General features: G+C 44.6%; 17 protein-coding genes, 1 long non-coding RNA gene and 2 pseudogenes across 79 annotated transcripts; 8 read left to right on the top strand and 12 right to left on the bottom strand.

Annotated features, from left to right (window-relative positions):
• Positions 1-11,356: 11,356 nt before the first annotated feature.
• EDEM2 (ER degradation enhancing alpha-mannosidase like protein 2) lies at positions 11,357-50,280 on the bottom strand. Its single transcript, XM_036417485.2, has 11 exons — positions 50,077-50,280; positions 49,730-49,840; positions 47,499-47,538; positions 43,860-43,965; positions 36,127-36,252; positions 26,860-27,071; positions 23,578-23,719; positions 22,008-22,132; positions 17,218-17,362; positions 13,792-13,913; positions 11,357-11,925 (listed from the first exon to the last, which is right to left on the bottom strand). Exons 1-11 carry the CDS (start codon positions 50,181-50,183, stop codon positions 11,425-11,427), a joined length of 1,737 nt encoding a protein of 578 aa, XP_036273378.1. The 5' UTR covers positions 50,184-50,280; the 3' UTR covers positions 11,357-11,424.
• A 7,803-nt stretch (positions 50,281-58,083) lies between these two features.
• On the bottom strand, positions 58,084-61,758 carry LOC118707942 (annotated as a pseudogene).
• Positions 61,759-67,645: 5,887 nt separating this feature from the next.
• Positions 67,646-74,429, top strand: PROCR (protein C receptor). Of its 3 annotated transcripts, none has more exons than XM_036417497.2 (4): positions 67,646-67,990; positions 70,881-71,129; positions 71,520-71,798; positions 72,013-74,429. In XM_036417497.2, the coding sequence occupies exons 1-4, from the start codon at positions 67,909-67,911 to the stop codon at positions 72,135-72,137; spliced, it is 735 nt and encodes a 244-aa protein (XP_036273390.1). In that variant the 5' UTR covers positions 67,646-67,908; the 3' UTR covers positions 72,138-74,429. The 3 variants fall into 3 exon arrangements, with proteins under 3 accessions (XP_036273390.1, XP_045430429.1, XP_036273391.1); XM_045574473.1 differs by having other exon boundaries at positions 67,647-67,987; positions 70,878-71,129; positions 72,022-74,429; XM_036417498.2 differs by having other exon boundaries at positions 67,649-67,990; positions 72,022-74,429.
• A 5,360-nt stretch (positions 74,430-79,789) lies between these two features.
• LOC118707356 lies at positions 79,790-80,259 on the top strand (annotated as a pseudogene).
• Positions 80,260-103,587: 23,328 nt separating this feature from the next.
• On the top strand, positions 103,588-147,406 carry MMP24 (matrix metallopeptidase 24). 2 transcript variants are annotated; one of them, XM_045574787.1, is made up of 10 exons: positions 103,588-103,779; positions 103,843-103,866; positions 122,717-122,865; positions 126,673-126,789; positions 128,710-129,014; positions 136,424-136,585; positions 138,777-138,991; positions 140,920-141,058; positions 142,363-142,629; positions 144,732-147,406. In XM_045574787.1, exons 1-10 carry the CDS (start codon positions 103,603-103,605, stop codon positions 145,067-145,069), a joined length of 1,893 nt encoding a protein of 630 aa, XP_045430743.1. In that variant the 5' UTR covers positions 103,588-103,602; the 3' UTR covers positions 145,070-147,406. The 2 variants fall into 2 exon arrangements, with proteins under 2 accessions (XP_045430743.1, XP_036273379.1); XM_036417486.2 differs by lacking the exons at positions 103,588-103,779; positions 103,843-103,866 and having other exon boundaries at positions 122,687-122,865.
• MMP24OS (MMP24 opposite strand) lies at positions 146,765-148,468 on the bottom strand. 2 transcript variants are annotated; one of them, XR_006740358.1, is made up of 2 exons: positions 148,032-148,450; positions 146,765-147,993 (listed from the first exon to the last, which is right to left on the bottom strand). XR_006740358.1 is itself a non-coding variant. In XM_036417499.2 (2 exons), exon 2 carries the CDS (start codon positions 148,272-148,274, stop codon positions 148,107-148,109), a length of 168 nt encoding a protein of 55 aa, XP_036273392.1. In that variant the 5' UTR covers positions 148,275-148,279; positions 148,349-148,468; the 3' UTR covers positions 146,765-148,106. The 2 variants fall into 2 exon arrangements, 1 of the variants encoding a protein (XP_036273392.1); XM_036417499.2 differs by having other exon boundaries at positions 146,765-148,279; positions 148,349-148,468.
• Positions 148,469-148,897: 429 nt separating this feature from the next.
• Positions 148,898-155,844, bottom strand: EIF6 (eukaryotic translation initiation factor 6). The gene is made up of 7 exons (XM_036417496.2): positions 155,684-155,844; positions 155,384-155,495; positions 155,180-155,265; positions 152,584-152,759; positions 151,891-152,067; positions 151,555-151,736; positions 148,898-149,159 (listed from the first exon to the last, which is right to left on the bottom strand). Exons 2-7 carry the CDS (start codon positions 155,488-155,490, stop codon positions 149,150-149,152), a joined length of 738 nt encoding a protein of 245 aa, XP_036273389.1. The 5' UTR covers positions 155,491-155,495; positions 155,684-155,844; the 3' UTR covers positions 148,898-149,149.
• A 1,681-nt stretch (positions 155,845-157,525) lies between these two features.
• On the bottom strand, positions 157,526-163,562 carry FAM83C (family with sequence similarity 83 member C). The gene is made up of 4 exons (XM_036417479.2): positions 162,853-163,562; positions 160,685-160,852; positions 160,161-160,285; positions 157,526-159,656 (listed from the first exon to the last, which is right to left on the bottom strand). The coding sequence occupies exons 1-4, from the start codon at positions 163,348-163,350 to the stop codon at positions 158,246-158,248; spliced, it is 2,202 nt and encodes a 733-aa protein (XP_036273372.1). The 5' UTR covers positions 163,351-163,562; the 3' UTR covers positions 157,526-158,245.
• Positions 163,563-173,152: 9,590 nt separating this feature from the next.
• Positions 173,153-280,104, bottom strand: LOC118707353 (ubiquinol-cytochrome-c reductase complex assembly factor 1). 4 transcript variants are annotated; one of them, XM_036417491.2, is made up of 10 exons: positions 279,867-280,098; positions 271,695-271,805; positions 256,155-256,250; positions 254,640-254,747; positions 247,408-247,480; positions 239,544-239,601; positions 223,388-223,496; positions 184,954-185,031; positions 177,467-177,580; positions 173,153-174,616 (listed from the first exon to the last, which is right to left on the bottom strand). In XM_036417491.2, the coding sequence occupies exons 1-10, from the start codon at positions 279,888-279,890 to the stop codon at positions 174,482-174,484; spliced, it is 906 nt and encodes a 301-aa protein (XP_036273384.1). In that variant the 5' UTR covers positions 279,891-280,098; the 3' UTR covers positions 173,153-174,481. The 4 variants fall into 4 exon arrangements, with proteins under 4 accessions (XP_036273384.1, XP_036273387.1, XP_036273386.1 ...); XM_036417494.2 differs by lacking the exon at positions 256,155-256,250 and having other exon boundaries at positions 279,867-280,104; XM_036417493.2 differs by lacking the exon at positions 184,954-185,031 and having other exon boundaries at positions 279,867-280,099.
• Positions 280,105-287,267: 7,163 nt separating this feature from the next.
• GDF5 (growth differentiation factor 5) lies at positions 287,268-291,871 on the bottom strand. The gene is made up of 2 exons (XM_036417487.2): positions 290,850-291,871; positions 287,268-288,780 (listed from the first exon to the last, which is right to left on the bottom strand). The coding sequence occupies exons 1-2, from the start codon at positions 291,472-291,474 to the stop codon at positions 287,906-287,908; spliced, it is 1,500 nt and encodes a 499-aa protein (XP_036273380.1). The 5' UTR covers positions 291,475-291,871; the 3' UTR covers positions 287,268-287,905.
• Positions 291,872-307,592: 15,721 nt separating this feature from the next.
• On the top strand, positions 307,593-352,710 carry CEP250 (centrosomal protein 250). 10 transcript variants are annotated; one of them, XM_045574946.1, is made up of 33 exons: positions 307,593-307,712; positions 314,294-314,582; positions 315,749-315,805; positions 317,183-317,265; positions 317,491-317,656; positions 318,453-318,559; positions 318,816-319,067; positions 320,659-320,755; positions 322,860-322,961; positions 323,706-323,867; positions 324,584-324,762; positions 325,055-325,237; positions 327,446-327,590; positions 328,339-328,485; positions 329,544-329,774; positions 330,608-330,801; positions 331,025-331,152; positions 332,278-332,447; positions 334,109-334,276; positions 334,666-334,800; positions 336,112-336,255; positions 336,926-337,059; positions 338,671-338,809; positions 339,715-340,057; positions 340,621-340,742; positions 341,686-341,806; positions 342,844-342,965; positions 343,457-346,039; positions 348,918-349,031; positions 349,208-349,363; positions 349,813-349,914; positions 350,602-350,661; positions 352,073-352,710. In XM_045574946.1, the coding sequence occupies exons 2-33, from the start codon at positions 314,397-314,399 to the stop codon at positions 352,340-352,342; spliced, it is 7,302 nt and encodes a 2,433-aa protein (XP_045430902.1). In that variant the 5' UTR covers positions 307,593-307,712; positions 314,294-314,396; the 3' UTR covers positions 352,343-352,710. The 10 variants fall into 10 exon arrangements, with proteins under 10 accessions (XP_045430902.1, XP_045430904.1, XP_045430903.1 ...); XM_045574948.1 differs by having other exon boundaries at positions 307,595-307,717; positions 323,793-323,867; XM_045574947.1 differs by having other exon boundaries at positions 307,595-307,717; positions 348,918-349,018; positions 349,204-349,363.
• Positions 352,711-359,391: 6,681 nt separating this feature from the next.
• Positions 359,392-361,650, bottom strand: CUNH20orf173 (chromosome unknown C20orf173 homolog). The gene is made up of 4 exons (XM_045574515.1): positions 360,971-361,650; positions 360,559-360,737; positions 360,125-360,478; positions 359,392-359,485 (listed from the first exon to the last, which is right to left on the bottom strand). The coding sequence occupies exons 1-3, from the start codon at positions 361,280-361,282 to the stop codon at positions 360,283-360,285; spliced, it is 687 nt and encodes a 228-aa protein (XP_045430471.1). The 5' UTR covers positions 361,283-361,650; the 3' UTR covers positions 359,392-359,485; positions 360,125-360,282.
• A 5,941-nt stretch (positions 361,651-367,591) lies between these two features.
• On the top strand, positions 367,592-379,663 carry ERGIC3 (ERGIC and golgi 3). Of its 2 annotated transcripts, XM_036418023.2 has the most exons (14): positions 367,592-367,761; positions 367,897-367,967; positions 368,086-368,173; positions 368,390-368,509; positions 370,764-370,857; positions 371,924-372,089; positions 372,222-372,279; positions 376,537-376,551; positions 377,226-377,257; positions 378,067-378,163; positions 378,241-378,305; positions 378,974-379,110; positions 379,186-379,241; positions 379,433-379,663. In XM_036418023.2, the coding sequence occupies exons 1-14, from the start codon at positions 367,674-367,676 to the stop codon at positions 379,510-379,512; spliced, it is 1,167 nt and encodes a 388-aa protein (XP_036273916.1). In that variant the 5' UTR covers positions 367,592-367,673; the 3' UTR covers positions 379,513-379,663. The 2 variants fall into 2 exon arrangements, with proteins under 2 accessions (XP_036273916.1, XP_036273917.1); XM_036418024.2 differs by lacking the exon at positions 376,537-376,551 and having other exon boundaries at positions 367,593-367,761.
• A 1,588-nt stretch (positions 379,664-381,251) lies between these two features.
• On the bottom strand, positions 381,252-411,758 carry LOC118707555 (fer-1-like protein 4). Its single transcript, XM_045574291.1, is given in 49 exon segments — positions 381,252-381,493; positions 381,592-381,692; positions 381,776-382,059; positions 382,478-382,603; positions 382,606-382,697; positions 382,901-382,999; positions 384,324-384,409; positions 385,179-385,330; positions 385,918-386,122; positions 386,500-386,790; positions 388,324-388,476; positions 388,579-388,651; positions 388,653-388,696; positions 388,773-388,873; positions 388,963-389,005; positions 389,636-389,773; positions 389,862-389,920; positions 390,057-390,252; positions 391,667-391,990; positions 392,622-392,795; positions 392,916-393,050; positions 394,013-394,137; positions 394,268-394,345; positions 394,348-394,420; positions 395,672-395,824; positions 397,577-397,738; positions 397,810-397,897; positions 402,969-403,069; positions 403,492-403,585; positions 403,679-403,814; positions 403,817-403,843; positions 404,020-404,128; positions 404,505-404,557; positions 404,560-404,616; positions 404,619-404,864; positions 405,581-405,749; positions 405,834-406,103; positions 406,150-406,248; positions 406,424-406,549; positions 406,600-406,707; positions 407,382-407,513; positions 407,618-407,678; positions 408,446-408,602; positions 408,895-408,944; positions 409,111-409,202; positions 410,614-410,713; positions 410,811-410,899; positions 411,301-411,356; positions 411,624-411,758. Coding segments are annotated over 49 exon segments (6,168 nt in total). The 5' UTR covers positions 411,703-411,758; the 3' UTR covers positions 381,252-381,291.
• Positions 411,759-415,240: 3,482 nt separating this feature from the next.
• On the top strand, positions 415,241-419,690 carry SPAG4 (sperm associated antigen 4). Of its 20 annotated transcripts, none has more exons than XM_036418021.2 (12): positions 415,339-415,700; positions 416,116-416,220; positions 416,437-416,503; positions 416,683-416,744; positions 416,969-417,012; positions 417,326-417,348; positions 417,434-417,578; positions 417,778-417,853; positions 418,023-418,138; positions 418,447-418,614; positions 419,231-419,320; positions 419,420-419,690. In XM_036418021.2, the coding sequence occupies exons 1-12, from the start codon at positions 415,424-415,426 to the stop codon at positions 419,567-419,569; spliced, it is 1,323 nt and encodes a 440-aa protein (XP_036273914.1). In that variant the 5' UTR covers positions 415,339-415,423; the 3' UTR covers positions 419,570-419,690. The 20 variants fall into 20 exon arrangements, with proteins under 20 accessions (XP_045430229.1, XP_045430246.1, XP_045430232.1 ...); XM_036418022.2 differs by having other exon boundaries at positions 415,340-415,700; positions 417,470-417,578; XM_045574273.1 differs by lacking the exon at positions 417,326-417,348 and adding an exon at positions 415,241-415,245 and having other exon boundaries at positions 415,373-415,700; positions 416,683-417,012.
• Positions 419,691-424,871: 5,181 nt separating this feature from the next.
• On the bottom strand, positions 424,872-468,203 carry LOC118707556 (RNA-binding protein 12). 9 transcript variants are annotated; one of them, XM_036418000.2, is made up of 18 exons: positions 462,248-462,419; positions 456,726-456,810; positions 450,378-453,240; positions 430,385-430,513; positions 430,108-430,287; positions 429,863-429,937; positions 429,687-429,758; positions 429,457-429,537; positions 429,192-429,281; positions 429,003-429,089; positions 428,809-428,895; positions 428,655-428,714; positions 428,444-428,577; positions 428,288-428,342; positions 427,995-428,046; positions 425,789-425,922; positions 425,414-425,650; positions 424,872-425,212 (listed from the first exon to the last, which is right to left on the bottom strand). In XM_036418000.2, the coding sequence occupies exons 3-18, from the start codon at positions 453,216-453,218 to the stop codon at positions 425,072-425,074; spliced, it is 4,455 nt and encodes a 1,484-aa protein (XP_036273893.1). In that variant the 5' UTR covers positions 453,219-453,240; positions 456,726-456,810; positions 462,248-462,419; the 3' UTR covers positions 424,872-425,071. The 9 variants fall into 9 exon arrangements, with proteins under 9 accessions (XP_036273893.1, XP_045430657.1, XP_045430659.1 ...); XM_045574701.1 differs by lacking the exon at positions 450,378-453,240 and having other exon boundaries at positions 462,248-462,414; XM_045574703.1 differs by lacking the exon at positions 450,378-453,240 and having other exon boundaries at positions 456,726-456,778; positions 462,248-462,414.
• LOC118707565 lies at positions 425,789-428,100 on the top strand. The gene is made up of 2 exons (XR_004984320.2): positions 425,789-425,927; positions 428,000-428,100. It is a non-coding gene; the product is annotated as an uncharacterized LOC118707565 (long non-coding RNA).
• RBM39 (RNA binding motif protein 39) lies at positions 455,322-516,075 on the bottom strand. Of its 18 annotated transcripts, none has more exons than XM_045574706.1 (19): positions 515,771-516,073; positions 515,070-515,133; positions 514,771-514,843; positions 513,262-513,311; positions 509,784-510,659; positions 508,535-508,729; positions 506,280-506,345; positions 506,130-506,183; positions 504,670-504,787; positions 503,911-504,063; positions 500,861-500,998; positions 499,593-499,658; positions 496,675-496,879; positions 495,959-496,036; positions 491,493-491,543; positions 488,175-488,256; positions 487,042-487,147; positions 486,043-486,121; positions 484,985-485,954 (listed from the first exon to the last, which is right to left on the bottom strand). In XM_045574706.1, the coding sequence occupies exons 9-19, from the start codon at positions 504,730-504,732 to the stop codon at positions 485,854-485,856; spliced, it is 1,122 nt and encodes a 373-aa protein (XP_045430662.1). In that variant the 5' UTR covers positions 504,733-504,787; positions 506,130-506,183; positions 506,280-506,345; positions 508,535-508,729; positions 509,784-510,659; positions 513,262-513,311; positions 514,771-514,843; positions 515,070-515,133; positions 515,771-516,073; the 3' UTR covers positions 484,985-485,853. The 18 variants fall into 18 exon arrangements, 17 of the variants coding, with proteins under 17 accessions (XP_045430661.1, XP_036273900.1, XP_045430662.1 ...); XM_036418013.2 differs by having other exon boundaries at positions 509,784-509,856; XM_036418004.2 differs by lacking the exon at positions 509,784-510,659 and having other exon boundaries at positions 513,258-513,311.
• On the bottom strand, positions 465,440-480,808 carry NFS1 (NFS1 cysteine desulfurase). The gene is made up of 13 exons (XM_036418019.2): positions 480,676-480,808; positions 480,002-480,111; positions 479,177-479,293; positions 477,421-477,504; positions 473,992-474,144; positions 472,554-472,647; positions 471,864-471,998; positions 469,191-469,348; positions 468,670-468,775; positions 468,510-468,591; positions 467,498-467,581; positions 467,008-467,097; positions 465,440-466,653 (listed from the first exon to the last, which is right to left on the bottom strand). The coding sequence occupies exons 1-13, from the start codon at positions 480,770-480,772 to the stop codon at positions 466,590-466,592; spliced, it is 1,374 nt and encodes a 457-aa protein (XP_036273912.1). The 5' UTR covers positions 480,773-480,808; the 3' UTR covers positions 465,440-466,589.
• Positions 480,799-482,289, top strand: ROMO1 (reactive oxygen species modulator 1). Its single transcript, XM_036418026.2, has 3 exons — positions 480,799-480,933; positions 481,114-481,244; positions 482,102-482,289. Exons 2-3 carry the CDS (start codon positions 481,114-481,116, stop codon positions 482,208-482,210), a joined length of 240 nt encoding a protein of 79 aa, XP_036273919.1. The 5' UTR covers positions 480,799-480,933; the 3' UTR covers positions 482,211-482,289.
• Positions 516,076-526,314: the final 10,239 nt, after the last annotated feature.

Here is a 526,314-nt window from a genome sequence, read left to right as displayed (position 1 = left end):
GTTACACGGGAAGACTGCAAGTCCATACATAAATAAACGCACAATAACTGGGCAAATTTGAAACTGGGTAGGTTGCAATGAAGTTAAACGAAATAATGGAAGGGAAAGGGATTGGTAAATTGCGACGTCATATTCTGTCAGAGGGAACTTGACTATTCAGCGAGGTTTTTATATATCAATATACTAAAAATAACCTCAATATTCATCAATAGGTGGCCGGTTAAATGAACCATGGCTCATTTATACTGTAGAATACTATGCAGTCACTAAAAGAAATATTACATGCACACACTCTGATATGGGGAAATGTTCCTGACGCAGTTAAATTAAAAAAACAAAAAAACAAAAAACTCATGGAAAACCAACATGTGCCGTGTAATCCAGTTTATATAAAAATTATCTACTTATATAAATTTTTAAAAAAATATTTTTATTGGTTTTAGAGAGAAGAAGGAAGAGGGAGAAAGATAGAAACATCAATGATGACAGAGAATCACTGCCTCATGCACACCCTCTACTGGGGATCCAGCCGTAACCCAGGCATGTGCCCTGACCAAGAACAGAACCATGGCCTCTTGGTTCATAGCTCAATATTCAGCCATTGAGCCACAGCAGCCAGATTCTACTTACAAATTTATATCCACATTACAAAGTCTGAAAATTATGCACAAAATAGTTAAAGCAATTACTATGGAGGAATGGAATTAGTAGGTGGGGGAAATGTTCATTTCCTAACTTTTACACTATTATTTGCATTTTACTGTAAGCATATATAACTTGAACAATTTAAAAATATAAATTATATATCTATACCTAGATAGAAAGATACTCACCACACATGAAATAAAAACAAAGCAAGTTATAAAGGAATAAATTTGTTATGATCTCATTAATGTATAATTAGACTTTCTTACTCTATGTGGTTATATGTACAGAATTACCTGAAAGAAAAGTCATCAAAATGTCAACTGAAGTTATCACAATGTACATCAAGCATGTCAAACTCATGAGCCGCATGTGGCCCACAGCGAATATTTTTGCGGCCCAGCCAATATAACAGTACGTAATAAATGTTTTAATAAAAGTTTTGTAACTTAATTTTTACAATATCTTGTTATACATAATTATTAATAACAAACCACAATGTTCACTAATGACTGTTTACTATAATCCTGTTGCATTCATTTTCCTTATGCGCCTTATGTGCAGGCACACCATTTCTTTCGACTAATACTAGCAGTGAATATTTTATCAGCCGATTGCCACATCATTAGTCTTATATTGACTTGTTTGGTGTGTGCAATAGAAATATTTTGTTTTCAGAGAACAGAAAAAATAGGTTTATTTGCATTATACGTATTAATTTGTGATGTTATTTAGTGTCTGATAAGTTAATGTTCAAGAAAAAATATTAATTTTTATTAAAATGTTCTATTATATTTTTGTTAATGATTACTCATTTGCATTCAGCATGTCTCTATCGAAATAAACCTACCTTTCTATGAAAATTGAAGCTTTTCTCTTTTTTGCAGTCCACATAAACTTAAACCTTGTTTATTTAGCCTGTGTTAGCCTTTGAGTTGACATGCTTGATGTAAACAGATTTCATGTGATTTTTACCTCATTAATATTTTTCATATTTTTATATAGACCACATAACATTTTTTACACTTGGGAAAAAGGTGTTTTAATGTTAGAAATTAAGAGGAAAGAAAGCGGGGGGGAAAGTGTTTCCAGGAATACAAAGCTGATCATTGATGAGCTGTCTGGACAGCAGCCAGCCTTCTCTGGGCAATTGCAGGCCCAGGATTGCGATCAGAGCTCATCCTGGGGCATATGGTGGCGTATGCTTTCAGCCTTGTCACAGCGGAAGACAGGATCCTGACAAATCTTACAGTTCATATGCCCCCCATGTATCTCTTGGGACTCATGCTGGGGACAAGTCTTCCCATCTCAGCTTTGACCCAACTACAGATACCACTTTCCATTCCTAAATTTATAACTTCCTCAGTCCAGCCTGGCCCAGACAATTCCCCAAAGATGGCTATTCACTGAGTCAAAAATTTTTACGTCAAACTCAGTCGTGAAGGTCACTATGTGACTAGCAAATAAGGAGCTATTTACCCAGAAACCTCTGGGTAAAGGGCACTCTTTGCCACTTCATCTCTGTCCTGCGGACCTTTTCCATAGAAATGAGTGCCTCTCACCACCAGAGGGCATAGTACCCCTCCCATAAGAGGCCAGTGGATGTCAGCAATAGTGAAAAAAATGAAACTCCAAAATTGACTAATCCTCGCCCCCCCTCCCCACACACACACAATAATCTCAAGTGGCTAAACCAAACACAATGATGTTAGAGTGCATTGCTTCTTGTAAATGACTTGCTGAACTCAGTTGAGCAGATGAATTATCAAGTGCAAATTTTTTAAAATCACTTTTCTAATCATAGAAAAGCCATTTTAATCAAAGCAATGGTCACAGCCAAAACCAGTTTGGCTCAGTGGACAGAGCGTCGGCCTGCGGACTGAAAGGTCCCAGATTAGTTTCCGGTCAAGGGCATGTACCTTGGTTGTGGGCACATCCCCGGTGGGGGGTGTACAGGAGGCAGCTGATCAATGTTTCTTTCTCATTGATGTTTCTAGCTCTCTATCCCACACCCTTCCTCTCTGTAAAAAAATAAAAATAAATAAATAAAAAAAGCAACCTTCAAAGTAACAGTGTGAATAGACCATAGAAACAACTGTCACATGTAACCATGTATCATTCTGTGGTGTTACTTTGTACAATTAGATTTTTTTCACATTATATTTCTAATGTACAACTTCTCAAGGATTTGTTTCAAAATGTTTGTTGAGATGAAACCGGTTTGGCTCAATGGATAGAGCATCGGCTTGGGGACTGAAGGGACCCGGGTTCGATTCCGGTCAAGGGCATGTACCTTGGTTGCGGGCATATCTCCAGTGGGGGGTGTGCAAGAGGCAGCTGATTGATGACTCTCTCTCATCGATGTTTCTAACTCTCTGTCTCTCTCCCTTCCTCTCTGTACAAAATCAATAAAATATATTTTTTAAAAAGTGTTTGTTGAGTATCATCATACATGGCACTGTTGCAGGGGTTAGGGATACAGGGCCAAACGAAAGCCCCTGCCCTCCTGGAGAATATACTCCAAACTTCACTGAGCACTTACCATTGGCCAAGCACTTAATTTCATTGTCTTACTTTCCCTCAGTTTTTATGAGGAACTTTTTTCAAATCTACAGAAAAATTGAAAGAATAATACTCTGAATACTTATATATTCCTTGCTTAGACTCACCAGTTGTTAACATTGTTTTGTCTTTATCTACTCTTTGTGTGTACACATAGATCTATATCTATATATATATATATATCAATTTTTTTGCTAAGCCATTTAAAAGTAAATTACAGATATCATGACACTTCACCCCAATAAGTCAGCAAGTATCTCCTAAGAACAAGGTTATGCTCCTATTAACCATGATACCATCACACACAAGAAATCTAATATTGATATATTACTGTCAAATGTCTGTAACTGCCCCCAGAATATCTCCTACAGTCTTAACACACACACACACACACACACACACACACACCCAAGGATTCAATCAAGGATTCTGCATTGTTTTTCAATGTCATTTCTCCTTTAATGATCCTTTTATTACTATGCAGTGGTTGCAAAACAGGAATTTTCTAATTCTATCATTCTTCACTTTTATTAGATTATAATCGCCTAAAAAAAAAAAAAAAAGCGCATTGCCTTTTAATCTGAGAAATCATTATGGACGCATGGATTCTTTTTTAGTTAATGTGTTATAATCCTTAACTGTTGTTAATCTATTTTCCTTTGGTTGGTTAGGTTATCACTTACCGACAATGAAATGCACAGGCCTTACCTGTTGAATTTGATGAATTTGATGAATTTGACATAGGTTTATATGCCTGTGTAAGCAATACCCTAACAGAACATTTCTATCATCCAGAAAGTTTCCTCAGGCCCCTTCTCAGTCAACTCCCATGCCCCAGGCAAGCAATGTCCTGATTTTGTTCTTTACAGAATGGTCTTGACTGCTCTAGAACTTTATGGAAATGGAAACATGCAGTATGGTAGTCTTTCGAATCTAGCTTTCACTCCGCATAATGTTTCTGAGATTCATCCACATTGTTCCATGTGTCAGTTCCACTTTTTACTGCCTGGAAGTATTTCATTGTATAAATATGCACAATTTGTTTATCCAGTCTCCTGTTGATGGATACTTGAGTTATTTGTAGTTTGGAGCTATTATGAATAAAGCTACTTATACAAGTTTTTATGGTGTATATTTTCATTTCTCTTTCTTTCTGATGCTCACATTGTCACAAGTTTGACCAGCAGGAGTCCTTTCAAGTCAGTTCCTGTGTCCTTTGATATTATGTGGGACAATCCTACTTTTCAATGTTCCTTGTAAGACTTGAATTTGTCCAACTATGTGATGTGATCTGAATTCAGAAACTAGAGTCACTATAGGTCTCTGCTCCATTCCCCACAGAGGAAAATTCTTCCCTCACTTCCATAGTCAGTTACTCCTCAATCTACAGCAGCTCTTAAACTTTTGAGGACGCTGAGGACACTTTTATGATGAAAGCTTGAACCCTTTCTCCCCAAAAGGTGTGTGCATGCACATGTATGCACACTCGTGTGTACATACACACACACACAAAAAAAATTTTTGCCATAGGATTCTCAGATTCTATAGTGACCTCCCAACTAACTGTCTTAAAGTCTGTTCACTGAATACTTACTATGTATCAGAAATTGTGCTAGCAATGCAAAGGGGAAAGAGAACAAAAATTAACATTAAAAAATACCTACTGCCCTGACCATTATGGATCAGTTGGATGGGCACTGTCCCACGCACCAAAAGGTTGCTAGTTCCATTCCCAAAGCCAACTGATGTTGTGCTCTCACATCAATGTTTCTCTCTTCTTTCTTCCTTTCCATTTAAAATCAATAAACCAGTCTTAAAAACAAAACAAAACAAAAAAACCCTCTTATGTGTTTCAGACACTATCAAATCATATCATCTCACAAAGCATAAAATAGGGAGTTCAGAAACTAACAAATCATCACAGCAAAATGGAATGTGTGCAATTATAAATAAAGGAATGTGGTCAATAAATGTCATTCATTCAACAAGTATTTATTGCACACTTGCTTTGAGCAGGCGCTGTCCGAAGACCGGAGATGCGTTTGTGAATGGCTTGTGCCTTCTGGGGCCCAGAATCTAGATAAAAACCAATTACAATTCTGGCTCCAATCTACACAAGCATCATAACCTGAACCAGTTACTTAATGTTCTGAAGCCTTAACTTGCTTACTGTAAACGGAGAATAGAAGAGTATGCCTCAATGGATTGTTCTGAGTCATATATGAGACCATAGATACAAAGCACTCAACACAGGGCTTGGCACAAAGTCAGTACTATAAAATTAGCTATTATTGTAACATAATTTTTTTTATCACATAAGTTTCCTGTTCCAAAACATGTAAAATTCAAAGGCTTAACGTGGCATCTTTAAGGCTCTACAATCTACACAAACCAGCTCTATCCCTAAGTATTCAACCCTAATCCCCACCGTGCCTAACCATACCCTCTATGTCCCTCGCAGACTGAAAGCCTTAGAGGCCTGTCTTCCCCAACTCCTGCAAACCCCACATTGTAAGACTAAGTTCCCGCCCTTTTCAGAACTCTGGAAGCATTTTTGGCCAGATTCTCACAATTTAACCCTGGCTCAAACCTTTTTAGTATTGTTTTGTAATTAATTCTAGTGGTTTCTTTCCTTCCTAGGTGGATTGCAGCTGAGAGAAAGATAAAGCAGTCAGATTTTCCTGTGAACACAGATAAAGTTCAAAATACATTCAAAGCCCCGTTTCCTTGAATTGTATCATTATTCCAATAATGTTGCATAGGTTTGATCCCCTTTTTGAAATACTTCTTTGGAAACAATTCACAAAATGTCTTTTACAAAGAAAGAAAAATTGAAGTAAAAGTCTTTGCCTCTGAGTCTTTACTACAATTTTTTGGAACCTCCTTACTGGTAATACATTTAATTTCTCTGGTGAATTCAAATCTTGCAAATAGCCCAAAGGACTTCTGAGTAGAGCTTGATAAATAGTCGATGATAACAACCATTTTACTGTGTTTTCTTTTTTTCCTTTTTGATGTTTTATTTGAAATAATTTTAGATTTACAGAAGAGTTGCAAGGATAGTACAGTCAGCTTCCCCAAATATTAACATCTTACATAACCATCGTTTTTAAATTTGTTTTTAAGCTGCAGCACAAGGAAGAGAAATCCCAGGTTGCTTGTTGTGTTTCAGTACTACAACGCAATCAATCAAGTGAGAACAAACTATGAAAAAAAGAGAATAGATTCCAACCAGGAATGAATGTCAAAAAGGGAAAAAGGGAACATCATTTCAAATGATTCTTAAGCATTAAAAAGATCATACAAGAATATAGTGAAGAGATCAACCAAAGGACTTATATGCATGCCTATAAGCCTAATAAATGGACAGACAACAGGGGGGTAAGGGCATGTATGGGGGATTGAGGAAGGGGGGTAATCAGGGAATAAGGGCACATATGTAATACCATAATCAATAAAGAAATTTAAAAAAAAAGAATATAGTGAACAATTTTGTGCCTATACATTTGAAAATCTAGATGGAATGGACACATTTTCAGAGGAAAACCACACCTAAATGGATATAAAAAGTTATAGAAAATTGGAATAATCCTATATCTATTTTAAAAATTGAATCTGTAATTTAGAAGTCTTTCCACAAGGAAAACTCCTACATGGCTGTGAAATCTATCAAACTTTTAAAATATATATATTTTATTGATTTTTTACAGAGAGGAAGGGAGAGGGATAGAGTGCTAGAAACATCGATGAGAGAGAAACATCGATCAGCCACCTCCTGCACACCTCCCACCAGGCCTTTAGAGAGAAATAAGTTTCTGTTATTGATAAGCCACTCAGTTTATGGCACTTTGTCATACTCTGTTTCCCCGAAAATAAGACAGTGTCTTATATTAATTTTTTTCTCCCAAAGTTGGCGCTAGGTCTTATTTTCAGGGGATGTCTTATCTTTCCATGCGCTAGGTCTTATTTTCGGGGAAACACAGTAGTAGCTCAGGCAGACTAAGACATCATCCTAGTGTGTGTGAAACGGTATCTCATTGTGGTTTTCATTTGCACTTCCCTAATGACTGATGATGTTGAACATTTTTCATGTGCTTATTGGCCATCTGTTATACTTCTTTGGAGAAATGTCTATTTATCTCCTTTGACCATATTTTGATTGGGTTATCTTTTTATTGTTGAGTTGTAAAAGTTCTTTATATATTCTGGATACTAGACCTGCATCATATATTTAATTTGCAAATATTTTCTTCCATCCTGTAGGTTGTCTTTTCACTTTATGATAGTCATTTGAAGCACAGAAGTTTTTAATTTTGAGGAAGTCCAATTTATCTGTTTTTCTTCATTTGCATATGCTTTAGGTCTCATCAAAGAAGGCATTGTCTAGTTCAAGGCACAAAAATTTATGCCTATGTTCTCTTCTAAGAATGTTATGGCTTTAGCTCCTATTTAAGCCTTTGGTTTATTGAATTAAATTTTTAATATGGGGTCCAAATCTATCTTTTGCAGGTAGATATCCAGTTGTCCACGCAATATTTGTTTAAAATACTATCATTCCCGCCGAAACTGGTTTGGCTCAGTGCATAGAGCATCGGCCTGTGGACTGAAAGGTCCCTGGTTCGTCTACGGCCATACCACCCTGAACGCACCCGATTTCGTCTGAAAGGTCCCTGGTTCAATTCCAGTCGAGGGCATGTACCTTGGTTGCAGGCACATTCCCAGTAGGGGGTGTGCAAGAGGCAGCTGATTGATGATTCTCTCTCATCGATGTTTCTAACTCTCTATCCCTCTCTCTTCTTCTCTGTAAAAAATCAATAAAATATATGTTTAAAATACTAGCATTCCCTATTAGATTGCCTGGGCACTTTTTCCAATAATCAATTGACCATAAATATAAGGATTTATTTCTGGACTCTCAATTCCATTCCATTACTTTTTATATCTAGCCTTATGCCAGAAGCAGTGTCTTGATTTTTGTAGCTTTTATATATATACTTTTTTTTTAGGGAAAGTGGAAGAGAGAGGGAAAGACAGAGAGAAACAACAATGCGAGAGACACATTGATTGGTTGCCTCCTGCATGAGTCCCAACCAGGGCCTGGCCTGGAGAGGAGCCTGCAACCGAGATACGTGCCCTTGACCAGAATCAAAACCAGGACCCTTCAGTTCACAGGCCGACGCTCTATTCACTGAGTCAAACTGGCTAGGGCTATTAGTAATCTAAGTTTTTAAATCAGAATATGTGAATCGTACAACTTTTGCACTTCTTCAGGATTGTTTTGGCTTCTGATATGATTTCAGTCTTCTGGAACTTGTAGAGACTTGTTTTGTATCCTAACATGTGGTCTGTCTTTGTAATGCATTGAATTGGATTGCATTGAATTCCATGTGCACCTGAGAAGAACGTATATTCTGTAGCTATGGAGTGAGATGTTCTACAAATGTCATTTAAATCCATCTGATCCATTGTGTCTTTTAGAGTCACTGTTTCCTTGTTATTTTTTTATTTGGAAGATTTATCCAGTAAAGTCAAAAGGGTGTTAAAGTCCTCTGCTATCACTGTATTGCTGTCTATCTCTCCCTTAAAGTCCTCCAGTGTGTGTGTGTATGTGTGTGTGTGTGTGTGTGTGTATATATATATATATATAGGTGCTCCTATATTGGGTGCTCCTATATTGGGTGCACCAATATAAAGATTTACCAGGGTTATATCCTCTTGTTGGGTTGATCCCATTAGTATAATTAGTGATATTTATTGTCCTTGTGATGGCCTTTATTTTGAAGTCTATTGCATCAGATATGAGTATTGCCATCCCAGGTGTTTTGTGTGTGTTTTTTTCTATTTCCATTTGCATGGAAATGTTGTTGTTGTTTTACCATCCCTTCACTCTCATGCTGTCTTTTGTTGAGGTGGGTCTCTTGTAGACAGCATATATTTGGGTCATGTTTTTATATCCATTCAGTTATCCTATGCCTGTTGATTGGAGCATTTAGTCCATTTACATTTAAGGTTATTATTGGTAGGTACTTATAGCCATTTTAATTCTTTTAAAAATATATTTTTATTAATTTCAGAGAGGAAGACAGAGGGAGAAATAGAAACATCAATGGTGATAGAGAACCATTGATCAGCTGCCTCCTCCACGTCTCCTGCTGGGGATCGAGCCTGCAACCAAGGTATGTGCCCTTGACTGGAATCAAACCTGGGACCCTTCAGTCTGCAGGCCAACACTCTATCCACTGAGCCAAACCAGCTAGGACCCGTTTTAATTCTTTATGCCTATGTTTCTCTCTATATATATTTCTTCTCATCACAGCAATCCTTTTAGCATTTCTTGCACTGCTGGTTTGATGTGATAAACCCCTTTAGAGATTTTTTCTTTATTTTTTTTAAGTCTGGGAAGCTCTTTATTTTACCATCTATTTCGAATGATAGCCTTGCTGGATATAGTAATCTTGGTTTCAGATTCTTGCTTTTCTTTTCTTTTTTCTTTTTCTAAAAATATTTTTTTATTGATTTCAGAAAGGAATGGAGAGAGATAGAAACATCAATGAGAGAGAATCATCGATTGGCTGCCTTCTCCATGCCCCACAATGAGGATTGAGCCTGCAACCCAGGCATGTGCCCTTGACTGGAATCAAACCCGAGACCCTTCCATCCACAGGCTGACGCTCTATCCACTGAGCCAAACCAGCCAGGGCAGATCCTTGCTTTTCATTACCTTGAATACTTCATACCATATATTACAGGCCTGTAGTTTCTGATGAGAAATCAGCTGGAAGCTTTATAGAAACTCTTTGTAGATAAGAAATTGCTTTCTCTTGCTGCTTTAAGTTCTCTCTTTGTCTTTAATTTTTGGCATTTTAATACAATGCGTCTAGGAATGGGCCTGTTTGGGTTCTTCTTGCTTGGGACTCTCTGTGCCTCCTGAACTTGTGTGACTTTCCTTCACCAAGTTACAGATGTTTTCTGCTATTATTTCTCCCAACACATTTTCTATCCCTTGCTCACTTCTTCCCCCTTCTGGCATTCCTATTATGCAAATATTGTTACATTTCATGTTGTCCCACAGCTCCCTTAAGCCATCCTCCTGTTTTTTAATTGTTTTTTCTTTTTGGTTCTGATTGAATGATCTTTTTTCTGTCTTCTAATTCACTGATCCAATCCTTGGCTTCCCGTACTCTGTGTATTCCTCCCATTGTATTCTTTATTAGAGGTATGTCATTCTTCATAGTTACTACCTCTTTTCTCATACTGTTGAGCATTTTTGCCATTACTTATTCTGAACTCTGACAGGTTACATATTGTATGATACTCTGGAAAAGGCAAAACTATGCGGATATTAAAAAGATATTATTTCCAGGGATTGGGAGAAGGGGATAAACAGGTAGAACACAAAGGATCTTTAGGGCAGTAAAACTATTTTGAATCTTTTTTTAATTTGAAACACATTCCTTCTAAGTGACCTAGTGTGGGTATAAATAAGGTTAGCCATGAACTGACTCCCTTTGAAGTCAGGTGATGAGTACATGGGGTTTATTATCCTATTGTCTCTACTTTTGCTAACTGTAAATTTTTTATAATTAAGATTTAAAATCTCACTTCCTGAGGCTTTCTTTAACCACCTTATCTAAGGTAGATTAACTCTGCCCATGATTTTCTAGCACAGCATCCTATTTTCTTTGTAGCACTTATCATGATGGTATTTTATATATTTACTACTTTATTTCTTTCCACTAGAATTTAGTTTCCATGAGAATAAAAACTTTCTGCCTTGTTCACTGCTGAACTGTAGGGCTGAGGCTGGCACACAATGGTGCTCAGTAAATCTCTGTTGCATAGAAGGATAGATGGAGAGGTGGCAGGACTAAAGGACAGAAGCACATGCTGGGGCAAGAACTAATGCAGGAATACACTTATAATAACACCCCTCACCAACAATACCAGGAAAGGGGAACCTTGAGAGGAGGGGAGATTCAATTATCAACCCCTGGGGTCTTTGGAGCCAGGAGACTTCAGGTTTAATTATTTCTCCAACTGTATGAGAAAAATAAACTCCATTTTTTATATTTATTTATTTATTTTTTTAGTCATGAACTCTTTCTTTGAATGAAATCTTGTGAAACACAATATGTAAAACAGAAACACATGATAGTCAAAAGCAGATTTATTATTCTAGTCTAGTTTCAAAAACGGAACAAGAAAATCATCCAGTGGTTACGAGGAATCCAAAAACACCTGTCCCAGTAATGCCAACTTCGAGGTAAAGGGCTGACTAGGGCAGCTGAGAAGTGGGATTCCCCGCTTGGCAGGCTTCTTCTCCCTCACTCCATCATGGTTTTCGGGTGAGGAGAATGTTCCTGGCCTTGCTGGGGGTTCCCATGGCCCTGAGCTCATCGTTGTTTTCTGGAATCTTGATCTACCCTGTTTGAGAGAGTAGAATTCCTTCATCAATCCCTCCACTTCCCACTGCTCCTCCTTCAGCCTCCGGCAGCAGTGCAGGGCGGCAGGGTCAATGGGGTGCGCTTCTGTGTTGAAGATGTAGCCCCCGGCCCCCAGGATGCACTCCCCATAGGGGGTGATCACAGCATCGAAGGTGGAGCCGTTGTTGTGAATGAAGTTGGTCGGGTCAAACAGAAGGTAGAGGTATTTCACAGTCTCGGCCAGGAAGAAAGACTCCATGCGGTTGTCAAGCTTGTGGTCTCGCAGATCTTTGATCTGCCGCGAGGGAGAGGAGAAGTCAGAAGAACATTCCAGAAAGGGTCAGGGGACCCCGTTTGGGATTCCTGGCCTGCCGCTAAACAGCTGAGGGCTGTGGGCAAATTATTACCACAACTTCCAACTGGGCTTCCTGCTTCCATCCTTACTCTAAAGTATATTTATGTCACAAGTCTTACCTATCACTCATCCACAGAAAACCTCCAGTTGATTCCTCATTTCACAGAGACTAAAAAGCAAAGGACAGGGCCTAACAGGTCCTTGCTGGTCTGGCCCCTCCCCACCCTGGCCACTCTGTCCCTTGCTCTTGCAAGTCCAGCCACAAGACCCTTCTGTTCTGTGAACCAACAAGCGCACTCCCAAGCCAGGTTCTGTCAACCTGGAGTGCTCTTCCTTCAGACATCCTCACAGCCTGCTCCCTCACTTCTTTCCAGCCTCCGCTCAAATGCTCCTCCTTCAGAAAGGTCTTGATCCCTATCTGACCTGACAATTCCTATTCCCTTTATCGTACCCTTTTGTGACTATAAACACAGATCTAATGATCCCCTTTAATGACACTGTAGAAACATAGCATCAGTTACTTAGCTAATCGTCTTAATGGCATTAGAGTGGCCACCAGGTTTTTGCTATTGTAAACAACTAATTAGGAGTCTTATAAAGAAAATTTCATACTGAGTTTATGCCATAGATGTTAGTAAGTTTACTTGGTGCAAACATTTATTTCTAGCTTCTCAGAATTAGTAATATATTTTTTAAACAACAACAACAACAACAAAAAAAGTAACTAAAATATGAACTTAAAGTACCAGGAATTATTATTCTCTTGTCTGTTTGACAAAGGCCAAGCAGTCAGATGCCTGTTCACATCATTCACTTTGGAAGACCTCCAAAGGGCTTCATTTTCGTGGAAATAAGTTGAGCATTCCTAAAAGGCCCCAATGGGTTTATCCACTTTGGCTTTTCACACGATACAACACACTGGAAACTAAAACAAACCCATTGCTTTACTCTCTCTCTCTCTCTCTCTCTCTCTCTCTCTCTCTATATATATATATATATATATATATATGTGTGTGTGTGTGTGTGTGTGTGTGTGTGTGTGTATCTATATATATCTTGTTTTTAAACATATGTACTTATGTTCTGCTTATAGAATACAATCACATACAATTTTGAAAAAGACAGTTCTTTGATTTTAATCCCTCATCCTAAAAAAAACAAAACCTCTGTAGGCTTTTTGGTGGATTTTCTTCCAGACTATTTTCTTATACATCTGGTTTCTAAATGTCTGTCCTGACTATTTACATCTTGCCTGCTGGGTCCTCTAAGGATGTGACATGGCTCTCACCCTTGACCCTTTCAATGCATTGTCCACAGTGATCTTTCTAAAATAAAATCAGACTGTGTCACTGCTGTGCTGTAAATCCTACCAAGGCTTTCCATTCCCAGCAGAACAACGGCCGAACTCCTCCCAGGGCTTACACAAGCCCTTCACGATCCGGGAAGCGGCCTACCGGTACCTCTGGGACACGGCCTCCTCCCACTTCCTTCTTGCTCACTCCAGCCCAGCCACACTGGCCTTCTTTCTGTCTCCCTCCTTTCTCTCTCATTCATGGTTTTCCTATAAAATGGCTTGTGTGTGTGTGTGTGTGTGTGTTTTGGTTTGTTTTTCACTATAACCCTCTGCCTAGCACAGTGCCTGACCTATGAAAAGACATTCAATAAAATATCTGTGAGACTAGTAAGGTCGTTTCATTAAGGATCTAAATATACGGGCCTCTGAATTTTCCCGACGCTCCACCCTTAGAGAGGATCTTTAATAGCAGGGAGACATTTCCCAGTTCTTAAAACCATGGAAACACTTACTGTTGCAAATCCACATTCCACCTTGCTGATTTTTTCAATGGACTCCACAGCATCCCTTCCAAGTTCTAGGAGGGTGGGATCCCCCGTAGCACGGTAGAGGTACATGGCGCTCTCAATGAGTTCTGCAAAATCCGATGCAAACCCTTCTCAGCCAGCGGCTGATCAAGGAAGGTCCGGGCCCACTCAGGGTAGTGAGAGACTCGTCTCCTCCATACCTTGTCTACAGGGCCCCCACTGGGAGGAATGTGGGAGAACTCACTCAACGCTGAGTTTCCAGAGCTTATTGGCCCAGAAGCCTGATGCTTAGTGGAGACCAGACAAAGGAAGAAACAGGCAGCCAGTCTCTGGGACAAAGGAAGTGGCAGAGACAGCTGCCTCTCACCCAGTGTCTGTTCCCTTACTCAGTATCTCTGGCGCCTTCCTTAGTAATAGAATCCCTAATTTCTGCCAAGTCCATGGCTGCCAAGACTAACAACCATTCCCAGCAGCCAGGTGTGGGGCTAGGGCTGCTGATACCATTGAGAACCATAGATAAGACCAGAACATGAAAGAGAAATATTTCTATCTTAATGAAGCGACTATATTATTTTTTTGTGCTTTTTTTAAATTTAATTTTATTTTTTTTTTCCTATCACAGCCCAACCTGATCCTAAAACTTAAAGAGTATGGGCTTATCATTACAAGGCCCTTTCTGAGATGGGATGGAACAAAACAGAAAGGCCAACATATTCAAGAGCCAATCTTCAATCTCGTGAGAATGCAGCCATCAGTTCACCATGCTCAGAACAAGGCAACAGTCTTGCCCTAGTCTATTCAACTGGGATTGGATGTTCACACATGGGCCCCATCTGAAGATAATAATTAACCAACTGGAGTTGGTCCAAATGAGAATATTGTTCTGGAGGAAAGAAAACCCAGGAAAATGTGCTTATTGCTTTCAAATATCTGGAGAGCTATTATGGAAATGCAAGCCTTGACTTCTAGGGTGGCACCAGCGGGTGGAAACTACTATTCGGCGGATTGTTCTACTTCTTTACCTGCCTTCTCTCAGAGGGGAAAGCTCTCCTTCCTAGACCAACCTCTCTTCCTGATTATGCCCTTCCCTCCTTGATCAGCATTTTCCTCTCTTCTGGTTTATTACTGCAAACTCTTTTTTTTCAGAGAAAAGATCTCTGCCTAGCTCCTCAGTTTCTCCTTTTCCCTCCTTTACCCCACAATTGCTAATCTAACTGCTCATTTTAAGACAGACTGTGTCCACTGGTAGGTGAACACAATATGTGTGTTCAAGGAAAGAAACCATAGTGCTGTTCTGGGAAGTCTTCCCGTCTGCTTCCAGCAGCTGGCTGGGCCAGTGCTTTCTCTTCCTCACACATGGGCCTACATTCGCTAGTAATTGCTTTAATTTCCTGCATACGCAGCCAATTCTCTAGAGTCTAGAAGATGGTGACAGCTCAAAGTTGAGATTTGAATTTGGAGTGGGAGGGGAACTGCCCCAGAGGCCTTTAAGCTAGGCCAGTGGCCATTAGCCAACAGAGCCAAATATCAACAGTACAAAGATTGAAATTTCTTTTGAGAGCCAAATTTTTAAAACTTAAACTTCTTCTAATGCCACTTCTTCAAAACAGACTCGCCCAGGCCGTGGCATTTTGTGGAAGAGCCACACTCAAGGGCCAAAGAGCCGCATGTGGCTCGCGAGCCACAGTTTGCCAACCACAGGGCTAGGCTCTGTATGTCAACAGCTGCTGATCAGATACAAGTACCAGAGCATAACACCAAGACCGGTTTGGCTCAATGGATAGAGCGTTGGCTTGGGGACTGAAAGGTCCCGGGTTCGATTCCGGTCAAGGGCATGTACCTTGGTTGCGGGCATATCCCCAGTAGGGGGTGTGCAAGAGGCAGCTGATCAATGTCTATCTCTCATCAATGTTTCTAACTCTCTATCTCTCTCCCTTCCTCTCTGTACAAAATCAATAAAATATATTTTAAAAAACCCACAAAAAAACAAACAAACAAGTACCAGAGCATAAGGCACCGGCTTATCTAATTTTAGAGTAGTACCCTATCTCCCATTTTCTATACTTTGTGGTAGGAAGAGTGATTGGGTTAAGTCATTCCTGGATTCCTGAGGAATGACTTAACTCACTACTTACAGAGGTAACAACAGGTTGCCTCTGTAAGTAGTGAGCTCCCTGCCACTGGCGATAACCACACAAAGACTATATCACCACTTCACACAGGGGATTTCAACTAGAAAACCTCTCAGGTTCTCTCTAACCCTAAAAACTCATATTTAGCCCCAAACTGACTTCATTTTATCTAGAACACTGGAAATTATACCTTCTGAGAGTTTCCTCTTTTTTAAAAAAGCCATGTGAATATATGCATGAGAAATACCAAGAACAGCAGTCTCCAAGGAGTCCAAAGCTGCTCATTTGCTCTTCCCACTGGCTGTGTTACTCCCACTCCTGTTCCCTCAACACAACTCCCATAACGAAGCCAATGGGGGAGAGAAGGGCAGAGCAGGCAGAAGCCACTAGAAGGCTGTCCCATAGCTAAAGAGCATTCAAGTGGGAAGGTGCGAAAAGTCCAGGACAGTGGTCAGGTAACCTGTTTTGGGGTGGAGATGACCATGTGTGCTGACTAAGCTTCCTTCCTCTTTCCCCTGTTCCCTGTTCCTCCTTGTGACTTGAATTTTCCTGCAGTGAATCAGAGAATCGGAGCTGGATTTTCCTCTCCTTCTCGGCTTCATCTTAATTTCTGAGCTGCAAGTGAGGTGGTAGATGAGACCAGATGATTCATTCTTACCTAAGTCCATTCCGTTTCTTACTATGCCACCATAGTTTATCTGACCCACTGACTTAAGGAAGTTTACCTACACTTCTGAAATTCTGATGGCAGGAACTCAAAAGGAGTCAACTGGGCTTTTTCCGTCTCACTCACTTGCTCCGGTTTGAAAGATCATTAAGATGTAGTTAGGACAAGGAACATAATAAATTTTAAATAGCCTCAAAAATTAAAAACTATTATGGAAAATAACTCTTCTACTAACACAGTACTCCTTAATGAATAATGTTACTTTCAATGAATTGGTATTAAAGTGTTCATTTCCACACACACACACACACACACACACACACACACACACAAAAAAAAGATGTAGTTAGGAAACCTGGATTCCAGTTCTCGGTCCTATACTTATAGCCTTGGGCAATCCATTTCAAACCCCCAGGCCTCAGTCTTCTAATGCAAAAAGATGAGGATAAATGGTTCCTACCAAGAAAACCACCCAGAGCCACTGGAAGAACCAGATGGGGGGCACCGAGGGGGAAATGGTCTTGTGAAGACTTTGTGAGGCATATTAACTTCTGAAGACATGAGGATATGGGGTCCTGAGAGCCCAACCCAATGGCCAGAGATGCTGCTTACCCGGCCGAAGCGGGTAACCCTCCCGCTTCTCCACTGTGTATCCCTGAGGAATGTTGTAGAATTCTGGGAGCCCCCCAAACTGCTTCCACACGGTGTAGTAGTTCAGGAAGGTCCTCATGGCGTTGTCAATGTCCCCGATGAGGCTCTGCAGGAGACAGCCACCAGGTATAAAACCCCACCACGTCAGGGAAAAGAAAAGTAAAAGTTTTAGAGCTACAAAGGCCTGCGGTCAAACCCTGGGCTGGCCATTTACTCACGCCGACCAGATACCTACCCTCTCTGAGCTTAATCTGTAAGATACACAATGTAATATATCTCACACATTGTGGGGAGGGACACAGGTTGTACACAAAGACCCTGACTGCCAGTACGTGCTAAGTCAATGCTGGACTGAACAGTTTTTAAGTAGGTAAGTCCCATCCTACAGCCCAGCATATAACCATTTTGTATCAGTTTGTAAACAAGCAAATATGTGTGAGTATATATTATTTCTCACATTTAATATAGCTGATTAGATTGTTCTGCAGTTCCCTTTATTAATTTAACAATATATCTTGCTCTTTTCCACTAAGTACATAAAGAGCTCCCTCCTCCTATTGCATAGAATTCCACGGTTTGGACCATAATTTAATTAGCTCCTTATGAATAAGCAGTTGACTTGGTTCTAATCTTTTGCTATATCAACACTGCAATAAATAACTTTGAACATATGTCACCTCAAACTTATACAAAGTGTATCTGGTCGAAACCGGTTTGTCTCAGTGGATAGAGCGTCGGCCTGCGAACTGAAAGGTCCCAGGTTCGATTCCAGTCAAGGGCATGTACGTTGGTTGCGAGCACATCCCCAGTGGGGGGTGTGCAGAAGGCAGCTTGTCAATGTTTCTCTCGCATTGATGGTTCTAGCTCTCTGTCCCTCTCTTCCTCTCTGTAAAAAAATCAATGAAATATATTTTTTTTAAAAAGAAGTTTCAATACCTGTATCAATTTAAAACAAAAACAAAAACAAAGTGTATCTGTAAAACAAACTTCCAGAATTAGGATTGCTGGATCAGAGAATACGTGCATTTGTAATTTTACTAGCTGTTACTAAGCAGCTGTTAATATTCACATAAGCTCACAGGGAAACAGCTGACCTTTTAAAATATATATACAATTTTTTTAAATGTATATATATTTTAATTGATTTCAGAGAGGAAAGGAGAGGGGGAGAGAGATAGAAATATCTATGATGCGAGAAAAATCATTGATTGGCTGCCTCCTGCACGCCTCCCACTGGGGATCAAGCCCAAAATCCAGGCCTGTGCCCTGACTGGGAACTGAACCATGACCTCCTGGTTCATAGATAGATGCTCAGCCACTGAGTCACGCTGCCTGGGGCAGCTGACCTTCCTGAGGTCTCCACTGGATATCTCAGGGATAGGACAAACTTGACTTTTCCCAAGCAAGATTCTTGGTTCCCTCACTTTTCCACAAAGTTGTCTTTCTACTCCTGCCTCTTTTCTGTCTAGTTAATGGCACCAGCGTCTACTGAGTTACTCCAGCCAGGAACCAGGCGGTTGTCTTTGACTCCTCCTTAGCCTCACCCCACATCCATTCTGTCAGCAATTCCTGCCAATTCCATCTCCCAAAACATCAAGATCTTTCTCTTTATGTCTAGAGCCACCACTTAGTCTGGTCACCCGAAGACCAGACTGTGAGGACCTCAAAAGCCTCCTCCCAGCACTTGTGCCCTTGCCCTCTCCCTCCCCCTGTCCCCAGGCAGCCAGAGCAGCCCTCTTACCGCACACGCCAGACCTAGGGGCTTCCTACAGGCGCAGCGGAGAACTGAGGTGACTCACCGTGGTCCTCAAGGCCCTGCACAGTCTGGTCTCTGCTGACCTTCCATCTAGTGATCTTTTCCTCCCCTAGACTATGGCCACATTGCTTTTCTTTGTTTCTGATAAACACCCAACTCTTTCCTGCCTCAGGACCTTCACACACGATATTTCCTCCCCCTGGAACATCGTTCCCCGCCCCAAGTTCTTCAAGTATTTAATTCTTTCAGGATTTAATATCATCACATCTAAGAGGCTTTTTTATCTAAAGTAGGTCCCCATCCAATATTCTATTTTGCTTCTAATTTGTTTCCTTCATTTGCAATTTGTTATTTTATCTATTTATCTGTTTTACGTTTTTCTTTGTGTCTCGCCCCATAAACTTCATTAAGGGGCCTGGAACACAGAGGGCATTCAAATACTTGATGAGTAAGTGAATAAACAAATTTAATATCTCTAAGCCTCCTGTCTTCATATGTGAGACAATACTTAGCTCAGTATGTTGTGATGATTCTGAGTAAAGCGCCTGACACATAAATCATTTTTTCATAAAGATTATGTACTACTTAAAAATAAGAGAGCCCCAAAAACTCATTAAGAAACACATTTCTAATAAAATTGCTTTTAGGTTTTATAATTATTTGTCAAAATATTGTAAGCTATTAATGCTATTTTAATCATTTATAAATTAATAATAACTAAATCCAAAAGAAAACAAATTGAATATTCAAAGCCTATGGTCACAAGGAATTTTTTAATGTTTTTAGTTTCTATGTACCATATTTTTCGGACCATAAGACGCACTTTTTTCCCCCCAGAAGTGGGGGGAAAAAGTCCCTGCGTCTTATGGTTCAAATATAGCCTACACATATACTGTAAAAAAAAAGTTGTTTTACTTGCCCGGCTCTGTGTGGTCTCTGTGTGCTTGCCCGGCTCTAAATGGTTCTAAATGCTGCTGTTTACTTTACAGGGTTGATTACATGTGTTTATGACTGTGATGTTGGGTTTTAATGCACATAAAATATTTTAGGACACTATTTGTTTCAGAATCTTTTTTTCTTCATTTCCCTTCTCTAAAAACTGGTGCGTCTTATGGTCCGGTGCGTCTTATGGTCCGAAAAATACGGTATTATATTCAAATTTTGTTACAGAGAGATATGATAGAGTATCAGTAAAATTTTTCAGCTTGCCAGAACCGGTTTGGCTCGGTGGATAGAGCGTCGGCCTGCGGACTGAAAGGTCCCGGGTTCGATTCCGGGCAAGGGCATGTACCTTGGCTGCGGGCACATCCCCGGTGGGGGGTGTGCAGGAGGCAGCTGATCGGTGATTCTCTCTCATCGATGTTTCTGACTCTCTGTCCCTCTCTCTTCCTCTCTGTGAAAAATCAATAAAATATATTTTTAAAAAAATTTTAAAATAAAATAAAATAAAATTTTTCAGCTTAAAATGTAATAATTAGGATTAAATTCTTTTGGGGCCTAGAGTGGAAATATGAGTTCAAGGAGAAAAAGGGATGGTATACAACTATTCAAACACGTAAGATAGAAAATATCCAAGGGGCACTTTAGTTTTTTAAAATTCTTCTAAAGGGGCACTTAAGCAATACAATTTGAAGATCCAAGGAGAACTGGCTAATATTACCAACTAGAGGCCCAGTGCACAAAATTCATGCACAGGTAGGGCCCCTTGTCCTGGCCAGTGATCAGGGCTGAACAGGGCCTTCCTTCGTTCCGCACACCCCCTGGTGGTCAGCACACGTCATAGTGAGCAATCGAACTCCCAATCTCCTGGTCAAACTCCCAAGGGGGACACATTGCATATTAGCCTTTTATATATACAGATAAGTTCTCTCTGAGCCTGTTGCCCCATCTGCTTAATATGGCTAAAAGTACATAATGGGGGACTAGTTAAATAAATTATAGTGTCCCTATTCAATGGAATATATGCAGCTGTTTCAAAAAGATAAAACTTAGCCTTGGCCATAATGGCTCACTTTTGAAGCATTGGCATACACACCAAAAGGCTAAGGGTTTGATTCCCGGTAAAGGGGACATGCTTGGGTTGCAAGTTTGGGGGACAACCAATTGACGTGTCTCTCACACACTGGTGTTTCTCTCCCTCCCCGTTCCTCTCCTCCACTATATCTAAATATCAATGGGAAAAAATATCCTCAGGTGAGGATTAACAACAACAGCAAAAAAAGGTAAAACTAAATATGTGATACTAATAAAGGATGATCTCTAAGATATAATTAGTGAAAAAAGAATTTGTATATGTCCCATATATAGAAAGAAAAAAAAAGGAATATAAATATTTATATACTATGGATATGGATTTCTGGAAAAATAAATAGAAAACAGATAATAAGGGCTGGGTTAGGGAGAGAAGGTGGGGGCTTAAAACTTACTTTACAAGATATTCCCTATTGTGCTTTTCAAATTTACCACTACATGCATGTTATTACCATTTCTTTAAGTTAAAAAAACACACTAATTTATAAAAATATTTTGGTACACCTAGGAGGTTAATTAGATGGGCTCTAAAATCCCTTCCAGCTACAAATCTCAGACTGTGTAACAGAAAAAGAACATGATGGCAGACACAGCAGTCCCAGCTGTTTTCACAATCTTTCTCAGGCCCGCTGTCAAGAATGAGGTTTGACAGAAATGCCCAGTGGAGAAACAGCTGTTGTCAATGTCTGTTACTGCCCAGCCTGGAAAGACACTCTCCACCTTTTGTTAACGTCAATCCACAGCACACTGGAAGTGAGGTTCCTGACACCTGAAAGCTCCTCTTGAAAAATTCAGCGAGACAGAATCTTAAATCTATCCAATTCACTGTCTCTCTTCCATTCCCAAGCCATCCCTCCAAAAAAAGGACGCAGGCAACTAAACTATCTTCTTTGACTCTTACATCAGCATGAGCTTGCTTTGCCAGTTACAGAGAAAAATGACCACCCTCTCTGATCATTCCTACCTGAAGGCCAGGCCAGTAGGCCTCCAAGGACTGGAAGACTGGCATGGACACAGTCCCCTTGTACATCTGCACCCACAGGTACCAGTCATCAAAGCGGGTATAATTCCGAATGGCTTTGTTGTATTCTGCAGTGGAGACGGAATAATGGATATGTCAGTGATTAGGGAGACAAGAGGCAGCCCTTGGCAACAGAAGCATGGACTTAAAACTTTTGAAGAATTATATATGATGGGCTAGCCTCAAAGCAGGCTAGGGTGCAATGAGGCAGAGAGGAAGAAGCATGGGGTCTGGAGTCAAACTTCCAGGCTCAGATTCTAGCTCCAGCTTTACCACTTGCTAGCTGTGACTTTAGGAAAGTTTTTCCTTCTTAAGCCTCAGGATCATTATCTGTAAAGTAGGGAGAGTAATGTTATATGCCTCATAGGGTTGTTCAGTCAGTTGTTCATCCAACAATATTCACTTAGCACCTACTACATGCCAGGTACCCAGAACTGGCAAACAAGACTAAGAAAGCTCTCAGCCCTCAGGGAGCTTACATTCTACTGAGAACTTTAATTTATACCTCCCCCTAAATTGTAAATCTGAGGGCCAGGCCTTTTTTTTATTGTTTCAGAATCCCCAACACTAAGATAGTATATAATATTGGTATTGATATATATTAGAGAGAAAGAAGAAGGCAGAGGGAGAGAGAAAGAAAGAGAAACATTGATGTAAGAGAGGAACATCAATCATTTGCCTCCCACAGGCATTCGACCAGGAATAGAACCTGAAACCTGAGTATGTGCCCTGACCAGGAACTGAACTGGCAACCTTTTAGTGCATGGGATGATACTCAACCAACTGAGCCACACTGGCCAGGGTGATAATCATAACAAATGTGCATAATACTATCTGAATGAATGAAGCATTAAATACACATTCAAATAAATAAGAATCTCAAATAGTGTTGTAAGGAATGAATAAAATAGTCTATGTTCAGTGCTTGACATATCAATGGTACTAACATATTTGCTGAACAAATTAATGGTAGCTAGATTAACAATTATTAGCTGCTCAACAATTCCTCAATATCATCATTAGTGTCTAAGAGCCTGGAGGATAAAATGTTTGTATTCAACAGGCATTAATCTATGCCCTACCTCGTGCATTGTGGGAAATACAAAGATGAATATGGCATGGATGCTAGAACTATGGATGACAGTTGACTGTAAGAGAGAGACTGAAGGCCATAAATTCCGAGGAAGGATTAAGCTACTTCCTGGCAAGGTGACATTCAAGCTGGGCTTTGAAGGGTAAATAGAATTTTGGCACATGAAGACAAGAAAAAGGGCAAAGGAAACACATGTGCAATGGCCAAGCAATAAGATCTCTCGGGCTATACACAGAGAACGCTGGCTCTTGGCGAGAAGGTGAAAAGAGGTGTGGACAGTGAACATCCAAGACGACTTTGAATGCGGACTGAGATATTCAGAACTGATTTTCTAGGCGATTGGGAGCAACTGAAGGTTTATTAATAAACCACATGTCAATAGGAATAATCATGGGGAAAGCCCCCTTGTCCTGCCTTTACCTAGGAACATAGCCATGAGCTTCTTATCCTGCAGCAGGATGGCTCCTTTCACCAGGTACTCAAAGTAGGAGTCCACACCAGCCCCGATGCCTGCGTCCTGGGCCACCCACTTGCCAGTGAGCACGTCAATGTGGTTGCCAACCTAGGAGAGAGACAGAGAGTATCAAGAGAGGGGCCCAAACAAAACAAGCATCTCCCACATCTCTTACTGCCTAGTGAGATGCAAGGGCAAGGCCAGGCCATGGCCAGCTTTCCTTCATATCTGTGGAGATGCATGTCATGCATATTTATGAGGACTTAATATCCACACTGGGCAAACCATGAAAAATAACAATGATTTGGAGGTCTATGTCCTATCTAGAGTAAGTGTGAGCTGGGAGATAAGAACTTGCTTTTTCCACAATCTGACTCAGATTTCTCAGAACTCTGCACGTGTTTACAGTGTCTAAATACACAAGACATACTTTACATATTTCCATAAGTCAACTCAGGGAGTACAACCAAGAAACCAGAGGAGTGGCAGCTTGTAAGGAGAGGAAAGGGGAAGCTGGGGGCAGGATTCAGAGACTTCACAGGTATCACTTGGTACCTTTTTTGTATCCTTTGACTTGTACACCAGGTGGCTCGTAAAACCACTTTAAAATAAAATCTAAAACATTTAAATGAAGAAATATTCTGGGGCTCCCCAGCAGCCTTTGAACAACAGATGAAAAGATTACTCTGACTGCAAGAGAAGGCTAAGGGGCCCCTGGCTTTAGTAGCCAGAGAAGCCTCTACTGCCTGCCTCATTAGGCGTTCACTGGAATTTTTATCTTTAGATACAATCAGTAGGGTGAGTCATCTTGGGAAGATACATGTTTACATTGTCCTGTAGTGCCAGGGTCTTTCTCAGCATCTGCTAGGGTTCAAGGAATCTGGAAAAGGGGCTGTGCATAAATGAATGAAGAGACTAGAGAAGAAATATGAATTTGGTAGGCATGGGAGAACGCCAGATGGAAATTCAGTTCTAGTAATTAAGCTCCTCGAATGTCTAGACGCCTAGCTTTTTATTAGCACATTTTTTTTCCTAAAGCAAAGCAGATATACATATCAAAGGTAAGGTTTGGTAAACAATAAAAGATTATCAGGTTGGTGGAACTGTCCTTAGCTGTCTGGCAGCAGGCAATAATATGTAGATCTTCAGCCTTGCTGAAGTCCCAAGGTTCACCAACCTTTTGATGAACTTCTTGCATTTATGACCTGCTGGAATTAGCCTCCAGCACTCTAGGCAAGGGCATCCAGGGATTAAGCATAAGGATTCCAGTAAACACTTGGGGGTCGGCATATGCAGAGGCTTGTTTGGAAAGATCAAGGAATAATTAGGGGTGCCACCTTCAACACTTCCCTAAGCCTCCCCTAAGTCAGAATTCCGATAAACAGGGCAGGTGGCCTTCCACACATTTCTCTTTCATCAGAAATGTCCTCCTTACAACTTTCCAACCAAGTCTCTTGTGCTCCCCAACAGAAATGCATTGTCCATATAACTTAGACCCTGGTGGAGGTTGATAACTTCATCTGTTACTCAATCAAAGAAACTACTAACTGCTCTGTGTTAGTTTGGGTTTCCCAGAGAACAGACCCTCAGCAAGGACGACTGAAGGTAGCTGATTTTGAAGGTGAGTCCCTGAAAACACTAGGAGAGGAAGGGGAAAGGGAGGTAGGGAAGATTACACAGCCCATAAAGGGTGTGCCATCAGGCAAGCTACCACCATGGGAACTAGAGCTCAATCCCAAGAGGAAGATCTGGGAATCAATATAGAGCAGGAGCCTCAGCATTATTTCACCTGAAGGGTGGAGAACTGGGGTGACTATCCACAAATCCCCATCAGTACTATTCACTGATTGAGAATTGCTCCAGGGTTAGCATTAAGTCCTGGTACTTCCAGTTATAAAGAGCAGGATCCAGACACCAGAAAAAGCTGGTAGGCAAAGATACACAGATGGTGGTTGGAAGACAGGTCAGTGTACATGAAAATGGAAAGGGCTGGGAGGATATGAGCAGGGCATCCAGAATCCACTCTGGTCCCAGGACTACAGAAAAAACTGCCCGTGTTGGACTTAACAGTTACTATTGGTTTTCAGTGGGGCATCTTCTTAAGGGATTTTCAAGGATTCCTCACCAGAGTTTCACTTTTCTTTAAAAAAAAATTTTTTTTTATTGATTTCAGAGAGGAAGGGGAAAGGAGATAGAAATATCAATGAGAGAGAATCATTGATAGGCTGCCTCCTGCATGCCCCCCACTGGGGATCAAGCCCACAACCCGAGCATGTGGCCTGACTGTAACTGAACTCTGACCTCCTGTTTTATAGATCGACACTCAACCACTGAGCCATGCTGGATGGGCAAGCTTTACTTTTCAAGTTGACTTAGAACTAGACTTTACATAAAATGTGCCTCTACCTGAATCACTCTCAGTCAGTAGTCTTTATAAGTTATAATAATTCAGCAATGGAGATATTAATATATCATCATCACTGCTGAAGCAACTGAGGATCACACAGGTTGGGTGACTTGCTCAGGGTCACACAGTTTTGATGAAGCAAGGTCTAGGCTCAAACCAAGTTCTGACTAAACCTAATGCTATTTCCTGGACAGCTTTGGCTCAATTACTGTAAATTTCACTGGATTATCCAGTTTAGGAGCTGAAACTGACCTTAAAGATCAACTGACGCAAGTGTGTTAAGTTTCCATGGGTTAATAGGTATTAGATAGGAAAGGGAAACTCTGGGGTCAAATGGTTTGGTAAACGTTGAGTTAAGCCAAGTTGAATAGATTTATCTATCACAGGATTTAATAACCTTTATCCTGCTCATGTTCATTATGACTCTCAAAAAAAAAATCTATATATAGAATTTCCAAACTTAATTGACTAGAAATCATTTTTTCATAGAATAGCCATTCATAATCTCTCAGACCTGACAATCTAAGGTCACCAAATGAGTCAGGGGCTTGAAGCATACAACCTACTTCTTAGCAATTGGAGAAATTCAGAAAGTCATTGCTCAACACACAGCCCTTTTCCCCCACACAGTATGTTCTCTCATGCTCTTTCCCTCTATGTTAAAATATGAATTGGATGCTTGGTCTACTTTCAGTGTCATGAGCCTAAGTCCTGGTCCACTCCTGAGGTCACCTCAGGTTGCCTTTGGCTGGATTCCAACTTGCTGCTCAGAGGCCTGACCCTTGTGAGCAGGGGCCACGGTGGTAACTTGACTCAGACAGGAAGGGTGTAGCCAACCTACCAGCCCAATATCCGACCGGCTCTCCCAGAGACGCATCAGGGCCACTCTGGCCACATCTTCAAACACAGGATCACCGGTGAGGCTGCTCAGGGTGGCGAATTCCACAATGAAGGTCCCGATCCCTGCCGTACAGGTGACAGGGGTCTCTCCCGGGTTCACACCGTGAAGCAGGTTCACCGTTCCATATGGCATGCCAGTGGGAGTCTGAAAGGCTGAACAATCACAAGATTACGACCCCAGTCAGGAGAGAGAGGTAGGGATGGTTAGATACAGTCCTGAAGCCTGAGGCCTTGGCCAGCACTTTCTTTATTTCCTGAGCAACCTACTAAAGACTGAGCCGGAGAGGGAAACCTGTCACTGGAGGACCCTTAGTTGCCACCTAAGCCAGAAGCTGGCAAACACTGCTCCCCGTGACCCGCGGGCTCTCGCTCGTGATGAGGGGGAAGCAGGGGACTGCCTATCCAGGTTGTCACATGCCACACATGCTCACTTTAGATACAGCAGCACTATTTTTACTTATTTTACATTTGCCTTCAGAGGCCAGGCAGGCAGGCAACTTAGTGTGAAGCAGGCGCAGCTTAAGCCATGGGGATTGGGAGGCTGATGGCACTCTAAAGAGCATGCCCCATTAGAAGCCATTGAGATTCTTTTTAGTTTTTTCTTTCAGTTTTATTGAGATATAATTAACATACAGCATTATATAATTTTAAGCTAAATAGCATAACTTGACTTACGTATATTGTAAAATAATGACCACAATACAATTAGTTAAGCCCGGCCGGCATGGCTCAGTGGCTGATGATCAACCTATAGACCAGGAGGTCACGGTTTGATTCCCAGTCAGGGCATGTGCCCAGGTAGCAGGCTTGATCACAAGTGTGGGGCAGGCAGGAGGCAGCCGATCAATGATTCTCTCTCGTCATTGATATTTCTCTCCTTCCTCCTTCTCTCTCTCTCTCTCTCTCTCTCTCTCTCTCTCTCTCTCTCTCTCTCTCTCTCTCTCTCCTTCTCTGAAATAAATAAAAATATATTAAAAATAAATAAATGTACTCTAAAATCACCTGGACTCATGTTAAATAAAAAAATAAATAAATAAAAAGATTAGTTAGCCTCCATGATCTCATATAAATACAAAAATAAAAAAACATTTGTTTTTTTCCTTGTAATGAGAATTTTTAGGATCTACTCTCTTAGCAACTTATAAATATTGTACATCATACAGCAGTGTTAAACTTGTCATCATGTTATATATTATATCCCCAATTCTTATTTATCTTATAACTGGAAGTTTATATCCTCTGATTCACCCTCATATACTTTCTAAACACTATTTTGAGCAAATGAAACTTATCTGCAGATCTAAACACAGGAGCCAATTTGAGATCCTAACTTTACATAAAGAGTTTACGGGCCAAATTATTATTATTTTTTTAAAATATATTTTATTGATTTTGTACAGAGAGGAAGGGAGAGAGATAGAGAGTTAGAAACATCGATGAGAGAGAGCCATCGATCAGTCGCCTCTTGCACACCCCCCACTGGGGATATGCCCGCAACCAAGGTACATGCCCTTGACCGGAATCGAACCCGGGACCTTTCAGTCCGCAGTCCGACGCTCTATCCATTGAGCCAAACCAGTTTCGGCTATTATTATTTTTTTAATGGACATAAATCATTAAAATGATGAGGTGGTCCAACCCTGAATTTACAGGTAGCAAAAGTCATGCTTGCAAAGAAGTGACTCAAAGGTCACACACAGAGAGCCGAACAGAGCTGGGATGGGGATGTCTGCCACGGTGCCATCCCCTGTCCTCTCCCCAGAAGCCCTACGCTCTGCCCACCCCACCCTAGTCCTTTCCGATTTAAGGCAAGGAACGAGACAGGCAGCCAGAGCCAGAGACTTCCTCTCCAGGAAATCTGGAGATCAAAAAGGTAACAAAACATTAACAAAGTCATTAAACCTTCCAAGAACCGCAAGGCTCAGCAACTTTGCTGGCCATCTGGACAGGCATGAGTGGCAAGTAAGGAAAATGAGAGCAAGAAGGGCTTAAAGGAATGTTTCAGAAAAATCCGGCAATGTGACACACAGGGGGAGGGACAAAATTCTATTTCATGACCTGAATGGTAAATACACTGGTACTTGTTCCAATATGTACTTTTCAAAATGGACATTCCTCAATACAAAATTTTCTTAAATGACATACAAGAGAAAGGAGCAACCAGGCAGAGTTTCTTCTAGGGATGAATCACACGGGACATGATGTTTGTAAGGAGACACTCAGGCCATCAGTCATGAGTGAGACCGGAGCCCGGATCACTCACTCTCCTCAGCTCTTCCCCGGGGATGGGAGGCAAGTATTGTGTGAGAGGCAGAAGTGAGACGGCCGAGAGGCTGGTGGGAAGCACAGCGTGATGTGTTTGGATATGACTAGCCCTACGCCTCCACCACACCCTGAAGGGAACACAGTGTGCCGAGGCCAGCTACTGCCCCGCCAAACAAACACACGGAGGCCTGGCTTGCAGCCCTGTACACGGCTTAGATAAAAACAAGGCCCTCTCATTCCAAGCACTTTCTCCTTTCTGACCTCGTTTTATGCCTCCCCAAAACCCAATGTTACTAAACAACGAGTGAGTTAACAACGAGACGAAGGAAGAAATCAAAAGGTATCTTGAAACAAATGAAAATGAGAACACAACAACTCAAAATCTATGGGACACAGCGAAAGCAGTCCTAAGAGGGAAATTCATAGCATTATAAGTCTATCTCAAGAAACAAGAAAAATCTCGCCAAAACCGGTTTGGCTCAATGGATAGAGCGTCGGCTTGGGGACTGAAAGGTCCCAGGTTCGATTCCGGTCAAGGGCATGTACCTTGGTTGCGGGCATATCCCCAGTAGGGGGTGTGCAGGAGGCAGCTGATCGATGACTCTCTCTCATCGATGTTTCTAACTCTCTATCTTTCTCCCTTCCTCTCTGTACAAAATCAATTTTATATATATATATATATATATATATATATATATATATATATATATATAAAGAAACAAGAAAAATCTCAAATAAACCATCTAACTTCACACCTATAGGAACTTGAAAAAGAAAAATCAACAAAGCCCAAAGTGAGCCGAAGAAAGGGAATAAACAAAATACAGTCTATAAAAACAACACAAAAGATCAATGACCCTGGCCAGTGTTGCTCAGTGGTTGAGTGTCGACCTATGAGCCAGAAAGTCTTTGATTTCTGGTCAGGGTACATGCCTGGGTTGCAGGCTCGATTCCCAGTGGGGAGTGTGCAGGAGGCAGGCAATCAATGATTCTCTCATCATGGATATTTCTATCTCTCTCTCCCATTCCGTTCCTCAAGAAAAACAGTACTATGCTAAGTTAAATAAGTCAGTCATAGAAAGGTAAGTATCACATGATCTCACTTACATGTAGAATCTAATGAAAAAAATAAACTGATGAACAAAATAGATCCAGAGACATAGAAGTGTGGAATAGACTAACAAATTTCTGAGGGAAGGTGAGGGAGGGGGTGGGGTGTGGGGAGTTACTAACCAGGGAACTTATGCATAGACAGAGACAATAGTGAAGGCCTCAGAGAGGTGTGTGGGGATGGAAAGGGTCAATGGGAGGGGGAAAAACAAACAAAGGTGACATCTGTAATAGTTTCAACAATAAAGATTTGAAAATAAATGATAAAAAGATATATGTTTAAAAGATATATATATATATATATATATATATATATGGTTTTTTAAAAATATATTTTATTTATTTTTTTTTACAGAGAGGAAGGAAGAGGGATAGAGAGTTAGAAACATCGATGAGAGAGATTCATTGATCAGCTGCCTCTTGCACACCCCCTGCTGGGGATGAGCCGCAACCAAGGTACATTCCCTTGACTGGAATCGAACCCGGGACCTTTCAGTCCGCAGACCGACGCTCTATCCACTGAGCCAAACCAGTTTCGGCCATATATATATATATATATATATATATATATATATATATATATATATATATGTTTAAACAAAGATCAATGAAACCAAGGGGCTGGTTTCTTTGGAAAGATAAACAAGTTTGACAAAGCTTAACAAGACTCATCAAGGGAGGAGGGGAGTGGAAAGGGGGAGTGGGGGGATAGATCAACCAAAAGGCTTACATGCATGCACATAAGCATAACCCATGGACACAGTCAATGGGGGGGAAGGGGGGGAGGGCTTTCGAGGGCTTTTAGATCAACCAAAAGGCTTACATGCATGCACATAAGCATAACCCATGGACACAGTCAATGGAGGGAAGGGTGGGAACGAGCAGGGAGAGGTCAATGGGGGAAAAAGGATTCGTATGTAATACCTTAATTTTTTAAAGAAAGAAGAACCCAAATAAAATCAGAAGTGAAGAAGTAACAATTGACACCAAAGAAATACAAAGAATTGTAAAAATATATATATTGCAAACAAACATAGGCCAACAAAGTGGACAATCTGGATAAAATGGATAAATTTCTAGAAACATACAATCTTCCAAAACCAGATCAGGAAGAATCAGAGACTCTGAATAGACAGATTACAACTAATGAAACTGAAGCAGTAATTTAAAAAATTCCCAACAAACAATAGTCCCAAACTAGATGGCTTCACAGTTGAATTTTATTGTACAATCAAAGAAGAACTTAACCTTCTCAAACTATTCAAGAGGAGGGAAAACTCCCACGTTCAATACAAGGCCATCTCATCCTAATTCCAAAATCTGATAAAGACACTACAAAGAAAGAAAACTACAGGCCAATATCCCTGATGAACATAAATGCTAAAATCCTCAACAAAATATCAGCAAACCAGATCCAGTAATACATTGAAAGACCATAAACCATGATGAAATGGGATTTATTCCAGGGACGCAAGGTTGGTACAATATCCACAAATCAATAAATGTTATTTACCACATAAACAAAATGAAGAATAAAAGCCATATAATCATATCAATAGAGGCAGAAAAAGCATTTTATAAAATCCAGCACCCGTTTAAGATTCTTTTAAAAACACCGCCTCTCAGCAATGTGGGATTAAAGGGAACGAAGGGAACGCATACCTCAATGCAATAAAGGCCATATATGACAAATCCACAGGCAACATCACACTCAACGGGCAAAAGTCAAAAGCGTTTTCCTTAAGACTGGGAACAAGACGGGGATATCCACTTTCACCACTTTTGTTCAACAGAATATGGGAAGTCCTAGCAGTAGCGATCAGAAAGAAGAAATAAAAGGCATCCAAATTGGAAAGGAAGAAGTAAAACTGTCCTTATTTGCAGATGACATGATACTGTATATAACAAAACCTAAAAATTCTACCTACAAAGTATTAGAACTGATAAATGATTTCAGTAAAGTAGCAGGATATGAAAGAAATACCCAGAAATCATAACAACTCAAATGATATACAAAAGAAGGTTGCATTTGTATACACCAATAATGAACTATTAGAAAGGGGAAAGTAAGAAACAATTACAGCCAAAGCCGGTTTGGCTCAGCTGTAGAGCGTCGGTCTGCGGACTGAAAGGTACCAGATTCGATTCCGGTCAGGGGCATGTACGTTGGTTGCGGGCACATCCCCAGTAGGGGGTGTGCAAGAGGCAGCTGGTCGATGTTTCTCTCTCATCGACGTTTCTAACTCTCTATCTCTCTCCCTTTCTCTCTGTAAAAAATCAATAAAATATATAAAAGAAAGCACAATTTATTAAAAAAAAAAAAAAAAGAAAGAAAGAAAACAATTACAATTGCATTTTTAAAAAGTTCCTAGGAAAAAAATTTAACCAAGGATGTAAAAGATCTGTACTCAGAAGACACCAAAGAAACTAAAGAAGATACAAATACATATACCACTTTCATGGATAGAAAGAATTAGTATAATTAAAATGTCCATATGACCCAAAGCAATCTATAGATTCAATACAATCCCTATCAATATACCAATGGCATTTATTACAACACTAGAATAAACACTCCAAAAATTTATGTGGAATCACAAAATACCCTGAGTAGCCACAGCAATCTTGAGGGGGAAAAACAAAGTTGGAGGAATCATGCTACCTGATATAAAACTATACTACAAGGCCACAGTAATTAAAACAGTATGGTACTGACATAAAAAGAGACTATATATATATATATATATATATATATATATATATATATATATATATATATAGAACAGAGCAGAGAGCCCAAAAATAAATTCATGCCTTTATGGTCAATTAGTATTTGACAGAGGTAGAAGGAACATACAATGAGTCAAAGACAGTCTATCAATAAATGGTGGTGGGAAAATTAGATATATGCAAAGAGAGAGAGAGAGAGAGAGAAACTAGATCACCTTCTTATACCATACACAAGAGTAAATTCAGGAGAGAAACCAAGATGGCAGCATAAGTAACCGCCTAACTGCAGCCTCACACAACAATTTCAAAAAATACAACTAAAATATAAAGTGGACATTATCCAGAACTACAGGAAAGTTGACTGACTGGAAATTCTACAACGAGAAGGAAAGAGAAAACCAGAAGGAAAATCAGAGGAGCTGTAAAAGCCTAAGATAAGGAGACACGTTGCATGCGCGGAGAGGACGGAGCCGGAGAGGAGGGGCGGCTGAGTGCCTGGCTGGCGTTCCCTAGCAGGAAGGAGATAAAAGCTCCGGACTGTGCTGAACCCCAGTTCTGACAGTACTGAACTCCAGTTCTGAGCGAGATCCTGGGTACCCAGACACATACAGAGGGAATCTGGGCTGTAAGGCGGAAGCTCAGGGGAGTGGAGAAAGGCAGAGTCCCGGAGTCGCGCACATTGCGCGCAGAGGACTGACTGTTGACTGTGCTGCTAGATTGCCCTAGCGGGAAGGAGACAAAAGCTCCAGACTGTGCTAAGCCCCAGTTCCGACTACACTGAACCCCAGTTCTGGGCAAGACCCTCGGGCCACAGGCTCATACAGAGGGAATCTGGGCCGTAAGGCGGAAGCAGAGCCCCTGAGTTGCGCACATTTCACTCAAAGGACAGACTGTTGATTGAGCCGCTGGATTGCCCTAGCGGGAAAGAGACATAAGCTCTGTACTGCTTTTAACCCCACTTCCAACTGCACTGAACCCCAGTTGCGGGCTTGTTGGGAGAGACTAGACTGCCTGGTAGTGAGCGAAACTCTAGGGCACCTTTTTCTCAGAGGTGCTTGCAGCAAGTACTAAAGGACACTATGGAACACTGAGACTCAGGAACCTCATAGGGCGGGGCTAACCTGAAGCCAAGGCTGTAGGCTCCACCCTGAAATTCCACCCCATCCAAGCTGAGCACAGAGGCTCTTGCAGTTTTCCAAGTCTAGTCGAATAAGGCTGTCTCCTGGCATAGACACAGCTGATCCACCCACCCTACCAACTCAGGGAAACAGCAAAAATGCTGAGACTAGGAAACAGATCACAAACAAAAGAAATGGAGGACAAAAAGCGACTGGATATAGAGTTCAAAACTACGCTTATAAGGTCTTTCAAGAATCTCCTAGAAAAGGCCGATAAAATAAACAAGACCTATGAAGATATGAAAGGGATCAACTAGAAATAATAAAGGATCAACTAGAAATAATAAGGGATCAACAAGAAATAATAAGGGATCAACAAGAAATAAAGAATACATTCTCTGAATTAAAAAATATTATACAGAGTCCTAAAAACAGAATGGAAGATTGCAAGAATCAAGTCAAAGATTTGGAACATAAAGAGCCAAAGGACACTCCTCCACAGAAGCAAGAAGACAAGAGGCCAGCACCGGTTTGGCTCAGTGGATAGAGCGTCGGCTTGGGGACTGAAGGGACCTGGGTTCGATTCCGGTCAAGGGCATGTACCTTGGTTGCGGGCATATCCCCAGTAGGGGGTGTGCAAGAGGCAGCTGATCGATGACTCTTATCGATGTTTCTAACTCTCTATCTCTCTCCCTTCCTCTCTGTACAAAATCAATAAAATATATTAAAAAAAAAAAAAAAAAAAAAAAAGACAAGAGAATCCAGAAAGTTGAAGATAGTGTAAGAAACCTCTGGGACAACTTCAAGCGAACCAACATCAGAATTATGGGCGTCCCAGAAGATGAGAGAGAGCAAGATACCGAAAACATATTGAAAGAAATAGTGACAGAAAACTTGTCCCACCAGGTGAAAGAAATAGACTTACAAGTCCAAGAAGCGCACATAACCCCAAACAAAAGGAATCCAAAGAGGACCACGCCAAGACACATCATAATTAAAATTCCAAGAGCAAAAGACAAAGAGAGAATATTAAAAGCAGCAAGAGAGAAACAGGTAGTTACCTATAAAGGAGCACCCATACAATTGTCAACTGATTTCTCAACAGAAACCATGCAGGCCAGATGGGAATGGCAAGAAATATTCAAGGTGATGAATAACAAGCACCTCCAGCTAAAAATACTCTACCCAGCAAAGCTATCACTCAGATTCGAAGGCCAGATAAAGAGCTTCACAAATAAAAAAAAAGCTAAAGGAATTCATCAGCGCCAGGCCAGAATTATATGAATTGCTGAAGGGGGTTCTTTAGGAAGAGGAAGAAAATAAAGATAAAAATTATGAACAACAAATATGTAACTATCAACAAGTGAATCTAAAAACCAAGGGAATTAAAAAACCTGATGAACAATATTAACTGGTGAATATAATAGAATCAGAGGTATGGAAGGGGAGTGGACTGACGATTCTCGGGGAGAAGAGGAGAGGGGGTGCGGGAAGAGACTGAACAAAAACTGTGCACCTATGGATGAGGACAATGGGGGGGGAAGGGCAGAGGGTGGGATGGGAACCTGGTGGAGGGGGGAAAAATGAGGAACTTTAGTAATAATATGAACAATAAAGATTTATTTAAAAAAAAAAGAGTAAATTCAAAATGTATGAAAGACTAAATGTTAGATTTGAAACAGTAAAAATCCTAGAAGAAAACATAAGCAGTAAGATCTTAGACATTTCTCAGAGCAATATTTTTTTCTGATATATCTTCTCAGGCAAGGAAAACAAAAGAAAAATAAACAAATGGGATTACATCAAACTAAAAAGTTTTTGTACAGCAAAGGAAATCATCAACAAAATGAAAAAATAACCCACTGAATGGAAGAACACATTCGCCAATGATACATTTGATAATGGTCAGGTTGGCCATTCTCATTTCCAGCAAGGAAAGCAGGACCTACTGGACTCCATCTCTCCCCTTGTCAGTGTGGTCTTACCTGGGAGAAGTTTTCGGGCGGCCTCCTCGGCCATCCTCAGGAGAGGTCCAGAGCAGGGCCATCCAGCCTCCACTTCCACCCCGGCCTTCTTCGACAGCAGGTGAGCAGACAGAAGTCCTCCTACCACTACCGATGGTACAAAGAGTAAATGTCAGAGTCCCAAGGACCAGTGTTTCCCTTGTGCAAATTAAACCTAAACACTCTCTTTTTTGTTGTTGTTTAAATAAATCTTTATTGTTCATATTATTATAAATGTTCCTTGTTTATTTACCCCCCTCCATTGCTCCCCTCCACCAGGTTCCCTTTCCCCACCCTCCAGTGTCCTCATCCATAGGTGCACAGTTTATGTTCAGTCTCTTCCTGCACCCCCCCCCCCCCCCCTCCACCAAACCTAAACACTCTCACTGGGAAGGGACTAAAGTCATCTGTGTAAGAGTCCCTTAATCCCACATATTGGTACAATGTTAAGTTTACAGAGTTTTGTTCTCTTGGTGGGCCACAAAAAAACAATGGTTATCTGGTGTTTTTTTAGTACCTACTGTTTACCAAACACTAGGTACTACCGTCCCTTCTTTAGATGAAGATATTGAGGGTAAGAGAAGCAAAGGGACTTCCCTGGCTGAGCTAGTAGGTGGTAGCACCAGGTCTGACTCCACTTAGTTGCTCTGTCTCCCAACCCCCCCATCCCCCCAAGAACGAAAGGGAAGGAGAGGGGAATAGTTTTACCTTCATTTTATCAATTTATCTATGTCAATTTATAGCGTAACATTTCAGGACTTATAAGAAGACACAAACGTTTTCTATTTGGAAATATGGCTAAATAGGTAGCCTCAATGGCTCAGTGACAAAACCTGGTGACCTTGAGCTCCAGTTTCCCCCTCTTCTGGCAGAGGGTGAGTAAAAGACAAAGGCTTAACTACTCAAAGTAGGGAGGGTGATAAAAGATCCCTCCGTAAAGTTGGGATCTGAAAGAATTATATACTCCATGTAAGGAAAAATTAGAACTAAACTCTGCATACCTCCCATAAGTGTATATAAAGTAAGGAAAAGTTCATGCCTCAAATCTTGATGACAAGTAAAAGAAAAAAATATTTCTCCTAAGAATTAGTAACTACAAGCTGGTACTCACTAAGCTTTACAGCTTGAATTCGCACTAACCAGGTAGTCCAGAAAACTTCAAATCTTTGGCAGAAAGTGGTTTTTGGAAGATGGTACCTCCAGCTACATGGCAGAAGTGAACAACTGTACCTGGAAGAACCCACCATCACCGAGGCCTCAAAGAATCCCTCAGGTGAAAGCTAGGGAATGAGTATGCATTTCAAATGTATAAATCACAAAACATACAAAGAAACAAAGAATTATGAGTAAGAGCAGAAATGACAGTAGAAAAAGACTTACCAACACTTCAGATAATGGAATTATCAGACACAGAATATAAAATTGTTGCCCTAGCTGGTTTGGCTCAGCGGATAGAGCGTCAGCCTATGGACTGAAGGGTCCTGGGTTCGATTCTGGTCAGAGGCACATGCCTGGGTTGCGGGCTCGATCCCCAGTGGTGGGGTGTGCAGGAGGCAACCGATCAATGATTCTCTCTCATCATTGACGTTTCTATCTCCCTCTTCTTTCTTCTCTAAAATCAATAAAAATATATTTAAGATTGTTGTGTGTGGTACAGGGTTGGGCCAAAGGAGATTTACAGTGTGAGTGTGTGAAACACAGAGTTTACTCTTGTGTTATTATTTATTAATTACTGTATTATTTTCCATGTAAACAACTGTAAGCCTACTTTTGCCCCACCTTTCATGTTTAAAGAAATAAAAGAAAGGTTGGAACATATGAGCAAATAGCTAGAAATAATAAAAATGAGCAAGCCTATTTATAAAAGAACTAAGTAGAATTCCTAAATATGAAAAAACAAAATAATTGAAGTTTAAAATTATAGAGAGACTTAAAAGCAGATATGATATTTTTAAAAAATATATTTTATTGATTTTGTACAGAGAGGAAGGGAGAGAGAGATAGAGAGTTAGAAACATTGATGGGAGTCATCGATCAGCTGCCTCTTGCACACCCCCCACAGGGGATATGCCCGCAACCAAGGGACATGCCCTTGACCGGAATCGAACCCGAGACCTTTCAGTCCCCAAGCCGATGCTCTATCCATTGAGCCAAACAAGTTTCGGCCGATATGATATTTCTTAAGAATTAGTGGACTTAAAGACAGACTCACAAAAATTATTGAAAAAGAAACACAAAGAGACAAAATGACTTTTAAAAAGTACAGAAGGTTTTAGAGGATATAGTAAGAAGATGTATATCTGGTTGGAGTTCTAAAAAGAGAAGAGAGACAATCTTTGAGGAGAAAAATAGTTACAAACTTTATAAAACTAATGAATGACACCAAGTCTCAGATCCAGGAATCTCAAGCAAGATAATAAAAAGAAATCCACATTGCCTGGCCAGTGTGGCTCACTGGTTGAGCATCAACCTATGAACCAGGAGGTCATGGTTGATTCCCAGTCAGGTCACATGCCCAGGTTGCAGGCTTGAGGGTGTATAGGAGGCTGCTGATCAATGATTCTCTCTAATCATTGATGTTTTTGCTAGTATCTCTCTCCCTCTAGCTTCCTCTCTCTGAAATCAATACTATATATATACTTAGAGGAATGGTGCACGAAATTTGTGCACGAGGTGGGGGTTGTCCCTCAGCCCAGCCTGCACCCTCTCCAATCTGGGACCCCTCGAGGGATGTTAAACTGCCCATTTAGACCTGAATCGGGTCTAAACGGCAGTCAGACATCCCTCTCACAATCCAGGACTGCTGCCTCCCAACTGCTCGCCTGCCTGCCTTCCTGATTGCCCCTAACTGCTTCTGTCTGCCAGCCTGATCACCCCCTAACCACTCCCCTGCCAGTCTAATTGATGTCTAACTGCTCCCCTGCCAGCCTATTTGCCCCCAACTTCCCTCCTCTGCCAGCCTGGCCACTCCTAACTGCCCTCCCCTGCAGGTTTGATCGCTTCCAACTGCCCTCTCTTGCAGGCCTGGTGCCTCCCAACTGCCTCTCCTGCTGGCCATCTTTTGGTGGTCATCTTGTATCCACATAGAGGCAGGATCTTTGACCACAGAGGGGCAGCTATTGTGTGTTGGAGTGATGGTCAAACTCTTTTATTAGATAGGATAGAGGCCTGGTGCACAGGTGGGGGCAGGCTGGTTTGCCCTGAAGGGTGTCCTGGATCAGGGTGGGGGTTCCCTTGGGGTGTGGGATGGCCTGAGCAAGCGGCCTGTGGTGGTTTGCAGGCCAGCCACGTCCTCTGGCGACCTAAGCGGAGGCCCTGTATCTGGAATTTATTTACCTTGTACAATTAAAACTTTGTAGCCTGGAGCAGAGCCAAGCCCCCTGCTCACTCTGGGTGCCACCATTTCTGTTTGGTTTTATGTATCTTCTATAATTGAAACTTTGTGGCCTGGAGTGGAGGCCTAGGCCCGCCAGGGCAGGTGGAAAGCTTTGCTTCCTCTGTTGCCGGGGGCAACCCTAGCCTGTTCTCTCCAGCTCCGTGGCTGCCGCCATTTTTCTTGGGATTTATCTTCTATAATTGAAACTTTGTAGCCTTGAGTGGAGGCCTCGGCTGGCCAGGGTGTGTGGAAAGCTCGGCTTCCTCTATTGAAACCCAAGCCTCTCAATGGTTCTCTGTGGCTGCAGCCATCGCTCTGATTGGCTGGTGGGTGTGGTTCAAACAGAGTGATGGTTACTTTGCATATTACTCTTTCTTAGATAGGATATTTATATATTTAAAAAGAGCCCTAGCTAGTTTGGCTCAGTGGATAAGAGTGTTGACCCTTGGACTGAAGAATCCAGAGTTCGATTACAGTCAAGAACATACATCAGCTGCAGATACAATAGCTGGTCCCGGTCAAGGGTGTGTGCAGAAGGCAAGCAATTGATGTGTCTCTCTCACCTCAATGTTTTTCGCTGTCTCTCTCCCTCCTTTCCCCTCTCTCTAAAAAAATCAATGGAAAAATAGCCTCAGGTGAGGTTTAACAAACAAAAACCCCCTAAGAGCCGAGATCGGTTTGGTTCAATGGATAGAGCGTCAGCTTGGGGACTGAAGGGTCCCGGGTTCCATTCCGGTCAAGGGCGTGTACCAGTAGGGGGTGTGCAAGAGGCAGCTGATCGATGGCTCTCTCTCATCGATGTTTCTAACTCTATCTCTCTCCCTTCCTCTCTGTACAAAATCAATAAAATATATTAAAAAATAAAAATAAAAAAATCCTAAGAAATCCACATTTATATATATATATATATCACAGTAAAATTACAGAAGGAAGGAAAAAAAAAATCTCAAAAGCAGTCAGAGTCCATGTAAACATGATTGGTAAAGCTCAATGACGAGTACCTCTGGTTCATTGTACTATTTTCTCTACTTTTATGTATGTTTGAAAATTCCCATAATAAAAATTACTTAAAAGGGGCTGCCAGCATAAATGAGACCAATAATCTATAATGACATAATAATTAGATTGGCAAATTACTTTTTAGCAATGGCAATGAAACCAGAAGACAAGGGAAATTTTTCCTCAAGGTGCTCACAGAAAATAACTCAACTTAGAACCATATGTCCCACAAAAATACCCCCAAGGCCAAACAAATGCAGTGAGAAAGACATCTTCGTACACACAAAAGCTAAGAAAGTTTTCCAAGAATACACCCACACACCCAGCTGCTGTAGCTCAGTGGTTGAACATCGGCCTATGAACCAGGAGGTCCCGGTTCAATTCCTGGTCAGGGCACATGGTATGGGCTCAATCCCCAGGGCAGGGTGTGCAGAAGACAGCCAATTGATGATTCTCTCTCGTCATTGATGTTTCTATCTCTCTTCCCCTCTCCCTTCCTCTCTGAAATCAATAAAAATATGTTAATAATAATAATAATAATAATAATAATAAAGGAATTCACCTACACTAAAGGACATTCTAACAGAAGTACTTCAGATGGAAGGAAAGCAGTCACAGATGTAAGGTGTGAAGCAGAACAAAGAAAGATAATAAGAGAAGTGGTAAATATATGAATAAATCTAAACTTTAAATTATGAAATAACAATAATGTATGGAAGGCTTCAAAGAACTAAAATACATGACTACAGCATACAGGTCAGGATATCCTCAGAGTCAGGTTTTATATTACTTAGGAGGAGAATATTTTTCATTAACTCTAGATTTTGTTATGTTTGTTAAATTTTCTAGAAAAACTATTTAAAAGGCTAGATATCATGCATATCTAAATTAGTAAAAGGAAGTGAAATGGAAGAAGAACCAATCTAAAAAAGCGCAAAAAAAGGAAAAAAAGAACATAGAAATGATGAGGCAAATAGCACAAAATAATACCACAGAAATGAATGTAAATATATCAGTAATTATTGTAAATATAAATGGATTAAACATTTCAGTTAAGAGACTCTCAGATTGGATAAATAAACAAAATATAATACATTAGAGGCCCGGTGCATGAAAACTTGCACACTTGGGGGGATTCCTCAGCCTGGCCTGCTCCCTCTTGTAGTCCGGAAGGGAATGTCCACCTGCCAGCTGAGGCCCGCTTCCCTGAGCACCTGGTATAAGCTGGCAGCCGGGCATCCTGACACCGCCCAGGAGGCGGGAGAGGCTCTCGCCCCAGCCGCTGCACTCGTAGCCATCACCCTGGCTTATGGCCAAGTGGCGCTCCCCTATGGGAGCGCACTGACCACCAACGGGCAGCTTCTGTGTTGAGCATCTGCCCCTTGGTGGTCAGTGCGCATCATAGCGACTGGTCATTCCCAGTAGTTCCACTGTTAGGGTCAATTTGCATATTACCCTTTATTATATAGGACTAGTGGCCCAGTGCACAAAATATGTGCACATTAAAAGGGAATTAATTAGAGGAAATATTTTAATATGCTATTTGGCCTTTCTCTATAATAGAAGTGTCAGAGATGAAAGATAATTGATAAAAATGTATATGAAAATCTTCCTCCTATCAGAGTTTGGGGTGCGCCACGGGAACTAGAATCAAATCTCCACCCACCCATGTGCGCCTCAAAATCGTGTGAGACCCAGACCCGGCTGGCCCCACCCCCATCTAGCCCCGCCGGGTTGGGGGACATGGCCTCAGGTCTCCCAACTCAGCACCGGGGCAGGGGGTGTGGCCTGGCCCCAGCCCAGAGCCTAAGCTCCCTACTGATTGCTCGTTAAGGCTTATTAAAGGAACTCAACCTCTGCTGTGGGTGCAGCCATATTGTGTTACGGGATCCCCACCTCTGCTGCGGGTGCAGCCATCTTGTTATGGTGTGACACTCAATTTGCATATTCCCTCTTTATTAGATAGGATAATTTACAAAAGATATAGCTAATCATAAAAAAACAAAGATCGAAAGTAAGAGTGTAGAAACACATATATAGGGCAAATGCCAACCAAAAGAAAGCTGGTATATTCATATCTGAAACAAAGGTACAAGGACAACCTTAATTTCCAGATGACAAATTTGGCTCAGAATTATGTGATACAGCAATGAACATGGCCTCAGGTCTGATTCCTAAATCAGGATTTTATGCCATACTGTTCCTCTGCAATCTGATCTTTTAAAAAAAAATTATTTATGCCCTAGCTGGTTTGGTTCAGTGGATAGAGCATTAGCCTGTGGACTGAAGGGTCCTGGGTTTGATTCTGGTCCTGGGTTTGATGCTCGGGTTGCGGGCTCAATCCCCAGTAGGGGGCACGCAAGAGGTAGCCAATCAATGATTCGCTCTCATCATTGATGTTTCTCTCTCTCTCACACCCTGCCTTCCTCTCTGAAATCAATAAAAATGTATTTTTAAAAAATTCATTTATCACCTTTCTATAAGTTTCATTGTGAAAAAAACAAAAACAAAAACATCCAAAATAAAGATGAGCACAACAGGGGAAAAAATATAACTGCCCATCCAGAGATGACAGCTGTTGAGCCACTGGAAGTCCAGAAGTTCACGGATAATAAGTTATGGACTGTGCTAGCCTCATAAGAGTCATTGGAAACCTACTAAATAATTGATTCTAGGACTCAAACATAGCGATCACAATTCATTGGTTTAAAGTGGAACCAAAACATCTGAACTTTTGAAAAGGTTCCAAGTGGTTATGATGGAGCACCAGGTTTGGAAACTTAATACTCGAGACTTGCACTGAATAAGATAGTAATCATTAATCACGTTGTCACTATTGAAATTTAAATTCATTAAAATTAAATGAAATTAAAGATTCAGCTCTCCAGTTGCAGTAGACACATTTAAAATGTTCAATGGCCACATGTGGCCCGTGGCTACCACACTGGACAACATAGACACAAAATATTTCCATCATCACAGATATGGGTAGTGCTTCCTGGATTACATCTTTCTTGTTCATGACTATATGCCTAGCACTAAATATATGTTAACTACGTGAGTAAATCTGGCATATTTCTATCTAGTCTTTTCTCTGTCCCCTGCTCATGTCTGAAACTGATGAGGAATCCTGAGGTCTTCCCACCCTACCCTTCAAGAGGGAAGAAGAGCTGTCAGTCACTGGTTTGGGCCACGTGCCCTGGTAGGGCCAGCCCTGAAGATCCGATTTACCACCTTCTGGTTTGTACAGAGGCAAGAAATCCACACTCTGTTTTCTACAAAAAAAATCCACACTGTTTTTTGGATTTCTTCCCAAAAATCCATAGAAGGCAGCCCTTACCTCGGATGTTGGTTTCAAACACAGAGGCATTCACATCAATATCAAAGTCCAAGTTGTCCTGGAGCACTTCAACCACCCTTTGGAATTCTGAGACATTCCCCAAAATCTAGGAGGAAAGAGAGACATGACAATGAAGATATCTCAGGCTTGAAGGCATTGAAAATTCTATATAATAAAAGGCTAATATACAAATCAACCGAATGGCAGGACAACTGGTCGCTATAACGTGCACTGACCACCGGAGGGAGATGCTCAACACAGGAGCTGCCCCCTGGTGGTCAGTGTGTTCTCATAGGGGGAGCACTGCTCAGCCAGAAGCCAGGCTCAGGGCACAAGCTGGGCTGAGAGACAACCCCCTGAGTGCACGAATTTTGTGCACTGGGCCTCTAGTGTTGGAATAAGAGTCTAGCATCTGTCCTAACCAGTTTGGTTCAATAAATAGAGCATCATCCCAGAGACTAAGGCACATGTGTCAAACACAAGGCCCGCGGGCCAAATCTGTCCCGCCAGGCCTTGCAATGTGGCCCGCACCGCGCTGTCATCACTGCACTCCGCTGCGTTTCCATCACAATGACAGTTTATGACTGTTCAGTAAACCATTCGGCCCGCGATTTAGGCTGGATTTTAGATTTTGGCCCCTTCTCTGATTGAGTTCGACACCCCTAGACTAAGGGGTCTCAGGTTCGATTCCAGTCAAGGGCATGTACCTCAGTTGCAGACTCAATCCCCAGCCCTGGTCAGGGTATGTGCAAGAGACAACCAATCGATGGGTCTTTCTCACATGGGTGTTTCTCTCTGTCTTTCCCTCTTTCTTCCATTCTCCCTAAAAATCAATGGAAAAATATCCTCAGGTGAGGATTAACAAAACAAAAACAAAAAAAGTCTGGGATCCTATGCCAGAGTGGCCCTCACTTATTAAACTTAAGGCCTGCAGTTTCTGTTCTGGGACTGGTGACAGGCGAAGAAACCACTGAAAGCTAAAAATTCACAAAGACCCAATATCAAGAGATTGGTTAGGTAAATTCTTTTTTTTTGTTTTTAATTTATTTTTATTGATTTCAGAGAGGGAGAGGGAGAGATAGAAACATCTATGAGAGAGAATCTGCCTTCTGCACACCCCCAACTGGGGATTGAACCCACAACCTAGGCAAGTGCCCTTGACTGGAATCGAACCTGGGACCATTCAGTCCACAGGGCAATGTTCAATCCACTGAGCCAAACTGGCTAGGGCTAGGTAAATTCTTAGGTACCGATTCAAGAGTACCCATTTAAACAATGTAGAATGTATAAAAACAATATAGACTATAGACCACATTAAGGAAATCTTAATTTGCTATTTGCAGTGAATATCTGTTGTTTTTAGCCATTCGTGCTTGTGGAAAATACTGCGGGATGGTTGGCCCAACAATCATTCCCCATCTTCTTTACCCTGTTAGCCTCCCACCACAGAGGCTGGAAATTCAGATATTTCTGTCTTGGACTCTTGCTGCTGGAGGTGACTGTGTTAACCAGCCAATTCCAAGCTTTGAGAAGACTACTGAGGGCACTTCTAGGAAAGCTCCTGTTTTCCTAATAAAAAGGGGGACCTAGCCAGTGTGGCTTGGTGGTTGAAGGTTGACCTAGGAACCAGGAGGTCACTGTTCAATTCCCAATCAGAATATATGCTCAGGTTGTAGGCTTGATCCCCAGTGGGGGGCATGCAAGGGGCAGCCGATCAATGATCATCTCTCTTCACTGATGTTTGTATCTCTCTTTCCCTCTCCCTTCCTCTCTAAAATCAATAAAAATATACTTTTTTTTTTTTAAACCTCACTATTATAACTCCAGAGCGCAGTACCGTGTTTGGCATACAGTTGGCCATTAAACGGAGAAGTAAATCCCACCTTCTCTAGGAAGCCTTTGATTCTTCCTTTAAAAGACTCCAGTAACTTCATCCATAAAACTCTTTAGGCATCTGTGTCTCTCCACATTAAGAGTATCTTTGACTGGACAGGAGCCTCACTCATTCCTGCATTCCCCCAGAGTGCTGCACATGGCCCACGACGGAATTACTCAAGAAATGTTTGCTGAATGATTACATGAATCTTTCTCCACACGGAAGCTACTGATCTGCTCAAAACAGGTATTTCATCATTTCCTGCCCTCTACTTACAAAACTTCAGTGGCTTTCCATGATCTAAATTAAAGATCAAAATCTTTAACACTGTGAACCTCATCCGGTTCCCATCTATCCCTCCAGCCCCATTTGCTTCTCCCTTTTCCTTCCAACGTCTCATACGCACTGGCCTTCCTTTAGTTCACTGCGCTGGCCACACACCCTCTTTCGCCGTAAGGCCTTTGCACAGGCTGTTCTCTCTGCCTGGAGCACTCTTTCCTGCCCCCACTTCCCAAGTCAAAACTTGCTTTTCCTTCAGATCCCAACTGAAGTATCAGTTCATTATCTTAGGGAAGTCCTCTGTGACCTCCTCAGTCTGGGTCAACTTCTTTTAGTTACAACCACTCATCAAAGAACCATGTTCCTTCCCTACAGTGCGCTCACCTCAATTTGTAATTATACATCCTTTAGGGTTAATCTTTTATTCTTTGTTCCCTCTCACTAAAATCATAAACTCCGGGAATTAAAGCAGGGACTGTGTCTGTTTACTGTGTCCCAACTGCGTGACTCAGTAGTTCAGTGTCAACCGATACACCATAAGGTCACGGTTCAATTCTGGGTCAGGACACATGCCCGGTTTGTGTGCTCAATTCCCAATGGGGGGTGGTGTGCTAGAGGCAGACAATCAATGATTCTCTCTTATCCTTGATGTTTCTATCTCTCTCCCTCTGCCTTCCTCTGTTTTTTATTTGATTGTTGTTGTTAATTTTTTTTCTCCCTTTCCTCTTTGAAATCAATAAAAAAAAAAAAATACTTTAAAAAAAACAACTCACTATTGTAATTCCAGAGCTTAGAACTGTGCTTGGCATACAGTTGGTCATTAAATGCAGGAGTACATAAAACTTAACATTAAAGTGATAAAAAGCTAAATTATATCTATAAGGTAATCACAATTATGTGATATTATTAATTTATGAAGATAAGAGGTGTTAACCAGAAATAGTGAAATGGGGGAAAGTGGTTAAACCCTCTCTTGTGGCTTAAGGATGACAGTGACGGCCTGGAATCGTACAGAACTGGGTTCCGGTCCTTGCTCTTCCATCTCAGAACTTCATACACTGGGGCCAAGTCACTTTATCTTTTTAAGTATCAACTCTCCCAGTGGTTAAGGAATAAAGGTACTTATCTCAAAGAGTTGCTGAAAGGATTAAACAGAGTAACACATGTAAAGTGCTTAGCACATACATAATACACTAATTACTGCTATTATATTTATCCCTGTACGTATCCATCAGAATGTAAGCCTCTGAAAATAAGGAGGGCATCAAAGTCTCTGTATCCCCCACTAAATAGATTTCGACAGGCCTATCACAGTTCTGTGGTCTATAAACATGTGCTGAATAAATGAGCCAGAATAAACTTGAAGGCCATCATTTTCCTCTATCTAGATGGGCATGAGTTGAAAATAATAGACCTAGGTGAAGAATTCATCTCTCACTAATAGTCAAACTGCCAAGAGGAAAAGGAACAGAGGAGACACTTACCAGCAAGGTATCCAGAGCATCAATTAGAGTCAGAGAAAAGCTGTAAAAGGACAGAAATCCCAGCTTAGTAAGAAAATCAAACACCACATGTCAAGACTGCCCCAGATCAGTATCCAAAAACCTGACACATGAGGCAGAGCAATGCCTCTACCTATCCCACTTTCAATCACAACAGAAAAGCCAGGAACCTGACCCATTTAAGGCGTCTGGGATAGGGGACTGATATAAGCCCGACTGTAGTTAACCAGGTTGCCTATATTCTGTGCATTCTTCTCTGCCTAGGTACACAGGATGAGACTGCAGCTAAGAGTACAGGCTTTTCCACACCTAAAACGTATCTCAGTACACAGGACTGTATGCTTGAGAATACTCACGTCAGCTTAGAACAGCAAAAAGCTAGAAATAACCCAATGTACACCAGTTAAAAAGTGATTAAACTATAGTTCACTCTAAGAACACAAAACTATAGAGGTTGTTATCGAGTTCTTCAACAAAAAGAGTTCTATTGGCTAATGTTAAGATACTTAAATTGTTAAATGAAAAAGATTAGGTATAGCCGAAACCGGTTTGGCTCAGTGGATAGAGCGTCGGTCTGTGGACTGAAGGGTCCCGGGTTCGATTCTAGTCAAGGGCATGTACCTTGGTTGCGGGCACATCCCCTGGGGATGTGCAAGAGGCAGCTGATCGATGATTCTCATTGATGTTTCTAACTCTCTGTCCCTCTCTCTTCCTCTCTGTATAAAATCAATAAAATATATATTTTTTTAAAAAGATGAGGTATGGAATAGGCAGTGTGGCATGTTTACTAGTATATCTGCATTTTCAAAGACATGTAGACAGAAAACAGATTAGTTGTTTGGGCTGCTGGTGGTGAAGGGTTTAACTATAAAGGGGCACAAGGGAACCTTTTAGGGTATTCTATATCTTGACTGTGATATCAGAACCTCAGAAATGTTCTACTTGTTGATTGTGATAATGGTTACTACATTGTTTAAAATGGGTGTATTTTATTATATGTAAGTTATGCCTTTAAAACGTTAATTTTAGCCCTGCTTGTGTTGCTCAGTGGTTGACCATCAACCCATGAACCAAGAGGTCCCTGGTTTGAGGTTGATTCCCAGTCAGGGCACATGTTCATCCCCAGCAGGTGGTGTGCAGGAGGCAGCGGATCAGTGATATTTCCATCCTCTCTCCCTCTCCCTTCCTTTCTCTCTAAAATAAAAATTTTAAAAACATGTTTTTAAAAGTTAATTTTAAAGGATGTCTATATGATTATATAAACTGAAAATATTTATGGAAGGGTATTCAAGAAAGATATTTCCTTTATTCATACAATCTTGTACTGCTTGAATTTACCATTTGCTTGAACTACTTTATTCAACTAAAAAAACAAAAACTAACACAAATTTTGTTGATTTTACTTAACTTGTCCAGTCTTTAGCATACACATTTGTAAAATGGAGATAAGTGTTGATAAATGAGATGAAAAAAGGTAAAATGCTTAGCACAGTGTTTAATCAATTTCAGCTTCAATTAAATGCAATGATTTCTTTACACAAAAAGAACAAGACAGAGAATTCCATCTCTGATTTTTATTCTAGAGTGAGAAAGACAAACTAGCAGCCAAGTAAAATGATAGTATCAGAGTGAGAAGTGCTAAGAAGAATAACTGGTTTGAGAGAGTGACCTGGAAGGAGTGGGTAGTCAGGGAAGCTGATGCTGAGGTGACATTTTGGGCTGAAATCTCAAGAAGCAGTCAGTGTGTGAGGATAATGAGGGAAGTGTGTTTCAGTTTCACTAGCAACAAAGGCTCTGAAGTGTCACGGTTGGCAGAGTTACATCTCCTGGGTTTGTTTGTCCACTTATAAAATGAAGGGTTGGGTCTTTTGACTTCTTGAGCCTTTCCAAGGTATTCTACAACTCCAGAGATTTGCCCAAGCCCCACAGCCAGTCCTAATACTCTTGTGGCTGGACTCCAAAGGCTAACGCAGCAGGCTAACCAGGCTAACCCAGGCTACTGCACTTCAAGATCCAGAGTTCCAGGCTGGGTGGATCCGGATGATGCTGGCCTGAAAGGGGACGGGCTGGGAGCGGGTGGGAGGGAAATGGTCATGGCATCGCCCTGACTAGGAGCTTTTCCAGATTCGGTAAGGAAACCATCAAGCCACCAGTCCCAGAGTCCCACCCGTCTGGAACCGGACTGCCAGACCCCGGCCAACCCTTCGCACTACCTGCCCCAGGTGTCATGCCCGTCACAGGTGAGAGGCCGCAGCTCGTCGTAGGGAAAGGCATTCTCCAGGTAGCTGTCGTAAGCGTGGTAGAACATGGCCTTGACTCGCTCCCTGGTGAGGATTAGGAGAAATAAGGCGGGGGAAGGAAGGGGCAGAAAACAAAATCTAGCAGGGGGGAAGGACAAGAAATAGGCGGAACGTGGAAATCACCCCGATTGTGCTGGGAGCCCAGAGGCGGATTCCGAGCAAAAGAGGGTGGGGGTCCCGGGGTAGAGGGGAAGGCGAGGAACCCGCTCAGTGCTATCCATTCCCCTGCCGCGTCGGGGCGGGGAGCCTGACCGCTTCACCTGTAGTGGGCGGGGTCGGGCGCGGAGCCATCGGGGCCCGGCGCACCCAGGTGCGGTGGCGGCAGCGAGCACAGGAGGCCGAGCGGGACCAGCAGCCGGAAAGGCATAGAGCCCGTGTCCTGTCAACACCGCCGCCGCGGCAGCAGCCACCACCAGCTGCTCATCCTGCGAGCCTCTGGGTTCTTCCGGGAACTCGCTTCACTGCGCCTGCGTGCTGATGAATCAGTCACTCACTTCCGGACTACAAGCCCCAGAATGCAATTGGTAGCGGAACCGAGGCAAAGAGTTTCCTGAAATACACAGTCTGGAACAGAGGCCCACGTGTCCTAAAGACAGTGGCTGTTACAGCTACTATAACGTTTTAGTAACCTCATTTATTGAGCACTTATTGTGTACTAAGACTGTATGGAGCACTTGAATACATTATAAAAAATCACTTTATTAAACAGGAAGGCAGGGCCTCAACCTTTGTTGTGTGGATGTATTTATATATAAAGATGGATGAAGCATGTTCAGCCTTTTCCATTAGGCATACTGAGTTTCCCAGACCAGTTCCCTGCTCGTTGTGTAAGATACAACTTACTTCCACTTCTTTATCTAAAGCTGCCACTCTCAAAATTTCCAAAAATCCTATCAGTTCTAAAAATTCATGAATTTTGGATTGGTGTTATTTTTTTAATTCTCAGCTGAGAATGTTAATTGGTGAGAGAGAGAGAGAGAAAAAGATGGATGTGAGAGCAAATCAGCCATCAGTTGCCTCCTGTATATACCCCAACCCAAGATCCAACCCACAACGTGGGCATGTGCACTGACCAGAAATCAAACCTGCAACCTTTTGGTGTATGGAATGACACTCCAACCAACTAAGCCAGCAGTCCAGGGCTCTCTCCTGCCATTTAGGATGTGATTACATTCTAAATGATCTCTTTGGTCTTCAGTCCAGTGCATAAGTTTTCCCATCCCAATCCCCTGGACCATCTCAGTGGCTGCAGCCCTGTAGAGTATCTCATCCCAGATGAGAATAAAGACTCTGGGGCACTATAGCATTCAGAAGGTTTGGAACATATTTTTCCATTTTCCTTCTTGCAAGTTCCCAGAGCTTGGTCATCGTTTTTAGACTACAGCAACACTCATGACTGGACAGTATGACGTGCAATAAAATCAACCCTGGATTTGAAGTGAGACCTGGGCTTCAATTCCAATCTCAAGTACATGTAAATGTTACGCCCAGACTTCGTGCACCCCCAAGGACCACCAGGGAGCCGAGTCCGATGCAATAAACAAAAGAGCCTTTTCCATGCTAGCATGAGCTCTGTCCCGCTCACACCGACAGCATGGCCGAAGAGCACAAATTTCACCAAGTCCTGGGGTTTTACTCCAGTGGTGATGTCACTGCTTTAGCTGACCCTGATTGGGCTAGGGTCCAGCTAATGGAGGATAACTCCGCCCTGCCCCACAGTGGAGTCAGGAGTTTTATCCTCGCCCCGCCCTGCCCTCTCAGTAAAGCCTCTAAATGTGACCCTGAGCTAAAACCGGTTTTGCTCAGTGGATAGAGCATCAGCCTGTGGACTGAAAAGTCCGGGGTTTGATTCCGGTGAAGGGCATGTACCTTGGTTGCAGACACACCCCCAGTAGGGGGTGTGCAGGAGGCAGCTGGTCGATGTTTCTAACTCTCTATCCCTCTCTCTTCCTCTCTGTGAAAAATCAATAAAATATATATTTTTTTAAAAAGAATTGTTCAAAAAAATGTGCTCTAGGTGCTTGTCAACAGTTTTTAAAAAATCAATAAAATATATTTTTAAAATAAATAAATATGACCATGAATATTGCCTCTCCCTCTCCAGACCCAGCTTTCTCATCTATAAAATGAGAGGCTTGAACAAATGGACCTCTGAAGTCCTTGAGTCGAGCTTTCTGTGATACTAGTGTAGTAGGCAATTAGGTATAAGCAGAGCAGGAACTGATAGGCCAGTTGCTGAGGGTCACCAGGGCAGAGAGCAACAGGCAAAACTACAAGCCCTTGCAGATCACTCCCTTAAACATTAACCCCTGAAAACGACTTCTAAAGCTTGGCTGTGTTTTGGCCCCAGGCCCTTAGGAGTAGCAAAACAAGGCAGAGGAATGACTTAAGGACCAGCTGCAATGACTAAAGACCCTCTGGAGACCAACCAATTAGTGAAGACCACACCCTCAGGAGATACTGGGAAAGCTGATGAATATTTTATTGAAATCCACTCCTGTCACTTCCAGATAAAAGCCCTGGAACTGAGGGCCCCACTCTCTCTCTATGGAGCATGTCTTTCCCCACCCTCTTCTTCTCCAACCCCCTCCCCCTCATCCTTACATGCTCTTCCCCCCTCTCCCCAGTTTGTTTCCTGAGTCCATTTCTTCTACAACTCACTCCTACTTCTGTGATATCCTAAATAAACTTTCTTTCATAGTTTGAGTCTTGGCTATGAATTCTTTCTTTTTCTTTTTCTTTTTTTAAAATATATTTTATTGATTTTTCACAGAGAGGAAGGGAGAGGGATAGAGAGTTAGAAACATCGATGAGAGAGAATCATTGATCAGCTGCCTCTTGCACACCCCCTACCAGGGATGTGCCCGCAACCAACATACATGCCCCTGACCGGAATCGAACCTGGGACCTTTCAGTCCGCAGACCGACGCTCTATCCACTCAACCAAACCGGTTTGGGCTATGAATTCTTTCTTAGTCAGAACTCAAGTACCTAGGTTGCCGAAACAAGGTTGGGTCTGTCTCCAATGGATCTAACACCTGTTTTTCCACCACTAACACTAGGATTGGCCATCCTCCCTCTTTGGTGAAAAGGTCAGATGGAAGTGGCAGCTCAGTTCCTTGGGCTGGAATGCAGACACATATGGTCTCCTTTGGTGAAACTCCTTGAAAATATCCCTAACTGCCATCAGTTGATATGAGAATTAAAACCCTGACTTAACCCAGGGAGTTTGAGGTAGTACAGGACAGTATTAAAAGTGTGGAGTTTAAATTTGAGCAGACCTGAGTTGGAACACTAGCTTCATCACCTATTAGGAGTGACCCACCAGTTTTTCTTCTGAGCCTCATCCCTATTTGTAAAATAGGAATAATACTATTATCTACCTGGTGGTATTATGAGGATTTAGTTAGCTAGTGCATGTAAGGTGTTTGTCATAGTGCCTGGCAGAAGAGATACTAAAAAAAAATGTTAGGCCAAAACTGGTTTGGCTCAGTGGATAGAGTGTCGGCCTGCGGACTGAAAGGTCCCAGGTTCGATTCTGGTCAGGGGTATGTACCTTGGTTGCGGACACATCCCCAGTAGGGGGTGTGCAGGAGGCAGCTGATCGATGATCCTCTCTCATTGATGTTTTTAACTCTATTCCTCTCTCTTCCTCTCTGTAAAAAAAATCAATAAAATATATATATTTAAAAACGTTAGGATGTTTTTGGAAACTCTTCTTGAAGGTGCCAAATGGACGGGAAACTGAGACTTAGGTAGCAACACAGGGCACTGTATTAGTTTCCTGTGCAACTGTAAAAAATTACCACAAGCTTGGTGGCTTGAAACATCAGAAATTTATTCTTTCTTAGTTTTGGAGGCCAGAAGTCTAAAATTAGTTTCACTGGCCACATTCGAGATGCTGGCAGGGCCACCCTCCGTTTGGACATTTATTGGTGAATACTTGGAATCACACAGTGTTCAAGTCTTCCTATGGGTCAGTACAGTTTGGAGGATGCACAGATTGTATCAATACCCATGGTCAATACTCTTAGACTCTGTGCTGAGTGGAACAAACCTTGGACTCGTGGTCAGAAGCCTTAGGTTCTTAGCCACTCTCTCCTTGTGATTTTAGGAGAAACTCTGATTTGAGGAAGGGAAGTTCAGTTTCCATATTTGGAAAATGAGAGCATGGGACTCTCTCTCTCAGCACAAGGAAAATATTAACAGATTCACACAGAATTATTGCAAAATAAAATCAGAAAACAGAATTCAACACACATTCACTGCAGAAATTTCCCCCTAGAAACAATCATAAAGCAGAACAAAATGGTCGGATAACACTACAAGTGAAATTTGATTATTGCCAAGTGAATCATATCAGTAATGCTAATAAGAAAACGGCCAAAATGTATCAATACTAGCAAGCATTTATATAGCATTTACGATGTTCCAGGCACTGTTCTTAGTACTTCACATACATCAACACCATTAATCCTTTCCAAAACCTTATGAGACAGCATTTTACAGGTTTAAAAAAAAATTGATGCCCAGATTTTAAAAACTGAAGGGAGGCTTAGTAATAACCAACATCTCACACTGAATAAGTGGTAGAGCCAAGATTTGGATCCAAACAACCTATAATCGACTGCATTGATAAAATTAATGACAAGTGTGAATAAAAGTCAAATACAGAATTTAAAAGAGGTGGAAATCTGACTTCTGCAGTGTTCTCTAGCTTTAGTGTCTCATAATTATATCCCCTTCCTTTTTTGCTGGAAAGTCAGAGCAGAAAGCTGAATTCGCTGAAGCTGGAAGCCAAGGCTTTAACTGAGCACTCTTGGCAACTTTCAGCAGGGAAATATCTGAGAATTCCTTTCCTAGCATCTGGGGATCATGCGGTTCAAGTGGATTCTCCCAACTCCCAGAGCCAAGTTTACATACTTTGGGACTGCCAAAAAATAATTAGCTTATCCATGGGAAACTTCCCATCTACTTGTAGCTTTGTAGAAATGCTAATTTCCCCTGACCACATAGGCAAACAGTTGGAGCACTGACTCCCCAGAACAAGCATTATAATGCTCATGTTCCAAGTGAAGTCGCACCTGTGGCCACATCTGCTACTGTTATGAATCATAATGTAAATATCTGTGTTTTCCGGTGGTCTTAGGTGACCCTGCTAGCGGCTCTCAACCTGTGGGTTGCGACCACAGGTTGAGAACCACTGCTGTAGAGCCCATCATAAAACCACAGATATTTACATTACTATTAATAACAGTAGCAAAATTACAGTTATGAAGTACCGACGAAAATAATTTTATGGTTGGGGGTCACCACAACATGAGGAACTGTATTAAAGGGTCGTGGCATTAGAAAGGTTGAGAAACACTGGATTAGAGCAGTGTTTCCCAAACTTTTGACATATGTGTACCCCTTCTATAATTTTCGTAACGCTGAGTACCCCTCATACTCGTGAGAATGTAGAATTAGGCGCAGATAAGCACGGTGCAGTGCATATCCCCACGAAACTCTGGTGCAATGCGTACCCCCATCAAACTCTTCCCATACCCCTGGGGGTACGCGTACCACACTTTGGGAAATATTGGCTTAGAGGAACTCTAGCCATTCTGGGTATATTCAGGCAAAAGTATAGAATCAAGAATTGACCACAGATAGTCTCATAGTCTGGTCTGACGGGCTCAGAGAGGCCACATGGCATGCTCTAAATCCACAACTAGCAGGTGACAGAGTTGAGATGTGAACCTGGACAGCTTTACCCCAGAGCCCAGGGCCCTGGATATACCATTTCTCCTCTGGGGCCTGGGAGGAGGGAGTGGACTGAGTGGACAGCACAACGATGCCCTGAAGGACTTTATATGCAGAGGAGAAGACAAGGGGATAGAATGTGATCATGGAGCCACCATGGGAGACAAAACTTTACTGGTTTTGTGAAAACAGTGAGAGGTCACTTCGATTTGGGCGCATCAGGGAAGGCTTCCAGAAGGAGGTGGTATCTCAGCAGGGCTTTGAAGGCGTAGAAAGGATTTGGTGAGGTCTAGAGAAAAACAGCAGAAGAGTAAAATATATGTAATAATAATTCATAAGAAGTTGTTTTATCTCCACAGGGAGTTTAACACTAGAAACTTAATGCATTTGCCACATTAACAAATTAAATATGGAAAATCATATCGTTTCATTAGGTAATGATAAAGAATTGAAAAACTCAAAACATTTACTATAAAATCTTAGCAAACTATAGGGAATATAGTCAACTAGAGGCCCAGTGCATGAAAACTCATGCACTGGAGGAGGAGATCCCTCAGCCCAGCCTGCACTCTCTCAGTCTGGGAGCCCTCAGGGGTAGGAGGGACCTAGTGATCAGGGAAAGACAACGCCCCATCACACCTCTGCTGCTGCCACTGCCAACAATGCAAGTTTCAGCTGGCCCTGGTTACCTGAGCCTTGGGTGGCCCTGGGGGGCTGGAGGGCTGAAGGGACTGGGGGACTTTGGAGGCAGGCACACAGAGTGGCTGGGCCCACCTGAGCCACCCCAGCCTTGCTCACGCCTGCCACCCCAATGGGGTTAAGGGGACTGAGCGCCACCATCTTTGAAGGAGTGGCAGTCAACTAGCATATTCCCTCCTTATTGGCTGTGGGCACCACCATCTTTGTGATGCAGTGAGGGTCAATTAGCATATTTCCTCTTTATTAGATAGGATAATATTGTAATAACCATATATGGTATCAGATGGATACTAGACTTATTGGGGTAATCACTTCATGATGTATATAAATGTCTAATCACTGTGTTATATACTTGAAGCTAATAGATAGCATCTATAATTAGAAAAGAAATTAATTTTTTAAGACTCAGGAAACTAAGAATAAAAGGAATTTTTCTTAATCTGATAAAGGGCTTATAAAGGGTATCTATTAAAAACATACAGAAAACAGCATATTTAATGGGAAAAAAATTGAAAGCTTTCCTTTTTAAACAAGGAAAATGATAAGAATACTCTCTCATATTTTCTATCATTTCTCTTCAATATTGTTCTAGACTCTAGAGGTTGTAGTGATAACAATAGTTAAGAAAAGTCCTAAATGGTTTGGCTCAAGGGATAGAGCATTGGCCTGTGGACTGAAGGGTCCCAGGTTTGATTCTGGTCAAGGGCATGTACCTTGGTTGTGGGCACATCCTGAGTTGGGGGTGTGCAGGAGACAGCTGATCAATGTTTCTCTGTCATCGATGTTTCTAATTCTCTATCTCTTTCCCTTCCTCTCTGTAAAAAAAAAAAAATCAATAAAATATATTTTTTAAAAATACTAATAGTTAAGAAGAAACTATAAAATTAGAAAGGAAGAAATGAAACTGTCACTATCTATCATACTAGCAATATGTCCATGCATATAGAAAATCCAAAAGAATCTATAAATAATTGTTAGAATGCTTGTTTGTTAAGGCTTCTACATAAAAAGTCAATGCAACAAAATTATCAGCATTTCTATATACCAGCAATAATCAGTTATCACATGGAATGTCTTTTAAATACCATTTTAAATACTGTTTTAAAATATGAAGGACCAAGGGAAAATATAACAAAGGCTGGGCAAGATTTATTTTTTAAAAAAATATATTTTTTTGTTGATTTCAGAGAAGGGAGAGAGAGAGAGAAATACCAATGATGAGAGAAAGTTATCAATTGTCTGCCTCCTGAATGCCCCCCACTGGGGATCCAGTCCGCAACCCGGGCATGTGCCCTGACCATAATCGAACCGTGACCTCCTGGTTCATAGGTCAACACTCAACCAGGCTGGGCAAGATTTCTAGAGAAAAACTTAAGAAATTCTGACAGACACTAAAGAAGATGTAAATAAGTGAAGAGAAATTTGTCTGTCATGAATTGGATGGTTCAATATTGTGAAGATCTCAGTCTCTTCAACCTGATACAATAATTCAAAGTTTATGTGTAAAAAAGTTCAATATACAAAAAACAGCCAAGACACTCCTTTTTCTTATGGAGATATTTTTCTTTATTGGGAAACTTAGGATTTGGGTACATCAAATGAAACCAATTTATTGGGGGGGGGGGGCATGAATAAAAACCCACAATGGGGGGGAAAATTAACACTGGGCCATAGCCGAACCCAGATCATATATTTTTTAATTAAAAAATTCTAGTTGCTTCATAATTGACCTTTTGATATAAAATGACCCATTAAATTGCCAATTCATGCTTCTTGGTGTTGAGGTTCACAGGACAAGCTAGGACGTCTTCAAACCTTGAATTCCATGGGGGGTTGTTTGGCTTTGGAACCATGTCTTCCCATGCTCAGGAGGTGGCAGCAGCAACAGTGCCCACCTTCTGGGCAGCTTCTTTCTTGGCATGAGGAGCCTGCAGAACCGCCAGCCACAGCTTCATCTGCCTTGGGGCAGCAGCTCGGAGGTGCCGATCTCTAGAATAACTCCGGTACTCTTTCCAGCCAGATGTGAACGTATGAGCGAGAACAAATGTTCTCCTGGCATCTGCTTTTGTCCTGGGGGGATGCTGCACCAGCATGGAGTCAGTCAGGGGCTACTGCCCCTGCACATGGACCACAGGCTGGGTGCCTGCAGAGGCAATATGGTAAGGTGATGAGGACTGCGGAAACGAGGCATACTTAGAAGATGCCATAGTCCGTGGAGCAGCGTGAAGTTCTAAGTTATATATATATATATATAAATTATTGAATTTTTACAGAGAGGAACAGAGACAGTTAGAAACATCGATGAGAGAGAAACATCGATCAGCTGCCTCTTGCACACACCCTACTGGGGATGTGCCCACAGCCAAGGTACATGCCCTTGACCGGAATCGAACCTGGGATCCTTGAGTCCGCAGGCCGACGCTCTACCACTGAGCCAAACTGGTTTTCGGCTGAAGTGCTAAGTTCTGCACAGCTTTGGGAACACCTCCAGACTGGCACCTGTCAGTCAGCCCTTGCTGGGCGGCACCAGCACCACCAAAGTCCATAGCCAAGTGGTCCAGCTCTCTGAGCAGTTGGAGCCAGGTGGCTAAGAGCTGGATGAGGGCCAGACTGGCATATAGCACCTGGCATATCTTGGAAGCCTTGATGTCTCCCACCTTGCTGCCAGTGTGGGTCAGGAGTCAGCCGTGCTAACTGGTGAGTTGTGTAATATGGAGGTCCTTCCTGAGCCTGTGGAATGGCTGGCAGAAAGCAGCCAGCAGGGGCAGGCTGGCACTGTAAGGTGACATCGACAGGGAGTGCTCTCGTCCAGCCACCGGCTGCATATACCGGTTGGTCAGGTGAGCCTTTTGCTCTTCCTTCCTCTGGGCCAGGGCGACATACAGTGGTTTGGGGCCCCTGATGCCTCCGTTCATCTCAGCGAGTGACTGCTTTGGTTGCCTCCTCAGGAGATGAGAAGCAGACAAAGCCAAATCCTTGGCTTCTCTCATCCTCTCATTGCCTTCACCCTGGTGACAGATCCGAAAGGAGAAAACTCTTTCCTTAACTTCTCATTGCCAATGGTGTCATCCAAGTTCTTAATATAGAGATTCATCACCCTCTGATATCGACTAATTCTCTTTTGCTTCAGCTGTTCAAAGTTCCATTTTAACTCAGCCTGCTGTTCCACTGTCTTCTGTGTACAGCCTACAGAAATGACTTTCCCACTTATTTATTTTCCATCCATCTCTTCCACAGACTTCGTGGCATCCTCATGCTTTTCATAATCCACAAGCCTCTGGATCTCCCACTGGGATCTCTCATCACCTTGACCCTTAGGGTTTTACCAAGCTGGCTGAACAGCTCTTTCATACTCTCTTCATCCATTCCTTCCCCAAAGTTGGTCAACTTGGCTTTGGCTTCCAGCTCAGCTTCCTGCTCTTTTCCAGACTTGCATCTGCCCACAAACACTTGGGCGGTCCGTAGGCACAGGCCATTCCTCCTGTCGATGGCTGAGTCTGCTGCAGCCTCTTGGGTCTCAAAGTGAACAAAGGCATAACCCTTCTCTCAAGCCTTTCTCATCACACATTGCCTTGCAGGACACAATGTTTTTTGTTAGGTCTGTTCTGAAAGGAGCCAGGCCAAGAGACGTGAGAGTTTTAAGAAATTTCATGGCGCACTCTGCCAGTGGCTGAGACCAGCGTGTATGGTGTCGGCTGAGAGGGGATGGTTAGGCTCTCTTCTAGAGAGTAAAAGCATGCCTTGCAGGGTCAGGCTGTGGGTGCGCACGTTGGTCAAGTGGAAGGGAGGAGAGTGCACTGCTCAGTCAGACGGAGAGGAGTTCCTACTTTGCTTCTGCAGATGCAGACCCTCTGCCCCACGCTGGGGGAAAGGCTTAGAACGACGTATTTCAGAAAGCACGTCCACGCCGGAGAAGCTAAGGGAGGTTCGCCCTAACCATGTCCAAACGCAGAAAAAGTACCACAAAGTGCCTTGCTAGCTATCACTTTGTCCAAGTTCTTGGTGAAGATGTTTCCCACACCAGATTTTCTCAAAGAGGAGTCCCTCATGTTGGAGATTGGCTTTCCCTTAATCACATCTAAGTTCCTAGTATTCAAGGCCGGCTCTGCGTCAGTGTCTGGGAGTTAACATAGGTGCTCAGCGTCAGTGTCTGGAGGCTGACGTAGCCGTAACCCTGGGAGCCGCAGGTGCGCATGTTGGAGCAGGCCTGGGTGGACGCGGCAGGCCTGGGTGGACGGCACAGGGCCCGCGGGGCTGACCTTTTTGCACAGCCTGGCCTCGGAGTGCAGGCAGCCACGTTCGGGGAGGCCGGGGGGGTAGCTGCTGGCGGCAGCGTTCACCTCTGAGCCCCCGCCACACCCAGGCCCGCCGGGAGGACTTCTTCCAGGGACCACACTGGACAGAAGGGGATCTTCCCGGTGCCGGTCCGCGCGGGCCCATGGGCGGGCGGCAGAGCGGAGCTCAGAAGCGGCGCGGGCTTGGAAGCAGGAGGGCACCTCGGCGTTACAAAAGGCTCTCAGAAACAATAGTGTGTCTCTCCCTCGCCCCCAGGCGTTTGTAATTTTCAGCTGTCTGAAGCTCCAAATGTCCAAAACAAATTTATTAAAATGGGGACTTCCCTCTAAACGACAAAAAAAAAAAAAAAAAAAAAAAAAAAAAAAAAAATCTTAAAAGAACCGCTGAAACTGGTTTGGCTCAGTGGATAGAGTGTTGGCCTATGGACTGAAAGGTCCCAGGTTTGATTCTGAGCAAGGACATGTACCTTGATTGCGGGCACATCCCCAGTAGGGAGTGTGCAGGAGGCAGGGGGTATGCAGGAGGCAGCTGATTGATGATTCTTCCTTCTCTCTCATTTTTTAAAAAAATTATATTTTATTGATTTTTTTCACAGAGAGGAAGGGAGAGTGATAGAGAGCTAGAAACGTCGATGAGAGAGAAACGTCGACCAGCTGCCTCCTGCACACTCCCTACTTGGGGGATGTGCCCGCAACCAAGGTACATGCCCTTGACCGGAATCGAACCTGGGACATTTCAAGGACATGTAACCATAGATGCAGAAAGGCAGATGGGCTCGGTTAAGATAAAGGTTGACCTTGACAGTGAAGATAGCAGCCTAGAATGAAGCTACCCACCTTCACTGCTTTTCGTTACCGTTCAACTTCAGACCGTCCTCTGTGGTTACTTTCGGTCTCTGAATTTGCAAGACTGTCGTGCAGACCTTCCCTGAGCTAGTCAGGTTAGCATGTGGCCTCGTTCACCCACAACAAGGTACAAAAAGCCTGAACTAATGGAAAAGACGGATAAAACTGGGAACTTCTTAAATTAGGAACTTCGATGTGCCAAGCCTGAAAACGAGATAAATAAAGTAAAGAGATAACATTTGTGTGCTCGGTGCTCAGGAAACCGGGAGGGACAGATTTGGCTGAGAGTGAAATACCTGGGAAGATAAGTCTGGAAAAAGTCTGGAGCACCAGCTGGGCAGCAAGAGCTGGAATCATCCCACTTGATGAAGCTTCTTGTCATGTGTCTTAAGTTGGGCTGAGCGTGTCCACAGGGGAGGATCTTGAGTAAGATTTAAATGGTACTTAGTGTCTGCCCTCCATTCTTCCCGCTGCAGGATCAGCTCTGTGTGCTGCCCCAAAGCCAAATTCCTTTCTTATCTCTTCCCCCCACCGCACACCAGAAGTGCACTGTGTTCTGTCACTTTGTAAGAGTCATCTCAATTATCTTCATAAGATGGTCCAAGAACTAAGAAAGCATATTTTGGAGCCAACTCACCTGGGTTTGAGGCCCAACTGTGTTTTTTTACTGGTTGGATCAGTTCACTGTTCTGTGCCTCTGTGTCCTCCTCTGTAACATGGGAATAATGGATGCTTTTTCATACTTTCCATAGGACACTAGTGAGAATAAAACACATGCACTCCCTTTACTGAATACTGTGCCCTGTGCATTGCAAGTTCTCAGTACGAGTTCTTGCTATTCCACATCCTAAGGGGAGGTGATCTCTGGACCATGCTTTGTTGGTATCTCAGTTGGGCCCTTCCTGGGTTAAACTGTGTATCTTCAGCTAGCTAGCAGGAGAAGGAGAGGGCTGGTTCTCTGAGGTTCGGCTGGGCTCATTGCCAGTCCCTGGCTCAGCTTGGCTCCCTCATAAGGCCTCTCCTCACTCACTGGTGCTGCGAGCCACTGGCCTGCTCAGCTTCCTGTCTCCCTTATCTTCCCAGAGCATGTGCTCTCTGGTGTGGGAAATGCCACCACTTGCTTCCTTCCCTTTGCTCAGTGGGACGCTCATTCTTTAGCTCTCTGTCAAATCTCAGCTGCCGGGCCGGTTCCCACTCTGCTCTGTGGATATCTACCCCCCCCCCCGCCCCCCACTACCACCACCCAAGCAAGATAGATGCAGCATAGGCTCTGGCTCCAACAGCAGCATTTCTCTTCTCTTCCCTACCCAACCGCTTTCCCCAGCTTCCCTGTCCCCAATCCCCTCCACTCTCCCTGGACCCAAGCCCATACCCCCTTCTCTTTGAGTTAGGCAAGTTACTTGAAGTTCCTGGGCTTTACTGACCTCATCTGTAACATGGAAAAAGTGATCCTTGTGCTTCTGCCCCAGAGGAACTGAGAGAGGACTAGCATGAATTTTGGGCATGTTTTATATTATACATAACACAAATACTCAAGCATGATGGATGGACGGATTCAAAAATATCCTCATGGATTGTGATCTCCCAAAATTTTTGAGATACTACATGGTGATTAAAATGACAAACTTTGCCACCAGAGATACATGGGTTCAGATTACAGCTTTTGCTGTGTGACCTTAGGTAAGTCATTCACCCTCTCAGAGCCTTAGTGTCTTTATTAGTGAAAAGGATGTTAACGAAACCCATCTCACAGGGCTGCCATATGGAAAAGGGAGGTTGTTTGTGTAAAAAGCTTAACGCTATCTCAGCCTATGATAAATGTGAACTATAATAATAATAAATGTGGTCTCTGCTATTTGACTCTCAGGGCACTGAGTGTGAGGAGGGTACCTGGGATAACAACTCCCATAATGACAAAGGGTGGTCCCTTCAGAGGTCATCTCCCCCTTAGGGCATGGAATAACAATAACTTGTATTAAGAATTTAAAATGTGCAAGAGGTTGCTACTGCCACCTCGACCATAACAGACCTTAACTGATGGACTAGGCCTCTCTGTGACTCACTCTGTGGATGGTGGTGTGGCCACTGTTTAACCCCAGTTAACCAGGCCCTACCTGCACAGAACAAAGACTCTCAACACTCAATTTCAAATTGGCTCAATCATATACTTTATCACCCTCTGTCCCAAAGCACCTTTCAAGCACTCACGGGAAAAAAAAGGCAAAGCAAAAAGATGCACAAACTACTGTGTTTCCCTGAAAATAAGACATCCCCTGAAAATAAGACCTAGCACAACTTTGGGAGAAAAAATTAATATGAGACACTGTCTTATTTTCGGGGAAACAGGGTAGGAATCATCCAGCCATCTGACAGTGCCAAGTGTTGGCAAGGGTTTGGAGCAAGGCCATGCACGTGCACTACTGGGAATGCAAATTGGCTCAAACATTTTGTAAAATAGTTTGGCATTATCTAGTAGACTTGAAGATGCAGATCCCCATGACTCAGCTATTCCGCTTCCAAGTTTGAACCAACAAAGATTCTTCCACAAATACACAAGGAAACATATACAACAAGCATGTCAAACTCGTGGCCCGCAGGCTGCATGCAGCCCACAACAAATATTTTTGTGGCCCAGCCAATGTAATGGGATGTAAGAAACATTTTAATAAAAATTTTGTAACTTAATTTTTATAATATCAAATTATACATAATTATTAATAACGAACTACAACATCCACTAATGACTGCTATGATTGTGTTGCATTCATTTCCCTTACGCACCTTACTGTGCACCATTTCTCTCCACTAAAAGTAGCAGCCAATATTTTAGCAGCCGATTGCCATGTCATTAGTCTTATACTGACTTGTTTGGTATGCACAAAAGGAAATATTTTGCTTTCAGAAAACCAAAAAAATAGGGTTGTTTTTTTTTGCGTTATGCTTATTAATTTCTGCAGTTATTCAGTGTCTGGTAAGTTAGTGTTCAAGGAAAAATATTACTTGTTATTAAAATGTTCAAATATGTACATATATATATGATATCTCTATTGATTTCAGAGAGGAAGGGAGAGAGAGAGAGATAGAAACATCAGTGATGAGAGAGTGCAGGAGGCAGCTGATTGATGTTTCTAACTCTCTATCCCTATCCCTTCATCTCTTTAAAAAAAAATCCTATCTAATAAAAGAGTAATATGCAAATTAACCATCACTCTGCTATACCCACAAGCCATGCCCACCAGCCAATCAGGAGTGAGTATGAAAATTAACCCAACCAAGATGGCTGTGGCCACAGAGTGAGCAGAAGGCTTGGGTTTCCCCAGCATTGGAGGAAGCCAAGCTTTCTGCACACCCTGGCTGGCCAAGGCCTCCACTCAAGGCTACAAAGTTTCAATTATAGAAGATAAATAAATCCCAGATACCAGGGCCTCCACTTGGGTTGCCAGGGGGGCATGGCTGGCCTGCAAACCACCACAGGCCCCTTGCCCAGGCCACCCCACACCCCAAGGGAACCCCCACCCTGATCCAGGACACCCTTCAGGACAAACCAGCTGGCCCCCACCATGCACCAGGCCTCTCTCCTATCTAATAAAAGAGTAATATGCAAATTGACCAACACTCCAACACACAAGATGGCTGCCACAAGATGGCAGGGTAGTTGGGAGGGACCAGGCCTGCAAGGAAGGGCAGTTGGGGGTGATCAAACCTGCAGGGGAGAGCATTTAGGGGTGATCAGGCCAACATAGAAGGGAAGTTGGGGGTGACCAGGCCTGCAGGGGAGGGCAGTTAGGGGCAAACAGGCTGGCAGGGGAGCAGTTGGGAGCCAGCAGTCCTGGATTGTGAGAGGAATGTCCAACTGCCAGTCATACATCCTTCCAGGGGTCCCAGATTGGAGAGGATGCAGGCTGGGCTGAGGGACACCTGCCCCCCCCCCCCGCCCCATGCAGGAATTTTGTGCACCAGGCCTCTAATAAAAATATATATTTTTTAAAAGAATGCTCATACCAGCACTGTTTACAATAGCAAAAACCTGGGGGGGGGGGGGGGGAGAAACTTTAATGACTAACAATAGGAGAATGATAAATTGTGGCATGCTTATAAAAAGGCATATTATAAAGCAGTGGAGATTAATGGAACTACATCTAATGATAGGATGAATTTTATTAATATGTCAGGTGATGCAAGTTACATAGGAATAGGCGCACTTCAATACCATTTATAGAAAATTCAAAATATGCAAAATGCTATATATTGCTTAGAGAGATATACATGTATAGCATAAGTATATAGAAATGTAAGGGGATAAATACTGGCAATTTATGATTAGTGGTTACTTGGATGATAGAGGGGAGAGATGTGCATTTGAGGAGGAGTACACTGGAGGTTTCAATGGATAATATTTCATTTCTTATGCTGGTGGTGGGGACATGTGTGCTTTAATAAAATTCTTCAGGCATGAAATAATTCTTCACATATAAAATATTTCATAATTTTTTTTTTTTATAAAAGGCAAGACTATAATTGGCATTAAGTTCTTCCACTTTTCTTGAGACCAGGAAAACAAGGCCCCAGCTCTTCTGAGTAACTGTTTTGGTAAGCTGGGAAAAGACTGTGATGTTACTTCTTAGCTAGTTTGCAACAACTAGGAGGTGAGCATGGACTTTCTTGCATGTAATCAATTTAGAGAGTAGGAACCTGATATGTGTCAAGGGTTTGCCCGATTCCGCTATGACATCAACTCTCCCTCCAGGAAACACTGTAGTGGATAAAAAGTTAAAATCTCCCCCATGCCCTTTCCCTCCAATCCCATTCCAAAGAGATAATTTCTATTGAAAGAATCCTTCCAGACATACACATCTGTGAAAAATTTTAAGCTAAAAATAGATGGAATTATGCTATATGCATTTGCCACACTTCATTTACTTATCAATGGCTCATTTCAGTACATCAGCTCATGATGATCTGCCTCTCTCTTCTGCAATAATTTATTACTTAAAACTTCTATTTTTAATTCAACAAGAGACATATGATCACTTTCTAGATGCAAAATTTTCCAACTATTGAGATAGAGGGATAAAAACCTTCACAAATTATTAGAGTGTAAAGCCTTCACAAGATTGCCACACCTAATAAACACACACACACACACACACACACACACACACACACATTCTTAGTCTCAAGCCCCTCCCTGGAGGTAAACCACTGCTATATTTACATATGTCCTTCCAGATTCACTTACCCCCACAAAGAAATAGGTTGTTTAGTTGTTGTGTGTATGGTTGACATATAAATAGTTCCAAACTGAACATAACGTCCTGCAACTTACTCTTGGAGATTTATGCACATATTATCTCATTCAGGCATCCATTAGCTGATATTTATTAAAATACTAGAGGCTGCTGAAACCGGTTTGGCTCAGTGGATAGAGCGTCGGTCTGCGGACTGAAAGGTCCCAGGTTCAATTCCAGTTAAGGGCATGTACATTGGTTGCGGGCACATCCCTGGTGGGAGGTGTGCAGGAGGTAGCTGGTCGATGTATCTCTCTCATCGATATTTCTGGCTCTTTATCCTTCTCCCTTCCTCTCTGTGAAAAATCAATAAAAATACTTAAAAAAATAAAATACTAGAGTCCTGATGCACAAAACTTGGGCACTGGTAGGCCTTCCTTCTCCTGACTGCCGGCACTGGCTTTCCTCCAGCGCCCGGACCGAGCTTCCCTCGCAGCCCCAGCTTCCTCTGGGAGGACGGAAGGATGTCAGGAAGGATGTCTGGTTAATGAACATATTACATTAATATGATTGTCACTTCAGTTTAAAAACTATTGCTTTAAATTACCAATCCTCTATTGAGAACTATATTGGTCATAATTATCTCCTGTTACAAATAAATGAGCTGCTCTATACTCATCTTGTGATTACGGGTATTTCTGAGTGCAGGATCCCCCGATTGTGTAATTACTATTTTCTTCAAATTCTTATGAAAGTGTAGCCAGCATGCAGGAAAACAATTCTTATTTCCTGATCTTTGACCGCCGTGAGGCATAAACTTTGGGCAAGTCCCTGAACCTCTCCGACCTCGGTCTCCCCAATAGTAGTACCCTGCTGGTCCCTACACCCTAGAGTCTGCTCTAAGTTGAAAACAGAGGCCCCACCCCCTGACTCAGCGAGGGCAGGACTTCTGGAAGCCTCTGCTCCCCCTTTTCCGCCTCTCCGGATCCTCAGACGCGGTTTGGGGAAAAGGGAAAAGGCAGGTCTGGGCAGGAGAACTCGGTGCAGGGCGGGGCCGGGGCGGGCGGGAGGAGGCCGGCCCCCTGGTAGGAAATGAGCCGGGGCTGGAATAACACTTTAAAGGCCTGACGCCCTCTTCCTCCTCGCATCCCCTGGTCACCTTCCAGCTCCTCCGTCCAGCTTCCTCTCCTCCCAGGCGGTCCTCGCTCGCCTCGGTGCTGTCAGTGGGAGCCCCCCAGCCTGCCAAAGCCAGGAGTGCAGGTGGGATCGAGGTCCCAGGATGTGGAGAACATTGCTGCCCCTGCTGCTGCTACTGACGCTGCCCCGCAGGGCCCTTTGTGTCCAGGAAACTTCCGACGGTGAGTGAGGGCCCCAGGTGGAGGGGGAAGGTCACATCCCAGCCTCGGAATGCTTCTGTCCGGTACGGGGGCTAGACCGGAGGAGAGCTTATTCACAGGGTCTGTGTGGTGGCCTGCCGGGTGGATCTCTCTGTAGGGCAGACAGGGCTCTGGGGACGGTGTGTGTGCCGAGGCCAGGTGAGAGAGGGGAAGACGGAGGAGGCTGGAGGTGGGGGCGGACAGCACTGGAAAGGTGGGAAAGGGGCTGATGGGAGCATCGAGGGAATTAGCCTCAGGGAGAGGGGATGGGGTGAAGTTCGGAGAAGAAGAGCTGAGGGTGATGGTGGATGGGGGTGAATCTAGGGAAGATGGGAGGGCACCCAGAGATGAGATGAGAGATGAAAGGAACTGGAGGATGTGGGAGCTGAAGGGATACTTGGGGAAAGATTGGGGCTGAGCTGTGTGAGGCAGAAAGGGAGCATAGAGAGGGCGGAGGAAAACGGGATAGTTGGTGAGGTGAAGCTGGGGAAGAAGAAGCGGTGGCCAGCGGGAGAACTCAGAGGAGATCAGAAGTGGGTAAGCACGGAGGGGAGTGATTGCCCTTCACTGCAATTGCACAGGGCCTCTTCCTTCTCCCAGTCTCTCTAGCTTCCGTGTCCGCTTCCGAGAGGGCGTGAGTAATAACCAGAGTTCAGTGAGTGTTCACTATGGTTAACGCATGTGTTGCCTCATTTAACCCCCACAAAACCTCTACACAGAGGAGGAGACAAGGCCACACAGCAGTTAAGAACCTTCTGAGGGCCGAAACCAGTTTGGCTCAGTGGATAAAGCGTCGGTCTGCGGACTGAAAGGTCCCAGATTCGATTCCGGTCAAGGGCATGTATGTACCTTGGTTGCGGGCACATCCCCAGTAGGGGGTGTGCAAGAGGCAGCTGGTCGATGATTCTCTCTCATCGATGTTTCTAGCTCTCTATCCCTCTCCCTTCCTCTCAGTAGAAAGTGAATAAAATATATATATATTTTTTTAAAGAACCTTCTGAGGTTATCCACGCAGATGTATTTATTTACACCTGCAGACACAGAGCGCTTCTCAAATGCAAACGTGGTCACAACACAGCCACACGCACGGATTTGCAACCCCAGACTCATTCCCTCCTCAGGCGTTTTCTAGGTCCCAAATCTGTGCCAGGCCCTTACTCGGTGTAAGGCGCATGTGTCAAACACAAGGCCCGCGGGCCAAATCCGTCCCGCCAGGCCTTGCAATGTGGCCCGCACCGTGCTGTCATCACTGCACTCCGCTGCGTTTCCATCACAATGACAGTTTATGACTGTTCAGTAAACCATTCGGCCCGCGATTTAGGCTGGATTTTAGATTTTGGCCCCTTCTCTGATTGAGTTCGACACCCCTAGTGTAGGAGTAGCGATAACCAGTGGCCTAGAGGAGCCCATTAGAGCCTGTGTGTTTGCACACAGTTATGTGGAATCTCCGATCACTGAAACAGGTCCACTGTCTGGAAGGATAAAGAGAAGAGGCTTCAGGAAAACGCCAAGGAGAGAGCCACCACATTGGGTCTTGAAGCATGAATAGAAGTTTGCCAGGAAGCAGAGCAACCCGGACATGCTATTTACATGTCAGTCAGAAGGCAGCATGAGGAGTTGGATATAGCCTCACACTGGGAAGAGACTGAAAAAGCAGCAGGGGCCTGGTCCCCTTACAATCCATGCTAAAGACTTCGGACTTGATTCTGTGGACGGATATCCTATAAGGAGTCAGTAGAGCTAGCTGACTAAGAATGCCAGACTCAGATTGCTTGCATTCAAATCGTGGCTCGATTATACCATTTTAGCCTGTTTCCTGCATGGACTGGGGTTAATAATAGTAGCTACGGTGTTAAGTTAAACGGAGGAAGGCACAAATAATACAGTATGTGTGTGTACAGTGCCCAGGTCATAAGCCCAATAGCTATTGTTGTTGTTGGTAGGGGAGTGTGTCACTGAAGGACTTTACATTTTTTAATTTTTTGTTAGTCCTCACCCATTGCTTTTTTTTAGAGAGTGGAAGGGAGAGAGGGGAGGGAGGGAGGGAGGAAGGGAGGGAGGGAGGGAGGGAGAGAGAGAGAGAGAGAGAGAGGGAGAGAGAGAGAGAGAGAGAGAGAGAGAGAAACATCGATGTGAGAGAGACACAGCAATTGAGTGCCTCCCGCATGCTTCCTGACCTTGGCCGGGTACTAAGCCTGCAACGAAGTACATGCCTAGGACAGGAATTGAACCTAGGACCCTCAGTCCATGCGATGATGCTCTACCCACTGAGCCAAACCGGCTAGGGTCTACTGAAGGATTTTTATTTATTTATTTATTTATTTATTTATTTATTTATTTTTATTACTGAAGGATTTTAAGCAGAAGGACATAATGTTATTTCCGGTTCAGGTGGAGATCGGATTAAAAGGGATGAAACTGAAAAATGAGGGGCAGGAGCTTGAGGAAAGAAGTTCCTCCCCCAGTCCCTATGGGAACCAGTGAGGCCGGAAGCAGGGCAGGGGCCGAGGGGACAGAATTGGGATTTCTGTTGGAGGTCAGGAATTGCTGACCCGCTGCAAACGAGGAGAAGGGGCGGGAGAGAAGGGAGATCAGAGTGGGTCTTCCACCGCCTGTCGGGCTTACCCCTCAGGCAAGTGGCCTCTCCTCTCTTCTGGCCTCAGTTTCCTCATCTGTAAAATGAAGATAACAATCCCTGCCCTACCCTCTTGGCAGGTTTCCTGTGAGCATTACATGGGAGGGAGGGTGGGAGGACACTTTGTAGTTTATGAAGAAGGGCCGAGAAGGTGGGCGGCGGCTTCTGGATGCGGGGTTATGAACTCGGGCTACTCTCAGGCCAGCCAGGGACCAACGCACTGGCTTCCACCCCCAGGCCCTCGGAGCCTCCACATGCTCCAGATCTCCTACTTCCCGGACCCGGGCCGAGTGAGGTACCAGGGCAACGCGTCGCTGGGCGGGCAGCTGACGCACGTGCTGGAAGGCTGGGACTCCAACGTCTCCGTTCTCCAGCTGCACCCCCTGCAGGAGCCCCAGCGCTGGGAGCGCACGGAGGAGAGCGTGCGGCTCTACCTGAGCAACTTCCACGACCTGGTGCGGCTAGTACACCAGGAGCGGGGCGTGGCCTGTGAGTGGGTCACGCTTGGAGGGCGTGGCCTGGGAGGCGGGGGGCCGGGGGAGAACCTGCAGGGCCCTCTGGAAGGGGTGGTTCCCAGAGGGGTCTTGCGGATGGGCTGGGCACACATGGGCCTGGGCCTGTGGGGGCGGGAGGCTCTCCGGAGCCCCGGGGTGGTGCCCAGGCACCGGCATTGACTGATTGCTGGGTATGAGCTTGAGGCTGGAGAGGAGGCTGTGTCCTAGCCTTCTGTCCGGCCTTCTTCCTGCTAGCATGGTCTTGAGGTAGACCCACCCTGAAACCCTAAAGTTCACTTCCCCCAGGGGAGCATGCCCTACACCTGGCGCCCTCTCCACACATCCCCTTGACCTTGAATCTCCCCCCTCTCCCCCTCCTCCACAGTTCCTCTGACCGTTCGCTGCTTCCTGGGCTGTGAGCTGCCTCCTGAGGGCTCTCCAGTCCACACCTTCTTTGAAGTGGCTCTGAATGGGAGCTCTTTCGTGAGTTTCCAACCAGAGGTTGCATGTTGGGAGGCAGGGCCCCAGGTCACCTCTGCAGTGGCCATCTACACCCTGCGTCAGCTCAACGCCTACAACCGGACTCGGTATGAACTGCAGGATTTCCTGCAGAACACCTGTGTGCAATACGTGGAAGAGCACCTCCCCACGAAATCCTCGAAAGGTACAGCGGGACCGGCGATGGGCCTGCATGTTGGGTAGGTTCCGGGCAAATGGAAGGGCCTGAAGGATGGACCTTGAGCAGCAGGACTGCCGGGGCTGGGGATCTGGGATAGAGTACACACAGCTTAAGTCACTTTGGGGCAGAAATCCCCTTGGGGCTGGATTCAAACCATAGACTCCTTGGGGAGTATGTTCTCTGGGCTAACTTTCTGCATGTTCTCCAGAGAGCCAAGCACGCCGCTCCTACACGTCGCTGGTCCTGGGCATCCTGCTGGGCACTTTCATCATCTGTGGTGTGGCTGTCGGCCTCTTCCTGTGCACGGGCGGACGGCTGTGTTAACTACCCTCCGGTCCCCTCTGGAGAAGGGCTGGACCGATGGGGGCTGACAAAGGAAAATCTCAGCTCCCTGAAAAGCCAAACATAGTCCCCACTTGGGACGTCATATCCCACATTCGGAGTATCAGCTTTCTTCTTCCAGATCTGCCCACTAAGAGTTTGGGCGAGTGAAGGAGAGAAGGCTAGATAGATGGAGTACTTGGTTTACTAGGAAACTAAGTACTTGCATGCTTCATTGCATTGATTTGAGAAGTAGTGAATGCTTGTCTGTCTTTGTGAAAAACAGATGATGGAGTTGTGGTAGTGGTGGTGGGGTCTATGGCCCATCCTCCAAAGACAGACAGAATCACATAACCTGTCATCACAAAACCAAAATAAATAACGTTCAATGCCTGCAGATGTGTCAGACATAGGAAGAGACAACGCTATGAAGGAGGTAGAAAGAAATAACTAGAGATATGGTAGGAGTGTAAAATCCAAGTAATATGGGAACAAGGAGTTATTAAATAATTGGTCAATAATATTAATAAATTCCTTATTTATGTATAGGACATTATTATTTCCTCTACTTTGAAAATTTTCTAGAAAAGTAGCCTATACAGTTTGCTTCTACTTTCTTATTTCCTGCCAGAGGTAAAATGCACGAAATTCATGCAAGAGTAAGCCAGTCCCAGCTGCCTCAGTGCTCATAGCCCCGGCTTCGTCCAGAAGGTGGTCCAGACAGTCATCCAGACAGTCATTCCATTGTTCGGCATTTGGTCAATTTGCATATTACACTTTTATTATTATAGATGCACTCTTCAACCACTGCAGGAAATAATAACATCTCAATAAACTACTCCAAACTAATTGTGGAAACTTCAGCTCCATGATGTCTGCACATTTCACTTTGTGGACTAGAGCTATTTTTACCCCAACTTCTGAAATACCATACTTCTAATTTTTAAAAAAATGTTCAATCCCTTTGTCTACACCATCTTACTCCATTTATCTTGGAAATCATAGCTTCCTTAGAATTCCATTTTTGGGCTCCTTTTATTTCCCTTTAATCTGTATCTTTCTGGGCGACCTACTAACTTAACTTGCATGGCTTCAAATACCATCTGTCTGTGGTGATTTCTATGGGGAAGCAATATAATCTTGTTTTTGAGAGCATGTATTTTGTCATCAGACAGACTTGAGTTTTACTTCTTTCACCAGGCATTTTAACTTCTTCAAGTCTCAATTTCTTCATAAACAAACGGTATAATAAAATACACAAAAATGGTATATTAAAGATATGTACTTCACAAAGGTATTATACATATTAAATAAGAATATATATGATGTATGTATACAGGGTGGGGCAAAAGTAAGTTTACATTTATGAGTATGTAAAACAGAGTTTATTCTTGTATTATTATTTATTAATTATTGTATTATTTTTCATATGAACAAGTGTAAACCTAATTTTGCTCCACCCTGTATAGCACTTGCTGTTGACCTCCCCCATATGCATTCATTTTTGAAAATCCTCTCTATCATAGTATTTTGTAGACATTTTAGAGTCAGCATATTCAAAATAAACATGTCTTTCTCCCCAAACCTGTTCTTTTTCTCCCGTGGTTTTACTGTCAGTTAAACAGAATTACCACCAAATCATATCAATGTAAAGACTCCGTGTTAACTTGTGTTTACTCCCTCTTCATCCCCCACCTACAAAATACAATGTCTGTAGAATCCATTCCCTCCTTTCTACTCGATTGCTTTTGTTCCAGTTATTATACTTCATCTCTTTCTTTGTGGTAGGCATAGAGGTGTGCCACCCAGTTCTACCTTCAAGGAACTTGCTGTTCCATTACAGGGAGTATAGCCAGCAGGTAGCTTCTTGCTGCTTCAGTTCCTTCAGGGTATGCCTCACCTACAGAGAACAGTCCTACACAAGGGCCGTCCTCATTTGTTGGCTGAGCAAAGCAGGGATGTAAAGGTGTAGCCATTATGGCCCATGGCAGGACAATTCTGAGGAGCCATAGTCACTGCAGAGCTCCTAATCAAGTTGACTGGATCTATATCCGATCTATTCAATCCTGCTTCCTCCCCTAGTTAATATCCTGCACCTCAAACTCTCTGTCAGCATCTGCCTCCAAAAAAGCCAACCTGTGATTGACAACCTCACTGTCTCCAAATTGAGAAATATTCTCACTATTTTGTCTGGACCATGGCAATAGCCTCTTCCTAATTGTTCTCCTGGTCTCTAATTTCTCTGAGTTCTGTTTCACCATCTATATAACAATTAAATAAAAATAATTTGATCATGTCATTGTTCTGTGTGTGTTTGTTTGTTTGTTTGTTTATATTGATATCAGAGAGAGAGAAACATCAGTGATGAGAGAGAATCATTGTGGCTGCCTCCTGCACATCCCCTATTGGGGATCAAGCCCGCAACCTAGGCATATTCCCTGACCAGGAATTGAACCGTGACCTCCTGGTTCATAGGTCAATGCTCAACCACTGAGCCATGCCAGCTGGGCTCATTATTCTGTTTTATAAAGTTCCCACATTTATTGAGCTAAATTCAGAATCTTCAAAATGACATTTAAGGATTTGTGCAATCTGGTTTCATCCTAATTTTCAAATTTTATTTCTTAGTACTTCTTTTTGCCCAACTGTGCTTTGGGTTATTGATTTATTTTAAATATATTTTTATTGATTTCAGGGAGGGAGAGAGATAGAAACATCATCAATGAGAGAGAATCATGGATTGGCCACCTCCTGCATGCCTGCTAGAGGAGATCAAGCCTGCGACCCAGGCATGTGCCCTTGATGGGAATTGAACCTGGGACCCTTTGGTCTGCAGGCCGATGCGCTATCCACTGAGCCAAACCTGCCAGGGCTGGGCTATTGATTTTAAAAGCATATGTAATGACAGAAGTAATACCACAACAGTAGCAATACAGAAGTTCACAAAGAAAAAAGTGAAAGACCTGTACTTTCGCCATCTCTCTAAACCCTTACCTTAAAGTTATACTAAGATTGTAGTTGCAAGCAAGAGAAACCAACTCTGTCAACTAATGGGGAAATAAATATTTGAAAGGTTATTAAGTAATCCTCAGAATTGATGGGAAGGCCAGCTAATCAAACTCAGAAAATAAAACCAGGGATCACAGCCAAAGTCACAGCACAGGAATGGTCTAAGAAGGATACCACAGCTGTTCATTCGTCTTTACACTCTTAGTTTAAGACTCAAAGTCCTGGTGGGAGCATTCAAATGGCCAAGCCATTTGCCTTTGCTGCAAGGAGAATGGGAGGGAAAGTTCAGGTATCTGGCTTTTCTTGTGGATTGTGGAACCCTGTCGCCCATTAAGATTCACACAAAAGCCAAAACCGGTTTGGCTCAGTTGATAGAGCGTAGGCCTGCGGACTGAAAGGTCCCGGGTTCGATTCCGGTCAACGGCATGTACCTTGGGTGAGGGCACATCCCCAGTAGGGGGTGTGCAACAGGCAGCTGATTGATGATTCTCTCTTCGTTGATGTTTCTAACTCTCTATCCCTCTCTCTTCCTCTCTGTAAAAAATCAATTAAAAATATATATATATATATAGATTCACACAAAGGAAGAGGTTTCAAATCTTAGGAAGACAAAAAACAAAAACAAATTCTGATGCCATCAGAATGCTCTTTTGCTGTTCATAAGATTAAATCCAAACTCCTCAGTATGTAACTAAGACCTTCCAAAATCCAGCACCAACCTATATTTTCTCTAGCTTCATCTTCAACCCCTCTTAGTCCATTCAGGCTGCTATAACAAAAATGTCATAGAGTGGGTAGCTTAAACAACAAACATTTAGTTCTTCATTCTAGAGACTGGGAAGTTCAAGATCCAGGTACTGGTATATTTGGGACTTGGCGAGGGCCTGCTTTTTGATGCATAGGTGTCCATTTTCTACGTCCTCGCCTGTGGAAGCAGGGTGAGAACTCTCTGGAGATTCTTTTGTGAGGATACTAATCCCATTCATCAGTGCGCTACCTTCATGACCTAATCACCTTCCAAAGTCCCCAACTTCAAACACCATCATAATGGGGATTAGATTCTAACATACCAATTTGAGGGGAGGCAATACACTCAGTCTAGAGAGTATTCTCCTCCTCTCTCAATCTAGCCCCTCCAAATCACTCTTGTTTTCTCAAATACACTCTGTCCGTTCTGGAGTTAGGTTAGGGAAGGTAAATGCTTTGTGCTTTCTCAGTCCACAATCTGCTTGATATTTCTCTGAGGCCACGGGAGGCAGAATTATAAAATGTTAGTTACCCCTGAACACTCTAGTACTGAAAGGGAAACTGAGGCTGGGAAAGACTAAGTGGCTTGCTCCAGGTCCCATAGTTCGCTGGTACAAGAAGTGGAACTGGGACTTGTAGCTTCTGACTTTTGACCCTGAGCTTCACCGTGCTGTGAGAGGGGGAAGAAGTCATGAAGGTGGAGGTAATGAGATCACTTGAGTGATCCTCTGAAAGTTTATGTCCACATCCAAAGGCAGGAGCGGTAAAGAGGCAGGAAAACAGTGGGATGAGTAACTGACTTATAGGGATAAAGAGTGAACCTAATTTCCAGGTGGTTCTAACACGGTAGAGAGTAAATAGAAGGTTCATCTGACTATGCTTACACATGTGAATATTTGCTCATAGCTGTGTGATCTTGGATAAGTCTGGAAAAAAGTTCATAATTTCTATGATAGCTCTGATAGCTACCGTGTTTCCCCAAAAATAAGACATCCTTCGAAAATAAGACCTAGTGCATCTTTGGGAGCAAAAATTAATATAAGACACTGTCTTATTTTCGGGGAAACAGGGTAGGGAAACCACCTCAGAACGTTTGGGTTAGGCTTGCCAGACTACTGGAAGTCCAGCTGGAGTTTACAGAAGAAGTAAACAGACCTAGAATAAATTTAAACACATGATTCCCGGCATCTTCTAAAAGCCTCCTGGGTGGCGTGGCTTACTGTGTTCCTCTTCCTTATAATTCATTTCAACATTTATGTCTTAATTTCATGCCTCCTGCCAGATGGCTGCAGGTTTAGGTTACTGTATCCCGTTCTTCTTCCAACTCAGCCACCTGTTGCTAGGTCCTGTTTGATACACACAGCATTATGCCAACTGCCCTCAGGAATGCAGAAATGGGTAAAACACGATTCCTGCCCAGGAGTCTGTAGCATAGAGGAAGAGGCACACAAAACAGTTCATTTAACACAGAAGGAATGGGAAGGGTACAAAGTAATGACAAGTGACGTACTGAGAGAAATGGATCAAACAAGGAGAGCTGCACGGAAGCCACATATTTCCTGTGGGCCTTGAAGAAAGAGAAGAATGTCAGGACGTGAAGAGGGGAAATCTGTTTCTCCTCTCGTGGGTAAAGTCTTCAAGGGAAGAAATTATATCTTATTTTTTCAACACATTCCCGACACTCAGAATAATACCTTACAAAAGGAAAGAGCCAATACATGTTTGTTCCATGAATGAAAAATGAATGAATTCTGGACTAATCTCACTGCACAAAGGCAAAGAGGGTGAAAGGGCACCTTGCATTTAGGGAATAATAAATGGTGTGATGTGGCTGCTCTGGATACAGCTTATGGAAGGAAATGTTGTGGGAGATAGAATGGGACATTTGGATACTAGATGGCCCTGGTCAGTTGGCTAGAGCATTGTCCCAGTATACCAAGGTAGTGGGTTCAATCTCTGGTCAGGGCATATGCAAGAATCAACGAATGAGTGCATAAATAAGTAGAACAACAAAAATCAACCTCTCTCTCTCTCTCTCTCTCTCAATAAAAAAATTAATCAAAAAGAATGTCATTAACTTATAGTTAATTCCATAGGAAGTAGCTAACTCTTTTCTCCTCTAAGGAAATTATATCCTTGTTCATCTTTGTACCCTTAATATCTAGAACAGTGCCAGGATTTAGAAGATAGATAACAAATAGCTGAATGAATGAATGAATGAATGAATGGAAGATTTTTGAGAAATAAAGTTATTTTATCCTTTCTTACTTTAATAATAATACCTACATTGCAAGGCAGGGGTTGGGAACCTTTTTTCCCCACCAATAGCTATTTGGGTATTTATAACATCATTGGTGAGCCATACAAAATTATCAACTTAAAAATTAGCCTGCTATATTTAGTCAAACATTTAATTAACTCGCCCCTAATGCCTTAGCAGAGCCAGATCAAATGATTTTGTGGCCTTATACGGCCAGACATTCCCCACCCTATGTAAGGTATAAAAATGTCAAATCAGAAGAGAACCAGGATGGTGTCATAGGTAAACTCCTATACTTGCTGCCTCTCACAACCACGTAAAACTACAACTAAAAGACAAAACAGCTGTCATCCAGAACCACAGAAAAACTGGCTGAGTGGAAGTTCTACAACTAGGAGGAAAGAGAAAAGCACATTGAGACTGGTGGGAGGTGTGGAGATGTGGAGGTACTGAGGCACTCGCAAAACAAGCTGGCAACTGGGTGTGCTGTTGTTTTTTTCAATCGGGAGGGAGATACAAGCTCCTGATTGCTCTGAATTCCAGTTCCAGGTGAGACTCTGGGGACCCAGACTCATATAGGGGAAACTGGACTGTCTGGCACTGGGCTGGAATGACGGCTTTCTCTCAGAGGTGCTCACAGTGATCACTGTTCCTGCATGGGGTCACGGGCACGGAGACAGCTGACTGGTCATTGCTGTTTGCTCCACTCTGGTGATTCCCTGAGACCCTGCCCCACCCAATTTACAACCCAACCCAAGCTGTGCACAGCAGCTTTTGCATATGAATGTCCTGTCCTTTCGCAGCCTAACCTAACAAACTGCAGCTGGGTCAGAGAGCTCAAAAGCTTCCAGAAGAAAGCCCAAGGCTCTTGGCAGCAGTAGCCTGCCTTGCTTCACATCTGGTTCTCATCTGGGCTCTTCCAAACCCCAAACAAAGAGGAAGAATCTGTAGATCTTGCTGTAGCTCTTGCTGGGTGGCCTCGGGTAGTGGCTGACTTTGAACCTCCTTGGAGATACAAGAGCCAGTGTATCCAGTGGTCAGAGTGGGATCATCCAGATTATAACTCTTCACATCCATAAGAGACACACTCAGGGGGCAGACTCAGTGAGCACCAAGCTCCACTGAAGCAAATCCTGCCCCATAAAGGCGTCTCTAGCCCAGGAGTTCTCCCATTGTAGACACAGTTGGTCCTCACAGCCAATTGGCCTGGAGTTTAATTTCTCCCAGTGATACCAACAGCAATCAAGGCTTAACTACAACAAGATTGTACACACAGCCCACAAAGGGGTGCACCAAGAGTGTCCACCTCAGGTAACTGGGGAGGCTGAGCCACTAGGCTCTATAGGACAACTAGCACACAAGGCCACTCTATCAACACAAGGAAGCAGCCAAAATGTGGAGACAAAGAAACATGTCACAAATGAAAGAAACGGAGGAAAGCAAACTATTGATATATATTTCAAAACCACAGTTATAAGGTTACTTAAGAATCTTCTAGAAACTTCCGAGGAACTTAGTGAGACCTTCAAGGATCTTAGTGAGAATGCAAAAAAAAGAAAAAAAAAAGAAAAAAGAAAAAAAGCTCTCTCCCTGCTGCTGTGGAGTTGCATGAAGGTGGAGGCTTGGGTGCATTCAAGATTATGCTCTACCCATACCACCGCCATGGCTGAGGAAGGCATAGCTGCTGGAGGCGTAATGGACATTAATACTGCTTTGCAAGAGGTGCTAAAGACCGCCCTCATCCATGATGGTCTTGCGCACGGAATTTGCGAAGATGCCAAAGGCAAACGCCAAGCCCACCTTTGTGTACATCCTTTGTGTACCTTTGTGTACATCCAACTGCGATGAGCCTATGTACGTCAAGTTGGTGAAGGCTCTCTGTGCTGAACACAAAATCAACCTAAGTAAGGTTGACGACAACAAGAAACAAGGGGAATGGTGGCCTCTGTAAAATCGGCAGAGGGAAAGCCCTGTAAAGCGGTTGGTTGCAGTTGTGTGGTGGTTAAGGACTAGGGCAAAGAACCTCAGACAAAGGATGTCATCGAGAAGTGCTTCAAATGCAGAAAATGAACAAATAAACTTGGCTTTTGTTTATTAAAAAAAAAAAAATGGAGAAGAACCAGTTAGAAATTAAGCATACACTGACTGAATAAAGAAACATATACAGTGCTGAAACTGGTTTGGCTCAGTGGATAGAGCGTCAGCCTTTAGACTGAAAGGTCCCAGGTTCGATTCCGGTCAAGGGCATGTACCTTGGTTGTGGGCACATCCCCGGTAGCAGGGGGTTTAGGAGGCAGCTGATCAATGATTCTCTCTCATCGATGTTTCTAATTCTCTATCTCTCTCCCTTCCTCTCTGTAAAAAAATCAATAAAACATATATTAAATTTAAAAAAAAAGAAAGAAAAGAAACATATACAGAAATTCAACAGTAGACTAAATGTAGGCAGACAGGAAAAGTACAGAAGTTCCGAAGCACGAGCGTGGCTTATGTGATGAACAAGGAGGCCAGTTTGAATGGGGTGGCACGGGCAGAGGGGAGAGAAGTAGTGGGAGGCAAATCATGCTGGGCCTCCTTGTAGGTCAGTTGTAACTCCAGTCGTGCATTGCTCACTGATGGGGATATGTTCTGAGAAATGCAGCACCAGGTGATTTTGTCATTGTGCGAACACTGTAGAGCGCACTTACACAAATTGAGATGGCATAGCCTACTGCGCACGTAGGTCACTGCTCCCAGGCTGCCAACCTGTACAGTGGGTCACTGTACTGAATACTGTAGGCGACTGTAACACAATGGTATTTGTGTACCTAAGCATATCCAAACACAGAAACAGTGTACGGTGGATACCTTTTTTCCACCAAAAATGCTAGTAGAGGACACTACCATGAGTGGAGCTTGTGGGATTTGGAAGTTGCTCTGGGTGAGGCAGTGAGTAGTGAGAGGAAGTGAAGGCTTTGGACATTAGCATGTGCTACTATATGTAGGCTTTACAAACACTGTACACTTAGACTGCACTAAATTTATATAAGTTATCTTTTCTTAAATAATAAACGAATCTTGGTTTACTTAAATCCTTTTATTTTATAAACTTTTTCATTTTTATAATTTTAGACTCTAACCACTAAGGCATACCAGCCACAGCTTATCTTTTTCTTTTTTTAAATAGCTAAAAAAATCTTCAATATTTCTAATTGCAAATGTACAGAAATTGCATAGCCACACAGTCTTAGAACACCAACAACTTTCTCTGTACATTATTACAGAGTTAAAAGTCACCGCTGGAGAGGCTCCGGCCAAGACTCCACATTTGCAGTTTTGTCCTCTTCACATACTTACAAAAGGGGGGCAGGGAGGTGTGGGGCCGGGTGGCATGGGGGTCTAGTGTAGAAAAGAGAGGGGCTGTTTCCCTGGACAGTCTGCCTTCCGCAGATGGATGGGTGGGAGGGAGAGGTGCACCCCAGGCAGATGCTGTGTGGGGGAGGTGAGATCTCTGGCCTTGGTTCACATTGCCTTTACTGCGCAGTTGGAATAAGAGTCTTCACTTATAGGAAGTTTGGCAGTTTCCTTCACTCTAAACATAAAAGTTAAGTAAAAATGTCAGGCCTCCCTGTGTTGTCTTTTTCAGTATTTTGGTAAGTTGTAGCTTTATATTGTGGCTTTAATTTGCATTTTTAAAAATATATATTTTATTGATTTTGTACAGAGAGGAAGGGAGAGAGATAGCGAGTTAGAAACATGGATGATAGACAGTTATCGATCAGCTGCCTCTTGCACACACACATATCCCTCCCCCGCTGGGGACGTGCCTGCAACCAAGGTACATGCCCTTGACCGGAATCGAACCCAGGGCCCCTCAGTCCCCAAGCCGACGCTCTATCCACTGAGCCAAACCGGTTTCGGCTAATTTGCATTTTTTAAAGTCATTTTTAAATTACTCTATTTTCTTTTTTTAATAAAAAATACATTTTATTGATTTTTTACAGAGAGGAAAGGAGAGGGATAGAGAGCTAGAAACACCGATGAGAGAGAAACATCGACCAGCTGCCTCCTGCACAACCCCCACCAGGGATGCCCACAACCATGTACATGCCCTTGACCAGAATCAAACCTGGGACCCTTCAGTCCACAGACCAACGCTCTATCCACTGAGCCAAACCGATTTTGGCATTATTCTATTATACTTTCTTATACACACATCCAATCTATCATATTAGCAAATTCTATAAGCTCTACCTTCATAATATGTCCAATCTCCAAGTACTTTCACCATTTCTACTTATACCCTACTTATGAGGTCAGTGATATCCTGATACAAATGGAAAAAAAGACATTACTAAGGAACTACAGATGAATATTCCACATGAATGCAGACCCAAAGATCCTCAACAAACTATTAATACAAAGAATCCAGAAACATAAAAATAGATAATATCTCGCTACCAGGAGGAGTTTATCCAGGTAACTAAATAATGGTACAACATAGAAAAGAAAGAAAAGAAAAGAAAACCAACAACACATGAGTGTAGTTCACCATAGTGATAGACTAAAATAGAAAAAGACTCATCTTGGGACCTTGAAGGGAAAATCTAGAGAACGGAAGATAAGGTGATTCCAGACACTGATATCACTGAGCTGCTTCATTAACCAAACTTGCTGCTGAACATGTCACCACAGACAAAAGAATAACATCTGAGCTAAGATCTGAAGGCGCTGTGGGCGTGAGCCCTGTGGATAATCAGGGAAGAGACTGCCAGGCAGAAGGGCCGGCCAGGGCAAAGCCCTGAGACTCCGGTTGACCCTCCCAGATACCTAATAACCTTCAGAGTTGGACTGAAAAGTTCCAAAGTCCAAGATTTCCTGAGGTTAGAGGAACAATTTCACTTACTGGGATGGATCTTCTTTTTCATTTTCTTGGGAACTGTCACATGTGATCCAATAACTACTGATTTTATCCATGGGCTCATATGATTGGAAACCATGAAAGCAATGCACTGGTTGTCTTCTATCAACACTTGACCTATAAAGAAATAAAGTACAATAAGACATCTAAATTAAACATAAGCTTTTACTTTAGGCATGACCATATCACTCATTTTATATGGTTTTTCTAACTTGATATTTTATTAATGTCAGCTAAATAACAACATATCATAGACTAATTATGTATCCTCATATATTAGTTATAAATGTGTTTGTTAGTCTATATTTTAAATTTTATTTTCCCCATATAATTTTTACAAAAAATAATATAGTAGAAAATATAGAAAAGAAAAAACAAAACAAAAAATAGAAAGGAAGGGGGGAAACCAAATTTCACCAACAAATGTTACTATTTAGAGATATTTCCTTTTAGAATTTTTCTATAGTTATCATCAAAGTAATTGAAATTGTAGTGTATAGTCTGCTTTATTTTTTTTTTATTGATTTTTTTACAGAGAGGAAGAAAGAGGGATAGAGAGTTAGAAACATCGATGAGAGAGAAACTTTGATCAGCTGCCTCCTGCACACCCACTACTGGGGATGTGCCCGCAACCAAGGTACATGCCCTTGACTGGAATAAAACCCGGGACCTTTCAGTCCCCAGACCGACGCTCTACACGCTGAGCCAAACCGGTTTCGGCTATTCTGCTTTATTTATGTATAGTTGTGATAATAACTTTAGTGTTATTACAAGTTTTTATTTTATTTTTTTAATATATTTTATTGATTTTACACAGAGAGGAATTGAGAGGGACAGAGAGTCAGAAACGTCGATGAGAGAGAAACATCGACCAGCTGCCTTTTGCACACCCCCCACTGGGGATGTGCCCACAGCCAAGGTATAATACATGCTCTTGACCGGAATCGAACCCGGGACCTTTCAGTCCGCAGGCCGACGCTCTATCCACTGAGCCAAACCAGTCCCGGCTTTTTTTTTTTTTTTTTTTTTTTTTTTTTACAAGTTTTTATTAAGTTATTCTAATGATTGCATAACATGCCATCATGTAGATGTATCATAGTTACTTAGCCTCTCTTCTGTTGTCAGAATCTATGTTTGTTTTCTTGTTTAAAACCTCCCAATAGAGCCCTGGCCTGCTAGCTTTTTCCCATCACAAATATATATTGTGGTACATAAAGCTTTTTATCTACTGGTTAAAAATAAATAAGAGAAAAACACATGATAATCTCAATTGAAGAAGAGAATTCATTAACAATTCAACATCCATTTATGTTAAAATCTCTCAAAGATTAACAGAAAGAAACTCCTCTAACCTTTATTTTTTTTTTAAAGTTGATCTACAGAAAGGACATTATACTTAATGGTGAAAGATTGAATGTTTTCTCCTTAAGACTGGGAATATGGCAAGGATATTCTTGCCACTCCAACATCATCCACAAAATTCTAACCAATGCAACAAGGCAAGGGGTTGGGGGATATATGGAATGGAAAAAAAGAAATAAAACTGTCTCTATTAGTAACCAATATGATTGTCTATGTGGAAAATTCTATTAAATATACCCAAAATGCCCAACTGGTTTGGCTCAGTAGAAAGTGTTGGCCTATAAAAGGAAGGGTCCCAGGTTTGATTCCAGGTTGTAGGCTCGGTCCCCAGTAGGGGGCATGCAAGAGGCAGCCAGTCAATGAGTCTCCGTCAGCACTGATGTTTCTATCTCTCTCTTCCTTTTCCTTCCTCTCTGAAATCAATAAAAATATGTATTTTAAAATCTACCAAAAAGCATCCTAGAATTAATTAGTAATGAGTTTGGCAAAGTCACAGAATAGAATACAAAGTCACAATACATAAATTAATTGTATTTGTGTATAATGGCAGTGAGTAATTGAAAAAAATTAAATAAACAATATAATTTATAATTGCACCAAAATACTGAAGTACTTAAGAATAAATATAATAAAATGTATGATAGATATTTTTGGAAACTATAAAGCACCAATGAAGGAAATAAAAGATCTAAATAATGGAATGAGAGAGCATTTGAGATCTTGCTCTCCAGCATATGCTGTCAACTTGGCTCAAATAAACTCTTATAAAAATTTTTTAAATAAATAAATGGAATGATTAACATGTTCTCTGACTAGAAGTCCTAATTCTGTTAAGATGTCAATTCTCCCAAATTGACATATAGATTCAACACAAGCCCAATAAAAATCCCATCAGGATTTTTTTGAAGATGTCAATAAGTTGATTCTAAGATTTACATGACAAGGGAAAGGAACTAGAGAGCTAAAACAACTTTAAAAAAGTAGAACATGGCCCTGGCCATTCCGATACTTGAAGATTGCAGGTTCGATCCCCAGTCATGGTACATACAAGAAGTAACCAGTGAATGCATAAATAAGTGGAACAATAAACCAATGTTTCCCTCTCTCTCTCTCTCTCTCTCTCTCTCTCTCTCTCTCTCTCTCATTCCCTCTCTGCCCCTCAAATCAATAAAAGAAAAATAAGAACATTGTTGGAGAACTTGCACTATCTGATTTCAAGTGTCACTAGACCACTACAATAATACAGTGTAGTATTGACAAAAGCACAGATGCATACATCAATAGAAGAGTAGAGAGTCCAGAAATAGACGGACACAAATTACACAAATATGACCAATGACCCTTTTACAAAAGGGTAATAAGGAAATATTATCTTTTTAACAAATGATGCTAGAATAATTGGACATTCACATGCAAACATATAAACCTTGGCCTATATCTTACATTTTTTATTTTAAAACTTTAGTTGGAATAGACCATAGACCTAAACATAAACCGATGAAATGTTTAGAAGGAAGCAAAGGAGAAAAATCTTTGTCACCTTGGTTAGACAGAGTCTTTAAATGAAACATTAAAGCAAAATTCATAAAAGGAAACTTTGATAAGTTGGACTATAGGAATAGAGAAAACACCAGTGTTGACAGGGCTTATGGGTAGAGAAGGTTTTGACTACAAACAGGTAACACATGGAAATTTTGTACTTTGGTTGTAATGGTTACATTACTGTGTATTTATCAAATGGATTTTACTGATGTAAATGACAATTAAGTTATATATACATATATAAGATTTTTTAAAAATTTTTCTTCTCAAATTGATATCAAGTCACATCTTACAGATTCTTGATTTGTACAATTTATTTTTTGAGCCCAAGATTAGGACTGCTTTAATCCCTGTTATTATTCCATTTCCTCTCCTTCCAGAACCTATAATATCATCCTTTAGAATTTATTCTTTTTGAGTAGGTTATTCTTCCTGTCTCAAGAAGGTCCAACTCCTATCATTAGGAGTGGTAAAATAACACACCATCTGCCATTAGCACTTTAGCAGGGATTTATTTATTTATTTATTTATTTCTATTACCCCACCATGAAACTTTATTTAATACAGTCTTGAGATCTGTCACTCCTTGACATCCATGCAAACTTAAAATTAGCATTATAGTCCTGGCCAGCACCTTAGTTAGAGCACCTTCCTGATACAACAAGGTTGCAGGTTCAATCCTTGGTCTGGGCACAGACAAGAATCAACTAATGAATCATATAAACCTTGGCCTACAGCTTACATCATAAATAAGTGAAACAAATCTCTCTCTCTTTCTCTTTCAAATCAATAATAACATAAAATTAGCATCACTAGGAATTCCATCACACAAATTGCAGTTCTCAGCGCTAACGGATCAATTTATTGGGTTAGCTGACTGTCATTGTGGATGGCAGGGAGCTGGCCCGTGAAGGCCAGAACACAGGACGGGTGTCGTTTGACGGAAGGGAAAGAAAAGAAAGGCCTGCAGCACAGCACAGCGACAGGCACTAGAGGCTAGAGATGGGAAGGCAGTGATCAGAGAGCCGAGGTGGGAGCATGCCAAGAGCACACTGCACTCACTTCGCAGCTTTGTCTCCGGCTGGCTCTGGACCTCAGCCAGTCTCTTCCTTGAACTTTCATTTCCTCTCTTCTGAATCTGTCAAGTCTCTACTCACATCTGTCCCATAGTATAATCAAAATCCTCGTCCTCTGAATAAATACCCACTTATTCAATGGGTATTTATCTACCTGACTCTAATAACCCTTTCTTCTGTTCGTACAACATAAAAGCCCTTTTGACCCAAGGGAAGGAGAATTAACCCTGGTTTCCAGAGATGGACATAGAGTCTCAGAAATGATAAGTGATTTACCCAAGGTCACCCTTTTAACACGGAGGCCTGGATTCTTTCCATTATCTATACTCTGCTGCCCCCTACTGTGCACTTAGCATTAGACACTAAGTTGCAAAGACAACATATCATGGCTACAATAATTTCACAGGTATTTATTGGATCCAACCATGTGCCAGGAAAAAAAAAAAAAAAAAAGACAGGCATGGTCCTTGTGCACATAGAGCTTATGCCGTAGAGGGGGAAATAGTATTACACAAGTAATCACAAATTACAATTTGGATAAGTACTGTAGGCATAGATTAGGGGCATATATCCTAGTCTGGATGCTTAGGGAAATCTTTCATGAAGCAGAGTCCATATGCATTGATTATTTATTGATATGGAGGAATTTAAGGAGGTATTAACGATGTCTCCCAGCTCTCTGGTATGAACTGGGCAGATGGAGTACTGCTACTAGATTAGGGAAGGAGGGTGAGATTTTGAAATAGGAAAGACAGGAGGTTGGCTTTGCCTTTTGCAGTTTGGAAATCCTGTGAGACATTCAGGTATAGATGTGGAGTAAGCAATAGGACTTCGGAGTTCAGGAGCAAGGTCTAGGCTAGAGATAGACAATTAAGAGTTGTTGGAATGCAGATGATATTTGAAATTGTAGTGATGGATGAAATCTCTTAGTAAAATAAATAAATAAAAAAAAAAAAAAAAGACCAGAAAGAAAAGAGGACTTATAACTGTCATGAGAAACTCCTGAATTTTAAAGGTCACTTGAAAGAAGATCCAAGATGGCGGCTTAGGTAAACACACCTAACCTGCTGCTGTGCACAACAATTTCAAAACCACAACTAAAGGACAAAACGTCTATCACCCGGAACCGCGGGAAAGCTGGCCGAGTGGAAGCTCTACAGCTAGACCGAAGGAGAAAAGAGCACTCAGGACACAAGCGCTGAAAAACTGAGGTAGGGGGTTGCGGACGCAATTAGGGCTGGCGGCAGATCCCAGCTGGCCGAGGGCATTGCTTTCTTCAACCTGAAGAAAGGCAAACTCCCAATCTCTCTGAAATCCAATTTCTGGAAAGAAGCTGGACTATCTTCCATCCAATCAGAAAGTGAGGGTGGCTTGCTTGCAGAGCTGTGCGCAAGAATAATCGTTTGCTGTGCTGGGGCGTGAGATGCAGGGATGCGGGCAGAGAGGCAGAGACGGCTGACTGGCAGCCATCGCTATTTGCCATGCCCTAGCCTAGTGATGCCATGAGACACCTCCCTGAGACTCTGTCCCACACAATCTACAAACACACCCAAGCTCCAAGCAGCAGCTTTTGCATATGAATGGCCTTCTCTATTGCAGTTTAACCTAGCAAACTTGCGACCTGGTGCAGACAGCTCCAAAGCCTCCAAGATCCAAGCAGGGAGGAGAGGACTGTGGTTCTTGCTGTAGCTACTGCAGGGTGGCCTCAGACAGTAGCTAAACTACACCCCATTGGAGATCCAGAAGCCAGTGTACGTAGTGGTCAGTGTGAGACACCAGATTTCAACTCCTCACATCCATAAGTGACATATTCAGGAGGTGGACTCAGTGAGCACCAAAGCCCCACTGAAACAAGGCCTGCACCATAAGCGTGTCTGCAGCGCAGCAGTTCTTCCATTATAGACACAGCGGGTCCTCACAGCCGATTGACCTGGAGGTCAATTCCTCCCAGTGTACCAACAGCAATCAAGGCTTAACTACACCAAGACTTTGCACTCAGTCCACAAAGGGGTGTACCAAAAGCATCCACCTCAGGTGATTGGGAAAGCTGAGCTACTGGCCCCTATAGGTCACCTATCACAAAAAGCCACTTAATCAACACAGGGAAGCAGCCAAAATGTGGAGACACAGAAGCATGTCACAAATGGGAGAGATGGAGGAAAGTAAACTACTGGACAACACAGAGTTCAGAATTACATTTATAAGGTTACTCAAGAATCGTCTAAAAACCACTGAGAAACTTGAAGAGATCTTCAAAGACCTTATGAAAACACCAAAAAAAAAAAAAAAAAAAATGGAAACGGACCAGTCAGAAATTAAGCATACACTGTCTGAAATAAAGAATATACAAAAACACAACTGTAGATCAACATACCTCAAGAGTCAAACCAAACATCTGGAATATGAGAAAACAAAAAACATCCAACCAAGGGGCAGAAAGAAAGAAGAATCCAAAAGTGTGAGGATAGTGTAAGGAGCCTCAGGGATGGCTTTAAGCATACCAATATCCGGATTTTTGGGGTGCCAGAAGAAGAGAGAGAGAAGGATATTGAAGGCTTATTGAAAAAAATAATGACAGAAAACTTTCCCTACCTTGTGAAAGAAATAGGCTTACAAGTTCAGGAAGTGCACAGAACCCCAAACAAGAGGAATCCAAAATGGACCACACCAAGATACATCATAATTAAAATGCCAAGGGCAAAAGACAAAGAGAGAAACTTGAAAGCAGCAAGAGAAAAACAGTTAGTTACCTACAAGGGAGTACCCATATGGCTGTCAGCTGATTTCTCAACAGAAACTATGCAGGCCAGAAGGGAATGGCAAGAAATATTCAAAATGATGAACAGTAAGAACCTACAACCAAGATTACTCTACCCAGCAAAGCTATCATTCAGAATTGAAGGTCAGATAAAGAACTTCACAGACAAGAAAAAGCTAAAGGAGTTAATCACCGCCAAACCAGGATTACATGAAATGCTGAAGGGTATTCTTTAAGAAGAGGAAGAAGGAGAAAAAGGTAAAGGTAAAAACTATGAACAATAAAAAGACATCAAATACATACCTACCAACAAATTAATCTAAAAATCAAGTGAATAAAAAATCTGAAGAACAGAATGGACTGGTAAATATAATATAATCAGGGGCATAGAAAGAGAGTGGTCTGACAATTCTCAGGGGGAAGGGGATCTGAGAGGTGTAAGAAGAGATCAGACAAAAATCTTACACCTATGGATGAAGACAGTGGTGGGGGATAAGGGGATGGGGTGGGGGGGGGGGAATCAGGTAGAGAGCCATGGGGGGGAGGAGGGAGGAACACCTGTAATAATCTGAACAATACAGATTTATTATGTATAAAAATAAATAAATAAATAAATAAATAAATAAATAAATAAATAAATGCCACTTGAAGAGATGGAGTAGAAAGGAAACTTGGAATCAGGAGCCCTGAGGTGGGGAGGAAATTAGGAGAGTGTGATATACCAAAGCCTGGGGAGAAGTGTTTCAAGAGGGAGACTGGTCATCTGGGGTGAAAGTTCTGATGAAATCAAGCACCTGGCTAGCCTGGTGAAACAGAGGCCCAGAGGCTGAGAGGAGCAGGCCAGGGCCTCCTAGAAAACTCTCCAGAAGCCACCATAATGTGTTATCTCAGACCAGGGCTTCATTCTTTTTCTCACTTGCCACAAACAAATAATGTTGATAAATGATGCTGCTCCATCATTAAAGGGTGGCTCTCTGAAACTGATATTTTTATTTATTTTTTAGTGTACATTTTTAAAAATAAATCTTTATTATTCATATTATTACAAATGTTCCTCATTTTTTTCCCCTCCACCAGATTCCCACCCCACCCTCTGCCCTTTCCCTACCCCGACTGTCCTCATCCATAGGTGCACAGTTTTTGTTCAGTCTCTTCCCACACCCCCCACTCCTCTTTTCCCGGAGAATCATCAGTCCACTCCCCTTCCATACCTCTGATTCTACTATATTCAACAGTTAATATTGTTCATCAGGTTTTTTAATTCCCTTGGTTTTTAGATTCACTTGTTGATAATTACATATTTGTTGATCATAATTTTTATCTTTATTTTCTTCCTCTTTCTAAAGAACGCCCTTCAGCAATTTATTTATTTATTTTTTAAATATATTTTATTGATTTTGTAGAGAGGAATGGAGAGAGATAGAGAGTTAGAAACATCGATGAGAGAGAGTCATCGATCAGCTGCCTCTTGCACACCCCCTACTGGGGATATGCCCGCAACCAAGGTACATGCCCTTGACCGGAATCGAACCCGGGACCCTTCAGTCCCCAAGCCGACGTTCTATCCATTGAGCCAAACCGGTCTCGGCGCCCTTCAGCAATTTAAATAATTCTGGTTTGGTGGTGATGAACTCCTTTAGTTTTTTTTTTTTTTTTTTTTTATTAGTGAAGCTCTTTATCTGGCCTTCGATTCTGAGTGATAGCTTTTCTGGGTAGAGTATTTTTGGCTGTAGGTTCTTGCTATTCATCACCTTGAATATTTCTTGCCATTCCCATCTGGCCTGCATGGTTTCTGTTGAGAAATCAGCTGACAATCGTATGGGTGCTCCTTTATAGGTAACTACCTGCTTTTCTCTTGTTGCTTTTAAAATTCTCTCTTTGTCTTTTGCTCTTGGAATTTTTAAAAAATATATATTTTATTGATTTTTCACAGAGAGGAAGAGAGAGGGATAGAGAGTTAGAAACATCGATGAGAGAGAGTCATCGATCAGCTGCCTCTTGCACACCCCTCGCTGGGGATGTGCCTGCAATCAAGGTACATGCCCTTGACCGGAATTGAACCTGGGACCTTTCAGTCTGCAGGCCGATGCTGTATCCACTGAGCCAAACCGGTTCTGGCTGCTCTTGAAATTTTAATTATGATGTGTCTTGGTGTGGTCCTCTTTGGGTTCCTTTTGTTTGTGGTTCTGTGCGCTATCTGGTCTTGTAAGTCTATTTCTTTCACCAGATGAGGAAAGCTTTCTTTCATTATTTCTTTCAATATGTTTTTGGTGTCTTGCTCTCTCTCATCTTCTGGCACCCCCATAATTCTGATGTTAGTTCACTTGAAGTTGTCCCAGAGGTTTCTTACACTATCTCCAACTTTCTGGATTCTCTTGTCTTCTTGCTTCTGTGGAGGAGTGTCCTCTGGCTCTTTGTGTTCCAAATCTTTGACTTGATTCTTGCAATCTTCCATTCTGTTTTTAGGATTCTGTATAATATTTTTTATTTCAAACAATGTATTCTTTATTTCTAGTTGATCCTTTTTCATATCCTCATAGGTCTCGTTTATTTTATCAGCCTTTTCTAGGAAATTCTTGAAAAACCTTATAAGCGTGGTTTTGAACTCTATATCCAGTTGCTTTTTGTCCTCCATTTCTTTTGTTTGTGATCTGTTTTTCTTATCTCGACATTTTCGCTGTTTCCTTGAGTTGGTAGGGTGGCTTTGTATGTTAAGGTGTCCTATATGGTTCAATGAATCAGCCTCCCAGTTCTCTGAGGTGTACACTCTTGGTGCACCCCTTTGTGGAATATGTGTACAGCCTTTTGTAGTTAAGCCTTAGTTGTTGTTAGTATCACTGGGAGGAACTAACCTCCAGGCCAATTGGCTGTGAAGATCAGCTGTGTCTATGCACAAAGCCTCTGTGCTCAGCTTGGATGGGGCGGAGTTTCAGGGTGGAGCCTACAGCCTTGGCTTTCTATCAGCCCCACCCTATGAGGTTCCTGAGTCTCAGTGTTCCTCAGTGTCCTTTTGCAGCTCCCCTGAGTTTCCGCCTTACAGCCCAGATTCCCCCCGTATGAGCTTGGGTCCCCAGGGTCTGGTCTAGAACTGGGGTTCAGTGCAGTCAGAGCTGGGGCTCAGCACAGTCTGGAGCTTTTGTCTCCTTCCTGCTAGGGCAATCCAGTGGCACAGTCAACAGTCAGTTCTCTGTGTGCAACGTGCACGCCTCCGGGACTGCCTTTCACTGCTCCCTGAGTTTCCGCCTTACAGCCTACAATCCCTCTGTATGAGCCTGGGACCCCAGGGTCTCGCCCAGAACTGGGGTTCAGCACAGTCCGGAGCTTTTATCTCCTTCCTGCTAGGAAACGCCAGCCAGGCACTCAGCCGCCCCTCCTCTCTAGCTCCGTCCTCTCCGTGCACGCAACGTGTCTCCGTATCTTAGGCTTTTACAGCTCCTCTGATTTTACTTCTGGTTTTCTCTTTCCTTCTAGTTGTAGAATTTCCAGTCAGTCAACTTTCCTGTAGTTCTGGATAATGTCCACTTTATATTTTAGTTGTATTTTTTGAAATTGTTGTGTGAGGCTGTAGTTTGGCGGTTACCTATGCTGCCATCTTGGTTTCTCCCGAAACTGATATTTTTAATTGTTCCTCTGTCACTTGCAGGATTTTGTATTGCCCCAGGCCATGTACCATAGTAAGATTCAGGATGGGCTAAGGATGTGCCTTTCTTATGAAGACTAGCAGGACTACAATTATGAAGAAAAAATTAACTTGGAGCTTCAACCCCAGGACCTTTCTCAGGTGGAGTACTTATGGGAGTTTAGGAATTGGAAATGAATTCCTTTACAAAATAGAAAGTCTTCATGTATCATAGGGATATTGCATACCTCCAGTTGAAAGCTAATGCTACAAAAAATTAGGGGCAAACTGAAATGCCTGCCAGATTTCTGGAACCTGGAACAGACTGATGGGGCCAGCTGGCCCTCATACAATCAGATCCCTATTTTAAATGCCTGAAGAGTATAAGGTGATTCAGAGATAGGTGTGGATAGTTTGGGGGATCCTCCAAAAGCTTGCTGGTTCAGGTATCTCCCACACCACTACAGGATATTTCTTTTAAAAAAAATTATATATATATGTTTTTAATGATTTTAGAGATGAAGGGAGAGAGAGATAGAAACATCAATGATGAAAGAGAATCACCGATGCACTGCCTCCTGCAATGCCCCACACTGGAGATTAAGCCTATAACCCTGGCATATGCTCCAACCAGAATCAAACTGTGACCTTCTGGTCCATAGGTCAATGCTCAGCCACTGAGCCATGCTGACGGGGCTCAAATACCACTTCCTTTTTGAAGCTTTCCTTGATCTCCCTGATTTTCCCCAGCCAGAGTGACCTCACTCTCCCCAATCCTACAGGACATTGTAATGTGTTGAGGTTATTTGTTATATGGAATATGTGCTCAAGTCTTATCTCTTTCACCTGAAGACTGTCTCACTTGCCACAGTACCTTCCAGAGCGGCTGCTTAGTAATGGTTATCGAATTTTTGAGGTAATTAATGAACAAAGTTATAAGGAATTAAAGATATATGCTTTAGTGTCAGGCACTTGGGTTTTATCCCTGGTTTTGCTGTTTTCTAAATTTATCCTTAGATAAATTATTTCCCCTCTCAACCTTTCCTTAGAATCCACTCCATAAGACAGTTGTGAGGATTAAGTGATATAACATAAATTGCTTGGCAGACACTAAGCCCTTTTTCAGTGTTAGCTGCTGCAATAGGAATTCAGTGGAAGGAGAGAAGTCAAAGAGACTTCCTAAGCCTCCCATCTATATTTCCTTTCAGATTCCAAATAGGAACTCCACTCTTCCCCATTCCTGTTTGTAAGTTGTTTTGGGTGGGATTTTTTTGTCTTTATTTTGGGGGTAAATTTGGCTGGCTTTATGCATAGGGCTTCTAGAAACAAGAACTGCCCAGTGCTGCAGAGTTTGGTGACCACCAACTATTTCCTTCCTTTATAAGAAGCATCTCTACTCTGTGATTGAGTGATTGAGCTAGAAGTTAGTTTCTTCCTACCCAATGCTAAAGAAAAAAAAAAAAAATCAATGACACTTGTGAAAGCATGGTAAGGAAGACTTTCCTCACGGTAGGGGGATTCTCGCTGTGGGTATGGGTCCACTGCAGAGGAATTTTGCAGTGGGCGAGAGAAATTACTCTCAACTATGAATACACAAGGGTCCTCGTGGGAATTTATGGTAAGGGTCAGTGGATGGAAAATTACTGAGAAGAAACATTAGGGGTCAGGGATTCTGGCTAAACAAATCTAACAGGATTCTGGTTGAGGAGAGACCAGGCTGATCAAACATCGCATGAGGAATGGTGGAAGACGAGGAACCCGTCAGATACCAAGGTGCTCAGATATTGAGGGTGGGGGTTCTGATTAAACTGACTTAGCGGGGCTCGAAACTAGATGTACAAGGAAGTGCACAGGTGGACCTAGAAGGTTCAGGAGCCTGACAGACGATGGGCCAAGCAAAGAGTCTTGGTCACCGAATGGAGTTGCAGCGCCTGCAGTGAAGAAGCCCACGTGATCTGGAAGAAAGAAGTTCCCCGGGAGCATGAAGAGCGCGGGGCCTTGGAGCTCCGGGAGCCTTATTCAGTTCAGTCCTCAGCTTTTCTCCCCTCCTCGCAGCAGCCTCTTAACCCATCTCCCTCTTATATCAAGGACTGTTGGAAGGCATCTAGCACAGAGCTGAACAAAGTAACCAATAAATGCAAGTCCCCCTCTAATCTCCTCCATGCTGGTCACAGGTTTATCCGCCTAAAAGTCCTCTTCTTCCCTCTGAAGATGGATGACTATCCTAGCCCATTGTCCACCTCTCCACTTGTACACTTGCTACTCAAGGACATCGCTTCGGCAATTCTCCCCCTCTCACCTGCAGCATCAATTTCCCCCTCTGCTGGACCCTTTCCCCATATTGAAAACAAACAAAAACAATTAACCCTTTCTTGACTCTACTTCCTCCTCCAGCTCCCAGTTTCTCCTCTTTGTAACAAAACTCCTTGGGGGGAGGGAGGAAATATATATATATATATATATATATATATATATATATATATATATATATATATATATATATTGTGAGTGGCCAGATAATTATGACCACCTGATGTTTGTAGGCAAATTAGCTGTACACTGCATCATATGGGATACGGAAGCCGAAGGCCTGTTTGAACACCTTTGCTGTCTGCAGTTACCAAGATAAAACGTCTCCAATTTGCACAGGAACCCAAGGATTGGACAGTCGAGCATTGGAAAGAAGTCATGTGGTCCAATGAATCACATTTCCAGTTGCATCATGCAGATGGCAGAGTGAGAATTTTGTGGAAACAGCATGAAAGCATGCACCCCATATGCATAAGTACAACCGATCAAGCTGGTGGGGGGCAGTGATATGGTTTGGGGCATGTTTTCCTGGCATGATTTGAGCCCTTTAATTCGTGTGGAACATCTGAATAGCACAACATACCTAAGTATCATTGCTGATCAAGTTCATCCTACTATGTTGATGATGTATCCCAATGGAGATATATATATATATATATATATATATATATATATATTCACTCAATATTCTCAATTCCTCCCCTATTCTCTCTTGAACTTACTCCAATCAGATTTTTGTCCACTACATGCCACCAAAACTGTTCTCAAAATTGCCAATATCTCCAATTGGTTAATCAAATTACCATTTCTTTTTTAAAAAAATTTTTATTGATTTTTTACAGATAGGGAGAGAGATAGAGAGCTAGAAACGTCAATGAGAAAGAATCAGCTGCCTCTTGCACACCCCTCACCGGGGGGGGGGGGGGGGGGTGGATGTGCCCGCAACCAATGTACATGCCCTTGACCGGAATTGAACCCGGGACCTTTAAGTCCACAGATCGATGCTCTATCACTGAGCCAAACCGGTTTCGGCCAAATTACCATTTCTTAGTCATCACATAATTTGATCTGTAAGCAGCATTTAACACAATTGAGTATTCTCTGTCCCTTAAAAAGCTTCCTTCACCTGGCTTCCAGGATTTCTCCCTCTCGTGGTTTTTTTTCTTTTTGCCTGTTTTTTCTCATTGTCTTTTGTGGATTCCTTTCCATTTTCCCAAATTGAATCATCAGAACTTCTCTCTCTCTCTCTCTCTCTCTCTCTCTCTCTCTCTCTCTCCCCCCCCCCCATTAATTTGCTAAGTAATTTATCCTGGCCCTTGGCTTTTAAATATGATCTTTATTCTGAAAGCCTCTAGGTTCATATTGTAGTCTAGACCTCTTTCCTGAACTCAGACCCACCTATGAGAGAGCCTACTTGCCACATCCACTTGAGTGTTAAAGAGAAAGCACCCACTTATGTTCAAAACCAAACTCTTCATATTCCTTTTCAAACCTGTCCCCTGGCAGCCTTCTTTGTGTCAGATAACAACAACTCCATTCTTCTAGTTACTTGGGTCAAAAGTTTGGTGTAATTCGACTCCTCTCTTGTTCTCAGACCTCATATGCAATCCATTGCCAAGTTTTATCAACTCTGCTTTCAAAATCTATTGAGAAGCCAACTACATTTCACTACTCTGGTCCAAGCCACCATCAGCCTACACTGGGGTTATAGTAATAGCCTCCTGCCTGGCCTCTCAGCCTGTTCTCAGTGCTTTTGTTAAAGGTAACTCAGAAGGTATCTCTTCTAGTCTCAAAACCTTCCATTGGCTTTTTATGTCAGGTAAAAACCCTTCTTCTTTATAACCCTCATCCTCTAATATTCTCACCCTTCTGCCACTCCAACCACACTGGTCTCCACATTGTTCCTGAAACTGACCAGGCCTGCTTTTGCCTCAGAACTTGTTTTCTGTGTCTGAATTCATTGCTTCAAGATATCCCCATGGTCCACTCCCTTGTTCCTTCAGGTCTTTACTGAAAACATACCTTTGTCATTGTAAATCTCCCTAATTGACTAAAACAACAATTATAACTTAACCTTCTTTAAATCTCCAGTCCAGCTTTCACTCAAAATATATTTATTTATTTGTTTGTTTGTTTATTTTAAATATATATTTTATTGATTTTTCACAGAGAGGAAGGAGAGAAATAGTTAGAAACACCGATGAGAGAGAAACATTGATCAGCTGGCTCCTGCACCCCCCCCCCAGTGGGGATGTGCCCACAACCAAGGTACATGCCCTTGACTGGAATCGAAGGCCAACACTGTACCCACTGAGCAAAACCGGTTTTGGCTCAAAATATATTTAATAAATATTTGTTGAATGAAGAAATGAGAGGAGAAGAATGGAAGAAAGGTCTCCCATGTTCCTACAGTGAGTTCTGGCACTGACATAATGCTTGCTGATAAAGATTACTAATATAAAGAAGTTTTTCCTAACATCCACTCAGTTAACTATAGCTTACAAAGTGAATTCCAATCATTCCTATGGTCCTTTTCATGAAGTGGGGAGGGCAGGGGTTGTGAGTTTTATTTTACGAATGAGAAAAACGAGACCCAAAGAGATGAAACAAATGACTTGCCCAAAGACACACTACAAAGTAGTGGCAGCCAATACCTAAATCCAGGAGTCTGACTCAAATCCTTTTCCAGGAAGAAAAAGGAAAAGAGAAATCAGAGCCTTGGTGATTCCATCTTAGGGTGTTACTCTGAAGTCTTAACCCTCTTCTTCAGCTGGCTTCACAATGGACTCTGAACTTTCCTGACTAGAAATTTACCTTAGGGATACATTTTATAAGCATCCATTTGCCTTATATCAACCTCTTCCTTCTTCATCATTAATTACCTTCTATCACTTATAACCACCATCCTTGGTAATCAGCTCATGGACCACTTCAGCCCTACATCATCATTAGCACTTCAATGAGCACTTGGCATTAGGTCTAAGGAAGGAGATGATGAATAAGACAGACCATGTATTTAAGGAGTTCAGCCCAGCCTGTTCCCTTTCACTCCTTGAATGTACTGTTTCCTCCTTCTGGAATATACCCTCTCCAAAATCTTCCAACTTTTGGGCAGTTCCTTGCTCTTTCCTCAATGTTTCCAGAATATTTTGTTGCCATCTCTGTCATAATTTATTATGTAACCACAATGACTTACTTAAGTCTCTCTCATGAGTAGAACATGAGCTGTTCAATTCAACGGTGTGAGGTAAGTCTTCAGCCCCTGTGATCTCCCTGAAACTGCCAACCCTCTGCCTCACCTTGAAACACTCTTCCCCTTTCCCATGATACACTGCAACCAATTCCTCAATCTTTTTAGGCCATTCTTTAGACTCATTTGTTGGCTCAACTTCTTTTAGGCCCTGAATATATATGTGTCAGATGAGGCTCCTAGCCCAGCCAGGGATGGCTCAATGGTTGAGCATTGATTTATGAATCTGGTCAGGGCATATCAGGGCACATGCTGGGTTGCAGGCTCAATCCACAGTGGGGCATGCAGGAGGCAGCCCATCAGTGATTTTCTCTTGTCATTGATATTTTTCTCTCTCCTTCTCCCTTCCTCTCTAAAATCATTTAAAAAATATATAGTTTTAAAAAGATGAGGCTATTAGCTGATATGGCTCTTTCCCACTCTAGTTTTTCAGTTTCATATTGACTGAGAATAAATATTTCCAAAATATTAATTCTCCACCCTCTTCTGAACTCATTTCTACATGCATCTCAGGCATCTTGTTGTCATTTCTATCTCATAAAGTCTAAACCAAACTCCTGCTACCTCCCTCAAGCCAGTTCTTACTATGACAGCTCCATTTCTATGAAGACATTACCATCCATCTTTCTGGACTTGCTACTATTCCAAACTCTTTTTTTTTTTAAATAAATTTTTATTGTTCATATTATTACAAATGTTCCTTTCCCCCCCCTTCTCACCCCACCCTCTGCCCTTTCCCCACCCCCCATTGTCCTCATCCATAGGTGCACAGTTTATGTTCAGTCTCTTCCCACATCCCCCTCTCCCCTTTTCCCCAGGAATAAACAGTTCACTCCCCTTCCATACCTCTGATTCTATTATATTCAACAGCTAATATTGTTCCTCAGATTTTTTTTTTTTTTTAGTTTCCTTGGTTTTTAGATTCACTTTTTGATAGTTACGTATTTGTTGTTCATAATTTTTATCTTTATTTACTTTCTCTTCTGAAAGAACCCCCTTCAGCAATTCATATAATTCTGGTTTGGTGGTGATGAACTCCTTTAGCTTTTTTTTTTATTAGTAAAGCTCTTTATCTGACCTTCGAATCTGAGTGATAGCTTTGCTGGATAGATTATCTTTGGCTGTAGGTTCTTGCTATTCATCACCTTGAATATTTCTTGCCATTCCCACCTGGCCTGCATGGTTTCTGTTGAGAAATCAGCTGACAATCGTATAGGTGCTCCTTTATAGGTAACTACCTTCTTTGCTCTTGCTTCTTTTAATATTCTCTCTTTGTCTTTTGCTCTTGGAATCTTAATTATGATTTGTCTTGGTGTGGTCCTCTTTGGATTCCTTTTGTTTGGAGTTCTGTGTGCTTCCTGGACTTGTAAGTCTAATTCTTTCACCAGGTGGGGAAAGTTTTCTGTCACTATTTCTTTCAGTATGTTTTTGATATCTTGCTCTCTCTCATCTTCTGGGACCCCCATAATTCTGATGTTGGTTCGCTTGAAGTTGTCCCAGAGGTTTCTTACATTATCTTCAACTTTCTGGATTCTCTGGCCTTCTTGCGTCTGTGGAGGAGTGTCTTCTGGCTCTTTATGTTCCAAATTTTTGACTTGATTCTTGCGATCTTCCATTCTGTTTTTAGGATTCCATAAAATATTTTTTATTTCAGACAATGTATTCTTTATTTCTTGTTGATCCCTTATTATTTCTAGTTGATCCCTTTTCATATCCTCATAGGTCTTGTTTATTTTATCAGCCTTTTCTAGGAGATTCTTGAACAATCTTATAAGTGTGGTTTTGAACTCTATATCCAGTCGCTTTTTGTCCTCCATTTCTTTCGTTTGTGATCTATTTGGTTTAGGCATTTTCGCAGGCAGCTTTCCTGATGGGGCGGGGTTTCAGGGTGGAGCCTACAGCCTTGGCTTCCGTCAGCCCCGCCCTATGCGACTCCTGAGACTCAGGGTCCTTCAGTACTTGTTGCGAGCGCCTCTGAGAGAAAGGTGCCCTCGATTTTCGCCTGCTGCCAAACTGTCTATGCTCTCCCCCAATGAGTCCGATATTGGGGTTCAGTTCAGTTGGTAGTGGGATTGGAGGTGGCGTTCAGAGCAGTCTGGAGCCCCTGTCTCCTTCCCGTCAGGGCAATCCCGAGGCACAGCCGGCTGGCCCTTCTCTGCGCGCACTGTGCGCACCTCCGGGACCTCCTTTCGCCGCTTCCCCGGAGTCCCGCCTTACAGCCCAGCTCCCTATGGATGAGCCTGGGTCCCCGGGGTCTGGCCTAGAATTGGGGTTCAGAGCAGTTGGAGCTGGGCCCAGCACAGTTGGAGCTTTTCTCTCCTTCCCGCTTGGGACCGCCAGCCAGGCACTCGGCCTCCCTCCTCTCCGGCTCTGTCCTCTCCGCGCGCGCCGCGTGTCTCCATACCTTAGGCTTTTACAGCTCCTCCGCGCTTCCTTCTGGTTTTCTCCTTGCTTCTTGTTGTAGAATTTCCAGTCAGTCGACTTTCCTGTAGTTCTGGGTAATGTCCATTTTATATTTTAGTTGTATTTTGTTGAAATTGTTGTGTGCCGCTGCGGCTAGTTGCCTACCCAAGCAGCCATCTTGGATTCTCCCCTAACATAAAAAGCCAAACTCTTTTCTCTCTTCTTCTTTGACCAATGTCTCTTTAATCTGTCACACACACACACACACACACACACACACCCATTCTAGAAAAAGTGTTCTAAGGTCAGATTGCTCCAGATAATCTATTTCATAGGGTTTATCTATATGGATTAAAGGCAATATATCACAGTAAAAGGCCAGGGTTTGAAACATGGTAGACATTCAATAATTTTTATTTTGTTATTTGTTATCATTAGTTCTTTTTTTAAAAAAAATTGAAACTTTTTAAAAATATATTTTTATTATTGATTTCAGAGAGAGGGAAAGGGAGAGATAGAAACATCAATGATGAGAGAGAATCATTGATCAGCTGCCTCCTGCATGCCCCACATTGGGGATTGAGCCTACAACCCAAGCATGTGCCCTGACTGGGAATTGAACCACAATCTTCTGATTTATAGGTCAATGCTCAACCACCTAGCCATGTCAGCTGGGCTTCTCATTAGTTCTTATACCTAGACTATTGCAATAGTCTCCCAACTACCCTGTCTGTCTTCTCTGGACATTGTTCTGTACACTGGGCGGGGACTAATGTGGAACATCTACTGGGTGCTAACCACTTCATCCTTACAGCAACCTTAAACAGTACTGCCAGCATCATTTTGTAAAAATGTAACAGAGCCAAGATTCGAACATAGGACTGATTCTAAAGCCTGTTCCCTTTCCACAGTTCCAAATTACCAGGTAACTATAAAATACCGTTTTCCACATATTATCGAGAGAGAGAGAGAGAGAGAGAGAGAGAGAGAGAGAGAGAGAGAGAGAAACCACAAACAGAAAAATCTTCAATCATTGCCACTCCCATTTCCCTTCAACCCAAATTCATAATCCTAGGGATTAAGGTCTTGTACTATTTCCCTCACTTCCCAGCTCTTTCCTATGGAAACCCTGTGTTCCAGAGAAACTGCCCCAGTCACATCCTGTCCATCCTCACCTTCCTACCTGACTGTGCCCTTCTTGCTTCCTTTCCCTGGTTTCAACCCGCCCTCCGTCAAGGCCCAGCTGGAGTCCTACCTGCTCCATAACACCTTCCCTGACTTCCCCAGACCCCACCCCGTCTCCCCTGGCCCCTGAGGCACCGGCCAGTACCCTTTTGGACACTGGGTATTTCCTATCCTGAGTCTCTTTGCATGTATGTTCTTCTCACCACGCTGTAAACTACACTTTAGGGGACCAGCCTCCGTTTCTTTGTATCCCAGTGGTCCAGAGTTCTCCATCTCTACAGGAAGTGCTCCGTAATGTGGGTTGTTTTGGATGACAGCTGATCTTCCCAGCCGGGTGATCGCTCTCCCTCTGGGGGGGTGAGGGACGAGCTTCGCCTTAATTTCACCTAATGTCGCTCAGGTCTGCCCCCCACCCCCCAGCCCTCCGCTCTATTCTCGTTTCTCACCGGGGCAGACCCCCAGACCCTCTCCTCCAGGCTGTTTCCTTAACTCATTCTTCTCCAATCCCGCCATTAACCCCAGGGCACCGTCCTCATCCTCTCCCCCTGCCCCCAACCCCCATTCCTGTGGTTTCAGACCCTGGACCCCTGTGTCCTCCCCGGAGCCGTCACGTGGCTCCATCTCCAGGATTATTTGTTTAGCCTCTTCCTCCTCCCTCCAGGCTGCCCCTCAGACCCCCTCCCCAGCCCCACCCCTCCGGACCCTGCCTCCCGAGCTGCACGGCCGGCCTCGGCGGCCCCTCCCCGGCCTCGCTCCCCGACCAGCGCCCCAGGGCCGGCGCGGATCCGCCCCCCGCGGGCCCCGCCGGGCGCTGCCCCCGCGCCCCTGGCCGCCCCCCGCCGGGGCGGGGCGCGCGGAGGCGGGGGCGCGCTGGCGGCCGAGGCGGCGGCGGAGGCGGCGGCGGCGGCGGCGGAGACGGGCTGGCCGGGCGCGTGTCCGCAGCGCCGTGACTCGGCGGCTCCGCAGCGGCTGCAGCGGGAGGACCCGGCCGGAGCCGCCGCCGCCGCCGCCGCCATCGCAGCCGGGCGGCCGGGCCCCGCCGCGGGGATGCCGAGGAGCCGGGGCGGCCGCGCCGCGCCGGGGCCGCCGCCGCCCGGCCGGGCCCCGCGCTGGAGCGGCTGGCGGGCGCCCGGGAGGCCGCTGCTGCTGCTGCTGCCCGCGCTCTGCTGCCTCCCGGGCGCCGCGCGGGCGGCGGCGGCGGCGGGGGCCGGGGACCGAGCGGCGGCGGCGGCGGCGGGGGCCGGGGACCGAGCGGCGGCGGCGGCGGCGGCGGCGCGGGCGGCCGAGGCGGAGGCGCCCTTCGCCGGGCAGGTGGGGCTGGTGCGCGAGGCCGGGCGCGGGCGCGGGGCCTCCGGGCGGGGCGGGGGCTGGGTCGGTGCCGGGGCCGGGGCCGAGCCGGGCTGGGCCGCGCCTGTGGCCGGAGAGCGGCGGTGGCGAGCGGGGGTCCGCGCCCAGGGTCGCGGGCGGGGGCGGAGGGCGGTGCCGGGGCCGCGGGCCGGAGCCGCTTCAGCACCGCGGACAGCGGCAGCGGCGCGGACAGGGGCAGCGGCGCGGACAGGGGCAGCGGCGCGGGCAGGGGCAGCGGCGCGGGCAGGGGCAGCGGCGCGGTCAGGGGCGCGGAGGCGGCGGGGCGTGTGGCCTGCATGACTAGGTGTGAGGGAAGCCGTACACCGCCCCGGAGTAAATAGTAAGCACAGCCTGGCTGTTGTAGGTTGGGGAAGCGCCCTAGGATGTTCACGCCGGAGGAGAGAGGATGGGTGGGGTGGGGTGGGGTGGGGGCGAGGGGATGGGCAAGGACTCCATCACTGTCTTCACAGCCGAAGGGCTGTCACGTGGAGCAAGGATGGACTTGCTCTGCGAGGCCCCACGGGGAAGTACGAGGGCCAGCAGGGGTGGGGGTGGGCGTTGCAAGAAGGCAGATTTCGGCTCAATAAAAAGGAAGAAGTTTGTAACCATCGGAGCTGCTCAACCAGCTTAGGAGGCGGTGAGCTGCTCGCTACTGGCATGTGCAAAGCAAAAGCTCCAGGAGGAGATGGGATGGATGCATGCATACTTGCACGGATACGTGCATAATGACAACAACAACGCCAGCTAGCATGCAATGAGGTCTCGCTACATGCCAGGCCTGGTGCTATGTTGTATATAAATTAGTATCCTGTTTAGTCCTCATAAACTACTCTAGGAAATAGTTGCAATTATTACTCCCATTTTTGCATGCCCACCTGTCCATCCTTCAGTGGAAATAGAGAGCAACTTGCCCAAGGTCACAGGGCTAGTGGGTGATGGAGTTGGGATTCTAACCTAGGCGGGCTGTTCTCATCTCTGTATATTTAACCATAACTTTGTCTTATGTCACATGGTGGTAAAGACAATGGACTAGGTCATTTCTTTGGTCTCTTCCTACCTAGAGGTCTACATTCTAGTAAGTGATGTTAGTTGGGATAGTGGGGGTTTTTTGCTGAGGAAAATCAGCGTGATTGCCTTAGTAAATTCAAAGAGATAGAATATGCTTGTTGAAGCAGGAAGTCTATTTGTTCAGAAGAATGCCAGAATGGGAACTGGGCATGGAACTCAGGGGTCATAAACTCTCTGAAATTATGTGCAAAATTGTGTTTGTATGTGCAAATGTGTTTCTCTAGGAGAGAATCCATAGTGTTCTTCAATCTCTCATGGGTACATGATTCAAAAAAATTAGAGTGTGTAGCCCAGCCGGGTGGCTCAGTTGGTTGAGCACCAAAAAAAAGAGAGAAAGGAAGGAAGGAAGGAAGGAAGGAAGGAAGGAAGGAAGGAAGGAAGGAAAGAAGGAAAGAAGGAAGGAGAAAAAAGGTGGTGGGTTCAATTCCCAGTCAGGGCACATGCCTAGGTTGCAGGATTCAGTCCCCAGTTGGGGCATGTGCAGGAGGCAACTGATCAATATTTCTCTCGCCTCTCTCTCTCTCTCTCTCTCTCTCTCTCTCTCTCTCTCTCTCTCTCTCAAAAATATCCTTGGGTGAGGATTTAAAAAATAATTTTAAAAAATTAGAGTGGGTAGAAAGTCTTTTTGGCCCCATTTGGTAGTTGTCTTTCAAAGATCTTATCATTGTTAGTCTACTTTTAATTAAAATGTTCCCTAGCCTGTTTGTGTATCATCTTTTTTTTTTTTTTTAATCCTCACCCCAGGATATTTTCCACTGACTTTTAGAGAGAATGGAAGAGAGAGGGAAAGACAGAGAGGAATATTGATGTGAGAGAAATGCACCCATTAGTTGCCTCCTGCATGCATCCTGATCAGGGCCCAGACCAGGGAGGAACCTGCTACTGAGGTACATGCCCTTGACAGGAATTGAACCTGGGACCCTTGGGTCAGTAGGCTGATGCTCTATCCACTGAGCCAAACCAGCTAAGGCTATGTCTCATCTCTATTACATCTTAACGTAATGCATTTGCATTACATCATGGGTTTATACCCTATAAACCAGGCGTCTTCAAACTACGGCCCGCAGGCCACATGCGGCCCGCAGAGGAGCCTGATCCGGCCCGCCAGGTTTTTTGGGCAGTGAACGCAGCCGAGGTGTTACAGTAGGAATTAGTAGTTCATATAGTCCGGCCCTCCAGCTCTCTGAGGGACCGTGATCTGGCCCCCACTTTAAAAAGTTTGAGGACCCCTGCTAGTAAACAATAGGATTCCTTTATCCTCCTGAGGCACAGGGTGAGGAGAGATCCTGACCTGGGATTTAGGAAGCCTAGCTTCTAATCTGACGGTAGCCCGTGGTGGTTTCTGTGACCTTGGGCCATTTCCTTGCTTTCTCTAGGCATGGATTTTACCATCTCAAATATGGAAGGATAGGGCCAGATGATCTGAACTCTGAAACCCCTTTATTCCTATGAAATTTCAAGCACTAAGAGGAGGCTGTTTGCTTGAATGTGTCAGGATTTGGAGAGAAGGTTGTATCCATTCCTTATCCTTGTTAGTTTTATAGGCTTTGACTGTTCCACCTCTCTTAACCTTTGTCATTGCAGACTTAAGTTTGCCCCTGACCACAGGCCACCCCTAGATTAGCGTATTCAGTTATCCTTGGGCCCTAACTTTCTTTTTTATCTACTCCTTGTGCAGGGGTCACGATAATCCGTGTATAGTTCTGATTTTAGTATATGTGCTGCTGAAGAAAGCACCCTAGCTTTCAAAAGACAGAAACCTGACCATTGTCCCTAGACGTGGGACCCTGTCATCTTGCACAAAGGAAGGATGATTTCCTCTTTGGTTTTCAGGTTCCTTCCTGCTTCTGCTTTTCCTTTGTCCACCTCCCTGACCCCAACACCTTAGGCCACTGCCTTTAGGAAACAGTCTAGCTCCCGGATCCCTTTCCTGGGTCAAAACTGATAGCCTGGAACACAACACCCAGTGCGTGGATTATTTTTATCCGAGTGCGTTACCTTACATCCCCCCACATTGACATTTACCTGCCATTTTGCATCCCACTCAGTACCTTTGCTTCAGCTCTCATGCTCTCCTTTGGCAAAGCATTTCCCTGCCTGAAAGAGCTTAATATGATCTGCAGTCCTGAAATTTTCACTTTGCTCTACTTCTTCGGGATCACTTATAAAAAATTTAAGCCAGACCAGTCCCAGCATAGTCTCTAGGGGCCCCTACACTCTAATCGCCTTTCATTCAGTGAAGTGAGCATTTATTTCCACCCATTGTTTCCTGTCTCTGAGTCCTCAGGCCCTCATAAAGCACCACCCTTAATTCCATGATGTCTCCATTTTCAGTGCCTAATATATTGTCCAAAACTTTCCGATAGATTAATTATGTCCACTGCTTCTCTCAACAACTGGCATCTAATTATCCCTTTATTGTGTACTAGTAGATCACATGATTGAAACCTTATAGAAATATTGTTGTTTTTCAACCAGCAGGTAATGTTGCTTCCTCCTCTTTCTCTCTTTTGAAGCCTCTGGAGTCGGACTCCACCATACCTTTTTACTAGAAGGCTGCCTTGCCCACTGCTCATCGGTGCATATTCTTACTCTAGAAAGGCTTGTCTTTATCTTTTTTTCTTTTTCTTTTTCCCCCTCATTGATTTCAGAGAGGAAGGGAGAAGGAGAGAGAGAGAAAAAAACATCAATAAGAGAATCATTGGCTGGTTGCCTCCTGCACGCTCCCTACTGGGAATCAAGCCCAAAACCCGGGCCTGTGCCCCGACCCGGAATCGAACCGTGACCTCCTAGTTCATAGGCCGATGCTCAACCACTGAGCCACACTGGCCAGGCTCTCCTTTATCTTAAGGCAAGTTACCCAGGTTTCTCTGGACACCTATAGATGCTGTTTATGTCTGCACCTCCACCCATCCACCTGCATCCTTCCCTTAAAGTTCCAGCCCAAGCTTTGCTTCTTTAGGAAACTTTCCTTGACTTCTCTCATTTATTTCTCTCTTCTCAAGGGAATGTTTTGAGGCAGCCTCAGCCAGTTTGTCACTTAAGTTTTGTGTGTGTTTTTTTTTAATAATTAAACATTATTTGTCGAGGTGGAAGTTACGGTTCTTAAGCAGGCCCTTCCCTAACCAAAACACTTTATGTTTTTAGACCTAACACCATCCCCAACAACCAGTGCCCATCGTTAAGTGTTGAAGCTTTCAGGGATTCTGCACTTTATCCGTGATGCCAGAAAGTTACATGGATCTGAACTAGATGCTCATGTGCATGTGGATCTCTGGGTCCTTTCTCAAACCCTCCTTAGGGATGGGACTTATTGCCTACCTGCCTTTCCTTCGGTGGAAACAGAGTTACTCCTTTCAGCAGTGGCTCCACAATTTCACCCTTGAGTTCTTTCATCATCCGTTAGGTAGGTTGTCATCTAGTAGTAGGACATACAAAAAAGAGGAATTGAGAGAGAGGTGGCCATGATCTTAGAGACCGCCACGTAAGCACATAGTAGTACTTAGATATTTCTTGAATTGCCGTTAGTGAATTGCCCAAGTACACTAAACCTGATAGTAGGTGACTGGGAACTTTCCTGGTTTCCTGACTTCTTAGTTGAAAGCATTTTTCACCCTCTCTGGCTTTTGGTTCCCTATCTCTCATCTTTCATTACCAAAAGACAAAGACAAAAGAAATGTCATTCAGTTTGTTCTCTCCTTTGCTTTATTTATTATTTTGCCTGGGGCAGGGACAGGGAGAGGAGGAGGGAAGGGAGGAGAAAAGAGAAAGAGAAAGGCAAGGAGGGCATGCTCCTGGGAGGGAGAGCTCCTCTCCTTTGCTTTAAGTGTTTCTTTTGTATTTTGCACTTTGAGGGGCGGGATGGGGGGTGGTGGGTTCTACTGATTCCTTACTTGGCTTCCTTGTGTTTGGTTTATTTAAAGCATCTCATATTAGCGGAGTAGAGTGGCCCACAAATAGTTTTTTTTTGGCCCTCCCAGTTTTCCATTGATTCTGAGGAAGATTGTTACAGGCAGAAAGAGACAAGCCAATCAAACAGGCCACATAAGTAACAGAGTGATGCCCAGTCCAAGGGCATAATGGATTCCTGCCCTCTAGACCAGCTTGAGGAATCTGCTCTGGGCAGAATGTTCTTCCGTTTGTATCTGAAGTCAAGGAAAGTTAGAGCCCTAAATGAGTCTAGGGGTGGGGTAGGCCTATTAAGAAGCACTATCAGCCGAAACCGGTTTTCTCAGTGGATAGAGCGTTGGTCTGCAGAATGAAAGTTCCCAGGTTGGATTCCGGTCAAGGGCATGTACCTTGGTTGTGGGCACATCCCCAGTAGGGGGTGTGCAAGAGGCAGCTGATCAATGCTTCTCTCTTGTCAATGTTTCTAACTCTCTATCCCTCTTTCTTCGTCTCTGTAAAAACTCAATAAAATAAAAGAAAAAGAAGCACTATCAAATTCCCAAGCCAAAAAACGTATGTCAGTGTTACCATGGCCTCCAGCATATCATCATTCTTGTCTAAAAGAATAAAATAATAAAAATTCACTCTTAGGAAGTTCTTCCCTTTACCTAACCTGAATATAGTCCCGGTGTTTTTAATTCATTTTATCTTACGATTACTGTGGGTTTTCTTACTACTGCAGGGTACTTTGTACTTCCATGTGCACGGCCCCTCTTGATCCTGGCGACAATGCCATGAGGTAGACAGAAAAAATACTGCCCTTACTTTATAGAAGAGCAAACAGAGATTCAGAGAGATGGTGTGACTGATCTATAGCTTATCCAGGGACCCCTGTGAGGCGAATAAGTAGTAAAGAGAGGACGGGAATTAGATTTTCTGTCCGTGGTCTGAGTGCTTTTCCCTCCGCACCAGACTGTCCTTCATTACTGTGATAGCCATATAGCCAATGTTTTTCATTTTCAGGTGTGCCCCACTCCGGTCCTTGAAGAAGTAGTTTTAGAGCAAATAAAAGTAAATTATAATTATACCAAAGAGATTAATCTTAGGAAATGCTTAGCCTTATGATATGGTATATTATAGTTTGAACTCAAAATGAGAGGAACCGAATTCTTAATAGACTGCAGCCAATGTCTCCCCTGTATTTACTATATGCCTGGCACTGATAAACATTTTAAAATTAATTTCATTGCCTGTGCCCCCCACCAACTTCTTTGAACAGTGCTTGGTGCATAAAAAAAAAAAAAATCAGTACCTTTTTGGAAGAATAAATGAGTGCTTGCTAGAGGTATAAACAAGGTCTGGAGAGACACTGAAGGGGAAGGAGATGAGGTCCCCAGCTGAGGTTGGGGAAGTCAGAGAATGTTTTAGAAAGAAGGCTGACATTGAGAGAAGGACAGAGAATGTTGGGGGGGGAGGGGGGATCCAGACAGAAGAAAAACCATGAACCGAGGCTCCACAGAAGCGTGTGGCATATTTAGTTAGCAGTAAATAGTTTGCTGTGCCTGGGGCATTGAGTTACTTGCTATTTCCAGTAAGAGTGAATGAGAAGAAGAGGCTGGAGAGGGAGGCTGAGAGCAGATTGTGCCATTGGCTTTCTTCCAAAGGCTGAGGGGAGTCATTAAAGGTTCCTGAGCACAGAACCGACCCGCTCAGAGCCATGCGGAGAAGGTGGAGGGACGGGGCCTGTTCTGAAGCTGCTCTGGGCGCTGGCCCCTGCCCTGGATGCGCTCAGCTTTCTTAGCACAACTTAGGTCTGTGTGCCTGTTTCAGGGATACAGCTGTGGATGAAAGCAGCGAATGCCGGCTCTGGCCCCCTCCATCTGAGCGATTCGGGAACAAATCATCTAGGTTCTCTGGGTTCAGCATTGATTCCATTCAAGTCGTTCACTAGTTTTTCTTCATCCTTACTCCATGCATTCGTTTTAAAAGCCAACTTTGAGCCAGACTTTAATGATATATAGAATAACAGCAAAGCCATCTACATAAAAGATAGTACTTCCTCACAGATCATATCGTGTTGTTATAATAAAGTAGACATAGAAAAATAAGACATTGTTATTAACAATTTTTGTTAGCAATGGTCTTTTAAAACTCAGTTATATACCGTAAGCAGTCATGTGCATGGTTCTCTGTGCCCCAACGCAACACAATCAATCACCAAGCCCCAGCTACCCCACCTCCTGTGTGGATCTTCCCTGTGTCCACGTCTCTCCACTTCCACTGCCTTCACCTTAGACTATGCTTACAGCATGTCACATCTGGATGTCAAAAACTTCCTACCTGATCAGCCTCTTTTCCTGCCTCTAATCCTTCTCCAAATAGCAGCCAGAGTGACCTTTTAAAAATAAATCTACAAGGGGTCAGTTATATCTGAAGTAAATATGGCAAAAGCTAAGGTTTAACAAAGCTGGTTGGTGGTTAGCCAACATTTATTTTATTATTTTATATGATTTTGGACTCTTAAAATATTTAATTTAAAAAATTAAAATCAAACAAAAAACCTGATCATGCTTGCTTAGAATTGCTTTTAGGCCCTGACTGGTATGGGTCAGTAGTTAGAGCATCAGGCCACACACTGAAGGGTCACAGGTTTGATTTCCCGTCAAGGGCCCGGACCTGGGTTGCAGGTTCAATTCCCGGGTCCAGTCAGGGAGGCAGCCAATCAATGTGTCTCTCTCACATCCATGTCTCTCTCTCTCTCTCTCTCTCTCTCTCTCTCTCTCTCTCTCTCCCTCTCCTCATCTCTTCTTCCTCCTCCCTTTCACTCTTATAAATATGATAAATAAATAAATAGTTAGATAAATAAATTTATTTTTAGCATAAAGGCTAAAACTACTATTACTATACTACTTCTTCCTTTTCGCTCTTATTAGGGAAAAATTTAAAGACACATGAAAGCAGGATGAATAGTGTCACAAGCCCCCTGTAGCCAGCACCCAGCAGGATGCCTCTAAGGCCGAGGCCCAGTATCGCTGAGTTCTGCCCAGCTTGCCAGCTTCCTTCTGTACCACCTCCTCAGAAAGCTCCCGCCACCTTGGCCTTTTTTCTGAGGCACAGGCTCCTTCCCACCTGAGGAAGTCAACAAGATGGTCTTTTTCCTGGGATCCTCATCATTCCACCATTACCTCTTTCACTCACACCCAGATTCCAGCTGAGGTGTCACCCTCTGGGAGGCCCTCCCTGACACCACAGACGCGTCTCCTGTCGAACCCTGGCACAGCACCGTCTCCTTTTCCTTCACGCCACTTACCACAACGGCAAGGAAACGCCCAGTCCTCCCATGTCCACCTCTCCCACCAGGCCGTGTAAGGAGGGGTTCCGTGAGGGGCGAGAGGCGCGTGAACCACTTCTTACAATGTGCTGTGGCGGGTGCTGTCCGTGAGGGTGCATGTGATGCCATTGGGAGCACAGAGGGAGTTCACCTGACCCGGGAGAGCCCTCCCGAGTGAAGTGGCATTCAAGTTGCATTTTGTAGGATATTTAATAGTTTATCAGGGAGAGGCCAGAATACACGAAGGAAAGACATCGGAGGGGAAGGGATGAAAGAGGTACAGAGGAAGGGACCTACAGAATGTGTCCAGGCAACACAAGAAGGTCTGTGGCTAGAGTAGGGGGACCTTGGGGTGGACAATGAAGGGGTAGGAATATAAAGACAGAAGATAAGGCTCAGATGGCAAAAGCTTGCTGAGCACCATGATAAGGAGCATGGATTTTTAGAGTGGCAGTGAGAAACCAGAAGCTCCATACTGAATCAAATTAAACTAAAATAATAGAACTTCATATAATTACCCAAGCTATCTAGTTCAGCCATCTGCCTCTTAGAGTTGAGAAAATAAGGCCTCTCCATGGTCTTCCCCCTTCTAACTCATCAATAAGTCAAGCCCCGGGGACAGGACCCGAGCAGGTTTGCAGTGGAGAGGGCGGGGAAGGCGAAGACTCCTCCCTCCTTAGGGAGTGAACGAGGGCATTGCCGCACTCCTGCCTTGGGGGGAGGCCTCCCCACGTTGGAAAACTCAGACACCGCAGAGCTGACCCCAAACCCCAAAAGTGCCGCCGCCCTGGGCATGGCGGTTGTCTGCGTGTGGTGGCCTCCTGGGAGCGGGCCAAGGACACTGTGCAGAACACCGGGGAATTCCCGCCAGTGCACTCACCACCCACTCAGGAGCTGGTGGCAGCCAAGAGGCAACACCGCGCCATTAAGGTGTTTGTCAAGAAACTAAGTTGGGCATTGTGGGCGATCCTGAGAGCCCTTTTTAGATAGGCTGTGAGGGCGGGACACACACACACACACATACACACAGCCTTTGCAGGCAAACTAGAGCTCGTGTGGAGGGTATAGCATGACAGAGGGAACCCTCCCTAGGAGGCAGGGACATGTGGCTCCATTTTCAGCTTCTCTACCAACTTGCTCTTTGATTTTAGATAAGTAATTTCTCCCTCTCTCAGATTTATTTTTCTCTTCTGCAAAACAAGCATGCTAACTTCGATGCTTTCTAAGTATGGTTGGCCGAGGCATTTTCTAGATACCTGAATGGTTAAGCCTTCCAGTTTAAAGTATTCAAAAATTAGTCATGCCCTAACTGGTTTGGCTCAGTGGATGGAGCATTGGCCTGTGGACTGAAAGGTCCCAAGTTTGATTCCAGTCAAGGGCATGTACCTTGGTTGCAGGCACATCCCCAGTGGTGGTTGGGGGCGGGGGGGGGAGGGTTGCAGGAGGCAGCTGATCAATGTTTCTCCCTCTCCCTCTCCCTTTCTCTCTATAAAAAAAATCAATAAAATATATTTTAAAAAATTAGTTATAACTCAGGTGGGCTCAGTGGCAAGGCTGGAGCCTCAGCTGTATGGGTAGAGGAGGAAACAGGCATTGGGACAGGCATTGGGGAGGAAAGACACAGTAATAGGGCTGATCTCTGAGGAGTCTCCAAAGAGACACAGTGACTTTTTCTGGCAGCAATGGCCAAAGGGGGTCAACCTATCGCTGGAGAGTGCGGGAGTAAGAGCACAGACAGTGACATTGTGAGAATGCATCCTGTGTGCCAAGACCTGCTCAATGCTTTACATGCATCTTAGTTTCCTATTGCTGCTGAAACAAATCACCACAACACAGACATATTCTCTTACAGTTCTGGAGGTCGGGAGCTCACAATGGGACTTAAATCAAGGTGTTGGCAGGACTGCATTCCTTCTGGAGGCTCTAGAGAGAATTCATACCTTGTCTTTCTCAGCTTCTGGAGGCCACCCACATTCCTGGGCCTGTGGCCCCTTCCAGCAATGGCATCACTGTGACGCCTGTGTATATTATTACCTCTCCTTCTCTGACTCTGATGCTCCTGCCTCCTTAATCACTTCCTGGTGATTACATGGAGCCCACTTGGGTAACCTGAGATTATCTTCCCCACTGAAGGTCCTTTAACTTAATCACATCTGTAAACTCCCTTTGCCACATAAGGTAACAGAGTCACAGGATTGGGAGATTAGGATGTAGACTTCTTTGAAGGACTATTATTTTACCTACCACAGTGCAACATCTCACTGAATCCGCTTAACAAGCCCATTTATAACAATATATTTTTTTATTATTGATTTCAGAGAGGAAGGAAGAGAGAGAGAGAAACATCGATGATGAGAGAGAATCGTTGATCAACTGCCTCCTGCACGCCCCCTATTGGGAATTGAGCCTGCAACCTGGGCACATGCCCTACCTGGGATCAAACCATAACTGCCTGGTTCATAGGTCAGAGCCACACCAGCCAGGCCTAACAAGCCTTCTTTTATCATTCTCCATTTAACAGACAGAGGAAAAGAAGCTAAGTCATTTGCACCAGCTTACTCAACTGAAAAGAGCAAAGTTAGGCAATAGAAGTTAGGGACTAGAGTAGGGGTGTCGAACTCAATCAGAGAAGGGGCCAAAATCTAAAATCCAGCCTAAATCGCGGGCCGAATGGTTTACTGAACAGTCATAAACTGTCATTGTGATGGAAACGCAGCAGAGTGCAGTGATGACAGCGCGGTGCGGGCCACATTGCAAGGCCTGGCGGGACGGATTTGGCCCGCGGGCCTTGTGTTTGACACATGTGGACTAGAGTCTCACTCTCTGGAAGGGACTGAGAACCAGGCAAGGAATCTGAGGCTCTGAGAAACAGATTAGGATCATAGCAATCTCAGCTTAAGACCTGAATACCAGACCGGGGAATTGAGGCAAACACCCAGTTTTATGGGGAAGGATGATCTTGGCCCACTATTTTTTAAAAATATATATTTTATTGATTTTTTACAGAGAGGAAGAGAGAGGGATAGAGAGTTAGAAACATCGATGAGATAGAATCATCAATCAGCTGCTTCTTGCACATCCTCTACTGGAGATGTGCCCGTAACCAAGGTACATGCCCTTGACGGGAATCGAACCTGGGACCCTGTAGTCCACAGGCCAACACTCTATCCACTGAGCCAAACCGGTTTTGGCTGGGCCACTCTTGATGCTACTATGCAATGACACAATGGAATCTCAAGGTTGGGGTTCTGATGGGCTGTTTGCTGAAGTTAGGGCTGGCCCAGGAGGTGGGCAGGCAAAGGACCCACAGGTGAGAGCAGAGCTGAGCCACAGAGGGTAGGTGCTGGCTTTTCTAAGTGGGTAACATTCTTTCTGCCGTAGTAAACTAGAGGTGACACATCTCATGGCACCGGGTCATCACTCCCAAAGGTTCTTACCGTAGTGGCTCTCAAACTTTAGTAGGCCACAGAAACACCTGAGGTACAGATCCCCAGTTCCCAGTCTCAGCGTCTCTGATTTAGTGCCATAGATCTAGGCTCAAGGTTTGGGAATATGCAATTCGAACAAGCTCCCCAGATGATGCAATACTGACAACCCATGACACAAAGGACTGCACACTGAGGAACACATTCTTAGTGTTTGGGGCTACAGTACAGTGAGGTGATTGGCGTTGTTTGTCACCTACCAGGAAAATGATAGTCATTAGTCATTATTATTGCTATCTTTTGCTGAGTTCTTTTTTTTTTTTTTTTGTTAAATATATTTTATTGATTTTTGTACAGAGAGGAAGGGAGAGAGATAGCTAGAAACATCAATGAGAGAGAGTCATCGATCAGCTGCCTCTTGCACACCCCCCACTGGGGATATGCCCGCAACCAAGGTACATGCTCTTGATCGGAACCGAACCTGGGGCCCCTCAGTCCCCAAGCCGATGCTCTATCCACCGAGCCAAACCGGTCCCGGCTTTTGCTGAGTTCTTAATGCCACGTATTATGTTACTTAATTTCACAAGCACTCCAAGAGGCACCTGTGAATGACCTGAGGTGGATGAGGGAAGTAAGCAGTAGAGAGGCTGGATGATTTGCCTAAGGTCATGTAACAAGTAAATGAAAGAATCAGGATTTGAACCCAGCACAGTTTGTCTCCAGATTGCACACTCTTAACCCCGACCCTCAACATACTCTGAGCTGTCTCCGTCTTCACTGCTCTCTGCATCCTGCAGCAAGCCTGCTCCCGGCCACCGGCCCCAATAAGGAAACCAGCTCTCACTCTGAACCACATCCCAAGAGGCTACTGACTGAACGCCTATGCTTCCCCGAAAACAGAAGTTAGGGTCGAAAGTTCCCTTAGAGGAGTCACGCAGCCTTGGATAGGAATCCTTTTATAGTAGTGGTTCTCAGTTGGGGGCAATTTTGTCTACCTCGGGGAAACTTTCAGCAATGTCTGAGACATCTGGCATCGAGTGGTAGAGGCCAAGGATGCTGCTGAACACCCTACCGTGCACAGGACAGCCCCCCACTGTAACAGAATCATTTGGCCCTAAGTATCAGTAGTGCTGAGACTGAGAAACCCTGCTCTGAACCCATCAACTCATCTTTACTCAATAAATACATGTTTATGACAGGCCCTGGGCTAGGTATGGGGATACAATAATAAAGACAGACAGACTCTGGCCCTGCCATCAGGCACTGTATTAGTCAAGAATAGATGTGAATCAACACATGATTACAGCACTGTGTGATAAGCATTGTGATAAGGAAAGAATACCTAGTTTGAATCCTACCACTTAATAGCTTTGTGCTCTGGGTGGTTACATAACCTCTCTGAACCTCAGTTTCCTCGTCTGCAATTCAGGGATCATAATTCCTACCTCGTGGGGTCATCACATTCTAGAGTGCCAAGCGCAATGCCGGGTATATAGCAGGCGTTCTAAAAATCGTAGCTACCTTATTATAATTGTCCTTATAATTAGGACATCTCTGTTAAAAAGTTGTTTCTACGTGAGTCAAGATCTCTGTCCTGTTGTCTTGGTTTTGCACTGTGCCAACCAGAATATAAATCTCCTTCATCCGTAGCCATTTGACTTTTGAAGACTGTCATGTCCCCTGCAGCTCTCTTCTTCAGCCTACAAAGCCTCACCTTTCCTCACAGAACATGGCTCCTGGCTCCCTGGCCTTCCTGGCCACTCTCCCTTAGTCACGCTCCAGTTTGCCACCGTCCCTCTACACATGCAGCCTTCAGAACCGGACTTGGACCTCCTGTGCTTGTGGAGACCAATGCCTTGTTCCTGTCACTCACATCATCACCCTGGATTGTGGCCTTGGTTGCCCAAATGCTTTGATCAAATTCCTTTATTCTTTCTCCCTCGTTCTAGTCCATGCTTTCAAATGTGACACCTTCCTGCCTACCCTTTTTTAATAAACATCACCTCTGGCCTTTTTGATAACACCTTCCCCACCGCATTTCCGATCAAACACCTGATCCTTCTCCAAGCCTCCCAGGAGCTCCCATCCAACCAGGTGCGACGCTCCTGCACACCTCCCGGAGTTCACACGATTTTAACTGATACATCTTTCTCTCCCTCCCACTCCCCGCCACCTCCCCACCCATGATCATGTCTGTTTTCCAAGAGCAAACAGCACCACCACCAGTTGGTCTGTTTCTTGCTGCCTCCATTGCCACATCTGATCTTACCACCACCTCTGCTGTCTGCCACTCTCTTCCATCTTTGGGCTACACTCTTTTCTCCATGTTATTCTCTGCTTCCTCCTTTGTCTGCCACCAATTCTGAATGTCTCCGCTTTGGCTTCTCAAGAACCAAATCCCACCTTGTGGCCAGCAGACCAATCACACTCTGCGGTCTGTGATCGCTACTAGTACATCTTTGGTTCAGCCCAGCTATTTTGGTCCCTGCTCTGCGCTCTGAGACTTTTCTCACTTTCCTCTGGGTTTACACCTCTTTCAGCACTTAAAGGGTGACAGACATCTTAGAGTTGGTTAACTGAGCTGTAAAGGTCAGACTTATGACGTGGCTGGTGATATTGATTAATGGATCCAGGTGCAAAAAGATGAAAGGTGGGTCATTTTGTTTAAAACTGAATGAGGAGTTTTCCTTTAGTGGATTTTTTTTATTCCCAGATGGGACAATGGGCCCTATTGCTTCTTTAAACAAAGAAGTCAAACTACAATAGATTGAATTTCAGCAAATGTTTTCCCCTCACTTGTAACAGATACCAAGAATTGTGCTTGGTGCTTTCGTGTGCATTACTCATTAAACCTTGCCAAGACGAAATTCCTTTTTTTGGTACCCAGACTTTGCCTCCTAGACGAACTGTTCATCTATTCGTTCATTATTTATTATGCCAGGCACTGTGCTAAGTACCATCGAAAATACGAAAATAATTATGAGCTCCTCAGGAACTCAATCTAGTGAGGAAAACATGTCACCATCAGATGTGGCGCTGTGGCGGCTGTGGTTAGAGTGGTAGAGGAGTAAGGCACTTCGGGAGCAACCAGGGCACCTGGGAGTTCTGCCCGGGAGAGTTCCGGAAGGTTTACCGAAGGAGATGACATTTCAGCCAGACCCAAAGGAGGAGTTTGCTCACACAGATAAAGAGCATGGGGTTTGGAGGCAGCAAGAGCAGCCTGGACGTGTGGAAGGGCAGGGCATGTTTTGGAATTGCTATGATGAGTTTGGAAGACTTGCTCCAACATCAGAGGCTCCTGCCAAGGGCAGTCAGAGAACTGCCCGGGTCACAGAACAAGTGAGGGGCAGAGAGAGAGTTAAGCAACAGCAGTTGGGACTGTCTGGTGGCTAGTCCAGAGTCCTTGGCCTCCTACCCTCTAACACACCATGCGCATATGCTATTGGGCATGCACCAGGTCCAAGCTCAGTGCCCTGTTCCCTGGTGTAGAGCTGCCATTTCACCACCTCTCCTGCCCCCACTTCCCTTCATAGGCGCCTGCCCCTGAGCTCTGAGGATTGTCCGCAGTGAGCATGGGAGGGAAGCAGAACCCAGCGAAGGCTGATCCATTCCGATGTTTGGTCCCGACCCAGACATTTACCTAGGACTTGAGTGCTTAGATCTTAACTCCTGTAGCTTCTGAGATAGACTCTGGGACCTTCATAATGGATCCGATTGGCTTTGAGATGCCTCTTGCTGGAATGTCCCAGAGAAGGACCTGGGGAAGTCAGCCTGCCCTTTACTGAGGAGGAGATACTTTTAATTTCCTGATGCCCTAGAAGGCTGGAGTGGGTTTATGCCTAAAGTTCCCTGTACCCTGCCCCCTACCATAAGCCGTAATGAGAGCAGGAGGGGAGAAGAGTCTTAAATTCCATGCTAGTTTAGAGGTAGGTAATCAAAAAAATAATCAGTTGGCTGACTGGTTTGTCAGCAGTATCTGTCCAAAGAGCCCCAGCCATTTCCCAAATGCCATAATTCATTTTAGTAGGATTTTTAGAGAAGAATTGGATTTGTTTTTTATTTGTACCATACCTCTTTTTGGAAGGGCTCTCAGCAGTTTACAGATTGAAACAATGTTCTTAAGTAAGACTTTTAAGGATGAAACATACCGTGGTGGTCAGAAGGATGAAAAAAAAAATAATAGCTACTTTCAAGCATCTATGTGTTCAACACTTTTGCTATAGATTTGGCTGAAAGATTCCGTGGCAGAAAGGCCAAAAAGGAAAACCACTTGTTACCCAGTGTTCATTTTCTGAAACCAAAAACAAAAACAACAACAACAACAAAAACAAAAACATACAGAATCCTGTAGGGAAATCATTTTCCTTAAGCTCAAGTTTGGTAGAAGTGATTGTGTTTGGTCCTAAGAAGTTGATAAACAGGGTAAAGAGCGCACAATTCAAGTCAGCTGATGTTTCTCATGTGCAGTTGAGAGGTTATGCCCATAGATCACCTGAGAGCAAGTAGGCTTGACCATGACAATGTCCTGCCTTCAAAGGACCCAGTAGGACTGGCTCTTGGTTCAGGGAGAATGTGGGAGAATGTGATTGGCTGCCTTCTGCACCTGCTCCCTATTGGGGATCAACATGCATGTTACCCAAAGAAAAAGGAGGTCACACACACCTTTTGGGTGATTATGTCAGGTGCATTTGTTCATTTCATCTTAATAACCATCTGGGGAGGAGGAATTGTTGTTTACATTTTATAAATAAGAAAATGGAAGCTCAATTTTTTGGCTGATCCTAGGCCACAATCGAGTCACAAGCGATTCTTTGTAATTTGTCCTTTTGGTAAATAGATTATTATACAGGGTGGGGCAAACACAGATGTACAGTGGTGAGTACTCAAAACACAAGGTTTATTCTCAGATTATTTTCCATACAAACAACTGTAAACATTCTTTTGCCACACCCTGTATATCACCTCTCCACTTTCTTCCTTTCCAACCCTCTCTACACATCACCACACAGCCCTCCCTCAAGTTGTGCCATTTTAAAGAATGCTCAGATGTGCCAGGCTCCCTCACAGCTCCAGACAATTGCACGTGCCATATCCACCAAAACAGCTCTGATCCCAACTTCACTCAGAGGCCTCCCCCAAGCTCTCCTCTCTCCCTGTCCCTGCCCCCATGTGGCTAAGACACCCTTCTTTTGTTCTCCCATAGAACCCTGTACACATTGGATTTTTTTAAAAGTGTATTTTTTATTGTTTCCAGGGATGAAGGGAGAGGGAGAGAGGGATAGGACATCAATGATGAGAATCATTGATCAGCTGCCTCCTGCATGCCCCATACTGGGGATTGAGCCCACAACCTGGACATTGGCCCTGACCAGGAATCAAACCGTGAACTCTTGGTTCTTAGGTCAACGTTCAAACACTGAGCCATGCTGGCTGGGCTGTTTTTGTGTTTTTAAAAAATACATATCTTTATAACTTTCCGAGAGGAAGAGGGAGGGAGAGAGAAACATCAATGATGAAAGAGAATCATTGATTGGCTGCCTTCTGCACCTGCCCCCTATTGGGGACCCAGCAACCCAGGCATATGCCCAGACCAGAATTGAACATGATCTCCTGGTTTATAGGTTGACACTCAGCCATGAGCCATGCTGTTTTTAATCAGTCCAATGGATTTTATCACAAGACAATAAAGATGTTAGTCACCTTTGGTAAAGAAAATATTTACAGTTTCTGGTTTGCCTCCTTCCAAAAATGGCTTGATTTGACTTGTAATAGTAATAACAGGCATAGCCACAATAAAACTGTTCAGATAGAAACAAGAACCAAAAGCTATAGATAGAGAGGGAGGAATATGGTTGCCTACATTTTTTCTTCCATGAGCTCATCTGGTTCAGGACAATCCTCTGTGGAGGGGCACAGGTTCTGTCTGGCTTAGAGACAAGCACTCAGGAGGCTCCTGTAAATGCTTATGGGTTCAGGAAAGACAGGGATGTTTTTCTCATTCTCCAATTGATGCCACAAGTGATTCCTGGTGCTCTGGTTTCTTCAGGCTTCCATCTCCTCATGCTCATTAGTGGGAATAATTGTCTTTACTTCGCTGCCTTTCAGATTCATTGCTTTGTTTGAGCTTCATTATCCAAGCTACTTCAGATTCTCTTGCTCTTTTTTCTCCTTTTTATTTTTAATGACCCCATGCATAAAACTTAGAAAAAAGAGCAAAAAAAGAAGTCCCCCAAGATACTATAACAAAGGATATTTATTCTTTTTTACATAAAATTTTTGACATTATTTCAGATTTTCAGAAAAGTTTTCAAGAATAGGACAAAGAATTACTGAACACCTTTCACCTGGTTCCCCAGCTATTAACATTTTACTACATCTGTTTCCTCTCTCTCTCTCTTTCTACTTTTTTTTTTCCTGAGCTCATTTTAAAAAGAGTTGCAGATATGATATACCCTAATGTAAACCTAAATATTTCAGTGTGTATTTATTAAAAATAAGAAATTCTCTTACGTAACCATACTATTATTGTGTCCTTATAAGCTTTTCTATGCATATGTTTATGTATTGATATTTAAGTTAAATATCAATATTGTTTTGTTTTTATATGTTTTTAATGGCTTGCTTTTTAGGAGGGGTTAGCAGTAAAGAATATATGTAACCTCACGCCAGTAAATATTCTACAGCATAATTCTTCCTCAGACTCTGGCTGTAGACATGTAGGTTTCTGGAAGGCCACTCTCTTTCAGAAAATGGACTGTTCCTGTGCCCTCGCATGTCTGGTCATATGTCACATCTGTCAGTGCAAACCACTCAATGGATGAGCAAAGAGTCAGGATAGTAGAAAGCCTTGAATGCAAATTTAATCTTTATTCTGGAGCCAGTAGCGATCAGTGAAAGGTTTGTAGCAGAGAGTAAGCCAACATGAGCTGTGCTTTCTGGAGATAAATTTGCACGTCTCCAGGAGCGAGTCGAGGAGGGAGAAATCAGAGCGCGAGTCCTCAGGCCCCCTGGGTGAAATGATCCGTCTCCAGGGCAGGTCTCCGCCAGGTGGAACAGAGGCTTCTCCCGCATAATGCATCCTTTCCTCTCCCGTGTCTTTCAGAGCTGGCTGAAGTCCTATGGCTATCTGCTTCCCTATGACTCCCGGGCGCCCGCGTTGCACTCAGGGAAGGCCTTACAGTCCGCTGTCTCCACTATGCAGCAGTTTTACGGGATCCCAGTCACCGGTGTGTTGGATCAGACAACAATCGAGTAAGATTCGCACAGGGCATTGTGCCTTTGAAACTTCTGGACTTACGTTTAGGTTCACATTTGTCATGGCCTCATGTGTACACCATGCCCATCCTACCCTCCTCACCTTTGCTCTTCAGTGTCATCCCGGGAGGCAGCACCCCACCATGCCCTTTCCTACGGAGCTGGGATGTGCTCTGCCACAACCGTGCTGTGTGACAAGCCACTTAACCCTTTGGGGCCCGGGCTTCCTCATCAGCACAGTGAGGGGTTTAGCTGTAGATTATCTGATTTCCTCTGACTCTGGAGCTGGTGGTTCTATGAGTCATCCCTCTAGCATTCCCCGAGACAAGACACTTGATGCAGAGAACACTTGAAGAGAAGTTGACAACACTTTTTTCCATTTATCAAATGTTTGCTGAGTGCCTGTGCTTGATCCTATGATCTCAGCCCCTCCCCACCCCCACCCCCAGAGGCTTACCATTTAGTGAAAAATAGTCATCTGGCTACATCAGCCTAGGACTCAGAGGGAACACTGAGTTTCAGGGAGACACTGAGTAGGTAATAACAAACCAGCCACGAGGAAGGTCGAGATGGCGCAGGGAGGGTATAAAGAGGAGGAAGAGAAGAGTGCCAGGGCTGGAGCCCCTCAAAGCAAGCTGAGAAGGAGCAGACAGAGAGGCTTAAGGAGCCTGGGGTTGTGATGTCATGGCAGTGAAGGAGGGAATGGCAAATGAGCTCAGCGGCTGCAGGCTGGTCAGATGGGAGCCTGAGAAATGTCTGCTGAGAAACAAAGAGGCCATTGTAAGCTCTGAGGAATGGTGGAGACAAAATTAGGTTGCAGTGGGGAGGAGAGGTGAGGAGGAGAGATGGCAAATGTAGGAAAACTTTCAATAGTGAAAGGGAGGAATAGATGGTAGCTAGAGAGGAATGAATTTTATTTGTTTATTTTAAGTTTGAAGAGAGTTGGACATGCTTCAGTGTGTTTAAGAAATAGCCATGGAAGTTATTGAAGCTGTTTAAGAAAAGCCATAAACACCATGAAGTCATGAGAAAGGAGGTGGGGGTTGGATCCTGACCTCAGGTGGAGGAGAGAGCTGGCTGGATGAGGAGGTGGGGAAGGCATTTGGTGAAAGAACAGAAAATCCACCCAATTGAGGAGCCAGGATCTATCCATCCCTTGGATGAGTCATGCCGCGAGAGAATTATCTCTCTGGGCTTCTGCTTGTTCGTTTGCAAAGGGAGGTGTTGAATTATGAGTCTCAAATTCTAGATTCCATTGTACTGAGTGTCTAAGCTTTTAAAGTTTGGTGAGTGTGGGATTTTATGATCCTAACATTCTGTCCAAATGTTTTCTATTCCTAGGATTCTCTGAGTGTGAGCCTGTGGAATTCTGAGAGATGATACATTAGACGGCTCCTATGGTGCTGGGAGTACAATGGACTCCATAGCCCTGTGGCCCCACGAGCGAGCTGGTTAGCGAGGACCCGGCCGCCTTTCAAAGAGGAGGTTATTTTGAGGGCTTTGTGCCGGGCTCATGGCAGTGCATCCTGGGGCAGGAGCACGGTTGTCTCTGCTGAGGTACCACCTGGCCTTGGGTTTCACTCGTTCCAGAAAGCCGCAGGCCTGTTGGACAGAGTTCAGAGTGTGGCAGGTGGACACAAGAGGAGGAGGCAGAGGGAATGATCTTAGGGAGGAGGATGGCATTTCCCACTGGCGGTTCTGCCCCGCCCCCTCTTTGCAGGAAGGTGGGGAATGCTGATTTGGAGGCATGGAAAGGAAGAAGGCAGTCACACTTAAAACAAGAATGGGGAGGAGCTTGAGGTAAGATTTAGAGACCTTAGTTTTGGCCCCAGCTCTGTGGCCTCAGGCAGTCCACTGCCTCCTCTGGGCCTGTTCTCCCCTCCCCGCCCCTCTGCCATCCCATCCCCCGAACCTCCCAGGCCTTGCTCAGCCTTGCCACTGCAGAGATGGCTCCAGGGACTGTCAGTGAAAGGAAGCTAGGTTAGCAATTCAAAGTATTATTTTTGAGAGCCTACCTTGGAAAATGTCACACACTAGTCATTCATTCATTCATACATTCATTCATTCAGCAAACAGTTCCTTTAACCCCATCTTGTGCTAAGCATGAAAATTAATAGTTCACTTATTCATTCAACTAAGTCACAGCCCCACCTCACCGTTTTGTTATATTTTGCACGTTACTCAATTTATCTGTGTCTCTTTTCCCTCACCTATAATGCAGAGAATAAATAATTTCTGGTTACCTCACAAAGTTGTATTGAGAATCAGGGGGAAAAAAATTTTTTTAATGTAAACACTGTGAAAATTATCAATTTTTATTCCAATGCATGGTATTGTTATTATTGTGTTTTTCACTATTGATTTCTGAGTGTAGGGCACTGTAGATGATGTAGACACTGTACTGTATTTGGTTATGACATTCTGTCTCTCTTCTATATTGCCAGTGGCAACTGCTTTCAACAACTGCAAATGAGGTCAGACCGTTTTCCCTTCTGGCAATCCCAAGCTACGGTTCAGTGAGATAGCCATTAGGCCAGCAGGGACTTGGATGGCCTGGGCCCCAATCAGCCATGAGCTTTTACATCTTCTACCCAGGCCCCTTTTTTATATCCCAGCGATGTCTGAGACTTACTGTCCCCTGATGTAACTGGTACAGTCATCAGGATTTACTTTAGTTCCAGGCACTGGGTTAACTTCCAGGGAAACAGTGATGCATATGATTCAGTTCCTGTCCTCAAAGATTTTCCCATTTACTAGAGGCAACAGACTTATAAATTTAAAAGTTGCATTCTATGGCCTACAGTTGTTTAGCCACTTTTTGAACAACAGGGCATGTGCCATCTTCCAAGCTCCACCATTGTACTGTTGAACAGTTCTCACTAATTCGACAACCCACTATCGACCACCTTCTGTGCCAGGCACTGTGCCAGCACTGGGGACACAGGCACGGTTCCTGTCCTCAGGTGGCTTAGAATCTGGTGTGAGAGAAAAAGAATAAACAAAAATGCAAAGGTATAATCTCCATGAATGGTAAATGCTATGGAGAAAAGCTAAGCAGGATAAACCTCAGAGAAGATGGGCAGGGAAGTCCTCTCTGAAGGGGTGACGTTTGAGCAGACACCTTAACGAAGGGAACAAACCATGTGAAGAAGAGTGTTGCAAGCAGAGGGAACAGCCGTTGCCAAGACCCCGCAGTGGCTACACTCTTAGCATGTCCAAGGCACAGCAAGGAGGTCACTGTGGCTGGAGCAGAATGTGCGAGGGGGGAAAGGTTGAAGGTGTCATCGGACAAGCAGGCAGGGACTAGATCACATGGGGCCCTGTGAGCCAAGGTAGGGAGTTTTGAATTAATTCTAGAGGTTTCGGGGGGGTCACAGGAGGGTTTTAAGCCAGGAAATGATATGATTCAATAACATTACAGAGAATTTTCACATGTATGCCCTCCTTGGAGGCTCTCTACGACCTAAGCACAGCAAGAACTAGAATTTTCATGTTGTAGATGAGGAAACGGAGGCTCATGCTGATTCAGTCGCTTGCCTAGGCTCCGATGATTAGTGGTAGGGCTGGAACTATCAAGCCCATTCTCCTGATCCCAGTCTCATATGCAGCAGTGTTTCTGCATATTCAGTTGTGAGTGAGTGAGTGAGTGAGTGAGTGAATGAATGAATAAGTCGACTGTGTTCCTATTGGGGAACCCATCAAAGCCAGGGTTCCAGTGACCCCCGGGACTGGGGACTGTGCAGCATCTTCCTAGAGTGCTCAGTGACCACAGTGTAGGTGTGTATGTGTCTTCTCTCTGCCCAGATGGATGAAGAAACCCCGATGTGGTGTCCCTGATCACCCCCACTTGAGCCGTAGGCGGAGAAACAAGCGTTATGCCCTCACGGGACAGAAGTGGAGGCAGAAACACATCACCTACAGGTGCTTTGACTTTCTCTCTTCCTCCCTGGGTTTGGCTCCACATTCATTCTCTTTTTTCCTGGCCTGAGTTTCAGAGGCTGACACCTTGGGTGGGACTGTGATCAGGGCGTGGGCCAGGTGCTGAGAGCCTATGACTTGTCATTCTTGTGGCTTCCAGAGGATGCTGTATCCAGATTTATTTGGTCCTTCAGGGGTTCTCCACTGTGTTTACATTCCAATCACGTTTAGTTACGGAAACTGGGGCCTGGATTGTTCAGTAACGTTTAGCTATGATAAAGAACCACAGCTGGGCCCATTCTCCTATCACCGCTTAAAAAACCACACTCTCTGTGATCTACGTCCCTTCCCCACTTAGTCTGACAGACTTCCCAGCACCGGTTTCCAGCTGTTTCTTAAGCACTATAGAGGACTGGGACCTGAATCACAACAGTGTCATGCGCTGATTGTCTAGGGCAGTAGTTGGCAAACTGTGGCTCCCGAGCCACATACGGCTCTTTGGCCCCTTGAGTGTGGCTCTTCCACAAAATACTACGTGTGGGCGTGCACATACAGTGCGATTGAAACTTTGTGGCCCATACACAGAAGTCGGTTTTCGGCTTTCGAAAGAAATTTCAGTCGTTGTACTGTTGATATTTGACTCTGTTGACTAATGAGTTTGCCGACCACTGGTCTAGGGAAACCAAGGATTAGTCTTTAAGTCACACCAGCAATCAAGAGCAGGGATGATGGAGCCCATCACAGCATTCTCGGATGCTTGAATTCAGAGTGGGGCCAGACAAGAGCCAGACACAGGGCAGGCTCAGGTGGGCTCTGGTTGGCACCTCATAAAACTCTGATTCCATCTGGAGTAGAACTCCTGGGTGCTGAGGTAGGATTTAACATAGAGATCTTAGAGTAGAACTAAGGGCTCTCCTGCTGACAAGCTGTAGAGATCAGATTCTTTCAGAAGTCTGACAAGAAAAAGAAACTGAAGAATCTGGGTTAGAAACTGAATAGACTCTTAGGGTCTCCTGAAGAGGTAGAGTGGATCAAGAAAAAGAACCGAATTCTAATGCAATCCTGACTTAACTTCTAGCACCCAACTTCTCTAAGCCTCAGTCTTCTTGCCTTTTAAAATGGGTGAATAATCCTTGTTCCAGGTGTCCATTGGGCAGAACATCCAGAAACAGTGATGCTCCATTGTGGATAACCATGCAATATGGATATAGTAACCTTAAATAGCTAAATCTATAACTGATTAAATCATATACTGTCCTATACCAGCTTTTAAGTAGACCAGCAGTATATAATTGATCCTGGGTTGCAAGTTCAGTCCCTAGTGGGGAGTGTGCAGGAGGTAGCCAATAAATTATTCTCATCATTGATGTTTCTATCTCTCTCCCCCTCTTTCCTCCTCTCTGAAATCAATAAAAATGTATTTTAAAAAAGAGAAACAAACATCAATGATGGGAGAGAATCATTGATCAGCTGCCTCTTGCATGGCCCCCACTGGGAATGGAGCCTGCAACCCAGGCATGTGCCCTGACCGGGAATCAAACTGTGACCTCCTGGTTCATAGGTCAACACTCAACGAGTGAGCCACACCAGCCAGGCAGAAGAACATACATTTTAGAAACTACTATCCACCAACTTTTTTCCCCCCTAAAAATTGAAGAGAAAACCAATATTCAACACAGACTTTGTCAGAGACTAAATACAAAACATTGATTAAACCAAAGATACTCTGATTTAGGCAGGGTTTGGAATCCAGAGCCTTGTCTACTCGGCCTTTCCCTCAACCCCTAGGGCACCTCAGCAGAATTCTAAGTGTCAAAATTTGAAGACTATTTGGCCTTATAGACTCTGATGTTCCTTTAAGTTCTGCTAATCTTTGACTCTGTCCGCTCTTCCCTATTCTAATTCCTTCCCCTCTCTCACCAGCATTCACAACTACACCCCAAAGGTGGGTGAGCTAGACACACGGAAAGCCATTCGCCAGGCTTTTGATGTGTGGCAGAAGGTGACCCCACTGACATTCGAAGAGGTGCCATACCATGAGATCAAAAGTGACCGGAAGGAGGCAGACATCATGATCTTCTTTGCTTCTGGCTTCCATGGAGACAGTTCCCCATTTGATGGGGAAGGAGGATTCCTGGCTCATGCCTACTTCCCTGGCCCCGGAATTGGAGGAGACACCCACTTTGATTCAGATGAGCCATGGACATTAGGAAACGCCAACCATGATGGTAAGGCAATGAGGGAACAGGGGATCAATCCTGGGTTTCTCAGAAGCCCTGAGAAAGAACCTGGAGGATACCATAGATGAGATGAGTTCCTAGTTTCTAGAGCTTCTTGTCCAAGAACTAAGAACTTAAAAGAGTAGGAACGATGGCCCCTCATAATATTCAAATGTGCTCCACCAGGGTCAAGGCCATGGAGATGGGTGAGATGGTCTAAGTGGGTGAGTCAGAGGGAGGAGTTGGAGCATGGAAAAGGAGATAAAGTAATGAGTCAGAGGCTGGGGAAAAGCGTTAAAAATAATTAAAGCTGAATGTGGGGTCTGAAAGTGGTAGGCTCTGGCCTGATGACAGCTTCAAAGGCCATCTTATAGGATGACGTGACTGGCTCGCTTCCTGATGTCAACCTCACATGAACAACATCCTTGGATAACTTGCTCTTCATCACTATGATTTAATGAATATTACATGGGTCCAGACTCAATACTGTTCAGTAACAATAACAATACTCTTCAGGTTGCAAAAGAGTCCCTCATCTATATTTACTCATAAGGCACATGTTTATAAGTCAGCAAGTGTATAAATGTTTAAATGACGAGTTTGGGATTCAAGTGGCATAGGTGGTAGATAAATGGCAGTGCCACAGTTCAACCACCTGGCTATGTCTCTAGGGACAACTATTATAATTCACCCCCAGTCTCCTCACCTGTAAAATGAGGGAATGGATTAGATGATCTCTGAGGTTCCTTCCAACTTCAATGAAACATGATACCCAACCCAGGGGATCCAAACATTAAAAAAAAAAAAAAAAAAAAAGCCATGGGCTCTGCCCTCTGGAAGTCCAGGGACAAGTCTGGGAGACGGCGATTACCTAAAACACCCTGTCACAGGCAGCCGGTTCTGGAGGATATACCAGAAATGGAAAGAAAATGCAGTAGGAGTCTAGGGGGGAAAGGAACAGAGGGTTCTATTCTATTTTAGATTGCAACAGACAACTAGTATGTTAATATTCTAAGGCCCCGTCAAGTGCTTTTTACGTAGTCTATATATATATATATATATTACTACCCCCGTTTTACAGATAGGTAAACTAAATAGAGAAATATTAGGTTGCCTACCCAAGGTCCCATAGATGGTGAATGATGAAGTAAGGCTCTGAACCTGAGCATTAGGACTCCACAGCACACCCAAATCACCTAGAAACCTTTTTAAAAAAATGCAGACTCCAGGCTCCAGGCACCTAACCTTTTGCTATTCTGATTCTCTGATTCTGGGCCTGGGAATCTGCATGTAGTCTGATAAAATCCCTTCTGATGCAGGGGTTCCATCACTCAAGAAACACTGTCTCCAACTCCAGAGTGTCTTTAACAGGTCATAAGACTCAGCCAGGTCTTTTGTTATAAACATGGATTTCAGGCCCTCCCCCTGGGGATTCTCATGCTTATGGCTAGGCAAGTTTGGGAAACACTGGGCATTCTTCTCCTTGGCAAAGCTCAGGCTGAGAGCAGACTTTAAGACACATTTCCTCAGAGGCTGTGCCTAGTATTTGTAAAGGGGGATGACCTCCTTGAGAAAAATCTGGGCCTATCTTTGCATGGATCAGAGATCATCAACTCTTGGCTCATCCTTCAAAGGCTGGGTCAGGAGATGGTTTGGCCAAAGCTCAGGAAATTATAAATCTAATTTCCCTTTACCCCTTCTCCCCCCACTGCCCTCTTCAAACTTGCGTCCTCTTTCCTACCTAGCTCCATTTCCTCTGCCCCAGTGTCCCTTCCCTTCTGTCCTGGATGTGGTTTCCTGGCTTTCAGAACTCCTGTTCTTTATCTCATTCTTATTCTTGGATCTGTGTCAGGGAATGGCGGTCTATGCTAACTGATAAGATATGAAGAGAAGAAAACGAACATTTTTTAGCTCCAGTTATATGCCAGCTTGTGAGATTTTAAATTATAGCCCTGATTGAGATAAAGAAAATCCTAAAAGGTTGTTGTCCAAGAAGTACTGAGAAGACACTCCTCCTTTGCCCTTCCCTTCCCAGCTCTGGGGTTTGCATTTCCCAGATCCACTCCTTGCTGTTAGAAACCCTGGACCCAGTCTTAAAAGCCTAAGTGTTGCTGGTGGTGTGGGGGGAAAGAAGTTGGGACCATCCCAGCACCTTCCTGTCTGTCCCACCCCATCCTGATGAGTGACTGATGGTTCTGATAGAAATTCCACAGTAGCCAATGTCTTCTCTGGACAAGAGTCGGGGCTTTTCTGTGCTCTGGAAAACCAAGCATGAACTATCCAGATGCCTCTCCTAACCACAGTAATAGCTGGCTGGCAAGCTGGAAAGGCACCAGCGGCCCTAGGACTGCTTTTGAAAGGGAAGGATAGGAACCAAGATTTATGGAGCACTTGTATATTATCTTGTTTAATTTCCACATAAACTCAGGGAGGGAGGGAGCAGCGTTCTCCTGGGAACTTTTGTTTATTGGCTTTCTTCTCTAATCTAAATTTCCAATATGGAAAATTTCAAATTCACAAAAGTAGAGAGAATGACAGTATGAACCCCCAGGCACCCATTACCCTGCAACAACAATTATCAACATTATGTCATTCCTATTTTATCTACCCTCTCCCTTTTTTTTTTATTTTTTGGCTGAGGTTGTGGTTTTGTGTGTGTGTGTGTGTGTTGTTGTTGTTGTTGTTGTTGTTTGTTTGTTTTTGTGTGTGTGTGTTTAAATTTCAGAGAGGGAGGGAGATGGAGAGAGAGATAGAAGCATCAATGATGAAAAAGAATCATTGATTGGCTGCCTCCTGCACATCCCCCACTGGGGACTAAGTTCACCACCCGGTCATGTGCCCTCTCCAGAAATTGAACCCTGATCTCCTGATTCATAGATGATACTCAACCATGCTGGCAAGGCTTGGCTAAGGTATTCTAAAGAAAATCCCAGGCATAATCATTTCACCTTTAAATACTTTGGTATATATCAGTACCTCTGATTACTTTGTACACATCCACAAAAATCAATATCAAACCCAACAAAATTAACAATGATTTCTTAAAATCAAATACCCAGTTTGTGTTCATTTTCTCAAGTTACTTCAAAAATGTCTTTTATAGTTGTTTGCTTGCATCAGGATCCAAACACCATGCATACATCATATAAGACTGATGTGTCTCATAAGGCCCTTTTCATTTAAAGCAGTCACCTTGCTTCCGTTTCCTATGCCCCAACAGCCATATATCTTAAAGAAGCCATATATATTAAAGGTCACTTCTCCTGAGTATAGTCATTTGGCTTGACGAGATTCAGGTTCACTTTTAACTTGTCTTTCTTCCCCATATTTCCTGAATATTAATTAGATCAACAGGCCAGATTTGGGTTCACTTTTTTTAGGCAAGAATACTCCCTACTTAGGTAGTGCTGAACTTCCCTAACCCATCACACTGGGAAGCACCTGTGATGCAGGTTATCCCACGTTTAGCGATGTTAAGGTTTACTGGTTGGCTCAGGTGTGTCAGCCTGACCCAACCTTTACAAAGTTTACCTGGGGGACTTTAAAAAAAGGGAGGGGAAAGTTGCCTAAACTCTTAACTCAAAACTCCTGAATCGTAATCTCCTCCACCTGTGTGTTTAAAAGGCTCTCTGGAGCAGCTGTCGCCAACCTTTCGAACCTCACGAATCACCGTGGTCCAAGGACCACCAGTTGGCGACCACTGCTCTGGAGAACCTCTGGATGGTAAAGGTGACTCTGATTCTCCGGCTCGTTGGAGCCTGGGGGAAAGGTATTATAATCTAGCCCATCACGCCTTTCCTTTAAGCTGCTCTCAGGGACTGCTTCCAGGTACTTTCTGTCCTCATCTCTTTCCAATGAGTCAAGTAGTGAGGTCAGCAGAATTCACTAAGCCCTGCTGGGGAGGGAGCCCAGCCCAAGGGAAGGTGGCAAGACGGGAAGAGTCATCCAGACCAGCTATTCACAGGGGAGAGCCCTTTTGCAATTATTTCAGCGACTCTCCCCACCTTGGGAGCTAGACTCAGCAGAGATCATAACCTCCATTTTGCAGATGAGGAAAGTAAAGTTTCAAGTTACACAGTTGGTAAGTGGCAGAGCCAGGTGTGAACCCAGGACTGAATTTTTAAAAATTGCTCCGGGTGGTTCTGCTGCAGGTGGTCCAAGGACCACACCTGAAAAAATACTGAACTTCTGGCACTGTCCTGTCCTGACTGCTGTCCCTGAGCCCTGTCAGACACAGAGCTTGCCCTCAAGGAGCTCACAGTCCGAGGATGAGTGAGAGTGTGTGTTAGATACTATCATGTAGAATGGAAAGTGGTCAGTGCCATAGAGATAGTTCAGATAAACCACTGATAGAGCACAGAGGAAGCAGCATTCACTGCCAGTGGGAGAAATCAAGGAGGACTTCCTGGAAGAGATAGGGTTGAGCTGAACTTTGAAGAAATAAGGCTATTCCCAGTGGAAGGGATAGCACTGGCAAAAGAATAGAGGCAAAGGGAAATTCTGTAAATGTTTGGGGGGTTGGAGGAATAAATCAGATGGAAATTGCCAAATTTGGAGGTCCTAAGAGAAGGAAATGAGGCACAGACAAGGTATATACTTGCTAAGAGGCCCGAGGCTTTGAGCTCCCAGCCCACAGGAATACTCCCTCTTGGGGATGCTGGTCCTCACACATAGCTCAATGTGACCCAGCTAATTAACAGTCATAGTTTTGTGACAGGAGCCTGTATGAGTGCTTTACACATTTTGCCTCATTAATCTTCACCTCAGTTCTTATGATGGAACTATTATTCCCTTCATTTTACAGAGAAAGAGATTTAACCTGTCACCCTGCTAGCACATGGCAGTGCTGGGATCCGTGGCGGGCTGGCTCCCAGGAACTGCCATTCCGACCAGCGGAGTCTTCTCTGTACCTCTGCTTTTCCACGGCACGCGCTCCAGGGAGTTCTCCCGCTCCTGTCCCCTCTCCCTCCATCCTCCTCAGGGCAGGTCTCTTGGGCTTCTGGGCAGTAAGGAGCCAGTTCCCCAGTTCTCTGCCCTTTGGCCCCTGGGTCAAACCCACGGGCCCTTTCCTTTAAGGGCTTACTCCTGTTGTCTACAGAGGCCCAGGCACAGAGGCGCGCAGAGAGACAGACACAGGCTAGGGACACAGGGTCAGTCTGGCCAGGAGCGTGGAGCCCTGCGCCCTGGTCCCCAGCGCAGACCCTTGTGGACGGCCCCGGGAAGAGCCTGGTCAGGAGACAGCGGCCCGAACAGCTTGTCGCAGGTGGAAGAGCAGGCCAGGAGCGGAGCCAAGACGGACCCCAGGAAGCAGCGCTGCCTTCCGCTCTGTGTTTGGGATGGAGCTCAGAGATGAGCTCACCCTTTCCCGATGCCAGAGGGACCAGGACCTGAGGAAGGAACTGGGGGCGGCCTGGCCTCCTCGCGCCAGCTTGCCCTTCCCCAGCAGACGGCAGCCCCAGGCTCTTGGCCAACCTTGCGCTGATCTTGCCCATGCCCCCTTTGCTGGAAAAAAAAAAAAAAAAAAAAAAAAAAGCAAAACCTGGTGGTGTCAGCAGAGCAGCGGGCATGCACGTGCCTGGGTCCACCCCATGGGGTTCTTCTCTTTTCCCAAGCCTTCAGCCAGAAAGGCCAGAGACAATCCTCAACCCCATCTGACCCTCACAGGCCCTTGTAGGATATCTTTGCCAGTGGCACTGGGGCCAGAGTGGACACTATGTCTCCTGACAACCTTCTGGGCTCCTGGCAGCCTCCCTGTACTTCAAGGTGGCAGGAATGGACTGCCACATGCCTCAAAGCTGGGCAGGAAGAGGCAGGGCTCAAGGGCATCCCAATGCCAGAGATCAAGGGAAGGAGGGCTCAGTAACTGGACAGGCAGGAGTCAGGACTGTTGAGACAACAGCCTGCCCAACTCCCAGACCCTGCATTTATTTCACAAAGTTAGGGTTTTTTAATCCTCCCCCTCACCACCCCCACTCCAATTTTTAAGAGGTTTTGGTTGCTGGAACCCCAATGGCCTTGTGCTTCCCTCTGGTCAATGGGCTTATTCCAGGCACCAACCCCCCCTAATATGTATGATAACAAGAGCAACTATGCCCTCACACAGCCCTGTGAGGTGGGATGATTTCCCCATTTATCAATGAGAAAGGAGGCTCAGGGGGAGACCTTCTGGCCAAGTTCCCACAGCTGGTGGGGGTAGAGCTGGGCCTTAATGTGATCTGCTCCCCTCAGAGGCATGTGCTCAAGACCACTGTGCCATGTGGCTGCCTCAGTTTCATACCCCGTGCCCCACTTTCAGCACCCGGACCTTGTTTTGTCACTCAAACTTGAATCCCTAGCTTTGATTTCGATGGTAGATCAGTTTAGATCTGTGATCTTACTGGACTGAGAGCTGCCACAGGCCAGAGCCCGGCTGCCCAGGGCTCCTGCAGCTGACCTCCGCCTACCGCCCAGGACGCCCCTCTGCCTGGCCCTTCTCATCTCCCCCCTGGGCCCTTGTACAGCTTCTGAACTGACCCCTCTGATCCCGCTGTCTCTGGTCTCACTGGCCTCTACACCTTCCTCCAACCACAGCCAGAGTGATGTCATTGTGTCACCACCCCCTCCTGCCTCAGCCCCCCACTGGCCACGAAGCCGATCCAGATTCCTTCGCTGGCATCATAGCCGGCTGCGGCCGGCTGACCTCATCGCTCCCTGGCCCTCCCCTCGTGCTTTGTTCCAGAGCCAAGTGGAATGAAACTGATTGTCCCTGGATCTTGTTTATAGCTTTCCCTCTGCCAGGAATGCCATCCCCACCCACCTTCCTCTCCTGCCCCCTGAATCCATTCTCCTGACTTAACTCCTTATCTTTCAATGCTCAACTTACGCTTCACCTTGATGAAGCTTCATGGAACTCCTTTCTTCACGTTTAAATGGCTCCTCCTTCTTGATATCCTCACTCGACCCTATAGACACCAATGAAAGCACCTGGAACACTAGTTTCTCTTATTTTGTTTCTCCCTCCCTATCTCCCACTATGTCGAGCGTTCTGGAAGTCAGGGTGTGATCCAGTGTCCGGCACAGGGCCTAGTGCCAAATCTATGGGTGTTTTCTTTTCTTTTTTTCTTCTTTTTTTTTTTTTAAAAAAAATATATTTTATTGATTTTGTACAGAGAGGAAGGGAGAGAGATAGAGAGTTAGAAACATCGATGAGAGAGAGTCATCCATCAGCTGCCTCTTGCACACCCCCTCCTGGGGATATGCCCGCAACCAAAGTACATGCCCTTGACTGGAATCGAACCAGGGACCTTTCAGTCCCCAAGCCGACGCTCTATCCATTGAGCCAAACCGGTTTCGGCTCTATGGGTGCTTTCTAACCAAATGGAGTGACAGTCTGATATCTAAGTGGGTGCCCTGGGCACCTCCCATCCCCCTCTCCACAGGGAATGACCTCTTCCTAGTGGCTGTGCACGAGCTGGGCCACGCCCTGGGACTGGAGCACTCCAACGACCCCAGCGCCATCATGGCGCCCTTCTACCAGTACATGGAGACACACAACTTCAAGCTGCCTCAGGATGATCTCCAGGGCATCCAGAAGATTTACGGTGTGTGGCAGGGGAGAGGGGCCGCCACTTCCACTGCGGGCGCGGGCTGCGGCTGCCTGCCGGTCACAGGGAAGGGTGGGAAAGGGAAAGGGAGGAATGGAAAGGGAAGGGGAAGGGAAGGGGAGGAAAGGGAAGAGGGAGCACTGCCATCCATCCACATAGCTGCTGTGTCTCTGTGTGTCTGACCTTTAGAGACTGAAGATGTCTTGCTTAACCAGAGTGGGCACACCTACCTCCCCACCCCCACCACCCATCCCCCTTGCCCTCACCCTGGGAAGTAGGGGAGGGTATGCTCCTGGGAGGGACAAAAGTGAGTAGATGCCCACCTACTCCCTCTTCTCTCTTGCCCTGCCCCTCCACACACCTCCCTCTTGCCTCCTGAGGTTCACTTTCAAGGGGTCCCAGCTCTAGCCAGGAGACCCACACAAGGAAGGCTAGGCAGGATGTCCAGAGGGTAAGCTGAAGAGGACTGGACAGGGGTGGTGGTAACTGGAAGGTATTTTGAAAAAGGAATGGACAGGATTTGCTAACAGATGAGACAGGGGGTGAGGAGGATGACAACAAGGTTTCCGGCTTTTGTAATTGTGGGGCAATGGGACGGACCAGTCTGTAGCTCACAGATCTGGGCTGGGATGTTGATTTGGAAATCTGGTGTCCAGTATAGCCACATGTGGCTATTGAAATTGAAATTTATCTTAATTAGAGTTAAATAAAATAAAATTTTCAGTTCTTCTGTCACACTAACAACTAGTCACTCATTTCAAGTGTTCGGTAGCCAGGGGTGGCGAGAGGCTGCTGTACAGGACAGTGCAGATACAGAACATTTCTGTCATCCCAGGACATCCTACTGGATGGCTCTCAGAGAGCGTCTTTAAAGCTGTGAACTGGATGAGATCACTGAGAGGGATGGTTCTTAACCTGGCTGCCCACTGGGCTCACCCTCGGTTTTCAATACAAAATACCAATACTAGACCCGCCCTCCAGAGATTTGGTTTTAATTGGTCTGGGGTGCCTCCTGAGCATCAAGATTTTTTTAAAAAACTCCCCAGGTGATCTTGTTACGCAGTTCAAGTTGAGAAGTTCTGGCCTAGGGACCAAAAGAGGGAGAGGGAGAGGGGGAGGGAGAGGGAGAGGGGGAGGGGGAGGGGGAGGGGAAGGAGGAGGGGGAGGGGGAAGGGGAGGGGGAGGGGGAAGGGGAGGGGGAGGGGGAAGGGGAGGGGGAGGGGGAGGGGAGGGGAGGGGAGGGAGAGGGAGAGGGAGAGGGGGAGGGGAGAGAGGGAGGGGGAGGAGAGAGGGAGAGGGGGAGGAGAAGGGGAGGGAGAGGGGGAGGGGACGGGAGGGGAGGGGGGGGGAGAGAGAGGGAGAGGGGAGGGAGAGAGGGAGGGAAGGGGGAGGTGGAGGGGGAGGGAGGGAAGGGAGGGGAGAGGGGGAGGGGGAGGGGGAGGGGAGTGGGAGGGGGAGGGAGAAGGAGAGGGGGAGGGAGAGAGAGGGAGAAAAGAAGAGAACCCAGGGCTTGGCCACCTTTCAGTAGCGAGGAATGAGGAAAGGCTCTCGGTGAAGGAGGCTGAGAAGGCACAGCCTCGGGAAGGAGGGAGACCGGGAGGGCGCTGGGTTCCGGAAAAGAGTATTTGAGGAAAGGGTTTCTATGATCTTGCTACAAGTGTGGGCCTCAGACAGCAACATGAGCGTCACCTGAGAGCTTAGAGAAATGCAGGATCGCAGGCCCCACCAGGTCCTCTGAGTCACAATCTGCATTTTATCAAGATCCCTGAAGAATACATATGCACCTCAGAGCCTGAGCCAAGCAGCCATTGAATCTGGCAACACAGAGGCCGCTGGTATCTCGACAGGGCAGTGCAGGGGTCATGGGCACAGCCATACTGAATCAGGATAAAGGATGAAGGGGAGTGAGGAAGTGGGCGAGTGTGTATGGAGGGGAGCAGAGAAAGAGGGTGTGGGACACTGAACCTGAGAAGGGGCTTGTTCTCTCACAAAAGGAGAGAAGAAGGAGAACACACCAGATTTGAGAGTCTCATTTAATGGTTATTTTTTCACCTATTTTCTCAAAGATTGGGGAATGAAAAACGGGGAGAGAGTACAGGAGGCCGGAGTGTGACAGGCCTGTCTCAGACTGGGGATGGGGAGGCAGGGAATGGCCGGCCCCTTTCTAAGATGCAGCCCCTCTCTCCAGGACCCCCAGCCGAGCCCCTGGAGCCCACAAGGCCCCTCCCCACGCTCCCTGTCCGCAGGATCCATTCGCCGTCTGAGAGGAAGCACGAGCGCCAGCCCAGGCCTCCCAGGCCACCCCTCGGGGACAGGCCGTCCACACCCGGTGCCAAGCCCAACATCTGTGACGGCAACTTCAACACAGTGGCTCTCTTCCGGGGCGAGATGTTTGTGTTCAAGGTAGGAGGCCCCGGCAACGGGCACCTTCCAGGGGTCCCCTTCCACCATGGAGGGGCTGCTGCTCTGGGATTCGGCCTGCTGGGGGGCCTGCATGGGAGCTGGCCAATGGCCAGGACACGGGGTCTCTTCCTGGTGCTGAGAGTGAATCAAGACGGGGGAGAGGAGGAAGTCGGTGACCCCAGGGTTATCTCTTGGAAGTGTTGAGAGACTTGCTTCTGGTCTGTGATGAAGCAAGTCAACCGCCCTTCTCTGGACTTCAATTTCTCCATCTGAAAACTAGGGGTCATTCCCCAACGAAGGGTGAAGATTAAATAATGCGAGGCTATGAAGTAGGGGCTGGCACAGTGGTGGCTGCGTCTGCCTCTAGATCCTGCCAGGGCTGAGAGGCTGGCACTGAGGGGTGCCTGACAGGAAGCAAGCCAGGCTACAGCTTGTCACCTGTCTGGTCCTGTCACCTCAGCCAGGGCCTGGCTGGTAGGGAAGCCTGCTTGGCGCGTTGCACTGGGCTCCAAGGGGAGCAGATGCTGGGATGGTGTTTGGAATGCAGGACTTTGAGGAGGGAGTACCGTTGGGATCAGCATCTGTGGAAGGGAAGCAGGATTGGGCGGAAGATGATATGTGTAAGCAGCCATGAAGGCCCATTGCAGACTCAGCCACCCTTACAGGGGGTCTGGAGCTAGGTGGGCTGGTCAGAATTATCCCAACTCGGGCTCCCAATGGCTGTAACTTTGTTCCCCCTGCCTCATTCAGTCACTGGGTAAGGGAGGATGTGACCTGGGAGGAACTCTCAGAAGCAGAGGCCATCCTGAGAGGCGGACAGTGGAAAACTGCCTGCTGACCACACTCCCAGCCTCGGAGGCAGTACGCCCTCCAACGAAGGGGGTGGGGGCAGCATGTCTCCCTCACACTGGGAGGTAGGAGAGGACTTCCCCACTCCACTCGTGGAGTCCTCCCCAGCAAGTTTTGAGCACTGAGCAAGAGTCAGGCACCGGGTTAGCCTGCCTCTCACCGAGTGGCTCTGGAAACCCACTGGGCGTTCCTTAAGACCCGTATATCTCATAGCTACTTAACAAGAGTGTGAGAGTCAGAATAACTGGATGTGAAAGTCCTTTGAAAACCTTTTCTTTTACTAATCACATTCATTTCTCTGTACTCTTGGATCCTCCAACTGAACAGTTCCTAGGCAAGTCTGGGCTCTATTATCCTCACCTACACATAAGAAGACTGAGAGGTTGTAGACCTTGCCCAGGGTGCCTACCAGCGAGGGGCTACAGTGAGGCAAGGCACCAGTATGAAGAGGAGGGCTTTTCTCACACTCTTGGCCTATTGATCTGCCATTTATTCAACATCGATTATGTGTCCCCTACCGTTCTAGGCACTCTGCCTAGGTTCTCTCATCTGACCCCTCATTATTCCCCCACCTGCAGGTGAGGCTCTGTAAGTACGAGGCCCAAGGCCATGCAGCTGTGAGTGGAGGAACCTGAATTCACACCCAGGTCTTGGGGGAATCCCCCCAAGCAAAAGAGGGCTTGCTTCCCGGGGTCCTTGCTCCGCTGGATGGAGCAGCCACCTCTGAGGAGGGCACTCTGCCCAGGCTCGGTGACTCAGGAGTGGCTCGGCCGACGTCAGTGACTCTCTGCTGCCCTCACGTGGCTACTCCAGGCCCTGGCATCATCCCTTCGGCTCCTCCACATCTCTTCCCCCCATCAGACCTGTCTCCTCTATCTCAGGCCACACCTTTAAAGATGCTTACTTAAAGAGTTGATGAGCATCCTGTTTCCCCACAGGACTTTGAAAGTCAGAAGCAGTGAATGGACAGACTTGATAAAGGGTTTCAAGACTGGGCCCAGGGGAAGGTATCGGGGTGGTTTGGGCTGAGCACCGGGTTCACAGGTTATGCTTCTTCCTCTCCTCTCCTTGCCCCCTAGGACCGCTGGTTCTGGCGCCTGCGCAATAACCGTGTGCAGGAGGGTTACCCCATGCAGATCGAGCAGTTCTGGAAGGGCCTGCCTGCCCGCATAGATGCAGCCTATGAGAGGGCTGATGGGAGATTTGTCTTCTTCAAAGGTAACGTGGCCTGTGTCCTTGGGACCCCGTTTTTTCATCTGTGAAGTGGGGTGGGAGGCAGATGTACCCCGAGGGTCCTTCTAGCCCTAACAGAGACACTGACATTTGAAACGATAGATCCTTCAGGCAGACAAGGCACAATTTGGGGAAATCAAGTCAAGGAGTGATTGTTAAGGGCCCATATGTGTCAAAGTTGGTGGGTGACAAGCCTCAACCACATATAGTAGAGGGTTGTGCAGGCCATTGAAGACCATCAGTGCTCCATGGAAGGCCACCCTATCAGTGACACAGACGGAGGAGGCCACACAGCCCAGAGGCTGGAACAGTCAGGGAAGGGGGGGGGGCTAACATGTACAGATGCCACCCTGTGCCCTCCCCATGCTAGGTGGTTTCACTTCAGTTATCCTGACCTGGGTCAGGTAAGACACAGACAGTTGGTGAGAAGCAAGGAACGCATTCCAAGGGGAAGGAACAGCATGGACAAAGGAGGAGTATGGGGATGTGCACGTGTGGACATGGGAAAGCTGTGAGAAATGGCCTGGAAAGGTGGTTTTCTGGGGAGAGGCCTGAAGAGCCTTGTTTGCCAGGCCAGAACTTAATATCAATCTCTTAGGGCAACACTGGAAACTCACTGAATGTTTGTGAGCAACAGAGAGCAGGTGCAGAGGCAGGAGGCCATTTCTGAAATGGTTGCTGAAGCTGAGGAGAGTGTTGTCTGCAAGGCCCATACAGGGAGGCTAAACACAGCTAGAGGAGGAGGAACGAGGGCCAGGACTCTGAGAGGCTGGAAGGTGATGAGGGAGGGCGCCCCCTGTGGTGGCGATGAGGAACTCTGGAAAGCCAATTTGGACATGCTGGAGGCAGATGGGCCATCAGGATACCCGGGTCTGGTGCTCAGTCCACTGAGAGAGTGGCTATGGGCTAGAGCCTCAGAGTTGGGTGTCATTGGTGGAAGGGGAGGGGGGAGAGGGTATCAAGGAACACTAGTGTGCACGAGTGGCTGAGATCACCCAGAGAGGAGAAAGGAACAAGTCACAGAGGGTGAAACACAGAGCCTGGGCGGCATGGAGTGAGTTGTCCAGGATCTGCGATTGGCTTCTGGCCTCTTGCCCTCTACGGTGTGCCTGGGCCAAGAGGCCTCAGTCTTCTACTGAGGGTATCAAGCAGGCCTAGGGCTGTCTCCCTGCTCTACTCCGGCTCTATGAATGACTTCAGTCCCCGAAGAAGATGGGCAAGTGGCACTAGCACAGCCTCTGGCACTGAGGGGCCGGGGAAGGCTGATCCTGGGCTTCTCTTGGCCGCAGGTGACAAGTACTGGGTGTTTAAGGAGGTGACAGTGGAGCCTGGGTACCCCCACAGCCTGGGGGAGCTGGGCAGCTGTCTGCCCCGAGAAGGCATTGACACGGCTCTGCGCTGGGAACCGGTGGGCAAGACCTATTTCTTCAAAGGCGAGCAGTACTGGCGCTACAGCGAGGAGCGGCGGGCCACGGACCCCGGCTACCCCAAGCCCATCACCGTGTGGAAGGGCATCCCACAGGCCCCCCAGGGGGCCTTCATCAGCAAGGAAGGATGTATGTACGGGCCCGGCAGGGTGGGCGGGGTCCCAGCAGAGCCCGTGGGTACCCTGGTTTGAGAAACACCACCTGGGAGCAAAGACAACGGCCTCATAGCCACCCACGTTCACACAGTGAAATTCTCTTACCAGCTACCAACTCACAATTTCTCACCTTCAGGGTTGATTCTCCATTGAGAGATGTTTCCATAGACTGACTGCATTCCCTCAAACAGCATTCCTCACGGACTCAGGTGCACTCCGGGAGTTCCTTGAGTTATCAAATCTGAAAAGCAATGATATGGTGGTTCCGAGGTGCCTTTTCCCAGGGTTTGAGGGCAGGGAGGTGGAGAGAGAAGCCTTCTTTCTTTATTTTTTTTAAATATATTTTATTGATTTTTCATAGAGAGGAAGAGAGAGGGATAGAGAGAAACATCGATGAGAGAGAATCATCGATCAGCTGCCCCCTGCACACCCCCCACTGGGGATGCACCCACAACCAAGGTACATGCCCTTGACCGGAATCGAACCTGGGACCTTTCAGTCTGCAGGCCGACACTCTATCCACTGAGCCAAACCAGTCCCGGCTTCTTCTTTATTTACGAGACATTTTCTAAGCTCCTCCTAGAGGCCAGAGTAGGAGCTTCTCAAGAAGGGGCTGGGTCTTGTCAGGCACAGAGTAGGTATCATAAATGTCTGTTGAACACATCTCCACTGATATGGTCAAAAGCACAGCCTGGCTGGTTTCATCTCCACCACTTACTATGAGTTTTGGCAAATCACTTTGTTCCTCAGTTTCCTCATCTATAAAACAGAGATAATAATGATACCTACCTCACAGGATTTTGTAAGGATTAAATAAATTATGTAGAGCACTTAGACCAATGCCTAGCAGGTGGCCCATGCCATCTGCTTTAGCTGCTCTCGTCCTCATTGTCATCTTGTTGATGTGTTTTCGTTTATATGGAATGACAGATTTTTCCACAATAATTACTTAGAACCAGGTTGTGTGGGAGGGCTGAAGATGGAGCAGAGAACAAGACTTGCATTGCATTCTGTCTCTCAGGCTAGGGGCCGGAAAATAAGATAGCAACCAATGCTGTAAGGGAAATAAATGCTGTGAGAAAGCAACTAGGCCGAGGGGGCCACTTTGGCCGTCATTGGGAAGGACTCTGATGAGATGCCGCTGGTAAGAAAGCCAACAGCCCCAGGGATAGAGCAGCTACCGGTGGCTCTCCTGTGTACTTAATGCCTTACACACGTGGTCTTGCTGTCCCGGAGCCTCAGAAACAGATGACATCAAAGACTTTGGCCAATGAAACGTCCCAGCCAGGGTGGGGTACCGGCCAATGAGAGTCTGAGTGAGTTGCTTTGGATCTGAGGACTGGCTCACTGCTAAGGCTGTTGCTGGGAACCTTGGGGTGCCCCCCCCCCCAGGTTTGCTGCCTTCTTTACTTCCAGCCCTTCCCCTGGAAAGGTCCCAGAAAACTTGTAATCAGTGTTGCGAAGTGATGTGTGCCAAGCCCCCGCAAAAAAAAAAAAAAAAAAAAAAAAAAAAAAAAATCCATGATCATTGCCAAGAGGTGGTGTCTGCTGTCAAGAGGAAAAATCTTGCTCCCTACCTCCCTTGGCCCAGGCAGGAGCTGGACTGAGACGCTAGAGCTATAGAGACCACGCCGTCCAAGCCCTAAGTTAGGGGTTTGATCTGACCCATGGGAGGGTGCCTGTGGGGACAGTGACAGATCTATGGCTCCAGACTGGGAGGCACAGATTGAATTTACCAATTTGACTTAAAGCCCCTTTATGGCTCCCCAGAACCTTTGAGAATACAGGGTGGGCTGCTCCAGGTCCTGGGTGCTCATCTCTGCAGCCATGAAGGTGAAACTCCATGACCCAGACACGCTATTGGCAGGGTGTGTCAAGCACTGTGCTTCCCCACCTCCACGTGTGCCAACACCCTGCTCCCACCTCCTCACAAGCCCACCCCTCCTTCAGAGCTCCTCTGGGACTCCCCCAGGCGGGAGAGGCGCCCCTCCACACAGTCACACCACCTCCTGCCCACACATGCGGGCACAGGGACGTGTCGGGGAGTGGTGGTGACGCTGGGCTGTGTTTCTGCAGATTACACCTATTTCTACAAGGGCCGGGACTACTGGAAGTTCGACAACCAGAGACTGAGCGTGGAGCCCGGCTACCCACGCAACATCTTGCGTGACTGGATGGGCTGCAACCAGAAAGAGGTGGAGCGGCGCAAGGAGCGGCGGCTGCCCCAGGACGACGTGGACATCATGGTGACCATCAACGACGTGCCGGGCTCCGTGAACGCGGTGGCCGTGGTGATCCCCTGCATCCTGTCCCTCTGCATCCTGGTGCTGGTCTACACCATCTTCCAGTTCAAGAACAAGGCAGGCCCTCAGCCTGTCACCTACTATAAGCGGCCAGTCCAGGAGTGGGTGTGAGCAGCGTAGAGCCCTCTCTGTCCACTCAGCCTGGCCAGCCGGGCCCTTCCTCACCAGGGCCTGAGGGGCAGCTCTGGTCACTGCCCACTGGAGCCAGCAGGGCCCTAGGCTAGGGGTCATGTAGTTGAAGTGGTGGGCGCACTGGCCTAGGATGAACGTGGGGCAGGGAGTGATGGCAGCTGAGCCCCAGGGTGGGTGCCTGGCACCCAGATGCCAGCCTTCTGTCCTGGATAAACTGCTCCCTACTCAAGGGAATAGGCCAGGCCCCATGCCAGGGGGAGGCCCTGTGGTCACTGCATCCTGTGGTGTCCGTGAGACGCCACAGCTTGGTTCCTGGCTGGACCCAGCACCTTCTGCAGGAAGCCGGCACTAGTGCTCTCAGTCCCATCTGGGAGAAGCCACCAGTCCCGGTCCCTCTTTGCCAACACCTGCTGGTCAGATGTCCCCCTCACCCCCACCCCACTGTTCTCCATGGCTACAGGACCCCTGCTGCCAACAGTGGGCAACAAGACGGGTTTCCCCTGCTGGCGTGCAGCAGATCCCTCAGGAAACCTGCTCCACACACCGGGGTCTCCTCTGAGACCCAGGACTTAGGGTCACATGCTGCAGGCAGGGCTGTGGCCCGGCCGGGTCTCCCAAGGACCCAGCTGTCACATCTTGAACATTTAGATGTCCTGTCTCTACTGTTTAAAGTCCCATTCTGCAAAGGCTGCTGGAGGCTTTAGGTGAATTAGAGGTGACTGTCGGTGACGAGGCCAGATGACAGGCCGTGCCCCAGGTGATAAGGACCAAGGTGCTGCTAAGGCCACTCTGACACCCATACACCCCAGGAGCCAGGCCCTCCTCACGAGGCTGAAGCACTGGGGCAGGAGCCAACCCTGTTTCTGGAGGCTGATCTGAGTTTGTGACCATCCTCCACTCTCCTTACTCTCTCCCCATGCCCAGTCTCTAGCAGCACTCCAGCCTGTAGCTCCACCTGACCAGTTCTGTGAGGCAGAAATGGCTCCAGGCCAACATCCTCATGGCCCCGAGTAAGGGAGTCAGGGCAGCCTTCTCAAGTGCTCCGAGCCCACGCCCCCCAACCACGCTGAAGCCCACTTGATTCCTCAGACTGGAACCAGTGTTCATATCATGAGCTTGGCCCTTGCTAACCCAGCTCACGGGGCCTTCTTCCTGCATTGCTCTTTGGAAAAGAGCACCACCAATGGGCAGTGGCCCCAAGCCGAGGGGCCCACCCTGCACTGTCTCTGGCAGGAATTCCTAGGGCTCAGCTTGCCTCACTCCAACGCAGTGGAGGCAGGCAGCCCTGCTGACCACTGAGAAGCCCTGGGCAAGACCAATCAATGGGTTCAGTGATGCCCGCTGGCTGCCAAATCCAGGAGGCGGCATCAGTCTTCAGGATGCTGCCACCTGGCCCTCTGAGCCTACAAGGCCCTGGCCCCCCTCCTGTGACCTCTGATCTTTGGGTCAGCTTAGCCTGTAGGAGACAGGGACTTCTGCTGCCCTGGGCGCTGTCTGAAGCAAAATCTCTTATCCCAGAGGCACCTATTTGGCTCCACTGTGTTCCCTGTCATTATCCTTCTGGTTGTTTTTGTTTTGTTTTGTTTTGTTTTTTTATTTTGGCCAAGGGCGGGCTCCCTGGGGCGGGTGGGGAACAACTGCAGAGATATTAGTGATTCATAAGTTTGTATACCGTTTTATACTTTGCAAAGCACTTTATTAGCTCACACCTGTCCACTCACATGAAACTAGTGTAGGCCCTGGGAGGCCAAGGGTAATTTTCATCACACCCTCAAATGAAGCACAGAGAGGTTGTTACACGCCCAGGCCATCCAGTGAGCTGGCTGGGCCTTGGTCTCCACCTGTGGACCCCTCGAAGGTCCAAGATGAGGTCAGCAGTGTCTCTTTTATCCATCTTTTCCTGGCCTCCCTTCTCCCCGCCCTGGTCCCCCTCCACTCCTCAGGTTGGTGCTCTCACTTCTTGAACGCTCTAGGCCCCACAGGCTCCCGTTGGCTCCTGGTACTACCGCGGTCAGCTGAGAAAGAGCAGGAGATGGAGGCAGGCAGCCCAGGCTGCAGATGTGAGGGATGCAAGGCTAGACCCAGAGAGGGCTCAGCCTGGAGGCTTCCAAACTCGGATTATCCTGCCTTGTGATCATCTGTTTGTCCATCACCCCAGGACAGAGCAGACAGAGGGGCAAAGCAACCGGGGGCCCCAGAGCCCAGCTTCCCCTCGGCCTGGGGAACATCACAGCATTTCAGTGTCAGTCACATTTTAAACTGATCAGCCTTTGTATAATGTTTTTTAAATCATTTCTAAATAAAACAAAAATACAGAGTCTGTCATTTCCCTTGGATGTGGGAAAGAGGAACAGGTTCTGAGAGTGGCCTAAGAAGCTTCTGGGAGAAGGGAAACAGGGTACTTTGGGGTGTCCGGGAACTGCCCCATTCATCTCATCGGCAAGCCCAGCAATCACACGTCCCCTCTCCGAGAGGCCCAGTGTAACTAGGGTCCTGAAATGCAGCCTGATAACGCCTCCCTGGGATCCAGGCTGGAGGAGCAACCTCCCCGAGGAGGACTTCAGGAAGTCACTGCAGCAAGGTCTTCTCTGAAGTCAAGGCACATCGTGCAGTGACCACGAACAAAAGCAGGAGCTGAGTTCTCAGCAATAAGGAACAAGTGAGGTGAGGTGAGTAGCTTTAGGGTCTTACCAAGAACCCTAGCCTGGTCTTGACTGAGCCAGGACCCAGATGGCTGGCGCTGTAGGGAGCGGGTGAGCAGGAAAGCTGAGGTGGTTTGGATGTAGGGTGGGGAGCGAACAATTTCGAGGTGTCCCAAGGCGCAGCTGTGGAGGCAGCTCTGCCGGGACTGCCTTCCAGGCCCCTGGACCTCCTCAATCCTCGACTCTGGGGAACCGGAGGGGCTGGGGCGTGGGGGCGGGAGGGAACAGGCTGAGACATCGGGCGGTGGGGACAGACCACAGAGCCGGACCAGGCGAGGCGAACAGAACCGGCGGTGAGCGGTGACTCGGGGCGGTCAGTACCAGGAGGTGCAGGCGATGAGGAAGCGCACGTCGTCCAGGGGCCCCCAGGGGCTGGGCTCGGGCCCAGGCCGCTCCGGAGCCTCGGGGGCCGCGGGCTGGGGCTGGGGCTGGGGCTGCGCCGGCCCCGCGGCGCCCTCGCCGCCGCTCAGCTGAGCGCCCATGGTCTGCAGGAGCACAAGCCCGTCAGGTGCGTGGCCAGCCCTACGGCCCCTTCCCTGCCCGCTCAGGCCCTCACCTCGCGGCGGGAGCAGCGGGTCGGAGAATCCCAGCGCAGCCTCCAGGTTCCGCTCGTCTGCGCAGCTGCGCGGGAGGAGCTGCCGCCGTGACGTCACCCCCTCGCCCTCCGGAGCGGAGTTTCTGGCCCCGGGGGCGGGGCCCAGCTCGACCCCACCCACCAGCACCCAGCCAATCCCGCCTCATCCTGCGGTGACACGCCCCGCGGAGCCAGGAGACCAATAGAAGGCCCACCCAAGCTCAGGAGCCCGCGGAGGTCCAGGCGGTCCAGGGCACCGGGCAGCCAGGCCAGCGACCTCTAACTTCGTTGGGCCCAAGACGGCAGTCTAGTCAGGTGCCCAGAGGCCTTACACAGGATTCTGTCCCAGGGTCCTGACACCAGCCCAGGGGAGGGAGTTAACTTTCATGAGTATGAGGCTGGAGTGAGAGGAAAATGTGAGAACCACAGTGTGGGCTGAGAGAATGTGTGTGATAGGTACCCGCCCGCGCATCTCCCCCCACTTTTCCCCGGGAATAATGGTGAGGAAGCCGCCAGACAACACATTCAGAATGATCAGAAGCAGCTGCCTTTAATTGGCTGGCACAGGACACAGAGCTCTCAGCTAGGAGCCATAAGGCCTGACAGCTAGTACATGGTAGATTTTGCAGTAACTAGAGTCAGGAGATGGGCACTGGTGAAGAAGGGTTGGGCATCCAGCCACTCGATACCAATGAGCTCTCTGCCACCACCCTGCCAGCATCCGAGACACAGTGGGTGGGACGTTGAGATGGAGCCAAAGTTCAGAGCCGCATGGAAGGTGATTCAGGTAAGGCTAGAGAGAGAGAGGAAGGAGCATTGTCAGCAGGTGCTTCACAAAGCACACCTCACCCTCCATTCTCAAGGTGCTTACCTCCAACCTCAGCCCATACACTTTGTTCCAATTTAGGCCTGAAGAACCATATTCAAAGCCCCTTCCAGATTCCATTGGTCCCATGAGTTAAAATCCAGTGTAGAATTCCCAATTTACTTAGAAAGTAAAAGTAACTCCTTCCCTATTCAGATGAGTCAACTCAATAATTTATTCAGCACAGCCGGCCTGGCTCAGTGGTTGAGCGTGACTTAGGAACCAAGAGGTCACTGGTTCAATTCCCTGTCAGGGCACATGCCCAGGTTGCGGGCTAGATCCCCAGAGTGGGGTGTGTGGCAGCTGATCAGTGATTCTCTCATCATTGCTTCCCTCCCTCTCTGAAATAAATGAAAGTATGTTTTAAAAATAAAAAATAATTTATCCAAACTGTTGGTGGTCTTAGGTTGGATCCTCAAGGGTCAAGTCCACCAGACATGAAGGAACCAGGGGGCTCAGCCAGGGGAAGGAACGTGCCTAAGACACAAATACCCCAGTGGCAGGGTTCAGGCCAGAACTTTCTTCCTGCAAGTGATAATCATGTGCACGATGATAAAAACGAAGTACATATTTCTCTTGGCCTGACACCTCACAGGCACCTCAAATTCAATCAGGTCAAAACAAAAGGAGAATAATGAGTTTTGTCTCTTCTTTCCAATACCCATTTCTTTTTCTTATCAAACTGCAATGCTGACCAGTGTTGCTGACTACATGACTTTAATGACAATTTCTGAAGTTTCATCATTAAATGCAACATTTGCTATAGTTTTTCAGTAAGTACCAATAATCAGGTTACAGAAATTTCTGTTCTTAGGTTACTAAGAGGGTTTTTGTTGTTGTTCTTTAGTTAAATGATTCATGGTGTAAATACTGACTTTTTCTTATGAGAGTCTATGTTTCAAAAGGGCAGGGAGGGTATACTTTGTTTATCATCACATCACTATTGTCTGGCACATAACATTAAAAAAGTTGTTTAACAAACGACAAAATCAGACCCTTTCCACTGCTCTCTAGGGCTGACAGCTATTCAGTCATTTGGTCGTCCCTCACTAACCCCCCTGCTGGCCTTGTCGCCCCACACAGCCTGTGTTGGTCATGTGTCCGGTTGTTTCGGTCGTGACAGCCCCTGGCTTGTTTTTATATATTAGGATAATATTGTAATAACTATGTACCAGTCCTACAGGGGGATCACTTCCTTAAGTTATATAAATGTCAAACCACTATGTTGTATACCTAAAACGAATATAATATTGAGTGTCAACTATAATTGGGAGGAGAAATAAGACTTGCCATGGGCATTCAGAGTCCCCAACACTCTGGGAATAATAGTTCTCCCCTTCACACCCCTGCATCTGTGAGTCTGTTTAGTGTGCTTCCCCACTCTATCTATGCATATTCAATTACCTACTCATTTCTTAAAGCCCAGACTAAATGCACTATCCTTTCTGGATCCCAAAACTAGTTTCACCAGAGCTTGCCAAGCCACTTAAGGCACCTTTTGTTTCTTTTTTAAAGACAGCTAAGAGTTATGTGTGGCCACAACAACTCTTCTCGCCTGCTACACTGTGAGCCCTCAGAGGCAGAAGTAGCACTAAGTTGCCTATCCCACATGAAGCTTTGTCTTTAGGGCTCAGTGAACATCAGGTGAATGAATAAATGAAGGAAGAAGGAAGAGAAATATTGCCTGTTGCCAGTGCTATTGCTGGGCACTCGCTCCACTTTGCAGTTTCTATTCTGCATGGATATTAGGGGCTGTGCTAGTTGGTGTAGTATATCCTGGGAAGGATCCTCAATGGGGAATACAGAGAAGGAGCCCGAATATCCAACACCTGCTGCTCTTCCAAAGAAAGAAGAGATTTTAGATTCACACCCCTGAATCTCCAGGTTGAGGCCCAAGCACCCAGTTTAAAAAACAAACACCCAGGTGATTGTGCTTGTGATGCAATCCCCACCCCCAAGTCCATTGGGCACCCGAGGGCTCCTCGGTTCCTGCAGGCAGCCTCCCCTCCTCCCCTCAGTGAACAGGTCTTTTCTGTATAGTCCGCTGGCTGGGGTACCGACACACAGGCAGATACAAACTCCAGGTGGTAAGTGATAAAATAAGACCAGAGGGAAGCTGTGCCCAGAGAAGAGATACACTGAACCAAGTCTTCAAAGACAGGGATGAGCAGATACTCAGGCAATGCTTGCAGCTGTACCCCATGACAGCCCGGCATTGTGCCCTCACACACCAGAAGAACCTTCAGGAATGAATACAGTGTGGCTCCCATTATAGGTGATCTGCTCCTCCTCCCCTCAAAAGGCAGAGGAGAGATCCAGGTACCTGTCAATGAGTGAATCCCGCATGCTGGTGGCAATGGTGCTAGGCTGGGCTTCGTTCAGCTTGAAGACACTCTCCACCACCGAGAGCTCTGTGCTGGTTGTGTCCAGGCCACAGAAGGCACACCAGTCGTTCACCACCATCCCAGCAGCGATGACCTCGCTGCCCCGGTTCACAGTGCCCGCCTGTCAGGTGATAGCTCAATATGGATCATAACATCAACAATCAGTTTCTCCCATCCCTGATGAGAACTCCCCCCAATCCCAACCTATGAATAAGCCCCATAACACAGGACAAAGGGATCTGCTTCAGCAGGAGACAGAGAACAAGAATGCTTACCACAAGGGGGACCTGAAGGAGGGAGGACAGTTCATCCTGGTCTTCAATTGAAGTCTTGGGATGCACCAGCCCTCCCTGATTGCTGAAGACACAGTAGCTTCCTACTAACACCTGGTCAGCCACTGTCTGTCTGAAGACTTCCACCTTGAGCACATCAGCAAGGATTTCTTCTGTCTCCTGTCAGCCAAAGGAAACGTGCTCAGCACCCTGGGCTTGCAAGTCAAAGAATCCAGGGCCCTCCATGCCAAGAACCACACGGAGCTGACGCCCTAAACCTCTCATTCCTCTCCTACGTAGCTGCACATGGAAGCTTGATCCAGAAAAGGAGGGGATACAGCTTGGAGCAGAGCTGAGGCCAGCCACGGAGCCCCTAGTATCCATGCAAGCTCTGAACAGCAGGGGCTGGTCTCCACACCACCCTTTAATGCACACTCAAGGTTCAAGTGTCAGTCATCTACCTGGGCCCTGGCTGGTTCCTGATTCTGAAGAATACCCTTTCCAGCTTCTTTCTCATACTGACCACCCCATGCAAAGTCTGTTATCACTATTCCAATGAATAACTGAAATGTGAGAACACAGGTATAAAAAGAAACCATAAGAGACACCCCTAATTCCTGCCTGATAGGTAGGAAAAGTGACTAACCATTTACTAGGCTAGTAATGTGACCCTTGGGCCAAGCTAGGCTGCCTTACCCTGTCCAGATCTGGGTGGACCAAGGCCACATAGTCATTGCAGGTGGTGACATTGCCCAAAGCTGAGAGCCGCTCCTCTACCCGCCGGATCTGCACTGTGTCTGGGAGGCAGTTTCTAATATGTTGTAGCTCCTGGTCGGTAGTGTTGTTGGGCACCAGGAGACCGTGTCTGTTCCCTGGAAAGATCCAAATTGGGGGGTGGAACAAGGAAGGACCATGAATACACAGATACCTGCTGAGTCATGAAGCTGAGGATACGACCCAGCCCAATTAATTAGCTTTTCCAGGAAAGCTTTAGACCAGTGGTCGGCAAACCTCGGCTGGCTCGCAAGCCACATGTGGTTCTTTGGCCCCTTGAGTGTGGCTCTTCCACAAAATATCATGGCCTGGGCAAATCTATTTTGAAGAAGTGGCATTAGAAGAAGTTTAAGTTTAGCCGAGACCGGTTTAGCTCAATGGATAGAGCGTCGGCTTGGGGACTGAAGGGTCCCGGGTTCGATTCCAGTCAAGGGCATGTACCTTGGTTGCGGGCATATCCCCAGTAGGGGGTGTGCAAGAGGCAGCTGATCGATGACTCTCTCTCATCGATGTTTCTAACTCTCTATCTCTCTCCCTTCCTCTCTGTACAAAATCAATAAAATATATTAAAAAAAAAAAAAAAAGTTTAAGTTTAAAAATTTTGGATTTCAAAAGAAATTTCAATCATTGTACTGTTGATATTTGGCTCTGTTGATTAATGAGTTTGCCGACCACTGCTGTAAGCCAACTTCAGCCCTCTAAACAATTGATCCATATAACACTAAGGAAGACCAGGAGTCCTACTGGGCAGGCCCGAGATACCCTAGGAGTCTGTCCCCACACACACTACCTACTTTGACAACACCAACCAGGGGAACCTGGACTAGCAGGAAGTGCTTGGCATTAGTTATATATTTTGAAACTTAAAAGATAACATCACACACCTACTAGAATGGCTAAAATTTTCAAAAGAACATCAATACCAAGAGTTGAGTTACTCCATATACTTGAGCAACCAATAAGAGTGTAAATTGTTTAACCACTTCTGATAATTACCTGGCATCATAGATTACACTGAATATTTTTAAAATATATATACTTTTTTTATACAGAGAAGAAGGGAGAGGGATAGAGTTAGAAACATCGATGAGAGAGAAACATTGATCAGCTGCCTCCTGCACACACCTTACTAGGGATGTGCCCGCAACCATGGTACATGCCCTTGACCAGAATTGAACCTGGGACCCTTGAGTCCGCAGGTCAATGCACTATCCACTAAGCCAAACTGGTTAGGGCAATTACACTGAATATTCACATACCCTATGACCTAGCCATTTTCTCCTAGGTATTATATAATCAATACATGTATTCACTAAAAGATATTGCAACACGATGCATAATAGACCGAAAACTACCCAAATGCCCACTGTCAGAGAATGGATAAATACATTGTGATATACTTACATAAAACATATACACAGAAATGAGAATTAACAAACTACAATTATGTTGTGACACCACTGTCTAAACCTCTGCCTCCCTCTACAATTCTGTGAACTTTTTAACTGTTATTACCATGATAATATAAAATAAAACAGCAATGGTCAGGCTAAATTCTCCCTAGTTACATCAGAACTTCAAGTTCTGGCCCTAACTGGTTTTGCTCAGTGGATAGATATGTTTTTGTTTTTTTTTTTAAAAACTTCAAGTTCTGAAGTCATGGTTAGGAATAATAGTGTTTTGCCTTAATAAGAAATTACTGCCCTGGCCATTGTAGCATAGTTGGCTAGTGTCATGTTGTAAAATCAAAAGGTTGTGGGATTGATTCCTAATTAGGACACATGCCCAGATTGCAGATTCAATCCCCAGTCAGAGTGGATGTAAGAGGCAACCAATTGATGTTTCTCTCTCTCTCTCTCTCTCTCTCTCTCTCTCTCTCTCTCTCTCTCTCTCTCTCTGGCAACCAATTGATGTTTCTCTCTCTCTCTCTCTTTTTCAAAAAGAAAATACTCCAAGGCTAGCATCGTCAGGATTATGATTTTTAAAAATTAAAGGAACAAACTCTTCTATGAGCAGAACTAGAAATAAGGGGTGGCAGTAAACAGAGGTTCAGCTCAAAGAGAACCAGTGGTGCGGAGAGGTAGGATAGGGACGCCACTGAGAGACATGGGGATTTAAGATTTACATAACTGAACAGGGCGATCCAGAATCTTAGCTTGAAGAAAAAGCAATGGGCACAGAGTTAGTGACAGGGAAGAAAGGGCATTCTAACCTTGCCTCACACTAGGTGTGGCACCTGGTGAGTCACTTCGGTTCTGCAAGTCTCAGCTTTCCCATCGAGTCAAATTAAGCCAGTAATTCCTACCTCCCAGGGTCTTCGTGAAGAAGGCATGCAAACAAGTGTGAGAGTGAAAGCATTTAATGCTACTTGTTGTTACTATGATCCAGAAGCCTTCTCCGGAGGTGGACCCTGGCCTCAGAGTCTACAACGGAGGAATGCCTGGAAATCCCTGGGTCACCCGGGGACATAATTAAAGGTGCTGACGGGCTCCCCCGCTCGGCGCCTCCCCCGGCTTACCCACACACATCCGCCCGATGATGCGGCAGCCGGCGATGGACGCGTGCACCACAGGGATGGTCTCGGCGAGCTCGCCCTCGAACACGCTGTGGGAACACGAACTCGGCGGTCACGGGCCGGAGCCCTCGCTCTGCCGGTGCCCCCGCCAGCCAGCACCCTGCCCGCCGCCGCCCAGCCACACACGCCAGCGGGCCCCCGCCGCACCTGTAGAAGTTCTCCGAGCCCCCGATGGCCACCAGGCAGTAGGTGTTGGTGAGTTTGGCAAAGCAGCCGATCTCACAGTTGTTCTCGAACGACGCGCGAACCGCCATGAGGCCTGGGGGCAGTGGGCCGGGAGTTCAGGGCCGGCGGGTCCTCCCCGGCCGGACTCCTGGTCCCCGGGGTGGCCCTTCGGGGCCCGCCGCGACCCCACCCCCTCGGCCCCTCAGGCACCCGGTCCCGCCCTCTGGCCCCTCCGAACCCCCCGGCCACCCTCACCCCGTGACCCGGGGAGCCCGAGCTGACCCTTCACACGGACTCAGCAGGTACCCAGAAACTCGACACGCTCCCGATGGGCCTTCTTTGCCTCAAGTAGGCTTCCGTTTCCGCCTCCGCCTAGGAGACTTCCGGGAGAGCCGGGCGCACCCCGCCGCGCTCGCCGCCACTCTAGCTCCACCTTCTGGATGCACTCTATGGTTTCGAGCCTCCGGTTGTGACGTCACCTCGCCCCTCCCCCAGCATGCTCACACTCATGCATTCATTTATTCGTCATTCATTCCCTTAGGAACTTTTTTTTTTTTTTAATGTCTGCTTTTATTGTTGAAAGTATTACATATATCCTCCTCCCCCACATTGACCAGGAACTTTTAAAATATATATATATATATATATATATATATATATATATATATATATATTATTGATTTTTTTACAGAGAGGGAGCGAGCTAGAAACATTGATCAGCCGCCTCCTACACACTCCCCACTGGGGATGTGCCTGCAACCAAGCCACATGCCCCGGAACCTGGGACCCTTGAGTCCACAGGCCGATGCTCTATCCACTGAGCCAAACCGGCTAGGGCTACCAGGAACTTTTTAGGAGGCACAATTGACCAATACTTGTGGCTGGTTGGATGTGAGGCATACAAGAGGAGCCAGGGTTGTCTCACAGATGAGTTGATGATGGAGGAATTTACTGAAATAAAGCCTGAAGAGGAAGAGCAGGTGTGGGGAAGGTGGCATTGAATGTGAGGTCTGAGACAGACGTGGCAGGATCTGGAACCCAGGGGAAAGTGAAGCGCAGAAATTTGGGGCTGAAGCCTGGGGTGGATGAGGTCACCCATGGGTGAGAAGTGAGAGCAGGACAGAGGCTGGAGAAAGCAGTCAGAGAAGTAGAAGAATCCAGGCTGAAAAAGGTAGTGGAGAGAAGAGAGGATGAAAGAAGCAGAGTCTTAGGGAGGGTGCAGGGTAGGAAAGGGTGTGGGGCTGACTGGCTCCACCATGTGCCCCTTGCATGTGCTTGATCACTCACTGGGCAGCCACTTCCTGTCCCTTGGCTAGATGGTGCTGATCAAGCGACTTGCACTCGTGGACAGGATATACTTGACCCACATTTTGTAGCATCTACAAAAGCCACGGGAGCTCTCAGAATGTTACAGTGAGGGCAGAGGGTGCGTGAGCCCTTTTCCTCCCCTCAGCCCTCCCGCGGCCATCCTCACTCCTCCAGAGAGCCCTCCATAATTGCACTAAATGGTGCCCTTCCCCTGCCCCCAAGGCACAGTTCCATGACACCACCTTCCTAGGGACACACCAAGCTGCTGCTGGGTCGGTCACAACATGTCTGCTTTTATTGATGTGCATCATATATAACACTGTCCCAGGCAGGTGGTGAGCTCAGGAAAAGGACCCACAACTTGTCAGAGCCTGTGCTTCTAGGAACACTCAGTAAAATGTGTGTGGGTGTGTGTGCATGCATGCTGTTGTACATCTTCTTCAGCTTCCCCAGTTCGTCTCAGAGCCACTTCCTCAGTCCCCTCCCTGATAGCTCTTCGCCTGGCTCACTCTACCAGGAATTCCTCTAACCCTGGTCATCTGTCCAAATACTCCTCATCCTTCAAGGCCTAGCTCAAGGCTGCCTCCTCTAAGAAATTTTCCTTCCCACTCTACCATCTCTGCCCTGATCTCTGACCTTCATTCTCTACCAACCTCTTTCATCGGTTTTCCTTTAATTAGACACAGCCTTGTCTTGCTGGCCAGTGGTATAGGCATTTAATCCTAATTCATTTGTAAGCCCTGGCCTATAGCATGCCCAGCAGGGCTGGATACAAAGTTTAGGTACAAGAAAATACTGGTTGGTGCATGTTCTGGGGTGTGTGTGTGTGTGTGTGTTTATGTATATATATATATATATATATATATATATGGTCTGTGGAACCTGAGGGGTCTACAATGTGACTGAATGCATATAGTGTGTGTAACCATTCATTTAGTCAAATGACATTTATTGTGCTTATGGGTGTGCAGCCTGTGGGTGTGAACCCTGTTAATGTGCTATGTATGTTGTGAAGGCATTTTGGGCATTGCTGTGGTGTGTATATTTAGTATGCCTGGGCACATATGAATTGTTGATATTGTGGGTTGTATCTGTGCAAAAACACAATCAAAAGAGTAAAAGACACAGATTTGGGTCTCTTTTCTGCCACTTAATTAGACCTGATTTTAAGCAAGTCATCAATTCCATATTTATAAAATAGGAAAGATGAACACTTATGATCCTAGGATTGTTTATCTACTAGAGGTCTATCTTGCAGGATGTGAAGATGAAGGAAGAGACATAATTGGTCTGAAGTGCCCAGCACAGTGGCAAATAACATTAACTGAGGGTTCCGTTTCCCTGTGTGTGTGCATCTGTGTGTGTGTGTGTGTGTGTGTAAGCAAGAACCCTGAGCACAGGGAGTGTCTAACCTGGGCTTCCAGACATCCTTTCCTCCCCATGCAGCCTATGCCCAAGCTTCTACCCAGAGTCTAGAACCTAACCAAATCTAGTCTCAGCAGATGTAGGAGGGCTATGTCCCTGCTGGGAGCAAGGCTACGACTCAAAGCGGCTTCGGAGCAGCTTGAACTTGGACTTGTTTAACTTAGTAATGAGGTCCAGTTTGCTATGGCCCAGGGTCAGCCGTTTCTCGTCCCCACATGTGCCGTTGCTACTGCCGTTGCGCTGGTCCCCTTTGGTTCTCCCAGGGAGGCCGTGCTCAGGCCCCTGCCTGGCGCCCTGCAGCTGATGATACTTGGTGATGAGGTCCAGCTGGCTGTGGCCCAGAGTCAGCCGCTTCTCATCCCCAGAGCCCACTCCAGGCTTGCGAGCGGGGCTCGGTCTAGGGAGACTATTGGGCCCAGGCCCCTCGCCCCGGAACGGGCCAAACCTCGTGATGAGGTCCAGCTGGCTGTGGCCCAGGGTCTGCCGTCGCTCGCCTCGGCCCTGCTTGCCAGCCCTGGCTGAGGAGTTGGCTTCAGGGGGCACTCTGGAGCCCCCAGTCTTAGGGTCCAATTGGCCATGGCTGTGGTTTGGAGGCAGCCTCTGGTCCTCTGGGTTCCCACTGCCAGGTCTGGGGGAGCCTGACGCAGGGGTATCCCCAGCACCTTGGGCCTGGGGCAGGAGATCCAGCTGGTTGTATCTCTGGTTTGGGGATAACCTCCTGTCCTTTTGGGCCTGCTGTCCAGGCCACAGGGAGTCTGAGTTGGAGGTAACACCAGAATCAGGGCGTCTTGCTTCTCGAGCTCTGGGAAAGGGGATGAGGTCCAGCTGGCCATGGCTCTGACTCAGAGCCTTCTTCTCCTCCACCGTCTCCAGGGCTGAGCCAGGTACCCAGCGGCCTCGTGGGGGGCAAGGCTCCTGGCTTCCCGGAAGCTCATTCTCTGGGAGCCTAGACAGGGCTGGGGCACCTCGGGAGAAGGGGAGGAGGGAGCGTGGGCGAGTAAGCAGGGGGGACCCCACTGCCAGGGACAAGGGGCTGGTGCCAGTGTGGTTGAGGGCAGGGGAGGACTGGGACCACGGGGACGCCCCCATCTTGCCCAGGTTGGCCCTGTAGGGCCCCGGGGGTGAGGCACGGTTAGGATCTGACAGCTGGCGTTGTAGGGAGGACTGGCCACTGGCTTTGCGACACGTAGGGCCTGGGGATGAGGACCCCATTCCCGTGTCACTGCAGCCACCGCCTCCTGGCAGAGCGAGGTAGGAGGAGCGGCCCATGAGAGGGGAGTGCTTGATGCTGCCGAGGCTGGTGCTGGAGGGCGATGAGGACCTGCGGCTCGGGATGCTGGGCCCGAGGGCCAGGGCCACCAGAGGAGGGCAGGGCGCCCTGGGGTCCTCGCCACCGCAGAAGCCCCCCACAGGCCGGGACTCGGCGTACAGACAGCGGAACTCCCGGTCGAAGTCTTCCACGATGCGGCCCCTCAGCTGCAGCACCATGCTGGTGTGGGCCTGGCTGCAGAGCCAGGTGAAGCTGGGGGCAGAGTGTCAGGGTCAGGAGGCAAAGGGCAGAGCCCTGGGCCGAGGCAGGACTCACGGCGAAAGACAACCCCACCACCACCAGGGCCCACGTGAGGGGGCAGAGCTCCGACTCCGGAGTCTGCGCGGGTCCTAGCCCGGCGTGGTGACGTGGGCACGTGGTTTCCCGTCCCAGGGCCGCAGCTTGCCCATCCACAGAATGGACTAGGGGCAAGGTTCTCTGAAGCCCCTCCAGTTTCAAGGTAAAATAGTTATTTTCTATGCCAATAGCGTTAAAGTAATCCGTCCACATAGGAACCACCTCCGGGGCCCAGCCTGGGGCTGTTTCACCCCCCACACCGTCCCCTGAGCCCTGCATAGTGCCTGGCAGGTGGCAGCTGCTCGGCCCATGTTGGAAGAGATGGGTGAGTGAATGAAAAGTCAAAGCTGCCAGATCCCAGGTGCCCTTGCCAGCCGGCGGCTCAGCCCCAGGCCCTCTGCCTCCGTCCCGCTGGCTCACCTGTAGCTGCCCGCCACCACCTGCTCACAGTCGATGATGACAAACTTCTCCAGGGCCTGCCCCGTGAAGCGGCGGCCCGCCTTGCTGCAGTACGTGTCCCCACACGTGCTCCGGACACGCATGTTCTGAACCAAGGAGGGGCGAAGGTTGAGGGGGGGGGTGATCTTGAGAGAATGGGACTCCTGTCCAAATCCCATGAGGTCTCTGACCTTAAACAGCTAAGGGAAGCCAGTCCCCCACTCCCATGGACCCATCCCCCCCAGGCGTCCTCAAACTTTTTAAAGTGGGGGCCAGATCACGGTCCCTCAGAGAGCTGGAGGGCCGGACTATATGAACTACTAATTCCTACTGTAACACCTCGGCTGCAATCACTGCCCAAAAAACCTGGCGGGCCGGATCAGACTCCTCTGCGGGCCGCATGTGGCCCGCGGGCCGTAGTTTGAAGACGCCTGTATGCTCACCAACCACCCGAGTGACTCTTCTGCCCTCCCTGACTCCCCACCCCACCCCGGTCCCTCACTGACCGGCAGGTGCCCGCCGTGGAGGTCCATCTTATAGCACATCTCCAGAAAGTGGCTCAGGTGCTCCTGGGCCAGGAGCAGGTAGACAGGGACACCACGCCGACCGGAGGCCTCCATGAGGTCACACAGGAGCTCCATGTCTGTGAATATGTCCATCACCACAGCCACCACCTGGAGGAGGGAGGGGCGCTCAGCCTTGCCGGAGGCAGTGCCTGGGGTCCCAGGAAGAGAGCGCTGGGTGGAAAAGCAGGAGGCCAGACCCCGCAAGAAAACTCTTAGCCATGGTCTAGCCCAGTGGGTCTTATCTTGGACACAGGGAGGTTTCGCTCTCTTAAACCCCAAGATGTCGTATAAAGGTTTTTGTGTGCATTTTTTTTTTCTGAGGACAGAATGTGTATCTGTCATCAGATTCTCAAAGATGTCTGTGGATCAGCTGCACCAGTCTATAGCTTCTCTCCGCATATGGGGAGACTGAGGCCCAGAAGGGAGGAGTCAGAAGCAGAAGCCAGAACCCCAGTTCCCAGGCTGGGTCCTGGGAGTCAGAAGCAGAAGCCAGAACCCCAGTTCCCAGGCTGGGTCCTCCCTCTCCACTAGCTCCATCCCTACCTCTGGCCCAGGCACTGTGTCTGAGGTTCCCTTCTCAAGGATCAGAGCTTCAAGCCGCGCACTGGGGCCTTCAGTGTCCTTTGCCAGACCTGCCTCAGTTTCCCTATAAAGCTACAGCGGTCTGTATGGATTCCCTCTCTTCCACCCACGCCCAGTGGGACCAGGTTTTCTCCTCCGCTGAGGGGCTGGGGCTTGTGGCCTCCCTCATACGATGGGCTGCGCCAGAGAAGCCCTGGATAATCTCTGGTGCCACCAAACCCCCAACTGTCTCTCCCTCCCCCTCCCATTTCATGTATCTACTACGAGAACCTCCTCTCCCAGCCCAGGCGCAGAGGAGGCCACGCAGAGCAAAGCATCCAGCGGGAGCCACACAGAGCTGGGTTCCCGCCTGCATTCCGTTACCTCCCAGTCATAGGGCCCTGGGCGAGTGGCTTTGCCTCGGGAAGCCTCAACTTCCCCATCCGCTGAATGGGAGTGATGATAGCTACATCTCCGAGTTACGGGGAATTAAATGTGGAAACACTCAACGCACAACAGAAGCTCCGTCCATGTTCCTTTCCTGCTGCCTCCTTAACGAACGAGGGCCTTGGGCATTGGGGAGCGGGAGAGGAAGCTTCCCTAAGTTACTCAGCATCCGTGGCGGCCCAGGGCAGAAGCTCCTGGCCCAGAGGTGAAGGGTCTAGATGGGGGTGAGGAGGCAAAGTGCTTGGGGGTGCCCAGTACATGGCACAGGCCTGACCAGGGGTACCGGGGGAAGATCAAAGGGACCGGGTCACCACAGCAGCTACCTCACTAATAAGCTCACTCCCAGTGCCAATTAGGCCTGGCCCTCCCCTGCCCGGGGCAAAGGCAGGCCGGGGAGGGAGGCTCTGAATGAACAGTTGAGATCCCAGCATCCTGGCTCCTGCTGTCTGTCTGCCACCGGCTGCTCCCCAGACAAGGGCACTGCCTGCCCAGAGCCATGTGATTCATCCCCCCCCCCCCCCCGCCCCCTCCTCCACCTCCCTGAGTCAGGGGTCCTCTGCCTCAGGAGCAGCTGGAGGTAGATGAACAGGGGTGGGAGGTGGATGGAGACATGCGCCAGGAGTCAGGGCTGTACCTGAGTCTGGGCCCTTTCCTCTCCTTCCCGACTGGACCCTCCTGCGCCTGTCCCAGCCCCTCTCTGGCCTCAGTTTCTTCCTCTGCAAGTCCGAGGGTGGCTCTGATTTCCCCACGGTTGGGATTCTTAGTTTGAGGATCATAAACCTCTTTTGAGAATCTGATGAAAGCCATACACCCTCTCCCAGGAAGATGCGGGAAGGATCCCTCCCTGCAACCGCACTACTATTTGCTTGCATGTTCAGGGTGCTTGTGGGAGTCCTTCAGGGCCACCCTATGCTCATCCATAACGTCCCTGAATGCCAAGGGGTTACCAAGATAAATAAAATACAGCTCATCCTCTAAGAGCTGGTGGTCTGGTAGGTGCTGCGCCTAAGCTGCAGTGTGTCCGTGGGCGCATCCCTTCCCTCCCGGGGCCTCAGTCTTCACATCTGTGAAATGGGCATCGGAAGACACGCGCTCCTTACCGTGCGGGCCTGGCTGAAGAGGAAGCGCAGAAGGTCTTTGATGTTCTTGGTCTTGTCCCGCTGAAAGTGGACCACGGCCTGGGTGGGGCTGAAGCCCGTGGCCTGCGGGATCTCAGGCCAGCCCAGGTCCAGGTCTGGGGGGTCGATGTCAGAGGCCATGGGGAAGTAAGTGCCCGAGGTGACTTCTGAGAGCAGGCTGAGGCGGTCGGGGCCCGAGGCCTCCAGTCCAGGGGCCTCCCCCAGCTCAGGACCCCCGCGCACATGGCGGGTCATGTAGTCCACATCCAGGGAGCTCAGGAAGGGCAGCTCCTGCTCCTCGGAGATGACCCGCAGGTAGGCAGCCTCGCCCCACTCCAGGAGGGCGTCGGCCGCCAGCCGGGCCGCCTCGCTGTGCTGCAGCACCAGCGGGGAGCTCTCCCTCCACCAGGGCCGCTTCAGCTCCTCCACCCTGCCCCGCAGGGGTCCTGCCATGCCCTGTGCTCCCAGGCCTCCAAACATGCCCGCCCACCGGCCGCTGTCACCCTCCAGTGGGCTCCATGGCCTGCACCCTGCTGGTTGCAGCAGGGAGAGAGCAGCAAATCCGTCTCCTGCCCGCCTGCCGCCTGCCCCGGTGTGGCAGGGCCCCCAACCCGTTGCCACCTAAGTCAGGAGCCACGCTCCGCCCCATTGCCCCTGGCTTCTGGAACCTGTTGGGTCAGCCTCGCCTGCTGGCCTGCTGTTGGGACTTGCCCTCCCAGGAAGACGTCAGTGGTAGGCCCTTAGCACACTCCCACCCCCCACCCCCATCCAGCATTACGTGCCAGCTCCCAACGAGTTTCCTTCCAACCCTGACCTTCCACAGCCCCTTGGAGGTTGTATCACGCTCTTGCTCAGGGGCACACACACACACACACACACACACACACGCACACACACACTCACGGGTGGATGAATGACTCAGGACACCAAGTTAAGATGTGAGCGCACAAGCGTGCAGGCTGACTGACGTATTGAGAGTTGACAGACACACGTAGCCTACAGGCTGATGTGCAGACCACACATTTTGATCGCATGTAAACAGATCCAAACACTTAATTCAGAGACTAGCCCTAACCCCAAACATACCATGATGGCCATGGCAAGCCCAGCAGGCCTGCACACAGGCCTTCAATAAGAGCTGAAGGGGATGTGTCACAGAACAGCCAAGGACATGACCTGTCTGTGGGCCTTTTTTTGTTCCCATGAGGCCCTGCCACTCTCCATCTCCACAGCTGCGGCATCACGGTCACCTGTCCCACCTTCACCCCAGCTCTCGCCCATCCTCTAGGTTCAAGAGCTGTGCCTCGGTTCCCAAGACCAGCCAGGATGTGTTAAATGCAGATCCCCAGGCTCCACCCACCTGAGATTCTGAAGGTCTGAGTGGGCTTCTGGAGCTTGCCTTTTTAAAAGCGACACGGTGCCTCTGGGGCAGTGTGCTGAAGCCCACCCCTGAGAAATGCTGTTCCAGAGGCTGCATTTCCAACCCCCTCAACGCGGAGGAAGCTCTTGGCCTGGTGGGGACCAGACCCCAGCCTTCCTCCCCGCCTCAGGAGCTGAGTGTTAAATGGTTAGTGAGAAAGGTTGTTTCAAAGAATATGAGGGTGGAGGGGAACACACTGCAGAGTCAGGAAGCAAACAGGGCTGGCAGGCTTCTTATCTCTGTTCCTGACATGGGCCAAAGTCCCAGCGTCCTCAGGAGCATGGGCTTTGCTCTGGGGAAGAGGGGTCAGCAGATGGCAGCTAGCTGGGGGCCGGGCCAGGCTGAAATAGTCACAACAGAGTAATGCCTGCTTGAGGGGCCACCGTCTATGGAGGGATGAGGTCCAATGAGGATGGCCAGGAGACCTAATGCCACGTCTTGAGACCGTTTAGACCCTGATTGCAATTGGTTTATCTGAGCTGGAGTCAGGTCCAGAGCACAGGTTCTTTTATGTCCACAGCGTTTCTCACACTGGGCCCAACACATGCACAGGCGGGCGCGGGGAGCAGGCCCCTACACACCAAGCTGGGCCCTGTGATCAGAGACGAATGGGGCTGGCTTTGTCTTTAAGACGTGGAGAAGTGGGGGAGGGGCAGGAGGTGAGGTGGGGTGAGGAAGAAGCATAGACCAAGAGCTGAGGTGTGGGGACATTACATCCCATCTCAGGGGCAGGGACAGAAATGGGAGCACCGGGAGCTGGAAGGAGACCCCTCCTGGGGGTGGAGAGGCTGTGTGAGGGGCAGGAGGTTGAGTAAACAAGGTCAGACCGTGGGAAGGTAATGAGCTGTGGGGCAGCCGAGGTGGCAAGGCCTTCATTAGGGCCTTATCCTCAGATTTATTTGAGGGGAGAACCAGGGCTTTATCTGGGTGGAGGAAGTGCTCCTGGGAGGGGAGGCGGTCACGTTTCCATGTTGCCGAGTCCCTTTGTTAATCCCTCAGCATGCATATGGTATATACAATATTTTTGGCTTTGGCTTTTTTTTTAAAAAAAAAGATTTTAATTGGGGTAATATATATATAAAGTTTACATCTTAACCATTTACAGTTCAGTGGCATTAAGCACATATGTCTGGTTGTGCAACCATCACCATCCTCCATTTCCAGAACTCTCTTTATCTTGCAAGACTAAAACTCTATACCCATAACTCCCTACATCTTTCTCTCTCTAGACCCTGGCAGCCACCTCTCTACTTTCTGCCTCTATGGATTTGGCTACTCTAGGTAGCTCATGGAAGTGGAATCATACAGTATGTGTCCTTTTGTGACTAGCTTATTTCACTTTGCCTAATGTCCTCAAGTTTCATCCATGCTGTAGCCTGGTCAGCATTCCATTCCTTTTAAGGCTGAATAATATTCTATTGTGTGTATATACCACATTGTTTATCCATTCACACAAACCTGGGTTATTTCTACCCTTTGACTATTGTAAATAATGCTGCTTGAATATAGGCATACAGATTTGACTGTATTTTTGTGTATTTCCCTCTATATCCACGTTTGTATTATATTCCATTTTTGTAAGTAAAAAAAAACAAAACACCCACATTTTGTATGGTTCTACTCAACATATATACTTATAACTATGCAGAACTGTACCTGTGCATGTATGTACTATGCTGTTCGTGTATCTACTTGGCTGACTTTAAGCATCTAGCTGCATGTCGGTGTATATTTACCTATATGTGCATCTGTGTATACATACTCATGTGTGCCTGTCTGGACAGTGATGGCTTTGACCCTAACTCTGGTACGAGGGAGCTCAGTGAGAAGGCAGGGGTGGGAAGACTGAGCCAAAGGGATCCCTGACACCCTGACAATGAAAGCCTGTAAATCAAACCCCCAGGCCTGCAGGGATGGAGGCCCCTCCCGATGGGCCGAATGGATAAAGGGCAGCAGAAGGGTGGATAGATGGACCCTGGCCACGAGCCTGCAGCTAGGGGTGGGGGCCCAGGGTGATGGGAACCATACAGATAGCCGAGCCCAGACCAGTGTGTTGGGCAAAGGTCCCTTAATAACTGTTATTAAGAGGGGGGGGAAATATTTTCCTGTCCAGGAGTTGTGTCAGGCGCCGCTTGGCATCTCTCTGACATCCTGAGGGACATTTAGCTGTCTCTAACCAGCCGAGTGGCGCCTGGGCAGGTGACTGTCCTGTGGGGGTGGTGGAAGCAGAGGCTGGGCCGCAGCCCTCCAGGGGCAGGCTGCCCTGATGCCAACGCTGCCACACACCTTTAAGGTGGCACCTCCGGGAGAGGCGAGAGAAGATTCCGGGGGAGAAGCAGCCAGGGCGAGCAGGGGAGCCGGTGTGCCCAAATGAATCAAGGCAAAGCAACCTAAGATCTAGAGATGCAGGGCCAAGTGGTAAGGATTGCCAGAGGTTGGCTTGAGGTGGGTATTGGAGGATGAAAATGATTTCAAGATGTACAGAATGGTGCCGAAACCGGTTTGGCTCAGTGGATAGTGTTGGCCGGCGGACTCGAGAGTTTCAGGTTTGATTCTGGTCAAGGGCATGTACCTTGGTTGCGGGCACATCCCCAGTGGGGGGTGTGCAGGAGGCAGCTGGTCGATGTTTCTCTCTCATCAATGTTTCTAACTGTATCCCTCTCTCTTCCTCTCAGTAAAAAATCAATAAAGCATATTTTAAAAAAAGAAGATGTACAATGTCAAGCGGGGTGTTCCAGGCTGGAGGGCGGAGGGACAAGGGCATGCCTGATGAAGAAAGATGGGGTGGTGGTATAGGGAAAGGACCGTCAGAAAGGCCATCTGGGCCACACTCTGAAGGGGATCTTGCTAAAGTGCGGCCTCTCGGTGCAAAGATGATGACACAGCGGCTGGCAGGGTTCCTAGAGTGGAAGCAGTCCCCCGGGGGAGAGTAGCCCAAAGCACCAGACTCCCAGAAGCAGCCCGGGTGGGTGTGGCTCACTGACCCTGAGCACCACAGAGGCCTCCGGGAGGTCACAGAACTCTGCACTTAACGAGCTGAACAATCACAACTCTGAGTCACAGCGCCTGGATCTGCGGGATGGGACCAACACCTCGTCCCTCACCAGGCTGCTGTGAGGAGTAAGTGACCGACTGACAGGAGCAGTAGCCCAGTACCTGCTGGTTCCAGAGCTTGTCTGGCCATGAAAGGGCAGGGGCTTGGGGAAGACCCGAAGACAAACGAAGCAGTGGCGGGGCCCCTGAAGGTCCAAGGGCTGGCCCTCAAGGTGAACTCGGCTCCTGGCTGTCAGAGGAGTGTGGCTCTGAGATGCTGCCTCTCAGCCCAGTTCAGGAGGCAAGGTCCTCTCTCCACTTTGCACACACAGACCAGTAGTCACCCCTTTCTTGGGCACTTGGGACCCCAAGGAATGAGGATCTTGGCAGAAAGATGGCTGTGTCTGTGTCAGACGGTAGACACTGTGACCCCTCACATGCTTCCCTCCATCCCTCTCCATCTCACCTCATTCAATGGGGGTGACCCAGCCACCACTCCCTCCCCTCTCCATCCACTCCACTCTGCAAGCATTTACTTACTTATCTGTACTGATGTGAGAGAGGGAAAGAGAGGGAGAGGAAATTGATTTGTTGTTCCACCCATGTATGTTCCCTCTAGTTGTTTCTTGTGTGTGCCCTGATCAGAGATCAAATCTGCGACCTTTGTGTCTTGGGATGATGCTCTAGCCACAGAGCTACCCAGCCAGGGTATACTCTGCATGTATTTAATGCCCACTTCAGGCCAGCACTGTGGTTCCAAAGATGAATAAGACCTGGACTCTGCCCTGAAGGAACTCAGTTTAGTGCTGAAGGCAGACTCATAATTATAAGCCACAGATGAAGCCGAAGTATAAACCAAATGCTTGGGGTTTAGAGCTCATGACCCATTCTGGAACCTGAGAGGAATCATGTCTCCACTCCACACTCCCAACTCGGGTACAGCCTGTGGCGGGCTTTCTCAGATGGTGACTAGTTGAAGGAGCTGTTTCTGGCCAGAGAGAGAGAGAGAGCAAGAGGGAAGGGGCAAGCCAGCACAGGCCCATGGATTCTGGCTACTGACTGAAACCTCGAGTGAGCTCTCAGGGCCTCAGCTCCCGCCTGTACAGCAAGCGGCTGGGGTAGAGGCCTCCAAGTCCCTCACAGAGCCCACATGATATTCTATCACTTTTTAAACACACACACACACACACACACACACACACACACACGCGCACACACGCACACACACACACTGATTTCAGAGAGGAAGGAAGAGGGAAAAATAGTAACATCAACGATGAGAGAGAATCATTGGTCGGTTGCCTCCTGCATGTCCCATACTGGGGATCGAGCTTGCAATCCGGGCACGTGTCCTGACTGGGAATCGAACCATGACCTCCTGGTTCATAGGTCAACATTCAACCAGTGAGCCACGCCAGCCAGGCCTATCACTTTTTTGATCAGTCAGTGCTTGAAGACTCTCTTCCTGGAAATCTCCCAGTCAGGACCATCAATCAGGACCTTTTCTTCCCTAAGTGGAGGGAGGAGTCCTTGGCCTGGGCAGGGTCTAGGTCCTAGACTCACCAGCAGGACTCAAGGGAAGCCCTTTGGAAGCCCCAGAAAACTTGTGATGGGTAAGGTAACACCTGGGCAGGGGTAAGTGGGTAGAGGATTATGGCCAGTGTACTAAGGTCTGTCCTACCCGTAGCCCAGTGGAGGGGTGGGCAAGGCATGGTGGGTTGGACTGGGGAAAAGGCTAGTTGGACATGGGCAGAACCAGGGCATCAAGTAAAGGAGGGTTGCTCCCAAGGAACGAGCTCTAACACTTTAGGACTGTCCAGTTCTCTGCCCACAAACCTGCTACACCCCCTTCCTTCCCACTTCACCAAATGGCAGATAAACCCTAGATTTCTGGGCATCTAGACCAGCATGCGCTCCCCTTCCCTCTCAGTCCTCACTCTGAAATCCCTGTCCCCTATCTGTCCTCCAATTTCTGGTCTCAGGAAATGGCTCCCTCCTCCAGTCCAAAGCCCAGCCCTTGTTCTCAAATCCTGGCTTCCACTCCTAGAGGCATATAAATAATAATAATAATACCACCTAATGTTTATGGGAAGTTTCTTTCCATTAATAGTGTACATTAGACTCTTCCCCAACCCCACACACATCTTCAGCGTTATCATGTGCTGAGGCCTTCGTTCTCTGTTGTTGTTTACAATATATTTTTATTGATTTCAGAGAGGAACAGAGAGGGAGAGAGAGAGAGAGAAACATCAATGATGAATCATTAACCGGCTGCTTCCTGCATGCTCCAGGCTGGGCATATGCCCTTGACCGGAATCAAACCTGGGACCCTTCAGTCTACAGGCTAGGGTGAGGCCTTCATTTTTACCCTGCTCTTCTAACTTCTGTCCAATTTTTTTTTCTCAGCTAGGCACCTCCAAAGACACCACAGCTGCTGCCACACTCTGCCTTAACCCTTTGCAACCAGTTTTCTCTCAAAAATCCTGTTCCTGAAATGGTCTAAAGCCCTTACGCCTCACCCACTTACTCTCTGCCCCTACTCCCTGCAGTGTGCAGCATTGAGAGCTGCCTCCTGGAAGCTCTCCTCTCCCCGGGCCTCTGCTCCAGATCCTCCCTCCTATGCCAGCTCTGTTCTTCCTACCACACCTGAGAATGCTTCCCCCACGCCTTCCCAGTGCTTGGTCTACTCTGCACTTCATCTCTGGGAGCTCATCCAGCTTCGTGGATTTGAGTGTCCCTTCTATACCGAACAAGGCCAGTCCTTGGCCCCTGTCCTAATCCTCCCGAGGTCCACTCCTGCCCTCCCTGAGGATCTCTACTGGCTAGTCTTCCACTAGACAGCTCCTATGCAGACACAATGAAGGTGCACCAAAAGCAATGGGATTGGGCTCAGAATACACAAGACTGGTCACCTGGCACCAGTAAGTGGTTTCTTCTTAGTGGTCCTGTTCCCCTCAGGCATGGTGGGGGCAACAAACCCTGACTTATCTTATAGGGCACTTTAATTAGCAGGTGGGGAAAAATAAAACCACAACAAAAGGATTCTTCTTTTCAAGCACCATCTGCCAGGCATTGCCATCTTCTAGCTTCCAGTAGAGCTCTGTGATTTTCCCCTCCGGGGTGAACTTCCCTTTGAATCCCTACAGTCACTCCCAGGCTCTCAAGCCTAGATGCCCAGCACCCCACTGTGACTGCACCAAGCCACACTGTGCGCTGCTCTGCATCTTTGCTCCCATCAGGCCAGTCCTTTCCAAGGATACAGGTGGTTTCCTGTTGCCTGTCAGATGCAGCATGGCCCAGATTACCCCCACCCATGGCCCTACTCAGATCTTTGCAACCTTTTCTTCCCTTAGCAATCAACTTAGTTGGTCCACTTGAGTTCAAGGCCCACATAAGTTCTGTGCCTTCCCATGGGCAGCTCCTCACTTCGTTTTTCTGGTCACTTATCTAAACCTTACCCATCCGTGTATCCTGATTCTCTTCAAGGCATTTCTGATTTCTAACCCTTGTTCTGATTTTTCTTGTTAGCAAGTGTATGTGTCCACACGTGGGTAAATGTTGTTTTAAATTTCCTTTTACTTTTTAATTGTAGCACAACTGACCCTTTCTCCATCTAGTACTCCTTTTCTAGCAGTGAAGCATTGGACGTGGGTGTCAGAACCACCGGATTGCATGCAGGGCAAATCTGGGCCTCCCTGAGCTTCAATGTCCCTCAGCAGTAACATGAGCTTAATAACACTTACCTCACAGAATGTCACTGAGGATTAAATAAGATAACAATAGAAAATTCCAAGCACTAATAAAAAAAACAAAAAGAAGAAAATACCAAGCAGTGTCTGGCACCAAACAGAAATGCAAAATGTATTGGCTGAATTATGGCCTGGGTTTTCATCTTAGCTTCATGTGTAAAATAGCAATTATGATTTTTAAAATTTTAGACAAAATAAAATCTTATTTACTACATTGTTCTGTATTTCTCATTTACAACTGCTAGACATTCTTCTCAGTAAGGGAAATATTTATTTCTTCTTTATATATATATTTTTTATTTATTTCAGAGAAACAGTAATTTATATATATATATATATTTTTTTTAATATACTTTTTTATTGATTTCAGAGAAACATCTGTTTCTTCATATATTTATTTCAGAGAAGGGAGAGGGAGATAGAAACATCAATGATGTTTCTTCCCCTACTGGAGATCAAGCCCCAACCCAGGCATATGCCGTGACCTCCTGCTTCATAGGTCAACACTCAACCTCTGAGCCATACCGGCCAGGCTGTTTCTTCTGACGAACAAGTACACTTCCTTTTATGTGACAATGGAAACTACATAATCTTAAGGCCTTCCAGTTTCTGCCTTTGGCAGCTAGGAAGCTCAGAGCAACATTTTATACTCAATTGCAGATTTCCTCGCTGACCTGCAGGAGGCAGTGTGAGCAAGGAGAGTAAAGGCCCTGAGGTTAGAAGATACAGGCAGGGGCCCTCTTGGCCCCTTCTTACCCTAGATGACTCTACAGGCCTCTGTGAGCCTTAGTCCCCTCACTTGTGACAAGGGGATAAGAGGATGAGGATATTATCTATTTTTAGGACTGCTGTGAGATGATATGTTAAAACACTTCACAAATTACCCAAAAAGTCATATGAAACTTGGTTATTAGCAGCTGAGGTTTTCTAAAATCATTATTTCCCTTCTCTTCCCTCCCAATACTTGCATCTTATCTTTTAAACTTTGCTTTAATTATTTTGCAGGCTTATTATAACTGTGTCTCTTGATTTGTTGTGATCCTTTCTGGAAGTATACAGAGTACAAATAAATAACAAAATTATTCCTAGAGGTTGCTCTTCCTAAGGACAAGAAATCAAGACCTTCACTTGTTTTGCAAAACAACAATGAACAATAGAAAAACACTCAGCCATACTGAATTGTTAAAATAAGCTGAACTGTAGGTTAGTCTGAGAAAAGGGGGCTTTTGAGGGGGCTTGTGCTGCTGATTGATGTGAGTTAGTCACTCATTCCTCCTTTCATTTGTCAGAGCTTACACTGATGTCTGCTGTGAGGCAGGCACTGTTGGGACTGGAAAAACAAAGGCGACTGACCCAAAACAGTGCTCACAGTGCAGGATGGCGGGAGGGATAAAAAAAGAAGTTTCCCGGGAGGACACGCCTAGAGAGGACAGGAGAAGGGGTACTTGTCGGCATGTGGCATTTCTTTGGTCAGAAGAGGGAGGGGGAGGATCCAGGTAGAGGGAACACACAGGTTGGTCTCTTCTGATAACCACAAGTGGTTCGGTTTGTTCAGGGAAGAAACTGGTTAGAGATTCACAAAAACAAACAAAGGTCAAACTAAGAAGAACCTTATATTCTCCAAGGAACTTGGGTTTTATCTTGAAGGCGAGGGGTCTGTAGTCGGTGAGAGATGCTGATGGCCAGGAAGTACTTTGGCTCTTTTGAGATGCAATATCATACATGTTGCATGCAGTGTTTGACAATTACTCCTGAAGGCAGGACGTGACTCCACGAAAAGGACAATCTGCTGGAGGTATTCATATAGGGCCTGTATGAACATAGGCCAACTGAGATGTTGAGAAAGGGAGTCAAGTTCTGGACCAGGTCTGGACTAAAGGACCTTTAAAGTAAGTTCCTTCCAAATCGGAGATTCCTTGATTCTAAAGCAAGCCCGGTAGCTGAACTGGGGATCTGTGGCTGCGGGGCTGCTGTGGGCAGCAAATGGGTTAAGGCTCAAATAACTTTTATATATGAATTAATGTGTAGAGTTGGGAGCCAAAATCTGTTCCATTAATTTTTCCATCCATTCCAGGAGCAGTTAGGTACACACAGTAAAGTTTATTTTGGTGCATGGTATACTTCACTCCATTAAAAATAAATTAATCAGCAAATTCCTGCCTGGCTCAGCTCTGGTTTATGTAAACAGTGCCCAGCTGTAATGAGTTACAAGGTGTTATTATCTCACACACACAGAGGAGGCTTCACTCTGGAGCTCCGTTCACAACAAAAGCATCTTAAACAAACTCAGAGAAGGCGGCTTGATTTGTAATGTTTTCACAGAAGTGGGATATACCTCATCCATATAGAGTTTCTTTATGTGACTCATTTTATAGCAAGTTAAATGAAGGGCGTTTGATGGGGGAGGGGCAATATGGTTCCACGCCCCCTTTCTTCAAGTTAAGAAAATCCCCCCAAGAGATGACCCATACTCAGAGGGAGGAGGGGGCTGGTCCTCAAGTGCTCAGGCCCGGCTGGCTCGGCAGCACACACTCAGAAGGGGGAAGGGCATAGGAAGCTGGGCCCAGAGCAGGGCTCTGCGATGGTACAGCAAGGCCAGGAAGAATGTTTTCTTTTTCTCCTCAATATCTCAAAGATGGGGGAACTGAGAGAAGAAAGACAGCGTGTTCCTCACCTGATTCATTGTTCTTGAGGCCTCTTTCCACATGACTTGGGATATGACAAGCACGTGGTCATCAGAGGCCTTTGGGGCCCCAGAGGACGGGGCCTGGCAGGCCATGGACGGGCCAGAACAGTGATATCTCCATGAACTGAAAGCAAAAGCAGCAGCAGAGACCCTCCTGACCCTCTCCCTGCCCGTGCCTCTGAGCTGGGGGGTCTTCCTCGGTTTATAGCATCTGCCACCTCAGATAAGTTTCTAAAAGACCCTGGATTAAAGAAGAATCATGGCAGAGTTAAATCTGATTCTTTTAATGGCCAACTCAACCCCACAGCTCAAAGCCAGCGGACAGAGCATGATTACCCGTTTTGACTCAGCAGCATTACAAACTGCTCCTGGGCCACAGTGGGCCCTTGGTGGGTGTCCCCTTTCTAATGTACTCCATCCCTTCTGCGGCCTCTGGGAAAAGCTGTCCTCACCAGGTTGCTAGAGGGCACTTAGAGAATGTGTGCTGGGGAGCTCTTGCTCAGGTCTTCTCATGATGGAGAGAACATCCCAAGAGAGCTTCTCCCAGTTAAACCTGACCAGATCAGATTTCTGGGTACACAAGAGGAAAATCAACACAAATGGGGCCAGGTATTTGACAGATGTTCATAGGTCAGTTCAGGCCACTTTCTGCAGGGTCCTGGGCACTTCTACTCCGGTGGTTCTTCAACACCAGTGGGCCAGCTGCTCAGAGGGACCAGCACATCAAAGACCCTCGTCATTATAAACTGGGGAAAGGGGTTTCAGGACGCTCTGAGGATTCTTCTCCACGAGAGGGCGCCAGCTCACCTCCCCGGTTAGCAGCAGATCCTCACCATTCATGGAGTCCAGGTACTGAATCTGCAACAGGGAGAGCAGCACATAGAGGAAAGGGACAGGGCAGAACAGATGTGAGATGGCGCAAGGAACCACCTTCCAAAGGAGAGTAATGGAACGGGCACCCAGGCTCTCAGGCCAAGGGTAGCCTCTGATCTCCCAGATTATTTCACTTAAGGAGGTTTGGAGAAGTCAGTCACTGGGAAAACTCACTGGGAAGGCTTTAGGGAATTCCCTCATGCTTCTAGCAGACACACAGTCACACAAACCCTGACTTTCTGGACTGAAAGAACTTTCTAGGGAGGATGTGTCGGGGAGAGATATGTCCTTGAGGTAGGGGTGTGTGCACGTATGTGTGTGTGTCCATTCAGAATAGCAATGAATGGTACCCAGGTGAGTCAATTCCCTTCTCTGAGACTTAAGTCCCTTGTCTGAGAAAGGGGATAGTAACATGTACCTCACAGGACTTAGGACAAAATTAAATTACAGAACATTACTAGTCACTGGGACTTTTTGTCTCTGCTGTCCTCCAGGGGCCCTGACTCTGGTCAGTAGGCCCTAGCTTCATCCCTCTAGGATGGCTGGGGATTTATCCCCCTGACCAGCTCTGTGATGGAGAACTGGAACAGCTGTAGGGGAGATATGGTAGGCAGTTCTGCAGGAAGCAGGTAATATAGTGAGTGGCTAGATCTCAGGAGATAAAGGCAATCTCTGGAAAGATTCCCCAGTGGCTGTTAATAAGGAGAGCAGAAGAAAAAGAAATTCTCTCCAATGGCCAGGCAAGATCTAGGAGGAGGGCAGGATCAGAACAAGAGTCAGCACTAGATTTAGAAAGGTGAGACTCCATTTGGAGTAAGAAGACATTTGGGGGATAATGGAAGGGGCAGGAGTCCAGAGGCCTCATCTTATGCCTCAGATCATCTCCCTCTTCCAATAATTCCTTCACCTCTGTTGTTTCATCTTCAGGCTGCGGACTGTTGAACAGAACCCCGGTCCCTCCCATTACCTCAGGTCTAGATTTCACATATCCTGCCATCCTCTGGGGCAAAAAGATCAACTGGCCCAATACCTTCCCTGAAATCTACTCCTCTTTCCAACTGCTCCATTTCTGTCCTTAGGGCCCCCACTCTGCCAACTTCCTGGGATGAAAATCTCAACATAACCCAACGGGGCTTGGGACCACCTACCACACCAACTAGCATCCTGGTGCAGGACGAGAATCTGCCCAGGCCCAGCTTCCTGGTCTCCCCTGTCCTCCTCGGTCAGACTTTGTCTCTCCTTTCTTTGGCCTTCCACAGCACTTCGTTCCTACTGTATGACATCACAGACTGACTTATTCCAGGGTTAGCCTAGTGCCTGACTGGCTTCCTCACCAAACCAGGAGCTGGCTCCTTGAGGGCAGGGCTAGGACTCAGTAATCTCTGCTTTCTGAATAGAAAAGGGGCTCAAAACAGTTGCTCACAGAACTGGGTCCCTGTCAAAGCTCCATGCTTCCCTAACAGCCTCATCACTGTTTTCCAATTGCTGGCCTCTCCCTGAGGCAATATGGGACTTCTTATAGGGCACTGGTGGGGCAGTTCCTTCCTCTAAGACCCTCAGCTATGTCTTTGTCACGCCGCCTGGCACAGGCCCACCACAGCAGATGGAAAGTTGGGCTGGTCTCTCAGAATACACAGCATTTGCTTTGCCAATTGCTACTGCTGGCTGAGGGTGAGCCTAGTGAACAGTAGGAGTCTCAGAATTCTCTGTGGGTGGGGCCCTCTGGCCATAATGTCTTCTCTCTGGTGCTGGCAGATTTGAAGAACCGTCAAACGGAGGTCCTAGCTTTGGGGATTCTCTACCCTTTAGGTCTGAAAAGCCCCAGTACGTTGCTTTCCCAGCAATCAACAAGATGGTCCTGTTGCCATCTTCTCCTCAAGAGCTGGGGTCTGGCCTTCCATTTTCTGGCTGTTGGAAGCTTGAAGGCCACAGACACAGGTGAATAAAAGAATAACTGTGGGGTGAGGCCCTTTCTGCTCCAGGGGCCAGGCCCATGAAGCAAAGATGTGACTCATGGGACAGCCTGAGCTGATGAGCTGTCTGGAGCAGCTGAGGCCTCTAGTGACTAGATGAATCACCCAGCTTAGGGTTCTAGGCCAGCTGTGCAGGCTGACTCACTGGGAGACCCTGGAAAAGCATCTATGTTCATCTTCCCTACCACTCAGCTCACTTAGCCATAAAGTAGGGGTTTCCTATCAATACAAGATGGGGGACATGGAGATCAAGGAGTGAATTCTCCATGGGCCTGAGAACAAATCAATTAAGTAGTCCTCACTCTGGAACTTTCTCCTAGATCCTTGAGTTTCAGGAAGCCCTGGAGAGCCAGAGAAAAGGGGGGAAGCCCTACTTGACTATGCATAGCACCTAGTGGGAAGAAGCTTGAGAGATGTCTGTGGAATGCAGCCTGGAGCTCAGTCCTGCTAGAAATTAGCAGAAGAAAACATAAATCCTGGGGCTCAAAGTAGGTACAGAAATAGGGCCACAATGGGTGGCTGCACTGTACCCCATGCCCACATCTTATAGGACTGTGTGTCCCAGGATATAGCACAACACTTGGCACACAGAAGGCAATTAATGTGCCATGAATGAATAGAAGTTTCTGAAAGCAGGTGCCTTTTCTCCTATTCCCATTCCCTGACCCGTGGCCGAGCTTATGGTGGATACACAGAAAGTGCTCTTCATCGGTGCCCATTGCTGACATGATTTGATCAGAATTCCCTCAGAGTGGTTCTAGGAACTCAGCCTCTCATGGTCCTCGGGCAGCCCAGCACTGACAGACCTCAGGAAGGTCCTGCTTTCCATGAGACTCTGGAGGGGATGGGAGGGGTTACTCACCTGTTTCCTCACATATTCCACCAATAGTTCAAGCTGTCGGGGGTCTTCACATTTCTGGTTGAAGAAGGTTCTCCACAGGGCAGCAGCCAGCCCATGATCATCTGAAAGGATCCCCTGGAACAGAGTGCCACAGTTTGTCTTCTGAGGAGTATGGAAGAGCCATGACACAAAAGCTAGGGATATTGAGAATACGCTAATAGCCATAGAATCGGCTCAGAGGGACATTACAGACACTATAAGAAACAGGGAAGCGACTTGGTAGAGCTAGAAGAGGTTTTTCAGAGAGTATCTGGTCCAAATTCTTCATTTTATACAGAGGAGGGACATGGAGACCAGAGGGGCTGAATGACGACAGGCAGAGATGGGCTCATGTCTGGTTGACCCTCCCAGGCCACAGCTCCCTTTACTCAGCAGTGGTCCCACTACTGTCCACACATATGGGCTTGAAATAACGGAAGTATATATTTTCCCAGAGATGGGTGTGGACTTCACCTTCTCTCCTGGTCCAGGGGCATATATCTGCAAGGCAGCTGGTAATTTGGGGATGGAAACTAGGCACCTGGCCTCAATGTTACCCTGCTCTAGGCTGGCCATGGCTGGCCCAGCCTTCCTAAGCAGAGGAACAGGCTGTTAGCAACATTCCCATGGTTCACAGAGGGAATGCTCAGAGCCTGTGTGTATGTGAGCCTAACACTGTCTCTCTGGCACAGTTGGTAAGTCCAAATATCACAGAGGTTAATCAGAGCTGGGCCATGGACTAGGGCCGTTTTATAGCTTGGACCTCTAAGGGAGGGTGGGGGAGGGTCTTACTTTCTGGGATAAGGGCAACTGAAGGGAAAGGCCCTGAGAAGTTTTCTGTCCAGGTGCCAAGGTAGTATATGGGACCAGACAAAGCTGACTGGGAGTTAGAAGGCTGGATCAAGTCCTAGCTCTTCCATTGCCAAGCTCAAAATGGTTAGAAGTTCACTAAACCTGAGTCTCAGCCTTCTCATCTATAAAAGAGAGATGAAAACCCGTGCCCTTCTCACATCATCCTTAAATTATAAATAAAATATAACATAAAGATGTTTTGTTGAGTGTAATATATCACATACAAACATTAGGAGCTTGCTTTGGCAGGCAGCTGTTGATAATAGTTGGGATCTGGGGATCAGACCATCTGACTTCAAATAGAAGCTCTGTCACTTGATGTCTGCATGGCCTCTGAAAAGCTACTAGCTCTTCCTGAGCCTCAGTTTCTCATTGGCTAACCAAGCATAATACCTACCCCACAAAGTTGTTGTGAGAATTAAGAGATAATGGCCATGAAAGACCCTTTAAGTGTTAAATCATTACACAAAGACTCAGGACCATTTATTTGACATGTTGTGGGCTGGCCTCTGTGGCACTGCAGTACATGAGGTCTGGCTTCAGGTCTGCTGCCAGGAAAAGCCATGTCCAGTATGACAGTTTGGTGGAAAAATAGTCCACATGTTCCAAATGTCCCCACAAAACAGCCCTGCAATTCCACCATTTAAGAGACTATCCTGGCACAATAGCTGAGTCAGGAAAACCAGCTTCTTCCGGTAGATGGGACAGGAGCCAAAGACTAGCTCAGGCACATCACCATTTTCTTAGCTATTTGCTAACACAACAGGCTGCCTGTGTCTGAATGCCCTGGGCACATGCTGGAGTGCTGCTGGCAGCAACCCCCATGTGCTTCATAGGAAGGAACAGGAGTACGAGCGGGTGTTATGAGGACTTGGAGAATGAGCACAGAGCACAGGACAGCAAAAGCCATGGCCTGCTGCAAACAGGCAACCGTGATGGTGGGTGAAATGGTTAGGAAGGGGCAAACCCATAATCAGTTCCTGATTATCAGAAGGAAATGGATGACTCAAGACTCACATTAACAGTGATAACAGCCTGACTATTCCAGATTGCCAGAGTTCCTTCACATCTGGCTCCTAATGACTACAGGTGCCAAGAAGAACAGATATTATTATCCTTATTTGAAAGAAAAGTACCCTAGGCTTGCATGCCATCTAGCTAATTGATGGTTGAACTAGGACCAGAATGCACTGGTGAGGCCAAGGGACAGGTGCCTGACTAGCTCTAGTTAGGATGCAATATCTAGAACAGAGTGGAAGTGCAAGAAAAATGGTTAACTAAATCTACAAACCCAGCTTCAGGCCTCTTTCCACCATGCTGCTATTCAGTGAAAATAAATTGGAGACAGGTCTGAGAGAGTATAAATTTCAAACCAAGGAAGCAGGGAAAAAAGGGTGTCTTGGAACCAAATACTAAGTTGCACAGCAATTCTTTCACAAAACAAAACAAAACAAAACAAAAACAAAAGCATCCTTCAGGAAATAAAGATACATAGGTCTAGAGCAGTGGTTCTCAACCTTCCTAATGAATTGTAATGTAAATATGTGTTTTCCGATGGTTTAGGTTCTACAGCAGCGGTTCTCAACATGTGGATCGTGACCCACAGGTTGAGAACCGCTAGCAGGGTCGCCTAAGACCATCGGAAAACACAGATATTTACATTAAGATTCATAGCAGTAGCAAAATTACAGTTATGAAGTAGCAACGAAAATAATTTTATGATTGGGGGTCACCACAACATGAGGAACTGTAGTAAAGGGTCGAGACATTAGGAAGGTTGAGAACCACTGGTCTAGAGTAACTGAGAGGAAGCCAAAAGGGACTCCCTGGCTCTAGGGGGCTCTGGTGATAATTAAGGGTATAAAGTAGAAGAGTCTCACTCAATGAAGACAGATTTGACACCATGTTGTGCTTAGCTTGATGCTAGGAACACAGAATCACAGCAATATGGTCTTACTCATAGGCAGCTTGCAATCTAGTTGAAGGAACAAAGCTAGTGCATATCAAAACAGGCTTAAATCCTGGAGAAGAAGCAAATGCTCATCTGTACAGGGAGACTCTGAGGTATACTCAGTTCATGGCTGGCTCCCATTCTTGAGTCTTAGTTTCTATGACAACTCTTCAGAGACCTCCCCACACCAAGCACATTTCCCCTGTTATTCTCTGTTACTGCACTCTATTTTACTGCCTATCTCCTCTTTGGTAATGGGGAGCTAGGCAGTAAACTAAGTGGGAAAGAACCAGGCTATGTTTGTTTTATTCACCAATATATTCCCAGTGGAACACATGGTAGGCATAAATAAATACCTGTTAAATTGATGGATGGATGGTGAAATTCAGAGTAAGAGATAGAGATCTAGAGAGGTCAGGGAAAGCTTTGTGGAGAAAGGGGCCTTTAGGAATGGAGAGTATTTGGAGACCTACAAGACATTCTAACTTGTATGCATGCATATAAGCATAACCAATGGACGCAAAATACTGGTGGGTGAGGGCATGTATGGGGGAAAGGTGGGGGGGGGGCAATAGAAGGTATGTACATGTATAATACCTTAATAAAAAAAATGGGGGGAAAAAGATATTCTAAGCAAGAAAGGATAATTTTCGTTTACTAAACATTTATGGAGGGCATTGCCTAAAAGGTGCCAGGCCTTGAACTGGGCCTGCAAGGGGCAAAGCTGACAGGCTGAGCTACTATCCTCTACACCTGGTTGTCCAGAAGAGCCTCAATCAGATACAGCATGTCTGTGGGGCAGTGAGGCAAATGGCGTCACTTGGGAAGAAGGCTGCACATCAACAGGAAATGAGAGATAAATGTAGACATGTCATAATGAGGATGGTTTACAGAAGGCCTGAAGATCCTCGAACCTAACATAGTAGCAAACAGGATGGTTCGAAAGTATCCAGGGTGGGGCACAATCCCAGCAAGAGTCTAGGCTAGGGAAAGGTGCTGTAGTACAACACTGTCCACTGAGAATTCTGTGATGATGGAAATGTTTTACTGCTGCACTGTCACTACAGGAGCCACATACAGTTATTAAGCACCTGAAATATAACTAGTACAACTGAGGAACTGAGTTTTTAATTTAATTAATTTATTTTTTTAAAGTACGTTTCTATTGATTTCAGAGAGAGGAAGGGAGAGGGTGAGAGAGATAGAAACATCAATGATAAGAGAGAATCATTGATCAGCTTCCTCCTGCACTCACCCCCTTCTGGGGGTGGAGCCCACAACCTGGCACTGACTGGGAATCAAACCGTGACCTCCTGGTTCATAGGTTGATGCTCAACCACTGAACCACATCAGCTGGGTTTAATTTAATTTTAATTCATTTAAATCAAAATAGCCTCATGGGGCCCAGCTGGTGTGGCACATGTCCCAGATGCCAATGCTGCAACATATTGCTTGCAGCTTGTTAACAATGCAGAATCTCAGGCCTCACCCCAGATTTGCAGAATCTGAATATTACCTAGGTCTCCAGGTGATTTGCATGCACATTAAAATGTAAGAAAGACCGTCCTAGAATTGCATATTAAAATTACTTAGGGAACTTTTATATGCCAACTTACATCAGTTAAATCAGAATTTTTGGAGGGTAGGGCCCAAATATTGGTATTTCTAAAAAGTGTCCCAGGTAATTAGGTATATTTCCCAAACATTCCCACTTTTAAAAGTCACCTGGGGTACTTGTTGAAATACCAGGCACCACTTCAATTGAACTGGAATCTTCAAAGAGGTGCTCAAAAATCAAAATTTAAAAGCACCCCAGGTAACTCTTGTGACCAGGCATGTTTGTAAGATGACTCTTCTAGGATGGTGTGGGATGGGGACAGAGAAGTGATGCAATTCAGAACACATCTGTTAATACTGGTGAAAGAAATCAAATGAGCCACCTGCTATAAAGACTTCAAACAATGCCAACAGAAATAATTATATTTCTTCAACTCTTTTTTGGTTAATCCTCATCCAAGGACATTCTCCCATTGATTGTTAGAGTTAGAAAAGAGGGGGAGAGACAGAGAGAGAACAAGATCGATATAGAGACACATTGATTGATTGCCTCCCATAAGAACCCTGACCGGGGCCAGGGATTGAGCCTGCAACCGAGGTACATGCTCTTGACTAGAATTGAACCTGCGACCCTTCAGTCTGTAGGCCAATGCTCTATCCACTATGCCAAACCGGCCAGGGCTATATTTTTTCAATTCTAAGCTTCATTCTTTTATATACTGTAAAATGTCTGAAATCAGAATGTATCTGATTTAACAACTAATGTGTAGATTCAAGAATGTTTCTCAACTCCCATCTCACTCCCAGAAGGTTCATGTTAAGCCGAGGCCGGTTTGGCTCAGTGGATAGAGGATTGGCCTGGGGACTGAAGGGTCCTGGGTTTGACTCTGGTCAGGGGCATGTGCCTTGGTTGCGGGCACATCCCCAGTGGGGGGTGTGCAGGAGGCAGCTGATCGATGTTTCTTTCTCGTCGATGTTTCTGGCTCTCTATCCCTCTCTCTTCCTCTCTGTAAAGAACCAATAAAATATATTAAAAAAAAAAAAAAAAAAAAAAAAAGCCAAAGCTGGTTTGGCTCAGTGGTAGAGCGTCGGTCTGCGGACAGAAAGGTCCCAGGTTCGATTCCGGTCAAGGGCATGTATATTGGTTGTGGGCACATCCCCGGTATGGGGTGTGCAAGAGGCAGCCGGTCGATGTTTCTCTCTCATCAACGTTTCTAGCTCTCTATCCCTCTCCCTTCCTCTCTGTAAAAAATCAATAAAATATATTTTTTTTAAAAAAGTTCATGTTAAATTAATGTGTGTGTGGTATGCAATCTAAATTGCTCTTATAATTGGATAATCTGGTGGATTGGGAACCAGGAAACCTCCATCTTAACTAGTCCTATGACCCTACACAAGTCACTTACTAAAATTTTTATAAGCTTCTCTCCTGGCTTTAATTATTATCTTTAGGCTGGCAACATTTCCTCTACCCTGAACTCTAGTTTCTTACTTTCATCCTTTTATGCATTTCCTCCCTTCCTTACTCTTCACCTACCCTATGCCAAGCGCCATGCTAGCCAATAGAAACACAAACACAGCAGACACTGCCACTACCCAGAAGAAATCCCCATCTAGGATGACAGTTAATATTAATGTATAAGGGCTGTGTAGTCCAGGGAGGGCAGAATGGCTGAGCCTGGGGAAGTTCTGGGACCGTTTCCCAAAAGGGGTGATACTTACATTAAATCTGGAGGTAACCACAAAATGAGCATAAAATAATAAAAACACATGGTTTATTAAAATAGATGAGATATGATGAATCCTGGTGATGTGCACACAGGTATTCATTACACTATTCTTTTAACTTTCTTATGCTTGAAATTTCCATAATAATAGGGGGGAAAGATGAGACAGATGCTACAGCATGGATGAGCCTTAAAGACATTATGCTAAGTGAAATAAACCAGACACCAAGGACAAAAACTGTATGATTCCACTTATATAAGGTATTTAGAATAGTCAGCATTATAGAGACAGAAAGCAGGGGCTAGAGGAGGGGAGAATGGGAGAACAGTGCTTCATGGGCACGGAGTTTCAGTTCGGGTAGATGGAAAAAGTTCAGGAGCTGGATAGTGGTGATTGTTACTAAAAAATGTGAATGTACTTAATATGACAAAAATGTACACTTTAAAATGATTAACTTTTTATGCTGTGTATATTTTATAATAAAAAAATGAGATAGCCAAAACCAGTTTGGCTCAGTGGATAGAGTGTCAGCCTGTGGACTAAAGGTCCCAGGTTCAATTCCGGTTAAGGGCATGTACCTGGGTTGTGGGCACATCCCCAGTAGGGTGCAGGAGGCAGCTGATCGATGTTTCTCTCATAGATGTTTCTAACTTTCTATCCCTCTCCCTTCCTCTCTGTAAAAAATAAATAAAATATATATATATATATATTTTAAAATGAGATATCCTCGGGTGAAGATTAAAACAAACAAAAGAGATATATCTAAATATTCTGATGTGGAAGAATCCCCAAGATATAAAATGAAAAAAAGCAAGTTGCAGAACATGTGTATTTACATAAAGAAAATAAATAGATGGTGCTGTGTATGCCCAGATAAGGTCTGGAAGAACACCCAACAGACTATTAGCAAAGTTTCCTCTGGGGCAGGAAGTGGGCAGGACAGGACAGGGGCCTTTTATTTTCTACTTCAAACACTTAAGTACAGTTTCATTAATTTTCAAAATGAGTATGTACTGCTTTTATAATTAAAGACAAAAAAAAGTGTGCTATTTGTCTGGCAGATGGTACTGTTTACATGTGTATGTCTTCCTCTCTCAGGGAGCACCTGGGGCTGGGGAAGTGACTGATCTGCCTTTGTCCCTCCATCCAGTTCCCTACAGGCACTCAGTAAATGCTGACTGGTTGAATGATTTGCCCATATTAAAAGGAGTTCTCTTTCCCAAGCACAGGCAAACTAGGGCATTTAGTTGCCAGTGAAGATGACAAATAAACGCGAAGCCATGATAGCAGGCAGTGGCGTCCCCGGAAGCTTTGCTGGGAGGCTCTCGTCACAAGCATTTGCTGGGGAAGGCACTGTTCTAAGACTTCGCCATGATCTTACCTCATCATATCCCAAGATTGCTGCATAGAAATTATTTGTCAGAATCATCATGTTCTTCTTCAGGATATAGGGATTGACCTGTAAGAAACAAAATTGCAAGAACAAAGGGTATGAAAAAAAGGGAACAAACTAAAAAGTAGGATCTTTGGCTTTTAGCTGTCACACACTCTTAAGACAAAGAGAGAGGGTCAAAATGCCAGTTCATCCCCATTTCCCTGATCTGTCAAGGATTTCCCCCAGTTTGACAGCTTATTTTAAGGTTTCAATGCCAAATTACACAAAGCAGTAAGTTGGTTTAATGAACTGAGCCCCAATTGAACACAAAGTAGAAGAAATAGTTTCCTCACTGGAGGAGCAGAGTCTAGTATTGGAAAACAGACATGTAAAAACTACAGTTGACCCTTGAACAACATGGGTATGAACTGTGTGGGTCCACTTACACATGGATTTTCCCCCCATAACAACCTATACTGTTTTACATCCATAGTTGGGAGTCCATGGGTTAGGAGGGCCAACTGTATATATTGATCTACACTACTTTATCTATCTATTTATTTTTAATATATTTTTTCATCAATTTTAGAGAGGGAGAGGAAGAGAGAGATAGAAACATCAATGATGAGAGAGAATCGCTGATGGGTTACCTCCTGTATGCTCCACATTGGAGATTGAGCCTGCAACCTGGGCCTGTGCCCTGACCAGGAATCGAATTGTGACCTCCTGGTTCATAGGCAGATGCTCAACCACTGAGCCACCATGGCCGGGTGATCAATACCACTGTACACAGAGGTCTTATGCATCCATGGATCTTGGTATCCACAGAGGGTACTAGAACCAATCCCCCATAGATACTGAGGGTCGTTTTGGGGGAGTCAAAAGTTATACATGGATTTTGAACTGTGCAGGTTGTTCAAGGATCAACTATAATTACTTACAATGTGTTGTCTCAAATTCTACTCCAAATGTGGTGAGCCATAAATGAATTTTGGTACAAATGATCTCTGTTTGGGGGACTGGGAAAGAGTTCTCTTCACACTTAAGTGGACCTCAGAGGAGGAATCTGACAGAAGAGAGGAAGGGGGAGAAGAGATGACATTCTAGACAGAGGGAATAAGGTGTGCAAAGGTGGTAAGGCAGGTAAAAATTTAGGGAGTACCAAGAGGGGTAAATGGGCAGGAACACAGGTAAGATCTGTTGGGTTCAGATTAGGAAATGTCTTAAGAACCACTCAAAAGAGCTTGTTGTGGTAAAAGGACAAAAGAAGGAAGTGACAGATGTGGGAACAGGAAAGAAAGAGGCAGGACTATGACATGTTGAGGAGAAAGAGGGGACTCTGAGGCCATGGACAAGAGGAGAAAATAAGATGGACTAAAATAGTAAGACTGTTAATGTTAAGAGGATATTCTAGAAATGCAATTGAGACCCTGGTAGGATTCCTTCCAGAGAATGGCGAGGAGGACCTTCAGAGCCTAGAGCACAGTACACTGAACGTCTTTCAGAGGGCAAAACTTTCACCTTCAAACCTCCAGAAATATGCTCGAGGGCAGGATCCAGCTTTCATTCTTCTCTAGAATCCCAGCAGAAAGTCAGGTGTAATGTGTTATATGTAGTAAGGACTTGTTAATTATTTAAGCTGACAGGTTATTTGGAGCTTTATATGGAGAGTAAGATTTGTGCTTAACAACCTGACAATGACCATGCTACCATCCTCTTTTCCATTTAGTGAATACTGGTTAAGGACCAGTTGCTTTATGGACATCATCTCCTCTAATCATCATGGGAACTCAGAGAGGTAGATGTGCTATAGTCATGTTTGTATAGACACAGAAAACTGAGATTCAGTCAGGTGAAGTGATTTGCCCTAGATCCCACAGCAAATTAGTGACAAAGCTGAGATTAACATCCAGGCCAGTCTGATTCCAAAATCTATGAGCCTTACGTTCCATCAGGTTACTGCCTTCACGAGGATAATTTTACTTTGGATCATAAATTAAAGACTGAGTGACTTAATCCTGTGGTTTATAACTGGTCTCTGAAGAAGGTCAGAAAAGAGTAGTGAAGGATGTAGTCATAAAACCTGAGTTCAAATAATAATTCTGCTATGTGCATAGTTTGTGATCTTGGGTAAGTCAAGTAACCTCTGAGTCTATTTCCTTGTCTTTTAAATGTCCTACATACAGACGCTGGTGTGAAGAGCAAATGAATTAGCATGTATTCATTCACTAATGCAACAATGTATGCTGAAAGCTTTAGTAAGTTGTTAAGTGCTCTGCAACTTAAAGGAATTATGAGTAATACCTTTGGTTTGTTTGTATAAAACTAAAATCAGTTCCTATACTTTATAGTTATGAATAATGTTCAAAAAGGAAGAGAGAACCATGAAGCTCAAGACTGGAAAATGTGAAATTTGACGCAGGCAGATAGTATAATCCATGACCTTTTCCACCCCACCTTCAACCCAGGCCAAATAAACCATCCATCTCTGTGTTCCCAGAGCTCTCTGTTCACACTTCTCCCTCTGGATACATAACATGGTTTAGAACTGCTTAAGTACCTGCCTCTCCCACTAGGCTGTGAGCAATTCAGGGGTCATAAGGAACTCTGATTAATCTCAGCAAGCCCATCACCCAGGCCAGAGCCTGGCCCAGAGCAGGATTTAAGACGGGCATGCTGATGACTGAATCCTTACAAGGGCCTGAATGCCTCGGATAACATGTTCTATCCAATGATACCCATTTATTTGTTTCTGAAATGTCATAAACATTTGCTGCCAAACTTCTACTGCACCATCTTCTAGAATGGGCTGCAGTGAAAGGAGTCAAGAAATAGGCCATAGCTCGAGTTAATGTGAGGTTAGGACTACAAACCCTGACCCGTTGATACTATTGTGGGGTTCTCTCTACACCCATACTAGCTGTTCTCCTAATTGTGCAAGAAATACATGATCCTTAAACAAATGTTGGAGCTGTCAAACATGCAGGCAGGAGCATCTCTTAGAGGTAAACATTCACTGAACATGCTCACAAAACTGGTTTATGTGTGGCATCAAACCAGTAGGCTTTGAGCTGGAAGGGCCCTCAGAAACCACCTCACTCAATCCCTTTGAAAAAATGGTAAACTGAAACCCCAAAAGAAGACAACTGTCCAAGGTCACACATCAGGTTAAGTGTTAGAGGCAGAACTGGAACCTGGTTTCTGGAGTGCTCCTGTTTCACTGTATGCAGGGCTTTTCCAGAGATCACCAGCACATTAATCTGCAAACCTCAGTTCTGCTTTTCAGCAAGGTCTATATTTACATATGAACACACTTTCTTCTCTTGGGATGCACCTGCATTCTGTCTGGCTACTGCCTAGCAAGAGTGGATAGCAGGAGTGGAATTCCTTATTAGCAAGGCTCTTCTACCTCCTTGTCCTATATTCTAACTCCAGTGTCCTGTAAACTGCCTCTCCCCCTCACCTCTAGCTGAGAAATGGCGAGCAGCCACAGCTAGAAATGGTTTTCAGATATCATCACTCAGGCTGGATTAGATCATGAAAAGGTCCCTTCCTGGAAGAGGGTGGAAGCTCAATCTGTGCAGATACATGATATGCAGGCAACAGGTGAGCATAAGTGAGAACAGCTTCCTGAACTACTGGACTCACCCCACTGGGCCCTTCTAGCCAAGGGGACCTGGACATTCCCTCTGGTGAATCTCTGTTGGGATATTATTATCTCATTTAAGCTTGTTTGCTGGTATGCAGGTTCTGTGTCCCCACTGCCAGATCATCCTACATGGAGCACCCTGTCCATGAATACACAGACAGAGAAACTCCTCCCAGATAGCATTGGGACATTTTCTTATTAAACTCTTATCCTTTTCATAATGCTTTACTTTTTATAAAAAGCCATATATATAGCACCACCACAAGGAAAAAGTTCCTTTTATATCAGTTTACTCATATTTTCCCATTTATTTAAGCTATTAAAATTCATGCAGATATTTTATAAGCCATCAGGATTTGGTGACTGGTATTACTGAATGTTTAATAATAAACTAAACAGAAGAAATCAGAGGGTTAAATGATGACTGCAATTCCTGTAATGACTTAATTAAATTTTTATTGAGTACATAAACTATGATGTCATTTCTAGCCAACCATGAGTGTGCCTTCCCAGCATGTCACAGGGCGGGAGCACTCAAGAGGAGGCTATGCTAAATGCTGAAATGGGGAGGGGGCAAGGCTCACGTAACACACTCAATAAATTATCCGTTCATTTTCAAACAAAGTCCATGAGTTATAATATATTTGCCATGCACTTTTTATGACATAATAAAAATGTTACCTTAAGGATTACTTAACACATACTACAAATGTTATAGCAGAGGCAGGCACAAGGGGCAAAGAAAACAAACATGAGCAGGCCAGAGACGGGTCCTGGAGTTTACATCCTGGGGGAATAGCATAGTATATTAAAAAGGGAATGCAAAAAAGGGAGAGGGATGCAAGAGTTCAGGGTTACTAATCAGCAGATTAATGAATGAGACAACCAACAGGGAGCAAAAGTAAAGCAATACCGAATCTTTCAAGGCACATGTTTAATTAACGTAGTATTCTCAAGGAGGAATATTAGCTGTAAAGAGATGCCAGTTCATTTGAGGCCAATTTTCTGCCCTCTTTCCCCTTTTTGCTGTTGCTGCTCTTAAATACGTTTATTTCACTGCTAACAGAGAAACCAGATTATGTGGAAGGGGGACTGATGGAAGATTCAGTTTAAACTCCTCCAAGAGCTCTACAAGGTTCTTTGTGATCTGTTCTTGGTAGTCTTTCCTGCCTCACCTCCTTCCATGTTCCCACTTTTAGCTCATCCTTCAGTCAAAGTAAACTATAAGCACTTTACCAAGCATGTCAGGTGTTCTCACAGCCCTTAGCATACTGCTGCTGGGAATCCTCCTTTTTTAATTCACTGGGATGCTAACTCCTTGTCCTTTAAGACTCAGCTTACAAGCCGAAACCGGTTTGGCTCAGTGGGTAGAGCGTTGGCCTGCAGACTGAAAGGTCCCAGGTTCGATTCCAGTCAAGGGCATGTACCTTGGTTGCGGGCACATCCCCAGTAGGGGGTGTGCAAGAGGCAGCTGATCGATGTTTCTTTCACATCGATGTTTCTAACTCTCTATCTCTCTTCCTCTCTGTAAAATATCAAAAAAAAAAAAAAAAAAAAAAAAGACTCAGCTTATAAATTTTGTTCTCCTAAACCACCTTTCTCCCCAATCTGAGGTGCCACAAAAGTGATTCGAGTCCAGAAACAGGTCCCATAATTCATTATTTAGCATGTGTCAAGAACTACACTAAGGGCTTTATATGAATGTATGAGCTCACTTAATCCTTCCCAACAACTCTATGAGATGGATACTGTTACTATCTTCACTTTAGAGAAAAGGAAACAGGTCTGAGAAAGGTTAAGGTCATATAGCCAGGAAACAGTGGTCAAGATTAAAATACACAGCAGTCGGACACCATAAATAATGTGGCTGCTCCTTCATATGTTCTACATTTCAGGCTATCTATAGAGGCAAGGATAAGAAGTGCTAATATGGTTCTGGGTAAACACAACTCATAGAATCCCAATTCCAATGGTAACTAGAGATGGGCCAGCAGATGGGTCACCAGTGGCCAATTATTAATACAGCAAACATCTCTAGTATAGCTAAGTCCCCTCCTGGAAAAATTGGGGGGGGCGGGGGTGGTGGTGGTGAAAGAGATATGTTATGGTAGAGAAAATGAAAAAGGTTGGTGTGAACAACACAAGAACTGATGGCCCAGTTGGTGTGGTTCAGTGGTTGAGTGTCAATCCATGAATCAGGAAGTCACTTGTTTGATTCCTGGTCAGGGCACATGCCCGGGTTGCGGACTCAATCCCAGTAGGAGGCATGCAGGAGGCAGCTGATTTTCTCTCATAGATATTTTTTCTCTCTCTCTTCCTCTTCCTTCCTCTCTCTAAAATAAATAAAAACATATTTTAATGTATCTTTTTTATTTTATTGATTTTTTACAGAGAGGAAGGGAGAGAGATAGAGAGCTAGAAACGTCAATGAGAGAGAAACATCGACCAGCTGCCTCTTGCACACCCCCTACTGGGGATGTGCCCGCAACCAATGTACATGCCCCTGACCGGAATCGAACCTGGGACCTTTCAGTCCACAGACGGACACTCTACCACTGAGCCAAACCGGTTTCGGCTAAAAACATATTTTAAAAAGAAAAAAAAAAATGATGTGCATGAAGGTGAGAATAAGCTTTAAGGCTACTAGCTTAGGCAAAGTTGCTAACAGCAAGCTGATAAGATTTTGTTGGGATGAATGAATGATAAATGGTGGCTAGGGTTGTTGACTGAAGCATAAGGAATGTATCAAATTTATCATAAAGCTAAAATTAAGTGCAAATATTGTAGGTCAGGTCTTAGTTGTCTTTCTAGTAGCCAGGAATGCCATCAGCAAAGCTGTATAGTATCAGCACCACGGGCCACAGTCATTGCATGGCAATAGGCTATATGCACTCACTGAACATTAGCCAGTCTGTTTAAATTTAATGTTAGAAATTAGCTCAGTGTGCATTATTACATGAGGAACATAGAAACAGGTGAGAAGAGAAAGAAAGAAAAGGGACATGGACAGACCAAATACACATGTGTGCATAATAACTTGCTTTATGACAGAGGGTCTTTTAGCAATGATACAAAATACAACAAATAAAATTAGATCTAACTATGTGTGTGCATGTATGAATCTGTAAATGTGTGTATACTGAAATGGTGCATGGTCAGTAGGCAGAAATGCAGAAGCAATAGCCTTAATTTCTGAATGGTCACAAAGTACAGGAGTCCTTTCCTTAGACTTGGAAAAAAGCCAATCAAGAGACAGTTGTCCTTGAAAATTACAGTCATTTACCGACTTGACAAGGCAGTCAAACACATCCATAAGTCCTCCACAATCACCTTGAAAAGAAGTTGATGTGGTATATTAAGGTCCTGGGAAGATCAAACTATTACACCAATTTAATTTTCTTCTATGTCAGGACATACAGATAAAAGGAAGAAATATCTGATAGGATATATCTGATTTCTGATATTTTTTTATTGTATCCCACATGACAAGTCTCATGCATACTCCAGTTAGATGGGGTCAATATGGCTTGAAAGAGTTCCTGTCTTAACAACAGCACCGATGGCACAAAATCCTAAAGGAAACAATTCTGGGGCCTCTACTGAAATCTATACTAATAACAATTATGATGGTGGAAGTAACAATGAGCATATATCACATTTGACTTGATAGCTTTCACTTATATGATTTTATGCCTCATGATCATACCTGGCACGCCAGGAGCTTACACACTAACTGCTACTTTTATCTTGATTTTATAAACAAGGAAACAGAGGCAAAGATGTTAAGTGACTTAACCCAAAATCACACCCTGCTTGTGACAGTGCTGGGACTTTTATCTCAGACAGCCAGTCCCTAAATCTAGTGTCTTCTCTATACTTCCTATCTTTCTGCTTCTGATGAGTCATATTAGAAATGGAGAGTCACACAAGCAAAAAACTAAAATTACTTATCCCACTATTTTAGAAAACAAGAGTAAAAATCTGAATTGTTGAAAAATTATCCTAGAAACAAGATGAGATTCAATAAGGCAAGTGCACAGTAGCATATCAAACTAAATAAGTAATAGGATATAAAAGGGTTTGACTAGGTAGACATCATAAAGTCAGGATCCTTGATCATAAGCAGATAAGTGAGAAATGTGAAATGATAATCATAATTAAACATATTAAAAGATTTTTAAAAATTGTCTATCCTCTATTATTGTAATAGTCAAAAGTCTATTTTAGCTACCATACTTAAGAATAAACATGAAGAAGCCAGAGAAATTTCAATGAAAGGTGTCAGACAGGTGTGGTCACATTGGGTTGGCACTGATTACAAACCAGGGCATTCAAGGTTCTACGCCTGTTCCATGGGTTGGTCTGGTTGTATCCAACATCAGCCTCCATGGGTCAGGAGATCTTAAAGGTACTCTAATACTGTCTCAAGTGAACATCACTCTCTCTCTGCATCCCTTCCTTTGGGCTGGAACCTACTCCCCAACTTCATATGAGTTGGCAGGCTGCTGATCCTGGAATCCTGTCCCCTCTTCACAGAGCCCAAACTAATCTAATCAAACCTAACTTCTGAGTAGAAACATCCAAAGGTAAAAGGCATTTAAAGTTGGATTATCCTAAAGAGACTATACTAAGTTCTGTTATACTAGGATCCCTAAGCTTCCTTGTATCTTTCCTATCTGAGGCCTGTTATTAAACTCTCCTTCCTACTGCGTGATCCTTATTACCCTCCAATACATTCACTTGTTCACTTACTTTAGCAGAAGTCAATCTCTGTTGCTTGCAATCAGTGGATACACTGTTATTCTTCAATTCAATAAATCCTCTCCATAATAATATAATGACTCGACCTAAAATTTGTTGAATGCCCACCATGTGCCAGCAATTGTATTATTAAAAGCTTTATATGTGCTATCTCTCTAATATTCACAATAATCCTAAAAACGGGGGTTTGTTATCCTCCTTTATAGAAGAAATATCACCTCATTTTCTGTGAAGTCTTTCAAGTTCCTCAAAGTTTGCTGCTTTTTGCCTTCACATGGTTTTTAATATTTCCACCAGGAAGACTAACTACAATAGTTATTTTAATAAACTGTTTATAGTCTGCACCTCCACTCCCCCACTGCATTAGACTATGAGCTCCTTGAGGGCAAAGATGACACACTGCTCAGCACATGTAAAATGAATCAGTATATTATTTCCTGCCATAATTATCTCTTGTAATATGGATGCCCACGCATTTTTACAAATTTCAAGAAAGCTATCTGAGTACAAGGATTTGCGAAAGGTTGAACAAATTTGTGAATATGCTGCTGCTGTCTTTATGGTTTTCAGACACAACTGCAGCCTGAGGAGGCCCAACGCCTGTCCTTGTAGTCTGTCCTCACATGGTTTCTAAAACTCCACAAACCAATCTCTTTCATGAAATAAGTTTCAAGACCACATTTAGTTCCAGTACTACCATCCAATATAGATTTGGAGTCAAAAGACTTATACAGAAGTATGAGTATGAAGTAAAAAGGAGTGCTTCTGACTGAACAGAGAAAGAACTTTGAGATTGCAAAGATAAGAAAACACAAAATGGACAAGTGAGTATTTCTTGGTCACTGGTCTCTCTAACAAGGCAACTAACTCTTTGAAGTGAATAGGTTAAACATTAACAGACTTTTGATCCTTGCCTGCTCTATAACAAATGCTATGGAAAAATAATTGGGAAATTTTCTAAGAAGTGCCTTTCTGTTCATATTTCTAAGTTTAAGAAAGGGCTATGCCCTGCTAACAAGTGCCAGTGCACGAAAGTTTTGGTCAGGCTTTGGTTTTCTGTTGTTAAATACAAGATTTGGAAAGTGAAAACAGTTTATTAGTGGTCACCAATCGCCAATAATCAAGGTAGGACCAATTAGTAAGACAATTAAGTATAAGCAAAGGCTAATGCCATTCATACCTACTAGAATGCCTATAATTTTTTTAAAGGAAAATAAATATTGGCGAGGATGTAGAAAAAAAATGGAATCCTCATGCATTGGCTGAAGAAAATATAAAATGGTATAGCTGCTGTGGAAAATAGTTTGGTGATTTCTCAAAAGGTTAAACATAGATCTACTCTCTGATTGTTCCAGAAATTCCACTCATAAGTATATATACAAAGAATTGATGAGAGGGAAACATTGATCAGCTGCCTCCTGCACACCCCCTACTGGGGATGTGCCCGCAACCAAGATACATGCCCTTGACCAGAATCGAACCTGGGACCCTTCAGTCCTCAGGCCAATGCTCTATCCACTGAGCCAAACTGGCCACGGCTATATACAAAGAATTGAAAGCTGAGACTGAAACAGGTATTTATACATCAATGTTCATAACAGAATCATTTACAATAGCCAAAAGGTAGAAACAACCTAAATGTTCATGAGTAAACAAAATGTGGTAAACATATACAATAAAAAAATTATCCAACCATAAAAATGAATGAATTTCAGATGGACCCTGAAAATATTATGCTTAGAGAAATGTCAGACACAGAAGGACAAATATTGTGATTCCAATTATTAGTGGTACCTAGAATAGGCAAATTCATAGAGACAAAGTAGAGGAGAGGCTATTGGGACTGGAGAGAGTGAAATGGCGGAGTTATTTAATGGGTACAAAGTTTTTGTTAGGAATGATAAAAAAGTTTTGGGGATAGACAGTGGTGATGGTTACATAACATTGTGACTGTATTTAATACCACCAAAATTGTACACCTATAAATGATTAAAATAAATATTACATGTATTTTACCACAATAAAAGAAAATTCTAATCATAAATGGATCTTCTTCCACAAGTATTTCAATCTGTGACTTAACCATGTGCCTGGTATATATCAATATATTAAAGCCTCTCTTATGATACTTACCTTATCTCAGCAGTAGTATTATGAAGTAATTTTTGTTCCTTGCTAGACATGGCTTTGTACATGTTCAATAAGTATATATTGAGTACCTACTATTCTATAGGTATTGTGGTACATGCTGGAAGTGAAAGATGAATAATACACAGTAGCTAGCCCTAACTGGTTTGGCTCAAGGGAGAGAGTGTCAGCCTACAGATTCTGGTCAAGGACATGTACCTTGCTTGCGGGTACATATTCAGTAGGGAGTGTGCAGGAAGCAGCTGATCAATGTTTCTCTCTCATAGATGTTTCTAACTCTCTATCCCTCTCCCTTCCACTCTGTATAAATTCAATAAAATGTATTTTAAAAAAACAAAAACAAAACCACACACAGTACCTGTCCTCAAGAAGTTTTGAATCTCATGTGAAAGACACACTACATCCAAATGATTAAAACACTTACACACTCTATGTAAAAAATAATAATGGTGAGCCCTAGCTGGTTTGGCTCTGCGGATAAACTGCCAGCCATGGACTTAAGAGTCCCGAGTTCAATTCCGGTCAAGGGCATAAGCTTTGGTTGCAGGCTCAATCCCCAGCCCAGGTTGGGGTGCATGCAGGAGGCAACCAATTGATGTGTCTCACTCACATCGATGTTTCTTTCTCTGTCTCTCCCCTTTCCTACCTCTCTCTCGAAAGTCAATGAAAAAAAAAAAAAAATATATATATATATATATATATATATATATATCCCCAGATGAGGATTAACAGAAAGAAGAAAAAAAAATGGCAATGATCAGTCTGGGCTGAAAGGCTTCAGGGATGAGGCAACACTTATTATACTGGGTATTAAATGGTAAACAGGAATTAGAACTTTTTAAATAGAAAGAATGGTATGTACAAGCCACAGAGGGGTACACAACATAGAATTTTCGGAGGAAAATTTGTACATAACCAAGAGCTCATGATTGGAAGAAGCAAAGGTAGAGCTGGAAAGGCAGTTTGTGTTTAATTGTAAATGGCTTAAATATCACATGAAGGAGTCCTGTGGCTCAGTTGGTTGGACTTTTGTCCTGTATATAGAAAAGGTTCGATTCCCAGTCAGGGCACAGGCCTAGGTTGTGTAGGGGTGTCTATGAGAGGCAACTGATTGATTATCTCTCTCCACCTAAAAAGCTGCATACAGGAAAGACAAAGAATCCTATGTACAGGGAAGTTACATGGACATATGTATTTCAAAAACACAGATGCAGGAATACCAGAAGAGGCTGCTGCCATGGTTCAGGTGGGAGTTGGTAAGAGATTAAATTAATATAAGTGGCAAGAGAAATAAAAAGGAAGAAATTCTGCCGAAACCGGTTTGGCTCAGTAGATAAAGCGTTAGCCTGTGGACTAAAAGGTCCCAGGTTTGATTCTGGTCAAGGGCATGTACCTGGATTGCAGGCACATCCCCAGTACGGGGTGTGCAGGAGGCAGCTGATCGATGGTTCTCTCTCATCGATGTTTCTAACTCTCTATCCCTCTCCTTTCCTCTCTGTAAAAAAATCAATAAAAAATATATTTAAAAAAAGAAATGCTTTCAAGAGAAACGTCTACAGCAGATCAACAGGATCTGATTATAAAGTGACTGTGGAAGAGAAAAGGTAAGGAAGGCTGTGACCGGCACAAGATCAGACCTCACTGAATGTTAACTGAAGAAACAATGCAAGTTACATGTAATCATAAGCTGATGACTTTGCAACCATGGAGTACTAAGCGTAGAAAACCAGTCTTTTAGGGTTTTAGCAATCACTGTGCCCTTACTGTCTCCTACGTTGTGGTAATGGAAAATCTTACTTGGATAAGATGTAATATGAACAAGATGTATATTTAGATTGAGACCAGTAGGCGTCACCAATGGGGCTTGAGTACAGTGCACCAGGGACTAGGAGACTGGGCCCCTTTCTCCTTGGACGTCTGCATTCTGCCGGTAGCCATAAGATCTGACTACTGTCAGCAAGAGGACACTGACACACCTTAGCTTTCCAGAGACACTTGCAGGCTCCCAATGGCACCCTGGATCTCATGATTACATTTATGAGTACAGAAAAGCTGCAGGCACAACTTGTTTGCTTAATCATTTTTTTTTTTTCTATTAAATTTAGGCAGACTGGGGACAGTGGAAAATTACAGGATGTGTGTTCACCATCAATATCAGGCATTTCAAATGCATAAATATACAAGCCAAACAGCTGAAAACAGATAATTAACAAGTTACTGAGTTCTTTGATAATGGAGCCTGGGCACTGTCACCTGTCCTGGGTGCTGTGGATCCCAACAACTTTAGAAGCAACACCGAACTTAATGACCCACAGCCAGAATGCTCTCCCACTCAGCAATTCCAAGATATATATCATGTTGCATGGACAGCAAATTTTTTTCAGAGAATCCAAAACCTAGCCCATTCTAATCTTGAGATTCCTACCCCTTTCATCAAATAGTCCTCCCCCTCCCTCTCTCCCTCCCTCTCTCCCTCCCTCCCTCCCTCCCTCCCTCCCTCCCTCCCTCCCCCCCCCTCCCTCTCTCTCTCTCTCTCTCTCTCTCTCTCTCTCTCTCTCTCTCCCCCCCCCCCCAATAATGGGGGAAAAGAGATGGGCTAACCTAACAAACTGAGTCCCACGTTACATGGTGACTTCAGTTGGGCAGAGAAAGGCAGACTAAAGTCTAAGCCCTAAGCGATGAACTGGACGTTCCCATTGTTCTTCATGTGTTGTAGAAAGCTTGTCTTTCACTGTCGTTTCCTTACTTCCTACTGTTCAGAACTGTACAATTTCCAAAATACTGACCCTGTGGTAATCTGAGAGAGTCTGTTTTCTATGTAGAGATGAAGAAACAAAGGCTCAGAAAGGTCAGGGGACTCTCTCAAATATCACTCAGCTCATAGATGGTTGAGATTTTCACAGAAACAAGGTCTTCTGATTCCTAGGCCAACAATCTTTATTTTAAAGCTCAAACAGAATTGCCATGCAGTTGATAGCTTACAGAAGCCTGCAGAAATATTCTGAGAATGGCTGAGCCAGGATTCTGGATGGGAGAAATATGAGCACTCCTCCTGAGTAATGAGAAGGCCAAGAGTAAGACAAGGAGTAACCTTCAGATACTACTTGAAAGTGAAATGGACACTTGACCTTATGAGCTCTGAAAATGGCCCCATCTCAATAGGATAATTTTTTTGGTCCTTTTTATTTCCCCCCACTAAAATGTTAAAGGTAAACATTTTATCCAAAAAGAAAACCTTGATTAGAATGGTATCTGTTAAAGAGATGATCTCTCTGGTGATCTGTACTCAATTTCTGCTTGGACCTAAGAAATGCTCTGAATTCTGCCGAAACCGGTTTGGCTCAGTGGTAGAGCGTCGGTCTGCGGACTGAAGGGTCCCAGGTTCGATTCCGGTCAGGAGCATGTACATTGGTTGCGGGTACATCCCTGGTGGGGAGTGTGCAGGAGGCAGCTGGTTGATGTTTTTCTCTCGTCGACGTTTCTAGCTCTCTATCCCTCTCCTTTCCTCTTTGTAAAAATCAATAAAATATATTAAAAAAAAGAAAAGAAAAGAAAAGAAAAGAAATGCTCTGAAATCTAAGTAAATTCTGGACCCAAAACGCCATTTCCCTACCTTGTGACTCTGAAAAGGCAAATCTCTGAGTCTCAGCTTTTCCATGAAAACTGTAAAATTACCTTTCCTTTTTATAATGTCATATGAGATAAAAATACTCAAAAATAATGATAAAATTAATAGCAGCAAGCATCTAGCCTTCGAGCACTGTTCAGAATCTCAAATGTGATAACTCATTAAACCTCCACAATGCTGTAAAGTGAGGTGGGCTCTATAGCTATCCCTATTTTACAGAGAGGAAACAAAGAACAGAAATGAAGGACCTTGCCCAAGGTCACATGATTGGGGTGAATCTAAGCCCCCAAAGTCTGGCTTCAGTGCCTAAATACTCTCAATCACTATAATGCTGCCTTGGAAAGGAGTTTACAAACCCGACCCACTCCTCCACATGAGAAGCAGGCATGGGGCTGCCTAGTCCCCTATACCATCCTGCCATCACTCTCAGCCCTGCTCTGGGCCAGCTTCTCTAGGAAGTCTGTAGAAACAAACAAACAAACAAATGAAAAAGAACCAAGTAAATTCATATCTTATTTCTTCATCTATTTAGTTTAAAACTTAACCTAGGAGAGAGTCAACTTAATTTCTCTTCTTGGCATAAATTAGAATATAATCCCTGTAAGATCATTTATCTCTGGTGTATTCTCTATCAACAGCATTTAGGGATTAGCAGGATCCTTAAATAAATGAATGAGTGAACTAATCCTTAATAGAGCTATACAAATTTTTTTCTTTCTTTTAATATTTCAAGAAAAATGATTTTAAATATAATAATGTTACACAGGAGTGGTGAAAGTGGGCATCCCTGTCTTGTTCTGTTCTTAAGGGAAATGGTTTTAGTTTTAGTTTTTGCCCATTGAGTATAATGTTGGCTGTAGGTTTGTCATATATGGTCTTTATCATGTTGAGATATGCTTTCTGTATTCCCATTTTGCTGAGAGTTTTGTCAAAAATGGGTGTTGGGCCGGCACCGGTTTGGCTCAGTGGTAGAGCATCGGTTTGCGGACTGAAAGGTCCCGGGTTCGATTCCGGTCAAGGGCGTGTACCTTGGTTGCGGGCACATCCCCAGTAGGGAGTGTGCTAGAGGCAGATGGTCGATGATTCTCCCTCATCGATGTTTCTAACTCTCTATCCCTCTCTCTTCCTCTCTGTGAAAAATCAATAAAATATATATTTTTAAAAATGGGTGTTGGATTTTGTTGAATGCTTTTTCTGCATCTATTGATATGCTCATGTGATATTAGTTTTTCAATTTATGTGATGTATCATACTTATTGATTTGCAAATATTATACTAGCTTTGCATCCCTGGATTAAATCCTACTTTGTCATGGTGTATGATCTTTTCAATATATTGCTGGATGCGATTTGCTAATATTTTGTTGAGGATTTTAGCATCTAGGTCATCAGGGATATTGGCTTGTAATTCTCTTTCTTTATAGTGTCTTTATCTGGTTTTGGAATTAGGATAATGCTGGCCTCATAAAAAGAGTTTGGAAGTGTTCCTTCCTCTTGAATTTTCTGAAATACTTTGAGGAGTATAGATGTTAGTTCTTCTTTGAACGTTTGGTAAAACTCCCCTGTGAAGCTGTTCGGACCTGGGCTTTTGTTCGATGGGAGTTGTTTTTTTTTTTTAATTACTGCTTCATATCATCAGTTGTTATTGGCCAATTCTAGTGGGTTTTTTTTATTCTTCCTGATTTAGTTTTGGGAGATTGTATTTTTCTGTGAATTTGTCTATTTCATCCACATTGTCCAGCTTCTTCACATTTAGTTGTTCATAGTACTTTCTTACAATTCTTTGTATTTCTGTGGTGTCAGTGGTTACTCCTTCATTTCTGATTTTATTTATTTGGGTCTTCTCTGTTTCTTGATGAGTCTGGCTAATGGTTTATCAATTTTGTTTATCCTTTCAAAGAAACCAACTCTTGGTTTCACTGATTTTATATATATATATACACACACACACACACACACATATATATTTAGTCTCTATGTTATGAGCTATACAAATTAATAATGCTACCAGACCTGTGGGGAGAGAAAAAATCAATAATGCCTCCATCATTCAACAAATGAATATCAGTGTTACACATGCACCAAGCACTGTTCTAGGAGCTGAGGTCTCAGAAGTAAACCAAAGATATCCTGATCTCCAGGAGCCTACATTCTAGGAAAGGGAGGAAGGGACACAATAAGCAAAATAAAATATATAGACTGTTAGGTGATAATTTAGTACAATCACCGTAACCCTGTCACTCAAGGTCCTTAGATAAGAACTGGCCAGGGCTATGGAGTACAGACGGGAGGGAGAGGGTAGGTTGGGAACTAGGAGAAACTGCTCAAGGACAGAACCAAGGACACATGATGGAAGATTGGCTATAAACTCCTGGAGGACAAGGCCATGTTTTGGTCTCATCTGTATCCCAAGCACAGTGCATGACACATAGCAGGCACTGAGAACACTTCATGACAATGTACAGCCTCTGGGGACTATGAGAGACAGTGAGAAGCTTCATGTTTACACACACACCACTCTGCTCAGCACCACCATGCTGGATAAGAGGCTCAAGATCAAGGGGATAGTTGAGGAAAATTAATCAAGAAAGTATTATTCAAAATATGCTTTACCAAAATACCTAGCACAGATGTCTCAATACCTATGTCAATTTTTAATTTATTTTTATTTGAGAAATATTGACTTGTCATTCTATTTATTTATGCATTCATTGGTTAATTCTTATATGTGCTCTGACCAGGGATCGAACCTGAAACCTTGGTGTATTGGGATAATGCTCTAACCAACTGAGCTACCTGGCCAGGGCTAGGTGAATTTTTTAATTGAATTTATTGGAGTTACATGGTAAATAGGTTTCAAGTGTATAGTTCTATAGTACATCATCTGTATACTGTATTGTGTAAAGTCTAGTCTCCTTCCATCATCACTTATTCCTCTTCTACCTGCCCGCTACCCTCCTTTCCCTCTGGTAATCCCCATACTGTTTGTTGTCTGTGTCTATGAGTCCTATGTCAATTTTTGAAGAATTATCTTTACATCATTCTACTCTTCCCTTGAAGCCCCTTGTAATACAAAAAAAATACTTGTTAAATCAAATCAAGAAGCATTTTCTATGTACCTACAATATGTCTTACTTTGTGCTGGGCCCTGAGGATGCCTGCGATGCTTACACTTAAGAAATGTCTTGCCATACTGGTAGAATAAGACACAAATATAAAATTTGGAATAGTTCAGAAAGATTTTAGGAGGGAGTTAGCAGAATGTGGACAGATAGAGATTGGAAGAAAAGTTCTGCAAGCAGAAATATATTAAAATGATGGTGAATAACAGAGAGCCTTGAAGACAGGTAAAGGGTATGGTGCACACCTAACAGTCACAAGGAGCCATTGTGGGTTTCTGTGTGATGAGTATATGACATAGTAGTGTTTAGAAAGATGAGCCAGGCTGTTGAATGATTTGCAGGATGGATCTGAGATAATGAATGTTGAGATGCAGGGGGAAAAGAGAAGTACCTGACAGTGTTTAGATGAGACTGGGTCGGTGCAACAGTAAGACAATCAAGTCCTGCTACCGTGTTTCCCCGAAAATAAGATATCCTCCGAAAATAAGCCTTAGCGCATGGAAAGATAAGACATCCCCTGAAAATAAGACCTAGCGCAACTTTGGGAGAAAAAATTAATACAAGACACTGTCTTATTTTTGGGGAATCAGAGTAGTTGCTGATTTAAAGAAGGATTCCTTGTAGTTTCTCCTGCTCCTTTGAGGACCAAATATGTTACATTCAGAAAAGATCAGTTAAACAGATAGTAATGGACATGGAAAAAGAAGTCCTTCCTTACTTCAGTTCTAACCAATGCCACAGGGTCATTCACCCAGCATTTTAGTGAAACAACAGGGATGAGGGGTATTACAGCTGTCTCACCAATGGATTGAGAAATACAGCACATCAGGGCAGCTACAATCAATATCTGGCTCTACTGTATTCTATAATATAATAGGTCTGACCCCTTAGCTTCCAGAACTGTTTCTCGTATCCATCCAGATCTCAGCAGAGTCACTGCCCTCTGGCAGTGCCCAGTGAGGGGTTGAACCCACAGGAGAAAGGAGCAAACAGCTGCCTATTTTGTGGTAGGACAGAGAATGAGGAGCATCACCTCAAAAGCTCCTCACCCTCACCGTGCTACTAAAATCACTCCTTTTTCTGAATACATGATTTTACAGAAAGCTTTTATTAAAGTGCAAATGAGACCATTAAACCATTATCCTATTGTCATCCATTAACAATTTAGCATAAGTTAGTTTATCAGGTAAGGTAGCAATAGAGACTAATTCTAGAAAATGTGCTTAGGAATAGCTCTGAGTTCATTCACTCATTCACAACATTTGATGAAGGCCTATTATATACTAAGCACTTTGCTAGACACTGAATCTGATCTTAAGGAAAAAAAAGATCAGAAAAATTCTGCGAGACAGAAAGACAAATAGAGGATATATATATATTATAGTAGCTCTAGGAAATGGCAAAAGTGATAGTATGATGTAATGAAAAAGCAACAGAATGAATCAGCAGAGAGTTTAGCCTCTGCTCTGCTACTAATATGTCACACTGAACAAGCCATTTTTCTTGTCAGGACTAAGTGTCCTCAATTGGAAAGAGTTAAATTAGCATTATCATTATGGCTTATCATTGTGGCTTCAAGCTTCTAGGAAATTGCAGGCCACTGAAGTGGCACAAAATACAAACTTCAGCTGCTTTGCAATTCTGATCAGCTAGGTCTGCAGCCCTGACTGGGCCTGCCTGCCATCAGCCAGAGCTGCCTGGATTTCCATTATATAATACAGTCCCATGGATCATCACCAGAAGGATTCTGACATCCATATCCACCCACTGCTTCTCACCAGACAACTCTAGCATGTTCTAAACCTCACATCTGACCCCAAACCATTCTAGTCTCTACTGGGCCTTTGAGCTGAGGATATTAGAGATGTAGCTAGTTATTCCAGGGCAAAAGAGGCTTGGAGAACAAGTAGGAAGTCTAGAAAATTTGCTATTTACTTTTGTAAATTCTATCATTGGTTGGAAAACTCTTATCTTACAGATTTTTTTCCAAGCTGGAAGGGCCCTTAGAAATAACATGGTCTAGCTCTTCACCTGAGTCTGCTGTTGAATAATGGAACCAAGTCACCAGAAGAGCAGGTGAAGGCCTATTATATATCTGATGAAGGCCTATTATATACTAAGTAGGGACTCTTCTGGCTCCAAGACTAGTAAGTGGTTTTGCAGCTCTCTCATTCCCTCCTTCTCCTCTAGATGTAGGCTCTTCCTTTAGCAGGTGACGGCCTGGGACCCAAAGCACAACAGACAATAAACATTTTCTGTCTTTAAAAGAGAAGCGGTGTGGCCATAAATACATACATTTACCCAAAATACTAAATACAATAGAGTTCACTTGATATCTGAGCATCTCAGCAACAGGGCACAGGACATGGATGAAAAGCAGCAGCGTGGGAGACACTTAGAAGGCCACTCACTGGGCACTTAATGAGAATCGTCTCCTACTTCCCCCATCACCAGGCACAAACCACAAGCTTGCCGATTCTTAACCCCAATAGCTGAACTACTCAAGGCCCAGAAAAGGGGCAACACACACAGTTTACACCTTTTATTATTCTGATAGAAATTTCTCTCCTGGGAGCAGAAAGGGGTCAAAAGTCCAAAACAAAAAATATATATCTTTATAAGTCAGAGCAAAGAAGCATTAAAGCAGTTATTAAAAAAAAAAAATAGTCTCAGTGAACAGAGCAGAGTAGGAGGTGTTAGAAAACTCACTCCAAGTAATTTATTCGCTGGGAACCACAAAGGGCTTTCCCAAGAACAGCAAAAACACCATTAATTTCCCCAGTACCCTCCTTTCAAAGGGCTCCAAACACTTCACACATATCGTTTTAAATTGTCCTCAAAGGCTCCAAAATAAGGGGTTACTATTTCCCCAGGTTCAGATGGAGAAACTAAAACATTCATGCCTGCCCTGCTTTGTCCAAGTCATCCTAACAGATTTGGCCAACATCGACTGAGTGCCCGCTATGCCTATGACCCATGATGGGCAGAGCAGGAGGTACAAAGATGAAAGGTGTCATTTCTGTCCTCCAGAAAGTCAGAAAGAATTCAGGGGGCCTGACAGATGTATACATGAATCTTCTTGAAATAAGGCAGCCTATGTGAAGTGCTATAGAAAAGGTCCAAATACAGTGCCCATGTTATCAAATGCTCAAAATGTGCCAACCAATGTGCTAAATCTTTTACTAGCATCACATTAAGTCAGACACTATGTGTGGCCTATCTTACAAAGGAAGGAATGGAGACAATGAGAGGTGAAGCGACTTGCCCAGGATCTCAAGGCCAACTGTGAAAGAGCAGGGATTAGAACTCAGATCCACCTGGCTCCAAAGGCCATGTGAGAGAAAATAACTTGGGAAACCAAGTGCTGGCCTTTGGACAGTTTAGTATGAAGTATTCACCTCCTATGGACAGAACACAGGAGCCCTCACTAAATTTGGGGGGAATGCTCTGTTTCCTGGCCCACAATTGCATATATATGGATATATGAGAGAATCTGGATTCTATATCATAGGGACTGACTGTTCTTATGGGTTCAAAATCCAAAGGTAAGTGTCTTCCAAAGGGAACAAAGCTCTCTTTGGGCAAAGAAGGGCTGAAAGGTCCTGGGCACTTCCTGTTCCATACTTCTGTGTATTACTATCTCACTAACACAGGCGACTTTGCTCCTATCAATGGATGAGTTAGTCAGTAGTCCGTTCACTCATTCATTATTTATATTCTACCTATTTCCAAAAAGTGGCTCAAATTGGCTTACAATAAAAGACATGTGGGAAGGCCAAAACAGCAAAATGTTTTAAAGCAGTCAGATCTGGACTTGTGACTTACTGTGCTGGCCACAGCCAAATCCTTTAACTTTTCTGCACCTCAGTTCTCCTCAGCTGCAAAATGGGGACACTCTCACCTCTATAATAGGGCAATTTGTAAGGATTCAATGAAATGGTGTCTGAGAGGTGCCTGGCACAGAGTTTGGCCCAGAGAAAAAGAAAAGAGTTAAGTAATAAAGTGTGTTTGAGAGAGAAAGAGGACAATGAGTAACTATATCAAAAGATCTAAATAAAGAAGCGCTGTACTTTCTGGCAGCAGGGAAGCAGGACTGTTATACGATTCTCACTGTTAAATAAAGGAAAGCATGTCAGTTCATCAGGACAGAGGAAGTTCTTAATTCCAAATGCAGAGAGACTCACGTGTCCATGAGTGAATGTGAACGTGCACACACACACACACACACACACAGGCCTCTACCGTTTTCTCTCCGACAGGAACGGGGACGGCTCTCCAGACCCCTGCTGCCCCTCTGACAACACCACTCTACTTCTGTGCGACGGAGCACTTCAACAGTTAAAACATTTTTGTGCCAATATTTTAAGAGTGCAGAAGGTTCCAAATTACATGTAAAATAAACAATGCCAGACTGTGAAAACTCTTGGCTGCAACGTTCTCTGATGTTAACAAGAGTTTCTTTATTACTGTAACCTTTCAGAAGTGAATAAAAATTATTTCTCTGCCCTAGTTTTGCCCTCCAGTAAAAGGGAAGAGAACAGTGACCATGGAAAGAGCTGTACAATGACCTCTCATGAAGGGTAGGAGGCTGGGAAGGGGGCAGTTTCAAACACAAAGCCTTCCATATATGTTTCTAGTCAAAGGTTAGAACTTTAGTTTGTGCTATGCTGATCATATTGTAAAGTTTTACGTTCCTAATATTTGTATGTAACTAAAATGCTTAGGGGGATGAGAGGGCATTTGTGAGAGCCCAAACTAAGCCAATGTTATGGAGAAAACCCAAATCTTGACCAGGGCTCTTTAATTATTCAGTGAACCTCTTTACTCAGAAATTTAGTCTGAAGTCCCCCTAAGAATCAGAGAAGAAAAAAGAAAAAAGAAAAAAGAATCAGAGAAGAAGTTCTACAGGTGGCCAGGACTTAGGGAAAATATGGACAGAATATAAGAGCCCTCACTTGTAGACCTTTAAGCCAATGAGTGTAAAGACTGGACAAACAGAAGAATCTCGAAATGGAGCTAGTAGGATAAAGATAGAGTCTGCTTTCATCACTGCAGAATAGAAGGGGGAAAGTCACCAAATGAAGACAAACATGCTTTGTCCTCTCATACCACTCTGCCTTTACCCACACTGTTTCTCTGCCAGGGATGCTCTGCTTGTCTAGCAAACACTTATCTGAAAGATACAAACCAAATGTCATCTACCCCAAGCCTTTCTCCTCTGGTCCTTCTCAGCAATCTTTAAATATCATAATCTGTAAATATTGTAGTCACCAGTTTACATGTGTCTTCTCCTACTAGATTTGGAAGTCAGGGACAGTATCGCCATCATCTTTGTATTTCTAGTGCCTAGAAGCTAGGCACAGAGTAGTAGCTGGAAGCTAGCAGGCCACAATAAAATGGATGGATAGATGGGTTAAAACCTTGTTTGTGTCTGAGAACAGAAATAAGACAGAGAATGATGAACTGCTAAATAAACAGAACACAAGCTCTGGGATTTAACACAAGGCTAGCTTTTCAAACTTTCACAAAGTTGCGGAATGTCAAGTCTGGAAGAGAATTTAGAAATCATCTAGCTCTCCTCCCCAGAGAGGCGAGGTGATCTGACTTACTCAAGCTCACCCAGAGAGCAGCTGGCTTGGCCAGAACTTCCATTATACCAAACCATACCTTTTCTTACTGTTGAAAATTTCAGGTATAAATATTTATTTGGTAACAAGATGAGAAATGTATTAAGACTACATACTAGTATTTTGAGAATGCTATTTCCTTATAAACAAATATACAATGGATATCACACTAGGAATTCAAATAAGTTAATATAAGATACAATATCTGAGTTGCTCAAAAAGCTAAACGTAAAATCGCTGTATGATCTAGCAATTCCACTCCTAGGTATATACCCTCCAAAATGGAAGCATATGTTCAGATAAAAACTTGTATGTGAATGTTCATAGCAACATTATTCATAAAAGCCAAAAATGAAAAGAACCCAAATGTATATTAATTGATGAATGAGTCATAAAATGTGGTATAACCCACACAAGACTATCTAAAAAAGTAATGAAGTATTCAAGGACAATAGGGGTGTGGGCATGAGTGGGGGGGGGGGATTGGAATGGGGGGTTGAGGACAAATATGTGATACCTTAATCAATAAAGAAATTTAAAAAAAAAGTACTGAAACATACAATACGGATAAATCTTGAACACATTATGCTAAGTGACAGGAAACAGACATTAAAGGCCACATATTATATGAAATGCCCAGAACAGTATATTCATAGAGACAGAAAGAGTAGTAGTTGCCAGGGATGGGGGGAGAGGGGGGCAGGGGGAAGGAGAGGAAAGGAGGGAAGATGGGAGTGACTGCTAATGAGCACAAAGTTGCTTTTTGAGGTGATGAAAATGTTTGAAATTAGATAGTGGTGATGATTGTATAACATTGCAAATTCACAAAAAAAGCACATTTAAAATGGTGAATTTTATGGTTTATGAATTATACCTCCATTTTTTTTAATGGAAAAAAAGATACAATCTCTGCCTTCTAGGAGCTAACAATTTAACTGAATCAGGACCAAAATACAGAGATACTAAAGAAGTCATTGGTTCAGTGTTATGTGACAAGTAGTGTTATGCAAGTCAGCAGAAGAAAGAAACTATAGTTAAAAATCTTAATGCTAATGCTAGAGCCATATTTTTTAGTAATGATATTTTCAAGCAACACAAAGCAGTGATTAAAAACACAGGCACTAGAGTCTGGCAGGTTTGGGCTCCAATCCAGAATGCCATATGTACTGTATAAGTCTGATTAAGTCACTTGACTGGTAGGCTAAATAGTTGTCTCCCAAAAGATATCTACATCCTAATTCCTGGAATATGTGAATATTACTTTACATGGCAGAAAAGGATTTCGCAGCTGTGATTAGATTAAGGATCTTCAGATGGGGAGTGTCCTGGATTATCCAGATGGGCCTAAATGTAATCCCATGTATGCAGTCTTATAAAAGGGAAGCAGAGGACACTTAGACCCAGACAGAAAAGGAGAAGGTAACATGACCCACAGAGGTAGAGCTTAGAGTGATGTGGCCACAAACCAAGGAATGCTAGCAGCCACCAGAAACTGGAAGAGGCAAGGAACAGATACTTCTCTACAGCCTCCAGGAGCACAAGCTCACTAACTCCTTGATTTCAGCTCAGTGAAACTGATTTTTAGCCTCCAAAACTCAGAGAATAAATTTCTGTTGTTTTAAGCCAATGAGTTTCTAGTAAATTGTTACAGCAACTGCAGAAAATTAATATACCAACTTCTCAGTCTTACTTTCTTCATCTGTAAAATGAGGGTGGAAATACTATCTATCTCATAGGTAAGACTGTTGTAAAATTCAAATGGTGCTGGTAAAGGGCACTCAGCTCTCCCAAAGCCAATTTCTCACGTCAGTTAAAAATGAAGCTCAGGCCTGGCCGGCATGGCTCAGTGGTAAAGCCTGACATGAGAACCGGAGATTACAATTTGATTCCTAATTGGGGCACATGCCCAGGTTTTGGGCTCAATCCCCAGTGTGGGGTGTGCAGGAGTCAGCCAATCAATGATTCTCTCTCATCATTGATGTTTCTCTCTCTTCCTCTCTGAAATCAATAAAAACATATATATATATATATATATATATATATATATATATATATATATACATATATATATATTTAAATGAAGCACAAACAAGAGCAGTGGCTCTCAAACAGAAGGATGTGTTAAAACAGAATGTTGGGTCACACTTCCAGAGTTTCTGATGAGTAGATCCAAGGTGGGACCATAAACTTGCATTTTTAACAAGTTCCTAAGTGATGCTAGAGCTGCTGATCTGCAACCACACTTTTCAAAATCTCTGGACTAGGTTATCTCCTTATGAATTATACCTCCATTTAAGGTATAAATTTAAGGTTATTTTAGGGTTTCTTTCCAGTTTTAATAGTCTAAGATCCTAAGGCACATCTAATAGATGGAGCAAATAATAAACACTGCTGTATCAGGCTGAAATAGTCTTCAACTAAGTTATCTGCCTAGGTAGAGAATGGCGGATGGGAGTATGACTAGGAGTACATGGTAAAGACTAGTTTTAACTTCTGAACTAAGCAGAATGAAAAATCTTAAGGAAAAGGAATGTGGGAATAGGAAGAGGCTGTCCCCTTATCCAACATGCTGGCCCCATTTTAATTTATCTTAATCCCACCTTTCTGCCTTTTCACCAGACCCCTTCCCCCGCATGCCCTCCTCTAGAAACACATCTAGGTGTCTCCTGAATTCATTTATTGGCTTTGCCGTGCACAGCATAATACCGCCTTTGTTAGTCTCCCAGCCCAGCCTCTCCAAGCACGGTGTTCAGTCTCGGTGTTCCTCTACTCTTAAAAAAACATAAGCAAGGAATCTCTGAAAAATAATTGTAAAATCAACTAAAGCAAATTCAGAGGATGTGGAGACATGCAGACTCTAAATGTTGGAAAAAGAAACAAATTCAGAACATTGTTAGCATTCTCAACTGTCTTTCACCCCTTTTAATCTCTATTAGTTCTGTTGAGTAGGAAACCTCTGCCGTATTGGATTAGAAATTCTGAATAAAAGGGGCCTCAGGTTTGGGGCTGCACTGAAGAAATGGAATGCTTCTAGACTCAAGAAAAGCTGTCTGCCCTAGCCGGCTTGGCTCAATAGACAGAGCGTTGGCCTACAGACTAAAGGATCCCGGGTTTGATTCCAGTCAAAGGCACATGCCCGGGTTGCAGGCTCGATCCCTAGTAGGGGGCATGCAGAAGACAGCTGATCAATGATTCTCTCTCATCAATGTTTCTCTCTCTCCTTCTCCCTTCCTCTTTGGAGGGAGGGAGGGAGGGAAAGAAAGAGACAGACACACAGAGAGAGACAGACAGAGAGAGAGAGAGAGAGAGAGACAGAGACAGAGAGAGACCGACCGACCGACCTATTATAGTTAACTCTCTGAGGGGAAAAATAGCAGCTTGCTTTAAAAAAAAGAAAAGAAAAGCTGTCCTCTTGGTCTTTGGAAGAAGCTGCCATGAGGGTGACTAGGGAAAGTGATCATGGTCCAGCAAAGTGGATCCTGGACCGGGAATAGGCATACAACTGAGTCCCTTCAGAATGAGAACCATTTAATGAAAGCATCTCTGAGACACCCAGTCCATCATTTTAAGGTTCATCTATTCTATAAAGTAGATTAAAAGTACAAATGACCAGAGAGCCAGGGAACCCAGGAGGCAGGACAGGGAGAGAAAAATAAATCGTTTTTTTGGCAGGGGTTGGGGTGGTGGTAGAGAGGTGTCAGCGAAATTGAATCTTGATATAAGATCAGTCATTAAGTCAGTATTTGGGAGACATGACTGGCCACACACTAAGAACAAAAACAAGTACCTATGTTCACCCAACAGGTGGGTGGCTACGTAAGGCACTCTTTTTAAGACACCAAGGATCCTAAGATGATATGATCTTATCCCATATAATGGTCATGACCTACACAAACCCATAATTACAGTATGTCTTATCTCAAAGTCTGTGAAAAATACTGCAAAAATACAGAGAAGGGAGAGGCCACATATAATGTACTGACATCACTGAGAGTGTTGGGGAAAGCTTCTTGGAGGAGGTACTATCCAGCTGTGTCTTATAGTGTCATGAGCAGAGGAGATAGGGGTTAAGTCCACTTTAGACAGAGAGAACAGCATAAACAAAGCCCAGAATCATAAAAGAGCATGGCATACTGTGACACCAGTGAAAATCTGGCATGAGTGGAACATGTATTTGAGTATGTGTGCAGGTACTCCCACATGAAAATTTGTGGGTGAAGTTTGTTGGAAATTAGAATAGAAAGGCAGGCTGGGGCCAAAATGTAAAGATTCCACCCCAACCCCAATTTTCACTTTTAAGAATTTCAAACAATTAAAAAAACAAAAACAAATATGTAAGAGTAATATAACAAGAACTTGTATGATCTTTTTATTTAAAATATATTTTATTGATTTTTTACAGAGAGGAAGAGAGTGGGATAGAGAGTTGGAAACATCGATGAGAAATATTGATCAGTTGTCTCCTACTGGGGATGTGCCCGCAACCAAGATACATGCCCTTGACAGGAACTGAACTTGGGACTTTTCAGTCCGCAGGCCGCTCTATCCACTGAGCCAAACCGGTTTCGGCAAGAACTTGTATAATCTTTAGATTCACAATTAATATTTTGTGACATTTGCTTTATATCTATCTACAGCTGACCCTTAAACATGTGGATTTGAACTTTGGGAGTCCATTCATATGCATATTTTTCAATAAATACTGTAACTGTATTTTCCCTTTCTTATGACTTTCTTAATAACATTTTCTTTTCTCTAGTTACTCCATTATAAAAATACAGTATACAATACATATAGCATACAAAATATGTGCTAATCAACTGTTTATGTTATCAGTAAGTCTTCCAGTCAGCAGTAAATTTTGGGGAAGTCAAAAGTTATATGTGGAATAGGGGGGTGGGGGCATAAATGGGGGACGGGGGTAATGGGGGAATAAGGACACATATGTAATACCTTAATCAATAGATTTTTTTAAAAAGTTATATGTGGATTTCTGATTGCACATTTTTGGGGGGTGAGGGGGAAGAGGAGTGGTCAGTGCCCCTAACATGTGCATTGTTCAATGATCAACTTTATATATACATACACATACACTTTTTTCTTTTACTAAATAATTTGAAGATACTTGCAGACAACAAAACATTCCACCTATGAATACTTCAGCATGTATCTTCTAAGAACAAGCACATTCTCCTACATAACTATGAAGGGTTCTTCTGAATGCCACTGCTAGGCAGTTTGGATTTTATCCTGTACGTGGTAAGAGCCCTCAGAGATTTCTAGACAGAAGAGGGACATACTCAGATATGGGATTTAGAAAGAAAACCTGTGGCAATTATATGGTGGGAGGATTCAATAAAGTTGGGAAAGTCCAAGAACTAGTCAAGAGACCATGTGCAGCAAGAGAGATGATGATTGACATGAAGTAATGGAACAGAGGAGAGAATAAGACCCAGAGATATCTTGGGGAAAATCTGACAGGTCAACTAGATGCAGAGGACGAGGCAGTAGATGAGGATGACTTTAAGAATTCTAGCTTGGGGGACTAGATTGATGGTGAAGACATCAGAAGTGAGACAGGACACTCAGGAAAACAGGTTCATGGAGCTATTTTTCCCTTTCTGCTGAGTGAGACTTATTTAGGAGAGGCATTAGTGACCCCTGGAAGGGGGGTATGGAAACTGGCTTTAGCTGTGTCCGATGCAACTAGCTCTAAGACATATTGTAACTACAGTACAAAAGATAATCAAGTGAAACAGGACCCCCAGATAGACTGGAGGCAAGAGATGTGTTGGCAAGAGGTAAACACCTCATCATTGCAGTAAATGCATGAAGAGTACTTAAGCAGAAATATTATAGAAAGGCAGTGCACTGAGGCAACCAGGGCCTTGAAAAATGGAATTACGTCTGTCTTTCTCCTACAGAAATTCCATGAGGTAAGCTGAGGATAAAAAGGGGGATCAAATACACTCGACTCCTTTAGTCAAGACGCATTTACTGAATCCTACTATGTACAAAGCTCATTTTTGTTATGGTAGGAATACAAAGACAGGCAAGTATGAATGACTTCACAAAACTCACAATCTGTAATTGAAGGTAAATATGACCATGAAAGAGACAAATTATCATGTGCATAGATAGGAGATTCATGCTTTATTTAATTTCAAATACAAAAAGGTTTATAAATTCTCTTTCAGGGACATTTCCTGAAATAGTGAATGCAGTATGGCGCTCAGAAGCCATTAGAATGGCACTCCGGTTATAAGCACCCAAGCATCCAATCAGTTGGAATACCATGTAAAGCAGCGATTGCCAACCTTTTGGACCTCACGGACCACCGGTTGGTGACTGCTCATCTAAAGCACATACTCTGCATACTGTTGCTACATCTTAAAGCCTGAGGGTATGAAACTTGTACAGGGAAAGGAATGAATCTATAGAGGAACATCTTCAGTTGGACACTGTTTAAATCCAGTAGGCAACTTCCAAATGGAATTGCTCTGCCTTCTAAGAATTTAGACTTCTCTCCTCTAATAAACAAGTACTCATTCCACAGCTTATCCTTCATCTTTAACACTTTTAAAAGGATTACTATATGAGAACAAACACATTCTTATTTAAAGATCTCAAGCCCAAGGGATTGCTATGTATTTACACTCTACCATTCATACTAGTGACCACAAAAACCATGTTGCATAGGAGTTAAATCATAAAGTGGTTCTTTTAAAACAATACCTTTGGTAGGGAGTTTTAATTCTGACCTAGAGATTCAAAGTCTAGCACAAGTTTTACCTCATGGTAAAACAGAGAAGTCTGATTGAAGACTTCTGTGGGAGGAGGGAGATGTAAGTAGAATTACAGAAGCCTGGAAGGAAATTTCCAAAACAACTAAAGTACTTGTAATTCTTATTTTTACCATGCTTTATAGATTTAAAGCCTTTGTTAGTTTAGGAGATTAAATACTTTATGTATAAATTGTGTGTGTTTTTTTAAATCAGGTAATTCCATAGGAAAGCTTTGAAAAAGAAACAGAGAAAATGAGGGTAGAGGAAACAATATCTCATTTATTTTTCCTCCAATGTTTAAGACCAACAGAGCAAATAAATGTCCTCCGATGTTCAGTGGATAGAGCATCGGCCTGTGCATGGAAGGGTCTCAGGTTCAATTCCTGGGCTGCAGATTCAATCCCCATGTGTGTCTCTCACTCCCCCTCCCTCCTTTCCAATTTTTCTAACGGAAAAAAATATCCTTGGGTGAGGATAAACAACAGTAATAACAACAAAAAGGATACCTCCCTCTCCCCCTTTTCCAATTCTTATTATAGGCTTCCAAAACTGTCTTCTTTCATGAAATACTTACTGGGCATGCATTCAGCCAAAGGACAACGATAGGCACTTTAGAAAATACAAAGAGGGATGTGTGTGAGCCTGTCTCCCCTGTCCCCAACTCACCTGGAAGGCAGTCAACATATGTGATGACAGTGGTACAAACAGAAGCAGGAAGAACCAGAAGAAGGGTACATATAAATCATTATGGTACTTTCAGCTACAGGAGTCTGGGATTGGCTTCCAGTTTGGGGTGGAAGGACGTGGAGGAGTGTTAGGGTAATGTAGGTTTATGTACCACATGAAGAAAGAAACAAGACAGGAAAAGCAAGGCATTTAGCTTGGCTGGAGCGAAGAGTATGTGAAACAAGGATGGGTTTGGATGTTCACTGAAACTTACTATGTGCCAGGCACATGTGCTAGAAGGTTTTACATATTTAAGGTTCCAGGAGAGCTAAGGGAAACGAGTTTGGAAAAGTAGCCTGGAGTACGATCACAGAGAACCTTGCAAAGCAAAATGCTGGTACTGAAAAGCAAAATCAAATTTTACAAAGGAGTCCAGTTCAACCCAAAGTTCCTCCACCTCTTCCTAGGACCTCTGCACCATCCATTCAAGCAGCTCTGCCACAGAGAGAGCAGGAGACTGTGAAATGACAGGAGGTTCATCATTATTCTGGAATGGTGCTAGCAAAATATCACCTGGAGTCCTGCTGAGGCAATTGGCATGCCGGGGACCACTGATAAGGATAAATTTGCACTTTCTTAACTATAGACCACTCCACCCTTTCCCCCCTAGTTAGTCTCCAGGACTTGGAAAGCTTTTAAACCTGCTCATTGTAAGCCACAAGGTGGAGATGTCTGGCAGGACAGAACTGAGAGGAAGTCATTTAGTCAGCCTAAGGTTACCATTAACACTTTGAGCCACTGCCTTGAGCTAATTTTTATGTTTGTTTTTTAAGTTTGGTTGAAATGTCACAAATGGAAAAATTAAGTAAAGCGCCCTGTTAGCCACAAGACTGGACACACCTGGCTGCAAACCCAGCAAAAGAAACTTACTTCATTAGTAGGAGAGGCAGAAAGTGAAATTTACATTTGAAATCTGCCTGCACCAGGAGAAAGAGCTGGGGCCAAAGGCGCTGTCTGTTTTTACAGCTGTGTCAAGTCTTAGTTCTCTGCTCTTACCAACACTCAGGAGTGAGGCAAGGACCCAAGGAAAAATGGTCTCCAACCTCTTCAGCTGCAACTCAGCTCACAAAGGTTTTTAAGAACCAGTTAATGAAATAAAACAAGACCAGATGAGGTGATATAATGAACTTTATTTCCACAGCTAATTTATATGTTTAAATCCTAAATAATGTGTTTTTTTTAAAGAACACCCTAAATTACTGATGTGATTTTTGTAACCTCAAATTTAACACTCACTTTTTATACCAGCTTCAATGAAGATATATGAGTCTGCCTCATTTTTCACAATAGTTGGGCTCCTAAAAAGCTGGTAAAAATAAAAAGTTTATCAATTATAATTTTCCCACCAAAGAAAGGCTGGAATTATAATTTCAAAGGAGTTTTTCATTAAAATTTCTGATTCATCATTAATTTGCCAGTGACTCTGTTGGTTCTCGATCTTCCCCACATCAATCCACTAAAGTAAAGTAATGGCCTCTAAGAATTCCATGGCACACAAAAAAATCACTACTGCATTGATCACTGTTATAAATTCTACTTAATAAAAAATAAATAAATAAATAAATAAATAAATAAATAAATAAATAAGATAAATTCTACTTAAATGAGTTTTCTTGAAAATGCATACCTGGGATGCCAAATAGCACAGATCTGCAAATTACTATCTTCAAATCATAGGTTTCAAAGCTGACAAGAAATTTGAAAATAATGTAGCCCACCACCATGATTTTTCTTTCTCTTTTTTAAATGAAAAACTGAAGCACAGAGGAGGAAAGACTTGCCAGTCAGGATCAGAACCAGACTAGACTCATTCCTTATTGCCTGCTACTTTTCTCCAGCTACATATCCCTAACTTTCCCATTTCTTTAGGTTGTACACACAGAAGACTGAAATCTCTACATACACACACACACACACACACACACACAATCATTCACAGCTTAGAAATGATTAATATTATTTCCTTGCCTGTATAAAGGGCGTCTGCTTATACCATGAAATTGAAAAGGAGGATCAAGTCAATTATAGTAGAAAAATAATAACAGTAATTCCACAATTCTTCCAAACTCTCTTATTTTTAAATCACCACCTTTTACTTATAGTCTTTGTAACCAAACTGGTGCATGGCATTTCCCTTCATGAAGGCGAATTTAAGGGTCTGTACTTGGGGAGCATAATGTATCATCTAAAACCATATTATTCAAAGTGTGCTTGCCCCTCTCTACCCTGCCCTACAAGTGGCACTGGCAGCACCAAGTTTTTTAGAAATGTACACTCTGGCCCTACCTCAAACCTACTGAATCAGAATTTGCATTCTAACAAGGTCCCCAGGTGAACTGTAAGAATGTTAAATCTGAGAAACACTGATCTAACACAATCTCTATAGGCAGCATTATATCTAGAACAATTCAGATAGTAAAAATGGCTGAATAGGGAGACCATCGAGCAGCTGAGACACCCCAATCGGCGCAAACACATGGATTCAAGGGAATTCTTCAATCACCCACGGAAAGGAGAGGTAAAAATGGCTGAATAAAATGAAAGGGAAAAAAAGAAGGAAAGAATACTTCCTACAGGACTATATGGATGTACACCTGGACCAGAAATTAAGGCAAATATGATTTCTCTGGTAAATAAGTGGATTTTAAAACAAAATTGCAGAGGCTGAAGTTTATTCATCCAATCTTAACTGTCTAAGTAAAAAAATTGAGGGTAAGACAAGTCTCTTGCCATTATAAAACATACAGTTAAACAGAAGGGACAGTATACAGTAATAAAGGAGACGATTCAAAATGTTGAATACCGAGATGTAGATATATATGGAGGTCCGAAAGAAAAATCCTGGAGAGGGGGCAACTAAAAGATTCCTGAGGTCCAGAATCAATAATCTATGGCTCATTAAGCTAAGGATAGGGACAAAGTGTGGCCCACAGTGCTCTAGTGGTCCAACTTCCAGCAGAGTTAATCAACAGAAAAACAGGCTAGCCAAAACCGGTTTGGCTCAGGGGATAGAGCATTGGTCTGCGGACTAAAAGATCCAGGGTTCAGCCGAGACCAGTTTGGCTCAATGGATAGAGCGTCGGCTTGGGGACTGAAGGGACCCGGGTTCGATTCTGGTCAAGGGCATGTACCTTGGTTGCGGCATATCCCCAGTGGGGGGTGTGCAAGAGGCAGCTGATCGATGACTCTCTCTCATTGATGTTTCTAGCTTTCTATCTCTCTCCCTTCCTCTCTGTACAAAATCAATAAAATATATTTAAAAAAAAAAAAGACCCAGGGTTCAATTCCGGTTAAGGGCATGCACATTGGTTGCAGGCACATCCCCAGTGGGGGGGATGCAGGAGGCAGCTGGCCGATGTTTCTCTCTCAATGATGTTTCTAGCTCTCTATCCTTCCTTTCTGTTAAAAAAAAAAAAAAAAAAATCAATAAAATATATTTTAAAAAAGAAAAAGAAAAGAAAAACAGGCTGATAGAAGAGTTACTGTATAACTGGCATGGCGGTCAGCCTACGCTTTAGGGTATTACTGGTCATTATTAGTGGGATGCTTTGAGACTAACACTCCCCTGTGTCCAACTGTGTGCTGCCACAGAGATGGGGAGTAAGTACGTAAGAATATGTGGAACACTCATCTGTATGAATACCTAAAAGGTGCTGCTGATCCTACACTGGGCAGCTAAGACAGCAGGAAGGCATGACAGGGAGAAAAATGAAAAAGGAACCAAACAGCACAATTACAATTTAATACTGGCTCCAAAACTAATGATGATGATGATGATGATGATGATGATGATGATGATGATAACAGCTAAAACTCTTGATATATATTCTCATCTTAGAATGAACAGACATGCCAATGGTCTGTCATCCCAGACAAAGGCAAATAAACATCAATAAAATATTCTAAAGGTAAGTAAACCCATGTCCACCGTGCTTTCTACACTTGATCTTAGCCAAGAAGAGAAATAATCCATTGTGCTTCCTGTACATGCAGCTCTTCTAGATATGAGAATTTGAAAATACTCTCAATCCAGACTCTCAATAGGCAACCATCATTTCTATAAGTAAGTCTCAAAGACTACAATTTTACATATATAGTAAGCACAGGAAACCATTAGGCAATAACATAGGAGTATGTGAAAATAATTATAATACATAAGAGTAAAATATGGGTAAATATGGCCCACCTAACACCCAGGCAGCATGGAAAAATCTCCAAAACATATTATTGAGTGAAAAAGAAAGTTGCATATATAAGTATACAGAGGATGATGTCATACATAATAAAATATATACACACAAAACCAATACTATGAATTTTTTATATATAAGATAGGAAAAAGTCTTTTTTTAAAAAACCATATTTTTATTGATTTCCAAGAGGAAGGGAAAAGGGGAGAGAGAGAGAGAGAGAGAGAGAGAGAGAGAGAGAGAGAGAGAGAGAGAGAAACATCAACAATGAGAGAGAATCACTGATCGGCTGCCTCCTCATGCCCCCAACTGGGGATCAAACCCGCAACCCAGGCATGTACCCTTGACCGGAATCAAACCTGGGACCTATCAGTATAGTCCGACACTATCTACTGAGCCAAACCAGCTAGGGTAGGAAAAAGCCTTAAAAGATAAATACCAAAGTAGAAACAGTGATTACTTTTTGAAAGGAGGTAACTGACCAGGATTGAGATTGATGATTAAAGAGATTTTAGTCTTAGTTAAAACATTTTGAATTTTGAAAACAATTATAAAGGTATACCATATCTAATATATATTACATAAAAAGGTCAAGATGCAAACAGTGTATATAGTATAAGCCATTTGTGTTATGTTAAAAGAATAAAAAACTAGAAAGATTCACATCAATTTTTTTTTTAAATATGTGATTTTAGAGAAAGAGAAAAAGGAGAACAGTGAGAGAGAGAGGGCAGGTGGGGGGGGAGAGAGAGAGAGAGAGAGAGACAGACAGACAGACAGACAGACATTGATGTGAGAGAAACATCAATCGGTTGCCTCCCATAGGCACCCTGACCATGGACCAAACCTGCAATCTGGGCATGTGCCCTGACTGGGAATCAAACCAGGACCCCTTGGTGCACGAGATAATATTCAACCAACAGAGCCATACTAGCCAGGGCAACACATCAATTTTAAACAATGATGACTTCTGGAAAGTTGGACTGGAGAAAAGACACTTGTTTTTTACATTAAATGTTTTTTACTGTTTGATTTTTATTCTATATATGACTTTAATAATACATCTATAAACGTTATCAACAGGGAGAACTTTGCTCTATAGTGAACAAAACCAAATTAATCCATTTTGTCACCCTCTCTGATGATTTTGCTTTAGACAGCCCCAACCTGGGAGGTAACAAAATGAGAAAAAAAACAAGGAACTACATCTATTATAACATGGTCTAGAGTGACACATAAAATTCACAAAATACACAAAAAGAGTATTATTTATTTAACCAACTATATTCTAATTATTTGTTTCATTTTTCTGTTGTCATCATTCTATTGTACATACATACACTAAGTGGCCAGATTATTATGATCTCTGAATGCATAATAATCTGGCCAATATGCAATAATAAAAGGCTAATATGCAAATTGTCCACTCGACCAGGAGTTCAACCAGCAGGCAGGCTGGCCAACCATGTCCCCTCCCCCTGGCCAGGCTGGCCAGACCCCACCCATGCGTGAATTCATGCATGAATACATACACACACACACACACACACACACACACACACACACACACACATGCACACACGCATGCACACATATATACTGAGTGGCCAGATTATGCATTCAGAGATCATAATAATCTGGCCACTCAGTGTATATGTCATATATTCTCCTTTTTCAGTTTAATTATTAAATGTACTAATGTACATTTTCAGTAGTACCTTGCCAAAGTGTTCTAGCTTGTTGGTGATAAACTGCCTATTTTTCCATTCCTGAGCACAGTGCAGGTCCATTGCCAGGGTCTTTTCATCCAAACTTAATCGGAGGAGGGCTGGTTCAAACATTGAACCAGTGTCAAAAGTGTAACATGCTTAAACTGGATTAATACTTGATTTACTCCCTTCACCAAATCCATCTCTCCTATCACCATGATTTGGGTTTAACAATTCCTCACAGAGGATGTCCTCACTGACAAGACATGATGATGTGTGCGAACATGTAAAGTATGTATGGCATGTCTGTCTCCATGGAGGCAAAGTGACTCTAGCTGAATTACTACTTGGCATTATTCAGCATTTCACAAAAGTCTACAAGCAAAGCCATTCTATAAACACAAAATGGGTTAAAGAATTAACTATAAGACTCAAAACCATAAAACTCTTAGAAGAAAACTTAGGCAGTAAAATCTCTGATATTTCTCTTACCAATATTTTTGCTAACATATCTCCTTGGACAGGAGAAATGAAAGAAAAATAAACAAATGGGATTATATCAAATGAAAAATTTTTTTGCACAGCAAAGGAAACCACCAAAATAAAAGATAACCCCTGAATAGGAGAAGATATTCAGCAATGATACATCCAATAAGGGGTTAATATCCAAAATTTAGAAACTCATATATAATAACACCACCAAAAAAATCCACAAATAATCCAATTAAAAAAATAGGCAGAGGACCCAAATAGACACTTCTCCAAAGAGGACATAACAGATGGCTAACAGATATATGAAAAGATGTTCAATGTCACTAAACATGTTATTTTATGAACATGTATGACTTTTATAATACATCTATAAACTTATTTTACTTCTCAATCTATAGGGAGAGCTCTGCTCTGTAATGAAAGAAACCATATTATATTAACCCATATACATTAAAATCATAATGAGATAGTACCTCACACCTGTCAAAATGGCTATCATCAATAAATCAACAAGCAACAACTATTGGTGAGGATATGGAGAAAAGTGAAACCTCATGCACTGTTGGTGGGAATGCAGATTGGTGCAGTCACTATGGAAAACAGTATGGAGGTTCCTCAAAAAATTAAAAATGGAACTGATTTATGACTCAGTGAATCCACTTCTGAAGAAACCCAAAACACTAATTCAAAAGAATATATGCAACCCTATGTTCACTGCATTATTTACAATAGCCAAAATAAGGAAGCAACTAAAGTGCCCCAAAATAGACAAATAGATTTTAAAAAAAAAAGGTGTGATAAACATATGCAAAGGGATATTAGGCAAAGATATAAAGAAAGAATGAAATTTTACCATTTGTGATTAAATGGATAGACCTAGAGGGATTGCGTTAAGTGAAATAAGTCAGACAGAAAAAGGCAAATAGCATATGATTCCATTTATGTGTGGAATCTAAATAACAAAATAAACAAAATAGAAACAGACTTATAGATACAGAGAACAGACTGATGGTTGCCAGAGGGGAAGGGGGTTGAGGGAATGGATGAAAATGGTGATGGAATTAAGAAGTACAAATTGTAATAAAGAACATTATAAACTGATGAACCAAAAGATAGATATAGAGACAGTAAAGCAACAAGCAGACTGTCAAATAACAGCGGGGAGGGGAGGGAGATTTGGGGGAGATAATAGATCAACCAAAGGACTTGTATACATGCATATAAGTACAACCAATGGACATAAAACTCTGGGGAGGGAGGGTATGTATGGGAGGAAAGGGGGGGGAAAAAATCAATAAAATATATTAAAAAAAAAAAAAGAAGTACAAATTGGTAGTAACAAAATAATCATGGGGATGTAAAGTATAGCATAGAAAATATAGTCAATAATATTGTAATAACTTTGTATAGTGCCAGGTGGGTACTTGAAATATCAGGGAGACCACTTTGAAAAGTGTATGATCGTCTACCACTATGTTGTACACTGGAAATTAATACAAAATAATATTGAATGTGAACCTGTAATTGAAAAATAAAATAGATAAAACTTCAACTCAATCCCTCATTGGAGTTTTTCAGGACCAGAATCTAAAGTACTCACTTACCCCCATGACTCTGCCACGCTGTTCAACATCTTCCCACATAAAATGAACTATGATACGACACATGTATTTCCCAGTCCGGCCTTCCTGCTTCATTCGGACTAGACACATCCTGTGTGGGAAGAAGAGATAAAGGGTCACTGGCTGTTTCCATTTTTCACATCACACATTTCCTCTGAAGGACAGTTCATCTGAGTGATTTCAGCAGAGCACAGAATAAAAAAACTAGAAATGATGGAGGCTGGGGGAAAGTCAATGGGGAAAAAAAGGAGATTATATGTACTACTATTTGTAATACTTTAAACAATAAAATAAAAATTTAAATATAATAATAAGAAACTTTTACTGAAGTTTAATATAGTCCCCTTCCTCCTTCTCCACCTCCCTTCCTCCTCCTCCTCCTCCTCTTCCACCCTTCCACTCTCTCTAAAAATCAATGGGAAAATATCCTCAGGTGAGGATTAACAAAACAAACAAAGAATATAAACAGGGTTATCAACTTCCAAGCTAGTTCCTCATCTCATTCTCATGACCATACTTATACCTATTTCTATTATCTTCCATTAGTTACTAAGCAGTTACAATAGGACAACTTTCCCAAAAGACAATTCCTGCTATAAATATGGAATATTCAGTTTAAACTGACAAAACTACGTCCATAAACAATTGATCCTGCCCATTAAAATCTACCAGCAATAGCCTGGCACAATGGAATGATCCCATCCTGTCTGCTTCAACATTTCTTTTAGTAACTAAGATGGAGAAAAGAAAACATACTTATCAAATTTACAGATGACAAGAAGCTGGGCAGGAAGACAAATATGCTGGATGACCCAACCATGAACCAAAAATACTTCAACAAGCTGTTTCAACTAGCTGAATCTAACAGAATGAATTTGAACAAGAATAAAGCTAAGTCCTGAATCTCGGCCTAACAGAACACCTGTAGCCCTGGCAAATGCTTTCAGTGGTTAGAGCACTGGCCCACACAGCAAAGGATTGCAGATGTGATTCCTGGTCAAGGGCACATGTGTGGGCTGCAGATTCAATCCCTGGCCCCAGTTGGGATGCCTACGGGAAGCTATCAATCAATGTCTCTCTCCTCTCCTCTCTTCTCTTCTCTTCTCTTCTCTTCTCTTCTCTTCTCTTCTCTTCTCTTCTCTCCTTCCTTCCTTCCTTCCTCTCTCTCACTCTCCCCCCCCTTCCACTCTCTCTAAAAATCAATGGAAAAAATATCCTCAGGTGAGGATTAACAAAAACAACAACAGCAAACAATTGTAAAGGTACAGAATAGGCAACTCATGCCTACCTATGTGTGAAAAAGTCTTACAGGCTTAATTAACAGTATATGTTTTAAGGGAATCAAGAGGAAGAGGAAATTGCTCCCCAAATTAATGCAATTTTAGATACAGTAATGGAAATATAGGATCTTCTTTTTTTTTTATAATATATTTTATTGGTTTTTTACAGAGAGGAAGGGAGAGGGATAGAGAGCTAGAAACATCGATGAGAGAGAAACATTGACCAGCTGCCTCTTGCACACCCCCTACCAGGGATGTGCCCACAACCAAGGTACATGTCCTTGCCCGGAATCGAACCTGGGACCTTTCAGTCCGTAGACCGACACTCTACCACTGAGCCAAAGCGGCTTCAGCGAAATATAGGATCTTCAATGCATAAAGTAAGATTTCCTATTCAGCACAGATTAGATTCTAATAGGAATACTGTCCATAGTTTTAAACATTACATATATATATTTAATATAATAATTTTATTAATTTCAGAGAGGAAGAAGAAGAAAGAGTTAGAAACATCAATGATGAGAGAGAATCATTAATCAGCTGCCTCCTGCATGCCCCCTACTGGGGATCGAACCTGCAACCCAGGCATGTGCCCCTGACCGGAATCAAACCCGGGAGCCTTCAGTCCACAGGCAGATGCTCGATCCACTGAGCAAACCAGCTAGGGCTGAACATTATATTTTTAAGAGACAAAAGGAAAAGATAAAGATCAAAAGATATTTAACCTGAAAAAAACAGGAGGGTTGTTTTAAATATTGCAGAACAGTAATTAGACTGCTTAAGAGTTAGAATCAGAAACAAGGAGAGGTTCACAGAAAGAGAAATAATTACTCAGCATTGAATTTTAAAAGCAAAACTTTCTAACAGGGGAGTTTCTAAATATTCAAATGATGGAATGAATAACCTCAAAAAATAGAGAACTACTGATTTTTGAAGAGTGAAGACATATTTTGTGAGAACTCAGCCATGTGACTACCTGATCTTTAATGTCCCTTCCAACCTTGGGAATTGCTGATGCTATAGTTCTAAAGTTGCACCTCTGAACGCAGTTTGTGCTTAAGAAATAACACTATGACAATAAAAACAAGTCACGGAAAAAGATTTGGCCACTTTATATGATATAGGGCATATTCTGAGGCAGAAACAAACTGGGGAAAGTTCAGTCCTTTTCATAAGATTTTTTTCTTAAAGCTAATCAAATCACTCATGTCAGCCTCTCACCTAAAAAGAGCTGTGTGTTTTGATGCTTGAGTGTCGTCAGAGGCCAATTCATCAACAGCAATAGTGAGGTAATGGAATTCTTCATTTATTTGAAAATTCTGTAGTTTGTTAATACACCTGCCCTCCGAGGTTTAAAAGGCACGGATTTTCTCAGACCATAAACTTACTAACTATATTAACATGGGGTGAAATGTTGTGTTTTTTTTTGTTTCAGAGTTGTTTGTTACAGATAATAGGTAGGCTCAAATGGTTATCTGGGAAGGAAAGGTCAAGCAAATCGAAGACACTTTCAAGATTGCTCACGGACAATTCACTCAATGAACATAAACTGAGTTCCTACTGTGTGAGGGAATATATATGGCCAGTGATGGCTAAAAAAAGCCCAGCCTCCAGAGAGCAGTTAGTCTCCCCAGGGAGACAAAAATCCACCATTTACACAAATAGTCCTAAAAGAGAATGTTCTAAGTATACTTTTGGCTGAGTGGGATCAGAGAAAGCTTCATGAAATATAGAACATTATACCTGGGACTTGGAAAGATGAGCTAAAGTTGGATAGGAAGACACAAAAAATAAATAAAGAGAATTTCCAGCAGATGGAACATTATGAGCAGAGCAATGGAAGAGCTCAACACATGTAAAGGAACAATGCTTTTGTGGTAGGGCAGGTATAGGAAACAGAAAAATGTGCCAGCAAGGTCATAAAAGGCTTTGAAAGCCATACTAAAAAAGTCTGGACTTTACTCAGTAGACAATGGAGAGCCAGGAAGAAGGAGTATAACATTAGCACCCTGGCACTGACATTAATATCAACAGAACTGGAAAAATGACAAATTTATGCTTACTTGAATAGAACTATGGTATTCAGAACAGTCTGATCCAGAAATATAAGCTCACATGTGCATCTGCCTTTTAAGAGCTATACAACCAGCAAAATTTGTTATAACCTATACCTATTTTTGCTGATACTAACAGTTTAGAAAACACAGTATGGATTCAAGCCTGCTAAATGAAAGGAGGGCAAATTCAAATTATTCCATAAACATTGTACCTGATTAGTTCCATAGATATAAAATACTTTCAAATATAATTTGAAACTTAATTGATGTAAAACACTTTCAAATATAAAGCTCTATGGCAAATTTCATCACATGTAAAATCAAAACAAAGAATCAGTCTTCTCATCAATAGGAAGTCTAATGAATATTCCCATCAGTTCAACGAGGAAAATAAGATTCTAATAATCCACAGGGCTGTCCATTTACCAGCACCATATTCAGCTAATTAAAAGCTAAACTAATTTTTTCCCTGAGTTTGTGAATCAAATTCTCTAGGTAGTTAAGGACAGAATGTACTCCTGTTGTGAAGAACTTCTATGTTTTCCTCTTCAAGGAAAAAGCACAGCACAAGGCTGGGCCCACAAATTAAGACAGTCAGATGCCTGGAATGTCCAGACCAAGCAGCCAAAGGTCAATTCTTAGGTCACCTGACCTTATAGCTTCACATTCAGTCTATTCTTTCTTTCTTCTTTCTTTCTTTCTTTCTTTCTTTCTTTCTTTCTTTCTTTCTTTCTTTCTTTCTTTCACATTCAGTCTATTCTTTTCCCTTCCTTCCTTCCTTCCTTCCTTCCTTCCTTCCTTCCTTCCTTCCTTCCTTCCTTCCCTCCTTTCTTTATACTTTATTGATCTTTTACAGAGAGGAAGGGAGAGGGATAGAGAGTTAGAAACATTAATGAGAGAGAGAAGCATCCATCAGCTGCCTCTGCACACCCACTACTGGGGATGTGCCTGCAGCCAACATACATGCCCTTGACTGGAATCAAACCTGGGACCCTTCAGTCCCCAGGCCGACACCTATCCAGTGAACCAAACCAACTAGGGCTCCTTTCTTTCTTTATTAACTGCTGTGAATAGGTAATTCTTGCACATGGTAACAGAAACTAAGTCTCCTTCCTGCCCACATCACCCAGCCATCCTCCTGTTCCTCTCCCTAAGGAACCATAGTCAGTAGTTTCTTAAGGAATCCTTCCACATATAACCCACCAACTTATATGAATATGTATTCTTTTCATATAAATGGTAGCCTCCTTTCCCCCCATTTCTCATAGTGATAGACTTTCTACACACTGTTCTTATGTTGAGAAAATACTTATCTTCTACAAACAGATGTAGGTGAAGAAATCTCAACTCTATCTCTGTTTCAACCACAAATACCAGTTACCCCAGTGAAACTGTTTTTTAGATCCCAGAGATAATAGATTTCCACTAATTGACTTAGCAATTGTTAGGGTAACATCTGATCTAGGCTGAATTCAACTTATCTGGCAATTTTCCCTATTCTAAAAATGACTAAAAAATAGAAAGAAAAAAATCCTTAATAGTAAAAATAAACAAGTGCTATAATTAACAGCTAACGCAATTATGCACCAGGCATTTTGCTGTGACAGAGAAGCATTATTTAATTTAATCCTTATAACAACTCTACAATACTGGTATTCTTCTTGTCTCCATCTTACAGATGAGGAAACTGAGTCTTAGAAAAGTAACTTGCCCGGAGTTACAAGCTTAGTAAGTATCAAAGGAGAGCCGAAACCGGTTTGGCTCAGTGGATAGAGCATCGGCCTGTGCACTGAAAGCTCCCAGGTTCGATTCCGGTCAAGGGCATGTACCTTGGTTGTGGGCACATCCCCAATAGGGGGTGTGCAAGAGGCAGCTGATCAATATTTCTCTCTCATCAGTGTTTCTAACTCTTTATCCCTCTCTTCCTCTCGGTAAAAAATCAATAAAATATATTAAATAAATAAATAAAATAATATATATATATATATATATATATATATATATATATATATATATTTAAAAGTATCAAAGGAGATCTAAATCCTGATCATCTGATCCCAGAGCTTTACCGTTTTTCTGCTTCATTTAATAACTAGAAGAAACCCTTCAGATTCCATTTACTCTGTTTTTCATTTAATCCTCACAAGGGCAGTGATTTAAGTTTAAGAACTAGCATCACATTAGAAATAGCATATCGGAAGGGGAAAAAAGACTGGCTAACTTGAGACAAGCATAATTACAACAACAAAAAGTAACTCCTGGCAGCCTAAAAGGAAAAAAAGAAAAATTTATTTAAAACAGACCCAAAAAATAGTACAACTCAGGTTGTACTATTAATACACTGAAGGTAAACCTACCCAGTGCAATTCAAAGAAGACAGCCTGCCAAAAACCAGTAGAAGTTATCAGGAATAACCCAGAAAATGTTAAAGTATGTTTAGAAAGTGAAAAAGAAAATGAAACAAATTCAAAATGGTAAATAAAAACAAAAAGGATTTGATGATCGCTCCTGGTATCCACTGCAAAACAAAACTTGTCGCAGGCTCTGACTAAACAACAATAATGTTTGATTCATTAAGTAAACTATTTTATAACAGGATTTAAAGAAAAGAACTAGATTTAAAGAAAAGAACAGAACAGCTCTACTCCAATTCACATCATGGATACATTTCTCATAATAAATGCTTAATTAAATGTTGAGACGTCAAATTACATTTTGCTACTGATTCAATTTCAAAATTTCAGAGCTGTTCTGGGAGGAAAAGGAGGAAGGGAGAACTTTCATGTTAAAATATAATAAAAATTGCCCTTGAGAATGCTAAATTTTTTTAATATATTTTATTGATTTTGTACAGAGACGAAGGGAGAGTGATAGAGTTAGAAACATCGATGAGAGAGAGTCATCGATCAGCTGCCTCTTGCACACCCCCTACTGGGGATATGCCCGCAACCAAGGTACATGCCCTTGACCGGAATTGAACCCAGGAGCTTTCAGTCCCCAAGCTGATGCTCTATCCATTGAGCCAAACCAGTTTTGGCGATAATGCTAAACTTTTAAAAGGGGCAATCATCTGTTCAGTTTTGCTGTGAACCTAAAACTGCTCTAAAAATATAGTCTATTTATAAAAATATTTTTAAAAAGAGACAATCTAGACTAGGACAAGAAAAATATTTTTAAAATATATTTTATTGATTTCAGAGAGTAAGAGAGAGAGAAGGAAAGAGAGATAGAAACATCAATGATGAGAGAGAGAATCATTGATCAGCTGCCTCCTGCATGCCCCACACTGGGGATCGAACCCACAACCCAGACATATGCCCTGACCAAGAATCGAACCATGATCTCCTAGTTCATAGGATGATGCTCAACCACTGAGCCATGCCAGCTAGATAGGACAACAAAAAATATTTTAAAATGAAAACTGAATATCTGGAAGAAGTATATTAAAATAATAAAAGACTGAAAGTTTAAAAACAGTATGAGTCCAGCTGGTATGGCATGGTGGCATGCAGGAGGCAGCTTATCAATGATACTCTCTCATGATGGATGTTTCTATCCCTCCCTCCCTCTCTCTGAAATAAACAAAAACGTATTTAAAGAACAAATCAAAATAGAAGGACAATCTGATAATTTAAAGGAATTATTGCATTAATTAACTTTGTCATTCACTTATCAAGTATTTATTAAGCACCTACTCTGAGTATAGATTTAATCTGTGCATGAACTATTATTCTCTGTCTAAGAACAATTCTAGTTGCCCTTCCAAGATTGATAATGTTCTTAACCCTAAAATTTATTATTGAGGTTTTAAGCTTCACATTACTATTCCTCCCTCTCAGTGACTCCAGTGGCTCATAAATAATACTGATCTCTTTTACATATAAGGAAAGCAAATAATCCTGCTAGCAAAGTAAAGAAAAAAAGGAGTGTTCAAGCCCTACTCTAATCTCTCCCTAATATCTCTAAAAGGCAAGCATAGAGATGAGAAAAGGAAAGAAAGACTCACTGATCAGGAAAATCAAAATATAAAGGGCTAAGATGTAAATTCTGCCTTGTGGCAAATAACTTATCAAGTCCTCTAATATGAGACTTGTCACTGTAAGATGCTTTTGCATTCACTGTATCTTTCAATCTACCTAACCATCTGTCTAGTATAAGTGTCTCGATTCAGAGAAGACAAAACTGATGCTCTAACAAGGTTGCACAGTGGTGAAGAGAGGAGTTGGAATAAAGTCTTAGTTTCCCTGCCCCCTCTCTCCCCCAAAGCCACAGTATCTCCCAGCACAGTGTCAGCATCGGCTGTTTCCCCCGTTCTGTGACAGCACAGGTCCAAGACCCCCTTTCCTGCTGGATCAAACAAGGAGGAAGACAACACTGCCTGCAGAGTTCAAAGAAATGAGACTTTCCTAGCCATACTTTCCTCCTCTCTGCCTAAATCTGGGAGAAAAGAATTCTTGTTATTCCTGAGGCTGACCTCCTGCCATGTACTGGCAGCTCAGAGCATCCTGTCTCACTTGCTCTGTTTGGGCCTCTGACAATGCCAGTTGTGTTTTGGCCTTGTTTTTCTCTCATGGTAGTTTATAAGCTGCTCAGAGCGGATTTGATTGGAATTAAATAAAGACCAGTGGGCACTCAGGCAGGTTTGTCACTCTGGCTGTTACGAAGGAATCCCAAAGGGGACTTTCGTGTAGTTCGTTTCCTGTACTCTGCCACCACCTAAGGCCAAGAAAGCGGAGCCTACATGGCCACACTAAAGTCTCAGCCATGTGCTAATGAATGAGTTTATTTATTTGTGAGCTGGCACAGAGACTCTTTCCCGGGGCTGTGTACATGGCCATCTCCACCTGGTTTCCTAAACTCCCTCTCCACGAAGCCTAATCTTTATGTGGGGAGCATAGAGGCCACAGGGACCGTCTGTGGGCAAACAGACAAGTGGGGTGAGGCACTTCCTGGAGTCATCTCACCTGACAGTAGGCCTCCTCCAAGAGCTACACCTGGCCTAAGGCCTGCCTGTCAAACCCACTATAAAGAACAAGCTTATGGGTAGCAGGTACCAGTGTTCGTAGGTTATGCAATGTTAGTAAAATGATGCTGCACAGGCCTTTGGTTTGTGCTAAAAGCTATGTGTGAGTGTTTGAACCGAGCGACTCTGGCTGCAGGCAGGAGGGAGGAAAAGGTGTGCACATGGCCAGGGCTCACCATATATAGCAGGTCTGGAGCTCCTGGAATCCAGCATGAGCTTGAAAGCCCTACAGCTACATCAAAACTGCAGTGATGGTTTTAAAGAGCCCTCTTGCAAAGGCCAGGAGTGTCTGCCAGGCTGTTCTCTGGCTGGATTGAAACTGTTTTCCAACCCCTTCCCACCCCCACACTTCACTTCTCTTTTTTCCCAAAGGTTTCTTCCTCTAGGCTTATAAAAACATTTCAGTGTTTCCCCATCTTAAAATAAAAAAATAACAAAATGCCCCCCAATCCTGTAGTAATCATCCTCTCATCCATTTTTTTTCACTTGAAACATCTTAAAAAATAGTTTAAAATTACTTCTTCTCCTCTTAATAACAACTCCTTAAGACACATGTTCTCTGGTTCTAGTCCCCAGAGGCCAATGTAACTGCTTTCCTTGACCATCCCATGGAAGCCCCTTTCCCCCTGTGTTCCCATAAGATCTGTATGTCTGCTAAATGCACTTATCACCCTATGCTATTTTCAGGTTTACTTGTTGCCTCGCCCAGGACACAGACAGTAAGTGCCAAGAAACACAATTTTATGTAGTGAATGGTCAATGCTATGCTGTTCTTCTTCAGAGGAAGAAACAAACCGTCCCTATGGCCACTGAAAGGGTCACTCCAGCAGGAAGCAGCGGGCAGAAGAAGTAGTTCACATAGATTTGGATTTGAGTTTGGATCTTTCATTACTGGTAATGAGGACTGAGACAAATCCCTTAAAATTTCCCAAATTGTCTTCTCATTTGTAAAATGGAGTAATTGGACTAGATCTGTGGTGTGTAGGGTTTTTTTGTTTTGTTTTGGGGTTGTTGCTTTTTGCTAATCCTCACCCAAGGATATTTTTCCACTGATTTTTAGAGAGAGTGGGAGGGAGGAAAAAAGAGAGAAAAACATTGATGTGAGAGAGACATAGATTGGTTGCCTCCCACATGCACCCAACGGGGGTCAGATTGAACCTGCAACCCAGGAACATGCCCTTGACCAAAATCGAAGCTGCAACACTTGGGTGAGCAGGGCACAACGTTCAAACCTCTGAGGAACACTGGCAGGGCTAGGTTTCTGGTTTTCAAACTGTGTTTTGAGTTTCCATCGAGCTATGTACGGGTCCCTTATCACTGGGCATGCTGTAAAGACCTGAAGTGAGCAGATCATTCCCACTTCTTTAACCCGAATTCTTTGATTTATTCAAACATTGTGGCTGAGCATAAAACTTCACTTAAGGGAAAACCAATATGGCAGCGTAGGTGAGCAACTAATTTGCCACCTCACACAATTTCAAAACTACAACTAAAAGACAAAACATCTATCACCCAGAACCACAGAAAAGCTGGCTGAAAGAGAAAGGAACACAAGCGCTGAAAAGCTGAAAAGCCTGGGTACAGAGGCATTCGAAATTGGGCTGGTGGAGGGCAACTTGGCGCACAGCTTTTTTTCAACCAGAAGGGAACAAGCTCCCGATCACTTTGAAATCCAGTTTCTGGGGTCACACGGGGGACCCAGATGCCTATGGGGAGAAGCTGGTCTGCTGGCCATAGGGTCAGAAAGTGAGGGTGACTTTTTGCAGAGGTGCGCACAGCAATCATTTTTTACTGCACTGAAGCACGGGGACTTTGAAACACTCAAAGGCAGAGATCGCTGTTTGCCACCCCCCAGCCTAATGACGTCCTGAGGCCCCACCCCACCGAGGCCTCACCCTGCACATTCTACAAACCCGCCCAGGCTCCACACAGCTGTTTTTGCATAAGCAGCGAAAATGCCGAGAAAAGGAAGGAGATCTAAAACAAAAGAAATGGAGGAGAACAAAAGACTGAATATAGAGTTCAAAATCAATGGTTATAAGATTTTTTGTTTGGGGTTTTTTTACTTTCTTTTCAATCTTTTTATTTATTTATTTTTAATAAATCTTTATTGTTCATATTATTACAAATGTTCCTCATTTTCCCCCCTTCCATTGCTCCCCTCCACCAGGTTCCCACCCCACCACCCTCTGCCCTTTCCCCACCCCCCACTGTCCTCATCCATAGATGCACAGTTTATGTTCAGTCTCTTCCAACACCCCCCGTTATAAAGTTTTTCAAGAATTTCCTAGAAAAGGCCGATAAATTTAACAAGACCCTCAAGAATATGAAAAAGAAATTAAACATATACTGACTGAAATAAAAAATATTATACAGAGACACAGAACCCCAAACAAAAGAAATCAAAAAAGGACCACACCAAGACACATCATAATTAAAATGCCAAGAGCAAAAGACAAAGAGAATCTTACAAGCAGCAAGAGAAAAAGAGTTAGTTACCTACAAGGGAACACCCATACGATTATCAGCTGATTTCTCAACAGAAACTATGAAGGCCAGATAGGAGTGGCAAGAAATATTCAAAGTGATAAATAGCAAGAACCTACAACCAAGCTTACTCTACCCAGCAAAGTTATCATTCAGAATTGAAGGGCAGATAAAAAGCTTCAGGGATCAGAAAAAGCTAAAGGAATACATCACCACCAAACCACTATTATATGAAATGCTAAAAGGTGTTCTTTAAAAAGAGGAAAAAGAAGAAAAAAGTAAAGATAAAAATTATGAACAACAAATACGTATCTATCAACAAGTGAATCTAAAAGTCAAGTGAATTAAAAATCTGAGGAACAGAATAAACTGGTGAATATAGTAGAATCAGGGGCATAGAATGGGAGGGGATTGATAATTCTCAGGGGGAAAGGGGTGTCCGTGTGGAGGATACGGGAAGAAACTGGTCAAAAATCATATACCTATGGATGAGGACAACAGGGGGAGGAAGGGGAGGTAAGGGCAGAGGGAAGAATGGGGACCAGGTGGAGGGAAGGTATGGGGAAGGGGGGGTGTAAAAGACGAAACAACTGTAATAATCTGAACAATAAAGATTTTTTTTAAAGTAAAAAACAAAACAAAACTTCACTTAAAACACACACACACAACTCTATTGGTAAAAAGACTGAAAACCACTAGGTTTCTCTGTCTGGAATGCTTTTTCATCTACTCTTTGACTTGCTAACTTCTAGTCATCATTCAGTGATGAGGTCCAGTCATCTCTTCAGTGAAGCCCTCCCTGACTGACCCACACCCCCAACTAAATTATGTACCCGTCTACTCCCACAGAGCCCTATCACTTCGTCTCATAGCACCTATCACAGTTGTATTTTATTAATGATTTGTTTATTGTCTCTCTTCTAAATACCTGTGAGGGCAAAAAACAAATCTGCTGCATACAGTAGTTGCAATTACAGAATAAATGCTATAATTTTATAAATTTATGTTAAAGAGCTTCACAGACAAGCTAAAGGAGTTCATCACCATCAAACTAGCATTATATGAAATACCGTAGTGTATTCTTTAAGAAGAGGAAGAAGAAGAAAAAGAAAAAGATAAAAATTATGAACAACAAAGTTACAACAAATACATATCTATCAACAAGTGAATCTAAAAATCAAGTGAATAAAAAATCTGATGAACAGAATAAACTGGTGAATATAATAAAATCAGGGGTATAGAAAGGGAGTGGACTGACAATTCTCAGGGGGAAGGGGGTATAGAGGATGCAGGAAGAGATTGCAAAAAATCTTACACCTATGGATGAAGGTAAGGGCATGGGGTGGAGTGGGAACCGGGTTGAGGGGAACTATGTGGAGGGAAAAGAGCAACAACTGTAATAATCTGAACCATAAATATATATATTTTTTAAAGTTTGAATTGGTGACTGGTGACTAACCAGATGATGGGAGTGAGGGAAAAGTCAAGGAGGACTCCCAGGTTTCTGGTATGGGCACCTGAATAGATCATAATGCCACTGACCAAGACAGGGAACAGAGGAGGAGGCCTGTTTTTATCAAGTTCTTGTGGGGATACTGGATAGCCCAGATAGCAACCTCTCTCAGCACGTTTTCAGCAGCTATAGTCAATAGCTGTTCAGCAAAAACAAAGGATACATCATCATTGCAGTTGCAAGTTCACATAAATACACAACTGATAAGGGCCCTCTTGAGGAGTCCTAATCCTAAATCCCAATACACAGAAAAACTTGGGAACCAGAGAAAGAAGACAAGATAAGGGAAAGACCAACACCTTCTCCAGGGAACTAACAGGATGTGAGAAATCCTGCCCTTTTCTAAGAGCCAGCAGGGAGCCACCACACTTGGGAACCAGGGTATTCTGGTTATTAAGTGATTTGGGTTTTTGTTTTGTGTGTGCGGGGTGGGAAGTGGGAGATTTGGAGGGGGGGGGGGTTCTTGCTACTTTAATGATTGCTTTCTAAGCTTCACCACCTCTCCCACACTACCATCTACAGGAGGCATTTTTTTAAAAATATATTTTATTGATTTTGTACAGAGAGGAAAGCAGAGAGAGTTAGAAACATCGAAGAGAGAGAGTCATCGGTCAGCTGCCTCCTGCACACCCCCTACTGGGGATATGCCCACAACCAAGGTACATGCCCTTGACCGGAATCGAACCCGGGACCCTTTAGTCCCCAAGCCAACGCTCTATCCATTGAGCCAAACCGGTCTCAGCTATAGGAGGCATTTCAATCCCCATATATCTCTCTAGCAAGTCCATTGAGCTTGTAATGTTGGATTTGGCTATCCCTTGATTATCCTCCTTGGAGCTTCAGGCTAATAGAAAAGGGATAGAAGAACACAGCTTCTCCACAGACTTGGGGTGAATCCATTAATCCTCCTAATAAATTTTGCCATTTTAGCCATTTGAAATGTACAATTTAGTGGCATTAATTACAACAATGTTACCCAACCATTACCACTGTTTTTAAAACTTATCATCACATCAAACAATTCCTTACCATTAAAGAGTAACTCCTGCCGAAACCGGTTTGGCTCAGTGGATAGAGCATCGGTCTGTGGACTGAAAGGTCCCAGGTTCAATTCCGATCAAGGGCATGTACCTGGGTTGCAGGCACATTCCCAGTAGGGGGTGTGCAAGAGGCAGTTGGTCAATGTTTCTCTCTCATCGACGTTTCTAACTCTCTATATCTCTCCCTTCCTCTCTGTAAAAAAATCAATAAAATATATATTTTTTTAAAAAAAAGGAGTAATTCCTAATTCCTTTCTCCTCTCAGCCCCTGATAACCTCTAACCTACTTTCTGTTTCTATGAATTAGTTTATTCGAGGTATTTCACAGAAGTGGAATGATACAATATTTTCTTTTTGTGACTGGTTTATTTCACTTTACAAGTTCTTATCTACGATCTGTGTTTTGCTTTTGAGATCCCCTCAACCTAAAATGCCACCTCTTCTCTGACAGAAATTCTCCTCACCCTTCATGGTGCATCTCAAATGTCACTTCTACCACAGAGCCACTCTCCTTTGTTCCTTTTTAAATCCTCACCGAAGATATTTTTCCGTTGATTTTTAGAGAGAGTGGAAGAGGGAAAGACAGAGGAATATTGATGTGAGAGAAACACATTGATTGGCTGTTGCCTCCTACATGTGCCCTGACCAGGACACAGGCCACGGAGGAGTCTACAACAGAGATACATGCCCTTAACCAGAATAAAACCCAGGACCCTTTGGTCCGCAGGCCAGTGCTCTATCCATTCAGCCAAATCAGCTAGATGCCAGAGCCATTCTTTATCCAACAGCCCTCACCTCCCCACCACCACCACCAAATCTGGATTTAGTCACACCTCCTTGTGCTTGCATAATGCCTGCTGTTACCTTGGGCACATCACCTGTTTCACTGTCATCCATTACAGGCAATTGTACTAGACATCTGTTTTCCACTAGACTAAGTTTCCTGAAAGGTGCACACCATGTCATATCCTTCTCTCCAATACCCCACAATCCTTATCACACAGTAGGTCTTCAACCAGAGTTTGCTGGTTCAAACTGAAAAGCTACTGATTCATCCCACCAAAGCCTACAGATCATGAGAGCTAAGGGAGGCAGGGTGGAGGGGGAATCAAGGGGAGATTTGAAGCAGACAGCCTCCCTCCTCCCACTTAACTGGTGGTGGTACTCCCCACTGCTCTAAGAAATTAAAGCAACCTCGCAAGGAAGACTCAGCAGACATGTTTGGAAATGGTGGTCAACTTAAAAGAACTGCAAGTAGTTTCAAGGTTCTCCCAGCTGCTATTAGTCAGGTATTGACCTTGGGATGTGGTCACAGGGATTATATATTTTATTTTGCCATCCACTCCCTCTAACACTCTGATACCTCTAACTATATGGGCAATAAAGAGTCTTTCATACAGCCTCTGAATATTATCTTTGAGCTCCTCTGGGAACAGCCTAGCCTCTCAATCCTCCCACTTTTCCAGTGAGTAATTCACAGTGCCTCCTCTGCAGTCCCTCTTGAAAAAGTAGTTTTTCTCTCATTATATCCAACTTCCCTCCCTGAAGCTTTTCCTAACCTTCACCATTCAGACAGAAGGTAATTTGCCTTCTCAGCTGCCTGATTTAAAAGACATGGTATATTTCAAAAAAACAGGTAGAACTAGTAAAGGTTTTGATAGTTGTGGCTTCCTCTGTGATCCCATAAGCACTACATACTCAGATTTATTATAGAACTTAGCCATTAATTTACAACTGACCACTGTACATGTCTTATCTCCCTCACTAGACTGTAAGCTTCTTAGAACTATTGCTTGTTTCCAACAAATTTCCCAGGACAGTGTGCATGCAGTAAACTACCAGCTTAAAAAAATAACAACATAAAATGAACTGTTACTTTAGGTCCCTTAGCCAATCTCAGTGACTGAGTTCAGAAGAAGAAATATTTCAGAGGTGATCAAAACCAAAAAGTCTTTATATAGTAGTCAGTTCTGTGATGCAAAGCTCAGCTGAAGGGAGTCTCAAACAAGGGTCCTTTTGACAGGGCAACTATTCCCCATGTTCCTCAGATACTCACTATGGTCAAAGTAGTAAACTTAGTTCTCCAGAATTTACTTTCCCAAGACCTGGCAGTTCAATAAATACATTCCCCAGCCCCCACTTCAATGTCTCTCCTATATCCTTCTGACCTTTAATACTGTGTAACATTAGATGAAAAATTAATTTTTTTTGGCTACTTATTTTGCAGCTGAAGAAAAAATATACTGTTTAAGGTGTTAAATATTTTTACATGCAACAAACCTGGCATGAATCTAACCTGTATGCACATTTTAGAGGTACAGGCGTAAATGTCAGTGCTATAATTTGTTATAGGTTTCTGATGACCAGCAATGAAAATGACCACGGATTCTCACAATTCAAACCACTTTTACGTAAATGTGAACTTTCCTAAAACAGCCAAGGGAAAGAACTTTCCATCTAAGCTCATAGAGTCTCTTAGAGATACTGATAGAATTGTTCACTGGCTTAGATGGTCTTTGAGAAAATCCTGAAAATATTAGCTTCTTTCTGGAACTATGCTTTGACCTTTAATAAAAATGTTCTTCAAGACACCAATTACTATTAAAATGAAAGAACAGTTTTTAATGTCTGAACCAACTGCCATTTCATATAATCAGCCCTGGTGGAGGCTATAAGTTACAAATCAGCAGCATTTAAAGAAAACATATTTGGCAACTTCACTTAAATTGCTCACTTACCAGACGTGAAGAAGAGTTATAAGAAACCATGAATTGAATGTATCAGGCATCTGACACCCTAGAAAATAACAATAAAGTATAAATATATATGGTTCCAGCAGAGAAATACTGACTACATTTTAAATACTGGTAGGAATTTGTTCAACTAAAATATATGGCAGTTATAGTACTTTCTGATTATACTATCAGAGTAGGCCAGGGAAACCACAGGACAAGACCATAAGTTGAAAGAGCATTGAATGTAGTGAGACAACCAGCCTTCTAGTCCCTGTTATTACCTTGCAGTTCAGTCTTCGGCAAATCAATTCTCTTCTCAGAACCTCAGTTTTCTCACTTTGTACACTAAGTAGCCTAAACAATTTTGATGGTTCCTTCCAACTTCCATGTAATTCTGCTATTTTTCCTTCCTGTTCTCAAATTGTCCTGGAAAACTAGGCAGATAACACCTTGTCTATTCCACTGAAGCATAGGCTTTTTTCACTTGAGCCCCACTGAGAAGTCTTAAGTTCTTCTAGTCTCCTTTCCTTAAGGGTTACCCAGTATGATTCACCTGAAATAAATTATCAGGAGAAAGAAATGGGATCTAGGAAGCTGTAGCTGAATAAGAAATCAGACCATGTCTAACAAAAGGCTGTTCATCACCTCCAGGAATGATAAAACTTGGCAGGACTTCTGGGTTTAAGATACCAAAAATCAGGTCAGTGCTCAGGCATCCAAGCCTCTCAATTTTCAGATCTCTAAGAAATGCCTCCGACTGGATGAGGGGGTCCCTCACTGAATGTACTCTCCTTATTACATGATCGGGATAAAAGCTGAAGCAAGAGGATAAAGTAAAAGAGAATCAGAGGATAGAGTCTGTCCTATGGAGCAATGACTCAAGAAATAAGTGGAATCTTCTGCCTTTCAAGAAACAATGAAGTACACAATGTACTAGATAACCAATAGGAGTTATTAGAAGAGAAAACACAGAAAAGGACCTCTGTGAGGTATACTAACACACCAAAAATAATAAAAAGCTATAATTCATTGTGGGCTTACTGTGTGCCAGACATTAATAATAGGTATTTTACATTCATTGGCTCAATGAATCGTCCTCCCAACAATCCTATGAAGTAGATATTGATATTACCCCCACTTGACAGGTGAGAAAACAGACTATTAGAGAGATCAGGACAATTGCCCAATGTCACAGCTATGAAATAAATGAGACATGTGGGATCAAATTCAGAGCTGCTTGATGCCAAATACTGTGGTCTTAATTGTCAACTCTCTCTCGAATACTAATATCAGAAACTAACATTCACTAAGGGCCCATACTACATGCTAGATCCACTTCTGGTCACGTCAATACCTTATCTCACTTAATCCTCATTTTATCCCTGAAGGTAGGCATTATAATCCTCATTCTAGAGATGAGGAAATGGGCTCAAAAAGGCTATGTAACTTGCGGGCAGCCACAATATTAATGAACTAGTGGCTGGGTTGGGGTTTAAGTCCAGGTCTGTCACAAAGTGACACCAAAATATTCTGGTGAGCTTACTGGGAGGTGCCCAGCAGCTGTCAAGTGGACTTCCTCCTGGAGCTCAGCAGGAGGGAGGTGAAGGCTGGCCTGGCTGGCCATACAGCTATTAAGACACAAGCCATCTGAGAGTGGGCCAACCACCCTCCACCTAGAACAAGAATAGCCATGAGAAACTCTCAAGCCCGGATCTGAAGTTGGGTCTTTTTTGGATGCTAGAACAAAACATTAAAAAGGGAAATTTTCTTGGAAGTCTGTCTTTCAATCTGGAAAATGAAGTTTGGCTGCTTCTAAAGGACAATCTGTTCAATTGCTACCTTTAGATCAAAGCTTCTCAGCAGCCTTCAGGAGCCTTTCCAATTTTCTCAGAGAGGGAATCAGTTCTTGGGTTGGAAAGCACAGACAGACAGGCCAGCAGCTGGACGTGGGTCACAATTTTCCTTTCTGGGGGTCGGCTCAGGGCTGAGGATGGGAAAAGAGCTGGTATATGATTGACTCCCTGTATCCATTAGGGTCAAAACAGAAACCCACAGTGTAAAGCTCTAAAAAATAAGACCACTGAATATTTGACTGTGAATAACACAAAAACACAGCAGATTCTTCAGTTCAATGAAATGAGTTTAAACACTTCAAAGTTAAAACCTGCTGTGGAGTCTTTTGCCATAATCACACTTGCTCCAATAAACACTCAGTGCATTAATTCTGAGACTAGTACTTTCTCCCTCGACACCAAATTGGAAAAAATTAAATAATTAATATAGTTGTTCTTTAATGCAGGCTCTGTGGACAAGCTGCTTGATTTAAAACCTTAACTACCTTTCAGTCACTATGTGACTCTGAGTCAAGTTACTTACTAGTAGCCTCTCAGTGCCTCAGTTTTCTTCCCTATAAAAATGGGGTGAACAGAGAACCTACCTTACAGGATTTTTGTAAGAATTAAATAAGCCCTGTAAAATGTTTAGCAAAATGATTATATTTAATAGATACTCAATACATATTCAGTATTGTTGGTATTCAGTGAGTCATTTAAACATTAGAAGTTAAATTATCTTTGGAAAAACTAATTTCAGACTGTGTCAAAAAAAATGATGAACTTCAATCATTGACTCATTCATTAAAGAGTCTCTTCTGAAAGTATTATCTCTTCAGGCCTCACAATAAAACAGTTTGCAAACAGCAATATGGAATTAAACACAAACTTTACTGATTGGCCACCTCTGATCCAAAGTGCTTTTCATAACAGAACTGATCTCTAAAAGACCAGTTAGCAAAGCACTGCCTGCTCACAGTGATCATTTATGCACAACCATGGGCTGTTAAGGTATCTCACCAGTCAGAATCCCCAATATCTAGCTCTCTGGATCAAGATCTTTGAACACTGTGGCTCTGAGATGACAGAGTCTACTTTGGCATTTTTTGGAGGCCTGTCCAAGAGGCTGATATGCATATTGTTTACTTCAAGTACACTATGGGTAAAATATCCATTCTTATACAATCTTCCTGAAATAGCACTGGCCTCGCTTTTGTTGAAGTGAGGATGACACTGATAAGCTACCTGAAGCTCTCTATCCTTTTAAACAATTACTAAACTCTCAGAACTTTAAAAAGCCAAGCCCTAAAATACCAAAAATCTAAGGGACCAATGGCCACTTGAAAGGTGTAATTCATTCCCTCTCTCCCTCTCTCTCTCTCTCTCTCTCTCTCTCTCTCTCTCTCTCTCTCTCTCTCTCTCTCTCTCTCTCTTTCTCTCTCTCCTTTTACCCCAAACCTATCTGGCCTACTCTTTAGAACCTAACATGCAAAAGAAGTCAGTCTCATTATTTTATAGATATTCTTTATCTGCCCACAAATGGTATTTTCAGATTGGCTTTATTATTATTATTATTCACTAGCCACAGTTTTTAATTTCTTTGGTTTGATTTTAAAATGTAATCTACCTACAAATGACAAAGATGGACCACAATGGAGCATAATACAAATGAATACTCTATGGCTCTAAAAAGCAATTCTCAAATTGAGTCTTAGAAAATCTGAAGTCAGAGTGAGTGTCATTAAAAAATATACTGCCTCCCTAGTTAACTACTTCAATGGACAAAGTTAGGACAAAGCCCATTGAGAATACACATTTAATATTTACAAACAACAATTTACTATACTAACAGAACATCTCATAAGCAGTTCTTATATAAGTATAATAGAATATCAAAAGATTAGATAAATTACAATTTCTAATTTGCAGTTACATTCGATCACAAATAATGTACATAGTGGGAAAACTCCTGTATTTTATTTTATTTTATTACTAGAGGCCCGACGCACAAAATTCATGCACGGATATGGTCCCTAGGCCTGTCCTGCGATCAGGGCCATTCTCCCTAGCTGCCCACAGCTGGCCCCGCCCCCTCCCACCCACCCAGTTCCCCATTCACCATTGAGTGAGTGTTGCCTGACAGCCAGAAGGGACCAGGAGGTCAGCTGTTTCTGCCCGCTTGCTGACTCCGCCCCTGCTACGGGTGGCCATCAGGCAATCGGAGCTTGCCAGCTGAGAAAAGGACCAACAGGTGGTGGTCAGTGCGCTTCATAGTGACTGGTCCAGTGGTCGTTCTGGTTATTCTGCCATTGGGGTCAATTTGCATACTACCCTTTTATTATATAGGATTACTAGAGGCCTGTTGCATGGATTCATGAACAGGGGGTGGGGTCCCTCAGCCTGGTCTGTGCCCTCTAGCAATCTGGGACCTCTGGAGGGGGTGTTGGGGCCTAAACCGGCAGTCAGACATCCCCTGAGGGATGTAGCAGGTGCCAAACAGCAGGCGGCCAGGGAGGAGCCCAAGCCAGGGCTGGGGTTGGGCCACTCGCGCTCATCCCAGCCCGCTGTGCCTGCAGCCACCACTTGGCAGCACTGCCATGAAGTTGGGAGAGGCTCCCAACGCCACAGCAGCTGCGCTCACAGCCGTGAGCCCAGCTTCTGGCTGAGCAGCACTCCCCCTGTGGGAGCACACTGACCACCAGGGGGCAAGCTCCTGGTGGCACATGATAGCAACTGGTCGACTGGTTGTTCCAGTTATAAGGTTGCTAAGGCTTTTATATAGAAAGATTTTTTTTTAATACCAGGTATTTAATAATTTTTAAAATTGAGTTCCGAGAGGGAGGGAGAGGGAAAGAGATAGAAATATCAATGATGGAAGAGAATCACCAGTTGCCTCCTGCATGCCCCCCACTGGGGAACAAGCCCACAACTCAGGCATGTGCCCCTGACCAGAATCAAACCCAGGACCCTTCAGTCCACAGGCTGATGCTCTATCCACTGAGCCAAACCAGCCAGGGCTTGAATTTTAAACTAGATGACACAGGGTCAAGGCTTGACTATGCAACTTTGGGCAAATTACTTAGCCTCTTTACCATTTCAACTGTTCCTGAAAACAAAACAAAAATGAACTTAAACATGTCTCATTATTCAATATTCTAATATTAACTCAAGAATTTTCAATAATGAGGACTGGCTAAGACAAAGATAACTAGTAAACATCATTTCAAAATAATTATAATAAAATTTGAGTTATTTATTGAATCAAATATTAAATAGGTGTCTTAGAATGAGGTTTTAAAATCTAATGAAAAATATGTAAGCACATGGATTCAGGAAGCTACTTAAGAAAAATCCAGTTACTAATATTTTTAGTTTCTTCATCAGATAAAGAATTTTTTTCTTTCAGACTAAATGAGAAACTATTAAGATTGAAAGAAGCAGGAAAGTTTATTTTCTTTACTATGAATAAATAAGAAATGGCCTGGCCAGTATGGCTCATTTGGTTGGGTGTCATCCTGTGCACTAAGACAGCAGTCGCCAACCTTTTAAACCTCATGGACCACCAGTTGGCAACCGCTACACTAGGAGGTTGCCAGATCAATTTCCAGTCAGGGGTATGTGTTCCAGTTACAGACTCCAACCCCAGTAGGGGTATAGGGATGTGTAGGAAGCAGCCAACTGATGTTTCTTTCCCTCTCTCTCTCTCTCCCCCCTCCTCCGTTCCCCTCTCTCCAAAAATCAGTAAACTATTCTCTTAAAAACTAATAAATGGAAAGTGGATACTAAATCAGGATGACAACTTATTATGATATTTTTAAATTTATAAGTAGTAGTAAAAACAAACAAAACTTGCATTTGGTTTAAAAACACACACACACACACACACACACACACACACACACACACACACAAAACAGCCCTCGCTGCTTTGGCTCAGTGGATAGAGCTTTGGCCTGTGGTTTGGAGGGTCCTGGGTTCAATTCTGGTCAAGGGCACATGCCCAGATTGCAGGCTCAATCCCCAGTAGGGGGTGTGCAGGAGACAGCTGATCAATGATTCTCTCTCATCTCTTTCCCCATTGCTTCTTCTCTGGAATTAATAAAAATATATTTAAAAACAAAACAAAAGAAGCACTAGGCATTGGGCATGACTATCCACTATGACCTACCTGCCCAGTTAGGAATTTATCAGATCACCCTGTGAGGTTATTTTCCCTTCCTCTCTGAAATCAATAAAAATAAAATAAAATAAAATAAAATAAAATAAAATAAAATAAAATAAAATAAAATAAAATAGTACCCAGCCAACATGGCTCAATGGTTGAGTGTCAACCTATGAACTAGGAAGTCACAGTTCGATTCCTGGTGCGGGCATATGCCCAGGTTGCAGACTCAATTCCCAATGGAGGAGTGTACAGGAGGCAGCCGATCAAAGATTCTCTCTCATCATTGATGTTTCTATCTCTCTCTCCCTCCCCCTTCCTTTCTGAAATCAATAAAAATATATTTGTTTAAAAACTGCATATAGCTTTATTATTAAAATAATTATATACAAATATAGTATTTGCTATCTGTGAATAATACCGTGTGTGTGTGTGCATGTGTGTACACGCGTGTGTGTGTATAATATATATATATATTTAGCTATTTGTTGTTTTGAGGATAATGGCTATTACGATAGATCTGCTTAGGTACACATTTCCTCCCAAAATCTGTGTAACTAGAAATGGCTTAACTTTCTCAATGACTTTACAAGTACCTGCTTCAATTAACTTTATAACAGTTTATAATATCAAAATGGATACTTTATATAATCAAAGGCTAATGGTGGTCTAAGCCAGTAAAACCCTTTTGAAAAGTAATTTATCAATGTGATATGAATAATAAAACTGTATGTGACTTTTGACCCAATAGTCCTTCAAGAGAAAGAAGAAAAGGTCATAAGGCACAATCCTGGGTTAACTAAAACAACTAAAACCTAGAAATAAAAGAGGACCAAGTGGCAAAAAGTTGACTCAAAATGTTAAGCAAAACATCCAGAATGTAAATCAAGAACTAGATCAGCGATTTTTAACCAGTGGGCCACAAGAATTTTTAGCCAAGACCGGTTTGGCTCAATGGATAGAGCGTCGGCTTGGGGACTGAAGGGTCCCGGGTTCGATTCCGGTCAAGGGCATGTACCTTGGTTGCGGGCATATCCCCAGTAGGGGGTGTGCAAGAGGCAGCTGATCGATGACTCTCTCTCATCGATGTTTCTAACTCTCTATCTCTCTTCCTTCTTCTCTGTACAAAATCAATAAAATATATTTAAAAAAAAAAAAAGAATTTTTAAAACATATGATACCTGCCCTAACTGGTTTTTCTCAGTGGATAGAGCCTGTGGACTGAAGGGTCCCAGGTTCAATACCAGTCAAGGGCACATGCCCGGGTTGTGGGCTCAATCCCCAGTAGGGAGCGTGCAGGAGGCAGCCAATCAATGACTCTCTCATCGATGTTTCTATCTCTCTCTCTTATTCTCCCTTCTTCTCTGAAATAAATAAAAATTAAAAATAATAATTAATTAACTAACTAATTAATTAATTACAGCTAAAAAAAAAAATACGATACCTGACTATTTAGTCAGGGGCACTGACCTCTTTCCCCTTGGATGGTCAAAAAACTGACACATGGTATGAATGATCAAAATTATACCCATCTTTTTTTGTCAGATGAGCAAAAAATGTCTTTTGGTCTGCTGCAGAACTTTAGTAATTATTTTTCGTGTATCATGAGATGAAAAAGGTTAAAAAATTCTGTATTATTCAAATTTTTAGATTTCCCCCCCACACACACACAGTTAAAATGTTTTAAGTATAGGGTTCTCTGATCTTTGTTGATTATATTAAAAGGAAAAAAATAGCAGCTTTTATTATACATGTTGTGAAGAAAAAATGATTTCATTAGTTACTTAAAAAAATCAATCCTATTAAAACATAATCATAAAAATAAAAAGTAGATTCGTTTTCCTTTTTAGAACTATCGAAAACAGCAACTTACTTAGAAAGAATTCCTCGAAGTCAGTTTTCTTCACACAGCTAGTATACATTCGTAGGGCTGCAATCTTAATCTTCTAGACAAAGAAAACAAAACCAAACTCAAGACATGACCAAGTGGATAATCTTAGGCGAAGGTCACAGAACCTTAAATTTCTTCTACTAGAAGGACGGATGCAAACTTGTCTCTACGAAATTTAATAGCTAAACAAACAAATACCGTATTTTTCGGACCATAAGACGCACTTTTTCCCCCCCAGAAGTGGGGGGGGAAAAGTCCCTGCGTCTTATGGTCCAAATATAGCCTACACATATACTTTTAAAAAAAAAGTTTTTTTACTTGCCCGGCTCTGTGTGGTCTCTGTGTGCTTGCCCGGCTCTAAAATGGTTCTAAATGCTGCTGTTTACTTTACAGGGTTGATTACATGTGTTTATGACTGTGATGTTGGGTTTTAATGCACATAAAATATTTTAGGACACTATTTGTTTCAGAATCTTTTTTTCTTCATTTCCCTTCTCTAAAAACTGGTGCGTCTTATGGTCCGGTGCGTCTTATGGTCCGAAAAATACGGCACTTATCTCTACTCCTAAAGCTACTCATTCATACAGACTCCACACAAGTTGCACATTTAGGACTTTAGCATGAAAATGTCAAAAAGGTTTTTCCAATATTTAAATAAAATCTCTCCTTTAAGTCAAGCCCATTTCACCACAGGTAAGCCTCTAAACCACTGTACAGCATCAGCCACATTTGCTTTTTCATTTGAAATCCTTTATATAAAAATTACCCAGCCGAAACTGGTCTAGTTCAGTGGATAGAGCGTTGGCCTGTGGACTGAAGGGTCCCAGGTTCGATTCCGGTCAAGGACATATACCTTGGTTACGGGCACATCCCCAGTGGGGGGTGTCCAAGAGGCAGTTGATTGATGTTTCTCTCTCATCGATGTTTCTAGCTTTCTATCCCTCTCTCTTCCTCCCTGTAAAAATTCAATTAATATATATATTACGATATTTAAAAAATTACCCATTCTCCTGACCAAAATCAATTAAACAAACAAGTAAAAGCCATAATCCTTCAATCTTTCCTCAGAGGCACAACTACCTATTCCATGAGTGTTTTTTTCCTTTGGAGAAGAGGTCATTTTTTTCTGTATTTCTCTTGCTGATTAACAGACTGTATTTATAAATAAGAGCTTCTAATGAATATAAAATATAGCAGGACTGACTGACATTTTAGTATTCTCCAAAGCATTAAGAATTTATGTGAAATTTTGATCTTACTGGTGGTTTTAATCTATTCACTGAGATATATACTTAAGATTTGTATATTTATTATATGTACATTATGCCTTAATGAAAATAAAACTAAAAATAAAAAGATAAGTTTTTTTAAGAATTGAATTGTAGGTCTGAAGATCAACTTAGTACTAACTAAACAGGTATTTCCCATGTAGAGATTTTCAAAATACTTCCTTAAGGATAAATTAAATAAACTAGCACATCAACAAAAGGCTTATAACAGCTTATTTACATTTTTTTTTTTTTTTTAAGAACTAGCAGCCCAGTGCATAAAATTCGTGCACAGGTAGGGTCCCTAGGCCTAGCTGATGATCAGAGCCGATCAGGGCCTTCCAGCTCAGACTGGGGCCTTCCTTCGCCGGCTGCCGGCCAGGGCCTTCCTTTGTTCCACGCCACCCCCGGTGGTCAGCACACATCATAGCAAGCAATCAAACTTCTGGTCTCTTGGTCCAACTCCCAAGGAGATACTTTGCAGATTAGCCTTTTATATATATAGAAGATAGTTAAAAAGAGAGAAAAGAGAAACATCAATGTGAAAGCACAACATGGACTTGCTACCTCCTACACGCCCCCTACCAGGGATCAAGCCCACAATTCGTGCATGTGACTTGACCACATATTGAACCAGCAATCTTTTGGTGCATGGGATGGCACCCAACCAACTAAGCCATACTGGCCAGGGTAAAGCTTATTTATTCTTAATATGACAGAGGAAATTTAAACTCAAATATGCACAAACTGAAAATGACATAGCAACTAAAGGAAAACCAATTTATAATTTTAGTAGAGGTATGTTACTAAGGTTCAAAGTCACCAAGGATATATTATATATCCAATACTACGTAATCTTCCCTATACTCTCTAGAATCAAAACAGCAGTCTTTGATGAGCAGAAATACCCATAATAAATTAAGGAAGGATTATGTCTCTGATTAAGATTTTTTTAATTTGCTAATTTGAGGATTGTCATGATTTCAAGGTTTTTAGTCTAAAGCTCACATAAGGGAAAATGGAACAGAACATTGTGGACGAAAGGGGACAAATTTGACCTGACAAGCTCAGGAGAGGCCTGCATAGCAGTCTTGCAAACTCAGAAACCTAAAGTAGCCAAATGATGGTCTGAGATTAAACTTTAACTAAACGCAGTTATGGTGGGCAGTTACATACTATCTTCACTGACAAGGTCAACCTTTACCTTAACTGAGTCTGTCTTTTTGCATCTATGATATGATAACATACCCTTGAAATGCCTGGGTAACTTGTAACTTCCCTTTTTCTGGAGCCTCTGGGGCACAACCTAATGTGGTGGGCACCAGGACAGATGCCACAAATTCCTTCATTATCATGTTAATTGTTCTTGCACCCACCTAAGTATGTGTCCGTCATTTCACTTTTTATCCAATCCCAGGGGTTTTCCCAGCTTTGCTTTATCCCACCTCCTTAATTTATCACCAGTGAATTTCATGTAGCCCACCTATGTCCCTCCTTTGATTGCAATGTATAATACAAATGTAACCCACCATTCTCCGGAGCATTATCTCAATTCGTTGAGGTTCTTCTTCCCGGCATATGTCAACAGTTTGGCTCAAATAAACTCACAAAAATTCTTTACAGGTTTCAATGGTTTTTTATGTTAATAATATGTTAACAAGCAGATATTGATATACCTTTACAATGAGTAAATCAGAATTGGAAGCCCACAGTTAAACAAAGCCCGAGCAAATTAAAACTAAAAGCAAGCAGAAATAAAGATATAATAAAGAGTAAGAGCAGAAATCAACAAAATTGAAAACATAAAAATAATATAGAAAGTCAAAGAAGCCAAAGCTGGTTCTTAAATACCAGTAAAATCAATAAAACTTTAGTCAGACTGTTAAAGAAAAAGAAAAAAGAGAGAGAAGATACAAATTACCAACATCAGGAATCAGAGGGGACATCACAAATCCTAAAGATATTATTATAATAATAAGAAAATATTAGGAATAACTTTAGATCAATATATTTGATTACCTAGATGAAATGAACAAATTCCTTGAAAGTTATAAACTACCAAACAAAGCTCACTAAAATAAAATAAAAATAACATGAATAGTCCTGTACCTACTAAAGTACTTAGATTTGGGGGGAGGGGAGACGGAAGACACACAAAAAAAGTTTCCCACAAAGAAAACTTGAGGCTCAGACTTCACTACAGGATTCAACCAAACATTAAAGTAATGATACCAAATCTACACACTCTTCAAGAAAACAGGAGGAAAGAACACTTCCCAATAGTACTCTGATAGCAAAACCAAAACTATAAAACCAGAGCCTTCATGAATGAAGATACAAAAGTCCTCAACAAAGTATCAACAAATAGAATACATCAATATTTAAAAAGGACAATACATCAGGATCAAGTGTTATTTCTCCCAAGAATGCAAAATTGATTCAGCATTTGCAAATAAATCAGTGTAATTCACATTAGTAGGCTAAACCCAAGTCTATCTAACTTCATTAACACCTTCAGGTTCTTGGCAGTATCTGATACAGAACATATTTTGGGAAGCAATGGTCCTTGCCATCACCAAACTAATGATATCCTAGTGATATCATTATCCTCATACTTTGGCCGTGACAAGCCTACTCCTATCCTTGAGACAGGGAGTTTAGGACACCTGTTAGCTCTTCACTTCATTTGACAAATAATTTATTGAGTATCTAATTCAATGCCTGTCACTGATTTGGATGCTGGGAATAGAGCAGTAAAAACAAACAAATAAATAAAAACAAAAACAAAAAAAACAGAAGAAAAAAAAAAGAAAAAACCTCCTGCTTTCATAGACTTATGGCCTATTCAACTATAAACACATAATTTTAAGTAAAATTCCTAGTAGTCATTTCTTGATTTTTTTAAAACTGCAGTTCCCTACAGATCCTTATATAGAGAGTCCTCTGGGTACATAATTAATCACCCTGCCCAAGGAAAGGCAGACTTTTGCCCAAGGCCCAAATCTTTCCTTGAGAAGGAGGTTCCCCCCCACAACATGTTCATGAAAAAAGCATTCATTACAAATAATGAAGACTTCACCAGATTGGCCAGGTATTTATACAGTGCTCATTCTATGGCAATCAGGAGCATTTTATAGTTCCTCACTTTTCCTAAGGCAAAGCCAAGCCTTTATACTTGGGTGAGCCATTTTCCTGGACAAATCTCTAAAGCAAGTCCCTTGAGACATCATACAGGGACTGGAAATAACAACTTGGGGAAAGAGCCTCTTTAAGATTCATGTGTTAATATAAGTTAAGGAGGTAGTTGGAATAAATTTCCACCCAGTCAATATGTACTACTTGTTCTGGTCCTCAGATAACTTTGTGTTTATTTCATTCTAACTATGGAAGTCCTCATTGGTCTACTTGACTAAAGCAAAAACACTTAAGACAGCTTTAGGAAATGAAAATCAGCTCTCCCACTAACATGCATTTTGTTCCATACTACAAGATGAAAAACAAATCTAGAAAAAGGCTTACGCTAGGGGAAGGAACTTAGAAGTCATTTGAACCTTCTACTCTGTACTGGAATTCCTTCTACAGCATTCCTGATTCACGGTCAACCATCTGGGCCCCGATTCAGATAAGTCCAATGACCTTATGAAGCTACCTATCCCACTGGAGGACAATTCTCGTTTGATTTTTGTTTATTGAACTTAAATCTGCTTTATGTAACATTTATTAAACATCACCTGTCCACTAGTCTCTTCATTTTTTTTTATATCTGCCCTTCAAATATCTGAGAAGAACCATCATGTCTTTCCTTTTCCAGGCTAAACATCCTTATTTCCTTCATTCAACATGGTTTCTAAAGCCTTCACATGGCTCAGTCCCTACTCCTAAATGCATTCTAGTTTGTCAGTATCCTTCAGAACGGGATTAATTTTTTGACTTAATGCTAATCTGGAAGCTGCCTATTCCATGACATATCTATGACATCTGGTAAATGTTGTCTTTGTCTTACCTGATATTGCTACATAAAAATAATGAAAAAGAATAGTCATTCAGGATAGTCAAATAGGTAAGGAAAAGCTACATTTAAATTCTTAAATATGAATCTAGAATAAAAATGGAACTCCACAGGAAAACATTACAGAAAAAGATGGAGGGACACGGTTGACACTGCTGATGTGAACAGACAGCAGGCATGTTTCTCCCTAATCAAAGGCATGTAAAAACACAAAAATCAAAGAATATTGCCAGTGCAATACCAAGCAAGGGTCCAGCCATCCATTTCAGGGCTCATAATCTTTCAAAATGGAAAGATAGACCTGCATTTTCCCACCTAATTTATACTAGAATGTCATACTTTGATGTCACAAATTAAAAGTGGTTATAGCAGACAGATACTGCCACATCACAAAAGTTTTTTAAAATGCAAATATTAGAGGTCACAGGGGAATCAAGAAAAATCAGAGGCTAACTTAAGCTAAAGCGTGAAGAAATTTTCTGGTAATTTAGTGATCTTCCAAATGGTAGCCAACTTTTCCTCTGAAATTATAAAAAACACACTAGACAAAGAATATAGTAGCAATCAAGTGGGACCTAATCATCAAGAAATGAATAAATTTTTTTCTTTTCCTTCTTTCTGTTATCATTTCCCTTTCCTCTTAACTAATTTCTAATTTCAAAAAAAAACACCACATTTTAAGCTTTTCAATCCAAATGCCATAATCATAACCATTTATTTTAATAGGGGAAAAGATTCTGGTTAATAACATTACCAAATATACCAATGATTATAAATTGTTAAAGAATTAAGATATAAAAAAGATAGCTTTCATAACTATTACTTCTTTGATGATTTAAGAAGTTGCTTCAGAACTTCAGGGTCTAGTATGTGTGTTATTTTCTTTATTTTCAAAGCCCCTTATTGGAATCACTGTTCACTTTTCAGAATTTATGTAACAGGGAGATTATAGAGAAAAGCCTGTATTTACTACAGTGAGAATCATTAGGAAGAGGACCAGACATTCTAAGAAGAAACTAAAAGAAGTCTAATAAAACTGAAATTCTAATTTGAATCCAACTCGTTAAAATTGTTAACTGGAATTATCTGGTAATTTGGGCAAAGAAAGCTATGTTATCTAAAAAAATATTGGCTTCCTTTGATTAATATATTCACTTATAATTAATTAGGCTTATCCAACATCCTAGCAATTTCAAAAGGCACTTCTGCCATAATGGTAGAAAGAAACTGGTAGTATTAGAAAATAAGAAAAAATGGAATGGCCAATGATTTACTATTGTACTTTAATTCTTAGAGGCATTGTTTAAAAAACCTAGGGGCAGTAGACACCTGATGCAGAGAAAATATTCATTAACTTACAGCAACTACTATATAGCAGATAACATGTTAGGCCAAAAGTTGACTAGGAATGGTACAGTTAGTAAATATCCCTCCACAATAAGAATTATCATAAATCATAGGGATTATTAGTTAATTTAAAAGATGATTTTATTAGTGAAATTTTAAAGAAAGTCATTACAATGACCTAGTGAAAAATCACTCATAAATATGGAGAGAGTAATGTTTCCTTAAGAACACTCTCCATCAGAACATCTGGCCCATGTAATTCCTTAGAACTCATCTGCATGACATATCATGTAGCAAGAACCTGGAAAGGGCAGTGTTATTGGCTTGCTGTGACTGAGATTGTTCTAAGGAATCAAGTGAAGGGAGTAGAGGGAACATTTCAGCCCTTCATGTTGTATAGATCTGACTTAGAAAGGGGTCAGGGGATAACAACACATTCTGAAGCTCTCAAAATAATGTGTGAATTTCACAAAAGCAAAGCAGAAAATTTAAAAAAAAAAAAAATTTTCTGCAAGGAACAGAAAGTACAAAGCCCAAAAGAGAAAAAAAAAAAAAAGAAAAAAAAAAAAGGAGAATTTAAAAGACTTTACCCATTTACTGTATTTCAAAGGTCCTGTGAATCCCATGGCTTCTATTATCTTCGTGAAAGCACCAACCTTCTCCTCAACTGGCTGTGGGAAATCCTTGGTGGTAGAAAGCTATTTAGCAAAAAGAAGGGGACCAAAATTAGTGGCAAAAAAAAATTAGTTTTAATGCTTTTGTTGCACATTAGGTCTAAGGGCATTTTATTGCTTAGATTTTTTTTTTTCCACCTAGAATTTATTTTTTGTTAATCCTCATCCAAGGATATTTTGCCATTGATTTTTAGAGAGAGTGGACAAGAGGGAGGAAGTGGGATGGGGGAAAGGGGAAGAAAAACATTTGATTGGTTTCCTCCTGCATGCACTCCAATGGAGGCCCTGGGATCGATCCTGCAACCCAGGTACATGCCCTTCTGTGCACGGGCTGATGTTCTAACAATTAAGCAACACCTGCCAGGGCTAGAACTTTTTATTCTGATTTTTCTGGTTATCTTATTACTTAATGCAAACATATCTGGAACTCTATGTAATATATGCTCTGGAATTTCAAGAGACATATTTACCTCAATGACCATATGCCTATGAACCCATGTCTAAGAAATGATCGATTCTTGGTAACAAAATAAAAGTTCTATAAAAAAAGGTACTTCTAGCCGAGACCGGTTTGGCTCAATGGATAGAGCGTCAGCTTGGGGACTGAAGGGTCCCAGGTTCGATTCCGGTCAAGGGCATGTACCTTGGTTGCGGGCACATCCTCAGTAGGGAGTGTGCAAGAGGCAGCTGATCAATGACTCTCTCTCATCGATGTTTCTAACTCTCTCTCTCCCTTCCTCTCTGTACAAAATCAATAAAATATATTTTAAAATAAATAAATAAATAAATAAATAAATAAATAAATAAAGGTACTTCTAAAAGGAAATCTTTACCCCCCACCCCATACACACACACATTTCCCAAAGAATAATTATAAGAAGAGGAATGTGTTCTATGTTTTTTAACATAACAGGAAAAGGAAAGAAAAATATGTCTGAAAGCAGTCAAATAAGCAATAGATAAATGTTTTTTGCATTTTCTTAGTATAACAAATTTTATTAATGATTATATTGATAGAAGACATAAGTCTTGACGTTTGCAAATAAACTCCAAGGAAAACCTGTTCTAATGCTAAGCCTCTCCAAATGAAGGCAGGCTATATAATCGATAAATTGTCTGAAAGTTAAATATTACCTGATTTTTAACAAGTAAAAATTCAGAAAGACTTATTTCTCTAAAGTTTTGTCCAGGCAAGACAGCATAATGTAAGAAACAAAAGACATGAAATCAGAAGCTTTAGGTTCAAATACTCAGTTGGTCTGTTACTTACCATCCTTGTGACCTTGAGCAAGTCACTTCAGTTTCCTGAGCCTCAACCTTCTGCATTGAATAAAATTCCTTGCTCATCCAGCTAACAGTTTTGCTGAGACTTAAATAAGAACACCCATGTGAAAGCACTCAATAAACACAGAAAGCACTAATAATGCTCACCTTATTCGTAGTGTGATACTTCCTACTCAGCTGTATGTCTATTCCAGAAATCTGTTCTGATCCACCACATGCTAAGGACTGGCTCATTTGGGGCCCCTTGAGGATTTAAAAAAAAATAACACAGATGTAAGCAACACTGAGCAGTCACTTACAGGGTTAATCTAACTAGAGCTGCTTTAAAGTAAAGACTAGAATCTTTCCAACCTTGCTTAATCCAGTTCCTGGTGATCTGGTCACCAAGAAGATTCAAGACTGGCACCTAGAATATTGTCGGGTATATGGTAAGTACCTGTTGAATACTTGGATAAATAAAAGGATTCTGCCCTGGAAACCTGGAACTAAATAAGTATGAGTCAACTCTAAGAACTAGAACTGCAATAAATACCTACTTAAACATTGGCAGCAGTGCAGTATACAGGGGGGAGGGAGGAACCAATGATTTTCACATCAGTCAATTTTAAGTTTAAAACCTGCTTTTGTCACTTATAAGCTAGGTGGCCTTGAGGAAGTTACTGAAACTCAGCTGTAATGATTGAAGGAAATAATACAATAGTCCCCCCTTATCTGTGGTTTCACCTTGAGGGGTTTAAGCTACCTGAGAAGAATGCAATCAAAATATATTAAGTGGAAAATTCCATAAATAAATAATTGTTAAGTTTTAAATTGCATATCTACCGATCTCATGCCTTTCCACTCCATCCCACCGAGGGCATGAGTCATCCCTTTGTCCAGTGTATACATACTGTATATGCTATCTGCCCTGTAGTCATACTGGTCATCAGATAGACTGTCACAGTATCACAGTGCTTGTGTTAAGTGATCCTTATTTTACTTAATAATGGCCCTAAAGCATAAGAACAGTGATGCTGGCAATTCAGATATGCCAAAGAGATACCATAAAGTGCTTTTTTTAAAGAGAAAAGGTGACTATATAGTACAAAGAGATACTTTGAGAGAGACCACATTCACATAACTTTTATTACAGTATAGTTATAATCATTCTATTTTTTTATTAGTTATTAGAGGCCTGGTGCACGAAATTCGTGCACGGGGGTTTGGGGGTGTCCCTCAGCCAAGCTTGCACCCTCTTCAATATGACACCCCTCAAGAGATGTCCAACTGCCCACCAGGATAGGACCTACCGTATTTTTCGGACCATAAGACGCACCGGACCATAAGACGCACCAGTTTTTAGAGAAGGGAAATGAAGAAAAAAAGATTCTGAAACAAATAGTGTCCTAAAATATTTTATGTGCATTAAAACCCAACATCACAGTCATAAACACATGTAATCAACCCTGTAAAGTAAACAGCAGCATTTAGAACCATTTTAGAGCCGGGCAAGCACACAGAGACCACACAGAGCCAGGCAAGTAAAAAAACTTTTTTTTAAAAGTATATGTGTAGGCTATATTTGGACCATAAGACGCAGGGACTTTTCCCCCCCACTTCTGGGGGGGAAAAAGTGCGTCTTATGGTCCGAAAAATACGGTAAATAGGCAGTTGGACATCCCTCTCACAATCCAAGGCTGCTGGCTCCTAAATGCTCACCTGCCTGCCTTCCTGATTGCCCCTAACCTCTTCTGCCTGCCAGCCTGATCACCCCCTAACCACTCCCCTGACAGCCTGACTGATGCCTAACTGCTCCCCTTGCCAGCCTGATTGCCCCTAACTGCCCTCCTCTGCCAACCTGGTCACCCCTAAATACCCTCCCATGCAAGCCTGGTCCCCCCCAAATGCCCTCCCCTGCCAACCTGGTCACCCCTAACAGCGCTCCCTTGCAGGCCTGGTCACCCCCAACTGCCCTCCCCTGCAGGTCTGGTACACCCCAACTGCCCTCCTATGCTGGCCATCTTGTGGCGGCCATCTTGTGTCCACATGGGGGCAGCCATCTTGTGTGTTGGAGTGACAGTCAATTTGCATATTACTCTTTTATTAGATAGGATTATTGTTGTTAATCTCTTACTGTGCTTAATTTACATATTAAGCATTATCATAGGTATGTATGTAAGTATAGGAAAAAATATAGTATATGCAGGGTTCGTTACTATCCATGGTTTCAGGCATCCACAGGGAGTGTTGGAACATATCCTCCATGGATAAGGGGGGACTACAGTATATGTAAAATGTCTTTTACAAAATATATACTCAATAAATAACAGAAGCTTCCTTCATCGCCATCATCATTGTTCAGATCAGAATTGCCTTCCTTTATGTACACACATTGCATTTGAAAGTATTTTGGCAATATAATAGCAAAATTAATAACTATTATCATGTGCCAGGTACTATGCTAAGTACCTTCCATATACCACCTTATTCAATCCTCACTACAACACTATTAGGTTGGTATTATTATAATAAAGACCCATAAACATAATTTTGAAAATAAATTCTTTTTTTTAAAATATATTTTATTGATTTTTTTACAGAGAGGAAGGGGGAGAGATAGAGAGCCAGAAACTTCGATGAGAGAGAATCATCGACCAGCTGCCTCTTGCACACCCCCTATCGGGGATGTGCCCGCAATCAACGTATATGCCCCTGACCGGAATCGAACCTGGGACCTTTCAGTCCACAGACCGATGCTCTACCACTGAGCCAAACCGGTTTCGGCTGAAAATAAATTCTTAATAAAAAAAAAATACATGTAGACTGATGAACAAGAACAGACCCAGAGATAAGGAGCCATGGGTCAGACTGTTGGACCTCAAAGGGAGGGTGGGGATAAAAGGGAGAGATCAACCAAAGGACTAATGTGCATACATATGAGCCTAATCAGTGGTCAAGGACAACAGGGGGATGGGAGCTTGAGTGGGGAGGGATGGGGGATTGGAATGGGGGGTTGAGGACAAATATGTGATACCTTAATCAATAAGTAAATTTTTTTTTAAATACATGTAAGAGATCCTCATTGTAGAGTGAATGGGAGTAAAACTGGGGGGAAGTCTACCAAGGAAGGAGATGGTTAATTAAATTAAGGTACTCAATGGAAAATCCAGTAACCACTGAGATTTTTTTTTAACGTTTTTATTGATTTCAGAGAGGTACGCGAGAGGGAGAAACTGATAGAAACATCAATGATGAAAGAGAGCCATTGCTCGGCTGTCTTCTACACACCTCCTACTGGGGATCGAGCCCACAACCAGGCATGTGCCCTCAATCAGAATTGAACCCAGGACCCTTCAGTGTGCAGGCCAACGCTCTATCCACTGAGCCAAACCTGCTAGGGCTACACTGAGATTTTTTAAATAGTTTTTAAAAATCTCAGTGTAGCCCTCGTTGGCTTTTTAGATTTTTTAAAAGAAGTTTTAGGTTCACGAGAAAAATGAGCAGGAAGCACAGAGTGCTCCAATATACATATCCACTCTCCCCTATACACAAAGCATCCCCTATAATTAATATCCTCCACAAGAGTGGTACATTTGTTATAATCAATGAACCTATAAACACATCATTAGCACTCAAAGTCCATAACTTACACTAATTATTTTTAGCAACATGAAAAAACACATTAATATGTATAAAATTATAGGTAAAAATATGACTGCATATGGCCAAGCCTAGGAAGGACCACACTGAAATGAAAAAAGTTACTTCCTTAAATTAGTAGGACTATACATGAATTTAAGAATCTAGTTTTCAAGCTCTCAATAATTTTGTATTATTCTATGTAATAAAACCCTAATATGCAAATCGACCAAATGGCAGAACAACTGGTCGCAATGATGCACACTGACCACCAGGGGGCAGATGCTCAACCCAGAAGCTGGGCTCACAGCTGGCGAGTGCAGCAACAGTGTTGGGAGCCTCTCCTGCCTCCACTGCTGCAGGCGAGCAGTAAGGAGCGAGGGGTCCCGAACTGTGAGAGCCCCAGACTGTGAGAGGAATGTCTGACTGCCGGTTTAGGCCCAATCCCTGGGAATCAAGCGTAAGCCGGCAGACAGATGTTCCCTGAGGGGTCCCAGGCTGTAAGACAGCACAGGCTGGGCTGAGGGACCATGCCTCCTTCTCCCCTCCGTCCCCCGTCCCCCGCCCAGTGCATGAATTTCATGCACTGGGCCTCTAATCTTTATAATAAAAAGGGATGGAGAGGGGGCAGGAGGAGGATTATCCTCCAATGCTGGCTTATTCCAAGAAGACATGAGACACTTGAAATGAAAATAATGTTTTTGATAATTCTAATGAAGAAAAAGATGAAATTTCTAATTGTGAAGAGTTACTATTTACTTTTCTTTCCAAACAAGGACATTAAAAGATTAGTCAGGATTCTTCTGGTCAGTCCCAAGGACATTAAACGTTTACTCACAGATATCATCAAGCAGGCTTTGTAAAACACAGACTAAACCCAAAACACTCCCATTACATCACATACATCAATGTAATAGTCCATCTAAAACACAGAGCACTTAGCTTCAAAAACAACCAGCAGCAGTTTCAGATTTGGGGAGAGTTCTCTTCTATTAGATTACATGATTTTTCTCTTTGCCCATAACTCCCAGAGTAACCAATAGATTGCTTCTATGACTGTCTCATTACCTGATGTACTTCTGTCCTACCATTACTTATTAGATAGCATTTACATTACATTGAACTACTGAATTACCTAGGTATCTAGTACCAAGGACAACATCTAGCTTCCCCATAATTACACACCTCTAGAAGCACACACGTTTACTTTTTTGTACCTCAATGGCTACCAAAAAGACTCCCTTGATCTTTAAAGACATAATTTTTCCTTTGTTTAAATTTAAAAGATATCAGTAATTTTTGTAAAAGATAAAAATACCCTTGAAATATCAAATGTCACTTCAAAGAGGTGACCACTTTATCTAAAATAGTTATTATCCCATTATTCTCTATCATAGCAGTAGCCGGCTTTTTTTAAATATTTTTTATTTATTTTTTTACAGAGAGGAAGAGAGAGGGATAGAGAGTTAGAAACATTTATGAGAGAAAATCATAGACCAGCTGCCTCCTGCACACCCCCTACTGGGGATGTGCCCACAACCAAGGCACATGGCCTTTACCAGAATCAAACCCAAGACCCTTCAATCCGCAGGCCAATGCTCCATTCACTGAGCCAAACCGGTTTCGGCTAGCCTGCTTATTTTATTCACAGTACTCATCAGAGGCCTGGTGCATGAAATTCACCAAGTGCACAGTGCACAGGGGTGGGGAGGAGGGGTGTCCCTCAGTCCAGCCTGCACACTCTCAAATCTGGGATCCCTCGAGGAATGTCCAACTGCCCACCAGGATCAAACCTAAACAGGAAGTCAGACATCCCCTTACAATCCAGGACTGCTGGCTCCCAACTGCCTGCCTTCCTGATTGCCCCAACTGCTTTTGCCTGCCAACTGATTACCCCCTAACCACTCCCCTGCAAGCCTGATCGACGGCTAACTGCTCCTCTGCCAGCCTGATTGCCCCTAATGCCCTCTTTTGCTGATCTGGTCACCCCTACTGACCTCCCCTGCTGGCCTGGTCGCCCCTAAATATCCTCCCCTGCAGGCATGGTTGCCCCCAACTGCCCTCCCCTGCTGGCCTGGTTGCTGCCAACTGCCCTCCCCTGCCAGGCTAGTCCCCCCACAACTGTTCTCCCATACAGACCTGGGTCGCCCCAAACTGTCCTCCCCTGCAGCGCTGCCTCCCCCCGCCCCCCACAACTGCCCTCCCCTTCATGCCTGGTCACCCCTAACTTCCCTCCCCAACAGGACTGGTTGCCCCCAACTGCCCACTTCTCCCAGCCCAGTCACCCCCAAGTGCCCTTCCCTGCAGGCCTGGTCACCACCAATTGCCCTCCCTTGCAAGCCTGGTCCCTCCCAACTGCCCTACCCTGCTGGCCTGATTGCCCATAACTGCCCTCCCCTGCTGGCCTTCTTGTGTCCACATGGGGGCGGCCATCTTTTACCACATGGGGGCAGCCATCTTGTGTGTTGGAGTGATGGCCAACTTGCATATTACCTCTTTATTATATAGGATATATATTTACTTGCTTATTTTCTATCACTACTACCTAAAGATCCATGACAGTAGGAACTAGGTAAAATACCAGGATCAAGTACAATGCATGGTACATGGGTAACACTCAATATGTGTTGAATGAACAAATGAAACCACCTGTATAGTTAGGTCTTATTATTTCCTTCCTGTCCTTATATGCTTCATTCATCCAACCCCTATAAAATGCCAGCCTTATACCAGGTTTTAGAATATAAACAGAACCCCATCCTCGAGAAGCTCATAACTTGTGGAAAAGAGAAAGAAGACCCACTACTCATGAAACAGAATCAAATATCACATTTTAAAGATCACCCACCATACACACAAAAAAAGGGTTAGCAAGGATGTGGAGCAACTAGAACTCTCATACACTGTTGGTGGAAGTGTAAAACAGTATGATCACTTTGGAAAATTATTTGACAGTATCGAAAGTAAATGTATGCACATCCTATATGACTCAGTGATTTCATTTCTAAGTACATATACTCCAACAGAAATGTATAATACATATGTTCACAAAAAAACAGGTACAAGAGTATTCAAAGCAGCAGTATTAATTAAAAAAAATGCAAGCTGAGCCTAAGTCGGTTTGGCCCAGTGGAAGAGCATCGGCCTGGGGACTGAAGGGTCCCGGGTTCGATTCCGGTCAAGGACATGTACATTGGTTGCGGGCACATCCCCTGTGGGGGGGTGCAGGAGGCAGCTGGTCGATGTTTCTCTCTCATTGACGTTTCTAACTCTCTATCCCTCTCAATTCCTCTCTGTGTAATATCAATAAAATATATTTTTTTTAAATGCAAACTGAAAACAATACAAATATCCATCAATAGAATAAATTAGCCGAAACTGGTTTGGCTTAGTGGATAAAGCGTCGGCCTACAGACTGAAGGGTCCCAGGTTCGATTCCGGTCAAGGCATATACCTTGGTTGCAGGCACATCCCCAGTAGGGGGTGTGCAAGAGGCAACTGATCAATGATTCTCATCAATGTTTCTAGCTCTCTGTGCCTCTCTCTTCCTCTCTGTGAAAAATAAATAAAATATATTTTTTAAAATAAAAAAAGAATAATAAATTAATCATGGTATATCCATGATTAATCATGATATTATATCACAACTAGAGGCCCAGTGCACAAATTCGTGTACACGTGAGGTCCCTCAGGGTGACCTGAAGAGATCGGGGCCCCAGCTCACATCCCCACAACCCCACCTGGAACCTCACCTTGGCCTGGCGCTGCCCCCTCACCTGCTCCGCCATCCTTTCATAGTCCCTCTCTCATCAGAGCCCATCAGGGCTGGCAGCATCTCCACTGCCACCCGCTTCCAGCACCATGTTCCACACCATCCCCTGGTGGTCAGCGCACATCATAGCGAGTGGCCAAACTCCCAATCTCCCAGTCGAACAACCACCCAAGGGACAATTTGTATACTAGAGTTTTATTATATAGGATAAGAATGAGTAAACTATTACTACATAAAACAACATGGATGAATTTCTGAAACGAAGTTGAATGAAAGCAAACACAAGAAAGTATGTACCATATGTATAAAAGGCAAAACTACTACACAGTGTTCAAAGTGAAGACCATGGTTTACCTTGCTTATGGGGAGTAATGAGAGGGGATCAAGGAGGCTTCTGGGGTTCTACTTCTTGATCTGGATGCTGGTTATGTTTACTTTGTAATAATTCATTGAGCTGTACACTAATGATTTATTCATTTTTCTGTGTTTTTATACTTCAATGAAATGTACAAAAATGCTTAAAGATGTGGAATAGGCAGTGTACTAGTAAACGACAGAAATCTGGAGATGGAAAAGAATGACCTACAATCGTCAGAAAAGCCTTCATAGAGAAGACATAAGAAGTGAGCAGGAGCCCCGCCGGTATGGTTAAGTAGGTGAGCATTGACCTATGCACCGGGAGGTCACAGTTTGTTCCTGGTCAGGGCATATGCCCAGATAACAGTCTCAATCCCTGGTGTAGGCGGTGTTTGTGGCTGGGGAGAGGACAGCCAATATTTCTTTCTCATTATTGACATTTCTCTCCCTCTCCCTTCTTCTCTGAAATCAATAAAAATATATTTTTTTAAAGAAGTGAGCAGGAGAGAGATGAGTGAGAAGGCAGAGGTGAGGAAGCCATGGTATAATGGAAAGAGAAAACCACTGAGTCAGAAGACTAAGTTGAAACTCGAGCTCTTCCTGTCTCATAAATTTGTTTTGAGAATCAAATAAAATAATATATGTTAAAGAGATATACAAACTATAATGCATAACATAAATGTAAAGACCTGTTCCAGACAACTTCAAAAATAAACATTTTAAGACAGCCCTGAGTTAAAATAATGCTTAAGATTTTACCCTTATATTTTGCTTCCAAAAAGGTTCTGAAAATGAAGAGACCAGAAGGAAAGAAGAAAGGGAGGGAGGGAAGAAGGGAAAAGTAAAAGAGAAGAAGGCAAGGACTCAAGTGTTTCTTGATCATCGTGGGTGTGTCTGGTCCTTTTAGCAAAAGTATAAGCTCTACTACGGCTCTGTCTATCTTAAACTTCTTTTATTTTCTGACCCAATGCTCAACACCATTCTGGGCATGGAGCAACACTCAATAAAAACTAGGCAGATTGTTTTTCATGTTGTGTGTGTGTGTTTAAATAGGACAACCTGGAGAAGGTCCAGAAAAGAACCACAGGAATGATCAAAGAGATGAATAAAAGGTCTTAGTGGAAAGGTTAAAATGAATTGAGACTGTTTAGCTTGGAGAAAAAGCAATACAAGAACTAAGAAGTAACTTAGAATAACAACACTTGAGCTGGAAGAAATCTCCAACATCTAAATCCAACCTTTTCATTTCACAGATGAAGAAACTAAGACCCAGGGAAAGGTGGCAACTTGCTTAATATAATTTTAGCACAAACTTCTTTTTTAAAGTTTCAATTTACATCTTGAGGAGAAAATTTATCTCAGCAGCATGAACATAAATAACAAACATATTTACTACAGTCCTGGCCGGTTTAGTTCAGTGTTTAGAGCATCAGCCAGCAGACCGAAAGGTTGCAGGTTTGATTCCCAGTCAAGGGCACTTACCTCGGTTGCAGGCTCATCCCTGGCCCAGTTGGGGAGTCCATATGAGAGGCAGTCAGTCAGTGTGTCTCTTTCACATCTATGTTCCCCTACCCTCCCACCCCCGCCACCTTTTCCTCTACTCTCTCTAAAAAAATAAAATAAAATAAATCAATGGAAAAAATATCCTCAAGTGAAGACAAAAAAAAAAATTACTTACTACAACTTATAGAAGATCTATATGCCCAGGACTTATATGCTTAGTGTTTTATTTAAGTTTATCTTATAACAAACATGCAAAAATAGATAATCTTTCCCCAGTTTAGAAATGAGGATACTAAGGCTTAAAGAAGCAAAGTTAATTAAACGGTAGAACATATATTCAGATAACTCTATGTCATGCAGCTTTTAAAAACCTAAGTACAGGCTCATGCACAATTAGCAACCATTCTCCAAGAAAATGAACCAAGGCTCCTCGGAGGAAGTGTTGAATCCCAGGCTAGAGCAAAGAAAATATAACATGAACCTGAAATATCTTGCAGTGCCAGAAAATAAGTGTTAAAAAATGATGAAGGTGGCTCAGTGGCACAGTTTGATTCCTGGTCAGAGCACATGCCCATGTACAGGAGGCGGCCAATCTGATTCTCTCTCACCCTTGATGTTTCTATCTCTCTCTCCCTCTCCCAAATCAATAAAAATATTTTTTTAAATGATGAAGGCATGTAGAAAGGAACTTGAAGGAGTTCCCAACAGCCAAAACTGGGACAATTAGATTAACAAAATAAATAATCAGAATAATGAATTATAACTCATAGATGAAAATAAATACTCATGAGCTCCTGATATAAATAATGGAATAAATAAATACTTGCACACTTACATGTATTACAGCATTATTCACAATAGCCAAGATGTGGAAGCAACCCAAATACTCATCTACAGATAACTAGCTAAAGAAAATGTGGTATAGATATATAATGGGGTATTATGCAGCCTTAAAAAAGAAACCCTGTTACTTGATATAACATGGATGAATCTTAAGGACATTATGATAAGCAAAATAACTCACAAAAAAGCAAATACTGCATATTCCACTCATATGAAGTATGTAAAGCAGTCAAAATCATAGAAACAGAAGTAGAAAGGTATTCACTGTAGGCAGAGAGTGGGGAAAGAATGTTACATGGATATCAAGTTTCAGTTTTATAAAATGAAAAGTTCTAGAGATCTGCTGTACAACAATGTGATTATACTCTACACTATTGAACTGTACAATTAAAAATGGTTAAGACTGTAAATTTAATGTTATATTTTTAATCACAAATTTTAAATTAATTAGTACTATGTATCATTTTAAAACAAGAACCATTGATGGGTGGTAAATGAAGAAAGCAAAAGTATGATCAGAAACAGAATATTTGCATAGTCTCAAAGTGATTTCTCACAAAATACTTACTAATTAAAAAGAGAAAATTGGTAACTTTATAGTAGGAAAACTTGACAGACAACAATTTAATAACCAAGTGATCAAAGTTAACATCACTAGTAATAAGACATACTGGCCAAAACCAGTTTGACTCAGTGGATAGAGCACTGGCCTGCAGACTGAAAGGTCCCAGGTTCGATTCTGGTCAAGGGCATGTACCTTGGTTGCAGGTACATCCCCAGTAGTGTGCAAGAGGCAGTTGATCGATGTTTCTCTCTCATCGATGTTTCTCTCTATCCCTCTCCTTTCCTCTCTGTAAAAAATCAATAAAATATTTTTTTTAAAAAAAGACATACTGATAGCAAGTATTCCAATATGATACACTGAGAAAGAAACTTTTGCCAAAAATGCATAACCTCAATACTAAATAATAAAGAGGTAATATGCAAATTGACCCTCATGCCCTCACGTCATAAGATGTCCACCCCATGTCATCATAAGATAGCCACCTCCATATCATCACCAGATGTCCGCCCCCACATCATCCCAAGATGGCCACTCCCATGTCATCACAAGATGGCTGCCCTCATGTTATCACAAGATGGTCACCACAAGATGGCTGCCTCCACATTGTCACAAGAAGGCCACCATAAGATGGCCGCCCCCACACTGTCACAAGATGGCCAGCAGAGAAGGACAGTTAGGGGCAACCAGGCCTGCAGGGGAGGGCAGTTGGGGGTGGTCAGGCCGACAGGGGAGCAGGTAGGTGTCAATCATGCCGGCATGGGAGTGGTTAGGGGGCTATCAGGCTGGCAGTTAGGGGGGGGTTAGGGGGGGTCCCAGATTGGAGAGGGTTCAGGCTGGGCTGAGGGACATCCCCTCCATGCACGAATTTCATTAATTGTAAGAAAATATTACACAAACTCATATTGAGAAACTACAAAAGGACATTGGGGGAGGGGGGGAGAAATACTGAAAAACGGTGTGTTGATTAGTTAATAGTATTATATCAATGTTAATTTCCTGGTTTCAATAATTGCACTATGGTTAGATAGGACATTAACATTCAAGGAAACTAAATGAAGGGTATCTACTATTTTTACAACTTTCCTGTATGTTTAAATTATTTAAAAAAAAATTTTTTTTTAAAGCAGACTCTGACATCATACTATGACAACTTCAAGAGATTATTTAGGGGCCCTGACCAGTTTGGCTCAGTGGGCCTGCAGTGAGGCCTGCAGACTCAAGGGTCCCAGGTTCGATTCCGGTCAAGGGCATGTACCTTGACACATATTCAGTGGGGAGTGTGCAGGAGGCAGCTGATCGATGTTTCTAACTCTCTCTCCCTCTCTCTTCCTCTCTGTAAAAAATCAATAAAATGTACTTTTTAAATAAATAAATAAAAGAGATTATTTAGGAAAGACAGAGGTGAAAGTACAATGTCCCTAGCTTTTTAAAGATAATATCACCTAATACTACCTCTCATCCAAAGGATTCTTTTATGTCATGCCATTAAAATAGTCTCCCAACCATTGCCTCAATATGTCCAATGAGAATAAATTTACTGTAAAAATGCAACCCACACATGCATTACACCACAATTCTAATTAACTCAAAAGTTCTTTCTCATTCTGAGCCAAATTTGCCTGTCAGACATGCACCTGAGAATATCATTCTGAGGCAGAGGTTTCTTACCAGGGGTTCTCAAAGATGGGAATATACTAGTATATACCCAGGTACAGTCAATATGACAAAATGTCCAATTTATTTACATTGGCTAAAATTACATCTTGTCAGCATGAAATAAACCACCCTAAGTTATTTATATAGTTGCTTTGCTATAATGCTGAGCTTAATACAATACATCAGGTACCCCAAAAATGTTTATGATTCAAAAAATGAAACATAAGTCAGAGAGTCATATAATTAGTTCCTCCCCCCGCCACCATCTATACACACACAAATAACAAATGTTTGAGATAAATTCTATTAAAATTTTTCAATGCACAAAAAAGTAACAGAACATAGCCCGACTCTGAAAAAAAATAGCTGCCTGACTACCCAGAGTAGATGCCTTTATTTATTCAACATACATTTGAGATATTCTTTTTTTTTTTTAATATATATATAGTTTATTGATTTTACACAGAGAGGAATTGAGAGGGATAGAGAGTTAGAAACGTCGATGAGAGAGAAATATCGACCAGCTGCCTCTTGCACACCCCCTACCGGGGATGTGCCCACAACCAAGATACATGCTCTTGTCTGGAATCGAACCTGGGACCTTCCAGTCCGCAGGCCGACGCTCTATCCACTGAGCCAAACCGGTCTCGGCTGAGATATTCTTTATTTATTTATTCAACATACATTTAATATCTACTCTGTGTCTAGCTTAGTAAGAAGCCCAGGAAATACAAGGACAACCAAGACATTTCTTCAGAATGGTAAGGTTTACATACTAATTGAAAGGAATTACTCTATATTTTAAATATCTTAGTACATTATATTTATACTAGAGGCCCAATGCATGAAATTCATGCAAGAGTAGGCCTTCCTTCCCCCAGATGCCAGCACCAGCTTCCCTCTGGCACCTGGAACCCGGGCTTCCCTCTGGCCACCGGCAGGCACCTGGGACCAGGGCTTCACTCCAGCCCTGGCTTCATCCAGAATGACATCCCGTCTGATCAGTATATTACCCTTTTATTATTATAGACTAGAAGCCTATAAAATTCACCCGAGACCTGTTTGGCTCAGCAGATAGAGTGTCGGCCTGTGGACTGAAAGGTCCCGGGTTTGATTCCGGTCAAGGGCATGTACGTTGGTTGCAGGGAAAACATCCCCAGTGGGGGGGGTGCAGGAGGCAGCTGGTCGATGATTCTCTCTCATCGGTGTTTCTAACTTTCTATCCCTCTCTCTTCCTCTCTGTAAAAAATCAATAAAATATATATATTTTATTTTAAATTCATGCATTGGGGAGGTCCGTCAGCCCAGCCTGCCCCCTCTCACAGCGATGGGGCTAATGGCTGCCATAAGCCTCAGTCCTCACAGCTGCCAGGGCTCAAGGCTGCTGTGGCTTTGTCCAGATGGATATCCGGATGGATGTCAGGAAGACATCTGCCCTAATTAGCATATTTCCCTTTTATTAGTATAGATAAATACATAAATATATATACAGATGTTCCTTGACTTACAATGGAGTCACAATCCAATAAACACACTGTAAGTCGAAAATGCATTTAATACACTTAACCTACTGAACATAACTTTGCCTAGCCTTAAACTTACTCAGAACACTTATATTAGTCTACAGTTGGGCAAAATCACCTAACAATGCATACATTGTACAGTACCAGTTGTTTACCCTCATGATCATGTGGCGAATTGGGAGCTGCAGCTTGCTACCAATGCTCAGTATCACACGAGTATTAAACCACATATCACTAGCCCAGGAAAAGATCAAAATTCAAAACTGAAGTATGGTTTCTACTGAATGCATATGGCTTCTATACCATTGTAAAGTAAAAAATCATAAGTCAAATCATTATTAGTGGGGGACCATCTGTACTAGTAATTTATATCAAAAATAATTTTAACTGCATCAAATATAGAAAAGAAAGTTAATGGCTACAGAAGGAATTCATATAAATTGGTAAGAAAATAAATAAATAAATAAATAAATAAATAAATAAAGTCCTCGTAAATAAATGGAGAAATTATATAAGCATATAATTTTTCCAATTTGGAATACAACTGATAAAGAAAAAAATGTTTAAATTAACTCTGTTAGGTAGACAAATAAATGCAAAGCAAAACAAGGTAATATTTCCTAACCACTTAGTTTAAAAATTTTTTTAAATACCTAATTTAGGGGAGATAAGGATAAAAAACTAGTTATACATAGTTATACATACATTGCTGGTGGCAGCATAAATTAAAATAGCTTCTGGAGAAGAAAATGTTTATACCCTTTGACTAAGGGTATACCTGCCTAGGAATTTATCTTTAATATTTATATATATATATATATATTTTATTAATTTTTTACAGAGGAAGGGAGAGGGATAGCTAGAAACATTGATGAGATGGAAACATCGATCAGCTGCCTCCTGCACAGCCCCTACTGGGGATGTGCCCACAACCCAGGTAAATGCCCTTGATGGGAAATCAAAACTGGGATCCTTCAGTCTGCAGGCCAACACTCTATCCACTGAGCCAAACCAGCCAGGGCAATCTTTAATTATTAAAAATAAGAAAAACTATGTATCAAAAAAATTATAACTGCATTAAAACCTATAATGGCAAAAGTTTTTGGAAACAATTTTAATATTAAACAAAAGTAAATAGAATGACATGTAACAATTAAAAATGTAACTATGAACTCTACCCAAAAATATGAATAGTGTCTGCTCTAATAAGTGAAAAGGTACTAGAACATAAAATTCTGTGGATATTTATTAATGTACCTAAGGAAAAAATTAGTACACACACAGACTGGAAAAGAACCAGCAGATGTTTTCAGATTTGAGGTCATGAGTGATTTTTATTTCCTTTATTACTAAATTAGTTTCACAGTTAACAAAAATCAGGAGGAAAAAACTTTCAAGGAGTGTCCACAGTAAACTACATCATAATAAATCATGTGCCAATAGTAAATTAAAACCTCAAATAATTCTTTGGATTTTATGTTCATAAAAAGAAAAAACAAAGAAAGAAAAAATTCTTCCTCTCCCCCTCCCCCCACAAAAATAAAAGGCGTCTATAAAAAGAAAACTGAAGAAAAGTTAACTGAGATGAATATCTGGAAACACTCCCAACAGTAAAAATCATCAGACTGTAGCATGGTATCCTAGGCTAAGTGCCACTGCTGGGGTATTTAGAAGCAACGCCCTAGACACCATACTGCAGGAATCAGTCCTGAGCTGGCACCACAGAGACCCAGGAGTGGTCTCATGAGGATTTTTCCATCACACAATTTGCTTGGCTAATCTAGAAATACATGACATTTGCACATGAACACTAAGGTTTTCATACCAACCAAAGGAACAACAAACCTTACCTGGAAAATGCCAGACAGCGCTCTGCCCCACTGTCCCTGGGTAGGAGACAAAGGCACCAACCAGCTGCATACCGGAACCCACTGGGCGATGCTAATTGGAATCTGGTTCCTCTAAAGAAAAAAAGAAAAAGTCCGTCAAAAATCTGCATCAGACTCCACATATAAGTGAAATCATATGGTACTTGTCTTCCTCTTACTGGCTTATTTCATTTATTATAATGCTCTAAATGTATTTTTTGCTTGTAGTTATTGTTTAATTTAGAAGAATTAAATAAAGCAAGAATTAAAAATCTATGTTGATGGGCACACAACCTATAAAGATGTAATTTGAATGACAATAATGGCACAAAAGAGGAGGGAAGGGACAAAGCAATATATAATCAAAGCTTTTATACTGTATATACTATTATTGAAATCAAGTTAGTAATAATCGAAACTAGATTTTTATGAATTAAGATGTTAATTATAATCCCCAGGGCATACACTAAGAAAATAACAAAAATAATAGTAAAACTTTATACTATATACAAAAATTAACTTAAAATAGTTTTTTAAATAATTTTATTGATTTTTTAGAAAGAGAGGAAGGGAGAAGAGAGAAACAATGATATGAGAGTGCAACATAAATCAGCTGCCTCCTACACACCCATACTAGGAATCAAGAATGCAAATGGGCATGTGCCCTGACCAGGAATGGAACCAGCAATCTTTCTGTGCCCAGGATGATGCCCAACCAAATGCGTCACACCGGGAAGTCAAAGACCTAAATTTAACACCTAAAGCTATGAAAATATAAGGGAAAGCTTCATGATATTGGATTTGACAATGATTTCTTAAATATAACACCAAAAGCACAGGCAACAAAAGAAAACAAGAGTTAAGTTGAATTTCATCAAAATTAAAAACTTTTGTACATCAAAGAATATTACCAACAAAGTGAAAAGGCATGAGAGAAAATATTTCCAAATCATATATCTGATAAGAGATTCATATTCAGAATATATGAAGAACTCCTACAACTCATCAATAATAAAATAAAAAAAATACTCAATTAAAAAATGGGCAAAGGTCTTGAATAAACATTTCTCTAAAGATATAATTTTAAAGGCCAACAAGCATATAAAATATGCTCGACATCACCAATCCTATATAATAAAAGGTTAATATGCTAATTGACCAAAAGGCAGAACGACCAGTTGCTATGACATGCACTGACCACCAGGGGGCAGGTGCTCAACGCAGGAACTTCTCAACGGGGGAGCACCGCTCAGCCAGAAGCCAGGCTCATGGCTGGCAAGTGCAGCAGTGGTGGCAGGAGCCTCTCCCACCTCTGCAGAAGTGCAAAGGATGCTGGACTGCCACCTTAGGCCCAGAGGTCCCCCAAGGGCTCCCGAACTGTAAGAGGGTTCAAGCTGGCCTGAGGACCACCCCCCCAAGTGCACGAATTTTGCACATCAGGCCTCTAGTCATTAGAGAAAAGTAAATCAAAATTACAATGAGATATCACCTCACACCCATTAAGATGGCCACTATGAAAACAAAATCAAGTATTGGTGAAGACATGGAGAAATTGGAGTTCTGTGTTTTCCTAGTAGGATGTAAAATGGTTCAGCTTCTGTAATAAATTAAATGGCCATTCCTCAAAAACTTAAACTTTACCTTACACTCCAATAATTCCACAAAAGAAGTAAAAACAGGGACCCAAACAGATATTTGTATATCCATGTTCATGGTAACACTATTTCACAATAGTCAGAAGGTGGAGTATCCCAAGTGTCCACTGACAGATGAATGAGTAAACATAAAGTGATATATGCTGGCATACACAATACAATAGTATTCAGCCTTAAAAAGGAAGGACATTCTGACATATACTACAACATGGATAAACCTTGAGGGCATTATGTTAAGTGAAATAATCCAGTCACAAAAGGACACATTCCGTATGATTCCATTCATCTGAATAGTCAAAATCTTAAAAACAGAAAGTAGAATGGCGATTGCCCTTAACTGAGTACAGTTTCAGTTTTGTAAGATGAAAAAAGTGGATGGTAATAGTAGCACAACATGAATGTATTTAATGCCCTCAACTGTATACTCAAAAATGGTACATTTATATAATGTATATTTTACTAAAAAATGTTTAAAGTACAGAGTGCCTTTCTGTAATTTCTACTATTGTCAATGAAAAGCAAAAATGATCGCCAATGTCCAGGACAGCTCATCTATCTATATAAAAGCCTAAGCAACCATCCAGACACACAATGACTGCCAGAGGGCAGACACTCAACACAGGAGCTGCAGAGCTGTGGTAACTTGGCAGCTGCGGTTCTCGAGTGACACACCCGAAACCAGAGGAGGGAGCCCAATTCTGGGGTGTGGGTGCATTACCCGAGAACCACCCTCTTACAATCTGTGACTGCTCGGGGGATGTCAGAGAGCCGGTTTCAGTCCAATCCCTGCAGGCCAGGCAAAGGGACACCACTGGTGCATGAATCCATGCATCAGGCCTCTAGTAAAACTATAAGCAAGTCCCATTGCACTACTCAAAAGGCTAGTTCCTCTGCTGGAGCTACTCAGAAATAGCAGTGTTTTAGTTTCCTCCTCCTTCCCAAACCCATCATTGAAGAGGGAATAAAATAGACCAATAAGTCTGAAAGAAAAAAATAAAAGAAGACTAATGAGAATGTTTCAGGAACACTACGACCCTGTGGTTCAATTTCCTTATCAGTAAAATGGAAAAAATAATGGTGCTTATCTTTTCAAAGGGCTGTTGTAAAGATTAAGTTCACATATATAAAGTATGAAAGAGTGCTAAGCACATGGTAAGTACCCTATAAATGTTAGCTGTCAATATTATTGCCCAAGAAATCTCAACAACATCATGCTTCAACTATAACCTTTATCTCAGCACTGTCTCGCTCTCTCATGAACACCAACTCTCCAGCTGCTAAAAAAGAAAAAATATATATATTTCCAGCTGGATCTTCTCAGTGGACACTACTATTAATTCAGTTATCAAAGGACTCACTGTTTAGATTCCTCCTTCTCCCTTACCTTCTATATCTAACCTCTCATCAAACCCTTATGTACTCTCTTTTCTATTGAAACCATACCTTCCTCTTTAACCATACTGTTCCTCCCCCCTTACTATAAGCTTTTATCATTTCTTCCAGGATTACTTAAGTACCTTCTGATTTACTTTGGGGATCTCTAATTTCAGCTCTCTCTGATCCATCCACAACTACTACAGGGATCTACTAGTATTTTTAAAAAATCTAGCCCTAGCTGGTTTGGCTCAGTGAACAGAGCAGTCCTTGGACTGAAAGTCCCAGGTTCAATTCCAGTCAAGGGTATGTGCCTCGGTTGCAGGCTCAATCCCTGGCCTGGTTGGGCACATGCAGGAGACAACCAATTGATGTGTCTCTCACATAAATGTTTCTCTCTGTCTCTCTCCATCTGTTCCACTCTCTCTAAAAATCAATGGAAAAATATCCTCGGCCATAGATCAGACTGTTGGACCTCAAAGGGAAGGTGGGGATAAAAGGGAGAGATCAACCAAAGGACTTGTGAGCATACATATGAGCCTAACCAGTGGTCAAGAACAATGGGGAGGTTGGGGGGAGGGGGGGGAAGAACAATAGGGGGGTGGGAGCATGAGTGGGAAGAGGTGGGGGATTGGAATGGGGGGTTGAGGATGAATATGTGATACCTTAATCAATAAAGAAATTTTAAAAATAAAAAAGTAAAAAAATAAAAAAAAATATCCTCGGGTGAGGATTAACAAACAAACCAAAATATAAAAATAAAAATCTAATAGTGGGTATGTGAGTGTTTACAATGTTGACTTTAAAAATAAAATTTTTAGGATCCAAGATGGCTGCGCCCAGGTAAACACCTAGACGCAGCCGCACACAACAATTTCAATAAAATACAACTAAAATATAAAATGGACATTACCCAGAACTACAGGAAAGTCGACTGACTGGAAATTCTACAACGAGAAGCAAGGAGAAAACCAGAAGGAAGCGCGGAGGAGCTGTAAAAGCCTGAGGTACTGAGACACGCGGCACGCGCGGAGCGGACGGAGCCGGAGAGGAGGGCGGCCGAGTGCCTGGCTGGCGTTCCCTAGCGGGAAGGAGATAAAACTCCGACTGTGTTGGGTCCCAGTTCTGACCGCTCTGAACCCCAGTTCTAAGGCCAGACCCCGGGGACCCAGGTTCATCCATAGGGAGCTGAGCTGTAAGGCGGAACCCCAGGGGAGCAGCGAAAGGAGGTCCCAGAGGTGAGCACATTGCGCGCAGAGAAGGGACCGTCGGCTGTGCCGCGGGATTGCCCTGGCCAGAAGGAGACAGGGGCTCCAGACTGCTGTGAACGCCACCTCCAACTCCACTTCCAACTGAACTGAACCCCAATACCGGGCTCATTGGGGGAGAGCATAGACTGTTTGGCAGCAGGCGAAAATCGAGGGCACCTATCTCTCAGAGACGCTTTGCAGCGAGTACTGAAGGACCCTGCGATGCGGGGAGCCGCATAGGGCTGGGCTGACGGAAGCCAAGGCTGTAGGCTCCACCCTGAAATCCCGTCCCATCTGTAACTGCGAAATGCAACAACAAAATAGATCACAAATGAAAGAAATGGAGGACAAAAAGCAACTGGATATAGAGTTCAAATCTACGCTTACAAGGTTTTTCAAGAATTTCCTAGAAAAGATGGATAAGACCTATGAGGATATAAAAAGAGATCAACTAGAATTAATAAGGAGTCAACAAGAAATGATAAGGGATCAACAAGAAATAAAGAATACATTGTCTGAAATAAAAAATATTATGCAGAGTTCTAAAAACAGAATGGAAGGTCGCAAGAATCAAGTCACAGATTTGGAACATAAAGAACCAGAAGACACTCCTCCACAGAAGCTAGAAGGCAAGAGAATCCAGAAAATTGAAGATAATGTAAGAAACCTCTGGGACAACTTCAAGCAAACCAACATCAGAATTATGGGGATCCCAGAAGATGAGAGAGAGCAAGATACCGAAAACATACTGAAAGAAATAGTGACAGAAAACTTTCCCCACCTGGTGAAAGAATTAGACTTACAAGTTCAGGAAGCGCACAGAACTCCAAACAAAAGGAATCCAAAGAGGACCACACCAAGACACATCATAATTAAAATTCCAAGGGCAAAAGACAAAGAGAGAATATTAAAAGCAGGAAGAGCAAAGAAGGTAGTGACCTATAAAGGAGCACCTATACGATTGTCAGCTGACTTCTCAACAGAAACCATGCAGGCCAGACGGGAATGGCAAGAAATATTCAAGGTGATGAATAGTAAGAACCTACAGCCAAAGATAATCTATCCAGCAAAGCTATCACTCAGAATCGAAGGTCAGATAAAGAGCTTCACTAATAAAAAAAAGCTAAAGGAGTTCATCACCACCAAACCAGAATTATATGAATTGCTGAAGGGGGTTCTTTCAGAAGAGAAAGTAAATAAAGATAAAAATTATGAGCAACAAATACGTAACTATCAACAAGTGAATCTAAAAACCAAGGAAATTAAAAAATCTGATGAACAATATTAACTGTTGAATATAATAGAATCAGAGGTATGGAAGGGGAGTGAACTGACGATTCTTGGGGAAAAGGGATGTGGGAAGAGACTGAACATAAACTGTGCACCTATGGATGAGGACAATGGGGAGTGGGGAAAGGGCAGAGGGTGGGGTGGGAACCTGGTGGAGGAGAGCAATGGTGGGGGGGGGGGGAGGAACATTTGTAATAATATGAACAATAAAAACTTATTTAAAAAAATAAAATAAAATAAAATAAAATTTTTATATCTTCAAAACAAAATTTTTTAATTTAGAAAAGCATTTAAATATCACTGGTCCCATTTGATTCTCTGATCAACCCTATCAAATTTACTATTAAAAATATCTGAGGCTCAAAGAAGTTAGGTGACTTGCTAAAAGTCACCCACATAAGTAAAAGAGCTAAGCTTACAACTAAGGCCCTTCAGACTCCTAAACATGTGGACTTTCTAAACATGTGGACTCCTAAACATGTGAGTTCCTCACATGCCTAACCCAAATACCTCTTCAGAGTATGTGATGCATAAATATCTGCTACTTTCATGTTTACTGACATTTTCAACCTGTCCTACAGGAGTTTCCACTGCTTTGTCACACATCCTATATAATAACAGGCTAATATGCAAATTGACCAAACAGCTGAACAACTAGTTACTATGATGCCCACTGACCACCAGGGGGCAGACACTCAATGTAGGAGCTGCCCCTGGTGGTCAGTGCACTCTCACAAGGAAAGTGCCACTCAGCCAGAAGCCAGGCTCATGGCGGGCAAGTACAGCAGTAGTGGTGGGAGCTGGATTGGAGAGGGTACAGGCCAGGCTGAGGGACACCACCCCCCACTATGCACGAATTTCATGCACCAGGCCTCTAGTCACTGTATAAAGTGAAACACCTTATCTAAACTTATTTTCCCCCTAAAACGATTACTAGAAAGGGATAAATGGGGAAAGGGGTGATCCAACTAATAAAGGACAGAACCAATTAACAGAATCCACTCAGAGAAGCAGATTCTATGGATGCTACCACCTAAGAAGAAATGAACCTGAAACAGTCCACATGCTCTGGAAGAAGAGTTTTAAGATAACTGGGGCATCCACTAACTTCCAAAACAAACCAAGAGATTCATTTCAGGGATACAGCCCAATAAACTTTTCATCTCCTCCCCCAAGTATCCATCTTAAAAACTAAATAACTTGGACCCTAGCTGGTTTGGCTCAGTGGAGAGAGCATCAACCTGTGGACTGAAGGGTCCCGAATTCAATTCCAGTCAAGGGCACAAACCCAGGCTGTGGGCTCGATCCCAGTAGGGGGCGTGCAGGAGGTAGCCGATAATGATTCTCTCTCATCATTGATGTTTCTATCTCTCTCCCTCTTCCTTCCTCTCTGAAGTCAACAAAAAATATACTTAAAAAGCAAAACACACACAGAGAGACAACTAAATAACTGGGACATCCCAGTCGTCATTTCCTCAGCAGTCCTGATCTGAATCAATTTTTGCTCTTGCATCAACAATTACTCTGCCAAGTGAATCTTTCTGTAGGTTATAAAAGCTATCCTTCAAACAAATATATACTAAGCAGCAATCCTGGGCACTGCACTTTGCTAGGCTGAGAAGAAATATAAGTAAAACTGCAGTCCTTGTAAGCCACATAGTTAAATATTAGAAAAGTGTAAAATGACAACTCAAAAGACAACCAGGGACAAGAACAGGCAGTCTCAGCTATGAAAAACCAATGTCCTTGACACAGGTTTTGAAAGACTTGCTAAAATTATACTCTCATCCCTCCATGGTTAGCAACTAAGTTCTGTATCCTCCTAACCTTTTTCTGCTGCCACTTTCTTTCTCCTTTAGTTCCCAGAGGTCACAGTATGCTAGAAGGATCCGGACTGAATCACAAGGGCAGTAGCTTCCCATAAAGGTGCTAACTAGTCTAGCAGTCCTTCCCTACTCCATTCTTCATTCATTCATTCATTCATTCAACAAATATGATATGCCAGACATTGTACGAGGCAAAGTGAAAACGACAGGTATGACCTCAGTTTTCGTGCAGCTTTCACCTTAATCGTCTGTAATAGTTTTCCACGTAACTGTAGTTAACAACTGACATACTGATCTCTTGAAACAAACCCAGGAAACCTCAGAATCCTAAAGGGCCGCCGACTAACGTCCTCATTTTTCACGTCAGGCTCCTGAGGTCTCGGGGTGACTTGCCCGACGTCACACGGTCCCTCAGCGACAGAACTGGGACCGGATGGAACCCTGTCTCCCGAAACTCAAACCACTGCCCCACGTGCTGCCTCTCCCCGGGGGGAAGCGGTCACAGGTGGCCACTGAGGAAAACCTAACTGCACCGAGTTTAGGTCCTCCGATGTCACTCTCCCTCTCCTCCTAGGAGGGTAAAACCACGGCCAAAAAGGCTACAGGATGGTGGGAAGCTGCCTCAGTTTCCCCACAGAGAGGCGGCTGCGCAGCCTGGCCGCCGCACAGACTCCCCCTGTTGCACTTCCTTCCAGCTTCTCCCACCCCATCCTCTCCGACTCCAACCCCGGCCCGCGGACTAATTATCCCTCCACTCACAAGGACTCGCACCAGCAGCGCCATGTTTCCTCCACAACCATTTCCGGGTGAAGGGTGAGCTTCCGGAGTCCCGGCGGCCGTGTCGCCTGCACGGGGTCGTCCTCTACCCGCGTCCCCAGCCCGCGGGCGCCAGGCAACGGCGGCGCAGGCGCACAAAGGCCGCTCCGCCGCCGCGATGAGCTCGCGCTTCCCTCGGTGCGCGGGACCCGGGAGCGAGGCTGTCTGCCCAGACTGCCCGGGACCCGCTCGCTCTCGCTCTCTCTGTCTCTGTTTCTTTCTCTCTCTCCCCTCTTCCCTCCCCCTCCCCCTTTTTCCCTCCCTCTCCCCCTCTCTCCCCTCCCCGCTCCTCCCTCTCTTTCTCTCTCTCTCCTCGCTCCTCTCTCCTCTCTCTCTCCTTCTTCCCCCCTCTTCACTCCTCCCCTCTCTCTCTCCTCTTCTCTCTCTCCCTCCTTCCCTCCCTCCCCCTTCTCTCTCTCTCCCTCCTCTCCCTCCCTTCCCTCTCCCCTCTCTCCCTCTCTCTCTCTCTCTCTCCCCTACCCCCCCCCCCCCCCCACACACACACCCTGACACTCACGGAGGCTGAAGTCCTCTGCAACACCGGCCTTCCCTGACCTCTGGGTTCGGAGTTTTCATAGCTCTCTCTTCAACCCCTACCCCAACCAGCCTCAGTACTCAGCGTCCTCTGATCAGAACCCCTCCTTCCCAGACCTCACTCCCGAGAAAATACCCCCTTTTCACTGGGGTTAAAAGTCCAGGATTTTGGGAGCTCCCTTAAAAGAAGGTGATGACATTGTCAAGAGAGAGGTTTGAGTGATAGGCCAGGAAATCTATAGAGTGAAGACTATAAAGAGAGGAAGAGGTTGTTAGGAAAGAAGAAAGGGCAAATGAGTAAAAGAAAATGTAATGAGCAAAGCTGAATGAGAGTTTAAAGGATAAGAAAATGTTGGTCATATTGGTATTTTTTAATTTAAGGTTTTAGGGCTAGAACTGTTCGGAATGATGACAATGTGCAGGGGATGGCTATGGAAGAAGGTGGCTGAAATGAAGTGGAGGTGAAAATCTCGAGTGGAGGCCTTCAAAGAACTGAGAGCTCACGATGTAGGATGGGTCCTTCATGGAGACATTTAGGCTACCTGGGATGGTGGATAAATTTGGAATAAAGAGGCCTGACACCGAAGTCACCACCACCACCAGGGCTCATGAGCTCCTTGTCCCCTAAAAACTCTGCCTGAAGCCCCAGCAATTTCCTTGGTTCTCTCAAAGTTCCCTCTCCCTCACTACATTTCATCTCTCTCTTTACACTGTCTCTGCCCCTCAGAATTTCGTACTTCCTTAGAGGCATCACATTGAAATTCAGTCATTTATTATATATATATATATATTTGCTGAGCACTTAATCATGATTCAGGCTCAGATCTAGATGCTGAAGATACAATAGAAAATAAAGTTACAGTAAAGGGAAAGAAACAATAGACAAACATATAATCCGATGTCGGGTATTGATAAATGCTAAGCAGGATAAGAATAAAAAAGGAGAAGGCAAGTGAGGTTTTGCCTGATCATCTTATTTATAATATTCAGTGAGGTTTCAGTGAGGTTTTGCCTGATCATCTTATTTATAATTATAAATTAGAATAAGATGATCAGGCAAAACCTCACTGAATTTGATCAGAAGTATGAATGAAATGAGAATCTGGCCCATGTCAATGAGAGAGTGACCCATGTCAATATCTTGGAAAACAGCATCCTTTTCCAAGTACCAAGGCCCCAACATGGAGAATGCTTGGTCTTCCCAGGAAGAGCAAGGTGGTTATTGTGGTTTGAGTCAAATGAATAAGAAAGAGTATGGAAGGAGATGAAGTTGACAAGGTGGCCCTAGAGGCCAGATCTAGGAGACCTTGTAGGCCATGGTGAAGACTTTGGACTCACCGAAACCAGTTTGGCTCAGTGGATGGAGTGTCGGCCTGTGGATTGAAAGGTCCCAGGTTTGATTCTCGTCAAGGGCATGTACCTTACTATCGGGCACATCCCCGGTAGGGGATGTGCAGAAGGCAACTGATCAATGTTTCTCTCTCTATCCCTCTTCCTTTATCTCTATAAAATATCAATAAAATATTTTTTAAATAAAAATAAAAAATATTTGAAGGAGGAGCCTCTCAGCAGTGGACCTGAAGAGACTGTTAGCAACAAGAGCTCAAAGAAAAAGAAAAAGCTGAAGCTGGCCCAGGAGGGTTAGAACGGACAGTACCCTGGTGGGGCATAACCACAGTTCCCCACCCCCTACGTCCCAATAAAATAAAATAAAATAAAATAAAATAAAATAAAATAAAATAAAATAAAATAAAATAAAGGAGTACCTGTTCCCCAAAAAGAGTGACTTTGCTTCTCTTTAAAAAAAAAAAGACTTTGGATTCTGTTCTTAGTGTGTACAAGTGTAGATATAGAAAATTATTGGTGGTTACAGTTGTTAATTCTAAGAGGTTTGGGAGACAGGGTTAGGCATGAAGGTACACATTTTTTACTATATATCCTTTTGTCTTATTTGAAGTTTATACCATATCTATATAATTACCTTTAAAATTGAAATAAAAAATATCCATATCATTCTCAAAATCTAATTCTGGGGGGCGAAAAAAAGTTTATTCATTGGTTTTATGGAAAATACAAAGACATAGAACTTGGTCCAAGCTTTCAAGAATATTAGAGTAGTAGGTGTATAATACATATTCACAATTTTTTTTTAATTCAAAAGAATTGAGTTGAACTTCTATCTCACACTATATGGTAAATTAACTCAAAATGGAACAGAGGCCTAAATGTAATAGCTAAACTATAAAATTAAAAAAAAACCAAAAACATAAGAGTAACCCTAATTGGTTTGGCTCAGTGGATAGAGCATCGCCTATGGACTGAAGGGTCCCAGGTTCGATTCCAGTCAAGGGCATGTACCTTGGTTGCGGGCACATCCCCAGTAGGAGGTGTGCAGGAGGCAGCTGGTGGATGGTTCTCTCTCATCAATGTTTCTAACTCTCTATCCCTCTCCCTTCCCTTCTGTAAAAAATCAATAAAGTAATTTTTTAAAAATCAAGTGGCTTAAAACCATTAAAATGTATTGTTTTGAAGTTCTTGAGCCTAAAAGCCCAAAATCAAGGGGTTGGCAGGACCATGCATGCTCTATTGAAGGCTCTAGAAGAGGGTCATTTCTTGCCTCTTTCTAGCTTCTGGAAGTTGCCAGCAATCCTTTACAGCTGTATCATTCTGTTCTTTGCCTCTCATCACACGGCTCTCTCCCTGTGTGCCTGTCTCTGTGTCTCTTGTCCTATTGTAAGGATTCCAGTCATACTGGATTAGGCCCACTAAAGACTTTATATTAACTTGATTACATCTGCAGAGACCCTTTCTACTGTCTCTGAACAGATTACCTCCCCTCCTACTTCACAGAGAAAATAGAAGTTATAAGCCATCAGAAGGAAATTCAACTTCCAACCACTAAACCGAGTACCTGATTTTATTGTATGTATACATTCTTTCTTCTTTTGTCATTTCATGAAAGAATTGCTGCTTTTCCTACTGAAAGCTAATCTCTAAAGAGTTTTTCTGGCCCTGGTGGGTTTGGCTCAGTGGATGGAATGTTGGCCTGCAGTCTGGAGGGTTCAATTCCTGTGCCTTGGGGGGCATGTGCCTTGGTTGTACGGGGGGTGCAGGAGGCAGCTGATCGCTGTTTCTCTCTCATCATGTTTCTGGCTCTCAGTCCCTCTTGTTTCCTCTCTGTGGAGGAATCAATAACATATTTTTTTTAAAAGAGTTTTTCTAGTCAGGTCACAAATAAGAAGCAACCAATGAATGCATGGGTGGGTGGAGTAACAAGTCAATATTTCTTTCTCCCATCCCCACTCTCTATAAAATCAATCAATAAATAAAAGAATTTTTCAAACTTGATGTCCAAAGCTGATATCATCATCTTTCTCTCAAAATCTATTTCTCTTTCCATGTTCTCTTTTTTTATTGTTGAATGGCATACCGTTTATCCAGTTACCCAAGCAAAAAAACACAGGATTCACCCCTGACTGCTTCTCTCCCTTACTCTTTCCATCCCAACACTCTCCAAGTCCTGCTTAACTAAGCAGAAACAGTTTCCTTAGGACCTAACACTACATACATGTATGTCAACGAAGCCCACACTTGTATTCACATTTAAGCACCCAAATAATATTCAATTGATTTCATAGCCACCTACAATACTCTTTCCCATCTGAAGTTATTTAATCACATTTTTTCCACTTCCTGTAATTGTAGGGTTGATTTCATGCATTCAGATGTATAATTTGACTTTTTCTCCTGTTTGTTTGTGTGTGTGTGTGTGTGTTTGTTTTTTTACCTTCTTTGGGCCTATCATAGACTTATCATCCTAGCATCCTTTGGGAATCTTTATTTTCTCTTCCAGTCATGCATGCAACTTGAGGACATGATCATTGCAAGATAAGAGAATTCATGGAAAATGCTAGGCATAGTACCTGGCACATAATAAGCCCTTAATAAACATTAACAATTGTGGTGGTTGTTATTTCAATATCCAGCACAGAGTCTAGACCTTTAATAAATACTTACTGGTTAGTGAATGAATCAATCAATCAACAAACCAAAGATTGATAGAATGAATACATCTCAAGCCCAGTAAACTTGATATTATTATCCCTCTTCTGCAGAAAAGGAAACTGAGGCTCAGAGAGGTTAAATAACTTGCCCAAAGTCACTAATCTGTAAAGTAGTGGAACCAAGACTGGAACCTAATTCTGACTGACTTCCAGGCGTATGTGACCAATCCTCCTCTACTCTGCTTTCTCATATCTGTTCTCAGATTGGATATAACTAAGTTGTGAAGTCAGAGTGAAGGCTGAGAGGCTTCCCAAGGTTCTGTATTCCAAGCCTTAGGAAAGCTGACTCTCCTGCTTATAGCCCTGGAACGTGGGATTGTGGAAGAGGCATAGAGATGGGCATCATAGCACTGGGAGCCCCACCTCTTGCTTTTCCTATAGGCCTCCCACATTCTCTGCTTTAAGCTCTCTGCTTGGCTGTTTCTCCCAAGGAACTAACAATGCCGTGTGTCCCCAAGGAGATACTTTTAACACAAAGAGCCAAACCCCAGGTGAGTAATTCCACTGCTTGCCAGGACTGGGGTCAGTGGAGTCTGGGGCCCAGAAAAGAACCAAAAATGGTATAAAGCACACTGAGACCTGTAGGACACCTGTAGTACTTCCCTGGCTGTGAACTTCCTTTTCTGTAAAAATGGGGTGGGGTGGGGGGAAAGAGTGACAGTTCTGCCTGCTTCATGGGACTGTTTGAGGCACATTAATAATAACAGCTAACGTTATTGAGTGCCACCTCTGTGCCAGGTACTGTGTTGAGTGCCTTTCATATCCTCACAGTTAGTCCTATGAAATAATTGTTGACCTTTTCCCCACCTGTTTCCCCCCACAAATGAGGAAACCAAGATTCATGGAATGAGTTACTTGCCCAAGTGCTCTAACCCTAAGTGGCAGATCTGAAATTTGAAACTGGGCTGCCTTGGAGCCCTTCGGTGCTGCGAGACCACGGCCCAGAGAATGTGTGTGAGCTCTGAGGAATGATACAAGCCTTGTCCCTTTTTTTGCACAAGAATGTACTGTATAAATATGCAGCTTGTTAAGATTGAGACTGGGTGGAGATAGTTTTCCAAGGAGGCAGTTGAGTAGATCAGATGGGTAGGATGGAAGGGCTGTTCCTACCCACCCTACAATTTTCTGGGTGGGAAAGGGGGACAGCACTCAGTCTGAGGGGCTCTCTTGTGAAAGAGAGTCCTAGGGCAGGTTGAGATGGGAGCAGAGGTTCCTTGTGTGTCAAGCCAGAGCCACAACAGTCAATAGTCAACTCAGAGCCGAAGAGCATTGTGGCTGAGGTGATAACGGCGCGAAGGCAGGGAGCAGCTCCAGTTCTGTCAGGCTTTCCAGGAAACCAGGGACACGCAGCCCAGAAAACAAGTGTGTGCAGGAGCCAGCCCCACATGTGACCCCTTCATCCCCTGCCTCTCTCCCCTTGGGGCTTCAGCCACCCGGTTTCTACACTGCTCGTTCTGTACGCACAGCCCGCTGCCTGGCTTCCCTGGCACCTGCCTTCCAGGCTCATTCTCTCTCCCACACACCAGAACTCTGTCTGCCGTGGCAGCTCCTTTGTTTACTTCCATAGTGAGCGGGCCTGCCCCTCGCCAAGCACAACGAAGCCCAGCCAGGGAGGGCGAGGCTCCAAGCTCGGGCTGCCCCCGGCACAGGGCGCTTGCTTTCGGTCCTGACAGCCCAGGTTTCAGGTCTAGCGAGAAGGGACTGCAAGATCTGCCCATAGCTGGGCAGGAATCCCCACTGTTGAAACAGCTTTGGCTGGGAGCCCTGGGAATCAAAGACTCAGCTGGAGAGAGGCAGGGAAAAAGTTGAGGCCCCTTGGGTGGGAAACAGAGGCCTGGTTCTCCCTCTCTCCAGCCAGGCAGATTCCGGTCCTCAGCCCTTAGAACGAAGACTTGGGTGCCCCACCAGAGAGCAGTGCTCCCCTCCCAGGAGTTGAGGTCTCGTGCGCTTCCCCAGAGATTCTAGCAGAGAAAGGGAAGTGGGCTTTTAGTCTGGGCAAAGCCCCAAGTGGGAAACGTTGTCAGGACGTGTCTGGCATTGGACTGTCTGAGATTAGTGGGGAGGTTATTTATCTAACATGTAATTATGCATTTATATCATGGATAATGTTAAGGGGGGGGGGCTCTAGCTCTGTTTCTGGAGATGGGGTGAAGAGGTCGGAGGTGATAGGTGAGCAGTGAGGTGTACTGAAGGTGCCAGGCAGGAGGGTAGCAGGGCCATCGACAAGATCACGCGAAGAACAGTGCTCAGTGGCAAAAAGGAGGTGTCTCAATAGGAGAGGAGGGATCTCTAGCAGCAGCCCGGGTTCCCCAGAGAAAATTAGAGGCCCCTTTAAATGGTAGTCAGTTCATTCTGTGAGTGTGTGTGTGTGTGTATGGGGGGAGAGGGGACGCGTGGGTGAGGGAGGAATAGGCAGCTGATACAAGTGATTTTAGAGGAAATGAAATCCCCAATTTTCCCCACATTTAGGGAATTTCCCTCACACTTAGGGATCCATTGAAGAGACAATCAGTTTGACTAAGAAATGCCGGGAAGAAAACCTAATTCACTCTGTTGGCAGGCCACAGCAGAGCAGACAGAGCTCCAGACCAACGGGCCCTTGGAAGGAGCAGGAATGGGGTTAGAGGAAGCACTGGCCCCGCTCAGCCTGTACTCTCTGCCCCATTCCGCTTCCAGGACTGGGCCCTGGACACCAGGTTTATACCTGGGGCAACCCATCTCCCCTCGCTGGGCCGGTCATTCTCTGAGGGGTCATTGGGTGCCCTGGAGTAAATAAGGAGATTGCCACGGTTTTAGGCACAGCTTTGCTTTTTATCTCATCAATGTACATTTCTTAATCTAATAGTCTAACAGCCCCACATTCCTCACCCCTGCCCAAGCCCTCTCCCCCTCTCTCCCGCCCCTGCCCAATCAGCATCGCATCCGCATCGGGGGCAGAAAGTCGCCAGGCACCATGTGATTCCTGGAGGACGTGGCACCCGTGGCTGTCCCACGGGGAGCACTCCCTGGAGCGGCCAGAGTCCAAGGAGGAGCCCAGGGAAGGGGAGGCTCGTGGGTTGAGTCTCATTGGAAAACCAGGTCTGCTGAGTCTCTGTCCCACTCGGAATCTGTCTCCCCGGGCACATCCCTGCCAGTCAGAGCAGCAGAAGAGCAGACATCCCGGGCAGAGGGACCCGCGGGTGGATAGGGGCCTTCGGCCCAAGTCCCACTCCGAGGGCAGGCCAGGCCGTTGGAACCCCCTTTCCGGCAGGATGTAGAGACGTTCCTGGCTGCAGCTTCCCGGCTGCTCTGTGATCCCACAAGTGCCAGGAGAGGCTCTCGCGACCAGCGTCTGGGGGGGGGGGGGGGGGGGGCGCCACCCAGGAAGGCAGAAGGCCAGTGCTGCTACCTGCAGCCACAGGACTCCACCACCATGTCCTCATACTGCTTGTAGACCACGTTGTTGGCGGAGTCGATGAAGAGGATGCTGATGGGGCTCAGCCGCGTGGGCACGCAGCAGGTGGGCGGCGTGGACTCGGGGTCCATGGAGTTCATCAGGGTCTGGATGACCGCGTGGTTCGTGGGCTCCAGGTGGGAGCGCAAGGGGAACTCACACAGCCCCTCGCAGTGGAAGGCCTCGTACTCGAGGGGGGCGATGATCCAGTCATCCCAGCCCATGTCCTTGAAGTTGACGTGCAGCGCCTTCCGACTGCAGCGGGCCTTGGGGTTCTTGCTGGGCCGCTTGCCCTGGCGGGTGGCCAGCGGCGCCCTCCGTTTCCGCCGCTGGCTGAACAGGTACTCGTACACCGTCTTGTCGTCCTGGCCCGAGCGGGCCTTGATCTCGTTGAAGAACAGGTCCCGTTTCTTGGTGCGGCCGAACACCAGGAACAGGGCCTTCTCGTGGACCTGACGGGCAGTCCGGTCAAAGCCCAGGCCGCGGAGGTCCACGGCCCGGCCCCGTTCCCAGGCCTCCAGCTCCAGGCACAGCTGGGCCGAGTTCTTAAAGTTTCGGAAGAGCTTCCAGATGTCGAACACCTCCCAGCCAGATCCGTCCAGGCCTGGCACCGAGCGCACATCCAGCAGGGCTGCCGGCTGCCGGCCGCTGGGGCAGCTGGACAGCTTCAGCTGGGCAGCCCGCCCGCTACCGGGGGCCGCCGGCTTGGCTGTGTCTGAGGGCTTCTTCCGCAGGATCCGCAGCTCGGCCCCCAGCAGCCCGTCCTTCTCCAGGGCACTGATGTCAAACACGTACCTCTGCTTCCTGACCACAGGGCCTCGGTCATCTAGAGAGAACACCCAGACGTCATTCCCTGCAACCTCATGGAGAAAGCCAGCCACCTCCGCCTCCCGGGAGGGCCAAGCCCTCTCCTCTCTGGAGAGCTCTCTTTGACCTCTTCCCCACTCTGAGAGAGGCCAAGACCCAACCCCGGAGAGCCTTTGTCAGAATAAGGAGCGTCCTGCACAGCCTACCCAGGCTTGTTTATCCGTAGATGTGGCCAGGGTGATTGAGTGGTTCTGGGTATTTGTGTCAGTCACGGTTCATATCAGGAATCCACCAGCTTCAGGATTGCCTTCGACCTACCTCTCTCCGATCTGTTATGGAATATGATATCTCACTGGTGAAATAGGTTTGGCGGCATTGTAATTACGCCCGTTTTCCCAGAGGGGAAAACTGGAGCTCAGAGAAGTTAGGTGACTAGCTCAGAGCCACCAGCTAGGAAAAAGCAGAGTTGAAAAACTAGCCTAGAACTGTTTGCACTCAATCTGAAGCTGCTCTCCACTACACCTTAAAGAAGATCTTCGTGTCCTCTTTTTACAAATGTGGCACAGAGAGGGGGAGTGACTTGACTATAGTCACACTGGGAGTTAGTAACAAAAGTGGTCTACAATCCAATTGCCCTGCTTCCCAGTCTAATGGTTTCATTGTGTATTTGTCTCACCCTGTTGGATGTATGAGTGTGTGTGTGTGTGTGTGTGTGAAAGTTTGTGTTTATGACTGGGTTCATATGTGAGTAAAAAAGTGACATGTCAGGGGTATGTATGATTTGGCTTGTGTCAAAATTTAAAGGGCGTGTATGTGTGTGTGTGTGTGTAAGAAGATTCCATGTATACATATGTGTAAGAAGGTGTGTGCACACCTAAACACATATATGTGATTCAGCATGTATGTACAAATATGAGGCTGTGTGTATGTATAAGAAACTCAGTAGTATGTCCGAATCAGCATGCCCTCTTTCCTAAATACCAATTTGCCATGGGGAAGCATTCACATATTGCTCTAGAAGGTGACTAATTAGGCCTTTAAACTCCCCATCGCCCCCTCTCTGAGCTCCCTTAGTGCTGGGGGGCACAATGACTTACTTTATGGGCCCCCAAGGGGTCACAGCTTTCCCTGGCTGGGCAGGCAGCCAGGTCACCTCCCCCACCTCAGCCAGACCTGCTGCCTCTGTGCTCCCCCGCCCTCTGTCATTCCCCCACAGGCCAGCTCTAATGAGGAGCCTCTCCCACTCGCTGACCCCTCCCCCACCCCGCCAGCCCAAGTCCTAAGACTCTGAACCAGAGCATATGAGCTGCAATCACACGGAGGGAGAAACTGAGGCCCTGGGAGGGGAGGAGACTTGCTGAGATCACACAGCAAGTTGAGAGGAAAAGCCAAGACAGTCGCGCCAGGTGGGTAGAGGGAGAAACGAGGAGAGCAGTTATTCTCCTGGGTTAATGACAAAGATTATCTGTTTAGGACAGGACACAGAGTGTCGTATTCGAAGGGCCCTCCGAAATCCCCCAGTCCAGCCTCCGTGACCTGGCAGGGAGACGGAGCTTTCCCAAGGTCACAGTGCTAAACCCTAGGTCTGCTGTCCACTCCCAAACCCCGCATGTCTGACTGTCATTCCGTGACTCCAAGATGCCTCCGTTACTGTCTCCACCCATCCCGCCTCCTCTGCCCCCTACTCTGAGGGCAAAGTTGTGGAACCACGGGTGGCTAGAGATTAATTTCTCTGCCTTCTGAGAAAACCTACCAACCCCTGGAGCCTACAACGTTTGGCCAATCCACGCAGGAACAGGGCATGGCCTGGTCCCCAACTCTGCCACCCGCTGGCAGGTCTTGTCTCCTCTCTGGACTTTAGTCATCCCCTCTGCACCTTGCAGGAACTGGGCTTGGCGATCCCCAGGTGCCTCCAACTCCGACACACCGGCAGCCCGGAACCTGGCGTGTGAGATGGTCCCAGACACCAGCCCAGGCCAGGCGCACACTCCATCTCCCACCAGAGTGGTGCCAGGACTCTGAAAGGCCCCTCCATGCATGCAGGTGCCCCTCCCTCTGAGCCGTGCCCCGGCCACCCCGCCCCCTCACCTTGCCCTTTGTCAATAAAGCTGGTGATGGTGTTGGCCAGGCCAGCCTCCAACTTCACGCTGCTGTTGCTTCCCTTCCTGTCAGCATCGGACAGCGTCCTGTACAGCGAGAGCATGTACTCGTGGGGCGTGATGGGGGGCGGGCGGAACGGCTCCTTGGGCTCTCGAGGGGCCCCGGGCTCCCTGGCCTTCTTCAGCAGGAAGGGGCTGGGGACAGCTCCTGCCTTTGGGGGTACCTTACCCCCAGGAAGCTGTCCTTTGGGGGTCACAGTCCGCGTCGCAGCCTGCCTGGCCTGGGAAGGGTGTCCTGGCTTGGGTTCGGGGCCACCCGATCTGGGGGCCGGCTTTTTGGGTTCATCCTTCTTGGGCTGTGTCAGGCCTCCTGCCTGCCCGGTGCCCCCCTTGGCCCTGGCATTGGTGGCTCCCCCGCCATAGCCGTGACCCCCCGGCCTGAATAGATTCCGGGCCAGAGGGGGCCTCTCTTTGGCTTCTGCTTTGGCCAATCCTGGCCTGGTCCCCTGGGGTCTCTGGCCCAAGTCAGGGGCGCCCACAACCGTGCAGAGAAATTCCAGGTCCAGCCAAGCCAGGTGCCAAAGCAAAAAAGTGAGGGGTTTGGAGAGTCTCATCCTCTGGCCAGCCGCTGAATGGCACCAAAGAGAACGGCGGCAGCAGCGAAGGTGCCTCTGGCTTGGCAGGAAAAACCATGAAAGGAGCGGACCCTCAAAAGCAGCGGCAGCAGCAGTAGCAGCAGAAGGGAAGGCTTTCTCCTCAGTCTGAGACTCTTTAAGTCTGCCGGGTGTGTGTTTGTATCCAGTCCCATAGTGGAAATGCTCTCGTATCCAGACGTGCACCGTCTCCAGTCAGCAGCTGAAAATAACTCGTTCTTGAAAGGAGAAAGCCGACCGCCCCCTTTCTCCTGCACAACTGACTGAGGGCTTGAAGGAGGCTTGTATAAGGCTGAGGGATTTTTCCAAGAAGGAAGAATGGCGTAATGCTGCCTGTGTGCTCCAGTTTTTTTTTTTTTTTTTTTAAGTTTTGAATCCTTTCCAGTGAAAATACTTCACACACACACACACACACACACACGCTTGCAGGTGCTCAGAAAAATCTTTTTACAAACCTGAACTCAGGAATTGGAAACGGAATTTCAACCCAAACCAATTTAATTACTCTCTGATGTCATGCTGTCTAAACTCATTTAAGTGCGATATATTTATGTGAAAAAAAATCACCGCTGCCCTTTCGAGGCCATGGCTCACGGGGGCTCTTGGCACAGAGCCCCGAAGCATGACTCCGGGCTTAGGGGGCCCCTCAGTCCATGGAACAGACTCGGGGGTCTTCACCTCCACCTCCCCGGGCAGCCCACCCCACCCTCCTGAGTGAGGAGCGATGCTGAGGAATGAGCTCAAGGATCTTAAGCTCCCAAACACGGGGAGTGTGGGTTTTCAGCTAAGTCCTTGGGGTGTTTTTTAAAGCAGTTTTCAACTCCAGCGTCTAGCCTGGGGCCTGATTTGTTGTTGGGGGGCAGCACAGATGGCAGCATTTACCCACAGTTTCTTTATTTTATTTTTTTTTATTTTAATAAACTTGTGGTGACCTAGAGACAGAAAATATCAGTACCCACCGCACCCCTCCCCCGAACGCCACTGCTTGAATTCAGATGATCCCGTCAGGCATTGGAGGACACTGCCACCCGGGAGCCCACTGCTTGGATAGAGGTATGTCCGGGGTGTACCTCACTGCCACCCCAGGAAAGACAGACTCGGAGTTCTGTTGGAAAAAGGACTGGGTGAGTCCAGAGGCGGCAGACCAGCCTGGGGCAGCAGCGGCCCCTGCAGGAGGCTGGGAAAATGACTTCCCACATGCCGGGTTTCTGGTAGCTCTGGAAGAAGTCTGAAGTCCAGCTGGGCTCCTGTGGGGAAGCTGTTCCCTTCACCTGGACTGTCCTCCTTTAGCTTCCACGCCTGGAGGAAGTCCTCCTCCTCCTCCTGAGAAATTCGTCCTGAAAATCCACCTCCTCTGGGAAGCCTTCCCTGATCCCCAGACAAAGCCAATGACCTCGTCTTGTACATCTTGCTGCAACACTTGTGCCGAGGTAAGAGGTCTAGCAGGGGTAGAAGCGGTAGTCAGGCGAGCTTCCTTCTCCACCTGAGGTTCTTGCAGCCTGCCGCACAGAAAGCTGTTCACACGCCAAGGTCACCAGACTGGTTCCAACACAAGCCGACACACCGCTGAAGCAGCGCAGTGTTTGACGAACGAAAGATGAGACTCACCGCTGGGATAGGCAGGTGCCTGACCAGCTCTTTCGTGGAGATGCTCCTGGGTCCTCGCTGATCTTCAGAGCGCAGCAGCAGAGCTTGGCCATTTCCAGCTTCCTTTGGTGCTTCTAGGTGACAAACCCAGTACAGCTCCACCACCCCAACTCAAAGGACCAAAGCACCACCAGCCACTCTGTGGGGAAGCTCTGAGGAAGACGCTCCCTCCTGTTCCCCAGATTCCCAACACTTGGCTTCCCTTTTGACTTGCCCCCACTTAGGCAGTCATCTCTGGCACTCCTCCCTCCTCTCCATTCCCACTGCTTCGCCGTCTTCATCCTCCTCACTGCCTGTCCTACTCTAACTCCTTTATGAATGGCTTCCATGCCTTGAGGATATCTCTGTTCCAACCCTTCCTCCCACTAAAACATACCCAATGAAAAGTGCCAACTCATGTGCCCTCTCCGACAGGAAGTCTTCCCTCATCCGCCAGAAAACACGCACTGCAGATTTGCCTTCCCACATTTCCTGTGCTCCTTTCCACTTTGGTAGCTCAAAGATATCCAGTCCCGCCCCCGCCCCTTGTCTCAAACACAGTTCATTTCTTCCACTCTGTACTTTTTTCATATTTTAGATATATTTTTATTGATTTCAGAGAAGAAGGAAGAGGGAGAGAGAGATAGAAACATCAATGATGAGAGAGAATCATTGATCGGCTGCCTCCTGCACACCCCCTACCGCAACCCGAGGCAGGTGCCCTTGACCGGAATCAAACCCAGGACCCTTCAGTCCGTAGGCCGACACTCTATCCACTGAGCCAAGCCAGCTAGGGCCATGTTTTGTTTTGTTTTTTTAAATCATAACTTAATTCCTCATAACTGTAATAATTTATTTACATATCTGTCTCCCTCATTAAATTATGACTAGACTATAGTATATTTATCTTTCAATTATTCCCAGCGCTGGGCACAGGGCCCAGCACATAGCATACTCTCAGTATGTGTTGTATGGATGAATAAATCTCTAACTGGCCTTATATATGAAAGCCATCATTTTCGGCTTTAATATGTAGTTACTTGTACACACACCATGCCTTCCCTGCTGGACTCTGAGTTCCTTAAAGAGAGGGATTCTGTCTTGCCACTTACTAGGAACTTTGTAAGGTCAAGTGAGCGAACAAATGAAGGGATGAATGAACCAAACATCGATATGCCCCCTGCGCCTGGTTTGATAAAGAGCAAGGACTTCGGAGCAGGCAGACCTGGTTGTGAATTCCACTTCTGCTGTATGATTTAGTACATTGTGTGATCTTTGGGAACCTCTAAAGGTCTCTGAAACTCTGAACAGGGATCATGACAGTACCTACTCACAGGGCTTTTATGGGGATTCAATGAAATGAATCATAAAAAGTGATTAGCCCGGCACCTGGAAAACATTAATAACAGCTACTATTTACTGAGCACTCCAGTCAACTAGACTTAGGCCCTGGTATCCCACATGCTGAAGGCATCGCTAGTCCCACAGTTTGCAGATAAAGAAATTGAAGTTCAGAAAGGTTAAATTACTTTTTGAGCCTAATTCCTGCCTTGACACTTTTTTTTTTTTTTTTTAACCAAGGAATCCCAACCTGGCCTCTAGAAACACAAGAAGGAGAAGGGTAGTGGGGCAATTACGGTATTCTTGGCTTTCGGTCAAGGTCTCATCCAACAAGCTGGAACGTTGGGACATGGATGATTCCGATCAGGGGCTATTGTTTGAAGACCAGGGGACCCCGGCGTGGGGTGGGAGCAGGGAAAGGGGACTCAGAGCTTACTTAGAGGGCCCTCTCCAGGGAGGAGCCCAGGAGACCAGCCTGGCTCTCACTATAAAGGTGACTAATCACTTCGGTCCCCTCTGGTAATTGCAACCAGATGCTGCCGCTGGCAGCGCTTCAGTCCCAACATGTTTAATTACTGGGACGTAGAGTCCCTCAGTCCCCCGTGTCCCCTTACCTCCCCCTCTCCTGTCAGCAATATTAATGTCAAACTTGAGGTAGAGGATGGGAGCCTTGGGAAGCCACTGGCATAGAAATAATCATTACAGTCCCCTCTACCACGTAGAGCCTTTAACTCTTGTACATGCTTACCCGTCCATTATCTCATTGGCACTCCACAAAACATTCTCTTAAGGCCGGTAGGCAAGAATATTATTATCCCCATTTCACAGATGAGCAAACAGGAAAATGAATAATAATCATAATTCGTTGTTTTCAAACATTTACTAGTAGCCATTTTCAAAGTGTTTTTACATTCATTATGCTGTCAGAACCTCCCAAGATCTCCTGGAATCGGCCCAGCACAGCACAGTGACTAAGAGCATCGGCTCTGGGATCAGACAACTCAGTCTCTGCCGCGGACCAATTGGGTGACCTTGGGTATTCATTCATTTGTTTTCTTAATTACCTAGCAATTACATATTAGGTGCCTAACATATGGTAGGTCCTGGGCCTGACCACTGGACATCTACAGTGGACAAGACCACCAAGTCTGTGCTCACATTTTGTGAAAGAGACAGATAAAGAAGCAAACAAATGCATAGTTACAGAGAATTCTGAATACTGTGAAGAAAAATTAAGCCATGTCCAAGGGATGTCTATTTTAGATAGGAATGTCTCTTTGATAGGTGACATTTGAGCAGAGATGTGGATGTGGTGAGGAATGAGCCATATAAGGGTCTGGGGCATAATCTTTCCAGGTTGAGGAAACAACATATGCAAAGGCCCTGAGGCAGGAATGTGCTTGGCATACCTGAGGGACCATGAGAAGTTGGTGCATCTGTAGCAGAGTGAGGGAGAGAGTAGTAGATAGGGTCAGATCATGCCAGAACTACGTCAAGTATGGCCTCACACACCAGAGAAGAAAGTTGGATTTTATTTTTAGTGCAGTGGGAAACGCAATAAAGGGTTCTAAATAGGAGAGTTCTCTGATCTGTAACATAATGTTTAAGAGTTGGGCTATCTGCCTTCAAACCCTGGCTCCCCCATGCACCAGCCATGTAATTTCAGGCTAGTTATTTAATATTTCTGTGCCTCAGTTTCCTTATGTATAAAACTAGAGGCCCAGTGCATGAAATTCATGCACTGGTAGGGTCCCTAGGCCTGGCAGGCTATCGGGGCCCATTGGGCCTTTCCTTCCATCAGCTGCTGGCCGGCCAGCCGGGGCATTTCTTCATTCTGCACTGCCCCCCGGTGGTCAGTGCACACCATAGCAAGCAGTCAAACTCCTCATCAGTTGAACTCCTAAAGAGACAATTTGCATATTAGCCTTTTATAACATAGGATGAGACTAATAATAATAATACACCTATTTCATAAAGTTGTTGTGAATTAAGTTTGGTGAGTCAAGTTCTTAGAACAGTGGCTCCATGCATAGTAAACACTACATAAATGTTGGCTATTGTTTATATTTTTTTAAAAAACACTTCCCGCCAAAACTGGTTTGGCTCAGTGGATAGAGCATAGGCCTGCAGACTGAGGGATCCTGGGTTCCATTCCGGTCAAGGGCATGTACCTTGGTTGTGGGCACATCCCCTGTGGGGGGTGTCCAGGATGCAGCTGATCGATGTTTCTCTCTCATCGATGTTTCTGACTTTCCCTCTCCCTTCCTCTCTGTAAAAAATCAATAAAATATATATTTTTTTAAAAACCACTTCCTGAACTGCTTCTTTACCTATAAAATGAGAATAAAAATATCTGCTTCACAGACTTGTTATAAGAGCTAAATGTATTTATATATTAAAGTGCCTTTCTTTTTTTTCTCTTTCTTTCAGCAGATAGTGTTTGATAAATTATAGTTTGTTTGTTTTTAAAAGATTCAGTTGTTAATATTGTTCCTGTTTCACAAATGAGGAAATTGAGTCTCAGAGAAGTTACATGACTAACAAAAGTTTGAACTGTTTAATTGTTTGTTTGTTTGTTTGTTTATAGCTATAAAGGATAGAAGTAAAACTAAGCCCAAACCCCTGACTCTGAAACAATGCTTTTCCCACATCAAGGAAGAACTGACCTTTTTGCTCTCACCCTACATGTTAGGAGTCAGCTTGAAGGAAGGCCTGGAATCCCTGACCTTCTATCTGTGTTTCTTCTAATCTGAGGAGCCTGGGCTGTCCTGATCCCAAGAAACCAGTCCTCCCCCAGCCATCCTCTGGTTTGCCGTGTTTACATTCCCCAGGAATTGCCACAGTTCTCCTCCAGTAAGCTCTCACTGGCTCCCCCAGCTGAGCTTCTTGGAAACTGCACCTTGTCCAAGCTTGGGCCTTTTGTCCTGGTCAACACCTCTCTCTTGCCTCAGAAAACCAATCTGAAAATTATGTGTGGGTATATGTGTGTTTCTGTCTCTTGAGGGGATGGGGTGTGAACAAAGTAGGTATTTATTGTTCACTTTTATTCTTTATTTAAAATATTTTTTCTGCCGAAATCGGTTTGGCTCAGTGGATAGAGTGTCGGTCTGCGGACTGAAAGGTACCAGGTTCGATTCCTGTCAGGGCATGTACGTTGGTTTCCGGCACATCCCCGGTAGGGGGTATGCAAGAGGCAACTGGCCGATGTTTCTCTCTCATCGACGTTTCTAGCTCTCTAGCTCTCTCCCTTCCTCTCTGTAAAAAATCAATAAAAATATATTTAAAATATTTTTTCCACCCTGGCCACTGTGGCTCAGTTGGTTGGAGCATCTTCCGTACACCAAAAGGTGGTCGGTTCAATTCCCTGTCAGGGCATATACATACCCACGTTGCAAATTCCATCCCTTGTTGGGACACGTATGGGAGGCAGGTGATCAATGTTTATCTCTTTCTCTCAAATTAAAAAAAAAGAAAAAAAAAGTTGTTTTTTTAAAAACACAGAAGAGTGCCCAGAAACTCCCAAGATGTTTCCAGGGGTTTTTGTGTGTTTTTTGTTTGTTTGTTTGTTTGTTTGTTTGTTTGTTTTTTGGCAGAGGCAGCAGGGTCTGTGGGCGCAGGGCAGGGATGTCATCTTGTGCCTGGCGGTCGGTTAGGGTTAGGGTTAGGGATAGCCTGGGGGTGAGCAGGAGGGGAAAGGGGCAGCGCACAGGGTCTACGGAATGGCCTGGAGTCTGAGGAACAGGAGCCTGAGGAGCTGCTGCTGGAGCCAGAGCCTGAGCCTGAAGAGGAGCCAGTCTGGCCGGTGCCACCCCAGGCGCCCCAGGTCCAGGGCCTGGCTTGGGGTGGGGGAAGGGGGGCCCCCCAGCCATGTTTTTCAGGGTTTTTTTTCCTTTGCTTCCCCCCCTTTTTTATTTGGAGGGAATGAGAGGAAGTGGGCACAGAAAGGTAGGAGGTGGATTTTCTTTTTCTAATTCATTTCCAAGGGTGAGAGTTTTTTTTAAATATGTGTCATGAATAAAGTTGTTTTTGAAAATAAAAACTGTTTGGCCTTTTGAGTAATAAATTTTAAAAATCAATAAAGATGTGTATATATACACACCGTATTTTCCAGCGTATAAGACGACTTTTAAAACGAAAAAAAGTCAACCAAAAATCGGGGGCAAAAGACCAAAATTGAAAAAAAAGTTACCTGCAGATCTTGACGGCAAAGTAAGTCTTTTCTTTGAAGTGGGGGGTAGTCTTATACAGCGAATATAGGCCTAAACCTATGTTTTAACTGTAAATTAGGGAGTCGTCTTATACGCCGGAAAATACGGGGTGTGTGTGTGTGTGTGTGTGTGTGTGTGTATACACATCTTTATTGATTTTTTTTAATTTTAAGTATATATATATATATATATATATATATATATATATATATATACATCTTTATTGATTTTTAAAATTTATTTATTGTCTAAAGTTTTACATATGTCTCCTTTTTCCCCACTTGACCCCACCCCCACAATTGATTTTTACAGAGAAAGGCAGGGAGAGGAAGAGAGAGATAGAAACATGGATTGGCTGCCTCTTGCACGCACCCTACTGGGGATTGGGCCTGAAACCTGAACATGTGCCCTGACTGGGAATTGAACCAGTGACGTCTTGGTATTTGGGTTGATGCTCAACTACTGAGCCACACTGGCCTGGCTCTGGTGGCTTTCCCATACAAACGGCCTGTCTTGGCTCATGCTGCAGATTTTCCTAAATTCTCTCAAAGGTTCATAAGCCCCAAACAAGCAGCATCTGGCCTTGGCATGCCATGTGCCTCTGGCTAGTGGCCCCAAACCTGTACTAGTGGCAGCCCAAATCAGTTTGCAACTTGGCCTCTCTCAGGCACTACAAACCCAGCACAAGTAATAGCCATCTCTTTGTAATTCTCTTTGTAATTCATGTCGAGTGGCCCCAGGGCAGAGCAAAGGTGGCAGCTGACCTTGGCCTGCATCCCTAGGAGGCCCCAGAGCCAGCACACCCAGTAGCCAGCTTCAGATCACACCAGAGCACCATCCAATCATCTCCTTGAGTGATACACTCAAGGGGCAGACTCAGCGGGCACCAGAAGCCTGTTGAAGCAAGTGCTGCTCTGTGGGGTTGGCTACTGCACAGCAGCTCCTCCACTGCAGTCATCAGGTTCTCATAGCCAATTGGCCTGGCACATTTGATGTGGCAACAGCAATCAAGGCTCAACTACAGCAGGAGATTGCACACAGACCCACATGGGGGGTTCACTTGGAACACCCAGCCTGGGTGATCAGGGAAGCTGTGCCATTAGGCCCTACAGGACACCTACTACAGAAGACCACCCTGCCAAGATTGGGAGACACAGCAGATACATCTAATACATAGAAATAAACACAGAGAGGCATCCAATATGGGAAGACAACAACAACAACAACAACAACAACAACAACAACATATCCCAAATGAAAGAACAGGAGAAATCTCAAGAAAAAGAACTAAATGAAATAAAAGCAAGAAAACTACCAAATACAGTGTTCAAAAACAATAATTATAAGGATGTCCAAGAAATTTAGTGAGAATTTCAACAGCATAAAAAAGGACATAGAAATCATTTAAAAATCAATCAGAAATAAAGAATACACAAGAAAGCCTGGTTGGTGTGGCTCAGTGGTTGAGCATCAACCCAGGAACTAAGAGGTCACTGGTTTGATTTCAGGTCAGGGCACATGCCTCGGTTGTGGGTTCTCAATCCCCAGTAGGGGTGCATGCAGGAGGCAGCTGATCAGTGATTCTTATCATTGATGTTTCTATCTCTCTCTCTTCCTCTCCCTTCCTCTCTGAAATAAAAAAATTTTAAAAAGCATAACAACATTCACATCATAAGGGTATCAAAAGGAGAAAAGAGAACACAAGGGATTGAGAATCTATTAGAAGAAATAGTGACTGAAAACTTTCCTAACCAAGTGAAGGAAAAAGACACACAACTCCAGGAAATATAGAGAATCCCAAACATCATGAACCCAAAAAGGCTCACACCAAGAACATCATAGTTAGGTCTAGTAATAATTAATGTCGTTTTCTAATACTTTTTAAAATCAAATTTATTTAAACAATACAACAAAATTTAATCAACAATATAGTTGCCGTTGTTTTCTACTACTTGTGCCCAATGCTTAGGAAGCATTTTAATCCCTCTGTTGTAAAATTCTTGTGATTTTGATGCAAAAAATTCGGTCAATGCATTTTTTTCCAAGAAGAAAGTTTTGCAAAGAACGAAACAAATGGTAATCGGAAGGGGCAATATCAGGAGAATATACAGGTTGAGGGAGAACTTCCCATTCCACCTGGCGCAGTTTTTCAGCAGTGATTCTTGCAGTATGTGGTCGTGCGTTATCATGGTGAAGAATTACGCCCTTCCGATTAATCAGCTCGGGTTCTTTTTCTCTTAAAGCTTGGGCTAACCTTTCCAATTGGGCACTATACACTGCACTTGTAATGGTTTGGTTAGATGGTAAAAGTTCATAATGAAGAATTCCTTTAAAATTCTACCAAACACACAACATCACTTTTTTCGCATGCAAGTCAGGTTTTGGCGTGGGCTGCGGAGCCTCATTTTTGTCCAACCATTGAGGCCGCCTTTTCAAATTAACATACAGCACCCATTCTTCAGCTCCGGTAACAATTTGCTCTAAAAACGGCAAACGGTTTTGACGAGAGAGGAGCGAACTGCAAATTGTGAGTCTTTGATTACGGTTGTTGTCGGTCAACTCATGAGGAACCCATTTTCCAAAATTTGGACTTTGCCAAGTGCACGCAATTGATTGGAAATTGTTTTTTGTGAACAATTTAAAGTTGTCGCAAGCTCTTGTTGGGTAATTTGAGGATTTTGCACCAAAAGAGCTTGAAGAGCTTCTTGATCAAAATTGGACACACGGCCTCGACCACTCTTGTCATCTAACGAAAAATTTCCCTCGCGAAATTTCTCAAACCAACGCTGGCATTTTCTGGCGCTAACTGCATCTTGACCAAGAGCACTACAGATGTTTTTTGCAGCCTCACTTGCTTTTCTTCCTAATTGGAACTCGTAAAGCATGCAGTGCAGAATATGCTCTTCATCCGCCATCTTCTTAGCCCTAGTTTTGCAACAAAAACCAAACCAAACACAAAGTTTTTCAAGCAAAACTTGTTAATTTCACTTCACACGTTCTGTAGATACCACGTGTTTGAAGGTTATGTCAATACAAGTCAACGCCAAGCAAGATTTTAAACGAATGTTTTAAAACGACATTAATTATTACTAGACCCAATACCTTGGTTGTGTGCACATCCCCAATAGGGGGTGTGCAAGAAGCAGCTGATCAATGTTTCTAACTCTCTATTCCTCTCCTTTCATCTCTGTAAAAAATCAATAAAATACTTTTTAATGCAAATGGATTAAATGCTCCAATCAAAAGACAGAGGGTGACCCTGGCCAGTTTGCTCAGTGGTTAGAGCATTGGCCTGCAGACTGAAGGGTCACAGGTTAAATTTTTAGTCAAAGGCAGGTTTCCCTGACTCAGTTGGGGCACGTGTGAGAAGCAATCAATCGATGTGTCTTTCTCAGATCAATGTTTCTTTCTCTCTCCCTTCCCCTATCTTTCACCTTCCCTCCCTCACTTCCACTTTCTCTAAAAACCAATCGAAAAAATATCCTTGGGTGAGGATTAAGAAAAAAAAAAAAAAACATAGGGTGGCTGAATGGATAAGAAACAGACCCTTACATATGTTGTCTACAGAGACTCATCAAGAGACACACACAGAGAGAGACTTGAAAGTAAAGGAATGGCAAAAGATATTTCATTAAAATGGAAACAAACAAATAAATAAAAAGCTGGGGTAGCAATACTTTACCAGAAAAAAATACACTTTAAAACAAAAGTTATAACAAGAAACAAAGAAGGACCCAGAAATTCCACTTCTAGATATTCATCTGGATAAACGCAAAACACTAAATTAAAAAGATATATGCATCCATATGTTCATTGCAGTATTATTTGCAGTAGCCAAGATATGGCAGTAACCTAAGTCCATCAATAAATGAATGGATAAAAAAGTGCTATTATTTATGCAATGGAATATAATTCAGCCGTAAAAAAAGAATGAAATATTGACATCTTCAACAATATGGATGGACCTAGAGGGTATTGTACTGAGTGAAATGTCAGACATAGAAATATAAGTGCCATATGATTTCACTTATATATGGAATCTAAAACAAATAAATGAACAAGCAGAATAGAAACAGACTCACAGATACCAAGAACGTTTTGACAGTTGCCAGATGGAAGGAGAGTTGGGGGTGGGTGAAAAAGGTGACAGGGTTAAGAAGTACAAATTGGTAGTTACAGAATTGTCATGAGGATGTATAGTATAACACAGGGAACATAGTCAATAATATTGTAGTAATTACGTGTGGTGTCAGATGAAAACTAATTTTATCAGGGTGATCACTTCATAAGTTATATAAATGTCTAATCACTAGGTTGTACACCTGAAACTAATATAATATTGTATGTCAACTGTAATTGAAAATTTTAAAAATTATTTTTTTTAAAAAGAAGAGTACTGCTGAAACCGGTTTGGCTCAGTGGATAGTGTCGAACTGCGGACTGAAGGGCCCCGGGTTCGATTCCAGTCAGGGGCATGTACCTTGGTTGCGGGCATGTCCCCAGCGGGGGCGGGGGGGGGGGGAGTTTGCAAGAGGCAGCTGATTGATGTTTCTAATTCTCCCTTCTTCTCTGTAAAAAAAAATCAATAAAATATATATTAAAAAAAAAAGAAGAAGAAGAAGAGGAAGAGTACCCCAAGGAAATTCCTGGCATTCCCCTAACATACCATGCTCGAGCACATCACATACTTGCACACTCCTGGCATGCCCTTCCCCCCTTTGTCTGCTCAGCAGATTTATCCTTCCCCATCAGCCTCTGTGAAACCAGCCACTCTCTCTTTATAGAACTTACCACAGTGTGTGTGTGTCCGTGTGTGCTTGTGCATATGTGTGTGTGTGTGTGTGTGTGTGAAATGCTTGTTTCCTCACCGCCTCCCATGTGAATCTGTGAACTGAGGCTCTGGGCAGGGTTCACGTGGTTTTGTCCTATGCTTCTCTGCCAGCGTCTAACTCAGGATTTGGCACATGGCAGGTACTCAATCAATATCTGCTTAATGATGAACGAATGAACTCAGTTAGACAGCAGCAAGTTGTTCGTTACAAGAGAGTGCATCCTTTTGGTGCCCGTGACTCTGCTTAAGACAGTTAGCTTGCAGTAAGAAAGAGAAGAATAATTTCCCCCCTCTGTCACCCTCCGCTTCACTCGGGGGTTGACACGGAGAGGAATGTGGAGAAAGGGGTGGGAACAGTCTTTGAACTAGTATTGTAGCTAGCTTTGTGCTTTCTGGCCTGGAAGATGTTTATAGCTGTTTCTGTGCATCATCAAAGCATCCTGGGTGCCTGGCTGTGCTGGGCTCTTTTCCTTTAGTAAAGACATCTCTATTGCCAGTGGTCACTTTTCTTCTTACTTCTGGGGTCCCTTGCCACCACTAGGAAGCCCTACTGAAAAGGGTCCAGGGTGGGCCTATGCAGACTCTTTTCCCCTCACTTAGTCCACATCTGGTCTACAGAAAACATTCCCTGACAATTTCTGGGAGAGCAGGCCAACCTCAACATAGCAGCAATCTCCTGGGTTCTGCCATCAAAGCAGTTGGCTTGCTTGTTTCTTGTTGATTTCGCAGACAGGAGGTAGATCGAGTCACCGTGCTCCCCAACTGCAATGGGGACTTCAAACAATCATGGAAGTTTTCCCCCAATTATCTGATCTTCCCCAAAAGAATGGGGACTCACAGCCAGAAGTATCTCCACATAAATTCTCTATCCTCCACTCTCTTGACCCTATAGGTAGGGATTTGGGGACTTTAAAATCGATTTTAGGCCGAAACCGGTTTGGCTCAATGGATAGAGCGTCTGGGACTGAAGGGTCCCAGGTTCGATTCCGGTCAAGGGCATGTACCTTGGTTGCGGGCATATCCCCAGTAGGGGGTGTCCAAGAGGCAGCTGATCGATGACTCTCTCTCTCATCGATGTTTCTTCTAACTCTCTATCTCTCTCCCTTCCTCTCTGTACAAAATCAATAAAACATATTAAAAATAATAATAATAAAATAAAATCGATCTTAGGCTATTAGAAAAAATATATATGACATTTTAGTACCTCACTTTGAAATATCACACATAACATTTTTAAAAAATATGTTTTTGCTAATTTTAGAGAGAGAGAAAGGGAGAAGGATAAAGAGATAGAAACACCGATGAGACAGAGACACTGATCATTGGCTGTCTCCTGCACACATTTCCCCCTCTACCCCCCACCCCCCATCCTCTTCCCATTGGGTATGGAGCCTGAAACCTGGGCATGTGCCCTGACCGGGAATAGCCGGGCCACAATAAATGTTTAATGGTTGAATAAATAAGTGAATGAGAAAATGAGTGAGTTAATCTCCCTTTACAAAGACAAAAGATTACTGTTTGGCTTTAACCCCTTTCTACTCCATTCACCTTTTATTGGTATGTCTTTGTAGTCCCAAACCTTTGTTTACTCTTCATGGTTTTAAAAGTATATTGTTCAGCTTGCTGATGAATTTTATGTCATTAACCTTTGTAACACTTAGGCTGACTTGGTTAATTCATTCAATGGATACTTATGTCAGGCTCTGTGCTAAATGCTAAGTCAGACATAGTCTTCTGTCCTCGAGAAGCTTAAATTTTAGAGTGGGCCCTGGCCGGTTTGGCTCAGTGGATAGAGTGTCGGCCTGTGGACGGAAGAGTCCCAGATTTGATCCCAGATTTGATCCCAGATTTGATTCCAGTCAAGGGATCCAGCCTGGGTTGCAGGCTTGATCCCCAATAGAGGGAATACAGGAGGCAGCCAGTCAATGATTCTCCCCCATCATTGATACTTCTATTTCTCTCTCCCTCTCCATTCCTCTCTGAAATCAATAAAAATATATTTTTTAAAAAATTTAAAGTGGAAGAAAGATAATAGGTGAGCAAACAAAAAAAAAAGTGAAAAGTACTATGAAAGAAGCAGAGTACTGTGATAGGAAAATATAGGGTATTACTTTATTTTTTTAAATATATTTTTATTGATTTCTGACAGAAAGGGAGAGAGACAGAAACATCAATGATGAGAGAGAACATTGATTGGCTGCCTCCTGCACTCCCTGTACTGCAATGCAGGCATGTGCCCTTGACCAAACCCAGGATCCTTCCGTCTGCAAGCCAATGCTCTATCCACCTAACCAGCTAGGACAGGGTATTACTTTAGATAGCATGATCAGGGAAGATCTAGATAAGGAAGTATCATTTAAGATGAGATCTGAAGGGGAGGAGGTAGCAGCTAAGCCAGAGCTGGGTGGGAAAGGGGTCTCGGTAGAGGACAAAATATGTGTAAAGGCCCTGAAGCAGAAAAGAAGTTGGTGTGTGTAACCTTTAGGGTTGCTTTCATTTCCCCATTCCCCATATTGCTCTAGCGAACATTACACAGTACCTACTGCATGAGTATTTCCCTGGGATGGATTCCTGGCATCTCTTTATCTGTCCAGTTTTGGGGATCTATCTTCCCTCTCTAAATTGTTTGCCTTCCAGAATCAGTATCCTCCCTTCCTCCTTTTTACCTCCTTTATTTTTTTCTCAAAGTAACTATTAAGAAGTTTTTTTTGTTTGTTTGTTTTTGTTCTTTCAGGAGAAAAGATATTAGTTATCAAAGTGGCTATGAATTGCATGTTTTACTCCTGCTATCCATTTATCCATCCATTTACTCACTTAGCACTTACTGAGCACCTGTTTTGTACCAAGCCTTATGTTGAGTGCTTGAGGTGCACATCTTATATAGGACTTCTCAAAAGGTGTTCCTGCAGCGTATTTGCTGAAATGCAGATTCTTGGGCTCCACCCTTGTTTACTGAGTCTCTTATGGGGTGGAATCTGAGCATCTGCATTTTAAAAAATATATATTTTATTGATTTTGTACAGAGAGGAAGGGAGAGAGATAGAGTTAGAAACATCAATGAGAGAGAGTCATCGATCAGCTGCCTCTTGCATACCCCCTACTGGGATGCCCGCAACCCAGGTACATGCCCTTGACCGGAATTGAACCTGAGACCTTTCAGTCCCCAAGCCGACGCTCTATCCATTGAGCCAAACCAGTTTCGGCTGAGCATCTGCATTTTAATAAGTTCCCCAGTAGTGGGTTTGTTTTTGTTGTTGTTGAGGTTTTGTGTTTATGTGTGTGTTTTTGTTTTTTATTTTATTTTATTTTATTTTTGGGGGGGGATAATTGTTTTTTTCTAAATCCCAACTAAAACCTTACAACCTCTTAGTGGAAGTTAAATAGAATTCACAACTCTTAAGAAAGTGCAATGATAATCTATGCAAAAAAAAAAAAAAAAAAAAAAAAGCTATGGGAATAACGCCAGGGTCACAGAGAGAATAAATAAGTCAGGTTTACTCAGAAAATTAGACTGCAATTTTCGGGAAGGATGTAGGACATTCAGGAAAAGAGAACACCCAGTGCAAAGACAAGGCGAAAACAGTGAACGGCACTAATTAGCTCTGAGTGTTGTGTTGTCTGAGGCTGCTTGGCGCTGCGGGTCTGAAGGCGAGAAAAACGTAAAACTGGTTGCCCGGCAGGTAGCACCCCGACCCAGCAGCGGGTTCTCGATCGCTCCCGCAGCTGCTAATTGCGCTCGGGTTTGTGGCCGAAGCCGGGCGCCGGCCACCTGGCAGCATGCACATGCGCAGTGCGTGACCCCGAAGCCAAAAGTGGGCGGGTTGAGGGCAAGTTGTTTTTTTTTTCCTGTTTCTGTAAACCCCCCCCCCTTGATCCAATTCATCAGCTCTGGCTGTCCCCATTTCTAGCTAGGAAATCTTACTTTTCTTCATACCACATAACCCCTCCTTTCATTCTGGGCTACTCCAGGAAATCCCTGCCAGTACTCAACATGGCGGGCGGCCCCAAGCGGCGCCCGCGGCGCTCATTGGCGCCCCGGTCAAGGGGGCGGGACACTCCCAAAGGGCGGGAGCCGGGGGGCGGGGCCTGGCCCCGGCTGGGCGGTGGGCCCGTTCCCGGCCGGCCGGGCCTTCGCTGCGGCTGCGGCCGCTCCCGCGCGGAGCTGCAGGCGGGGGATCCGCGGACCGAGCGCGGTGAGGTGGGGCCTCCTGGGCAGGTGGGAGGTGCCGGGTTAACGGTCCGAGGCCGGAGCCCGCCCGGCTCAGGCGCCAGAGGGAGTTACGTTCCCCCGGGAGGACCCCGAGGCCCACCGGGGGTTAGGACCTGCCCCAGGGCTCCCGGGCCCTCCCCTCCGCGTCCGGCGGCCGCCTCCACTCTGGGCTGCAGTCCGAACAGAAAAGGATCTTCCCGATCCCCTTCCTTTCCCGGCCGCCGGCGGGCCAGGGTCTCCTGGATCCGGCGCTGAGCTCCCCGCCCACCTCGCTCCCGGCTCCCTCTGCCTTTGGGGCTCTGCACGTGGTCTGCTCGACCCGCTCTGGAACTCGCATTCCTCGAGACCCGACTCAGGCATCCTCACTTCCTCCGAAGTCTTTCCCCACCTCCCTGCGGGCGCAGGGAGTCTCGCTGCTCGGATTCTGCACTCGGGGCGCCGGGTCACTTTTCCTGCCCTCGTCCACACCTATGCACTTGTTGGGGGCGTTAGGCTTTGCTTTTTTTTGCATCTCCACATCCCGGGTCTAGCACATGATGGCAATCAATAATAACCAATGTTGACTGAGCAGCCACAAAATGTCAAGTGCTACTTAATGCATCACATGTAAAGGCCCATGTCATCTTTTAAGCAATTCCATAAGGAGGGTTTTATATTTTCACATTTTATGCAAGAAAAAAGTTGAGGTACTCATAAATCAATTTGCCTAGAGCCCTACAACGAGTGAGTGGAACTGGGGAACGAATTGAAGGCGGTTGGCTTTGTTAAATTTCTGCTTAGTTGGTCTGCATGAGCCCCTCTAGTTATGAAGGCCGGCACTAGCATAACACATTTCGTCGGAAAGGCTTAGAAAGGAGATGTTCCTAATCGTGAGAGTTCATGACAAAACCAAGGCCACAGCCTTGCTGCTCTTCCTTCAGTCACACTCCTTTTCCATCAGAGATCTGCAGACTTCATCATTTCACACCCGTTAGGCAGTGTCCCTCACAAAGTTGTGATTTCATGTTTCATGATTTGGGAGGCACTTAATGGAGAGGGCACAGAGTTTGAAAACAGGCCGGGGTTTAATCTTTGACATTGAACAGCTATATCCCTTCCATTTTTTTTTTCAACCTCAGTTTTCTTGTCTGTAAAATGGGGAGAATAATTTTATCTCAAAGGTTTGTGGGGTGTGTTTTTTTTGTTTTTTGTGTTTTTTTTTAAACCTGCAAATAATTGTTGTGAGAGAGTAGTGCTATACAACCTACATGATCTGGTTTTTTTTTAAATATATATTTTATAGTTATAGAACTGTCGGCATTTTGCAAGACCATTGGTGATATGAATCAATTTATCTAATTTCCTTATATTCATTCAGGCATTGTTTTAGGAGCTGAGAATGCAGCACTCAACAAAACAATGTTCTTACATTTGGGAAATTTAGACTCTAATAGCTCTATTACACATAATAATCAGGAAGGGACAGGAAAGGCATAATAAGGTAAATAGAAATTTGTGTGAAGGGTGGTGGAACTTTATTTTGGGTGGTTAGGGAACAACTTAATGAGAAGGTGACATTCGAACAGAGACCTGAAGGTGGTAAGGGAGTGAATCGTGAAGATAAATGGAGGAAGAAGCCCTGAGATGAGAGCGTGGCTTGAGGTGTTCCAAGTGTGTACAGCAAGGAGGGCTGGTGGCTGGAGGGTTATGGCAAAGGGGATAGGGGTAAGAATGGGAATGAAAACAATTGGAGACTGGGATCAAATAATTAGGACCCTGTTGACCATTATAATGACCATGGATTTTACTCTGACTAGTATTATGCGTGGCATAATCCGTCACTGTTTTAAAAGGATCACTTTGACTACTCTTTTGAGGAAAAGCAAATACTGGAAGCAAGGTTGGAGCATTGCTACCATCCAGATAGCTTTCACAGTAATCCAGATGTATTATCATCTTTTTTTTTTCTTGTTTCTTTTTTTTTGTGCAAGTAATTAGCACAAAATTTAGTAGCTTGAAACAACAATCATTTATTATGTTTATGGGTTGGAGATTCGGGAGTAGCTTAGCTGCATGTTTCTAGATTAGGATCACCCAGGAGATTGTAGTCAAGTTGACGGTTGCTCTGCTTCCAAGATGGTTCCTTACCACTGAGCTGCCTGAGTCTCCTCAGGACACAGTGGGGAGAGCTGAGTGCCTTTTATGACCTCGCTCTGGGAGTCACTTCTGCTTTATTAGCTTCATTAACTTTATTCCAGCTCACTTTTAAGGGAAGAAAATTAAGCCCTGAAACTGGATAAGATTTCCTGGGAAATAAAGGTTGATGGAGAAAAAGTCTGTAGCCTGAGCTCTGGGGCCTCCAACTTTTGGGGAGATGAGGAGAACCAGCAAAAGAGACGGAAGGGAGAGGCCAGAGAGGTGGGAGGAAATGAGAGAGAGAGAGAGAGACCCCAAGTATGAGATTTATAAAAGGCGTTGCATGTTAACTTTTTTTCTGCAGTAAGAAACTAATTGTCTCTGCAGACTAATATATAGTTTCTTTGCTCAGAAAATAAAACGTTTATGCCCTCAATTGTTTATCCTTTTTTGCTTTAAGAGACAAATTCTATTTTATAATAGTAGTCCACACCTTAGTCCTTGCAGCATTTACTAGTACACCTCTATCCCAAGTTTAGGTGGTGGTGCTTCTATTTTACACTTCTTTTAAATACTCCTTTTTGAGTATTTTGAATGAAGGAAGACCAAATACATAATCTATGCCACTCTTCTCTCACTGTCCGCCCAGGTTCAGAGTCTCCTGCCCTTCCCAGTCTGGTTTCTAGCAAAAGTAGGAAGTTGGTCTTATTCATTTCTGTATCACTGGTAGACAAGACTCCCTGCCACAGAGCTGGAATTCATGACTGTAGATGGGATAAATTAATGTATAAAAGAAGTGATTCTTCTTCCTTTTCCTACGGTAATGATAATGTCTCTTCGGTGGTTTACAGTTTACAAAGCACAGTGGCATCCATTAATCCCATTTGAATGCAGTCCAGTCTGTTCCCATTTGCCAACTTCCGACCTTTTCCTTTTCTAAGGGACAGTGAAATCAACCTTCTTTTGGAGCTGTGCTAGTTTATTTTCTGGCTGATCTGACAGTGTGTTAATAAAAGGGTACTGAACTGCATCTTGAAGCTCAGAACTACCTCAATAAATCTCAATTTCAGAATTGATGTAATTTACTATTCCCTCCCTCTTTTTCTTGTTTTAGGGAATTGCAGTTTTATAGGGATTTGTTTGTTTGTTTGTTTGTTTTAGTCATAAAACACTTCAAATCATTTTTAAACTAGACTTAATTTTTTAGGAACAATTTTATTTTATTTTATTTTATTTATTTATTTAATATAGTTTATTGATTTTTCACAGAGAGGAAGGGAGAAGGATAGATAGCTAAAAATATCGATGAGAGAGAATCATCAACCAGCTGCCTCCTGCACACCCCCCACCGGGGATGTGTCCGTAACGAATGTACATGCCCTTGACTGGAATTGAACCTGGGACCTTTCGGTCCACAGACCGACGCTCTACCACTGAGCCAAACCGGTTTTGGCTTTAGGAACAATTTTAGATTTATAGAAAAATATCACAGTACAGAGAGTTCCCATACACCCTGCACCCAGTTTTCCCCATTAGTAGCATCTTACATTATTATTATAGTATGGTACATTTGCTGCATTTTCAAATTATTTTCTGAGGTAAAGAGGGCACATAAATAAAATGTGAGTAAAATGAAGTTACTTCAACTCTGTAAGCCTCAGGTTCCTTATGGTCAAATTAGAAGTTTGGACTAACTTTTTAAATAGCTCTAAAAATACTTAGTTATCTGCTAAGGTAAAATAATCATATAATTTCGTTTCTTTACTGAAGTATTACTATTATATTCTCAAAAAGTGTTTACACATCAACAGCAGTCTGATCTTAAAAGAGGATTTACTAGGAGAATTCTGGTAACTGGCATGGCTTCTTATACACATTAGGTTGAACTATATGAAATTAGCATTCTTACAGGTACAAAAAATGGGCAAGCATTGGCAATTTCATTAGGTTCAGCCCAATATTTGGGAAGTGAGGATTCAAAGAAGGGTAGGGGAGCTCTGGGGCCTCTGAGACTCCCACTGTGTGCAAAAGCCTGGCCCGGCCCTCACAGTGTTGGGAGAGAAAAGGCTTCTCTTGGAGCTACTCGTGTTGGTATTGTTGGCACTAAGAGCTATTTCCCAACATGTTTGCGCCTCCAACTTGCAGAGAGATTGAACTAGCCACCTACAGAGCCATGTTGAGTTGGTTGACACTGCCTTGGTGGAAAGAAAGATGTATGGAGTAGGGGAAGGCTGTATTTACCCGGTTTATAGGCCAGGAAGAGGCTGCCTGGGGTATGGGTACCACTAAGCCTTTATTGATGCCACTCAGTTCTTCCTACTTGATGCACTGTCCTTCCTGTCTAGCACAAGCTCTGCAGTTGCTCAGGAGGTAAATGTAAATTAGCAAACTGGATTTTCCTCTATAACTCTGTCATAAGAAAAGCGCCAGCACAAGTATAATGGTAAATGACAATTGAAATCTGCTGTCAGTGTGAGGGAGAGAATAGGCTGGGGTGGGGGTGGGGGCAGAGACTGGTGGACTAGAGAGCACATGCTCTAAAGGGGATAGACTGTTCAGCTGCAGGTGGCTGTGCCTCATGGGTCACCAGCTATTCCTATTTTCCAGAATGTGAATCGTTATATGCATTTTCCCAATGGTAAATATTGGCACCTACTTTGAATTCTTAAAAATTCTTTGTATGGGCCACACAGTGGTTGAAAAGAGCCATGGGACCACATTTATAACCTCTGGCCAAGGGTTTAAATCTGCAGGAATAAGGCCCACATGCATTTCTTCATTATGCACTGCTGATAATCTATTAATGAGTAAAATGAATTACTCTTGTCTTTGAGGCACTCCCAGATTAGTAGACGAGATAGGCAAATAATGATAAAATGTAATACAGACATTATATTCCCTCTATATGTATTACATAAAATATTTTATTATATAATATATAATTGATAGAATACTATCTATGTGTATATATGTGTGTGTATGATATATGTATCTACATCTGGGAGGACATGATAGGAAGTGACAGTTGAGCCAGGATGCAGGAAATATTGGATATGTTTAGAGTAGGGGTGTCGAACTCAATCAGAGAAGGGGCCAAAATCTAAAATCCAGCCTAAATCGCGGGCCGAATGGTTTACTGAACAGTCATAAACTGTCATTGTGATGGAAACGCAGCGGAGTGCAGTGATGACAGCGTGGTGCGGGCCACATTGCAAGGCCTAGCGGGACGGATTTGGCCCGCGGGCCTTGTGATTGACACATGTGGTTTAGAGGCATAAGAAACACAGAGGTCATGTAGCTGGGTACCCTCACTTTTGGACAAGGAGAATGAAGAGGAAGTGGCATGCCCAAGGCCAAGCTTGGGCTAGCACCTAGAACTCTTCCTGACCACCATACCACCACCTCTCTGGTATATCTAATGCCCATTGCCTGCAGGTAGCCCATTACCCTGTTTTGGCCCAGCTCTGTGGGTGAGGAGAGTTTGCCATTCTGTTGAAGCTGGTTCCTTCTTCCCTCTCTGTTGGATCTCCCTCCTGAAATGCCTGCTACTCCATTTCTTTGTATTCAAATCCCTAACCAACCAAATGCCAACTATGTGAACTAAGACATATTGCTTAGTTTTTTCTAAGCTTCAGTTTCCTTATTCATACGTAGAATTATAATCGTACCTATGCAGAAGTGTGATAGGAAGGCAGTGGAAGGCTTTAAGATTCTTACAATGACGGAATGGTATAGTGTTTGTAAAGAACCTATGAAGTGACTGAACCCTAGAAGCACTTAGCAAGTACTAAATATGATGATTCACACAGTTCACAGCCATCAGGTTGGTTAAATGCCCTTCCCTTGTTTTCCCAGACTGTCCTGCATTGCCTCTATTATTGCATATACTACATTGTACAGGTCCTCAAATAACATATTTTGTTCAGCGTTGTTTGGTTATAATGTTGATGCAATGCCATAGGAACTTAACTCTTGTTTATATCAATTAGCCTGTGTTAAAATTGGTTTTGTTATATGTCGTTTTACTTAAAGTCGTAGAACCTATGAACGGCATTAAATGAGGATTTACTGTATTGTAATTGTGTCTATCTCCCTTGATAGATTGACATCACCTTTAGCGATTCATTCATCAGGTGTTTATTAGGCACGGTCCAGGCACTAGGGATGCAATGGTAAGCCAGGAGCTCTTGGTCTAATGCAGAGTTTCAAGAGGCATGGCAGGCAACACTAGTCCTGTGAGCTTGGTCATGGTCAAACAAATTTAGGAAATAATGCTCATCAAAGCTCTCCTTAGAGACTGGGGCCCATCTTAGGCTCTGAGGGGTCCTGTAGGAAAGGAACCTATTTACTTTGCCCAGCCCAGCTTTGTGGGACTGCATGAGTATTTGCTGAATGCATTTGAGTCTTGCAGACAGTCCTTTTAACCACACCGTGTGCTTTGGTCCCCAGCTCAAGAGAAGGTCCAAGTGGCACCGCGATGATTAGAGACCCCGCTGGGAGCGAACAGCCTCTGGCTGCATAGGGGCCTGTGGGCTCATCGTCTGGTGCCTCCATGGAGACAGGAGGCCCTGGATTGAACAGTATGAAGCCCCAGTCACTGCAGCTGGTGCTGGAGGATCAGGTGCTGGCGCTACAGCAGCAGATGGCAGAGAACCAGGCAGCCTCCTGGCGGAAGCTGAAGAGCTCCCAGGAGGCCCAGCAGAGGCAAGCCGTCCTTGTGAGGAAGCTCCAGGCCAAGGTGAGGCCGCTGCCTTTTCAGGGAGGGGAAAGAGAAGAGCACCCAGAGCTGGGTGCTGAGGTGCGAGAAGGGTTGCAGGTGGCAGAACCATGTGGTGGGAATGTCCCAAACAGCCTCTCTGACGCTCACAATTACTCCATGAGTTATATATTATCTCCCTTTTATCTTTTTATTATTATATTTAATCTTGACCTGAGGATGTTTTTTTCTAGTGATCTTCAGAGAGAGTGGAGGGGAGAGAGAGAAACATTGATGTGAGAGAGACACATTGACACACACACCCTGACCCGGGCCAGGGATCAAACCTGCAACCGAGGTGTGGGCCCTTGATTGGGAATTGAACCCACAACCCATCGATCCACAGGCTGATGTTTCTAACCATTGAGCAAAACTGTCAGGGCCATCTTATCTCCCTTTTAAAGATGGAGTTCAGCCGAAACCGGTTTGGCTCAGTGGTAGAGCATCGGTCTGCGGACTGAAAGGCCGTAGCAGCTGGTCGATGTTTCTCTCTCATTGATGTTTTTAGCTCTCTATCTCTCTCCCTTCCTCTCTGTAAAAAATCAATAAAATATATATTTTTTAAAATTAAAGATGGAGTTCATGAGGGTTAAATTAGTTGTCTAAAGTTGCTTCCCTAATCTAAACCTAGGACCTACCATAGGTTTTCTGGTTCCAAAGTCCATGATCTTGCCTTTAATACAAGAGATGTAGAGAAAATATTTTTTAAAATATATTTTTATTTATTTCAGAGAGAGAGAGAGAAACATCAATGATGCGAGAGAATCATTGATTGGCTGCCTCTTGCACATCCCACACAGAGGATCGAGCCTGCAGCCTGGGCATGTGCCCTGACTGGGAATTGAACTGTGACCTCCAGTCACATTGGCTGGGCAAAAAAATATTATTTAGATGTTCACATAGAAACTATAAAATGTTTTTTGGGGGAGTTGGCCCGGTGGGGGAGAGGGGGCGCTGGAGGAGGTCAATGGGGTGGGGGGAGGGGAAAGAAAGGAAAAAAAAGAAACTATAAAATGTTATGGCCTTACCTCAATGTCATCACCAAGTCCCCTGTTCACAGCAGATTTGCCCACGATTCTTGGGGCCTTTGGTTTAAGCCGTTTGTACCAGCTGTGCCCATTGCTCACATCCTGCTCTGCTTGCTTCAGGTGTTGCAGTACCGGAGCTGGTGCCAGCAGCTGGAGAAGCAGCTGGAAGCCACTGGGGTGAGTGAGGCTGCCCTGCGCTCCCCCTGAGCCCTCAGTGAATATGCCTGTGAGGCTTCGCTTGCTGACAGGAGTTGGGTGTGATAGGCGGTGTTTGACAGAAGCCTCTTTCTTCAGCCCCTGAGGGCTTTGTCATGCAGATACCGTATTGGACCTAGCTATTTCTGGCCTGTCAGACTTCAGCCTTTGGCTCTCTAAGGACAAAATGCAGCTTCAGGAGATTTATTTTATTTTATTTTTTTAATATATTTTATTGATTTTTACAGAGAGGAGGGGAGGGGGATAGAGAGTTAGAAACATCGATCTGCTGCTTCCTGCACACCCCCAACTGGGGATTTGCCCCCAAGGTAGTGCCCTTGACCAGAATCAAACCCGGGACCCTTCAGTCCGCAGGCTGACGCTCTATCCATTGAGAGAACTGGTCAGGCCGAGACCGGTTTGGCTCAATGGATAGAGCGTCGGCTTGGGGACTGAGGGGTCCCGGGTTCGATTCCCGTCAGGGGCATGTGCCTTGGTTGCGGGTGGGGGGTGTGCAAGAGGCAGCTGATCGATGACTCTCTCTCATCTATGTTTCTGACTCTCTATCTCTCTCCCTTCCTCTCTGTACAAAAATCAATAAAATATATTAAAAAAAAAAAAAAAAAAAAGAACTGGTCAAGTCAGCTTCAGGAGATTTAATCAGATTTTTGTGGAATCAGAGGGAAGAAATGCACTTTTCCTCCAGAAGGTGTCAGTGTTTCTCTGTCATAGAGAGATGTGCCTTTGCAGCCTAAAAACCATACTGTATTTGTGGCCGAGGGATTTGTTTGTGCTTTTGGCTGGGTAGAACTGGCTTTCAACAACTCATTTGCCTTTGTTCCACCTCCCTCTCAGTACCATCTCACATTCCTCTTGGAAAATTCTCTTAGAGGAAGGAAAGAACCAAAATGTATTGAGTACTAAGGCCTGGCACCATTAGGCATTGTTATGTAATTATATCACTTAATCTGCAAAACAACTTTCTGAGGAGGATTATATTACTTCATTTTGTAGCTAAAGATTTTGTGGTTCAGAGAAGTTAAGTAACTTCCCAGGGTCCGAAAATTCGTGTGGTAGAAGTCAAGGCCATCAGTGAAAGACATAGCTTACGCTTCTTAGGTTGAAAGTTCTTTTCACTACCAGATGCCGTCTTTCAGGGGAAGTCACAGTTCACTTTTGGAGAGAGGGATGCAGTGGACTTACTCTCAGGATGCAGTGACTGAAAAAAGAGGCATACTGCAAACAAAGGGAAGAAAGAATAAAAAGGAAGTGGCTGCTGTAGGAGGGGGGGGCACCAGGGAGCTGGTCTGAGTGCTGTCCTCTTTGGAGGTAAATAAGGCTTGTCTCTGTCTGGCTAAGGGACCAATCCCTCAGATGTGGGACAGTGTGAAGGAGCCAAACTTGGAACAGCTGCTAATGCGATTGGAAGAGGAACAACAGAGGTGATGGACCCCAAACCCTCTGTCCTGGGTGCTTGGTTAGTGGGTAGGAGAGGCTGATGGGGAACTTCTCTTCTGGGGGCTGACACAGATTAAAACATGGACTGCCAGCCGTAGCCCTCCAGTCTTGGCACTGGAAAATTCCAGTGGTTGTCATCTTACTCCAGGAAGTCCAGCGGTTGGACCAGACCTATATTTTGCACTTGCTCTTACCCTTCCCCAGTGCAGGTGTGAGAGTCTAGCAGAGTTAAACACTCAGCTTCGGCTACACATGGAAAAAGCTGACGTGGTCAATAAAGCGCTTCGGGAAGATGTGGAAAAATTGACAGTAGATTGGAGCCGGGCCCGGGATGAGCTGATAAGGAAGGAGAACCAGTGGCGGATGGAGCAGGAGGTAGGAGGGACAGGAGCTGGGACCGTGAGAGGAGGATTTGTACTCTGGGCACTACCCTGGTCAGTGTTGGAAGGGGTTTACTTGAGGACTTGGATGGAAACTGGGCTGTCATTAAAGTCTCTGACCATCCTCACCACTCATGCTGGCAGCTGACCCTGCTTGGGCCTTCAGCTTAGTTCTGCCCTTACTTGCTTAGTTGAGATTTTGCTGGCAGATGACATGACACTCAAAGCAACTCTGTCCCTGTGTAAGTAGACTAGCTTTATAGATGGATTTGAAGTTACTGACTAGTCTGCCGTTGTAGATGCTAAGGAGGTAGCTATTGAAATTGAATGGGGAAGAAGTACCAGATGTGGACCCTAAAGAATTTTCAGATCCCAGTTAAAGGACACTAATGTTTTCTGAGTCTTCACTCTGTGCCAGGTATTACATATTATTATAGGTGATTTAAGATACGTCGCATCATTTAATCCTTATTATAAATAAGTCTAATAACAATGGTAATAGAGTAGATCCCATTTGTTGAGCAGCTACTATTGCAATATTTATCCTTTTCTAATCTAGCACACCGGAAGGCCAGAAATGCAGGTCATATATCCCAAGCCCTTTGATCTCTTGAATCCCTCTATTGATTTAATTAAGCTCTTCAGCACAACTCGAGTATAGACACCCATTTATAAGCCATCAGTCCCTCCCCCAAGTTGGTACAGAAGTAGTTAGGAGGAATCCGAGACTCCTGATTTGGCAAAAGATAGCCCTCTGCCCTTTGGTATGACCTGGGTTTCTGGACACACAGTTCTTCAAGGGCTACCTGAAAGGGGAGCATGGTCGCCTTCTCAGTCTGTGGCGGGAGGTGGTGACCTTCCGACGCCACTTCCTGGAAATGAAGTCAGCCACTGACAGGTCAGTGGGGCATTAAGTGGGGAGGTGGTTTGCCTCTACCATTCTGGACTTAGGATGGTGGGTGGGCTGCTGTTGGAGGGGATCAGATGACAGAGGGCAGGGGTGGGGTTCGGTGAGGGGAAATGGTGGGGAGGGCTGGTGTAACTGCGTTCAGATGATTTCTCCCAGTCCTGCTCCTCAGGCTTCACTGGGTCTGATCTCCATGCTCCCTTCCCTGGTCCCTATTGGAGTCTGCTCTTTCCTTGCTTGTACTCAGAGACCTGACGGAGCTCAAGGCTGAACATGTGAAGCTTTCAGGATCCCTGTTGACCTGTTGTCTGCGTTTGACTGTGGGAACACAGTCTCGGGAGCCTGATGGATCTGGGCGAGTAGATGGGAGTGCGCCAACCCAGCTGCTGCTGCTACTAGCCAAGACCCAGGAGCTGGAGAAGGAAGCGCATGAAAGGAGCCAAGAGTTAATCCAGCTGAAGAGTCAAGGGGACCTGGAGAAGGCCGAGCTTCAGGATCGGTGAGATGGGCTGGTCCAAAAAGGGGTCCTAGGGGGAAGTTGACTCTCATAGGGTGTGAGAGATAGCAGAGGAGATGTGAAGAGCATTCCTCCCATGAAAGGGGAAGGAGATGTGCCAGAGGGAGTAGGGTTTGAAACGAAATGCCACAGCTAGGGCCATGTCACTGCCCTCTGCCCTCAGACTGTCTTGCAGCTCAGTTTCTCACCGTTGATTTATAGAGCTTGCTATGACTCTCTTCTATCAATACCAAACTACGTGCCATCCCCAGGCCAGCCAAGCGCTTCCATGTTTCACTGCTGTTGTACATGCTGGCCTTAGCCTTCAATGCCTCCTTCCCCTTCGCTCTGCCTTATTCTTTAAGACAGTTCAGATGTCACCTCTTCTGTGAAGCCTCCTCTGACCTCAGCAGCCTGTTAGATTAGGCCCATCTTGGTCTTTTGACCTGCTTATTGCAGCATTGATCTCATTGTAGCTCATTAATTATTTAGTTTCCTTTTTTCGTTTATTTTTTTATTATAATAAAAAAAGATTTTTTTTAAATGGTGATAAGAAGGACAGGGACATAAACAAAGAGCCTGTTTGAATCTCAGGGCAAAGATCAGTTTATACCCTATGGCCAGGGTTGTATCACCACCTATTGGTGGTGTCCATAAATTGCATTTTGTTTGGTTTGATTGTGAAGGCCCTGGGAAGCATGGCAGAGACCTTGTCTTAGTAAGTTTTGTGTCCCCAGTGTTTTGCACTTTTTCTGCCATATTGTACATACTCAGTAAATGTTTATTGAATGATGCAAAAGTTAAATGAATGATCATGCAGTGAGTTAAGGCTCTTAGAGTTGGTACAGAATAAATGAGTAAGACTTTGAAAAAAAATTAAGACTCCCTAGGGGAGATAAGAGATCAACTGAAGGACTTGTATATATGCATATAAGTAAAACCAATGGACACAAAACTCTGGGGAGGGAGGGTATGTATGGGAGGGGAGAGGCAATGGTAAAATATGTACACAGATAATAATTTAATTTTAAAAAATAATAATAAATAATAAAAGCGTATAAAAATAAAAATTAAAACTCCTAGATGACATTAATTCAAGAAATATTTTTTCAGCTACCCACATAACACCAGGTACTGAGCTCCAGGATACAGTGTTAAAGATGTATGGTGATTTTCCTGGGAGGTTAACCATAATCTCCCCCAAGTTGCCCCTCCTTTTTTCCTATCAGAGAACCTTGGGACTATCCCCTGTGGCAATTCTGATGTTCTTATTGACTTCAGGGTGCTTGACTTCAAGATCAAGCGGGGCCTGGAATGGCCTGGGCCAGGGCTTACCTTCAGCTCTCAGACCCACACACACGTGTTCCAGACTTGAGACGTGGTAAATCCCTGCATGTGTCTGAGTGACTTTTGGCTTCCCCCCAGTTCAAAACGATAGCATTCTGTGGTATTCAGGGAGTGCAGGGGCTGCGGGCCCCCGGGCTCTGAGGGGGCTACAGTGGGAGTGTCTGTATTGGGCATGGGGTGTGCTGCATAGTAGCTCTGTTCCCAGCAGTGAGCAGCCCAGGTGACAATGCTGTGCTCTTCTCTTCAGGGTGACCGAGCTCTCTGCTCTTCTGGCCCAGTCTCAGAAGCAAAATGAAGATTATGAAAAGATGGTGAAGGCTCTGAGAGAGACAATGGAGATCCTGGTATGTGATCCTGTGATCTGGGAAGGAGGTGGGAGTAGGCTTGTAGATTCCTTTAACTGGGTAGAGTTAAATCTGTCTCGGTGAAAACCCCTAAAGCTAGAAAATAAATATTGGCTGAATCTGAAAATTAACTAACTCATTTATTCATTCAAAAAATATTAACTGTCTACAGTCCCTGGGGAGACTACAGTGGTATATGTACGCAGTGTCCTTAGCAGAGAGAATGGGACACACATTAAGGGCACACTGGCAAACTAGGAAGGGGATGTGTGGAGAGATTCAAAACCTAGTCGTAAAGGAACAACTGGGGAGTGTGGCAAGGTTAGCCAGGGAAGAAAGGCTTGAGGAAGCCGTGGTGGCTGCCTTCACATATCTGAAGGACCGACACTGGGGGAAGGGGTTGACTTGTTTAGTGTTTTCCAGATGGGCACAGGCAATGTCAGTGACTAGAAGTTACAGATTGGTAGGGTTTGGCTAGCAGCTGGAGCTTCTCCCTAGTTGAATGGTCTACCTTGGGAAGGAGCAAGGTGTGCGTCACTGGCTTGACACCTGCCAAGGTGGTTATCACAGGGATTCTCTCAGGCTGGGCGCTAGAACTGCAGGTTTGGTTCCTCATTTCCTTTCATCTCCGAGAGTGTTCAGACCTCTGGTTTTAGGCAGATCCTGAACCCTATCCCACATGCATACCCCTAGGATCCCAGCTAAGATCAGTTGGGAGCTGGACATGTTTATATCTTTTTGGTTCCTGTTTGTCAAGAATTTGCAAATTCAAAAGTCCGCAGGGTCCAGGTAAGGTAAAGTGAGTGACGTGGTAAGAATTCCAGGGCTGTCATATTTAGTTTTTAGTATAGAGAGCACTTGATCTTGGTGTTAAGAAAACAGTGAGGAGTAGCAAGGACTGCAGGACCCTGAAGAATACGTGTCTCATCTGGAAGTGGTATCCACTACTCATGTAAGTAAATTATTGCCATGTAGGAATGAGGGCTGTTGTGGCCCATTTGTTAAGTTTTTGAGAAGACAGAAATTCAGATCTCAATTCACAAAATCTCTCAGTTTTGTAAATGTTGGTCCAACAAAACATTGCTACATGTATGTGTCATTGGCCTTCACTAACACAGTATGATAGGAAGGAAGAGAGGAAATCTTTTTTTTAACTATTTTTATTATTGATTTCAGAGAGGAAGGGAGAGGGAGAGAGATGGAAACATCAATGATGAGAGAGAATTATTGATTGGCTGCCTCTTGCACATCCCACACTGGTGATTGAGCATGCAATCTAGACATGTGTCCTGACTGGGAATCAAACTGTAACCTTCTGGTTCATAGGTCAGCTGTCAACCATTGAGCCACACCGGCCAGGTGGAAGAGAAGAAATCTTGAGTCTTTCAGATTTATTGCTAGCTTTGGGGCTAGAGGTTTCTTTGGTTTAACCTTAGTGTCTTTTTTAAAATGTATATTTTTATTGATTTCAGAGTGGAAAGGAGATGGAGAAAGATATAGAAACATCAGTGATGAGAGACAATCATTGATTGCCTCAGGTCCCCTACTGGGGATCGAGCCCGAAACCCAGGCATGTGCCCTGAGCGGGAATCAAACCGTGATCTCCTAGTTCATAGGTCAATGCTCAACCACTGACCAAGCTGGCTTTAGTCTTAAGCATCATTTTGCTGTTTAAAGACAGTAACCATCCTCCAATGACAGCTCACATTTATTGAGTATTTGCTTTGTGCCAGGCATTATGTTGAGTAATTTACTTGTATTGTTTCCATTTAAGCATCAAACCTGTGAAGTAGTTACTGCTAATTATTTTTGTTTTAAAAGAAACTCAAAGGAGCAGTTACCTAAAGTTACCAAGTTAGTAACTGATAGAACAAGAACTCTGATCTAGGCAATCTAGTTTGGAGCTCTTAATCTCCAAACTGAGCTCCTAATCACCACATCCTATGGTCTTCGGTCTCCCAGGATGGCATTAGCATTCATGCATGGTCAGGAAAAAAGTGGGTTAACAGAATAGACAGAATGAGACTGGTTGATTTGGGGCTTTGGCATGATAAATTCTTTTCTGGGAATTTGACTCTTAGGTCCTATTTTGTTCCCTATTCAGGAGACAAATCATGCAGAATTAATGGAGCATGAGGCATCTCTTAGTAGGAATGCCCAAGAGGAGAAGCTGTCATTACAGCAAGTGATCAAGGATATAACCCAGGTACTGGCAGACCTCCTGTTCATGATAACCGGGTGATGTCTCACTCCTCCCCAGGCTTCCCATTATGCCTACATTTCCACTCTCTGAGGTGTTTGGACTCAGGATCCTGTGGGCATGATTTCTCTTAGTGTATTTGAAGACTGGAACCTAAGGAGGAGCCAAGCATTCGTGTGTTCGTTCTGCTTGCTGGAACAGGCGCCCTCTACTCCCGTTACTTCCCCCATTGATTTCTAGAGAGAATGGGAGGGGGGGAGGAAAGGGAGATGGAAGGGAAGGAGGGAGGAAGAGAGACAGAGAGGGGTGGGGAGACATTAATTGGTTGCCTCCCGCACACGCCCCTACCAGTCAGAGCTGGGGAACCTGCAACCATGACTCTTGGGTCCATGGACGGACACTCTAACCACTGAGCCAGACCGGCTAGGGCCAGGCTCCCTTTCTTACTGCCATCTGTAATTCGCAGGCCAGTGGCTGGTTCTGGTCTATGTTACCTCAAGGGCCTCTTCTTCATTTTGTCATTTATTACCTTCAGAGAGTGCTCTAGCCTTGTTGCTAGTCCTAGGTTTAGGTGACCAAAGGTGAAGAGTGGAAGGAACCACCTGTTTTGCTCTCAGATACCCTCTTCCCACTTCCTAGGGGGAGGACCCGAGAAGGAAAACATCAGGTCTGTCCAGCCTGTGGTGTTAGTCCCTGTGTGGACTCCAGTCCGTGCACACTAGAGTGGTGAGCTGGCTGTGTTGGTTTCAGGTCATGGTGGACGAAGGAGACAATATGTCCCAAGGCTCTGGTCATGAGAGCACCTTGGAGCTGGACTGTAGTGACTTCTCCTCCCAGCTTGACTCCCAGGACCCGGACAAGGCTCTTACTCTGGTGCGTTCAGTGCTGACTCAGAGGCGCCAGGCTGTGCAAGTAAGAACCCCAGATTCCTCCTCAACCACGGGGTGGGTATGCACATGTGTCAAACACAAGGCCCGCGGGCCAAATCCGTCCCACCAGGCCTTGCAATGTGGCCCGCACCACGCTGTCATCACTGCACTCCGCTGCGTTTCCATCACAATGACAGTTTATGACTGTTCAGTAAACCATTCGGCCCGCGATTTAGGCTGGATTTTAGACTTTGGCCCCTTCTCTGATTGAGTTCGACACCCCTAATCTAGAGTGATAGTGTCCCAGGTACCCTCCGAGCCTGGGCTGCCCCTTTCACTATGTTGTCCAGTCATGAAGTGTTTTGTCAACACCCCAAAGTTCCCATTAGAATCTCTCTGTGTCTGCCCAGTTGTACTGGTGGGTAACAGGCACATTCTCTGTGCCGGTCAATGCAAAGATTGGTGATCGAAGCCCTGGGAGAGTATGGGTGAGTGTGTCCCAATTCTAAGCGCCGCCCCCCCCCCCCTTACATGTATATAGTGGTGATATATATGAAGGTGATGAACTCTGAGACACCAGGAGCCACAGAAGCTCAATAATCTCTGATCCTCTGTCTTCTTCACTGATCGCATTTCTTCTTAGCTTACCCGTATCGCGGCAGCACACAAGCCCTTTGCCCAGCTCTCCATTCAGGCTTCTGACATCCCTCCTCTCCTGCCATCTTGCCCACCCTCTCACTTCTGCCACTCTTCCTGCAGGACCTGAGGCAGCAGCTTTCAGGCTGTCGGGAAGCTGTGAGCTCCTTGCAGCAGCAGCATAATCAGTGGGAGGAAGAAGGTGAGGCCTTGAGACAGCGGTTACAGAAGCTCACCGGGGAGCGGGACACGCTGGCAGGGCAGACCGTGGACCTCCAGGGAGAAGTGGACTCACTCAGCAAGTGAGCAGGGGCTGCTCAATCCCCACTTTCTTCCCGGCTCAGTTCTTGCCTGGCCACTTACCCTCTCCTGTCGTGTTTCTGGTTGGCTGTCCCTGCTCTCCCTGAAACCCAGGGCTGCCTTGCTTTGTGCTCTGCTTCTTCCTGCTCACTGGGTTTTGGGTTCTTGTGGTAAAAAAGTGTCCTTCTCAAAAGGGAGGATGAGATATTTAAAGGAAACAGATGCCTCTGTCCTCTAACCCTGTGATGTCTGCTTCCAGGAAGAACTCTTAAGTTCTCTGGTTCCTTCTTCCAGGGAGCGAGCGCTCCTGCAGGAGACCAGGGGAGAGCTGCAGCAGCAGCTGGCGGTGCTGGAGCAGGAGGCCTGGCGCCTGCGCAGGACAAACATGGAGCTGCAGCTGCAGGGGGACTCTGCTCAGGGCGAAAAGGAGGAGCAGCAGGAGGAGCTGCACCTGGCTGTCCGAGAGAGGCAGCGCCTGTGAGTGTGGCTCGTCCCTCCTCACTGGGGCTTGATCTTCCCTTCATTTTTTAGAAAATACATTTTATTGATTTCAGAGATGAAGGGAGGGAGGGAGGGAGGGAGGGAGGGAGAGAGAGAGAGAGAGAGAGAGAGAGAGAGAGAGAGAGAGAGAGAGAGAGAGAGAAACATCAATGATGAGAGAGAATTATTGATCTGCCTCCTACACGTCCCATAGTATAATAGGTATCATGCCCACAACTTGGTCATGTGCCCTGACTGGAAATCAGGAATCAACATCCGGATTCACAGGTCGATGCTCAGCCACTGAGCCATGCTGGCCAGGTAGTCTTCCATTTAATTCCACACCCTCCTCCACCACTCCCCTCTCAGAAAGTGGAGTAAATTGAAGCCTGGTGTGAAGTGGGTTCAGATTAGCTTACTACTCCTTTCTTTGCAGAAAGATGAATACAGAAAGTTCAGCCCAGCTTTGCTTAGTGCCTTTGGGGAAACAAAAATGACACAGGCCTTAATCTCAAGCAGTTTGCAGTCTGACGGGGAAGAACTAATGTAGCATGAGGCCAGATGAAGTATAAGCTATTATAAATAGAGTTTCAGACCAGGAGCATAGGAATGACAGTTATTGAAAGCTTCATGGAGAAGAGGGTAGACTTTGAGTTGGGCCTTGACATATTTTGATTTGTGGAGAGTGGAAAAGGGCTAAAGGTGTAGGTTAGCAAAGAAAAGGAGGCCGGAAGGTTTATGGTGTGTTCAGAGTAGCCTGGGCTGGCTAAAGGGTAGGACTTACCTTGGAAAGTAGTGGGAAATGAGCTGGTCAAGAAAAGGAGTTCCCACCTTAGCCAGTTTGGCTCTGTGGATAGAGTGTTGTCCTGTGGACTGAAGGGACCCGGGTTCGATTCCGTTCAAAGCTACATACCTCGGCTGCAAGCTCCTCCCCGGCCTGGACCCTGATCAGGGCATGTGTTAGAGGCAACCAGATGATGTGTTTCTCTCACATTGATGTTTCTCTCTGTATCCCCCTCTCTCTTCCACTCTTTCTAAAAAAATCAATGGAAAAATAACCTCAGGTGAGGATTAAAAAAGAAAAAGAAAAGTAGTTCCAGAGTAAAGAGAACCATAATCTGTAAAAAGTAAGGCCTTTCAGGCTTGGTTTAGATTATGGCGCTGCTACTTGGGCAGTTTATTTGTAAAGTGGCGGTGATAATTTTTACCTTGAGCAGTCAGAGGTGTTTGGTTGGCTCCCGCTCGTGCCCCTGCCAGAGCTGGGGAACCTGCAGCCACACCCTTCAGTCCATGGACTGACATTGACCAAGCCGGAAGAGTCGCTGGGAAGATTGGAGTTTTTGCAAAATGCCAGTATAGAGCCCTCCATACAGTAGGCTTTGTGTAACTGGTGCCAGGAACTGTATCTTCTTCACCTCTAGTATAACCCCCCTTCCCATGCCCTGTCTCCTTGCACCTAATAAGCACAAATAGTGGATTCTTGAAGGATTACCATAAGGATCACGACTGTGCAAGGAATGGTTCTTCTATACCAAGGAGAATTCTTAACAAACCATAATAAGTATATTTTAAAATTTAATTTGTTTGAACTGATAATACTTTTATCAATATTTGTATGATTCAAAAGTCAAAACTATTTTAAAAGATATACACAGAGCCTGACTGGTGTGGCTCGGTGGTTGAGTGTTGACTTATGAACTAGGAGGTCACAGTTCGATTCCCAATCAGGGCACATGCCCAGGTTGCAGGCTCAATCCCAAGTAGGGAGCATGCAGGATGCAGCCAATCAATGATTCTCTCTCATCATTGATGTTTCTATCTCACATTCTTCCTTCTTCTCTGAATATATTTTAAAATAAATTAACAAAATGATTTACACAGAGAAAGTCTTACTCTCTTCTACTTCATTCATCCCATTTTTCTTCCTTCTCTAGGTAATTATTTAAATTAACTTCTTGGTTGTCTTTCCAGTGCTGCTTTATGCAAACAATGCATACTTCTTATTTTCCCCAGTATCTTGTATATACTACATACGCTGTTCTGCACCTTCCTTTTTGTCACTTTATGTCTTGGAGATCTTATCATTTATTAGAGACCTTCAGGTTTGTTTGTTTTTTGCATAGCAAAGGTAATTATATTCCTGTTACCTTTAGTCGTATGGCCACTTGTAAGACTTCCTCTAGCCCCTTCTCCTTCCCATCTTAGTCAGGAGATGCTGGCCGGCCTGGAAGCCAAGCAGTCAGAATCACTCAGTGAACTGATCACTCTTCGGGAAAGCCTGGAGTCGAGTCGCCTGGAAGGGGAGTTGCTGAGGCAGGAGCAAACCGAAGTGACAGCAGCGTTGGCGAGGGTGTGTAGGCCTCCTCTCACCTCCTTCACCCTGCAAGCCAGGTCCTTTATGCTTTTTGCCTCAATCACTAGTCTGTGCTTTTGGGTTCTTTCCCTCCCAATGTACTCTCTATCTCAGAATTAGAATGGCTTTCTGAAGTATAAATATGTCACTCTCTTCTAAAACCATTTAGTGGCTTCCTAACTCCTTGGAGCTGCATTCAAAGCCCTTTGCCATCTGCCTCAAACTGTTTCTAGCCTCCCCTTCATCCCAAACACCAGTCCTAGCTCCTCACGTGCCTGTACCCCTGCCACAAAGCACGAATTGCAATTTCAGTCCCACTGTGTTCTTTCATGACTCTAATACTTGCAGGTGTTACTGCTTCCTTCCTCCCCTTTAACCACAAACTGCTCCTTATCTCAGTAGTATTCAACTTAATAATGGTCAGCTCTTCTCCAAGTATATTTGACTCTCCCAAACTGAATCAATGCCTTCTGTGAGTTCCCAAAGCACTTTGGCTTACATTGTCTATGCTGTCATTCCAGTTGTAGTCGTTTACATCCCGCTGTCTATGCCTCTATGTGTGAGCTCCTCTTACTCCTCAGTGAATGAAGAAATGAATGAATGAGTGAGTGGAAAACTTGGTCGGACTGTAAGGGAAGGAATGGAGTGCTAACTAATCTCTGTAAGGAAAGCAGCAGGTGTTGGGGACGTGAGCTGTGAGCTGTTGCAGGAAAACCGGAAACCCTTTGACTCTCTTCATTTTTAGGCAGAACAGTCCATCGCAGAGCTGTCAAATTCTGAGAACAGCCTGAAGGCTGAGGTAGCTGATCTTCGGGCCGCAGCTGCCAAGCTCAGCGCCTTAAACGAGGCTTTGGCCTTAGATAAAGTCACGCTGAACCAGCAGCTTCTCCAGGTGAGGGGAGCTTTTTCTGATAAGCGGGGTAGGGCTGGGCCAACTGAGGATAAGCCAGTGACAGAAGCAGCTGATACCCATGACAAGGAAGAGCCCTTAAATGGATCAGCTCAAGGCAGATCAGCTCCCAAATGTAGTTGAGAAATGAACAGAGCATTTATGGTGCAGAGGAGAGCAGACTATAAGGACTGGGCTTAGCCATTAAGCTACTCCCTTCCCTCGCTTCCCTCGCCTACAGAAGACCCTCCTTTGGGCGTTAGGGTAAAATCACCAGGGCTGGGAAAGAGACCTGTGCCCTCAGGAAAGAAGACAGGGTTTTTATTTATTTAATTTATTTTTATTAGCATAACAATTTATTAGAAAACAAATGAAATGACACCTCTAGATCTCAACACATAGGATCTTAAATAATAAACATCACAAACACATGAAGATTAGGGTTTCTTAAAATTGCTGATAGTATTACAGATGTCTCTCGATTCCTCCCCCTTCCACCCAGCCCCACCCCCCAGGCCTTCACTACATTATTGTATATCCATGAGCTGTGCATATATGCATATATGTTTTTTGTTAATCTCTTCCCTCCCCCTTCCCCTGCTCTCTTCAGGTCTGTCCGTTCATTCCATTAATCCATGCTTTTGGACCCATTTTGTTCATCAGATTATTGTGTTCCTTTAGAAAGTTTTTAATCCTGTTGCATGAGATACCAGCAATCACCAGAAAAGGATTTGCTGAAGAGCCTAAGTCTCAAAGCATCTTCTCTATGGGTTACAAATTTAGCATGTCTCTTTACTACCTGTTCCCTTGAGCCCCAGAAATCTTATTCTGAATTTTTTTAAGAATAAGGTTTTGCCTTTTTATCTCTATCCCAAGCACCAGTCCATCTAATACCTGGAATATAGGCAGTAGATCAAATGAATGCATCGCCCCCCTCTCTTATAAGCACTCCTGTGTTCATCTTTGGAGAAGAGAGTCATATCTCACTTGGATTTCTGTCTCAACACTTGATCGCTAAGCTAACCCCTTGTCTTTGATGCCTTTCCCTTGTTGGTCAGTAGTTAGAACAGGAGAACCAGTCTGTGTGCAGCAGAATGGAGGCCGCAGAGCAGGCGAGAAACACTTTGCAGGTGGGCCTGGCAGAGGTGGAGAGGAGCAGGGAAGCCCTGTGGGAAAAGAACACTCACCTGGAGGCCCAGCTGCAGAAAGCGGAGGAGACCGGGGCTCAGCTGCAGGCAGACCTCAGGGGCATCCAGGAAGAGAAGGAAGAACTTCAAGAGAAACTAAGCGAGGTAAGAAGTAAAATGCATACCGTCACGTTCAGGTATAATACAAACTCACTGCAAAACACTACAGAGATGATTGAGAAAGTGATATAAAGTTTTATTTCCTAGAAATGACCAGTGTTACTAGTTTGGGGTATATCTTCCAATTTTTAAAGAGAATTCCTGTAGGAACCCTTGGTGATCCCCCACTACTCCCCCCCCCAGCTTGAATTAGATGCCTCTCCGGTGTGCTCTGGTAGTACCGTGTGCACATTTCAAACTCCACACCTTCATACTATGTTATAATTGTCTGTTTACCTGTCTCCATCATCAGAGCACAAGCTCCTTGAGGCAAGACTATATCTTATTAGTTTTTGTTCCTCCAGCTTATAGTACAGTGTCTCACACATAACAGGGGCTCAGTAAGTTTTTTCTGAACCAATGACCTGCTTCAAAAGTCATCTTCCTCCACCACCACACTTTCCATTGCCATAATAATTACTCATAATCTCCCTTCTCAGAGTCCCTTTCTTAGGGCACTGATCACTTTCTTCCTGGTATTGTGCATGTGTTTTTTCCTTAAGACTAAAAGCTCCTTAGAGGTAGGTCTCTTGCAGCCCTAGCACAGGGTCTTGCTCAAAGGAGAGCATGCTCCCTGTCTGAGGGCTCAATGGGTTGATAGAGAAATACATTAATGCTACTTTGTATTATTATGTATAGAGAGAAATACCTTAATGCAATGCCCAGGGCTCACAGAGCTGGGTCCAGAATCTCTGAAGAGCGGATGGTCCGAACCCATGATGGCAACTCTGTGGGGAATCCTGTCTGTGCTCTGAATTTCACCAATGTCTGCCCCTCAGGCACGTCACCAGCAGGAGGCAGCCTCAGCTCAGCTGGAGCAGCTCCATCAGGAAGCAAAGCGACAAGGAGAAGTGCTGGCCCGGGAAGTTCAGGAGAAGGAGGCCCTAGTTCGGGAGAAGGCAGCTCTAGAGGTGCGGCTGCAGGCTGGGGAGCGGGACCGGCAGGACCTCTCTGATCAACTTCTGGGGCTCAGGTAGGACCCAGACCCAGTTCAGCCAGGGGCACAAGGAGCTTTTCGAGGCCAAGGGTAGCCAAGCTAAGTTCCCTGCCCAAAGCGTATGGGTTCTGTATGAGTCATGGGTTTGTGATTGCCCCCCTCACTTCTTCAAGTAGCCGGTACTAAGACCCCAACTCCTCTTAAGGAAGGGTAAGGGCCTTGATGGGTAAGAACTCTTTCTGATTCCTGAACCTGACAGCTCAGCCAAGGAGTTCCTGGAGAGCAGTCTGTTTGAGGCCCAACAACAAAATTCTCTGATAGAGGTCACCAAGGGGCAGCTGGAGGTCCAGATTCAAACTGTCACTCAAGCCAAGGAAGTAATCCAAGGTGAGAACCAAATGGAATGGCCGCCCATGGGGATGTTGAAAGCCTGGAAGGCAGAGGGAAGCTGTCAGAGGTCCTTCTCTGGCCCGGTTCAGGGCTTCTCGGATGGGAGTTGCTCAGAGGTCTGGGGAGAGGAGTTTTGTGTGTGTGTTTTAATTAATTTTTTTTAAAAAGAAAGATAAGCCGGAACTGGTTTGGCTCAGTAGATAGAGTGTCGGCCTGCGGACTGGAAGGTCCCAGGTTCGATTCCGGTCAAGGGCATGTACCTTGGTTGCAGGCACATCCCCAGAAGGGGATGTGCAGGAGGCAGCTGTGGATGTTCCTCTCTCATTGATGTTTCTAGCTCTCTATCCCTCTCCCTTCCTCTCTATAAAAAAATCAATAAACTATATTGTAAAAAAATAAAAAATATAAGAAGGAAGAGGGAAAGATAGCAGCATCGATGAGAGAGAAACATTGATCAGCTCCTCCTGCAGAGCCCCCACCAGAAATTGAGCCCACAGTCAGGTGTGTGCCCTGACCAGGAATTGAACTGGCGACCCCTTGGTGCATAGGTCTATGTTCAACCACTGAGCAACTCTGGCCTGGTGGGAAGAGGAGTTTTGTTGTTTTTATAATATATTTTTTAAAATATATTCTTATTGCCCTAGCCGGTTTGGCTCAGTGGACAAAGTATGGGCCTGCAGACTAAAGGGTCCCAGGTTTGGTTCCGGCCAAGGGCACATACGGGTTGCGGGCTCGATCCCCAGTGTGGGGTGTGCAGGAGGCAGCTGATCAGTGATTCTCTCTCATCTTTGATGTTTCTATCGCTCGCTCTCTCTCTCCCTCTCCCTTCTTCTCTGAAATCAATAAAAAATATTTTAATTAATTAATTAATTAATTTTTATTGATTTCAGAGAGAGAAACATCAGTGATGAGAGAGAATCCTTGATTGGCTGCCTCCTGCATGCCCCTACTAGGGATTGAGCTCACAATTCAGGCATGTGCCCTTGACTGGAATCAAACCCAGGACCCTTAAGCCCGCAAGCCAATGTTCTGTCGACTGAGCCAAACCAGCGAGGGCAGAAAGAGGAAGTTTTAAAAGGAGGGCAGAGGCTCAGAGACGGGATCCTGTCCCTTGCATCTTAGGGGAAGTAAAGTGCTTGAAGCTGGAACTGGACACTGAACGGAACCGGGCAGAGCAGGAGCGGGATTCAGCAGCCAGACAGCTTGCCCAGGCTGAGCAAGAGGGACAGGCTGCCCTGCAGCAGCTGAAATCAACCCATGAGGAGGAGGTGAACCTGCTGCAGGAGAAATTGGTAGGTGGTGGATGTGGCTGGGGATGGGAGAGGCCTCCCTGGCCTCCCTTCAGGGAGTGTTCTACCTGCTGACTCCTGGTCCAGATATTACTGCTTATAAGAGTGAAATATGTATAGGACTAGCCTGGTAACCAGGGTGCCAACTCCTGCTTCTAGCTCTTTTATTTTTTTATTTTTTTAAGTACAGTTTACAGTCAATATTATTTTGTACTACAGGCCTGGTGCATGGATTCATGCCCTGGTGGGTCCCTCAGCCTAGCCTGCAGAGATTGGGCCAAAACCAGCAGTCCGGCATCCCCTGAGGGGTCCTATATTGTGAGAGGGTGCAGGCCAGGCAAGGCCGAGGGACCCCACTGGTGCATGAATCCGTGCACCAGGCCTCTAGTATGCATATAAGATCTTTGGTTAATCTCTTCCCACCCTCCACCTTCTCCCTTCCCTCTGAGATTCATCAGTCTGGTCCATGTTTCCATGCCTGTGGTTTCTGCTTCTGTATTGAGCATCTGCAGTGCAATGTCATAGCTACTGGTCGGATGGTCGGAGAGTCGGACCGTCACTTAGGCATATATATATATAGTGTGTATATATATATATATATATATATATATTACTTTCAGGTGTATAGTGGCTAGGCAATCATATACTTTATAATGTGGTCCCCCCCATATTTCCAGTACCCACCTGGCACCATGCATAGTTATTACAACTTTAGTGATTATATTCATATGCTATACTTTACATCCCCTTGACTATTTTGTAGCTACCAATGTGGATGTGTGTGTGTGTGTGTGTGTGTTGATTTCAGAGAGGAAAGGAGAGGGAGAGAGAGATAGAAACATCAATGATGAGAGAATCATTGATCGGCTGCCTTCTGCACGCCCCCTACTGGGGATCGAGCCTGCAACCCAGGCATGTGCCCTAGGCCAGAATTCAACCCAAGACCCCTCAGTCTGCAGGCCCAGGCCGAAGCTCTATCCACTGAGCCAAACTGACTAGGGCTACATGACTTATCTTAATCCTCTAGGAGGGAGACCCTGTTGTTATCACCATTTTTCTAGATGAGAGAACTGAGGCACGCAGATGTGATGGACTTTAACTGAGGTCACACTGATAGTGTTGGACTAAAGACTAATCCAGGCAGCCTGGCTCCAGAGCCCTTCACCACTAACGGGAGCTGGGTTAGTCTGGGACATTGGGGAAGGCTTTGGGAGGACCGGGTCCCGTGTCCTATGCTCTTGTACAATACAGGAGACACCCTTGCTGGACTCGACCTGACTTTTTGGAAGGCTAACTGCCTCCCTGAGCAGAGAGAGTGGGCAGCAGAGAGCGAGTCTGCCACCTCAGTTCATTGTTACAACCGTGAGCCGTGATGTGGTTGCTTTAAAATAAGGCATAGTCATAACTTATATTAGGGACAGCTACACTTTAGAAAGCACTTTATGTGTGATCCATTTGATTTCTTTATAAATCTCATTTGGTTCTCATAAAGATTGGTGAGATAGGGAAGGCAGGGGTTATTAGCCTTACTTCACAGATGAGGACACGGGCTCCGAGCAGTACCAGGGTCATACAGCTGGTGAGCAGTGGACTTCTCTCATCCAGGTTTTCTGCCGCCTCTCCTCACCCGTTTGGTCCTAACAGTGTTTCCTCTGTATGACCAGGAGAAAGAGTGCTCCCGGCACCAGCAGGAACTGGACAAGGCTCTGGAGGCCCTAGAGAGGGAGAAAGTGGAGCTAGAGATGAGGCTGAGGGAGCAGCAGGCGGAGACCGAGGCTCTCCGGACCCAGAAGGAGGAAGAACGGGCCCAGGCCGAGAGCGCGCTCTGCCAGGTGGGAGTCCGGATGTCCAGCCCGCGGCCCCCGCCTCTGAACACCCCCTCTCCCGCCCCCCAGAGCAGGCCGCGGGGGCTTCTAGAAGAGCGTGCAGCTGCCCATTGGCTGCGACTGAGCCGGGTGACAAGCAGCATTCGTCGCAGGGCCGGCAGTATGTCATACTTCCTGAGGGAGGGCTGACGTTTACCACATCCTGTCAGCTTGAAAACCAGTGGCAATCTTTGCACTTCCTGGTTCTCGGTCAGGGAGTGGGTCCAGACCTTCCTTTGCCTCAGCCCCCACCCCATCTGCCGGAAGAGCAACAGAATAGCTGGGATTTGCCGGTGGCCTAGTGGCTGAGCATGGTGACCCGATCCAGCAAGCCCTGCACTCCTGTCCCGCCCCAGATGCAGCTCGAGACAGAGAAGGAGAGGGTGTCCCTCCTGGAGACGCTGCTGCAGACCCAGAAGGAACTGGCAGATGCCAGCCAGCACCTGGAACGGCTGAGGCAGGACATGAAGGTTCAGAAGTTAAAGGAACAGGTATGGAGGGAGGTCCTGGGCAGGGAAGAAAGGGGAACATGGATTCACTCATGCAGCATTGGCCAGTTCTTTGGCACTTCGGGTCAGAGCCTGTGCGGGGTGGTAACTTACGGCAGGCACCACTGTGTGGCGCCCAGTGAAGGTGACGGACATGGTCCCCGTCCTCAAGGAGCTTACTTTCCAGTAGCAGAGACAGACAAGGAGGAGCAGACACAAAATCAATGAGATAATTGCAGGTTGTGATAAGTGCAGTAAAGGAAATGCATAAGGTGATACAATTGAGAGTGATTCAAAAGTGGCCACTTTGGGCTAGGAGGTCAGGGAGGACCTCACTGAGAAAGTGACATTTGAGCTGAGACATGAGGTTTAAAAGCCCCGTGAACAACAGGGATGGACCTTGGGAACATGCGGAGTGAAAACCAGTCACAGGAGGCCATACGGTGTATGAGTCCATTGATAGGAAATGTCCACAATAGGCCAACCTACAGAGACAGAAAGTAGAGGAGTGGTTGGGAGTGAGAATAAGGGATGGGAGTGTACAGGGTCTCTTTTGGGTGATGAAAATGTTCTAAAATTGATTGTAGAGGTAGTTGTAAAACTCTGTAAATACACTGAAAGACGTTGAATTTTACGCTTTAAAGGGGTAAATTGTGTGGCATCTCAACTATGTCTCACTCAGTAAAATTGTTAAAAAGCAAAGAAGCCAGCAATTTGAAGAGTAGTTTAGGCAGAGGAAATGGGCGCCATAAGGGCCCTGGGGCAGATAGTAACAGGTTTGGGGAGTTCCAGGACCGAAAGGAGGGGGCGTGGCTCGAGCGGGATAAGCTCAGGGGTGAGCAAGATAGGCGGGAGCCCTTTGGCAGCCATGGGAGGAGCCTGGATTTGTTCAAGGGCAACGGGAAACTGTTGGTGCTTGAGAAGCAGAGAAGGACATAATTTAGTGTGTGTGTGTGTGTGTGTGTGTAGGTAGTGTGTGTGTGTGGGGGGGGGGGATAATGAAGTAGAAATAGGGCTATGCAACAGGAGGTTGTTGTGATGGTCTGACTAAGGGACTGCTGCCAACTCAGAGACCTTGACCGTGAAACCCTGGGTGAGCCAGTGCACTTTGTGAGGGAGGAGAGGGAATGGGAGGTGAGGAGCTGAGGTGGCAGGGCATGGCAGACAAGGGGGATTGCTGGGTCCTGCCTTAGCTTTTGCTACCCCAACTAAAAAATTAGTATTTATATGATATTGATTCCTACAACATGAATTTCAAGGCCAAGGCCCCTGTGAAAACTTTCCTCTTCTCACAGCTGTCTTCTCCCTTTGCAGGAGACCATTGGAACGCTGCAGACGCAGCTCCGGGAGGCTCAGCGGGAGTGGGAGCAGGCAGCCCAGCACCACAGAGATGACCTCACTGCCCTCCGAGGAGAGAGCAGCTCCCTGCTACAGGAGAAGATAGACCTGCAGAAGCAGGTCCCTCCTCCTCTCTTCTACAACCCCGCCCCCCGCACTTCCCCTGCAAAGCCAGGCTGTCCCCTCCCTCCTGCAGGACTAGGGGAACCTTGGGAGCTTGGGAGGAGAAGGGTAGGCCCCAGTACTGAGTGGAAGATTGAAGGGTTCCCCTTGAGCTCTGGGGTGGTAATCTTTCTGTGTTGACTACAGAACTTAACGTATTCTCAGGCAGCTCTACTATCAGTTATTCTTTTTGTCTTCCCTCCTAGTTCATGGGTTAACACCCAACCACCGAGCCACACCAGCCAGACCAGATTCCTTTTTTTATTCTGATTGCTTTTCCTTCTCAAAATCCTATATCAGATGGTGTTCTGATTGTTCGCTTTAAAAAAATATAGTCGCTCTACACTTGCCCATCACTTTGCCTTTTGGTGTAGTTATATTCAGCGAAGATTTTTATTTCTGTCTGTCTTTATCCAGCATAAGTGAGGCTGGGAGACAGAGGACTAAGCTGATGGTGTTTGGGGAAGAGGGTAGGTAAGAAGAGAATGTAAGGATTGATGGGTGGAGCCTCCAGAGCACTGGAAATGAGCTGGCGATTGGGGTAAACCTGGAAGGACCGTGATGCTGTAGTCGAGAAGCATCCTCCCTCTGGGCCCCGGTCCCGGTCCTCACGCCCTTCACTTTCCAGGTGGAGGACTTGAAGTCTCAGCTCGTCTCCAAGGGTGACTCCTGGAGGCTGGTGGAGCAGGAGGTTCAGGAGAAGCGGAGAGAGGCCCAGGAATGTAGCCGAATTCAGAAAGAGTTGGAAAGAGACAAAGCCAGGTAGGCTAGACACGCCATGGGGTTGGCTTTTGCCTGACTCGCTCCAGTGGTCACTGGGAGGTTGACGGTCCTTTGCCTTGTCATCTAGCCTTTCATGCCTCCAGCTGTGGGCTGTACAAGGAGCCAAGGGGGTAGACACAGATCCTGTCTTCAAAGCCTGTACTTCTTTAGTAAAGATTTAGACAAATGCATATGTACCAGGCACTATGCCAGGGTCAGGATACGGTGATAAACAAGATAGTATGGTCCTCGTTTCAACAGAATTTATAATTTGGTAGGGATGACATTAAGCCAATAATCCCCAAGATAAATTATTGGGGATTATGTTCCCTGGTGTGGAGGAAAGAAACAGGATGCTGAAATGGAAAAGGGGCAGGCTGGGAGGGAGATCTTTAGACGTGAGGGAAGGCCTCCGCTGCAGGAAGAAACGGAGCCACCAGCAGAGGCTGGGAGAGTTCTGTGCTGTGGGTTAGAAATCACACACAGGGGCTCTGGGGCAGGGAAAGCTGGGGTGTTTGGGGACCTGAAGGTGCAGCATGACTGGAGTCTGGTGACTGAGAAGAGTGACTTGAGCTAGACAATCCGTGTCATACAGGATTTCGTAGTTTACAGGAAGGAGTTTGTAGTTATTTTAGGTTGGGTAGAAAATCATTGCAGGGCGTTAAGCCAGCAACTCAACATAATCCAATTTATGATGAGTTGAAGGGATGGTGATGACACGAAACATCAGGAATGAGGTCAGATCGCCCAGAATGAAAAGCGGCATGTGTTCTCCACAATGTAGGAGGTTGGGGAGGGACAAGTCCTTTTGTGAACAACTCTGGAGGCAGGAAGACCAGTTAGGAGACTAGTAGGCTGTCTAAATGAGAGATACTAAAGCTGAACCAGGATAGGGGAGTGGGGTGGGGAGGACACAAGGGGTTTAGAGGGCGTTTAGGAAATTGGAATCAGTTACATGTAGTCATAGATTAGATATATGTGGGATGAAGATCGTATATGTGATATGATCAAGGCTTCTAAGTTGGGGCACTAGGTGGGTGGAGGTGCCATTCATTCACTGAGCTAGGGAACATAATAGGGGTGATTGGGGAGGTGCAGAGGGGATAGAACAGATAGGACATGTTGAATTTTAGCTATAATATAGATATTTCTGGAATTTCCCAGGTAAGAATAAACTATGGTCGAAACCAGTTTGGCTCAGTGGATAGAACCTCAGCCTGTGGACTGAAGGGTCCCGGGTTCGATTCCGGTCAAGAGCATGTACCTTGGCTGCAGGCACATCCCTGGTGGGGGGTGTGCAGGAGGCAGATGGTCGATGTTAATCTCTCATCGATGTTTCTAACTTTCTATCCCTCTCTCTTCCTCTCTGTAAAAAATCAATAAAATATATTTAATTAAAAAAAAAGAATAAACTATGAAGTTGAAATTGGGTATCATATGCTAGAAGTATCTATAAGCACTTAGTAAGTGCTCAATAAATAGAAGTTTTTATTGTTACACTGTAATGATTATCATTACTATATCCATTTTGATTAAATGTTTAGAACAGTAAGATGAGAAGGCAGTTCATTCCCTGAGAGGATGGCCTAGCTCTCTGACCCCTCTTTTCAGCCTGACTCTGTCTCTAGTGGAAAAGGAACAGAGACTCCTTGTTTTAGAAGAAGCTGACTCTGTTCGACAACAGGAGCTGAGTTCCCTGCGCCAGGACCTGCAGGAGGCCCAGGGAGGGCAGAAAGAGCTCAGTGCCCAGGTACTTCCCGCCGCTGACGGGCCCTATTCCCTGGTGGAAGCCTGCCCTTTTTGAGTGGAGATGATTGCTCAGAGTTAGTTCATGAAGAGGACCTTTCTCTTTCCGTATTACAGGGCATGCTGGGACTTCAGTAGCCCTGGCAGAAGGGGGAAGCCAGGACTGGGCAGGGTGAGGGTTTGGAACCTGACACAGAGTTCAGCCACCTGTGGAGCCTGATGGCCCAGAACATTGTGCCTAAAGGGCAGAGCTCATGCAGGCCTAGTTCATTCAAGCTTGGCTACTCCCTAGTGTGCTTTGTCTGTTTGGCAGGACACAGCAGGGCCATAGTATTACTCCAGAATAAGTAGGCAGCAAGGGGGCTCAGTCTGCTCACAGGAGGACACACCCCAATCTTTGGTGCAGAGGAAAGATGGAACTAGGCGGGGACGAGTAAGAGAGCAAGAGAGAGACAGGAGACTGCAGCAGATAAGGACCCAGATCCTGAGTTAGACTCCCAGCTCTACTGCTTCCGGGTTGTGTGAACATCAGTTACATCATCCGTGAAACAAGGGTGACACTTGTTAACCGTTATAGTTATATAAAGTGTCAAGAACACAAGCATTCGATAAATGGTAGCCAGTATTATTGTGACTGGTCTTCTTAGGTTCAGCGTCAGGGTTTCAGGCAGAATTCTAATAGCAGGGAGTTGGCATAGTTGCAGGGGGGACCGGGGCCAAAGCCCATTTGTGTAGCCCGCATTCACGTGTTAGGAGTGAGTAGTAGGCGTGCAGGTCAGGTCTAGGGTAGTGCTTGCAGTACTCCCTTCCTGCCCCATCAGTGCGGGATTGAGTAGTGTAAGACCAGGGAGGGTCTGAGGAGCAGGTATCCATTCCCTGCTCACGGTGACTACTACTTCCTCCCTGTAGGTGGAACTACTGAAGCAGGAGGTAAAAGAAAAAGAAGCTAATTTTCTGGCCCAGGAAGCACAGCTGCTGGAGGAGCTAGAAGCATCTCGAGTAACAGAGCAGCAGCTGCGAGCTTCCTTGTGGGCCCAGGAAGCCAAGGAAGCCCAGCTGCAGCTGCGGCTGCGCAGCACGGAGAGCCAGCTGGAGGCGCTGGCTGCAGAGCAGCAGCCCGGGCACCAGGCCCAGGCCCAGCTAGCCAGCCTCTATTCTGTCCTGCAGCAGGCCCTGGGGTCCGTTTGTGAGGGCAGGCCTGAGCTGAGTGGCGGGGGAGACTCTGCGCCCTCCTGCTGGGGTCCGGAGCCAGGTGAGGCAGCCATCCAAGTACTCAGTCCTTTGTGCCAAAGCCAGGCCCAGCTCCCAGGGGAGAGGGAAGAGGAATGCAGTTCCTTAGACCTGTGGTTGGCAAACTCATTAGTCAACAAAGTGGCAAACCACAGCTCACCGACCACTGCCTTAGACAGTTGCCACAAGGCTAAGGCCACAGACTCTGGAATTAATCCAGAGTTTGAACACCCCGCCCCCTGTCATCTCTGATTTGCTAGATGTATGTCCTTGCCCAAGTCACCTGTCCTCTCTCAATTATAAAATGTAGATATTAAAAGTACCTACCTCCCAGGACTTTCCTAAGGAGTTAATGAGGTTAGAGAGGTAAAATAGCCCACACAGTTCCTGGCACTTATTAGATGACAGCCAGTATTACAGAGCGCCCACCACAGTGCCTGGCACATAGGTATGCAGACAGTGCATGATGAATAAACTACTACTTAGAAGGGCTTCTTTGAGGGGAGGAGGGATCAGTGGGAAGGCCAAGGCCTTGTCTGGGGAGGTGGAGCTGTTTTTTCATATGGCATTGCCTCATTTGTACAGACCAGAATGGAGCGAGGGTCCTCTTTAGGAGAGGGCCCGTCCTGACAGCTCTCTCAGCTGAGGCGGTGGCATCTGCCCTCCACAAGCTCCACCAAGACCTGCGGAAGACTCAGCAGGCCCGGGTATGTTTCCCTCTCTCCTCCCCTGACCGCTTCACTGCCCTGAAAGATTCAGGCAGCGGGTTAACCTGTTTTCTTCCTGAGATCACGTTGGGATGAGTTCCATCTTTATCACTTCCTGCCTGGAAACTGTGAACGAAGCATTGGGTTTTCTGGGCCTTGGTTTTGCTAGTAAAGTCAGGCAAATCATGCCTGCCTCATGAGAGTGTTAGGTCAGTGAGGGGCTTATGTGATCCCTATAAGCTAAAAATCCTGTACAAATGTGTGACATTATTTTGCATCATTTTCCTCTGGTGCCAAGACCTCCAAGAAAAAAAACCAACAAATTGGGACACTGAGACTTGAGGTTGTCGTTTATAGGAACATGCTAAGCCTAAGACTGAACTAAATGTCCTGTAAATTCCATCTCATAGTGAACGTATTATCCAATAAAAATATAGAGCCACCATGTGCCAGCTCGTCTGAACTGGAAACACAAAATGCAGAAAGGCCTGATTGCTCCCTCAAGAAGGCTTATAACACGGCTGAGGAGCCAAACTGCATTGTGAGGCAAAGCAGAACCGAAAGAATTAACTGGATCAATACAGATGCACATGATGATAATAGGAGGGACAATTCATTCTGACTTGAGGAAGGTCAGAAGGAAGAAATGACCTCTGAGTTAGGCTTTGAAGGAGGAGCTTAGGGAGAGGAGAGGTGACCCTGGGCTAAAACGTTAGCAATAGCTCTGTTTCAAATGACACAGACGGGACAAAAAGGGATTCTAGGCTCCAGTCAGCTGGAGCAGAGCTTGCATCACTTCAGGAAACCAAGTGCATACGAGTTCAGAGGTAAATAGCTCAGGATTATGAGAGTAGGTCCCACTGGCAATCCCCAAAAGAGGCTTGGGCTGGGATAGATCTGTGGGAGAAGAGGAACTGCGTTAGCCGTGCCCTTTCTTTCCCAGGATGACCTGAGGAATCAGGCACAGAAGCTGAAACAGCATCTCACTGAGACAGAGGCTGAGAAGAGCCAGGTCCAAACAGAGTTGCAGGATCTGCAGAGACAGCTCTCCCAGAGCCAGGAAGGTAAGAAGCTCAAGGCGGGCACAGGGACTCGGAGGGAGGAGAGAAGAAAGGCGGGCAGCCCGGAAGGGGCAGGAGCAGGCCTCGCAGCCACTCTTTACTGCTTGTCCACAACTGTGAGGAGGCCTGGAGGCATCGCCAGAGGGGTGAGACCCCATGAACCGGTTTCCGCTTCCGTGGCCTTTGAGGGCCGTCCTGGCAGAAGGCGTTAAGAGGAACAGATTTGGTGAAGTGAGAAGTTGCTGGCTAGGCTTTTGTTTTCTCTCTCTGCAGATTAACAATTGGCAACTGTGAGGACATTTTAAAATTCTTTATCTTTTGTCATTTATCCATGTTACTTTTTTTTTTTTTCATCTTCAACTATGTCCCCAAAATGATTTAACCTTTGACAGCAGGATTGAGGACTGTTTGAGAGGTAGCAAGGAGAGGAATTTGGGGAGAACGTATCTGAGCCACAGCCAAGGGCTGTAAAGGGTGGCGATTACTTGGAGGGGAAAGGAGAGGGGAGGATGTTGAGGCACAGGCTCTCCTGTGGAAGAGAAGAGGACAACTTGGGGAGTGGGTCTGGGTCGTGAGCGTATCCCATAGCTCCCCCTGAGAGACACACACATAGAGCTGGGTTAGGTGCATTTTGCAGAAACAGTATGGATGGGGACTGCCAGAGAGCAACCCTGGTCTCCAAGAACTGGAGCAAAATCATAGAGTAGGAGACTCGCAATGATCACAGTGTCATCCAGCTCAACCCTGTCTGGAATCCAGGGTCGAGGATCTGAATGTGATCAGGCTAAGAAAGTGTTGGGATGATTTAAGGCAGGACTGGAGCTGGGCAGCAGACACAGACATGAGTCTGGAAGCAGCCAGGAGCCTAGACAAGCAGGAGCAGCTGGCAGATGGGTGATGTCTCTATGAAACTGGATATAATTCTCTCCTTGGCCTTCTTCCCCTTTGATTCTGTTTTCCATCCTCCATCTGCCTCTGCCTCCCACTTTTCCTCTACTCCAACCACGGGCCTTGCTCCACTGTCTCTCCTCTTCCCAAAGAGAAATCCAAGTGGGAAGAAAAACAGAAGTCCCTAGAGTCTGAGCTGACGGAACTGCACGAAACTGTGGCATCCTTACAGAGTCGCCTACGGCGGGCAGAGCTGCAGGGAATGGAAGCCCAGGTATGGTGGTACTGGGATGGGAGATATACTGGTGTGGGCGGGGGTTGTTTCAGGAGTAGTCCCTCAGGACCCAGCTCTAGCTCTCAGACCCATCTTGGTCTGTGGTCCTATCTCATCCATCTGTAGTGCCAGCTTCCTTCAGCAGTGTCTGATTCTCTGGCTGGCTCCACTGCCTGAGCCACTCCTAAGGCCCCAGAGAATCCTCACTCAGTTATTTTTCTAAACCAAGTTTGAAACTGTTGTCCCTTGCCCTGAAGGACCAGAGTCTGGGATGACTCATTTGCACAATGCGTTCTCCTCTGGGCATAGCCGATCCCTGGGACATGGTAGGTATGTTCTTTCACAGTAGTAGCTTAAGCGGAATGCAGGAGTTCTTTTGGTCCAAGTCCTTGACAATGCTCATGCTATAAAGTAAGGAAAGAAAGGACCTGTGTTGGAGTGATGCTATCAAGGAAGTGTGGTCTAAGGTGGCTGTGCATCTTGTTTTGCAGAATGAGCGAGAGTTACTTCAGGCAGCTAAGGAGAACCTGACAGCCCGGGTGCAACATCTGCAAGCATCTGTCTCAGAAGCTAGGGCTCAGGCCAGCGCTGCAGAGATCCTGGAAGAAAACCTGCGAACTGCTCGCTCTGCCCTGAAATTGAAAAATGAGGAGGTGGAGAGTGAGCGCGAGAGAGCCCAGGCTCTGCGGGAGCAGGGCCAGCTGAAGGTGGCCCAAGGAAAGGCTTTACAGGAGAACGTGGCTATCCTGGCCCAGGCCCTATCAGAAAGAGAAGCGGAGGTGGAGGCTTTGCAGGAAAAAATCCAGGAACTGGAGAAGCAGCGGGAAATGCAAAAGGCAGCTTTGGAATTGCTGTCTCTGGACCTAAAGAAGAGGAATCAGGAGGTGGATCTGCAGCAGGAACAGATTCAGGAGCTGGAGAGGTGCAGGTCTGTTTTAGAGCATCTGCCCATGGCCATCCAGGAGCGAGAGCAGAAGCTGACTGTGCAGAGGGAGCAGATCAGAGAGCTCGAGAAGGACCAAGAGACGCAGAGGAATGTTGTAGAACATCAGCTTCTAGAACTCGAGAAGAGGGACCAAGTGATCGAGTCCCAGAAAGGACAGATTCAGGATCTGAAGAAGCAGCTGGTTACTCTGGAGTGCCTGGCCCTGGAACTGGAGGAAAACCATCGCAAGGTGGAGTGCCAGCAAAAGGCCATTGAGGAGCTGGAGAGCCAGAGGGAGGTGCAGAGGGTGGCTCTGACCCACCTTACCCTGGACCTAGAGGAGAGGAGCCAGGAGCTGCAGGCGCAAAGCAGCCAGATCCACGAGCTGGAGAGCCACAGCAACCTTCTGGCAAGAGAGCTGCAGGAGAAGGAGCAGGAGGTGAAGTCCCAGCGAGAACACATCGAGGAGCTGCAGAGGCAGAAAGAGCATCTGACTCAGGACCTCCAGAGGAGGGACCAGGAGATGGTGCTGCAGAAAGAGAGGATTCAGGTCCTTGAAGATCAGAGGACGCTGCAGACCAAGATTCTAGAGGAGGACCTGGAACAGATCAAGCTTTCCTTGAGGGAGCGAGGCCGGGAACTGGCCTCTCAGAGGCAGCTGAGGCAGGAGCGGGCAGAGGAAGGGAAGGGCCAGGATAAAGCACAGCGAGGGAGCCTCGAGCACATGAAGCTAATCCTGCGTGACAAGGAGAAGGAGGTGGAGTGCCAGCAGGAGCGTATCCAGGAACTTCAGGAACACAAGGGCCAGCTGGAGCAGCAGCTCCAGGGCCTGCACAGGAAGGTGGGAGAGATCAGCCTACTCCTGACCCAGCGAGAGCAGGAGATAGTGGTCCTGCAGCAGAGCCTGCAGGAAGCCAGGGAGCGGGGGGAGCTGAAAGAGCGGTCACTTCAGGGCCAGCTAGAAGAGGCCCAGAGAGCCCTGGCCCAGAGGGACCAGGAGCTCCAGGCCCTGCAGCAGCAGCAGCAGCAGGCCCAGGGGCAGGAGGAGATTGAGAAGGAAAAGGCAGGCACACTGCAGAGAGCTTTGGAGCAGGCCCACGTGACACTGAGAGAGCGCCAGGCGGAGCTTGAGGACCACAGAGAATATGTGCAAAGACTCCAGGGAGAACTGACAGAGGAGGGACAACGGGCACAGGCCCTGGAGGAGGTGTTGGGTGACCTAAGGGCTGAGTTTCAGAAGCAGGAGAAAGCTCTGCTGGCCCTCCAGCAACAGTGTGCGGAGCAGGCACAGGAGCACGAGGCGGAGGCCAAGGCTTTGCATGATAACTGGCTGCAGGCAGAGGCGATGCTCAAGCAACGGGACCAGGAGCTGGAGGGCCTGCGGGCAGATAGCCAGTCCTCCCAGCTTCGGGAGGAGGCTGCCCGAGGCCAGTCTGAGGCTTTGCAGGAGGCCCTCAGCAAGGCTCAAGCTGCCCTGCAGGAGAAAGAGCAACATCTCCTTGGACAGGCAGAACTGAGCCGCAGCCTAGAGGCCAGCACGGCCACCTTGCAGGCTGCCCTGGACTCCTGCCAGGCGCAAGCCCGGCAGCTGGAGGAGGTCCTAAGGAAGCGGGAAGGTGAGATCCGGGACCGGGATCTCCGACACCAGGCGGCTGTGCAGGAGCTCCAGCAGGCACTTGCACAGAGGGATGGAGAATTAAAACATCAGAGGAAACAGAGGCAGCTACTGGAGAAGACTCTGGCCCAGAGGCTCCAAGGGGATGTGATCCAAGAGAAGCAGAACGTGGGCCAGGAGAGAGGAGAGGAAGAGATGAGGGGCCTCCGGGAGAGCCTAAAGGAGCTACAGCTGACTCTAGCACAAAGGGAAGAGGAGATCCTGGAGCTGAGAGAGCAAAGGAAGAATCTGGAGGCCTCAGCCCACAGCCGCAAAGCCTCCCCAGTGGAGGAGCCCAGGCTGCAGCAGGAGCTGGAGCGCTTACAGGCAGTCCTGAGGCAGACGGAGGCCAGGGAGATTGAGTGGAGGGAGAAGGCCCAGGACTTGGCACTGTCCCTGGCCCAGAGCAAGGCCAGTGTTAGCAGTCTGCAGGAGGTCGCCATGTTCCTCCAAGCCTCTGTCCTGGAGCGGGACTCAGAACATCAGAGGCTACAGGTGAGTCATCAATGGGTCATAGGGACCAGGGGAGCAGATGTTCAGACCTGGCGGCTGAACTCGGGGGCTGCCTGCCATCCTCCACTTGTGTACCTCAAGGTGTGGGAAAGCTGAGATCATGAGCATATTAATGTAAGTGGAATCCAGGTGGTTGTGCTAGTCAAGGGGATGGAAGGGGGCAGGGAGAGACACAAAGGGAATAAGATACCCACAGTCCCTACCCTCATAGAGCTTACAGTCTAGTGTAGGGGTGTCGAACTCAATCAGAGAAGGGGCCAAAATCTAAAATCCAGCCTAAATCGCGGGCCGAATGGTTTACTGAACAGTCATAAACTGTCATTGTGATGGAAACGCAGCAGAGTGCAGTGATGACAGCGCGGTGCGGGCCACATTGCAAGGCCTGGCGGGACGGATTTGGCCCGCGGGCCTTGTTTGACACATGTGGTCTAGTGGGTTAGCCGTTAAATGCAGCGCCTAATTATACTCAGTGCTTCTTGGGGAAGTGTAGGTGCTCTGAGTATGCTAGAGGGACACCCTACCTTTCCTGGGGGAGCCCCGAAGGCCTTCCTGGTAAAAGTGGTGTTTAAGGTTAGATCTGAAGGGACCAGCAAGGAATTAGCCAAGCACAGGTGGGAGAAGCTTTCTGGGTAAGACAGAACATGGAGTATCTGTGTAGGGAGTCCAGGCTCCTGGAACCTAGAGGAGGAGATGGCAAGAGAAGTGAAGACAGCAGGGGCCCCGTCATTCCGGGCTTATGAGTCTTTTTTTTTTTTTTTTTTTTTTTTTTAATATATATATTTTATTGATTTTGTACAGAGAGGAAGGGAGAGAGATAGTTAAAAACATCGATGAGAGAGAGTCATCGATCAGCTGCCTCTTGTACACCCCCTACCGGGGATATGCCCGCAACCAAGGTACATGCCCTTGACCGGAATCAAACCCGGGACCCTTCAGTCCCCAAGCCAACGCTCTATCCATTGAGCCAAACCAGTCTCGGCGCTTATGAGTCTTGTTAAAGATGTGGATGACCAGCGAGAAGTGAATGAAGGGTTTAAGGCAGGCGAGTGACATGATCAGATATACAGTCCAGAAAGATCGCTCAGGCTGCTGTGTGGAGCAATACTAGACCTGAGGCTGTAATCGAGGTCAGGGAAGAGGTGGTGACCTGAGATAGTAAGTGCAGATGGAGGCACAAGTGCAGACCTAGATGATCATAGGACGTTAGGCAGTTGATTGGTTAAAAGACCGTGGAGTAAAGGAAGGACAGAAAGAAATCAGACCCCAGGTTCTGCTCACTGAGATGCACCAAGGCGGGTTTGGGGAAGAGGAGTGGATTGAGTTTAGTTTGGAAATGGAGTGAGGTACCTGTGGGCCATGCAGGGGGAGATGTCCAGTAGGCAGATCTGTGACGTGATCTGAAGGTAAAAGATGAAATTGAGACTAGAGAGACTTCGGAGTATTAGCAGTTAGGAATGAGTAGGCTCCTTGGTGGAATGGTGATTGAGGAAGGAAGGGGGCCTTCGGGGATAACGTTTAACCTCCTACTCAGGCCATATCTTAGTCATCTCTGCACCCCCAGCATGAGCACAGGCCTCCACCGAGCAGGCAGTCAGGAAAAAGGGTTGACTGTTTGCCAGGAGGAACCAAGACTGTTTTTCCTGGGAGACTGACTGTACAGTCTTGTGCTGAGCCCCAGATCCCCCTTCACCACCTCAGGGGACTTCCTTCTGGAGCTCACGGTGCTCTGCTCTGGTTAAAGGGCAGCCTGCACAGAAGGGGTTATATTTATGAACTTTGGAGACAAGTTCCTGGGTTTGCAATGCAGTTCTTCAGTTTATTAGCTGTGCCTTCACTTTTCTGGCCCTTGGCTTCCTCGTGGATAAAATAGGGAGTGATGGGACCAGCCCCAGAGGGCCATTTTGTGTATGAAATGAGATAGCATGTATAAAATGCATAGGAAGAAAGCATTCACTGAGTGGGGGACTAGGCTCACTGCTACAGGCACAGAAAAAGTGAGGTGTACAGCTGGCAGGAGGGCCCTTCCTGACCATGCCCTTGGGTTACTGAGCGGTGATTTCTCTACTGTGGCTCAGGTCAGCCTCTCCTGCCACACCCACTCAAGAACATCTTTCAGTACAACCCTTCGTCACAGTAGTACCATTTTTTAATTTTTAAGTATTTTATATGCTGGGCGCTGTCATTCTCCCTTTTTTCCACAACAAACCCGGAAAGGAGGAACTGTTATTATTTTCACTTTATAAATGAGAAGTGACAGTTAGGGGTGTTGAATGACTTGTCCAAGGACACACAGCTTAGTAAGTGGCAAAACTAGAATTAGATCCCAGCAGCCCTTTTACTGTGAAGCTCTTCCTCCCAGACCACCTCCACCCACACACGCACACTCATGTGTCTCACTTCTCGGCCATTATCACTTAAGAAACTGAATGCCTAGAATATGTCAAGCACTAGGTTCCCCACTTATCTAAAGGGATTAATTCCAAAGGTTTGACTTATGCTTCATGGAGCATGTATTCATTTTACAAATGAGGGAATTGGGGTTTGGAGGGAGCCTCCCCTGACCAAAGTCATCTAGCCAATAGTGTGACATAATGCCCAGCTCCGTGTGACTCGGTGTCCGTGCTCTTTCCAGCGCTCCAAGTTATCACTTAGCTATGGGAGACCTAAAACAAGACAGGTTTCAGTCCTCGCCCACCATGTATCTTGTTTTATCCGTCTGAGAAGTGAGGGTTTTGCACCAGAATAGCTCAGAGGCTCCAGGACACACAAGATTGCACCCAGATGAGAAAGTTGAACTGAGGATAGAGGTGGAGTGAGTCTGGACCTGAGGTTGTGATTTGTTTCACACCCTGGCCCCCAGGATGAGTTGGAGCTCACCAGACAGGCCCTGGAGAAGGAGCGCCTGCACAGCCCTGGCTCGGCCAGCGGAACAGAACAGGGACCCAGAGGAGAGGCAGGCGGACAGCTGGGCCAGGTGAGCGGGGGGTCTGGGGGAACAGGTGGCCCAAGAGAGAGCTGTGTCCAGGGGCCTTGTCCCCTTCTCTTGGGAATCGTATGCTGAATCCCAGACCTGCCAGGTTGGTCCCTTTGCCCTCTACCTGTGACCTGTCTCAGGCACCGCCCAGGTGAGATTCACAGTCTCTCCCACAGGCCTCAGGAGCAGAGGCAGAGCCTGGTGCTGAGATGGAGGAGAAGCAGCCCTGGGAACAAAGGCTGGCACACCTGCAGCAGGCAGTGGCACAGCTGGAGGTTGACCGGAGCAGGCTACAGCACCACAATATCCAGCTGCGGACCACCTTGGAGCAGGTAGCATCTATCCTCAGCTCCCTCCTCCGGCCAGTGGACATGAGCTCTACTTCCGGCCCTGCCCGCAGGAGCTGGTGCACGATAGCCACGGGCCACATTCAGCCTGCTGCCTGTTTCTGAGAACAGTTTAATGGGGACACAACCAAGCCCCTTCATCCATGTATCGTCCGCAGCTACTTGCTGGCTACGATAATGGAGATGAATAGTTGCAACAGAGGTCACAAACCCCAAATACCACAAAAAATGTTGGTTAGCCTTTACTCCAAAGCCCTCGGGGCCTCCCTAGCTTTCCTGCCCCAGGAGCACTTCCTTGCCCTCAGGGCATCCTGGCATGTGCTCCCCTCAGCAAGCAGCTTAGCTGCCCGACTGCGTCCCCTGCCACTCGCCCCACATGCACTGCCTTCTCACGACAGGCGGGCTGAGCCCTGACCTCTCATGGCCTCCGGCAGGTGGAGCGAGAGCGGAGGAAGCTGAAGAGGGATTTCCTGCGCTCGTCGCGATCAGGGGTCCCGGAGACCAGTGAGGCCACAGCATCGCCCCCCGCCCCGCAGGTTTGCCTCTTCATCGACCGCAGCCTCAGGAGAGCCCAGTCCCAGCCACCAGAATCATCCCCTTCAGTGCATATCCCAGGCCACCCGGCAAGGGGAGACAGGCTGCTTCCGCCATCCGGAGGGACCCCCCCCCCCCCCCCCCCCCCGGCTCTGCCCGGCAGCTCTGCCCCGGCTGGCCCTGCCCGGGAAGGAGCTCAGCGTCGTGGGGTGGAGTCAGGGCCGGCAGCCCTGCATTCTGAGGGGCTCAGCCCTCTGGTAGACAGCCCCGAACCCTCACGGGGCCTGTTTCTGGGTGCTGAGCACCTCCCAGCTCTCCACCGCCTTCCTTTAACAAGAGCTTCTCAACGGCAGACACCTTGTCCTACCTCCTCTCCGCATCCTTAGCTCAGAGCCAGGACTAGCACAGAGCCGGTGTATGGTGTGCTTCTGTGAGCGAAAAGGTGCCTCAGGGAAGCCAGCGCCTTCCAAGCCTTTTGGAAACTCAGCGTCAGGTCTCCGTGGGCATCACCCATTAGGCTGGTTTGGGCCTCTCCTGGCCCTGGTGCCCTAGAGCGCTCAGGCTGAGTCCCAACACTTCTGACCCTGAGCCTCGTCCTGGCCCCCAGGACTGTGATGAGCTGAGGATGCCTGCAGGACCCCTGGGGTGGGAAGGCCTCTTCCAACAGGAATGGCCTTTGTCTTCCACAGAATGGAAGAGGACAGAAGGGCTCCTCAGAGGCCAAGCACATGGCTGAACTGCAGAAAGAGGTATGTTCTAGAAGGATCCATTTTCTAAGCCCCCTTTCCCTCACGTGCACTCAGGCAACCGGCCTTAATGCCTGCTGTGTGCTGGCCCTTTGTGCACCTCCCACAGGGAGAGGGGAACAGTTCCTGGCTCAGCAACGTCAGCCTCGTGGGCGATAAGAAGAGCCCAGTTCTAACTCAGCCTCCCAATGGTTCGGTGGGGTGGGGAAGGAAGCATTTTCCAGGCCCCAGACCTCAGGTTCCTGCTCAGGAAAGGAAAGGACAGGGGAAAGGACAGGAGCAGAAGAGCCTAGGAGGAAAAACTAAAGCCAGCGGAGCGCCCTGGCCTCCCTGCCCTCACACGCACCTTTGCAGGCAGGACTATTGCCAGCACACCAGGCGAGTAGCACGGCACCAGGCCCGCCAGGATCCACCTGCCACACTCAGGGAAACTATAAAGTGCCTTCTTGCCTCTTAGGCCTCGCTAAAGGTGCTCCGTCTTCCAAGGCCCAGAGGTAAAAAGAACTGGAATTTTTACTTCTGGGCCTGTTGTACAGATCACCAGTCTCTGCTGGCAGGGCCTGACTATAAAGCTGGACCTAAGCTATTACTTTGAGTTCATACAAAACAATCCCGAAGACAGGACCCGGATTAGGATGAGGCACCTTGCAAGTAGAATCTAAGGAAGCCCTCACCCTAGTCCTGTGTCTGCCCTGAGCTCCCAATACTTCACCTCCTGGTAGTCTCAGTATACCCACCTGAGAAATGGGTGATTCATTGGTGACCTTCAACCCTGGCTGCACATCAGAACCACGTGGGGGGGGGGGGGGGCTTTAAAAAAAATACTGCTGCCCAGTTCTTACCCTAATCTAATTAGGTCAGAATATTTTTCAAAAGCTTCCAAAAGAACACAGTGGAACTTTCTGCAGTGATTAAAATACAGGGTGTACAAAAAATGTACACACACACTTTGAATAATTATTAAGGCAGCGTTTATTAAAATACATTTCATTTTCAAAATTGAGCTATCAGCTGTTAAAATGTGTATACCTTTTTTGGGGACGCCCTGAATTCTGTATATTGATTGGGAGAGTGTTCCACATGGGTATACGTATACATTATCAAATTCATCAAGATGTACACCTCAAACCTGGGATTTTATCTCGTGTAAGTTGTCCCTCAGTGAAGCTGAGGAATAGTTCTGTTGTTCAAGCTCCCTGGTTGATTCTTCTGTGCAGGCGGGTTTACCATCTCTGGATTCTGATTCCCAAGGGCTCTTCCCCCAAACACTGTAAAGCCTGGTCCTGAGATTCGTAGATGTGATCGAGTTGGTTCACATGCTGATCTGACGAGAGCCACGGGGGCAGAGTGGGAAGAGTTGGAGCAGCCTCAAGACCCTCAACTGCTCTCTCCCTCTTGGTTTTCCTGCCCCCAGGTGGCCCTGCTGCGAGCCCAGCTGGCCTTGGAGCGGAAGCAGAGGCAGGACTACATCGCTCGCTCGGTCCAGACCAGCCGTGAGCTAGCAGGCCTGCACCACAGCCTCTCCCACTCCCTTCTCGCCGTGGCCCAGGCCCCTGAGGCCACTGTCCTGGAGGCTGAGACCCGCAAGCTGGACGAGTCCCTGACTCAGAGTCTGACATCCCCAGGGCCAGTCTTGCTGTGCCCCAGCCCCAGCCCCCGTGCTTCCGAAGCCACCTCCAGGTAGCAGCCTCAGCCAGGGCAGGACTAGGTCGGCCTGGGAGCACACAGACAGACAGATGGCTGCAGAGTGGACTGTGGCCCCTCCACACAGCTGCAGGTTTGCCAAAGGAAAGGTCCAGCTGTTACCTAACCTGGGAGTCCCCAGTCAGCTGGCATTCCCAGGAAGAGAGAAGGAAACCTGCCAGGCTTGGCGGAAGGTCCCAACTGACATGGGAAGGAGACAAGCTAATCTTGTCTGCTAGCCTGCAGAGTCCCCAGAGGCGTGCCCGGCCTGGCCCAGGGCATGTACTGCCTCTAGAATTTATTATCCCAGCCCTTGGCCCTCTCCTTCCTCTTCCCTTTCCCCTTCAGTAATAAACCCTAGACTTTTGCGTTTGTTCTGTGTCCATGTGTGTGGCTGGGCTACAAAAGCACCAGCGGCATCTATTAAGGAAGAACTTGCTACTGATTCCTGTCAGGTGGCATGAATGTGTCACCTGCCTGCGTTCTGATAGAGAAGGATTACAGGAGATCCAAAGACAAGCCCACCCGCAGGGAGCTGGACTCCCAACTGCCAAGACAGACAGATATCAAGGAGTCAGACAGTTCTGTGTGCTGACTGGAAGTGCTGGAACATTCCGGGGACTAAGAAGGAAGGCACGAACTGGCCCCTGAAGGATGGAGATGTGTTGGGAGGGGTTGCTTAGCATGTTGGTGAGAAGACTGGTCTGCCCTTGGCAGAGTCTTGGGGCTGAAGTTGGATGGGTAGGGAGGAAGATTATGGAGGGCCTGGGTATCTAGATTTGAACTCCTGGTAGTAAAGAGCCATCATATGTTCTTGACTTAAAACATATTCTGGTACTTCAAAAACACTGAGATGACTGACGTCAGTCTCTGCATTCAGAAGCTCGGCCTGGCCTCATTCCCCTTCTGCTCTGGGTGGGTGTCCTTAGGGTGTCCACCTGGGCATGCATGTCCGCCAGAACCAGCTCGTCCCTGTAGTCCAGCCATGCAGCAGCTGGTAAGGAGCATAGACAGCGGCAGGACTTGTCACGTACAGGCTGGCCCCTGTGAAGGCAGTCTGGGCTGAACCCAGTTCACAGTCTTAAGACTCGTTGGCAACCTCCTCAAAACCTAAGAGAACAATTTTCCTTAAAGAATCCCTCTGGCATTCCAACAATAACCTGGAATTCCTCTTACCCAAGCCTGGGGTTGGAGCTAAGGCCCGGCCGAGAATGTGAGGCTTTGAGGGCAGCCCCCACCCACCAGACCTACTTACTCGGGGCTTAGACCCCATGGCGTCCCGTTGCGCCACACAGAGTGGAAACGAGGCTGTTCACAGCTGCTGGAGCTTTGTTCCAAAATCCCATGAGTGGGATGCAGCACATTAGTGTTCTTGCCAGGTTGTGGGCATTCTCAGGTGTATTATGCGTAGGGAGGTTCCGTCGCCCATGTTCTCAGAGCCTAGAAGTGAGGCCTGATTCATTTTGCAGAGGCCAGAAAGGAAGTCAGGAAAGCACTGGGGCTCACAGCCTTGCACTGATCACACCCTCCCCTCCTGCCTCCAGCAGAGCACAATGCATCCTCACCACTAGTTATCCCATATTCCAAAGATTTCTGATTCCCTGAGTTTCCCACTGTATAGCAAAAGACTGGCATGGAGGTTCTCAAGGTCTGGTTGGCCTGGGGATCAGCTGGAATAGTTCCTCCTTGGGCAGCTGGAGTTGAGTTTGATTTCTTGCATCGGTGCCTATGGACAGGAGCACAGACCATTTCTTACTTCACTCCCATGTTCCAGCTCAGAGGGGAGGCTGGGCCACATTATAGCAGAGAAAGGGGCCAGGGAAGGGTTGCAACTCAGAACCCAGGACCTCCGGATACAGGGGTCTCCAACTCCATCAGGAGCTTCTGAGCCCATTCGGAAGCTTTGGTAAAACCCTGCTGGTGAAGGCAGGTTATGCAAATGTGGTGCCTTATAAGCAGCCCAAGAGCCTCTCTAGCTTGGGGGCCAGCAGCAGAATCTCCAAAAGTTCTTGTGGAGGTGGGGATACCTCACCCACAAAAGCAGCCAGGCAACTGTCAGCCTAAGACTTTGCATGCAAACCTCATCTCAGCCCGTGAGACAGTTCCCTTATCAGGCAGCTGATGGGTTTAGTTTGGGCTTAGGACAGATGACACTTCCAGCTCCCCCCACCCACCACCACAATACCTCACTTCCTCCTTTTGGACCTGATAACCGCCTACTCAATCCCAGAGCAAGGAAAGGAGTAGCTGAGCTCCATGTAAATGCAGGTCCTAAAGAGCAGGGGTGGGCAGGGGCTGTCAGAGTGCTCCACAAAACGAGATGCCTCTGTGTGACCCTGGGGAGCAGCGGGGAGGGTGTAGGCTCAGCTCTGCTCCCCACACTTAGAAAGTGGGCAAGGGAGGAGGAAGAACAGGAACATGGGGTCTCAGGGCCCTGGGGCCCTGGGCCTTAGGATTTACTCCCTGTATCCTTCTGGAACTAGTTTGCCTAGAGCCTGGAGGAAGCGAGGACAGGCAGTGAGGCTTCTCCAGAGGAGGAAGGACTGCGCTCCCTTGTCCTGCTGATCTCACTCAGTTCGCTTACCTCGGCAGCCTGTCACAGAGTACACAGTATGACCTCTTTTCTCTCAGTCCTTTGTTGCCAACACCACCCGCTGCTGATAAGCCTTCATAAGGCCTGAAGCTTGACAACACTGGAAGGCTTGGAGGTGAAAAGCTGGATGGGTCAGGGGTCCATGGAGAGATGGGAGTCTGCTAAGGCTGGAAGGCATCCCTCTGAGCCCAGATGCTCCCTATTCCCAGCACATGGTCCTTTGTGTGAGGCAGGGAGGGGGGAGAATTAGTATTCAGATTTGATTCTTCTTTAATGGCTACTATTGTTAAGGTGAAGGAATCAGGGAAGGCTTTTATTCAATGCCTGCACCTCCTATCTTGTTTCCTGTCATCATCTCTCCTGTATCTGAATATTCTAGCCCCATCAGTCAGATCCAAGAATCTAAGGCCAAGAGTAGTCTCACTTTTGAGCTGGCTGGTTTTCTCACCTTTTGCTATTGCCTTAGGACTCAACAAGTCATGCCTTTGGATGTAACTGTCTTCCCTGAGTAAGGGCCCACCTCTTCAGCTTGTCTGCCCAACCTCAAATAGCAAAGCCTTGTGGATGGATGGAAAGCATGGGCTGGCTGCTGCTCCCTGCCCCTAATCCAGCTTTACACTCATTTGGCAAACACTCACTAAACCTGTGTGTCACAAAGCTCCACAATAGGCACTCAGAGGAGCAGCTCATCTCCAGGGGAGACAGAGCCTGGACATAGGCACTCGGAGAATGGCCTGGATGCCCGGAAGAGACTCACTGGCCACTCAGGATGAGGTCAGGGGAAGTGTCACCGAACATTTGGAGAAAGAGGGGGCTGACGGCCCTTCCAAAGTGTTTGTCAAGCTGATTGGATACGATGGGTATACAGGTCCTGGGCATTGTACTACCTAGCATTGTTCCCAGTAGACCCTTCTGACCAAAGAGCAGAAACATTGCCCATACGTGAACATCAAGGCAGTCGACAAACCTAAAAACTACCATAAAGGCTTTGTTCCTGTCCCAAAGGAGAAGGCACAGGGCGAGTGGCAGGCTGACTCAAGCACCAAGCACTGGGAAAAGTAGGAAGCTATGGTCACAGACTCCACCCTTTGCCCTGGCAGCCTCCCTCACTTCCTCAACCCTCTTCATCACTTCTCCTCCCAACATGTCTCCTCTCGTCTCCACAGCTACCTGCTAAGTTGTACAGGGTGCTCTTCTGAAGAGGCCGAGAGGAGGGGAGGGGTGGCATCTGGTTTGTCCTGTGACCTCTCTTGAGAAAGGGTTGATGCCCAATGGGGTCCTTCATGCCAGTCCAGTTTTGTCAAGGACTCCACCACACAAGTCACATGGAGTTCCTGTACGGAGACTTTGTGGCTAAGACAGCCTACACCAACAGGACTTGGAAATCAAGTGTAATGGAGACAGAAATGAAAAGGGCAAGAATATGTACCAGGAATGATTTGAGAGGGTGACTTCTATTCCCAGTGCAGGGTTGTGAAGCATGAAGTAGAGAGGGGAAAGGAAGAGCCTTTGGCCCTGCTTGAGGAAAGAATTATACAAAAACCTTTTAAATATCTATCCAACAAAACTTTTTTGGTATATTTTCTTTTCATTTAATTTAAAATGAAACAATTGCATGCACATGATTTAAAAATTAAATAGAGCCCTAGCTGGTTTGGCTCAGGATAGAATATCACCCTACGGACTAAAGGGTCCTGGGTTAGATTCAGGTCAAGGGCACATGCCCGGGTTGCATGCTAATCCCCACTAGGGGGTGTGCTGGCCACTCAGTATATATTAGAGGCCTGGTGCATGAATTCGTGCATGGGTGGGGTTCTGCCAGCCTTTTATTATATAGGATATACACTGAGTGGCCAGATTATTATGCATACAGAGATCATAAAAGTCTGGCCACTCAGTGTATATATATCTAAACAATGTATTATTTAATTTTGTATGCTTTTAATGTTATAGTTGTAATTATTACGTGTATTTGTGTGCAACTGCTTTTTTTAAAGTGAAATTCACATAACATACAATGAGTCATTTAAGTGTACAATTTGGTGTACTCATGTGTTGTGTGGCTACCAGATCTCTCTACTCAAGACTTTTCAAAAGCACCCTGTACTTATCAAATAATCACTCACCATTCTCTCTTGCCTCAGCCTCTGATAACCACTAATCTGCTATGTCTATATATTTGCCTTTTCTGGATAGATCATATAAAAATTGTTTTTTTGTGCCTGACTTCCTTCACTAAGCATAATGTTCTTGAAGTTCTTGCAAGTTGTAGCATGTATTAAAACTCTGCTCCCTTTAATAACTGAATAATATCCCATTGTATAGATAAACCATAATTTGTTTACCCATTCATCCACTGATAGACATTTGTGTAGTGTCTACCTTTTGGCTATTGTGAATAATGCTGCTATAAACATGTGTGTACAGGTTTTTGTGTAGACATATGCTTTCATTTCTCTTGGGTATCTACTTAAGAGTGGAATTGCTGGCTCATATGGAATTGCCAAACTGTTTTCCACAGCAACAAGGCAATGATCTGCTGGCCTTATCACATACTCACCCAGTTCATGGAACTGCAGGAGAGCTATGAAGACTTAGTTTTGACTCTAGTTCTAGCAAAATAATGAATTAAAGATATCTAAAAACTCTCTGACTACACATAGACACAAAGAACAGACTGACAGCTATAAGAGGGAAGGGCATTGGAGGATTGGGTGAAAAAAGTGAAAGGATTAAGAAAAAACACACACGCCGAAACCGGTTTGGTTCAGTGGTAGAGCGTTGGTCTGCGGACTGAAAGGTCCCAGGTTCGATTTCGGTCAAGGGCATGTACATTGGTTGTGGGCACATCCCCGGTAGGGGATGTGCAAGAGGCAGCTGGTTGATGCTTCTCTCTCATGGACGTTTCTAGTTCTCTCTCTCTCCCTTCCTCTCTGTAAAAAATTCAATAAAATATATTTTTTTAAAAAGAAAGAAAAGAAAACACACAAACAGCCGAAACCGGTTTGGCTCAGTGTATAGAGCGTCAGCCTGCGGATTGAAGGGTCCCAGTTTCAATTCCGGTCAAGGGCATGTACCTTGGTTGCGGGCACATCCCCAGTGGAGGGTGTGCAGGAGGCAGCTGATCGATGTTTCTCTCTCATCGATGTTTCTGACTTTCTATCCTTCTCCCTTCCTCTCTGTAAAAAATCAATAAAATATAAATTAAAAAAAAAAAGAAAGAAAATACACACACACAAAAACAAACACAGACAACCGAATAGTGAGAGCCAGAGGGAAAAGGGTTGGATGGAGAGGGAAGAGGGCAAAGAAGGGATAAATGGTGGCGGAGAAAGACTTGACTTTGGGTGGTGAATGCAAGATGCAGTATGCAGATGATGTATTGTAGAGTTGTACATTGAAACCTGTGTGGTTTAATTAACCTATGTCACCCGATAAATTCAATTTTAAAAAGTCTAAACTACATAAATAAATACTCTCCTGCTACAAAAATTCAGAACTGCTGGTCAAAACATAGTATTAAGTTTTTTAAATTGTATTTATTTTTGAATATGTATAATATGGCATACAGGCCAAAGGGTACAAAAATATATGAAAAGAAACAATCCATCCCTCCCTAGTTTTCTACCTACCCAGTCTCTTCCCCCCGCCCCAGAAGCAACTATTTACTATTCCTATTGTCTGTCTATCCTTCATATATGTATATGTTTTATATACAATACATATATGAAGGAGAGAGAGAGAGGGAGAGAGAGAGAGAGAGAGAGAGAGAGAGAGAGAGAGAGAGAGAGAGAGAGAGAGAGAGAGAGAGAGAGAGAGACAGAGAGAGAGAGAGAGACAGAGAGAGAGAGACAGAGACAGAGTTTTTTATAGAAACTATTCTAAATGCTGAGCAGAGAGCAGAGAAAGAAAAACAGGAAGTCCCCAGATGCCAGAAATGAAAAGAGAAATGAAAAACAGCACAGGGAGTGCTTGAGCTACCTGAATGGCTGTAGGCGTTCCAGAGGACGCCGAGCACAGGGGAGGCAGAGAATTGGGACAAAACTCAAAGAGCTGAACCTTCAGTGAAAAGCTGAGCTAGAAAAAATTCACACGGAGGCTCATCTCTTTCATCTCATGGGAAAAGAGCTTCGCCCCAAGAACTCCATGTGGGCTTGCACTCTGCGTGAGGTTGGGTCTCAATCATACAATCTGCGTGATCCGGGGCTCAGGCACAGAAAGTCCCCTGAGATCCGTGAGTCGAGTCTGGCCATTCCTCTCCTGACACTGTCCTCGCAGGTAAGAAAATCAGACCAGGGTTTTATTCAGTGCCCGACCGATGTCCACACAATTTCCTCTCGCCCTTCACCCCTGGAGGTCCTCGTCACTCTGCTGTTGCTGCTACAGTCTTAAGATTCCCCTGCTTTCAGGGCCAAAGGGCTAGGACTTGTGTGGACTCTGAAGGCATTAGTTGTTGCTGGTGACTTCCATTTCTGCTTCTGTGCTAGGCATATTCTGATTAACTTTCTCCCGTTTTCCTCGCTTCTCTGATAAAAATCCAAAGTGGACATCCTGGTGAATGAGAGATGAATATATGTGTTAGTAGACTGTCCTTGTCCCACTTCCCCTTATTCAACATCGAATGTGACAGGCTGCCTCCTGGAGCTGGGAGGAGCATGGAGTTCACCTTCTCCAAGGAACACACACAGTGACCCCGGAGTCCAGAAAAGAGAGCCTCAACTGGCTGCTCCTCCTCAGATGGGAGGAAGAGGAGGAATCCCCCAGGAAGACAGGAGAAGGGCACTCCGGGGAGGGGGAGCAGTGTGTGAGAAGGTACGAGGCGGCTGGTGTGTTTGGGGGAATGCCAAGAAGCCCAGTGTGTGAGCCTGGGAGAGAGGAGGGAAGGAATCAGACCATGCAGGGTCTTGAAAGCCAGGCAGGAAATGTCAGGCTCTGTGCTGAAGTAATAGGGGCAAAAAGTTTTAAGTGAGGAAGGGATATGACACTGAACCCGGTCACAATGGACGAGGCACAGAGAGCCATGAGCCCCTAGGGGTGGGTACTGGCCCTGGTTACGGGCCTATTGCCCTGGTTGTATGAGGAAGTTGGAGCTGATCACCAGGACCTGGGGGAGAAGGTGGGGGGGGCCTGCCTCCCTGGGGCCCTTCCCACAGCAGCCCAAGCCATAGCTCTCTCCCTCTCACCCCCTACCTGGTCTGTGCTATGTTCCATTCCTCTAGGGAATGAGATCTTCTTCCAAAATCTAAGAAAGAAGTAGGAGGTGGGGAGCCTCAGCAGCTCCTGAGGCCTGGGCATGGCCTGCAGCTGCCTCCGTAGGTTACCCTGCGGCACCTCCCCGCGCCTCCGTGCTAGGATTGTCTGAGTGCCCAGACCGTCACCTCCTGGCTCAGAGCATCTGAGGTCCACGCCAGCCCAGACAGCTTCAGGACCAGCAGAAGCAGCTGTCTCCAGTAGCCCTGCTCCCCCACACTCCTTCGGCAGATGGGGCGTCCCCTGGTTTGGTTCCCTACCGTCTTGAAGCTCTGAATGGGTCCCTGGCTCATCCTGAGGAGGAGAACAGAAACTGGCAGAACTCCGGGGGCAGGCCTGGGCCTCCCTGCCCCTGCCCTCTCCTCAGCACCCACCCGAAGGCCGAGGTGTGCCGGGTGGCGTTGTTGCTGACGCCAGAGGCCGGCAGGATCTTGGAGTTCCCCACCAGCACGCAGGTCCTGCAGTACAGATGGCTATGGCTCACAGAGGGCCTGAGAATCACCTTGAACAGCTTCTCCCACATTTTGCCCAGCTCGCTTGTCGAGTTCATGCCCTGGAAACAGCCGGAGGGAGGAGGGTGAGGGCTAGGACCCGGGTTTCAGCTCCCAGTGGAAGGAAAGCAGCCCCAGGTGGGTGAGAGCGCCATGCAGAGCTCAGGGGCTGAGGCTCTGAAGATGAAAGGTGCAACTAAACCAGGGCCAAGATAGGGGTTTGGGCCTGAAAGTGGGAGATGGGCTAGGCCTGGGAAGGACAGGGGCAGGGTTAGGCCCAGCGTTAACCACTGGCCAACCACCAGAGCACAGAATCAGGGGCCATGAACGCTGTTGTCCCCACCAGGTACCCCATCGTCCTCGCATAGCATGCATCAAACCAGCTCTGTCCTCGGACGGGGCGATGGCAGAGGGAGTCGTTGAGGGTCCCAGGTGGGCAGCCGTGCTTCCTGAACCTAAACCAAAGGCAGCTGCCACGTCGCGGTGCCAAGTGCATCACTTTTTCCCGGGGTGCCGAGTCAGGTTTCTGATCCAGGCAGGGAACCATCAGGCACAAGATGAGCACCCAGAAGACCCATAGGACACAAATCTGCCACATGCACTTCATGTCTGGCTTAGGCGATGGCTTCCATGGGCAGGCAGTAAGCTGGCTCCTCCACCTGGGACAGGGGCAAAGGATGATCACAAATGGCCTCTGTCCCCTCCAGGCCTCCGTCCCCTTGGCTTCTATGGCTCCTCAGTCCTCCATACCATACTTCCTCCCAAACCCTCATCTTCTGCCTCCTTATCCATTTGCTCACCTCAGGTAGGACTCTAACTGGGCCTGGGATATAATGTGCAAGAGCAGAAAGGTAACATATGGTGTATCCTGTACCCTCTCTGCAGGAGGCAAGCTTGGCTCTCAGTGGGGTCCATCTGCCACCCATTTATACCACAGGTCCCATCACAAAGTGCACATTGTGACTCCCCCTTTAGCCTGCCCTGTCTGTAACACACAGCTGCCCACACTGACTGTGAAAGCCATGCAGGCAGGGACCAACTTTGTCTTCTTTACTTCTGCATCCCTAAAACTTAGAGCCATATCATAAACGTTTATGGGATACAGGAACAGGGTTGAGAGGGAATTTAAATCCTGTTCTTGTGTAATACCCCTCTCCAATTGTGGAACCAGCTCAGAATCCTCTCCTCTCCTCTCCTCTCCTCTCCTCTCCTCTCCTCTCCTCTCCTCTAAACCCTATCTCCTTCAGCTATTGGACTTCCACTAAGATGTCCCAGAGACTTCTCACACTGAACAAGCCTGAGACTGAATTCAGATTTTTCCCTTTAAACCAATTCTTTCCCAAGATTTCTCTTTCTCTAGATTAGGGGTGTCGAACTCAATCAGAGAAGGGGCCAAAATCTAAAATCCAGCCTAAATCGCGGGCCGAATGGTTTACTGAACAGTCATAAACTGTCATTGTGATGGAAACGCAGCGGAGTGCAGTGATGACAGCACGGTGCGGGCCACATTGCAAGGCCTGGCGGGACGGATTTGGCCCGCGGGCCTTGTGTTTGACACATGTGCTCTAGATGGTCTCACCATTCACTCGGTTGCTGAAGACAGAAGGCCATGTGTTATCCTTGACTTCTCCCTCTCCTATGATTTCCAGATACATTTTTTAATGCATGTTTTTATTGACTCCAGAAAGAGGAAGGGACAGGGAGAGAGAAATAGAAACATTGATTGTCAGCCTCCTGAATACCTGCCGTTAGGGATCGAGCCTGCAACCCAGGCACAGGCCTGGGCAGAACTGAACCAGCAATCTCCTCATATATGAGTTGATGCTCAGCCCCTGCACAACACTGGTGGGGTCAAATCCATTTTTCTGTCTCCAAACTGCATCCTCTTCCTCTCCACTCTCACCCCTTAATTCAAGCCTAGCCTGGGTATTGTATAGATTTTAAAACAATTCACCAAAAAATTTGAGTAAGGTCTGTCATCCAGTTAATTATATTGTACTGGTGTCAATTTCCTGGTTTGAAAATGTAATATTGGTACTACTCTGTTACCCCGAAAATAAGACAGTGTCTTGTATTGATTTTTTCTCCCAAAGTTGCGCTAGTTCTTATTTTCAGGGGATGTCTTATCTTTCCATGTGCTAGGTCTTATTTTCGGAGAATGTCTTATTTTGGGGAAAACACGGTATATGGTAAGATGCTCCCATTAAGAGAAACAGCATCAGTACCAAAAATGTTGGGGGTTTGATTCTTGGTCAGGCACATACCGAGTTCAATCCTCAGTTACAGAATATATGAGAGGCAACCGACTAAATCAATGTCTCTCTTGCTCTTTCTCTCGCTCTCTCTGTGTGTGTGTGTGTGTGTGTGTGTGTGTGTGTGTGTCTCCCCCTTCCTCTCTCTAATATCAATGAAAAATATCCTCAGGGGGGTTAAAAAGAGAGAGAGATAAATTGTTTGATGGGTACATGGGATCTCTTACTATTTTTGCAATATCTTATGTGCCTATAGTTATTTCCAAATAAAAATATTTTTTAATCATCTAGAAAAAAATACATAGTATCGATAAGTTGAATTGCTGATTTACTTATGTCAATTGATATAATCTTTTTACTGTTGTAACACTCAAAAACTTAACATTTTAGCCAAAACCGGTTTGGCTCAGTGGATAGGGTGTCGGCCTGCGGACTGAAAGGTCCTGGGTTTGATTCCGGTCAAGGGCATGTACCTTGGTTGTGGGCACATCCCAGTGTGGGGGGTGCAGGTGGCAGCTGACCAATGATTCTCTCTCATCGATGTTTCTTATTCTCTATCCCTCTCTCTTCCTCTCTGTAAAAAGTCAATAAAATGTATTTATAAAAAAACAAACTTAATCATTTTAACCATTTTAAAATGTACAATTTATGGTGAGCACACAATACAATATGCAGGTATTATAGAATTGTACACCTGGAACCTACATAATTTTATTAACCAATGTCACCCCAATAAATTCAATAAAAAAAGAAAAATGAGCAAAAATAAATAAATAGCAAACTTCTGTCAGGATATTTTCTCTCATTCCTCTCCTGTTAGCCAGCCTATTGGCTGTGCATGTCCACTTAATCCATCAATGTGGTCAGCGGATTCCTCTCTAAGACCCTGCGTCAGTATTAGTGACAGTGTTTGGAACTCTGTGATGCCTGTGGAATTCAGACTGGAAAGAATCACAGGAGTGTTGGAGGTGGATAACGGGGTCCTGGAACTTCTTTTACCTTCAAAGATGAAAACAGTGAAGAAGAAAAAAGAAGATATAAACAGTAACCATTCAAGACTCCACGAGACAGGAGCAACAGACTCTTTCCGGCATCCGGGAGGAGACCATGTTCTCTTTAGGCAGGGCCACATGTGGAAGGAAACTGCACTGGGAGTTAGAAGATGTGGGTGTTGTCCCCTGTCAGCAGCAATGAGCTGGATGACATTGGCAGGAAAACTTGATCTTTACTTGGTCTTGGTTCCATCTTTTCAAAAAAAGAGTCAGGCCAGTGTGGCTCAATGGTTGAGCATTGACCTATGAGCCAGGAGGTCACGGTTTGATTCCCAGTCAGAGCACATACCCAGGTTGTGGCTCAATCCCAAGTGTGTGACATGCAGGAGGCAGCTAATCAATGTTTCTCTCTTATCATTGCTGTTTCTATCTCTCTCTCTCTGAAATCAATAAAAATTTTTTTTTTTTTTTTACAGATGGGCTTATAATGTTTTTCTTCCACAACCTGCAACAGCTTCCTAACTGGTATATCTGCTTCCGTTCCATCTGTGGCAGAGAGAAGAGAGAGAGAGAGAGCTTGCTTCTTTGTTCAGAAGTTTAAATATTTAGGTTTCTCCAGCTTGCAGTGGCCATGCCTGTCCTGGCCAATTACCTGTTTCCAGGTATGATTGACAGGCAAGCGCCTTCCTTGTAACTCAGACCTTTACTGGGCATGCGTCTAAGTTACCTTTGTTCAGTCCCTTCCCCCAGCAATCAGAAGGGAACAGACTTGGAGAATGTTAAATGCAGCTTTATGGCTAAGCTGAATAAATGGATTTCCCCTTTCCCCCTTCCTGTTAAATAAAAACCAGGTTATTACCATGGCATCATATCCATTTGTTACCCATTCTTTACCCAGTAACTGGCATGATCTTAAACTAATTTCCTACTTAGATCCTTAAAATGGTATCCCATTGCACTCAGAATAAAATTCAAAATCCTTCCCTAGCCAGTGTAGCTCACTTGGTTGGGAGTTGTCCGTGCATTGAAAAGTTGCCAGTTCGAATCCAGTCAGGGCACATGCCCATGATTGCAGGCACAATCCCTATTAGGGGTCATGCAGGAGGCAGCTAGTTAATGTTTCACTCTCACATGGATGTTTCTCTCTCTCCCTCTCCCTCCTCTCTCTCTCAAAAAAAAAAAAATCAATGAAAAATATATTTAAAATCCTCACTCATCTCACACATTTTCCAACCATTCTGGCTTTTTTTTTTCTTTTTTTTTCTTTCTATTCCTAGAACTTTCAAGTTCCATCTTTTTTTTTTCTTTTAATATATTTTATTGATTTTTCACAGAGAGGAAAGGAGAGAGATAGAGAGTTAGAAACATCGATAAGAAAGATACATCGACCAGCTGCCTCCTGCACAACCCCCATCAGGGATGTGCCATCAACCAATGTACATGCCCCTGACCAGAATCAAACCTGGGACCTTTCAGTCCGCAGACCGACGCTCTATCCACTGAGCCAAACCAGTCCCGACCCAAATTCCATCTTGCCTCAGGATCTTTGCACTTGTAGTTGCTCTTCCTAGAACATATTACTCCCTCTACTCCCACCCTCAGCACTTCATCTCCCTACTTCCTCCCCTTTCTTCAGGTCTCATGTTAATGTCACTCACTTGGGGATCCTTCTCCAACTCCTATATTACTGAAGTCCCTAAGAAGCTCTCCTAATGGGTCCTGAGACCCTCCCTGAAACATATTCACCATAGTATTCTCAAAACCCAGGGAGACCTAGGAAATAGGAAGAGCTTGATACCATAAATACGTGTTGAAGGAGTGACAGAGCGGATCATTTAGTCTAGAGCCCCACTGAGGACGGACGGCTTTGAAGTGAAATGTGGATGGGCACAGAATGGGCACAGATCGAAGAAGAGAGGACGCTTTCTGCTAAGGTTATCCCTGGGCATTGTTGTGGGGTCGAATCCTGGAGTCAAAAATAAGACCACCGGGGGTTGCTAATTGATTAAAAAAGCAGGCGAGGATTTATTGAACTGGCCAGGACGGCCGCGAGAGCACCACATGCAGGTGGAGTCCACATTCAGGACCACGCCGTTCCAGGTGTAGGCAGTCCTTTTAAATGTCTAAACCACAAAAATTTTCCTTTGTTCTAAATTCCAAAGGCTGGGAACAGCCCGCAGGGTTGTTCCCAGCCACATCCTGTTGGACGTTGGAATGTGGCCCTATCTTGCGATAGCAGATAGTACAGAAACAGAGCTGAGCGGTTAATCTCTAAAGGTTATCTATAGTTTCAACTCCTGAAGCCACTGAGTCAGTGGGAATCAATCTCCTGTGGTCCTGGTCCACAGGCACAGGAAAATTGCTTTAGCCTCCAGGTCTCAATCTGGAAGCTGAGGCAGCTACCCTATTGTTTAAGCAAGTAGGCGAGTGCCGAAGCCAGAATAGCAGGGTTAAAACTCAAACAGCAGTTTTTACCTACGTATGGTTGCTTCAGGCATCCACCTGAGAATAGGTGCCTCTCTCATTTGGTGGTGGCAGCTTATGTGTGGGAAAGACCCAAGCTCTGGAGGCAGAAAGAACAGGCCTTGAATCCTAGCTTTGTCCCATTAACTAACCCTGCAACCTTCAGCAAAATCAGTTCACTTCTTTGCTTCCCCACCTATAAAATGCGGTTTGAAATAGCACCTACACCCCAGGGCTGTTTTAATGGTAGAAAGGAACTAGAGCAGTTAGCATATTGCCAGTTTTCAAGTAAGATGAGTTAGTCCTTTCCTTCTCCCCTTCCCTAACGAACTGCAGTCTGAGAGCAGAAGGGAGACTCTGGCACTGCTCAGCTTCTCCAGAGTCAGACTGCCCCAAGGCACCCAGCTCATGTCCTTCCTCCTGTTCCTGGAAGCCTTTCTAACCTAGCATGGCAGTCACTTTCTCCTACAGACGCCCGCAGTCCCCTGAGCCACCTCTCATCAAAGCCCTGGTCTCGCCTCACTGAAATGATTTGAGCTGTGCACCACCAGGAGACATACTCAGAAGCACTGGTGCTGTTCCAGTAAAATCAGCCCAAGGACCCTGGCTCCCAGACTTTGAGGGCCAGAAGAAATGGGTTGGCATCAGGTCCTGCCATTAATGAGCTGGGATTAGGGCACGTTACCTAGCTTCTCCAGGCCAGTTAGTTTCTCCTCCATGAAATGCACCACGGCACACCTACTTCCTATAGATTCTCAAGCTTGTAACTTGAGAACCACACTTACGGGTTCTGATTCCAAAGGTCTGTGGTTGGGCCCAACATTTTTCATTTCTAACCAGTTCCCAGATAATAATGAGGCTGCTGGATGGGGACACCTGGAAAACCACTGTTCCAGGAGGTTCCAAGTGGTTCCAAGAAGTCTGATGTGAAACTCTTGTCGCAATTCCTTGCAGAAACTGCTAGGCAAGCGAGTGCCCCTATTGCTCTTTGTAGCCCGCAGAGACCGCCTCCGGGCACCCCGGTCCACAGAGGACCACCCTGATGGGTGCCCACGTCCATCCCACAAAGCTGCCTGCAGCACCTGTGGCCGGAGGAGGGGAGGAGCGAGTGAAAACGCGAGGAAGGGGCGGGGCCAAGCGGCTGAGGGGTGTGGCCAAGCGGCTGAGGGGCGGGGCCAAGCGCTCGCGCTGCTGCGCCTGCGTGCGAAGAGGGGGCGTGGCTCGAACTCCTGGCCGGAAGCTGGAGGCTGCAGGGGCAGACCGGCTGGCATCCCTTTTCCGGCTGGTCCCCATGGAGGCGCTGGGGAAGCTCAAGCAGTTCGATGCCTACCCTAAGACCCTGGAGGACTTCCGGGTCAAGACCTGTGGGGGCGCCACGGGTAGGCGGCGGCGGGCGGGGGTCGCGGGGAGAGGGGCGTCCAGGAGTTTGGCTGGGCCTCCTGCAGGCAGCCGGCCTGTCAGGGGCTGCGGGAGCTGAGCCGAGGCCGTTCTGCCCCTCGCCCCCTGCCCTGCAGTGACCATTGTCAGCGGGCTTCTCATGCTGCTGCTGTTCCTGTCCGAGCTGCAGTATTACCTGACCACGGAGGTAAGGGGCGGGGCCGAGGCCGTGCGCGGGCCGGATTTTCTAGGAATCGGGTCTTTAGGGATGGGGATGGGAGAGGAAGAGGCAGGAGGCCAAATCTTACTGAGGCAGTGCCGCCCAGGTGCACCCTGAACTCTACGTGGACAAGTCACGGGGAGATAAACTGAAGATCAACATCGATGTGTTTTTCCCGCACATGCCTTGTGCCTGTAAGTACCTTCCCCCCGGTGGGAATTGCAAGTCCCAGGGTTCTCAGGTGGGCCTCCAGATTGACACCTCCAGCTTTAGACTTAGCTGGACCCCAGGACAACCTCCTTCCCTTAACCCACTGCTGCCCCAAGGCAGGTCAGCATTCCCCTACCCTCCAAAACCCAGATTCCCTTGTCCCTGGGATCCTAGTCCCTTACTTGACTAACTCCTTCTAGATCTGAGCATTGATGCCATGGATGTAGCTGGCGAACAGCAGCTGGATGTGGAACACAACCTGTTCAAGCAACGGCTGGACAAGGATGGCATCCCTGTGAGCTCAGAGGCTGAGCGTCATGGTAAGTGGGGGCGGGGGCCTGCTCTCCCATCCCAGAGCTCCACATGCCTAAGCCCTGCGTTCTGACAAGCGGGCTGTTGCTGGCCCAGTGACCAGTGAAGCAACTGTGACCCCGAGAAGTCAATGGCTTGCCTAGGGTTCCCCAGCTATTAATCAGAGCGGGCAGAAACCCAGGCTTCTAGCCTCTGTCTGTGGAGTAGGGTACACTCCCTGGCTGCCATTCTCAAAAGTCCCAGTTCTTGCATATCATGGTTTGAGTAACAGAAGTTTGAGGATGGGTCCGATTGCTGTTGCCTTGGCAAACTTTCTCTAGATGGACCCAAGATTCTCTGACTGCTTTCTCATCCTGTTGGCTAAGGGCCCTGAATTCTCTTCCCTTTTGGAGTGTAGCGTGGCTTAAGGTTAAGAGTTTACATTCTTGAGTTAGATTACCTGAGTTCGGATAGAGTTATTTTCTCTTTCAGTCTGTGACCTCAGCTATAAAGAGGTGATAAAACAATTGTACCCACCACATGGAATTATGGGATCAAATGAAGTAATATGTGTACAATGCCTAGTACAGAGTGGTGGTTCACTATTAGTTTCTTTTTCTCTCTCTAGGCAGCCTCCCAGTGCCTCCATTAACTCAGTTTTCCACCATACAAAACCCTACTCAAAGCTATGGTTTTTCCTACCTTAGGCCAGGGATTGCTCTGTGGTGAGCTTCATCATTCATGTATTCAATAGATACCTGTTGAACACCAGGAAAATCCAACAGGATTTGCTGTAGGATTGGATGTTGGTATAAGAGAGCACCCAGGGCTTTGATTCCACGGCTTTTGCCTGAGCAAAAAGAGTTACACAGCATTATTCTGCAGTATACTGGTGGTTACACAGGTCAGCCCTATTCATTGTGGAAGAGGAATACATAAGGATGTAAGCACCTTTTCATGTACCTGTTGGCCATTTGTATGTCTTCTTTTGAAAAATGTTTATTCAGGTCCTTTGCCCGTTTTTAATTGGATTATTTGGGTGTATGGCTTTTTGCTTTTTTTTTTTTTTTCTGTTGAGTTATGTGAGTTCCTTATATAGTTGGGATATTAACCCCTTATCAGATATATCCTTGCAAGTATTTTCTTTCATGCTGGAAGTTGCCTTTTCATTTTAATTGTTTGTTTTGCTATGCAGAAGCTTTTTACTTTGATGTAGTCCCACTTGTTTATTTTTGCTTTTGTTGCCTGTGCTTTTGGTCAAATTAAAAAAATGATTCCCAAGACCAATGCCAAGGAGCTTTTCTCTTATGTTCTCTTTTGGGAGTTTTATGGTATCACATCTTACATTTAATTTATTTTTAGTGTTTTGTTTTTGTTTAAATATATTTTATTGATTTTTTACAGAGAGGAAGAGAGAGGGATAGAGAGCTAGAAATATTGATGAGAGAGCGTCATCGATCAGCTGCCTCTTGCACACCCCCTACTGGGGATGTGCCTGCAACCAAGGTACATGCCCTTGATCGGAATCGAACCCGGGACCTTTCAGTCCGCAAGCCGACATTCTATCCACTGAGCCAAACAAGCCTCGGCCATTTTTAGTTTTTATGAGTGGTTTTTATAAGTAGGGGTCCAGTTTCATTTTTTCCATGTGAATTTCCAGTTTTCCCAGCATCATTTATTGAGGAGGCCATCCTTTCCCCATTTTGTACCTTGGGTGTTAAGTAGGGAAGTAAGGACATGAAGGAGTGATAGTGTCAGTGGTGTCAAAGAATTGGTGGATTCTGCATACCAGAGGTAGTGAACTGGGAAAATTAAGTAGTTGAATACTTGACATTGCATTTTTAAAAGTTTGTGTAATTGCTAATGATAAGGTCCAGGTGTAAGCATGGAAATTGATAGCTAAGGTGAGATGACAAAATAAGAAGAGTATTGGAGGACAGGTGGTCAGGTTATTGAATATTGAAACTGCCAATTATGATGGGGTAGTTAAAGAGTAGGAGCCAGTGCAGAGACAGAGGTCTGAGAAGCACCATGGTGAAGTGGTTAAGGAAATACACTTTGGAATTGGAGCTGAAATCTGCATTCAGTCCTCATCTCTGAGCCTCAGCATCTTCTCCAGTATGATAGGGATAATAACCTCACCTTCATAGAGTTATTGTGAAGATGAAGTGAGATTATAACTTTTATTATTCCCAAGCCACAGGCCAAAGGGCCCATGCAGGGCTTCTGAGTAGATTTCACTGAATCTGCCCCAACTAATGCCTGCCTCTGCTCTCTCCTTAGAACTTGGGAAAGTTGAGATGAAGGTGTTTGACCCTGACTCCCTGGACCCTCACCGCTGTGAGAGCTGCTATGGTGCTGAGACCGAAGACATCAAGTGAGCCAGATCCCGGTGGGAAGGGAGGGAAGCAGGGCTGTTTGCCAGCCTTCCTCAGCCTCAGTCTGACTCTTTGAAAGTTGGACCAAGAATTTAGAGGGGATAGGGTGTGTGCCTCAGCAACAGATCCTGGTGTGAGTGCCAGGCCCTGCCTGCAGACCCGGGCAAGAGGCTGAAATCGTCCTTGCTCTGGTTCAGAGGTGCTCTCCAGAGTCCAACCGCCTGGTTCCATTCATGTGTCCTTGGGCCTAGCCACATAACCTCTCTGTGTACGGGGATGATCGTTACACCTTTCTCAAAAGAGTTACCTCTGGATTAAATATGTGTACCGGGTATACTCTTTGTAAAGCACTGAGATGGAAAGCCTCGTTCACATTATTAAGCCCTTGATATATAGCAACTGCTATTATGTTTCCAATCTCCTGACCTCTGAGAGGCTCATTCAGAATGTCTGCCGTGGGTCCTGGGAATATGCTTTGTTTTGTTTATTAATTTGTATTGTAATAAAACATATATGACATAAATGTTACCATTCTAACCATTTTCAAATGTACTATGTAGTGGCATTAACTGCATTCATAGCATTGTGCAATCATCACCACTATCTGTTCCAAAACCTTTCATCACCCCAAACAATGGGAGTGTGTGTGTGTGTGTGTGTGTGTGTGTGTGTGTTTAATACACTTTTATTGATTTAGAGAGAGGAAGGAAGAAGTATTGTAGAAACATAATTGAGGGGAGAGTCATTGATTTGTTGCCTCCTGCACCCCTCAACCCCCCACTGAGAATCAAACCCACAACCCAGGCATGTACCTTGACTGGGAATCAGTGACCTCCTGGATCATGGGTCGACACTCAACCACTGAGCAGCACTGGCTGGGTAGGAATATGTATTTTTTAACATTTCTGCTGCCACTGAGGAAACACGCTTTGAGAACATTTGGTGGTCAGGGATGCGGCTAGCAGAGACTCCATTAGCAGGCAGAACTGCTCAGGCTTTATTTCCCAAGGCGCCAGCACTGTTCTGTGCTTTTCTGACACTCGGCCCGTGCCTCCTCTCCTGCAGGTGCTGTAACACCTGCGAGGACGTGCGGGAAGCGTACCGCCGTAGAGGCTGGGCCTTTAAGAACCCGGACACTATCGAGCAGTGCCGGCGAGAGGGCTTCAGCCAGAAGATGCAGGAGCAGAAGAACGAAGGCTGCCAGGTGTATGGCTTCCTGGAAGTCAACAAGGTAGAGGAGGGACTGAGGCGACGCAGGGCCAGCAGGGCCGGCTCCACTGTGAACCTCGGGCCTGCGTAGGCCCTCAGGGGACAGAGGGAAGAGAGGAATCAGCTGGAGAATGAGAGGGAATATCCCCTACAGGTGGCTGGGAACTTCCACTTTGCTCCGGGGAAGAGCTTCCAGCAGTCCCATGTGCACGGTGAGTGACCCTCCGTCATCCGGGGAGGCATAGTCCCTGCACGCCGGGCAGGTTTGAGTTTGAGCGCCCCTTCACCTGCCCCGTGTCCTTTTGTCTTTGGCCCAGAAAAGACCCTCCTATCAGGGTGGCAGTTTGGTGCAGCAGCTAAGAGCACAGCTGAGGACCCAGACTCCTGGGTTCAGATTTCAGTTTCAGACCTTGCTGGCTGTATGACACTTTGAGAAAGTTTCTTAACCTTTTAAACAATTTCCTACTTTACAAAATGGTGATGACAGCACTGATCTCCTAGGGTATGTGTGAAGCTGAAAACCTGTAGCCTAGAGCCAGGCTACGGCAGGCACTTGTTTAAAAGGCAGCACCCAGTCTCTGCTGAGCTGCATGTGAGCCTTTGAGGGAAACAGTGGGGTTGGGGCACAGGTCCTGCCACTCCCAAGCTACGTCACAGTTGGGAAGCAGTGAGCCCTCCTCAGTTTGTTCTTCTATAAAGTGGGGCTGACGGTACTAGTACTTACCTCACAAGGTTGTTCACGGGTATGAATAAATGAAACAAGCTCTTTCATTCATGCACTAGGTATTCAATTAATCACCTACTATGTACTCTATGCTAGTCTAAGTGCTAAGGATACAACAGTGAACAAAACAAAGTCCCTGCCCTTAGAACATTCTAGTAAAAAGCAGACAATAAACAAGTATGTGAAATATATAGTATATCAGATGCTATTAAGTAATATGGACCAAAAAGACAAGATCGGGGATGGGGACGGAGGCTTAGGTGAGACGACATGTGTGTTCTGTTTTATATGGGGTGACCAGGGAAAGACGGGGCAGTATTTGAGCTGACCCAATGGGTGTCTTGGGGAAAGTGCCTCAAGCAGAGAGCATAGCAAATGCAAATCCCTATGGTAAGAATTCAAGGTCCAGTAAGAAAGTTAGGGTGGCTGCCGCAGAGTGAGCAGAGCTTCACAGGAGAAAGAGGGTGAGAGGCCTAGCTGGTTTGGCTCAGTGGATAGAGTGTCGGCCTGAAGGGTCCCCGGTTCCATTCTGGGCAAGGGCACGAGGCCAGGTTGCCAGCTTGATCCCCAGTAAGGGGCGTGCAGGAAGCAGCCCGTCAATGGTTCTTTCTCATTTTTGATGTTTCAATCTCCCCCCCTCTCCCTTCCTCTCTGAAATCAATAAAAAATGTTTAAGAAAAAAGAAGGCGAGAGCCCTGGCCAGTGTGGCTCAGTTGAATGAGCACTAAAAGGTCGCCAGTTTGATTCCTGGCCAGGGCACATGCCCAGGTTGTGGGCTCAATCCCCAGTAGGGAGCATGCAGGAGGTTGCCTGTCGATGTTCACATCAATGTATCTCTCTCTAAAAATCAATAAAAAGGAAGAAGAAGGTGAGAGAGAGGAAAGGAGGCCATGTCATGTAGGGCTTGGAGGGGCATTGTACAGCCTTGGGCTTTTACTCTGAGATGGGAAGCCCTTGCAGGGCCCTGAAGAAGTGGTACATGATCTGACTGAACTTTGAAAAGGCGGGCAGCACTCTGCTCTGTGGAGAAGACTGTGGGGGGAAGGGCAGGACCAAAAAGGCCAGTTTGGAGGTTTTTGCAGTGACCAGTCCAGGCATAAGGTGGTGGGGCGGGGCCAGAGTGGTGATAAGATGGTGAGAAGTGACTGCATATATCTTGAAGGTAGAGCTGAGAGTTGTTGCTGAAGGAAGTGAAGGGTAAGAGAAAGAGGAGTTAAGGTTTTATACCTGAGTAGCGAGAGGGATAAAGTTGCATTTAGTGAGAGGGGAAGATTCAGGGGAACAGGGTTTTGGTTGGAGGTGGGGAACATAAAGCAGGTGTTCGTTCAGCTTTTGACAGGTTCAGACCAAAGGCATTTAGAGATCCAGGATGTCTAGTATGCAGTGGGCTATTCAAGTCTGGAGTTCAGGAGAGAGATCTGGGGATACAAAGGTTATAGAGTCATCAGCGTATTTAAACCCATGGGACTGGATGACATTGCCCCGGCAGTGAGGATAGACAGGAGAGGAGGAAAGCTCAAAGAACTGAGCGCTGGCTTCCAGCATGAGAGGACCAGGGCATCAGGAGGAAGCAGCAGAGGTTAGTCAGACGCACCAGTGAGGTGAGAATGTAAACCAGGGGAATGGGGTCCTGAGAGCCAGTGGACGGAAGTGTTTCCAGAGCAGTATCACGGTCAGAGCTTCTGGACCAGGAATAATTGCCCGTGGATATCCATGGCGTGTTATCGACCATGACAGAGCAGTTTGGGCGGAGTGATAGGGAGCACCCAGAAGAAGAAATGGGCAAGGAGTTGGAGCCAGTGAGTGTCTGCTACTCCAGCTGTAGCCTCTCGAAGGGGAGAGAGGCTACAGCTGGAGGGAAATGGGGAGTCCAGGGAGGGCTTTGTAAGATGTGTGATGTGGGAACCCCTTTCACATCGCGTGGTGCAGGGTTCAGGTTCAGAGTTTGCGTTTTGGAGAAGGCCGCACACAAATAAAAGAGACTAGAAAAGTATTAATTTGGGAATATTGGGGGCCACCTGGGGGGGGGGGGAGGACTACCCCTCCCCCCCTCTGGCTTTGCTATCCCTTTTATTAAGGTTATGAGATACACCCATATCCTTTAGGCAGGAAATTCCAATAATAGCCAATTAGCAAGAATTTACATAAGAGGAACAGGTGGAGGCTGCTTTAGCTACCAAAGTCTCAACTAAACAATGAGTGATTAGCTCTGACCGTTCAGAGCAATTAAGGTTGACCAGCTTTCGGATTCCCTGTTCACATCTCTTTATTAGTGACAATGATCGGTTTCGGTTTCGCAGTGTGATATGTTAATCTGCTGTCGGATTAAAGAGAGACACAGTGATGCTCCAGAGATGAAAGGGACAGTTATTGCAGTGAGGACCTTAAGAAGGAAAAAGAAGACAGGATCTAGTGCCTCTGAAGTATAGGAAGCTCAAACTTGGCACCAGGAGGAAGGCAGACTGTTGGGTAAAGGTAGATTGGCAGCTGGGTGACAGGGAATCGCCAAGAACGGGAACAGAGTCACGTGGGAGAGATCTCTGACGGCCAGTGGCTAGGACCTGGGAGGACTGGCCTGGGGCTCTGGGTGGGGCTCTAAGTAAGTAAAACAAGTGGGGCTAGTTGGTGGGATAGTTTGCCAGGAGCTGCAAAGCTGGGGGGTTTTAGGGGAGATCGAGGGACAGTGATCGAACGAAAGTGGCATTTGGGAGCAAGGAGGACCTCTCAGACCAAGGAGGAGGGTGGGTGTGGGAAACAGTCACCACTTGGGGGCGGGGGACGCAGGGAAATAGTCCTTCCAGGGAAGTGCCCGGCTGCGGCTGAAACAAGAAGGTGGGGGTGTTTGGAGGTTGAAGATGTAGAGGTTTTGCTGATGAGTAACAGGCCCATGAAAGGTCTAGGAGGAATGGGAGTCAGGATCGTAGTAGGTGTCAGGAGTCTGGTGGGTGAGAGATGACCTGACAGCCCCGAGCTGCCAGTGGCTAAGGTGAGCAGGAGCAGTGGCCCAGTGGAGGCAGCGCTGCTGGCTTTTCAGTGGGTGTGAGGCCGAGTGTGGGGGAGGGACAGGTAGGTGGGTCTGGAGCCCCCTCTACCATGGAAGGGCTGAGGAAGGGTGGACTTATTGGAATTGTGGGAAGTTGGCAAGCTGTTGGCAGAGGACCTGAGCACATGCAGTAGGAGATGGTGCTGCAGGCGGCAGTATTATCTGCTTCTCAGCCTGGGCTATTGTCAAGAGTCAGGAGCCCAGGGCGAAGGGGGTTCAAAGCAGGAAGCTACAGTAGCCCAAGGCCAAAAGTCTAGCTCAGTTGAAGGGCCAGGACCTAGTTGTGACATCCTTTTGACTTGGGTGGGCGAGGAGGAGAGGTTATGGAGTTTCCGGTACTTTTCCATCTTAGATCGGACCTGGTCCCCAGGACAGACCTTTGCAGAGGTTACTGAGGCCCTGAGAGGGCAAGTGATTTGACCAACATCACACAATTAGAAAAGTGGCTCGGCTCTGGGTCTTCTGTTTTTTTCTAGGCCACCTTACTTCTGCCCCCAACCCTCCTTTAACTCTCTCCTGCCCGGGGAAGGGCTCCTTTGGGCCAGGAGGCGGCTTGTTAGCTGAGTCCAGACCCTGCTGCTGAGGCAAAAACATTCCAGTCTTCCCTTCTACTACGTATCTTCTTGCTTCATAGTCCTCATTGTAAAGCTCTGAATTTTCTTTCTCTTCCTCCTTCTCTCCCTTCTCGCCCCCATGCTGCAGTCCATGCTGTGGAGAGTAAGTGGCCCTGACCCTGGGGAAGCCAAGCCCCCACTCTGGGGCCTTCCCATCCAGGATGGGGGGAGGTTTGGATGGGCCTGGGGTTGGGGCCTTGTCCGGATGACTATAAAAAGCACTGGGACATATTTTTGAGTTGGGGTTCCTTGCAGCAGGAGGAATCAGGGTCAGAGGGAAGGAAGAACTGACTCTGGAACTTGTGGGACGGGTACCATAGCATTTCCTTAGGGAGCCCTGAGGGTAAGGGCGGAGGCATCCGGGAAAGAGCCTGGGCGGCATTCGCAGGCCCCACCTCACGTTGGGACTCAGTGATTGGCCATCGTGAGAGACCAGAGTTGGTGGAGCCTGTTTCCTGAGTGCAAGCAGGGCCTTGGTGGGAGTGAAGTCCCAGAGCGATGCCCACAAAGGGCCCCTACATGCATCAGGGAAGAGCTGGGATCTGTGTTCTTAAGACGACCCCCCAAGGAGGGCATGGCCTCTCCCACGGGCCCAAGGCAGGCCCTTCCTGGCTGCCCTCAAGTAAGGCCAGGCTGGGAGGGGGGGAGTGAGGGGTCAAAGAAGAGCTGGGTGGGTCATACTCCAGAGGGAAGACGAGGAGGCCTGAGCGAGGGCTCTGAGGGAGCCAGGTGGCCAGTCCTGCTCCACCAGGTGACACTCTCCCCCTTCTCTTCTAGTCCACGACTTGCAGAGCTTCGGCCTTGACAACGTATGTACCGGATGGAAATAATAGAGGGAGGATGGCGGGGAGATGGTTGCTGCCTTAATTTCTCGTAGGGACGTCCGGGGTTGGGGAAGCAGATAAAAAATATATACCACATTCTGATAGGAGATCTAGACTGAAGGTTGAGTAACTGGGGTGACTTTTGAACTGAGACCTGGGCAGGCTGGGGGTGGATAAGAGAATTCTGGTCAAGGTCAGAGGGACGTGGCACTTCTCATGAACCACAGGGCCAGAGCCATTGTGGGTGGATGAGCTGGAGAGGTTGGTGGACGCTGGTCCACAGGAGTCAGGGGCCATGCTGAAGGGTCTGGCCTTTGTCCTCAGGAAGTGGGAGGCTGTTCGCCAGCCTTAACTAGGGTCGTGACACAATCAGATTGGCATATTTTTTAAGATCCCTCTAGTGGCTGGGTTTGATATAGGCTAGAACAGGACAGGAGTGGGAGCTGGGGACCCTCCAGTCTAGGTTTCCTTGGCTTGAAACCTCAGGGAAAGCTAGCACATGCCACTAAGGGCCCTTGCCCGTCTGTGTTTGCCTAATGTGTACGGATTCAATCGGAACCTCAAACTTGGGAACCCCAGCAGCTTACAGACTCGGTGAAGGTGGAGTTCCTAAGTGGGGAGTGGGTGCCTGTCTCATTCTCCAACAGGGCCCTCCCTCCCTCCCACCCTCCCACCCCATCCCACACATCTACTCCCCAGACGCAGGTGTCCCTGGCTTCTACTGTCCTCAGAGCTTTTGATGGGGTGGGGTCTGCTGGGGCGTCCGTGCTCTGAGTCCCACGTGTTGCTTACAGATCAACATGACCCACTACATCCGGCACCTGTCATTTGGGGAGGACTACCCAGGCATTGTGAACCCCCTGGACCGCACCAACGTCACTGCACTTCAAGGTACCGGCCTGGAAGGTCACCCCCAGCTCCCAAAGCCCTGCCTGGCACCCATGCCCAGTGCTCCCTTCTCCCTGCAGCCTCCATGATGTTCCAGTACTTTGTGAAGGTGGTGCCCACGGTGTACATGAAGCTCGATGGGCAGGTGAGTGTGCAGGAGCTCAGACAGCAGAGGCCCTCTCGGTGTCAAGCACTGGAGGCCCTTCAGCCTGGGAAGTGAAGCGCTGCTCTTATTCCCACGTGGTGGGTGACAGCCAAGGCTCCGAGAGTGTAGGCGATGTGCCCACCAGGGCCCGGGCTGTCAGATTTGCAAGGACTTGCTCAGGCTGCATCCACCTGATCCTCCAGTGCCCACTGCCTGCCTCACTGTACCCCATGGCCTGCCTGGGCTGGGGGCTACCTTTCCTGGGCCCCCTGCTTCCCTTTCTGCTGTGGCCCAGGGAGCAGCACCTCACAGACAGGTAGAATGCATGGGGCTGAGTTTGCAGAGTCAGGCCCAGCCTTGCCAGGTGCTCATGGTGCGGCCTTGAAGAGCTGCTTCTCTCCATGGACCCCCGTTGTGAGGATCCGCCGAATGGAGCTGGGACTGGTAACTCCAGAGAGCTGGTGACCCGCGGAGAAGCTGGGATTGTTAAGCTGTCCCTGTCTGGGTGGTCCCCAGGCTTTGCCATATTCGTTACCAGCATGGCACCTTGTTTTCTCCTCCACAACTCTTAAGGTGCTACAAGACACAGGCAGGGACAGGGGCAGGGTGGAGGGCGTTGGGAGTCAGGGTGTAGACCTGGCCCCGGCCCAGCTCCCCTCCCGGCCCAGGTGCTGAGGACAAACCAGTTCTCTGTGACCAGACATGAGAAGGTCGCCAATGGGCTGCTGGGCGACCAGGGGCTTCCCGGCGTCTTCGTGCTCTACGAGCTCTCGCCCATGATGGTGAAGCTGACTGAGAAGCACAGGTGAGGGCGGGGAGAGGGAGGGGACCAGGCCTGGTGGTAGCAGGGGTGCCTGCTGACCCCCCACTCCTCTGCCAGGTCTTTCACGCACTTCCTCACAGGCGTGTGTGCCATCATCGGGGGCATGTTCACAGGTTAGTAGCTCTAGGGTGTCTGTTTGGGGGTGGGGGTGGTGGGAGTGTAAAGTCTGGGCTCCCCACAGATTTCGGTTGGGGGAGAAGGGGCACCTCGAGGCCAAGGGGGGATGCTGACCTCGTGAGTAAGGCTCTGGCGGTCAAGCCAAGGGCCCAGCGGGGCCAGCGCCAGCCCTCGTCTCTCTCTCCAGTGGCTGGACTCATCGATTCACTCATCTACCACTCGGCACGAGCCATCCAGAAGAAAATTGATCTAGGGAAGACAACATAGTTGTCTTTCCCCTTTCCCCTTGCTGTTCCCTCTTTCTCCTGTTCTCCGGTTTTGTGGTCATTTTCCCAGCCGCACCCCTTCGCCCCACTTCCTCCTCCCCTCCCGGAGTCTTTGCAGCCCCAGGTTGATAAATCTATTGGTTGTGATAGTACTCACTGGTCTCTGTGTGGTTCTTGGGTCAGAAGCTGGGGACAACCGCTCATCACAGCCACTTGTGGAAGGCAACCAGGACTGACAGATCAGGCCAGGTGCCCTCTGGGAGCCCCACGTGGACACTTCCTGGTGTACAGGCTTTGTTCAGACTAGACTGATGCGGGCCACACAGCCCTCTCCTCGCCTCCTCACTGTGCTCTTTGGGCCTTCTGGTTTCAGCCTCAGGGCTGAGACGGGCCTATGTAGGATGAGTTTCCCAAGTTCATGAGCGAGAGTCCAGCGTTAGTAATAGAGCCCTGGGAGCAGTGACAGCTGAAGCTAGGGCCCCTGCCACTCTGGGTTCAGTCACCTGGATCTGTGACCCTGCTCTGTGCCAGCCCTTGCTGGCTCCTGGTGCCAAAAGGTGTCAGCCTGGTCCCATGCAGTCTCCTAGGTGGAGGCAGAACTGAAGAACAGGGGAGGGAGGTAGAAGCAGTCATCCTGCAGCAGAGCCAGCATCAGACCCCAGCCCTGGCCTCAGTGAGGGCTTCCCATTAGAGCTGCCCAGTGTAGAACCAGGCCCTGAGACCTCACTACTCCCCGAAGCTGGTAGTTCATCCCGTCATGTCTCAGGGCGTTCAGTATAAGACAGTAGAGGGGGAGAAGCAAAGGGAGGACAGGAAGCAAAATAGGGCGGTGATAGCAAAACCCCTGGAGGCAGGCAGACCTGAGCTCCAGCTCTGAGGTGATCACTTACGACCTGAGACGTTGGACGTGTTCTCTGTCTACGGGCACCGGTCTCACCTATATAATGCGGGTGATGGCTGTAGAGGGCCTTGTTTTTTGACCACCCAGGAACCATCCCCATTTGTTAACAGTATCTTGCATTTCTCCTGGGAAGCCCCCTCCATCCTCTCAGCTAAAGATTTGGATCGATCTCCCACCCTGAGCTCCAGGGGAGGGTTCCCTCAGCACATCCCATCCCCCTGGTCACGGCGACAGTACGAGCCAGGCTGTAGGGACTAGGAAGCTTTCCTTTGGATATGAATGGGGACACATGAGGTTGTTGCAGCCATCCTGCAGTCCCCAGGGGAGACCCTATTGGTGAGTGATCTGCCCCCAGATAGCAGAGCTGAGCCTGAGGCAGAGAACCAGTCTTGGTGACATTTGAGCCCTGTGACAAGCTGCACCTGAAGCCAGTTTGTGTTGGGATTGCTATTACTTGCAGCCAAAAGTGTCCTTAACTGATGTGGCCACCCTCAGAGTTGGTGAAAAATAAGTAAGTCATTGAAGCCTGTGAAGTGCTTAGCTGTTATGAGCAGATTAGGTAAGAGGGACCCAGCCATTGGCAGGAGCAACAGGTGGGCTCTCAGAGGGTATGACACCTCGTCAAGCAGGCCTCAGCCCTGAGCCTCCTACCAGGTCCTCTTCCCGGTGGTGGGGCCACGTGGTCAACTTTCCACCCTGTGCGTTCATTTTCCCAGTGAGTCCCCGGCACTGCGGTCACCCAAGAACATCCCTGTTCTCTGCCCCTGAATTCTGCACTTTCTCAGGCATCAGAGTGGATGTGAGTGAAGGTTTATTCAGAGAAAGCAGTGAGCCCGGGAGTAGGAGTGAGGGATGGGTGCGAAGGGAGGAGTGTCCAGGTCAGTTGGGGCCCGGGGGGTGGTGGAGGGGCTGGAAGATGACCTGGCTGATCTGGCCGGGCATGCTGTAGAAGACCAGGAGGAGGAAGAGGAGGATCAGCGCCAGGAGCACCAGGATGCGCCAGTACCGGCGCCAGATGAAGAAGACGAAGGTCTTCAGCGGGTTCACAAACCAGTTGAAGGAGGTTTTGGCCGGCTGTCGGGGAGCAGGGCAGGGGGTCAGGTGACTTCGGGGGATAAGGAAGCCCAGCCCTCTGGCACCTCCCACTCAGGCTCCAGCAGCCTCGCAGCGCCCGCTCCCTTGGGCTTCTCCAAGGGCTCGGGCTCCTCGCGCCCCATCCCCACTGGCCGCTTCTCCGCCGCCTCCACCGTCAGCAGCTCAAACTCTGCCTCCACCTTCCCCTGGAAAAGAGGGAACGGGCTGAGCTCTTCGCTGGCTTAGACCTGGCTCCTGCCAGCCCAGACCCGGGCCTGGCTGCACCCACCGTGAGGATGTAGACGTTGCCTCCGGAGTCTGCAAACTCTAAGTCTTCTGGCCGGCCCTTCCATCTCCTCCTCCACCGCCGCTTCCTGCCAGCCTGGGCCTCCCGCTGCTCCCGCTGCTCATCCTCCGGCTCCCGGAGCTTCACCACCGGCCACCAGCCCCACACACGGCGGCAGCGGAACAGACTGCACCGGGGCCCCACCCCACGGCGGGCCAGCCGCGCGGAGCACAGCTCCGGGCCCCGGGCGCCCCGCACCATGTCCGGCAGCTGCAGCTCCAGCGGCCCTGCGAGGCCAGAGCTCCCTGGGTTAGGCTGGAGACCAAGGTCTCTGGGCCAGGGCAGGAGGCAGCACAGCGGGGTTGTAAGCCAGGGCGTCAGAAGTTAGCATGTGGTGGTCAGGCCCAGCGATGGACCACTCACCCCAGCCCCCACGGAAACAGGGCCAGGGGCGGGACCAGACTGCTGAAACAGCACCCCAGGCCATGGACTGGGAGTCCAGAGCAGCCCGAGGACTGAGTCAGCGACTTTGGGAAGGAATGGAGGTCGTGATGCATAGGGCTGAAAAAACTTAGTAACTAGGCCCGAGAGCAAAGTTAGTGACCGAGGGCCTGAAACCCAGGACCCGGGCTGGGTTAGAACAGGGAACCAGGGCAAGGAGGGCAGGAGTCAGGGCTAGCGAAGGTGGAGGAGGCTCCGCAGTACCGAGGAAGTCGTTGGCGGAGATGCGGTCGTAGTCCCAGGCCTGCAGGACCAGCGGGGCGGGCGGCGGGAACTCGGCCTCTTCCAGCGCGAAGGGTCCGGCCGGCTCCGTGGGCAGGTAGTCGAAGGGAACACGAAGCGCCAGGTGAAGTTGCCCTCCCCGGTCAGAGAGTTGAAGTGCACGTCTGTCTCCTGCTTGTCCTGCTCCAGCCCCTTCACCCAGCTGGAGCCCAGGGGAGGCGAGGGGCCCTCTGAGGGCATCAGCTGGGACCAAGCCCAGAACCCAGCCTGCCCCTGCGCACCCACCATGCCAGGCCCTCCCCCCAGCTCCAGGCATCTTAGAGGGCCCGGCCCCAGGGCCCAAGCCCCAGCTGGCTGTCTCACCTGAGGATGCAGGTGTTTGTGCGGCCCAGCGGGCAGGCCTACCTTTTCACGTAGATGTCACTGGACATCTCTCCAGTGAGTGGGTTCACGTCACCCAGAACCACATCCTCCGTGTTCCAGATGATGACTCTGAGCTCATAACTAGGGGTGTTGAGCAGGGGAGGAGGAAGGGAAGAGGGGAAGAGGGGTGATTCAGATTCTTGAGAGGAGTCCTGGGAAGGGCTTCGGGAAGCAGGATGGACCTGGGCCAGGGTCACTGACATTCACTGATCGGGCTGCTGTGGTCCCATGAAGGGTAAGGATCACTGACCAGCAGATGACACCCAGCATGGTTTGCTGACCCAACTGAACCAGCAAGGTTCTCCCTCCCATAAATTTGGGATTAAATCCTGAAAAGTTGAGTCATGTAGCATCATATGCAGGGTTGGAGCCACAGTAAGCCAAGTGACATGCAGCCTGAGAAAGCCAGACTGCACAGAGAAGAGGGAGTAGAGGCAATGGCAGCATACAGCACCTGGGGGACAAAAGGAGGGGCTGCAGCATTCTCGTTCCTACCCAATAGCCCTGGCCTTGGCTGTCATGAGGTGTCCTAGGTACCTTTTCTCTTGCCCAATATCAATTTCCCCTCATTTGTTGAATGCACCCTGATTTTCTGTTGGTGACACACACCCCCCTCCCCACTACTGTTAATCTGTGTGATTCTGTTAGGGTAGACAGACCCCCCTACCTGGCCCAGAGGGGGTACCTCACCCTAGGACATCACCCAGCACTGACCAATCAGTTACAGTCCCATGACCACACTGAGTGGTTCAGAGATCAGCGCTTGACGCAAGCTGGCCCAATGAGAGTCACCCTGAGACTTGTGCTCAGTTGGAAACGAGGTGTGTATTTTTCTGCTCACGTCATCTAGTTGGTCAGATGTAGACCTGGCACCATTAGGAGCCTCCCTGCCCTCAGACTGTGAAAGTCTCCCTGAGAGTGGCACCAAGGAAAGCAGAGCCCAAAGGTGCAAAGTGACAGATGACTGGCAATATCTTAAGTGCATGCACACCACACAACACTCTACCCCTATCGCTCAGGGCAGAAGAGGGCTTATTGGTATTGGAAGTGATGGACACCCAACCCACAGCAGCTGATTAAAAAGGGGTGGGGAGCCACCAGCATGGCTCAGTGGTTGAGTGTTGACCTATGAACCAGGAGGTCACAGTTTGCTTCCCTGTCAGGGCACATGCCCATGTGGGGCAGCCAATCGATGATTCTATCATTGATGTTTCTATCTCTTTCTCCCTCTGAAATCAATAAAAATCTATGTTAAAGGGGGGAAGGATTTAATGGCTCACCAATTGAAAAGCCTGTGTCAACAACCCCTGCCTGCTTCAACGGGGTCTCAGGTGTTTGGAAGGCCCTTTGGCAGGTAGTCCAAGATGTGCCCACCCCATGGGAAGAGGGGCCAGGACTCTCTCACCTGATTGGCTGCCGAGGCTTGATGTCAACTGGGGGTGGCGCAGGCACATTATGGGGGAAGATGTCAATCCACATGTGAAGGGATCCCTGTGAAGTGAAACCAAACTGTAGGATCTTGCTGGGGTTCCTACCTCCCCCAACAACCCTGTGCCACAGGCTGTGCCTTGCCCCAGGTGGAGAGAAGAGCTGGGGTCAAGAGGGAATGGCTGAGCCCAGCCAGTGTGGCTCAGTGGGTGAGCATGGACCTATGAACCAGGAGGTCACAACTGCATTCTCGGTCAGGGCCCATGCCTGTGCCTGGGTTTCAGACTCAATCCCCAATAAGGGGCATGCAGGAGGCAGCCGATTAGTAATTCTCATTATTGATGTTTCTCTCCATCTCCCCTCTCCCTCTCTAAAATCCATCAATATATATTAACATATGTATTAATTATTTTTTTTTAAAGAGGGCATGGTTGGTCAGATCCTGGGTAGTGAGGACGAAGGTGGAGTCTGAAATGGAGGTTATGTTAGGGGTTGAGGCCCCAGAAGTGGAAGGTTGAGAGAAAAAGTTCGATCTGGTATTTTCGAGGTCCAGATCCTAATGACCTGGTCAGCTTGGGAGTGCCAAGTGTGAGACTTAGTGGCCCAGGGGTGGGAATCCTTCAGGACCAGAGTCAGGGGAGGGGTATGAGGTCCAGGAAGGAGATCCAAGACTGGAGTGGGAATGCTGGGGACCGGGTTCAAGAGCCAAAATCAGAAGCGGTAGTGCAGTGCCCAGATGGAGGTCTTAGGAAATGGGCATCCTGTGGGCCCAGGGTGCAGGACCAGCTGGGAGTCCTGGGGTTCTGGAGTTGGGTGCTAAGCCCTCCCTTACCTGCAGCAGCCCTGGGCTGCGGGGATGGTACAGGGGCCGTGTTTCTACATGCTCAGGTACCAGCTGGATCCCAAAACCTGGCATCTCCTGCCAGCACCACAGCACAAACAATGCCTGGGCCTCCTCAGGGACCTCACTTGCCACGTTAGGTTCTCGTCTGCCTGCAACAAAAGGTGTGTGAGGTTGAGTTCCACTCAGCTCCCAGCTCTCCTCCCTCCCTCCCCCACCCTTCAATCAAAGCTCTGAGCTGAAGCAGCTGTTTGGTGGACAAAGTCTATGGGCTGGGGGCGCAAGTCCACAATGCACAGAAAGTAGGATGCTGCTGCTAACACCCCTTTTGTCAGTGAAAAGCCAGCAGTCAAGAGGACAGTGCGATAGGAGGGGTGGTGGCTTTTGCATAGTCACTGCTTATAGACAGACCACCAGCCATTTATGAGGCCTGAGCTCAATTCTACAAGCACGTTCTGTTGTAGGGGACCCCTGATGGACCACCTGTGTTCTGGGAACAGATTAGCTATTCTGGGGTCCACTGTGGCTCTTTGATGATCTCACACTCACCAATAAAGACCATTTTCTCCCCACATCCAAGAACCTCCTCCTTACTTAGCCAGACTCACCTCCTGTTTGCAGAAGGCAGCAGGCTCTTTGGGGGACACACTAGCCTGGGCACCAGGGGTCCCCTACACCTTGTCCTACCATCTTGCTCACTCTGGGCCATCCGGCAGGGAGGGACTGATACCTGGGGGCAGGGTCTCAGGCGGTGTCGGGAAGACTTTGCTGCCCACCTTGACTGCCCCGGCTCGGTATTCAGGGGCGGGGAGGCCACAGCGTTGGCATAGCCCCGCCAGGATCTGCGAAGGCCGGAATGCATCGCGCCAGGCATTGTACCCATCCCTGCAGGCAGGAAGGGAGTACGCCTCATGTGGGGACAGCCATGGACATAGCTGGGCTCAGGGGCAGGGGTGGGACCCTTGAAGACATGGGATCCAGGTCCATATCCTGATGGAAGTCAGCTTAGTCGTTGCTATGGTAACCATGAAAATAAAAATGTATGCCAGGTGCTCCTGTGAAGGAGATACTAGTATTGTATTATGACCTCCATTTTGAAGATGAGAAAACTGAGGCTTAGAGAAGAAAGGTGAATCATTAGTTACAGGATCCCAACTCCCAAGCCCAGATCTTGACCACTGAGCTTTAATGTCTCGGTCATGGAGAGGTTTCCTTGCATGAAATCAAAGGGTCTGCAGACTCTAGTGGAAATGTGAAGTTGAATGTCTTTGGAAAGACTAAGAATGGCTCTGAGGGCCCTGCAGACTCACACGTCATACTGGGAGGCCAGCCCACAGTTCGCCCCGTGGTGGCTATAGAACCGGTTTTCCAGGTCATTGTGGGTCTCCCCGATGAGGTCGTCAGACCCGACGAGGTCATGGTCAAACACAGCCACAGTCAGCTCTGGCTCAGCAGGGAGAGAGATGCTGAGCTCCAGGACCCTGGCCAGGAGGGAGAATGGCTGAGGACACCTCCACGCCCCAGGAAGCTGTCTGATGTGGGTAGGAGTTTCAGGAGTCTCAGAAGCTTCTGTCCATTCTCCCACCATCAGCACATAAGCTGCCTGAGCATGAGTCAGACCACTCATGTCAAAGTCACTCCCCAAAACCCAGGGCCCAGCCTCACTCTCCAAAGAGTGGGAGTGGGGAGTTACCAAGGAGAGATGTCCCTCCAGAAGAAGTTAACTAGAGGTTGTCCAAGATGACTTTTATTTGATTTTAAATTAATTGTGAAATACCTAAGACATATAAATAGGTATAACAAAAAATACAAGGAATGAAAGAAAATATATGAGATATGCATAGGGCTTCTATTCAATTTATAACTTTTCGTATTGTTTGACTTTTATTTTTTACAATGAGCATATTGATTTCCAGAGGGGAAGGGAGAGGGAGAGAGAGAGAGAAACATCAATGATGAGAGAGAATCATTGATCAGCTGCCTCTTGCATGCCCCACTCTGGGGATCGATTCCGCAACACAGGCATGTACCCTGACCGGGAATCAAACCGTCACTTCCTGGTTCATAGTTAAAATTAAGAATTTTAGCCAGGACCGGTTTGGCTCAATGGATAGAGCGTCGGATGGGGACTGAAGGGTCCTGGGTTCGATTCCGGTCAAGGGCATGTACCTTGGTTGTGGGCATATCTCCAGTAGGGGGTGTGCAAGAGGCAGCTGATCGATGACTCTCTCTCATCGATGTTTCTAACTCTCTATCTCTCTCCCTTCCTCTCTGTACAAAATCAATAAAATATATATTAAATTAAAATTAAGAATTTTAACTAAATAAAAGAATAGGACAATGAGCATATGTGCCCAGCTTAATTAATAAAATTCTGCTACCCAGACAGAGTGGCTCAATGGTTGAGTGTCAACCTATGAACCAGGAGGTCACAGTTTGATTCCCCATCAGGGTACATGCCTGTGTTGTGGGATCAATCCCCAGAGTGGGGCATGCAAGAGGCAGCCGATCAATTATTCTCTCTCAGAATTGATGTTTCTATCTCTCTCTCCCTCTCCTTTCCCCTCTAAAATAAATAAAAAATATATTTTTATAAAAAAGGAAATTACTTTTTCTATTTTGATAGCTATATAACTTAGTATAACATGCATAAATTATTCAAGTATAATTTATGTACAGCAACATATTTTAGTGGTTTTTACACTGCTGCCTGCTAGGTATGGGAATTCCAGATTCTCCACATTTTGCCAACACTTGGTATTGTCAATCTTCTTTAATTTAGCCTTTGTAGTGTATGTGACATTGTAGCTCATTGTGGTTTTAATTTACATTTTCTGATGACAAAGCATGTTGAGCATCTTCCCATGTGCTTATTGGCCTTATGTAGATTTTCTTTTGTGATGTGACTGTTCACATCTTTCGCTCCACCATTGAGCTTATCGTTTTAAATATCACTATGAACAAGAAGTCAGGAGACCCCAGCTCTAAATTCTGGTGCTGCCATGAGCAAGCTTTGTAACTCTGGGGAGTCTCTAAACGTTGTGCCTAAAATTTCCCACCTGAAAATAAAGAAGGTGAACTCTGATGCCCAAGGTTCCTCCAAATCCTTCCGTCTATAGGTTTTACATATTGTTACCTTTGCTGGAGGCATGCTGGGGTGATGGGTGCTCACCTTTACGACATATACTCTCACCAAGAGCTTGACGGGCCGGTTTTGTGGGATTCCCCGGGAGATTTTGGGCCCCCAAAACAGCCTTGCCTCTGATTCAGGATAAATGAGGAAGGAGCCCTGGAGTGCAGGGAGGACAGACAAGGCCCCGGTAAGAGAGTCTTCCTCCCGCATCCCCGCCTATGCCTCCCGGCCCCCTCTTCACTCCCTCTCCAAGCACACCTTAAACTTGCCCACAAGATGGCCAGCCCCTTCTCCCTCTCCATCTCCTCCTGACCCCCTGGCCCTCGGAACAGTCTTCAAAGTGGTTAAACTCTTCCTCCAGGGACCTGCTGTAGATCTGAAAGGCATGGGCCTCAGTGACAGCCCCATGTCCAGAACCCAAACAGAACCTCCTCCGCCCAGCACACAGTCACCTTCAGAGTGGCGATTGCTGTTTTCCGGGACATGGAATCTTTGACGTCAGCCTCACCCTGGTCCTGGGCTTCCCCATCCACGGAAGTGACATTGACCCCTCCTGAGAACAGCAGAATCCCCAATTAGAAATACTGGTGTCAGGGGAGGAGGGAACACAGAGAGCAAGAGCCAGAGGGCTAAATATCTTACCTGAATCCCCAGGATCATCCATTTCATCTTCATCAAAGTTGGGCTGAAATCAAGGGTCAGGTCAGAGATTCTGCCCCACCCCTCACCTCCTTAATCTACCCTTCTCTGGGATAGGAAGTCCAGAAACTTCAAGTTCCAGCTGGGTAAGCCCTTTGCAATTTCAAAGCTTCAGTTTATCATCCAGTCCTGTGCTGTCCAAGACGGGAACCCCCGGCAGCTTGTGTCTGTTGAACCCTTGAAATGTGGCTAGTCCAAACTAAGATAGCTGTAAGCGTAAAATGCACACTACATTCCAAAGACTTGGTGTAGAATAATGATGTAAAATATCCCATCAATCTCACCACTAATTTTTATAATAATTACTTGTTAAAGTTACTTTTAGATGGATTAGGTTAAATAAATGTTATAAAAATTAATTTCACCTGCTTTCATTTATTTTTTTTTTTAAAGGTGGCTCCTACAAAAGTTAAAATTATGTTAGTGGCTAACATAATATTTTTATTGGATAACAGCTCTGGATAATGGAGTTAAATAACCCTGAGTTTCTAGAATTGTTGTGGAGATGAGAAAAGATGACTATAATAAAGAGATCTGAGCTCCACATTCAAAGAGATTCTACCTCTTGCCATTTACCCTCCTCTCCCTCCATCCCCTGCCTGGGGCCCTCCCCTGCCTCCATCTGCCCCCGGAGCTCCTGCAGAGAAGCGTAGTACTTGGACCACCAGTCGAGCTCTTCAGGATCCGGGATGTCCTCCTCCAGCTCTGGGCCTTGATTCAGAAGGCCATTCAGGGGGAGCTTCTTCCGAGGATCCTGAGAAAGAAAGAATTCAGCAGACCTAACCCAGTACCACCCCCAGTCTGGCCATCCTCTCCTCCACACATCTCCCAAACGCCATCACCTTCGGGAGCCGCCTGGGTATCCCGGCTTCAACCAATAAGGGATCCAGGGACGTCTGTCCTGGGAGAGAGGGAATGAGATCAGGGGGTCAGGCGAGGAGCAGTCAGACTCCATGCCCCATCAGAAGGCTCCTGGAGCCATCTCGGCCTGGAACCACGGGCTTCGATCTGGTGGTCCCTAAGAGAAAACCTCTTACCTTCATGTTCCTTGGGCTCCAAGACCCCTGTCTCCTCGTCTCCTCCCTCCTCCGGGGGGTCCTCATGACCCCGGAGTGTGAATCGCATCATGTGGGGAACAATGTGGGAACCCACAAGCACCATCCGGCCAAAGGCCCGGCGTTCAATTACCAGGATGCTGAGGGGAGGCTGCAGGTAAGGCCGCTCTGGCAAGTCCTAGGGGTGGGGAGAGAGGGGCAGCGGCAGAGACAGGTGGAAAACCAGAGATTTAAATCTGCATTCTTAGCCCAGCTCTGCCACTACCTCAGGGTGTCATCTGGTAAGTCCCTGCCTTCTGAGCCTGTTTCCCAGCTAAAAAGAAGAGACACAATCCTGGATTTGAAAGATTTGTAAATATCAAGTGACATCATAGATACAAAAATACTTTGGAACCTACAAAGTGCTATAAAAAAAAATGTGAGGTGCTTGTTATTATTATTATGGAAAGGACCCATGTTCAATTTATTTATATAAATTTAGAATCCTAAAAATATGTATGCCCATGAATTCTATATCTATCAATAGATCCTAAATGGGAGGAACAATAATCATAATACTCCATTGCTGGGCTTATTTTACATGTATGTGACAATTATAGCATGAAGTAGGGAGGAAGAAATGGAGCTATAATGGAGAAGAGTTTCGATATTCTACTATAGATAAATTATATTGTACAAAATCAGTATGCATCCTGGCCCATGTGGCTCAGTTGGTTGGGTATTGTCCCATGCACCAAAAGGTTGCTGGTTCTATTCCTGGTCAGGGCACATGCCCAGATTGGAGGCTTAATCCCTAGAAGGGGGCATTCAGGAGGCAGGAGATCAATGTTATGCTCTCACATCGGTGTTTCTCTCTTCCTCTTTCTCTAAAAATCAAAATAAAATCTTTTTTTAAATCAGTATGTGTATCATAATCCCCAGAGCAACAACTAAGTAAAAATCAAAAAAGAAATTAAAGTAGTATACTAAATAACTATCTATTTAATACAAAAGAAGGTAGTAAAAGGAAGAACAAAAATATGAGACATTTGCAGAAAACAAACTGCAAAATGGCAGATGTAAACCCAACCAGAAGTTCAAATAATAAAAGTGTTTTGACAAGCTCCTAAGTGGCTTTGCAAGAATTGGACTCGAAAGCTCACACTGTAATAATTACAAATTACACAAAAAACACATTTTTCCTCTCAGCCCCTGGCATCTCAGAGACTAGAGTCTTTAAGACTCATGACCTTTGGCTAATCCGCCCATTCAGCAGAGCCAGAGAGCACCACCAGCTCTGGATACATAGGGATCAGCCATCGACAGCCTGTGAGCCAAATCTGGCCCAGTTTTTGTAAATAGAGTGTTATCGGAACACAGTCATATTCATTCATTTACTTGTCTATGTATATCTGCATGACACAATGATACAATGACAGAGTTGAGTAATCACAAACTATAAAACTATATGTGTCACAGAGCCTAAAGTATTTACTATCTGACTGACCCTTTATAGTAAGTTTGGTGACCCTTCAATTCATCTAAGATCATCAGCCTGGAGTTCACCATCCCACTGTCCTCTCTTACTTCTCAGCCCCAGCTCACGCCCTCACCACGGTCAGGTGCCTGACGAGCTCCGTGAAATTGGGGTTCCCATGGTAACTGGCCAGGACCTCAGACTCCACACAACGCCCAGCCGGCTCCAGCACCACCTGGGGCTGCTCCACCTCGAACAGATGCACATGGCCCAGGCCCCTCAGGCCCCAGAACAGCGCCTCGGGTCCGGAAGTGGCAGATTCAGGGGCCTGCGCCTGACAGAGGGACCCCCAGGGGTGGGGGGAAACAGGGAGCACACTGGGCGGCAGGGAGAGGCGGCCGGAGAGGGGCTCAGCCAGGGGTGCCAGGTCCTGTGGCTCCACGTCGCTGGGCACTGAGGGCTGCAGGGGGCAAGAGGTCAGAAGTCAAAGAGGAATCAGGCCCAAGGAGGGAAATCCTGGACTCAAGAAAGACAAATTAAGACGTGCTAGTGAAATATAAATCTCTGGATTGCGGAGAGGATGATGGCTAGGAGACAGCCCCGCATTTAGGAACAATGGGCATGTGTCTGAGGTCTGAGGATCAACCCACAGCTGCTTCTCTGGCGTTGGATGAGCCTAGGCCAGTGGTCGGCAAACTCATTTGTCAGCAGAGCCAAATATCAACAGCGCAACGATCGAAGTTTCTTTTGCGAGCCAAATTTTTTAAACTTAAACTTCTTCTCACGCCACTTCTTCAAAATAGACTCGCCCAGGTCGTGGTATACTGTGGAAGAGCCACACTCCAGGGGCCAAAGAGCCGCACGTGGCTCGCGAGCCACGGTTTGCCGACCACGGCCCTAGGATATGTCTACTTCTAGCGTTCCCTGGAGTCTGGAGGTCTGCTGAGGTGACCCCAGGACAGATTTGCAGCCTGCATTCTCTTGGGACGAGAGATCTGGGGTGGCCCCGGATAAGCCCATCTTATATATCCGCTGGGGCTGGACAAGCTGATGGAACAACAAGAGGAACCCACAGCTCATGGCACGCTGACCTCAAGTCGGCCACTGTAGTCCAGCTCGATGAGTTCAAAGGTGGCGATGAGCTCTCCGGCCGCCCGGGGCCCCTTCCTCAGGGGGAAGAACTGCAGCTCAGGGCGCTGGTAAGGGTCCTCCAGCAGCTTCACCCTCGGGGCAGCCGGCGCCCGGCCCAGGAACACAGGGGGGCCCTGCGGGGAGCAGGCCAGTGGAGACAAAACTGGAAGAGGCCCTGGAGCCAGGGGAGGGGGCATCAACACAAGCGGGGGTGCTTGGGGCAGGAAGCCAGGGGAGGCCCACGCCGCACTCACAAACTTATTGTGGTCGAAGACATTGACGATCGCCAGCGGCGGCTCCTGGTGCAGGTGCTCCCTCCGCCCGTCCACGATCAGCTGGTCAAACACCAGCAGCTCGTCCCACAGGGGGCTCAGCGTCTGCTCCAGGACCTTGGGGCCAGGCAGGGGAGGAGGCAACGGCAGGCATCAGAGAAAGGCTCCCAACACACGTCCCCGCTGAGCACAGCGGCCCTAAAGCAACACTTTGAATGGCAGCTCGTCACAAAAGGAGTGGGAGCCGAAACCGGTTTGGCTCAGTGGATAGAGCGTCGGCCTGCGGACGGAGAGGTCCTGGGTTCGATTCCGGTCAAGGGCATGTACCTGGGTTGGTTGTGGGCACATCCCCAGTAGGGGGTGTGCAGGAGGCAGCTGATTGATGTTTCTCTCTCATCGATGTTTCTAACTCTCTATTCCTCTCTCTTCCTCTCTGTAAAAAATTAAAAAAAAAATGTATATATATATATATATATATATATATATATATATATATATAAAAGATTAAAATATATATATATTCGGCTGAAACCGGTATGGCTCAGTGGATAGAGCATCGGTCTACGGACTGAAAGGTTCCGGTTTGATTCCGGTCAAGGGCATGTACCTTGGTTGCAGGCGCATCCCCAGTGGGGGGTGTGCAAGAGGCAGCTGATCGATGTCTCTCTCTCATCAATGTTTCTAACTATCTCTCTCCCTTCCTCTCTGTAAAAAAAAAAAAAAATCAATAAAATAAATATTTTTTAAAATAAAGTCTTTAAAAAAAAAAAAAAAAAGGAGTGGGAATGTGACGGAGAGGATAGCACCCTTCGGACCGGTGTTGGCGCCTGCCGCCCAGCCCTGGGCTCTGCTCACTGCAGCCGTCACCCTCAGAGCTTGTCTTAAAGCCAAGCCCAGGAAACAGCTCCTCCCTCCTCAGACAGCCCATGCTACACCACCCTGCAAATCAGAGCTTCTGTCCTGAAAACCCAGGGCAGGAAGAGAGACGTGGGGCCTGGGGAGAAAGCTCGCCGCCCACCTGACTGTCTCCCACAGCCCCCGCCGCCCGCACCCCCGCCCACACCCCCGCCCAGCCTCACCCGGGTGGCCTGGCACTGCGTGGAGACGAGGACGCGAGCGAAGGGGTCCGACAGCCCGCTGCCATCGGCGGCCAGCACGCCGCGGGCCTGGTGCAGGTGCGCCCGGAGCTGGAAGTAGCTGAAGTCTGGCGTCGGGGAAAGAAGGGGCCATGTTTGCTCAGGGATCACAGGAGCCCGTGACTGGACCCCGCTGAGCCCCAAGCCGGGCACAGCCCCACATGTTGGGCCTCTCGGTGCCCCACCCCCGCCCAGCACTCACCGCCCGGTGCAGGCTCCGAGGCAGCCCTGCGGAGGAGGGCAGCAGGTCCTGGGGGAGCGCCGAGGTGCAGGCCTGGCTTGCTTGCCCAGGCCCAGCCACAGGAAGAGCGCCAGCTTGGCACACACCTCCCCCGGCGCCGCCCCCGGGGCCTGGTGTGGGGAAGAGGCACCTGTCAGGGCCCAGCTCTCTCTCTTTTTTTTTTAATTTTTAAAAAATATATTTTATTGATTTTTTACAGAGAGGAAGAGAGAGAGATAGAGAGTTAGAAACATTGATGAGAGAGAATCATCGATCAGCTGCCTCCTGCACACCCCCTACTGGGGACGTGCCCGCAACCAAGGTACATGCCCTTGACTGGAATCGAACCTGCGACTTTTCAGTCCACAGGCCGATGCTCTATCCACTGAGCCAAACCGGTTTCGGCGTGGCCCAGCTCTTATCATCCCAGCTACACCAACAGCCCTGCTCCCCCGGGAGGACCCCTACTTTCCTCACTGCCAAACGAAAGCCCAGGTCCCTGATCCAATATCCATTCCCTGTGCCTCACCCTTACACCCACGTCATGCCCTCTACTCAATCCATACCCGTTACCCTGATACTCCATGTTCCTCCTCTACCCCAACCCCCAAAACTGCACTCTGAGCCCCACACTCCCATCCCCACACGCACTCCCTCTGTCCCCACAGCCCACACACGTTTGGGTTCCCGACCCTTATCCCAGTGGTCACAGCTCCTCACCATCGGGATCCCTGTGGCATCTTTTCCAGGGACACTGCCTTTAGGAATATTTTGCCCCCAAACCAGCTGTACTTACAAGGAACTAATGAGTCACGCTCCCGTTTTCATTGCCATGCCCATCTGTCAGAGCCCAGTCAGCACACGGCCCCTGCAGGTCCAGGGCTGACAAAATTTATCTCATATCAAAGCTGGCCTGGGTAAAGGCACAGCCTCCTTTTGGCTTTAGAATGAGTGAAAAGAGTTTTGGTATACTTGCAAAAATTGTAAAAAAATTAAAATAAATTTGCCCCGGTTGGTATGGCTCAGTGGTTAGAGTGCAGGCCTGCACAGGTTTAATTCCCAGTCAAGAGCATGTACTTGAGTTGCAGGTTCAATCCCTAGCCCTGGGTTGGAGTGCATGTGGGAAGCAATCAATTGATGTGTCTCTCTCACATCGATGTTTCTCTCTCTCTCTTCCCCTCCCTCCCTTCACTCCCTTTAAAAGTCGGGGAGGGGGGGATGTCCTCAGGTGAGGATTAACCAAAAAATTTTTTAATTGTCTAAAAATATTTGGGGATCCCCCCCACCAAATTGGGAACCACAGGCCTTTGCCTCATGACCTCTTGCTTTATGAGCCTTTCTCCACTCCAGTCTCCAGCACCCTCACCCCAGGACCCACTCACTGTGAGCAGCAAACTCTGGATCTTCCCACAGTCCTGGCCTCGTTCCTCCTCAACCACAGAGAACAGCACGTCCTGGGCTGGGATCCGGGCGCAGGCCACATGGCGCCGCCCACTGAGCATCCAGACCAGCACGTCAGGGAGGGGTGGCTGGGGCTGTGGGCAGAGAACTGGGTCACCAGGTAGATTTGGAGCTGAGACCATGTGTTCCCACAGCTTCCACAGATGGACAGGCCAAATATCCATCTCCAGGCTGCAATTACCCATCATATATATGTAATTGATTTCAGAGAGGAAGAGAGGGAGAGGGAGAGAGAAAGAGGGAGAGGGAGAGGGAGGGAGGGAGGGAGGAAGGGAGGGAGGGAGGGAGGGAGAGAGAGAGAGAGAAAGGGAGAGAGGGAGGGAGGGAGGGAGAGAGAGAGAGAGAGAGAGAGAGAGAGAGAGAGAGAGAGAGAGAGAAACACCAATGATGAGACTGAATCATTGATTGGCGGCCTTTGGCACACCCCCTACTGAGGATCAAGTCTACAACCCAGGCATGTATCCTGACCAAGAATCAAACAATGATCTCCTGGTTCATAACTCGATGCTCAACCACTGAGCAATACTGGCCAGGCTGATATTACCCATCTTTTAACTCTGTGTACTTTTTTTCCTTTTTTTTTATTAAGGTATTATATGTGTACATATCTTACCATAGCCCCCACTCCATGTATTTTTGTGGCTTGAAGGTAGCAAAGTTGTTTTTTTACACAGATAACAGAGAGCAATAAACATAAAAGAAAAATTATTGCCCGGAAGGTGTGGTTCCATGTTGAGCATCCATCCAGGAACCAAGAGGTCACTGATGTGATTCCCAGTCAGGGCACACGCTCAGATTATGGGCCCAATCCCCAGTAGGAGCGTGCGGGAGGCAGCAGATCAATGATTCTCTCTCTCATCATCAATGTTTCTATGTCTCCCTTTCCCTTCCTCTCTAGAATATGAATACACACACACTTATATATATATAATTTTTTTTAAAGAAGTAGACCCCAGCCCTGGCCAGTTTGGCTCAGTGGATAGAGCGTCAGCCTGCAGACTCAGGGGTTTTGAGTTCTATTCCGGTCAAGGGCATATGCCTGAGTTGCAGGCTCGATCCCCAGTCGGGGGCATGCAGGAGGCAGTCAATCCATGATTCTATCTCATCACTGATGTTTCTATCTCTCTCTTCCTCTCTGAAATCAATAAAAATATTTTAATGGCCAGGACCAGTTTGGCTCAGTGGACAGAGCATCGGCCTGCAGACTGAAAGGTCCCGGGTTCGATTGCGGGCAAGGGCATGTACTGTGGTTGCGGGCACATCCCCAGTAGGGGTGTGCAAGAGGCAGCTGATCGATGACTCTCACATCGATGTTTCTAACTCTCTATCCCTCACTCTTTCTCTCTGTAAAACATCAATAAAAATATATTTAAAAAAATATATATATTTAAAAAAAAAACTTAAAAAAAAAAAGAAGTAGCCAAAACTGGTTTGGCTCAATGGATAGAGCGTCGGCTTGGGGACTGAGGGGTCCCAAGTTCAATTCCAGTCAGGGGCATGTACCTCGGTTGTGGGCATATTCCCGGTGGGGTGTGTGCAAGAGGCAGCTGATCGATGATTCTCTCCCATCGGTGTTTCTAACTCTCTATCTCTCTCCCTTCCTCTCTGTACAAAATCAATAAAATATATATTAAAAAAAAAAAAAAAAGAAGTAGACCCCGTAGGGTAGAAGTAGAACCCAATGATGGAATTAATAGACAAGGACATTAAAAGAATTGTGATACAAATTCTAAAGGATTTAATGGGGAAAGTACACAGAGTTAAAAGGTGGGTAATTTCAGCAAACACATGAGGACTGGAGCCCAGCAGACATCGGGAGAGCTTACGGGAGAGGGTGTTCAGGGTGGGGATGCGGGTGGGCAAGGCAGTACCTCTTGGGCCAGGAAGCACAGCTTTGCCAGGAGTTTCTTGGACAAGGTCACCTTCTCCTGTACGTTGCCCCGTCTCAGGCCCCGTAGGAGGCGCAGGCCTTGCTTAGCGAACAGGTTCTGAAAGGCAGGACAAGAACGTGAGTGGACAGCCCCGCTGTGAGCCCCAGACCCCCTCCCCGCGGCCGTACCAGGCTGTGCACCAGCAGTTTCCCTCGGCATCTGTCCAGGGCGTTGGGCCGCGTCATCGTCCTGCGCTCAGCGCTGTGGCAGAACTGCCTGCGGTGAGGAGGAGCAAGTGTGCGGTGGGAGTCAAAGGAGGGGACGCTGACCCTTACGGCCACTTCCTCAGAGCAGGCCTCCCTCACCCCGATTCCCGCAGAGCCCCCCTCAGTCTTGTCCTCAAAGAGGGGCTCTTCCTCAGCCGAGGAGGGCTCCGAACGCAGGCCACTCCCAAACTCACTGAGGCTACCTCACCTTTGAGCCCCAGAGCTCATTAGTATTTAACATTCTACTACCCTGGCTACTAAAGTGTGGGCAGGGCCAACAGCAAGGTGTCACCTGGGTAGAAATGCAGAATGTCAGTCCCAGAGCACACCTGCTGCCAGCATCTGCATGTTTACACCTCAGGATTCATAAGCTATTAAAGGCTCAGGTGAGTTGTGCTTGACATTTCCAACAAACTGACCAAACATAGTTCACACACTGCCTGCCCAAATCAAGTGCACGATTTCCAATGACTATCTCCACTCCATCACCACCCCCAAAAAAATCCTACTTTACTCCATTTCAGAGTCATTCTTCACTGCTCTTTCTTCCTCTTACATTCCACATCAATCTATTCACACTCTATTTAAGCTCTACCTTCAAAATATATCTGGAATCTGACCACTTCCTCCTTTTCCAGGACCACTCTAGCCCAACTCACCATCCCTCCTCACCTAGGAGGACTGCAATAACCTCCTACCTGCTCTCACCACTTCCACTCTTAGCCCCTCTCCTACAGCACCTTCTCAATACAGCAACCACAGGAATCTTCTCAATGCTTTCATGCCATTTCACTCCTCTCCAGAGATTTCTCATCTCAGAAGAAAAAACGCAGTTTTTTAAATGGCTTAAAGGGCCCTACACATCTGGCTCACCTTATCTCCTTGCATTAAACATTACTCCTCTCTTGCCGAAACCGGTTTGGCTCAGTGGTAGAGCATCAGTCTGCGGACTAAAAGGTCCTGGGTTCAATTCCGGTCAAGGGCATGTACCTTGGTTGCAGGCACATCCCCAGTGGGGGGTGTGCAGGAGGCGGCTGGTCGATGTTTCTCTCTCATTGACGTTTCTAGCTCTCTATCCCTCTCTCTTCCTCTCTGTAAAAAAAAATCAATGAAATATATTTTAAAAAAACAAAACACATTACTCCCCTCTCATGCGAAACCCTACAGTCACATGGGCCTTTTTGTTCCTCTGTGAATACACCAAACCCATTACCACCTTTAGGGCTTTGTAATTGCAGCTTCCTCTGCTAGAAGGTTCTGCCTTAGGTCTTTGCATGGCTCACTCCCTTTCTCCATTCAGGTCTCTGCTCAAATGTTACCTCCTCACAGGCCTCCCCTGGTCAGTCTAAAAAAGCCCTGCCACTCTCTCTGTCCTCATACTCTGCCTTATCTGTCTCTTTAAATAGAGAGTAAGGCAGGGCAGGGACTTCATTTGGATGACCATTGAATCCTTAGGTCCTGCCCCCTAATAGATGCTCAGAAATGTTTGTTGAGTAAAGTAAAATACTTTATGAAATATATTTTGGAAATGTTTTTACCCCCACTGACCTAAGTTTTTATTACGGAAAATTTCAAAAATATATGGGACTCCAAAAACTTTTCACCTAATACTAATCCAAGAGCTTACACTTTTAGCTTATTACTGTTCCTTGCTCCAAAAGCAAAAAGGAATCTAGGACCCTACGAACATTTGCTATCGATTGAAAAACGACAGAAGAAGCAAGTCTTCTCGACAAGATTCAGATCCACAACACTGGATTCAGGGAAATTGGATCTAGTAGAAATAATAGCCACAAAAGAAAGCCACGTTGGTTCGCGCTATAAATAGTGAAATGTGACCTGAGCAAATCTTTCACTGAAATGTCCCTGCCCAAGGATAATTTTTGTAATAAAATAATTTCATTTAAATAAAAGTGGAAATAGTTTAGTTTTACTGTATAGAAAATCAACCAAGGAATTAAATTGAAGTAAACATGGTTGCTCTTTTGGAGCTATAGAGAATGGAGACAAAGAAGAGAGCTTTACAATGAAGCATTTGGAACATTTAGAGGTCAAGAAGAGAGGGAGCCAGGAAAATTGATGAGACGAAATGGTCAGGAATGCAGAAGGAAAACCAGAGACATGAAAGTTAACAGCAGAGATTTCCAAGAAGGAGGGTGGGTCAACCGTGTCCACTGACTTAATGGAAGATTGAGTAAGGAGAGGACAGAAAAGTGACCATCTACGGCCAGGCCCGTGGCTGAGTGTTCCTCTCCCACACTAAATGCTGCAGTTCTCAGGTCCTCAAATTTTCTTTTCTCTGCTTCCTAGGTGATCTTATCCAGTTCCATCTATGTATTTACTGCTCCAATTTTTTATTTCCAGCCTAGAACTCTCCATAGAACTCAGCTCATATAGCTAACTGCCTACCAGACATGTTCACTCATTAGTCTAATAGACATTTATGTCTAAGTAAACATATCCAAAAATGCTTTATTTTATTTTATATTTTATTGATTTTTTACAGAGAGGGATAGAGATCCAGAAACATCAATGAGAGAGAATCATCAATCAGCTGCCTCTTGCACACACCCTACTGGGGATGCGCCCGCAATCAAGGTACATGCCCTTTACCGGAATCAAACCCAGGACCTTTCAGTCTGCAGGCCGACGCTCTATCCACTGAGCCAAACCGGTTTCAGCAAAAAAAAAAAAGAGCTTTTGATATTCAATTCTATCAGAACTTCTCTTGTTTTCCGTAGCTCAGTAAATAGCACCATCTACACAATTGTGCAAGCCAACATCTTGGGAGCTGTTCAATACTCTTCTTTGCACATTGCCTCATCCTCTATATATATCCATGAGCAAGTCCTAAAATATCATCTCCAAATTGCTCTTGTATCCATTCGTGTCACTCTATGTTCACTGCAACCACCTAGATTCAATTCATCATCAGTCGCTTGGATTTTTACAATGCCTCTTTAACAATCTCTCTGCTTCCTCTCTTATGTCATCCCTCCCCCGCTGATTATTTTCAAGGATAGGTTAGAGCACATCCTTCTCTTTTCAGAACCTTTACTAGTAGTGGCTCTCCATCACACTCAGAGAAAAAGCCAAGGTCATTACAATGGTCTACAGCAGGGGTCTTCAAACTTCTCTCATTATGAGAATCACCTGGTGGAGTTGTTAAAACACAGATTCCCGGATCCCAACTATAAGAAGTGCTATCAGGAATCTGTGTTTTAACACCTCCACCAGGTGATTCTCATAATGAGAGAAGTTTGAAGACCCCTGGTCTACAGGCTCCCGTTCCTCTCTAACCATCCCCACACACACACCCTCCCGCCTTATCTATTCTGCTCACTCTGCTGCAATCACACTGCTTCCCTTGCTCCTCCTCCATCACACCAGGCATGCTTCATCTCAGGGCCTTTCCACACGGTGTCCTTTATGCCTGGAACAGCCTTACAGACATGGTTTGCTCCTTCATCTTCTTCATGTCAACTTCACAGCGGCCCACTGTCCCCCCCCTTTTAAAATCGCAACACCTGCCGAAACCTGTTTGGCCCAGTGGATAGAGCATCAGCCTGCGGAATGAAAGGTCCCGGATTCGATTCCGGTCAAGGGCATGTACCTTGGTTGCAGGCACATCCCCAGTTGGGAGTGTGCAGGAGGCAGCTGATCAATGCTTCTCTCTCATCAATGTTTCTAACCCTCTATCCCTCTCCCTTCCTCTGTAAAAAATCAATAAAATATATATTTTTTAAAAGTTAAAATCATACCTTTCTCTAATACTTCTTCCTTTATTTTCTAACACTTATCCTTACCATACTTCTTAAATTTCTACCTTTTTATTTACATTTTTCCAGCCTCCACCCCATCTCCACCACCAAAACATAAGTTTCAGGAATTTCGGTGGGCAAGAATGCTTTTTCACTGGTATTTCTATGCCCAAAACAGTGTCTGGCAAAGTAAGGGTCATGAATACTTATTGAATACATGGATTACTACCTCTTTTGAGAAGAGGATCTGAAAAACACATACCTGGAGCGTGCAGCTTATAGAATTCATTCAGATTAGTGAAGGTCAAAGATGGAAGTTACTGGGACAAGTTTATGTGGTTACGTAATGACCCGATAGCTAAGGACCACTTGACTGATCCCTCCAGTAAGGGTCAGGAGATAAAATCAAGATCACAGCCCTAGCAGGTTTAGCTCAGTGGATAGAGCATCAGTCTAAGGACTGAAGGCTCCCAGGTTTGATTCCGGTCAAGGGCACATGCCTGGGCTGCAGGCTTGATCCCCAGTAGGGAGTGTGTGCAGAAGGCAACTGACCAATGATTCTCTCATCATTGATGTTTTTATCTCTCCCTACCTCTCCCTTCCTCTCTGGAAAAAAATAAATAAATAAATAAATATATATATATATATATATATATATATATATAGTCAAGATCACAGCCGAAACCAGTTTGGCTCAGTGGATAGAGCGTCGGTCTGCGGACTGAAAGGTCCCAGGTTCGATTCCAGTCAAGGGCATATACATTGGTTGCGGGCAATCACCAGTGGGGGATGTGCAGGAGGCAGCTGATCAATGTTTCTCTCTCATCGATGTTTCTGGTTATCTATTTCCCTTCCTCTCTATGAAAAATCAATAAAATATATTAAAATAAATAAATAAATACACATAATCTTAAAAAAAAAAAAAAAAAAAGTCAGGATCACAGCCGTGGCTATGGGAGCAAGGATACTTCCTGCAATGTAGCAGGAAGGAAGGAGAGTAGAGGGACACAGAAATTGGCAAAAGTGGCAGGCAGGTTGGAGGAAGGTGAGGCTTCTATTTCATCCATGATACAGGAGAGGTTATTAGCTGGAACGAGTGTGAAGGAAAGGAGCAGGGGACATTTGAGGAGAGGAGTAAAAGCATAAGAATGTAGGAGCATGGGAAAGAAAGTTTATTAGATTGAACTAAGCCCAAACAATTTCCATCAAACTTCCTCCGTAGGGACAATCATCTCCCTCTCATTCTTCTGTAAAGCTAAGTCTGCCCTGAGTCCAAACAGCTACCACCCTGGAGTTGGCACAGACAGGCTCTCAGCTCACCTGCTCCCGGCCACCAGCTCTTCCAGCGCCTGCTTGTGTCGTGTGCAGGCGCCAGAGCCTGGCCTGCGCTGCAGACTCTCAACCTCCTGGAGCCGCTGGTCCTGCACAGCGGAGCAGAGGAGAGGGTCAGAGTCACGAAGCCGGGACTACCACCTTCTCTAGTCCACTCCCCACCCCAGGACCCCGCCCACTCACAGCCACCTCTTCGCCCCGCCCTTTTTTGTCTTTAAGGGGTTGGTGGATCTGTTTTTCCAGCACCCTACTGGGCAGGATTCCCCGGTAGCTTTACCCATGTCCTTCGCTGGCCCCTTCCTGAATCCAGCAATTCTGGATCCCTGAGCTCCCACAATTCTGCTCTCCTCAGTGCAGGCATGAGCTGTGCCCTTTGACCCTCTGGCCTTGTATCAGTCACACCTGGTCCTGGCTTCCTGTTGCTCTACCGTCTACCCATTAGCACAGCTCCAAAGCTCTTTTCAAAGACCGCGGTCTCCCGGATGCCCCCATGGGCGCCCGCCTCACTCACCAGCCTCTCTGCCACTTTCTGCACACAGTTACTGCTGTGCAGGCGCCACGTGTGATTCTCCCAGCGGTGACGCAGGGGCAGGCAAAGGTATGGCCTGGGCCGGGTGAAGAGGAGCAGAGGCTGTGAGGGGCAGTTCTGGGCCCTGGGGCCCCCCCAATGCCCTCCTTCTAGCCCCCAGAACACTCACCCGCTGCCATCCATGGGTTCAGGCCGTTGAGCTGGGATCCCCCACTCCTCCTCCACCAGCCTGACTCCCACCTCCGACTTCAGCAAAGGCTGCTGTGCCTCCTCCTTCTTGTCCTCCATTCCCTCCTGGGCCCTTGGCCCAATGGCTCCTCCCGGCCTGCGGGACCTGCCCAGACAGAACAGCAAGGCCGGTTGGCCCCTGGCTGAGGGGCTGGACCCCTCCCTCAGCCTCCTCTGCTTCAATAGAAGCCAGCATCCACCCCTTCCGGGAGCCTTAGGTCTGGAACAAGTGTGACCACCCTCACACCCGTGACCCTGCGAGGTTTCAGCGAGGCCACACACTGATGGAGATCTCGAAGACGATGGGCTGGGCGGCCATGGCGGGGTCCATCATGGTGGCCTCGAAGAGCACCCCAAAAAGTAGGAAATCGTCACAGGGCGCCAGGGCGTTCTAGGGAAGACAGCCAGGCTGGAGTCAGCCCCACCCTCCCAGGTTCCAGCCCAGACTCTGCTTGGCCAAAACGCCCACAGGAAGGTATGGTAACCAAGGCCTGGGAAGAATCACCACAGGCCCCTACCTCCCTCTTGCAGCCCTCACCCACTGGGTCTGGGGCTTAGCTCTCCAGGGCCCACCTCCCACTGATCAGTCCCGCTTCCCCACCGTGTGTATATACAAACTGCAGTCTTCACCCAGGTCCCCCAATTGAGGACCCCTCCCCCACCCCCACACCCCCACCCCCACACACACTTCTGATCTTAATGCCTGGGAGCCAGTCACGCTCCAGAGCTGAGGGGGATCCCGCTCCTTGGCTAAGCTCCGGGCCCACCTCCGGCAGCAGCAGCAATTCCTCCACTTCCACCTCCATGGCGCCGGGAACCTCGGCCCGGCAGCGCCTGGGCTGGCGTCCAGGGGCGGCTGCGTCCTCGCGGGGGTCTGGCCCGCGGGGCTTTCCTCCTCTTCCTCCCCAGGAGCTGGGACAGCCTGGAGCCCGGTGCGGCCCGGAGCGGCTCCGGCCCCGCGCTCCCTTCCAGCACCTCCACGGTCACGGCCAGCAGCAGGCGGCCGCGGAACCACACGCCCTGGCCCCGGCCTTCGTTGAGACTGTGAAGCCCATCCCGGATCCCCCCCGCCGGGGGCGAGCCGTGCAGAGGCACCCAGGCCGGGCCGAAGGTGGGGTTAAACCCCGCTGTGGGGACAAGAGCGGAGTTTGGAGAGGAACGCGGGGCGGGTGGGCACCCTCCTTTCCTGCAGGTTCCGGGGAGGGAGCGGGTGTCCGATCGGGCCTCTGGGGGGGCGTCTGCGGACAGGTGCGGGCGGGCGGACCCGGGGGACCACCACCGGGAACTTCCACCCAGCGCAGCTCCAGCGCGGCCCACAGCGGGCGGCGGGCCCTGGGGGCGGAGCCGGGGCGGAGAGGAGGGGTGAGGGCTGGGGCCGAGCTGCAGGTGATCCCTGTTCCGGGCTAGGGTGAGGTGACCAGATCGTCCAGGTGTTGGCGGGACAGTCCTGATTTCTAACAATGTTTCCCGCGTCCCGCGGCGTTTTTAAAAAGTCCCGATTTTTTGGAAACATTGGAAAGATTCTTTCAAAAAATCGGGACTTTTTTTAAACGCCGAGGGACGCGGGAAACATTGTTAGAAATCAGGACTGTCCCGCCAACACCTGGACGATCTGGTCACCGTAGGCTAGGGTGGATGGTAATGTGGATTTGCTTCGGTCCGAGTAAATCTGTGGGGAGCACAGGGCTGGCGTGGTTCCCGGACACGCAGCTTTAGTTAGGGAGCCACCAATGGTGGGGGCGGCAGGGGAGTCTCCGAAGGGAGGAGCCCTCGCGGAGCACCGTTAGTCCTAGGGGGCGGACAGGGCCCGGTGGGAGCGAAGGGCGTCCCCGGAGGCGCTCACCCGCGCGGCCCGGGTGCGAGATCTGCTGCAGGTCTAGCACGTGCGTGGCCAGGGCCACGTCGGCCAGGGGCGCGTCGTCCCGCAGCTGCAGGCGCAGGCCGCGCGTCAGCGGCGGGAAGAGCTCCACGAAGCTCAGCTGCTCGTTCCACTCGGGCGCCGCCGTCTCGCCCTGGGCGCGGGGGGACCAGCGGAGAGGGGTGGGCGCGGGGTCAGGGTCTGAGCCTCGGCCGAGCGGGGAGAGGAGGGCGGGGACGGGACAGGAGAGCCTTACCTGCTGGCCCAGGAAGGACACTCGCACGTACGGGTCCACGAGGACGCGCGGGTCGTGCAGGGCGCGGGCCAGGCCGCCCAGCAGCCCGGGGCGCAGCGCGGGGAGCCCCTCGGCGCGGTACACCCGCACCCGCAGCCGCGCCCACGGCCGCTCGGCCGGCACCCGGCGCGGCAGGAGCAGGTTCCTGGGGGAGGAGGGGCCGCTGAGAAGCCGGAACCCCCGCCCTTTACGCCCCGGAGGCCGGGCCCCCTCCTCTGCCCTCCCCCGGCGCCCCGTCACCTCTCGATGTCCGCGCTGCGCCCCGCAGGGACAGCGTGACCTGGACGAAGCCTCTGGTCCCGGCGCGCGTGTCCCGGGGGTCGTACAGCGGAGCCCATTTCCGGGGGAAGTGGCCGCCTGCGGGCCGGGGGCGGCCGGGGCAGAGGAGAAGGGCGGGCGCGGGGCGCTTAGACCGTGGCTGGGGTTCACGGCCAGCTCAGTTTGGGGGGACAGGAGTGTGGGGAGGCCGGCGCCCTGACCAGCACCCGCGCCCAGACACCGTCAGTTTCCCGTGGCCCCGCAGGCCAGTTTCGGTGGGGGACCGGCTCAGTACCTGGCTGATCGAAGAGAATGCCCAAGTCCATCCTGAAGGTGCCGATCCGGGTGGCCATAAAGGGGAGGGCCTGCGAGTGGAAAGCCTGAGGGGAGTGGCGTTAGGCCTGGAGGTTCGGCACCACACACACACACACACACACACACACACACACACCCCCGCCCCTTGTCTAACAGAAACCTCTCACCCCAACCCCCTCACCGTAATCTCCAGCAGCAAATCTTGGAGGTGAAGTCGGGTCTCATGAAATTCGAACAAGAAATACTGGGTTGATGTGGGGAAACAAGAAAGATGAGAGGTTATATGTGAAAGGTCCACACCAGCGGGGCTCTGCCTCTTGGGGGGAAAAAATGCTCTACTGACACCTACACCCCCACCCCCACCCCACAGCTCCTCTGGGCACCCTTTCCTGTTGAACTTTAGGCCCAGCACTTGACTCACGTCCACCTAGGCCAGTGTTTCCCAAACTTCTGACATATGTGTACCCCTTCTATAATTTTCGTAACACTGAGTACCCCTCCTACTCATGAGAATGTAGAATTAGGCGCAGCTAAGCATGGTGCAGTGCGTAACCCCACCAAACTCCGGTGCAACGCGTACCCCCACCAGACTCTCCCCGTACCCCTGGGGGTATGCGTACCACACTTTGGGAAACACTGGCCTACGCCATGAGTGGTCAGCAAACTCATTAGTCAACAGTCCCAAATATCAACAGCACAGCAATTAAAATTTCTTTAAAACCTAAACTTCTCCTAACACCACTTTCTCAAAACAGGCGCGCCCAGGCCGTGGTATTTTGTGGAAGAGCCACACTCAAGGGGCCAAAGAGCCGCATGTGGCTCGCGAGCCGCGGTTTGCCGACCACAGGCCTAGGCCGTGCTCCCCCTGCATGGGTCCCCTCTGTTCCCTTAGGCCTCCCTCCATCTAGGTCCCGCCACCTCGTTGTAGAAAGGGCAGTTTGTCCCCCGCTGCGTAGCGGTCACTCGGCGCTGCTCCCCAACACGCACCGCCACGTAGGGGTTAATGTTGACCCCCACCAGCTTCTGGGCCTCCAGCACGGTGACCCCCACCTGGAGGGTGCAGAGGAGGAGATGAGGAAGACAAGCCTACCGAGGGCAGGGAGGGCGGGAGGGGAGGGGGGATAACCTCGGGGTGAGGGCAGGGGGAGGAGTACCTGGAAGTCCTGGGCCCTGGGCACCTGGAAGGGATCCCTCCGGGACAGGCCCCGGGTCCGGCTGAGGGGAGGGACACGGTCAGGCATCGCTTCACTTCCGCCCACCCCCACACCCCCGGTCTTGTTCAGCCCCGGAGGCAGATGTCTTCTTCCTCTGAACTTTAGGATTTTGAATCCTTCTGGTCTCATCTTGCCCCCATCTCAACACCCAGAATTTGATTCATTCCTGGGGCTCTAAAACCATTCACTCATTCATTCAACAAAGATTTATTGAGGCCGAAACCGGTTTGGCTCAGTGCATAGAGCATCGGCCTGCAGACTGAAAGTTCCCGGGTTTGATTCAAGGGCATGTACCTCGGTTGGTTGTGGGCACGTCCCCAGTAGGGGGTGTGCAGGAGGCAGCTGATCGATGTTTCTCTCTCATCGATGTTTCTAACTCTCTATCCCTCTCTCTTCCTCTCTGTAAAAAATCAATAAAATATATATATTTTTTAGAAAAAAGATTTATTGAGGACCTCCTATGGGCCAGCACTCGCCTAGGCACTGGGACAGTGCAGTGACAAAAGACACAAAATGTCTTGCCCTCATCAAGTTTTCCTCACCTGCCCGGGCTCCCTAAGCAGCATGTAGGTCAGTATACCTGTGTGTCTGTGTGGCCATGTCTACGCCGAGGAGTAAGTGACCATTAACCCCAGGACACCCATTCCTCACCCATATCCTGGAGCCTAGAATTTGTGAGAATGGATGGACACTGGGCCTGCATGTCTGAGCAAGTGAGGCGGACACACTGGTGGGTGCGGGCGCAGGTGTGCAGGACGTACGAGTTACCTCTTGAGGGGACTGAGCACGACGCCAGAGAGCTCCACCTCAGGCTCATCTTCCAGCTCCAGCTCCAGCTCCAGCTCACTGTCCTCATCGTCCTGCTGAGCGAGGCCTCGAGCGAGCCTGCGGCCCAACGCCACGGCCTGCCGCTCCAGCCGGCCTCCTCAGGCCTGAGAGGAAGGGCCCTCAGGGACATGTCTGGGACCTCACACATGTCTCTGGGTGCCCCTTAACTTCCCTGACCCTGGAACTGACCTCTGACCCTAAGACTAACCCCCTCTGATCCCAGGACTGACCCCTAACCTGGGGCATTTCTAGTTCCAGAATTCACTCCTGATTCTGGGACTGACTTCTGACCCTGGAATTGATCCAGTGTTCATCCCAGACCCCGGAACTGACCCCCATCACTGGTTCTTCATCTAAAGGGTGGCCTGGTGACCCAAGGTCATCCCCACAAACTTACTCTAGCTCCTGGAAACCCACGTTGGGGATGACCAGCTCCGAGCTGGGAAGGAAAAGGAAAGGGAGGAAATGAAAGGGCCCGGCCTGAGTACAGAGCTGCAAGCTGGGCAGCAGGAGTGCCCAGGTGCCATAGCCCGCAGACCCAGAGTGGAACTGAGTACCACGTCTCCCTTCCCAAGGCCGATCTGGGCTGGAGGGTGATGACTTACCTGTCCCTAGTGGGTGTCCCAGGGTCGTCCTCTGCCCAGGCTCCAGGTGCACCCTCTGGGGGCTGGTACTTCAGGTCAAGCTCCACCTGGATCTGCAGCAGATACACCGTGTGCCTGCCGCAGGGCCCCCCAAACTGCCATGGGGCTAAGAGAAGCCCAAGGACAATGCCTTTCACTCCTCCGGCTGGCCTGCATCTGTGGTGACCTGTGATTCCTCTCTGACCGTTACTGATATTGACTACTCACAACCTGTTAGCAATTTACCATGTGCAAGTTATCTCTCTCTTTTTTAAAAATATATTTTATTGATTTTTTTTTTTACAAAGAGGAAGAGAGAGGGATAGTTAGAAACATCGATGAGAGAAACATCAATCAGCTGCCTCCTGTACCCCCGCCCCCCCCGGGGACGCACCCGCAACCAGGGCACATGCCCTTGACGGGAATCCAACCCAGGACCCTTCAGTCCGCAGGCCGACGCTCTAGCCACTGAGCCAAACCGGTTTCGGCGCAAGTTATCTCTTGAAGGGGCCAAACAGGACTCCAAAACTCTCTCATTGCCCTGGGAAACCCATTACCGTGGCCTTCACAGCTGAGCGTGGTCCGGCCCCTGCAAAGCTTTTCAGCCCCAGCTCTCAGGATCTGCTCCGGGCCTGCCCTCCAGTTATGTACCGTCAGGGCACTGGGACTTTTGCCCTCGCCAGTTCTGCCCGGAACAATCTCTCCTCTTAGCTAACTCCTGCCATCCTCATTCCCACGCGCAGGCACTGCTTCCTCCACAAAGACCCCATCCCTCTGTTATACCCTCTCCAAGCCCCCTGCCAGCTCTTGTGTAAGACTGGCCAGTGGCAATTTTACTCTTATTTGTGTGGGAATTTGTGTCATATTTGCCTCTTTTAGCTACAGAGCTCTAAGAGAGCACATGGTTGTCTGGCTTCGCTCACCACTCAGTCCTCATCGGTCAGCGCAGCCCTTGGCTTATGATGCCAGTTCAACAAATGACGACAGACTGAGTGAAAAGCTCATTTCGTATGATTCCACAGAATGTAAATGAGGAAACAGCCTAAGGAAATTAAATAACGTGTTCAAGTTTTCTCAGCTGGGAAAAGGTAGATCTGGTATTTGAACCCAGGTTTGTTTCTACCAGGCTCTGCTGACCCCCATGACACACCAGGAAAATCTAGCCAACTTTATCTTTGTCTCCTGCAAGAATTGTGCCTGGGGCAGGGAGCAGCACAGGACTTCTTACCTGACCCCTGCCCTCAGAGCCCGTGTGGCACAGCGGCAGGAGCTGCAATGAAAGGAGCCCTGCCCCGTGTGTGTGTGTGTGTGTGTGTGTGTGTGTGTGTGTGTGTGTGTGAGGCGGGGGGGAGGGTTAAGAGAGATGCGGTGGGAAGGGTTTTACCACTCCTCTCTGGGCCTAGTTTTTCCCTCTGAGAAATGCAATCTTCTATTGAGAGGGGCTCTGAGGCTTGGGGTGGCAGGCTGGGGGGTGGGGGGACTCACCGGAGACACTTGCAGATTCTTATCCACAAGGGCCTCCTGCAGCACGAAATGCCCAGCGCTCTGTAGCTGCTGTAAGGAAATCACCAGGGTCCCCAGAGACCTGTGGGTGTGGCATGGAGCAGAAGAGTGACCTGGAGAATGGTCCCAAGCCCCCAGCCCCACCCGCATCCTTGACTTCCCAAGACCTGCTCACTCACCTGGAGCTGAACACACGGCTGCAGTTGACCACCTGCACAGACAGACACTCCTCGGCCAGCGGAGCCCCATAGTGTGGCCAGCGGAACAGCTGGGGATAGGAGGAACCTTATGACACCCAAAGTTGGGCTGGTCCTCACCCCCAGTCCAGAGCCTGTACCCAACATTGAAGCAGGAGCCAACCCTCCAAACTTGGAGCCAACCTATGTCTGATCTTTCAAACCTGGAACCTTGTCCCCCCACCTCCCGCCTCCCTCCGAAACATGGGGTTGACTCCAAACTAGGCTGATCTGGGAAAACTTTCAGTCAAAACCCCCCATCTTAATTCTGATTTGTCTCAAGCTGGGTCTGACCTCTCAAGCTTGGGACTGACCCCCACCCCCACCTCCTGAGACTATACCTCTCAAAACCCAGGAATGAACCTCCAACCCCGGGATGGACTTAGATGAGCACAGACCAGCTTTTCCCCATCCAGGACTCAATCTCACCGACCTCATTGATATCTGCTTCTTGGCCACAGTGAATTCTCCTTGTTTTCTGAATAAAACCTGCGCAGAATTGAATTTAGTCATTTACCACCCCTACTCCATGGGAAAAAAGTCACACACACACACACACACACACACACACTCCTTGGCCCAGAGTCCAGTCCCCCTGGACTCACTTTTAAAGAAAGGTAGAAGATAGAGAGGGAAGGAGGCACAGAGTTGGATATTGGGCTAAGGGAGACAGGGTACAGGCTATAGAGATATCTAGGGACGGGTCTGGGGGCCATGGGACTAGAGCTTCCCCGTTCCAAAAATTCTTAGCCTCACCCCGAAAGCTGAGCCTCACTTGTCGGTCATGAGTTCCCGGCAGCCCGGTCAGTCGCCGCACATTCACAGTCAGAGCCATTGTCCCAGGGCCACTGGCTCTGCCTCTACCCTCCTGCCCACCTTCCACACACCTGAATCGCCTCTGAGTCACTGGACTCGCCCAGCAGGTTTCAGCAGTCCCTGCCCTTTAGTCAAACACACAGACAGCAGGCTTGGGGGTCATAGGTGGGGAAGGAGTGGGAGGACTGAGAGAGGGGTGTGAGGTCCCTCTGGTCAGCTCAGTCCTCCCTCTCTGCACCAACTTTAGCCTCCGTCCTGCATTCTTGTGTGGTGGGAGCTGGGACCCGGTGTAGATGGAGGCAAGAGGAGAAGACAGCACCTTAGTTTGGTCCAGCTAGCCTCTGTGGCTTTCAGGGCATGGGACCTCATGTAGTTAGTTCCTCATTCACTTCTCTGTCCTCAATGCCAAGCTCATGCTCTGGTTACATTGTAGACGCTCAAAGCACTGAGGGAGCCTGGCTGGTGTGGCTCAGTGATTGAGCATTGACCCATGCACCAAGAGGTCACTGATTTGATTCCTGGTCAAGGCATATGTCCAGGTGGTGGGCTCAATCTGCAGTAAGGGGTGGGCAGGAGGCAGCCAGTCAATATTTCTCCCTCATTGATGTTTCTCTCTCTCCCTTTTTCTTTCTCTCTAAAAATCAGTACAAATATATTTTAAAAATACTGGCTGAATAAATGGGCAGGTTAATAGATGCACCCTGTAGCCCCCAGCATTAGTACTGTAGGCACTCACACATTTATTGAATTAACAAGTGATTGGATATGTCCTTAGCTTGCACATAACAGGTGTTCAAAAGCATATCTTTTTTAAAAAATATATATATATATATATTATTGATTTTTTACAGAGAGGAAGAGAGAGGGATAGAGAGTTAAAAACATCAATGAGAGAGAAACATTGACCAGCTGCTTCCTGCACACCCCCTTACTGGGGATATGCCACAACCAAGGTACATGCCCTTGACCAGAATTGAACCTGGGACCCTTGAGTCCGCAGGCCACCACTCTAGCCACTGAGCCAAACCAGTTTCGGCTCAAAAGCACTTCTTTTTTTTTTTTTTTTAATATATTTTATTGATTTTTTACATAGAGGAAGGGAGAGAGATAGAGAGCTAGAAACGTCGATGAGAGAGAAACATTGACCAGTTGCCTCTTGCACACCCCCCACTGGGCATGTGCCCACAACCAACGTACATGCCCCTGACCGGAATCGAACCTGGAACCTTTCAGTCTGCAGACCGACGCTCTACCATTGAGCCAAACCGGTTTCGGCTCAAAAGCACTTCTTAACCAGAAGCCAGAGGTCCTTGAGGTTTACTAGTGGGACTATAGATGAGTTCCAGGAAGTCAACAAACTCTTAACATTCTCTGTAAAATATTGAGCATGTGTGCATTTTTCTGGACATAGAATGCCTAGCTTAGGATAATAACCCTTAAACAAGTGTGTAGTACTTTTACTAAATGTACGAAGGAATGTAGACTGAACCAGTGGGTGGCAATAGCTACGTTCTGAGCGTATTCCATGGCCACCCACTGAATCATTCTACTTAACGGCACCTCCTAATGCAGGACTTGTGCTATGACACCCTGAGGGAAAGGGTTTGCAGCCAGAGGTGAATTGGGCATGTTCTCTGTCTTCCAGTAGCTTTGTGGATGCCAACATCAAACACAGCCCAGAAAGACTGCGATCCCCATCAGAACAGAAACGAGTCAGGCTGGGCTGCTTGGAGGAGGGAGGCCAGAGGGGCTTCCTGAGAAGGGAGCATTTAAAGCGGGCGCCGAGGACAGGAGTGGAGCAGAGGTGGACACCCAGGCAGAGCGGAGGAATGCAGGGTGTGTTCCTGGATCTGTGGTCTGTTCAGTTTGGCCTTCGTGTAAGGTAAGTGTTGGACAGCAGCGGCAGATAAGATTAGGCCGTCAGGATCTGGGCCTTGTTGTGTGGCCTTGAGCCAGATAGGGTCCCTCCTTGCTCTTCAGCTTCTCTGCTTCAACAGTGGGGCTAGACAGTCCTGTGCTACCTGTTTCCCAAGTGTTGATGTCAAATATGCTTTGGGTTCTGTAGAACACCAGGCCACAGGCATGGGTTGTTCTGTTTCTAAACAAGATCCAGGTTAGACCTCAGGCCCCAGCTGTTGGGGGAGGCTTTCACCTCCCCTTTTGACAGGTGGGGACACGGAGACCCCCAGAAGGGGAACCAGAATCCTTAGTTTGCAGTGCCCTGGCCTTTCCCTTTCTTCTTCCCCGAGCTCTGTGGCATCTGACCAAGCCAGGTACTGATGCCATTCCGCGGGAACCTAGCCCCCCCATTTCTGGGCTGGAACACAGCTGGCAGCTTTTCTCTCAGCCTCAACCCCTCTAACAACTGCCACTTCCACGTTCTAATATTCCAGAGAAGATGGGATGTAGTGGAAAGAGTACTGGGCTTTGGAATTCTAATCTCTATCACCCACTGTGCGGTTTTAGGAATGTCCTTTCCCCTCTCTGGACCTTTGTGCCTCGCTGTGCAATGTGCACAGGACGCACTGAATTGCTTGCAAAGCATGGTCCTTAATCAGGATCACACACGTGGTCATTAAAAATGCATATTCCTGCCCAGCCAGCATGCCTCAGTAGTTGAGCATAGAACTATATACCAGGAGTTCACATGGTTCGATTCCCAGTCAGGGCCCATGCTCAGGTAGCAGGCTTGATCCCCAGTGAGGGGCATGCAGGAGGCAGTTGATCAATGATTCTCATCATTGATGTTTCTACCTCTCTCTCCCTTCCTCTCTGAAATTAATAAAAAATATCTAAAAAATAAAAATGCACATTCGTGCACCCACTCTAGAGATGCTGAAGTAGAATCTCAAGGTGTACCTGAGAACTCGAATCTCTATGTGCTGCTGCACAGGAGTCTGTGAACCTCAGGTTTCTTGACTTCGGCCATTTGTGACTTCCCCATTCCCTTCTCCTCGACTCAGATGGTTGGTGGGTGGCTACTGAATTTTCACCCCACAGACCCCTAGTGCACATAGGTCTGAGAGAGAGACCCACAGATCCCGTAATGTCAGAGTTCTCAAGGCCTCGTGACTAGGATGAGAGGAGGGGCCTGAAGGGTTTGCAAAGCAAGAGAGACTAAATGATTATTTATTTTTAAAATATATTTTATTAATTTTTTACAAAGAGGAAAGGAGAGGGATAGTTAGAACCGTCTATGAGAGAGAAATATCAATGGGCTGCCTCCTGCACGCCTCTTCCTGGGGATCAAGCCCAAAACACGGGCATGTGCCTTCACCGGAATCGAACCTGGGACCCTTGAGTCCGCAGGCTGACGCTGTATCCACTGAGCCAAACCGATTGGGGCCAAATGATTATTTAGAAGTCCCCCAGGTGACCCCTTGACTTTGCTTAACATTCATTCATTCATAAATATTTGAGAACCTGTTCCATACAGAGGATGTAGAAAAATAGAAATTCCTTTAAGCCGAGCAGGGTGCTCTGGGAAGTGCTGCGGTGTCATGGCTCTGACCTGCCGCGGCCCCCAGTGACGTCTCGATGAGCTCTGTGACGCGGCGCCGGCGTTCCGCGGCCGCGGCCGCGGCTCCTCTGTGACGCCAGCAGGCGGCTCGGGCACACGGAGGGCCGGCCTGGCGCGGGGCCCGCCGGCTGCACGCAGGCTCCGCGGTCCCGGCGCGCGCACCGCGGAGGGCGGCCGAGGGCTTGGCTTTGGCGTCCGGAGGCGGCGGCGCGGAGGCAGGATGCGGCGGGGCCCTCGCCCGGGCTCGGCCGCGTCCCCGCACAAGCAGGCGCCCAACTTCTATAGCGACAACAGCAACAGCTCAGTGAGCACCACCTCGGGGGACAGCAGCGGCCACCGGTCAGCTGGGCCGGGCCCCGGGGAGCCCGAGGGCAGGAGAGCCCAGGGCTCGAGCTGCGGTGAGCCCGCCTTGAGCCCAGGACTGCCCGGAGGAGCACCGCGGAGCCACAGTGCGCCGACCGCCGAGGGCGCGGCAACCCTGAGGGGCGGGGCCTCGGGTGCGGGCGGGGTCGAACCCGGGTAAGCCGAGGGGGGCACGGGGGGCGCTCAGGGCCGGGCTGGGCGCGGAGCCGGGATCACACCCAATCGGGGCGCCTGCTAACGGGCGGGCTTCTGGGGTGCAGAGGGGAGACCCTCAGGCTGTGATGGACCACCCCGGGGAGAGAGGAGGAAACCCTGTGATGGGGTACCGCGGAGGCGTGGCCTCTGGTTAGCAAGAGGGGCTGCCTAGGGGCCCCGAACCGAGACCTAACGCTGGGGGTGGGACCACACGTGGAGGCGGGCCCGAGGGGCGGGCTGCGGGGACCGGAGCCTGAGCGGCCGCCGGGCCTCGGGGCGGGGAACGGCGTCCGGCCTCGGGGGGAGAGACAGCCCGCAGTGCGCACGGCCCAATGGAGCCCGGGGCTCCCGCAGAACCGGCTGGCTCTCCCGTGGTCTCCGAGGAGCAGTTCCACCTTCTCGCGGCCCTGGATCTGAGGCAGGAGATGCAGCCCCCGCGAGTGTTCAAGAGCTTCCTGAGTAGGTGCCCGGCTCGCCCGGATGCCCTCCAACCCCCGCCCACCCGCTCCCCGCCCTGCATTCCAGCTCTGACCCCCGTCCCCAGTCCGCAGCCCCTTCCCTGAGCCTCAATGCACTCTCTGCCCCCGTCCAGTCCTCCCGCCCAGCCCTCTTCGCCGCCGCCCTGCTCTGAGCTGCAGTCCCCTCGCCCTGAGCCCCTCCCTTCTCCTCTCCCAGGCCCACTTTTCCAGGTGCTGAGCGTGTGTGTGTCCCCGCTAGGAGACGTGCTGGTCAGTGTGTACAGGTCAGAGGGAGGAAAGGGGGAGCCCAGGGGCTGCTCTTTAGAGGAGGTGGGAGCGGGCTCAGACCCGGCTGAGTGGTGTTCATAGGAGTGGCTGGATCTAAGAGCCTGGGCTGGGGGAGGAGGGGGTGTTAGGGGGTTCACTGGGGTCCAGGGGCCTCAGCCTCCCTCCGGTTCTTCAGGGAAGTCTGTTCCATTCGCTTCCTGCTCACGGCTGTGTCACTGCTGAGCCTCTTTCTGACAGGTGAGGGGGCGAATTCCCCCGGGGTCCCAGCCCTGGATGCTTTGGAGCCAAACCTTAGCGCATTTTCTCTTACGTCCCTCTGCCCCCTCAGCCCTTCGCAGTCTCCTGCAGAGCCCGGTAGCCCCCCATCAGACTCCAACCCCTCAGCTTCTTCTTCATTGTCCTTTATGCAGAGAAACCCTCTCCCCCTTCCTTCCCCTGAGACCACCCCCCTCTTTCTCCAGCACTCGGGTGGGGTGTCCTGTACCTGGTCCCTCCTTTGGAGAGTGTGAGTCCGGGAACCCGTGCCCGGGGTGGGGGTGGGGGGTGGCAGGCTAGGAAACTGGCGAGTGGGGGGTGTCCCTTGGGCTGCCGGGAGGAGGGGCAGTGCTGGAAGAGCTGGCTATAAATAGGAGATTTCTGAGATTGTGCCCAGAGGCGCTTGAGGGCCTCTGAGGGGTCCTGGAAGGTCAGGGGAGGGGGGGGGGGGCAGTCCTCCAAAGGAAGGGAGGCCCTGTGAGTCTGGCTGCTCTCAGGCTGAAGTGAGACAGGGGAGGTGGGGGGAACTGAGCAGCGCTGTGTGTTGTCCCTCCCTCCCCTAGGAACCTGAGCTGCTGACGATCAGGTGAAAGATGGCACCTGGGGTGTGGAATTGGGGGACTCAGAGTTCGCTCCTGTGGAGGGGCTCACGGGAAGTGTCCCGGGCACAGGGAGCCAACCACCCTGTGCCCACCTCCCGCCTGCAGCGAGTACCACGAGCGCGTGCGCACGCAGGGGCAGCAGCTGCGGCAGCTGCAGGCCGAGCTGGACAGGCTCCACCAGGAGGTGTCCAGCGTCCGCGCAGCCAACAGCGAGGTGAGCCCCGCCGCCGGCCGCTCCGACAGCGGGGCCCGGGGCGCAGAGCTCCCCCTGCTGCACAGCCCCGTCCCGTTCGCTGGGTCCGAACCTTAAAGCCCTGCCCAGAGCCCCAGCTTCGTGATTCCTCTGGGGCCACAAAGTCCCATAGCAGACACCTATGAAATCAGCCCGCAAGCCCCGTCCTCCCTCCTTTCAGAGAGTGGCCAAGCTCGTATTCCAGAGGTTGAATGAGGACTTCGTTCGAAAACCCGACTATGCGCTGAGCTCCGTGGGTAAGACCCATAGTCACTGGGAAACTGAGACAGAAACACGGAAAGACGCAGACGGTGACTTAGACCTAGACACACACCACGGATCCAAGGAGCCCGACCTCAGACGGACCCTGACCCGGCTGTGGGTCCGGCCGGGAGTCTGAGCGGTTGCTTCTCTCCCCTGTCCCAGGAGCCTCCATCGACCTAGAGAAGACATCCCGCGACTACGAGGACCAAAACGGCGCCTACTTCTGGAACCGCTTCAGCTTCTGGAACTACGCGCGGCCCCCCATGGTGATCCTGGAGGTGGGCCTGGGACGCGGTGCGGACGGACGGGGGCGGGAGGCTGGGGAAGGACCCAAAAGCTCCCTGGACCCAGCTGATGCCCGGTGGGGCGGGCCTGGGCGGGGCCCTGCGGGGCCAGGGGGCAGGGCTGAAGGCCGGACCTCGCTTGGCTGAAGCTCCTTTTGCGGAGAAACCTGGCAAGAGGTGGGGGGGAAGGATCTGTTTAAGCAGTTGCTCCGGCTGGAGGTGGAGGACTGAGCCAGGCGAGAGAAGGACAAAGTCGCTCGGTCTGTGGATTCTGATTGAATGAATGTCCTGTCCGATTGCAGCCAGATGTGTTCCCTGGGAATTGCTGGGCTTTTGAGGGCGACCAGGGCCAGGTGGTGATCCGGCTGCCGGGCCGTGTGCAGCTGAGCGACATTACCCTGCAGCATCCTCCTCCCAGTGTGGCACACACCGGGGGGGCCAACAGCGCCCCCCGCGATTTCGCAGTCTATGTGAGTGGGACTGAGGCCAAGGAGGTGGGGGTTTTGCTTAGAAAGCACCAGGCACTCATGAAAAACTGGTGCCGAGTCTTCGCTTGCGCATCTATAAAATAAAAATACCATTTGCCTGTTGGGGCTGCCATAGGTTATAGATAATTACAGCCATACCCAAATACTAATTGTGGTTTAATGAGCACTAACTCTGTGCTTTATCACCTGGCAGTTACACAACTTACATATCCCTTGTACAATGAGAAAAGTGATGCTTAGAAAGGGAGCCTTACTTGCTCAAAGTCACAGGTAACAATTGGCCAGACTACAAATTGCAGCCCCGTTTAAGAGCCCACATTCCCCGCTACACTATCCCACATTCCCCGCTACACTATCCCAACACCAAAGTGTAAATAAGAGCATGCATGCAGCTACTGACACATACCCTGTTTCCCCTAAATAAGACAGTGTCTTATATTTTTTCTCCCAAAGTTGTACTAGGTCTTATTTTCAGGGGATGTCTTATTTTCGGAGGATGTCTTATTTTCGGGAAAACACGGGAGTAGGTCCCCAACGGTTGCTTTCTTCCTCCTCCACCCGTGCCTCACTGTTCCTTCATTCACTCTTCACCCACCAGGGCCTCCAGGTTGATGATGAGACGGAAGTTTTCCTGGGGAAATTCACCTTCGACATGGAGAAATCTGAGATTCAGACTTTTCGCCTACAGGTGTGTTTGTCTCTGAGGTTGAGGGTGCCCAGGGAGTGGGACAGGGAGGGAAGATTGGGGAGGAAGGCAGTCCTTGGCACAACCCATTTGTCTCCCCAGAATGACCCCCCAACTGCCTTTCCCAAGGTGAAGATACAGATTCTAAGCAACTGGGGTCACCCCCACTTCACATGCTTGTATAGAGTCCGAGCCCATGGCATGAGAACCTCGGAGGAAGCGGGAGACAGTGCCACAGGGGGGCCCAATTAAACGTGCTGATTGTTAAAACAGAGTGGAGGTCTGCGCGAAAGACGCTGGAGCAGTGCTGGAGGGTCTGCTGGGAGCTCTGGTTGCCTTTGGCATATAAATACGATAAGGGGTCTACTTCCCATTGCATTCTCTCTTGGAGAAGTCCAAGTTGAAACCGTAGTAGCAGCTCATGTTTTTGGTTGCGTTTCCATGTAGAAGAGATGTTACTTTGGACATTACACACATTCTCTAATCCTCACAACCACAAAGGGGAGACCCCTCAAGGTCACACACCTAGGGAAGAGCAGCATCAGAGGCACAAGCCCACCTGCCTCCAGAGGCCACCCTTTAACTGCAGAGCCGCCAGTCAGCCTGGAGCCGTGCTTGTGAACCTGTTCCCTCTCCCAGCCTCTGGGGAAGCCTCCTTTCCTCAGGCAAACACTCAAAACCTGAGACTTGAGAGCCTCTAGGAAGCATCTAAGTCAATTGATGCAGGCGTGGTAGCCCCTATTCAGGTTATCTTCACTGAGACCTCAATGCCCAACTCAATCCTAGGCGGAGTTCAGATGGTCTAGTGTTCACCAGTCTCTGCCCTCAAGAAGCCTGATGGGAAAGAGAGGATGCTCCAGAAACGGCAATTCATTTACTGATCCTAGAATTCATTAAAAAGGTAGAATGAGAGGAATAAGAGATGGAGACAGTCATCAAAGATTAGAGTTCTACCTAGGCAGAGCAGAAAAGGGTGACAGTATCAGCAAAGACACAGACAGCGTCTTGGCTGTTAAAATCATTCCCTGTGCCTTAACTGGTTTGGCCCAGTGGTTAGAGCATCGTCCTGACAACTGAAAGGTCCCAGGTTCGATTCCGGTCAAGGGCAAGTACCTTGGTTGCAGGCACATCCCCAGTAGGTGTGCAGGAGGCAGCTGGTCCTTGTTTCTCTCCCATCAATGTTTCTAACTCTATCTCTCTCCCTTCTTCTCTGTTAAAAAAAAAAAAAAATCAAAATATACTTGTTTAAAAATTAAAAATGAAACTTCAGCTCTACAAATCACTTTTAAAAAATCCTTCTTTCTGTATTCATGTTTTGGAAGAATATACACACAATTAACAGTGATAACCCTCTAGGAAGTGAAATGGAGAATATATCCATCTGTTAATTTGGGGTGTATTTTGTAATATGAAAACAAAGGGGAAAAAAGGTCCTCTCAAATGGCCTTAAGCCTAAAGTTAGAAATATGAACTCTAATACAGCTTTTCTGGAGGGCAATTTCACAGTAAGGACCAAAAACCTTAAAATTTGTATACTCAGTCACTGCTATTCCATCTTTAAGGATCCAAAGGATACATAGATGTAATCAAAGAAAATACTTGAAAATTATTTTTTTAAATAATTTATTTTTTACAGAGAAGAAGGGAGAGGGATAGAGAGAAACACCGATGACAAACATCAGCTACCTCCTGCACACCCCCTACTGGGGATGTACCTGCAACCAAGGCACTGACACTATCCACTGAGCCAAACCAGCCAGGGCTTAAAAATTATTTTTATTGATTTAGAGAGGAAGGGAGAGGGAAAAGGAGAAACATCAATATGAAAGAGAAACATCAGTTGCCTGCTGCGTGGCACCCTGACCGGGACCAAACCCACAACTTAGGCATGTGCCCTGACCAGAAACAGAACCAGCAGCCTCTCAGAGAACAGGATGATGCCAATCAATTACTGAGTCACAGCAGCCAGGGCCGAAGAAAATACTTTTAAGAATGTTCATCAGCCAAAACGGGTTTGACTCAGTGGATAGAGCGTCGGCCTGCGGACTAAAAGGTCCCGGGTTCGATTCCGGTCAAGGGCATGTATCTTGGTTGCAGGCACATCCCCAGTAGTGGGTGTGCAAGAGGCAGCTGATCAATATTTCTCATCAATGTTTCTAACTCTCTATCCCTCTCTTCCTCTCTGTAAAAAATCAATAAAATATATTAAAAAGAAAAGAAAAAAAAAAACTCAAAAGAGCATCTAAGAAGATAAATCATGCTATAAAAATTATATGTAGCCAATGGAAATGGTAATATAAGGCAATGTTATAGAAAGTAATGATACATGACTAATTTCTTTAAAAGCAAACTAGACTGCCCTGGCCATCCCATGCACCAAAAGGTTGCAGGTTTGATCCCTGGTCAGGGTGAAGGTGGGAGGCAACCAAGCAATATTTCTCTCACATCAATGTTTCCCTCCCTCCTTTCCTCCTCCCCCTAAAATAAATAAATCAAGCATATCCTTGGATGAGGATTAAAAAAAGAAAAAAAAAGAAAAGAGGCAAGCTAGACTGGTATACATAAAAATGTGAACTTCCATGTGAAAAGAGTTCTATAGACCAAAAGATACCATACAATAAACAGTGTCCTGGAAAGAAACGTTTTCAACATGTAAAGAAAGAACTGAATAATTATAGAATAAAGGCCATAAAAACCTATAAATACATGGCTTAGTTGGTTGAGTGTGGTCCAGTGCACCAAAAGGTTGCTGGTTTGTTGCTGGTCAGGGCACATGCCCAGATTGCAGGCTTGATCCCCAATATGGGGCATGCAGGAGGCAGTAGATTGATTGTTCTCTCTCATTGATCTTTTTCTCTCCCTCTCTAAAAATATAAAAAATAAATCAATAAAAATTAATATTAAAAGACTAAAAATACAAACCTATAAATAGGCTATCCATAAGAAATAAAATTCAAGGCCCTGGCCAAACAGAGCCAAATATCAACAGTACAACGATTGAAATTCCTTTTGAGAGCCAACTTTTTAAACTTAAACTTCTTCTAACGTCATTTCTTCAAAACAGACTCGCCCAGGCCGTGATATTTTGTAGAAGAGCCACACTCAAGGGGCCAAAGAGCTGCATGTGGCTCTCGAGCCGCAGTTTGCTGACTATGGGGTTAGAGTGTCATCCTTGTACTCCAAGGTACCAATCGATGTTTCTGTTTCTCTTTCTCCCTCTCTCTCAAATCAATGCATTTAAAGAAAATAAAATTCATAAAAACATGAAATAACTTTTATAACTAAATTCAAACTAAATTATTTTATTTTTATTTATTTATTTTTTTAAAAATATATTTTATTGATTTTTCACAGAGAGGAAGAGAGAGATAGAGAGTTAGAAACATCGATGAAAGAGTATCATCCATCAGCTGCCTCTTGCACACCCCCTACTGGGGATGTGCCTGCAACCAAGGTACATGCCCTTGACCGGAATCGAACCCGGGACCTCTCAGTCCGCAGGCCGACGTCCTATCCACTGAGCCAAACCGGTCCCGGCTAAATTATTTTATTTTATATTATTATTGCCTGTCAGATTAACAGAAGGGGTAAAAACTTGCTATTGAGGCAATTTACAACATTAAAAATTTAAAGAAATGTTTTTATTGGTATTTTAGAGAGAAGGGAGAGGGAGAGGGACAGAAACATTAACGAGAGAAACATCACCAATGGGCTGCCTCCTACATGCGCTCCACAGGGGACTGAGCCCGCAACCCAAAACTGTGCCCCGTCTGGGAACTGAACCTGTGGCCTCCTGGCTCCTGGTTGATGCTCAACTGCTGAGCCACACTGGCCAGGCACAATATTTAATTTTTAAATATACTGACTTAACATTTCCATTTCAAGGAACAAAGCCTTCAGAACACCCCTGTATATGCTGTTAAAAAATTCGGGCTTGTGGCCTACTCCCTCCCCAGGAGATACAGCATAGCCCTTGCTCCATCTTAAAGCCCATCCCTGCCCTAATCCTTTCCACCTTGTCCTGCGTCCCCAGCTCAGTTCCGCTCTGAGGCAGGGCAGGCTGGGTATTTGGTTTACATTCAATTTTGTATTTTCAAAAATAGAGTCAATGGCCCTAGATATCTAGCTAGGAAGACACTATTAGGTCTAGTAATAATTAATGTCGTTTCCTAATACTTTAAATCAAATTTATTTAAACAATACAACAAAATTTAATCAACAATATAGTTGCCGTTGTTTTCTACTACTTGTGCCCAACGCTCAGGAAGCATTTTAATCCCTCTGTTGTAAAATTCTTGTGATTTTGATGCCAAAAATTCGGTCAATGCATTTTTGAGGCATTCTTCATTATTAAATTTTTTTCCAAGAAGAAAGTTTTGCAAAGAACGAAACAAACGGTAATCGGAAGGGGCAATATCAGGAGAATATGCAGGTTGAGGGAGAACTTCCCATTCCAACTGGCGCAGTTTTTCAGCAGTGATTCTTGCAGTATGCGGTCGTGCGTTATCGTGGTGAAGAATTACACCCTTCCGATTAATCAGCGCAGGTTCTTTTTCTCTTAAAGCTTGGGCTAACCTTTCCAATTGGGCACTATACACTGCACTTGTAATGGTTTGGGTAGATGGTAAAAGTTCATAATGAAGAATTCCTTTAAAATTCCACCAAACACACATCATCACTTTTTTCGCATGCAAGTCAGGTTTTGGCGTGGGCTGCGGAGCCTCATTTTTGTCCAACCATTGAGGCCGCCTTTTCAAATTAACATACAGCACCCATTCTTCATCTCCGGTAACAATTTGCTCTAAAAACGGCAAACGGTTTTGACGAGAGAGGAGCAAACTGCAAATTGTGACTCTTTGATTACGGTTGTTGTCGGTCAACTCATGAGGAACCCATTTTCCAAACTTTTGGATTTTGCCAAGTGCACGCAATTGATTGGAAATTGTTTTTTGTGAACAATTTAAAGTTGTCACAAGCTCTTGTTGGGTAATTTGAGGATTTTGCACCAAAAGAGCTTGAAGAGCTTCTTGATCAAAATTGGACACACGGCCTCGACCACTCTTGTCATCTAACGAAAAATTTCCCTCGCGAAATTTCTCAAACCAATGCTGGCATTTTCTGGCGCTAACTGCATCTTGACCAAGAGCACTACAGATGTTTTTTGCAGCCTCACTTGCTTTTCTTCCTAATTGGAACTCGTAAAGCATGCAGTGCCGAATATGCTCTTCATCTGCCATCTTCTTAGCCCTAGTTTTGCAACAAAAACCAAATCAAACACAAAGTTTTTCAAGCAAAACTTGTTAATTGCACTTCACACGTTCTGTAGATACCACGTGTTTGAAGGTTATGTCAACACAAGTCAACGCCAAGCAAGATTTTAAACAAATGTTTAAAAACGACATTAATTATTACTAGACCCGATATTTCTTTGAGTGAGGCTATTAAGAGGCACCCTTCATTCAATCCGTAAAGTCAACAAACAGGCTCAGAGAGAAGCAAACATGGCTAATAGCAGATTCCCACCCAAAAACACACAGAGTGGTTGACAAAGCAGTGGTCATCATTGGTCTTTATTGAATGAGGGGCCCCAGGGGCAAAAAGGTACAATCAGGAGCAGCAATAGCAGGAGCAAATATAAAAGTATAAAATATAAAGTGCTAGCACTGGGCAGTGTGTGCAGGGGTAGGCACTGGTACAGATGGCCCTTGGGGACACAGGGCTGAGGACCAGCCACAACCTACCCTCCAGGAGAATCTAGGGCTGAGGGGCCTGTGCGGGGCTCTTGGCTGGGAGTGGAAGCGGCTTGCATGGGGCCCAACCTTGGGCCTTGAAGTAGGAGACCAGTTGTCCGGGTACTTCTGCAAGCACAGTCTGTGCCAATGCCTCCCGAGGAGCCTGCCAGAGAAGAGGGGCAAGGTCAGTGGGGGCCCATAACAGCTTCCCAAGGCCTAAATATTATACCCACGAAGGCATAGAAAACCCAACACCCAACCCTGCCCCAGACTTAGAGGAGAGGGTATCTCTAACCTCGTCCATCAAGGAGAGGTAGAGGGTCCACTCCCAGACCTGGCCTGTCCCCCAGCTTGCCCCACTCACGTTCTGAAAGCGGCGGTAAGGCACAAACTGCACTATGTCACGGGCAGCTCCCTCCCCGGAACGTGTCCGCAGGGGCCCACCGTCAGCATCCAGCTGCTCCATGGCCTCGAAGTCAGCACCGCCCACGCCCACAATGATCACTGACATGGGCAGGTGAGAGGCACGAACGACAGCCTCGCGTGTGGCCTCCACGTCAGTCACGGCACCGTCAGTTAGCAGCAGCAGCACGAAGTATTGCTGGGGACAAATGGGTTCATACAGTGAGTCAGGCCTTTTAAACCCCAGCCACACTTTCCCACACTGACAAGAGCCCTAAAGGGAGCCACTGACCGAGACCATCCCACCACCACCACCACTAACTCCCACAGCTCTCACCGAGGCAGTCCTCTGCTGTGCAGCCTGAGCTGCAAACCTGGCTACGTGGTTGATGATGGGTGCAAAATTGGTGGGGCCGTAGAGGCGAACTTGGGGCAGGGCTAGACGATAGGCTTCCACAATACCCTGGATACCTAGAGTAGAAGGCAAAAAAAACACTATAAAATACCAGCCCACTCGGGACTGAGCCAGTCCTGACATCACCCCATCCTGGGTGAGAAAGTCTGGGAACCTGGTGCATTTCATTCAATTACCCTGGTAACCCAAGGTACGTAACCTCATCCTACCGATGGGGAAAGTAAGGCCAAAGACAGGACACCTGCCCTATCTCAGAGCTAGAATTAAAACCCAGATCAGGGGAATACCCTGAGAAATCCAAGGCAGTTGAGCATCAAATTAAAATTCATAACATAATGAATTACAATCCATTTAATAAAATAATAAATAATGAGAGAGAAGGGAAAGCTCTTAATAAAAGTAGAAAGATTACAAAATAATTTGACAGAGATAACTGATTCAGGTAAGGATCATCAATGGATGCTACAACTAGAAGGGGTAAAAGATGAGTAATTAGATATTTGTATAAAAAGATACTTATTCATTACAAAGAGAAAAACAGTACTTGCATAGCAGGGAAACCTAGCAGGCTCTACCGTAACCAAGTGATCATGTTAACTTGGCTGGTGATTGGCTAACTCAACAGCATGTGCCTCCTGGTGTGGTGCACCAAGAGAGCACAGCATCACTTCTGCAGTGCTCCCACCAAAAATGCATAGTCTGAATCTCACAATGAAAAATATCAGGTAACCCCAAACTAGAGGCATTCTACAAATTATCTAGCCTGTAATTTTTTTTTTTTAAGAAATAAATTTTATTGATTTTTTACAGAGAGGAATAGAGAGTTAGAAACATTGATGAGAGAGAATTATGAGAGAGAATTACCAATCAGCTGCCTCTTGCACACCCCCTACTGGGGATGTGCCCGCAACCAAGGTACATGCCCTTGACCAGAATCGAACCCGGAACCTTTCAGTCCACAGGCCGACGCTCTATCCACTGAGCCAAACCGGTTTCAGCTAGCCTGTAATCTTAAACAATGTCAGTATCATGCAAAGCATGAACTCAAGAAGACAAAACAATTGAATGCAACATGTGACCTTTTACTGTAAAAGACAGGACAACTGAAGAGAGAAAAAAATAAAAAAAAGAAGAAAAAATAAAAAAAAGACAGGAAAATTGGCTAAGTTTGAATAAATTCTATAGATACACATTCCGAAGTATTCAGGGATAAAGGGCCATGAGCATGATTTTTTTTTACCAATTTACTACAATTCTCAAACATCCAGAAAAAAAAAAAAGAGTGTGTGTGTGTGATATATATATATATATATATCGAGAGAGAGAGGAGAGAATTTGAGTTGGAGAATCTGGGTAAAGATAAACAACAGTCCCTGTGACCCAGACCCTGATCCCTGAGCTCCAATGATGTGAACCCCCTATAAATATTCTTAAAACTTTTCTATAAGTCTGAACTCATTTAAAAAAAAAAAAAAAAGACAATTAGGTAGTTTCCACTTTGGTTTGTTGCCCATGAAGAGCAGCTGAGGCCCTAGTCAGTTTGACTTAGTGGATAGAGCGTCAGCCTGTGGACTGAAGGGTCCCAGGTTCGATTCTGGTCAAGGGCTCATTCCTGGATTACAGGCTCAATCCCTAGTGGGAGGGCATGCAGGAGGCAGCCAATCAATAATTCTCTCTCATTGATATTTCTACCTCTCCCTTCCTCTCTGAAATCAATAAAAATATGTGTGTTTTTTTAAAAAGAGCAGTTGGGGAGCCACAAGGTTTGGCCCTTTTTAGACAAAAGAGTTGCTGCCTTTTTTCTAGGCAGAGTATACTTATAACAACCACCACTTTTTTTAGAGAGCACTTCTTATGTACCAGGCTTATTGCTTCAAACTTTACACACATCTTCTCCTTAAATATTCAATATCCCACAATAGTGTAATCCTACAGCACACGGATGCTAAGCAAATGGCCCCCAAACACATGGTTAGTAAGTGGCAGGATGAAGGTTTGACTCCAGAGGCCTCTCTCTAAAATCCATTCTTTGGGACAGTGGAGTCACTCTCTCTTGCCACCACAGGCTTGGCCCTCTGGCTGTGATCAGATCTGCCTTATTCATTAACAAAGAGAAATGGGGTCTTACCTGAGCAGTAGGGGTTGCTGGGGTTGAAGTTCAAGGCAAATTCATGGGAGACCTGAGGGCAAGAATTAAAATGAGCTCTTCCCCCTAAGATTACTTTTTTATTCAGCAAAAGGGCATCATGGTATGTCCCAAGCATCAAATAGGAGCTATTTAGCCCTGAGCACTTGCTGCACACATGCCTGCAGGACTGTAATCATGCAGAAAGCTGGGTGCCAGACAGCAAGTGCACTGCATCCCCCAAAATCATGACCCTGAAATGGAAAACACAAGTATGATGGGGGAAGAGTACTCACCTGCCAGTCAGGAGGCACCTGGGCCCCAAATCCGAATGCGGGGAACATCTTGTCCCTGGAGGACAGTGAATTGGGGAAGAGGCAGTGAGGACACCGGCAGCCTGGGGACTGAGGCATCTGCAGGGAGGAGGATGGGCAAGAGCAGCAGCTACTCACGCGTCATAGTCCTGGACCACGCAGCCCACGCTCCACAGCGCCGTCAAGTACTCGTTGACCCCTGTTGGGCTCAGGTAGTGCAGGGAGTCAGGTGAAGAGGGGTCCCCGTTGGAGCCGGTAAAGTCCACGCCCACCTAGGAGGATAGGAGGGGGAAGCTGAAGCCATCTTAAGGCCCAGATGGGTTCTCTTGCTCCTGGCAAAGCAACTTACAGTGAAGTTGATTTGACAGCCTCCCATCACATAGTCCAGGAATGAATACTCCGTTTCCACCTGCAGGTGAAACCAGGGTCAGGACTGAGGTCAAGGGGTTGGGGCCATGGGGCTCAGGGGTCAGAGCCTGGGTCTCATGGGTTATTAGTCTCACCTGGCAAATCTTGACACGGATAATCCCAGAGTTCTTGTAGCTTTTCTTTTTCTGCTGTTTCTCAGGGTGGATGCATTCAAGTTCCATCTGGTGAGGAAAGAAAAATTAGGGTAGGAAACTCAGAGCATCAGCCAGAACGGAATGAAGGTGCCTGCCCCCTCTCCTCTTCTACCCGGAGCAGGGCCAGCACTCACCGGGGCTGCTTGCATCTGGGCCAAGCTGGTGTGGCAGGTGCCGATGAGATCATGCGAACCATCACTGTCATAGTCTGAGCATCGCACCTGGGGGGGAGTGTGTATGTGAAGAACAGGAGGCAGGTGCCGGGTGAGAATAAATCCCCCGGACTCTGCCCCCGTTCAGTAACTCAAGAGGCAGCTCCTCACCTGAATCTGTGTGCTGGGGTCCCCCCCACAGAAGTGCTGAAGGGGGACAGAGAAGCGCTTCCATGTGGGGTTCAGGTTGTTCTTGATTACCTGCAGCGAAGGAAGGGCAAGGCCCGCAGTGACCGTGGGACTGTGTGGGAGCTGCCTCCCTTCTGCTAACCAAACGCAGCCGCCTCTTTCTCCCTGTGTCCCAAACCTTGGTAGTCATAAGCCCCAGGAGATTCCCTTACCCCACCCGTCGCACCCAATCCCAGGGTTCTCACACCTCAGATCTGTATGTCAGGTGCCATTTCCCGTCACCCTGGCGGAAGAACTCCAAGAATGGATCTGATTTGCCCAGGAAGTCCTGTCAGTGCCACAGAGACCTGTTGTAAGATTCAGGGAGAAACCACCACTATGCCAGACCTCTGTCCCCACCTCAGCCCCCATCACACCACACCAGCCTCCTTAATTCTTGGGGAGGAGAACACCCCCGGCACCCCCTTCCACACACACCTTCTTATCTAGGTTTCTGGCCTCCACCTCCATGGTTACAACACGACTATCCTTCAACTCCTGAGCTGAGACCTAGGTAAGGGAGGGAGGAGATGGTATCACTTCGTAAATTCCTCATTAATGTAAAATCTCCGACACCCCCCTTACGACACCCCCCTTACGGAGTTCTTTCTTACAGTGATGGTCCCCTGCCCAGCAGGCTTTCCAGGCTTCAGCATCAAGGGGAGAGTTAGTATCTGGCTGGACACAATCTAGGGCACAGTAGGGAGGAGGAAGTGGTCAAGATCTTAGGCAGCAAGAAAAAAAAAAAAAATCTCAGGCTGAGTTAAGTCCTGCTTGACCCCCACCCTCCATGTCCCAAGCTGTCTGGGTTGTCTGACAGGGATCTTACCAAACCTGTGCCATCCCTGGCTCCACGTACCTGTCCCAGGGAACACTCAGCCCCTCCTAGGAAGTCATCATCTCCCAGCTCAGGTGTCTTGTTGTCTATGTCATAGATGCCAAACCGGAGCTTCTGGACTGTTTCAAAGTGGTACTCAAGCTGCAGAGTTTTGGAGAACTCAGGGCTCGAGCAGTTCCGTACTCGCTCAGTCCGGCCGAGCTGTGGGCAGAGGCCAATAGCATCACAGTCACATACCTTCTGCCCTTAAACAACCCTAGGTGCCCTCCACAACCCTAACCCGCATGGTCCCCCTCACCTCAGCCCAGCTGCCCCCTCCCACATCCTGTAAAAGGACGCAGAGCGGGTCAGACTTGGAGCCAATGTCCTTGTCGATGAGGTGGTCACAGGAAATGGACAGCTGAACCAAGGTCACACAGCGGGCCATCTAGGGAAAAAGGACCAGAGTCAAACACCAAGGGTATGTCTCAGCTTGGGAAGGCAAGAAGACTACACCAGGCAGGCTGAGCAGTGTCCGCCCCCAAGACATCCTCACATCAATACCGTATTTTCCAGCGTATAAAACGACACCCTAATTTTACAGTTAAAACATAGGTTTAGGCCTATATTCGCTGTATAAGATTACCCCCCACTTCAAAGAAAAGACTTACTTTGCCATCAAGATCTGTAGGTAATTTTTGTGTAATTTTGGTCTTTTGCCCCCGATTTTCGGTTGACTTTTTTTTGTTTCAAAAGTCGTCTTATACGCTGGAAAATATGGGATAAGCCATTCTTAATACAGCAACCACGGGGTCCTGTTAAAACGTAAGTCGGGTCATGTCACACCTAGGCCCAAACCCGCCAATGACTTCCCACTGCTTAGGAAAAAATCCAACTCTACCAGAGCCTACAAGGTCTTAAATGATTTGGATTTTTCTAACCTGATCTCCTACTACCTTATCTCTTGCTCACTACATTCTGGCCACACAGATCTGCTTGTTTGGCATTTCTCAAAAAAGCTTATTTCTAAACTTTAAAGCATGGAATGTTCTGAACCTCATATCCACATGGCTTGCTGTTCCCTCATCTCTCCAGGTTTTTTATTCAAAATCATCTTATGGAGGAAAGGGCTCTTTGTAATAGACATATTAAAATTTTAACCCCACTGTCACCGGCACATCCCAAAGCTCTTTCTTGTGTTTACTCTTTAGTATTTATTGCTTTGTAATATCTATATAAACTTACATAATTTGTCTTTCCCATTAGAATGAAAACTCTGTGAAGGGATATTTCTCTCTTCTGTTCACTGCTCTATCCCAAACACCTAGACAAGAAATATTTATTGAATGAAATCCAATAGGTCCCAGCCCAGCCATCTCCAAGTTGGCAATCAAATACCACCAAACTTCTCTAATTCATCCACTTCCTCTTCTGGAAACACTATCTTCTTGCATGAGCCACCATGATTCATTCCCATGTAACCCCCCTTCTACAGTTACCATAACAATTATCCTCAGACCCTTCATTATCCTTGTGTTCCCCCTGACCCACACACCTGCAGACCACCAGAGGTGCAAATAAGGTCAGATTCCCTCCCTTCTTTCAGCTTAACATTCAGCATTCCAGGTTTCTCAGCACCATGCCCCAGGATGCCTCCAGTCCCAGCCTCCTTTAAACGCCCTCAGTCAATCCTTCCCCCAACCCAGCACAGTTAGTGCTGTTCCTATCTTGGTACTTCATGATCTCCATCTTGAATGCCATCAACCAAAGTTGGAATAATTCTTAGAGTACAATTTGCTTCACATACTGCCTCTCCACAGCACCTCAGCCTCCATTTGGATGCATCCAATGGTAAAAAAACCACTTCTTACAATCCATTCATCAGAAAGCCCTGCTCCATAAAGTCCTACCCAAACCAAGCCAAGTCTGTTGAATTCTCACTTCTACACATTAGTCCTATTTCCTACCCAGTCTAAATTCCACAGAAAAGCCTTATTCCATTTCACTCTGAGAAACCATGATACCTAGAAACATGCAACTCCCTGCTAAAATCTGAGAAACAGCCCTTGCTCTTTTGAATATTGCCCCTAGAATGTGGCTTATGGACTTCCGGCCAGCCTCATCAGCCCCATGAAGGTTCCCAAAGGCCAGATCCAGAGCAGAACACATAAACCGAGGGAGCCCAATGTTTCCTCAAGTCACAATCTGACTCCTGCTTCTTACCTCACATATTCTCTGAAGAAATGTTTGCACAGTATAGAAACAAATGAAGAATACTCATTTCACTTGCTGAGAACAGTGAAAAATCTGAAACAGCGTATTGGGTAGTGACTAATTATGGGACATTCAAACAATAGATTCTGAGTAGCAGGTACAAATTACTAAGGCAGAACTATAATACTGGTATTTAATGGTAAGAAAAGTATGACTTCATTTTAAACTTCAATTGTGTGTATATACAATAGAATAGAATATTTGCATAAAATACACACACTAGGAAAAATGGAAGGGACACCAAATAAACGCAACTTTTATGTACACCTCAGAGGACTGGAATGAAGGTGAGACTTCGATACACTCTATACATTTCTCTACTGTTTCAAGATTTTATACTACTTATTTTGTATTTGTTAAAGGGCCTCATTAGCATTTTCTCTCAATCAACACCTGAAGTTCAATTGAATATTCAATCTAAGCCTAAAGCCTCTGCCCCCAATGTAACAACCCCTACCTTTTAGGTTGTCTCTTGCCTCTTCCCTGATTTTTCCTCCTTAGCACTGCCTCACTTGGTCATATTGATGCCAGCTTTCAGAGTCTCTACCCTACTAGAAGCTCTTACAGCTGCTTATGGCCCTGAGATTCAGAGCCAAAGTCCCCAGAGGACAATCTACACAGAATCAGTAGTTGTATAATGTGGTGATTCTGTGTCCCCAATTTAACCTTCAAAGCCTTTCCCAGACTGTTCTATCTCCTGCTGTTTCACCACCCACACAACTAGTCATCAAAGCAATTTCTGGTTCCTCAAACATACATGCTGATACCTCTGATTTTCCTGCCTAGCAAATGCCTTGTCATCCAAGGTTCGGCTACAATTTTATTCCTTTATGATGCCTTACAGACCTTCCCCATGTAGGATTTATTCTCTCCCCTCTGGGGATGGTTGCAATGGTTTGCTCATTAGTTTTTCTGCAACCACACCCTCCCCCCACTTTCTCTCTCTCTCCTGTTAGCCAAACAAGAGACCAGACCATGACATTTCTCAGTTTCTCTGCTTAGAACTCTGCTTCCTAACACTCAAAAATAAAATCCAAAGTGCGCTCTATGGTCTACAAGGCCCTGCAAGACCTAACCTTGTCTAACTCTGACCCTTTCCTAACTAATTATCTTGTCACAAAGTATGTTCCAGCCCCAGATTTCATTTCTCTCTCTCCCTCTCTCCCTCTCTCTCTCACACACACACAATATCAATCTCATGGCCTCCAGAAAATAAACTGTATTAGAGTAGGAACCATATCTGGCTTGTCTACCTCTATTCTATAATACCTACAATAAATTGTACCTACTCTATAGTAAGTACTCAGTAAATATTTTTTAAAGTATCATTGAAACCACCACATCATTTTTATTTTTATTTTTTACTTTACATTTACCATAGATTACATCTACCTTGTAATCTACGGGCTTCTTGGAATGAGGACTGGGTATTATTTCTGTATCTCAATACTAGTGCTCAGTACATGGCTAGTATTAACAACCATTTGCTAAAACAAATGAAATTATAAATGTACTTTTGTTCAACTCAAACCTTCAGGCTTTTTCCATTTAAAGGAATGTCCTGCAATAAATTTTTCCTACCATGATCTTATATAATTTAAATGCAGGATTCCTGGAACTCAATATTAAATGACAGTCAATTTTATTTTATTTATTTATTAAATATATATTTTATTGACTTTTTACAGAGAGGCAGGGAGAGGGATAGAGAGTTAGAAACATATATGAGAGAGAGACATCGATCAGCTGCCTCCAGCACACTTCCTACTGGGGATGTGCCCGCAATCAAGGTACGTGCCCTTGACCGGAATCAAACCTGGGACCCCTCAGTCCGCAGGCCGACGTTCCATCAAACCGGTTTCGGCAAATGACAGTCAATTTTAAAATGGGCCAAAAATATCAATTACTTCTTCTTCTTCTTTTTTTTTAATCAGTTACTTCTTAAAGGAAAATATATGAATTGGAAATAAGCAAAGGAAGTGATCAACAGCACTTAGTCATCAGGAAAATGCAAATTAAATCCACAATGAGATATTATTACATACCAGCCACAATGGCTAAAAAATAAAAACACCAAGAATGCCCTGCAAGGGACACGGAACTCTCATTTGCTGTTAGTGAAAGCATTAACTACACAACTTTGGTTAGAAAACCAAACGTACACCTAGTCCAAAACTATTCCACTAAATTTTTACTCAAAAGAAATGAAAATACTATGTCCACAAAAGGATTTGTACAAGAATGTTCATAATAGTTTTATTCATAATAGCCCCAAATTTGAAATAGTTCAGGTGTCCATCAACATGAGAATGGACAAAGCATAATGTTTATATAGGTAATAGAAAACCACTCGGCAACAAAAAGAAGCTATTAATATCTTCAACATGAATTTTAAGCATATACAGATTATACTTAGAAAGTTTAGAACAGGCAGAACTAAGTCCATAGTGGAAAAATTTGTACTCCTGGTTGTTCTTCCCTTATCCCACAGGGGAGAGGCAGGTTTTAACGGAGAAGAGGAGAGAACTCTATAGAGAATAGAAAAGTTCTTTATCTAGGCAGGAAAGTCAGTCACAGATGCACTTGTTTTTTATGTGCATTTTTTTAGAGAGGGGAAGAGAGAGAAACATCCATCAGTTGCCTCCTGTTAATTGAACCTGCAACCTTTCGGTGTACCGGACGAAGCTCTAGCCAAAGGAGCCACACCAGCAGGGTGCACTTGTCATTTTTACCTAATGGTATTCTTAAGGTGTATACATCTTATTGATGTAAAATTTACCGCCCTCGCCCTAGCCGGTTGATAAAGCATCGGCCTGTGGACTCAAGGGTCCCGGGTTCAATTCTGGTCAAGGGCATGTACCTTAGTTGGGGCCACAGCTGTGCAGAAGGCAGCTGATTGATGTTTCTCTCTCATCGATGTTTCTAACTCTCTATCCCTCTCCTCTCTGTAAAAAAATCAATAAAAAATATATTTTTTAAAAATTTACCACCACCACCCCCCAAAAAAACAACCAACACATTGACAAATATTAAACTCAAGTTAAGTCATGTTGAAATGTTTATGGGTGAGGTATGCTGATGGTTACAGTTCTTTGAAATGTACCAAAAGCCAAAACCGGTTTGGCTCAGTGGATAGAGCGTCAGTCTGCGGACTGAAAGGTCCCAGGTTCGATTCCGGTCAAGGGCATGTACATTGGTTGCGGGCACATCCCTGGTGGGGGGTGTGCAAGAGGCAGCTGGTTGATGTTTCTCTCTCATCGACGTTTCTAGCTCTCTATTTCTCTCCCTTCCTCTCTATAAAAAAATCAATAAAACATTTTAAAAAATGTACAAAAAAATAAAATGGTTTGTTGAATGTATGTGTGGTAAAACAAATATAGGGGAAAATTTTCATTGCAAAACCTAAAGAGTGGATATATCGATATTCACTGTACAACTTTTTCAACTTGTATGTTCCAAGTTTTTATAATGAAGTGTTGGGAGAAAAGTTTAAATGGAGGAAGGCAGGTTTCTCTCTCATAGATTTTTGTAGTGAACTACAAAAACATGAGCAGTCATTATCTGTGGTGGTGAGATTACAGGCAACATCTGGAGCTGCTGCCTCTTCCATGATTTTTCTCAAAGATCCCAGAAAGAGAGAGGCTTTTGGTCTGGGCCAAACATATGCATTGGCCAGGAGTCTTTTCCTGTGCTAGGCCTCAATTTCTTTCTTTTTTTAAAATATATTTTATTGATTTTTTTACAGAGAGGAAGGGAGAGGGGTAGAGAGTTAGAAACATCAATGAGAGAGAAACATCAACCAGCTACCTCCTGCACACCCCCAACCTGGGATGTGCCCGCAACCAAGATACATGCCCTTGACTGGAATCGAACCCAGGACCTTTCAGTCCGCAGGCTGACGCTCTATCCACTGAGCCAAACCGGTTTCAGCATAGGCCTCAATTTCTGATAGACCAGAGCATTCTTTTATATTATCATTTGTATCCCATTTCCACCACTTTCTCCACAGCTAGTCCTATTCTATTCTTTTTCAGTTTCTTCTCTGCCCACACTAGAACAACCAGAAGGCCGTGGACCTACACGTGCAATAGCACACGGAACTTAATTCCATTCTCAGAGATTAGCGCTACCTGTACAGACACAGTTTTGTTTTTTCAAAAATCTGCCTCCTTTGCTTTCTCATTGGAATCAGCAACTCTTTATAACATGAAGTTTTCTTTAAAAAATATTCTTATCGATTTTTAGAAAGAGAAGAAAAGAAATGGAGAGAGAAAAACATCAATGTGAGAGCAAGAGATCAATCGGCTGCTTCCAGCATGCCCCCAACTGGGGATGGAGCCTGCAATCCAGGCATGTGCCTTGACCAGGAATCAAACCTGCAGCCCTTAGGTGCACAGGATGACACCCAACCAACTGAACCACATTGGCCTGGACTATAATGTGCAGCTTTCTAGCCTTTAAGTACAATAATATTCCCTTTAAACTATTTAATCATAGATTAATCTCTCCCAAATCCTATTTATCTCCTTTATAAACTACATGAAAGTCTACCTTTTGGAAATCTTCTATAATTAAAATTCCTAGTTCCATGTCACTCTTCTGTTCTGTATCTCTTGAACAGCTATGTACTTTAAACCAGACTTGCTTACTTTCATCTAGCCCCAGTATAATTAATTGTAACGGACTTTCAGCCTCCTTTATAGAACTGGAACTTAACAAAACCATATTAAATGTCACATTTAAATGAATCAATAAGAGAGAAGTCTCAGGAATTTTCTCATGTTTTTATAAGAGAGGTTTGGCTAATACTCACCAGATCTTGCCTGGATATCTGTCTCCTAACTGGTCTCCCCATTTCCTCTGTCCCCTCTGATCTGTTCTCTATGTTGAAGAGACCTTTTCCTAACTCCAACCCAATAAAACCCAGCTTCTCATAAATCTCTCAAAATGTGTCACTTATTTATTTGCTTATTATCGATTTTCCTATTAGACTACAAATTCAACAGGAGAGACCAAATCTTGTTCCCATTTGCACAGAGCAGGTGCTTTATAAATAACTGCCGAGTTTATGCTAGGAAATGAGTAATAATCCAAGTATCCTCAGAAATAAGCCAAATCTAGCCCTGGCCACTTGCTGTTGAAGCCATCAATGGAGAAATGAACTTTCTAGGAAAACTCAACACAAAAGACTAGCTTATGTTTCCCCAACACCCACCTTTCCACTTAGTGCTAGTCAAGAATTGCACATGGAAACATCTAAATATATAGCATCAACCTTTTCCACTTGGAGTCTCATTGTTTTTCACTCCCCCTTGTAGGTTGCTTTCCTCTGCTTATCCCCATCATAAACCTTAATGCTTTCCAAGCCCCATACCCTGACAGGGCAATTTCCCCCACTTTCTTTCTTTTTAAAGATACTTTTCTTGCTTTCAGAGAGGAGATAGATAGAAACATCAATGATCAGAATCATTGATCAGCTAGCTGCCTCTTGCACACCCCCTACTGGGGATTGAGCCCACAACCTGGGCATGTGCCCTAGACCAGAATCAAAACTAGAACCCTTCAGTCTGAAGACCAACACTCTATTCACTGAGCCAAACTGGCTAGGGCTCCCCCACTATTTCATAAAGCCATACTCATTCTCTTTTAAAAAAACAAAAATTTTTTAAAAATGTTTCTATTGATTTTAGAGAGGAAAAGACAAAAGCATGGATGAGAGAAACATCAATCTGCTGCCCCCTGGGGAATGGAGCCCACAACCCTGGCATGTGCCCCAACCAGGAATGGGCCCTGACAGATTCAAACTGGGACCTCTCAGTGCACTCAACCAACTGAGCCACACTGGCCGGGGGGGAGGGGAAGAAAAGTCTTTAATCCTCACCCGAAGGTGTTCATTGGTTTTAGACAGAGAGGGAGGAGTGGGGGGAGAGAACACCCATCAGTTGCCTTAAGTATGTGCCCGACCTGCAATCAAACCCGAAACCTAGGTATGTCCCCTGACCAGGAAACAAACCCACAACTTTTTTGGTGTATAGGACAACACTCCAAACAACAGAGCCACCCAATGGGGCTCATTCTCATTTTTACAACTTAGAATTCACAAAACTGTCAAAAATTAAAAGGAACTGAATGACCATCTAATCCAAGTCCTTCAATTTAAGGAGGAGAGGAAAGATGTGACTTGGCTAAGGTCATATAAATGGTTAAGAAAAACGAGGAATACAGTTCAAATATTCTGACTCCCACCTAGTCTAGAACTTTGGGCTGGAGCTATAACCATTTTCTCTCCTAAAAGAAGCTTTCTTCTTATATTCGACTAGAGGCCCAGTGTGTGAAATCACACGAGACCACAGCTCCGCTGCACCGAGACACCCTTCTATGCACCTCCTGGTGACTGATCGTTTGGTCATTCCGGCCACTGGCCTTTTATAATATAGATAGCAATCTGATGTGTGGGCAAGGGCATGGGTTCTGCAGTGAAGTGACTAGGCTCCAAATACTGGCCTCACTCCTTCCTGGCCAGTAAGAAACTACCACTCACCTATGAGAATGATATCTTACCTATGTAACTTGGGCAAAATACTCTCTAACCTCAAGATCCTCAGGTGTAAAGTGGGCGATGTTACCTATTTCTGAAGATTTGTACAAATACTGTAGGAAAGAAGGTTAGTACAGAATCTGGCACTATTATTACCAATGAGTGTTAACTATTATCCTTCAAGCTTAGTTCTCACATGCTCTCCTTTTCATGATCCCACCAGTACTCAATATCTCACTCTGGACTACTATACTCAATCCATGCTGCAATTGTATTGTTAATGTTTCCAATCCTCTGCCCGTCAAAGAAATAAACTTAGATGATACTTCAGCATCTCCTATGTCACACAGCACAAAACTGTGCACATAATGAGAATTCAAAATGCCTGAGGGAGGCTTGCAGCAGTGTGCCAAAGCAGGCACGTATGGTTTGCAAGAGATAACTGTTAAATATTAAGAAATTTTATAAGCAAATGGCCTAGGTAAGTTTTAAACCACAGACATTGGACAATGATAAAAATGAAGCCTTCTCTTCCCCTAGCTAGCCTGTTGACCAGCATACCACTGTTGACAGGGAATTCCACTATGCCAATAGGGAGTAATCTGCCCTTCATATTCTCCCCTGCCTTGGGAAAGTCTATCTCTGCTCTTCATAAATCCAAAAGTAGATCTTTTCTCCTAGATCCAATTCAGTGCCAGTTGAGCTGAAACTCATCAGTACTTTATGCTTAGGAGTCACACTGCCTTGTTCCCCAAAAGCCTACCAAGAAAAGATGCACCAGCCTCCAATCCCATTTCCAGACTGTGAGGACGAAGAATAGAATGCCAGTGTCTGGGTGGCAAGAGTGCTCCTTCAGCAAACCAACGCCATGTTTCACTCCTGTTGCCTACCTTGCCAGGTTGGCGCAGCTCAGATGCTGGATCAAGTCTTGAAAGACAATCAGGAAATTCTCCATAGGTTCACAATGGGTGGAAGAGCACCCATGGATACAGTAAACCATCAATTTTGCAGACCTTGATTTAATAAACTTTGGATTTAATGGACAAAATTCCCAGTTTCTGTTTATTGTATTAAAACACTTTAAGCCAAGATTTGCTTATAATTCACTGTCTTGAATACATTTTAGCAAATAGACCATAGATTGAAAAATAATACTGTAGTCATTTTTCTGACATAAATATGACATATCTACAACCATAGTCTACATATTTAAAACCAAGAACACCACTTGTAAACATGTTCTGTAAATGATTAGCATGTGCTCACACTGCATAGCACAAGGTAATTGATTTTGTTGTTGCCTGGCATGACTTTCTGCAGGAGTTTTAACTCCTGCCCTGATGTTCTGCAGTGTTCTAACATCTGATAAGCAATGCCCCAGCCACGTGGATTTGTTTACTCTCGATGACTGGTGAATGCACCCATTTACTAGACCTATTCAATATAAGTTTAAAATTATAGTAATGAATATACAGAAAACTTTTCTGTGAAATTAAGCTTTTCATACATAATTTTAATTACACAAACGTGTCTATAAGTAAAATAAACTAATGTGTCAATTTTTTTAACAATGGCATTCAGAAAACCTACTTTATTATATAATGGACTTTAATGAAAACCCCGTTACCCAAATCAGTCTGTTTTATCCCGAGTTCACTGTACTCTCTTCCTATGAGATTGAAAAGACAAACTATGCCTACCATCACCATTCTTCCTTTCCTTCTCTGCCTACTAAAAGGACATGGAGCCCTGACCGGTTTGGCTCAGTGGATAGAGCACTGGCCTGTGAACTGAAGGGTCCCAGGTTCGATTCCGGTCAAGGGCATTTACCTTGGTTACAGGCATATCTCAGTAGGGGGTGTGCAGGAGGCAGCTGATCGGTGTTTCTCTCTATCCCTCTCCCTTCCTCTCTATAAAAAGAAATACAAACAATAAAATATATTTTAAAAAATAAAAATAGCTGAAACCGGTTTCTCTCAGTGGATAGAGCGTCGGCCTGCAGACTGAAGGGTCCTGGGTTTGATTCCGGTCAAGGGCATGTACCTGGGTTGTGGGCACATCCCCGGTAGAGGGCGTGCAAGAGGCAGCTGATCGATGACTCTCTCTCATCAATGTTTCTAACTCTATCCCTCTCTCCCTTCCTCTCTGTAAAAAAATCAATAAAATATATATAAAATAATAATAATAAATAAAAATATAAGTTCATGGAGAGGGTAGACAATTTTTTTTTCATTCTTTCTTTTGCCTCTATAACTCAGGGATTTCCCAGATTTAAATCCATAGACCTCATAGGTCATCACAAACTGACAGTTCTTTTAACTCACAAACTAAACCAAATATGCAAATCAGTACTATAAAACAACACATTCTTGCCCTAGCTGGTTTGGCTCAGTGGATAGTGTCAGCCTGCAGACTGAAGGGTTCTGGGTTCAATTCCAGTCAAGGACACATACCCAGGTTGTGGTCTCAGTCACTAGTATGAGGCATGTGGGAGGCGGCCAATCGAAGGTTCTCTCACCATTACTGTTTCTCTCTCTCTCTCCCTTCCTCTCTGAAATCAATATTTTAAAAAACCCCAATACATTCTTTATCCATACATATGACTAACAGCTACAAAAACTGGCTTATAGAGTATCAACAATAAAGATAAATTTTAAAAAATTGTTTATAAATGAAAATTTTAAGCATTAATTTGGTTTAGATCCATCTGCTATGCAGTATTTGGCAATAGCATAAAGGTTAAAATGTGCACCTTCACACAAAAAGTGAAAAGTGGGAAATATGATTAACTGTTTCCCATCCTGTTATATTCTGTGATGGTCAAAAGGTTTGGAAACCATTGATCCAACTCCAATGTCCCCACAACACTTAACCCAAAGTTGAACAAATCCAATCTGTACAACTTTTCAAAGAGAACCTAGCTTGAGTAGAGAACTGGACACATGGAAGAAAGCAAACTGAGGAGGAACCCTCCGCGTCAAGCAATAGGACTGTATTGGAGCGATAGGACTGTATTGGAGCCATAGGACTGTATTGGAGCGATAGGACTGTATTGGAGCGATAGGACTGTATTGGAGCGGGAGCTTCTCTGCCCAATGACTCTGAATGTGTTTACACAAAGCCTCCACCTGACTACTTTAAAACAAACCCTGGAGCACTAGAGCAGGTTCAAGACCCATGACAGCAAAGTGCTGCCAATGGCCTTCCACATTGTCTCACAAGAGCCAGGAACAGTTGAGGGAGGGGTTCAGCCTAGAGTAATGCAGGCAGCCTATGATCTCTCTCCACACCTTACTACCAACAAGACCTTTGGCAAGTTACTTTGCTCCTCTTGTGCTTGGATGTCCCCATCTGTAAGTGGAGATAATAATGCTGCCAACTTTACCAGGTTGTGAGGATTAAATGAGGTCAACCTTGACAAGTGGCCCTGTCTGGCACAGCAAAGTGCCCAATGTGTGCTAACTGCTACACTTTTGGTGCTTATCAATGAACCAGAGGCCCAGTGCACCAATTCATACACGGGTGAGTCACCAGGTTTGACTGGCAATCGGGGCCAACTGGGGCCTGCTGGCTGGGGCCAGAGATCTTGGGAGGTTGGTCACCAGCCCCCAAGGAGGGAGCTGGCCCTTGGCCCCCCTGGGAAAGGTGCTGTGTCTGCCATCACCCAATCCCGGTTTCCCATCCTCGCCCGGGACCCGAAGGCCCCAGCGGGGTCAGGAGAGGAGGCAATGGTCACCAGGCCACGCACGGAAGGAGCAGACACTGCATGCTAAGCTGCATCGGCGCCCTGCCACTGTGCAGTTTTCTGCCTCCCCCTCTCCTCCTTCCCGCTCGTAGTGACTGGCCGACCAGTCGTTCTGGGTATTTGTTTGTAATGGTTGCTTAGGCTTCTATATGTACAGGTCCTTTTGTGATATCTTGATCTACTTGTTGGTTCATGGGACACCCAGGAGGAATGCTTCTGGTCTACCTGCTCTAGGGAACCTACTGAAGAAATGAAGACCCTCTTTCTCCAAGAGAAAATGGAGACCCCTCCTCCTTTTCTCTCCTAGTGAAATTCTCAAACTGCAGTGTAGGACAGCAATCACTCAGAAAAAGCAGTAGAGCAGGTAGCAAGACCAAAATTTTGAGTTCCACTAACCTCTCTCTCTTTAGTTTAAGTAAGGTTCAAATTACTAGATTTCCCAGGGGACAGGGGGAGATTAATCAAAGAACTTATATGCATGGCCCATGGACATGGTGGTGAAGGCCTGGGGAGTGAGAACTAGAAGGGATTCGTAGGGGAGAAATGGGACATATGTAATATTTTCAACAATAAAGATTTGACTGAAGAAAAACAAATAGCCTTAGTCGGTTTGGCTCAGTGGGTAGAGCGTCAGCCTGCGGACTGAAGGGTCCTGGGTTCGATTCCGGTCAAGGGCATGTACATTGGTTGCAGGCACATCCCCAGTAGGGGGCGTGCAAGAGGCAGCTGATTGATGACTCTCTCATCAATGTTTCTAGCTCTCTATTCCTCTCCCTTTCTCTCTGTAAAAAATTAATAAAATGTATTTTAAAGAATAAAATAAAATTAAAAAATCTTCCATTAGAACAAGGACCACAAGATTAACATTTTATACAAAAAAAGTTAAAAATTCTATATCAAACCGATCCAAAACTAGAGAAATAAACTTTAGGTAGTCAACTGAATATAAGTAGTTAAACTGATGGGGAAATTCTGAAGTATTTATGAATGTCTTGGAGCATTTATAAAAAATGATTTGACAGTATTCAAAAGGTTATTAAGAAGACTAAAGGTTCTATCCCTCTAGAGCCAACCCTTTCCTGCCTACCTACCCTGCTGAGATTACTTGGGCTGTGGGGACCTCAGGCTATGCTACTGTATAGGACTTTAAAAGCTTCCAGGACAAACACTATTTTAGAAAGTGATACTATGTTCCCTCACAATTTTCATTATTTCATTTTACTAAATTAACATATTGCACCCTCCCCCACAAACCTTGGTTAGACATCATGCCTTCCCTCAAGTAACAAACAAGGCTCCCATTATACTTGTTTCTGACTGAGCATTTAGCAGTTGGCCAAGAAAACCTTTATACAGTTCCTGTGAGACATAAGTTTATCGCATACATGCCTAGTGCAACCACACATTTATCTGTGTAACTTAAGATCTTAAAGTCTTTAAAAACAGGCACTTAATTTTGCTTCCTTTTATAACACAGCATCGAAGTGCTAAGTGCACAACACTGCTCAAAACTTAATTAGCAAGGTTTCAGCTCTGGCTGAGTGTATATCCATGTGAAATTGTCTTAAAAGCTGGGAGGCAACAGATGTTCCCAATTCCAACCTGTCGATTCAATAGTCATAGAAGCAGAGGTAACTGGCAGTATCTACTTCAGTAGGAAGAGGAACCTCAGTTTTCCCACTTTAGCCCGATCCATAGCGGAGAACCTTTTGGCCCCACAGACCCACACCACAGAAGGGAGTTATGTATTACAAACCAATGTGTGTGGGAGTGTAGTGGCATTAATTCACTTCCAAGTGGAAAAGGAAAAAGGAAATCATCAATAGCACCAGGTAGTATGACTTAAGACTCCTTTTGAGTAGTTGAATTTCTTTTAAGTTTTCCCATCTGTGAGGACTATCAAATGACTTGTAGCACAAATGTGGTTGTTACATTTGATTTACAGCACAAGTGACTAAGTGGGTAATCTTATTCATTAATCAGGAGTCCTGTGTGAGCTCATGCCTCTTTCACTCTTTAAGAAGCTAGGGCTAGAGATAGCAGTGAGGGGGCTTCCATTTAAGTAAAACTCATAGTCCTGGTTACCAGGAGATTTACTATGTAAGTGGGTAAAAGGGGGGAAACTGGCAACATTAGAATTGAGAAGGAATTAAATAGCCTGTTTTAATACAGGACAGCTCACTCCTGGGATGTGTTATGCTCATTCAACATCTTTGACTGTCCATATTGAATTATGTTCTCTGCTGGTCATAGCTCTATTTTCCCCCAAATAGTCACCCCTCTTTTTAAAAATATATATATTTTATTGATTTTTTAGAGAGAGGGATAGAGAAACATGGAGAGAAAATCATCCATCAGCTGCCTCTTGCACACTCCCTAATGGGGATGTGCTGGCAACCAAGGTACATGCTCTTGACCAGAATCAAACCTGGGACCTTTCAGTCTGCAGGCTGACGCTCTATCCACTGAGCCAAACCGGTTTCGGCACCCCTCCTTCTCTTAACATTAAACAGCAAGCTTCAGTTACTGACCAGGAAAAGAGACTTGAAACTATTAAATTTCAGAGTCCAGATCTCTGGAATAGCTGGGGTAGCAACTCCGGTGTTCTGCTGTGCCACTTAACCACTTCTCAACAACTGGTATTTGTTTAGTCCTATGACCTATCATTTTTTATTAGGAGAAGGCCTAAGGGCCTCATGACAAAACTCAAGGAATATAGTTAATGAGATTTCCCCAGCACTATTTCCTACCCTCAGATTTCTAAGAGTGCTGCCCTCTGTCTAGGATGCTTGCAGCAGCAGGTGGCTTTTTGCCCCTTCTGAACTCTTTAGAACAGCAGTGCCACCTTAGTTGTTTGTTGCTAGTTATGCAGATCCAGAAAGAAGCCAAATCTAGGATGCTTATGAATTCTCTGGCACAAAGTAGATCAAGGCAACAAGAATCCAAGAACAGCAAAGAATTAACCTTCATGTGAGCAGGCACCATTAAGAGTTGAACTTGCTTATGTTGTTGAACAGAAGGGTTTTCCCAGAAAAGTCCTACAGCATCAGAGAACTGTGCCACCACCAGAGTACTCTTTCCAGAACATTTTACAGTAATTTGAATTGATCAGATTTTGTTATAAAAGATGACACTGAAATCAAACAATTTTTAATTAAAAAGGACAGCCTTAAGTTCCCATTGAATCATATCCCATTAAAGCTCTACTTTTGGGAAATAAGGAGAATGGTGGGGATGCACATAACTGATAAACTATTCCTTGTAACAAAATGTTGAAAAATGGACAGTGAGTGATAGAAGTGAATGATCTCACCTGAACAAGAAAAGGACTTATTAGCACACAGTTCACTTCTTTAAGATCACAAAGGCCATTCTGGATCTCTGTAGGCAGCTGATTGCACTCTGTGATTTTTCAAATGCTTAGTTGAACCTTCAGTTTTAAAATAGCTCACCAACTACCCAGAGCTGTCCAGTCTATTCCCTTCTAATACAATCTAGATATTTAAACTCAAATACAGGCTAAAATGACAAAAGTTATATTTTTCAAAAGCTTTGGTTAAAAGAAATAGCTCACAAATTTCTCTGCAACTCTAAACCAGATTTTATTTTTCTTTAAAGGACCTTATGGAGCTTATGAAAACTTTTCATGTTTGTTTATTTCAGTAGAAATTGAATAAACGTGGAAGGAACAAAACCAGAGCATCAATGTCAGAGCAGCAAGATTTTTGATTTCTTTCTCCTTTTTCCCACCTCAAATACACTAGCGCAAAAAAAACAAAACAAAACACAAAAAACACACACAAGTAAACAAGAAGGAAAAACAAACTTTTAAGGTATATGCGATTGGTAATGTATTCTGAATGTTTCTTTTCCCATTTCCTATCAGTTTTTTAAAAAGACAATTCACAGCCCGCTTTAAGACTCTTGGGAAAAGGAGCATCTGGTTTCTTGTTGAGTCCACATAATGAACTGGGCTTGCTAGCAAAACATATAATAAAAGTCTTAGAGGGTTAATACCACAGATTCAACCTAGAATCAAGTTTCCTCCCTGCCGTTCCAAGGAATCCTCTTCTTCCCATACTTCTGCATTAGTGGACAAGGATAAGCAACAACTGCTATCTCCAAGATCTCCAAGTCCACCTTTCCAAAGGCACAAAATATTTTCAGGCGTTAAAAAAAAAAACCACACACACACACATGAAAACCTGATGGTATAGCTCATTAGAGTATCTTGTATAATTAAAGCATTGAAAGCATCAGCCTGTTTTATTTTGTGACAAGTTTATTGAACAGTATCCAAGACTTCATCTTTATAAACAAAAACCCCTGCTGAATGATGCCAAGGCCATATTTGTTGGCAATTTTTGGCCATACTGGCAATGAGTCATTTTATTGTTTGGTTTCTGAAGTATGAACCACTACAGAACTGTCAGTGAAACTATTTAAGTGTAGAAGTTTGAGCAAGAGTGGTAATTTTAAAAGTGATCACTGCCAGAAATTATTTCTAAAAGATTTGACTAACAGCAATTTTCGTATTTTCTTTACTTGCTTTTTAAATGTTCCTGAAACTAAAGAGCGATTTTATTTTTAAATGTTGACCCACACTTGTACACAATGACAGAATTCAATAAAAGGACTCTGAGTTTGATTAAGGATTTCATGTATCCTTATTTTTATCCAAGGTATTTCCACCCAGAATGTGTGTGCTTACTTCCAAACACAGCACTAGATTTTTATCCAGTGGCTTAAAACTGACATGATTACGCTAAATATTACTCTCTGAAGTTTTAAAGAAAGTTTCCCAGGGAAAATATAAATCAATTTCACTAACATTGCATTGCTTTGGTAACTGAGCACAAAGCTAGAAACTACATTCCACTAAACAGTGTTGCACTTTTTAAAAAGTCGCTAATAATTGCATATCCAAACTATAGTGTATATCCAAAACACACCTTCAAATTTTGCTTGTGAACTAAATGTTTCATTAAAGTTCAGAAAAATTTACAAATTTGTTTACTTATAATTTTGTAGATTTCTCTAATCCTTTAAACTATTCAAAACCACCACCACCAGACACACACACACCCCCATGCATGCACACACCATCAGCTTGGGAGAAGGGGGGGACGATGTAGAAAAAATATTAAACCTAATGGAAAAGATTCTCTTCCATTAATGTCAGTCACCAAAACAGACAATAAAATTTACACATTAAATTATATGTTTACAAATGCACACAACTTTGAGCAAAGCTTTACAAATCCTTCATATCATACAAAGCAAATAAGAAAATGTAAATTACCACCCAAAACCTAGTCCATGTAAGAAAATGTGCAAAAAAGAGGTATGAATAGTTCCATAAAACATATTTTCAAGTATTTTTTAAAACTCAAACTCCAATGCCCAGCACAAGATGAATAGTATGCTTAGCAGTTACCAATGTAATATGTAATGTCTCAGATACACAAAAATCAAGTTCCAAAGGGCAAAGCATTTAATTACATTTCACAACAAAAGCACTGCTGTGATTCAACCAAATATGAAACAGTTCTCTCCAATTTCTAAACAACCACTATTTTCTTAATTTAATTTGATGAACAAAATCAAGTTTTCCTTCTCAGCATTTATCTGAGATGTAGAAATAACAAAATGGTTGCAATAAAAGATGTGAAATATTTAATAAGAATGTATGAACAAAGGACCAAAATAAATTGTGAAAAAAGATAAAAGACTTTCATCTTCAACCAATTTTAAAAAAATAAAAATTGTCAGCTTTCCAGTGGGGAAAATAATCTGCAGTTGAAATCAAACTCCTATAAACAGTGCTGAAGTTTTTTGCACTCTGTCCTTGGTATGAGAAATGATTACTTAACAGAAAACTTAAGTTGAACAGCATATACAAACATCATATTGCTTTTTTTTTAATTGAGGAGGCAATATCTAGTTATCTGTCAAAGCAAATTTGTATTTGTGAATTATCAAGATCCACAACACAGCCATGTCTTTTTTAAAAAGTCTAACCAATCCTTTCCCTAAACAAAAATCCTGTACTGTCAATCTTCTAAGATTATAGTAATGATAGGCTTTCCAAATCTTAACACAAAAAATGAAATTGTCGCCACTATTATACGACGCGTGTATTTCAGTGTTCCACTGACTTGCAACACAAAAAAGTACTCCACAACCCCCCCCCCCCCCCGAAATACTTCTTTTAAAAGGCTGACCCCTTTGTAAGTACATTGATTTGTTAGGAAATGTTGATGCTGTTTTAAATCAACACAGAGGCCCATGTAAAAGACAAAATTTGTTTTTCATCTCTCTCCAATCCCCCATTCCAACCATGTTTATTACGTGGCAGTTCCTTAGAATATTTTCGCTAAGAAGGAAAGTAACCATAAGTAAAGCCTTTGTCGCAGTGAGCAAGACATTGAAGACATTGTAAGGCAAATGTTTTTCATGACAAGGACACTTATATCGACCAGAACCCATGTGATCATCCTGCTTTGGTATCCTGAATGCCAAAGAAAATAATATGAAAGGGCAAGGAGTCTCAATTCTCTTCCCTCTGGCAGCTGTATTTATATTCTGTATGGAGAATTTTTGTAAACAGGCTCCTGATCATACTAGACCAAAAGCCTCCAAAAGTAATAGGATTAAATGCATATGAATCTACACACCAGCTTATATATTTTTTAATTCTACAACACTATTGCTAACACAGTTAACGATTTCAACTTCAATTTTAAAAACCTAGATACAATAATTTTCTTTCTTATAAATGGACAATTTAGTTATAGGCCAAAATTTAATAAATTTGGGACAGAAAGAAATTGGCAGAACATTAGTCCATCACAGACTTGACTTCAAATCAGGAATCTTAAACAATTATTATAAAAGCAGTTTCTAGTTTTTGAAGCCATCCAAGCATCATGAATAATTTTTAAACTGACTGAACTAAAAGTTGGCAGTCAAACCAAAAAGGCTCTGGTAGGTGGAGAACTCCGTATTTTATTTTTGTGGCAAAGTCTTATTCCACAGTTTTAAGTATGACATCAGAAACCAAAATTCAAGGTTATAGCACAAACCAAGTGTGGAGTTTATATTAAAAATATATATATATAACAAAACAGTTCTGCTCATTTACAAATGAGTGGGTTAGGCAAACAAAGCAGCAACTTCAGAAGCAGGACTGTCTATACAGTAAGAACCCTCAAAAAGCAATAAAGGTACATACAGTGAATCTGTATACAGAGATTTTATTTAATTTTAAAAGAAAATAAAGACTTTAGACAAAGCTTTGATCCTATAACAAAGCAAATCTGTCCAGCTTTAAACCAAATTTCAAGAGTAACCAACATCTATTTTTCAGCAGCTGGCACAAGCACCCTTAATGAGCTCTATTGACAATTCTATTTTCTTCATCCCATATGGTACAAAACAAAACCAATCTAGACTCCTTGATAAGCTTTATGTCGTCATTTGAGTTTTACAAATCGTTTCTCTAATGGTATGCCAAAATCATTTTTTGTGTTCTTTCCAGACAGTTTTACTATAACATACAGCAATGTTATCCTGGTTGTGAGTCTTCTGTAAACAGTCAACCAATGCTCTATGTTATGAAAACCAATCTATATGCAATAAAAACAATCCACAGGTTCTAACCTGGAAATACTAGGAAAACAATCTGGATGCATTAATCACAACACTATGAATATCTAACCTACAAAGAATTGATTTGAACAGCTAACCTAATACAAGTTTTACTTTCCTTGAGCCTATAGGCCTGTCATTCAAATCAATGACAGCAGCTGTGGCTTCATCCCGAGATTCAAAGGCCACCATGGCTTCTCCCGTGGGCATACCTTTCTCATTATATTTTAAACAAACTGAACCTGGGATCACTTGATAGCCATAAAAGAAATCTAAAATCTCATCAATAGACACAGTAAAGGGCATGTTCTGCACTTTAATTACTGTAGGTCCTGGTTTTCCAGAACTAGATCCAAAGCCAGGGGGACCACCAATATGGATTGGACCAGGCCCGGGCCCGGGCCCTGGCCCAGGCCCAAAAGCTGGTGGCCCACTCAAATGGCCAGGGGCATTTCCAAGACCCGGAGGGCCATTTCCAAAGCCTGGGGGACCACCTAAGCTACCAGGGCCATTTCCAAAATGCTGAGGACCCCCTCCAAACCCTGGCCCACTTAAATTATTTGGTCCACCTCCAAAACCTGGAACATCCAGTCCCAGACCAGGCAAACCACTATTTCCAACTGAAGGCATACCAGGCCTAATATCACCAAAGGCTCCTCCTAATCCTGGAGGAGGCAGTGGTGGGCCAAAAGCATTTGGCCCACCAAAATTACCAGGAAAATTAAATGGAGGCCCATTACTGGCCTCCTTAGGTCCTACAGTCAAGAAGGCATGCTCTTCACCTCCTGCACTAGGCATCCCCGCATTGGGCATCCCTGGATTGGGCATCCCCGGGTTGGGCATCCCAGGATTGGGTATTCCCACATTGGGCATTCCAGCACTAGGCATGCCGGCACCAGGCATTCCTGCACCGGGCACTCCAACACTGGGCATTCCGGCACTGGGCATTCCTGCATTGGGCATTCCGGCACTAGGCACTCCAGCACCGGGAATTCCTGGAACTGCAGGATTACCTGGCACAGGCATCTTTAACCCCTTTTTGCCTTGGGCAGGAGGATTTTTCTCAATCTCTCTCATATCTTCTAGAGTAACTACATGAACAAAAGCTTCTCGCCCATTAAGTTTTTTACGGTGTAAGCGTTCAGACTTACGTGCATCATCTTCATTTTTAAACTGAACCAATGCCTGTCCTAGACCTTGCCCATTGCTATCAACAAGAACATGGACAGCATTTTCATCCACTGGGATTCCTTCTAGGAACTGAAGAACATCCATCTTGGTAATGCTGAATGGAATATTTGTAATGTGAGCACAGACTTTGGTAGAGCTGACATCCCCCTCCGGATTTAACATCATTTCTCTCTGGTCATAATTGAAGTTCTGTAGTCTTTTCCTAATCATATCTATCTTTTCTAGCATACCTTTCTTAGTAATTGGATGAACCTGAATAAAGCGATTGCCCATGTATTGTTTATGACGACAGAGAGCAGCCTTATAGTCAGCCTCATTCCTGAACTCCACAAAGCCTTCACCAGTTGCTTTCCCATTGGGTCCATAAGCAATATAAATACTATCTTCCACAATATCCAACTTTTTAAAAAAATCAATGACATGTTTGTTTTCAGCTTCAAATGGTAGCCCTTTCAAGTAAACACAAAAACCAGCCTCATGTGGTGATCTTGACCTTGACCTTTTCTGCCCACTGGGCGATTTTGACCTGGGAAGTGTCTGAGGAGGGGGATGGGATTGTCCAGAGGGTCCTATACTTTGCTTAAAAGTGATATGGCCTCCAGCAGCTACCCACTGTCTCTCTGTTGCAGGACTAACTTCCACATAACGTTGTATCATCAGCATCCTGTTTCGTTTCAAGGCTTCAAATGTATCTTGAGGGGAGAGAAACTTAACCAATCCATTCCCATTATTTCGACCTACATGATCTTTCAACAAATGCACTGCATCAACACGAAGCCCATGAAAAAAATCTCTGACATCATTTTCCATTGCCGAAAAGGGCATTCCATGCACACTGACATACAGATCATCAGGGTTGATGGGAAGTGGTTTCACACTGCTTTGAGAATTCATCTGGATAGGGTTAACAGGATTCAATGGACCCAGAAACACGGGGTTCAGGTTATTGTTCAGATTCATAGGTGCTCCAGAGCCATTCATTCCAGCAGGCAGAGGTGCCACAGGTGGTGGGTTCAAGGGCGGCATGCCCGACATGGGTGGCAGTGGAGTCAGGGGTGGCACAGAAGGAACTGGGGGAATTGGGGGCACTGGAGGCACAGGAGGCAATGTAGGTACTGGAGGAGGAACTGGTATTGGGGGAATGGATGGCATTGGTGGCAAAGATGGCATCGCTGGGATTGGAGGAATTGGTGGTGGTGGGACTGTGTTCATTGGCGAGGCTGTGCTCGAAATGGTTGAGCTAAACGTTGGGCTCCCAAATGAAGTCCCCATATTTGGAGGAGCCGTTCCTATGCTGGCTGTGGAAAATGTCTGTATATTTTTGTTGCTTTCATGAACAGAAGTGGTGGCAGTAACTACACTGGGTGAAGGGTTATTAAAGTTGGGTACTGTTGTAGGCAAGTTAACCCTGCCACTCATTCCTGAGCTAGGTGGTGGTCCTGACCTACTAGCATTTGCTGGTGGTATATCTAAGTTGGCAGTTTCAAAGCGCCTACGACTCAGTTCAATCATATTCTGCATTTCCGTTTTACTACTCAACAACAGTGTTACTTTTGACCCTTTAATTGTACCACCTGTGCGCATCATACCAAGCCTTGCATCTTCATCAGTGGCAAAAACGATGAAAGCCTCACCCAGTTCACCCCCTACAATATGCACGCCCCCATCAGGAATGGTCAATCCAGAGAAGAAGTGGCGAATGTCCATGGTCCCCGCCACAATTGGGAGACCTTGCAAACGGATGACCACAGCCATGCTGCGCTGAAACCACACACACCTGCAGATGAGAAAAGGCAACGGCCAGGTCAGACTCCTGTTTATCACACCAAGTTTTTAGCTACAAGAATGACCAGCTACCACATTAGGCCCTCAAATAATCCCTCAAACTATCACAAGCAATGTAGTTTTTAAAAAAAATTTGAATATTCTAAAAACTGAGCTTCATGTACCATTTACAATGTAAAACCTAGACAATTTCAACTTCCAAAAGGAATTCTGGAAACAATTAGAAGTTCAGCCCCAAGACTCAAAATTTCAGGGGGAAAAAAAAACAAACAACCACAGGACAGTAAATCACCAATTACATCATTCAGACCATGATTAAATAAGACTTAAGATTTAAAAGAAATGTATACATCAAATCAGGAAACAAATTCAATAATCTATAGGGGGAAAATATCCAAAGGATCCATCAAAGTTAATATTTAAAACTGGCTTAGAATCTTCCTTATAAACCTGACAACTTTACAGAATTATCTGTGTCCTTTTATGTAGCTCAATCTAAAATCCAACAAAAAGAGAAACTAATTAATTAAAAATAATATTCAACATTAGTTTCAAATCTCAAATGAGAACAGACTCCATTTTTTTACCCTACAACTTTTCAATCTTCCTTGCAGCTTTATTTATTAAAGAAGACTACATATAAAAGTATTTATTACAAACAAGGCTAATAAATGCTAAGAATCCTTAAGAAATACTGAATAAAATAGCCAAAATCTTAGTTACCTATATTCACTTCAAAAAGTAGAACTTGGTTACAGTACCATTCATCATGGCTATTTTAATTAAAATTCAGGTCCAATAACTCATTCCCAAACCTTCCGTTAAAAAAAATGTTTAAAAATGTTTTGTTTTTCTCATAAGAGCTGATAATGGAAAAGAGGTAATTTTTTGTTTTAGAACAACTAGAGTATGAACTTTAGTCAGTGATTGCTTAGTCTCTGACCCAACATAACTCCTGTGAAATTTCCAGGTTCTCACTGATCTCCTTAGATAATGTCTAATAAAAGAGTCTGATCTAATTCTTACCCTGTCAGGTATGGCTCAATTGGTTGGGCATTGACCCATAAACCAAAAGGTTGCCCGTTTGATTCCCAGTCAGGGCACATGCCAGGTTTCAGGGACGTTTTTCCCTCTCACATATTGATGTTTCTCTATCGCTTCTCTAAAAATCAATTTGAAATATTTTTTTTCAAAAACTTTCTCTTACCCTGTCTGGTTTGGCTCAATGGATAGAGTCAACCTGCGAACAAGGGTCCTGGGTTCGATTCAGGTCAAGGGTATGTACCTTGGTTGTGGGAACATCCCCAGTAGGGGATATGCAGGAGGCAGCTGATAGATGTTTCTCTCTCATCAATGTTTCTAACTCTATCCTTCTCTCTTCCTTTCCGTAAAAGAACAATAAAAGGTTTTAAAAAAAAAAACACACCAAAACTTTCTCCTAGATTCAAGTAAAATTTCAGTTTTTATGGCTTATATGAATAAATGCCAATGGCAGGTCTTTGTAAAGCGACACACAACAAATTATTGGCACTGGAAAAATATTAATTTCAACTATGTCCTCAACATCATAGGATGTTGCCCAAACCATCTTAAAAATCAACCTTTAAATAGAAACCTCCCCAGCCCAGATCTTGGTTGGAAGTGTGTAGGAGGCAACCAATAGATGTGTTTCTCTCACATCAATGTTTCTGTCTTTCCCTCTCTCTAAAAATATCAATGGAAAAATATCCTCGGGTGAGGATAAACAACAAGAAATATATATATATATGTGAAGCTATTAAACAGGCTCTATGACCTCAGGGAAATCATAAAATATTTGAACTTTAGTTTTGTCTTCTCAAATGAGAGCATTAGAAGAGCAAAGTTTCCTGTTGCAAACTCTAAAAACTCGACAACTCGCCCTAGCTGGTTTGGCTCAGCGGATTAAACCATTGGCCTATGGACTGAAGGGTCCTGAATTTGATTCCAGTCAAAGGCACATGCCCAGGTTGCAGATTCCATCTCCAGTGTGGGGCATGCAGTGCAGGAGGCAGCCAATCAATGATTCTCTCTCATCATTGATGTTTCTCTCTCTCTCCCCTCTCCCTTCCTCACTGAAATCAATAAAAATATATATTTTTAAAAAACTCCACAACTCTATGAAAGAAGTTTTTCAATGTTAAATATTATATAAATAGTAACTCACTGCAAAAAAAAATCTGTAATTATAGCTCAATATTATGACTGCTGTACAGAAAGGAGAAACATTATTTGGCTCTGACAGTTTTTACACACACACATAAGTAAGCACACACATACCACCTTCAAATTTAATCCTGAAAGGTGGACTAGCAAACAGAAAATCCTCTTGTGAGACCATTATAAAACATCAGAAACTGGTGAATGGAGAAGTTTTTATAACTGGTCTGTAAGAGTTGACAAGAAATATACTAAAAAACAATCACACCAAGAGACTCTTTTTATCCTTATTTACTATTTAGCTGTCTCTATCAAGAAGTTCATTAAGAAGCATCCAAGTCATTACATTCCTGACTCTACAATATTGGCTATATGCAAACAAAACTGAGACAGCATTCCTGTTCAACTTCAAAAAATGCTTAATCATTTAATCACTATCTACGGAGGAAGCATCATCAGTGTTCTATGTATCCAAAACAATTTAAGAAAGAGGTGTTAGTTTGCATTGGGACAATAAAAATGGGGACTTGATATGGTCCCAAGAACATAAGAATTAAACACAGGGTTAAAGTAACATACACAGAATGTCTTCAAACCATTTGCTACTAAGTCAAGGGATTTAGTTAAACTCTGTACAAGGTACACATGAAAACATGATATTCAACATCTACCCCGATTATCAGCTAGAAAAGGGCTGAGGACTAAATCAAAGTAGAGCACAAGATTTTTTCATAAAGCCACATAGAAAACATTTTTAGGTCTAAAAAATATGAAATAAGATGTGCTATTCTGCAACTAAGTACACCTTTTTGACAGATATACTAATATCATTTCAAACTATCTGGAGCCTATCTTGGTTATTTAATAAGAGGGTTAGATTCCAATTACTGAGGTTCCATTGAAGTAAAAATTTGTATTCTAAAACATATGATCCATTATCTATGCCTATACTTCTAAGAAATATTTTAAAAACCATACCAATAACAAGCACCTGTATTTGTAATTAATCTACATGCTATTGAGGGGGAAAGAAAGCAGCTACTTACTGCCTAATTAGGAATTCAGCAGGAGAAATGCATCCCTATGAAACTGACTACCAAAGAAAGAAATAACTTCCTCCATCATGGTACCCAACCCATCCCTATCCCACCCCTATCTTGTTTTATCTTTTAGATAAACTTGTTAAAAAAAAAAACACAAAAAAACCCACACAATTTACTACACATATTTTCTTGTTACTTAATAAGCTATCTCATTTTATTTTGTATAAAAGCAAACCCTCTATTCAAAATCTCTTACCTGATAAAACAAGAGATGTATTTTCTTAACAAGAAGTAGAGGCCATGTCAATCCTGTGGGCAACCAATTAAAACCAACTTTTAGACTGCAATAGAGAATAAATGGAGGCAAAAATCAATGCAGGAAACACAAAACACGCACAGGCCACACTGAACTGTACATTACCAAGGTAAATCTGAAACCAGAGTACATTATTAGAATGTATATAAAAAGGAGGAGGAAAGGAAGAAGACATATACCAAAATTCTATATGTGCTTTTTACTCAGTATTGCTTTCAAATTAGAGTATTTCTCAAAATATTATATAAATATCAAGAGTGTGTCACAAATTAGCCCAAGAATTAAAAACTTAAAGTCATAAAACTCTCAGCATCACAGCAGGAAAGTGCTTTTATCACCTAATTTAAAGCAGTCCAGAAAATTCCCTATCCCAAGTCCAACTACAAACTATTTTCTCAGATTCTCACCAAATTTTTATGAAAAAGCACAATAACAAGTTCGTACCATAACAGTTCCAGAACAATCAATTCAAGGATACCGATGAAAATTACTGCAATAACTCTTTCCGTGTATTTTCTTTTGCACCAAAATAGCATCAAACATAAAAAATGAGACAAGTCTGGCTGTAAGAACCAATACCAAGTTAAAACTACTGGGGTTCAAAATATTAAGGAAAAGTGGTTTTTCTTTTAACACCAAAACAGTCCCAAGAAACTTATTTCTAGAAATCCCTAAAAACATCTGGGATATTAAGAGTACTTCCCAAAGTAAAAACAGATCACTCATCTTTCACTGGAATTTTTCCCAAACTGGTGAAGTAATGAACAATTCACAAGCAATATAAATGACCAAATGATTTGACAACTAGACTCAAAAGGTCATTTTTAATTCAAATAAATAAAATACAAGAAAATTGTCATGTTGGGTATTAAGATTGCTATTATAATGATGCTCATTTTAAACTACTATCTTTCAAGATCAAGATACCACCAGTCAACTTAATATCACAAGAAGCAAAACATTAAAAAATTTTAGTGATACTCCCAACTTTTCTAAAGGACAAACTAATCATCTAAGTAACTACTCTAATTACTCAAAAACAGTGAGATTGAGATTGTTTTGCCACCAAGAGCTATGCAAATAACTTTTAAACAATGTCTTCAAAAGCTATATTGTATAAATTGATTCTAATGAAATCTAAAGAGTCTTCAAACTCTTCATTTAAACGAGCCACAAAGGGAAATGTGAAACAAAAAGCTTGCTTTACATGAAGACTTTGAGCCAAAGAACCAGGGTAATTTTCTAGATAAGCACTTGTAATAAACAAATGATCCACTACAGGAGATTATAATTAAAAAGCTGTGTGGGCCCAGGACATATGCCCTATGGGTAAGGGAAACATGCCTTTGTCTCTTCCTTTCCTGACCTGAGAAAGCACCTTATGTCCACCAGGAAAGGAACATACCAGGTTTATTCCCAGAAGTATTTACAGAATTGCCAGAAATCACTGTAAAAAGGAGAAAACATCTCATTCCACAAGGAAAAATTCCAAGGCTCAGTTGAACTTGTTAAACGCCTAGTTCAAGATTTGTGTGTTCAATATAAAGTGCAAAATCAATCTTTTTTTTTAAAAAAAGGATAAAACAAAAATAAATAAAAAACAAAATCAATCTAGACAGAAATTTGTGAATTTCATCTCATCCCATACCAAAGAAAAGTACACAAGAAGTTCAGGCCAGAAGCCAGATTTTCACTACTCTTGCTGTTACACTTCCACCTTCAAAGAGCAAGGTATATAAACTGAGAACTAAAGTTCTTTTGCTTTCTACACCTCACTTTGTAAAGAACACCATAATTTAACAAAGGCATCACTGTTTTCCAGGAAGCCTACTCATTCCAAATGTCAGCCAGCAACTGAATGCAGGATATCAAAATGAAAAATCCACTCCAATCACCTTAAACTTTGGTTAATTTTAGCAGGATAAGACTAAAACAATTCTATGCAAATACATTTTTTACGTATGCCTAGAGCATAAATGTAGGGAAGGAGAAAATAGGCCTGATCTACCATTAAGCCCACTGCTACATTTCAGATCTAAAGCTTATTTTAAGCAGGCCTGTATGGCCCAGTGGTTGAGCATCGGTCTATGAACCATGAGGTCACAGTTCAATTCCCAGTCAGGGCATATACCAGGTTACAGGCTCAATCTCCAGTGAGGGACATGCAGGAGGCAGCTGATCAGTGATTCTCATCATTGATGTTACTATCCCTCTCTCCCTCTCCCTTTCTCTCTGAAATCAATTTTAATACATACATACATACACACACACACACTTTTTTAAATAAAGCTTTAGTAAATTTTTCCACTTTATGTTAAGGAATTAGTCTTAACAGTGGTCTTGCTTCAGTTTTACAAATACCACATACATAAATGCGCAAGTTACAAATATCTGCTACAGAAATTATTATGAGAGGGCAGATTTTATTTACTAGTCATCCCAATCACTTGAAATTTCAGAATAAAATGTCTGACAACAATCCTCTTTTATCAGCAAGCCAAAGCACAAACTTAACCATTTTCACTCTTCATCTGGTAATAAATATCCAAAAGTGAATTTTAACTTTCTTCAACAATCTTTAAATAACAAGAACCAGAGTATAGCAGAGCTAAGTTCTTCAGATTTAAAAGAAACAAAAACCAGTACCTCTCAAATGTTCACCTCAGAGATAAGCAACAGAGAACCAATTATAATGGGCATAACACTATAAGCAGCATGATTAAATTATGGTAGTCATTACAAAAAAAGAAAACCAACCCAACCAAACAAAAAAATACAGCTTCATCCACTTGATTTTGTTCCCATCCTCAAATGGATCACATTTCAGATTCTGGGATCAGTGTTAATGAAACAATTCTAATACTGAGGGAGATATTCCCTTTGATAGACCACTTTCCCATTAGTCTTCAGTCAATATTCAAAGGCAGCAAATCAAGACATTTCTAAATAAGATATTTATTCCTCATGAAAAAGACTATAATATTAAATTTTATAATACCCCCCAAATGCCAACAAAAATATTCATTATCTTACTAGATTTAAATTTCAAAGTAACAATACTATTTCTAACCTAGCAGACCTCATTCACCCTCGCTATTAATATTAAGATGTTAAAAGCTGCCTTTAAATTTAATTAACTAAATTCTGCAAACCAAAAGGTATAGGAGTGGTGATAGTAAAATCAGATAACTATAAATTAGATGCACAGTTGACCTAAAACAATTAGCAATATTCATTTATCCCCTGGACATTTATTAAGTACTTTTTGGGGAGGGGTATCTAAAATCATCTTTTGTGCCCTAGTGGGTTTGGCTCAGTGGATAGAGCATCCCACCTGCGGACTGAAGGGTCCCAGATTCGATTCCGATCAAGGGCATGTACCTTGGTTGTGGGCACGTCCCCAGTGGGGGGTGTGCAGGAAGAAGCTGATCGATGTTTCTCTCTCATCGATGTTTCTAAATCTCTATCCCTCTCCCTTCCTTTCTGTAAAAAAAAAAAAATCAATAAAATATATTTTTAAAATTAAAAATCTTTTGTGCAACCACTACTAACACTTATAAGTTCTTTCTCTAACATCCACACACAAAAATATTAATCTAACTGAATGATGGAGTGGGTCTTTACAAAATGGAATAAAAACATTATTAAATTGTCACTGGATTTCAACTCCTAGAACACACTGCCCACAAAATCAAGTTTCATATAAAAAATTGTACCAAGAGCCCCCAAATTCTCAATAAGCAACAATCAAAACATTTGGCATGTCAAATAAAGTGAAAGCCTGAATTATACTGCAATTAGCACATAACAATATGTTCCAAGTAACTACCACAATGGTTTCTCAAGTTTCACCTAACAGATATGAACATAAGAAAAATTGAAATTGTGCATTACAACCTATAAACAGCATTATCAAACATTTGATGGAGCATATAAAGGTGATATAAAAATGCATTCCGTTTTGTTCAAAATAAAATTCCAGCAATATAAGCACATCCTCTACTTTTATATAAACACACTAAACACTTCATTTTCTTCAAAAATTACCATAAAATTATTTTAATCACCTATAACAATTCTTCCCCAATTTTTTAATATTCTTGGAAAATACCTTAACATAATTACTTTCCACAACGTCCAGAAATTCTCCGTTCTATCAAAGCCACCAAATTTCAAAATCAAGTACAACCAGTCTTGTATTTCTGTAATTAAAACAAAGTAAGATCGACCTTTATGTCCAGACTTGTAGAATTTTTCTCAACTGAAAATGCTCTAAAACGCATTAATATGAACTATTCACCAAAGTCCAAGGCAATTCATGTTCCTAACACTGCATTTGCCAAAAAAAAGCACCACTTTAAACCAGTCAAGCAAGGAACTCTAAGAGAAATACTTCCATCACATGTCTCCCCAACAAAACTTCAACTGCAATTTCCCCCCCAGTTATACTGCATAGCATCACCCTAATCTTGAATAATACAGAATGGTTCCTGCCAACAACCCCAATTTACATCGGGTCATCTCTGGGAATCCTGGACCAAAGGAGGATTTTAAGAGTCCAAAAATCTCTTCTACAGAGCCTGCAACTCCCAGTATAACAACCACCCCCGGCATACGCCTTAGCGCCCAATAACCAGAATAACCCTCGGATTTTTCACAATAAGGCACCCTTTGGTGGCGCACATAAAGCCCGTACGATTACAATCTAGCAGTTAAGCGTCTGCACCAGCGTCCATCGCAGTCACTAAGCCGTAGGTCCGGAAGGCTCCTCCCACACATTTCACGTGGCTGCAGAGCAGCAGGACCAGCCTCCACCAACGAAAACTCACTCTGCATCAAAAGCGCCCTCTTAAAGGGATACCAACGTGGGCTCTGGAAGCATTTCAACTGCAACCCCTTCCACCTCCAGGCCACGAAAACGGCCAGCTCGGAAACTTCTTTCCTAGACTCCTAGGAAAGGACCGGCTACAGCTTCCTCCCCGCAGAGGTGCCCTGAGTCTAGTCCCTTTTCCTGATAAGCCACCCGGCCTCCTTCCCACTTCGGGTGGAGGAAGTGTCCTCACCATGATTAGCCCCTCACTCCGGGGCCCAGAAAGGTAGTTATAATCCCTAACCCCCTTTGGGGGCTTGGAAAACCTCGCTCCACGGAGGATGTGGGTAAGCGTTCTCTGCCGCGGGGCCACCCAACGCCGGCCCCCTCTCAGACCATAGGGCGCCCTCCCTACAGCCTCGTTTCCCCTTCCGGAAGCAGACCCATCGTCTCTGGCATCCTTCTGGAATACTCTCGGGATTCAGAGGTGCAAGGAGGCGGCCAGCAGTCACACCCGACCCTTTTGTGTGGGGCGCCCGCTGCGGCGGGCTGCGGCGGGCTGCGAGGCCTCCGAAGGCCCCGCCCCGGGCCACCAAGGGGCGGCTCGAGCCCCGCACAGCCCCGCCAGTTCCGGGGCTTGCGGGAGTCTTACCGGGGAGAACTGCGCGGCACCCGAACCCAGAGCCGAGTTACTCCCCAAGAGAGTGGCTCCGCCCGCGGCGGACTGCCCCTACGCGAAACGGCTTCCCGGAGCCTAGAGCAGCCACCACCTCCTTCGCCGCTTCACAAAATGGCCGCCGGCCCGCTCCGCAGGTCCGCGTTCCAGAAGGGGCGGGATTGGATCGTGACGTCATGGGCGAGACGGCGCAAGCGCAATGACGTTTCCGGGCGACCTCCCGGAAGTTGCCCCGGTTGGTGGTGGAAAGAGCGGTGAGTCCCTGCGAGCGACTCTGGCGCACTAGCCCCGCCTTAGAGTCACACGCTGGTGGCGGGATGGATACGGTATCTGGGTCAGCCCCTGACTGCGGGGCTTTGTGCAAATTGCTTCACTTTCTTAAGCCTTTGCGAAAGGAGATAAATACCTGCTTGGGGTGATTGTTTTGAGAGTTAAAAGGACCATAAAATGGTGCCTAGTGATGATTCCCTGTCAGAAGAACCAAAACCTCATTCTTTTTCCATTAAAAAATTTCAATCGGGGAGCCTGACCCACCAGTCTTCATTAACCCATTCACAACTGCACTTCAGTATTATTTTTTTAAAATATATTTTATTGATTTTTTACAGAGAGGAAGGGAGAGAGAGAGCTAGAAACGTCGATGAGAGAGAAACATTGACCAGCTGCCTCTTGCACACCCCCTACCGGGGATGTGCCCGCAACCAAGGTACATGCCCTTGACCTGAATCGAACCTGGGACCTTTCAGTCCCCAGACCTACGCTCTACCACTGAGCCAAACCGGTTTCGGCCACTTCAGTATTATTATAGAAAAGTTATTCTGCCGGGACCGGTTTGGCTCAATGGATAGAGCGTCGGCTTGGGGACTGAAAGGTCCCGGGTTCGATTCCGGTCAAGGGCATGTACCTTGGTTGCGGGCATATCCCCGGTAGGGGGTGTGCAAGAGGCAGCTGATCGATGACTCTCTCTCATCGATGTTTCTAACTCTCTATCTCTCCCTTCCTCTCTGTACAAAATCAATAAAATATATTAAAAAAAAAAAAAAAAAAAGAAAAGTTATTCTGATGCTGCTTTGGTCTAGGCCTCCAGACTCCAACTGCCCCTGCCTATACTCTATTCCAGTGGTCGTCAAACCGTGGCTCGGGAGCCACATGCGGCTCTTTGGCCCCTTGAGTGTGGCTCTACTTCTTCAAAATAGACTTGCCCAGGCTGAAAATTGACTTCTGCTCATGGGCCATGAAGTTTAAGTCGAATTGTATGTGAGTGCCGCCCGCACGAGGTATTTTGTGGAAGAGCCACATTCAAGGGGCCAAAGAGCCGAACGTGGCTCGTGAGCCAAGGTTTGCTGACCACTGCTCTATTCTATATATACTATATAATAAAAAGCTAATATGCAAATTGTCCCCTTCGGAGTTCGACCACCCACTATGATGTGTGCTGAACATAAGCTTTCCCAATTATTCAGGGAGAGGGCAGAACATGGCAGTGGCCAGCTGTGGCAGGGCACTGAGGGAGCGAGGGAAGGAGGAGGCAGAGGTGGGGAACCTGATCATCTCTGATCCCCAGCCAGGCCTCTGGACCCCACCTGTGCATGAATTTCATGCACCGGGCCGCTGGTATCTTCATGAACATATGTTCATGAATATCACCATAATTGAACTAATTTTCCAAAGTGAGGAGTTAACTAATAAAAACAGGGACTAAATTTCCACTTCAACATGCTTTTAGTTAGATTAATGTGGCAGACTTGCCTGGTGCTGGCCCAGTGTGCCAAAACTAGCAAATTACAAAACCAGGCCTGGCTCACTCTCCCTCTCTGGAGCACCTACTGGCCTTTCCCTTCTCCCTCCTCTTCCCTCCAGGCAGGTCACCTTTGCCTTTCTCTCACCTAAGCTCCAAGGGCCCTTCTGCCTCTGTATTTTTTTTCCTGAGCCAATTCAGCCCCTCTGGCTCACTTCCACTGCCTCTGTAACTTTCTAAATAAACTTTCTCTTACAATTTCAAAGGAAGAAAAGAAAAGGATCACATTTTAAAAATTGATTTGAGAGAAACATCAATTTGTTGTTCCACTTATTTATGCATTCATTGGTTGATTCTTATATGTGTGCTGACTGTCGGATGGAACCCATAACCTCGGTGTATTAAGGTGATGCTCTAACCAACTAAGCTACCTGGCCAGGACCAGCCCACACTTAAATGAAATCTATACTTTATTCAATATACTCTTTGTAGGTATAATATAGTGCATTACAAACAAAACCTACTAGGCATCTCTCCAGGGAGCATGCCTTTCTTCCCTCTCAGGTATGCACCTCCTAAACTGGGTTACCAGGAGACCTGCAGCCCGGGGAGCAGTGGGCAGCTGCAGTTCATCCCAAGATAACCCCCCGAACCTGTCTCTGTCTCCAAGGCCCCTTTTCTCTGACTTTCCAGTGAACCAAAGTAACTGCCTAGGCTCATTTCTTTCCTATAGGTTTCTAGAGAACCAAAGCAGCCTCACTAGTCTCTCTCCTGATGCTTCCTTTCTCCTAAACTCTTTATGGTTTCACTGTCCTCAGCTTTAACAAATATAATCTCAAAATCACCTGGACTCATTTTGTGGAAACTTTCCTGCACCGAGTCAAAAGAAAAGAAAGAAGAAAAAACTTACTAAATGCAATGTTGTGTCCAGGATTGGATCCTGAAACAGGAAAACAGTTGGGATCTGAATAAAATCTGAAGTTTAGTTCATATTAATGTACTGATGTTAGTTTTAGTTTTGACAAAAGTACCAAGTTAAATTAGAGGAAGTTGGGTGATTAATATACAACTGTACTATCTTTACAACCTTTTGTAAATCTAAAATTACTGGAAAAAAATTTATTTAAAAAATGTATTTCATCTCCTCCTGTCCATCTACATTCACCATACTTTAGACTAGTGGCTTTCAAACTTTTTTGATCATCGCCAGCATAAGAAATACATTTGCAACTTAGTATATACATGCAAATAAATAATTTAAAAATATGTGTGATGTAGTCTCATTTATTTTTCTCTCATTCGATTGTGTTCTGTTAACTATCCACCTATGTCTTCAGACCCACAAATGGAAAAAACTCTACTCTAGCTGCATTGGCCTTCTATTGGTTTCTCAAACACACCATGCTTTTTCATAGCTCAGGCCCTTTTGCTTTTTTTTCACCGATCAATGACTGTTTATTGGATAAATGTACTACTGGAGTAGGAAGTGGCTTAGAGTCCAGTATAACATGTCCCCTTTGCTTTTGTTGCTCCTTCTCATCCCTCACTCATCCCTAGCTCTTTCCAATGACTGGAAATCACATTTCTGCTCAAAGGCCACATCTTCATATTGACTGTAGATGGAACAGACTGTTCTTATCTCCTCAAAAAAGATTTCAAAGTATGTCCAACATAGTAGGTTCTCCCCATTATCTCCTTTACTACTCTATTTCTTCCATAGGCTTATTTATTTACTCATTATTTTCTGACTCTCAACAAGAATGAGGGGAAGGTCCTTTTGGTCTGTTAACCAATGTATCCCCAATACCCAGAATAATATCAAGCTCCTGACAAGCACTCAAATAATTGTTGAAAGAAGACATATGCAAGCACACTGAGTCATCTATGGAAATCAAGTGGAGTAGTAGTCTCCCCAATTCCGAATCACAGCTTGGAATTCTCCCTGGGCCTCTCATAAAGTCACAGAGCAAATAGAGGAAGACAATTTTATTTCTCTAATCTGCAAATTAACAATTTTTTAAAAAGAAACAAATTATCAAAATAATGGGTATTATTATATAGATATTTCTCACTCCACTAGGTCAAAAGAAAAGGAGATAAGAACAGTCTGTTCCATCTACAGTCAATATGAAGATGTGGCCTTTGAGGCCACAAAAAAGTTTAAATTATAGTTGATTATGTTGTTCCTAAAGGAATCAGTCTTGCTAGTAGCAGTAAGCAACAACTCAAATGTCCATGTATAGCAACAGGGTCCCTGAACAAAGAGCCTTCTTCTCTTCTGGTTCTCTCCACCAAGGATATAGAGCAAGATCATAACAAATGTTCCTTCCGTTTCAAGGTAAGACATCCACTGACGATAAGAACAGAGGACTCCTGGAGATAAATGGGGAGTGTTTCCCACCAAAAAAAAGCTGAAACCCAGGAAAGAGCCTGTGTTTCTGTCTTGGAAGTGAGCTGATGCTGAAGTCAACCGGGCTATCCCAATTCTGATTTGAACATAAACGCCCACTGGGTGTAATGCGGGGCCACGCAGTGATGACGAGGAGCAAACGGGAAGCACAATGTCCGAGGCCCACTCTTCTAGTGCTGGGACCACTTGATGCTCTTAAGGTCAATGCCATCCTGCACCATCTCCCAGAGAGGGCTGCCAAAGAGAAGAGATATTGGATGAGGGAGGGCTTAGAGGAGAAGCAGTTAAGAATCCTTTATTAAAGGGAGTTTTCCTATACTTAAACTACAAATCACAAATTGTGTATTGATATTGCTGCAATGACAACTATGAAGACTCCAAAAAACACCTGAATTTATGTGCTGCTTTAGTTTTTAAAAACATTTTTCCATATTCTGAAAATAAGTAGCCAAAGATATTCACTTTTTTGCTTTGTGGAACCTCTAAATCCTAAAATCCAATTATTTGCAAACTCTGGTTTCCGGCTATGTGAACCCAGCATGAGCACTGCAATTCCTTCCACGGGGTCTCTGCTACAACGGTGCATACCTCATTTCACGAAGACGCTTCACATGGTAAATGCACTTCTCTACCGTGTAGTCCACTTCCTCCTCTGTGGTGAAACGGCCAATGCCAAACCTGAAAAGGGCATAGGAGAAGAGCTCTGCATCACAGCTCTAGCACTGAGATAAATTCACTAGCAAATACTCTGAGGATTTACTCCACACACAACATGGAGAGACACGGTCCTTCCCCTCTAGGGCTCAGTTTTGTGGTTTGTGGACCAGCCACATCAGAATCTGCAGAGTTTCCTATTCCTCCAGGCCTAGTGAATCATTTTCTCAGAGTTTAGGATTCAGAAATCTTCATCTGACACAAACTTCCCACGTGTTAGTCAGTGAAGTCTGAAAATCACTGGTCTAGAAACGTTCATGAAGACTTAAGGAGGGATAAGGAAAACTAGGTTGAGGAGACGATAACAGGAGGTGAAACACACAAAAAGACGCCTTTCATAAATGTTACAGCTCAGCTGACTGACCTGATAGAAGAGTGAGCCAAATCCTCATCAGTGCCAATTGCTCGAAGGACATAAGAGGGCTCTAGGGATGCAGAAGTGCACGCACTGAGGAGAAAGAGGCAGAGCCTTGCTCGGTTCACCAGCATCTGATTTTAGCCCCAAACCCCCAGACTTCTCCCATCTCCCAGGCCCCTAGAGTCATAACATGGAGACAAAAAAGACATTCCCATCTGTCAGAGCCAAAGGGCCGGATGCTACTGTAACTTTCTGGGATATAAATCAAGCTCCTCTGGGCCATATGGAGGTTAAACTTGAACAAGGATATTGCCACAGAATGACACCACAACAAGAGCTGGTCTGACAACAAGAGGCAGCAGAACAGTGTTCACTCTCCTGTGACTGAATACACCATATTGTATCAGCATAGATGGCAGCTAACCCCATGGTGGCCTTCAAAGTATACTTCAGTTCTGAGGCCTACTACAGAACTGCTAATATAATACTAGAACAGATACTTGCATCTCCCAGGACTATAACACGTACAAAATTCTACCCCAAGAAGCCCTCCTAGAATTGCAATTTCAGCCTGTGCCCAGCTAGCTAAAAAAATAGATGCTTACGCCCTAGCCAGGTTGGCTCAGTGGATAGAGCATCATTCTGTGGACCTAAGGTTCCTGGGTTCGATTTTGGTCAAGTACATGTACCTTGGTTGCAGGCTCCTCTCTTCCAGGGCCCTGGTTGGGGCAAGTGAAGGGGGCAACCAATCGGTGTGTTTCTCTTACATTGACATTTCTCTCTGTCTGTTCTTCTCTCTCCCACTCTCCCTAAAAATCAATGAAAAAATATGCTTGGATGAGGGTTAACAAAACATAAAAATAAATAAGTATACAGATGCTTACAAAATGACCTTTATTCTTAACCAAGAGCTCTTATCTCTGTTATTTCTATACTGGAAAGCTCAATAATCTGTTATAACACTTAAAAGCCTGGCTAATTGGTCCTGCCATAGTCCTTTTTATCTGGTCCAACTTACCTCCCCGAAGATAAGGCCACATCCTTGAGTGCCATCAGTAGACTCTCCCCTTCCACATAGGCAAAGGAGAGGTTGATACAACCTGGAAAAAAGAACCACTATGAGAGGAGTCTTAGTCTCAGGCTCTTCCAGAATGGGCATAGAAAAGGCATGTCCATACCTGGGTAATGGTGAACAGGGTCCCCATTCATCACAACATCTGGAAGGCTCTTCATAATCTTTTGTATCAGTCTCTCTGCTAACTTTGAAATTCGCTTGTGGTCGTACTAAGGAACAGGCAAGAGAGAACTAGGCATAGTGACCATCAACAGCACAGGACAAGGAGCCCTCCTCCTGTGTCCAGAAGTGACTGTGCATTAGACCTATCTGTCATCCTATGCTACTCTTGGAGACCACCGTATCCCCAGCATGGAGCACAGCACCTAGTATGCAAAGGTGCTAAATAATTGGACACATGGGTTCCAATACCCAGAAATAAATGAGCTGATAACTACTGAAAGGACCTGAATTTTAGAGCCCATAACACCTCCCTCCAAAACAAGATGCCAGCAGCACTGAGACAAAGACAGTTTTCTTAAACGTCCTCTTCTGCCAGAGATCTGACTCATCATGCTAAGAAGCTTCTAACAGGAGACTCAACACAGGGGAAAAGCTTGTGAGAGGAAACTGCTCTCTCCATACCTCCATCTCTTGCTGGGCCACTTCACACGCTGCCCCCAGGCCCACCACCAAGGGTGTGGGCACTGTCCCAGACCGCATACCCCGCTCCTGCCCCCCTCCACTCTGCAGGGCCTCCACACGCACACGGGGCCGGCGGCGAATGTAGATGGCACCAACCCCTGGGAAACAAAAGTTTGTTACATAAAAGAGAAAAAGAAAAATGCAGGTGAAACAAAATATAACTTTCCAAAGGGGTCAAAATAGTCTTTCAACTTTTCTGTAAGCTTGACATTTTTCAAAATATAAAAGGTTGAGGACAAAAATAAACAGCAGTAAAAGCATAATACATATCAAATCAAAATTATTTTTTAAATATATATATATTTTTTTTTATTTCAAAGAGGAAGGAAGAGGGAGAGAGAGAGAAGCATCAATGATGAGAGAGAATCATTGTTCGGCTACCTACTGCACCCCTCCTACTGGGGATCGAGTCTGCAACCCGGGCATGGGCCCCTGACCAGTATCGAACCTGGGACCCTTCAGTCTGCAGGCCAATGCTCTATCCACCGAGCCAAACCAGCTGGGGTTATATCAAAATTATTTAACATCAGGAGGGTAACTACCAGAAGGAGTCAAAACTCATTTTTAAGTTCAAAGTAGCTCCGTAAGCATGTGTAAAATGGCATCACCGAATGCAGCATTACTCACAATAGCAAAAAAAAGGAAACATCTTAGATGTCTTTCATCAGGAGTATGGGCAAATAAATTATGACACATGAAATACAAAGCAGGTGTATAAAAGAATGAGAAAGCTCCTTTTATACTGCCGCTGTAAAATCTCCAAGATACACTATTAGAAAACACTTAAAATTTTAACAATCTATACTTTAATTTTTTTAATGTACTTTATTGATTTTTTACAAAGAAGGGAGAGGGATAGAGACTTAGAAACATCGATGAGAAACATCAATCAGTTGCCTCCTGCACGCCCCCTACTGGGGATCACGCTTGCAACCAAGGTACATGCCCTTGATCAGAATCGAATCCAGGACCCTTCAGTCCACAGGCGGACGCTCTATCCACTGAGCCAAACTGGTTAAGGAGAGTACTTTAATTATTTTTAAAAAGATATACCCAGCCTGTGTGACTAAGTTGTTGAGCATCGACCTAATGGGCCAAGTACAAAAGGTCACCAGGAAGAAAGTCCTGAGTGCCCAACGAAGGACAATTGTAGGGTTGGACCTCGCCCCCAGGTGACTGTTCTTCCCCTAGCATTTTGCTGGTCATGCAGTTTAGACCCCCTTACCTTTTCCTTCTTAGAGATAACATCAGTTTTATTTCAGCTCCGGGCCCAGAAAAGCAGCAAAACCAGACTAGTGACCCCCTGGCTGACCTCAGGACCAGCTGCATTGACTAAAGACCCACTGCAGTTGAGACTTAGACTCTGAAAGGACACATCTGGAAAGCTGCTGAATATTTTTTTTATAATATATTTTTGTTGATTTTATTAATTTAGAGATGAAGGGAGAGGGAGAAAGACCTAGAAACATCAATGATAGAGATAATTATTGATCGGCTGTCTCCTGTACATCCCACATTGGGATTGAGCCTGCAACACAGGCATATGCCCTGACTGGGGATTTAACCATGACCTCCTGGTTCATAGGTCAATGCTCAACCACTGAGCATGCCAGCCGGGCTGAGTATTCTAATAAGATCTTCCTGTGGGACCTCCCTTAAAATCTCCATCCAGCCTTAGCTGGTTTGGCTAAGTGGATGAGCTAGAGTGTTGGCCTGTGGATTGAAGGGTCCTTGGTTAGATTCTGGCCAGGGGCATATGCCCGAGTTGCAGGCTCCAATGATTCTCTTTCATCGTTGATGTTTCTGTCTCTCTCTACCTCTCCCTTTCTCTCTGAAATCATGATCTTACCTCTGAAATCAATTAAAAAATATTTTTAAAAAAGAATCAACCAGCCCAAGCCAATTTGGCTCTGTGGATAGAGTGTTGGCCTGCGGACTCCAGGTTCAATTCTAGTCAAGGGCAAATGCCTGGGTTGCAGGCTCGGTCCAACATGCGGGAGGCAGCCAATAAAGATTCCCTCTCATCACTGATGTTTCTATCTCTCTCTTCCTATTCCTTCCTCTCTGAAATCAATAAAACATATATATTTATTTAAAAAAAATTTTTTTTAAAGAATCAACCAATAAATAAGTGGAACAACAAATCAATGTTCTCTCTCAAATGTGTTTTAAATAATAATAATAAATAAATAAATAAATAAATAAATAAAATTAAATCTCCACCCAGTGCTCTCCCTCCCCAGAGCATGACCATGCCTTTCCCTTTCTCTACCCCTCTCTACCCTCCCCCAAGGCATGTTACCATTATCTTCCTCACTCCCTACCTTCAAGGGTTCTTCCTTTACCTCTATGACTTGTTTCCTAAGCCCATTTCTCCCAGGAATTACTTTTTCTACCTCTGTGCTTAACTACATATATGTTCTCTTATAGTTTGGGTCTTGGCTCTAAATTCTTTCCTAGCCAAAACTCAAATACTGAAGTTGCTGAACCCAGGTCTGGTCTGACCCCACCAGCTATAGACACTTGGTGCTATGTTGCCTACAACACAAGAATCACCAATCAAAAGGTTTACTGGGAGGTACAGAGCAGAGGAACTCTAGGAAGGGCTGGTACCTTTGGGACCATAGATTTTGTGGCCACTGATGCTCATGAGATCAATTTTCATGTCGTTGACATCAAGTGGGATTTTTCCAACAGCCTGGGCTGCATCTGTATGGAAATAGACCTTTCTGGAACTGCAAATCTGCCCTGAGGAAACAACAGAGGGAAAGATCAGAGCACCATGTTGGAAAGTCACGCTGCAGTGATCCTACAATGTTCCGTGAGTTCTAAGGCAAAACTGCATTTGGCATTAGCCTCTAACCTTACAAGTCGTTTCTCTTTCTCTTCAACACTGGTCTTTCATAACCCTTTTTATGTAAAAGAGACCAACTTTCATAACCCTTTTTATTTAAAAGAGGTAAAGATTAACAGATGAATTTGCTAATGTGACCAGGAAGTTAAGTCTGGCTCTAAATTAGCATAATAAAGAGATGTTCAAAAGTGAAAACAGCCAGAGGAAGAAAAAATGAAGAGCAGAGGTTTTGGGGGATTTTTTTTTTTTTTTTTTTTACTATACCAACTGCAGTAAAATGAAAAGCACATAAAAGGTACTAGACCTGGATTCAAATACTGGCTACATCATTTACAATGTGTCTTTCCCCAGGTTTCCATACTGTGTTCTATAAAGTGTTACAGCTCCCAGCCCCCTCCCGCTACTCAGATGCTTGGTGGACAAGCATCAGGGTTCACCACCATACTCACCTATTTCCGAAATGGGCTGCTTCACTCCAATCTCATTGTTCACAGACATGATTGAGACCAGGCTGGTATCGGGCTGGATAGCATCCTCTAGTTCCTAAGAATATCAGGAATAAGGAGGCTATACAACACCACCAGGTACTCCCTAACTTAGAATGTGGGCAAGCTTAGTCTTGAAAAGGGGACCTTTTGCTACACACCTATCAGAATACTGATAATACAAAATTGCTGGGGAGAATGCAAAGAAACGGTATCATTCATATATTACTCATGGAAATGTAAAGTGGTACAGCCACCAGTGGGATCAATGGTTAGAGAATCAGCCTGAGCACCTAAGGGTCTCAGCTTCTGTTATGGATCAAGGGCACATACCCGGGTTACAGGTTCGCTCTCTGGCCCTGGTTGGGGACACATGTGGGAGGCAACCAGTTGTGTCTCTCACTGAAAAGCAATGGGAAAAATATCCTCAGGTGAAGATTTTATTTTTAAATTCCTAAAAAAAATTCTTAACGGGGCAGGTATGGTGGGTACATATGCCCTTGACCTCTAACTTCTTTAGTGAAAAGTTTACCTTGGGCATCTAGGTTAACACACCTTTGAAATGCCAGAATAGTCGAGACCGTTTGGCTCAATGGATAGAGCGTCGGCTTGGGGACTGAAGGGTCCCGGGTTCGATTCCAGTCAAGGGCATGTACCTTGGTTGTGGACATATCCCCAGTAGGGGGTGTGCAAGAGGCAGCTGATCGATGACTCTCTCTCATCGATGTTTCTAACTCTCTATCTCTCTCTCTTCCTCTCTGTACAAAATCAATAAAAATAAAAAATAAATAAAAAAGCCAGAATAATCCTCTTTTCCACACCTCATAGGAGCACATAATCTTGTTAACTATCCTGTAAACCAATCATGGAGATTTCTCTGCCTCGCTTCTCCAACCTTCATGTAATCTTATGTTCCCTCATCAATTCCAAATGTACATGACAGGGGTCTGTCTACATACTATATCTTAGGATTTGTCTAGGGATGCTAGTATCCAAACTCTGGTGGACAAGATGCTTGGACTCACTACCCAAAATGGACACATAAGGACATAGGACCAAAAGGAAAATATTTTTCCAAAAAACTATAGCTCCTCTTTAGAGTAGGGGAGGAAGAGGCCAGAGCTTCACCATGATATCAGCCCCTGGCATCCTACGCACACATCCCACACAAATCAGGAAGCAGCAACAAAGCTGAGAAATACATCCTCTAGAGAAAAGGACGATGGTACACACTCAAAGGGAACATGCTCTTGGTTTCTCTGCTAGGCCTACTTCTCTAAGCCCCACCCTCATCATTAGATCTAGTCCTTCAAGCTTAAGCTAAGACTGAAGATAGATATAGATACACAGGCAGAAGCGATGCTCCTCCAACTTTCCCCCTCATGCCAAGAGCCACTCCTACCTTCAGGTCAATGATCCCACTCTTCTTCACTGGGAGGTAGGTGACCTTAAAGCCCTCAGCTTCCAGTGAACGGCAAGAGTCCAAGACACATTTGTGTTCTGTCTGGGAGGTGATCAAGTGCTTTTTCCGTGACCTGTAAAACCTAGCCACCCCCTGTAAATTGGCGATGGTGGAAAAAAGGAGAATATACTCAGAGAGACAGCAATGACTTCCATTCCATTTGTAGAGGAAAAGTGGGCAAGGGTGGTATACTTCAAGGTCAATTCTCTAACACCCACTGGTTGTCCCACAAAACAATTTAATTCTGATACTAACTACCCAGAGTTAGCCCAGGTTAAGGGGCCCAGGCCCAGAAGACTGCTTCCATTTCCAACACCAACTGCAAGTCCTGGATGTTACAACCCCCCCCCCCCCCCCCCCATACTTCAGCTGGTTACAAATTTAGGGCTTCCACAGCCCTCTAAAGTTAAATAATTCACCAGAATAACTCACGGAACTCATTAAAAGTGGTGTACTTATGACTCGGCTTTTATGATAAAGAATACATCTCAGGAACAGCCAAATGGAAGAGATGCATAGGATAAGGACTATGTGGGGAGGGGCCCAGAGCTTCCATGCTCTTTCCCCCTGGAATCTAGGCATGCCACCACCTTCTCCACACACCCATGAGTCCACTAACCTGGAAGCTGATGCAAGCCTCATTGTCCAGAGATTTTATGGGGGCTTCATTACATAGGCATGACTGATTAAATGTTTAGCCATTGAACTGAATCCAATCTCCAGACCCATTCTCCTCCCCAGAGGACAGGATAGCTGGAAGTTCCCACCCTTTAATCACATGCTTGATCTTTCTGGAGTAGGCAGCCTGTCCCTTGAAACTAAGGGCCCACATGAATTACTCCAGAACCATAAACTCAGAATGGTACAAAGAAGCTTGCTTTGAATAAGAAATGACAATCCTGTCATTCAGAAAACTCCCAGGGTTTTTGAAGCTCTATACAGGAACAGAGAACAAAGACCAAATATATTCACAGGTGGAAAATACAGAACATGCCTAACCTTACACCACAAGCAAAAGCCTCTCTTTTATTTCTATTTAAATAGCAAAGCATGCAAATATAGAGATACTGATACCCAAAGCTGGCAGTATAGAAATGAAACTCATATACTTATTCCTTGCTAATGGCATATTTAAGCACTAAATCTTCAGATAATTGTGTAGAAAGATGTCTTAAAAGCTATATTCACATTCTTTTTTTAAATATATTTTGTTGATTTTTTACAGAGAGGAAGGGAGAGAGATAGAGAGCTAGAAACGTCGATGAGAGAGAAACATCGACCAGCTGCCTCTTGCACATCCCCTTTTGGGTATGTGCCCGCAACCAATGTACATGCCCTTGACCGGAATCAAACCTGGGACCTTTCAGTCCGCAGACCGACGCTCTACCACTGAGCCAAACCGGTTTTGGCTGTATTCACATTCTTTAACTGTGATTCCTCTTTTGGGTGTTTACCTTAGGGAAATATTTCAAAAAATAGAGAAGCTATAGAGACAAAATATGCTTTAGTTATATTTACAATCCTCAAGAAAAATGGAAAGGTTAAACACATCCAAGAGAATAAATAGTAAAATGAATACTAATACAACTCCATAAACAAGAATGTACTTATAGTAAAAATAACGGAGTTTGAAGAAAAAAACTAAGAGTTTGAAATGGAAGAACATAAGATATGTTATTAATGGCTACAGAAGAATAAATATTACATGCTACAATCTGTGAAAATATTAAAAGCATATTCATATATATGTGTATTTTTTTTGAAACAACAATAAACAGAATTAGTTTAGTAACAGAATTCGGAGCAGAATATGGGAGGAAGCCATATTATATTTTAAACTTTTCTATAGAATTAAAAATCATAGTACAAATATATGAATTACTTTCTAAAAATTAAAGAAATAAAATGTACAACTCCATTCCTCCAGAGCTTATCATAGAGCACTACTATAAAATAATATAAACTAATTAGGCAAAATTTGCCAAAACCGGTTTGGCTCAGTGGTAGAGCGTCGGTCTGTGGACTGAAAGATTCCAGGTTTGATTCCGGTCAAGGGCATGTACATTGGTTGCAGGCACATCCCCAACAGGGGGTGTGCAAGAGGCAGCTGGTCAATGTTTCTCTCTCATTGACGTTTCTAGCTCTCTATCTCTCTCCCTTCCTCCTTTCTATAAAATATCAATAAAATATATTGAAAAAAAACAAAACTAATTAGGCAAAATTTAAAACAATATAATAACTGTATGTTCTCCAGGATAAGAGACATAAAAGGAAAACATTTAAAAGTTGCCCCATCTCCTATCTCACTTAACCACAATGTAGAAGGTTCTAATAGCACATAGGTATTTCCTCTACCCATCCAGGAAACTAAAGGGAACAATGTCACAACCATTCTTAGTGATCCTTGACCTCTGGGTTTGGGATCTGTGGGACCTTTCAAGGCAAACATTTTCAAAGTTTTGAAACCATCCCCATCTTTAGAGGGATCTGGGTCTGTGATCTCTATAGTCCAAGAAAGGATGCTTTCCTGCTAACAGAATCAGGCAATATGATTCTGGAGCCTGTCTCTGGCCTCTTACACTCAGGACAGGTCATAAAATAAAATAAAAATAAAATAAAATATTGGACGCACAGTTGAGAGACAATGGTGAGAGGGGGTAAAGCCAGAGTTGAATTTATAGCAGCCCACAAGTTACCAGAACCAGGGTATTTACACAAGTGATCCTAGTAACCAGGCTCAGTCAGAGGTGAGTATGTTCCATGAAACACCAACATGACTACTGAGTGTGGAATTTTATTTTTATAAGTACCAAATATCTGTATGTCCCAAGGATAGAATTGCTGATCCTAGAATGGGTGAACAAATGAATGCCTGCAGAGGGTACCAGAGTAATCAGGACTTTAAAAAATGAGGACATCTAAAAAAATGGGAGGTACTTGTTGCAAATAGATCTGATCAGAAAGAAAAGAAAGGCTGAGAGGAAGGCAGCTGTGAAATCATACATACAAGAATGAAACTGAGAAACATGCCCAATTATAAGTGCATTCTGGACTTCACTGTGACTAGATCAGAAGGACAGGGGAAGTGTTAAGTCACCATTATCCACTCTGTGAAGTAGCTGCTATCCAAAAAATCAAGTGATCCAAGAGCTACCTCCTTTCCTATCCAACTACCTTATGGAGCTCAGTTCAATAGGAGCAAAGATTTTTAGATGGCAAAGAATTGAAGGAAACAATAAATTAGAAAGAGTATATGTGTCTTTTCTTCACAATAGGGCGGGAGTGGGTGGCTGGGAAATATATGTATGAGCCCAGATGATAGAAAGATACCATATCCCAAGTCAAGAAAGCCCCAATATGCCCTCTTACCTTAATTGCTATGTTATTGGACTCAGTAGCGCCGCTAGTGAAAATGATTTCACGAGGATCAGCCCCAATGAGAGATGCTACTTGCTGCAAGTCAAGAAACAGAGATGAGTTCCATCAGTTCCTCAGGAAAGTACTTGACCCCAGGACACAGCTAGGACAGAGCTTTAGACCTCCACTATGTCCTATCAACTGCCCAGGAACAAGCTCTGTACCTACTAGGGTCAGACAAGGATAAATTCACTTACACCCCAGATCCCAGACTCTTTTCCAGCCCAAAACAAAATAATAATAATAATAATATATTTTTAATATGATTTTATTTCTTATCTAAAAATATTTTTTTATTTTGATTTCAGAGAGGAAGGGAGATAGAAACATCAATAATGAGAAATAATCATTGATTGGCTGCCTCCTGCATGCTCCCCAATGGGGATCAAGCCTGCAATCCGGGCATGTGCCCTTGACTAGAATCAAACCTGAGACCCTTCAGTTTGAAGGTCGACACTCCATCCACTGAGCCAAATCAGCCAGGGCTGATTTTATTGATTTTAAAGAGAGAGAGAGAGAGAGAGAGAGAGAGAGAGAGAGACAGAGACAGACTGGGGATCAAACCCAAAACCTGAGTAGGTACCCTGACCAGAAATTGAACTGGTGATCTTTTGGTGCATGAGATGATGCTCAACAAACAGCCACACCTGCCAGGACAATAATGCTGTTTTTAAGAAAGTACTAGTTCACCCTGGCCGGGTTGGCTTGGTGGACAGAGCACTGGCCTACAGACCAAAGGACCCCGGGTTCGATTCCGGTCAAGGTCATGTACTTTGATTGCAGGTTCCTCCCAGACCCGGGTCCCTGGTTGGGGCACATGCAGGAGGCAACCAATCGATGTGTTTCTCTCACACTGATGTTTCGCTCTGTCTTTCCTTCTTTCTTCCACTCTCCCTAAAAATCAATGGAAAAATATACTCAAGTGAGGATTAACCAAAAAAAAGAAAGTACTAGTGCCTGGCTGGTGTAGCTCAGGGGTCAACCTATAAACCAGGAGGTCACAGTTTGATTCCAGGTCAGGGCACATGCCCTGGTTGTGGGCTCGATCCCCAGTAAAGGACATGCAAGAAGCAGCCAATCCATGTTTTTCTGTCAATGATGTTTCTATCTTTCTTTCCCTCTTCCTTCCTCTCTCTAAAATCAATAAAGACATTAAACAAACAAACAAACAAACAAACAAACACTATTTCAGCCCTGGCAAGTGTGGCTCAGTTGATAGGAGCATTGTCCTGTATATAAAAAGATGGGTTTGATCCCCAGTGGGGGCATATGTGGGATGAAATCAATCGTCTTCTCTTTCTTTCCTTTCCTCTAATATCAATTTTTTAAATTTGTATTAAAAGAAAAAGCACTATTGGACTCATATATATATATATATATATATATATATATATATATGCATTAGATTAATAAACACATCACTAGCATTGTCTCATTTAATTCCCCGAATAACCCTAGGGAGTAGGGTTACAATCTCATTTGCAATGTGAGGAAACTTAGGCTTAGAGAAATTAAATAACTTGCCAAAGGTCATTTCGTTAGGGAATGTGGGAACTAATCAAATGCCTTTAGAGGACTCCAAGGCCTGCTCTCTGAATCTCTTAAAGAGTCCCAAACCATTTGTACCTCCATCCATACCTACCAAGGAAATGCCGCCCACAGGCCACTAAATCCATGCCATCAGCACCCCCGATTCCTCTGTGCTAACCTGGCGAGCACGTTCCATGGCTGCCTCACTCTCCCAGCCGTAAGCATGTGTCCGGGAGTGTGGGTTCCCATAGTAGTTGACTAGGTAAGGGAGCATGGCATCAAGTACCCGAGGGTCCTGAGCACAAAGGAACAGATCAGTCTTTGTGAGCCCCATAGTTAGCTTAGGCCCCACTTCATCTCCTCAGACCTACCTCAGCAAACTCCCGACCCTTCAGACAATGCCCAGATTAGGCCTCAAACATTCCTCCAGTCCCTCAGGTACTAACCAAATATCAACTTAATACACTCCCACTCCCAATCCATCTTAAATCAGGCCATCTCCCATCTCCCTGGGTAATCTATAAACACTGTCATTTCCTAACAGCCATTTCTGCAGATGTTTACATTCCTGCCAGGAGATGTGATCTTCAAGGGGCCAGGTTATGACAGAGTCCACATATTGGTGAAATCTTGTACTAATATTCAAGTGCTCACCATGTGCCACGCTGTTAAGGGCTGTGTTATGTCTTTTTAATTTAATCCATTTACTACTTGCCCACACTCATACTTACTAAATAGCCATGCTGCTACTTCCAGAGCCCATGATTTTAATTACTACTATAGTGCCGCACTGAAGTGATTTGACCAACATCAATAGCTTGTAAGTAGTTGAATCATTTCAAGTGGACAAGTTAAGCCTCCTAACTCCTAGCTCACTGCTTCTTCCTGCACACACTCTTCAGTGGCTCTTAGTTCTACAAGAATCCAACCACTTCTGTACATTGTCACTTCCACAATATAATCCCTATAAACAGCATGGGAAAAGCTGCCTCTCCATTCTTACCAGAGGAGTTGTAGCTTGCACATCCATGTACAGAGGTCGCAGCACTGACTCCATCTCTGGAGCAATGGCTGTATCGGAGGGAACAGCTGACTGGGGAGCATGGTCTGCAACTGCCAAAAATATGGAACAGAGTGGCCAAGTGACTATGGACACAGCGTATCCAAGACATCAGAAGGTAAAGTTTAAGGAATACTGGGTTGAATCTTAATGAAAAACGAAAAAAAACACAAAACATCAGGATTTGAGCAAACTGTAAACGGAGATAATGGACAGAGGCAGGGCTCTTGGAGAGGGATGTTAGGGACAATATTAAAGTTGCATCGTTGGGAGTTGGGAAGGCTCTGAAATGGCAAAGTCATTTAGAAGGGATGTGGAGACATAGTAGGGAAGATGGCCTTTGAAGGACGGCTAGCATCTCTAAAGTTGGTTAGAAGAATTAAGGCCGAGCCTCTCAGGCTGGGAAGGCCAGTGGGATAAGATCTGAGTGGGTCGCGGCGAAGTCGCTAAGAAGGCCAGCTAGAGAAAACTGGAGGGATGAAGCCGAGGGAAAGGGTCAGAGGGTCCGGGTAGGGGCGGAAGCGGGAGGCTACGGAATATTGAGCTGCGTCGCCGCGCGGAGGAGAAAGAAGGCGCGCCTCCCGGGAGGGTGGCAGCGAGCGGGACCCAGAGCGTACCGCGCAGGCGCAGACCCCGGGTGGGCGCCTCGGGCCGCGGCCCCGGAGCCGCCGGCAGGGCCGCAGCCACCCGCCTCCAAGCTGTCCGCAGCAACATGGTCCCGGAGGCACAGCCCCTCGTCCCGAGCGGCTGCAGCACTTAGCTACGGACTCCCGGAAGTACTGCTCTGCGCCCCGGAAGCGATTCCTCGGGCCACCAGCGCGCTCCGCCTTGCGTTCCGTGAGACGTGGAACTGCAAGACCGAGGCCGCGAGCGAGGTGAGGAGGGGGCTCGAGGGTCGGAACGCTCAGAGGGTGATGGATTCGGGTTACACGCTGACTTTCCTTCCCGAGCTTCCTCGAACCCTTAGGTCCGCTCCCCACCCCTTTTCCTCTGACTCCGCCCGACTCTAGGGCTGGCGGTCAGGCCTGCATTTCCCTGACCCTCGAACCTCGCAGATGCCGGTGACCGTGGGTCCCTATGGACAGTCCCAGCCAAGCTGCTTCGACCGGGTGAAGATGGGCTTTGTGATGGGCTGCGCCGTGGGCATGGCGGCCGGGGCACTGTTCGGCACCTTTTCCTGTCTCAGGTGAGGGCGCGGTGGTGACCTGGGGTGGGACTCGCGGACCTCCCCGCCCTCTCCGCTTGGCCTGCTGCCGAATGGAGCCTAGCGCGTTCCAGTCTCGATGACCTCGGATCGAGACCAGTTGCCTAACCACCTTCAGTTAGGACGGGTCGGAATCCCTCCGCCCCAGCGCTCGCTACTTCTGTAGCCTTAGGCAAGTTGAGCCTGGGTTTCCTCAGGTGTAGAACCAAGTTAGTAACATCTACCTCCTAGAGTTGTAAGGATCAAGGCAGAGAACACTTAGCACAGAGCATGTATTAAGTCCTCAGGAAATGGTTATTACTGTCGTTGCCGTTATTCCCGACTGCACATCATGAAACTTGAGCAGTTTTACTACAGGCAACAGGATGTAGAAATGCAGCAGATTCTACACAGTGTCACTTTCACATATGACTCAATTTTTCAGACTGAAATTACTACTTATTTTGCACTTCGTGTCAATCACTGTACTAGATGCTGTTATCACAACTCTTTTATACTTGACACAGTCTGTAAAATGACTCCACAATCACTTTTAACACTAGGAAACCATCTAAAACACAGCCGTTGTTATTGGATCATATGTACATGCTCGAAAGGTAAAACCAAGCAGAAAAAAAAATGGTTTCCATGTACTTGACACTGTATTTGCAGCCTCTCAGAAACTAAAGGCAGTCTCTGATAGATCCTTTTCAACTAGTCATTACTGATCCTGGGTGGGAGGGGCTAATGTCCTATTGGACTTCTGGAGTGTATGATTCATCCTTAGAAGCACAGTTCATATTTCTCCATATATAATATTTGTGTTCCCAATTGGCCCCATCTTGGTTTCCTCCTCTCAGGATTGGAATGCGGGGTCGGGAGCTGATGGGCGGCATCGGGAAAACCATGATGCAGAGTGGCGGCACCTTTGGCACATTCATGGCTATCGGAATGGGCATCCGATGCTGATCAGGGCAGTGGTTCCTCACATCTACCCTATCCCATCAGCCCCAGCCCATGTACTATAATAAAAACACTTTAAGTAGTCTGTGTTTGGAGGCATTTTTTTTCTTCTGCAGATTATTATACAGCTTGTTTAGAGATTTTCAGAGGTGGGCTGAAGTTTCTTTTTCACTAGACCTGAGTGTTTACAAACCAGAAAATTTTTCCATGGCTGGAAACTTTCATAAATTCTAGTAAACCTTTATTACTCAACCTTTTGTTGATTTATCAGTTTTAATTTTTTATAAATCTTTATTGTTGGAAGCATTGCATGTCTCCCATCATTAGTGTTTTAAAGGTAAAAATTTCATTTCCTTGCCAAAACCGGTTTGGCTCAGTGGTAGAGCATCAGTCTGCGGACTGAAAGGTCCCAGGTTCGATTCCGGTCAGGGGCATGTACGTTGGTTGTGAGCACATCCCCGGTGGGGGATGTGCAAGAGGCAGCTGGTGATGTTTCTCATCGACATTTCTAGCTCTCTCCCTTCCTCTCTGTAAAAAATGAATAAAATATATTTTTTAAAAAATTCATTTCCTCAAGGTCACAATTCAAAAGTGTTTTCTTTTTTAGTACGTTTAGCAACACCATCCAGGCAAGGGTGTTTTATTTTCAATACTTCATTCATTCAAAAGTTGTCCAGATATACCTGTTGGCTTGATGAGAAAAAGAACCAGTTATCCATGGTGACACAAAATCAAACTATCAGGCACTTTTATAGCTTTTCAACTAAAGTCAATCCCAGATGATTATCTTACCTGTCATCAATGAGGATGTGAATTGTATAGACTATTCCTCATCCCCCCACAAAATTATATTGGTCAGACCTCAGTTCTCAAACATCTCCCATCTCATTTGAACAGTTTGCTTCTCGATACAACCCTTTCATGCTGATACCCATCTGTATGATTCAGTCATTAGCTGAGGTGAAAAAGGAAAAAATACAGGAGTATGTCTGTTTACTACTGTTAACATCTCAGGGAATTGTGCTGTATTTTCCTTCTCATTAAATTTTCATTTTTACTGTACATTTTTCTTTTGGTAAACTTAAATTTCATGTCTTTTAAAAGTGTCTAAACAGTACAGTATAGGAATGTACTATATATAAGAAAAATTATGCCCTGGCCAGTGTAGCTCAGATGGATTATGCAGGTTCTATTTGTCAGGGCATATACTCAGGTTGTGTTTGATTACCAGTCCAATGTAAGGCAGTCAATTGATGTTTCCCTTCTCTCTCATCCTACTCTAAAAACCAATAAAAAGATTTTGTTAAAAGTGTAAAACTGGCTGAAACCGGTTTGGCTCAGTGGTAGTGTCAGTTTGCAAACTGAAAGGTCCCAGGTTCGATTCCAATCAAGGGCATGTACATTGGTTGTGGGCTTGTCCAGTGGGGGTGTGCAAGAGGCAGCTGGTCGATGTTTCTCTCTCGACGTTTCTATAATAGCTCTCTATCCCTCTCTCCTCTCTATAAAAAAATCAATAATATATATTTTTTTAAATGAAAAAGTTTGTTTAAAACTGATCATTTGAGTCTGGAACAAATTGTTTATTTCTAATGGGGGGAAATGCTTTGATTTTCTAAGTCTTTCAGAACGAATTATGTTGGACCGCGGTTCAGCTGTAATTGCCTTGATAAGTAGGTTCTAAGTAAGTGGGAATATTTACAAGAAACTAGACCTAAAATATTTTGTGGTCATAATACTCAGATTCGGCCAAAATCAGGGTTACTTCCAGAATACAAATAGTAGTTACAGATTTTCCAGAGTAGGTGAGACGTCTACCCAGAGGATTTCACTCAAAACAGCAATTGGCATTCCTTTCTATGTATCACACTATTTAAGACATTTGCTTTGAATATCATTTACAACCCAAACTTCATCCTGTGGTAGAGCTAAATTTCGCTGCCTTTATTAAACCATGGACATCTTTGTTGGAATGAACAAACCTGACAGAACAAGACTTGATTCAAGAATTTAAAAATGACTTTTTTTTTTAAGGGGGAGGGGGGGAGGGGTAGGAAACATAAATTAGACCCAAGAAAAACGGTTGCCCAGTGTTTACAAAATCAAGTTAACTTTAATTTTAAAAGTTATGGTTGAATAATTTAAGCAATTTTGGACTAACTCATCCAAAAGGGTTGGTAGAAAATTGTGATGGCTCCATACAAAGTAAATAGTGTAAAACCTGTGCCTCAACGCTATCAATGCAGCAGAAACAGAAGTGAGGTAAGAAAATCAGTATTAGATGATAGTCATTCCATTGGGATCAATACCTATCCAAAGTGCAACCTATACATAACTTGAAACAAGAGTTCAGAGTATAAATGGTGATGGCTCACTACCCAAGTTAAAGCTCAAAATTCCATAATGAAGTTAATGCCTTGATTCAGTTTGAGAAATCACTTTAAACTTTTTGTTCAGTATTTACTTTAAATAGTAAAGCATATTTTTACAAGGATGTCCAGACAACACAAGAAACTTAACAATACCCAAGTTTAAAGCCTGAATTTGTTTTGTTTCCTTTTTGTGTAAATCAGTTTTAATAATTACCCTAAGTACAATGCAAAGAGATAATATAGATAATATACAGGAATGTACAGAGACAACTCAAGGGCAAGAATTTTTCCAGACTGCTAATAATTGTTCCAGAGGCAAATACCTAATAATTATGAAAAGTCAAAGAAACTAATATTCTATTTGCATGTTTCTATGACTTTAAAACATTTCAAAAATCAAGATTTCTTGTGGCCTTTTTAAGAGAATTTTATTTGAGTGGTTCTTACAAAGATTGTTGCAATATGAAAGTCATTTGTTTGATAGAAATATCAAGCTGTCTTGTCAAACACACTGAAGTAACCCAAAAATATATTTCAGAGCTCACAGAGCTTAAAGAGCAAAGATTATATGCAACCAGACAAAACCTATTTCTGCATTTCCCATTTCTTGCTCAGCCTTTTGCTTACCAGACTCACTAAACATCTTGAGGAAATGCAGGGAGCATTTTGTTTGGAATCTTAGACACACTAAAACACATATTTACAGAGAAACTTTTACAGATACATTAATTGAAAAGATACTATTCAGAAATGTAATTTTGAAATCTTTTCTTGCCAATTGATCAGAGTGCAAGATGAGATGTTAATCAAACAGCCCTTTAGCTGTCTTGAATTTCTATACACCAAATGTGTATTTCAGAAACCTGTCTGCTAAACCATTAGCCAATATCAACATTAGTGAAAATGTGAAATGTAACTGTTGTGTAAAAAGTTAGGCTTCTGAAATGAAACATTAAAAACATTATATCCCTGTTGTCTGCCTTTATACATTAAGCACATTTGTTCCCCTAGAGCTATTTCTATAGATCCTTAATGTAATTTTCTACATGTACATTTAAAAGGCAGAACAAGAGAACAGTTTTGTATACAGTGGGATTTGCTATATAGGGAGAACGAGCACACTGCATTCCTGTTAACATTTTTATTTTTTCACGGTAACAGGAATTGTATACAAATGACAGTAGACCCTTGCCTCTTTATTTTTATCTAAATAAAAGATAACTCAAGATGAAATCTCAAAAGAAAAAGAGCTATGTACATAAGAGACTATATATCTTCCTTCATCGTCTACTTGGGACCAGTAGTTGTGTTGCTGTCATAGAATCAGGAAAGAGGTTATGATAAGTTGGAAGAGGTACATATGCTGCTGTTATCATTTTACCTGTTGAAAAAAACAGATATTGGTAGTTTAATATCTTCACTTAGATTCATTAGAGCCATAATAATCAAAAAAGAAAGATTAAACTCACCAGCAAACCATCTGCCATGCAATGCATTTACAGCAGCAATGGCTGCAGCAATTGATGGGCACTTCACATACACATTGCCCTAAAATAAAACCAAAAAAAGTATTACCCCAAACAGTGTGCGTTTGAACAGGTCTATTAAAGCAGCCTACAGTGTTCTATAACTATGTAATTGTTTAAGCATAACATGACCCAAGCATCTGTAAAGTTTAAGGCAAAGAGAGCAACATTTTTGCTTATTAGAAAGAGCAAATAGCCGAAACAGGTTTGGCTCAGCGGTAGAGCGTTGGTCTGCGGACTGAGGGGTCCCAGGTTCAATTCCGGTCAAGGGCATGTACGTTGGTTGCGGGCACATCCCCTGTAGGGGGTGTGCAAGAGGCAGCTGGTCGATGTTTCTCTCTCATCGATGTTTCTAGCTCACTATCTCTCTCCCTTACTCTCTGTAAAAAAAATCAATAAAATATATATATTTTAAAAATAGAGCAAATAGCCCCCTAGCTGGTTTGGCTCAGTGGATACAGCATCAGCCTGCAGACTGAAGAGTCCCAGGTTTATTCTGGTAAAGGGCACATGCCTGGGTTGTAAGCTCGATCCCCAGTAGGGGCATGCAGGAGGCAGTGGAATCTGTGATTTTCTCATCAATGAGGTTTCTATATCTCTCTCCCTTACTCTCTGAAATCAATAAAAAACATCCTACCTAATAAGAGTAATATGCAAATTGACCAACACTCCATCACACAAGATTGCTGCCCCCATATGGACACAAGATGGCCAGCAGGGAGAGACCAGGCGTGCAAGGGAAGCCAATTAGGGGCAATCAGGATGGCAAGGGAGCAGTTAGGCCAGCTTGGTCCAATAAAACTGGGCCTAAAAGGGCAGTCGTACATCCCTCAAAGGGTCCCAGAATGGAGAGGGTGCAGGCTGGGCTGAGGGACACCCCCTCATGCACGAATTTTTGTGCACCAAGCCTCTAGTATTAAAATAAAAAGAGCAAATAAATACCTGGGCTGAATTTTTGTCGACATAAATATGAATAACTCCTCCATGTTTATTACATTCTTCAATCACATCATCCTTAATCTCTGTATCCCATCCAGCTTCTTCTTCTCTGTAAGAAAGTATTAAGCTTTATTAGACACTGTATAAACATTTTAAAATATGCATTCTTTTAATTTAAAAAATCAGATATAGGGCTCTGGAAGAAATAAAAAAGATATAAAACATTTCTAAAGAAGGTTATAAATTTTTAGGCTCTTTCTATGGTAAACTCAACTAATATTAATATAACAGCATGCTATAAATTACTCAAATTTATAAGTATGAAACTTATTTCCTAAAAAAGTGACTGATTAAAAAATTTACAGAATAATTAATTTTTTAAAGTAAGTAAATAATAAAAAAATAAAAATAAAATCATAGACCTAGAAAACAAGTATATAAACCATGTTATATAAATCAATTTTTTAAATGAATTTCTTAAAAAAAATAATAAAAAATAAATTAAAATAAAAATTTATAGAACAAGACCTAACTGGTTTGGTTCAGGGGATAGAGCATCGGCCTATGGACTCAAGGGTCCTGGGTTTGATTCTGGTCAAGGGCATGGACCTTGGTTGAGGGCACATCCCCAGTAAGGGGTATGCAGGAGGCAGCTGATAATGTTTCTTAACTCTCTCTCCCTTTCCCTTCTTCTCTGTAAAAAAATCAATAAAAATATATTTAAAAAAATAAAAATTTACTGAAACCCCCCTCCCCCCCAAAAATACAAAAAACAAGAAAATGTGGATTCAATAAATGGCATTCTAATCACTGGATAGGAAGTAGAAAATATTTCTAATTAAAAGCCTACACTAATCAAAAGCAAATTAAAAAAAAAAAACTTTTCTATTAGACTGAAATAAACTTAAAATCTCAAAGCCCATAATTGCTATAAGCTGATAACCAAAATAAACACTGACACAAACTTTAGCAATATAAAATCTGGATAGCTTTCAATTCCAGTCTTACAAACAGATCCAAAGAAAATAACCAACAATGTGCATAATAATTGTGCTACAAGGATAAAAAGTATTGCACTATTTGAACTATGAAATATATGGAAACATCCTAAGTGTTTGAACTTGAACATTACTTACGTTTGAGGGTTAAACATGTTAGATAATTGAAAACACTGTGTTGCAAGAGGTTGAACAGAGGCAGCTGCAGCTAAAGCTGAAGCTAAAAAAAAGGGGGGGAGGGGGAATTAGTTTCATGGAAAATACATTGAAATAAAACAAAAGAAAAAACCCATAAACCCAAAGTATGAAACTAGGGTATAATGTCAAGCCAGCCACTTAACTAATTTAACTTATTTAATAAGACTATCAAAGTGTATAACAGAACTCATTTTAGTTGCCAGAAAACTGCATCAACATTTGAAGTGGCCAATCTTGAGAAAGTTGGTAGTTTTATTTTTCACAAGGGAAATTCAACTTTATGTGTAATCAAACTTAGAATTATTCCAAAAACAAATCAATCCAGAAAGACAAAGGATTAAACAGAACATTGACTTTGTAAAATTGTTTTGAGTTTATACCTGTGTATTTTGGCCCAGCCAGGGTCAATCAGAAATTTAGCATCAACCTAGGACCAAGAGGGTCACTGGTTTGATTACCAACAGGGGCACATGCCTGGGTTGGGGGCTCAATTCCCATTAGTGGGCAACTGATTGAAGATATTTCTCTCATCAATGTTTCTACCTCTATCCTTCTCCCTTCCTCTCTCTGAACGCCCCCGCCCCCCCAAAAAAACCCCACTAAGAAATAGGATTTTAAAATTTCAAAATAAGGCCTTGGATGGTAGCTTTGTCTCAATATGCCAAGGTTGTGGGTTTGATCACCGTTCTGGGCAAAGCAGCAGCCAAGGAATGCATAAATAAGTGGAACAACAAATGGATGTTTCTCTCCACCACCTGAACTTCTAACATGAATAAATAAGTAAAATGCCAAATAAACGTTATGACCCTATTGTATTTCTTAGGAGTCTACCCGTGAATACATAGTTATATATTTCTAAAAAACACAAACATTATAAAAGGAATAAGTCTTAAAAATAAGATGCATAAAATTACCTAAGCATCTAAGATTTAATATCCTAGAATTATAAATTATATTACAAACCAGATTAATCTTTTAAAAATGATTGTCTGCTTTAGCATAAGAAATAATAGACTAGCACTAAAAATAAGACTAAAATATTCACTATATTAAAAGCAAAAAAATATTGAACACTGATATTTAAGCTCAGCATTTAAAACTTTTGGTTTTAAGTTTGAAGTGAGAGCACTGGACAAGACAGCCGCTTCATTGTCCACATATGATTTATACAACATTAACAGTAGCTGTTATAACTCACCGTAATCAAAACATTTGACCAAATTTCATTCCAATACATAACAATAAAGCTAAGGATAAAGCAGTGCATTAGAAATTATAATTAAACATTCACCTGAAGAAGTATCAGAAATGTTCCATTGAATAAAAATTATGGTTGCACATGAAATACATCATAAAAATAATTTTTTTTTCTGATAGAATTAGGCTACATATTAAAGTGACTTATCAGATGTCAAACTCTATTGGGGAAAGTTAAAGATGCAACCATGTTTATATTACAGTTAAAATAAAGCCAGCCTGACTGGTGTCACTCAATTATTAACCTGTTAAGCAAGCGGGACCTATAAATACATCAAACATAAACAATATTGGGAACGGGTAGGACGTATGAATACATCCTTGAAATATATGTTGCACCCTGAGAGGGACGGTATATATTTTTTGTAATCATTATAATTATTTGTAAAAGTTAGAATTTTTTAATTCGATGTTTCCATTTTTTTGTTGGTATTCTTTTCTATTTTATTGTAATTTTGTATTTTCCTTTGGGCTTTATATATAAATAAACGAAAATATATATATTTCATTTAAGTATAAATAAAAAATAATATGAAATTACGTCCTCCGGGCGAGGCGTACTGACATGTCCTAGTGAAAAAGTACGCGCCTGTTACAGGTTGCGTAATTAAAAAGGGAACCCCCCGGTTAACAGGTTAAGTATCAACCCATGAACTAGGAGGTCACTGGTGACTCCCAGTCAGGAACATGGCTGGACTGTAGCTTGATCCCACTAAGGGTCGTGCAGGAGTTGGCCAATCAATATCCTTTCTCTCGTCATTGATGTTTCTAACTCTCCCCCTTTCTCTCTGAAATCAATAAAAATATTTGAAAAGCAAACAAAAAAAGATAGGTGAACATATATCTTAAAAACAAAAAGCCTATGTAACCTCATCATAAATAAATGAAAGTATGCCTGGGAAGAAAAATTAGGTCATTACAAAATAATTGAGAACTTAATTTTTCCACTTCTTCCAATTAATTATGACAATATACTAGGAATACTGAAAAATATTTAGAAAATGTATGATAGAAATATTCTGGCTCAACCTAGAAGAATGTAGAACACAATAAATGCAGCAGAAAAATATAGTTAATAGGAAAATCTACTACCCTGCTTTCCCGAAAATAAAAGTGTCTTATATTAACAGTGTCTTATATTAAACTGTCTTATATTAATTTTTTCTCCCAAAGTTGCGCTAGGTCTTATTTTCAGGGGATGTCTTATCTTTCCATGCGCTAGGTTTTATTTTTGGAGGATGTCTTATTTTCGGGGTAACACGGTAGTGCACCTTTTAAAAATCTGCTAGAAATAAAAGGATTGAATATAGCTGCCTCATTTACTGGAAAAACTATACATTTAATTCCCATCAAGGAACATGGTAGGTATTTCTCATATTGAATAATTTCCCTGAACAACTTTAAGTATAGCCTAAAAAAGATGGATACTGAATTTGCTCAATATCAAATGGCTCTATTAAATGGCAGATATTAACATGGACATTAAAAACAAGAAAAAATAGCCCACTTTATAAATTATTTCAATCTCTGAAATGTGCATGCAATTTTGTTCTGGATAATATTCTCATTGTTTGGTACTGCATATACAAATCACTGGAGTTAGAGCCAGTTTTTCCTAATCTCATATTAAGTTGACAAACTATGTTCTGAAAGATTTGTCTAAGTAACAAATATCACTTTCTGACTTATATGTAAAACTAACAATCACTACACAAAAATAAGCTTAAAAGGCTTATTAAAATACTTCTAAGAAAGCTAAAGCTAAAAAACCACAAACATTTTCATTTTTTATCCATGCAATTATAATAGTTTGGATTTGGGCCTTCCAAAACATTCATGTATTAGCAAAATAGCTTACTGTGTGTGTAATGTAATATAAATATATGGCTGTCATTCTGATAAAAACTGGACCAAAAATAAAAGACAATGATGAATATAATAAAGAATTATGTCTTGCTATATTTACATTTATTTTAAAAACAGATGAAAAGCTCAACTCACCTTCAGTCTGTTGAGAAAGTCTTGTTTGCAAATCTATAACAAAAGAGAATTCTACAGCTCAGTGCAGGAACAATGAAGAGCCTCAACTAACAGGGTAAATGTCAGGAGAGCATTAATAAAAGAGGACTACTGTAGCAGGGTTTGTGAAGATGAACTTAGAGTAAAACCTGGCAGCCAAACCCCCTTCCCCATTCCTCATTGGCAAGGCTTTGGGGGCCTTCTTTCATCCTGTCCTAGGAAACTTAGGCCTCTCTTTTCTTATTCCTATTTAAGTATTCTTCTACATCTAAATTACATTCCACTACACTAGTCTGCAAATGGGAATAATGGGAAATGGGGAAAGGGAAGCACACCGGTCAGAAAATACATGAAAACCCTGATCTTGAGAATTCAATTCCAAGTACTTGGGATAGTCAACTATTTATTGTTCTAACAGTGGGAATAAGCTTTTAAACTTTTATAAAAATAGTGATCCCTGCAATAGTATCTAACAGCTGTAAACACTTTCACTAATGTACCAACTGAAGTAGTAAGAGCAACACCAGTGGAAAATACACCATTCTAACTTTATACTTTTTAGAAGTGCTTTTAGTATTAAAAAGTCTAGTCCAGCAGAGAAGATGAATTTTTTTAAAAATCTGGTTTTATAACCTCATCTGGAAATTGAGGCAGGAATGAAATCTAATTGGGTTTATCATAATTTATGTAATACAGGAAAATCTAAGCATCTAGTCAGCATTAAAAATAAACAGGAATTTTTATCAATATATTTCCCATATATAATTGTTAATACTTCTACACTAAAAGCAAAGAGAAAGCTGCTAGAAGTGAAAACAGCAGCAGATCTGAATAGTCAAGAAAATGCCAGTGTTGAAAAGCTATCTTTAAAAAAGTTCAAAAGTTTCAGAAATATACAATATAGAAATTGTTTAGCTTTAATACCCAATTTTCATTAACGTGAAATTCAACTGCAACACTTTGCCATTCGGGTTCCTTGCTGAGTACATGAAAATGATCAAAAAACTTGGGCAAAAACTAACAGGATCCGCAGCCCAAGTTATATTGGGATATTAGTATACCTGGGTCCTAGGTGCTCAAAATTGGCATCTCAAGGAGTTGAAGAAATATAACTGGTGTATACTGAAGGAACTTGAAGATATGACCATAGGAACGGAACATTGTCAATAAACTTTAAATTAAAACACAATTTGTCTTTTTATTTTTCCTAAAATGGGAAAAAATGTATAGATATCAGAAATCCATACTATTTTAAGAGTTAATAAATCCCTATAAAAATTTCAAAAATAAATACTTCACATGACTTTCTGATCCCAAGTTTATGGCCAGAGGAATATGAAGCCACCAAAACTAATTTGGAGGTTGCCAAGAACTTATTTTTAAGTCTGACCAAGTACTCTGACAATAAGATATGAATATTTAAAATCATGTTTTCTTTTCATAAAAAACCTTCAAATTATTTTTTATGTCATTGGTTATAAGTTAGAAAATAAAGCATTGGTTTCATAAAGGTAAAAACTCTATTTTAGAATCTATTAAATTTCCAGAATATAAGCATGTGGAGTCTGGCCAGAGTGGCTCAGTTGGTTGAGTATGATCCCATGCACCAAAAGGTGGACCATTGCCCTGGCAGGTGTGGCTCAGTGGATAGGGCGTCAGCCTATAGACTGAATGAAGAGTCCAGGTTCGATTCTGGTCAAGGGCATGTACCTTGGTTGTGGGCACATCCCCAGTAAGAGTGTGCGAGTGTGCAGAAGGCAGCTGGATTGATGTTTCTCTCTCCTTGATGTTTCTAACTCACCCTCTCCCTTTCTCTCTGTAAAATATCAATAATATAATTTAATAAAGAAAAAAAAAAATGGGCCATTGATTCCCAGGCCTAAGTTGTGGGCTCAACTCCCAGTAAGGGATGAAAGAATGTAGCTGACTGTAAAATCTTCAATTAGGTAAAGATACTGTTTTGAAAAAGATTAAATCAATGTATTTGATTTACCATCCAGAATAAACCTAAGATTGTTAAGATATCAATCATGTCACTGCATCAAATTCCCAAAGACAGGAAACAATTTAAGTCACTATCCTTTAGTGAGAATATCTAAAATATGTTGAACAATCAAACATTTCCTAAATTACTGAATGACCTGAACAATGAATGGCAAGCAATACCAGAATGGACTTCAGACTAAATAATTTTCACATCACAAACTAGGAATTATTTATAGCAAATGATTTCCTATAACTACTTGTTCACTGAAAATTATATTACTAATGCTTTTTTAAAATGTCAAAATAGCTCTAGCTGGTTTGAGTCAGTGGATAGAGTGTCAGCCTGTGGAATGAAGTGTCCTAGGTTTGATTCTGGTGAAGGTCACATGCCTGGGTTGTGGGCTTGATCCCCCAATAATGGCATGTAGGAGGAAGCAAATCAATGATTCTCTCTCATCATTGATATTTCTATCTCTCCCTTCTCTGAAATCAATAAAAATGTATTTTAAAAGTAAAAATAAATAATTGGAGTAATTGTTCTGATTTTTAATCTTTTTAAAAATATATATTTTATTGATTTTACAAAGAGAGGAATTGAGAGGGATATTTAGAAATGTCGATGAGAAACATCGACCAGCTGCCTCTTGCACACCCCCACCGGGGATGTGCCCGCAACCCAGGTACGTGCCCTTGACCGGAATCGAACCCAGGACCTTTCGGTCCGCAGACCAACGCTCTATCCACTGAGCCAAACCGGTTTTGGCTGATTTTTAATCTTTTTTTAATCTTATAAGGTTACAATTGGCATGGTTTTGTCAGAAATTTTACAGAATAACTATCAGATTTCAAAATAAATTGCTCAATATGACAGGAAGCACAGAAAACTAAAGACAGTTTTCTAAAGGTACTTTTAGATATTCATTAAAATAAAAAACCCACAAAACACTAGCCTGGCAAGTGAACTCAATGGTTAGAGTGTCCCTTGTCATTTTCCAGGTCAAGGGTAAGTACCTGAGTTGCAGGTTCCAACCCTATCTCGTCCCAGCTGAGGTGGGGACAACCAAGTGATGTCTCTCTCTCACATCAATCATCAGTGTTTCTCACTTTGCGCTCTCTCTCTGGCTCCCTCCCTCCTTTCCACTCTCTCTAAATATCAATGCGAAAAAAATACCCTTGGGGGAGAATTAACAACAAAGAAGAAAATAAAAGAAAAGCCCCTTCTAACTAATGAAGAGCAATATAAAAGTAGAAAATTATACTCTATTAATCAGCTATTGAACTTGCCATTTACAAGGAACCACATGATCTTTTTATATAGATTCAGTACCATCATCATTCATTATTTTCTTTACTTTTTAAAATAATTTTTTATTTTTCAATAACAATTGACATCCAATGTTATATTAGTTTCAGGTGTACATATATCATTTTTTATATATTGCAGCCTCAATTTGTAGACATGGTAAAAGGACCAATTCATAATATAAATTGCGTACTTTCTTGGGATAAAGTATTTCCTGTCATGCAGGCTTCACAATACAAATAGTTTTGATATATACAAAAAAAACCCCACAAGTTGTCAACATTTCAAAATTAAATGTTATCCTAACTTGTAGATATGCACTAATACCAAGGTATATAAAGACAAATCCACGTTATTAAGTTAGGCCATCTAAGAGAGGAAGACCATGTGTTTCATGGGGGGGGGGGGGGGGCGGGGGGTAAGGGGCGAAGGAGGTGTCCCACAGCCAGGCCTGCACCTCTGGCAGTCAGGGAACCCTCAGGGGATGTCTTGACTGACGGCTTAGGCCTAAGCCAGCAGTCAGACATCCTTAGCGCTGACAGAGGCAGATGTTCTGCCACCTCTGCTAAGCTCACCAGCTATGAGCCCAGTTCTGACTGAGAGCACTCCCCCTGTGGGTGGTCAGTGCACATCATAGTGACTGGTCCTTCTGAGCCATTTTGCATATTAGCCTTTTATTATATAGGAGGATTATAATAAACTGCCAATACTCTCCTCCCTTTCTGTCCTCTCCAAGAACTTAATTCCCTAACTTAAGATCTCAAAATAATGTGTACTATTTAGGAAAGAACTTTACTGGGCAATTTACTGAGTGCTCTTGATACTGTAATCACTTCAGTAAAGCCCTCTGGTAGTTTTCTGAACTTAAATATTACAAAGAAACATTTTGTTCCGTAAAGCAATATAAACGTTTTGGTCTCTATGGCTTATAGCAATCTAAACTAAAATTGGTGTGAAGGATTAAATATAATATCCTAATAGTTTATTATGATTAGTAAATAATTCTGTCCTCTATCTCCATTTCCTTATGGGAATTTATTGGCTATAAGTACTTGATGAATTGAATTCTCAGTAAGTCCTTTTAAATACAAAAATTTGGCAAATTTTCGAATTAGGTGAAAAAACAATGATTTCAAATTAGAAAAGATTCAATTCCTACCTGCCACAGCACCAAATGCCAAGGAGCCACTCATTTGTAGAGCTTGCTGTGCTGCTGGTGGGATCTGCAAACCTGTACCTGGAAAAGCATAGGTCTTAAAGTCATTAATATGTTAAGAGCAGAAAAATCCAGTCTTCTGAGTCTTTACTACCAAAGTCACTCCAATAATAAACATGACAAGCAGCGTATTAGTGTAAGAGCTACAACTAACTTTATTAAGTTTGAGAATGTTATTTTTATAAAAAGCATAAGGAATCCTGTAGCATGCACTGTGGTACTCAAAAATGCACCACCATAAAGTAGATTCCATTAGAACTTTAAGGTGAGGAGCTTAATCTATGAAATTAAATATATGTGCTGCACAAGGAGAACATCAATTCCAAAATAAATCACTTTCCATTTATTAGTCTCGATCAGTAGTCGGCAAACTCATTAGTCAACAGAGCCAAATATCAACAACTGATTGAAATTTCTTTTGAGAGCCAAATTTTTATAATTAAACTATATAGATTGTTAACTTAATTAGGGTCCTCCTAAGCTGGCCTTTGCTAAAATCTCCACGGGACAAAGAGCCGCATGTGGCTCGCAAGCTGCAGTTTGCAGACCACTGGTCTAGATACCTTTCTCATTATCATAATCATACTAAATCATTAACACTAAAAAAAATAATAAAAAATAAAAAAAATTGGGGGTGGGGGCAAAGGAAAAAAATTTACCCTCTGCAAGTCTTGCCATTAACTGAAGACGACCAGTTGTTCCCAAATCAATTCCAGTCCTTTCCAGTTCATCACTGTCCAAAAAGGAGCTAGCACTGGAAGCATCAGTTCGTTCAGTAACGTGACCAACTTTCATTGGCCTTCCTGCTAGCTCAAATCCATTAAGTTGTTCCAAAGCCTTCTTGGCACATTCTGAATCAGAAAACTAATAGAGAGATAGATAAATAAATAAATAGTCCAGTAGATTAATTTACATAGATAAGAAAATGATTATTTATTAGTTTACTAGAGTCCTGGTACATGAAATTGTTGCACTGGGTAGGGGGGTCCCTTAGCCCAACCCGCACCCTTTTGCAGTCTGGGAGCCCTAGGGGGATGTCTGACTGCCTGGAGGCAGAAGAGGTTCCCTCCACTGCCACTGTTCTTGCCAGCCTTGGCTCTGGGCTTCTGGCTGTGAAGCACTCCCACTGTGGGAGTGCAGTGACCACCAGGAGGCAGCTCCTGCATTAAGCATCTGCCTCCTGGTGGTCAGTATGCGTCATAGCGAATTGTCATACTGCAATTCAGCCAATTTGCGAATTAGTCTTTTATTTTTATAGGAAATTACATACGACCATATTCAATAATTACAACTGGGCAGATGATGAAGAAATTTTAACCTATAATGTAATGAATATAATCAGACCGTATTACTGACATGATTTAAAATGACTTAGATAGCCAAAACCAGTTTGGCTCAGTGGTAGTACGTAGGTCTGCAGATTAGAGGTCCCAGGTTCGATTCCAGTCAAGGGCATGTACATTGGTTGCAGACACATTCCCGGTAGGGGGTGTGCAAGAGGCAGCTGGTCGGTTTCTTTCTCATTGACGTTTCTAGCTCTCTCTTTCCCTTCCTCTCTGTAAATCAATAAAAATATATTTTGAAAAAACAACACACACATAAAATGACTAGATAGGGTCCAGCTGATGTGACAAAATGGTTGAGCAACAGCCTCTGACCCAGGAGGTCATGATTTGATTACTGGTCAGGGCACATGCCAGGGTTGCAAGCTTGATCCCCCAGTGGGGGGTGTGATTGGAGGCAGCCAATCAACGATTCTTTTTCCATCATTAATGTTTCTATCTACCCCTCTCCATTCATCTCTGAAATCAATAAAAATATTTTAAAAAGTAGAGAATGATAGGCTCCTGAAAGGAAGCTTAAAAATAAAATAACCGAAACCGGTTTGGCTCAATGGACAGAGTCGACTTGGGGACTGAAAGGTCCCGGGTTCGATTCCAGTCAAGGGCATGTACCTTGGTTGCGGGTATATCCCCAGTAGGGGGTGTGCAAGAGGCAGCTGATCGATGACTCTCTCTCATCAATGTTTCTAACTCTCTACCTCTCTTCCTTCCTCTCTGTACAAAATCAATACATTTAAATAAATAAATAAAACAAACTAGGGACTCCCTCTTGAAAGCATGCCAGCACCTTTCCCACCCCTTCCTCCTCCTTACCCCCCTTTTCCCTAAGCTCCAAGGGCCTTTCTTTTATCTCTGTAACTTGTTCCCTGAGCCCATTTCTCCCATGACACATCAATTGGAGCCTCTGACACCCCCACCCCAGAATCAATCTGGGACCCTTTAGTCCATGGGTGGACACTCCAACCATTGAGTCTGGTAGGACCAGATATTATTTTTAATACAAAGTGCTGAGTCAAATTTTCTTGCCAATTAAATCATGAATATTCTTAATTCCAGGTTGCAAATGCAGAAAAATTCTAATTCATACCCTCTGGTTTTACTTTAATGACAGAAAGGAACATATTCCCATGAATTCCGTAGTTCAATTTTTTATCAGATTATTTAAAAGAATTTCTGGCCCTGGCCAGGTAACTCGGTTGGTTAGAGCATCATTCTCATATGTCAAGGTTTTGGGTTCAATTTCTAGTCAGGGAACATATAAAAGCAGTCAATGAATCATAAAAAAGCGTAAGTGCCGAGACCGGTTTGGCTCAGTGGATAGAGCGTCGGCTTGGGGACTGATTCCGGTCAAGGGCATGTGCCTTGGTTGCGGGTTTTTTTTTTTTAATCCTTGGCAAGGATATGTGGTTCTTTTAAAATCATGGACTGGGCCGAAACTGGTTTGGCTCAGTGGTAGAGCGTCAGTCTGTGGACTGAGGGGTCCCAGGTTCATTTCCAGTCAGGGGCATGTACGTTGGTTACGGGCACATCCCCAGTAGGGGGTGTGCAAGAGGCGGCTGGTCAATGTTTCTCTATCGACGTTTCTAGCTCTCTATCTCTCTCCCTTCCTCTCTGTAAAAAAATCAATAAAATATATTAAAAAAAAAAATCATGGACTGGGCTGTAATGGTTAGTCAGAAACACAACTCATTCCTCATCATTGTGATAAGATACATAGATATAAAAAGGATTTTAAGTAAAATGAAATCCCAACAGACCTCATTCAACAGACAAAAATGTGTCAAATAGCCGAAACCAGTTTGGCTCAGTGGATAGAGCGTCGGCCTGCGGAATGAAGGGTCCCAGGTTCAATTCTGATTAAGGCATTGAACTGATCAAGGCAACTGATCAATGCTTCTCTCTCATCGATGTTACTAGCTCTCTATCCCTCTCTGTGAAAAATCAATAATATATATATATTTTTTTTAAAATGTGTCAAACAAGAGTCAAAAATTAAAGGAGTTGAAGACTTTAATTATAAGAACAGCTGGCTAAGAAAAATGACCAAATGCAGGAAGGATAATAGTAAACTGGTTAAAATTTCACATTTGGTAGATACATACTGCTACTAAAATATGGCTATATGACATTGTGCTAATTTAAACCATGGTCCAATTCTCCACTAACAATAACTAATGAAGTTTTACTATACTGCTTAAACAAAAAACATTTAAGTTGTAATGTTATTTATTTACCGTAATAAATCCGTATCCCTTGGATCGACCTGTTTCACTATCCATCATGAGCTGGATACTTTCAATCTAGAAATAAAAAACATAATTATTACTAAGTAAAAAGTAGGGGGGTAAAATGTTTTTCCTTGAAACATGACTGAATAATCTCTCTCTCTTCCCTAAATAACAAATGAAAACATACCACAACCCGAATTACCCCACCCCTAAAATCTTCTGTAAGGGTAGCAAGTTCCCAAGCAAGAAGTCATGTACCAGGGAGCTAAAAAATATTTCAAGAATATTAATTTTTTGCCTCAAAAACAAGTAACAAAAAATAAAAAGTTCTTTGTAAAATACAGTCAGATGTTAGAAATGAAAACATTTTTATTTCCTTTCCATATGCCAAAACCATAAAAAAATAAATTGCCCAAAGTGTTGGAATTATTTAAAAAGAACATTGGACTTAGTGATGATTATGCAACTCTGTAAATATAATAAAAAGCAATTGTTTACTTTAAATGGGTGCATTGTGTGGTTTGTGAATTTTATCATACCCCAAAATAAAGCTGTCAAAAACAAACAAAGCATGAAAAAATAAGATACAGCATGCCTATCAATTTACTCAGGTTCTAGTGGACTCAGGAAATTCATTTTATGATTGATCAACCCATGCCTTTATGACTTGTGTATATTTCCAATACACAAAGCATTCACAATTTCAACACCCCTATGTTTACCACTATTGAATTAAAACAGTTTAACAAAGGGTTAAAATGGGGTAATGAAAGAAAGCAAAAAAATATACATTCAAGAGCAATGAACATTGCTAGTTGGTAAGGTTTAGCAGGAACCAAGATTTTTATTCACGGGCACAAAATGAATCTTGTAAACCAAAAAACAACCTACTGTTAATATTTATTCTGCAATAAAATGTCTTTTCCAAAATGAGGACCCACTGGACATAAACAGAAAATATAATTATACTTTAATTTAGTAGAGAAACTTCTCTACATATCGAGGAAGAAAAGCATTCAAAAGAACCAAGGGTTTTGAATAACAACGTATTAATAAAATATCTAACTTCACACGGTATCTTCTTACAGGGAAAAGGAAGATATCAAGGATTGTCACAATCCTGAAGATTAATTGAAATTATCACAAAAACCTTGCAGAATCACCCTCCCCATCTTAATTTTTATAGAACAACAAAGTAGATATACAAAAATTATTATAGTTACACTTGGATCAAGAGCCTATTGAAATTTATTGGTTCAAGAAATGGAACTTACCCTTCCAAAAGGCTCAAAGATCCCCCGCAGCATATCTTCAGTTATGTTGAAGTGTAACGAGCCCACATAAAGCCTCATAGGTCCAGCACTTCCCTTTTGTAGATTGTTTGCCATTGCTGCGGCTCTGTTTTTTTCTGCCTACAAATTAGATTAAGTAAAAATGTACATTATAAATCAAATCAAACCATTCAATCATGACATTTTTTCCCAAGTGACTATCATTAAAAAATGGCGTACTTTGAGTAGTATAGGAGAAAAAAAAGGTTAAAGTTAAGTAAATTCAAACCTCATTTGATGCTTCTGAGCCCTGGTTGTCAGGTGAACCTATAAACTATTAGTATATTTGAACTCCTCCATCAGAGGAAAAGAACAGACCAATTACTTTTCTATTGTTAACATACAATCAAGTGATAAATACCCAACATTAAGAACTCCCAAAATATTAACTAGGACATTATCACCTTTTACAGGTCATAAAGCAAGTAATTTGATTATGGTTGCTTAGATTTGTTAGCAATGAAACTGGAATTTCAAATCTGATTTGGTTACAAAGCTTATTTATACCTTATATGAGTCTGATGAAAGAACCAAATAATTTAGGGGTTATGGCATATTAAATCAGTAATTTGAAAACCTACCAACATGTCTATTTAGATGTTGAATCCTAATGCATACTTTCAAATTATATAAGTTATAGAGGCCCGATGCACAAACATTCCTGCAAGAATGGTTTGATTTGATTGGCTGCCAGAGCTGCCTTTCCGCTTTCCCAGGCTGCCCAGACTCGGAGCAGCTGAGTAGGCTGACACACAAGCATTCACTGCCACTCAGCGTGTGCAAATTAACCTGCTATCTTTGTTGGGCTAATTTGCATATTCACTCACTGGATTGGATGGTAGTAGTCACAAAGGTACACAGATTTGCATCTTTTCTCTTTTATTAGTGTAGATATTGATACATCCCAATTTCTCCTTGTCTAAATGCACTAAAATATTTATTTCCAATTTTGTAAAGAATCAGCATAGAGGAATTATATTACAGTTTAGAGTATCTTAAAACTTATTTCTTTCTTTTTAAATATATTTTATTAATTTTTTTACAGAGAGAAAGAGAGAGGGATAGAGAGTTAGAAACATTGATGAGAGAGAATCACCGATCAGCTGCTTCTTGCACAAGGTACATGCCCTTGATGGGAGTCAAACCTGGGACCCTTTAGTCCACAGGCCAACGCTCTATCCACTGAGCCAAACGGTTTCGGCTCTTTTTTCTTTGAAAAAAATATATTTCATTAATTTTTTTTACAGAGAGGAAGGGAGAGGGAGAGCCAGAAGCATCCATAAGAAACATCGACCAGCTGCCTCCTGCACACCCACCACCAGGGATATGCCGGCAATCAGGGTACATGCCCCCAACCGGAATCGAACCTGGGACCCTTCAGCCCACAGACTCTATCCACTAAGCCAAACCGGCTTCAGCAAAGATATTCTTAAATTAATTTGGACTATTTTAGAAGATACTCTTTTTTAATATTTTTACTGATTTCAGAGAGGGAGAGGAAAAAGATAGAAACATCAATGATGAGAATTAATGATTGGCTGCCTCCATATCCCACCCTGGGGATCAAGTCTAAAAACCCTGGGCATGTACCCTTGATAGCAACAGGACCAAAAACCCTTCAGTCCACAGGTCTCTATCCATTCAGCCAAATCAGCTAGGGCTACAAGATATTTTAAATTAGCTTGAAATACCTTATTTTATTTTAAAATACATTCTATTGATTTTTTTACAGTGAGGGAGAGGGATAAACATCGATGGGAGCGAAGCAGCAATCAGCTGCCTCCAGCAAAATCCCTACTATGTGCCAGCAACCAAGGTACATGCCCCTGGCCAGAAATAAACCTGGGGCCCTTGAGTCCACAAGCCAACGCTCTATCCACTGAGCTAAACTGGTGAGGGTTGAAATACCTTATTTTAAAGAAATACTAGAAATGATGGCTATTCAAAAACTACTTTTTAAAAAGTTATTGATTTTAGAGAAAGTAAGGGAGAGGGAATAAAGGAAGAGTAAAAGAGAAACAATTTATTGTTCCATTTATTTATGCATTTGTTTGTTTAATGTTTTTGCCTTGAGTGGAAGGGGTGGGAACAGAAAGAGGACCATTGATGTGAGAAACATCAATTGGTTGCCTCCTGCATGTGGCACCTTGTAGGAGGGATTGAACCTGCAACCAAGGTACAAGGTATGTGACGGGAATAACACCCAAGATCCTTCAGTCCATGGGCCAAAGTTCTATCCAATGAGAAAACGGCTAGGGCATTGGTTGATTGTTATTATGTGTCCTGATCAAACCTGCAACCTTGGCATTATCAGGATGATGCTTTTTACCAAATGAGCTAGCCAGCCAGGGCCAAACTACTCTTGACATGAAGTAAAATCTCCTGAAAATGTTAATTTTTTTGTTTGTTATTCTCACCAAGAATTGTTTTTAATTCTCTGTGGTTCACTGGCTAACACTATCCAGTGAGCTACCCAGCCAGGACAGAAAATGTTGTTTTTTAAATGTCAAAATTAGCGTGCTCTCCTGGGAGCTTACGATGTCTCTCTCTCCTCACCTTTTCATACCTTATAGGCATGCATCTCCTAAACTCTTGCAACCAGGGCAGCAATGAGCAGCCAGTTCTCCTGGTCTAAAGCCATAAATCTGTCTCCAAGGCCCCCTTTTCTCTAACGATTTAGTGAGTCAAAGCAGGTCTGCCTAGGCTCTCTTCTGTTGCTTCTTGTATTCTAACCCCAATTTTAATAAATGTACTCTAAATAAAAAGTCAAAATTGTTCAATTTGACAAATTGCAAGGGAAAAACAAGTTCGTGGTTGCTTAATAAACAACAGAGACTATTACAAATCAATAAAATTCTAGATCAAGTTCTCAAGTCTTTTATGAAATAGGTATTCACACCTTAAGGCACAAAACATTACAGCACAACACTAAGCCAAAAGCAGGTTTCCATTACTATCAATGATCAAAATCTAAAGCAAGAAAAAAAAATTACCTGTGATGCCTGTACTATGATTGGCACTCCTAAAACACGTTGGCCAGTTAATCCTATTGCTAGAGGCACTGAGCTAACATCGACAAACTCCACATAAGCAATTCCCTTGGACCGTCTTGAATTTCTATCAGAAATCATCCTCACATCTCGAACCTAAAAGGAAAACACAAGGTTGTTTGTGGAATCATCCAGTATAAGTCATTATAAATAATTTTTTTAAAAGCATGTTAATGATAAAGCAAAGTTGTAAACTATTAAAAATTTTAGAGATATGTACATTTGTGGGCTCACTTCTCCTTTTTTTGGATAAATGTGGTAACCTTTATCATCTCCAATATTTATTAACTTGCAAGTGAGGTTAAAATAGAAATGTTACAAAAAATGGATTCTGTAATTAAATTCTACTAAATCAAAAGGTTTGGTGTTTATTTATTTTCATTTTTAAAATACATTTTATTGATTTTTTACAGAGAGGAAGGTTGACAGATAGAGAGTAGAAACGTCGATGAGAGAGAAACATCGACCAGCTGCCTCTTGCATATCCCCTTACCGGGGATGTGCCCGCAACCAAGGTACATGCCCTTGACCGGAATCGAACCTGGGACCTTTCAGTCCGCAGACTGATGCTCTACCACTGAGCCAAACCGACTTCGGCAAGGTTTGGTATTTAGATGTCTTCTATTTTATTTGTCATACTGACAATTATTGAAATTTTTGCAATTTCCACTTATATGATCATCCTAAATAGGCTAAGATTACCTTTCCTACTGTAGAAAAAAACTCTTCCAGATCCCTTGGCCGAATTCTTGCTGCCAGCTGCATGCAGAAAACCGTCCTTGCATCTCTTTCCTCAGGAGTTAGATTATCAATAGGTTCCCTAAGAGGAGTAAGAAAGATAGCAATTCTTGTTAAAGTGCATTTTCAGTAAACAAAATAAACTTTATAGAACTAGGTTGCTACTATTCCCAAGCCTGATTAGGTAAAAAATCCACTGGCTTCTCAATCTTAAAAATGGTAATTTCTCCAGGATAATACAAGGTCAACAGACTACTGAACATTTATAAACAAACAGTAACAGTATATAACCCCAATCAGCCACATATCAGACTGGTCTTAAGTTAGTAGAAAGGATGATTTCTCACAACAAAACCATAAGTCATTAAGCGAAATTAAATTTGATAATCACAAAAGATAAATTTGAAAGTAGAACCTGAAATGACAAAAACTATTTAATTCTGCCGAAACTAGTTTGGCTCAGTGGATAGCTTTGGCCTACAAACTGAAGGGTCCCAGTAGGGGGTGTACTTTGGTTGCAGGCACATACCCAGTAGGGGGAGTGCAGGAGGTCGCTGATCAATATTTCTCTCTCATTGATGTTTTTAACTATCTCTCTCCCTTCCTCTATTAAAAAAAAAAAAATCAAGAAAATATAATTTCTTAAAAACAGAGATACAAAGCTCGACTAGATCCAGATAAGATAATTGAAAGGGAATTTTTAGAAAGAAAATAAAATATTAGAGTTAAACTGGTCAATAACTGCAAGAGCTTTGAAAATTGAGGTTTTTACCAAATCCTGGAATAATTAGAATATACCAAGAAATAGGATAAACACAAGGTTAAAAGTTTCCTCTAAGCTTAGTCAGCGTGGCTCAGTGGTAGAACATTCACCTGTGAACCAGGAAGTCATGGTTCAGTTCCAGTCAGGGAACATGCACAGGTTGCAGACATGATCCCCAGCGTGGGGTATGCAGAAGGCAATTAATGATTCTCTCTTCACTGATGTTTATCTCTCTCTCTCTCCCTTTCTGAATTCTATTAAAAAAATAAAATAATAAATAAATAAAGGCCCCCTTTAAGGGAAGGCAGAACATCAGTAAAGAACAATACTATCAATATAATGCTGCGGATATAATAAAACATTGCTTGAACAGAATGGTAAATTGGACAGGTAAGTCTTATATTTAAAAGGAAAATAACCTATAGAAACATGCAAAAACCAAAGACTATTTAAAAACCAGTCAACTTGGTTAAGATTATTTATATGAAATTAGAAGGAAAGCTGTTAAAAATTTACAAATACATTTAACAGTACTAATGCTACAAAAGGACATTTAATATGGTCCAATTTACTTAATGTCACTAACTTTAGCAATAGTATAAATTACAAAAGCTGTATAAAAGCAAAACGTTCTAAAGAAATAAATAGTGACAACAGCTACCTCACGGGGCTCTTGTCTTTTCTGAATGGACTTTTGCTTCGGGAACGTCGTCTGCTGCAAAGTTAAAAAGTTCCAGAAGTTACCCAAACAAATACACCACATCAGTTCCTTGAAAAACAATTTAAACAATTCAGAAGTATGTTTAAAAACCTTAATTTGACGCTATGAGGCAACCCAATCTTTCCTCGGATGGCACTGTTAAATTTTGGTCCGGAGCTAAAAAGGAAACACAAAATTACACTAGTTACAGGTTTAGGGTCTTGCTAAGATCACGTTCATGTGCTCTCCAGCAAGCTTAACATTGTTTAGGCTGCTTCTTTTCCACCTCAATTATGAAGAGGAAATAGACTTTTTAATTCTATCCCAAGCAAACTGCTCTTACAGCTATCCATCCTGGACCACTGAAAGGTGCCAAAGAACAAAGGTTACAGCCTCAAAATTTTTAAATTCTGAAAATGCTCACTTATTTTTAGTCTAGTTTTTAAAAGATTACACATTTATGAACACATTCCTGAGGTTTAAGAAAAACATAGAAGTCCTTACTTCTCTCACACCAGATAATACTATAATTAACAATTTGGCGTGCATTTCGGCACTTCCTTCCTCAGGAACATACATATAATTCATGTATTGTTAAGAGACTTATTTTAAAAAATAAGGAGACTATACATAATCATGAAACTCCAAAATTCCATTTTATTCAAGTCTCAGGGATTGTATAAAAATACATCTAGCACATCACACTTCACTTCCCTGTGGCAAAATATTCCATAGTAAAGATGTGAAGGAAGTTTAATTCTTTAAAACAAAAAAACAAACTATTTTGAGGAGTTGACATATTAAAGGTTAAAAAAAAAAAATCAAAAAGGCAACTATTCTAAAATAACTCTTAAAAGGTCCAGCAATTTAGGAGTCTTTTATTTTGAGAGACCAAAATAAACTAAATTTAAGAGACAATCAGATGTCCCTTAGTGCTCATCCTGTTATTCTTTTCCAGAAAGGTAGCAAAATGAATTATCTAGTGGTCTGTGACCCACCATTTGAATTTGTTTTCATGAGTTACATATGTACTTAACAACACTCAAACAATTACAAATAAATTTTGTATTAAACCTTTGCAATTCATGCTAATACTGATAATATACATTTTCTGAATAAATTAAAAGTTCAAAGAATGTATACTTTCTTTTCCCTTAATTTTAAAAGTCCCAATTTTTGCCTCCAGTTAAAAATCACCTGAAGCCAAATGTAAGAACTAATTTTTAAGTCAGACCACGATCATAGGCTGACTTCGAGCATTTATTACTGAACAGAGAAAATATAGTATTCAATTTAATGTAATCCTTTTTCCTCCTATTTAGTTCATTTTGGTTAAAAATTAAAAAAGAATGCAGTAGACTGAGAAGTTGGACAAAAAGCAAAATATTTTCTAATAGAGCATTTAGAATTAAAAACATGGCAGAACCTTTAAGCACTTTATAAAGTAGCTAGGAGGAAGTTAAAAAAACAAAGAATTCAATTATTTTTATTTTAAGATTTAAGAACCAGAATCAGAACTCAAAGTGATACTAACTTTAATGGCTTCAAACACCAAAACATTTCATGAACAGCAGTATGATGGGTGCTTTATTTACATTCTCTTCAATGTTCATTAATAGTTTTTCATTTTAACATACCCCAGTTTATAATGGTATGTTTATTAAGTAAGGGAAAGGCACTAATGACTGTTTAAAAGTTATGTGTAGACAGACTCTTACCAGGTATTTAGTTGAGGTGTTTTTAATGACTATATTGAAACTTTGCTCCTTAAATAGCCACATCCAACTTTTCTTAGCTATTTAATCTTCAAAGCACATTTAGTGCTTTATTTAAAAAACAAAACAAAAAAAACCAAAAAACCCAACCTTAAATACAATGTGATGAGCCCCCAAAATCATCATTATCCAGGAGCATCTACCAAATTCACAAAGGGTCTATCATTTCAGCTGTAAACAGCCACACAGATAAGATTACTGTTAACGAATTACATACTTGACTATTTTAACTTACATCCATCAGAGCTTTAAACTTTTAAATAAATTTATGTTCAGTTAATGTTTACATACCATGTATTTGGCATTACATATCAAAAAAAATTTTTAAAGCATTCTAATGCTTTACTTTGGACTGGGCATACAGTTTTAAAATATTTTAATATAGAACATCAAAATAATAATCTGTATGCCTAGAGTAAAACAGATGTATTTGTCCACAGTTTTCCACTTTACTAGTCCTTCTATGCCAATATCCTTATTTAATGAAATACACTGAAATGTAAAGTTTCACAGTTCAAATCACTCAGATTAAATTGCTATCTGGATACCCAGCAAATGACTCTCAAACCATCATAAAATATAGTTACATACTAAGGACTTCGGTAGCGGCCTCTGAATCTGCGATCTCGACTTCTTGAGCGGCTCCGTCTCCTTTCTTTGCTTCTACTTCGCTTCCTTTCACGGCTTTTGCTCTTTTTCCTTTCTCTATCTCTGCTTCGCTTCCGTTCCTTACTTTTGCTTCTTTTTCGTTCATGACTACGACTTCTGCTCTTGCTTTTTTTCCTCCTGAGAAGAAAAAAGTCATCATTATATTGTTGGTTTAAAATCTGCCAAAATATACTGCCTTTTATGGTCAGAAATTTAAAATATTTTTGTAAATTTTGTTTTACTATCATATGATACAATGATACATAATCATACTTATGGAAAAATAATTTCTAGGTAAGATAAACACCCACCCTTTTCTTTCTACTACTGAAATTCAGCAGTCAGTTGACAAAGAATCATTTGAGGGAGCAGGGACTATTCCTGAGAGTCAGCTACAGCTCTAACAAGAAAAAGGTCTTATCAACAGATAGAGATCAAAACTTGAACTTTTAAGTAAAAACTTCATCTTCTAACTGGCCAACATGTATTACTGTAATTCACAGGATACAGTTATAATAGAATACGTTAATAGTTAAGTATTAATACTGGACCACATATATAATTTTTCATTAAGTATATTCATTTTCCTTAAGCCATTTTTGACCCAATTTAAATTTAAATTCTTTCAACAGCCATGCAAACATCAGTATTTTGTTTTTTATGAGCAAAATTATAGGAATGACAAAGGACAAACTATTGCAGTAAAATGTATTCTGACACTCCTAGACTTTATTGTAACCATTTCAGATACTTTCTTTTGAAAGTTGTGAGTATACCGGAATATGGAATATGCCATTTTTATGCCAGTTTATACAAGCCTGAGGGGTGCAACAAACAACAATCAACATCTCTCCATATATATCTCCTTAAAAAATTAAACTCTGAAAGGTAAAAAGCCAGTCAGTAATATCTTCCTGTTCATTTCTGTATTCTTCAGTGTGCCATCACCCAAATTTTAGAGGTGCCTTCAGATATTTCAGTATAAATTGAAAGACATTTCAAAATAACTTATTGCACTAAAAGGTCAATTTCTAGTGGCTAAAAGATGGAACATTTTGACAAATCTACATCATTTGGAAATTTAGTCCTTATCAAAGCAAAATTAGCACAAGAGCATTGAAGTCTGCCTCAGAGAGAACCTGTAAGCAGGTCATCTTAGAGTGCATTGAAAATAGAAAATGAAGACACCCACCTTCTGGAATCTTGAAACCCACACTCCAATCACAAGGAGATGTAGAGCTTTCCAAGGAGGCAGAAACTTTTGTCTAAAATTTCAAGATAATCCACCTGACTGTCAGAAATGTATATGCTAGGTAGCACATGACAGAAAATTAGGCTACACTCATTATTTATATAGAAGTCATCAAAGCAATGCCCAGAAGGGCAACAGAGAACATTCCAACTCTGTTGCCTGAAAAACCTGACACTATCTTTTAATAAGTCTGTGCAATAGCTATATAAGTCCTAAATATAATCAATTAGAGGACAAAGTAAAAAGTAACTCAATCTTCCACAAATAAGACAAAGTTTTGCTCTGCTCGTATATAGCCCATAGTAGAGGCAGCAAACATATTTACCTCTTTTTAGACTCAAAACTTATTTTATCAAAGGAAACACTCAAATATTGGAGAGCTAATTTCAACTTAAGGTCTTCCTAGGACTTTTAATGAGTCCCCACCCACATCTGAAGGCAACCCCAGATAGGTAAAATGACAGGAACCTGATTAAAACATTCAAGATATACATTTCTCTGCATAAAAGCCCAGACAAATATTTAAGGATGTAAGAAAGCAGTATACTTCTCTATAACAAATTGCAGAATATTAAGTTAACTAAAGAAGGGTTATAAAAATCCATACTAATAGTCAAATCCTGTTACAACTTAATGGGACTTTCCAAAGTCTTTAGTGGCAGTGGAATTTTGTACTGAACATCATTGAAGTAAATGGTCCACTGGGCTGGGCCTTTGGACTTTTTGGTTATATGGCCTCTGCTGTAAAGGTGTTTTGCTATAACTGGATTTGACCTCTTCCATGTAAGAAGATCTAAATTTTAAATGCAAAGTACTCTGGAAAATAAGAAAAAAATAGAAAAGTCATTTATTCCAAAATTTAGATAATCCACACCACAGTAGCCAATATATTTCAACTGTGTCATTTTATTGTTATCCCCCCTCTTTTTCTTTTCTTTTCACTAATTCCTAAAGAGCTTAACTGAATGAATGCTGATCTAGACTGCAAAACTGATTACACTAAGAATTAACATTCCCATGAAGGCAAGCTCCAGTACCTGATGTCTTGCCAAAGTCAGGGGTATACAGCTCTTTTCAAAGTAGGTCAATTTAGAACCAATTTGTGTTATATTAAACTTAGTTCCTTTTACCATTACAATACAAATGAGTATATGGATTGAGAATCAATTTTTTTCATGGCTTTTTTTAGAATTATTACTTTTTTTAAAGAAAACATTTACTAGTCTTTCAATTTTCAGCTGTTTATTTTCCTGCTACCTTAAAACTACCCTGCCCTAGCTGGTTTGGCTCAGTGGATAGTGTGTCTAACTGTGGACTAAAGCATTCAGGGTTGATTCCAGTCCAGGGCACAAGTCTGGGTTGGGGACTCAATCCCCAGTAGGGGGTGTGCTGGAGGCAGCTCATGATTCTCTCTCACCATTGATGTTTCTGTCTGTCTCTCCCTCTCCATTCCTCTCTGAAATCAATAAAATATATATTTTTAAAAACTATTCCAACACTCAATTACTTATAAGACAATGAAGTTTTAGGATGAAAAATGCAAGGTAGCACCTTCCTTTGGTTGACTTACACTAAAAATTAATCACAAAACATTTACTTGTTTTATATTATATCCATCGCTAAACAACAGTTTCTTCTAGGTAACTTTGAAATTAATTTGAAAAGATAATTCCATTTAAAAAGTGGTGAAAGTTCCTGACTGAATAAGAGCTCCATTTATTTAATCAGTTATACATAATTGAGGCTGAGAAGACTGACAGAGAAATAATTTGTACACTTCAAAAGGTATCAGATAGTAGTTTGGAAAGTTTTGCCCTTATAAAGGGAAATCCCTATAGTCAATTACAGAAAACTGTCCATTCTATTTAGTCTCATAAGACTTTTTACGTTAGATAAAAGGCCACTAAGCATCAGTCACTGAATCCTTGTAAAAGCCTGGTGGCCTTAATGAGCTTAAATGCAGGATGAAAACAAGTAAAACTGGAGATGGTATAAGCAGCAAGGAGTGATATCTGAGAACGGTACAAACAAAGGTCTGTGCCCCACAGTGTATGTCCTCATTCTTTCCATACTTAACTATGAGTTTTACTCACCCACCAGGCCTGATACCTAGAACGGATCATTTCAGTCATTATATATGAATATCACACCTTTCCTAAATTTTCTTGGATTATAGAATTACAAATTAGAACCATTAATTAGTAAATAGTTAGTTTAAAAATCTAAAACCAGATGACATTAAACCCAGCATGATTGGTTGATTGCCTCACATATAATAAGTCAAGACTAAACCCAACCTAATATCTATAGGCTAGTAAAGAACTAACAGACTCCCACAAGAAAAAAATGTAGGACATTCACTACATTTTACATTACTTTTAAACCATTACTACTACATTATCTTGAGATGATTATACTTTTTTAAAAATGTGGGTAACAAAGCCTGAATAATCCCTTCTGACAATTTTTAAAAATCTTTTTATGAAATTATATCAACCTACACCTAACGAAGTTGTTGTGAAAATGTTGAAGTAGTGTATTATAAAAAACATTTTCAATTTTTAGGGGAAAAGAGCAAAAAAATAACCTAGGAGTATTTACCATCATTTTTCATTAAGTATTAAGAGCTCAGGAACATGATAAAATAGTTTAATACATTACAAATATAGGTTAACAAAACAACTTAATTATTGTAACATCACTAATCTTAGAACTAAAAGGAAACTCCAAGAATAGTATCCAACCTTATAAAGTAGATTTAATTTATGCTGTTACTTAGAATTTTGTCTACTGTTTATTATGTAGCACTAAGTTACTATTTTGGGTTACTCATTAATTCAAATAAATTGTATCCCTCGATTTTTAAGAACTCCCCATTCTTACTAATAAATTCCAATTGGGTTTAGAAAGTTTAAGACAACAAAAGCTATGTAAGAACAACATAAGTACTTAAGTATGCTATAGCATTAGGACAAAAAGGGCCTTTGATCAGCAAGGATCTTAAATAATTCATAGCTCTGAATCAATAATTTATACCGAACAATCCTTTCCCTGGCCTGATTATTTATTCCTTTTTCTTCTTCTTCTTAATCCATCTTCAGTGGATATTTTAGTATAATTTGTAACATCAATAAACATTAAGACAAAAGATAAAACTCTCATCCAAACTGTCATGGATGTACTTGGAGGGGAAGGTGTCCAAAATGTCCCTGAAACCATATCCTAAAACCTAAGGAAAAACACTTTTATATCCTCAAATAGTTTCTCATCCCAAAAGATAAAGAACCACTTTTCTAAAAGAGGAAAGAAAAGCTTCTGAAGAGAATCTTAGTTTGATGCTTCATCCAGAGGAACAAAACTTTAATAAGATCCCAAATACATCAAGTTCCCCCACCCCAGGTCCCTTCTTAAAACTTACTTTTTGCTACGTTCTTCATGGCCATTAGCACTGCTCAACTTGTTCTCATCCTAAGCAGGGTTGATAGAAGAACATCATGAGGACGAAGTGGTAACATTTCAAGTTGTCAAAGGGTAAAGGGAATAGGAATAAGAAAATACAAAACAATTTTAAAACTAATTACTTATTCATATTTTAACATGGAAGGCTATAAAAAAATTTAGATGGGTATGTGTTTAACCACTTTGTTGCTTACAATTAAATCAAGACACATAAATAAAAAAATACATATTAACATATTACATTTTACTTTCTTAGATAGATATTAAGTTATCCAGATTTACAGAGTTGAAGTAGTTAGACAGAATTTCTTTAAGACACGAATGAAGTCCTGTTTGAGTTTTATTCCATGTTCTATGGTCCCTTTCGTCAGTACCATGGCTCTATTTCTGCCTAAGCCCCAAGTGGCCATGCTAGCAGCCAGCCACTATCGATTTCCTGTGACCGATGCCATTCCTGAGATCTTCGCCCATTTCCGTTGGAGGGTTGGGACTGTAAGAGCTTGATGCCACCTCTGTCACACATCTCGCCCTGAAGCAAACAGGGATTCACACTGCTTTAGTAATGTTGACTCTCAAGAACCCAAGAAAGTCAATTAATAATCCACCAGTCCAACCTAAACATTTCCTACTTCCATACCTGTTTACATGGAATTTCATCCATGTTAAACTAAGACACAAGAATCTTAACATTAAAATATAAAACTCTTCAAGAGTCTTAAGCATTACAAACTATGTACAGTATTTAAAGCTATAAAGAATTCATCCAAATTGGTACCACATGGTCGTGCTACACACTCCAAAACAAATGTATTTTAAAAGGTTTAGCGCAATGTTTATTTTAAAGTTTGATTACAAGAGTTAATGGAGTATAACTGCTAACTTACAAAGCTTACAGTTTGTGACACCAGTGATAATGCATGCACACTGCTATTTTCACCACCAACTGGTGAAAGAATGAAAAGACACTTTATTTTTACTGTGATACTGAAATGGGTCAAAGACTATTAGCCAAAATACTTCCTTTGTAGTTTTTAGTGTGAAATATGTCAGGGACTAATTAAAAATAAGAAAAACAATATGGAGAACAGTAAAAAAGTCATCAAGTGACTCTAGGTTGTGATACTGCCTCTTTTGCTTTAATTTTTTTTTTTTCTTCTATTCAGGGATCCAAGAATTTTAGTAAATTTAATTGAGCAGCAGATCATCAGTTGCCTGTCTTAATTTTAATATCACCAGTCTTTTTATATGTATATAGAGAAAAAAATTTAAATCTCACCCATTTCTTCTTGTAAGACTTATCAAGATTTGCTTGCCACAGACTGGTTATACTTTGTGATTCTTGGACCCCTGCTATTTTCCCAAACCACTACATTCACCTTTTTGCTATACCAAACTGGAGCTGGTAATTCTTAGTTGAGTCATTTTACCTAGGGGACCACGGTACAGCGATAAGTCACTCAATTACTACCTTATGATTGACAGTTCACACTGGAATCAAAGGTGAATTCATGGGAGTAGAGGTGAGATATCGTTAGGCAAGTCTACAAAGAGAGATAGATGGGCATTTATTCATCACGCTGAAGTGAAACTACTGCACAATATTATTACATCAATAGCATATATTTACTTTTGTAAGTTATAAGTAATGCATCTCTGATAAGATAAATCAAGAGGGCTCCGGGGAGGTTAGTTTACATTTCAGCAGTAGTTTCGTGAATAATGCTAAATTAAGAAATATATAAACCTCACCAACATGTTTTTTCTCACCTTCTTGTAAGGAGCCTCAAGCATTGCTTCAATATCAATATCGTCTGCCATTTTCTCTAAACGCCTATGGAAACAATAAGGTAATTCTATGAATAAATATCCTTCGATTCTGCTCAATTTCTGACTCCAATATTACAAAAGCTTCAGAACAACCTTTTCAAAAGCCCAGGCATGATTAAAGTACTTTGCCAGGCTTGGCAATTAAATCTGAAATGCCTCTAACACACAACACATGAAAACCGAGTAAATGTTCGACTTTAAAGAGTCTGCAATGAGCTCCAAAAGCAGAACCCGGGAATCTCAAGCGAGAGGGCCTCTTTCCGCGCAAAACCCGCGCTGCCATTTTAGAAGCTGGGGAAACTGCCTCGGCTGGGAGGGGTTGGGAGCCATGGCTGCGTTCGGCTGGCGCCATGTTGGGAGGTCGGGGCCGGCCCGGGCCTCCAAGGGACTGGTAACCATCACCTGCCCGAGACCTCTCTGGGGTTCGTGCCACCCCAACACCCTGAGACATGCCCGCCGGGAAAAGAAGGGCGCGGTCGTCAAAACGGGGCCCATTTCTCGAAAACCTGCGCCGCCCTCCCCCCCTCTCCCCCCCGTCGCTAAAGATCGCCTAAAAGGAGTGTTCTCAACCCAGAAAAAAAAAAAAAACCATACCTCAAAAAAAGTCTCTGACAATACTCTGCTCAACCACACTGCCTTACCTGCGCGGGCTTCTGGGCCCCTGTGGTGCTCGTATTCGGAAAAAAGGCTGCTGCTGCCGCCGCCGCTGTGGCTACAGTTAAGTCTCTAGGCCCGGGCCGCGGTACGCCCAGCCCGAATTTCGGGCTCCGAGGGCGGATAGGCCCGAGCGAATCTAAAAGAAACAATGGGATTAGAGAAGCCCGCGCGGGAGTGCAGGACGGAGACTTCGGCAGCTCAGGATTCAACCCTGCGACGGCGTCCGCGGACTCTCTGAAATGGCGGCCGCTGCTTCCCCGTACTCACATTCACTAACACGCATATACACACAAACACACGGGGCCTCCAAGAGCCCTCGGCACGGGCTCTCGCGAGAAGCTGCACTACTTCCAGACTGAATAGACCGAAATATCGCGAGATCTAAGAACGGCCCTGGCGACCACGGCTCAATCTCGCGCAATGATTGCGCCATAGATAGTCCCATCCCCCTTTCGGAGCGGCGCCTCTGACTCCGCCCTCTGGCTTAGCGTCTGTATCTCGCGGGACCGCACAAGTTGCTAGAGCAAAGGCAGTTGGTACGATTACTGTCAATCTTTTAGAAAACTCGACGCTGAGTGGAACTCCATTGTCGCCACTTCCCCGTGGCGCCTCCTCACAGCATCTGAAGGTTTTATCCCCAGAGCCAACCGCCCCACCCTCCCCCGGACCTCCCACCCAGATGTCTGTCAAGGTCGCCCGCCATCAGGCCGCTTGGTCCATATGGCGGTAGTGTAAAACTGAAACAATCATGTAGGTTATCCACCAAGGGTGAAGAAGTGAAAACCACGTAACAGAATGCAGGAAGAGACCGCACCGGGGTACAGAGTGAAGGGCTGTAGAATAAAATGAGATGTTCCGGACTTTTGGAGCCGGCAGACTAGGCTCTCTGTTTCAGCTGTCCAGCTTCAAAACCGTCTTGGAAGCAGTAGAGAAAGGCAGCGGTCAAAACAAAACAAAACAAAAAAAACAACAACGATCTGTTTCCCTGGCAGAGGATCTACCTTGTGTATGTGTTATTGTTTCTTCCAAAATGTCTCCCCCATGCTCCTGGGTCTTGGCTCCTCACCCCTGAAGTCTCCCAGATGCCTGGCAGTTAGGATTATAACTCACCATTTGTTTTTTGGCCAATACTGGGGAAAACCAGGGAACGGAGAGAGGAAAATGTTTGAAAAAAATTAGGAAGATGACATACAATAAAAAATCTTATAAAAGTCTACTAGCTGCTTAATAATTGAGGACAAAGATTTGAAATGCGATACCTTGGTTTTGTAGCTGCTCCAATACTGTGTGACCTTGGACAAATAAATTTACCTGAGAACCTATCCTCCATTTTCTCTATGAGGTAGAGGGTAACACAATTAGGAGGCTAAGAGTCGGCCAATAATGCTGAACTCTCAGCGTTCAACCTTGTGCCCAGCCAGATGAACACTCAATAAAGGAATGAATGAATGAATGAATGAATGCCTGGTAGTGTAGTGAGGATTAAATGAGATAATGTCTGTAACATGTCTGGAAAATATTTAATTCTCAAAAAAGTTAGCTTGCCAAAACCGGTTTGACTCAGTGGTAGAGTCTGCGGACTGAAAGGTCCCAGGTTCGATTCCGGTCAAGGGCATGTACCTTGGTTGCAGGCACATCCCCGATAGGGGGTGTGCAAGAGGCAGCTGATTGATGTTTCTCTCTCATCGACGTTTCTAGCTCTCTATCTCTCTCCCTTCACTCTGTAAAAAATATCAATAATATATATATATATTTTTAAAAAGTTAGCTTGCCTAATTTATGTTGTTTTGCAACTTAGAAACCAGCTACAGTTTGGCCCACTTAATAAAACACCTGAAACAAACAAACAAACGAACAAAAAAGTTAGCTTTCCTAAAGAGAGCCAATCAATGATTCTCTCTCATCATTACTGTTTCTATCTCTCCCCTCCCTTCTTCTCTGAAATCAATAAAAATATTTTTAAAAAATTAAATATAGAATTACTTTATTGCTAAACAAATTATTTGCAAAGAGGTTTTCTGTTTTGAGTTAACTTTGCATATAGTGTTTCTCTTAGAGGGTTAATAAATTTTGCATAATTAGTAATCTTCCCCTATTCCTTTTCCTGAAAATTCAAATCTCATTTTTAAGTGTTGAAAATCATTACAGAAGCATAATATGTTATATGTTAGAAAAGGCCAGCTAATCTTTTCTCCCTTTAATTCCAGTATCGTGACTTGTTAATTGTACAAATATCACAGCATAAAGATAGCCCTTTCTATTTTCCTTTTCTTTTTGTTAATCCTCACCCTGAGAATATCTTCCCATTGATTTCTAGAGAGTGGAAGGGAATGGGAGAGACAGAGAGAGAGAGAGAAACATCAACGTGAGTTCTGCACGCATCTTGACCTATGAACCAAGAGGTTACCATTCAATTCCTGGTCAGGGCACATGCTTGGGGTTGCAGGCTCAATCCCCAATGTGGGCATGCAGGAGGCAGTCAATCAATAATTCTCTCTCATCATTGCTGTTTCTATCTCTCTCTTCCCTCCCTTCCTCTCTGAAATAAATAAAAATATTTTTTAAAGTTAAATATAGCCGAAACCAGTTTGGCTCAGTGGTAGAGCATCGGTCTGTGGACTGAAAGGTCCCAGGTTCGATTCCAGTCAAGGGCATGTACATTAGTTGCGGGCACATCCCCGGTAGGGGGTGTGCAAGAGGCAGCTGGTCAATGTTTCTCTCTCATCGACGTTTCTAACTCTCTATCCCTCTCTCCTCCTCTCTGTAAAAAATCAATAAAATATATTTTAAAAATACATACAAAGTTAAATTTAAAAATAAATAAATATAAAGTTAAATATAGAATTACTGTATGACCTAGCAATTGCATTTCTAGGTGTAGACAAAAGAATTGAAAACATGGATCAAACCAATACTTATATATACATGAATGTTCATAGCAGCACTATTCAAGAGACCCCAAAATATTTAGAACACACCTAAATATCCATTAATTTTGAATGAATAAACTGATGTGGTATATCCATGCAATGGAATATTACTCGCCCATAAAAAGGAATGAAGTACTGATATATCCTACAAAGTAGATGAACTTGGAAAACATGCTAAGTGAAACAAACCAGACACAAAAGGTTACATACCATATAATTCTATTTATATGAAACATTCAAATTAAGTACTCTCAAAGAGACAGAAAGCAGACTAGCAGTTGCCAAAGTGTTAGGGGGAGTTAGCTACTTAATGAGTATGAGGTTTTCTTTTGGGGTGATGAAAATGTACTGGAATAAGAGAGTGGTGATGGTTGTAAAATATTGTATTGATTTTTTACAAAGAGGAAGGGAGACGGATAGAGAGTTAGAAACATCAATGAGAGAGAAACATTGATCGGCTGCCTCCTGCACACCCTCTACTGGGGATGTGCTTACAACTAAGGTATATACCCTTGCCCAGAATGGAACCCAGTACCCTTCATTCGGCAGGCCGACACTATCCACTGAGCCAAACCAGCTAAGGTTGAAATAATTCTTTAAACAAATACAAATTGAATTTATGCTATATGGCAGCCATTAAACTAGGCACTGGGAAAGCAAACAATAGTATATAAAAGCAGTCTTCCTGGACCTAGCCAGCCTTGCTCAGTGGATAGAGCATTAGGCTGCAGACTGAAGGGTCCCAGGTTCAATTCTCCCTTACTCTCTGAAATGAATAAAAATATATTTAAAAACAAAAAACAAAAACAGGCCTCCTGGAGTTTAGGCAAGTATTAATCAAAAGACTATACAAACTAGAAAAACAATCCAACTCATAATAGCTTCAAAAATGATAAAATACAGCCCAGCTGGCGTGGCTCTGGGGTTGAGTGTGGACCTATGAACCAAAAAGTCATCGTTTGATTCTCGGTCAGGGCACACACCCAAGTTGCAGACTCCGTTCCCAGTGGGAATGTGCAGAAGGCAGCTGATCAATTATTCTCTCTCATCATTGATGTTTCTTTCTCTCTCCCTCTTCTTTCCTCTCTGAAATCAATAAAAATATATTTTTTAAAAATAAAGAAATAAAAATATATTTTAGGGGGAAAAAGGCCATATCAATAAATAAAGTTGTACAACTGTGACAAGTGGTATAAGAGAGGTTAATTGTGTTATGAAAGCATATAACGGAGATTTGGCATGAGGTATAGCATTTAAAAAGTGAACAGAAAGAAAAAAAAAAGTAAAAAAGAAGTGACAATGCCGAAACCGGTTTGGTTCAGTGGATAGAGTATCAGCCTGCGGACTGAAAGGTCCCGGGTTCGATTCCAGTCAAGGGCATGTACCTTGGTTGGGGGGGGCACATCCCCAGTAGGGGGTGTGCAAGAGGCAGCTAATCGATGATTGTCTCTCATCGATGTTTCTAACTCTCTATCCCTCTCTCTTCCTCTCTGTAAAATATCATAAAATATATATAAAATTATATAAAATATATATAAAAAGAAGTGACGAACAGCCCCAGCTGATTTGTCTCAGTGGATAGAGCGATTCAGGTCAAGGATACATGCCCGGATTTTGGGTTTGATCCCAGTGGGAGGTGTGCAGGAGGCAGCCAATCAATAATTCTCTCTCATCATTGATGTTTCTCTCTTTCCCTCTCCCTTCCTCTCTGAAATCAATAAAAATATATATTAAACAAAAAAGCAACAGACCAATTCTGTAAAATTAAATAAACAAAAAGTAAAGAACATCACAGTCAAAGAATAGAATATGCTAAAGGCTTTGTAGCAGGAGGAAGCATGGTGTCTTAAAAGGCCTGGCAGAAGGCCGTGTGGCTGTAGCAAAGAAACTTATAAAGAGGCAGACCATGCAGAGCCTTCTAAAACTGGGTAAGGTGACTCTCTTATTACGTATTGTCTCAGTTCCAAATCCACTCTTCTGCTTTACAATTTGGGTTGGGACTCTGCAAACAATGTTTCTCCTTGCAAACTGGCTCTCTGCTAAGCTATCCCAATGGACAGGAGGAGGAGGGATGGATGTTTCCTTCCTGTTAGCTTCCTGTTTCTATCAGCAAACTTCTTAATTCTGGCAAAGGCAGTTTCTTCCCATTACAGCAGCTGAATCAGTTTATGGTTTCCCAACACTTACAGAACCCATCTCATTTCTCCTTCTTCACAGACACCAGCATCAAACTGTCCAGTGTCCCCTACTCACAGGTCCAGGCCCCAAACAGGCCCCTCTGAATCCTGAGACATAGCACCCTCCAAGCAGCACCTCCTTTTCAGAGGTCTGAGTTTCAGCTCTGTTTGACCCCTCCTTTAAGTTTCTGTGTTTTAATAATTTCAACTTCTTTCCTTTGTTTCTTCACTCTGGGGGTGGTAGCTGTTCCTACAATTACTACTTCCATACCTTCAATTTCTACTCTTCAATTTCTTATGCAGTTAATAATCCATTATATTAAATTCTCCCTCTTCAAATAACATGTGATTTCTCCCTCCTTACATGACCTTGACTGATAGATAAGAATCTAGTATTTACTCTACAAGGTCCAGTTCAAATGCTACTTTCTATGTAGTGTTTTTCCACTACTCTCAAACAAGATTATTCCTCTAGTTAATTCTTTTTTTAAATAAAATATATTTTATTGATTTTCTACAAATAGGAAGGGAGAGGGATAGTGAGCCAGAAATGTCGATGAGAGAGAAACATCTACCAGCTGCCTCCTGCCCCCCGCCCCCACTGGGGATGTTCCCGTAACCAGGGTACATGCCCTTGACCTGAATCAAACCTGGGATCCCTCAGTCTGCAGACCAACGCTCTATCCACTGAGCCAAACTGGTTTTGTCTTCTCTAGTCAATTCTTTTTTTAAATATATTGTATTGATTTTTTTTTTATTTACAGAAAGGAAAGGAGAGGGATAGAGAGTTAGAAATATCAAAGAGAAACATTGACCAGCTGCCTCCTGCAGGCTCCCCACTGGGGATGTGCCCACAACCAAGGTAAATGCCCTTGACCAGAATCGAACCTGGGACCTTCAGTCTGCAGGCTGATGCTCTATCCACTGAGTCAAACTGGTTTCGGCTCTAGTTAATTCTTTTTTCTTCTTTTTTTTTTCTAGCTAATTCTTAATGTCTTTCTTAAGTCCTATAGATTTTTGTTTTCGTAATCATATGTGAAATCAAACCCACATGCCTACATTTACACTGAAACTCCTTTGCTCTCCTTTGATACTTTATTTTTCTCAATAACACTTGTCATCATTTTAAATATTATATATTTTATGTTATTTATTTATTTATTTCATTGTCTATCTCCCACCATTTTTATAGTCCCAGGGTCTGGAATATCTACAGAACCCCAATCTGATTACCATGGTGTGCTGATAAACTTGCTCTCTCAAAAAATAAATTAATTAATTAAATGAAATGAAAAAGGTCTGATGTATAGTGTTTGCCAATATCCAAAGTGTAAATAGTTCCACACTCCCATTATGGCCTATTTTAAGCTACCAACTAAATGCTGAATATTTAGCCGAAACCAGTTTGGCTCAATGGATAGAGCTTCGGCTTGGGGACTGCAAGGTCCCGGGTTCGATTCCGGTCAAGGGCATGTACCTTGGTTGCGTGCACATCCCCAGTGGAGGGTGTGCAAGAGGCAGCTGATTGATGACTCTCTCTCATTGTTGTTTCTAACTCTCTATCTCTCTCCCTTCCTCTCTGTACAAAATCAATAAAAATATATTAAAAATAATAATAAAAAATAAATGCTGAATATTTAATAACCAGCTCTTGCAAGCCAGTAAAAGCTGATTCCAGTATTCAACTGTATGTTTGTGACACTGAGTGAGTTATTTAATCTCTTAAGCCTCCGTTTTCCCATCTGTGAAATATCTGTGTGGGATAATGATAGTCCTATTGTAAGTTGATATAATGTATAAAATTGTAGCAAAAGTTTAATGAATTAATACAAATAAAGCACATAAATGGGTGGCTGACAGTGTTAGTTATATATATATATATATATTTTATTGATTTTGTACAGAGAGGAAGGGTGAGAGATAGAGAGTTATAAATATTGATGACAGAGAAACATCGATCAGTTGCCTCTTGCACACCCCCTACCGGGGATGTGCCCGCAACCAAGGTACATGTCCTTGACTGGAATCGAACCTGGGACCTTTCAGTCCGCAGACCGACGCTCTAACACGGAGCCAAACTGGTTTTGGCTGACAGTGTTATTTTTATTTTATTATATTTATACTAGAGGCTCATTGCAGGAAGATTCCTGCAATAGAGCTTCCTGCTGCGGTCACCACCCCACCTGCTTCCCTTCCTTCTCCGCCGCCCCACTTGCTTGATTCTCCTCAGCTGAGCACCCTTCTGCAGTGCTTGGCTTCTTTCTACATTGACTTCAGTCTTTGCTCTGGCCGGAATATGCAAATTTGGGTTAATTTGCATACTTACCCTGATTGGCTTGTGGGTGTGGCTTGTGAGCGTAGGTACAGTCAATTTGCAAGTTTCTCTTTTATTAGGTAGGATATTTACTTTTCTCCACATCTCGCCAACATTGTTTTGTCATATCCAATGGTGTTTTTGCTTCATTTTCCAATTTTATACTGAGTGAAATAGATCTATAAAGTTCTATGACATTCTTTAATCTATCAACAAAATGCTCACTTTGTTGGCCATAATTTACTGATAACCAACAGTTATAAAATGTTGGCAAACATTTCTCAAAACATGGAACTGGTTGTTGTATTTCTATCTGCGTTTGTGATATACTCATTGATTTTCACAACTTGCTCACTAGAGATTCTGCTATAATGGAGTGTAATAGAGCTTCCTACTGAGGGTTTGGGGAGTTCAAGAAGCCTGATCATTTGTTTTACCCCACTTTCTTAATCTGTCTCAGAAGTCTCAAATTGTCTGTTATGTTCCTGCTTAGAAAATGTCTGTCCTTAAAAATATTTATATTTTACTAATGACAGGAACCAGGCCTTTGTCCTGCCCACACTTATTTGACACAACCAATTCCTCACTATTGCTCTTGTTAGATTGTAATTCAACTTCATTTCTTAGACATTTGCCTTCACTACCACCAGGCTGTGAGCTACTCTGAGAATACCTACTGCTTCTCCTTTATCTCTATTCCCCAGTTCCTAGTATGCTGCCTGGAATGTGCTGATTGTTTAAGAACCATTTGTTGAATTGGTTGGGGTTGCTTTGGAGATGGATCAATAGGTCTAAAGATGAGAAAGAACTTCTCAGAAATAGAGCACATTGCCCAGTGATAATTGAGTATAAACAAGCAGAGCATGTTCTCATACAGACAGGAATTCTGCGTGGATGAGTTGAGAGTTAGAGGAAAGATAGGACTAACTTATTAAAGGTTCTCTACATTCTGCTAAGAACCATAGCTGTGGTGTGTACTGGAGTGGGCTCAAGCCAGCTCATAAACTGATTTTAATTGTCCAGGAATTTGTGAGGCCATTGATCTCACATTGATAGTTTGAAAACAGCCACAGTGTATTCACACCACAGTTAATCTGCAAATGCTGCAAATCAACCTTTTCTTCTTTCTTAGAGAGCAAGGTGTTCTTAGGCCACTAAAAAGTTTTGGACATCTCATTAAAAGGTTGTTAAATCTCACAAGTTTGTTATAAAGATTAATTGAGAAAATAAATATGTAAAGTACTTAAAGTGCCTGGCATAATGGAAGCACTTCAAAAATATTGCTTGCTGATACTGGTTTGGCTCAGTGAATAGATCATCAGCCTGCGGACTGAAAGATCCCAAGTTCGATTCCAGTCAAGGGCATGTACCTGGGTTGCGGGCACATCCCCAGTAGGAGGTGTGCAGGTGGCAGCTGGCCGATGATTCTCTCTCATCGATGTTTCTAACTCTCTATCCCTCTCTCATCCTCTCTGTAAAAAATCAACAAAATATATTTTTAAAAAATTAAATTATAAGCTGTTTGGGGAGTAAAGTGGAGTACCAGCAGGTTTAGAGACTGTTCATTATTTTTTAAATTATTTATTTTTAGAGAAAGAGGAAGGGAGACGGAGAGTGAAACATTGATGTGAGAGAGAAACATCAATCAGCTGCCTCCTGCATGGCTCAGTCAGCAACCCGGGCATGTGCCCAGACCAGAATCAAACCAGCAACCCCTCCCCTCTCACGCATGGGAGATGCCCAACCTTCTGAGCCACAGGGGCCAGGGCTAGAGATTGTTTAATCAACTTCCTTATAACCTCCATTTCCTTAGTCCCTGGGACTAAACTCCTTTCCCTTTCCCTTTATCTCCCGTCTGGCAGGAGTTTTAACCCACAAGAAAGAGGTATTAAGTATGCTTAATTTACAGGGAACAGGTCTAGGTATTGGGACTTCACAGGACATAACCCCTGCTCTTGAAGTAATCCAGGTGGGTTTATCACTCTTTTTAGTAGGTAAGACAAGAATAAAAAATGTCCTTCTGTCCTCTTTCCCCTCTTTCCTTATCATCTTTCAAACGCTGAAACTATATTGGGACTCCTGCTTAATTCTCCGCCCCCTCACTTGAAAAGTAACAAGTCTTTGAGAGCTCAGGACTTTCCATCAGGCCCAGACCGGAAGGCCTCAGGCCAGGCCACGACTCAGCCTGCTTCCCTGGGGTCCGCGGCACCTCGTGGAAATCCTTGGGCCTCTTAAGATGCTGCTGTGACTGTGGTTTCCGCTTCCTGAGCTCTCTCTTACTCAGCTTGGTTCTTCAGATATCACACCCCAGTTCCTGCTTTCAAGACTGACATGCTCAAACGTGATGATACTCTGAGTACATGGAGTCTTCAGCTTATAGCTAAGAGACTTGCTTTTCTGTTTTAGTCTTCCTCCTCTTCCTTAACTCATTGTAAGTGCCTTGGGCTTACATAAGGTCAGAGTATAAAGATCTTCTGGGTAGAGGCTGAGAAAGATCACTTTTCTAATTGAATATCCTATCTCATGTTAGGTCTTTAGTTTTGTTTCTCTTAATCTAGGGACCTTTTGAACACCCTAGACAACAAATCTAGTAAGAAAGCAACTAAGAATTATTTATATGGAACTTTACAGTTTACAATACATTTTCTCAGATGTTATTTAATGTAAATGTGACAATTCTATAAGTGAGGATAGATAGCCCATTGTAGAGATGAAGAACTTGTGATGCCTAAGGAGAGAAAGAACTTTTCCTTACAGGTATTGAATGCCTGCTTTACTACTGTTTATACCTTGGTATATGCAGGGCAACATTGTGGAGCTATCTTTTTACTGGTTGGGACCATACTTCTGAAATTGTTAGATAGCAAGAGATTCTACTCTCTGGAGTTGAGGTTGCTATATAGCCAATATTTCACTCATTCATTCAATCACAACTATTAGTTGAATACCTATCCTGTACAAAGAAAGGCTCTACCTAGTACAGAATTGGGAATTTGAAGACCAACTACTAGTGAGATACTGGGAAGGATCTTAAGGCATAAAGGTGAATGCTGCTTAGTAGGCAGTGGTAAGACCTGTTTTTGTTTTTTTATTTTGTTATTTTTAAA

The sequence above is a fragment of the Pipistrellus kuhlii genome, unplaced genomic scaffold (genome assembly GCF_014108245.1).
Source record: "Pipistrellus kuhlii isolate mPipKuh1 unplaced genomic scaffold, mPipKuh1.p scaffold_m20_p_6, whole genome shotgun sequence".
In the NCBI taxonomy this organism is placed as follows: Eukaryota; Metazoa; Chordata; class Mammalia; order Chiroptera; family Vespertilionidae; genus Pipistrellus; species Pipistrellus kuhlii.
Note: the sequence above shows the minus strand (reverse complement) of the source record. Positions and strands in the feature narration are given on the sequence as shown.

Coding starts and splice junctions, on each gene's coding strand:
- EDEM2 (XM_036417485.2), bottom strand. CDS start 50,183: ATGCCTTTCCGGCTGCTGGTCCCGCTCGGCCTCCTGTGCTCGCTGCCG. Junction 49,841..50,076: donor CCCGACCCCGCCCACTACAG/GTGAAGCGGTCA, acceptor AATCCTCACCAG/GGAGCGAGTCAAGGCCATGT. Junction 23,720..26,859: donor GCCGGTCGGATATTGGGCTG/GTAGGTTGGCTA, acceptor TCTCTCTCCTAG/GTTGGCAACCACATTGACGT.
- PROCR (XM_036417497.2), top strand. CDS start 67,909: ATGTGGAGAACATTGCTGCCCCTGCTGCTGCTACTGACGCTGCCCCGC. Junction 67,991..70,880: donor CCAGGAAACTTCCGACGGTG/AGTGAGGGCCCC, acceptor CACCCCCAGGCC/CTCGGAGCCTCCACATGCTC. Junction 71,799..72,012: donor CCCCACGAAATCCTCGAAAG/GTACAGCGGGAC, acceptor AACTTTCTGCAT/GTTCTCCAGAGAGCCAAGCA.
- MMP24 (XM_045574787.1), top strand. CDS start 103,603: ATGCCGAGGAGCCGGGGCGGCCGCGCCGCGCCGGGGCCGCCGCCGCCC. Junction 122,866..126,672: donor TTGGATCAGACAACAATCGA/GTAAGATTCGCA, acceptor CTCTCTGCCCAG/ATGGATGAAGAAACCCCGAT. Junction 142,630..144,731: donor CTTCATCAGCAAGGAAGGAT/GTATGTACGGGC, acceptor GTGTTTCTGCAG/ATTACACCTATTTCTACAAG.
- MMP24OS (XM_036417499.2), bottom strand. CDS start 148,274: ATGGGCGCTCAGCTGAGCGGCGGCGAGGGCGCCGCGGGGCCGGCGCAG.
- EIF6 (XM_036417496.2), bottom strand. CDS start 155,490: ATGGCGGTTCGCGCGTCGTTCGAGAACAACTGTGAGATCGGCTGCTTT. Junction 155,266..155,383: donor GGCTCGGAGAACTTCTACAG/GTGCGGCGGGGG, acceptor GTGTTCCCACAG/CGTGTTCGAGGGCGAGCTCG. Junction 152,068..152,583: donor TCCACCCAGATCTGGACAGG/GTAAGGCAGCCT, acceptor TTTGGCTGACAG/GAGACAGAAGAAATCCTTGC.
- FAM83C (XM_036417479.2), bottom strand. CDS start 163,350: ATGTTTGGAGGCCTGGGAGCACAGGGCATGGCAGGACCCCTGCGGGGC. Junction 160,853..162,852: donor TCTTCAGCCAGGCCCGCACG/GTAAGGAGCGCG, acceptor TCCCTCCTCCAG/GTGGTGGCTGTGGTGATGGA. Junction 159,657..160,160: donor GTGGTGGCGGGCAGCTACAG/GTGAGCCAGCGG, acceptor CTCTGCCCCCAG/CTTCACCTGGCTCTGCAGCC.
- LOC118707353 (XM_036417491.2), bottom strand. CDS start 279,890: ATGGCGCTGCTGGTGCGAGTCCTT. Junction 254,748..256,154: donor AGTATCACACTACGAATAAG/GTGAGCATTATT, acceptor TTTGCTAAATAG/CTTTCTACCACCAAGGATTT. Junction 177,581..184,953: donor CAATCTTGGGATATGATGAG/GTAAGATCATGG, acceptor ACTCTGTTCCAG/GGGATCCTTTCAGATGATCA.
- GDF5 (XM_036417487.2), bottom strand. CDS start 291,474: ATGAGACTCTCCAAACCCCTCACTTTTTTGCTTTGGCACCTGGCTTGG. Junction 288,781..290,849: donor CTTTATTGACAAAGGGCAAG/GTGAGGGGGCGG, acceptor TGTTCTCTCTAG/ATGACCGAGGCCCTGTGGTC.
- CEP250 (XM_045574946.1), top strand. CDS start 314,397: ATGGAGACAGGAGGCCCTGGATTGAACAGTATGAAGCCCCAGTCACTG. Junction 315,806..317,182: donor AGCAGCTGGAAGCCACTGGG/GTGAGTGAGGCT, acceptor TGTCTGGCTAAG/GGACCAATCCCTCAGATGTG. Junction 320,756..322,859: donor GAGAGACAATGGAGATCCTG/GTATGTGATCCT, acceptor TTCCCTATTCAG/GAGACAAATCATGCAGAATT.
- CUNH20orf173 (XM_045574515.1), bottom strand. CDS start 361,282: ATGAAGTGCATGTGGCAGATTTGTGTCCTATGGGTCTTCTGGGTGCTC. Junction 360,738..360,970: donor ATTCTGTGCTCTGGTGGTTG/GCCAGTGGTTAA, acceptor GGCTGTTTCCAG/GGCATGAACTCGACAAGCGA. Junction 360,479..360,558: donor CGGCACACCTCGGCCTTCGG/GTGGGTGCTGAG, acceptor TCTCCTCCTCAG/GATGAGCCAGGGACCCATTC.
- ERGIC3 (XM_036418023.2), top strand. CDS start 367,674: ATGGAGGCGCTGGGGAAGCTCAAGCAGTTCGATGCCTACCCTAAGACC. Junction 367,762..367,896: donor GACCTGTGGGGGCGCCACGG/GTAGGCGGCGGC, acceptor CCTGCCCTGCAG/TGACCATTGTCAGCGGGCTT. Junction 372,090..372,221: donor GCTTCCTGGAAGTCAACAAG/GTAGAGGAGGGA, acceptor TATCCCCTACAG/GTGGCTGGGAACTTCCACTT.
- SPAG4 (XM_045574273.1), top strand. CDS start 415,424: ATGCGGCGGGGCCCTCGCCCGGGCTCGGCCGCGTCCCCGCACAAGCAG. Junction 417,579..417,777: donor TCCGCGCAGCCAACAGCGAG/GTGAGCCCCGCC, acceptor CCCTCCTTTCAG/AGAGTGGCCAAGCTCGTATT. Junction 418,615..419,230: donor CCCGCGATTTCGCAGTCTAT/GTGAGTGGGACT, acceptor TTCACCCACCAG/GGCCTCCAGGTTGATGATGA.
- LOC118707556 (XM_036418000.2), bottom strand. CDS start 453,218: ATGGCTGTGGTCATCCGTTTGCAAGGTCTCCCAATTGTGGCGGGGACC. Junction 429,538..429,686: donor CCAGAAACCTAGATAAGAAG/GTGTGTGTGGAA, acceptor TGGCACTGACAG/GACTTCCTGGGCAAATCAGA. Junction 429,282..429,456: donor ACCTGACATACAGATCTGAG/GTGTGAGAACCC, acceptor CCTTCGCTGCAG/GTAATCAAGAACAACCTGAA.
- NFS1 (XM_036418019.2), bottom strand. CDS start 480,772: ATGTTGCTGCGGACAGCTTGGAGGCGGGTGGCTGCGGCCCTGCCGGCG. Junction 468,776..469,190: donor TGGCCCAGCAAGAGATGGAG/GTATGGAGAGAG, acceptor CCTGTTCCTTAG/TACGACCACAAGCGAATTTC. Junction 467,098..467,497: donor TTGGCTCACTCTTCTATCAG/GTCAGTCAGCTG, acceptor TGCCCTTTTCAG/GTTTGGCATTGGCCGTTTCA.
- ROMO1 (XM_036418026.2), top strand. CDS start 481,114: ATGCCGGTGACCGTGGGTCCCTATGGACAGTCCCAGCCAAGCTGCTTC. Junction 481,245..482,101: donor GGCACCTTTTCCTGTCTCAG/GTGAGGGCGCGG, acceptor TCCTCCTCTCAG/GATTGGAATGCGGGGTCGGG.
- RBM39 (XM_036418018.2), bottom strand. CDS start 515,120: ATGGCAGACGATATTGATATTGAAGCAATGCTTGAGGCTCCTTACAAG. Junction 508,730..513,261: donor CATGAAGAACGTAGCAAAAA/GTAAGTTTTAAG, acceptor TTTTCTTCTCAG/GAGGAAAAAAAGCAAGAGCA. Junction 506,346..508,534: donor GGCCGCTACCGAAGTCCTTA/GTATGTAACTAT, acceptor TTTCCTTTTTAG/CTCCGGACCAAAATTTAACA.